Source organism: Gymnogyps californianus, chromosome 7 (genome assembly GCF_018139145.2).
Source record: "Gymnogyps californianus isolate 813 chromosome 7, ASM1813914v2, whole genome shotgun sequence".
Taxonomy (NCBI): Eukaryota; Metazoa; Chordata; class Aves; order Accipitriformes; family Cathartidae; genus Gymnogyps; species Gymnogyps californianus.
Window position 1 is genome coordinate 44,392,887 of NC_059477.1, and position 528,926 is coordinate 44,921,812.

Sequence of the window (528,926 nt, forward strand, 5' to 3'; positions counted from 1 at the left end):
AATATACTTTATGGATATTTAAGTTGTAGGTACGGACTTTGGAAAACAGCTAGTTCTGCTTTTGTATCATATATAGCACACTTTCCACTCCCCAGGCTGACTGTATATAAATGAATATCAATATGAACGTAAATGGTGAAACATGATTAGAGTTAAAGCTGTCCATCATGTGTGAAATTATTCATGCTATCAAGGCCACAAATAGCACCATGCACTCTAACATGTCAATGGCTAATACATGCTCCCTATAGAAAGAATATTAGTAAAATCTTTATAATTCTCATCTTTATCCTTTTTGTTTCTGAAGAAAATCAATGGCTAGTGAAAAATTACAGGATCTGATTCGGAGGGCCTTTATGAACATTACTTTCCATAAAGTAATCTGCTTCTGAAAATTTATTTGTATTCTGGCCAAGGATTTAATGCAAAATGAGATCTTGTAGGAAAAGGATTGTCTTTTCCGGAGTTATACCCAGCCTTCCCCTGGATGCCAGATTAACTAGACACCCGATTGTTCTGGCCAGTTTGTGTTTAACATATACTTGAGTGGAGTAACCATTTGAACACCCTTTCTTGGTGCCTGGAAGGGATGGGACATATCCTGGCACACTATAGAAATGGGTAACTGTGTTAAGTTCCACCCTGCTGTGAGGAGTTACTCAAATACTGTGGGAACGGAGATCTCTGGGATCCTTTTTTCTATCCTACATCCCTAGAGTGGTTGGAAACATTACTATCCTAGCTGTGTGCAGATCGCTCAGTGGGAATTCACCCTGTTACTGCAGTGCTTCATCATTGCAGCTGTGTAAACACCCATGTTGTGATGTAACATTAACATTGCTGCAAGTGGCACTGCATAAACCAAAGGATCTGACTACTCTTCTGTTAGTTCCTCATTTGATTTTGCAGTTTGGTGGGTTTCTTTTTTTTTTAAAGAATGTTATTTGAACTGTTTAAAGTAGTATATTCAGGGTAGGGATGACATGCTTAATGTAGAAGGTAGCTATAAGAAATTACTTTCATGACATAGATCAGGTAGTCATACAGACATTGCTTATGGATGTAATAGTTCTGTTTAAAAGGTCCTGTGTACTACTCTGTGCAGTGCACGTTTGGTTAAGTTCAATGCTATATAGATGAATTAAGTACATACAGTAACTCAAGTTCTGGAAGTATAGTGTCTACTGTATTGGCAAATGGGAGTTATGCAGCATAGGCTCAGCATATGCTTCCAAGAGGCTTCTAAGAAGCATCAGTCCTCCTGGAAAAACCAATCCATGCATGTATTGCAGCAGTCCCTAGGATCTGTATATGTACAGAACGTATCTGGAGTGATGGTATGGTAGTTCCAAACAGCCTAGCAGAAAGCGTGCTTTAATGTAAAGTATCTTCCACGTTCTACCTGTGTAAATTTTCAGGTGTAAAAAGAGGACCTAACAAGAAGTCAGGAGGTCTAATTTTGATAAACTCAGTTTCATGGTTTTACTAAATGTAAAGCAGGTGCAAGCTCCTCTTCTGCTATAACACACATCTTGTGGAGCAAGAAATCCTGGCAACTGATCTATTTCATTTCTGGCTTTTGTAGGATGTTGTCCCCTGTGGTGGTATTACAAGTAGTGTTTCATACTTGCTTTTTGTGTCAATAGCACTTACTAGTCTTGGAGGGAATCTGAAAGATTTGTATAGAGAACAAACTAAACTCTTCTCCTTAAATATATTTTATAATTGAGAACATTCTGTAATTAAGAGCACTCTCTTCTCAACCAAGTCAGTCTTTACTCATCTGTTGTATTTTGACAGGTGCACTGTCAGGTGCATTATTTTCTCTAATTTATTTCTATTTATTAAGGTGTCCTGCTTATAACAGTATTCTTAATAACAAGAGCTGAACAGGAAACTAAAACCGTATTGTGAACTTCTAATAATAGACAACTTAGTTTTTCATCCTCTTTGTGCCTTCCATTCTGTGTGTCATTTTAGTCCGTGTTTGCACCATCATTGATGATACTATGATGAACCGGTTGTCTTCTGTTTTAGGGAGTTTTTTTTATTTAGTTCAAGTCTTAATTTAGTACTTTGCTTTCATTATTTAAATACGAACTACAGCTAAATTCAGAACATAAGGAACAAATACAGTTGGTTTGCTAGAAAAATCAAAACCTTGCAGGAAGCCTATTTTCAGGCTTCTCGAGGGTTATTACAAATGATGCAAGCATTCAACAAGAATGGCGTGGTTTCAGGAAATTATTTCTCCTGTCGACCTTTATTTCATCATTTTGATGGACACAGTGTTGGTTAATATGCAGTTGTTTTTATCTGTAGACCTCAAAACACCTTACAGACATGGGAATGACTGAAGCCAAGTGGCAATGAGAGCGGTGAAAACAGATTTCAGTAAATGTTGATTGGTTCAACATATTGGTAAACTTGATAATGTCACACATTCTGTTTGACGGCCTGAGTATGGCATACATGTCTTGCTGGACTTCTGTGCAGGGATGAAGGAAGAGTCTCTGCCTTTAAGCACTTGACACTCCCAGGTTGGGTGGTGCTTGACAGAGCTATTTGGGAATTTGGCAGTGTGCTACTTTTAACTGGTCTGGAATGAACTATAGTATATGCTGTTAAGTGTACAGACTGTTGAGAGTATGCGATTTCTGACTCTTGTGTGAAACTGCAGCAGATGAAATGGCAAAGAAATTACACATGGTGAATCTGGAAAGTTACAATAAAAGAGAACGATAAGAAAAGACTTAATAAATAAATATTAACCGTTGTTTAAAGCCTCTATCCCTTCCAAGATGCACTTGTTCAGCCTGTCCTAAGTAGCATGCACAGATTTGCAAATCATTTCAAGCACAGTAACTTCTCCCTGGTGTACAAACACCAAAAGTTCTGGTAACTGGTACACACATAAGCCCAAGCATTTACTGTGCTCATCTTTAGTTTCAGTGGTAGAGGAGTATATTTCTAGAATGTAAAAAAATTCCTTGGTCTAGTCGGTGTCTTCTGCAATACTCTTACTGCAATTGTTTCTGTTGTGCATAACTCCCATAACAGGTTCACAGTAAAGCACCTCTTGGTTTTGAAAACCTCGCTGTCCTTGAGGACCATTGTTTCAACATGCTGCCATTCCTCCTGTTCCCTTCCTGCATCTTCTAGACTATCCTCTCCTACTTAGTGTGAGCAGGACAGATATTTGCAGCTGATCGGTTTAGCTGGAGGAATGTGCGCTTCACGCTTTTGGACCACTTGTGAGTTAAATCTTTTTAAAGAGGGTAGGTGTCATGGGATTCTTTGCAGATACCAGGGTTCCGTTTGTTTTGCGTTCCAGGCCTACAGCCTTGTCTGAGTGTTTCTTGTCCTCCCCACTGTCAGCTGAAGGGCTGCTGCTATGCCAGCATTCTGCAGAATACATTACTGAACAGGCATGTACTCTAACTGTTTTCAGTCTTGCTCAGCTACTGTAAATTCTAAAGGCACTTTGACTTTCCTGGTGAAACCAGTCATACTTTTCCCTTTATTAAGCAAAACCATGCAGAGAACAATGATTCAACATAATAGCATGTTTATTATTCTTGTCAAACCTGGCCACGGATTCTACTCCTGGCCATTGTTCCACTCTTGCTGAATTTTAATGAAAAACTTTTAGATAATTTTATTAACAGAAATTTCAGTCTGGCACTTCATTTGTAACAGGCTACCAATGTTTAGTTTATTCTTCAATTGAAGAGAAGGACTATTACAAGTCTGAAGTCTGAGTATTGCTGACTCTCCAACTAACAGAGACTCTCCAACTCTCCAGTTGTTTGCTAACACTTAAGATATTTATAGAGGTTTATGAGTCATATCAAGAGTAGATTAAGAAATTTCAATAGTTCTTAATTATTATGTGTATACTATTTTTGCCACAAGAGGTTGCTATATGCCTACAGCTTATTCAGGTTCTGCCAGCTGAGCTAGCCTCGGAAAACGCAGCTATTTTCTTACAAGGAGGTATATTCTGATCTGCTGAAAAAGTTTCAAAGAAAAAAATAATTGATTTGTTTATGAAAGCATCATATGGTATTTCACAGAGGACATGAGTCCCTAGAAGTTGTAAAGATACAAAGGGCATAACTTGATGGTAACAAGAAGTGGTATCTGATGCCTTATCCTTCCTACATTCTCTGTGTTCACAACTGTAGTAAATTACAAATGAAACACGGAACAAGGAATAAGTGCATACAAGGTAAAGTGCATACTATATTGGTATCAGGTAAATTTACATAGTTAGTTAAGATTTGCTGGTTTTGTAGATGCTTTCATATTATGTTTCTAAATGTGGTCACTTCAGAACAAATTCATTGCTTCATGAACCAGGCACCACTGAAAAGCTGGATACAGCATTTCATATTCAAGTTACGTATAAAGGGATGAAATTTCTGAAGCTGACTTCATTTATACACAGTGCTTTTCTCTTGTATTTTGGTTTTACTTCTGGTGATCAGAAGTTATTTTTATATAAAGGAATGATTAAGACTTTTCCTAAGCTATTATAAAAGTTTTATATAATAGCCATCATTTTAGTTGCACAATATGCATTTACTGTATACTGAAATAGAACAGTCACTAAAATGAAGATTGACTTTAAAATCTAAATCCAACCTTCTATTTTCATTGTTCATAACTTTCCTAAATTCCTTCTAGTTTAAATTTTCCATATTTGGTATGTTTTTTCAAAGTTAGAGTTGGAGCAAACTCGGAGCTATCTTTAAGCTACACAAGCCTGAAATATTTGTTCTTTCTATGTTACTATCAAGAAATATCAAAAACAATGAAAAGCAAGATTATCTATTTAAAAACCAGCTGAAATTGAAAACTTTTAACTTGGTTTATTCTATGGATCTCAGCCTTAAAAAGTAAAACAAGTCAAAAAGCCAAATTTAGAATGAGATGATTTTGTTGGAGCTGTTCGCAGATGCCAGTCAAAGATCGGCTGGCATATAATTGCTTGTCCACAGTGTGTATGCATTTGAACTCTTGTATACAGAAGTCTTTTGAGGTTTCTAAAGACAGTACTTTAAAATATGTTACGAGCAGCCCTCCAATTATGTTGAAAACTTTAGCTGCTAGTCCTTTAGTAGCAGCCTAAAATTGGCCTTGCTACCTTGAATTGTAATGAATAAAAAGAAAAAAAAAAGGGGGGGGGGGGGGCGGGGAGAAGGGGGTGGCAGAATGTCCCAAAGCTCTGCAGGCCTTTGCTCTAAGGAATTTAGAAATTTGGCTGGCAAAATCGGGTATACTGCATGCATCTGCTGTTTAAATGCATATACTGTTCTAAACTAATAAGTTCACACTTCACGAATAAGTTCAGGAAGAACCTTAAGTTTGAAGCTAGTAGGGATGGTAGAATGATAATGAACTCAGATTTTTTTTTTTTTTTTTTTTTTTTTTTTAAATCTATCAACTCTACTTTTCCTTTCAAAAGGAGCAATAAGGACTACTCACCTCTGGTATTTTCCCCAGCTCACATACAACCTTTCAGTAGCCTGGTGTATGCACTGCGCCTTCAAACACTGCCAGTGAGGCACAAAGTGTTCTGCTTTTATAGCTCACTGATGAAAAACAAATTCTCATTTTAAAGAACAGTCCCTAATACTTGTAACAAAAATGTGAAAGAACACTGTTTTCACTACGCTTTGGTTCCAGCTTGGTGAGGCAAAAAACCCGCTGTTCCTGAGAAGGACCTCAGTAGCACTCATCTTTTCAACAGTGTGCTTACAGAGCTGAACTGTAATAACCGAAGAACTCCATTAGGTCTCTTTTGAGACAGTCTTTCCCAACAGAATCTTAAGAAACATAAATTAATACTGTATGTCACACCTATTGCCATAGAAGTATAAAGAAAAAATACACTAGTGAAACAGCACAAATTACTAGGCATGAGCACAGCTCTCCTTACTTTCATGACCGTTTTCATCAGACAGATGCTTCTAGTGCTTCCAGCTTTTCAAGACATTAATTGGTTATTTTTTACAATTTTTTTGTTACATCCTGGGGATTGCCGAAGTAGAAAGTGTTATAAGGCATTATTTCCTACAAATCAAAATGATTTTTTTCCCTTGAAACTACTACTGCGTTCAGTATTTTCCACATAGGGATTCATTTCCAGACAAATACTGTTAGTAGTTCTTCAATATAAAGCATGCGTGTCCCTTATTCTATAATTTTACCATAGGTTCAAGCACATAATTCATACACAGTAAGCTTCTCATAAACTTTATGATCTGAAAACTTTTTTCCATTTTCTAAAGTGCATTTTCTGAACTGATGCTCTATGCTAGATAAATACAATAAAATGAAAAAAACAAATAATTTTTAAAAAAGACTAAAAACCCCCAAACAAACCCAAACCCTGCCCTTTGCACCAGTTTATATTAGTTATTTTGGTACAGGGAAGGAAAGGGAGGGAGCCTAAAGGGCAAAGAAGAAATTCTAGCTTGTCTCAGGTTGGTCTCTAGGACGTGTTACTAGTGTCTTCTTCCTGCTGCCTTCTTTTGCAGCAATTTGGCTTCCACCATTATATTCTATCATCATATTGTATTTTTTTTCTTCAAATGACTCTAAAGAAATTGGAATGCTTGAGTGTTGACAGATGAATTATCATAGAAGGAGCAGAGAGGAAAACCTAAGGAGATAGAAGGTCTTAATCATTGGACCCAATTCTTCTTTCAGGTAAGTGTATACAGTTTTCACTTAAATAAGTGATTTATGTATTTATATATATAAAAAGCTAATTTTGGCACACACAATCCATAGGCAGTCTAGGTAGCCAAATCATCACTTACTGCTTGAACAGTAATTGAAAATCCATGTGTATCATGTAAAAGACTCCCTAGTTCAGATCTTTACATGTTTCAGATCATTAGTTCTAACTTCTTAGCATCTATTTTTGTGCATAGGCAATGAGTAAGTGCTCACTCATTTTCAATAACTGTCTTTAGAACTGCCTAAGTTAAAAGAGGGCTACAGGAGAAATTCTGAATGAACAAGTGTTCTCATAAATGTAGGGATTTGTCCTGTGGTTTTTTGGATTTCAAGCAGGAGGCTACATAAAGTGCACTGAAATTTCCACCCTACATTTTTTGCTAAATTGCACTGCTTTTTGTTGTTGTTGTTTCCTGTAACCAAGAGTAATTTTTTAAATACTCAGTCTGTTATGTTCCCTTAAAAGATTCCCTGATATTAGTTAGTTCTATTGCTGAAAGTGAGACACAATGTATTATGAATATGATTTTTCTAATTGGTACCCTTACCAGTATTTCAAATATCAGTGACTCCTTAGGAGTTTAGAGACGTGACCATGCTGCAGATTACCTGTAGAAGCAAGGCTAGAATCCAGATTCTGCTTGTTCTGAAAGTACAAGACCTGCTTTTGGCGTCATGTAGAATCTTAATTACCTGCTACCGTTATTGGGACCTGCAATACACTATTCAGCTATTCTATTTCTCTTATAACTCTGTCTCTCTTAGTTCATATGACTGTAGACTACTGGCATAAATACAGATTTGAAGAGATGTATCCTAGGTTTTGTTCCTCATGCTGCATGTATGCAGCTGGCTGTCTTTTGAGCAGTGCCTGTGTATGTGTTCATGGATCATTACACCTGCACGGACTGAATAACATTTATTTTCTTATTCCAGACAAAGTTTACTACCCATCTCTTGCTGTTTTTCTGATTCACTGGAGCAACAGAAAAGACACAAGCTCCCACACAGCCTCCAAAAAATCATGCAAAAGTTAAATAAGGAATTAATGCTTATCTGCAGATGAAATAGAAAACTTGTTGGGTGACTTAGATCTACTCTTGCAATACTTTCCCTCTGACTTAAAATTGCTTTAGCTTTCCGTGTTCATTGTCACTCCAGCTTCTGTACTGAGGCAGGACATGTACTTCTTATCTTTTTCTTTCTTTTCTAAGCAGCATCTGGTTTTGTGTAATGAAGCTATGTGGATTCTGGCTAAAAAGTAATACTTAAACAGAAAATCATGCAGGTATAAGTATGTATTCACAGAATAAGTCCCTGCCCCCTTCACTTTGACTTCAGAACAGCAATTCCTATGATAAATGATAAGGCCTATTTGTTGTCCTACCTCCCTACGCCTTTCAGAAATGTACTGCTGACAGACAAGAAAACAGCACGCGCTAATGCCGAGTTCTCCAAGCTGCTGTCTGGAAGACCAGACCTTACACATGGGTCAGTTTCCGATAATTTTTTTTAAAAGTACATAATGGAAGGAGTTGGGAATAGGTGGACAGAATGGAAGCAAAGCATAGGGAAGGACAATAATTGAAATTGAGCTGGAAAACAGTGGACAGAAAAGAGCACAGGGAACAAATTATTAATAGAAGCAATTGCAATAAATGTAATGGCATTTGAAATATTTTAGTTGATATCACTGATTATTTTTTTTTTACTATTTATCCTATTAACACTTTTACAAAGTAGCGTCTACGCTTATGGGAGCTGTTGACAAACAAGTATCATAAGAGATTAAACATCACAAATACGGTAAGTTCTGATGTGTTATCAGTGAAATTACTGAGGCTGTGTACAGAATCTGCTGTGGACAGCAACTGCAAGACCTAAGTTGGTGCATGTAGTGATCATAAAGTAGTTTGACATAGGTGATGTTTGTAACTTGCTATTAAGCTTCATTCTTGTTTTGCCCTGTAAAGCCACGTGACCAAGTTCTAGCCTGGCTTCAAAGGGAAAACAGGCCTATATATAATCCCTGTGTGCATACCTATACTTGTTCCCCTTCCTCTCTTTCCCCACTAGCTTTAGAACCAGTTGGTTCATTTCAAGTAAAATCAACTGAGAGTAATACTTCAGTGAAATTACATTAGTTGAAAACAGGTCGCCAAGATGAGACTACCTTCTACTATTCTCCCACTATGCAAAGGTGGCACCACAAACAAAAGCAGACTGAGACATCGGATAACTGCATACTGGATAGACATTATGAATGCTACTTTTACAGACAAAAAACATAAATCAGAACTTGCACCTTCTCAGACATCTGCAAATCCAACAGTCACAAAGCTATTGAATATTAAGTGGTGTTGATTCTACTATAGAACAAGTTGTTTTCTTAAAATCAGTAAATAGAGAATTTTCTACCAAATTACTATTTTGCATGAGAATGAATCTGACAGGATAAAAGCAGCTACATTGAAAGGAAGCTCCTAAAATTTACAAAATTACCTTCTTTGAAGGAGCCCTCAAAACCAAGAATTGAAATAGTAGGTTAAGATGAGAAGCCCAAGCTAACACAGACAACACTGAAGCTGAGCAAAAAAAGAAAGAAGTCTGATTTCTTATTTCCCTAGTCCCCAGCGTTACAGTGAACACTGCTGCCATTATATTTCAGCTTGCTCTAAGGTTCCTGTTTTCAAAGAAAAAAAAGGCTTTAAAACTACTAGAAGCTTGCATGATAAGTGTGGGACTCTGAGGACAGCCATAACTGTTGTGAGAAGAAGAAGAAAGGAAGAGCTGAAGAATTTCAGTGGCTGGGAATGGACAAATCATCTGAACAAATGAGTGGAAGGAGCAGAGGGCAGAACAGTTAAAGCAGAAAAACAGCTGTGGGCTAAATTCTTCCCAAAAGGAAGTTACTGATGAGAGCAAAAATCTTTATGTTGCTGGTATCAAAAGCATTGCTCTACTGAGACAAATGGGGAAGCACTAAAATCAAGCGCTAGTTAAAAATATTTTGATTCTGAGCTTTCCTGTGGAACAGCAGGACCTAAATCCAATTGACTGTAAATACTATTTCAAAACTTCTGGATTCATATACAGAGGAAGAGAGAGTGAGCACTGGACCTGATGAGGAATAGATCCGAGAACGGTGGAGTCATAGCTCAGTTTTTTGTCTCAGATTTCAGAGACACAGACAAAATCATAAAAGGCTGCCAGAACTAAGACATTTCCTCTGAGAGAAAACTCCTTTCTTTCCAGACGTACGCCTCATTGCATAGGCAAAACGGAGGGAAGAGAAGGTGATTAAGAGGATTCTCCACCAGAAGAAAGAAAAGCTGCTGGCTGAGTCGCACACAGCATCCTACCCTTGTTTTGGGACAAGTCTTCAGCTAGTAAGCTGCTGAAGTCACAATGAAAGAAGCATGAGATAACTAATTGCTCTGCTGTTGTAACCCTGAGAGGCTTCGTCTCCATGTTGCTCTGCTCCTCTAATACCATACAAGGCAATCATGTCATGTTCTTGAGAGGATGCTTCTTGTGTGTGAGCCTGTAACTTGTCTCTGAACACATATATGGATTCTCTTTTGTACCCCTTACAGACACATTGGAGGACACTGTGAAATGCATAGCGTAGAAAATGTTCTAGAATACTCTGGCACTGTAATAATTATTTTACAGTTAAATTCAGATTTAGTTTTTCATGATGAATTACATATGAAAACAAATCATAGTTTGCCCAGCAAACCCTTATTATTATTTATAAATGTATTTCGGATTGCCCCTACATATTCCTTTTTTGGTGCGAGGAGGATTCATTTTTTAATTAATTATGTGAAACTGTATTGTAGAAATTACATGTAGGGAAGCTAAGCACTTTGGCCTCTATGCGGGGAACAGCTGGAGTATTGGACATTTGGGGTGGAAAAGGCAAGCGGTTTGAGGTTGGGAGAGAAAAAACCATCAGATCAGTATGTCTGCTAACTATCAACTGTTATGCTCGTAATGATGGCATTCAAACCATCACTGCTAAACCTATGTCTTAATACTTTAAAAAAAAATCACTTTACCACTAAACCCATTAATGTGAGATGGTTATCTAAATGTAAAAAAAAAAAAAAAAAGCTAGAGATAATGCTCTGTGGTGGCTAATTTGATACAGCTCATCGAGGTTACCACAGGTAGTGTTGACCTCAGTTAGGTGCACCAAAGTAAAAATATCAGTACCTCATTTTCTTTCTCATAAGCCCCCTTTTGAGCCATCTTTTTGAGGAACTAAATATTTTAACGCTCTTACTGCTAGGCATCATCTTCAGCCTTCAGATCATTTTTGCGGTTCTCCTCTGCACCCTCTCTAGTTTTTCAGTATCTTGGAAAATACGGATAGACAGACTGGAAACGGTGTTCCACTGCTGGTTTTACCAAAGCTATATTCAGAGGTAATACCACCTCTCTCCACATGCTCGCTAATCCCTTGTTTATACAGGCAAAGAATGCACTAGTTTTTTTTGGTGCAGCAAAGTTCATGTTACGTGGCTTTACCGTTACAGCCCCAAATCCTTTCAAAGGTGCTGCTTTCCAGGACGGAGTACGTCCCTTTCCGTATTGCGGGCAGGGGCCGCGCTCCTTGTTCTAAATGTGTCATTTCCAACCTGGCTGTCTGCAATGCCTTGCGTGGCCCAGTTTAGCAAGTAATTTGGATCGCTCCCAGAGATCTTCTGTCATGATTATTTATATTCCGCCCTTCTTTTTGTCCTTTGCAGATCTTATACGCAGCGATGTAATTATTTTCAGGTTACCGATAAGAACGGCTGAACTATTTGAAGCGCGATCACCACACCTGCAAAGGGCTACGCGCAGCCCTCAGGGACACGGGCCTTCCCCGCCGCCTCCCACCCGCGCCAGCGGCGGGGCTCCCCGGGGACGGCTCCTTCCTCAGCGGCTCGCCCACCCGGCGCAGAAGCCCCACAGACCCGAGCTGGCGCTTGCGGGCTTTCACAGCCCGGTCGAGGTCACTGACATCCAAGCGACCTGTAATAAACCTGATGAAAAGATTACAGGCTGAACAGACGTTCAGGTGTTTTGAGCAGCACACGTCTGAATTCAACAGGCGGGCGGACCCCAGACCCCGCTTCGCAGAGCCGCGGCAGCTGAGGTGATTTTAGCGCGTCTCGAGGAAGTTTTTCTGGCGGTGAAACGTTCGCCTAGGGAGGAAGGCGGCGGTTGCCGCGGGTGCCCCCCACCAGGCCGCGGAGGGCGGGCGCCGCCCGGCCGTGCCCGCCGCCCGCTTCGCTCCGCTCGCCGCCGCCCAGCTGCCCTGTGGGGCCGCGGGGGGCCGAGGCGTGCGGTCCTGGCGCGGGGCCGCGCTGAGGCAGCTGCGGGACCTGCCCCGCCGCCCGGCCCCGCCCCGGGCGCTCCCCGCCCCGCGGAGCCGGTCCCGCGGAGGGGCGGCTGTGGGGGTGCGCGGGGCGGGGACTGCCGCCGCCTGCTCCCAGTGAGCTCATCCCGCCGACGCGCCTGGCTGGCCGCGGAGGAGCCCTGCCTGGGCCGCGCCGCGCCGCAGGAGCCCCTGGGCGAGGGGGGCCGGGCCCCGCGGGCGGAGGTAAGGCCGCTCGCCCTCCTCCTCCTCCTCCTCCTCCTCTCCGCCGGTGCGTGCGGGGCGCGCCCTTCGCCCGGCCTCTCCGGAGGGCTGCGCGGGGGCTCGGCGGGAGCGGAGGCGCGAGTGAAACTTTCCGGCCGAGGAGCGTGTACGGGCATGTCGGGCTGCCGCGGCGGCCGGCGGGGCGGCGGGGCCGAGGCGGTGCCTGCCCCCGTACCGGCCCGGCGCGGCGGGGCCTGGGCCGTGGCCGTGGCCGGCGCAGGTGGGGGCAGGGCGGGGAGGAGCGCGGGAAGGCGCGGCCTGGGGCGGCCCAGGAGGCCGGAGGGCCCGGGGCGGCCGGCGGGGTCTGGCCGGGGCCGGGGCTGGGGCCGGCGGGGCGGGCGGGAGGAGGCGGCGCTCCCCGGGCGCTGGCGGGGGCGCTCCCGCAGGGGCGAGGCCCGGAGCTGTCTGCGCGGCCGGGATTTCCGCCTCCCCAGCACATACTTTCACGTTTCTGTGGCTAGTACAGTTTTCGTTCCTTTATTAGTAGAGATTCGGGGGGGGGGGGGGAATCTTGCTTTCAGGAAAGCTTGATTTATTTGTGGTTACTTGTTTTCGATAGTAAAATGTGAAGAAGACCCTTCTAAGAACAGGAAACATGCCACGATTGTCTCATTAATAGTGTGGCAGCTAAAGTTAACGAATATGGCAAGGATAGCTGTGCATTATTAAGTCGGGTGGTTGGCCTGCATGAGACTCTATGATTCTCAGTTCTGGGCAGAGTTGGCAAGACGGGAGACATTCAGCTATTTACCTTTTTAGACTGGAATGGGTGGTATGGGTGGTATGGGTGCATCCGTTGGTAATGACCTTGTTTTGACTACTAAAATAGAAGGTCCTGCCATTGTGGTTGTCAGCGTTGCCTGCTATGATCTCAAGAATAAAATGATAAAACGATAATTTGATTTGTCTTCTAATATGCGGGTTACTGATAATGTATAGTAACTGTGTGTTTTATGATATACTTTCTAAAGCTTTCTGATTTCTCAGTAGTGTTATTTCAATTATTTGTTTGCTCTAGCCTCATAATGCGTATTGATTGGACAGAGAGTAAGCTGGGTCCTAAATGATTGTTTTCAAAAATAGAATGTAACTGGAGACGTCTTTCTGTGAGGATGAGCCTCGGGGGAGAAAAAAGGGGGTTTAGATCTGCTTCAGTGTGATACTGAGTGGGTCCCCTCGATGCTGTTCTCTGCGTTGTACCCACCTCTTTTTCCCCCTTTGTGGCAATGTGAAAGTGGCACTCGTCTGGTCTATTTCAGAGGTTGTGTTTTCTGACTGATGAAGCAGACGCTGCTTTACCATTTGGAAAGCTAACAGTTGGGGATGTGGGAGGTTTGCTTTGAGCTTCTGTCATTGCTGGGCGTAAAACAGTTTGCAAGAGATGTGCTGGTTTAGAGTATGTTAAATGTTTTACTCATCCAGGCTACTTAAGAGTTTTGCAGGTTATTTAGTACATGCAAAAGTCCTATGTTAGCTCGTATTTTTGATAGCTGTTGCTTAAAAATAGCCTGATGCTTATAAAATTAAAAATACCAGGGAATAAGGGAAATAAGTGTGATACCTTGGATCCTACAGAAGTTCCTCCCACTGTAGTTTGATATGCAGCTGCCAAAAATGAACCTTTCCCATTTGTTCTGATCTGACAGTTAAGTGCTGGAAAAATAGTATTATATTATTAAATAATGCTAGTAAACAAGGTAAGCGCAAATACAGTTTCTTTTTGCTATTCCTAGGGCACTGTATTTAGAGCTTCGTTTACATGGATGCTCGAAAGTGCTGGTTGTCTTGCTTTCTCAGTTTAGCTAACCATTGGAATATCCAAATGGTGATGAATTCTATCAGCTTTAGAGCCAAAACATATTTGGTTCATGGCCAAAGTTGCTCAGCTTCCCATAACAGTCTGTAGGAAAAAGACATTTTGTGTGTCTAACCACAGTCCTGAAGTTGATGCCATAGCAACTTTGTGATCTGAATATATACTTTTGAAGACAGCTAAGCAGTCTTAGCAGAGATGTTCTGTTTTTCTTTAGCTGAACTTCTTACTGTCATCAAAATTAAACCTTTCTTTGAAGATGAAAGATTAATCAGCAAGCCTTCAAACTCATGTGTGTGGAAGAACATCAGCCTGATCTGTTGGTTATTTGTAATGACGCCCATAAACATCTGTAAGTTGAAATTTATATTAATGGTTTTAAAATTAAGACTTTTCTGTAGAGATGCTGTTTTGACTAAAAATTGGTATTTTGAGCTCTGTCAGGAGCTAAATCTTCATGTTTTCCAGAAAAAACAGAGAAAGTTCAGCTTTGGGATTTGTGTGTGGGTAAGGTTTGAGAAAACTGGGTTAGTTCATGTCTTTTGGTTGCTTTCAGCTCCCCAGACTTTACATGGAGGTTGGAGAGTTTATTTATCACAAAGCTGTGGCAATGGAAAGAGAAAAAAGCGTATGGCCTAAGAAATGTATAGGATCTTATTTTTTAAAAATATGTTTGTGTATAGGAGGCACTGCTATTAGAAAACTGACTTCTGAATAATAAGGCATAGTATAACACCAAACTGGAAAAAACCCAAAAGCAAGCACTGGAACAGTCCATGATCCTCACTGCATTTGGTTTTGTATTTAACTTTAGTTTGAAAAGTGCCTTGTTTAAATTTCAAAAAAAAAAAAATAAAAAAGGAAAAAAGAAAAAGTTGGTTTTGGTGGAGCCTTAAACTGTCCGATCTTGTCCTGAAGGGAAGTAAATAAAGGGGTGAGTTGCTCATTAATGCAAAATATCAGTTGCGTGGCCTAATATTAATGTGTCTACTTCCTATGCTATCTCTTACTACCTTCTCCTTTTAAAATCCATTGTTTAGCATGACTGATAAAATCCTTTAGTATTCATTGGATTTAGGATATTCTGTAAGGGTATTTCAGCATACTTACCTGATTAGATTTTTTATCTAAGTATAAAATGTACTATAGAGATCGTGAGATGCTCTCTATTCTGTGTTTAGCCTCACTGTGTACCTTTGTTTAGTGCAGCGTACCTTTCCGGCTTACTTAGGATGGAGACAAAATAAGTAGGGAGAATCTGAACTGGAACACAGGTTTTCTGCCATCCAGTTTTGTGCTTCAGCAAGGTAGCATGCCTTTGATCTCCTTATCATAGCTAAAATGTCCTGTAGCTTCCCCCCTACCCCGTCTTTCAGCTTCATAAAGAGACTAATCCTGCAGAGTTTGCTTTGTAGTTCTTCAGGTTTCTGTGCTGTATAGGTGATACATCACTGTATAGACTTCTTTTTCATCCATCCTTGTCACTCCTGCATCTTGAAATATATGCATTGTAGTTCATGTTAATGTAATGAGTTTAACTTTTTAAAGTCCTGCTTCTCTTGCCACGTTTTGGGAATTCTGTTTTTGTTTCCTCCACTCACTGAGAGGAGGCCTGTTAAGCTATAGGCTTAATCTGTAAAGGCGCTTTGGTACTGGAATATTAAACTTTGCAATATCTTAACTTCAGTGCTTGGCCTCCCTGTATAATGTACGGAGACGCTCCTGTGCCTAAGTAATATTCATGAGTCTGGAAGCAGAAGGCCAGGTAACAAAAAGTGTCTATTAGAGTTATTTCTCCATTGTGTGTCTGGGAGTAGTTGCTGGAATATGTGCTTTATTTCCTGAGGTAGTGCCCTCTCCAATTTAGTATTTCACTTACTTTCTTTTCTCTTCTTGATCTGGAATAATAATTTCTAATGAGGGTGCCAGTTTGAAAACAGAAGTTCCACTAGCTTGTTGGATGAAACGCCTTGCAGATCAGCCAGCTTGCCAGATTTGAAGTGTCTCCTTACTGGTGTCTTGTCGTGTGGGATGTCAGTTCTTAAGTATTCGCAGAGAACAATTTGCTAGGTTTCGTAGGCTACATAATGCTTTCAGCTTGAGAATCTCGCTGGGTCTTAAACAGGGATCAGTTCAGTGATATCAGTAAATGAGTTCTTTGCATAGCTGTTGCCAGAAATTTAAATGTCTTTGAGGTCAAATCAAGAGCTGCTTTTAGGATCTTGATGTTGTTGAAGTTGGTGGCACTGCTCAATAAATTATTGCACATTTGACCTTTTTCTGTAAATACTCTGTGTCAAGAGGTGTAGGGGTTATGGTTTTTTAGTGTTTGCCTGGTGACTTATTTGATGAAGCACTGCTTTGTGAAGTACTTCTCAGGCACTTCTGCAATCCAGGTGACCAAAATAATTTTGGAAATAGGGCTGATGTCGAAGTCATCTGGTTCTTCCTCATGTGCCTTGGTGAATTCGGCTATATCTAGACGTGTATGAAATGGGAAAACTAGGTGCGATTTAGGGTTCTATTGATCTTAAATATTGTAACCACGGAAGGTACAAGGCTACAGATATGTATTTTGAATCTCTGAGCATTTCTTATCAGCTGCCTTAAATTCATAGTTTTGCTTTAAAGTTAGAACTTGTGAGTTATCAATAAATGCAGATTTCCATGTTTTAGATTTCTAAAACACAGGGTGGTGGTAAAAGAGAAAAAACTCCATAGCCTGCGGTAGAATTGTTCGCAGTCTCATTTTGGCCCGCAGTAGAATTTCCCCTCTGATTAGTGATCCAAGTATTACTCAAATTTAACACCTTTTTTTGAAGAAAAAGAATCGTATTCCGACATTGGAAGAATTAACCTATCAAAGAAAAGCATGCAAGGTGAATGCATGACAGGTACTGCGTTGTGTGAGAAGTGAAATAGTTGTACTGATGGAGTAGGAATGGCCTGGGTGGGTGGTCTCAAGAAGGAGCCACATTGGCAAATGCATCTTGGGACAGTGGTGGTGTGTGAACGTGCGAGTTCATGACTGGATTCAGTAGCTTGCATGTTGAACCTCCTTCACTTCAAGTTGGTTCTTACCCTTTCCCTTCTACCTGCATATTCCCCCCATCTAGCTCAGACGAATCTGTAATTAAAATATTCAAGAATTAGCATGTTTTTGTTACAAAGTCTGAAGACTTTGTAAGGAGTCTTTTCAGCTTAATCCAAGCTACTACTGTGGTTAGTCCTCTAACTCGGATAGCAAAGCACGCTTGGCCGTATTGGGGAGCCTTGGCTTCTGGTTGAACTTCTGACTTCCTCTGTAAAGGTCGCTCACTTTTACGTATATTTGTTGAATTAGCAACTGTTATCAGTGCTTGTGTTATCTGTACCTCATAGCATATAAAGTGCAATTTCAGAAATGTGTAGGGCGAAAGGGTGAGGGGCTGCTACTTGTTTGCCGCATATTTCATGTATTTGATAATTAACAGCTTTAAAAACAAAGGTGCCTGTAAAATGTTTGCTGCATTGCACTGAAGTTGCATATATGGTGTGGGTTGGGTTTTTTTGTTTTGTTTTTGCTTTGTTGGGGTTTTTTTTGTTTGGTTTGTTGTTTTTTGTTTTGGCTTTTTTTTTTTTTTAAAGACTCAATCTTAGTCTTGGTTAAATTTAGATCCAGCAGGAGAGAAGCTGGAACTTGTTAGCAACACAGGAAACGCCCTGAAAGAAAGTTTTTGATGTGTATGTTTGTGTGTAAATGTGAACTCTGCAGCTGTATGGCTGGAGTTAGACTGTGGGGAGCTCCGTTTAGTTTAGAATAGTTTTGCATCTTTAAATGTTGTATTAGGTTCTGGTGGGACTTTGCTGCCGTGTACTTAATATAATTAAGTATTAATTATTAAATATCTATGACTTGTCAAAAGCTGGTAGTTTTAAGTCAAATTCAAAGCTATTGAGCTTAAAATAGCTGAGGTGTTCAATTGCTGAAAAGAAAGAGTCCAGATTAAACTGCTTCAGCCTTGTTTTATCTGGAAAAATATTAGAACTGAGTAGTCTAAAGATTGTGCTTTTCTTCTTTCAGTCATTTACAATGCAACTAATCCATTTCTTTCTTAACAGATGTCCTTTCCTTAAAATCTGTATTTCTGACCATACTTTAACAAGTTAGGATTTGAACAATATACAAGTAAGAATAAATACAAGCAAAATACGACCTTTGCTTTTTGAAACTTAAATGAGTTGGAAGTTGCTAGAGAGTTTAATGTGTGGGTTGTTTTTGGTTCGGGCTTGTTTTTTTTCTTTTTTTGGTTGTTTTTTTGTTGTTTTTTTGTTCTTGTTTTGGAACAAGAATGACAAAACACAAAATATTCTTAATGTGAATTTTGGAGGGAGACTGTTTTTGTGTTTTACACCAGAAATGCCTTTGAGTTGAGTTGATTATTTAGTTAATATGCTTCAAGATCTGTTTTACACTGGGCTAAATTCCAATTGAGGTCACAAAGGGATTTTTTTTGTGTTAGTAAGGACTGAGTTCCTGGATTTTTCTACAATATTTGCCAGAAACTGAAATTTTGAAGAAGAGAGGGAGGAATATTACTGCCACAAAGTGTAGACATGGTTTTGCTATGACAAAGTAAGATTTTCAGCACTTCCCAACTACTGATACAGAATGTGTGTGTACATGCAAGAATTACTTTGAAAAGTTCAAGAGACAATGAAAAGACATCAGGGGAAAACTTCGCTTTATCCTCAGATAAATTATACTTGGCAAAGGTAGAATGGAGTATAGGAACATCATGCCTTCTAGCGTGACGTACCAAACTGATGTACAGTTTCAGAATTCATTGGTATGTTTAAAACTCTGGGAATGCAGAGCTGGTGTGTATAGAGTTTTTGTTTATTCTCTGAGGTATTTCTTGTGTCACTGTGGTACATGACCAGATGTATTTTCTGTAAGTTTGAAGTAAGTCAATCGATGAGTGACGGGAGCACTTTATAAAAAGTTTTACACTCATTCAGAGGTACTAGGCATATTTTGAAGGTTTGGGGAAAAAAGATCTAATTAATGTTGGTTGGTTTTTTTTCCTGGCCAAAAATGCTGCACTTTGTCTTCAAAAGACAATATGGAAAGGACAAGAGTGACATTAAGTTATTTTGTTTTGCTAGAGTTCAAAGCTTTGTAAGAGTTTGCACCAGAGGAATATACTGAATGGTTTGTTAGAGAGGACTTTTTTTCTTTTTCCTTTTCTTCCCCCCCCACCACCCCATGCCTGCGCAGAGGATTCTTCCAAGACTCTTGCATCCTCTGCAGCAGTGTGTACCGCCAGTCGCATCTCAGAATACACTGGGGAAAAGGGCTTCTTGAGGGAGCTCGTTTGTTCAGTAAAGTGTTCCAAGAATCTGGCTAACTGGCATCTGAGAAATCTAACACTGTCCCTCAATCTGGTAGAAACAAGATTCTTTTCTTCCTATTTTCATCATGTCTGCTAATAGGAAAAACAAATGCTTTTCTTCTTAGTGAGCCTTGCTTGAGCCTCCTCCTTCAATTCTTAGTTTTCCCCAGGAGAAAAATTGGATTTTGTTTCTTTGCAGTTTTTCTTCTGTTCGCAGGATTTTGAGCTAAGTGAGTTCTTGTTGGTGTGACATCTATTCTCTTCATAAATCAGTGAACTCATTTGATTTACATGGGACTTGCAAGCATTCCATTAACAGGTTAAGGTGAGGCACTATATACTGTCTTGGCAAACTTGTAAAGATTTACACAGACCTAAGATTTTAATGAATAATTAATTTTTTTGAAGGATACATGTTTGTATTCCACTACTAGTTAAATTCTGGTTGTGAGGATTTAAAATTTTTTTTATTTTTTTATTTTTTTTGGACACTTGCCCGTGGAGGGAATGTTTTCTGGCATCTGAATTAGAGGCTTTAGCAGTGTTTGGCTGTTTAATTACTGAAAGCAATAGGACAACTGTAAAATTTTAATAAATATGGGCTTGCCAGGTATTTCATATTTTTGGTAAGAACATGTAAGATCTTGTCTACACCAGGGAGTTATTGCAGAACGAGACAGGGTGTGAATGTGAAGCACTTTTCCCCTTGTATAGACAAGCCTTTAATTTTTCTTCAAGAGCAAACTCTGGGATGTTCCATGCGTGTTCTTGTCCCTAGTTTGAGCTCTGTAGTGGACTTACGGCTGACAAAGAATGATACCTAAAGCGTGTATCTAGTTCATGTGAATCATCTCATTGATTTCAGTGGTCTACTTGTGTAGAGAGAGTACACACATGCTGGGTTGTGGCAGGATTGGAGGGCTTGCTTGTAAGCTGGTTGTGGTAGATACTGCCTGTCATAAATGTTCAACGGAGCTTATTTTAACACTGTAACAAGGTCTCTTGATGCTACTGCATCGTACATTAAAATGAAAAGTGCTTTAAGGGAAAAGGAAATGGAAGAATATGGATGTTAGAGTGTTTCCTTGTAGTTTACACTATAGAATGCCTGAGTCTTGTCCATAAAATAGCATAATCAAGTAATTAAAAATGGAAGGTTTACATTTCACAGAGACAGAAAAAGCAAGCATCCCAGGATTTGAGAGGGGAAGTAGGGAGGGTAATATTTCTGCTTTGCCACATTCCTCTGGGTGAGATTTCAGGAGATAGTTGAGCCAATCAGTTTGTTGTGATTCAAAGGAGTGGTTTTCCTTCCTTCTGTAGCTGTCATGAGATCCTGCTCTTTTTCCTGTGTCATCTCTGTTGCTCGTCTGACTCTGCAGTGCAGTTCAGTAAACACATACAAAACTATATCAGCGCTGGCACAATGCAGCAGGAATATACGGCTGACCCCTTTGGCCATCTTGTAAAGACTCGCCTGTTATGACCTTGAGCAAAATGGTTTTTGCTCCTCTTAAGTAAAATGGAAGTAAGACTACTACCCTCCCTGCAGGCTGTTACGAGCTGTAATATGTTTTGAGATGCTCTGAGGAAGAAGAGGCAGTATATATAGATGCCTAAGATACGTTCTGATTCACGTACCTTCTAGATTATGTAACTTAAATGTCTAGTCTCTAGGCAGCCTCAAGAATGTTAATATTAAATCCCCAAGTTGGCTAATTTATTTTATCCACTTAGATTACTGCTTTATACCCTTCTTTTTGTGTGTGTGTGTGTGTAATTGTGCTAACATGTCCTGGGCAACAATAACAGTCCCGGTATGTTTGAGCCTTGTGTTCCTGCTTATTTCTGTGTTTTAGGGTCACTTAGGACTTGCATCTTGCTCCCTTTCTTTCTTTCTTTCTTTTTTTTTTTTTTTTTTTTTTTTTTTTTTTGGGGGGGGGGTGTTTGTTAACAGATCCATTTAGGCAGTTGCATTCTCTGAAGGAAATAACTCTATCTGCATTGCATTTTTAATACAGGTTTCCAAGATCTTCTTGTATGACTTGCCCTACTTGAGCAGGGGAGCTGGACCAGATGACCTCCAAAGGTCCCTTCCAACCTCAGCCATTCTGTAACTCTACCCTAATCAAAGAAGTCTTAATGAGTGTGGTTACTTTTTGTCATTGTGGATATTTCAAGCTGTTGCACACGTACCACTCTACCTCTAGTAACTGAGGCTAGAAGATAAGTATTCTAATGAAGAAAATATCAACATCAATTTGAAACCAGAGTAATATATTTTAAAAGTCACATTAAAACCTTCAGAAGTGCTTACTTAATAATAGATATGTTCATCTCTATTTTTAGGCCTGTGAAGCAGGAAGTATATAATGTGTCCTTTGTATACAGAGTTTGGATGGAGATCTGCATTTGATTTCTGGCAAAAGTGAGTGGCTGTGATTCCCAGCCATTTCAAGATCAGGTATTTCATGATTAGGGGTTATAGGAAACATACTGTCCCAGAATTTCTAAGGATAGCTGACATGGGGGGGCGGGGAAATAGACCAGAACATGCACCTGTATTGGGCATCGATATCTAAAATAGAGACCTGTAGTGCTAGGAGTAAATTATTAGTAAAACAGAAGGAGGGGGACCATTTTTGCTTTTTGAAAGGGAGGACAATTGCATGAAAAAGCAGAGAATAAAATCTTGAAAATAATCTAGTAGGATGGATGAAGAATATAGGAGGTCTGGAACTAGATATGATAAGGAGCTAAAATAGAAAAAAGCTTTGAGTTTTATCAGCACCATCTTACTGTCATTCAAGGAAATACAGCTGTCTGTATTAGTGTGACTTTTAAAAAAAAAAAATCTCAGATGTACTAGATTCATTGGAAACTTGGAAAGTTAGCTGTGATAATGAAAAAGCCACCTTTTCTGTGTTCTGGACATAATACTGACTTTGACAGCTTTGCTTTGTCTGTTCCTAGATTTATCAAAGGGATCTTCTGTTGCAGTAGTTGGTCAGGGACAGTTAAGCTACAGAGTGGCACTTTTTCACATCCCTGAGCAGCAAAGCTATATTAAAAGGAAAACTGGGCCAGAGAAGTGAAGTTACTGTGGCTGTCACAGTTACGCATGTGAGGGCCTGCAGTGTACAGTTACACCATCAAAACTGCTCCCTTGCCAGTTTGCTTCACTCGGGTGAGGATGATGATGCTTCATTAGTGCTATTGATGGCTTTGCTGGTATAGTTTCATTAATGTATCAGTAAAAGTATCCAGGAATAGGCCTAGCTTTGGTTTCAATATAGGAGTGAAAGTTAAACAGCTGGCACGTAAGAGAAATGATGATGTACCAGCATGGAGAAACTGAAGGGAGCTGTATTGCTGCCTCCTCCACTTGTAGATTCATTTCAGTGTTGTTTTCAAAGTTCAGATTCCTTAGTAGAGTGACTGTCAACTATCTCAAAACTTCTTCCTCTTCTGAGAGGTCTTCGTAGCATCTGTAGTGATCTGCCCTGCTGAGTTACCTGCAACCGGAGACAGGGCTGAAGGCTCTGAAAGGAAGAAAACTGTGGGGCAGTGACTTTTGGCAGGCAATGTACAGTGCAAGTATGTACCAGCACTTTGTAAATTCAGCAGTATTTTGACGGGTCCCCTTTCCTGTTGTTGCATAGAGTAATTCTGTGAGGAAAATTGTCCATGCTTACTGCAAATTCGCTTTTCAATGGATGAAAGAAATGGTGGAAGAAGCCTTCAATTCTAGACACTGAGCATATATTTTCATATTATGTCCTACAAGATTTTCCTTGAGTTATATGCATCTACTAATCAAATACTGCCAGGTTTCACCAGTGCCGGCTTTGGCTTGGTATCAAATGATTTCATTTAGTATTTGGAGGGAATTTGTTTTCCTTTTCTGAAAGGATCATCGGTTAGTGTGTTAAAGTCTTTGGAATTCAGTGAAATTTTTTTTTTCCCCTGTGTATGAAGTGGTACCACTGTCAGAGTAGATACAGTAGATGCAACAGGTAGCATTTTAGGTATACAAAAACATCCCCTTTTAAAAAATGTGACTGAGGACAGTCATGCTGTGTGTTTGTATGTAGTCTGGTGGTAAAATCATCTCCTTTTGAGGTATGGCAAAGTTTCTTCAAATCTGGAGCTGCCTAATGTTTTTCTTCCTTTGTTCTTGTTTTGATTTGCTGGTTTTGTTATGTGTAGCTTTGTAGACAAAAGAAACAAATATGGAAATTAACGTGTTTGTTGGACCACATGCTATTTTAATATGTCCAGAAGAGACCTGTGGTGTTAGATCACTTTGAAGTCACATTTTTTTGGATGTTGCCTAGAGTACTGTTTTGAGAGCTGCCTTAGCTTACCAATGTACTCCACCGAAATTCTCAAGACGTTACTCATTTTGGTCAGGTCTAATTTTGGAAAAGATAATCTGTGATTCTTTTTTTCTTTTCTTTTTTTTTTTTTTTTTAATATTGAGCCTGATAAGAGCTTGGTTGGTGTTCTTTGGACTGAAAAGGAGCAAAAGTTGCTGCTTTGCAAGATTTGAGTTACAAATACACATCTCACATCTGAAGACAAGACTCCATGCAGGCACATAACTGGATAGGTTTATGTAGGATTTTTTTACAGATAGGATTTCTCGTCTGCCGTATTTGGCAAGTTGAAAGTGAAACTTAATAACTTTATCCCCCTTGCTATTGGTTTAGCCTGACGTTTCCTTCTAATAAAGTATTTCATGATATTAAATCCTTTTACATGGGATAACTTCCTTCCCTTAAGGTTTTAAGGTAGTTGAAATAAAGAGTAATTTATTTGTTTCTCTGTGAGCTGTAGCCAAAAAGCCACAATAAACAAGCAGATGGTGGTTCACCTGTCTCAGCTGCAGTAGTTCATTTGCTAAGCTTATGGATTTTAGTGATATTTAGTACATCTAGGAAGGTTAAGTCATTAGTATTCAACCTCACTGGGTGGACCTTATCTTCTCAGTAGTGACATATAAGGGAAATGTAGCCCTTGGCTACTCGCCCATTGTGTGGATGGAGAACTTACCCATCCTTTGAGGAGAGTCTGAGTAGAAAAGGTATGATTTAAACAAAACTGAGTTTTGGTTAAGCCAGTTCTGTCCTGGATTATGATAGTAGACAAATTTTGTGTGTGCTATCTGATGAGGAAGCACTGACCATCTTAAAAGAATGTCCTGTACCAAAAGTTGTTAATAATTCAACTGTCATGATGTCATTTTGCTGTCTGCTAAATGAAATTTGGTCTTTTTCTCCTGTGGAGGAGAGTATAAAAATTGCATGCACAGCTGGAGGAGACAGACATGTAAGTTTTAAAGCATAATGAATCCGATATGCCAGGCAGTGTTTCTGAATCAGCTGGTAGGATTACATTGCTATGCAGACATGAAATGAACTGTCATTGGGCTCAGAATTTTCATGTGGTGAAGACGTCACTCCTGGTGCTGTAGGAGAAACTGTATTTTTCCCTCTGCTGCAGCACAAATGAGAGAGGATCCCTGATCAGAAGCAGGTGCTGTAGCCCTTTGAAAATCCTGCCCAAAATTATTACAGATTTGATGTGTGGCCAGTCAGTTTGGTACTGTTATATGAAGTTTGTAGCCTGTCCTGTAGTAATAGATTTTTTTGCAAAGTAGGTATTACTTCTGGTTATTGCTTGTCTTTAACACTAAAAATATTTGTTACATCTAGTTGATTTCTTCTGCTTCTTCCCCCACTTAACTTTCTAGACCGTGGTCATTCCATAATAGTACATGTAGTTTAGCAGGAGCAGAAAAAGCTTGCTTAAATACAAATCGCAAAGCCTAACCCATACAGGCTGCCTGTTGAGCCTTTTTTTAGAAATGGGGGAACCCACAACTCTTCTAATGGATATACTGGAAATTGCATGATGCCTGAATAGTCCAGAGATCCAGTCTGTTAAAATGTTGGGGTCAATTAATGTAGATACTGATGTGCTATCTGTCCCCATTTTTACTTTGCTAGATCAGTCCTGTCTTCAATTTTGTGGGTCATGAAACAATATCTGGAATTGCAGCAGAATGGAGGAAGCAAGTTTAAACTGCTGTAGAGCGGTGGGCTGAAGGAAAACCGTTTTGCCCACTAGGTTGTTTGGACTGTAGCTTGTATAACGTAAGATGGATGCATTCTGCATTGCATTTACTTTTGGCTGTTTGGAGTGAATGGTTGTGTTGTTTTACAAGCAGCTTGTTGATGTTCATCTGGAAATTAGGACTGTATGTAGGACAGTTGAGAAACTAGAGACACATTTTGTTTCTGTACTCCTCACCTTCCATTCTCTCTGGAGAGGACAGTGCTGTCATAACCTAAGTGTACAACTATTTGGTAAAATAAGACTTGATTACAATGAGTTGGGTCAAGATTTTGGTTAGCAGGATTTTTGTCTTCCTTTCATTTTCTGTATGCTAGTAAGGCTGAAATGGCAGTTTCTGACCTCGTTTTCGTCTAGTTTTAGGCTCTTGATTTTCTGCTGACATAGTGTGTGCAGGGTGTCACTTCTGCCAGCTGTAAAGTGATCAGTTTTCTTGCCTAGTGTTTTGACCCTTTTATAATCGATTTTAAAGTAGGGGGTTTGTCACTTTTTCTGTGTTTAACAGGGGAGGGTGGAGAGAGATGGGATGAAAGTGGCCATTATGACAAAGGCAAGAAAAAATATATCTATGGTTATATTTCATTTTCCTTTGCTCACTCTTGTCTCAGTGCAAACTGTGTCTGTGATGTCCACTGGTTCCTAGGGATTGCTGGCTGGGATGCTCATAATGGTGTTTCCTCAGGACTTTTTTTTAAACCTTGTGACCTTATTTCATTCTAGAACGCCTCTCTAAATAGTGACCTTCCACTTAGAGGAGAGCCAACTTTTTTTTTGAAACCTTTCTATTGAGGTGAGGGTTATTGCTGAAGAGAAGTAGCAAGGAGTCTTTCTCCTACCCACCCTTCATTATTCTGATCTCACCACACCCACCCGCCTTCTTCTTGCCTCTGAAGCAAAAACTTCATTTTGCGGCATAATCTATCTACACTGATCCCTGTCTTGCAAAGCTGGAGGGGAGGAAAGATAATTCATTGAATTTAGAAATAAAAGGCAGTGGAATGATGGAGGGTAATTTACTTCTGTGATACCTAAAGATAAAATTGAAGGGAGAAAACAGCCCTGGGGAGAGTGGAGTTAGGCTAAATGAGATGAGACTAGGAGAGCACAGTGGATCTTTTGGTCCTGTGAAGAATTTGGTGATATCTTGTAGGTGACAAGAGCTAGAGGGGTGAGGTTCAGAAAGAAGCCTAAATAGCAAGGATAAATTTGATAAATTCAGTAGGGATGAGAAGCAGGGGTTTTTGTTGGGATTTGGGGGTGGGGTGGATGGGTTTGTTTTTGTTTTGTTTTGTTTTTTTCGTAAGTCATAACTGAAGAAAGGGGAAATTCTGTAGAAAATGGTAGAAGGCTATGGTCTTGGCATTTTCTCTGGAGGGACTCAGCAGAATGGGAAGAGAAAGGGAAAAATAAATTTGTCTACACCTCATCTGTGGTCGTATTTTTTTCATATGAGAAACAGCTGCAAATCTTTAAGATTTTATGGCTCCTCTGTTGGCAACTGCTGCTCTTCTTCCTCAATGTAGACAGGCAAATGACTCAACTGATGATTCTTCATCTGCATCATTGCTGAATCATTCAGGTTAGTTCAAACAGGTGCTTATGACCTTTGAAGTTAATATTTCTGACTTGTGAGTGCTCTTCATCTGCTTCAGTGCAAGATCAGTTTCTTCAGCGCTTCAGGGTAGTCACAACTAGCTGGGGAACAGTAATCTTTAAAACTGATAGACAATCATTTCTGCAGTATCTGGCACCTGACCAACAATTTTTGGACAGCAGTCAAGTGAGGAGACCATCTTTTCTCCTGTGTTGGCAGTCCTTAGAGACACTGGCCAAAATAATCAGCAGTAGGGTAAAAGAGCAGCATAGCAGAAAACTGGGTGATTGCAGGATAGAATAGGTGCATCTATGACATCTGGGAAGTGAAATGTAGAACCAGACTGGTGGGAAAAAAGCTACTGCAAAAGCACATTCTAATAGCTAATGATAATGAGGTTTTTCTCACGCTTCCTCATCTTTCACCTCTTTCATTATATTTTAATAGTGCTTCAGGGCATAATCCCACTATTTAGAAGTGAGCGGTAAATTGGAAACCTCGGTGTTCTTTTGCAGTCTCCTATTAAATTGATGCATAGCTTGCAAGGGTGTCAGGTAAGTGTTGGGGGGATGTGGAGTATCTCATAGGTAAGATTAATAATAATTAGGTTATTGAGCGAGCAACAAATGAAACAAGTGCAGTATAGCTGTCAATTTTGTATCTGTATTGATCTCCTTGCATAAGAAATATCTACAAAGGGTAAAGACCATAATTGTGTAGAGTATTGTAGAAAAATACTTCAATAATAACTGTTTAACTTCAGTGAGTTTGTTTAGATTTGGCTAAATATAGCCCATTGGAAACATCATATATGCCATTTACTTTTTTTATTGTATGAAGTCGGAGACAGACCTCTTCAGTGTACCTGTTTTATCATTTTCATTCATGCATTTGAATAATAGTAAAACAAATGTATCTCATCAGAAGTTGTACCTTAAAAAAAAAAAAAAGTAAAAACCACTATCTCTTGTTTTCAAATGTTTTTGTTCATTCTTGAATTAGGAGTCTCTTAGATCTGGGAATATGCCCACTGTTTATTATAAAATGTTAGATTTTGATGATTCAAAATGTAGTCATTTAAAAGGATTTTTTACTTACTGTCTTGTCTTGATTTCTGTTACATCAGTAAGACCTTGCTACTTTAAGTATTTTTTTGTTGTTGTTTTCCTCTTGTTTGAAAAATACAGTTAAGCTAAAGGAATTTGAATTTGCCAGAAAAGGGAAATGTTGAAACTTTTCTATGTGTAAACAGTGAAATTCTTAATGCGTTTAAAGGTAATGAAGGCAGTTGTGACTAAATGAAGTTTTCTGCAAACCTTAGGACTGAATCTTGGGATATTTACAAAATACACTTTTTAAAATACAGCTTTTTTGAAATATATGTTTAATAAATACTTCACTGAAAGGTGATAAGTCCTTAAGTACTTCTGTGCAAATGGTGGAATGACTGAGATGTTCCACTCTTTATTTCTTTGCAAATATATGCTGTTTTTCAGGATTTAAATATGGAGAGACTGAACAACACAACTTTGGGAACCAGGTAAATGTGGAGTTCACGGGCATTAGCTCAGGTGGTTACATACCGTGTAGGATTAGCTTATTTGACCTCTCCAGAAGCGGTGAACTCTTGTGGGTAGATCTTTGAAAATAACTCAGTCTGATAGGTAAGGTGTATAAAATGTGCATGCTGCAAACCTTTAAGGAAGGTGGAGCAAAAGTTAGGAATGCGAACAAAAGCTTTGAATCATCTTGTTGCTGATGTTAGTATCCGTCAGTAGTAGCTATACGTGGAAAATACTCTCATGCAAGGAAGTTGCTGAGTTTTAAGGGAGACTCACAGGCAGAGTGAAAATGTGGAGAGATTTTTTTTCCTGCCTTTTTGCTTTTCAGAGGGGATTCCCTAGGTAGTGAAGTTAATTTGTAAAAGATTAGGAATGAAGTGAACTGTTGTGTATGTCTGTGCTCCCAACTCCTTACATAACCTAGCATTTATGTTTTATAAACCTGATCTTTGGAGTCCGTCGTTTATAAAAAAGCTGATCATACAAATTCTTAAATCAAGGGACTTTCCGCCCCTTCCCTTCATGCTCTGAGTATGAGGCAATTATATGAAATGTCTTGTGTATCTAAAGAAAAACAGTTGAACTAGTGGGAGGGCAGCGCCCATTTTAAAATGTATTCGACATGAGCTGGGGTGGGGGATCCAGCTTTGTAAGCAGCTAACATGATCTTTGATTGCATAAGCAAAAGTGTTGAGATATTTTCCTTCTTGTGTGACATTATTAGTATCAACCCTTGGATAACAAGTCCACATCTGGTATCCGTTTTAAAAACGGAAATCATAGTTAAAGTTTTTAAAAGACCTTCAAATCTTTTAAAAAAACGAACAAACCCACAACCAAACAATAAACAGGTGGTTACAGGGCAGAATTTAAAAATTGGAACCAAGAAAATCTAAAACTGAATTGTTTACCAAAGCAAAACAATTGCAATCGCTGAAAGTGTTTCTGAAATCTTAGTGAATGATTTTATTTAAGCTTAGTTGTGGAGAAAGAGGAAATACAATGTGCTTAGAAAAGGCAAGATGCCAGCATTACTGGAAAATATCCTATTAATACAAATATCTGTAAAACAAAACAAGATCCAGTATCCCATGTCTGTTTCAAGGGATGAGGAAATATAAATGTACAGTATTGCTGTTCAATTTGATCAGCCGTCTTGAAGTGTGAAAGATGGGTATGAAGAAATTTTTTACCTGAAGCTGAAATGCCTTTGGATATATGTCAGAAAGCTTCACAGTATGCACAAATAAGTTTGGGGTTTTTTAAAATAACACATAGCTTATTTGTAATCAGTATTTCTGAGCTGTAGTATTTGGTTCATTTCCTAAATGGTTCAACTACACACCTTTGTGAAATTTGAATGATGTTGTAAAGTAACCAAGGTGTTGGCTTTAGAATTACTTAAGACGACAGGTTTGGGGGGGGGGGGGTTGTGCCTTTCAGCTTGCAAGTGAATAGTAAATGTCACCGTGTTTGCTTTCCTCTTCAGAGCCTTTATTGGTTAGGTCTCTCCTTGAGTGTAATTGACATATCAAAAGGTGAATTTCTTTGGAAGTGGTTATCTTTTCATTTTTGTGTATCATTTTGTAGGGGAGAAGGAAGGAAATGGGCTTTGCTTACAAAAGTTGCCTATTACGTGGATCTACACTGAATATGCTTGAATAAGCAACCATCTCGCATGCCATTTCTGTTCTGTATTGGAACAGATCCTTGAAGAGCTGTATGCACAGCAGGGAAGTTGGCCTCAATTCCAAAAAGAGAAAATCTAGGATGGAATTGTCCTTGATTCCTTTTATTTGATCTCTTATTATCCCCTACCTATATCCTAAGAATAGGAATGACATATACTGTAAAATTTCAGTTCTGTATCAAGCCTCTCTGTTCTGGTTAATCAAAAATTTATACTTGTCATGTTTGCAAAATAAGAAGAAAGTTAAATATAATACGCAGGTTTTCAGGTGTTGGGGGTTTTTTGTTGCCACTCTGTTCCAGCTGTGTATGTAGAATATCATTCTCAGGTTCTGAAATTCATTAACAGCTCCAGATCTTACTATTGCATAATGCAGACTTTCTAACATGGCATAAGTTGTTTGTATGGAAAAGAAAAAAAAATCTTTTTATTTAAAAAGCAGAGTGTAATAAATACGTCGGGACTTTTATTTTCTTTAATGTCTTAGCTTAGGAGGTTATCTGGGAGAGAGTGTTTGATTATCTATTTAGGAAAAATGCTTAGAGTTAGAATCATAGAATAGTTTGGGTTCGAAGGGATGTTTAAAGGTCATCTAGTCCAACCCCCCTGCAGTGAGCAGGGACATCTTCAACTAGATCAGGTTGCTCAGAGCCCTGTCCAACCTGACCTTGAATGTTTCCAGGGATGGGGCATCTACCACCTCTCTGGGCAACCTGTTCCAGTGTTTCGCTGCCCTTATTGTAAAAAATTTCTTCCTTATATCTAGTCTAAATCTGCCCTTTTTTAGTTTGAAACCATTACCCCTTGTCTTATTGCAACAGGCCCTGCTAAAAAGTTTGTCCCCATCTTTCTTAGAAGCTCCTTTAAGTACTGAAAGGCTGCAATAAAGTCTCCCAGGAGCCTTCTCTTCTCCAGGCTGAATAACCCCAACTCTCTCAGCCTGTCCTCATAGGAGAGGTGTTCCAGCCCTCTGACCAGTTTTGTGGCCCTCCTCTGGCCCCGCTCCAACAGGTCCATGTCTTTCCTGTACTGAGGACTCCAGAGCTGGACGCAGTGCTGCAGGTGGGGTCCCACCAGAGCGGAGTAGAGGGGCAGAATCCACTCCCTCAACCTGCTGGCCACGCTTCCTTTGATGCAGCCCAGGATATGGTTGGCCTTCTGGGCTGTGAGCGCACATTGCCAGCTCATGTCCAGTTTTTCATCCACCAGTACCCCCAAGTCCTTCTCTGCAGGGCTGTTCTCAATCCCTTCATCCCCCAGCCTGTATTGATACTGGGGGTTGCCCTGACCCAGGTGCAGGACCTTGCACTTGGCCTTGTTGAACCACAGGAGGTTCACACAGGCCCACTTCTCGAGCTTGTCCACGTCCCTCTGGATGGCATCCCGTCCCTCAGGCGTGTCAACCACACCGCTCAGCTTGGTGTTGTCTGCTGAGGGTACACTTGATCCCACTGTCTGTGTCACTGATGAAGATAGTAAACAGTACTGGTCCCAATACAGACCCCTGAGGGACACCACTTGTTGCTGATCTCCATCTGGACATTGAGCCGTTTGCCACTACCCTCTGGATGTGGCCATCCAACCAATTCCTCATCCACTGAACAGTCCACCGATCAAATCCATATCTCTCCAATTTAGAGAGAAGGATGTTGTGGGGGACCATGTCAAAGGCCTTACAGAAGTCCACATAGATGACATCCGTAGCTCTTCCCTTGTCCACTGATGTAGTCACTCCATCATAGAAGGCCACTAGGTTGGCCAGGCAGGACTTGCCCTTGGTGAAGCCATGCTGGCTGTCTTGAATCACCTCCCTGTCTTCCATGTGCCTTAGCAGAGCTTCTAGGAGCATCTGTTCCATGATCTTCCCAGGCACAGAGGTGAGGCTGACAGGTCTGTAGTTTACAGGGTCCTCCTTTCTACCCTTTTTAAAAATGGGTGCAATGTTTCCCTTTTTCCAGTCACCAGGGACTTCGCCCGACTGCCATGATTTTCAAATATCATGGAGAGTGGCTTGGCAACTACATCAGCCAATTCCCCCAGGACTCTGGGGTGCATCTCGTCAGGTCCCATAGACTTATGTATGTTCGGGTTCCTTAAGTCCTTCGACTTATGTATGATCAGGTCACGAACCGGATCTTCTCTTACAGTGGGAGGGACTTTGCCCCCCCAGTCCCCATCTTGCGGTCCATCCACTCGAGAGGTGTGGGAAGAGAGATTGCCAGTGAAGACTGAGACAAAAAAGTTGAGTACCTCAGCCTTCTCCTCATCTGTTGTTACCAGTTTGCCAGTCTTGCTCATCAGGGGGAGTATGCTTTCTTTGACCTTCCTTTTCTGGCTGACACACCTGTAGAAGCCCTTCTTATTCTTTGCATCCCTTGCCAAGTTCAGCTCCAGCTGCACCTTTGCCTTCCTGGCCCCATCCCTACACAACCGGACAGTGTCCCTATACTCTTCCCGGGATACCTGTCCCTGCTTCCACTGCCTGTGCATTTCCTTCTTGCCCTTTAGTTTAATCAGCAGGTCTCAACTCAGCCATGTGCTCTCCTTCCTTCCTTTCCTGATTTCTTACACCTGGGGATCAAGAGCTCTTGCACTCTATGGAAAGCGTCCTTAAAGATCTGCCAGCTCTCTTCTGCTTCCTTGTCCCTGAGGGCAGTTTCCCAGGGGATCCTATTGACTAACTCCTTGAAGAGCTGCAAGTTTGCTTTCCTAAAATTCAGGGTCCAGACTTTACTCTTCGCCTGACCCATATCCCTCAGGACTGCGAACTCTACGAGCGCACGATCACCTCAGCCTAGGCTGCCTACAATCTTGACGTCACCAATTAGCTCACTTACATTGGTGACCAACAGGTCCAGTATCGCATCCCCTCTGGTAGGGCTGTCTGTTACCTGGCTTAAGAAGTTACCCTCAATGCACTCCAGGAGTCTCCTGGATTGCCTACAGCTCACCGTGCTACTTTTCCAGCAAATGTCAGGGTGGTTGAAGTCCCCCAGCAGGATGAGAGCCTGTGATCATGATGCCTCCTGTAGCTGGAGTAAGAAGGCTTCGTCAGTAGGCTCCCCTTGATCGGGTAGCCTGTAGTAGACACCAACTACAAGGTTCTCTTTTTTGCCTCAGTCTCTGATTCTTACGCATAAGCTTTCAACCTGCTCATGGCTAGTCTTCAGAGACAGCTCTTCACACTCTGTTTCTTGATGTAGAGGGCAACGCCTCTGCCCCTCCTTCCTCGCCTGTCCCTTCTGAACAGCCTGTAGCCATCGATAGCCGCGCTCAAGTCGTGGGATTCGTCCCACCAAGTTTCAGGAATGGCAACTAGGTTGTAGCTTTCTAGCAGCACGGTGGCTTCCAACTCCTCCTGTTTGTTGCCCATGCTGCGTGCATTGGTGTAGAGGCACTTCAGGTGGGCTGTTGGCTGTGTCACCTTCTTAGAGGAACACACCTTAATTCCTTTGAGGTATTTCACTGGTGTTTCCCTGTTGGCTCCTATGACCTCAGGAGCCCCTGGCTCATCTCCATAGGACTTCAAGTGTGCTGCAGTGTACCCAGCACGTCTCAGAGCAACAGCCTGAGGGCCCTCACTAGGATCCTGTCCCTCTAACCTTGGCGTGTCATCCCACAGCTTGTCACGGGCAAGCCTGATACTATCCCCCTCCCCCTTTAAGTCTAGTTTAAAGCTCCATCAATGAGCCCCGCTTCCACTTTGAGAAAGGTGAATCCCATCTGACGCCAGCAAGCCTGGTGCCGTGTAGTTGTTTTTCTTTCCTTTTGGAATCTGATAATTAGAATTTTTAGGTCTTGTAGTACTGGGAGGCATATGCCATTTAAAGTAAGATTGAGCAAGTTAGAATGCACTTTCTACTACAGTACGGCTAGCTTCTGTAATGTTTTTATTTTGGTCTGTGCCGTGAGGTTTTCTTCAGAGGCAGAAAGTGTCCTCTCTGTAGCACCTTGAGCTGGTTATTTACTGCCTCTGCTGGGAGTTTGATCCAGGGTGAGTTGTTGGGAGAAAGGGAACATACTTGAACCATCCTAAGAGATTTACAGTTGCATTTCCTGCTATTCCCATCGCCCTCCCTCAGTATGTTAGATACATTTCAAGGCATTTCTCTTCTTTTGAGTGTGAGTGAGGGTTATCCCTTAAAAGCAGTATGTGCAGTATATTGGCCTACAGGATGGATAAACTCAAAGGGAATAGTGTACCGTAAATGGTACAATGTGAAATGCATGTCATACCTGTGGTCAGTGGCACGAAGTCTAGTTGAAGGCCAGTAACTAGTGGTGTACCTCAGGGGTCAATACTGAGTCTAATCCTGCCCAACGTCTTCATTAATCACAGAATGGTTGAGGGTGGAAGGCACCACGGGAAGTCACCTTGTCCAACCCCCCTGCTCAAGAAGGGTTATCTAGAGCCGGTTGCCCAGTACCATGTCCAGACGGCTCTTGAATACGTCCAAGGAGGGAGACTCCACAACCTGCCTGGGCAACTTGTGCCAGTGCTTGGTCACCCTCACAGTGAGAAAGTATTCCTGATGTTCAGAGAGAACCTCCTGTGTTTCAGTTTGTGCCCATTGCCTCTTTATCGATTGGATTCCTCTTTGCACCCATTATTTTTTCCACTGACTTTTTTTAGGCTCACATTTCTTCTCTCTTTGAGCTGCTATGGAGGGTTTCTTTTAGCACTGCACCTGTTCAAGATCCTGTAAATGTTGTGTTTTATTATTACCGTATTTTTCTTAAGAAAGACCCAGTTCTCTTGCAACAATGTCATTGTCTTCACTTGCAGTAGGCTCCCCCCCCCGACGATCAGCTTTATGAAACCAAACTCTTTCATAATTACGCTCTTGTATTTTTGGTTCTGGTTGCCTTACACCACTAAGCTGGATCACTTGGGGGGAGGGAAGCATCCAGAGCTGGATGAGACATGCTCTGTGAACTTCAGCAAGGCTTCAGGTAGACTATTTCTTCCTTGTTCATGTGGTGATACCAGCTGAATTTTAATAAAGTCACTATTGTTCTGCAAGACTTAAGAGATTTTAAAATGCTTGTAAGTAAAATTTATCATACAACATACCAACAATACACAACACTGAATAGTTTTAGAGGAAACATTAATGTTTCAAAGCCAGGCAGAAGTTAGGGAATACCAAATTAAGAATGTCTCTGCAGCTCTAATTAGACTTCCCATTCTTCTATATATATACACATTATGTTTCAGCCTTAAATTATATGATTGAACACTGTTTTCTGCACTAAATGCTCTAACTGAACCTGTGAATGCCTGCTAGTAACGCTAAAAGCTACAATACCCTTGAGTACAGTTACCTCAATTGCAACGTACTAAAATGAGCTGAGAAAATTTTCATTTTAAGGAGCTGTCCAATTACATATAAGAATGGGCTCCAAAGAACATAAGACCTTCAAATTGTAATATTAATGTGAAATTTATATATCTAGGTTTCTGGAACAAATGACCAGTGTCTGACTATGAAGCACAAAGTCTGTGTTAGTTCCAAATACATGGACCAGTATCTTATGGTGTGAAGTGGCTGGAAGGATTTGAGACAAATCAGAACAGTTGTTTTCAGATTTTTTTTTTTTTTAAGAGTTTTGTGCTAAAATTAGAAAGATCCTTTTTAGAATGGTGATCAAGAACATAGGAAAGAGAACAATGGAGCTGGAGTCTACGGTTTGCCGGAAGAAATAACAATGAAGACTTCTCAGAGTTTGGCTGATAGATATGAAATGTATATCACAGCTGTCCTGTAACAGTACTGTACTTTACACAGCTGTGTGATTCAGAAAACATCAAAGAAGCCTGGTCTTTGAGCAAAGAACATTCACTACAGCACTTTTAATTATTTTGTATAGCCAAAGTACATGCAGTGCACACTGGATGTGCATGTTTTTACAGCCATTGCAGCCTACATGATATGCACAAGGAGGAACCTATTCTGAAAGAATACTTAATAAACTTGGGAAGTGAATCATTCCAATTTTAGGAAAAATACGTTTAAGGTGTTTGAGCAGTCTATTGCCTTTTTTGTTTAATGTGCAAATTTTAATCTTGTACTGTTATGAGAAATAATATTTTTAAATACCTTTTTCCATACCTAATAAAGAGCAATATTTTATAGGGATAGAGGGAAGTTAGCTGTCTGTAACATTAGAATATCTGTAATAATTCAAATAGTGCTTTTATACATAATTTTTAATGTAAAGTCACTCTTACCTTGTACCTATTTCAAACTATGGAAGATATTCTTAGGTTCTTGATCTGTTAATACTGTTTGAAGATGAATTTGATTTCCAAAACCATAAAGTGTTCATATGACTCTCTCAAAAAAAACCCAGAGACTGTTTAATCAGAAAATTACATTCTTCCTCATGGACTAAATTTCTATAAGAGATACCAGTTGTTAAAGAAAGGAAAGCCGCTTAAATCTTCAGAGTTTCAACCCTTTTTTTACGTTTTTTTTTTTCCTTTTTATCTACAGTTTCATAACTAGCTATTTGATAACTAGTTACAGCTTTCTGATGAACCTTTTGGAGCCTGTGTATTCCTCTTGGCTGAAGTCTGACACCACAGAAAACAGGTGTGGGGAGGGCTTTTCAAAGGTCTTTTAGTACATCCTCCAGCTTACAGATCCGATCCATTTGAAAGATTTCCATTATTAAGCAACTTTTGATAGAATTGGAAGAAAAATAAGCTTTAAAGTTTACAGTCTTTTTTCATGCCTGAAGCAGAAGCTTGTGAGGTTTACGGCTTGTCTTGTGGGTTTTGTTTTGGTTTTGTCCCCATCCACTAACAACTGTCATGCAAATGAAATATGTCAACTTGTCTGGATCTTTCATCCTCAGCCCAACACTTCTTACTCCAGCCACAACCAGTTGTGTGGTTTTTTTTTCTTGCAGATGTCTGTTGCAGAGATAAGTATTCCACTCTTTCCTTATGGGCTGGCAGTTTTCCTGTAGTTTGTTGTCTGTACCGCTAGGAAGTTTTTTCTTAGTGTCTAAGCTAAATTTTGTCTGCTGCAAAGCAGACTCATATTACTTGGTCTATCAAGAGTTGATATATAGGATAGATTGTTCCATTCTGTGTAACAGTCTTAAAATATATAACAGGCTAATGTAGCTAGGTTTCTCCTTAAGTCTTCTGCTCTTAAAAACAAACAACCTTTTCAGTCTCTTAAGTTGCAGTGTCTAGACCGCCGATCTCTGGCGTTGTCTTCTCTGTTCCCTCCACCTGGTCCAGATCTGAATTCTGGTGCCTGCAATGGGATGTAGGCTCCTCCAGAGGCCTCATTAGTACCAGATAGAGTGGAATGATGACTTTCTTTGTTTTAAAGGCAGTGTTGGTCTTCATACAACTTAATAAGTGGTTTATTTTCTCATATCATCAGATGGGCTGTTTCCAGCTGACCATGTCTGAGTCTCTCAGAAAGATAATTCTTCCTGTTTTTGTAACAGTGTACCTGAGGACGTGACTTGTCGTTTTTCCTTGTTACTGCTTTTTGTGAAAGCTGTTGTACAAGGGAGAAGTGCTTCTTTTTTCCTTTGCAAAGCTGGAAGGCATAAGTACTGGGAAAGGGGAAACGGTTGGGGAACACACATGATGAGTGAGAGTGGAGATACAGTACTTAACTATCTTTCTCGTCCCCCCAGTAATTGGCTGTTGGAGAACATGAAGTATATGGTATTTCAAAGGAAGTAACCAGGGCTGCAGTTAAATTTTTGGTTCAGGTTGTTCTGTTTTAAACTTCTTTTTCTAGTTGTCAGTGCTGTTTGTTAATCTCAGAAAATTCTTTCCTGTTGTGGATTGTCTGTCTAGCTCATCCAGACAAGCGAGGAAGGGAGAATGTTTCCTCATGTTGCATTTAGCTTTTCCTTCTCATGGTCTTGTGGTTGAGTTTTAGGAGATACTTTCTTATTTTCAAAAAATTAAGCATTGTTCAGGGGAGTGTCGTTAACCATGTTCTTTCAATCCAGCCTTTTCTACATTGCTGGACGGATGTATTGAGAGCTGGCATATAGCCTTTGCCTGTAGAATATGATTGAGTCACTGGTATTATAAGCACATAGAGTATATGTTTAAAAAAACTGCTTCACTCTTCCCAACTGGCATTCAACATTCTAGTATAGTGTGATGCTTATTTTCAGAAATTTATTTGTGGTTTGTATTCCATAAATAATCATAATTTTCTTCCTTTTAGTTTGTTTAGATTTTTAGTTAGATGATCCAGTTTTGGGGGTGTTCTTGTGGGCTTTTTCAATTTTTTTAGTGCTGAAACTGGAGAGGGCTGCTTAGTTTACATTCTTTGGGAAACACCTGAAAATACTACAGAACTTGTTTTACTCCTGTAGTTTGCAGAGAGATAGTATTAGCAGAGCGTCATTTTTTTCCTGTGTGTAATCCTTAGCAGATACTTTGCCAGAGAGCATAGTGTGTTTGCTGCCTGCTTGCCCTATGGTGTGTGATACTAAGGAGTGTAACTTGATTAGTACAACTTGCTTGAGATGTTACCCTGCCACAAGAAAAACAGGCAGCTGTGTGCACAGCTGTACCTGTGTGGAACTGACCCAGGGATTTGTGCGTTGACTATAATACAGGCTCTGGAAATGTTCCGCTTTTCCAATTAGTATTAGTTGTATGTGCTTCAGGTTATTTGTAGAAGCTTAAGAACTCTGTTGTACTGATTTTTCTTTTTCTGCCTTATTTCGTAAAAAGACGTGAACTTTCCGAAGAATCCATATTTTTTGGATGGAAGATTTTTGCTTTTCCTGTTGATTCCATGTGGTTTTCATGGCAATCCATTACGTAAGATGGCATAGTCAGATTACTTTTTTTTTCCTTCTTGTTGCATATTCTGTACTGCAAGTTTTCTAAAATGAGATATCTTTGGAATTTTTCAGTAGAGAAAACAAATGAAATTAGAATTTATAGGTGCTCCAGAAAGCTTTTTTGAGAAAGAAGTGCTCTTCATAATTCCTTTCATTCCATTTTCCTTGCTTTGTAAATTAAGTTAGTTATCGGAAACAAATTAACTGTCTTCCAGGTTTACATCCCAGGTATATTTTTCTTATAATTAATAATCCTCTGAAATCTGCAACTGCTGCTCACTTGAAGCTGATTGTTAAATTTGAGATGTGGAAGACAGAAATGCCTGTACTCAGGCATGGATATGTGGGCACATAGGCATGTACATAGCAGTGCAGTGATTTAGGGAATTTGTTCAGCTTTTTCTGTGTTGGTCAACAGTGCATTGCATATAGGTAAAGAACAGCTGTGTGGTGATACCATGTCCTATTGTCACCCATCTGTTTTACGCTCCTGCAGTTTGGAGTCTCCAGCTGATTTCTGACATGTCGCCTGCTCCCCCAGCTATGCTGATGAACTCCGGTCAGGAGTTAGACCTTTATTCTGTTTATTTTTGCCAGAGTGTCTTACAGTAACTTACACGGGTTTAGCCTTATAACCTTAATTACATGTGGAATGTGGAGAATGCTGTATTATTTTTCTGTATAAGAAGACAGTGGACTCTAATTGCTTAGTTCAAGTATTAAAACATTCCTTGTGCATCAGGACTTTGCTTAACCAAGCTATGTTGTAAAAAGTAAATGTAACTACCAAAAAGTTTCTTCTGATTACCTCACTGTTTTATGTGTATTGATCCTATCTTTGTTTTGTTCAGTTTTGTGTGAACGGACGTTATTAATATTGCATTTATTTTTGTTTCTTTCTGTTATCCTTTAGGAGCAACATTTAAAATGTTAAAGGCAGTTTTAAAAAAGAGCCGAGAGGGTGGAAAAGGGAACAAGAAAGACTCAGGTATGAATATTAATAAAATATCTTATCATGTAGATGAGTTGTGCATTATAAATCCAGCAATTAAATTTATTCTGTTGCAGCAGTGATGCCCCATCTTTAGGGCAGCGGGTGACTCCTGTTGCTGACGCCGGCTGCAGGGAGGTCTGTAGCCCATAGGCCCTCCCCTCCGTTTTGGCCGAGCTGCTTCTGTGCAGAGCATGAGTAGCAGGTCTAAAGCTTCCTGGAAGTATCCAGTGCACTCGTTCCTGAACCGCTGCCTGGAACGACAGATGAGAGCAGCTTGCTCTTGGTTCTTGCCATAGAAATACGGAGAGCAGGCTCTGTGTATTGTCCTGCCAGCTTAAACACTGCCCAAGGCCAGAGGTTCAGAACCCTGACCTGTAGAAATATATTTTAAACTACTTATTCAATTAGATTATAGAAAAAAACCATTGTGTATTATGGGCGATAGAATTTTTATTATTCATGTATTTAGAAAAAAAATTAATGAAAATAAATTTAGTGAAAAGTTTTTAAGTTGATTATCAAACTTCTATCATGTTCTAGTTTTTGCTCTAACTACAGAGATTTTTGAAGGTAAAATTAATCATCAACAAATTTTACTTTAAAAAAAATAAAGCTTATTTTACTATTAATCATAAACTTAGTAGACCGCTACTTATCTGTATTGCCTTTCAGGAAAAATGATAACTAAGAACTCTGCCATTTTTGAGGGCAGAGAAGGACCAGCAATGCCCTTTGAGAAGGAGTAATAGTTACAGAAGTGCAGGTGTTGGTGGCTGAGTATTAAACCTGCCTGCTCTGTGCAGGTCATGCTGAAGTCTTTGCTGCAATGGCTAGGAAGCTGATGGACCTGAGTGGCAGTTACCTTTTCTTCACAGTTAAATTCTTAACTTTAAACTATTGATGTAGACTAATACATCTGATTTTCTGATGAGTTAGATCCTAAATTATCTATAAGAGTGAATTTATGCTCTTTGGCAACACATATTTATTACTTCCAGAATAAAAAAAATATAAAACCAAATATTCCTTTAATGTATTAAGTACAGAATGTAATATAGACTACCACATTCACATTTGTCAGAACCTTTAAAAGAATGCAGTCATGTTTTCTTTGACAAGCAAGTTATATACGTATCTTGCATTGCAGCTTTTAAAACTATGCTGAGTTATACTGAGTCCTACAAGGGGAGGATATTTTAAGTGTTCTTTTGCAAAAAGCAGCTCTGTGTTCATCTGGCAGGTAGTATGTTCTTCAGGAAATTCTTGTGGTCTTCTGAAGTTTACACTCTACCACGCTTTCTTTCTAAGTGACTGAATGATGAGAGCTATCCTGAAAAGAAAAAACATTGACACTAGATCAAAGATGCACAGAAGTGATCACAGAGCAAGACGAAAGGCATCCTGTTAATTTTGTGTGTACTGCTGACTTGAAGTTACCAGCTGGAGTTGTTTAAATACAGCGGGCTAAAGATTCCTGTGGTGAGGCTTTCATTGGTACATTTTTCCTTAAAATACTAGATGGAAGTTGGTTTAAGCTCAAAAGGAAAATCAGGCTGTTTGGAATGGAGCTTTGACCAGGCTTTGATTAAAATCTGAAGCTTGAAAAGCCTTTTTCCTTTAGGTCAGAAAACACATATTTTTTACTTTAGGATCTCATCACATCTGTCTGGATTAACGTGTGCAAAAGAAAGGATTGTCTCCCTTTGTTTTTACAAATACAATGCTGCTGTATTTCTGAACACCAAGGGGAGTGTTAGAGTGTGGGAGGTTTTTTTGTTTCATTTTTGGTTTGGGTGTTTTGTTTTGTTTTTTAAGCAAAGCTTTAGAGTTTCATGTATGAAGTGAATGTTATGGAAACCAAATATTGGGAAAAATTGGTGAATAGTGCCTGGCTGGTGAAAGCTAGACTAAGGAGGAGTGCAGGGGCCACTTTTTAAAAGGAAGTAATTAATTTATACAGTGGATTCCAGAGATTTTGGCTTATTTTGTATTTGAAGATGTTGTGAAAAGTTTGAAAAGAAATGTGTGCATTCTGTTCTGTGTTACAGGAAGTCCTGGCTGTAAAGTTGTGTTCAGTTTAATAGTTTTCTCTTTTGTTCCAAAGGACCTTCCAATTCTTTCAGCTGTAAGATATTTCTCAGCTTTTAGAGAAGATGTGAAGCAAAGCAAAGAACATTGGTCTTTGTAGAGCTTATTTTTTGCTCGCTCCTCTCCCTGGTCCTTAAACTCCAAACAATGAGAAATGGAAAATTTTTTGATTGTAGAGTTGTCCCATTTCATGGCCTTTCAGGTCCTTAATAACAGCAACAGCTCTTAAAATTTACTACTCTCCAAAGAACTGTGAAGAGAGTGAAAATGCATGCTAATGATGGAAGCTGACTTGAGAGACAGTTAATGTGGAAACATCCCTCCTTCTAGCCACCATTTAAGAGAGTAATGCAATAGTAAATTTAGATGCTTCTCTCAGCTTCGTAGGCACATAGATTTGATTTTTTTGCTGATGAAGCTTTGAAAAAGTTTTCAGGTTTTTCAGAGCTTCAGAATGTAGCAGGAAGTGGATGAGAGAGCGCAGCTCAGTAGTGCCAAACTGAACCCAATTAGGAAGACTTCTGTGATCTTTTTTCAATATATACCCAGTGTAGGAGTAATGCTGAACAGCTAGAAAGTAGTAAAATCTTAAGCTGCCATAGCCATTTCAGAATTCACTGTGTGAATGTGCTTGCAAACTTCTGCTAAGGTGCGTGGCTAAATCTATCATACTTTGCATCCCAGTAGACAGAGGAGAGACGTTGCGGTGTTGAATTGCAGCTGAGGAGCAGTAACTCCTGAAAGCTCTGTCTTGACCACTTGTGATTGTTTTACTCTAGCTGAAGTCAAATCGGAAGAGGTTTAGGCTAAACTGCAGTAGCTTATTCTTAAACTGAAGTAACCCCTGTTGTCCCGTGGGTTTACTTGTGCATAAAAGGAATGCCTGGAAGTCTGCGTAATTCAAATCTGAGTGGGATGATTCCTGTTTTACTGAATAGAACTTCCTGTTTATGCATTAACTATATCTTATTGGTTTTACATCTGTTAGCCTTGCGGAACCAGTGCAAATAGGAATGTTTGGGGTTTTTTTTTCCTGGATTGAAGGCACAACTGTAGTATTAAAAAGTCTGTAAAAGGGTTAAAGAACAAAAAGAAATTAGGACTGTTTTTTTTAAAAATTGCTTGTATGGATTTTAATGTTAGAATTTCCTCATTTACCCTGACATAAGGGCTTAAGAGCTGCAGAGGTGCATAATATTTTTGAAATCTAGCTGCTGAGTATGTTAATTACCATTTTTAATAACTTTTAAAATTCAGGGTTATCTTGAAAAAGAGGGTTGCCAGAATTAGTGTTGATGCTTTTGGGAGAGAGACTGAAGAGCTATGCTAAAGACTGGTAGAGGGTCTTTATATAAACAAGTTCTGCCCTAATGTGGTGGAAGACTGTCATGTGCGAATCTCACTTTTGGATGGGTCTCACTTCTACAATTGTTGTATTAAAATGGGTTTATTTAGATGTGGCTGGGAGGCATTGATAGGTAGGTGGCTGTTGTAGGATTAGGTAAAATCTAAATGAAGCAAAATTTTTGTGTTTAAGCATGCACATATGTAATTGCGTATATGATTGTATATCAGTATGTACAAACATACATGAACATAGATGAAAAGAGAGCAGTGTTGACCATGTTGTTTATGCATAGAGCAACTTTTCAAAACAAAACTTACTAAACTTACTTCTAAACGTGGATTTGAAGACAAGGTAGTTGATACCGTATTTAGGTGAACTGATGTGCCAAAGGAACAGAATTTCAAACAAACCGATTTTTGACCCAGGCATCAAGCTTTTTCTGCATCCAGCTTTTTTTCAGGTTTTCTGCAGTATAAAGCAATCTGTCTTTATACCCCTTCAGACATAGTTACTTCTGTTGTATGGAAATAAGTATCTGTAAGTTGATTTTTGTTTTGTCTTGTCCCTGTTCCTTCTATTAAAGTGATATAAATACTTGGTAAAGGACAGAACTTGACGGGGAAAAAAACACAATCTGCACCTGTCACATTAAAGTAACAGAAAACTATTTTGTGAATGTTTGGAACCAAGCAGGAAGAGGGCAAACAGGAGCATTAATTTTTGTGTCCCAGAAGGTAATCTGTGGTTTTATACTGTCTCATGTACACTGAGCTGGAAATGTACAGCAATTACTCTCTCAGTTTCCCTTTGTTTCTCAAGGTTTTCATTCAGTCTCAGAAACAAGGTAAAAATTTGGTATCTGCTTCTCTTTGTCAGGTTATTATCATCAAATAAATATTATCTCTTTAAACTCTGAAAGAGTTTTCAAGTCCTTTAGAAATTCCTTGGAAGCTGTCTTTCTAGTAAGAAGTGGCAGAGCTAGCCTTTTTGATTGGGAGTCTTAGTGTAACTGTGACTAGTCCTTATGACTTCTGCTTAAGGCGCCCGTTTTCTTTCCTTATTCTTTGCGTTTTGCCTTTGTTTTGTTAATGGACTTTATTTTCTAGATTTAAGATAATCTCGTCTCTTTGTCTTTATTTCTACCCTGTCTTTGTTTCTAACTACCTTGGAAATTTCTTTCTGCTCTCTCTTCTATGTTGTTTTCATAGTTGATTTGTGGATTGTATGTTTTCCAGTTTCTTTCTTTGAGGTTTTTAAGTTCACCTCTGTAGCCACTGGGAGATTCTCTGCCTCTGGCCTCTCTTGGAAGGAGCTGACCTTTTTTATTTTAGTATAGCAAAGAAACTTCATATCTTAGTGTCACAATTCAAGAAAACAGAGCCAGAAGACTGTTGTTCGAACTCAAGTTCTACAAGGTTACCTGCAAGTCTTGTCTGTGTCCATGATGAGGTGATAGTATAAAAAATATACATAAGATTCAGAATATAAACAAAAAATAGTTTTTGATTATGATTGTTTTAGTAGAAGTTCTACTCAGCTACTCATTCTTAAATGCTTAAAACTGCTTCAGAGAGAGATTTGTATTAGTATTTCCTGTTGGTTTTTAATGCTGCCAGCGGCTTTGCAGTATATAATTATGTTTGTTTTCTTTAACTGTCCTAAAGCCAGCAACTTGCCTGCATTCTGGGAATCTGCATTTTTTTTTTACTTACTAAGCAAAAGACCATTCAATACAAAGTACTTGTAATGTATTTCAACTTAAAAAGAAAAGAAGATCCCGTATATTAAATTTCTACAGAACAAGCTCAATTATTTCAGATGGCTTTTTAGTAGCATGAGCATTGTTGTTCTGTTGACCCAATATCAGGCCTGAAGGAACATGAATAATGGAAGTATTGTGCTTAGTTTGCCATGTTCTTCCTGCACTAAATCCCATCAGAAGTTTAACATGAGATGTTGTACAGGGTATGCATGAAAACTCCGTTGATTTCAGTAGAAATTAATGTGGTAAGTAGTTGGGACTTTCAGGTTTTCCAGCTTAAAGGCTTGTTAGACATTCATGTAGTGCTCACATAACAAGGGACAAATTATTATGTCAACAAAAAGGTAATGTTTAGACTGTAGTATTATAGTGCTTTAAAGGTAGAGAATCTGGAGAAATGAGATCAGTGTTTTTGATTTCTGGGTGATGAAATAAAAGGTATTGAAGTGCTTATGTATTCATATGCATCGTACTTTCAGTGATTGTCTTCATATTCAGATTTTTTTAATTTGGGCTACAAAAAAGTTCCATATTAATAAATCTTTCTTGGGTCTTGTTTGATTGTCCTGTAGATCAGACTTAATTTTTTACAATACTCTTTTGAGACTTAGTTTCCTTTGTTTTTTCTTCTTCTTGTATTCCAGTGTCTTTATATAAGTATCTTTGACCTAAATATGAGTGTACAAAGTTTTTGAATGTTAGGATAGAATGGATGCTTTTATTTCTGCATTATGTTCTGTTGTAGATTGGCATACTCTCAGTTATTTTGTTTGTATGCCTTGCTCTTTATCAACATTTTATATTAAACAAATTGGATGAAATCTGTGAATTTGAAATTTCTTCCTTTTTTTACATATGATCAGATACAATTAAGAAATTGAGATTACACTTAGTATTCTTTTTGAAAAATAAAATGGCTTTCAAAGGCATGGGCTGTGATTGCTCGTATGATGTTCTGCCATTCTTGGGGTTTTTTTCTCCCTTTCCTATTATCATAGGCCACTGTTACAAGCCTGATGCACAGCACTAGTGCAGCACTTTGAATGATAAAGATAAATGTGCTTAAATTCACTGACACAATTTTGTTTTGCTAATGGCAACTAAATTGCTACTTTAAAATAGAAGTGAAGTTGCTATGCAAGAAGGCCTAATCCTTTAGTAAACCCCACTACTTAATTATTATTTTAAAATTAAGTGGTTTTGGAGTTATTTGCCTGTAGCAGTAAAGGTTCAACTCTCAGCTGCACTTGTTTAGTGAAATGCATATTTGAACCCCACCTTTCTTGCATTATGTCTCATTAAACATTTCTGTTTGACTAATATACTTGTAACCAAGCTGAGAACATTGAGAGCTTCACATACCCTTCTGGCAAATTGAAAGGCTTGAAATCATTAAATAAAATAAGTTTGCATTTTAAAACTAAATATGCAAATTCAATTGGTTTTGTCTGTCCAAACTCTCTCTGATACTAGGCTTTGAATTTTAAGTGCAAAGGGACTTTGTGATGCATAAAGTACACATGCACTAGCTGGAACATTGAACTTGTGCTGGAATACTTTCAAGCTTCAGTTTGACTTTTTGTTGTTACTCTAAAAATATCTTGCAACAGAAGACGCATTGTTTCATGCTTAAAATATGGAGCTGTTTTTGATTATTCTGTGTTGCTTTGCCCACTTTCTGTGGCTGTTGACAGTTATTTAAGAGTTTAAACTCCTTTTTTTTGCTGAGCAGTGAGTAGTTAATGTGGTGAATGTCTTTTCCCAGAAGCTAATTCCAGTGATATATCCCATGTACATATAAACAGGGGGAAAAAAAAAAAAAGATCCTGCCCTTGAAACACACAAATAGAAATTATTTCAGTGGCCCTAATAACCTCTATTTATCACTGTTTTCTTTAAAAATTGGTTGTTTTTTAAAGTAAGCACTGCAAGAGAACATTAGTATTTTGTGTACTGAAAAAGTAATCCAGAGTTGAGAAATAAATGCCAGAAAGTGAGCAAATAATGTCAAGTACAAGCATAGTTGGCGGAGATTGTCCTTTTGGACCTTTTATTCTAATCTTTACTTGGTTTGTTTCTCACTCAGTGCACTTCACTGCTTCTGTTACTCAGGCTGTAATGAGTTTTCTTCCCATTCCAGGCTAGTTTCTCCCTTTTTCTGGTCTCTCCAGAGTCTCCAGCAAAAGAATTAAATGTTGATCTTCCCTAATGCATGTATTTTACATGACTGAAGCCTGTTTTCTTATCCCAGAGGCTAGCTGATGAACTACTTCACTTACCATTAATTTTTCTTCAACTCCTGGTCAGTGTTGGTGGTAGTGTGAGTGGTTACCTTGTCCTAACTGGAAAGACCGGGTCGCTTGGCTCCTTCCGTCCTCCTTGATTGCCTTCTCACTAAGTTGGACTGGCTGTGTACGTACAAGTACACGCACACATGTAAGCATTTTAGTTTTGAAAGACACAGATCCTTTAAAGGGCAATTACCAGTGTTTTGCAATTAAAATAAAGCACCTTATACACAGTGACTGCTACAGAGTTCTGTCTACAGTTGCCTGTCAGTTCTGTTGAAAAATAGGATGGGAATGGAATGTAGAAGGCTGTTGTTTGTTGGTTTTGTTTTTTTTTTTAATGCCAAAACCACTGCTTTTGGTAATCTTTAAACAGTTTCTTATTACTTAGACATAGTGATGCCTCGTTCTGGAAAGTGCTTTCCGATTGTATGGCTTTCCTCATGCCATACAACTAATTTCTTTTTCCCCACTCATAATTTCCTTCTGAACTTGTCTGTAAAGTCTCATCTTTTCTTAGTATTTGTTAGGATGAAACACATCCTACGAAGCAGAACAAAGTTTAATAAGACTGTCAGTAGTAATATGTAAGAACATCTGAATGTTGAATATTCCTGTTTGCAGAGACAGTCTGTCTTTTCATAGTGCTGTGTGTGCATGTAGATTGGTACAGTTTGCTACTTGTGCTGTTCTTAAAAACTCAGCAGTTTTCACAGAGGTATCATGGGGTGCTGGGTGAAGAGAACAGAAGCCTCATGTAAAGCAACTAACAAAATAACCCAGCAGTAGTTATTGTCGTTAAAATCTTTTGCATGCTCCCCGTGTCAATGTGATTTCATTCCGTCTCAACTCAGACCATTATGCTTGCTTTAAAATAGCAAAGGAATTATACCTCTTAAGCTCACTTTTTAAGCTTTTACTGGTAAAGATTCTCCAAAGAGCTTTACAAGAGTTTCAGTGATGGCTGTATATGCAGAAGTTATCACAGAAATGCAGCACCACGGTTACCCAGGACTGTCTCCAGTCGGCTTTAGAGAATCTCCAGGAATGGAGACTTTACAGCCTCCCTGGGCAACCTTTTCCACTGCTCCACCGCCCTCACAGTTTTTAACAACAATACACTAGTGGCTGACAAATTTAGTGATTCCTCTGTTCCAATAGAAATGTCAGGGCAGTTTGTAGACAGAACAATTGCATGCAGGTTGAGACTGAGCCAGCCACCAGGTTTAATGCTGGTTGTGTTCTCTTCTGTAGAGAATACTGATTTCTTTTTTGTCTTCACTGTGTATTCATCTCGGAGGACTGTCGACATAAGCCAGCAGTGGCCTGGGTAGACACGTAGCCCTCGACCAGTCCTGTTAACATTCTCTCTTCCTAAGGATAGTTAGCAGTGGTACCCAGGTTTTTGCCACCTTCTGGTCTCCTGCCCCAAATGTGTTATAAAAGTGCAAAGTTTGCAACTGTTACATGGCAAAGTTTACTGCTTCTTTGCTTTCCAATTCATGCCAGAGTAATCTGGTCAGGGCTGGGCTGTTATAATCAAGGTCTCATTTGTTTGGGAGGTGTTGTCGGTGCACTTCACCCCATGGTGTTTGCAAGGAACCTTTTTCAGTGATAGGATCCTGTAGTGGTAACACTGTTTGTTTGTTTGTTTGTTTGTTTGTTTGTTTTTTAAAACATCTTAAGTAGAACTGCACAATTTAAGATTTCTTCTGCTATAGCACACACAATTTTATATCAGGTATATTTTTTAAGTGGGTTGAGAGTCTCTTGTTTCACTTTAGTAGATAGGTTAAGGGAGAAAAAGACAAAATCGGCCATCTCAGAAACACATATTGAGAGAAGTCTGTGGAACGTTGTTCTGCAGTCGCTGTCGATATTGAGACTTAAGCAGTCTGCATTTTCATTGTTTTAGCTTTCACTGTTTTGAAGGTTGTGGTCCTATTCCTTCATGTTAAAATAATCTGAATTCCAACATCTGCACCAAACTCCAGTTTAAGTGTATTTTGGTAAAGTAGTTAGCATTCTTCTGGTTTCTAAGCAATTTATATTGAATGAAGAATTAGATGTGTTTTATGATGTTTAATACTGACATATACACTGTAAAGGTTTTCATTTTAGTTATCCTCTCTATTCAACAGAAGGATTAATTTAATCCTAAAGTTCAAGTTCTCTTTTAGGATATTAGGCTCTACAAAATCATTACTTTAGTCATCCATCCTTTTATCTTTTTGTATCTTAAGGAAAAAAGTAGTTTGCTAATCAGATTATGCCTTTCAGTTGCATCCCTAGGTGCAACTAAACTGGGATTTGATTTCCATTCTCAAAGCTTTTTGTGTGTGGTTTTTAAAGCTATTAAGTTGTTTCCATGGTTACTTTGACCACTGAATAAGAACTCTGGTGTTGATTGATGCTTATGAAACTTTTTTGTCTGGAGGCTACTTGGCGGCGGAAAATGTACAACTCAGAGGTTTTAAAAATAAGAAAGTGGAATTTCACAGGACCTTTCCTTATGTTTTAGTTTGACATTATTAAAAAACTTGTGAGAGGTCATCTTCCTCCTATTCCAGAACTGGTGTTTGTCTATTTTACATTGGGGTAGAGACCAACAAATGTAATGTAAATTTAAAGTATTGTTCTTGTAGCTAAAATATTTGAAATTACTAACCTTTAAGTTAGTAACAAATAATTTCGGTTTTCTGTGTGCATCAGTGTGTGGCATCTGGTTATATCTGGGCATCATAACAAATTGTATTTTGACAGTTATTACTCATGCATTTTTCTAGTATTGTTTCCCTAATATCAAGTTGCTGTGTGGAAAGCATCATGTATTAACTTGTGGATCCCACAAGCTTGTTAATTTTGGGTCTGTCTTGCCATATATGTACATCCAAGTATCTTCTGGGAATTTTGCTGTAAGTTGGATGAAATGTGTAGATTTGGTCATCAGCCCAATTTCTACAAAATAGAAGATGCAGGATTAGGTTAAATTAAATATACAGGATAGATTCAGAGGCTTAGGAAAGAATGATATAAGCATATAAAATGAAGCTTGCCATCCCACATTATCACATGTGTAATTTAACTATAACCAGCCATAAATAACATTACTTGTGTGGATATAGAACCTCCCTTCATGCTGTACTGCCAGAATAGTAAATTTTGTAGTTGCATTTAAAGAGCCTGTAGGACCAAGAGATAGAGGTCATCTGCCTCTGATTTTGTCCTGTAACTCTCACTGTGATATAGACCCACGAGCCTATTATAAAATTGCATATGTCTGAGGCAAGTGCTTTAATATTCAGTTGAACTGGATTGTCTCTGTGGGAACTCGGTATCTCGCAGTCTTACCTTGGCATGAAGCAGCTATTCCTCCTGCTGTGACTCCGTTACATGTGGTGAAGAAAGGCGAGCCTCATCCTAGCATCAGCTGGGGACAGGGTGTATTTCCAAATCTTCTGCCCAGTTCTGCCCTCCTACACACTTACTTCTTTGTGCCCCTGCACCCCCTTTCTTTGCCTCTTGCTCCCTTTTGCGGGGTGAGAGTATGTTTACTTCTGTTAGGGAGAAAGCCAGTGGCAAGAGTAACCCTGAGGAGGTGTGTAGGGAAGAGAGAAGACAAAGCAAGCAGCTGTACTGCTTGCCCTGTTACCAGCCTCTGCTTATGGACTTGAGGACTTCCTCCACTGAAAGTAGCTTTTAGTTGCCATCAACAGATTACTTCTCTGTGAACAGCCCCTTGAGTCCATGTAAGGTTTTAGCATTGAAACTACACAGGTTTCCATTTACTATTTATTACTGTTAGAGGAGTTCTTGGATCACGGGTGTCTGTGGGGAGTTGTTCTCCTGGTAGAAGATCTGGTTTGTGCCTATGGCTGGGGCTGTATTCGGAGGGCTGTGGTGTATGAGTTCTGTTGGTTCCCTTCTCTTCCTGCTGCTTACGTTTTTTGAGGTCACAAATGTGGGATAGGTCTGTTAGCTAGTGTCGCATTTAGTTAACAGTTTTTTAGAAAGGTCCTGGAGGAGCAACTGTGCAGTTTCTGCTTTCTTGGAATGATTTGTGTCTAACACCTGTCTGCTATTCCATAGTATCCTAACCTTTTTTCATTTATAACGTGCTTTTTTCTGCTTCCGTAGAATACATTTCTGTTTAAACATGTTCCAACATCATGGACGAGGTGATGTCCTCATAGGTTGAAGCCAGTATGGTTGGATTTTCTCAAGGTGTGATTTTTTTGCTCTAAAGAGCTATTGTATCTTAACAGCATGGGTATGTGAGTGACAATAAGTAAAAGCTTGTTGTAAAATTAGGAACATAGGTGATTGAAAAGGAGAATTTCTGTGGTATGCATTTTGGATTTTTGTTTTTTGAGTCATACTGCTCTTAGGGTCAGAGTCCTGAAAGCCCGATCGTTGTACCTCTCCCCACAGTATCCGCGGTGCTGTCACGAAAATATAATAATAAGAAAAATCGGAGTACCGCTGTAACAAAAATTGCTAAGGTTTATCTGTCATGATCAAATAATCTAAACTTATTGATTAGAGTTATGCCAGCAGTGTATTTAGCCCCATCTAGCTCTCTTCCATGGTGTAACGTTTCATATACAATATAGAAGGATAAATTAAAATTAATTCAAAATTCAAGTCTACTAAGAAGACAATGAATTAAACACTGATTGTTTGTGTCATAGTAAAAGGGAAAATAGAAATTAAGGAATTGTAGGTGGACTTATTAACCCTGAAAGGGGAGGAGGTAATTTTTATTTGTTGTTCTCTTGTCCCTTGCACCCCCTCACTAGCATTCCAGCTGGAATACTTACGCAAATTCCAAATTACAACCTTGGCAACGTATCTAGTAAAAAACTCTAACAAGAATGCCAGTATTTTCTAATTGTAGTTAGCTGCATTACTGTGCTACTTCCTTGCTTTTTGCTTATGTTCAAAGGAAAAAATGGAATATCACAAGTTTCTCTGTGCGTTCTTCAACAATTTATGAAGCAAACTCACATATACTGTATTGAATAATAAATAATAATGTACCTAAAGTTAAATCTGTGTTTAAAAACAGCTATTGCAAAAGTTTAATTTCTAAAAGAACAGAGAAAGAAAATCCTTAGCCTCTTGCTTTCCACTGAAAGTGAATGGGAACTCAGTAATTTAGATATCTTGGTGTTTCAAAAAAATCTCATATATGTGATTATAGTGTCTGAAATATTTAGTCTTTTTATTTTAAATATATACTTAGACTGTACTTTTTTTTTTTAAGAACAATGTGTTACAGCTAGCTTGCTAAGACACTGAAGCTGCTTTTCTAGTTCCCAGGATTTTAAACCAATATACTCCTACAATAGTTGCAATGGACTTCAAAAAAGAATGTAAAGTTACAGTTACTTAGTTTTTCATTTCCATCTTGACTTGATGAAACTAGAGTTGTTTTCTTAAAATCATTACCTGTTACTCTGAATTTTGTTTGAGCAGAGAGGAGAACTTTTGGAAGGTAGAAGTTTAGTTGGTTTCAGAGGAAAAAGAGAGTAAGTTTTACAGTTAGGAAATGTTAAGAAAAGTTAGCATAACATTCTTCAAGGTCATTTATCATACATACCCCTCCTGTGGTTCTTGTGAGGAAAAAAACCCAAATAGTCTTAAGTACATGCACCTTTGAAAATAGGGAATTAAACTAACGTTCAGACATGTTTGGTTTTCTTATCTTCCATGCATACTTCAAAAAAAAGAGAGCAGTAGTTAAATTGACAAAAATATTTTTACTTTTCTCAAAGGGTTCCGTTTGTTTTTTTCCTTCTGACACAGTGTGGAAGTTCGTTGTATGCAGTTAATGCTGCCTGTAGTGGAATGTGGTAGGAGAACAGCTGTTAAAAATTGAAGGCAACAATTGAATGACAACAGAATGAACCAGAAATGCGGATCTTGTAGAGCCACATTTATCTGAAGTGTTTCCTTACTGTGAGAAAATAAACCTGGTCTGAGGGATTCACATTTGAAAAGCTATTACTTCTCCTTTGTTTGTCTTTTCTTCTAGTTGTACCTTGGGTTTCAGTAGTTCAACCATGCTGCTTGTTGCACATGGACTTGTCTAAAACATGTTCTGCCATTGTCTTTCCTCTTTGCATCAGTTTTGTTTTGCTATTTTTTATCTTTGGTCATACCAATTCACTTTCAACAGTAGTTCATGTAAATTATTGAGTAATACCCTAATCTGAATATTTAAAAAAGCTGTAGTTAGTTGTTAACCTTTGTTTTTCAGCTCTGTTTCTGTCATCTGACTAGGAAAAACCTAGCACTTTCAACATGTATTTCTGCTGTCTTTGAATCATTACTGTGAGCAATATATTTTTCTGTTGTTTTGAAAATATATTCTTGATTTAGCTGAAATAGCATTTCCTGCACCAGCAAGAAATTTCTCTTTTGAGTGTGTTTCCCTGTTTTGATGTGCCACTTAGAATGTTGTGAACCAATAGCTCTTTTTTTCGTTAGGTAAAAAATCACTGTTGCTGTCAAATTGCACATAACTGGACCTCTCAGTTTTAAAATAGAAAAATAAAGCTTACACTGGCCATATATGAGTGTACCTTTTAGTGATCCACCTTTTAATGATGTGTAACACAACTAAATTCCTCCTTGAACGAGTTTAGTAAACAGTATTTTCAGATGGTCTTGACTTTCCAGGATATCCCAGTGATCCTAAAATACCTTTTCAGCTGTAAAAATACTTTTATCTTCATAAGAAACTTGGTTTTACCTCTAAGGATGAAATCTGAAAAGTACTTACTTGTTGAAAGTGAGGTTTTTCTTCCCCCTTGCTGTCTCTATTATAGTAAAATAAAATCTCGCTTACTTGTGTATTTAAATTTTTCCAGTGGTTATCTGGATTCTGCAGTGGAGGGTGCACAGTAAGATGAGTCATGCTGAATTGTTGCTGGCAAATATGTTTTCCTATGTTAAATACTTGTATTTCAATGCAACTCTGTGCTTTTTATTTTGGTATATCACATAACGGATGACAAAATTTTATTTTTAGCAGGTGATTCCTGCCCAGAGAATGCCTTGCAGGTTATAGCAACATCTGGCCACAATGCAGATTTTCCCATTGGCAATCAGCCAGTCTCTGAGGACACTTATAGAATGAACTTGGCTAAAGGAGTCTCAATGTCGCTGCCATCTTCACCTCTGCTGCCACGCCAGTCCTATTTGATGCAGTCAAGATCAAACAAAAAGTCTCCAGGTAAATTAAACTGATGAGCAACTAAAATCTTCATAGCACTTCAACTCAGTTTTTTATATACTTTATATAAAAGTAACACAGTAAAATCATGTTCATCTTTTGCAATAAGAACAACAGCAGTGAATGCTTTTTGCATGTTCCCAGGGAAAAAAGGTAATTGGTGATTAAACAGAATATATTATTTCATATGGCAAAGAATTGTTCTAATTGGTATTGCAAATGCCTATATTGAAATGTCTAAATATGTTTAAAACTGGTTCTTTATGATTAGTATATCAGTTGGGTAGAAGACAGAACCTTTGTTTATGCATATGTTAGTGACTGCGTAAGAGTGAATGTTGTTTGTGGCTTTTACAGTTCATTTATTTTACTCGTATGTACATACATAAATGTATTAATAGATAAATTGCTGCTGAAGTTGTGACAAGAAACTTGTTAATTTTCAGTGGTTGTGTCCTTAGTAATGACCGCATAATTATGTGTGAGCCTTGCTAAATAAGGTGCTCCATCTGGTTCCCTTTTTATCAGCATTCTGTACATATAAATCATTCCAACACGCTAGCATCACTTGGGTTCATACAGGTCAAAGCTTGAGCGTCAAGTGAAATTGTCCATATTCCTATTACTTGTGGAGACACTCAACATGTTGTTTTGAGGTTCTTTGTGGTAAAGTTTATAAGGTCTAGGAACAGAGAGTCTCGCAGGTTGGTTTTTGTCAGCACTGAGAAATGTCTTGGTTAATGACCCACTACATAAAATTAAAGAAAAAATGTTGCTCAAAGAATTGCCACAGGATAGTAAATACAATTTGTAAAAAGTATTCTTGGTTTAAGTTGCCTATCTATATTTATTTTTCCTTTCAAAATTTAAAAATAATAATCTCACTTCATGTTTAAATAATTTTGGCTTGGTTTTGGCAGTTCACATAAAAATTTTGAGCCATAGAATGGTATTTTGTTATTTTGTCTCTTACTACTAGTTATTTGCGTGCTAAACAACTTTAAAAGATAAGGTGAAGTCCTTGTAATGGAGAAGGAAATAGGATTTTTGCCAAAGACTTAAGTGAAGGTCAGGATCTAACTCTTAGTTTTGTTGCTGTTGGGAAAACTTAACTGCATTCTAGGTACATTTGAGATAATACCTTACCAACTTCCCCACTCCATGATTTAGTTTAGTGACACGCGTTTTTATAAGCAGAGTATAGGCTGCTAACTGTTTCTCTTGCAGAAAATGTGTAACAGTTGATAAATTTTGAATGAAAAGCCGTATTCGTGATGACTTCAAAGTTATTGCACTGGGATATATAGCCAAAGAAAAAGATTTCTTAAGATTATGAAGTGCTGTAAATGCATTGGCATTTATGTATCATTATTTTGTACAAATATCTAACCAGGTGATAGGATGCTGATGGAAACATTCTGTGCTATTCCTTTGACTTTCAACAAACTATAGCTGATGGAAGATGATTTAATATAAATTACGTCTCTAGCATCTGCAGCTGGAGTAATAAAAAGAGAGAGTATACTAATATACTGATTTCAAAGCACGCTGCTTTAGCAGCTTACAAATAGCAAGTTAAAGATTTTTCAGGATATGGTGGATGAAAGAAGAAAGAATTACACGGAAAGTTATAGTAGTATTCTGAAGTTAAGATGTAGTGGTGAAGTTATCTAACCAGTGGTAGAAAAAAATTCTAATTTCGGTCCTCTCACTTTACAGGTGAAGACAAAGCAACTACTTAGAGGTGTATTTTTCAGTGTAAATCATATCATTAATATTTTTTAAAGTCTTTGAAACTGTGTAACAGAGCCCAGGAAAAGATTGTCTCTTGACATGTAATAATTTGTTCTACCTTTGTTTCTGTTCTGTAGTTCTGTTCATATAACCCAGGCATGTTGATGGTCATATATATAAGGTGATACCCTTCCATAACTTATTTCCTTGAAATAAAATTCTATTTAGTGTCTACTAGACTGAAGCGATATACTGTATATATACTTAATGGTAATGATTAAAGAGTATATTCACTAAATACTATGAAAAGTTTTTCATAACTTTTTATTGACTCTGAGTAGCTTTAGTTAAAAATTTTGGTTAGTAAATTAAAAACAGTCAGATTTTCCTGACTGTGTTTCAGAGTTATAAATTCAAAAATAAAAGTTATAGTTAACCAATAGTTATTTGCACTAATGTTCATGGAAACATCTATATTTGAGGGCTTCATACTCAATACATTTCCGCTTTTCTAGCAAATTTGTCTGTACTCTAGCTTACGTTTGTCTAGTCCTGCATCTATATTTGCTGATTTAAAAATACCTACTTAATTATGCTTATATGATCAGTGAATAAAAACAGTTTTTCCTGGTTAAATAATTTTAAAATGATGTATGGAAGAACATTCTGCAGTAAGAAATCCACTGTGAAGTGTTTTACATTTTTGCATAACTGGTATTGACATTCAAAGTCTTTCACAGAATTAGACTCTAGTTGGTGATGTCTAGAACAGAAAAAGCTTCAATGTAAATTAATTAAAGTGACAAGTTGCTCTTACGGCGTTTCCTTTCATTGCCCTTTCTGCATATTTCCGAGTGGGTGTTAATCTGTGGCTTCAGAAGGGTATTTTTGGTTTTGTTTTTTGTTCTTCCCCTCTTTGCTTGGCTTCACTACTGCCTGAGCAGCAAGTATTTCTATCCATTGTCATTTCTTTAAAATGTGTCAGCATTTTGAGTAGGACTTGAGCAAACTTTTTCCTTCTATAATTGCTTCATCCACTCGCAATCTGGTTATCCATCACATAAAACTGTTGAAAAAACACCATTTTAGTTCCACCAAAAGTGATTTAGTTAACGATGGAAGTATGTTTTAATTTCCTAAGTTTTTAAAAAGTTGCACACTCATAGATAGATGATGCCTGAAAGAAAGCAAATTCTTTGACTGTACCTTGTTAAGCAAAAGGTATTGCAAACATTTTGAACATCTTGGTAAATTTTGGTAATTTCCTATATCATTTAGCAGTAATACCATGTGAAAAACAGCAACAACAACAACAAACAAAATATAAGGCCAGTTTGTAAACTTACATTCAAGCAATGTATAAATCCAAACAGAGGCTGTTTAATTTATAATTTAAAATAATGGAAAAGTACTTTCCCCCCCCTTCCAGTCAGGCATATTCTTGCTCGTGTGAACACTTGCTAATTTTGAAGGTTATTTTGCCTTCTGGGTTGCTTCAGGGTTTTTTTGTTTATCTAATTTTTGTTTAATTAAAAATGCAATGGTAGGAAAAGGATGTTATGCTTGAAATGATTTTTCCATGTGAATGTTGTATACCTCTTTGTAGTTTTCTACTCCAGATGACTTGGAGAATAGAATGCTTTTGCCAGTATGGATTAGCCACAGAGGTACTGTGGGGAGTGTGGTGTTTTCATTCTGTCCCTTTAGACTAAGAGGATTTTGTTCCATCGTGGGCATATTTGTTCCATGAATAATGTAATTACCAGTTCTCAGGTTTGGACTCATCTCACTGAGAAAAGCATTTAGATACCTTAATGTTTAGCAAGTTAGAGGTGTCTGTTCAGAACAGATTTGGAAATTGCTAGTCTGGGGATGCCCTGGACAAACACAGGACTCTTTGGTTTTGGTGTCTCTTTGAAACTGCTATTCTGACCTCTGGCATCCCACTTTTCATTTCCTTTCTCTCGTCTGCTACCCCTCTAGGTAGGGGTTCAGGCTTGAGGCTGAACTGGTCAGTCCTCGTATGCTAGACCAGTATGTTAGCACTGTTAGCTATTTTATTGTTCCTATCACAGTGGACAGGCATGATGACAAATGTACACATCCTAGAGAGGCGTCTTTGCTGCAGCACATGTGTGGTCATAGCTGCTTTTTTGCCCATCCGTCTGCAAGTAGGTCAGCCACTAGAACCTCATAACACATGAGCAGGCAAAACCACGGGAGAGCAAGCTGAACTTCTTCACTGGAACACGGAAAGCTGCACAATCCCGTTTGTACAATCTACTGTGAGTGACGTTGTGTTTTAATTATTTGCATAGGAGGTGGGGGAGCTTTTTCTTTGTGAGAAGAGCTTGGAAGAGTACCAGTGTTTCTGGCCCCAGTTCAGTCCTCAACTCTAACTATAAAAGGAGGAAAGAGAGAAACTATATATCTTAAATTACTAAGGAGCCTAAAATTATTGGCAGAAATAAAGTGACCTGTTCATTTGGAGTCAAAAGCTTCCTTAATGAAATAGTTCATTGAGGAGGAGGTGCATAAAAGAGCAGAAACAAACAGAACAAGGAAAAAGTTCGTCAGCAGGACAACTCTGGGAAGGGGAGCTGTAAATGAAAAACTGTCACAGTAAGTTGAGTTTCTTCTACTATAAAGCTAGAATGAACATTGTTTGGATTGGTAATCTTACAGGTGTGCAGCTAAACCAATGTTTGTGTTCTTAAAGGGGTAATAGTGGATTGTACTCTGATTTAGGAGAGTCAAGTAAAAGAATGAAAATACTGATTTATAAAGGAGGTTCCAATAAATTGGTTATTGGAGTTCAAGGTATGAATGAAAGATACTGCTGCTGCCCTTGAAGTAAATGTTTACTGACTTAAATTATTGATACCACCATGCTTGAGCAGAGCAAGGAAACAGCTTTCCTTTTAAAGACATCAGTGAATACCAAAGATGACTACTGGAAGAGTCTTCCATAAATGTGCAGTAGAACTTTTAGTTAGTTTTTAAATTAAACTTTAATTAAAACTTTTAATTAATAAACAAATTAATCAGCATAGCTGATACTTGAGACTAGACTAGGTAAGAGAACTGGTTTCACCTAAGGCTTCAGTTTTGTGCACCGATCTTGAGAACACTGGAAAGCAGTTCCTCCTGCATGCAATAAGCTATCCAAGTGCAAGGTCCTGCACCTGGGTCGGGGCAATCCCCAGTATCAATAAAGATACAGATTCATTTAATGCTGATGGGAGGGAAAGCCAGTTCAAAGGATTAGGAAGGAGATGCACAAGTTACAGCAATCTTGTGGAAAATCAGCTCTTCTGCAGTCAAAACAGCATTAAAAATTACTAAGAAGCAATAGATCATGAACAAAAAAAAGTATCGTTATGGAATTGTATAAATCTGTAGTTCATCTGCCTCAGGAAGATACTGGTGTAGCTCTGGTGATACCACCTTTAAAAATCTACAATAGAGCTAGGAGAGAGCTAGGGAAGGGTTACAGGAATGACTAAAGGCGTGGAATGGCTCTGAAGGAGAAATTATTTAAATAGATTTGGCTGGTATTTTTCTGCCTGGAAGAAAGAGAATTGGTGGGAAATGGAGATGGTATGATAACCGTTTCATGCAATGTTGGGTTAACTTGTGGATGGTGCAGATTGTTAAAGAAGGTCTGGGATAAATTCTTGGAAGGAAAATACATCTAGAACTCTTAAACAGAAAGTGACCACTTCTGACTCAGGAAATGATAAGCCACTTGACACAAGTCAGGAAAAGTGTACCAGGGAAGTATGTTTTCCCTAACCTAGATTCTTCTCTGCCATTTGCTGCTGATAGAATACTGTCCCAGATGAACCTTTTATCAGACCTGATTCAGCCATCTTACACTTTCAGAAAAGAGCTTCCATTGTGCAGATATAGTTCACGTTTCAATGGGTCCTTTTTCATCCATGGATTAATTCATGTGTCCTATTCTAGATTAGTGCATGAAAATAAATTTACCATGAATTTTTCTAGTTATTGCAATGTTGTGTATCAGATTTGCAAGTGCGATAAGTCACTTCCACATTAGTTTGTGAGGAAGAAAATTCAATAAAGGGTTTCTTCCACAGCTTAAAACATGTTAAAAATACATCCTGAAGATACTTCCATTCTGATCTATTTTACATGACTGCTACATGTTGTTCTGGTTCTTTTAGAGTGGTTGCTTTTTGTTGTTCAACTTTGATACATCTAATTATACTTCTGCTTACAAATGAGAGATTTGGACTATTGTCTCCTTAAAGAATGTAATTTTGTTTCAAAGGAATGTATTTTTAGCTGCTTTCACCAGGGCCAAAGCCCCTTATTTTTGTTACGAAATAGCATTGAAAGAGCACCCTCTGGTGATAGTTGGTAACTAAGCTATCGTTTAGTTTAAAAAAACGTAATCATCTCATAGTCTCTAGATAGCGATACAAACATGTGTTCATATATGACTTACATTCCTTGCCCAGTATTTCTTAGCTAAGAAATTGGATTATCACCATATTCCCATATTGCACTTAGGTGGAAACCTGAAAGAACGGTAGGTCCAATAACAAAATGCCTCCGTGCTATTGCAGAACCAGATCATACCTGGGCCATGATGTGTGTAGGCCTGTGATGTAGCGGGCCACACTTCTTCAGGTCAGTTGCAGTGTGAAGGGGCAGTGTGTTACCCTGGGGAGCCTAAGGCCAAAGTGGAGACAATTGCAACTTGTCTTTAAAGCAGTCATCAGCCTTAAAGTACTCATGAAAATGAGCAGGAAATCAATGCAGTTTTCAGAGACTTAATGTAGCATCTGAGACTGCTGCCAAAAGGAAGGATGGGACACTTTGTATGACTGCAAGTGTCATAGCCTAAATATACTGTGGTTTTTTAATAAACGAAGTGTGGGATGTCTCAGAGAACTTTGGCGTGCCCTTGAATTTTGAGCCACATAGAAGGATGCTATTTGAAGATCCAAATTGAAGACAAGAAAACCACCTTATCAAGGGCGATGTGGTATAGTTAGCATCAGTTCTGCAGTCTCTCTCCAGTGCTTTCTGAATGGAGTTTACTTTGTTAGTGAGGGAGATTGCAGACCAGGAAAAGGAGGAAAAGTTGAAAGCCTGAAGTGCAGTCCTAAGTTATATACTAGCAATAAGGAGGAAGAGAGGAGGGAAGCCAGCCTACTGGAGTTGTTTGCAGTGTGCAACTTACACACCACATACTAAGAATAACTGGCAAGCCAATTCTGTTTTATCCAAATACTGCAAGCACTTTCAAGTGAGGTAGGTAGGTAAGTACTTCTCCTTTTGTTACTGGTGTGAGAGGAGGAAAGTGAGACCTGAAGGGCTGCAGTGGCAAAGTAGCACTTAGCAACGCAGTAGCATAGTGAGGTGGTTATCTACTAGGACTGAAAGTCAGTTTGTGCCTATTTTGTTGTTTGTTTTTTAGGGGGTTTTGGGTAATTTTTTCTCTGATTCCAGTACCTTATAGGCTATTCTATTTTAAATTTGGGGTTTTTTGTTGTTATTGAGGATGTATTTTTGTTGTTGTTTAATGGGACATTCACCTCCTTTGTTTTGAAAACTCTACCTTTGGTTATGTTTTGCATATTTAACTTAAGGAAAGGTGCTAGCTGTATCCTTCATTGCTTTCTTGAAATCTCATTGTAAAACTACTTAGAAGTTGTCACTTGTGAAATGCTGCAGTAGCATCTGTGGGTCTGTGGATGCAGTTATAGCTGTCCGTGTATACTAAAAGAATAAGTAGCTGTAGACACTGAGGCGTGGTCATGATTGACAAATGTTGGCTTCAGAAATACTGAAAAATTACTTTTACAATTATTTGGGAATTTACCGGTAGCCTTTTACTTTTGTCTACTGGAACTCTTACATGTCATGAGACTTAACGTTTCTACTTGATAAGTTTGTGAACTTTTGTGGGAGGGAAAGATCTTGCTTAATAGCTTGATAACTGAGCTCCTTTCTCTGTTTTCTTAGCTTGGTTTCCTTAGGAAATGAGAGAACTGAGTTTGTTATATAAATCTTTCAACTGATGAGGTTATATTTGCGAAATCAGCTTTTCAGTCTGGCACTTCATTCATGATATTATGGTTCCTACATAAAAGAATACTTATCTGAAATCTTTTTTCACTCCTTTCTTTTTAGAAATGCATGACTTCTCAAACAGTATCTAATGTGTTATTCTATAAGCTTAAGGGATTGAAAGACTATAAACTGTAATTTAAAAACCCTTTTAATATCAGTTTGAGTTTTATGTGAAATCTGTGTAAGCTACATTATGAATATTAAGTGCTTCCATCAAAAACATTGCTTTTTAAAGGTTCGTTTAAGATTGTAGCAGGCAAAACTCATGAAGATACGTTGGTTAAAAATGGGCATATGATAGGCCTGTAAAATCACTGTGTGGGCTTATGAACCATTAGGACATAGGATTCATTAACATTTCTTTTGTGCTGGGTCAGTGATTCTCTAACCAAGTATCAGTATACTCCTGTGATTATAATGAGTAAGTCAGGGAAGTTTAAAAACTGTGCCCACAATTTTGTCATCTTTACCAGTGATACTTGGAGTGCACAAAACAGGTGATAAAACTTGGACTTGTGGGATATTTTCCTTATTTTACAGATGCGCTACATAAATGTCACTGTACTGTTCCTTCATAGGGCCCAGTAAAATGTCCTGTCTTCTATCAGTGAACAGGCTCCCCAGGGCAGAGAATAGACGCTGGCAGCAGTGGGTGACTGAGTACAGCTGCTTTCTTCGTGGAAGCGTTGCTGATCCAAGACGTCCTGAGGGGAGGAAGGACTGAATTCATTCAGCTGGTGAACAGGCAGTTCAGTTTAGAGGAGGGGATGGGACATGGAGGATGTGTTTACCCAGAAGCATAGCTAGCTGCTGCTCGAGAGGTGTATTGTGAACTGCCCTTGGTTCACATGCAAATGCCTCTGGATTTCTTGGAGCTTCCTGGCTTCAGCTCTGGCCTTCTTTGGAGGCACTGGTCAGTGCTCACACCCAGAGTCCTGGCACTCTGCAGTTGCAGTGTGGACATGGAAGTAACTGGGACTCAGATCCTGGATGGCAGCATTTCCTGGCCTGCTGCTGTTTCACTTCTCATTAACCATAAATTAAACTGTTTGCAAAAGGCCTTCCATCACCCAGTCCCTAGTTCTGCAACAGGCAGAGTCAGGAAGCGAAATGACTTGAAAATTGCAAAGTTTCATAATAATAAAATCCATGTTCTGCAGCAGTGTTGTAGGTCTGCTTAAAAGACTTAGGGGTTTTGCGTACTGTGTATTGTTTTATTGCTTGTTTTCTGTTTGTAAAAAAAAAAAAAAAATGAACAAAAGAAAAAAAAATCAGGTAGCCTTGTCAGTAGTTTATTACCGAGAGATGTAAGAAATATATTTGTACTTGAATTCATCACTTGCTTTCAGTATGGGCTTATTACTGATGAAAGATGGAGCTTGGAAACACACCTTGATTCTAGAGCTTCAGTTGCTTAAAAGCATGTCAGTGCAAACTTAACCGGTCTAACCAGGGGAGACACTTGGCTGAGATCTTGGGATTTTGTTTTGATTTCAAGTCTATCATAAATTTGATTAAATAAAGGATCTAAAAGGAATGTTTTTTGAAAGCCAGAGATTGGCATGACTTGAAGATGAAGTCACTGTAGCTTTAGACTTTCTATTTGGTAAGTGCTTTTAAAAAAGGCTTCTGAATTCTGGGTTTGAATTATTTAGTGTGTTGATGTTGCAAGCTGTCTGCCTGTAGTCTTTTTCTCCTAGCTTCAAAGATGCTGATAGCAAAATTATGTTCCTGTTATAATGGAAAATAAAAGCTCTGAACCGAGGAGGCCCATTCAAAGTTGTCTGAGTTTGAACATGAAAAAGTCACTGACTTTACATACACAGGAAACTTCTTCAGGTTTGTCACAGCAAGCGGATTGGTTTTGTTTTCCAGCAGGCTTTGCATTCCAAAAAGCCCAAAGAGAGTGTTTCTTTCTCACAAGAGTGGAAGTGCAGCAGCTCGCTAGTCTTTACGGTAGCAGCTCTGTATGTAAGAAATAATTCCTCTACTTTTTTTGCATCATGGAGGATAGACACTGTACATAGGAAACTTGCGATCCATCTGGAAAAAATTAGGTGCACTCAGCTCATTCCCATTGCAGGTCCGATCAGGAAGCCCAAGTATGTGGAAAGTCCTAGAGTGCCAGGTGAGGCAGCTCTACCGTTGAGAAAAGGATCAGAGCAAGAAGAACCCAGTCAAAATGGTAAGTGTCTGTTCAGCGATACTTTATTTGGTGGGACAGCTGTTCATTTCAGACAGAGTGATACAAAGGAGCCTGCATAATAAGGAAATCTGATTCTTTATTTGTAAAAATGTTTTGCAGATTTAACATGCTTGTGGTAAGGAGGAGATGGTTGCCGTTATACTTACGTGATCTTTATAACTGTCTCAATTCTTGGAGCTGTGCATGTACTGCAGGCAAAATGAGGTCTGAGTGTTGTTGCTTACTACATATGCCAAAGACCTACTAGAATTTTTCTGAACTTGTTTTTAATGTAAATTGATTCCAAGTGTGTAGCTCTGCACTGGGTACAATGCTTCATTTTAGAAATTTTGTAAAAGCTTGCTCAATAAGAAGGCAGTAACAGTAGATTCCTGTGTTGGCAAAGCTGGGAAAAGCTACCTCCCTAGAGTTAATTGGTATTCTTGGAAAGTTTCATGTTCGTTAAATTTGACTAGTGCATAACAGAGTGTGGCTTTGACAGTGAATGTCATGGTCAAAGCAAAATGACCCGTGTGTTAGTATATGGCTATATGCACTGTAGCATAGATTTCATATGCCTTGTGTTTTTAGATTAATTTTTTAGTTTAACTGACCTCTAAAGTCATTGCACGTAACTGATGAGGTTCCAGCTGAACAATTTTTTGTTTTCATTTTGCTTCAATTTTAAAGGAAACTACAGTTTTAAAAGCCAATGTTTTCTTTTTTAAAAAGCCCCTTGTTTTTGATACTTACTAGTGAAAATAGAACTCATTGTAATTGTTTTCACCATCATCTTCTGTATGCCCTATCTGATGTGTTATAGTTACCCTGGTCCCTCTTGTGCTTCCATCTTCACAGCTGTCTTAGTGCTGACATTAAAGTTTTATGTCCAACTGGGAGAGCATGTAGTCCTCATCTCCCTAATCTAAAGGTGACCATCTCATGATTATCCTTCTCTTCACAGGGTTGTACTCCCAGACAGTGAGACTGCTGAAGGTCAAAATTAAACTCTAGTGTTTAAGGATTAAACAGTGGTTGCTGAGTTGAACACCTTAGACTCTTGGCTTTTATCTCTCCTGCTGAACTGAATTTGGTACTATGCCTAACATTTACTCAGACTTGCCAAAGATTAAAATTTAAGTATAATAATAATAGGGTTTTGTAACTTTGATAGAAGAATGAAGATGTTGATTTCATGAACTCCTGTAATTTCCAGGATTGTAATTTTAAAGATTAATTGTAATCCTCAAAATGACAATTTTACAGAGAAGATACATTTTCCAGTCAAATATCCTTAGACGTGTCAATTTGCAAAATATTCTGAGATACAAAAACTTTTGCTATCTGCTTTCGAAAAAAGACACCATTTCATAGACTTCCTCCTTTTGGGATTAAATGAGAATCACATAATTCAGTCTTCCAGAGTAAAACCTTAAGCTGTTCACAAAATTAAGAAATATGTGCGTTCAAGTAGGCATTGAGCTGGAGTGAAATAAAGAAGGATGGTTGACTAGTAAACTACTCGTGTTTGCAAACCATGAGTTTTATGTCACTCATAAAATTGAAATGTTGATGTACTGCTTACTGGTCAAGCTGTTCAGTTAAAATCATTGTTTTCTATGTTTTTCTTAGAATCTGCAGCTTGGGGAAAAATGTGCTATTTATTGCAAATACCACTGAATGTCAGCTGTGTCTTATGTGGTTAGATACCATATGCTCTTCATGAAGAGTAAATACTGTCCTGATGCTCATTTGGCTTAGTGAAGCCATGAAGGAAAGACCAAAGTAAAAGGGATAGTTCAGCCTTTTTTTAAAAATTTTTTTTCCTTCCCCCGCTTGTTGATAGTGTAGAAGGTGGTGCAGCTGAGAGGCTTGTCTGTCCTCTTTTAAACTTTATCAGTAAGTCCATACACTTAAATCTCTCTCCCTTTCTTCACTCTTCCTCTGAGGCACTCCTTATCAATTAGGAACTTTTTGTTGCATGAAGTCTCCAAATTTTACACTGATAAACTGTTTGGATGTCCGTGCTGTCTTCCAGTTGTGTGGGGATGACATCCAGAAGCTCAGTGCCTTGCCCAGACGGTGCTGATTGGGAAGTAGCAGTACAGGTGCTCCTGCTTTTTTCCCTCTTCACAGACTTAGGTGGTGGCTACCACAGCCAGCAGTTCTGTAGCTGAGAATTCCTGCTGTGAGCTGTTTCTCAGAGTGGTTAGATCATGCTCCTTAGTTAACTGGCTATTTATACCTGAGGATGGGTCCGGCTTACATATTGTTCTTTTTTTTAATGGACAAAAGAAATAAATACTGTATAAATGTTTCTGCTAGGGAAGAGCATTACAGCTTGGTAGGTGATGCCAAACTGTTGGCATCAAAGAAGGAAAACGGCAGAAGATGCTAGTTTGTGAGATTATATTAGCAATAGGTGTTTTCCCTAAGCAGATCTGTGATTTGGCTGGTTTTGCTGGAGGTTGCCTCATTTTGAACTTTGTCTCATTGTATCTGTTGGACACCAGAAGACATTTTAAAGCACTGTACTGATAAAATTAAATATTTTTGCAACCGCAAAAGCTGGGACATTTAGAACTGGTGTCACATCCTTTGCATAGCAAGCACAACAAAATTGTATGGTAGTTGTTGTAGCGTTAACTGTGAGATTGCAAAACATCTGTATTATTAACCTCTACTTTTCAAGTTTTTAACATTACAGAAAACTTTATTAAAAATTACTGGAACAGAATTTCAGTCTACCACTGAGCTTTGATAGCATTGAGTTTAATGCTGCTGTTAGGAGAATAATCACGTCAATCATCGGTCCAGTGATGACCTGGTTGCACTTAACCATTTCTGTTTTGACTGGCAGGGTGGCTTTTTTTCCTCCCCTAGATTTGTGCAGATATGCAGAGGATCCAAGACCCACCAACAATTTAAAGTCTAATGGACAAAAAGTTTAAATGGCATTAGCTTCTCTGTTAGATATATTGCTGATAGAAGAACTGGTGTTTACATTTGATTGTACTTTTTCTACCTATTGTAACAGTTTCCAAATGTAAGTCTCTAATTTTCACCAACTTTTTTTCCCCCACTCCAAAGCAAAGCCTGATAAAGACTCGAGCTGTTCTCCTGCAGCACAAGAATTGATGACAAGATTGGGTTTTTTACTGGGAGAAGGGATCCCGACTTCTGCTCATATAGAAGAGAAAAATGAAGTCATGGTAGGATAATGGAAAATAATATATTTAATGTTTATCCTGTTTCTGAGAGGACTAATGTTATTTCCTCTATTTGCTGGTTGCAGTTACTTGATACTTGCCAAAATACAATCCATTTTGATAGACATATGGTAATAGAATTGTAAATTAATTATAACAAGTGTGTGTTTTGAAATTGTGAGTTGATCTTGCATTCTTAAAAAAAAAAAAGAATAGACTCCTCATCATTTCTGGAAGTTTAATCTACTATGAACGAGAATAGCTTCTAGGGTTCTCTCTGCCTTATTTTAGTATTCAGGAGGAACTTTTTTTCCCTTCTGTTCTCAGTGATTTATGAGAATGGAAAATGTCAGTGGTTTGTTAAAATAGGAGCATGCTTTTGGGGCATGTGTGTTTGTTTTTTCCTGAGAAGTTCACTTCCATTTGACAGTCTTTCCCTGTCATTTGGGGGTACAGGAATTGGGGAGAAGCAAGCAGCTACTATCCATATGAAACTCATCTGCTAACCAGAACTGCACAGTAACTACCAGTCTCTCTTTCTTCCCCTTCCTCTCTCCACTTCTAGTCCCAGACCTCATAAATCTTAGTGCATCAGTTTGGGTTTCATTGATAGTGAAATGTGAATTAAGACTGCAGCTCTGGTGTTTTTAACCCAAAGAATAAATACTGAGGGCGGAGGGGAGGGGGATCCAGTAAAATGTTTGATAGAGAAGAAATCTGCCTCACTGCAGCTCTTCCACTGAACTGTGAAATTGCCTTTTTTCTTCCCTTTTTACTTTTAAGAGTAATCTGAAAACATGTCATTAAGGTTCCCAATCAAAATAAAGCTTCCGCTTCTTGAAGTTTTTGCTTGAAAAATGGGCTCTTTGCTTTGTTCTTACTCTGCTTCACCTTGATGTTTCTGATTTTCAGCACAGTAGTATACTGCCTCCTGCGCAATAACTATTCATTTTTCCTCGTGTTGCAGTGTACAGTAGCCAGTCAAGGAGTGAGTCCATGTTCCACCCTCACAAGCAGCACTACATCACCTAGCACCGATAGTCCCTGCTCAACTCTCAATAGCTGTGTTGGCAAAACAGCAGCTAACAAAGGTAGTCCCTGTGGAACCATTAGCAGCCCTAGCTCCACCCTGGAAAGCAAGGACAGTGGAATTATAGGTAAGCTTCTTAATTAGTAATGCAGTTAATAGAAATTAATCTTCTCTTAATAGTACAAGTCTGAATAGCTGCTTCATGTCACTGTGTTCGATTTTATGCTGTCCATGGATCCCGTTTCAAATCCTCTGTACTTAAAAGATTGAAATCATATTCTTTGGCTATAACAGTTGCTGTTGTTAGGTGTGCATATCAGTTACGCTGATGCAGGTATAAAACAAACGGAAATGATTTGTACAAGTGAGTATATTGGTGTAAAAATACAGCTATTGGTGTAAAAATACAGCAATGTATGACTAGAAGAAACAGTAACGCCTCTTGTTGCAAAAAAATTTATCTGTCAGTATACCTTAGTAATTTCCTTGTTTAAAATGTTTTATAGGGGTTTTGCTTTTTCAATAGAGTAGTTTAAATCAGTTCTCTGAATGACACAGGTATCTGAGAGTTGTGCCATTAAAACAAAACAGGCTTCCCAGATAGGACATGGTTACAAAGATACTTCTACCTTCATAAATGCATCTATGCTTAAGCTTTTACTAGCTCTGTAAGTGATGTGTAGACTGACTATTAGGCAATTCTGCTTAGGCATGTTTCTTAAAAATTTGGGACCTTTGTTAAGACTTCTCTACGTGGTGAGTGTTTGCCTTTTATAAAAAGAGGAGTCATATTGGTTTGGAATACTTAGTTGTTTGGAGATCTAAACCAATGTGTTTGTTCATTTGTTTAAAGTGGTACAGCACTGAAAAATTTAGTTGACTTTGCAAAAAAGTTTTAAGGACTGCACGGTGTTTTGCATGCAACTTTTGTTTATATCGGTGAGAGTAGCATCAATGTGAATATAAAAATTGGCATTACTAATACACTAACTTGCTTCTCTGGTATGTGATATAGAAGGGGAAAAGGGATCCTTTTTCTCTGTTAATTACATACTTTCAGCCTTACTGAGCTCTTCTGTGAGGTAGTGCAGCCCAGGGGAGGGATGCGTGCATGTTTTGTATGTGCAGTTTAATGTCACAGAAGATGCATTTCTTATGCAGATACTTTATGAAGTCTTGGAATAAATATGTTTACAGTATCAGTAACGCATAGTTCATCCAAGAGCATAGAAGCAGCTGCTGGTTTTGGTGTGGAGTGGGTTCCTTCTTTCCTTCAAGAAACGCAGGATAATAGGCTGGAGCTCTGTTCTTTAACCACCTTTAAAACCTGTTCTTGAGTGAGGGCTTCCCTTCTCTCAAGTGGACAAAGGTAGATACTGATATGAACCTACTACCCATGCTTTGCAAGCTTCAAATATTCTGTGAGCATGTCCGTGTTCTAAATGAGGTCAGAACTAACCTCACGTTTGTTTAAAATAGTATAATGGCATGACAACTACATCATCCATTGTATAACCTTGTAAGTGCTAATATTTTTAAGAAAAGATTTTTGAACCCAGTGATAAAAGTTGCTTATCGAACTAATGAAAAGGAAGGAGTTTCAAAAATAGGAGAAACATGAAAATAAGTTCTTTATTATACAGGGAGAAGAGAGGATGGTGGAGTTGTGAAGCGTATGAGTGTGAGAGCAGGGGGAAAAAACCCTAGAGAAGATTGGGGGGCGGGGGGGAAACTCCCGTATAGCTCCTTCAGTCAAGTATATATGGTTCACGATCATGGGACCATATGAAAATCATCTGCCGCAGTTCTGCGGAGCTGTGATTCATGTCTCAAATTCAGGGAGAATTTGAACACCCTTTGTCCCTTGGCAGCCCAGGGCAGCACCCCTTCTATCTATAAAGGCAGGAAACCAAGAAGGGAAATAAGAGGCACCTCTCTGATAAATGACCTGTGGTTTTGTTTGTTAAATACAAATGTATCTGTATTCAAATTTGTTATTAGTAGTAAATTTTAAATTATGTTTAGCAAGTATATGTTTTCTAATGTCTTTGACAGAGTTCATCCAACCATGAAAATAGCTTGCTCTTTCACGCTACTTATGTTGGCTTCCGTTGCTGCCACTATGTTTTCTGGACCAGCAGGCTCTGATGGGAAATCTATCTTTTCTCCCTTTCCCTCTTTTTTACTTACGGTTCAGGTTTCTTGTAGTTTTCTAATGTTTTACTACTGTAGTTGGATTCTTTTTTGCTTCTATTGAGTTTGACATTAGTAGTAGTGGAGGCAGGTTTTAATCTTCAGCAATGAGCAAAGTAGGAGAAAAGACTGGGCTACTGGCCAAAATCTAAGCTTTTCTGGATACTTGCCACTGTTTCAGTATGGAAATCTTGAGCAGCAAGGTTTCCTGATGCCACATTTCACTCCAGGAGGAATCATAGTTTTAAATATTTCGTACTTCAGGAGGAGCCAGATTTTTTTGACACGACCATAAAAATGAAATAAATTTGTCATACGGAAGTACAATCTAAGCTGTGTGCAAAGGTTAATGGAATGCCTGAAAAGCTTTTTCTTCTGTTGCCTCTAAAATGTATGTCATATTATTGGTATTTCTTAGAAAACGAGCTCTTGAATTTAAGCATCAGATCTTAAATTTCTTGTGAATGTGAGGCAAAGTTGTGTGAGTACCTCATCATCCTGCAAGGCTGAAGCTGCAGTGCGGTTGATGTGAAAGAAGAAGAGTTGGTGCTGCTTCTGTCTGGACAAGCCTCAGAGTTCTAAGGAGCAGTCTGTGTCCTTGCATTTTATTAGCGGTCTAATGTGCCGGAATGTTTTACTTAATGATTTGGTCATTTGAGTGTAGAATCACCATATATACCTTCAACATTTAAAATTTTAGCCTGGGGGGACCCACAGTTCACAGAGATGTTATTATTTGAACTGGCACTGTGGGTTTTTTGGTTTTGGTGGTGGTTTTTTTTTGTTTTTTTTTTAATCCTGATGCCCTTTCATCCTATTTTGTATTTTCCTCTGTTGTGTTCAAGTATTCAAAATGCATTGAGTGTTCGCTTAACCTTTAATAAATATTTGTTGTTCAGTTATTTTGTGAGAGTTTAATGTAAGTATCGAAAAATGAAACCAAGTAATTTCACTATTAAACATACAAAAAACAGTATATATTTGCAAAGTGTTCTTATGCGAGCACGTTAGCATAGTTTTATCAAGCATTACTCAAGTAGGTCTTTAGGAGTATAAATTCTTCACACCTTCAGTTATTGCAGGAGGCCTTGATTAACTACAATCTTGAGAAATTAAAGATGCACTCTAATAACCCTCAGCCACAAAACTGGAATATTTGGAGCACTGTAGATAATGCAGTTAGTGTTGTTTCAGCTTTCGAGTGAATCACTACAGCAGAGAAGACTACTGTTCGGTAATGCAGCATCCAAAAACACCTGTGTGGTCTTTAGTTGTCTTTTAGCTGAGGATTTGTCTAGCTCTATGTTGCTTATTTTGCGGCATCTGAAATTTTCGTAGCAAAAAGCACATCTTACTGCCAAAAAGTTTCACACAGTATTGAGAAATCATTTGTAAATCTTTTCTGGTTGGTTTATAATGACATCAGAAACAAACCAAAAAAAAGCCTTTATTTGAGCCTCTGATTTACTTTATACTGCAGTACACTAAAATACTTTAAAAACCTAAATCAGTATGTTTAATCTGAAATTTTGTTCATACACTCTACTGCGTCTGATCAAACATGCATCTAGCCTTGCATGCTCTTTCTATCAGTGAAATGTAGTGGGTACTTCAGAAAGGAGTAGGATATAGCTCAGTTGCTGGAAGCTTTCTGTCTAGATTAGTTTGCCAGGTATGCGAGTGCAGGCTGATTGTCTTCCTAATGTAGCTAAGCTATCTATTTTAGGTGAGCTAGATCTCAGAACAACATTGAATTTTTATCATTTATGCTTCACAACATACAGGATGTTTGGTCACAAGTAGGCTTGTGGAAAGCTTCGCAACTTTGGAAGAACTGTGCAAGTTTTTTCAAAGAATTGAATTTTGAATTCTTTTTGTAAAATACTAGTCTTTAAAAATGTGAGTTATCAAAAAGATGCATTTAATTTTTTTCTTGCTTTAGATGCTAGTTTTACTTCTTAATGAGCTTTTGTTGTCTCCATGTTTACAGAACGGTTTGAAAATTTGCAAGATACGTTATGGAATTTTAATTTTTGAAAGAAGTTGAGACATGTTTTGGTGAAGTAGTAGATTCTTCATATAAAGTCATAAATGTTTTGGTGGGGATTGTTTGTTTGTTTGGTTGGTTGGTTTTTTTTCCGCTCAGCACAAATTACATAGATCTAAAGATACACCTGGATTCTTCAGAACATTTTCTTGCCTCCTTTCTCAGCTTTTTTTCCCAACCTGACAAGCTGTGTTGTTTGGCTCTTTTCGATAAATAATATTCCTTAAATTTAACAAAATATCCAGTGAAGAAATACTTGAATATCTGCTGGCCCAAAATGCCATTTGAGTATGAAAATTATAATGCATGTTAACATGAGTGTGCCATTTTTCTCTGATGCATACTTTAGTTGGGTTTTTTCCCTCTCTTTTTCAGCAACTATAACAAGTTCATCAGAAAATGATGATCGTAGTGGATCCAGTTTGGAATGGAGCAAGGATGGGAGTCTCAGAGCTGGAAAACATCAAGGGATTAGTCATGATCGAAGAACAGATAATTGTTCGCCAGTTGCAGAAGAGGAAGCTGTTGGATCTGCTGAGAATTTGCCAAAAGAAGTACCAACAGGAGAGGGTCCTGTTCCTTATGCTCAAAGTTCTGGCTCTTTAGTAATGCCTCGTCCAAACTCTGTTGCAGGTAAAGTCCTGAGGTAGAAAAAAAGACGTCCATAATGATAGGACATTTCTGTTGAATCTTTGTGTTGAAGTTACATTGTTAGTATGAAAGTATTTTTATAGGACAAAAAGAAAAAAGCATAGGTTCTAAACTGAATAGATGAGCATTACCTAAGTTGTTTAAAATTGTCATACAGAGGGCTTTTATCGTGCTTTTTAGTAGGTATTGGTTAGGTCAGGACTTTTGGAACACTTTAAAAGTCCATCAGTCATTCTAGGACTGTATCTGGTGTCAACTAATCTTTGAGGTTGTTGCTTTTGTGTATGCTCACATTTGCTAGATCTGTAAATCTGACTAACACTAAGACCAAAGTCATACTTTGATCTCTGTTGAACAAGTGCATATATATTTTTTTAAAGAACTATGTGAAATTCTGCCTTCTAGTTGAACCACTCATTCAGAAAATGTGAGTCTGTTCAGTTGTGATAGATACATATGTGACATTACCATTACTTCTTCTCAGTGTTGTGAAATAGACAAATCTCTGAAAAAGCACTTCTGACTTGAAATCTATTAGTAGAGCCCATCAAATTCTAACTGTAATGGGCAATTCGCTTACATAAATGTAACCCTGCAAGAAAAATGTTCTGATAGTGCTCAGAAGCATGGGTGCCGTATATGTGGTGGTAGGTTTAGCTAACTAAAAATTCGAAGTTAAAAAACTTGGTAAATGCAGAGTGAAGAAAACTTCAGTAATGAGGTTAGGACTTGAGAGTTGGTGATTCCTAGAGGGAAGAGGGGAGGATATTATACTTCGTTCCAGCTAGAAAATGTTGTCAGTAAAAGCGAGTATTTTTAGTATAAAAGATGAAACAAAAAATGATGCATGGAATTTCTCAGTATGATAGGATGTATAGGGGAAATATTGCTAGTAAACCAACTTTTGAAATTGTGAATGGCAAAATTTTGGCAAAGAACGTGCTAGCAATTTTGATGAGAATTGTTTGAGTTCTGACAATACCACTTTCAATTTTGGAAGATTATAGATTGTAGCACGAGCACTAGTTCTGTGTTTTCATTGTGAAGGCACAAACATGTTGGTTCAGCTGGGGGAAGAAAAAAAAAACCATTCTCCATTTCATTTTCAAAGGAAGTACATAATGTGTTTATTCCAGAAGAGTCCAACAAATTGTAATATATTGGAACTGCAACAGAAAAAGATGCTAACATGCAGCTCAGTAAGTGTTATCAAAGACTTAAGACTTGTCAGTAATAGCCAAAATGGATGCTTTTAAAAAAAAAAAAAATAAATCCTACATTTAGAATACTTCATGAAAGATACTGAAACACACACTGCAGTCTTAATAAAGGTAATTTGAGGTTTTACAATACCATGAAAGTTACTAGCACATTGTTTCAAAATTCTACAGTTGAAGGATTATTTTGCAGCAGCATACTATGATACGAATACAATAATGCCCAGGTTCACGGGCGGGGAGAGAGTCAGTCCATGGTTCTCCATAGAACTGCTGTTACCAAAGAACAAAGCTTTCTGGCTTTCTGCTGTGTTTGTTCATTAGAATCATCCTGCTGACAAAAGTGAATGTATTACAGTGAACAGCAGCAAACAATTGTAATGAATTTGCATGTCTCTAGCTATTTGACATAGTTATAAAATTACAAATGTTAGAAACAGGTTTTGAGTCTGCTTTGAAAATTGCTTGATTTATCTGCAATTTGCTTATTAAATGAGCTGAGCTATAGTTTTATAGTGCCGAAAGGTTAATGCTCTGTGCAAATTGTCCCATGTCAAAGGAAATGTGGTATCCTGATCTTAGATGTACTAGTATCTGATAGTGCAGAGACTTTGGCTACAGATTTTTGTGAAATCTAGTGTGCTTTTAAGCTGTAAATGACTGTTCTCTGGCTTTTGAGTGCCAGTGCTAAATACCTCTCTTCAAAAACTGGATACTTGTGCTACACACGCAAGAAATCAAATAATTAATCTGCAATATCCTTGCAGATAAGGGTGACTGAAGAAATTTTTCCTAGATGAATGTGGGATTGGAAGTTGTCACACCTCCAATCCCTGCTAGAGAACCAGGAGTGTTGTTTTAGGAATCACTGAATTGTGTCTTGCTGTTACTGCTTCCCCTTTTATTACGTCTCACTTCCTGTTTTGGAGTTCTGAGATGGACCATAATCATGCCATGCTCCTGCATTTCCTTTTATCTTATGTTATTGTCTTCCTGAAGAAAAATTCCTGGTTCATGAACATGACGAAGATGATATTCTAACTCTGCATCATATGTCAAGCTCGTGTTCTGCTCTGATTATCATTTGGAACATTTGTATTCCTTTGGAACATTTGTATTCCTTGCATGTGATTCATGTTTTTTCCATGTACTTGATCTGCATGTCCGTTTAAAACTAGTGCCTTTTGGAGATGGACACTAGTTTTGCTGACTCTAGGACATCATGGGGGAGGTAGTAGCAACCCACCGTCTTTTCATGGATATTATAGCACTACTGCATAAACTTTGGGGAATGTCACTCTGAACTAAATTGCTTTGTTGCCAAAGAGGACTGCAGTAACTGCCCTTTGATTGTTACAGCTATCTGAAATACAGATCCCCAGATTTTAGCTTTGGCTTCTCATAGACTTACGAGTACCTGAGTTTTCCAAGTGTTAAACAAGCGTAGACTACTTTAGGTTGTAAGGGGCCCCTGGAGGTTTCTGGTCCACCGTCTCACTGGAAGCACATCCAGTTAGAACAGTTTGCTCAGGGCCTTGTTCAGTTGAGTGTTGAGTAACTCCAAGGATGAATATTCTGCCATATCTTTGGGGAGCTTGTTTAGGTATCCTCAGTGAATTTTTTTTCCTGTACATCTGGTGTGAATTTCCCATGTTCCAACCTGTGTTCATTGCCTCTCATCCTGTTACTGTGCCCCTCCAAGAAGAGTCCGATTGTGGCCTCCCGTTAGGTAAAGAATGACAATAAGCTGCTGCCTTAGCCACCCCTGTTCAAAGCTAAACAAACTCAATTCAAACCTGAGACGTCCCTCCCAGTTTGATGCAAAGGAGTTCTGCCTAGCCTCTCATATTTTTAAAGTGACATCTGCAGCATGCTTTTTTTGGCTCTGGCTCTTTTTCTAGTCATTAAATTATTTCATTTCATTGCTTTAGTATTCATCCATTGCATTCACGATTTCTTTCACTGCTGTAAATTTGGGCTGGACTTTAATTTTTAGGCTGGATTTCTGCTACCTTAGTACCGAGTACCTTGACTCTGAACGTCCGACTGCAAGCCCCATTCACATCTTACAACTTGGACCTGTAGTTTTGACTTCCCTGCTTTACCCTAGGAAGAGATGATATTCAGTTAATGCTCAGTAAGTCTGTATCTTTCTTGCACTGGGGAGCCCAGAACTGGACACAGTACTCCAGATGTGGTCTCACCAGTGCTGAGTAGAGGTGGAGGATTGCCTCCCTGAACCTGCTGGCAACGCTCTTCCTAATGCAGCCCAGGATGCTGTTGGCTGCCTTTGCCACAAGGGTGCATTGCAATCCTATGGTCAGCTTGTTTGCCGCCAGGACCCCAAGGTCCTTCTCTGCACAGCTGCTTTCCAGCCTGGCAGTGCCCGTTGTGTGCTGATGCCTGGGGTTACTCCTCGGCCAGAGGTCTTTGCATTTCCTTTGGTTGAACTTCATGAGATTCCACTCAGCCCAGTTCTCCAGCCTGTCAAGGTCCATCGGAATGCCAGCACGATCATCTGGCATATCAGCCATTCCTCCCAGTTTCGTATCATCTGCAGACTTGGTGAGGTTGCATTCTGTCTCATCATGTAGGTCATTAATGAAGATGTTAAACAGTGTTGGACCCAGTGTTGACTGCTGGAGTACACCACTAGTGAGCTGCCTCCAGCTGCACTGCATGCCACTGATCACAACCCTCTGTGCCCATCCATTCAGTCCATTTTGGGTCCACCTCACTGTGCACTTAGGTAACCTGTACTTCATCAGCTTGTCCATGACAATGTTATGGGAGACAGCGTCAGAAGCCTTACTGAAGTCAAGGTAGACATCATCCATCCACCAAGCCAGTCATCATCTTGTAGTATCATAGAATCACAGAATGGTTTGGGCTGGAAGGAACCTTTAAAGATGACCTACTTCCAACCCCCCTGCTGTGGACAGGGACATCTTTCACTAGATCAGGTTGCTCAAAGCCCCATCCAGCCTTGTGTTCAGTTAGGAGCTCCTTGCTTATCCATGCAGGCCTCCTGCCATATTTGCTTTATTTCCTACTTGTCAGGATGGCCCTTTCTTGAGCTTGCAGGAGGTTATCCTTGAGTATCAACCAGCTCTTTTGGATCCCTCTTCTCTCCAGGACTACATGCCATGGGATTCTTTCAAGCAGAACTCTGAAGAGGTTAAAGTCCGTGCTGCTGAAATCTGGTGGTGTGCTCCTGCTTTTTGCTCTGCTCTCATATTAGGATCCTGAACTCCACCATCTCATGGTCACTGCAGCCAAGACTGCCCTCAGCTTTCACATCTATGACAAGTTCTTCCTTGTTCGTATCAGGTCCAGCAGAGCATCTTTCCTTTTTGGCTTCTCAGTCGCCTATGTCAGGAAGTTGTTGTCAGTGCACTCCAGAAATCTGAATTGCTTATGCCCTGCTGTGTTGTCCCTCCAACAGGTGGACAGTTTTGGATTTGATATCAATTTGAAAACTGCTTTTTTTAATGTGAATATTCATTTGGTTTATTTCTGGTGAAAAAATGTATATCCCTGATATAACTTGGCAAATACGTTCTCTGGATTTTCAGTTCTTCTCTTGTATAGCTATCATTTTGGTTTGAAAATTGAAGAAAATAAAAAAATGTTATCCAGAATTCTGTAGTATTCGATACAAAAAGAATATAAATATTTCCTCACAGATAGTGTACTAGCACCTAATATCTGAACCTGTTCCTAACACTTCTGACCTCACGGATATGGTTGTTCTCATAGTAAAAAAGAAAACTGTATTAACATGAGAACTGTTTACCACGTGAGGGCCATCTGAAAGGGGAAAAATTCAACTAAATCTTCAGTGAACTTGATTGAAAAGCATTTTGTGAATGTTATAACATGAATGACTTCAACCACTGCCATTGTCTAGAAAAACTTATCTGTAAGTACTATGTTGAGGAAAGAACTGTAATAAATAATAATGTTCTTTGTAACTTATACTGAGAGAAAAATAAGCTTCAATCCTTTAATACTCTAGCAACAAGTTCAACGAAACTGGAAGATCTGAGTTATTTGGATGGACAAAGAAATACTCCTTTACGCACTTCAATTCGCTTACCTTGGCACAACACTGCTGGCGGAAGAGTGCAGCAGGAAAGTAAAGGTATACATATTTACATCTGCATCTGTCTTGGCACAGTCATACAGTTCTTCAGTAGTTTTGTAACATGGATGTTCTGCGATCTTTGTAAACACCTCCATCCCACAAAGTGTTATTTTAGAGTGCTCCTGACAGATCACTCAACATGTCTGAAAATAAGATGCTTGCTTACACTTCTTCCTGCATAATGCTGTGGTTTAGAAATTGAACGTATGGCTTTTAATAAGAAATCAGTATATTGTTTATCTAAGTGTGCATGGGCAGTGCAGTGCAGATCGTGTGAATCTCCAAATTGAAGTTGTGCAATACCAGTGTTCAGGAACTGTTCTGAATATTTTCTTGACTGCCAGATTTTATCATGTGATGTTCAGGTAAGAGTGTACTGCAACTTAAGAAATACTATGCTGAATTTAAAATCATAAAGAGGCTGTCATTAGAATTCTGTTTTAGCAAGAAAACTGATCTTGTACCATTACACTTATGACTAATATATACTTCAATATCTCTGGTCTTTGAGTCTCAACATAGCAGGTTTATGTTAAATCAAGTGATGTATGTGATTTTTTTTTTTTTTTGTTTTCTCCTCTTAACTAACTTAGTCATCTGCAGGCTCTGTTAATTTACCAATGTCGCAAATGGGTGATTTAGACCACTTAAAGAACCACAGTCTAACGTTATCAGCAAAAGTGGTTTTATTGAAATATGATGTTGTAAAAGTGCGACTTAACAAAGTTTGATGGGAAGGTTCACTCTGTCACTTACTGCACAAAGGATATAACAATGATTCAAAACTACCAAGACAAAAATCAAAGTTACCAAGACAAAATCTTAGTGCACTATTAACACAAGGTTATGCGTGATATCGGTCACTTCCATCGGTATGCATAAAACTCCTTGTACCCACAGCTTTCTTTGTTCCTTGATGAATGAGTCTTCAAAAAGTCACCTGCTGTTCACGTGTTAATCGCACGATCAGTGTTCCAAGCTCATACGCATCGATGCTCACCGTGTCACTCTGCTCCTTTGTGGGTTTCCAGAGAACAGACTGGAACTAGAGAAGTTCTTGGCCTGGTTACAGCTTAGGCCTTTACCTCCTTTGGAGCCTGAACCAGACTACTGCTAGTTTGGTCAAGGAGTCGAGTGCATCTGTCACAACCAATAACAATTAAAAGCAGAGAAATTTAAGCAAAGTCCTGGTAAAACCGATCTTGAGATTGTATATAGATGCTATGCTGTCCTCCTTCATTTATGTTTTTTCATATTCGTAGATGAATGCTGAAACAGTGTTTGTGTAACATTAGATTTGGTTAATGAATCCTCAGAGCATTATATTAGTGAACACTATTATTTCTGTAAATTTTAATGTTTTATGCAACCAAACCCAAATTCTTCTTCTCTCTGTAAGTCTTGTCAGGTGTGTGCCAAATGTGTAGATTAAAGTAATCAAACATGACTACGCTTTCAGGTGTGCTGTGTAATTTCTGTTCTTGTGGCTTCAAAAGCACAGAAAAACAGCGTAGTAATTTTTTTTTTTAACATTGCTTTAAAAGTATGGGTTTTTTTTAAAACAGAAAAATTTTTTTATTCTCTGTACCTTTTTCTGTTTCTCTGTAAATATCTTTACAGATCTGAAGACCTGACACTGAGATGCTCAGCAGCGTAGTTCAATCTAAACTGAAAAATGTTTGGCACTTCCCCATTTACTGAATTATTAACGCATTTTTAAGAAAACTTTTGGATTCTGCAACTTATTAACTCAAGTTCAATTGTAAAAAAACCAAAACAAAAACCAAAACTCAAATTGTACTTGTAGCTTCTCTCCTCTAGAATTTAATTCATGTACGAATTATAGAGGTGACCTGAACTGAGCAAATCAGTCTTTATTGTTTTCATGATGAAAGCTCTAAGACTGATTATGAACGCTATTAACAAGGTCACTGAATGAAATGATCTTCTGAAACAGTGCTGTTTTATTGTGTGTTGAGTTTCTTCTAATAAACTTTTCTCCCTGCCACCTCTTCTCAGCTCGTTTCATCCCCTATAAGCCTCAAGACATTTTGCTGAAGCCGCTTTTGTTTGAAGTGCCAAGCATAACAACAGACTCAGTGTTTGTTGGAAGAGAATGGCTGTTTGAAGCAATTGAAGAAAAACTGAAGAATACTGATCCAGCAGAGAACAGGGGAGCAGTCATTACTGGAAATGTGGGATTTGGGAAGACTGCAATTATTTCACGGCTGGTGGCACTTAGCTGCCATGGAAGTCGCATGAGGCAAATAGCTTCAAATAGCCCTAATTCATCCCCCAAAAGTATGTTCCTTTTCTGAGTAACTGTTTGGGTTATTGTACTGATAACAAGAATCGAATGTTGTTTGCTTTTTTGGTTTAAGGTAGTCAGGCCTCATCAACTCCTGGGCAAATACTTGTGTCCTCCAGTGAGGAAAGGAAACTGTTACAATTGTATGCTTTGACAGATACCTTCCACATAATATAGCATGGGCTCAGCCCATCGAAAGAGATGGCAAAATGGAGACAATATGTAGAATCCCTTCCGTCAGGCAACGTGTACCCTAAACTCTGTTGGTAGTGTGACTGTAGTAGCTTGTTCTCCTGTTAGTTTGGAAAGAGAGAGGTGACATGTTTCTTCCCCAGTGTGTACCACACGCTTTTCAGCACCATGCGTTTTCCATAGAATTTCAGTAGAGGCAAGAATAAAGCCATGGAGAAACCCATTCTGTCTTCTACTGGGATCCATAGGATTCTGCCACCTGACCAATCCAGTGCCTACGTTAACTGGAAGGATGGCGTGACTGTTGTTACTGCTACTTCCCCTGCTGACACTTCAAATAAGAATAATATTAATAATAATAATCATAACAACTTGTTTATATTTCCCAAGAATTCAGTCATATAACTATTGGCTTAACTGAGTCATCGCATATATAATTTTCGTAAGGAAACTCTTTACATCAGCATGGTTTTACTTCCAGTAGTTCTATAGTTTTGATCTAAAAGTCAGTTGAATTGTTTTAAAATTGTAAAGTTGTAAATATGTGCCTGTATTTATCAGACTAGTTGCAGGCTTATTTTAATGCTATTGTTCAGTTTAATATTTACTCTAGCAGTAAAGATACTCCATGATGTTTTCCTATAAAACAACCTGCTATCAGCAAATTTAGTCTCTTTTGTATTTGTTGTCTTTTAAAAATAGATGGTGACTCCTGTCAGGAGATTCCCTTAAGTCAGTTACCCCCGTCTGCTCCTCCAACAAGTGGTACCAATACAGTGAAGACTCTGAATTGTCCTGGTACTCCTGAACACCAGAATCAAACAGGTGATTCTGTGAGACGCCTTGCTTCAAAGGTGAGTTTTCACTTATTAATAGATTTTCAGTATGTTAGAAAACCTCTAACCTGGGAGAAGACAGTCTGCTTTGCGAAGCCTCCTGGGTATGCCAGTAGTCAGTGGTGCAAGAACAGGCAGTAACCTTGAACACTGCTGAAAGATGTGTACGTTTCACGACTGGTGAAACCAGCTACCTACCTTTTCTACCTTTCAAGTTATTACGTGAATTCTGCTTGGTCATAGGAAGAGTTATGTTAAAAATTTCACATCTGTTTTATATCTGTATGGGAGGTTGCAATCCTTTACTTGCAGAAGGGGCCGTGTGTTCTCTACAGGTAAATGCCTAGTGTACCTTCCAAAAGCAAAATTCTGGAAGAAAAAAAGAAGATAAAATGTTTGGTCTGTGGATAATCCATCTATATTCTATGATACAGGTTGAGTCTGAATGTAGTCTTTCTATTTTCCATACTCTGAGAGTCTGAAGTAAGCAATTTAAAGTTATTTTTCCATTAGATTATTATGATAAGTGTTTTATTTTTTGCCTAAGTAGTAAAAATAATTAATGTCTGAATTGCATACTTTATGCAAGTAGTTGTGAGGAAAACATCAGGTTATTGTTGCAGTCTTTAAGGTGATGTGTATTATTTGGAAACAATGTTAGGAAGGCCACTGAAGTGCATACTTTTTATTTACTGTGAACGCCACGTTTTCCTTGTGGTTTGATTTTTTTTCCCAAAGAAATATGGCCTGTGTTATGTTTTATTTTTAAGTAATACACATCCTTGAAATAATCAGAATATTGCAATTCTCTGTTCTCTATTGCAAGTTGTCCTCTTTCTCTGTTTGCTATATGAGGATGTCTTTAATAGCTGTCTGTCATTTACTTTTGCCTGATGATGATCAAATTAGTCCTTGGGTCCTTACAGTGTATGACACAATGTTGTTAAATTGTAGCTAATAGGTTGCTTAGTTGGAGCCTCAAGTTATTTTTCTTGTACTACTTAGTTACTTAGCTGTTTACCCACTGTATCCAAATGGCATGATCTCAAATTACTATGTTTTCCTGCCAGAATCTGACATTTTGATTTCTTTTCCTCTTTGTGTGCCCTACAAGGTCAAAATCTATTTGATTGTCTTCCTTTCCATGTCTCTGATACAGGCCATCTGAAACCAGTTGCGGAGTTGGATAATTATTCTAAAACTGAAAAATATTTTGTAGTTGAAAGAGAAATTTAGTAACACTTTATCATAATTGGACTAACTAGTAGCCAACTTAAATATTGAAGGGGTAACACTTTTTTTTTTTTTTTTTTTTTTAAATTCTCCAGGTCATTGCTTATCACTACTGTCAAGCTGACAACACATACACGTGCCTTGTCCCAGAATTCGTGCATAGTATTGCAGCTTTACTTTGTCGTTCAAATCAATTAACAGCATACAGAGATCTTCTAATAAAAGAGCCTCACTTACAAAGCATGCTTAGCCTGAGATCTTGTGTCCAAGATCCAGCAGCAGCTTTTAAAAGGGGAGTGTTGGAACCACTTTCAAACCTCAGGAAAGGTAGGTCAAGCAGGAAGTGACTTGGAAACTGAATCTAAACTGCATAAAAAGTGAAAAAAATCTAAGAATATGTATTTTAATGCTCTAAGAGAAATAAATAAAGCATAACATTCCTGGAGAAAGGGATTCCTTGATTGTGGTGGTTGTTTGTAACAATAGTAGGTAGGTTTTGAACAGTTGTTTCATGTTTTAAAATAAAATTCTATGAAACTAAGATCATGGAAACTTTACATTTATTTTTTTGCCAGAAAACTCAAGGATAATTTTGTAGCCTGAAGTTAAGGCTGGCACATTTGCATTAAAGGATTTTGTTTTGAGATGCTTTTGAGTTTTGTCACACTTTTTTGTTTTGTAATTTTCTGTGCCTAAACACCTGTAAAGTGGATGTGGGTTTTGCTTGCTTTTAAAATTGATATGGCAGTTTTCCAAGAAAGCTTGTAACAACATGATTTTCATATTTTAAAAAAAAACTAGCAAACTCCTGCTTGAAAACAGCTAGCTTCACAGTATATGCCAGCTTGAGCAGGTACTTGATATATGGCAAGACAGGGGAGGAGATTTGCCTGTGTGTGAACAGAACATGTGTCATTCCTATGAAAACTGGTTTGCGGTTCTTGAATTTTGTTGACAGTCAGCAGAATTCCTGTGAAATCCATTGGCAAATCTTATGTTTACCCCTGGGATTTTCATTCTTAACGACTGCTCTAAATGAATATTGCTAGTTTTTCAAGCTGTTGCAAAATAACCTTTTCTCCTCAGAACTGAAAGTGTAAACCAATGCCTTTATAATTTTGGCAAGTTGTAAACTTTTTTTTGTTTGGTAAGTCCAATAAAGGATAAGTTTTAAGTAAATAGCTAATAATTAACGGTAGTGTTAACTAATAGCTTAACCTACATATGCCTTCTTCCCATATCCATGCATCTCTTACGTTAACAGCCTTGTTTAATCTTTTAACTCTTTTTAAATCAGTTGTGAAATAGATCCGTAATAATAGTGCATTAAAAAACACTATTGTAAGTGCTTGCTTCTACTTTTTATCATTTTAAGGCAACGCTGTTTTATATTTCCTAATGTTGTTTTTAATCTCCTAAATAATGCTTAAATGCCATAAGGTGTATTGCTGTGCATAAGGATACGTTTTTATTTCTTGATGTTCAAAATTTGGGGATAAAAATATGTCACTTGATAGGAGAATTTGTATTCATTCTTTCCTTTATTTTCATATTTCAGAGCGGAAGATTCCTGAGGAAGACTACATAATTTTGATAGATGGTTTAAATGATGCTGAATTTCATAAACCTGATTATGGTGACACACTTTCTTCATTTATCACAAACATAATCTGTAAGTTTCCTCCCTGGCTGAAGCTCATTGTGACTGTAAGAACTAACTTCCAGGTAAAAAACACCTTTTAACTTTTTTCTTACCCTCAAAGACTAAGTGGTCTTTTATATTGGTGCGGCTGGATTATTATGAAAAATACTGGTTCAAAGTAAAGTCTCTTGGGTTTTTTCCTTCCTTCCTTTGTTGTTGCATGTTTATTTACAATGCACAAGTATGATATTGGAGGCCTCTTTTGTTTTGAATCACTTGAATCACTATGGTAGTAGAATTGATAATATAAGAAGTAGTGAAATCAGAGTTTGTTTCCTTGGGCTGAAGAGTGAAATGGGCAAATGAATGATTGAAAGCTTAAAGGGGGGGGGGGGGGGGGCGAGTAATTAGAAGCCCATAGTGATTTTTCCCTTCAGTGTTTACTTGTTGGAGTGTATTTCTGCTAGTATTAAGCTCTGGATTTTCACTTTATAGGAAGGGATAAGCCACAATTCTACTCTCTACGTTGATGAGATTGATTTCTGGCCTCATTACCATTGATCTCTCTGCATCTCTTCATCTGTTTGCTGCCCCTGAAAAAACCCAGCCTCAAAACTTCTGGTTAAAGCATTTTGTCAGAATTAAGCAGCTAAGAGATACTTGCAGAAATCCTGAGACTGTTTAAGTGAGGCCATACAGAATTCCCATTTTTCTGTGCTGGACAGCAATGTTCTGAACAAAGTTCTGGTTTTGTTTCCAGCACTAGTCAGGCTGTTTTAAGATAGTCACCTTCAGTTCACTTCAGTTTAAAAAAGAAGGTGTGTCTGGTTTAGTCTTTGCCATATCTCTGAGATAGCACCCTTTATATTTTGACAGTGCTTGAGATGTAGCTCAACCAGTCCTGTACTGCTGCTTGACTAGGCATCCCTCATTCTCAAAGAAGAAAACTTGAAGGAGAACTGAGTCCAGCGCTGTAGTAGCTGTTTCCTAATGCAGTTGAGAGTATATTTGGACAGAAGTAGGCAGATGGCTCCAGGGTTGCTCTGTGCACCAAGCTGACAAGGTGCAAGACAGTGCTGATGTAAAGTTGAATGTGTGATGGGGTTGGACTAGATGACCTTTAAAGGTCCCTTCCAACCCAAACTATTCTATGATTCTATGTCTGTTTTGACAATGTTAAGGTGCACGTATGCTTCAGTACAGCCTTCTGAGAGTTTATTTCGTATCTACCTTCTTGCCACTAGAACTCTAAGCATTTAACTGGCTGAAGAGTTTAGTTCTCAACTAAATTTTTATTTTTAACAAGGGATTTCTGTAGTAGGGACTATTTCCTCTCTGGAGAAGCGGGCGTCTGCGATCAAAACATCTCACTGGCCTGAAAGTTCAGCTCTTTGAAATCCATGCTACTTTAAGTGGCATAAAGTGTTCCTTTTTGTGTTGTGAAAGTGTTGAGAAGTTTGTTAAACCCTTCTGATATATGCCTCTATATAGGAAGGTTTAGGTCGTTTGGATCTTTATTTACATAAACATAAATGTGTTCTGTGTTACATAAATATAAAAATGTGTTCAGGTAAACCTGTTGAAGTGTCTGACTGTGCCATACTTGGTGTTTGCCTTAAACTAAATGGGGCTGTATATGTGTGGATGGTACCTTTCTGGTACATTGTTACTGGAAGATGTAACAATGAGGAGATTCTTTTCTCTGTTGTCATTTGTGATATTTCTCAATAAATCATTCCTTCTTAATAGATCATTCCTTCTACCTCCCTCCTTCCCCTGGCCTGTCTTAGGGTCCAATTCTGGTAACTGTTTTCTGTTCCCTTAATTTTGAAGTGATCATTTCTGTAGCTCATCCCCTTCAGTTGCCTTGCTGAGGTTGGTCAGTAAAATATTTGAGACCTTCCTATGAAAAATGATGAAATGTAGAAATATTGTTCTGCCTATTATCAGGGGACAATATTTGCAAAGCCATCGCAGAGATGCTGCATTTCTTTTTAATCTGTCTGGTACTCATTACAGAAGAGAAATATAGCAAAGATGCATTGTTGAATTTTCAGTGCTGGAATACTGTAATGCCTGTGTGTTGTGTTTTTTTTTTCCTTTCTTTTTTTCCCCCCTCTCCCCCTCATAGGAGGTAGTAAGTTCACTGCCCTTTATCGCAATATCCCTGGACAATTTTCCAGACAACAAAGAAATTCATGATGACTTGAATGCTTACATTCAGTACAGAATTAATAACAGCCAGGAAATTATAAACAACATATCTTTAAATGGAAAAGCTGATGCAGCTATTATTGGGAAAGTGAGTAATCACCTGATCATGAGAAGCCTGGGATCTTATCTCTATTTGAAACTCACTCTGGATCTTTTCCAAAAAGGTCACTTAGTAATCAAAAGTGCAAGCTACAAGGTTGTTCCAGTGTCTCTATCAGAACTGTACTTACTTCAGTGCAATATGAAGTTCATGACAAACTCTGCTTTTGAGCGAGCCCTGCCCGTATTAAATGTGGCACTGGCATCCCTACATCCCATGACAGATGACCAGATTTTCCAAGCTATTAATGCAGGCCAGATAAATGGTGAACAACAATGGGAAGACTTCAGCCAAAGGATGGAAGCCCTTTCGTGTTTCCTGATAAAAAGACGTGACAAAACACGTATGTTCTGCCATCCTTCCTTCAGGGAATGGCTTGTTTGGAGAGCAGATGGTGAAAATACTGACTTCTTATGTGAGCCAAGGTAAATGAAACCTGCAGTAAATCGTGTTCAAATAACTGCAATTATGTTTTATATGATTGGTTGCAGCAATTGGTGAGAGGAAAGAGTAATGTTAAAACACAAGCACACCTAATTTTTTCCAAAATGAAAACTTTTATATGTTTAGAGTTAGACTTGACCAGAAGTATCAGAGGTTACAATGCATAATTGACTTTGTAGAATTTGCAGATTTGCATTTGACTTTGCTACCCTCGTGGAGAAATGAAAGTACTATGTTGTTATTAATATAGCAAAATTGTTGAGAAGTATGTGCAGCAGTACCTTGTCTATTTAGAGTGCAGGAACAGAAAGAACAGATCATTTGGGCTGTTTTAAAAGTAAAAATAAGACATTTTGTTCTATAATTATATCCTCATGGCATTGTTTCAGTTTGTTCCATCTCACCTTCTTTGACTTAGCACGAATTAGTTAAATTGGAGATGACAAGCTGTTATTGTACAGGCACATGCTTGCAGTCTGCATCTTCCATTTTTTTCATATTCTTCAGGGTTTTCAGTTTTTTTGTTTCTATAAAAGAATAAATAATGCTGACATTTAAAATTATCACCGACCCAAGACTTCTCTGTGCTTTCAAGTGGATTTAACAAAAACGGTTCAGTAGGTGGAATTATCAGGGTTGCAGACTGTTTGGCCCCTACCATTTTTCAACATTGCTAGCTGCACCCTGGGCCCATTGAATACCTGATGCACAGTGCATGCTCTAACAGAAGGTGGAGGGTTGCCTAGTCTTACTTAAAGCCTCCGTTTTTGAAAAATTCTGTTTAGAAATTTCTGAAGATGCGTCGAGAAGCCCCCTGCAACTTCATCCCCTGGATGAATAGTCTAATTAGCATATGGTTAATTGTTCGGTTCCAGTATATAGTCTGACTAATGTATAGTATATGACAACCTTGTTTTCTCAGGGTTATGCCATTTCCGCTGTTTCCTAGAACACTGACTAATGTAGATGTAGAATTACTAAATACACATTTTATCTCAAATTTCAAAAGGATTCAGATCTTCTTCTTCTAAAAGGACTGGGTTTTATCTGAGGTACCTGCAGTTTCTGACTGTGAGATGAAACAAGACAAAAGGGGAGCACTATGCAAATCGCTGTCCAAAGCTGCATTGGTTCTGACATGGGCCTCTTGCGAGGTGGCAGTAGAGAAATATTAGGAGTGTGTTTCAACTTTGAAATTTTTCTTTTTTCTCTTTGCATTATTTCGTTATGGAAATAATTTTGTTTAGATGTAATGGTATGTTTCAGTAGTCTGACAAAGTTGAGCTGTTATGACAGGCATACAGATGCGTTAGGATATTTACTGAAAGTATAGTTATAAAAGTTCTCTCTTAATCCTTTTCACTAGGAATGGACATGCTTTACTGGCTTTCATGTTTTCTCGACAAGAGGGGAAGTTAAACCGCCAACAAACTATGGAACTTGGTCATCATATACTTAAAGCTCACATTTTTAAGGTAAAGCTTACAGCTTATTAGGTTTTATGATCTATTCTTACGAATGTGTCTTAGAGATTCTCCTCTGAGTTGCTTTAATAATTTGTTAGAAGCTTATGCAAAATACTTGGTAGTGCTAACAAACAAAATTGTTACTTTTCTTTATACTGATGAGATGTAGATATAAATAGTATTTCTAATTCTATAGAGAGATTTCCTGTTGTATCATTTCTGTTAGGGCCTCAGTAAAAGGACTGGAATTTCTTCCAGTCATCTTCAAGCCTTGTGGATTGGTTATAGTACTGATGGACTGTCTGCAGCCCTTGCTTCTCTGAGAAACATCTATACACCCAATGTGAAGGTAAGAAAATAAGCATTCATGTACAAACAGTGCTTTATCTGCCACTGTTGCTGTAACTCTGTTGATGAATGTTGAAATTAATGTAACCCTTTAAAAGAAAAAAAGCCACCACTATGCATCTGTAACTGAACTCCTTTATAACAAGTCTTCATGTACTTTTTAAAGCTGTGTTAAAGTCCAGTTCAGTTTTCCTTGATAGTTTTGATGGAAAGAAGGGTTTCACCCTGATTCTGATGTAGTCGCACTCTGTAGCATAGGTAAGCGTGTGGATGCATTTTCAGGGTGTCAGATGTTCCACCTGATTTGCTGGGCAGACTTCAGCTGTATTTTCTTGTGTGGGGAAGTATCAAGGGAATTGTAAAAGGCGAAATACTGTGAGAGTGAAAGGATGTAAAATGCCAGTACTTTGCACTATTATTTGAATCCCTGGATTATGGATAGGGAAGTCCAAGTTGACAAGTTGCAATTTTAGCCAACTGCTAAGCCTTTTGATTGGAAATCTGCGTGTACATGCACACACACACACACACACACACGCTATGATAATTTTTTTGAGATTGCTTTTTATGCAATCTGGTTCTCTATTAATGGAGTCAGTTACATAAATCTGCACAGTAGTAGCAAGTCACACAGATGAAATTGTGGTGAGAGAGTAGTGAGTTTCAGGGGAGAGGCGAGTCTTCTGTTAGGAGTACATAGTTCAGTAACACAATAATCGATTTGCTAACAGATGATTTTTAAACTTTCATAGTGGTATATATGTGATAAAGTCGATGTCTGCCAATAAAATCTGCATCAAAATTAGGGAGTAACGTATGAGTACCTGAATCAAGATGTCAGAGTCTCTTAATAAATTCAGACAAATCTGAGGAAAAAACTGTTTTGTTTAAATTTAAATTTTAGGTGAGTCGGCTGCTGATCTTGGCAGGAGCAAATGTGAATTATCGGACTGAAGTACTAAATAATGCTCCAGTGCTTTGTGTTCAGTCGCACCTTGGACATGAAGAAGTGGTCACTCTCTTACTAGAATTTGGAGCTGCTATTGATGGGACTTCAGAAAATGGGATGACAGCACTTAGTTATGCAGCTGCTGCAGGTCACATGAACATAGTTTCACTGCTGTGCAAAAAAGGTGCAAAGGTAAGCTGATGCACAAAGATTGCAATGTTTGAAGCCAAAAACATCATGCAAAAGCCTAAGAAAATTGTTGTTGATTACATAAGTATATACTTAACACACAGAGACTTGGGGCGGGGCGGCAGGGGAGTCCAGAACATCTACACAGGTTTCCATGAAGTGTTTTCCATGTGCCACTGATCGCAACCCTCTGGCCCGTCCGTTCAGCCAGTTTTGGGTCCACCTCACTGTGCACTTACTGTACTTCATCAGCTTGTCCATGACAATGTTATGGGAGACAGTGTCAGAAGCCTTACTAAAGTCGAGGTGGACAACATCCACAGCTCTCCCCTCATCCACCAAGCCAGCCACCTCATTGTAGAAGGCTGTCAGGTTGGTTAAGCATGATTTCCCCTTGATAAACCCATGCTGACTACTCCCGATCACCTTCTTGTCCTTCATGTGTTTGGAAGTGGTTTCCAGGATTAGTTTTTCCATCACCTTCCCAGCAACTAAGGTGAGGCTGTTTGGCCTGCAATTCCCCAGATCTTCCTTCTTGCCCTTCTTGAAGATACGAGTGACATTTTCTCTCTTGCAGTGCTCAGGAGCTTCTCCTCTCCATGGCCTTTCACTAGACTTTTTAACTTTGAACATTTGTTTTTTTTTTTCCCCCAATGCAGACTGACTATGTAGACAAGAAAGGCCAGTGTGCTTTGGTCCATAGTGCATTGAGAGGGCATTGTGATATCCTTGAATACTTGCTCAATGTTGTTTGGATAACTCCTTCCCAAGAACAAAATTCACTAAGAAAAAGCCAGGCACTGCAACAAGCTCTAACAGCAGCTTCCAGTATGGGGCACTGTCAGGTAGGTTGATAGTTCACATATTTCCAAATCTGTTTGAATTCATGAGAATTATACAACAGTGCTTGCAGCTATTTTTAAAAGAGGTTTGGAAAGCAGAACTATTGAAACCTCTGATATTTACAGTAGTATGCATTCTTAGCAGCTGTTTTAAATGCTGTAGGTAATTATCCAATAATATTCTTTGCTTCAGGATTTGTTTGTATGTAATTTTCTGTCTACTTTTTCCTCTCTGTTCTTGGAAGTTGTCCTAAATCTCTAGTGGTAATGATGATATTCTGTATCAGTGATCCACCCTGGTATGTTTCTACTTTAGGTTGAATTTTTTTTTTATACTATAACAAATTGTATATTGCACATGCTTAACTTTTTAACCTGATGCACACGTCAAGTTACAGACTTCAGCTTAGTGTCACGTAAGACAGAAATTTGGGGTTGCGTGCATGTATGTGATAAAAGAAGTGTTTGTCAGCATTACAGTATTATTCAGTAAAAGGAACACTAAAAGTAAGCACATAAATACACAAAATGCTTTAGATATTTAGGTAATAGAAGTATGTCTTCTGTTCATTGGGAAAATAGATCTTAACCTTGATATAAAAGTAATCAGTAAGTAAAGATACTTGAATAAAGATCACACTAGGCTGATGGAATTTCCTGTGTATGTATTATAAGTGATGTGCCAAAAGTGGAAACTTAAAATCTCTTCAATAAAACCATTTCAATATTTACTACTTTTAAATCTATTTTTTTTATTGCTATAAGATGAAGAATCTGATCTTTAAAGTTGTTTACATGATTCAAACATAGTAATGTCTGTGCAATTAATTTATTATATGATATATAAGCCATCACTGTCTCACGATATAAATTTGAGGATTCTGAACTATGATTAACTTGAATTAATGGATAATTCCTTCACTCTCATAAAAGTTCTTGTTTGCTATCACTGATTAAATGAAAGCAGTCAACTCCTGAATATCAGCAAAATAGATCATGTTAATCATAAATACTTACTCTTACCTGAAAAAGTCCATCTTTCTCTATTTTTAGGACGATAAGAAGCTTAGTTCTACTTAGCTGGAAATAAGACCTGTGTGTTTCATGAATTTTAAATAAATTATATTCCAGCATTTCGGATTTTAGGATTTTCCGTACATTGTATACAACACTTTTCATACAGCCTGAAAATACCTATATACTTTCTCCTTTCCTTCCTTTGCTTTTTCCTGTAGCATCCAAAACTTTTGTTAGTGTGATTCTACTCCCTTGCCTGCTTGCTGCAGTCTCAGTGACCGTGTCCCCCATTAGAAAATCTGTTTAAAGTAGCCATTAGAAGAGGTTTTAATTTAATAATCTTTTACTAGCAGGTGGTTACAAAATGTAGATTTCCTTAATAAAATAAAAACACAGAAAAACTTAATTTATAACTGATCTCAAGTTTAAAAATTAGCGTTTAACAAGGTATGTTTAAACCCTTCTGTAAAGAAATTTTGAAAAACAGCTAAGATATAAACAATGTAAAAGGAAAAACGTAGGAATTGCCATTTTACAAGATGTATGCAAATATTCTCTTTTTTCCCTTTGTTTTAGGCAATAGGGAATTTCCTCACTGAACTGGGATGCTTTATTTTTTATTTTTGGTATTGTTTGTCTGGATTATTCTGGTGTATGTAGGTCACACAGGAGTTCATTAAATCATAATCAAGTAAAACGCCCTGAACCAATTAACAGAAGGGCACTGGGCTTTTTTTGTTTAAACTGCTTTCAATAACATTCAGTCATCTTCAACTCGTACTAAAAATCATGCTGAACTTGCTTTGATGGATTGTGAACAATATTTTCTTTGATTCATGTGCATTAAGAGAGAAGCACTCTCACTTGTTTTAAATCTTTTACCCAAGTGCCAACTGATGTTTTTTGTGACTCACTACGTCTCTGCTAACTGTTTTTGACAGGTGGTTTGTTACATCTTGACAATTGAAAAGGACCATGAAGTAGACATCAATGACACTGATGCCTTGTGGGGAGAAACAGGTATTTCCTTTCTCATTTTCCCTAATTAGAGTTGCTCATTTAAGAAGTGAGAGTTTTTAATTTTGATTTTTTAAATGTAATTTTCTGTGGTAAGTCATGGGAGAATACCAGTTTTAATAATAAAGTGCAGTGTGTAAGTATAGAGTTTTTAACTTACTAAATCTACTCATCTCGTGTATTGAAAAGTTATTTTATATTAAAATTACTGTAAATTTTCTAATTAAAATTGAAAATTGTCTGTGGAAATATAGTGCTTCAAGCTTCCGTGTAGCATTTCATAGGATTATCTGTTTGAGAACTTTTTTTTTTTTTTAAAAATCTCATTTGTTTGCAGGAAATGCTAGGCAATTGCCTCATTTGTTCCAATTAGGCAATGGATGAAAAGACATGCCTTTGTATGTATGGGAAATGCCAAATATTTTTTTAAAGACCGACTGTGCAGCCTGCAGCTGAAAGTTTTCCTGTTTTACCATATGAGTAGCATCTTGATTTCATTTAGGCAGCTGAGATTGCACAAGCAGGTGGGAAAACAGTCTCTTCTAATGATTGTCAGTAGCCTCTTCACATGTTGGAGAAGTGAATGTTCTTTATTCCTATGCATATACAAAACTCTTGTTGCAAATCCAGTGAATTCCAAAAAACATACATCTGTTTCTAAATTAATTTTCCTTCAGTATTTTCTTGTCAAAGTCTTGTATTCAAATTCTTGCTTAATGTATTGGGAGTGTTTACTCATTAAGTAAGTGCTTCCTTATGCAGTCCTAACTTGTGATGGACGTGAAGGTCCGAGTCCAGAGAACTACAAGCAGTTCCCTGTGGCACTTTTGTGCTCTCTGAGATACAGAGTAGTAAGTCTGGGACAAGAAAAACGTGTAGAGTGAGTCACGATAGCCACAGGATTAGCATTACATGAAATATTACTCTCCAATTATTGAATATAAAAAAACTTACATGGAAAGGATGCTAATTTATATGCTGCTGGAATCTTCACAGTTTTGCATGCGTGGGTGAACTTGCATTTCCATTGTACTGCATGGTTCTTTGCTATCTTATTTTGTAAATGGGATCATGATCTGGAACTGGATAGTGATAAAACTTAGAAGTATGAGGCAGATGGAGTGAGGAGCAGTGTGTTTTGTGAGTGCCTGTTTTAAAAAGGGAAAATCCATTGCACCTTGAGACAGCATAGAACAACCTTAAAGATTGTTCCTTTTCGTATAGTAACATGTTCAGGAACAGCTTGTTTCTGTTCATTTATTTGTACTGCTGTTATCTACTTGAATCCTAAGTTGGTTCTGCTCACTGTGGAGGCTGTTTCAATAGCATTTTATATTGTGAGTCTTTTAGAGGGAAAGACAGCTAGATATCATCATTGCCATTCCCAGTATTTTATCACATTAATGTAGCTGAAGGCCATGTTTGTATGAAGTATAGGTTCAAGGCAAGTTAAATAGCAAATTAAAGTGGAGCAGATAAAAAAGTCACGTAACACATGATATGAGAGAATGTAGGGGTGGGAGACTTTTAAGCCTGTTTTCTACACTTCCTTAATTTACCCTTGTCACGTGCATAGCTTGTAGGTTAAAAGGAATCTTTGAAAATTTTGGATAAACCCACCAGCCTGAGGCAGTCCTAGTTCCTTTTTCATTAATCATTTTTTTCATTGCAAGAAAGGTTCATCTCTTTCCATCAGGCCCTTCTCAAAGGTGAAGATGATAACAGTTCTGGGATTCAACAAAGGGACTGTAACTCAAGTTTCAGGAAGTACTGTTTACTCAGTCCCTAGCAGTGGTGTATTACCAAACATCAGATATTTAGATCTCTGCAGAAAGTCTGTGTCTTGGACAATTTAGCTTCATTCTGCACTGGTTAAAATTGTTTTCCCTGTTTTTCATGGTGAAAAACACAGTAGGTTATCAATCGATAGTTCTAATTCCTGTGTGTTAACCCTTGCTTTAGACTTCAAGGGATTACTGTACATTTTTCAGTACACAAGAGACATCAACATTCTAGTTCACCTTAAAAATCTTTTTTGAACTGAACAGTGTATGTTGTCAAGAGCGAGTGCTCTTGGCCTCTATCTAAAATTCAGTAACCTTGCAACTTTTAAACAGATAGATACTACTATCAGAAGACACCTTTTCAGCCCTGGCTGAAAACACCAGAGTATCGCAATTGCATGCACACCTACATACATTGGCGACGGAGTAGTTCAACATAGTATAGTAGCAAATGTGTCCAGATAGCACAATAATAAAACCATTGATACGATCTTTATTTTAGACATTCATAAGATACAAATTACTGCAAAGCTATGTTCACAATATATGGCTTATGAGAAAGCCGGTAATTTCCACACATTCGGCACTAGTATTTTGTGACTCTACTCAGTACCAAAATAATGCTGAAGCGTTGCTGCAAGGCTATACATTTAAACAACTTGCCACCTTCTCCTATAGCTTACCATACTCCTTGCTTTTCACTGTGACACTCATTGAAGCTTGAAAATAAAATACTTCCCCATCATGATTTTTTCCCCTCTTCCATTTCGCTCACATCAGATTATTGTGTGTTTTAAATGGAGCTTGAAATTAAAATGGGTTTTTTGTTGTTTGTGTTGAACCGACATAACTGATGTTAACACTGCTTAGAAAATGGGTTCATGTGCTAACTTCTGCAAGAATCAGCAGAGGACTTGCCCCTCCATTTTCTAAATCCTAATACCATATATTTTCCAGTAAGAAGTGGGTCAAATTGTGAATTTCTTGATACTAATTTTTTAGCATTTTCAAACATGATAAAGTAGAATTTTGAAAAATTTCAACAGATGCTGAAAGTAAATAAAATTACAAACACTGCAGGAAGTAGTAAATTTTCTTTTTTAACAACAATATGTAACCCATTCACTCTTCACTCACTGATACTTCACTATGTTACAGTTACATCAACTGTTTAGATCTGAACAACTGGAAAGTAACTGTTATAGATACCGACATTAGAGGCAAAACAAACTATCTTGTTCAGAAACTTCACATTTTTTATTCTGTCAGTACCAGCATTTTAGCTTATGGTGAAACTAACATTACAGCAACAATATAACTCCCTATACCTTATCCAGGTATAAGAAGACTAAACAATTCCTCCAGTCAGCTTAAACAACATCAGTTTTTATCTTTGAGAATCATCTCTTTATTTATCAGAGAATGTCTGTGGCTTATTGACTTAACCTGGTTCTGACTAATTCATTTGAGTCTGAAAAAAGTTATGAAAATCTTATGGAGCAGCCGAGCTGAAAAAAATGGGGATTCAGTAACACTCCCATAATGTGCATGTGTCAAAAGATGTGGTAAAACAGCTAAGAGATGATGTTGATGAAAATGCTTTCTTTAGCCCTGACAGCTGCTGCAGGAAGAGGGAAACTGGAAGTCTGCGAATTACTTCTTGAACACGGAGCAGTTGTGACAAGAGCTAATAGGAGGGGGATTCCTCCGCTTTTCTGTGCAGTACGGCAGGGGCACTGGCAGGTCTGACACCTCTTCGTGAATTAAATGGATTCCCTTGGGAAGTGGTCCTTGATTCCTCCCATCTCTAGTCCTGTAATAAATCAGTGTAAATTTTCTAATATGCATTTGCATCAGCTTCAAAGGGACGTGTTCAGAAGCTCACATTTTAAGTTATTTAAAGTGATACAAAGGATTTGAAAGTACATCAGCTGCATGACAACCTTAGTTATAATATACCTGAAAAATAATACATGGGAGTTAAAATATTTTATTTCCTAGACCAGGAAGAGAGGCCATTTCGGATCCTCTATACTGCTTCTGTATTAATGGAGAGAGAACCTTAGAGTCAGGAGCCTTCCTCATGCTGGCCATTCCTGTCAGGAGAAGGCCGCGAATTGCAAACAGTTAAGACTTGACTTGCACAGGGTTTCTCAATGATTGCTATAAATAGCACCTTAGTCCTCTTCTTTAAAAGTTCATGCTATTGTGGCTAAAATTTAAAGCTGCCAATTTATTTTTAAATTTATATTTTCTATTTCAGATTGCTAAACTTCTAGTGGAGCATGGGTCTGATGTGAATTTAAGCGACAAGCAAGGCCGAACTCCACTTATGGTGGCTTCTTGTGAAGGACATTTGAGCACTGTGGAATTTCTGCTTTCTGAAGGTAGAAAATAAATAGTGGTTCAAGGCTGCACAGCTGTACCAGAGACTGTATCTGTGTGAGTTAGGTAATTTTTCTTATTAAGCAGGACATCTTCATAACAAAGTTAATTTTCATTTTACAGGTGCAATTATTTCATCTCTGGACAAAGAAGGACTGACAGCTTTGAGCTGGGCCTGTCTAAAAGGCCACAGGGAAGTGGTTCAGTATTTAGTTGAGAAAGGCGCAACAACTGATCAGACAGACAAAAACGGACGAACACCCCTAGACCTGGCAGCTTTTTATGGAGATGCTGATATTGTAAGTAGAACTACCAGTAGAAAAACTAAGCATGTATTGAATTTTCATAATACAAAACAAAGCTTAGAAAAAATACTGCCAACCAAAATAGAAAGGAAATTTGAGGAAGTAGCCAAGATGCTTACACTGCTAGCATGTTGACTGCAGTGCAAGTATTTACTCAGAAAAGCATCTTGTAGATAAGGTTTTAGTACCAAGGTAGTTGTAATAGAAGTCCAGCATTATGCCTTTATGTTCTACAGCGTGCTATTGTACTTCATCATGAATGTTTTAAATCTCAATAAAAAGTAGCATTTACAATTTTTGTGTAGGATGAACTGGAATTAAAAAAAAAAAAGCCTGTGGGACATGAAAAGAAATACCTTTTTTCAGCCTCTGCAAACCCATTGAGGTAACCTGACAGGGTCCTAGTCAGTTGGGTGCCTTAGTGGAACAGAGACCCCAAGTGAGAGATGTAGGAAGAAGAATAATATTGCCAGAATAGATGAAATGCAGAAAGATTTTGCTTCTCCATCATAAGGCAGCATTACTTGTCTTTGATAGGTATCTTACATGCTTTGCATGACAGGGAGGGAACTGTTAGAAATCCTTACACTTTTCATCTTGGGAAGATGGCACTGAGCACATCTCAGTGTTACTATCCAGTCTATATATGTGGAAATACAAGGCCTGAGGTGTAAATTCAGTTTTTTTCAGTTTGTTCCACAGGTCATTTCAGAAATAGGACAACTACTGAAGTTCCTTTTTCAGTCCTGCACCTTTCTCTCATACTACCTTCTTCCTCTATAATAAATGTTACAGTGCAAGAATTTAAGGCATTTTAGGGGAAGTTTTTCTGAATCTGAAATGGATCATGCCTATAACTGACATCAAAAGTATACAATAAGTTTAAAGTCTGTGATTTAGCATCCTCTATATCTTTAAAATCACAGATTTTTGAAGTGATTATGTATTTTGTTCTCATGCTTCAAAACTCAGTAATTAAGCACAATTCAGAAGCCTGACCAGATAGGAATGCAATGTCTGCAAGCTGCATGGAAGGGCATGCTCAAGTCTGCATGCACTATAAACAGATCCAGGAGTTCACCAGGGAACTAGAAAGAATAGCATATGCAGCCACTCAGACTCACTAGCATCTTTATTTCTAGAGTTTGCATATACAACGTCCTGTTTCAAAACAGCAGTTCTTGAATAAAAATGCTGCCATACAGTATAACTTGCTATAGCACTTTAAGTCCCATTCAGCCTTAGTCAGGATTAACTTGAAATCGTAAATAAATCCTTAGATTCTGTACTGGCTTCAACAGGTTTCAGAAGTCACATCACAGAGCTATTCCTGCCACTGCAAGGGTTTGTAGGTAACACTGGGTACCTGAAGAGGGACTTCTTTCCTGCTTGGGAATGAGGGATATCCAGCCTCCTGTACATACTTTTACTGTAGGTTATTGTATTGGAGTAGTACAGACTGCCAGTTCACCTGATAGACTGGCCACATCAGTGGTTCATATGGCTGAACAGCCTGATCTTTGTGGTAGGGCAACAGACAAAGGTGGAATAATACTAATTAAGAGGTCACTCAGCAGGCCAGCAGCTTTGGGTCTTGGCGCCCTGTCAGTGGGAAGGATTGTTAATACCTCTTTCCATACTAGATTACTGCCAGTCGCGTTTGAGCAAGCAATGGTTATGTGAAAGAGCTATTGCTTACATCAGACCTGCCATCGCTGTCGTTCCCTATATATTGCACTTTTAATTAGTGTTGCTGATGGACAATTACGAGAATTACTCCGTTGCTCTGGATGCTTGGTGAATGCTTGGTGGAAGCTCATGGTGTCTGGCTTACTTGTTTTGCTTTCTTAAACTTTCTTATTTGCCCTTGCTGCATTTTACATTTGCTGCATTTATGTCAAACTGCAGCATTAGACTGCTGTAATAAATGGTTAAGAAATGAATAAAATTACAAATGTGTTTTTCTTTGTATAGAACAAGAAGTGGTCCCTCAGCACCGTAACTTGTATTTGCACTGTTAACTAGAACATTTTAAATATCTCACATTACACAATAGTAGTCTGTGTATTTTCTGTTTATTGCATTTGTATAGCATTGTGTCCTATACTAGGAGCATATTCTGGTACTGCACTTCATGCTTGTCATTGTAGCGTTACGGTGTACTTGAAGCTGAAACCACAGGGCCTACACTGCTACTCTGTTTTCATCTGAGCTTACTGCCCTTACGCTTGAGCTGCTGTGTCTGCATATTGGCGTGCAGAACATGAACAAAGGAGGGAACAAGCTTAATGTGTTGGTCTTAGTGTTTTTCTGACACAGGTACTTCCAGGAATTTGGGTGTTGGTTTTTTTTAATTCCTTGACTGCAGGTCTTCGGTGCAGTTTGATAGCATTCCCGTGCTGTGTTGTCTTCAATGGATTCAGTTCAATGGCTTTAAAATGGCTTTAGCATACTCTGGAGTGCATACTCAGTATACTTCAAGGAAGATTAGGTGGTAGCTTAAATATTTCACTGTTCTGCCTCTCCTACCAAAAATAATGTTACAAGGCTCGTCTTGTTTCTTTTCACAGGTGCAGTATTTGGTAGAGAAAGGAGCAGTGATTGAGCATGTTGACCACAGTGGCATGCGGCCACTGGACAGAGCTATCGGATGTCGTAATACATCAGTAGTGGTTATGCTACTGAGAAAAGGAGCTAAACTAGGTTAGTAAAACTATCCTATACGCAGGAGAAACAACTGAATATCTGCTCTGCTAGAACTACTGTCATTTCTGTAAAGTAGATTAAATAAATAAATCCTGAAATACACGCTAGATTTTTGCAGGTTTTATGGTTTGCAGATGCCCACTCAAGAGAAATCAATCTCTTTCTGTTAAAGGCAGACACTCAAGACTCACTTCAGAAGTGAGGAAATGCAAGTAATTTTATTCTGTTCCTTTCTTTGATGTATGTTGAGGAGGAGGTCTGGAGCAGTCAGTCTTTAAGTGGTTACTCTATCATGATAGACTTAAACAAGAAAATTATGATTACGCTATTAGTGATAGTTAATTCTGACACTATTAATGATTTAGATTAAGAAGTTCTACATTTAAATAACGTTCTTTTAATAAATTATAGAATCGTACATTTTTGCAAAGAGCGGGCAAAACATATATGTCCAAATCATGTATTATCAGTAGGCAAGTAGATGGTGCAGATGTGTACATGATAATTATTGAATCTGTAGTACCTTTAAATCATCATTTATTATTATTTGGGTACTAAGTATGATCAAATACAGATCCTTACTTAGGCCTGAACTTTACCATGACTTTCATACTGTCCTATACTGGCTTTAGACCAGGGGTGAAATGCATCGGACCATTTAATATCTGGGTGCTATTTATGTGGGGTGGCAGGGGGCAGGTATGTATATATATATGCATTTTAAATACATGTGCATGCACTAATAATAATAATAATAGTTCCATGCAGGTGGAATATCTGCTGAAGTAGGATTAGGCTTTCTAGTGTGGACAGATATCAGAAACACACTTTATTCCCTTTTGTCAGAGATCCTTAAAATTTAACTTGCAGGAAATGCAGCATGGGCAATGGCCACCTCAAAACCCGATATTCTCCTTATTCTACTGCAGAAACTGATGGAAGAAGGAAATATACTGTACAAAGTAGGTAGATTTTTATTTTTTTCTGATAGAGCATTATAGTTGGACTTCTGTCTGAAGTAGATTAAAGTTCTTTATACCTCCTTTTCTGTTCAAACAAGATGCTTATTTCCACGTCCTCTCATGTTGGGAATGAGACGAAGAAATCTTGAGAACCTTGGGAAAGAATCATTGAAAACTCCTGCATTAAATAAATAAATAAATATTTAAAGATGGATAAGTACATTTTCTTTCTTTTGAGCAAGTCGCTCTGTGAACATTTGTAGCAGTCAGTTGCTTAAGAGCAACTCAGAATATAAGGTGCTTGTTTGAAAGTGCCTTGTTGAATTAAGTGACATTAAGGCACATCCTTTTCTTCAGGATAATGTTCTTTTGTGTGCTATTTAAATATATAATGAGGAAGGTGACAGCTCTTTTCATACATTCTTTTTACTAGTGGTGATATATTGCTCAGAAGAGAGACTGGAATTATTTTTGTAAACTGTGTGATACACCTGCGTTATTTCAGTAGTGCAACACAGTGCTGAATGGCTTATATAAGCATCGTGCAAAGTCTGTTCTAGCTACAAGGCTTGTAATGTGTAGGGTTTTTTGTAAGGGCCCTCAAATATCTGCCACCTTATCTCTGATCTTTGTTCTATATCAAATGGCTTTGCACAGTACAGAAGATAGACCCTTGAGACTTTGCCATCATGAATCAGGGTGGACCGGCTTGGATTCTCCCAAATTCTGCATAGGAGTCTTATGAATACATCTGGATAATTTATCAAGTTTATTGATCCTGACATGGGTTTAGAGCCTTATATCCAAGCAGGTACCTTTAAGCATGGGACATCTTTCAACCTAAAGGATAACAGATTTTATGCTACAAAGGCAGTTGTGTCATCCCTGGGAAGCCTCTCCTATGTCACACTTCTGTAGTGGTGTGTTGAATGTGACTCACTGGTTGTTCAGGGAGAAGGTGCCACTGTGTTGGCAGCACCAATTAATTTTCTTCAGTTTCTCCTCAAGTCGCTCCACAGGTTGAACCCTGCCTGGACTCTGAGACCACAGAGTAACATGGCAGGACTTGGTACTAGTATGTTTTACAATTTGTTACAAGAGGTTGAATTCCCTGCTGGTTTTTCTTTTTAGAGTGCTTAATTTTATTCTAGTAATTTGAATGGACTTGCTAGAGCTATGGTATGTGATTTAGCTTGTTAAACTTTTTCCAATATACTTCAATTTATTTATTTGCCAAAGTGTTTTAAATGGATAGTTATTTTGCAGAGTAACATGTATTTGAGTGTGCTAACAGTATGCAATAACTACTTTTCAGCTCTCCAGCTGAATAAAATAAGATAAACCTTAAATATCTTCCTTGCCAGTTTCAACAGTAAATTTTGACCACTTTGAGTGTTAAGATGAATTAAATAATAAAAAAACACCCAATGTTTATGAAAAGAAATTAACTTGTAAAATATCCATAAAGAGAAAAATTTCTTCATCTGTCAACTAAAAGATTTGCTTTTCTTAGCATGCTAGGAGGATTTCGGTGTTTTTAGCAAAACTGTCTCAAATCTTCAGTTTATTATGGAGATGTTCTCCAAGCATCTCTTGGAGAGTCTGAATATTTCCAGTGCAAGAGTGGATCATTCAGGCAGTCCCAAGGGACAGGTTAGCTCTCTTATTCAGCCTCTGTTAAGCAGTAGGAGATTGACCTTTGACTACTTTAAATTCATACACTCAGTCACCCAGCTGATCACGGCTCAGACACCTAAGTGGATCTGGCAGCAGCTGACCGCATGTTTGAATGTTGTGCTGACTCTTTCTCCCTCTCCCATCCAGCCTCTTCCATTGCCAGAGCTTGTTCTGCAGTATCACCACCTGATTAAGGATACACCATTCCTGATTAAGGATATGCTCTACTAGAAGCATCTAGGCCTTAGAGTTTTAATCAGCTGCATCATCAGATATTTGACTACTCCGTTTAAATAAATAAATAAATAATTGTATCATACATGAATTTTTCCGGTACAAGTAGTATGTAATAATGCAGATCTTATCCTGGTGAAATACTTTTAAAGGTATGAGTTTAGACACAAACACAAACTCTAGTTAACATGCAAGTTCTCTTATTGGGTCTGTGTGTAAGTGTAATTCATACTGTATATTTATTAAAAAATCTGGCTCTGTTTTCTACTTGAAGAGCACCTGTTGGTAGATGTCAAATATAAATGTGCTTTTTTGCAACAGCGTTGCAATACTAAGAGTTTGTGAAAAGCCTCTTGTTCCCTAAATTTGTAGAAAGGCAAGATGAAGGAAGCAGCACAGCGCTATCAGTATGCCTTGAGGAAGTTTCCAAGGGAAGGATTTGGAGAAGAAATGAAAGCATTCAATGAGCTGAGAGTTTCATTATACCTAAATTTGTCACGATGTCGCCGAAAAACAAATGTAAGCTCTTGCCATTAATCTGTTGCCTCTCTGGCATTGGGAACCTTAGTCGTCTATTCTGCTGCATCATTGAGTTTGTGCTTGGACATTTATTTTTGCTATTTTAGGATCCTTTTCACTGTATCCTGATTTTGGGCTTTGTTGTGTCAACAAATGGGGACAGCTCGTAAGATGAGGGCATGTTGCCATGGGGGATCTATTACAGCTGTTCTTATGTAATCCAGTTATTTTGGAATGTTGAACTGCTGGATGGTTTTGGTACTTTTAAAAGACTAAATGGAAAATGCCACCGCCACTACCCTTTGTTATCGTACAGCATAACCTACTACTACGGCTGTATTGTATGTGCTGGTTGTTTCTTTGTGCCTTCACCAGTGCATCAGATGGCTGGTAAGAACCTGAATGACCATCAGCGCAAAAACTTCTGATTTTCTGAACATACGTTACACTGTTCCTTCTTTTCAAACAGTAACTTCTTAATTCCCTGGTCATCCAAGTTGTTCTTGGCATCTGCTCCAGTTTGAAGAATTTCTAAATATAGGTGTCCAGGACTTTACATAGGCAGTTCTGCCGCTGCTTTGCACAGCAGTACTAATCCTTGCCTTTCCGTGCCACAACTGCTTCTCCTGATGCCTTCCTAGATGAGATTGACTTTGTCAGTTGCATCAAACTAACAGCAGAAAGTGGCTGTGACCAACTAGTCCGTGTGTGTGTGTGTGTGTTTCTTACCATATCCCACTGATAAACTCTCATGTGCATTTTGCTAATCCTGAAGTGCATCACCTTACATCTAAAGCTCAAGTTCATCACATTACTCTGCTCTTGCATGATATCTCAGGATGTGGTTTTTGGTGTTAATACTTTCTAACCTCCTGTATCATCATGCTCGATATAATTCAGTATCATGAACACCCTGTGCTGTGCATGGCTGTTATAAAAATTAGACTTGCTTCTGCCTTCATCTTCCCCGTAGCCATCTTTGCCCCAATTTCAATCCTGCTTTGTTAATTCCAGTCTTTGGTTTAACCAGCAATTTACTAAACTCTTATTCTGTGGTCTTGTTAAATGAAGACCAAATACATTACGTTTAGTGCAATTTTTCTCTAAAAATTTCACGTACCTTATCAAAGAAACCTCTGGACTAGTCCTAACCATTTCCTGATTTTTCTTGTTTTTCTCTAAATTCCTAGGTCTTTAACAGGCCTTTTTTCAAAACACATTCTAAAGCCTTGCTATCTGAGGTGGGCATTTATCCTGTTAAACATGCAGTCTCTTCTAGCATTTCAGCATCTTTGGGTTGAAAATAACCGTATCTTACCTATATTAACATTGCTTTTTAGCTAGCTTGGAGTCAGTTTCCCTTAGACATGAGAGTCAAGGTTAGCAAGATGAGGTCTGTTCTCAGTCTTTCAGAAAATATCTGCTCTTGCTAACTGATAAAGGTGACTTTCTATACTGCATTAGCTGTCTGCACTTTTGAAGCAGTACCATGCATAAAGAGCGTGCAGCTTTCTTTTATTGTCCGTGTATAATGAGTACATTTGTTTAAATTATTAGGACTTTGGTATGGCTGAAGAGTTTGCTACCAAAGCATTGGATCTGAAACCCAAGTCTTACGAAGCCTATTATGCTAGAGCAAGAGCCAAGAGGAACAGCAGGTACTGTTTGATTATGTGCATCTGTCTGCACAGATTTTTCTAACTTCCTCACACTTTGAATAACTCTTTTTCTTTTCCGCTAGTTGTAGTTGGAATTTGCAAAGAAAAAGTTATTTTCCTTGTGCACTTTCCATCTGTGGTAGGTCTCTGTATCAGTTAAAGCCAACCAAACCCAAAAAGCAATATTGAATACTCATTTAGGTAACTGTTAGGCAGTCCAGAAAGTAACAAATTGATATGAAGAGGGATTATTTTAAGTGTAAGAGTGAATGGGATTGCTATTCCACGTGACTTGGCAGAATGTTGTCAGCAGTGTGCCACCAAATTCCAGAGCTGCATTATTTATTACCAAGAATAACTGGGTGCTTTTATAGGACAGGATATGTTGAGTCATATGTCAGCTCAAGATAAAAACAAGGGGAGAGAGGAGGAACCATCTCTTTAAGCTGGAAAAGTACCAAACTATAGTGGTATAATTGAAGTATAAGGAGAGGTGCCTTTTTGATTCACCATGTCTTTTCTAAGCAGAACACTAAATGGTCATGAAGCGGAGTTCAGCAAGTTACCCACTCTGAAGATAACAGTAAAGGGCTTGCGAGACAAAGTGTCAGTGCCTAGTGTTACCCTTCCTGAAAAGCTGCTACGATACAAGGCGAAGGGTTTAGGGCTGGGTCTGTGCTTTCACTGTAGGAAAGAATTTCCTGGGTTGGAGAACATCCAGTTCTTATATTGTCACCACCTGCAGCAGGAGATGACAAAGCAGAGTATTTCTTTGAAAGTGGTGGAGGTGGCAATGCTGAGACTCAGATTTGCCCCAGGTTTTTATTTAGTTTTTTTCCCCCCCTAAACAGAAAGCTACTGGCTGCTCTTGCTGACTTACGTGAAGCCACACAGCTGTGTCCTAGCAATCAAGAGATAAAACGTCTCCTGGCTCGAGTAGAAGAGGAATGCAAACAGTTCCAGAGAACACAGCAACAGAAGCATCAGTCTCCACAGCTACTACAGCAAACTAACAACTCTGATAATGAGGAGGAGGGCATTATACAAGGTGTGAATGATAATTTTAATCTTCAAGACAGGGAGGATGAGCTGCCACACCCTGATGAATCTGTTTCCTCTCCACAAAGGCCGCAACGTTCCTTAGCTGCTTCATCATATAGCAGGACCCTTCAAGAAGGCGTTCCGCAGAAAGCTAGATCTGTGTCCCCTCAAAGCAGAACATGTAATAAATATCTGAGAGAGCCAGGCTTGATCATGCAGCCAACAAAGCAGGCACAGATTGTAAAAACTAATCAGCACCTGAGCTCCATCCAGTCTGGATCAAAAATGGGAAGCAGTCAATGTAATACAAAGACACAGTCATCTTTTCAGCATCTTCCCCAAAGTCCCTTGCCAGTCCGGCACTCTAAAATTCAGCATGTGGATGGGACAAGCACATTATCATCCGGAAGTGTTTCCACAGGTCCTAGTTCTGAATTGTACAATGAGAAGTTTATGTCCAGCCAGTGTTCGCATTCACAGCATAATGAGAATCTCTCTTCTCATTCTTTTGCAAGTAAGTCTAAAACCGGTGACAGGTTAACAGCCCCTACTCATATGAATTTCAGTGAAACAAGGCAGCAAAGTCCTGTAACCGGTGGCGTCTCTTCTGGTGCTCCATCCAGTGGTATGATTCTTGCCAGCTCAACCAGCAGCTTAACTTCAGCCAGTAGTTTTTCAGATAGTATTAAGGGGCTAGGCCCAGACGTTCGACTCAAGGAGAGTAACGCTACTCAAGTTCAGGGTGCTGTTGCTGAACACAGACCTCGCAATACCCCATTTATGGGAATCATGGATAAGACTGCAAGGTTTCAGCAGCAAAATACTCAATCCAGTCGCACTTGGCACTCTCAGACATCGGATGGATTACCAACAAATGGTGCTTCTGGGGGCATTCAGTCCTCAAATTTTGAGCACTTCTCAGTCAAACACTACCAAACGAAAATTTCCTCTACTGGTGCTGCCCCAGGAGACAGCAACCAGAATGGTATGCAACCTAAAGAAGGCGAGGAGCGTAAGTGCCAAATATCTACCCACACTCAAGACAACAGAGCACCTAAACAAGGTTCGCATTTATACCCAGATGCTGTATCAAAACAGCAGCCTCGTATCAATAAGGAGGGCCATCTAAGTCACGTCACGTCTACAAAACCAAAGCGATCATTCATTGAATCAAATGTATAAATACAATTTTGTATATTTACAGGGTTGTAAAACTTAGCTGATGATAACATCATAGGGTATTACTGCTATACAGAATACTGATTGGCTGGTCACTTGGGAGTTTGAGTAAGCAGTCTGTGTTGGCCAGTACTTAATGGGATGCAACCACTTTCAACTGTTCCTACCATCACAGGACAGTTACAGTAACTGGAATAGCAAATTTGTGTAGAAAGAGTCAATTAGGATCATCAGTCCACCAAACTAGGACCTTAAGCAGAGAAATCCTTTCCATTACATTTTGCCATTAAATAAGACTTTCCTTTTACATAGGGCTTTAATCTTGGCTTTTGGTTATATTACATCTCACCACTTACATAATAATCGTGCCTCTTATAAGTGCTTACTTCTCAAAACAGTGTTAAGAAAGATCTGCTGCATAATACTCAGATCTGTATATGTATGCTTTTTTTTTAAATCAAAGATAGTATTTTATCACTTTTCTAGTGGGATCTAATTTGGGTTGCATGATGTACATTTAGGAAGCATAAATAATTTGTGTATGAGTAAACTATAAGCAGCCATGTTTTGACATGTAAATATAACTATTTTTAGTAACTAGATGAAATCAAGTAAAATAAACAGTGACATTTGCATGTGTATTGAAAGGCTTTGACCATATTGGTTATTGCACTGAAGAACACAATATTATGGCATATTAACAATAATCGCACTTTATATAGTTTATCTAATCACCTTTGGGTGCTATCTTAAAGCAAAATGATTTATTGTTTATTCGTGAAAAAGGTACAGCAATGAAATGTTTAGTAAGTGGTTTTTATGGGAAACCCAAGAAATTGATGGGAGTGAAGATGAAAGTTTGAGGAAAAGTGTATGTGCAGTTGCATGACAGGATGAAGTTGTGAAGTTTTTCAGAGGAAATAAGGTTTTATATTGGCAAGAACGTGCTGAAAATAAACAGATGTAGTGACATTCCTATGAGCGCAGTTAGGTTGGAGTGGTCAACTTTCCAGAGTCAGTCACTTTCCACGTCTTGTTTGTGTACAGTGTTTTATGTACATTGTAAACAGCCGTACCCATTTTTACAAATTCTTGAGTTTGCATCATTATGCTTTAGCTTATTTATTGTTTACTGTTTCTTTGATATTTTGAACAAGTCCTATATTAGTCTTGTCCTGTAGTTCTATTTTTGCACAGCTACTGTATTTTTTCCATACAAAATAAAGATTATTAATATACCTGTGGGATGAGATGCAGTCACTGATGGTTACAGGAAAAACTCTCTCCCAACTTCTCCAAGTACATGTTCAGTAATAGGGAACAGAGAAAGACACATTTTTGGTTTTTTTAAATTAGAAAAAGAAATACGGATTATATACTTTGCTATTTCTTATCTTCTGAAAGACTAACTTGTCAAAATCAAGACTCAAAACTCATAAATGTAGTGAAAGTTTTAAGAAAACTTTATTTGAAAAACTGAGAATCTGAATACTTCATTTCTTAAATAGAAATACCGCAAAGTAGAATTACCAATAACTTAAAAGTTTTTCAGTAATTTTCTGGGAGCTTCCAACTGTGAAGATTTTCTTTCTAACAAACATTTAAATGACAGCCACAGTTCAGAATAGAAACACAATTTTTTCTTTCCAATTTTTTCTGATGCAATGATTTCCTTTTGCTACCTACAATTTCATTTCAATTAATTTTAACAAACAACTTCAAAACTAAGTCGTTTAACTATATTTCTGCTGAGTCTCCAGCCAGCGACTGATAGCCATTTTTAGCGTCCTATTTGGTGTAAGCATAAGAGAGGGGAGAGGAAGATTCGTCATGGGACTAGATCGTCTTCTATTGCTGATCCAGTTTTCCATTGCTTCCTTTTCATAGGAATAGCCATCTACAAAGAAACCATCATCAAAACCTTGTATTACAGACGCTTGGGCACTGTTACGCTTTTAGCTACTTAAATTTAAAAGGGATGTAAGGGAATCCATATTTCCAAACAGGAAAATTGAGATACAGAAAAATTACATGATCTGTGAAAGCTTTACCATAAACTCATACATATTTGTTTCAAATGACATAGTTAAATGTATTACGATAAAACTTTATACAGCAGTATTAAGATCAAAATTTGGTTCAACTTCTTAAGTTATACTGTACTCAGCAAACTAACTAGTACAAGCTATTTGAGAAAGCACTGCAAATTTGTCAGTTACAGCTGCATCAGTTCCCTGACGACTTTAAAGCTGCATATTGTTTGAAGCATTCTTGCTGCTGTGTCCAAAGCCTTCCCCCAAAGAGCCAGGTAGGGCAGTCGGCATGGGGTGGGGACAAGAAGGGGGACACACAAAATGTAATCTCCTTAGAAAAGGCTCCACTTGTACACTGATGTTTTGCCGCTGCAGTGATTTCACTTGGCTTGGAATTTTGCCTCCCATGGCTGTTAGCAGCAGAGGCATGCCAGCAACAGACATGCGGAACCAGCCCTTTCCCACCCAAGGGATTGTCTCTGATGAGGTCACGGGATTAAGCCGTGTTTATGCATGAACTTGTGACTAAGGTACACAAGTGGTAAACAGGACCACGTTACATAAAGTCTTCCTGTGTCCTTATTTGTGGTTAAGGAATCATAGACAGTACAGATAAAGCTCATTACAAGGCTGTAAAAAGGAATCATCAGAAATGGCATTGACAATCAGCACCTATAACAACAGTGCTTACTCAGTTCCTTTAAAAAAAGTTCCTTTAAAGAAAATCAGATTATGCTCATCAAGTTGCCTGCAACTGCAGTTGCTTATCTCTGTTTGTGGTGTTTAGTTCTAAATTACTCTAAAGACACCATACCAGACATTGTCAAGCCTCACCAAGCATTTGCAAGTAATATTCTCCCCCTGCCCCAATACTTGGAGAAATATATCACAATGTTTGTATTTGCTAGTTAAGGACAATGGGAGAGGAAAGATAAAGGGTACTGAACCATTACTGTACATGAAACAGAGTTGGTAATAAAACTGGCATGTCAGTTAAAAAAAAAAAACTGCCTAAGGGGGGGAGAACTTCCTGCCAAAAAAAAACCCCGAAAAAAAAAAATAAAGCTGTGCTTTACTAAAAATGCATAAATGGCATATTGGTGTTAAAGTCGGTGCACACCTTTGGTTAATAAAACTATTAGATTTTAATCACAATTTAAACATTTCCATTTACCTGGATCTAAAGTTCCTGAGTAACTTTTTAAAAATAAATTTTCACTTCAGGAACCCTTTATAGTAAAAAAAAAAAAGACAATGAAAGCTGACCGTGAATATAAACACTTCAGGCTAGTTTCATGTTTCTATCTCTGAATACAAAGCACCAAAATATATTACGCACATGTTAAATAAGACTTTCTTTTCAGTTTGAATGATCCATAACGTGAAGTAAAAGCTCATTAACATGTAGTGGCTAACACAACTAAAGGCTGCTACTGTGCAGCGCTCTGCGATGAACACTCAGCTGGCGGACCGAGCCCCGAGTTGGGCACACACTTAGCCCTCGACACCCATCCCGTTCCAGGACTTCAGATCTTCCAGTCAGTACCAACACAAACTTAAAGAACAGAAATAGAGGAATAAACCACGCCACCCCCCTCGCCAAGTATTAGCACAATCACCCAGGAACACCTCTGCCTGATGAAATACAAACCTGTGTCCTCCACCCCTCCTCTAACACAGGGCTATACTCTATTTCCTTCCCCCTTATTGAATATGAGCCTCTTGCTTTTAACATGGAAAAAATCTTCTTTAGGCTGATCACTTGAATAAAAGAAATAGGTAGTTTGGCATTCTACCTTCTTTTTCCTTAAATTCTACATAGCACAGAGGCATAGAAGTTTTACTTAACTCTTACTTAGCTTACTGAACTAAACAAAATGTCCAGCTCACTTCAGTTACTTTCTAATCTCAGAAATATCTAAATTCCTCCAATTTGAATCTGCAAAATTGCCCACATCTTAAAGAAGTCAGCTGTGTTCATACTACAGGAACTTCAGTGCTATAGTGCTGGGCAGTGAACTAGCTAGCTAGTTCTCCCCCCATGTGCACAATTCCATTTTGCACTTACTCAGAAAACTCTGTAATTAGGCTTGTAATTGTATTTGCAAAGGCACATAAAAGAATGAACATTAAAAAAAAAAAAATACAGCCTCATCAGCAGAGCTGACACTAAGTGAATTGCTTAATACAGTATTTTTCTCCATATGAGAGAGGTAATTTGGCAAATTAAACATTTACTACAGTTCTATTTTGTTGCAACAGCTATTTAGAATAGTTTATCTTTCTACAACTGATCAGATGATATGCCCGTTTTTCTGTTCCCACACCTATCTTTACCCTTAAGTAATTCATTTTAGTCAACGTCATTTAAAGACATACCTGCTGCAATGACAGGATCCTTCATAAGCTCCCTTGTTATAGGACATAAGAACTCATCAGGGATAGCAGCAGAAACAGAGACCATTTTCATCCTCAGTTCTTCAATTTTCTGGAGGACTTTACTGCGCAGGCCTAGAGACTCTGAAAAGTTATTCGTACATAAGTGGACAACACAGACATGTAAGGCAAACAGGTTAGGTCTTGCATTAATCAGCAGTTGTGTTACAGGAGACACAGCTCCATCTCGCCACCCCACCTAACACAGAAAAATCTGCAGACACCCCTGGCCACCACTACAAACAGCTCAACTACAGCATGTTGCTCTTGCTGGCTAACAATAACTTTGTGGAGTAATGAAAACAAACAGTAAAACAAGTACAAGTGCAACAGTGCTGCAAAGACATGGCTACCTGGCAGGACAGCGTTTTAGCTGATGAAAACGGAATCACACACATTGCTGCATGTGCAAAGCTAACTGTAGATAAAACAGAGTGGAAGATAGCAGTGTTTCTCCCTTGAAATTGGACTATATAAATAACGGTATGAAGCTATAAGAGTGCACAAGTGCCACCATCACCTCCAAACAGATGACTACCTACCAGCAAAGCACCTGTGTGAGGACTCATCACCCTTGGACCAGGTTTGCCCTGCAGTTTGGCATAGGGTCATATTTATGTCACCATTATGGACGTAAAGTGCTAAATTTGTCACAGATCAGTAAGGAGGCAGTGAGATGTTGCTTAATTTCCCCAAAAGTCTAATTCCAATAAGGCTGAGCATACTTAACACAAGGACTCTGCTGTTGGTGTAGCATTACACAAAACAAGATGCGAAGGCTGTGATATTTACACCACGTCCAACCCTCTGTTAACAGCTTAGTGGTTTAGCACTGCCCCCAGGCATCAGGCAGTCCGGATTCCAGTGTGCCTTAGGCTGTGCAGCATCAAGTCCACCTCTCTCACTTCCCAAGCGTATGCATCAACTGCTCTTCTACTAGAATATTACACCAAGCAGGACAGCAAAATTCCCTGACACTGTAGCAGGATCAGGAGACTCCATTACGAGGTTCTGGCCCCTATTCTTGACACTCTTTGCACTGCATAATTGGAGAAAAAAACACATGAAGTAGAACCATCCACTCAAGTATAAGCTTACTAGCATGTACTTAATCTTCTACCTTTGAGCCATGTCTGCACAACACACATACAATTAAAACTCACACAGAGGTTCTGAGATTTTGCATCCAGGCCTTAAGAGTTCTTCTGACCCTGTTACTGGAGATCCAGAAGCACGTTCCTATTTCTTAAATTCAGGCCACCATTAATTTATGCATTCACCTTGACAACGAGTGCCAACTGACAAAATGGAAGCATGCAGCACGAAGAATAAAACCACATGCCAATTGTAGGGGTTCCATTCCTTAGTATGAGTTACAGTTTGATTGACCCATTTTTTAAAAATGGTAAAAAGGAGGACCCTGGGAACTATTGACCAGTCAGGCTCACCTCTGTGCCTGGTAGAGAACATGGAACAGATCCTCCTGTAAGCCATGTCAAGGCACATGGATGACAGGGAGGTGATTAGAGACAGCCAACATGGCTTCACAAAGGGCAAATCATGCCTGACTAATCTGGTGGCCTTCTATGACTGTGTTGGTGGATAAGGGAAGAACTACTGATGTCACCTGCCTGGGCTTCTGTAAAGCCTTTAACATGGTCCCACACAACATTGTTGTCTCTAAATTAGAGACGGCTTTGATGGATGGACTGTTAGAAGGATAAGGAGTTGGCTGGCTGGCCGTGTCCAAAGAGTTGCAGTCACTGGCTCAATGTCCAAATGCAAACCAGTAACGAGTGGCGTCCCTCAAGGGTCCGTACTTCGACCAATACTATTTAATATCTTCGTCAGTGACATAGGCAGTGGCATTGAGTACATCCTCAGCAAGTTTGCAGATGACAGCAAGTTGAGTGGTGCAGTTGATTCATTCGAGGGAAGGGATGCCATCCAGAGGGACCCTGACAGGCTTGAGGAGTGGGCCAACTCATGAAGTTCAAAAAGGCCAAGTGCAAGGTGCTGCACGTGGGTCAGGGCAACCCCCAGTATCAGTACAGAATGGGGGCTGAATGGATTGAGATCAGCCCTGCAGAGAAGGACTTGGGAATATTGGTAGATGAAAAATTAGGTATGAGCCGACGATGTGTGCTTGCAGCCCAGAAATCCAGTCATATTCTGGGCTGCATCAAAAGAAGCGTGGCCAGCAGGTCGAGGGAGGTGATTCTGCCCCTCTACTCAGCTCTCGTCAGACCCCACGTGGAGTACTGTGTCCAGCTCTGGGGTCCCCAGTACAAGAAAGACATGGACCTGTTAGAGCGGGTCCAGAGGAGGGCTGCAACAGTGATCAGAGGGCTGGAACCCCTCTCCTATGAAGAAAAGTTGAGAGCATTGGGTTTGTTCAGCCTGGAGAAGAGAAGGCTCCAGGGAGACCTGATTGCAGCCTTTCAATATATAAAGGGGGATCGTAAGAAAGATGGAGAGAGACTTTTTACCAGGGCCTGCAGTGCCAGGACAGGGGGCAGTGGTTTTAAGCTGAAAGAGGGCACATTTAGATTGGACATAAGGAAGAATTTTTTTTACTGTAACAGGTTTGCCCAGAGGAGTTGTGGACGCCCCATCCCTGGAAGTGTTCAAGGCCAGGTTGGATGGGGCTTTGAGCAACCTGGTCTAGTGGAAGGCGTCCCTGCCCGTGGCAGGGGGGTTGGAACTAGATGATCTCTAAAGGTCCCTTGAACCCAAGCCATTCTATGATTCTATGGTTCTATGATAGCATGTGGGCAAAATTACCTTCCTGATAGCCTCTTTTTTGCCCAGATAATCTGTCAGTCTCCTGGTAAAGCTAATTTCTGCTGCATGGCAAGTATCACACCCATTCACTTCTTAGCTGTGTCTTTCTCCCACTCTACCACGCCAGAGTGAGTGTTTAACTTCCAACTGTGCCAGATTTCAATAAAATAATAAAAACATTACCCTGTCAGAGGAACCCTGAAAAAGCTCGTCAACAAATCTTAGAATGGCTTTTTAATATTAGTCTTAGAAAAATGCCTTTAAAATATTGACACAACTTTGAAAGCTTAAAACATTTAAATTGATATAAACATTGGTTTAAATTTAATACAAGCCATAAAATGGCAAGATCCAAAATAAAAGGAGCTGGCAGAATGTAAAGAACTAATTTCAAGCCACAAATACAGTCATTTCTCTAAATGCCTGATGTGTTACAAAGCACACTATTGGCACAGTGACTATGTGTTTGCAGGGATTAAAAAAGTAATTACAGAGTAAAAATCTGAATACCACGAACATTACAGGGACTGACTGCTTTTTTACTGACTGCTGTGTCCTTCCAGTCATGCTAAATGTAAGGACATACCATTTCAGTAAAAGTATAATTAACAGGATTTCCATTAACCTTCACATTTAGCTTTTGTCATACAAGGTCATTTACATCTCTCCGTTACAATACACTACACCTGTTGTACAGTATTGCTGTCCTATGGCTTAAAAAGGGATGACTGAAGAACGCCTGAACCTGTGTTTTTTAAAAGATTTAACGTCCACCTAATCTAAAAATAAAACTACAAACATAATTATGGTTATGCCATGCTGCCTTGTTTTCTTTCAGACTGTTTAGTTCAGAGGCACTCAAGCTGATAAAGTGAAGATGCATCAACAGTAACTTTGCTATCTTCAAACAATGCATCAAAACAATAAGGTGTGTTTGCACACTGTGCCTGCAAATTATACTTCATTGTTGTATGCTCCTATTTCATGAGAGATAAGGTATTAGACTTGCAGCACCTCAATGTTCAGGCAATGCTTTTGTAAGCAACCTGTATCAAAATGGAAATAACTTATTTTTACAATTAAATTGTACACTGGCATTACTCTCCCAGAAAAGTGCATCACATTTATAATGAGGTGCGCTCTCATTCACACAATATCAATAAACCCATAAAACTTCATTTACTCCCAACTGTCCATTCTTAAAAAAATTTTAAAAATAACCTCACTGTGGACAATCCTCTTGGCAAGATTATGATAAACCTTAAAAAACCTAGGTAAGACATACTGAAGCCCTCATGATACACACGGAGCTCTACCTTCTGTTCAAGGTCTCAGTAACAGAGCTCCTTTATTGCAATGCATGAGATTGTTCCCACTGGACCTCACCACTGTGCAACACTGCTACTGCTAAACTGATTGCAGAAAATGTTCATTAAGTTCTCTTTTAACAGCTCTAGAGAGCAAAGTAAGAGTATCTTGATGAGTTGCTCAACTCTCTGTATTTTTTTTTTTTTAATGTTTGGCACAGAATTAGATGTTATGAAATAGCACAAATGCTGCTAACTTAAATTTGGATTCATGGTAGGGCTTTACACTTACAAGTTATATTGAGATTAATGTATGGGAACCTAAATATTTTCTAAATTCTCATCAAGTTTGATTATATTTTGTGAGATATATTTTATGAATACCTCTGCCAAAAAGATTGTTCACAATCTAGTTTAATGCTTGATTCCAACCACTAAAGGTGGAGAGGGGGTGGGAACACACAAGTTACGTTTATTCCCACACATTGTGCAGAATCAATTTATACTTCTCATTCACTAGAAACAAAACCAACTACCATAGTGGTATGACTATCTGCAAAGCAGCATAAGACATCAGTGCTTCAATTATGCTATTTAAAGTGCTATATTAAATGACTTACCTTTATAGTTTCACTATCAAACAAGACAGCCCAAGCAGAAAGCAGTGAAAGGACCATGCGCTCACTCCATGTAAACAAAAATAATGCATATTTGATTTATGGGGAAAAAAAACCCAAAACAGCTGTATCCAAGAGGAAACTCATGCTGAAAAAACGCATGCAACTTCTGACCAAAACTGAACACCATCTTATACGTTGGGGGGGAGAATGACATTTCAGAAGAAATTGTTTTCCGAAAATATGATTAAAATGCCCAGTAGCCTAGTCATCATTGCCTTTTATACTGATGTACAGCTCCAGTCTAACATATACTTAGTGTTCCCAATTGGTATTTTTAAATTTGATGGTATATGAATGTATTATTACAAATGTTCTCAATTTAGATATAGTAATGTCCTATTGCAAGTGAAGGTAGTATAGCTGGTTCTTGGCAGAAAACAAAACCCCTTAAAAACAAAATAAAAATCCAATGGTGGGGATGGCTTGGGGAAGAGGGGCCTGTTACTGTGAGCAGTAAGTCTTTGGTTTTAGTAAAGATTCAATTCATTCATTTCAGTTCCATTAAACGTAATCAATCTCTTCTGCATAAAAATGACCTGTGGAGCCTGAGTGCCAGTATTTTGTCTGAGTCTATGAAAATTGCATTAGTTTTGGTTGATGGTTGTTTTTCTTTTTAAAGGAAGAATACTCTGATCTGAGATTTGTGGGACTTGCAAGCTCTTCTCTCTACAGTGTACATATTGCGGTATAAACTCTTTTTCATGATCATGTAAGGCATCATAAATACTGATTAACACACATTCCCCCACGAAGGACTACAAGTTTATTTAAGTATCCCGAAACTGATTTGAGTACTTATTATTACCTATTTACTGAGAATATACAATAGCTGTGAATCTGAAAAAAGAGCCGTTATCTGTGTTTGAGACAGCAGCCATTCTTTCCAACTTAATTGTGAGCAGAAGAGGAAAAAAGAAATCTGACAATGAGAAAAGTAATTCTGTAGTTCTAGAAACTGTCACACTACAATTTTAACCTGTCAAGATTGGAAATGCATCCCAGATATCAGTAATCTTCATCTTGCAGCAGCATAAAACATTCCTCCTTTTAAAAATTGTTTTATGTCAAAAACCTGCAGGTGTAATGTGTCACAATTTTTTCTTCCCATCTAGTAGTGGTAAATACTAGTTTCTACTCTGGTTAATTTTCCATCTTCAGTACTAAAATAAAGAGTTGATACAACAGTCTTCCAACCAACTGCTCTACTCCATCTGCAGACTGTCAAGCAGACTGGCCTTAACACACCAGTGCTTCCAGATTTACTGTACTTTTAATCAGCAAAGACAAAAGATGTCACAGAGTAAGGAAAATATATGCAAAAGAAAAAAATTAACCTACATTTCCTTAATAAGGATTATGTAATGACATATGTAAAGACAAAGACAGTGTAAGAATTGAAATGCAGTATTGAAATACAATAAAAGTTCATGCTTGTTCTTAGGAACAGTTTGCGTGGCAATTTTGTAAAAATCTACAAGATCAGCCTGGGATCAAGAAAAATTAAAAATATAACCAAAGGAAAGAAAGGTAAAAAAAGAACCAAATAATTCTGTAGTTATAACTGGATTTTGAGGGCATCTTCTACAATCTTGATCACATGGGCTATTTTTCCTGAATTCCTCTCATGCAAACAGATTAAAGATTATTGCATCCAGTTTGCACCTCAGTTAACTACCTCCTGATTAAAGAGATTAAAGAATTATCCATGACACATCATCTTTTGAAAACTAGTTATAAAAGAACACTTAAAATAAGATTTTTTTGATACAGGCAAAGCACGTGCCATTTTCTGTTTGATCTATACTGAGCAATTTCCCCAAAGTTTACTCCTACTTCAGTATATATGTAAGCCATGGTGAATCACAAGTGATTCAAATTCTGCTCCAAAACGTTGTTTTCAAGCTCATTTTCAGACCCACAGTTTCTTGATAAAGATGTGAAACAGGGAAGAATTTACTCATACTTTTTGTATGTACCTAGAGTGAAACCTTAAAACCAAAAGAGGAAGACAAAAAAACCCACATCTTTGATAGCACATTGCTGATGAAGAGAAGACAAAGTTAGCCTGATCAGAGATTTCAAAATTCAATGTATGCATATTCATCCTTGTTTTATGTTCCAACGACACCCTGCAGTGAGGAAAGGGCTGAACTGTCTTTAAGACTATCTGTTCTCTTTACGTACCTAACCTAGATCAGGATAGAGTCACATGAAAAGAAGCCTTCTCAATGTGCTGCAGAAGAAGGGAAAGTATTTGGAATGCCTCCAACTTCTTTACAATTTGTGATATTACAGTACAAAATACTTTGTATGGCACTAACCCCTAAACTGAAGGGGTGGTTTTCCAAAAATTAGACCTAGTCTCATCTCCTGCCCACCCTCTGCAAGCAAACTGAAGTCAAGATTCACCTTACATTAACAAATTCAGTTAGCCTGATAGGAAAAAGAGTATGCAGGCATGGAACAATGTACTCCTGCCTTCTATTCTGAATTGGAAGAGGATGCGTATTCCTTTTTTTCTGACTCAGCATCACAAAATTGCAATGAATGTGTCATTGTGTCTGTTAAGAATGAGAAATCCTGAACTTTGTTGAATGTACACAAGCTTTTCAGCCAGAATGTATATAATGGTCACTTTACTTTTGCTCAACATCTTACAGAGTTTAATACAGTGTTACTTATATTATAAGGCAATTAGGTTGGAAAGAGGCTAGTTCCATTTGCATGGTAATGAAGCATTCTTTCAAAAAGCTGTCAAAAACAATCAAAGAAGCTAATGAAATGTTACGTGAACCACTTGCTGATCACTTTCTCTTAGATCAAACACCTTCAAAGGCGTGAGGATACCCTTTTTATTAAATGCAAATCAGAGGTGAAGCAAAGACTAACAGGACAAGAAACAATCAGCTAATTAAAAAAAATAGAAGAAAAAGCTCCTATCCTATCAATCATCAAGTAAAATGGTCTAAAAAAACCTCCCTTTGCAAAGACTGTGAAAAACCTCAAGAGTTCTTTGGCAAGATCTTATGGAACTGGTAAATGTTGCATTTTTAGAGCAAAGAAAACAGGTTATCAAGGAGAGAAAGGACGTGCTCATTCAAGTATTTGTATAGTGATAGACTCCTAAAATTTAGTTAAATTGGAATTTGCATAACACTGAAAAGCATGTAAGTTTTAGGCAGATAGTATTTTCCTATTTTGTAATTGCTTGAGCCACAGCAGATAGACAGCAATTCTTCAAGTCAAATATATCAGGCCATAATTTCTATTCTGTGCTTATTATAGTTGTAGAATGATATGTAGAAGCAGAATCACAAGCATTTACCCCTTCAGAACTGATTGATCTGAATGATTTTATTTGGCGACTTTGAGCAGTGTATTTCATTATTTTGTTTTAAAAAAGTCTTTCATATAACCATTAAAGTGGAACTCATTGCTTCACATTGCATGTATGCTGGTTCATATTTGTGGAGTAACTTATGCCTATTAAGACAGTAAGTGATTTCAGTTAGAGCTTTTTTAAAAATTTATTATAGTTGCCCGATACCTGTGAAAATCTGACTCCTCATCCTATAATCTTATGATGGGTGTTAAAGTACCTACTGAAGAAAAAGCATGGCAACAGACCAAAGTCTTGAGAACAGAGACTGAGCAATGAGCATTTTACCTGATAATGGGAAAGAACATACTGAAGCTACTTCAGCTTATATGTACGTACAATCAGTCCTCACTGCATCCTTTTATAGCAAATGAAAGAGCCAGAAAGCAACAGCTTCCCATAATCAGCCTGTATTCTACATGTGCTCTGTCTAAAGCCACATCCATCCTTTATATCTTATAGCCTGCCTTACAATGGGCTCTTACAACTCAGATTTTATTTTCTTATTTGAGTATGAAATTGTTCTTGATAGCGTCATTACAAATCTATCAGGCAACACATGCTTTTGTTGATTTTTTTCCCCATAGAGAATGCTACATTCAGCAGGTCAGTTCTCATCGTTGGTCACACTGCATTCAATTCTCACACAACTTTCTAGTCAGCATTATTTGATTAGCCTCAGCTGGTGATTGCTGCAACAGAGTTTTAGGCTACTCCAATGTTAAAGAAAATGTGTGCAGAAACTGATGAAGCCAAGTGTCTTTCATGGATCACAATTCCTGACAGATTCCCAGCATCTCTGTTGATTTCTAGAATTCAACAGAGTTAGTTGATACACAGAGATACTATGATCTGATACAGACCAATACCACACACACACAACAAAAAAGGAAAGGAGCAGTCTTCCTACAATGAAGAATACTAACTTCTAAAAATAAAACTGTACTTTTTAAAAGGTTTCTTAACTCATTCAGCCTTTTGCTATACTTGATCTCACTTTGCCAAACATACCAGCACCTAATTTACACCTAAATCTAGCCATCAAAATGAATAGAGAACTTATATCCAGAAAGTTCCAGTGTAGTTCACCATCCTTAAATTTCTTATTTCAGAATTACCGCTGTGGAATCATTACTAATATGGCACTTCCTTGTGATTCCTTCTAAAATGTAATCACAGTTTTGCAATAAAGTGACAGGACAATGTATTAACTAGGATACCGGATGAATTATAAAGTGTCTGAGCCAGGCAAGCTTTGCTTGATCCTTACTAAATGTCAACATCAAATACTGCATCTCCAAAATAAGTAAAAACTAAAACATACCTTGCGTTTTTCTATTATGGTAACAGTATACTGAAGAATTTCACTGCTAAATTCAAGGTAGTTGACCACATAGTATTATAAACATGGCACTTTTGCAGACTGACAGGAAAAACTACAGAGTACCCTATTTATCAAAGTCAGAATCATTAAGTATACACAAAAGCTGAAATTCCTTTTCCACAGCTTAATGATACAAGATCTAAAAAGGGAAACAGAAACAAAAGCAGGTAAGACCACTTAATATGGCACTGTTGGTGGAAGTGCATTTTATGTCTCTAGGTATAGGCAAACACACACGCACACAAAAGAGTATTGTGGATGTGACATTAGGGGGTTTTATCAGCCCTGTTAATGAAATAAAAAAGCATTTCAGGCAAAAAAAAAAAATCCATGTATGGAACTCCTAACTCGCTTTCATTCCAACATTTCACACGTACTCTAAAGATTAAAAACTTTAGATTTCTGTACTCTTACCAATTTTTAATTCATTAGTCAGACTTTCTTTAGTAAGATTCAGTAGTTCCTTGCCATCAATGTTATTCATTTTGAAAAGCCCAACAAAGTCTGCTAAGTCTTGTGCACAAAGCCAGGCTGAAACATCATCCTCTGACCAGTCCTCAACAGCCACCTTAGAGTCATTTTCTACAGTATTTCCTTTGGAAAGGAAAGATAAAAGACAGTTAAAAACAGAATAAACAACACCCTCCCCCCTTCCAAAAAAAAAAAACCAATGAAAAAAACCCCAGTTCTAAGAACAACGGCAGTAATGAATGCTGTTTTTCAAGTGTTCTCAGTACTATACATTCCCCAACATCTAACAAAAGAAATGCTTATTACATGTTACTTCAGTGGGGGGCAATAATTTGGGTTTGTCTTTTACCTATCAATTTTCAAAGTTTAGAGGAATTTAATCTCACAGATGCCTACACTTCTGTCAAATTTGAGTTGAACTGAAAGACAGGAAAGCATCAGCAGACACTGAAACCAAGTCTCACACCTCCTTAGAAAAGCAGACCGAAGTCCAGACTTACTCTTGTGCTTTGAACAAAGATCTATGTACCTTTGTTCCACATACTTCAGGTGCTGATATATTTTGTAACATTAATTATCCTGGGTTTTTCACCTATAACAACTGGTAAGCTGTATTTCTTGTTGACAATTATGCTTGCAATTAGCATATTTTTGGTTTAACTCATCGCCAATGATACTTGTCCAAAAAGTCTTTCAGCACTCTGGGAATAATACTCATCTCTTAAATGCTGTCCAGAGAGTAAGAAATAGCGAATATCAGAAAAGAAGATATAGCAGATTAAGAAAATTAAAATACTTCTCATATATCTTTTCTTTAAAAAAAAAAAAAAAAAAAGAGAATACCTCTGTAGGACATTAATAAGATCAATTCAGACAAAAGATAAATAACGTGCACATAATCCTGAGGTTACAAACTAACTGCATGTAAGAAAAAGTGGGCTTTTTGCATCTTCAGAAGGTGTTCAACAATATTGTGCTTTAAATTTCAAGAACAGATTACAAATACTTCACACACTAACCTGCACAGGGTTGCTTAAAGTCAAACTGCCATATGTTTACAGTTTTATCCATTGAACCTGTGGCAAGTAAGGGACTATATGGTGCAAAAGCACAAGTTGTAACATATCTACAAATAAAAATAAATGTGTGAAAATTCACAAGAAAAGAATTTAATTTCTTTTATTTGTTAACAGTAAAACGGAATAATCATACTGAATTCTTACCTGGTATGCTGAGACAAAGTATGAAGGGTATTGCCAGTACTCTGTAAAAGAATATTTGTGATATTGAACATTCCCAATTTTATGTCAAAAGCTACAGTCCTTCTTGCTTTGGAAGCTAAGATAAATTTAGGATAACAAAAAATCCTTCTACTTCAATATGAAGATAACATGTAAGTATGGAATTCATTGAATAATACTCTACTGTAGAGAAATCAAATAAAAAATGCCTCAAAGAACGCAAATAAAAAGTGAGAAAGACTGATCAATTCTCGAGACATTTTTCCTCAAACTCCACCCCCCCCAATGCACAGTAAATATTTTGGGTTTATATAGTTTTTATTCAATATTTCTTTATGTTGATAAGACACTGCAGAAGCAGCGCTGATATTTAAAGACAACAATCCAATGAATGATCTTGCACCATGCTGTACTTACAGTTTCATATATTATGACACACTTGTCCACAGACCTTTTAAAAAAATCACATCAACATTAAAATGATGCAGAGAGGAAAAAGGAAACTATTTTTAATTAAGAAGATGAAGAAAAAAACCTTTTCCACAAACAAAATAAGAGCTAACAGATTTCTTAACACCACTTTATGAAAAGCTTAGATATCTAAATCCCCTCCACCCATGCCCACCTTAAAACAACACCACTGATTAGATATACCTCCAGCATGACGTAAAAAACAGTAGTTAAATACGAAAACTCTGCACTGCCATGGGAATTTCTGATGTAGAGGATTTGCACAGTGCTTATGCAAACTGGCCACCACTCCCACTGCCTGTACCATATCTACTTTATGTCTTTGCAAGCAGTATCTGTAAAGTAGATGCACAGAGTCTGGCTATCCATGATCTACTCTCAGCACTTCTATTTATTTTTGAAACCTTTTCATTTGCAAAGCAAGCTAGAGGAAGTAGTGCAATGCAATACATTGCAAAAATATAGTGGTGCAATGCAATCCATAAAATATAGTGGTGCAATGCAATCAATACATAAAATATTTCATGAAATACAAATTGCGTAGTTATTTACCATGACAGCAGTGTTTCCTGAAAGACTTTATGGGATAGACATTTCTCTTATGACAATATAAGCGAAAACAATAATCTGTATGTCTAATGGAAAATAAAATAACTCCAGATCACAAACATTCATAATGATCTTCAAATACTGAAAAAGACTCCCTTAAAAAGAATACAAAGCAAAATGTCAAAGCAAGCTATTGTCTCCTGGGGTTTGTATAATTCTAAGTTTATTTGCTGGCTATTATAATCTTCTTTTTCCTTTGCAAGACATCAGTTTTTTCTGTTTCAGTTTAGAAAGTCTTCGTAAAAAAGAAAATTAAAATTTAGAGTTGAATCATTTTGTTATTTCAAGTTGCCACTCAGTTTAGAAGTGATTAAGCACTTTTCATGAGAATTGCAGAATAAAAGCATACAGTCATTAATATTCTTAAAAAAATAAATTATTACATCTACCTTATTTATAATTTCCTCTTTCGATAGCTTGATCCCTGAGGAAAGCCACTAGGAAAGCTGCCAGTTTATCTTCGTGCTGCTGATGACCAACAACCGTTTGAGCCTGACAGTCCCATCATTTTTCCATGCAACTTACCGTCCACTTTTCCGATCTTTATCTCCCCAATTTGGCTATAGGACTACATTGGGAGACCATGTCAAAAGCCTTGCTAAAGTTGAGCTGTAAAACACACACTGCTGTCCCCTTGTTCACACAGCCAGCCTTCTCATCACAGAAGGCAGTCAGGCTGGTCAGGCCCAGTTTGCCCTTGTTCAGTTAGTTCCTGCTGCTTTCCCCAAACACGCTGCGCTTGGAAATGGCTTCCAAGCCCACTGGAAGGATTTGCTCCATAACCTTCCCAGAGACTGGCGTTAGGCTGACTGGCGTGTAGTTCCCTGGATCCTCTACCTTGCCCTTCTTGGAGGTAAGCGTGACATCTGCATCTTTCCAGGCATTAGGAATCTTCCCATCACCTCCACCCTTCCCATCACACTCCACCCTAGAGTGACCCTGCAATGACACTGGCAACTCTCTTACCACCCTCTAAAAAAGACTAATAATAATATTAGTCTCTAACTGATGGTACCTGATTAATTTGGGTCTTAACCATTATTCTGTACAGGGCTGACATCAAAAACACAGGTCTACAGTTATCTCAATCACGCACTTTTTATGGAAAAAAGGCTTGTGTTGCCATACTCTGGGTGTGGATCAGTGAAGAAATTTTTAATTTCAACCAAATCTATCAAAGACAAAAATCTCCAGATATTTAACTTTATAAAAAGTTCCTGAAAGTGTGTGAGAAGGAAATCCTAAATGGTGTCCCAAAGAGACAGCAAGACTGCAATGTATCTTTGTATTTTTAACAGATGCTAGAGTATCCACATGAAAGGCCACATAAATGCTCCAAAACCAGGAAATCATGAATCTCATTACAATACTCAAGAGAACAGAGCTTGCAACATCCTAGATTTCAAACTCAATCACCCACAAGACACAGACTAATTGGAAAGACACTTCAATAGTCCTGGAAGTCACAGAACTATTCCTTAATTATTAGAAATATATTTTAAAATCTCCAACTCTTTTGAACTTTCTGTTTTACAATACTGAAGCATGAACCTGGACAGCCATCTGCATGAAATTTAAACAAGTAAAAGACACTGCTTACCCTGAAACTAACATCTGCCCATCATAAGAAAACGCACAAGCCAGAACTGGGGCAGAATGTCCGTTCAATGTACATTTATATTTTAATTCAACACCTAAAAATACAAAAAGTAAATTATTACATATGGACATATTTGACAAGGTATAAGACAAGCTGCTTTTAGAAGCGTAAAGCTGCACCAAAGATCTCTGTGACATACTGTCTAGAAAAAAGGGGATAAAAGATCACAGAGACAACATCTCTGACTTCCTCACTTTGTAGTCTTAGCATGTCTAGCGGTGTTTTAGATAATTAAATGTGCATCTGTACACAAAATATTCATCCTTACAGACTTCTATATAAAATAGATTACAAAAAAATACCCACTGAAGATGTTTTTGGCCATCTGCCTAGTCTCTACATAGCAGTCACACATCTACATTGCAGTTTTAGCAGGAGCCAACACTGTTTTAATTTCTCCAGCTCTTGCTCGAGGGCCAAGATGTACTGAAAGATGAAAGGAAACCTCTCCCTGGCCTGGTAGATTAAGAGGTTTCAACCTATCAACCTGCTCAAAGACCACAGCAGAAATGTTACTGGTTACCAAAAGATAAAAATACTAATTAAAACCAAATGTTTATCATAACATTAAGTTTGAGGGAATTGAGGATTTTTTTTTTTTTTAATCTTTACTTTACAATTATTGATAAATAGATCACTAAATAAAATCTGCAGGGCCCAATGTCACAAAGTGCTGCATGCCTTAGCTGCCCTCCTGCTAAACAATTAAAAGAAAACTTTCAACTTGTGGTTACTTTGGCTGTGAATCCATGACAGCAGTATAAATTTGATCTTATATGTAAATTGTCATTAAAGACTTAAGACATTGGAATATTAAAAAACCACCACTATACACACCTAAGAAATCTGCAAACAAAATAAGCCAGAGTTTGATCTGATTATCTTGACCACAAGAAGCCATCTGGAAGTATCTGAATCCATGTTCACCATCTGATAAAATTCAAATATATTAATGGGAATAAGAAGCACTGAAAATAACAGCGTATCAGTAAACTACATCACCATTCTTACACTAGAACTTGGTAAATTTCCTTATCTCAGTACTACTTTTAAAAAGTATTAATAAAAATAATTGCAGAAGTTCTAAAACCATTTAGAAGTAAGAAATAGGTATCACTATTATACCATTTCCTGAACAAGCAGATAAAGACCAGAACTGGGCTCATATTTTAAGTTTTCTTGATGGTAAATGTTTGATTCCTCTATCTACTGAGTGCAACAACATGGTCTTTTAACCTAAATTATATAGTTATATCCATTTCTTCTACGGTTCAGTAGTTCCCAAACTTAACCACATACGCATGTACAAAATTTGAGAGTATCTGACAGGCTCTTTTCATAATTTTAAATGTTCAGCTTTTCATTTTTATAAACTAAGTGATGTTTCATGACTGCAGTCCAGCCAACCACTTGAGAAATACTGCATTAAAGATGAAATACAACAGTAATAGTTTTATAGCTTTCCCCTCTCTATTCAGTGGATTTGAATATTTCTGAATTACCATGTTCCATTCTAAATGTGTTGTTTCAGCCCATTTTCAATTTTTTTTAATTATTCTTAAGTCCTGTGCCAAATTATTTCTGCTCTTCTACTCCACTGAGCTGGCATACGACCCTGACACAAGTCACCATAACAATCCTTCAGTGGCATTACCTCTGTGTCCTGGTTTCGGCTGGGACAGAGTTAACTTTCTTTTTAGTAGCTGGTACAGTGCTGTGTTTTGGATTTAGTGTGAGAATGATGTTGATAACACTCTGATGTTTTAGCTGTTGCTAAGTAGCGCTTATCTTAAGCCAAGGACTTTTCAGTTTCCCATGCTCTGCCAGCAAGCAGGTGGGCAAGGAGCTGGGAGGGAGCAGAGCCGGGGCAGCTGACCCCAACTAGCCAAAGGGGTATTCCATACCATGGAACGTCATGCCCAGTATATAAACAGGGGGGAGCTGGCCGGGAGGGGCGGATCGCGGTTCGGGAACTAACTGAGCATCGGTCAGCGGGTGGTGAGCAATTGCATTGTGCATCACTGGGGTTTTTTTTTCCTTCCCCCCCCCCCCCCCTTCTTTTGTTGCATTCCTTTTCATTACTATTATTATTATTTTTCATTATTACTATTGTTAGTATTATATTTTACTTTAGCTATTAAACTGTTCTTATCTCAACCCACGAGTTTTACTTTTTTTTCCTTTGCTTTCCTCCTCCTCACCCCACTGGGAGGGGGAGGGGGAAGCGGCTGCGTGGTGCTTAGTTGCTGGCTGGGGTTAAACCACGACACTCTGCCAGTACCAAGTCTTAGAATTCCTACAAGAATCACCAGGATTAAGGCTGGAAATCAGAAAATCAGACATCTTAAGGGCTCATCTTTCCAGCTCTGTAGGTACCAGAAATGTCAAAATATTTACTGTCAAGTGTCTTAAAAAATAACCCCAGAGATTTTATCTCCACTTTTCCTCCACATAAAGTATATTTTAATTTCATATGGTTATCACAATAAAATCCCAGTATACATAGACCTGTTTGTTCACAGGAACAATGAGAGCTACTATGACTGTAGCAGATCTTAGGACTTACATCAAATTTCTTAACCATTAAAGCAAAGTGCATCATTTTTGCTAGGATTTTACAGTGTAAGATTTGGGTCTTACAGAGAGATGAGTAGCACGCATTAGCTATCATGCTGTAAAAACACATTTCTTGGTAACTAAGAACTTGTTACTTGGAAACTTGGTCTGGATGAGAATTCTGTCATGATGCACAGACTTTGACACTATTGTACCAGTTACCAACTTGTTAATGGGGTATTACAGTGTGGTACACGCAGAGCTCTTTGGGACAACTTGGAGGGGACTACACTGTCTTCCACTGAGGTTCACTAGAAAATTTTAGCAAGATCAGCCAATTTTTTACCAGTATCGCTAGGTAATTTCACTGAAGTTTACTTATTCAGGAGGAGGGCAGCACTGAAACTTTGCAGTCAGATGGGAAAGCCCGCACAGCATTACAACTGCTCTAGATCTGACGAGCTTCTATGCACTGTGACTGAATCCACTTTAAAAGTAGGGGAATCATCTGTTACAAATAGTCTAAAGCACAAAGAACCAATCAGAAACTCTGGTTCTAATTTTGCTCTCAATTAAGCAGGTAAAGGGAGTCTCAATCTAAAACCATCTTTAATTGTACTGGATAAGCACTACTTGTGTGGATTTTGTAATGTGTTAAATCTGCCAATAATCCCAGAAGTTTCAATCCTCAGTGGTTAAAAAGCAACACACAAAAAGGAAAAATGTTGACTTTCAATAACATATGGCTTAAATAAAATTAAGAATGATCATAAATCAGCTAAAAAAAATCCACAGTGTAGGAAATACTTGCTTTCTTGCCTATTTCTCTCTATCTTGGCAGAAGGCTGAAGGGTTGGTAACATACTTTTTTTAACCAAGAGAATAATCTCAAGAGGAAATGGAGCGGTGGAAATTCCACTCTGATCTGTTTCAGCTTCAACGTGTTCCTTTGCCCTCAGATGCAACTCTTAGTTGACAATGGAGTTTTTTGGGTAGTATTTTCACCAAGAAAGATCTAGAGGTGTTATTTAAAGATTAATCCCCTTTCTATTGTGACAGATTAATTCAGTGCTGTCCCTACACCTTTCAGTGGACACACATTTGATTGATTTGGTATTGTCAGTCACTAATTCTCTGTACTGAAGTATATGCTCACATTCTATTTTCTCAGCTTTCTCCTGCTTCTGTCCTGCCTTTTTCCCTGCTTCTTCTCCTGCTCTGTACCACCTTCTTAGACAAGGTGGTACACAGACAGCAGTACTTATTGCTGTGTTCAGCACTGAAAGATGCAAGTGGCTGCTAAGTTATAATTTTTGGTACCTTTGAAAGAGCAGCTCATGCGTACTCTGAAAACAGAAGACTACATTCTTTACGGAGACCATTTTGTCTCCATAGTACATCTGGAAAGCACAAAAGTATACCTACAAGGTTGTTAAGACAACTTACAACATTACTTCCGAAATCTGACAATGAGGCTTCTGCCCAATTTCCCAACCTCCATCAAAAGCAGATGACTACGTGATTTTCTAACTCTTTATTAAACACTTTCACCTGACAAAAATTTATACAAATTAACCTTCCAGCTTTTCAGACTCTTATAAATATTTCAGAATTTCCAATATTTGGTTGTTTGGCTATGATACTTTCCTGTACTGCGATGAACTTCTACCTGGATATTTCAAATAGAAGTTCTCCTTGTTTGTGCAAATGTTTCTTCCCACTATAGAACCTATGTAAGCTTAGATATGCAACTCTTCAGTATTCCCGCACAATTATACAAAAAGTCTGTGTTGTGACATAATTGTACTGGTTTTGGCTGGAATAGTAGCTCCTATGGTGCTATGCTTTGGATAGTGACCAAAAGAGTGCTGATAACACAGGGATGTGTTAGTTACTGCTGAGCAGTGCTTGCACAGCCTCGAGGCCTTTTCTGCTCCTCACCCTGTCCCGCCAGCAAGCAGGCTGGGGGTGCACAAGGAGCTGGGAGGGGACACAGCCGGGACAGCTGACCCCAGCTGACCACAGGGTTATCCCATACCTGTCATGGTTTAACCCCAGCCAGCAACTCAGCACCACGCAGCCGCTTCCCCCTTCCCCCTCCCAGTGGGGTGAGGAGGAGGAAAGAGGGGGGAAAAAAAAAAAAAGTAAAACTCGTGGGTTGAGATAAGAACAGTTTAATAACTGAAGTAAAATATAATACTAACAATAGTAATAATGAAATATAATAATAATAATAGTAATGAAAAGGAATATAACAAAAAAGGAGGGGGAGGAAGGGAAAAAACCAACCAACCAAACAAACAAAACCACCAGTGATGCACAATGCAATTGCTCACCACCCGCTGACCGATGCCAGAGCCGCGATCCACCCCTCCCAGCCAACTCCCCCAGTTTATATACTGGGCATGACGTTCCATGGTATGGAATACCCCTTTGGCTAGTTGGGGTCAGCTGCCCCGGCCGTGCTCCCTCCCAGCTTCTTGCACACCTGCTTGCTGGCAGAGCATGGGAAACTGAAAACTCCTTGGCTGAAGATAAGCGCTACTTAGCAACAACTAAAACATCAGAGTGTTATCAACATCATTCTCACACTAAATCCAAAACACAGCACTGTACCAGCTACTAAGAAGAAAATTAACTCTGTCCCAGCCGAAACCAGGACAATACCGTATGGCATTGTGCTCAGCATAGAAAGCTGGTCGAAAGAAGGAGGAAGGGGGGGATGTTCAGAGTTAAGGCATTTGTCTTCTCAAGCCACCGTTATGTGTGATGAATCCCTGCTTTCCTGGAAGAGGCTGAACACCTGCCTGCTGATGGGAAGCAGTGAATGAATTCCTTGGTTTGCCTTGCTTGCACTTGCAGCATTTGCTTTCTCTATTAAACTGCCTTTATGGCAAGCCAGGAGTTTTCGCACTTTTGCCTTTCGATTCTGTCCCCATCCCATTGGGAGAGAGTGAGCAAGCAGCTGCGTAGGGCTGAGCTGCCCACTGGGGTTAAACCACAACAATAATTTTAAAAGCCTGTACACACAAATGCAAAGCTTTCCCTGAGATAGCTGGAAGTTTAAATATGCAATTTTCAGTATACATGTTTTTGCCTATAGAAAAATCTAGGTTCTAATTATTTTAGTTCCACAGAAAGCCTTACAAATGTGAAATGAATGAAAACTGAACATAATATGCAATGCAGCCCTGAGAAAGCCATACACTATGCATGCCTTATGTTTTTGATCTCAATATCCAAATATATACAAGAATAGCAGATTTGATTCTCAAAAGAAAAAAAACTAAGTTCTTGCCCATCACAGCTGTAAAGAAGCACATAATAACAAAACTGAAATGCAACTTACAGTGAGGTCAGCTAAAACAGCTGTAAGACGTTTGAACAGTACCACATCTTAGTAGGACACATGAGATTCTGGGCTCATTGCTCCCCCAAATTCCTCTGAGAAAGTCAGGTGCAGGAAAACAGTCTATCTATTCACATCCCACAGCTCAAGCATTCAGCTTATTAGGTTTACAGTTCTCTGCACTGCTTTAATCCAGTCCTGCTCCTTGGGGAACCCAAGTATGAAAGAGTAGAGTGGGAATGGTAATCAAGCACTGCATCTTCTAACACCCTTGTTAGCCCCGGGAGATAGGCTTCACTTACAGACACTGCCCAAACATTTTCCAAAACGCTGACAGGATAATTAGCTACTGAAAGCTATCTAAGCATGCTAATCACCTTGTTTGTTGACCTAGTACATTTCTTGTCATCAACCTGACCACAACTTTTACTTAAGAATATTCAGAATATTCTAAAACATCAGCTCTTCCCAATGTCATTTGTATGTTGAGCACTGATAACAAAAAGAATATGAAAACAAGAGCTAGAGAGAAATAATTCTTTTTTCCATGTTCCTCCCCTGACGAGTCAAGTAACTAACCAGAAATTGGCTGTGAAGAAATATCACAGCAGGTAACGCCAAGATCATGTGCTTTTTCATTATACAGGCATCTCATTTTATCATCCCAAATGGTTAAATCACCACACGAAGATCCAGTGACAAAGAAATTTCCATTAGGAGAAAATGCACAGGCCACCAAAGAACCATCTTTAACGTTCCCAGATCTGAAAAGCAAGAGTACACAGGATTTGAATTTAGAGTAAGTAACGTTCTGAAGAAGTGATCTCTAAAATGCAATCTGATACAATAAGCCAAACTGTTCTAAGTTTTGCATGTTGAAACTTGGCAACAGAAGGGAGAGACCCTCACACCAACTGTGGAAAGAGATGCAAAATAAGCACAGCTGCAGGAACCAGGACCTGCTCTTTGACTGCAGGAGGAAAAATGTGAGATGGCACCCCAAGGAAATAATTTTAACTGAGTGATAAAATAATTTTTAAACTAAAGACAATCTGCATGGACGTACCATATGAAAGGCACAATGCACTGTTAAAATTCTATGGCAGGATAAATTTTAGAAGTCAAAGATAAATACAAAACTATCATTACACAGATTTACATGTACGCAAACAGGGGAAAAAAAAGGCTCCCACAATCTCTCTGTTCTGTTTTTAAAGACAAAACAGAACACCTACTAACCCATATGATAAGCTGTAGCTGAGTAGAATACTTTGTGATTTATGATATAGGGTTAATTTGGGACTTCTTGTACACAAGAGAAAGCAATGTGAAAAAAACAGTTTCTACATTTTAACTAAGTTGGCCAAAGCACTTTGTAAAACTGTTCTTAAAAGAAAATTCCTAGCAGATATGGAAGTGTGGTCAATCCTCGGGAAGGAAGTGGGGTCAACCTAACATCCTTTAGCTTATCTGATAGTAACCTAAAGTCAACTGAAAGTGTCTCACTCCTTAATGGACGCTAGATCTGGCCCAGCATGCATAGCTGAATCTTTAAGTGAAGGAAAAAAATCACAGCCATAAGCAACAGCCATACAGCAAGAAATGTCAGTCTTATTTACTCTGTCGTTGTATTTTATAGAACAGCTGCTCATTCTCTTTTGCTGACAGAAATTTTATTTACTGCCAGAGGTGTCAAACTTAATGCCACAGAAGACAAGTCAATAAACTTTCCTGAGAGCCTCTCTAATCAGACCCAGGACCTTCAAAAAAGCATTGACTCCCTTAATTCTATCATTAACAATACTATCAAATACACTACAGTGCTTCCCGTTTTTCTACGTACAATTCTTTTTCCTTAGTACAGCTTTGAAAACTTTCCTTCTTTCACAGAAAAAGCTGCCGATTCTGCTCTGAAAATGTAAGTCAAATAAACGGTACTAGACATGTTCAGAGCATGCATTTAAGACTTTCAGGCCAGATATCAGTATCGTAACTACTGAACAGGAAATAGAGAACACTTTAAGAAATACACATAAATTAACTTTTTTTCATGTTGTTCACATCCATCACAGAGATGATTTAAACAGCCATCTTACTTCACAATTTGAACAGACAGTCACTTACAACAGTTGAGCTGATAAGGAGTAACTGGATACCTTTGTTGTAATTACCATCCATATATTTAGTCAAGTGACATAATAGTGTGGTAAAAGGTGTCCTCTTTTTTAGCATCGACACAATCAACTGTTGCCACAGAAACAGAGGACCACAGACTGACATTAGATGGGTAACCAAATTCCTCTGACATAATTTTTAAGTACCTTGATAATTTCTAAGTAATACTGATCTCAGCTTTAAGAAAATGGGACAGGTGCACTTTTCTATTTGCAATTACAAATGACAATAATAATAAAAAAAATTCATCAGCTGAAAATATATATACACACACATCCCAAAATATATACAATTAAAGTTAAGCTGACCACTGTTGGCATGTTAACACTTTGAAATGAACTTTTAAAAGTGAAGTGAAGGGGACAGGACTGGAATCTTCAAGTTCTTTCTTGTTTCTTTACCAAGGAAACACCAAAGTACAATAGTTTCTGCTTAAAACAACAATATAGTTTCTACATAGTCATTATACATTCACCATTCAACTAGGAGGAAATTAAGGATGTACGTCTAAAACATGCATCACTGCCTATATTAATAGTATATACTTGTAAGAAATGACTTTTTAATATTTCTGGGTTTTTCCCTGTCAGTAACAAGTATTCTGAATAAAAAACAAAGAACCTCTTCACTAGTAATACCTCAGAATAGATAAACCCTTAGACCTCAGAATACTAATGACTGAAATTCCCAATTTTTCTTAAAGATAAAACTAAGAAACAACATGTAACCAATACCTCTTTACTCTCTGAAAACAAAACAACCATTTCAGTGTTTCTGTATGCATTACAAACAATAAGGTGGCAAAAATCTATTAGAATTCTGTTTATGGGCAGGTTTCCAGATTTACACGACTTCAGATAACTATAATCAATCTGTTTGAAAAATTTTACAGTTCCCATCTAAATCACTGCTGTGGAAGGCAAAGGCAGAGAGGCCACAAAAGCAGTAACATGCTTGGCAGGGGATTACCAAAACCAAACAAGTTTGGCTTTCAAAAATGGCTGCTCCCTCATCCTGAGTGAAACATCTCATCAATTCTCTCAAATTCTTAACTTCTTTCCTAAATTTAGAGAGATGTTGTGTAGTTGCTGCTCCAAAACCTAAATAATGTCTTGCCTAAGTACAGATTACAACTGGCCTGAAGACTTTACTGAAATATAGAGATGTAGAGGAGGACTTTGAAGACCACCCTAAGGTTCATGCCTTTAACTGTGCAACATCACTAAAAATGCTTATCTGCTTTGTTTCAAATGTTTATTGGAAACCCAAGTGAAATGTTGACTGTCATACTTAACTCACTCAGCTCCAATACTCCTTTCTCTCACCATTGTCTTAAACTGTATGGTTTCAGGATATGTCAATAGTTTCCAAACTCCTTGATTCCTGGATTACTATCAAGATTCTAAGACCTTCCTGGACTCCAAATAGCCTTGTAATTAAATATTTAATTAAAACCCACTATGTATAATGCAATATAAGGCACACAGCACAGTCAGGCTCCACTAACTGTATATTATGTATCACAGTTTGTTGACCCACTGTTTAGAAACCAGATGCATGCAGCATGCAATGCATCCTGATTTCATGTTAAATTAAAGAAAACACTTCCATGAACTTAAAAATCAGGATTTAGATGAAAGGTAACTTGGTAAAAATTAAACCTTCTTGAGTTTGCATTGTTTAACTTTAAAACAAACAAACAAACAAACCAACCCACCAGACTCAGCATTTCTCCCTCTCCTACTGATAATCTTTTGGTCTTCTAAATCCTATTCCTGTTTCTTCATGATATCAATCAGTGGTGTACGTCTGCAAGTCTTGTACACAGTACAGCATACTACTTAAATTATATTCTTGTCATTGTAAACAAGGCTGTCAAAAAATATTTGGCACTCACCTGTACAGTTTCAATGACTGCATGTTCCAAAGAACTACACTCCCATCCGCTGCCCCTGACACTAAGTATGTGGACTCAGGAGAAAATCGGCAGACTCTCACAGGACTGCCGCTGGGCTGCTCTAGCACTGCCAGCATCTGACCATTGCGAGTGTCCCAAACCACGGTGGTGCCATCTGTTGAACATGAAGCTAAAACGTGTCCTGATGGAGAGAAGCAGCAGCAGTGGACAGCATATGTATGACCTTTTAAAGGTGAGTACGGAAGCTCAGTAAAGTTGTTTAAAGAATAAACACGAATTGTTTTGTCCAAGGAACAAGTAGCCAGGCACGATGATGAGAAGGCACAGTAGTTGACATCATCACTATGATCTGCTAAAGTGTGAATTAACGTCACCATTTTATCTACTTTCAACAAAAATACCTGAAAAAAAGTTTAACAGTTAGACTCATCTCTCCTATTTTATAAATGAAACATACTACCTTAACAAGACACATTCTCCAGGAAAAAAATAATAAATTCATTTGCATAGGCAGATTTTTCATTTAAGCATTGTTTTATCTTCAACATAAATCAGAGATTAATCACAGCAATTAGATAACAGATTTACAACTTGGTTAGAATTACTGTATCTAAACTTTTAATGTCAACTTGCAATTTTGCAGTACAACATGCAAGATTACATAGTAGCTACTTGGTCTTAGAGCAGTGGCAAAACGAGTTATTCTAGTTATTTAATTTATGCTAAGAAGTTTGCTGTTCAAATGTGTTATCATTTGCATCTACACTAGACACAATGGAGTAAATGGGCACTGTAGAAGACAGTCAAAGCATTACTTGGGGTTGCACCAGGAATACAGAATCATAAAATGATTTGGGTTCAAGGGACTTTTAGAGATCATCCCGTTCCAACCCCCCTGCCATGGGCAGGGACGCCTTCCACTAGACCAGGTTGCTCAAAGCCCCGTCCAACCTGGCCTTGAACACTTCCAGGGATGGGGCGTCCACAACTCCTCTGGGCAAACCTGTTACAGTAAAAAAAATTCTTCCTTATGTCCAATCTAAATGTGCCCTCTTTCAGCTTAAAACCACTGCCCCCTGTCCTGGCACTGCAGGCCCTGGTAAAAAGTCTCTCTCCATCTTTCTTACGATCCCCCTTTATATATTGAAAGGCTGCAATCAGGTCTCCCTGGAGCCTTCTCTTCTCCAGGCTGAACAAACCCAATGCTCTCAACTTTTCTTCATAGGAGAGGGGTTCCAGCCCTCTGATCACTGTTGCAGCCCTCCTCTGGACCCGCTCTAACAGGTCCATGTCTTTCTTGTACTGGGGACCCCAGAGCTGGACACAGTACTCCACGTGGGGTCTGACGAGAGCTGAGTAGAGGGGCAGAATCACCTCCCTCGACCTGCTGGCCACGCTTCTTTTGATGCAGCCCAGAATATGACTGGATTTCTGGGCTGCAAGCACACATCGTCGGCTCATACCTAATTTTTCATCTACCAATATTCCCAAGTCCTTCTCTGCAGGGCTGATCTCAATCCATTCATCCCCCATTCCGTACTGATACTGGGGGTTGCCCTGACCCACGTGCAGCACCTTGCACTTGGCCTTTTTGAACTTCATGAGTTGGCCCACTCCTCAAGCCTGTCAGGGTCCCTCTGGATGGCATCCCTTCCCTCGAATGAATCAACTGCACCACTCAACTTGCTGTCATCTGCAAACTTGCTGAGGATGTACTCAATGCCACTGCCTATGTCACTGACGAAGATATTAAATAGTATTGGTCGAAGTACGGACCCTTGAGGGACGCCACTCGTTACTGGTTTGCATTTGGACATTGAGCCAGTGACTGCAACTCTTTGGACACGGCCAGCCAGCCAACTCCTTATCCTTCTAACAGTCCATCCATCAAAGCCATCTCTAATTTAGAGACAACAATGTTGTGTGGGACCATGTTAAAGGCTTTACAGAAGCCCAGGTAGGTGACATCAGTAGTTCTTCCCTTGTCCACTGATGCAGTTATCCCACCGTAGAAGGCCACTACCTTAGTTTACCAATTATTAGTAGTATATCAATTACTAGATTATTATAGCAATCAATTTTTATTAAATATGATCTAAATGAAAAAAGCCTGGTACATTTTCCTACCGATCTAGGACGAAAGTTACAAGGTGTCTTTGTATTTGCTTTCAAACCATCCTCTCTCTAACTGAAAGTGTCATGTATCCATTTCCATGTCATCCACATCAATAAACTTTTTTGTGAAAGTGTGGAATTAGCAGAAACATATCTCATCATACTTATAAACCTGAGCCCAGCAATGAAATAGATTGCTAAATCTCCAGCTGGGAGCAGGCCACAAATGTATGCTAGGACTGAAACACAAATCACAGAAAACTGCACTTAGCCTTTGCTTCCAAAGACTAGCACCTATTTTGAACTAATGGCTATGGGAAGCAAGCAACAGCAAAGAATAAAAGCTAACCTGAGGTATGCTCTGGGGATGTGACAGCTACTGATTTGCTGGGAAAGAGCCACTGCATCTTCCTTTCTATTATCTTCCCTACTCTTGTAAAATCAAGTTAATATCTGTATCACCACAGGCCAGGTTGTACTTTTTCTTCCTGGAGAGATCTAGTTAGGTGACTAAGTGTGGGAGCCCCATCAGAGGGAGGAAAAGGTGATTTATTTCCTCACCCCTGCAATCTCCAAATATTAAAAAGAACATTTACATCCTCTCTCAGCAATGCTGTGCCTCTGCTTATACAGCAACCAATGCAAAAAGGCAGGCTTTGGAGTACTCGGTGCAAGGGTCAAGAGTAGGAGAGCCTCACTGGAAGTCAGAGGGCCGGTCTAGGGAACAGGGACAGACCCACAGCTGCTTTACTAGAACTTGAAAAGACTGTTATTCTGGTCCTTCCTAACCCCACCACCCCTTCTCTTTTTTCTTGGTGGTAACAAGTGAAAGAGGAAATAAGCAGTATTAATTTTTATGCACAGGGAGAAGCAAGGATCCGGAGAGATACAGAGAACAGCAGGAGAGAGACACATGCAGAGATGGGAATCTAAACTATTGAGCAGGGGGCAGGCGGGAACAGAGCTGATCAGAGTATTGCAGAAGACTTACAAAGACTAAAAACATTATGACAGAAAAAACATCAACTGACAGCTGAAGAAAATTTCAGTTAGGCGTGAACACAGTGCTTTCCTTGTACTGCCAAGAAGCTCTGTCATTTTTATCTTCTGTATTCTTTAACATTTGTGTACTACAGCGCACAGAGGATGCAACCAGGATGAGGCCCCATTGTTTTGAATGTAATACAGAAAAAAGGTAAGTCTTGTACTAACAAACTTACCTAAACTAACAAAGTTACCTAAAAAGAAACAAGTGGAGATAACAAAAATAGAGCACAGAATCAAAGGTTGCCTGTTCAGAGTGTTTTATAGTAAAATGTAAACATTAGAAGAGTCCTACAGAAGCAAACAGTCAAAGATACTGTTCACTCTTTATTCACCTTAATTTGTTATTATAAGACGTCCTCAACTATCCTTTGCTTTAGTGGAAAACAATTAGTACGGTATAGACCTAAGAGCAATACTTCAGCTATACCAAGAGCATACAAAAAAAATCATCTTACACCTTTATATAAAACACTTTCAACAACTATAACCACATGTATTCAGCGTTTTTTCTCTTCCCACTTACAACCCCAAAAAAGTATGTTTGCATGTCATCACTGACCCCCAAAAAATTAATCAGGAAGCAGTATCAAAAAGATTCCTGGAAATTATTCTAATCTGGAGCTTGCTGAAATATGTTCCAATGAATTAGACCTTGCAGTCTGCAACAGTTGATACACTCCTTTTAAAAATACAGCATTTAGAGCACTTGTTATAGTACAATTGACTAGAAAATTGTATATATTCTTTAGAATAAAACCAGATTAAACGATAAATTCATATCTGCAGGTCTAACATAGACGAGCACTAAGATTTGATGACCAGAGTCCAAGACAAATTTTCCTTTCCAGGCCTGAATACCTTATTCGAATTCAGACTTCTACCTTTCACAGTTAGGCAGCAACATTAGTGATGGCAAAACATCAGAGTAATACCAACAACAGGCTTGTATTGCCAATCAGAGATTTGACCTGATTTTCACATAAATCAAACATCACATATCAAGGACCATACTTAAGTCAAAGTCAAAATGTGAATATTAAGGGGGTAATCAGAATCTGAACCTCTCCAGAAATTGCATTTGCTGCTACATAAAACAACAAAAGAAAAGATGAACTCCACACGTGTTTTCCCAGACTGCTGGGACCAGTTTAGATCTCAGCATCAGACAAGCGATTTACACCACTGATGTCCGGGAAAGCCCCTAAAAGATACGTTCCAACCAGTTCCTCCCCATGCTGCAGATCACAGTCAAGCTTCCTGAAGATAAGGAAGCAGAGCGCCAAAAGGAAGTGCCTAGAACTCCTAAAAGTCATTTATGCTGAACAAAAGCAGCAATGCTATTTATATTGAGTTAACTTAATCTAGAACAGCACACTATTAAGTGCTTCATTCTGAACAATAATTTCAGAGCTGAGGCAACCACAAACAGGTGTGTTTATATACATATACACAGACACATTTGTTTTTACATATAAATATATATACACATGCTCATATATATGTCAAGATATAAATATGTATAAATGCATGCATACATATATATGTATACATATAGACACAAAGGTGTATATATAAGGGCAAAATACCTTTTCCCTTCAGGCAGCGCATAGCATGCCAATTTAGTTAAAGATCAGATTTCTGAATACTCTCTATTTTACCGCCAGGATTCTCCCAGTTTTACTACTATTCTCTTTAAAACCATTAAACAGATTAAGCAGTGTCAACACCACCTTTTATCTGTAGAAAGAAAATCAACGTACTTCCTTCAACTATGAGTAACTGAACAGTCAGGCAAAGCTTGACATCTGGAAAGATGAGGCTGAAAAAGGCAGCTTAATCTCGTTGTTATGGGATTTTCAGGAGCTCACTGCAGAAAAGCAAACCTAGGAAAGATAGGTTTTGGGTATCAATAGTTTAAACTAGCTGAGCGAGCATTTGCCACCAGAGAGATGTTCAGCACTACAGCATTACCTTTCTCTGGCAATTACAATTTTCTCCTAACCCATAAGCCACCAGCAGCTGCTCACAGAAAAAGCTACAGCAATTCTAGGCATTACCGGCAACCCCTTCCCTGTTATCATCGCCTACAGCCATCGCCATCCAACGCCACTGCACCGGAGGCGCAGTCTGGGAAACGGCTCAAGAGGATGGCGCTATCTCGCCCCGAACTCTAATGGCGGGTTTCAGGTAACCGCTCGGGAAGGGCCCTGCCTCAGCCGCCCGCCGCGGCGCGGAAGGCCCCCCACCCCTTCCGCAACGGCAGCGACAGGTCGCGACAGGTCACGCCCGCCCACCCAGCCGCCCGCCCAGCGCTGAGGGGACCGGCGCGGAGCGGCCGGCCGCAGGGACCGCAGCTCGCCGCCCCTCGAACCGCCGCTCTCGGGCACGGCCGTGCCACCGCCACCCGCGGAAACGGACCGGCCCGCCCCCCCCCCAGCCCGGCGGGGCCCTGCGAGCCCTCCTTTAAACCCCACCGCGCCCCCCACAGGCGGGAGGATACATGCCGCCGCGCGCCGCCCTGGCGGGACCCTTTGCCCACTGTCCCGCCGCGGAGCAATCCTGCCGGGCGGCCCCCTCCACACAGGCCAGCGTCCCTGCGCACGCGCAAATCTCCCCCCAGCCCTCCCCCCTCCGCCTGCTCAGCGTGGTGCAGCCCGAGCTGGCTTCCCCTGCTCTGGGCTGCACCACGGCGCCAAGGCCGAAGGGGGAGGCGGCGTTGCTGCGTTAACCGACTCCTCACTGCCGCCGTCATTTCGCTTTTGCAGGTTGCTTTTACCCCACTGCGCCCACAACTCTTGTCCAAACCCTTTCCACTTTTCGGATTCGGTGGCCTGGATCCATCTCACACCCGCAGTCATTTTGTCTGCTGAGGTGCGTTTTGTTGCTGCGTGACACGGGCCCCGCCGGCGGGAGGCGGGCTGCAGGGGCGTGTCGGTGCCTGTGGGGAGAGCAGCAGGCTGAGGAGGGACACGGGGTGCAGGCAGGGAGCTCGTGAAGGTTGCTTCCGGGCAGATGAGCTGCTGAATCTTCAGAACCGATCACCTCAGGACAGTGCCAGCCACTACAGGGCCACATGCTTCAACACTAGGTGTGTCTGGGAGAGTGGTGACTGTATTCGCCAGGGCTGCAGGATTGCATTCACAGCTGGTGGAACAAAAGATGACGACTGCCTTTCCCTGCGCCTCCCTGGCTGCCACCAGGGCACCAGCGTGGCCCTCTGCTACAGGGTGAAAGGCTAGGGCTGGTCTCCCCGCTGTTGCTCCAACCAGTGAATGATGAGCAAGAGTGAAAGTGAATGTGTGAAGTTACCTGCTATTAACAGCTTAATTAAAGGGGTTTCAAACAAATACAACTCCCCCAACCCCATCACCTATCAGGAAATTTACATCATTGCCATTCTCGCATCCAGGTACGTGCTTAGCAACTCACGCAAAATAAACGGTTTATGACACCTACATTTTCTGAGGAAAATGAAGTCACTTTCTTGGAGTCACTCTTTGCCCAGGAAACATTCCCTTTTATGTAAATGGTCTACCTTCCATGTTTGAATCCATATGCTCTTGCATTTTGTTTTACAGTACGTGTTAGCTGATGACTGCCCATTAAATATTCTGAATCCTAGGTGATGGCTAGTATTCAGTCTGTTTTCATGTGTGCTGCATTGATTTAGCAATCCATAAAATTATACATTACTAAATAAAACACCTCATGGCCTTAAAAGAACTTTGTTACCAATTGTTAGAGACTTCATTACTGAAAAGGAGAGTAGACAGTTGATCGTGAATACCACACACTTAACTTGTGTGGATTGTGAATACCACACCAATACACTTCAAGACTGTTCCGTAATATTTTACAGATGGGAAACTTGAAATTACTTGTTAAATAAGACATTGTGCATCAGTAACATGCCCAGAAACTTACCTACTGTCAGTTCTCGTAATGATGGTTAGTTTGGACAATACAAGCAACAGAAATTTGTGTAATAAAAGATAACACATTCATTCTTCTGAATGTACATACCAGCTGTAGAAATTTCTGGTTAACTTTGAAGTTCTAAGCTCAAGGTAGTTCGAAGAGTTATATAATCAAATAGCATAATTGTGGTGTTCCTTATTTCAGTCTTTAGCCCTCAGTTTGCAGGCATGTTTTGGTAAATCTAAGACATCTAGGAATGATACGAGTTTAATAAACAAAGTCCCCTAGACCACCCATTCAGCATATTATATAAAATGACTGTTCCTCAGATGTCTGTGCCCATTCACAGTTAACAGAGTCGCTCTACCCTTCTAATTGTCATTAGGACACTACAGAAATCATATAAAAAAATTAAAGAGAAAACTTTAGACCTCTTTTTAAAGATACATATTTTGTCCAAGACAACTACAACTTCTGATTTTCAGCTGCTTTTACATCATCCAAATTTTTTCAAATAGATACCAAGAGACAAAAGAGAACCCACACTCACAACCAGAACACTCTTCACTGAGCACCATTAACGCTACTTTAAAATAAGAGTTTGAAAGCTTGTCAATAAATTCTCTAAACTAAGACAAGCATACTTCATTCAGAAAGGAAGAGAGCATACTGGAAAACTTTTCCTTAAAGAAAACAGACAGAAACATCAACAGGAGAGAAAGTCAGCAAAGAAGAGAAGTTAAGCACATTTTTCTAGTGATTAAATCCCTGCTCTTTTCTATGGAGATATATGACGGCATGTGTACAATTCAAGCTTGCCATTCAAATATAATTTTACTGAAACACTAATGAAGACACTGGCTGCTAGTGAGCAAAGCAATACATTGGCAATGTCAAGTTAAAAGAGGTGATGCTTGTGTGTCTGCCACAGCTATAGTAGCTGTTATCGCCTTAACTTTCCCAGCTGTTCAGCTGAATTAGGATACAAGCTGAAAAAATGCAACTATGTATGTAGTGTAGCTGGTAATGTTCTGACTTTCAGAAAACTAATACTAGATCTAGTATGGCTGATAAAGCACTGACCAGTACAGAATCTGAGAAAAAAAACCCAATTGTTTTGCATCAAAGAAATAGTTTTCCCAATAATCTAAGCATACTTATAACACTCTTACAAGCCTACCATATGTTCAAAACACTGATTAATTTTCACATCTCTAGAACATGTCAGCAAACCTTTTTATTGAAGTCTTCAGAAAGGTGATGAAAAGGAAGGGCGTGAAGCACTCAGTGGTGGAGCTAATGTTAGAATGCAAGACTGCCTGACACCCAAATGTGAATTTTTTAGTCTAGGTAACATGAATTATTCTAACAGGACTCTAGAAAAGAAAAATATTATTGAACAAGATGTTCTGGGGAGGGCAACGGAAACAAAAATTTTATTAAGAACCAGGCGCTAACTGTTCTTTCTCAGCCGACACAATAAGTATAATGGCAAGGGAGTATATAAAACAAGGCTCTAAGACTCAAACATGGCAGGCATAGTTTAAAAGCAAAAAACAACCCCTCCCCCCAAAAAGAACCCCAAAACATTACTTGGTGAGGGAGCTACAGGTATTGGGGTTCCACAATATTCATTTGTAATTCCTCTATTTTCTTCAGTCAGAGCAAGGATTATGACTCATGCCCTTCTACAGACCAAAAAAAGGACAAAACCTTACATGGACAGTGGTTTTAAGAAACGTTACACGTGGCATGTATTTACATTATCATGTGCATTCACACTGGAACAACAGTAAACAGGACTGGCAGAAACAGGTCAAATGCTAGGCAGCCCAATGGTTACACCTGAAGGCCTTAGCTAACGTTATTTACGCTCATTCAAATCGGCAGCTGAACTGTGGTCTGACTGCTTGGCAATTGCTTCTTTTTGAATTACCATTAGAAGGCCAGGAGAATTAGATGCATCATAGTAAGAACTGAATGTTAAATGCAAGACTCCCAAGATATTATTAAAAAAATTCCTGTATACACAGGATCTGAAGTATTAAAATCGCCAAGAAAATCTGGTTTGCAAAACAGTCTTTTATTGTATCCGTGCCACACATACTAGTGAAAAATAACACTCCTAAAAAAGGAAAAGAAAAAGAATGCTACCTTTCCACAACATTTCTTTTAAATAAAACTTCAAGTACTCTTACATTAGTACAAAAAAAATTCTGATCTATCTGCCCCAACAGGCCACCACAACACACAGTAGATAAAACACAGTGGTTACAAACGTCTTTTTTGTTATTTCTGTGGCAAGGCAAATGGAGGGAAATGTTTCTATGAAAAAATACTGTGTGCGTAGGAAATTGTCACAATTTTATTCCACATGGATACAAATGATTATACTTGAATTTGAGGCCGTGGTGGCTTGAAATTATATAACAAAATAGAAAAATGGAAAACTAATATCCCCTACACCCTGTTTTAAAGGCAGGCACTACCAAGATTAAGGAGACTCCACAGTGTTGGTAGAGGATAATTACTGTACAAGCCATATAGCTATAATTACCTTAAGACTAAAATAAAATGCTACTGTCCTCCTAAGGCATAAACAATAATGTCTGCAAACAATATGTACACATCATACATATTTAAAACAAGACTTAATATAAACAATAATGAACAGTATATACATGTCTCAATTTTTCTTCACTGTCTTGAAATACAATTTAACTACACAAGTGATGCAGCAACATATATATAAATGTACTTGTAACTCTACAGTAAAGTTTAATTTTTAGTGCTTTTACAGCACATCAGTGTAAACAGTTTTACTTGGCTTTGTTTTATATTTTAAAACATTCCTTGTTGTATTTTCAAGATTTAAAGCAATTTTCTAATTCTTCCTTTTCACAGAAAACGAAGATTCTGAATGCTGTATAATCATAAATAATTCATAAAATTAAATACATTCACTAAAAAATAAACTACAAAGTAAAAAAATGAAAAATAGATATTTATTGAAAGGGAAAAGAGAACCATTTCCCCGAGTAGAGCTCTGGTGGTTGAATATTCAGTGCGTTTTGATATATTTTAAATTGCTATTGCACTATAACACCCCTTTCTTTGAAATTCTTTGGGTGTGCTTCCCTGTTCTACCTAAATTAGTTTGTTAAAACACACAAACCAATAACCAAGGGGCCATGGTTGCTGTAGGAGTGAAGCCTTTAGAACTAGTATCACAATTCTGTGATATTTTAAAGGAAAAAAACAGTCATTAGTTATGCATGTGCCTTGCACTTTCATGTAAATACAGTTCACATTGCTGGTCTTATCAGTCCTCATTTAATGAAAAAAAAAGAAAAAAAAGAAAAAAAAAAGAAAAAAGAGTTCTGGTAACTTCAGCTCACTTTGAAAATCTCTGTCCATTTTTTTTCAAAATACTTCCTCATGTTGTGGCCAGCCCTGCCTATGTCAGAATCATCTTCATTAAAGGTTTCACAGTTGTCAAAAACAAGCCTGACATCTAGCGAAAATGCTTCAAGATTAGGGTACCTGAAAGAAGAAAAAGGTGAATGATTTTTGGAACATGGAAAGGGGAAAAACACTTCAACTACATGAGAAAGAACTACCTTAACATTAGTGAATTTACAAGCTGCCACAGAATATGCAATGAATGCTTTACATGTTAATTATACTTTTAATTTTTTAATTCTAATCTAAATATTAACAAGAAAATGAACATCAGTGGAAGGAAATACTCTCTCGTCATTGTATTTGTTATTTTCCTCAAAAACTCTGTAAGGTAGAATTTCAAGCCTCTACTGGAAAACAAACTTTTTAAAAATTAACTTCCCCCTTCTCTTCAATAGCTTTCTAGTTAAAATGCTATGGCTATTTTCCATCTATTCATCTATTCTTGGGCTCAAGTCCTTTCAAAGTAAGTGTTGAGTACAGCTGCATTTACCTAAAAGAGGAACAATCAGGTACAAAAAAAGGCTGCCCAGATCAATCCTGTAACATTGTCTTTGTTATTCTTTTTATTATCCTGAACATACATGGCCCAAATAGTGTTCCAGTATTCACAGGAATTATTAAAAAGACAGACACTAAAAGTTACAAGTCTACCGATACCAATGAGCACCTGTGGAGCATTTAAATCTCAGATTCAAGGGAGAAAAAGCCTGAAGAGGTTAAAAAGCCCCTTGTGTTATCCTAGTAAACTTGCTTTGTATGGAGTTGACAAGACGCTGAAGAGGGTCGGTCCTTATGGATGACAAAATTTTCTTTGGTGGTGGGGAGTCATTAGAGCACAGGGATGTAACAAGGAGGGAAGGGGGACAGAAGCATATAGTATCTTTTCCTTTTTTAAGAAGTTGTGCAGTCTAATTCTAAGACTATAGAATGATTAAGCACCATTACTGGAACGTTACCTGGCTTCCCACAACAGAGGTAGCCAATTCACTCCACAGCCACAACGTTATTTACAGGGACTCCATTAGCTTAAAGCCCACACAGCTGGTTCTTGCTTACATGTAACAACACTAAGATGTCTCAATGAGAAAAGATGAGGGAAAAAAGTCTTTGTTGATTGATTTTGTGCATTTGACCTGGCAGTTTTATTGTTTTTCAGCCAGTTGCACAGGTTCTCCCACCTGACATGCTATTTCACTTAGATATAGCAAAGACAAAAGTATACAGTTAAGAATTTTTATTTTGACTGTAGAAGTAATCACAGAGATGCCAGAGCAGGCAGATCAAAATAGTTTAGCAAATTTTAAAAAATGTACTGTATTTCAATGTTTAAATATTTTTAAAATGTAAAATTTACAATAGGTTTACTTACTGTCCACTACTTAGCTTGTCTCTAATGGTGGAAAAGTCCATAGGTTTTTTAATAACTTTCTTATAACCAGGAACAAGTTTCAAGTTTACAGGAAGTAAGAAAGGCCAGGCATCTTCATGAGTTTCCAATTCTGAGAGAATCATGCTGAATAAAATAAGGTTTTAAATCAATATTTTTAAGCTGTTCATGTATTCACAGAGGTTTTTCACTGTTCCATAAATTAATCATGTACTGCCAACCTATTCACTTTATAAAAGGGAAGCACTTAATTCTCTGCCCTGTGCAAGGCTGAGAACAATGTCGATAAAGGCAGACAACTGATTATTTAAAATAGCATTAAGCTCTCTCCAAGCAACCTATGTAAGATGAAATTCTAGTGATCAACATTCTAAAAGAAAAAGACGGCCCTGCAACTTCAATACTTCGAACCTCAATGTAAACCATTTGCAAACCAGTGAAACAGGTGCTAATACTGGCTTTCCAAAACTGTAATGAGGCTAAACTATGTCACTGTTGACTGACCAGCAATACTACAAAAGAAGATGCATTCCTATTACTGTCTCCTCCTCTGTAATGAAACGCCTTTTGGACATAGTGGATAATCATCTTTGCTACACTTAAGAAAGCTGTCAGTACCACTGCTATCAGGGTTCTTTCTTCCCATTCTTGGAAGGGCATGGAGGAGTAGATTTCACAGACCACATTCTAATATTAGGTACTTTCCTCTTGGGCTTCATTACCAAATACAGCAGTTACTCCCAGCATGCACACATTAAATCCTTTATATATACACTCAAATTATCACAACCTGTATGGGATACCTGACAAAGAATAGGCTTCTTGTTCCCCAGAACACAGATAAAAAGAATCAGGCCCTACTTGTTTCAGCAACACTTACCCAAGTTTAGAATCTGTCACTTTACCTGCATATAGCTAGGTCCTTGGCGTCATCTCTTTTAGGTTTCTTAATAGCAGTGAAATTTTCTTGCTTTAATTGGCTTACAGAAACATTTTCATCCATTTTTCTTTTTTTAGGGTCTGTTTTTCCTCTTTTTAAGGAGGCGCTTGTAGTTGCAGAGTCTTCATCCTCTGTCTCTCCTGCTAGTTTCCTGCTTCTCTTTTGTTCATTATTCTTTTTCCCTTTGATTTGAAGTTTTTTTATTTTTAGAGTTTGACCACTTGCCTACAATAGAGAGAACTGAAATAAGCAATAACCAAGAAATTACAGAAACCTCTGTTATTATTGATAGACAGCAATGAAGATCAGACAAACAGAAGCACCAAAACAACTGAAATATTTAATATCCGAGATTATTCACTTTTTGCTCTTCTCTAATGGCACGTAAGGCTGTAGAAATTCCTGTTACTAGTGATTTAGGTTCTCAAATTATGAAAATATGAAAGCACCTGACCTTCAGATTGGTAAAACAGTACCTCCTAACAAACCAGGCTGTCATAGTTTTAGACACATATTTGTCTATTCCTAAAAGACTGATATATAACCACAGCTGGAATAGTATATTAAGTTTCAAGCAACCATATTATTTGCAAGGCACGGAAAACTAGAAAAGAGGTTTTAAAAAGTCAGGGACAGGATCAACTGATTTAAAGATTAAAAGCTAGATATGAAAGACATAGATAGCTTGGCTACAAGACAACTACAGGAGAGCATAAAAGGAGTAGGGCAATACAAGAAACAAGAGTATGCAGATTTTGCTACCTACTAGAAACCATTACTACACAATTCCTTTATTTCACAAATGTCATAACTTTCTTAAGCATTTGGCACTGCTTGTAACTGGCATGGTAGTCAGTTTGTACAAATCAGATGATGAATGAATGCATGAATGTGGAAAAATGTATGTTGTGTATAGAATTCCTTTTGCTTAACACAGAACACTAGAAAGATTTGTAAGTAATTGTACTCTCTTAACACTACTCTGTATCATGACTATGTTCTTGGTCCAAGGAAAGAAAAAGAGTCAAGCATGTCAGTTCACATGGCAATTGAAGAAGAATGTTGATTTTCAGCTATTTGGTTAAAAACACAATGTAAGGCAATGAGAACAGATCCACTGTCATTACCTAAGGCCTGACTTTGAGACGTGGGAACGGCAGATGTTGATGTTTTTCTTGTTTTAGACAAGAAAAAAAAAATAAAGTTGAGTTAAATTAGGATGGCATAGTTTATACCTAGGCCTTCAACAAAACTGTTTCAATGTTTTGCAGAATTTTGAATCAATATTCAACATGTTTTAAAGTTCTGCTGGAATTTCACCTTAAATTTCTGGCACCTTTAAATCTCCAGCTTTCAGCCAAATTTGGGGCAGGAAAAAAAAAAAGAAGAAAAAAAGTATTTCTATTATACAAAACCTAGTAGTTATTGGGGGGAAGAATATCAAGAGAAGTGATAGGATAAGTTATAGCATGATAGGGTAGTTTCTGTCTTTATAACAAGGTAAATTGTAATATAACCATGATAATGACAGAAAAAGTTACAGCATGAGTTAATCCCTTATAAACTACTACACAATCAATTCTCAACAGCAACCTGTTTTTATTACTTCTGCTGCACATTATGGTTTAAAAAACAATGTCTTACTGCTTTGTGAAAGATGCACAGAAAAAAGGATCACATTGACAATATCCAGAGAAAATACAAAATTGAGTATTTACTGTAAAGCTACTTCTTCAGTTACAGTATTCACAGGTAATGGTAGAAAACATAACTAACAAGTTTAGCAAAAAATGCATTTAATTTTAGGACTAACTAGGGATGGGAAAATTGTGGACTTTTAAACAATACTAACTGCTAATTCAGTCATTTGAATAGAACTATCCTAAAGTTCTATTTAGACTGTTTTCCGTGGGAGGGGGAAAAAACCCAAACCTCACACAGGAAACAAACATAGCCTCTCTCTCACATGTGCTGTGTATTGAAAAACTAAAACTAAAGTATGCTGTACAAAAGTGACAAAAAATAAAACCATTAATCTCTTTATTTAATGGCAGCCCAACAAAACACATACAGACCATTATTTTCATTGAAAAAAGCACTGGTAGACCTGTAACTACCATCTATAAAAAGGTCACTATAAGTCACTTCACCTTTATAGCTAGTATTACCTTTGCTATGCAGGCAGGACAAAACCAGTCACCATCTGGTATTGTAGTGATCTTGGGTCTGTGGCAGTAGGTATGACAGCCTTTATCGCAACCATCACAAAGGAGCAGCAGTTCCTCATTATCTCCCTTTCGACAAATTTGGCAGTACTGTAATACATGAAAAATGGCTTTAATTCAGTTTTTAAAATTTGAAACAAAGGAATGGTACCTAAATTATCCTTCCCCTCCAAACACACAAATTTACTCCCAAAATTTTCCTGTCATTTTACCACAATCAGACCCTACTAATGATCACATTTGTAAAAGAATATATGTAGTATGTGAAGAACTAATCTAAAGGCTACATTTGGGAACACATTTGAAAAGCAATTCATTATAAGATAGGTGTCCTATAGCACACAAAACTATGAATACTTTTTGTATTTCATTAATGTCCATGAGAAGTAAAGGTATCTTATACCCATCAAAATCACTTGGCCCACACATTACTGTCTCAGGAATCTTGTCTTCATTTATGCCCATACTACATATATAAGTTGCTATTTCCTAAAAATAATTAATATTTTAGGACAGTATTTTCAAATAATTATCAGTAAGGATCTTATCCAAAGGCCACCATGAACAAATTCAGTAAGGCAAAACAAATGATCCTAGCACTTCCTAAAATTCACACTAACTTAAAAATATCTGATGTATTGTCAGTTTTCTTACAGACATTGTGTGATTTTGATCTCTTCTATATCTGGACTTCTTTTTCAGGAACTTAAAGATCTCCATGTGTTTTCACCAAATACTTACATTTACTTTGTAATTAAATGCATAGAACATTTCAATCAAATTGAGAATGATACTATACATTTTTTCTGGATAATAAATTATTACACCTTGAAACATTCAAATGCCTTTTCAGGTGCTCCTACTAAATTCATAAAACATTTTGCTCTAAAGATACAGCTTTCAACTTATAGCTATATAAACTCAAAGGTACAGCCTTAGACTATAGTTTTTATTTAAATCATGCTTTAATTGTCCAGATGTAATGAGAATCTGTATAGGACTGGTAGAAATTAAAAAATTAGGGAAAAGACTACTAATGGAAGAATCACTTTTGCCACCCACTACATAGCACTGGCCATACTTAATCACATCATAATCACTATTGCTGTAATAGTTTTGTTTTCAGAAATTTGAGGTTCAAAGGTCCATGCAAATTCTGACACATGCATTTTGCGTGCCTTCTTTGTATATGCAGTTAACACAGATCTACTTGTTAAGTGTACAAGGAAACGGGTATTTCAGCTTATTTGCTCACACACTTGCCCAATTTGTATGTTCAGTTGTGAGAAGTGTGCATGCAAAGAAGCCACACATTTGGAGCATCTCAGCTTTCTGAAAAATGAAGTCCTTAATTGGGATATGTAATGTTGAACCTCCATAAAGCTTATGTCACGGATGAGATCAGAAATATTCCATCAGATAGAGTATCTTCCATCAGATGGAGCCAGAAATGACTCTCTTTTACCTAAATGTTAACAACAAAGAGTAATTACCATCTTAAATAAAGCAACGAATTACAGGGGCTTTTTATCTTAGAAAGTTCAGGATGCTGAATTTGGCAAGCAAGGGACAATCTTTTCCATTAGGCTTATATTTATCTGTGCACAATGTACAGTTTAACTGTATTAAGTTTTACACACAGTAATAAGAAATGTATTATTAACCATGGTATCTTAAAATGCCTAAAGTGGGAAAAATAGGATATAGCAAAAATAGTTTAGTTACAGTATTTTTTTTTAAAAATTAAAAACACTTACAACTTTCATAATAGATTTTTCCCATGCTATTGATTTCTGTAACTGCTGAATGCACAGAGCTACCTGTGCAGCACTGCGCGCTTCTGACAATGCCCTTCTCCATACCCTTAGCCCTGGAGCAATATCCTCTTCAGTTCTGCATTGAAATACAGAGAAATTAAGTAGGTCACATCCGTGTTTGCTTATGTTTAAACGTGGAACAATCATTATCACATTGAAAGCCAAGCAATGACAAAACGTACACAGCCAGTAAGTATAAGGTTTAAGCAACTAAATTTCATGTAGTGCACAGACTGTGGCTACGTGCCTCAAAGCTTAGTCACAACCAGTTAAATGTAAGATAACTTTGCAAGATTATCAACAAACGTAACAAAAAATATCTTTACAAAGCACCATGCAGAATAACATGATCCATATGGATCACAGACATACAAGAAAGTACATAGATAACAGGCAATAAGAAAATAGGCTCCAATTAGCAAAGAAGCACAATAATTTTTCAAGTTAATCTCAATAACCTACCCGTCACCATCACCACTAATGGATGGTGCAGGAGCAGGGACAGTAACTGTGCCCACATTATCCAGTTTGATCTGAATGGTGGTACTTAAGGGGCTCTTCAGATACCTTCGCTCTATGTTCCGCTCCAAGTCAGCAAGCCTGGTTACAGCTATATCTAGAGGGTTGTCACTCTTCCGCTCTAGAGAGCTGGTATTGCCTTCTCCGCCTCCAGCACAATCTCCATCGTGCTTCTTGTGCAATCTAGTAATTGACTTATGTTCACGATATACCAAGTCGTCTCTCTCTGATGCAGGTTCAGGACACAGCCAACCCTATGTTAATAGAAAGGTTTGTGCATTTATTGGTTGCTGTTAACTTAGTGTGTAAACAGAGGAACTGTTTTATGGAATCAAGCTAAGTAACTGAAGCGCTGTTTCCAGTAGATCTTGGTTACTTGTAATCCATCTGTAGAGACAGTTTCCAAAATTTCCAGAGAACTAAAATAATTAATCAAAAAAAATACAAGCATTACCAGACTTTCTGAAGGGACCTTTCTGCAACAGTCTGCATTCTTATCTCCTTTTGAAGTATCCTGTTCTATTGGTCGAAACATCAGAATAGGTCTGTCTGTCCAGCAGGCTCAGGAGACAGTATCAATTGGTCACACAGAAATAACATCCACCCCTAGAACAAACTAGATCCCAAATACTACATCTGTACTATAACCAAACATACACAATTTGATATCCTTACACCCACCTTGAAAAAATTCCGAATTGTAATGACAGCCAGTGAATTCTTAACTCTTTCATACTCACAACCATCACATGTTCTCCATGACTCTACAATACTCAAGCAAAGTATTATGATGTACTTGTAGGCTTTTCTGAAAGCATTAACAGCAACAGTCACCCAAATCAGGCAGAACTGTGGCAAAACCCACTATAATTAAGCACTCTATAGGCAATAAAATCTTTGCATTTGTAGAAGGTTAACAAAATGTGCAGGGAACTGCACACTGTACAAGAACACTCTCCAGGAACTGCCATTCTGAGCATCTTCAGCTGAAGATTTAACTGCAATAAAATGTTTCAAACACAAATATCCATGATACTGCTGCAGTGGATTTGTTTTATTTGCAAACAATTAGAGATGGAATAAGAAGGCACTTACCAATCGCAAAAGGACTGCTACTATCTACTTTAAATTCTTACCGCTTATTTTAAAGAAACATTTTACTAAAAGTTGGTTTTACCTTAACTTGTAAACTAGCTGATGCAACTCTCCTCTCTAGATCTTCCACCTGCTGAAGAATAGCAAGATCCATCTCCATTGCTTGTTCTTCTACTGACCAGTTTTCCACAACATCTTGAGTTACCTGGTTATCTTCATTTTCATTGATATCAATAATTGCAACTGTATTTGAGAATCACATTTTTATTATTTTAATTAGTATTATAACTTCCCTGAGTAAATTCAAGCTGATTTACCTGTCACTCCAGTCAAATGTTGAAGAATTGTTGTAACAGTGTACTACTCTTAAGATACCCAATATGGACAACAAATTCTGTAGGTTTTCAAACTTGCAATTTAAAGGCAAGAAGGGGAAGGAGAGGCTGAGCTAGAGTGTTACAGAGATGGAAAGAGCTTAGAAAGGTTACCAACACTTATGCCACTAGAGCAATTTATATTAAAGGGGATTTCTCCAACCCTGTAACTTTCCAGAACAAGGCTGGTGAAAAGGCAACTACAGACAATGACACCTTTACCTTTTTTCTCCAGCTGCTACTCTAACTCTGTATCTAAACACATCTCCGAGACCTCTATGCCAGTCGTCTTATGCCCCAACACCATGCGTAACATAAATATCAATTACATACCATCCTTATTTTTGATGCAGGCCAGAGTGATATAATCCATGTGTTTCTGTATTTGCTTTTGTAAGGCCTTTTCTCTTATTCCCCTGAGATGCAGCACTTTAAGCAAAGATTTTAGGTCCTCCGGATCAGTAATCCTCCACCACCCATACTGCATTTCTAAATCAAGACAAGCATATAAACACTTTGCAGGCATTTTTTATGTGATCACACACAATCAGATTAAAGAAATCATCTAGCCAAATGCAATAAGCAAATTATAAAAAAAAGAGTAAATTGTGACATCATAGTGGCACTGTAGAAATTATCCTTCACATAGTTCCATCCTACTGTTGTATTATACGTACCTTCTGGTATAGGTTTTGGGTTAGGATAATCTACTGGCTTGGCTACTTCAACTGCTGTAGAAGGGGCAGAAGCTATTTTTTCAGTCTGTAGTGCTGGTGATTCACTTTTGTTTGCAGGAACATTAGATGCCAAGAATGAGTTACCATTCACTTCTGATAATCCCAACCCTGATCCAAGAGCAGGTAAAGGAGATGAAAATGGAACATTTGAAGTAAGAACTCCTGTAGGCCATCCACAAAACTGAAGTCCCATTATAGGTAGTCCAGTCTTCATCTGCTACACAGAATACATTGTTAACACAATCACAACTACCATTATTAATTATTAGCAAGGAACCTGAATTATGATTAAGATGCTATTTGTCAAACAATAATCAAAACATAAAGGAGGCCTTTACTCAGTACTTTGATTAGTTTAAGAAAAACTAACGTAATGCTAACGTGCAATACTCCTTATTAGGGCCCTGTTAATGCCTAAAAAATAACAACTTTTAAAGGGAGGGTGTAGTGTGTCACATTTCTGAAAACTAGTTTTTATGCATTTATTTGCTTTTCATTTAATACCAGTGGCCAACCTCCTAAAAAATTAAATTACTGAAATACATGTACAAAACATCATACATTGGCTTACCTAATTTTACCTATCTTTTTTTAATCAAAAAACTTCTAGTATTATAAAACATCTGTAACATGGAATTAGTCATTAACATTTAGAAACAGGGAAGAGAAAAAAAAAAAGAAATGAAGTTATAATGATAGCACTTCTGTGAAACAGTTTGTCTAAACAGAAATTCTGCCCGAATAAGTGCAGCAAATTCAGACTATTCAAAAATGCATTTATTTACCTGCAGTGGTGACAATGCAAAAGGACTTAATCCCATAGGACTCTGTGCAGAGGTTGAGCCCAGAAGAGGTGATGGAACAGGTGAAGGTGACTTTGATGGTGGATGTGATTGAGAAGTAAGTGAAGTTGTAGTAGCTGGTGTATCTATATGGGTAACTGACATGTCATCACAGGGTATTCTCGGTAAAAGGCTGAACCACTGTCTGCTCTTTTCAGTAAGAGTCTTTAACAACTGATCGTTTGGAATTAGTGGAGAACTGTAAAACTTTCCTGTCCCACTTGCATTAGGACTGAAAAGATTATTAGAATCAGACTTCTCAATGGTGCTTTGTGACACAGTGGGCTGAAGACTGCAGAGAGAGTTTTTTGAGTTACTTGGATAAGATAATGTGCAGCCATTTGCTGCACTGCCATTAGGTTTTGGGGACATAATGTCAGATTCAGGTGGCATTTTTGCTACCTCTAACAGTTTGCTTAGTTTTGAAAATGACCCAGGCTTTTGTAAAAACAAATTAGTGTTGTCCTTTTCTTTCAGATCTTCCTTTTGCTCACAGTGAGTTGTATTTAAACAGTGTAATTTTTCTTCTGTCTCAAATTCTTCTTCTTTGATATGCATGCTTTCTACCTTTTTTAACTTCTCTTTTTCTTTTGCAATTTCTTCTAGGCCTAAAAATGTACAAGAAACATAGATGAAATATAATAGACCAACTAATTTAGACCATTGTTATCATCATAGTTAAATAAAAAATTACTTCATTTTTGGCTCAACACATGCTAGATCGCAATGTCTTTTTTCCTTTTTTTTTTTTAAATGAAATCACTTCTCACTTTACAGAACACTTTGCAGAAGGAAACAAGCTTCAAAGCACACACAGATTTAAACCCTGCTAAACGTCTGGAGGAAAAATAACCTCAACATAGTTAACATAGCTATAGTATTCTCCCTTAAGATGCATGTATGTCTGAAGCAGTTTGCCAGTGCAAAGTCTTTGAAAGGGAAAAATTTTTGGCAGCTTTTTTATGCAAGACTCTCCATGCTCTATCAAAAAGCTCCTCTGTTTATATCAAGAGGGTACAATGTTTATAACCTTAAAGCTTATTTTTGCGAAAGACCATTTCATTAAACTCACAGCCAACTATGAAAAGGAGGACCAAAATTCCTGTTGTGAAATCAAATATTTCCCAAATATTGAAACACAACATTAAATATTTTACCTCTTTCAATAAAAATTATTAACAATTTTGACTATGAAACAATGTCAACATCCTTCAAAGTGTAAAACTCTTTCAAGAGCCACCCAACATGACAACTGGGACTCTACACACAGCTAAGCAGACACATGCGATCAGACAGTGTAACATCTAAGCAATTTCAAGTACAACAAGCAGAAGTTGATTGCAAAGCCAGTTTCTTCAAACATATGAGGTGCAAAAGATGTATCTTTTCTGAAAAGGAAAAAGATTTTTCTGTCTTCTTTGCTATCCTAGTCTTTCTTAACCATTTCTCTTCTACCCTTATACTGATGTGTCAACTTAGACTAAAAGTCTTAAAAAGTGTAAAATGGGATGCAAAAACGTCAGGAAAAGGGGGAGGAGGTAGAAAATCCAATATTCCAACTTCTTAAATTATTTTCATCAGATACTGCAATCGCAAATAAAACAAAGGTCCTGCTTATGATTTATGGCCAGAACATCCACAAAAGTTTACTTGCTTGTTCTGGAAAATCATAATTTCTACCAAGATAATTCATTAAAGAAAAGAATATCCCCTCCCATTAAAACTTCAAAATGTGTCCATAGTTATGGTATATGTCAAGATATAAACAATTTGAGTATCAGCATAAGAACCAAAATGACTACATGAAGAGGGAAGGGAGAAGTATTTTTTAAATTGACAGATCATTCAACAGTTTGTGTGTCTCATTTCCAATGTTTAGATAAGGGAATTAGGAGTGGATAAACTGTAGAATTTACTGAAATAGGACAAACTAAGAGCTGAGGGGAAGAGGGAGTAGTTGAGAACTTAAGAACATGTCCATTTTGCTATTCAGGGAGATTAAACCTTCATTAAGACAATATATTAAAAAAAATATGGGTTTGCCCTACAGTTCTTGGCTAAAACTTTTGTGTCGTTTTTTGTTTGTTTGTTTTTACTATCTTAAGACGAATAGGTGTATTTCAGTGATTTTCTTTGTGTACAACTTCTGAAGCATTTGGGGATTCATCTGGTTAAAATATAATAAATAAAATACAGTGAACAAAAGGAATGCAAGCAGTACAGCATATGACAGTTTACCTTCTGTATCCAGCTACTCATGTGCAAAACAGTTCCTAACACACAGCATAAAACAATGCAAAACAGGAGACAGAAAAATTATTTTTTATGCTACCCATTTTAGAAAGATAACTTGAAGATCAAGATTAGATTTAGGAAAAGTTCTACAGCTTATATTTGGGGCCAAAACAGGGCTTGTATTTTATACCATGCTGTAACGTTACAGTTATTTGAATTAAATAGCTCTCTAGAATGATGCTATTCTCATGAGATCATGCAATTCTGATGTGTATCAGAGATTTTTTTTTTATTATTATTTGGGGGGGGGGGGGAAATTGTGAGCATAATGGGATTTTGCTTCATCTGTATCAGAATTAGAAAGGATTTTTCTGTGACCAAAATGAAGGCTTATGTTTAAAAATTGCAATATCCAGGAAAAGGTCAGATTAATACGTATTTTCTGCATCTATCCAATTTAAAGTGTGTGAAAAATTCAATCACAGTTAGCATACAACTGTCACAACGACAAAATTACATTTTAATTTTAGCAAAAATTACTTCAGCATTTGCTGGATTGGAAGAAAGATCAGTTGGTAAAATACAGAGACTAAATCATATTGTTGATTAGAAAACACAGTACTTCACTGTGTGAAAATAATTTTCATATTTTTGCAGACATATATCAGATCTTCAAGTAGAGAATAGTCTGTGTATTTTCACCAAATATAACAACTGAAGATGAAAGAATTTTTTTTGTGTTCTATGGTCATCCTAGTTTTCATATGCAGAGTTCAGTGCCATAGGGAAATGTGAAATAGTTCAGAAAGAGCCAAAAAATATCCCATGTAGATAAATATGAAAAAGCCTAACATATAGAACTATAACAACTGAAAAATTCCAAAATATTAATCCTCATTTTGAAAGATATTAACTGATATTTCATAATCAGAAAAAGAGTATCAGAGAGCACCATATGAATACAGAGGTCTACTGACAGTAGCCTGTTTAGCCTCTGGTTTACGGTGAAGCCTAAAGACCTTGCTGGACGAAATTATAGCCTACAGAGACAGGCAGTATGTTTTGGCATAGTATGTTTGGTGTGACGTTATTCCTTTATATTTCTTACCTTCACCACTTTCCATGCCTTCTACAAAAATACCACCACATTGGGGCAGAATCCAGTATCGGCGCCTGTAACGATCTTGACCAAACATCATTGAACGCAAACAGTGTGAAGCTTCAAATAACTTCTTTCTGTACTGGCTTTGTTGCTGTTTTAAAAAAGGGAAAGCATTATAATTCAACAGGGGAAAAAAATTCGTTATAACAGAAAATATCTCCTGGCTGCCAGACTGAACAAAAGTTCAAGGGTCACATGAGGAGGCTGTCTTCAAGGGTCACATGAGGAGGCTGTCTTCAAGGGTCACATGAGGAGGCTGTCTTAGAGATTTTGTGTGTGTGTGTGTGTGTTATGGGATATTCTACTCACAATTGCTGCCTTGATGATTTTACTTAGAGAGCTCCCTTAAAAAAAAAAAAAATCAATTCAATCACTTCCTGGTTCAGCTTAAGTTTATCAGTCTTCCTTTAAAAACACATTTTGCGATGGTAGGTCCTGTGTTTTTAACACTGACTCTCAGAGAACAATAGGATCAGAGATTTCACTGCACAAGAACAGCTGAAATCCCATCAATTATACAGTAACAGCAAATAGTAAACAGAGCACTGAAGATAGCTGATACTGCAGCTCCTGATGGGAAACTAATGAGATATTTTAACTGGTTCATAAAAGAATGAGAATGATAATGTCTGAAAATAAATTCTCTATTCAAACACAAACAGTTCTCTGAGGGGGGCCAACAAGAATTTCAGTTTGTTTATTCAATTCTTGCTCTCCTAAATTAACACTGCTGGAAGTCAGGTGTAATTCTGGACTCCTAATTTATTGCAATTTGGAACATGACAAACCAAGAGACAAAGTTAAATGACGAATTTTCCAATACGAAGAATAAAAACACGGGCCATGAGTACCCCTATCTACAGCATTCTATCTTTCTCATTTACATTTCTCTTCCTATTCCATTGTTTCTTCTTTCAAAATCTGAAGCAAAGACAGCTCTCCGTATTGGCTTGGAACACAGTTGCAGAAATTAGCCAGCTGTAGGAGGGAATGAGAACTGCAATCATTTGTATAATGGAAAAGTCATTGCTTCTCGTACACAGACTTTATCATCACTTTCTAAGATCAACAAACAGAAGTATATCAATTGGGTCTGGATAAAAGTTATACTACTTTTTATTCTGAGATGTGCCAATATACTATCAGCAGCTTTCTAACTGTCTTTTGAGTCATATCCACTTAGTGCCACTAGTCTAAACTCACAATTCAGGTGTCATGAACAAGTAGCATCATTCGTATTTTCATGAAACAAAAGCTGATCCTTATTTCAATTTATATTAAGTTGGAGCATTGAAAATGATGGTTAACATTCTAACTCATGACATCCAGTGATCAAATTTGTAGTGTAACAACGACAAATGACCTCTCACCTTTGTCAGTTTTTCAATCTGCTTCTCTAGTTCTTCAACACTTGCTGTCTGGTCCCCATCATCCTATAATCACCAAATATTCTGTCATGCCAAATTTATTTCAGGGTAAAATCATACTACCATGTCTTACTAATATTACAGTAAAAAGATGTAACAGAAAATGAGAGGCAAATTCTAAGGGTAAAAAAGTTCAAATTTTGTACTTGTTCAATATATTTGACTAGGAACAGTGTAACTGGAAAAAGATCTCTCTTGAATCGTTCCAAACCACCCCAGATGCATACGAAGGAGAAAGCTCGTGGCCAAATGTTCGCTGAAAACATTCTTTTACTGGAAGTAGTAATTCAGTTTGTGCATGAATACCTAAGACTATAAAACTTAATCTTAGTTTCTGTGAAGCTTTTTGGATATTCAAATTCATTTCTAAGTGTTTTTCATGTATGAAATAATGCAATCTGTCAAAATCTTATCAATCAGTCTTTGGTCAGTGCACACTTGCATTTTATTTCAATGTCTACAAGAAATTGTAGAGCCACTTTAAATTACAAGTTTGCTTTAAAAGTTCCAGTATGAATCTTGCTGATTTTTGAAGAGGAATGCACCCATTATTAAGTCTGTGGTTCCCTTCTTCTTGACACAGTTTAAAAATGAGAGTCATTTCCATAAGAGAGTTTTAATTTAGTCCAAGAAGGTCTTTGGGGATAACAGTAAGTTTCCAAAAGAATACAACCAAAATCCTAGGAGCTCCCATCACCTGCACCGTAAGATACTGGTCTTGGATTTCTTGGCTCTGTAAAAGTGTACCAGAGTCAAGCCTTCTGAAATACCACATATAGCATGAATGCAATGGAACTTCTGTTATATCAGAAAACTAATCTCTCTACAGGAGTTACAGGGCTTTTGTCTACGAAATGCCCAGTGCACCAAAATAGGAGATTGTACTAAAGGGAAAAAGATTAAGGGATGGATGTGAGATTAGATACCTAAATATTACTTATTTTTAATTCTGAAGTATTAATTTGTAAGACCTTTGTGCGATGCCTCTAAGGTATTCTCTTAAATTCAAACACATTATAGTACTTGAAATAAATCCAGAATAATAGCACAAAGGGCTGTTCCTACCCTAGAAACTAGTTGGGTTTCTAATGACGAGTGTTTGCAAAGATTTGAGTTCACACATGTTGTATATGTGCATTGTTCAAGCGGCCATATCCACAGCACCCATAAAACCTTAGTTTGAACTTCAATAACCTCGCATACATGGCTCACTTTCTGGCAAACAGTGCAACATTCAGCGCGCTAAAATGCAGTATTGGGTATTGCTTGTCTCTCTTATCAGGTTTCATCCAGTAGAAAATTCTAGAGTTCTACAGTGAACCTTACAGGCCTCTGGCACTTCTATTAAAAAAATCTTTTGACTATTCTACATACAATTCGGCTCAACAAGCTAAAAATGTTTCAGTGATCCTTCCTGTATCTTATCTGATATTGACTAGTAAAATTTATCATATTGTGATCAAATACAGTTGGGCAGTGACTACCCTAGAAAAGTTATGAAAAAAATACACAGGAAGGTCACAGGCAAGCTTTATAATAGATGATGTTAAATATAACTTTACACTTCTTTATTATTTTGTTAACTAATAAATGACCTTTATTCTCCGTTAAGAGAAAACCACAGTTAGGCTGATTTGGTAACAAAGCTGCAGTTCTCTGGATCTGGTACAATCTTTCAGAATTTCAGAGAAATTCAGACTAAGTCAAAACAAGTAACGGGTGGGGGGAACCAAAACAAACCAATGAGAAGAAAAAAAAAAAAAAAAAACCACCAAACAAACCACCAACCCATACTATAATAGCTTTCAAAAAAAGAAAAAAGTACTCTAGGAAATAAACTTATTCCAAAAATTTAAAAATATTGGAGGTGAGTTATTCTTCCTTCCTTTTTATTGTGAGATTTTGGGGAAGCAGTGCTGTATTGCAGAGAAACAGAAGGAAAACACGTTTTCACTTATTAAGTTTCACTATACTTAAAATCCCCCACCTCATCCTCACAAACTTCTGCCTTCTTTCCTTTTTTATCTTCTTTGTCCTCTTCATCCTCATCATCCTCCTCTGCCTGATCATCACTGTCATCATCATCATCATCATCGTAATCACTGTCCCCCGCCTTTCGTCTGCGTTTGCGGCCTGGTGTTGGTGTTTCCAAAGAGTGCTGTTCCTCTCCTACGTCACCACCTCCTGTAGCATCTCTTTTGCCAGTTTTCTTGGCATGAATGATTCTAAGCCTTGAAACACATGACAAGGGGTGAAATTATGGAGTATGTCTGTAGCATAAACATACCTTTCTTCCTATGTGGTTGAAAGTAAATCATACATTACATTTTAGATTCAAATTAGCTCTTCTGTTCTAATACGACACTGTATTTTCTCAATATTTATTGCCATTAGTCAACAAGAAAAATTCAGGTTATAAAACCCCTTAAGCCTCTTATTCAGTTCTGAATAGAATTTCTGTTTCTCGCAGGTGAATTTTATTGTGTAACTGTTTAGAAGAAATGAAACACAAGAGGGATTTTGAAAAGTCAGGAAAGACAATTAGAAGAAAGAACCATTTCAACTTCTTTATCTTTTGTTTTATGCATTTAAGAAGATGATCATAAAATACCTGTGTCTGAGCAGGGGGGGAAAAGGCAAAAATCCTCAGTTGGAAGTATGGAATTATTTACATTTGCATGGCAACAGCAAGGTTGGTTTAAATTTTTTTTTCCATTTCAGATTTTTATGCATTTTTAATTTATTATATATTATTTGACTTTAGTCCTTTGGCTGATCTTTTTGTTCTAGGACATACTTTCTTTTCTGAGAAATCTCAGCTACCTAAACTACTAGGAGATTACTCAATCAAACTCTCATTTTTCCTTTCATGAAAGAAAAGGGAAACTTACATACCAGTAATTATGGTTGTAGTAGACCTTCTTCTTCTATAAAAACCCTATAAGACAAGATTCCACACAGCAAAAATTACAGTTCCACCTATCAGGGAGCTAGCAGGCAAACATGCTGAATCACAGGAGGTATAAATAGCCAGGCCTAACCAGTCACTTACAATGCAGACCAAAAATGCAACTGACTTAGAAGAGATTCATAAACATGCGTAGAAAAGACAAAAGATTTTTGTAAAAGATGATTGGAAGAAGGTAGGATGGGAAAAGTAGAACAGTAACGACAAACACAATTACCAGTACGTAATTTTTCCTTGTCGTACTTCTCTCTCTTCCCATCCTACAAAACAATATTCCATACAGCAAGTGGCTACGAGTATGATGAGTGTTGTAGAAGTACTGGCTTCTGGGCATACTGACAAGCGTATCAGCCTTCTAAAATGCTGATAAACAAAGCCAGTACTCAACAGCACAGATTTAAATGAAGCTGTCACTGCTCAATTGGTAGCAGCACTTTTTAAAAAGACCATTAGCAAGAAATCATCAAGGGGACTTCTGTTTGCTTGAAAACAGTTGGGCTTTGGTTTTTTTGTGTGGGGGGGAGTTTTTTTGTTTGTTGTGGGTTTTTTTTATGCAGTGGTTAATCCACTGGAGAATTTAGAAATTTTTACACTTTTATTTTTCCAATACAAATGGTTTTTTAACTACTTTAGCAATTTAAAATATTTTTTGATTAAAAAAAATTTCTCAAGCCTCCCAGTGAATTTGGAAGCAAGTAACATTTTCAGGTCTGGTGCAAAAAGCCTTAGTCTCATTGAGTATCAATACTACTCAGGCTTCCACTGAGTTAAGTTTTTTAGAAAAAAATTTGCTTTTTACGAGGATAACTTCAAACCATCAAATCCTCTTCATCTGGACTGGAAATTCCTGCCTACACACAGGAATTAACTATCAAACAAAGCCACTAGTCAATGATTGGATTGACTGCTGCATGACTGGACAATTTTAGTGACAAATTAGACTAAGATAATCTTGAAGACAATTCAGTAATAAAGCTGGCAGGTGGAAGTTCAATGACCAGCAAACACCCTTTCATATACCTAAAAGAAATGAGAAGAAGCAAAAAAGGCTACTTTTGCTCAAAGTAAAGATAGAGATATAATGCTGTCAAGCACTAAAGGAAGCCTGCATGGCACTACAAATTATAACGATGGAAATGAATCAAAGATGCGCTCTTTTAATAGCACCATAACCATAAGAAGGCAGCAATCTGTATCCAAAGTAGCGTAGAGGCAGAAACCAATGAGAGCCTAACTTAAAAAAATGTTCAGGTATTTCAAGAGGTAGCATAATTTTCCTGCTGCTACGTAGACATATGGCTTACTGAGAGAAGAAAGCCTTCACTCAGAAAACTGTATCATCTTTCTCACTTTCAGGTATATACCAAAACGACATCTGCAACTCTTGAGAGAGAAAGTCTACTGGCCTATAAGAAGAGTGACCCATCAGATAATCAGATGTGTGACTTAAGCCTGCTCTAATCTAATCTGTAATGTTTACTAGATCATAGAAGGAAAATTCACCTTTTGACTTAATTTTCATGCCTTCCTCATAATTTTTGCACATAAATATTAAATAGTAGCAAGGCAAAGAAATTCTAAACGTACTTTTAACACACTTCAGCTTGGGTCTTAAAAAATGAAAGTTTCCCAAATCAGCATTACCACCTCCTACCCAAACTCAGGGTGTAATTTCTCCCCTCATGTAACACTGCTTTTGATATACCATCATCATTTACAGTTGAGATGGCCTCATTGGAAAGTAACTTACAAGGAGTATGCCATAATACTGGCATCTTAAAAAGAACATTGTTGCAGTGAAAAACCTTGTTCTGCAGTATTTCAAGTCTTGTAAAGAAACAGATATTACCTAATCCTTCAAGTAGCTATATTTCATTTTTATTCCCTTTTATATTGATCCAGCTACAAAAGAGATGCCAAGGAGAAGACATGTAATGGAAAAGGAGATGCTGAGATTATGATTATCTTGTTAAAAAACAGCTGAATCATCTCTGCTGAGACAGTCTTCTGACTATAGTTGTGATACAGAAAGCACAAAGAAAGACAAATTGATTGTATGAGACAGGTGCCTTTACAAAAATGGTGATTAGTATCAAGATTCACATCTAAATGTGATAGAGAAGGAATTAGATGCAACCTCTCACTGACCATCAGCCCAGCAGAAACAGTCCAGGGAGCTCAGAATTCAGTTTCCAACCATATATATTATACTTATCAAGGAGTTTTGTTCAATATCCTTAAGGGCGGGGGAAGCATCCCTATAGGCTTTTATACAATGATTCCTTTTTCCAACCTGGGATTTTAATGTTGCTTTTTTGTATCTTACAAACACAGGTTTTCTTTGGGTTTGTTTGGGGGGTTTTTTTGCACCCCTCTCCCCACCCCCAATATCCAGTTGAGGAGGTAATCTCATAAAAAGTGAGAACGTAAGCACAAAACAATCACTTAGTGAAAACATCTGATACAGGTAGAATCTTTTCTCATCCCACTTGGATATACTTCAAGACAGTCTGGACATAGTGGTATGAAGATTTACCACAACAAACACTGGCAGACCAGGCTGAGATGAAATAAACCCATTCCTCAGCATCTACCACTGTTGACTTCCCACGCATGATGGGCTTGTGTTGAGGGTCATGTAAAGGTCTGTATGCATATGAAAAGAGTACACATCCGTTGATCACATGACGAGTAGTCAAGAAACCAGATATTCCTATGCAAAACTGTTTGGGACTGGGATGCTTAAAAACTGGACTGAGCTTTGAAATGGATGGGGAAGATAACATGCATAAGAATGAAGTCTGGAAGCAGAAAAAAAGACCAAACAGAAGACTGAAATGGACAGATTTCTTTTCAGAGAAGCCCCAGAACAGTTGTAAGAGTTCATGGAAAACACCAACTGACATAATAAAGAAGAAAACATTGTTTAAAATTGATCAAAGAAGGCTCTTCTAAAAAGCTTTTAGAGTTCATCAGATAAACAGTGGAAAATCCAAAGATTTTGAACCAAAGATGAGAGAGATGAATCAAGCCCAGTGAATTCAAAGAGGCAGAAGAACAACGTTTCTGAGCACTCCCGCGATACTTACGCTCGAAAATAGGGACAGCACTACTGGAACCTGAAATCCACATGTGAGGGGAAAACACAAGAAATAGAGAAATGATTGTAGAAAGGAAGAGAAGCTTGGGACTTCAGGGTATTATGCCCACTATTTGAAAGGGAAGAAAAGAGAGATCATGAGGAAAAGGGAGGATCCTAAATCTACAAGTACTTACAGTTTGATGGAGGGAGAGAAAGACTCAGCAGTCCCTAAGGAGACAAGGACAGGTAAGGGTGCCATTCCACTAATGGACAGTTGGCTGCATCAGAACTTCAGAAACACTTTTTAAACTATATCCCATAGAGAGGATACAGATAAAGACAGGAAAAGGTATTTGGATTGTCCTAAAAGATAAAATATATTAACCCTCTGCAGACTGGGCTCTGCAGTTAGTAGAGAATTTTTTTATTGGTCTAATTTTTTCCTCTACCTCCCTCTTGTCCTTCTTCTTTACTTCTTTCCTTCTTCCTTCTGAGATACATTAAAGGGAAAAAAGTGAGACATAAGATTAGAAACACAAGTACCTAAAGCAAAGACTAAGAAAGGATTCACCATTCCTAGTGAGAGGTAAAGATGGCTAAGGAAAAAAAAGGAAAGTAGAGTCTGGCTATGTATTTTTACCCCCTGTGATTCATGAACTTTACGCCTTCTAGCTTCCTGGTAGTTGGAGCCGTTATGCTTGCTGTATGGAATTTTGTCTTGTAGGATGGGAGAACAGTGGACATGAAACTGACAACCCTTAAAAAGTTCCAATTTTACCTTAAATAAAAATATAAGAAAAAATCTCAAAGTTTGCATTCTACGTATGATCCCTAGCTATAAGGGAACACCACCACATTGACAGATGGGAAACACTAAGATAACATAATATAAATTAGCAAAATGCGATTGGTAGTTGTTGTATGAAAATCATGTCTTCTTAAAACACCTTTCAGAATGAACATTGGTAATTATGGTAGATCCAAATAAACTTTGATAACGTCAATAGCGATTTGACAGCTCCTGTAATATTCCAATAAAAAATTTGTACTTTCTTCCAAAGAATACAAAATGGACTTGACTTTGCTCCAATTTTGAAGGACACTAACCCTCTGAATCTCATGCATCTTTAATAGATTATAAAAGACTGGTGCTGCACCATTCTAAATCCACATCCATCTTAATTAAGCAGTTCAGTTACTAACTTCTTGGTAAACCTGTAATTGCATCAGCTAATTTTGTCCTTAGAACCAATTGCCTATATAGCAGCATATCTGAGCAAATGCAAAAAAGCAATATATTGTAGTATTAAGGAAACGAAACTTACTTCCGAAGTTTGCCTTCAACCATCCATTTATCTCTCCTTAAGTTTGACATATAATCAATGTTTTTATCAATTTCACTGTCAAAGACAAAATAATCCATTAACTGTGAACTTACATATCTTTTTCTGACAGACATGTATGTACAGATACTTTGTCTCACAGAACTATCTTGGAGAAATGTTTAAAATTCAAAATAAATAATTTTAAAGCTAGGAAATTCCAATACTAGGAATGCTGATGTAGTGTACTGCTGTACCTATGTCAGGCAGTCTTTATTTACAGTATCACATAAGCTTTCTTTCCACAATAAGCATGTCATTCAAAGAATTTGACATTTCTTTCCATAGTTCTAATTCAATGTCAAGCCTCCAGATCTATTTGCCACAAAGCATCTAGCCCTGCGCTGAAAACAAAAATATCACTGGTACGTCTACGGTATTCTAACTAGGATCCATGTGACCTACAAACTAATGTTCACTTTTCACTGTAGAAATTGAAGAACCAAAAAAAGTGCTTCAGTACAGTGACCGTCTGCGAGCCCACTTCTGAGACATCCCAGTCTCAACAATTTAGCAGGTTATAGTTGTTTCTATGGTGAAAATATAGAAACTCAAGTTGTGAGTGATCATTTCTACAAATCTGACTGAACAGCTGGTCATCTGCAATATGATAAAGTTTCTTACTATGATGAATTTGATTAATACACATGAACTCTTGCACAATACATGCACAGCACTTGCACTGCCCACTTCTGCTATTTCTTAACTTTGGAAAACATGACGTATCTCTTTCATTCTTGCCTTACACAACCCTGATTCACTTATGCAGCATAGTATACCAAAAGCAGCAGAATTCACCAGGAAACAAAACAGCACTCAATTAGGTGATAAAAGACTTTACCACAGTAAGTAAGTATGCAGAGGTACAGGTATCCCAAAGACTGGCATTTCCTAAGTTTTTATTGCACGTTGTTGAGTTTTAAAATGTTGTTTAACATAGGGGTTGTTTTTAATGATGAAATGCTATACATTACTGACCACAAAGGAAGTATACACTTTCTTGAATTACTATCATGATAAATCAGGCTTGCCACCTCGGCTTATGACCCTAGTTCAAGTATTTGGACAAAAGACGTCTTAAACAAAAGGAGAAAAGGGAAAACAATGTACTGCAGAAGCCTTATACAACTCTTCTAAATTATTCCCTAGAATACCTAGTAAATTTCTTTGTAATCAACCTCATCTTTTACTCCGAAAACAGCTGGAGAAGTTTTGGTGCAAGCTTTGAAAACAAACCAAACATGGTAAAGTTCTACTCTTCCATCCTATCAGAAGTATGTAAAGGTAAGAAGCAGTAACATAGCAAATTTCAGCTTTCATTATAAGAACATCAAGAATCCTCCTGTAACAGAACACAGCGTATACAGTATTTCTGAACTGTAACATTTTAATAACTTTATTTTTATAGACCTGTTTGGGAGAAATCTTACCTGACTACACTTTTGCTGCATGCTAACTCATTGACAAGAAAAGCAAGTACTGATGCTTTCTGAGCTGGAGTATGTGCCTGAAAAGCTTTTGTCTTCAAGCTCTCTGTCAGCTCAGTTTGCCCACAGTGAGCCTCCATGAATATATGCAGAATCTCCGACACATTATCTCGATTGATACCAACATTCAGTAAGTGTTCCCCAAGAATAGTTTTAGCCTAAAAAGAATGAAGACGTGTTGAACAATCACATTTAAAAAATATTATTTTCCTCTTCAGGCTATATTATTGTTTATAAATCAATGGAGTGGGTTTGTTTGCATTTTTACATAAGGACTTTAATCGGGATTTTTCTTTAAAACTATTCAAATGTAAATCTCAATAGAGTAACAAATGAGAAGGTCTTCACCTCTAAGTTTTTAAGAACAGAGATAATATTAACATTAATGAAATAGGTTAAATGAAAAAAGACATCATCCAACTGGAACTTGATGAATGCTGTTTTGTACAATCATGCTATGTAGAGTTCTAGAGTAGAAAAGAGCTATGTTGGCTTGAAAAAGAAGAATAATCAGAAAGAGAATCATGAATGAATCAGAGTTTTGATAAAGTGACGTAGAGAGCAGACTCTGGAGAAAGAAATGGCAAGATTCACTGAGTATAACATGAGGGCAAGAATGAAAGGGGAAGAAAAAGGAGTTAAAAGACGTGGCCACAGATGTGTCAGTGCCCTACAAGAGGTCCAAATAAAAGTGGAGGAGGGTAGAGAAAATACCCAGAAATATATCACTTCTGGAAAATGGGAAGGCTGACAGGGCACAGAAAGTCTTTGAGTAACATTAGAACAGTGACACCAAAGAGAAGAATTAGGAAAGAGAATGGAAATCCAAATCAGAGAGGTGTCAAAGACACATTATGAAGAATGCATTCATAAATGTTTACTATGGATATATCCCCCCCCCCCCCCCTTTTTTTTTACCTTGTATCCTGTAACAAGTCCTGGATCACAAACAGCTGCAGAGACAAGCTTTACAAGCAAGTCTTGTACTTCTCCCATGCTGTCCCCTATGTTTAGCAAACCCTCTTGAAGAACGCTCAGGGAAGGGACATCCACATTCACATCAAAGCCAAGAACTTTACCAAAGTTACGCAGGAATTGCACTACCATGAGACAATCTGAAAATGTGCTTCCATCAAGAACAAGGCCTGGGATGCGAGGCAACTCTGGCAAAGGCTGAAAAATAAAGAAAAACAATGAAAGATTCAGTAGTATATTTCAAAAGAAAATTTTTTTGATACTAGCTAGGGAAATTGGCTAATACTTCCATATGACCTACAGCATGACAATTCTAGAAGGTAAAGGCTATAGAGAAGCTGCCCCCCCATATCCCATCCAGTAAATTCAATTTAAAGCTGAAGCATGTTTACCTTTTCACATATTATAGGAGGCAAGAGATTAATACTTACTTACTTTTTGGCCAGGAGACGCACTCAGGCCGTATTCTGAGCCAAAATACTGTGAAAGGTGGTTTAAAAATATTTGGGGGACATAGGGAGGGGAATTCTCTGGAACAGAGAGGGCTTGAACCTGAGGTATGTCAAGTCCTGAAGGACAAGAACTAAGAACACAGAAGACTGGGAGAGTAATTTTTTTTCAGTAACAGCTTAGAATAGTTGCACATATGAGAAAAGCTCTATCTAGTGCCTCTGTACTGAGACATGATGCATATTCTTGCTGTAAAAATAACTCCGAGTAATTGATCTTTTTTTGAAGCAATCATGCAAGTGCTTTTTGGAAGCAGGCCACTTTTAAACAAAATGCTTTTCATTAACTAAACATATGCTACTTTAGTGTTTGTAGTAACTTGTATTTGTATATATTTCAAATAGTTTTCTAATTATCTAGACCAAAACTTGAATGCTTTGGGAGTGGCTGCAAGAAAAAAAGTTAAGTGTCACAATGGCAAAATACAGAAACAAGAGGCAAGAAAATAAGTTTACATTATTACGATTACCTTCTGGTCTGCTAAGCACATATCTTCATTAGGCTTCTTTAGCTCCTTTGCGATTTCTAATTCCAATCTTCGCTGTTCCAGTTTACGTTCTTTATTTAATCTTTTTTCATCACGTTTCTCTTGCTTTAACCGTTCTTTTTCCTTAAATAGAATTAAAAGGGCAGAAAATAAAACCCACTTATTATACTTACAATGGAACAATCTAGGAATTTGAAAAGCACTACTTACGTAATCTTAATAATTACCAAAGCACTTAAGGAACCTGCATTCAAGTAAAGGGAAGGGGGAAACTACAGAAATAGAACAAAACCATCGAATTTGTAAGCAAATCTAAGATTCACTTTTTTTCTCTCCTGTCCACATGGAAATGGGTATTGAGTATGTGTACACTGAAAGATGCTTTGGAGTACCGTTTCAGAAAGATGACTGGTATGGATGAAAACATGGTAAAGAACTGCCATACATGCAAGGCATCTGATTTTAAAGGCCCCGCTTACACAATGGTATCATCAATATGCATCTGCTAAAGCAGAGACCACTCAAGAAAGCAGTAGTTGGGAAGACCTCTCTGGACAACACATGGTTTAAAAATTCCCAGAATACATAAACTGGATATGAATAGCTTATAAAACAAAACTCATCTTTTCAACACACATAGCTTCTGGCCTTGAGTTACCATGCACTTAGCATGCAATCTGAAAACCGAACAGTCATTAATATCTTGTTCTGTACAACAAGAACACAGTGATAATCAAGTGAGAAGCCAAGGATCTATTATTTTTCTCTTCCAACACACTCTACATTGATGTCACACAGAATACTATACTATCTCTCTAACCTGCTAAGACTAACTTTGAATTTGGAGCTCCAACTGCCTTTCCTATCCCTGACTCCAGAGATTATGTTGTCACATGCCCAGCGTTGATATGCTGGCCTGCCTACGCAATTCATTACATACCTCTATGCAACCGATATCGAATGCAAAATATTGAGTAAGAAACCACGTATGGAATATTCCATATATCAATGCTACCTCTTTAGATCACAAAATTGCTTGCATATACACAAACACACATGTGCGTGTGTTTGTCATGACCTAAGAACCTGACACAATATAAGGGTGAAGATACTATCTGCGCTTTTCACCTGTGGACACAGAAGGGCTAAAGAACCAAGCTAAGCTGATTCATATTATTCAGAATCACTCCCCATTATTCTGTCAGTTTGAGAGGTCACTCTAGTCTCTTTGGTTTACTACTACCAAATTTTGCACAAACAAGAGTATGGGCTATAACTGTAAGTGAGGACTCGGCTGCATTTGTAGAACGGCATTAACTGCTGACTTTGCTCTATAGTTCTGTCAGGCCTCATGACTTTTTATTCTTTCTTTTGATTCTATACTGAATGTTACTAGACCACTGGTGATAACTGTGGCTAAACACTATGCTCCTTATTAATGTTCTTCTCCCTTTACCAGCATACATCTTGTATGGAAAAATCACAATACACTAAAGCAGCACACAAAATCAGTAACTTTATTTTAAAATGGAAAATACTCCCTGACTTGTTTTTTTAAATGGTTCGTTGCCTTATCTTAACCTATGTCAAGGTCTCAAAGCCAACTGGCATTTCCTACAACTTGTTTTTGACAACTAGAAACATTCTATGTCAGAAGAAAACAAGAGAAGTACATATGGATATTTAAGTGGCAACATGCTGATTTGCAGTTATGATTAAAAATGCAAACCTTAAACATTCTAAGTTTCATGAATGTATTGAGAGATTACTTTTACTGGCTGCAATAAACGTTTACTATTCTATTTCTATTAGAGTAATGTGTTGGGTTTGCGTAGCGGGTGAGGGGCTACAGGGGTGGCTCCTGTGAGAAGCTGCTAGAAGCTTCCCTGGCTCCAAGTCAGACCCGCTGCTGGCCAAGGCCGAGCCCATCAGCAATGGTGGTAGCGCCTCTGGGATAGCATATTTAAGAAGGGGAAAAGACTGCTAAGAGAGGAGGAAGAAGAGGAGCTACAGCAGAGAGAGGAGCAGGATGTGAGAGAAACAACCATGCAGACACCGAGGTCAGCGAAGAAGGAGAGGGAGGAGGTGCACCGGAGCAGAGATTCCCCTGCAGCCTGCAGCCCATGGAGAGTTAACAGCGGAGGAGAGATTCCCTTGCAGCCCAAACCCCACACTGGAGCTGGAGCAGGAGCAGTTCACTGGAGCAGTTCGTGGAGGACTGCAGCCTGTGCAAAGGACTCACGCTGGAGCAGCTCACGGAGGGCTGACCCCCACGGGAGGGACCCCACGCTGCAGCAGGGGAAGAGTGTGAGGAGTCCTGCCCTCGAGGAGCAAGGAGCGGCAGAGACAATGTGGGATGAACTGACCGCAACCCCCATTCCCTGTCCCCCTGCGCTGCCGGGGGTGGGGAGGAGGTAGAGGTATCGGGAGCAAAGCTGAGCCCGGGAAGAAGGCAGGGGTGGAGGGAAGGTGTGTTTTTAAGATATGGTTCTATTTCTCATCATCCTACTCTGATTTGGTTGGTTACAAATTAAATTCATCTATCTTTCCCCAAATCGAGTCTGGTTTGCCTGTGACCATAAGTGGCGAGTGATCCCTCCCTGTCCTTGTCTCGACCCAGGAGCTTTTTGCTGCATTTTCTCCTCCCCATCCCGCCGGGGGGGAGGAGTGAGCGAGCGGCTGCGTGGTGCTTTGTTGCCGGCTGGGCCTAAACCATGGTAAGTAAGAATATAATTACAGCACTGGATCAGACTATACAACCATTTAGCCTGGCGTCCTGATTTCCAACAGTGGATCAGATGCTTAGGGTATCATCTTCCTCTACTCAGTGCTGATGAGACTGTATCTGGAAGAGTGTCCAGTTTTGAGCCCTCCACCTCGAGAAGGATGTGGAGAACATGGAGAAGGTAACACTGTTTTTAAAATGGAACATACTGGTTTTTTGAAATCAGATCTATCCCTTATTTATGGCTGCTGTGGAAAAAACATCTTCAGAATATTCAGCTCTTAGTAGTTTTATTTGCACAATTTTAACTGTCACTACTTACCAGAATGATACAGGTCAGAAATAGATTCCTGATTTTAGTTTATGAAAACGTTATCAACAAAACTGCCATTATTTTCCTTTCCAGTTTGTATTATGGGATACTACTAGGAAGATCAGAAACAATCTAACTTTTTAACAAAGATTAATCATAGAATCATAGAATATCTTCAGTTGGAAGGGACCCATAAGGATCATCGAGTCCAACTTCCTGCTCCTTGCAGGACTACCTAAAACTAAACCATATGACTAAGAGCATCGTCCAGACGCTCCTTGAACTCCGACAGGCTTGGTGCCCTGACCACTTCCCTGGGGAGCCTGTTCCAGTGACTGACCACCCTCTCAGTGAAGAACCTTTTCCTAATGTCCAACCTGAACTTCCCTGATGCAGCTTCCTTCCATTTCCTCGTGTCCTGTCGCTGGTCACCAGAGAGAGGAGATCAGCGCCTCCCCCTCCGCTGCCCCCCTTGAGGAAGCTGTAGACTGCGATGAGGGCACCTCTCAGCCTTCTCTTCCAAACTGAACAAACCAAGTGACCTCAGCCGCTCCTCGTAAGTCTTCCCCTCAAGACCCTCCACCATCTTGGTTGTCCTCCTCTGGACATACTCTAATAGTCTGATGTCCTTATATTGAGGAGCCCAAAACTGCACACTGTACTCGAGGTGGGGCCACACCAGTGCAGTGCAGAGTGGGACAATCACCCCCCTCAACCGGCTAGCAGTGCTGTGCTTGATGCAACCCAGGACACGGCTGGCTCTTTTGGCTACCAGGGCACACTGCTGACTCATATTCAACTTGCCATCAACCCAAACCCCTAGATCTCCTTCCACGGGGCTGCTCTCAAGCCTCTCATCCCCCAATTTGTATATATAACCAGGACTACCCCGTCGCAGGTGGAGAATCTGACACTTGCTCTTGTTAAATTTCATACAGTTGGTGACTGCCCAGCTCTCTAGTCTGTCCAGATCTCTCTAAGGCCTCTCTACACTCGAGGGAGGCCACAGCTCCTCCTAGTTTAGTATCGTCAGCAAACTTAACTTAATGTACATTCGATTCCTGCATCCAGATCGTTTATAAAAACACTAACGAGCACAGGCCCTAAAATTGAGCCCTGGGGAACCCCACTGGTGACTGCCCACCAGCCTGATGTGACCCCATTTATTAAAACTCTTTGAGCCCAACCCATCAGCCAGTTCTTCACCCAACGTATTATGCACTTGCTAGCAGTATGCTGGACATGTTGTCCAGAAGGATACTGTGAGAGACAGTATCAAAAGCTTTGCTAAAAATCAAAAACATCCACATCTACTGGCTTCCCTTGGTCAACTCGATGGGTGACCTTGTCATAAAAGGAAATTAAGTTGGTTAAGCAGGAGTTTCCCCTCATGAACTCATGCTGGCTATGACCAATGACTGCATTGTCTCTCAAGTGTTTTTCAGTAATTCCCAGAATAACCTTCTCCATAATTTTACCAGGCACTGAAGTGAGACTGACAGGCCTGTAACTACCAGGGTCTTCCTTCTTTCCCTTCCTGAAAATTAGGACAGCATTTGCCAGCTTCCAGTTGACTGGGACCTCTCCAGATTCCCAAGACCATTGAAAAATAATGGAGAGAGGTCCCGCAATAACACCAGCCAGCTCCTTCAGTACCCTGGGATGAACCCCATCAGGCCCCATAGCCTTATGCGCATCCAGCTGGAGCAGCAAGTCTCCAACACGTGCAGGGTCGGCTGGGAGTTCATCATCCCCCCAGTCACAGTCTTCCAACACAGGGCTCCAGGGGTTCCAGGGCCCATCATCGGTGTTAAAGACAAAGGCAAAGGCAGCATTAAATGCCTCTGCTTTTTCTACGTCCCTATTTGTGAGGTGACCGACCTCATCAAGTCACGAAGCAATGTTATCTCTAATCCTCCTTTTGCTGTTAACATATTTTAAAAAGCCCTTTTTGTTGTCCTTCACAGTACTAGCCAGCTTGAACTCTAATCAAGCTTTGGCCGCACAGTGGCAAACAGCATCCCAATAGTCCTCCCATGTCGCCCGGCCTTGCTTCCCATGTCCATATACTTTCCTTTTCCGCCTAAGTTCTAGAAGATCCCTGCTCAGCCAAGCCGGCCTTCTGCCCCGCTTGCTCGACTTCCCACACTTTGGAATTGCCTGCTCCTGCGCTCTTAAGAGGTGGATCTTAAAAGTGACCAGCATTCATTTGAAGCCAATACCTTCAAAAGCAGATTCCCTTCAGCAGCCCCAAGTCTGCTCTCCCCATAGCCAGGGTCAAAGTTTTGCTGGCAGTTTTTCTCCTATCGCCAACGATTTGAAACTCAACTACTTCGTGGTCACTGTGACCAAGACAGCCACCAATCACCACTTTGCCCCCGAGTCCCTCTCTGTTTACAAACAAGAAATCTAGGAGGGCACCTTTCCTAGTTGGCTTAAGAGTTAACCCTGAAATTCTTCCTTGCACTGACGTATTATTCAGTTTTTCTTTGTTTTGGTCTGCCACTTTCATTTAAATTTCTGAACATATCTACAAGAAAAGTTTTAACAATTTCTCTGACAACTAGATGCTATAACAAGGGTTATTTTACTTCAATCTCTTAGCTATCTGTACTTTATTTATAAAAGTGTCAGGATATAGAAATAAAAAAAGTCTCAGGATATAGAAAAATATATAAAAAGTAAAATAAAAAAACTTAGCAATTATGTTTTAGCATTGATAGTCCCCCTTAAGATAATATCAGGGTTAAAACTGAAGACAGCCTCAGGATTAAGATGTAAATTAGTTTATCATGGTCTAATAAAAGTTTCATCAATCATACTGTACAGCTCTGGTTTTATCATCAATGCTATTCCATCATGTACTTTTTTTTAGATTTTTTTTTTAACCATCTATAATGCAACATAAACTACTGTATTATTTCAAACCAATGAAGCTAAAAAAGTGTAAGTTGTTTTAGCTAGTAACATTTCATTTACTGCAGTGTAACCTGAATAAGCAGGATGTTGTATTCCTGTACGACAGGCTTTTTCTCAAGCCACCTCAGCCACGAACATAAGCAACGTGGTTACAACTGCTTTTTAAGGCAAAGCTATAGACTTTTCCCTCATTTCCTTCTGCAACCTTCTAATGAAATTGAGACCTCTCAACTGGTTATAAGAACAAGTTGTATTACAAAAACACTATTACATTAGCTTAAGAGCAGGGAAACTTCAGTGTCTTTCATGTGATAGTATGGCTAAGAGTAAAATTTAACTAGTTAAAGGCCTGATTAGTCGACTCAATGAAAATATTTTCATGGATTTTGGGTTAGGTTGTGCCAATAGGGACTACCAGTGTTTCTTGAATATTTTTTCCCCCTCTAAGTAAAGTATCTAGAGTTCCTTAACTTATAAGCAAAGTAATAATTTGAATTATGAAAAACATTTCCATTTTGCAGTACTTTAAAAGGAACAGTTTAATTCAGTTGCCCAACAAACACCCAATTTAATAGCACAGAATGTGTATTTAATCTTTAGCATTAATCCTCATAATAACCAAGTGTTATTAGGTCCTTTTGTGATATACTAGATTTATATAAATGAAAGCAGTCACCAGAATAAGAAGCACTCATCATAAGGAAAGGGCAGCTATTTTGAAAATAGTCTTATTTTCAGAAACAAAACAGAACAAAAAAATCTAGATGCTTAGATGATCAGCATTAAAAGAAGCCTGAAATTTTGGAAAGTGAAATCAACCAGGTTTTTGTTATCAGCTTAATGTCACTGCGTTCAAAAAAGAAAACAAGTTAAATAACTAGATTCAGAGATGGACAAAGTAAAATGATTGTACACAAAATTACACATATGCATGTAGGACTTTAGGCTTCTCTATCACTTGGCTCAGAATTTCTGACAGACATTTTTAGTAAAACAAAACAAGATATGATGCATCTATTTTCTGTAGCGCAGCAGTACTTTCTACTGAAGGAGAAAAAAATAAAATTATTAAGGCATAATAATCCTATTTGCTTGGTTTCATCGTGGTCCAAATCTAGAATCATCTACAAAATCCGCAAGTTCTAAGAAGCCTGGACTGGAATAAGATGTGTATTTTTACCTCTGGATAAGTATTGAGGAAAACCTGTTCAGCAAGTCTGACAAGTCAGTATGATAAAGTCCTTACTCTTCTTACACACTTGAACACTGTGAAGAAGAGAAAATAAAACTTCTTTTCCAATACTACGGACTCTGAAGCGACTATGCAATTAGTGGCTTCTTGCTCAGAATCACTGAGGATGGAAGAGACCTCTTGAGATCCAGTCCTCATCCCCGTCTGTGTCCTGTCCCCACCCCAGCAGTATCAGCTACAGCAGGCTGCAACTCCACAGCACACCTGGGCAATCTGTGCCAGTGTTCAACCATCACCCTCAAAGTAGAAAAGTTTTTCTTAAGTTTAAACAGAATTTACTGTATTTCAATTTGTGCCTATCGCTTCTTGTCCTGCCACTGCCATGTATACAAATTAAATTATACATACAGGTACATCAAAGACACTGCTCTTCTACAGATCACCGCAGAATGAAACCATGAAAACTTCAAACTTTCAGAGGTTAATACTCACTTCTGCTTTTTTACGTGCTTCCATGGCTTTCATAAGCATCATATGTTGTCTTCTCCTTTCTCGTTCCTATTGAAGCAGGTAAGATTAGAACAAAACTAATCCACATTTTCAAAGCGGTAAAAAAGCTGAGTAACAAATTTAGCATTAATAGACAAGTCACAGTAAATACTAAATATAGGACAAGAATGGCCAAGTCTGTGCATGTTTTAGTTCAGGTTTAGAAAGCAAATACAAGAACAATCAAAAGCAAAAAGGTAAAGCAATGAACATGGAGACAGTGTAAAAAAGAAGCATACAGATTTACTTATGGTCAGTTGTGATGCTCCTTCATAAGCTGGCAGAACAAAAAGCATAATGGTTGGCTGGAACAGGTCAGTTACCTTACATCTGCTATTATGGAACTTGCGATTTACTTCTTCAATAGCCAATTCAGCAGAAATTTTAAACTGGTCATTTTCAAACATTGCAAATATTAACATTTTTGTAACCAAGCAACAAATTAATATGATTAATTTTCTCAGCTCTAGATCAGTTTTAATCAAGCTAGTGGTGGCGCATATACATACGCAACGACGGTTGCATTTACTGATGCCTGTCCCTCAATAAATTATGTCAGTAACTTCAAATGCATTAAGGAGCTGTATTCTAGAGCACTAAGTATGGGGTTCTTGCATTAAGAGCTATAGAGTAAATCTTGGCCCCAGTAAAGGCTACAGGAATTTTATCATCTAATTCAGTGAGGCTAGGATTACATTCTAATGTTTCACTGTATACTTATAACATTATGTATTGACCACCGACTGAAAGCTAATTTCCTCAGTACCATACAAACTTAGGAAAGACATCATCCCGATTTCTAAAATAGTTAATTCAAATTGTATTTAAAACATCTGGATTCATTCCCAGTGAATGGGACAAGGCTTGCAAAAGTTATCAAAATGCCCACCTATTAATTTTGCATTAATTAATCCCTGATTTTATACAGTAGTCCAATTTCTATTGGGACATCAGTAACATAGATTTCTGGTTAAAAATCTCATTTATTTATTGCCATGTTCAATTTATACACATGTTCAAGACATGTCTTTTTTTTTTTCCTTAACAGACAAGACAAGCAGATGTATGCAATGCACTGTGCTGTAAAGCCATGCAGCAGTATGTAATATGACAGCAGCCAGTGCTACATTTTATGCATTGCTATGACAACCATATCACAACCAAATCACAATGCGGTGTTAGATGTACAAAAATAAACATACCCATACCATATCTAGTCTATGCCTCTCCAACTCCTGGTAGAAAGAGTTGGCACAACATTATGAAACAGAAATCACAAAGTCATAAAACCACTTTATAATCCCCCAAGAGACCCCAATACCAAAGCAAAGCAACAAATCATCAGGTGAAAGAAAATGTGTGCAGGAATCAAATCCAGAAATTTAAAAAGGCCATATTTTGAAGATTCCGACCCTCCCCCCGCCCCCCCCCCCCCCATATAGCTTAAGTAGTAGTTCACAATTGGCATTCTGTCTGTTTGGTCAAGTGAATGTATACCAACCTGGTGTTTCAGAAGAACAGCTTGCTGCCTTCGCATCTCTTTTTCCTAAAACAAAAGAACAAAAATGTATTTAAAATATCTATCAAAATTTACTTACCAAGCTGCACATTTTTGCCACACTAAAACAGCACATCTGAATTAAATTCTTACTTCCCCGCCCCCCCATAAACTGACCACAGAGAACTATACATGGCATATGTGACAGCAAGTCTATTGAGTTGGGAGTTCCATGTTAAAATACACCAAGAATGCCAAAGCAGTAATAGAAGTACACATATAAACTGTATTTTCCAACGTTTGTAAAAGAGTTCTGTAGTCTTGTATACATACAGTCCAGAAAAGACCATGTTAAGAAGCAACAAAGTTTTTTGATACAGTGTACTTAAAAGAATATTGTGAATAATATTACTGCACGAGCATTTTAAGTTATGCAAACCAAGTGTCAAGTAAGCAAAACTCATGGTAATGGCACACAAAAAAGTACTGTATATATTCATCTGTGTGTGTGTGTGTATGTATGAATGTGTGTGTGCATGTCACATACACAAACTTCTCTCTGTTTATGCTTCATGTATTTATATAGACATAGGTACACATTATTCATATGCCATCTCTATTTACAGTTTCATTATCAATGCATATTCTTCCAAATTTACTGCTTTTATACATCAACATATATTATGCACAATAACACAGTTCTTGTTTCTGGAGCTCCTCTAAACTAACCTTTATTCGTTTTTCGGCCTCCAATAATTTGGCATTTGCTGCTTCTTCCTTCTTTTTCTTTTTTGCCTGTGCATGCAAAACAGGTCACACAACAGCACCATCACAACTTGAAAATAATCTGACTAGAAATAAAGTTACGTGCCTTTGAAAGTTCAAAACATCATCACATATCGTGTACATTGCAACAGATTTCTTCCCCAATGCAGCTTTCATAATCAATCAATTCACAATTCATTTACTTTTTAAAAATTAGGCCAGAATTTCAAGTCCCACTCAAAATTGCTTCACCTGGCTATTATAACTAAGAAAGTAAGTATACACAGAAACAATGAAATAAAAATGGCAAGAGATTACAATTAATTCTTCCATGAATGGAGACTTGAAAACTAGCAATCTATCTTTGCTAGTATACTAGCAAACTAGTATACCAGGATATTCTAGTATATATATGAACTTAGTATTTTAAATCCACTGCACTTCATACAGAGCAGAGCGTGACACTGCTTTAACATCCTATTATTGCAAACTTGTTTTCTAACAAAGGAATAGTTATGCTGTTAACTTTAGCAAATACAAGACTATTTGTGTAGAAAGTCGGGAACTCAAGTGAACATTTGCAAGATTTGCGTTGCAGTTAATAGATTTTTTTTTTTTAAGAAAAATATTTTACGACATGTTTTTGAATGGCCTTTGGAAGTGCAGGTTGTTAGAGCTGTTATATTTAGTTACGTTCCTAACTGCATCTGTGACTATTAAAATACAACATTCTTTAAAACAGCAACACAAAAATTGTATTTGAGCCATTATTTTTACCTCTAAAATTTGCTGAGCTCGAAGTTCTTTCTCCATTCTGATTTGCTGGATTCGCTTAATCTTTTCCTACAAGGAGAAGTTATTTCTTTTTAAAAAAATCAATATTGAGAAAGTAAATTTACTTTCATATTTAAAAAAATGACCAAGTTTATACATATATACTTTTTGTTATCGAGTCTCATACCCATTGTAGTCAATTGTTCCCATATAACAACGTATGTTTAGAATTTTTACTAGCATCAGAAGATGTCTGGTATAACCCTGAAGGAACCAACACTTAGTTATGCATAGGTGCTCATGTTTAAGTTGTCACAGTATTTTTTTTTTTTTTTTTTTTAAAAACAGCTTTAAGGGGACTAGATTAATGACAATGTAAGCTAGCAGCATTCAAATTCTAGCTGGCAATGGTGAAGCTATTTAGGAATGAATGGAAATGGGAGCTATGACATAAAAAACATGATGTTTTGATGTGATCTCCCTGAACAAGAAATATGGGGTTCTGTCAAACCACTATTTTCTGCCTTGGTTCTAGCAGCCTTTCAGTTCATTATGGTACCACGGGCCACATGGAAAATCTGAGTACCACGAAACCCCAAGCACATACTCTGTCAGCCAGTAATAGTCACCCACATGCAACCTGGATAAGATATTCAGTTAAGTATGCTTCAGTTTCTCCAGAGTTTTAAAGCATTCAGGTAATTGATGATGAGTTTGGATGCCTTAATATGTAGTTTAGGGGACTGAGTTTTACACATGCTGAAGAGTGAAATAACAAAGAAAGTAACCGAAGCAGCAGCCACAGGTTTTCACAGCATGTGAAAACACATTTCAGCGTGTTTCATCACGGTAAGAAGAAAATGATCAAGCTAAGCACTCCACAGATGGTTGCTGTGTAACTATATTCTAATTTATTCTTTTTCAGGAATTAGTTCCTAAAATCTGAGTAAAGTCTTATTACATTGAATTAGAAATGCAAACTTTGGGATTAGTTCACATTTCCTGTGCTGCATGCGTTTTGTCTGTTAAATCGTAATAACCCAAGCTCATATTGAAAATTTCTTAGCACATTATTTGAGGTTTTATTATCTCAAAAAAGCTGCAGTCACAGTGACTAGGAGGGGACCATTATGAAGAGAAGTGTCACAATACATCCAGCTGGACTTGCTGTAAAGTTTTAACAGCAAAACCCAGACCATGGAAAAGCCCTGCAAGCTGGGAGGCTGCAATCAGAAGCCTGAAATGGAGCTCAATGCTCTTCTCTGAAACAGCAGATGTTTTCCCAACAGTGAGGGTAAAGCCCATCTGTATGGAAGACATTGTTTTCTTGTGAGCTGGTCTGAGACTCTAGAAGATGGACTACTCTAAAATTTTACTTTCTAGAGAACACACAGTGATGCATATACTTTATCAAAAAATAACTAAAACCAAAACCAAGCATCTAAGAAAAGATAATCTAAAATATTTAACAGAAAAGGAGCAATCACAGAAGAGAAAGACATACAAAATTTCCTGAAGAACAGAGCTCCAATACAAGAAGATCTCATTAGATCTTACAAACTTCAGGCAAATCTTACCAGCTCCTTAAACTGTTGATAAGTCCAGCATAAGACTACCTTATCCAGCAAATTAATTTGGGGGCCTTGTTTATACAGTGTTGAACTTTTATTTTGAACATGTAAAGCTCACACCATGGACCCTAAGTCTCTATTATCCCCCCTTATACTTTACAAACAAAACTGTACAAAAGTTGAGGGTATGTACTATACTCTTTCAATTCCACAAAGGCCAGAGTTAATACAGAACAAACTTTTCTGTACAGATCAGAGTAAAGAAATATCTCAGAGAAGAAAAGAAGTATTCTACACGTTGGAATCATGAAAATTTTATCAGTTTATACATCAAGAAGGAATATGGTGATGATAAGCAAGTCTGGATTTGATGTATTTGCCAATTAAGCAATTCTTGCTCCCTGCACACCTAAGAATGTAAGGACCACTTTATTATCATTGGGTGATGTGAACGGATACAATTCCAATGCTCTTTAAAAAAAGTCTGCGTTATTTGCCTTTCTTTAACAAGTACGGATTGCCTTCAGAAGTGGAAACTCTGAAGCTGTCACTATCTACAAAAGTTCAGAATGGTTGAGGTTGGAAGGGACCTCTGGAGGTCACCTTGTCCAACCCCCCTGCTCAAGCAGGGTCACCTAGAGCCAGTTACCCAGGACCATGTCCAGGCGGCTGTTGAAAATCTCTAAGGTGGGAGACTCCACAACCTCCCTGGGCCACCTGTGCCAGTGCTCAGTCACCGTCACGGTGACAAAGTGTTTCCTGATGTTCAGAGGGAACCCCCTGTGTTTGAGTTTGTGCCCACTGCCTCTTGTCCTGTCACTGGGCACCTCCGAAGAGAGCCTGGCTCCATCCTCTTTGCACCCTCCCTGCAGGTATTCGTACACCTTGGTGAGATCCCTCTGAGCCTTCTCTTCTCCAGGCTGAACAGTCCCAGCTCTCTCAGCCTTTCCTAGTAGTCACAGATGGCAGAGTGACAACTTCTAACCCACTTTCTACTATACTGAGCACTTTCTTCATGGAAAAGTCTAAACAGTTACAAACAAGCATTAATTGTTATCTGTTCCTGGGATATTTAACGTAGTCTGCAGTAACATCAATTTTGGTTAACTACTTTAAAAAAAAAAAAAGTATGTTAGGTTTTAATATCTGGATTTCAAAGATGTGAAACGCCTTTATATTTTCATTGGCTTTTTTAACACCTCAGGATGCCACTTACAGGCAAAATAATGAGAGATCTGGTTTTCTAGTACTATTTCTAAGTGGTGGGATGATGAGATCATACAAAGACACTGAGGTGCTGGAGCACGTCCAAAGAAGGGCAATGAAGGTGGTGAAGGGTCTAGAGCACAAGTCTTATGGAGAGCGGCTGAGGGAACTGGGGTTGTTTAGACTGGAGAAAAGGAGGCTCAGGGGAGACCTTATCGCTCTCTACAGCTACCTGAAAGGAGGCTGTAGCGAGGTGGGGGTCGGTCTCTTCTCCCAAGTAACAAGTGACAGGACGAGAGGAAATGGCCTGAAGTTGAGCCAGGGGAGGTTTAGATGGGATATTAGGAAAAATTTCTTTACTGAAAGGGTTGTCAAGCACTGGAACAGGCTGCCCAGGGAAGTCATGGAGTCACCATCTCTGCAGGTATTTAAAAGACGTGTAGATGTAGGACTGAGAGACATGGTTTAGTGGTGGACTTGGCAGTGTTAGGTTAAAGATTGGACTCGATCTTAAAGATCCTTTCCAACCTAAATGATTCTATGATTCTATTATTTCATCCTAATTAATTGTTGTGAGACTAAAAAAAACCACAAACAAAATAAATCAAATACAGACATGTTTTGGTTTGCTAATTTCTCAATCTGAACATTAGATGTGAAGCTTCTATAGAGATCTAAATACAACTCAGCTGCAAAATAAAATTACTCAACAGAGCCTAACACAACAGGTTGAAAAGGTGTACGTAGAGCTCAAAAAAACCCCTAAACCATCTTTAGAAAAAAAACCAACTGAACTACAATATAAATAGAAACCAGTCTTGAGACTACAGTGAAGACACTGCACCACTGAAGAAACATTTTTCCTTGCAACAGACTTCAGCTTTATCCTGTATGAAAGGCATGAGGTATTTTAAATCAGTAAGTTAATGAAATGTCCCAAGAAGCTGATGCAGTGAATGCAGTGGAAGTCAAACCTGGAATCCTCTCTTCCCATGTCCAACTTCAAAATTTTACTTAGAGCCAAAAATACACATTACGTTACAAAGTAACACATCATCAAGTGCAAATATTTATAGAATTTCATGGAAATTTCAGTAAAAGTTTCTATCACAAATAAAAGGTGTTGGTGTTAATAGTAAATGTTCATCCTTTCCATCTCCATATATCCTTTTAATTTAAGACTATAAATACTACTATAATAAGAACACGAACACTGAACATAAAACAGTTAATTCAAACAATATTTAGACATTCTTTTTTAAAAATAATTAAATGTACTATCTGTACTATGCATATACATACTAATTCACAGTAGGACAGGTTGAATTGGCCTACTGAAGTTAACTTTTCCTACTTTTAGAAGGCTCTATATACGTACTCTCTGCCACTGTAAGAGGGTAAAAACCTAAAGCAATAATGGTACTGAACACAAAAAAATGTCTTTTGACTGAAAGCCAAAAAATTTGTCCTTTGACTGCTACTAGATGAAGTATTCAATTTCTGTACTCTGTAGTAAGTTTCCTACTGAACAGAATTAATATAAAAAACCAACCACGGAAATATGTTTTTTGGATGCAAATTATTCTCTTTTTAAAATTTTCAGATTCCAAACATACATAACATTTCACTAATTTGTTAAAATCAGCTGTTAAAAAATTTAAAAGCCTGCTTCTGTAAGCACCTTCATTTGGTAAAGTTTGTAGGGGCTCACTTTTATTGGAAATATTTGCTATAACAGTATTTAACAATACTTGTATGTTTAAAAACATGTATTAATTCACTGGCATACTGAGATACAAGCCTTCGCACACAACCTAAAATCACTGACAGCCAGCCAGGATCACTGAAGAAGCTAATTACACTATTCCAGTATTTACATAAACAGATATAACACTCTTTGTTTTCACAGAACCAAATAAAGGAAGACTGCATCACTGTACTTTAGCAGCAGTTTTTTAATTTCTTACCGATATTGGCAAGTAATTACATATGTTGGGTGGCTTAAATCAACACAGACAAAATTGGGATGTCCTGACAACATGAACAACAACTATAGTTCAGAATTTTAAATAATATACACTGTGTGTTCTTTAAAACTGGATTTAAAACATTCACTTTGCAATCAGCATACTTAATAATTTACTAAATAATTAAAATACCCCTAATTCAATAATTAAAAATATAATTTTAAGAGCTTATTTAGCAATCACATGAAGTTTACCTGCTGCTTCATTATCTTTATCTGCTCCTTTTGCTTTCGCTTTTCTTCAGCTGCCATAATAGCTAACAAACAAAAGCAAACAAAAATTAATATCAGCAGAACATGACAAGAGACAGCTAACTTTTCATTAATACTTTTCAAAATAATCTGCTAGCATGCACAAACTTTCACAAGTAATACTTACCTTGCTGTTTTTTCGCTTCTTTGGCAGCTCGAGCTTGTTCCTGCTTCTGGAGTTTTCTCAGTAGCTTTATTTGTGCTGCTTGCCTAGCTATTTCTGTTACAAAAGGAAAATATTAAGTTCATAAAAACAGTGCTGTCCGACAATAACGATATAGCTCATATTCCAGACATTTGCATGAGGTAAAGATAGACACAACAGTGGATTTGGTTTGCACACATTTATCTTGACAACATTTCACTATCAACTACCTTTAACAGTTTCTCACATATCAGTAACTACATCAACAGCGCAAATGAACATGGATACTTTCTACATAAAGGAAAACACTATTTTTGGAGAAAAAAATAACCTATTAAGTGATAGCATCAGGCCAATAACGCTGCTTCATTTAAAAACTGGTTTCTTCCTTCTTTTTAAAGCAGAAAACATTTGTTTCAGTACTAAATCAACATTTTATTCAGAAAGCATGGAATTACTGTTTTCCTTATAAGTCACCTCATGTAATTAATCCTTTTTTAACAATGCAGTAAGAGCACACTCATCTGGGTCACACTTCTCTCTACTGTGGCTACCTACAGCCAGTCACTCTTCTGCTAATCAGCAACTTCCTGAAGCATTCTACTACTTTAAGTGAGAAAATTTCTGAAATTTGGACGAACTGTGCAAGGACACACTGATGTAAGGAAGAAGGTAGCTGCAGGAAGGATTTTCTGTAGGTTGAATTCAGCTTGCTATTCAAACGACTGAGGTCCAGGACCTCTTTGATAGCATTCTCCAAAACACTGTCAGCTTCTTGTGCAATGACCAAGATGCAGGCAGACATGGAAAATCCACATATAGACAAGATGATGCTGTAGATAGCAAGAGTAGTGTAAATAAGTACACGACAACAGGGAAACCTTCAGGGCCAAGGGGAAACCATACAGAAGAAGCAATTACACCTTACTCGAAACAGAACCTGTAGCTGGAAATTAGAATTTACATTATAGAGGAGAACTTCAACTATGAGCTATGGAAAGGCCAACAGATGCAGATGACTGCTTAGTCTGAATTGACACAATCCATGAGGAGGATGTAGTTAATGTTCAGCATGCGTTTGAAAAGGACAGATGGGAAACAAACACCTATACTGCAAAAAACAGGGACGACAAATCAGACCACCTGTATTTCCATTCAACTAGTATGTGCTGTATGAGCAAAATTTAAGGGCTTCTAAATCAAGCCAAAATATCTAAAAAGAAATTAGGGAAACCAGAATTCTTGGTATCAAATGATAACCCAGATGTAATGGACATCTCACAGACACAGCAGAAGCATAATTAATAATACATGGTGTTCCCAGGTACCAGCGTTACAGGAATATCAGAATGAGATGTACAGGCAGAAGACCAGCTTTCTATGCAACGTGCAGTATCAAGTCACATAGGATAAAAACATGTACTCCATTTGGTGGAACTCTAAAAGGAGCTGTACAAAAGCAGTCTTCAAGCGCGCATACTTCAAGTGAGCAACCTAGAAGCAGTTCAAAAAAAATGTGTACTTGTTCAGGTAAACACTGAGCCACATTTAAAAAAGGAAAAACATAGTCCATATGTGGGTCTTCAGAAAAGGAGGCTGTCATAGGAAAATGGTGAGCATGTTAAAAATGAAAAGCTTGTTCAAATAAGAACAGGAAAGCCTATGACAGGCCAAACTTAAAGAGTGAGTTAGAAAGGCTAAAAAAGTATTTGAAGAGCACCTTGCAAAGGATGCCTGAGCAGACAGTAAAAGATCTTTACATACACTGCAACAGGAAGCCAGAAATGCAATCAGTGGGACCTAACAATGAACAGGATAGAAAAAAGAGCCTTAGAAAAAAAGGTTACTGAATTCTTTGTGCCTGTCTCTACTGCTGAAGATGTTGGGTAGATCCCCTACTCAGTGCATCGTCTACAGCAGACAGGTCGGAAGAACTAGATGAATTTGAGGTAAATATAAAAGAAGTATTAGATCAAGAAGGCAAGTCAGATGTTAACAGATCACCAGGACGGGACAGAGTAAGCTGAGAAATCTGAAGAAACGCTAACACGAAACCGTAGAGACATTGGTCTGGGTGTTTACCGTATTATTAACAACGGCCACTGTGTCAACAGTGGGCAAAGGTAGCAGGGGAGCTTCATCATAGATAAATGTAAGGTAATACACCTAGAAAAGAAATACCAAAATTAGAGGGCATGTAAGAGGATCAAAGGGATAGAACCTTCTGACAAAAGACTAAAAATACTTGAGCTCTTCAGTCTGGAGAGAAGACGACTAAGGACAGAGAGGATCAAGGTCTGCAAAATCAGCAAGGTGGCAGATAACATAAATTAGAGAACTGTTATTCTCCAAACCCTGCAGTAATGGAACTAGGGAACACCCACTGGCAGTAACAGAAGATCATTTTTTATAAGTAAAAATGGTCTAGTAGTTAGCAGACTTCTGGAACTTGTTGCCACAGGAGACTGGTAGAGCAAACATTGTCAGGAGGTTAAAAAACAAAGAACAGGCTAATTCATGGGCAACAGTTCCATAAACTGAAAATACAGCAAGAAAAAATGTGCTCTACAACATCACTCATAAAACACCTCAGGATGCCACGGTGCATGTACGAGGAAATAAAGGGACCAAGAAGCGATCAGGTTCACATGCTTTCTCCAAGCAGCATCTCCTATGGCCACTACTGGAGACAGAGCTCTACACAAGATGAACCCCTGGGCTGAGCCACTGAGACATTTCTCATGTCTCATGAGACATGAGGGGAAAAAAGCAGCAAGGTAGATATGAACATATGTAACATCAAATATTATACATTCTGAATCTTCTTGTATATATAGACCATATGTTTTTGTTCATTCTATTAAATGCTGCAGTGTGTGGTGGGAAAATAGACATGGCAGAGTGCTCCTAAATACTTCCCCCCACCCCTTACTGTGACCAATATAGGGAAAGGGAAGATAAAAAGTGAAGCAAAATGGCTTAGTGACTAGGGCTTATCTTTTTCCACTGAGAAGAAAAGACTTCTGGAATCAGTTACTGTGTCTCCACAATAAATACACAGCTTCTCAGCAAATGCTAGGATGCTTCAGCTGTTGATACCGTTTCCTAATTCTCAGACTGAACAAAAGGTGGCAGTGACCTTAACACACAGGTAAAATAGCTGTGTGACACTACAAGACATATCACAAATTAAGGTATTTCTAAAACTGCCTTCTCTCTGTCCATGTGTCCAAAGCATTACCATTGCATGCCTTAAACATATCTATATAGAACAGTACTCTTCGCAGGCAACAAGGGAAAAAGATGCAAGGACATTATACAAAATACAAGGTAGCTACCCAAACATGTTCACAGTCAGCACATGAAAGAACAGTTAAGTCTTAAGCTAAAACAAGCATCTTGACTCCTGGGCTGTAAGAATTTTTCATATTAGATTAGATGCATTCAGAAAATATGATACAGTTACGGACTAAAGAATTGAAATTCAAAAGTCATGTACCTGATGTTTATTTAAAACCAGGCCCTCATGTTTTTGATATATAGTAGTACTTGGTATCATCAAAGTTCTACTGTCAACAGTGGTACTACTTATTACAGGATCCTATTCAACCTTACAGCCATTTAAATCTTGTCACTATCAGGGATTTCACAAGAGAAGTATTTTCCCTAGAACAGCCAAAAGCTTCACAGAAATGTTAACTTCAGTGGTTCTCAATTTCAATTTCTAGGTCCACTGTTGTTTGAGCTGATACGGGGGAAAAAAAAGATCTGTTAATTTTTGCCAATTTAAAAACTACATCAGTGGTAACCAGATTACTGGATGTCTGCTTTTTTAAATTTTATAAATCTAAATAAATGACTATAGAGTAAGCTCTTACACATGCATTTACACAGACACTTCTTCCTTTGAATCATATATACATTTACTGACCTTGAAAAAGGCTTCAATAAAAGCATGTGACACATTTCCAAATTAAATGTTGTATACTAATATCCTAGTGAAACACATCACTCTTCTTTAGAAAAAACATTAACTCTCTATATACTGATACCCTCTGTTTGTGAAAACAGTAACATACTTCTTACCTTGAGCCTGGAGCTTTCTTAAAAGCTTTGCGTCAGTGTTGTCTAGAAATTCAGTGCTACCAACATTTGGAGGTCTGCCTTTGCGTCGTCTCATTCTTGATTCCTCTCTAGAGTGCTGTCTGTCTGGATTCGGTGGTCGTCCTCTACGCCCTTCCATAGCTCTGATACGGGGAATGACTTCCTCTTCCTTCAGAAGACACCACTGCACACCCTTTTAATTGACACATTTCACAGACAGGTATTATAAACACAGATTAAAAAAAGGAAAAATAAATCTAAGACACTTCAGAACATGAACAGCAAGAGATTCCCCCTCCTCCCCCCCAATAAGTTACATCTATAAAATATGCGAGAGTTGTGATGTACTATTTGGGTAGTACAATGTTTTGATGATGCACAGAAGCTATATATTGAGAGCTTATCACTACAAACTTTTGTAAATTGTACTGCTATGCAAGATTTTGAAGACTATTCAGTGACATACACAGTTATTACCTAGCAGGTATGCCACTACTGTGTTATTTTTCATTATTTCTGACCAAATCACTTATTGCTCAACCCTTTTTAAAAGGCAAAATAGATTCTTCCTTATTACATAAACTCAAAAAATAACTACTCTGCTTTCACATAATCCACTGCTCAATGTGAATGAAAAAATGTGTCACACTATGAGTCACCGTCTTCCAACTGTTAGTGTTTACAGAAATTTTGACATACATAACAAGCAAATGCAGTAGTGTATTTTCAAATATTGCTTTCTAGGGTGTTGTAGATCTCAACAACTGAGTTCAAAAAACAGACTCATTTTAATCTTCAAGTTTTATTTAGTACAATTTAGTTCTCCCCTCATCCACTGCAAGAAAATTAATTTCTGTGCCAACCTGAAGCAATCAAAAGTTTATATCTTTTAAGAATCCATCTATCTGAACTAAAAGTTATGCTAACTATATTCTCTAACTAAACAAAGTAAGCAGCAATACATTCAACCCTTTCTTTCACTATTACTACTGGGTTTTTTGGTGGAATCTCAAAAACAAATACTGAAGTAATTTGTTAATACAAACACCCAAGTTAGTCCTCACATAGAAATAGCTTTATTTTAGCTGATAAAAAGTAGAGTTTATTGCGTCTACTGAGCAGAACAGGAAAACAGTCTATCTGATCCTGTTTGACTGAACATGAGTATTTCAAAATTGTTACATCTTTTACCATTTTCCCAAGTTTTTGAACAATGCAGGGGAAAAAAATGTAAGCTAAGTATCCTTTGGAACTACTCCATAATCTGCCTTAAAATGATTTGTAAAAGATTTTGAAAATGTCTGCTAAAGCAAGAATGAAAGCTGGTAACTTATAAAACACGTTAATTAAATATCTGTTCAGAAAAAATACATTTGCATTACCCAAGTTTTCACATTTATACGTACATAAATACTGAAATCAAATTTGCTGTACCATAAAATACATTTTTATTTGCTTATTCTGACAACTTATCTTTTAATTCTTTCTGCTCATTCTTCATAATTACAAATGTTTAATATAAGATTTGACAAAAGAAATGGCATTTTGCTAATCAAACATTCAGATTGCAAGGAAGCTATCAGTATCTGCAAAGATAACTTTTTTTGAAGCCTGAATCACTCCCAGTTAAGACCATCCCATGAGTACATCTCACACTTAGTTTACAGACATTCCAAAGGGCTTTGTTATTAGCTATGTTCCTGAAAACAAGCTGTTCAGAATCATGACCATATCACTATGTGTACAATGCATCATCACTAAGGACTTTCTAATCCAAAATAGTTACCTCTACCCCTTGAACAGAAGTTAGTTTATTTTCTATCTTTAAGAGTACTACTTAGGCATACACTTTCATTTCACTGTCTAGTACCTGACTTACAATTTATCACAGGTTCAGTCTGTTGAGCAATGTAAGCTAGATTTAATACTGTACTTATCACCTACACCAACCTCCAACCTAGGAAATCTTATCCGATAAACTGCAAGTGCTGGGGGGTGTGGGGGGGTGTGTGTGTGGAGTCAAAATAGAATTCAAAGAAAAGGAGGAGAAGAAGCCATTGTCCAAGTACCACCTTAGATCCTGCAATGGAGATTGCTCTTGCTCAGTATTTGTATTTTCTATGGTTAATGATACTAATGGTAACAAATATGCGGAAGAGAAAGACAGAGGTCTACAAGATCATTAGTGCCATAGAGACCATGGATGTATATTACATTTTCCTAATGCATCCCAAAAGAGAAACTAGAGGCCATCAAATTAAGCTAGTAGAAGGTTCAATAAGCAAAAGGAGCTGGCATTTCAAGGAATGTGGAGAAGACTGAAGTCCTGCCAAAGGACATTGTGGATACAACAAGTTTCCACAAGTTTAAGAGGTGACAAGGCAAAAATAGTCCAGAACAGATCTATTAAGGGTTAAGCAGGAGTTAATTGACCATCTATATTTTGTGCTCAGATATCTTTTAAAATCTGACCCAAAATACATTTCTATTAAAAGAATGTACAATCTGATATTCTGTGGATTTTCAATATTCCAAAGAAAAAATATGGGGGTTGTGCCCCAACATAGGAGAATCAGGGGCTTCCATAAAATCTAAGCTGCACTACACAAACATTAGAGAAAAAACAGGAATAACACTGTGAAATGTTGTGTTTTATTGTTGAAACTAATCAAAATAAGAACTTAATTCAATTTCTCACCTTCAAGCATCTGCCATCTATTGCAATACTGTACTATAATCAGGACATTTGCCAAAAAGGCACCAGGTAACTATGCGTAGAAGCAGAATCAAGCTCAAAGCCTGGTAACCAAACTAACGAACAAAACCATAGGCACTTCCCAAGAGCAGACATCCTCATTAATTTCAGTTTAGATTTGTGAGAAAAAGTTAACAACAAAGCCTTCTAAATTGAATTGCAGAATTCAGAATAGGACAAACATTTTAAATTCCAGTTTCTAGAAAATGAAGCAAATAACTACATTACAAACGCATATGACAGCTGATTTTACAGTTGGCTGTTCTGTACGGTATTTCTATTGCATCTGTAATAAACACTTTAGACTTCTAAATACTTATTCACAGAGTGTAAACAACAGTAAGCTTAAGAATTCACTTAAAAGAGGTAGACTTCATGCCTCATAAAGATGCACTGTATTTGTTCCGAGGCAGCACCATAATCAGATACTCTGACAAAGACTAATATACACAGGAGTTACTTCACACTAAGGAGATGGGAAAAAGTACTTTAAGCACTTTCCTCCTTTCCTGTTCCTGAATTCAGCTGCCTTCCTAGGCAAGCATTCAGACTCGTTGGGGAAAAAAACAAACAAACAAACAAAACCCCCACACGTTATTTTCACAGCTTTATGCAAAATCTTACTGGGGAAAAAAAAGTGCATGCCATGTTTACCATGACTTAACGATTACTCCCAGAGAGCTATATCCAGGTTCAAAAGTCTGTATTTTGCCCTCACTGATATTTCATCTTCAACTAAAATGGATCTCAATGGAGCTGCATGAAAAGTCAAGTTTTCTCTAACTACATAATGACCCTGCGAAGGGAAGGGCTGAGAGACTGTCCAGCCTGGAGAAGAGAAGGCTCAGAGGGATCTCACCAAGGTGTACGAATACCTGCAGGGAGGGTGCAAAGAGGATGGAGCCAGGCTCTCTTCGGAGGTGCCCAGTGACAGGACAAGAGGCAGTGGGCACAAACTCAAACACAGGGGGTTCCCTCTGAACATCAGGAAACACTTTGTCACCGTGACGGTGACTGAGCACTGGCACAGGTGGCCCAGGGAGGTTGTGGAGTCTCCCACCTTAGAGATTTTCAACAGCCGCCTGGACATGGTCCTGGGTAACTGGCTCTAGGTGACCCTGCTTGAGCAGGGGGGTTGGACAAGGTGACCTCCAGAGGTCCCTTCCAACCTCAACCATTCTGCGATTCTGTGATGGATACTCTTGCTGTTATATATTAATCAAAGCCAGCAAGATGCAATCTTAGGGCACAGCTCAGTATCACTCCACAACACTCTCTTCCACCTACTACTTGATGTAGTATTCCTATCCATATTACTCAACTCATAAGGACCTGTGCCCTCTGCATCATCCCAAATCCCATTCACACTAATCTTTCTAAACCACAGCAGTTTAAAGCCTCCAGGTCCCTGTCACTGAATTTCCGCATCTGCCAAACTTCAAACATTCCTCTAACCCTACTATTTCATGGCCCACTTCTGCCAGATACGCTTCTCTGTTAAAGCAGTTAATCACTGCTTTGAATAACCCATAATATCTGGTTGCTCGTGTACCAGGAGAGAGAAACACAGGCGCTATCAGAAGCGGGTAATCCATGTATTTTTGGCTTGCTATAGGTAATTCTTCAATATAGCTGATTTAGCTCTTAGATAATTTTCTTCGCATCTTGTTCCATCTTTGAGCTTTGTGAAATTTCCCCAATCACTCTGGATGCATGCTACATGTCTCAAAAGATGACAGAAATATATAACAAACAAAGGGAAGAGTAACCATGAAAGGCTATACAGAATAATCGAAATTACAGCAAAACCAGAAATAAAATTCCTGGAATTACCTCCAGACATCCATGAAGATATGATTATCACATACCGTTTTGAAGCTGGACAAGTCAAAAAATTTCAGTAAAAAGGGTGCAAATTCCTTTCATGAAGTATCAGTATCACATACTGTTTTACTAAATGCATATTATCAGCCTGAGTGTAGCTCAACTGTTTACATTATAATCTTCTCATTCAAAATCTCATACATAAAATGTAAATACATTTTAGCACATCTGAAACAGCTACCCTCGGTCGTGTTCCCCTCCCCCTCCCCCCCTTTTTTTTTTAACAAGAAAACTATTCCTTTGTTTAACCAAGTCTCAATGGAACCTACCACAACTATACAATAGAAACTACAGTGAGATGTACAGCAACTTAATATTCATATTGCCAACCTTGCCTACAGAAACCTGCCCTTCCCCATGCCTTTATTCTGAAGGAGAAGAAAGAGGTAACTAGAGAAGGGGACAAGACTAATGAAGTAATATGGGCAACAGACACAAAAAAAGTAACAGGGTAAAAAGAGAGCAGATACCCCGACGTTACATTATGTTCACAGTATAAGGAATTGTTTCAATCAAGCCATTCCGGTACATAATGAAGTTCATAACTACATGAACTTGTAATTGTTTTATGAAGGCCAAACATGAAGAGGGTTTAGCAATGTTTTACCCTGTAAGCCAGGAATCAGGACGCACCACCTAGAAGTAGCTGCTTACTATGAACTCTGTCTTTATTGCTTTCAAATTTATACTATGTAAACATTATGTATTTCTACAGGGTATCACAAGGACATCAGGCTTAACTACAGCCTGATTCCAAGATTGCTGAGAGCGTGATGTCTGTCCACATTCCTGTAGTAACATATTCAGGATACTCATCTTTTAAAGCAGCAAATATATTCACTGACTGACAAAAGCCCAAAAACTTTCGTGTGCATCCTGAAGAAATGGCAACATGACCAAAATACAGTAACACAGTATGGCACAAACATAGTATTAATTTCCTTAAAATTCTAATTTTACTTATCCTTATGTGGTTTATCTACACAAAGTCTAAGAGTTCTACCACTGTAAAGCATAACTGGTATAACTCAGCATTCCTTCCCATAAAAATCTCACGCTTCAGGAAGCTCAGATGGTATTCTCGATACAGGAAACACTTGTATTTAAGCACATATTTTATATATATTATGCACATTAATACATGAAAAGAGTGTGATTTAATGCATACACATAAATTACTATCAATATTAGGTTTATACAGTAAAGGAAGAAATAGAGTTTTAGTCAGAAATATCTGAACACTGACAAAGACAAAATATGTAGCTCAGAGTTCTTTCGTACTAGACAAATCCAGGCTCAGAGCTGATCATAAGGCATGCCGAACTCCTGCAACCTCCTAATAAAATCACTGAGAGGAGCTGTTTTCAACACTGCCCAGGATCAAGCTCTCAGCATCTCAATATAACTACTATTAAGAAAAACGCACAATTTTTAGAAAGAATTAGCTAAAAACAGGCAATGCTTCAGACTGTAGCAAAAATTACTTCACCTAAATTTAAGTTAATGTTCCTTGGATCAAAGACTTTACTTTTTAAAAAGTGGATACCTGCGGTCCATCTCTGGCTTCATAGAAGTCACCCACTCCTATTTTTGCACTGAAGCTGAAATTGTCCCTTGAGATATCCATTATTCCATTTCTGCTGAGATACTGAAAAAATCACATATTTTTCCACTTCAGCTTGTAAATAATTACAACCCAGCTTTGATGTACAGCTAACTTTGTGAGTGTAATGTTTTGCATATTCTATCAAAGGGATATGCATTTATAGGAGATCAAATCAGTAACAGACTGAGATACATTATGCCTCACATCACAGGATATTTTGAAATAAGTATCTTTATTGGAGGGGAAAAAATGGCTTTTTTTTAATTGCAAGCATGCTTAGTAGCATTAGAACACAGAAGTTAAAACAAGGAATGTACCTTTACTACTTCAGGATACTGTCTCAGCTTCTTTCCACAAGGTGCAAAATATGCTACTTCTCCTTGAAGGCGACCACCGAAGTTTCTTATTCGGGTTTCTCTTTGCCAGCTAGAGTAATATGAAATAGTTGCACACAACAATACACTTTTTAAAAAACAAGTAATTAATGTCAATTTAAGATTTTCACATAAAAGGAAAAAGGCACATATCTAAAATGTGACAAGAGTATCATAAATCAAATAAGCAAAACCGGAAATTGTTATTACGTAGATTGTCCAAACTGACTATATATGGATTTATTTATATCAACCTACTTACATATTACCAGATTTTAAACGGCTTAGAACTATATTTCAGGGAGTTATTTGGAGTCTATATTGGCTCAGATCTAGCCATCAGAATTAATTTCCAGTGGCAAAACTGCTACAAGACAGGTCATGTTTGCAAAAGAGCAAATTTGATGCACAAAAATTAACACATGAATTACGCTGACACTTTTAAAGAGATCCACAGTCACTATGAGTTGGAAATCTAAATAGTTGAAGCCCTTTCCTTATTATTCAGCCTCAAAAATTTTTAAACTGTCATTTCTTCACCAACTGACTTTTGAAAGTATTATCTCCCTTTAAGGAATATCAAGTGTATAAATAACCTACCCGTATTCGAGAGGAACACGCAGCTCCCGTTCATCTGTTACTCTTCGTCTTTTTGAAATACCTAAAACAGAATTTCTGATTAACACCTAAGAGAATTTACAAAATGAAAACAACATGTTCCTAAAATATACTTTTTATCCTTATATCCCCAAACCAAAAGATAAATCATTTTTACATTCTAGTCATTACATATCTCAAGTACCAAGAAAATTAATGTAACTATTCTCCTTTTGAAATATTTTCCTCTAAGTTTCCTTTAACCTCTTCTTCTAAAATTGTAAACAGAAGAAAACCTAATTATGCCATACTGAAACGTTTGCCTTGTTTGGCTCTCTCAGATATTGCTAAAATAATTCCTTGCGCACCTGGTTTTTTTACACTAGACTATATTTAAATTTCTTCAGTACAGAAGATGAAAACGAAAACACTCTTTACTTTAAAAATCCATACATTTTAATAGGCTCAGCCTTCAAAGAACACTGTGTATAGACTGCGGTCAACTGCCAAATGCAGAAGATTTTCAGGATTATTCCAGCTTTTCAAAGTTCAAACGGATGTTGTGTTTGGTGCTAGTCAAGAGTCTGAATCAAGAATATGATAGAGACAATTGTCAAACATGGGGTTTTACGGAGTGCCAAAGGCTGACTGCTAAGAGTCCTCTACAGAAAGCACTGAGGAACTGCCCATGCTTGGATGCCAAACTTCTTGGACTCACATCTGCAGTCTTAAACTAACATGACTGACTATTATGTTACTTCTAATAGTCACAGTGGAGGGAGGGAGATTGCTTGTCCAAATACAAGTGAATTGAAAAAATGAGTTGTCCAGTGAAAAACAGATACAGAGAAGAGACACAAGACCTCTTCAGTGACTGACCAGCTTTAGGTAAAATAGACACAAAAATATTTTAACTGTGTTATGGTGATTCTTATTAGGAAGAAGTAATACACCTAAAACAAGGACATAACATTAATTTATTCTACCTCCCACCTCTGTAAACAGACAAAAATTCGATATCAGCCTTTTCAGAGTATCATAAATCAACACAGATTCCTGAGCAAAAAATTAACTTTGTATTTTAACAATCTGGATTACTCCTAATGCATGGGAAATACTTTACTAACTGTGTGATTAATAGGCCCATTTCTGGGAAAAATATGAAGTAGATCACATTACACTGCTTCAAAGTTAATGCCCTTGATGACATGGAATGAAATTCCTATTCCACTGAATCCAAATATAAAAAACAATTTATGAGCGGGTATCCCCATTTAAAATCTACTTACTTGCTTGTTAATTAAGTATCAAGTTTCTAATTCAAAGTAGTAAATATGCAATTTCATTTAATTGTTACCATGCAAATTGAGAAGTGTTACTTTCAAAAATGCATTCTTTTCTGTAGCAGTAGTAATTACTAAATCTTACAAGTCAGTCACCAAATGAAGGATTATAAACACTATATAGCATCGGGCAAATGCTAAAGGCACTTTTCATGAACCTTTTAAAAATAATTCCTTGCACACAATCCACAAATTCTACTGAGAATTTTGAAAGAATAATGAATAAAGTTACATTTTAACTAAATACAGTTACAAAATTTGTTGAGGAAGGGGCAGGACTAGAAGATTCAGAATGCAAACTATAATGCATAGAAATTAGAAATAAATAACTAGTTTAGAACAAAATGGTAAATAACAAAGACTAAATAATGAAGAGTTTCAATGTAATAAATATCAACTCTGGCTATTTCATCCTACCTTCTCTCAAATAATTATATGAGCTAAAATGTCCTGGACTAAGTGTAATGTTCAGGTCTTGAGAACTTGCAATTTTGCTGACTGGTTTTAATGTCTGTTGCAAACACCCGTGAAAAGATCACAAAATCACAGAGTAGCCTGGGTTGGAAGGGACCTCAAAAGATCATCTGGTCCAACCTTTTGTGGGAAAGGGAGCCTAGATGAGATTATCTAGCACCCTTGTCCGCATCTTGAAAACCTCCAGTGACAGGCACTCTACCACATCCCTGGGGAGGTTGTTCCAGTGAATGATTGTTCTTACTGTAAAAAATTTCTTTCTTATGTTGAGGCATCACTCGATACCAGTGTCTAAACTACTTTTACAACACATGCCACTTAGATGTTACATTGTACTATAACAAAAGACATTCAGATACCACAGTGTGTACTTGGTGTAAGAGTAGATGGTGCTGTCCCAAGAAAAACCGCAGGCTGGGACTCAGGACATAAGGCAGCTGGTGCAGAGCTTGGGGTCTTTGCTACTTGGAGATTGAGCGGGGTGGAATGGGCTGCAAGACCAATGGCAGAGCTCTTCACAGAGGATGAAGTTTTATTCAGTTTCAGTGGAGTTTTTTCTCCCTCAGTGTCTGTATCCGATTCATCTTGATCTTTATCATCCTCATCATCTTCATCCTCAGACCCTTCTGTATCTGACTCAGAATTACTGTCAGACTCTGTTTAAAAGAAGTGTGGCAAAAGGCACATTATGACTTGATAACTAATGGCAAATACATTTAAGTTCTAACACTTGCAAAGTCTTTCGTCTTATTAAATAAGCAGCTTTTCTTGAGTATAAATAGAAGGTTATAATTAACTACCTAAACTTTAAAATTACTACAAATATGACAGCATAAAGTAATTCTGCATGACAATGCACTGCTGTTTTGGACAGAATTCTTTGTTTTTCCATGAGGAGATGAGAGACAGTAGCTGCAGCATTTTAAGAGATTGTTTACCCTAGAATGAGCTACAGCTAAGACACCCCCTGTGAGCCAGGCAGTGGTTGAACACTACCAGAGGCAGGGCACTTCACAGGCTGTGAAATCTAGCATGAAGAGGAAGCAAACGATGGAACTGGGTACAGGCTGAAAGGTGTCAGAATTGGAAGCGTGGCGGTCTGGGCAAAGGAAGAGTTGGAGATAGAGTAAAGGGTAGACAGGATAAGGAACTGAAGATAGGCTACAGCTGTGAGGAAAAAAAAAAGAGATTAGTACAGGATATATGGATGAGAGAAGGAAAGAGAATGATGAAGGTGGAGCTGGACCCAAGGGGTGTCAGCACACAGGGGAGAAAGGAGTGACTGGGAATACAATCAAGTCTTTAAAACAGGCCATGCCTTTCTGAATTGCTCAAAAGCCTTTAAAATAGTAGTCTGAACCCTATCTATGAACACTGCAGCCCCTACAACAGTCCTGGTACTTTTCCCTAATCTTGCTCATTGACTACTGTGCTCCTGAACGAAGCCTAGAAACATGCTTTTCTTGCCACTCTTGACAATTTGAAGGCCTTTGTTTAGTCCCTCTCTGGTTGGGGAAGCCTGTTCTGCAGATGGGCTCTGCCTGCCAGAATACTTAACCATCAACAAGCCTATCCTCTCCATCCCCCTCCTGGGCACCTTGCCACATAAGCAGTACCTGAGCTGCACGCTGGGTGACTGATCTGGAAGGCAGGTCTCCGACGGCCTTTCCAGAAGGCTGTGGAGCCATCCTACCAGGACAGCTGAAAGTATACTCGCCATATGACCAAGTATCGGAATACTCAAAACATGATTTTGGATATGACACAACGGGGGACTGGGAGATGTGCTACTTTCCAGGACATCTGTAGGACACTGCGTGGGCCATGCTGCCCCAAAATTTCCTACCCCTATTTTATAATATAGTGGGAAATGCACGTTTTCAACACTCAAAAATAAAAGTTTCTGCTTTTCCTATTAAAAAGGTTAAACCACCTGATTGGCTATCATCAGAATCATCATCTTCATCGTCCTCATCTTCATCTTCATCGTCGTCGTCATCATCATTTGAGTCGTCAGAGTCCTTACTGCTGGGGGCATCTGAGTCTACCCCTCTGAACTGCTCCACCACCAGTTTTGCAGAATGAAGGCGGTGTTGTGTTTTTACTGCATTTACTGCATTATTGCTGACTGGTTTATCCTTTACTGAACCAGGTAATACAGGAGAGGTAGAGGGCATAACAGGTGTCCGGTTACCAGTTGGTTTTTTCCCACATGCACTCAAGTTTACTGGCAAAGAAAAGGGGGCACTACTAGAAATGGCTACGCTTTCATTGATCTTGGTCTGGGATTTCAGTTTCGTAGTAAGTGCAAGAGGAGCCTCCTGGATGACGCTCTGAATAACTCCATTGGGTTGGTGATTACCTAAAAGTGCATTTGTCAGGAATGGATTAGAATGGTTGTTTTCCAAGGATGTGAGTTTTTGATGAGCTGGTGAACTAGATGTTGGTTTGGGGCTTGACAAAGCTGCAATAACCTTCTTCAAGTTCTTAGACGATTCCTGTTTCTTTAGCTGTGCTGCTGGGAATGCCTGTTTGTATTGTTCCTAAAGAAATAAGAAGACAGAGGAATAAAATGTGTTTGGTTGGTTTTTTTAAAGTATTCAGGCAGGTGAACTCTATGAAATCTTAAACATCTGCTAAGCTATTTTTAGTAGGTCAAAAGTAGGTGCTAGCTACAACAGAAGAGATGAGTAACTACAAGTTATGTAAGTCTAGAGATTTTCTGTAAATCAAGTAGAAAAGACAAATTGAACTCAAGATGAAGCTGACCTAAATTACGTAGGGAAGCTTTTTCACTTGCTACATCGCTCTAGACAGTGATTTTCATAAAGATATTAAGCATCTTGAAAAAAGCAATTTTTAAAGAAAGACTACTCTTACGTACTGGCATAGGAAAAACTCTGCTTTTTACTCGTTTCAGCATATTCAAAAATCTCATTAGTGAATGTAAAACTAGCTTTAGTAATTTGGTCATTTTAAAGCACAAGGTAAATACAGCACACTAATGGCTACAATACTAGCAGAAAACCAGGAAAAGGCTCTTGGCATAGAAAAATTTTATCCAAAAAAAAACCCCCAACCAAACAAACAAAAAAACCAACAAAAAAACCCAACCAAACAAACAAACAAAAAAAACCCACCCAAACAAACCCATGGGAAAAAAGGTATTACTCAGAAGTACTGTGATATGCTGGTTTTTTAACTCTGAAAAAGCAGTACTTGAAAGTTCTTCAGGTAAAACTTAATTAGTAGTGGCTCAGAAATGCATTTAAAGCTTACACTGTCTTTAGCCTCAAGACTCTTCCAAGGAAAAAGAAAATATATCATCTTTGATGGGAAAAAAACAACAGAATGGATAAAGATGGTACATTTTAAATAAATTTTTAAATATTAAGTCAAATACAATACGTTCTTGAAGTTACTAACATTTAAAACTGAATGTGAAATTATATATGTGAAAATAAATATTCACAGTGCATGTTTACAGTAAACGTTTTAAAGAAATCAAACTACTAAATGGGTGATGTATCATCAGCTAAAGACTCATAACCTGAATTTGACAGCAGAAGCCTCTTCCAATGGCAAAGACATATGTTTTCATAATCATAATTTATTTAACCGTTCCAGGTAAATGACTAGCTTATTTGAATTTTACAAAGTAACTGGAAGTTGAAAGGAAAAATAGTGTTTCTCTTCTGGTCTAGGAATAAAAACTATGTGATAAAAATATTTTTCTGTCCTCACTGAGGACTACGAGTTAGCTGTGAATCAGAGTTCAGTTTACTCCTCACCAATACTACTTAGTTTAAAACAAAGTTTGTTTTTAATAATGCAACTTGCCTTGGTAAATGTACTTTTTAATATATTTATTTTATATATCTCTCTCTCTCTCTCAACATTATTCCCACACTAAATCCAAAACACGGCACTGTACCAGCTATGAAGAAGCGAGTTAACTCTGTCCCAGTCGAAACCAGGACACTATCTCAAGCCTCAACATTTCTAAAATGCTACATTTTTATCCTCTTCTAATCCCCATTCAAATCTAACTGAATAGATATTATGAAAATTCATCACTAGTCACCATAATCACTATTAACAAAATAAACAAACTGAGAATCTACAAAGAATTTTTGTAAACTACAGAACTGTTAAGACAGACACATGCAAACATATTGTATAGTCCTGACCAGTGAAAAAGAAGATCAAATTTATTGCAATGGCCATACTGAGTTTTAATAGCTATCAGTGCATGAATATCCTTCTGTCTTGAAAGAGCAAACAAAACCCAAGATTAAATCGAACATTTTTTTAAAAAAGGCTTTCAGCTACTTTGTTTAAAATCATGATTAAAATAGGTAATTTAAACTACTTTGACTTAAAACTATCCAACTTGAAAGAAAGCGAAGCCATGCTTACGTACTAGATATGGGAAGTATTAAATCAGCGTTCTGACTGAAACTAGGAGAAGCACAGGAAAAATATCCAGGCCACACAATTTACCCATGAGTACTTTTCTTATTTTGATATTGATTTTAGCTGCTCATTTTCCTTAAGAGATGCATGACAAAATCCTTTGCTTTCTTTGTACCCATTACTCTCACCAGTACACTGATTGCTTTCAGCAGAGCTGTAAAGTCCCACTATGTGATGAGCATGAAACTCAAATTTGGCATTATGTGACAGTAAGTTCTGTATATGATTACATCATGTATACATTAGGATATGCATACATGCACATGCACCACTAAGTAGATTACTTTTCTCCAGGATAAAGTTATGGAATAGTTCCAGGCACTTGTAATGTATAGTGAATCTTCTCTAAAATTAGAGCATAATATTTACTGTTCTTTAAAAACAAACAAACAAACAAACAAAAAAACCCACCAAAAACAAAACAACAAACACCCTCCCAAAACCAACCACCAAAGTTCAGAACATATTACCTAGACAATTTAGTTAATTTACGTCATTCAGAAATCCGTATCAACTCTAAAAACACATCAACAAACCATGAAAATAAATATACATATAATTTTAAAACACTGTATTTAAAAGAGCTTGATAACACGATGTTGCATCTTGTTAAGCAGGCAATGCAGGTTACAAATAATCAAAGAAACAGTGATTTTTCACTCACCCGTTTTGATCTTACATTGCTGGTCAAAGAGATAGATTCTTCAGAGGTATTTTTATTCCCTGCTTTGAGTAGATCAGGGGAAGGAACTATGAGTTTTAAATAGGTTTCCTTTTTGGCTTGATGTACCAAAGACAAAGGTTTCACATTGGGAACCAATCCTGTCGACTGTATTACACTTGTGTGTTTGTTCACAGATTCCTCCTTTGCCTGAGAGCTTTGGAAAATAAACGGAAGCTGCTGTGACAAAACCTGAGGCTGCTTCTGCTGGGACTGGAATGATGAGTGAGTCTGGGAATCAGACACAAGAGGTATCTGCTGGTGTGTTCTTTTTTCTTGGGACTTTTCATGTGGTTTTTGTCCATCAGTTTTCATATCTGTTACGCCACTATGCATTAGCACCTGCAAAATATGTATTTTTGACTGTTCATATTAGATCAGTATAAAGATCCTTTAAAAAATTTAAAAAGTACATCATCAGTCACATGAAACAATTATACTATTCTTGGCAGAGGATGAACAATAATAATTTTAAAATCAATCTTGTCATATATTTATCGTTCAGGGTTTTTTTTTTCCCCCAGATAGTTTCAACATGTGAAGACAATGCTTAGTAGAGAAGGAGTACTTAACCGTGGTTGTTTTTAAATGTATTTTTGACTGTAAACCTAACAGGATACCCAAGATTCCAATCTTGTTTTTCTATTGGCTACCAGGAAACGTAACCACTCTACTAGGAAAAAAGCAACTGCCAAAGCAATATCCATAGAAAGATATATTTCCAATACACTATCAGCACACAGCACTTAATTTCTTTATATTTCCCACTTTATAACAAAAATAACAGTCTACCAACAGTTTAACCAACTGTTAAACTCCTAGCCCATAAAGAACAACAAAACGCACACATGCACGCACACAAAGGAAGCAAAAAACTCCCAGAAGACCCTGAAGCAAAACCAAAAAGAGTGTTCTTAGTATTTATTAATGTGATTGCTCACTGGTACAAACGTGAACAGATCAATTTTTCACAGCCAGCTTTCAGTGACAAGACTGTGAGCAGCACAGTGAAGTGTCATACCTTGTTCTTGTTTTTGTGATGTGCTTCGTTTTCAGAATCAGATTCATCATCTTCACTCTCTTCAGCACTCTGGTCCTCCTCCTCCTCCTCTTCATCCTCCTCTAGATCATCAGAGTCACTACTACTTATGCCTTCACTTGAGGTGTCTGAAGAGGAGCCCGAATCACTGTCGCTGTTACTAGAGCTTTCCACTGCTTTTTTTCTGGGCTTCTACCAGGAAGATGAATGCTCTATTAATGGTTCAGCTTGAATCTGTTATATCATCTTATTATTATGCATAATCTTTAAAACAAAAAACAGTAAGACTTTGGAGTAAAGGGATCTGCAATCCTTGAAAAACAACTGACTTTTTGCAGAAAACTAAAGAGAAAGAAGTGTTTCACAAGATGATGAAAATGAAAAACGGGTCACAAGGTTCCGCTAAAGTATTGTTCTGACCACACGCAGTGGCAGAACAATTGGCATCTCTACATTTCAAAGTAATATATCAAATTTAGGCCTAGAAAATCGGCCTGGAATTCAGGTCTAGCAAACCTCCACAGAATGTACTGCTTCCAAAAAAAATTTAAAACCAAAAGCTTTATTGCAAACTAACATAGAAGGAACAATAAATACTAGATTCATCAATATGTTTCAGTGACACATTCATTTAACTACATTACTTAACTTGTAATTTCACAGTATGCGCTGTTCAGCAATGTAAGGTTGAGGACGGAAAAGAATATGCTCATCAAATTGCTTCTGGGATTTGCTTCTGAAAAATGGACCAAAATCTGCTGAAATACTCTGACAACTATGTTATATGTAAATTCTTGGAAAGAACAAATTTGCAGACCAGAATGGGAAAGTAAAAGAAGCAACACACAAGAATGCAGAAAAAGAAGAAAGGTGTAAAAAAACCACAGGAACTCCAAAACGTTGGCACTGCAAGACCAGATTTTAAAGTGCAATAGATGAGGAAAGTTAGCTTTTTGGGGAGCTAACTAAAACGATTGTGTGTATTTTACAAACACATCTGAAGGAGGTACATGTGGACTCGAGTCTTATGATGGTGGCTATGCGAGAGAGACATGAAAGTATGTATTACTGCATTAAAGTGTATTTAATCATTAAAGACAGTTCACAGAATGATGTTGGAAGGTAGAGAAACATGTGAAAAAAGATTACAGAGGTCAGGCAGCAGCAGCAAAGTGTTATGTAGCATTTAAACAGGGCACGTGGAGTCACTGAGGGAACTGTAAGGTTAAAATTAGTCAAAAGGAAGAGAGGTAGACAGCAAAAATAGGTGACTGGAGGGCAAAAAAAGTTGCAGCAATTCTAGCTAACAATGCAGACAGGAGCATCAGAGAAAAAAGTGCTTTAAAAAGTATATGCTTTCTTAACAAAACTTTCCCCAAAAGTTTACTTTTCAAATCTATTTTGAAAATATATGGTAGGTCTACTATAAAACCAGAGGCTAAAAAGAGACAGCAATTTTATGTCAAAGACCTTTGTCTTATGAAGAAGAAATTCACTTAAATTAGTGGGAGAACATAACAAACTTATAAGTGGGTGTACTGGTTTTGGCTGGGATAGAGTTAATTTTTTCATAGTAGCTCCTATGGTGCTATGCTTTGGATAGTGACCAAAAAGTGCTGATAACACAGGGGTGTGTTAGTTACTGCTGAGCAGTGCTTGCACAGCCTCGAGGCCTCTTCTGCTCCTCACCCTGTCCCGCCAGCGAGCAGGCTGGGGGTGCACAAGGAGCTGGGAGGGGACACAGCCGGGACAGCTGACCCCAGCTGACCACAGGGTTATCCCATACCGTATGGCATCGTGCTCAGCATAGAAAGCTGGTCGAAAGGAGGAGGAAGGGGGGATGTTCAGAGTTAAGGCATTTGTCTTCTCAAGCCACCGTTATGTGTGATGAATCCCTGCTTTCCTGGAAGAGGCTGAACACCTGCCTGCTGATGGGAAGCAGTGAATGAATTCCTTGTTCTGCCTTGCTTGCACATGCAGCATTTGCTTTCTCTATTAAACTGCCTTTATGGCAAGCCAGGAGTTTTCGCACTTTTGCCTTTCGATTTTCTCCCCATCCCACTGGGAGAGAGTGAGCAAGCGGCTGCGTGGGGCTGAGCTGCCCACTGGCGTTAAACCACAACAATGGGATTCAATTTACTTTGTGAAATAGCTATGAATGGTGGAAGCTGTAGGTGGATTAAGTCTCATCTATTTCTCAATTGGCTGGTATCTGTATCTTTTTTTTTTTAAACTAGGTTCTGCATACTGTCACATACATTGTTTCACTGTTGGGAAATCTTAAGAATTTAAGTGTATTTATTTGGATTTATTGTTTCACTGCTCAATTCAGAAAGGTGTCAGTTGATACTTCACATGAGGGACAATGAACGTATGCAGACAGTTAAAAAATAACAGATCTAAATAACTGTGCCAGTCTATGGTAGGTCTTATATGTTTCGTTCCTGGTGTCCTTTACATTGTATTTAAGTATCTTCCTGTCTAACATTTGGCACAGATGCAGAATATTTCTTCATGAAGGTTAAGATCACAAAATGAAGGACAAGACCATGATCTGAAGCAGTAAAGGTAACAACACCTCCTGGAATCGCATCTCTAGGATTCTATTCTAGCTTTTCCCCTTCACGGTTCTCTGTTTATCTCTATGTGGAAAGGGAAACACCCAAAACACACTGGAATAACACTAGAATCAGAAATATCCAGTTTATTCACGATGCTGCTGAAATACATATTCGTAACATCAGCTTCTTAAGAGATGCATGTAACAGTCTGGAAAAAGAAGAGTATGTCAATGGGCTTACTTAGCTGATAGTGTTTACTTCCACTCATCAATACTGTAAAACTTTTGCTGTCCATCTACCTTTACAAAACGTGTTAGCTGCTGTATCTTACAAATATATCTTTTCATACTGCAGACAAGAACATAAGAAAATTACCATACCAAGAAAGGAGTCAGGAACATTCTCGTGAAAAAGGAGGCAGCAAGTGCCAAGCAACATCCGACACATAAGTCTGATTCACAAAGAACTACTTCAAGTAAGAAAAGGGACAGCTAATTTTGACATAAAATTTAGTATAACTTGTAAGCAATCAAATGCTTCAAGACAAATCAGGTACTTAACTACATTGTGAAACACAACCACTTCCCGGGGAGTTTTTACTTCATAAACAAATAGAATCTTTTGACATAGATAAAACCAATACAAAGAAGTTGGATTAGTAGGATTCCACAAGAAGGGATGGCAAATTAGTAGCTTAGAGAAAAATGTAATGATAGGGAAAATTTCAACTCGTGCATTTAGTGGCTATAAAAGGATTAATCTTGATGGAGAAGTTTCTATCAAATCCAGCATAAAAGGTAGAGCAGCTGGGAGGGGGGGAGTGCATGAAGCACCAGTAAACTGCATAAAGAAGAAATAATTCAGACTAAATCGAATGATGTAAGCCAGAAGGAGAAAAAGATAGCTGTAAAGAAAAAAATCTCTCTGTAAAGACATTTAGAACAACAAAAATACTTGAAAGAAATTCTAAAAGCTTGCTGAAACAGAAGAAAATAGTCAAGAAAGAGAAAGAAAAGTACAGAACAAAAAGTAAGTACTGTTTTACTTCATTTGAAATATACTAGAAAGAAAAAAAAGAGTATTAGACTTCTGAAGATATATGTAAGACAGGTAGATGTTTTATAGAATATCAAAAAATATATTATTTAGAAAAAGATACTAAAAGACTCAAGAAATACACTCAAAAAATTAAGTTATATCAAAAGAGAAAAATCACACTTCAACTAGTTCCTCTATTGGCAACAATTAGTCATAAAAGTTGAAGCAAGAGTGGGTTCAATTAAAATAAATTTCATATTTGATTTTGGTTCACTGACTTCAGCAAATCTGCTGGATAGTTATGCTAATTGAAAATGTCCATTGTTCAGAAAGCAATAATCTAGATTGAATACAAGTACCAAGAAAAGTAGCCCAACCTTAATGACCCAATGGGGTAGTCCCATAAAAAGGTGACTAAAGTGATAGTTTAAAAAGGTTTTAGTCATGATTTCAAAGTACTGAAGTTTCTAGAGGAAATACAACATGGTAATTGTCAAGAAGAGATATTAAAGGTAAAGGATGTGACTACAGTTAATAACCCAGCGTCCTGATGCTAATTCTGGAATCCAGGTAAGTAAAAGTCCCCAATGCAAGATCTTGGAGTGGATTCCTATCTCACCAGCTGCCCAAAATGGTAGGGGACTTTCTCTAAGCCAAATGAGACTCAAGTTCATCAGTTTTGCCTTCTTTCCCTGGACACCGTTGCTTTACCAGTGTAAAAATCCTGCTGACCTTCCTCATCCTAGAAATTCACTAATGCAATCAACAGAGGGGCAGTCAGTTTTACATTTCTTTTGTGAGGCTGAAGCAGCACATTCAGATGAATGATTATTTATAAAGTCTATCTGCTTATTCAGTTTTTATCTTGGCCACAAACAGGGCAGGCTTAAAGGAAAACAATTAAAGCATGCTGAAGTTATCACCACAGTGACCAACACAGCAAAGTAAAAAGGTAACGCAGTTACCAAATTTTTCTATGTAAGAAATAAGTCGTGGATAGTGTATTAGATCATCACGATGACATCTATCTTCAATACAACATTGTTATGCTCAACAGACATAACATGATATGCCACAAATATACAGTGATGAGTGAGGATTTGGCACAGTTTTAAAGTCATGTTTCGGACAGATTCCAGTTTATCATTGATATGTATAGCCCTCTGAATGATCAAATACACACCCTAGATAAAGGAACTGGATGAGAACTTTTAATAACTACAGCTTTGAAGATCAGATGCTTCTATCAACTCAGAAGTTGTTTTTCACACACTACACGCAAAAAAATTTATATAATACAAGTTACTATCAGCCTGCACTTTAGGATTCCCTAAGATGGTAGGACAACAGAACTAGAATTCAACCAGGAAGAAAACACTGCACAAAAAGTAACTCTTTAGATTTTCACCAACTGTAAAAACAGATTGGTATCAGCTTTGCCTTTTCTTTTAAAAAAAAATTTTTTGTTAAAATAGTTTTTAAATACCAAGCTCAAAAGAAAATTACAACTAAGGATAACATTGAAGAAATCAGCAGATGGATACTAAAAAAATAAAACCCTAAAGAAAGGAACATTCAGAGAAGTATAACTAAAATGTTTTAAAATAAACTGAGCTCTTTAGAAAAAGAGGCAAGTGTTGTTACACTTTGAAATTTAAAAACGTAACATCACTTGTACAAAGCCCAGCACAAAATACTCCGTCTGCCTACTGTCCCCTGCTTATTCCTCTGCCTTCAGTTCCAGTTGTGACTTCATTCTAACATACTGAAATAAAAATGCTAATTTTTGGGTTTTTTTTAAATCAAATCTCTCGATCATCTCCTCATGTCGGAGTTCTCATTTAGAGTATTCTGTATGTTTTGACTGAAAAGCTTGTTCAAATCATTACATTGACAAATACCAATTACCTCAAAAAGTTTCAGAGGAAAAGAAGTTAAGAATAAGGATTAGAGGAACGTCTAGAATGTCAGCATATCGAGTAAGACCAGGAACAACAAACTCCACTTCAGTATTAGAAAAATTACCACAAAAACTTAGGAAGTAAAACTGCTGACAACCTGAAATTTATCTGCATTAGATAGACAATTTAAATGTTAACATACAAAACTAAACAAATTTAAGAAAGGAGGTACACTGATTGAGTACATTGTTTTACAGCAACTCAGTATTTAGCAAATTGAAAGTGGAGTTTGAAATCAGTAACCACATCAAAAGAAAATGTATCAAGGATACAGAATTTACACTTAAAGACAAATGGTAATACGAAGGACAAGATAACAACGCTGACAAACATCCTGACTGAAATTTGGAACAAAAAAAAAAAGGCAAAAAGAGGTGAAATTTTCAGTGATACTCATATTAACAAGTAAGTGGCTTAACCAGCCCAGTTTTCTGAATAAGGTAATGAGCCAAAAAGTGAACAGAAAAGAGTCTCTTCATTTACTTATGATATAAACTTTTGGGAAGGTATGTGGAGATATTAAAAGACAGTACTTTATTTGGTATTCTGCGTAACTGCAGTAATAGTCAGAAATGCAGAGACATTATCTGGAAAAAGGTTTACCTCTGCACCATAGAAACAAAGTTTACGCTTTGCACATAGATATCCAGGATAAAAGCAGAATTTTAGAAAGGAAAGAGCTATTTCTAGTATTTAAGCCTAAAAAAAGTCAAAGATTTCCCAAATATCTGTAACTACCTTAATACCTTCAAAAGTTGTGGATTGTTGAACACATGAAGAATATTTTGAGGGAAAGTGTTCTTTAATATGTTAATAATTTCCCTATTGTCAATATACTAAACACCGTATCACTACACAAATATAATTAACCACTTTAGTGCTAACAGCTATTGTTATGTAGATACATGCAAACACCAACTGTCCTTTGAATAATGCCAACCTCTCACCTATGAACGCTCAGATTTGGGAGCTGAATGTAATGAAATAACAGAAAGAGAAAGAAAGCAACAGGCCCAATTCACTCACAAAACAAACATATAAATAAATATCAAGAAATAAAAATATTTTAGCCTAGATGGCTGCCAGTAGGGAATGACTCCCCTTAGCTTCTATTCTGACAGTCATCAATTTCCCAGTATCCCATTTCCTCTGTTTTGACTAAGTAGTTTTGATTCCAAGAGTAGCAAAGTTCTTAAGGAGTGCTTGGGTCAGTATATAAGGAGGTTTACTAACTCACTGAGGCTACTCATGTCTTTCATATTAGATGGCTGTCTAAGGTTTTTGCTGAATCACAGCTACTAATAATACTAAAAATAAAGCATTTTTCTTTTAGTGTCTAAAAATTTCATTTTACTTCTGAAATTTTTTATACTTCAAGTTACACAAAAAAATTAAACAGATGTTATTTATAATAGGTTGTAATTTATAATTATAATGCAAATATTTATACTCTAATATAATAATATCAAATATTTGGTGTTTAAAATAATATACTTTATTTTTATAATTACATAAATTAAATAAAAATATGTTATCACGTACAGCTATTAACTAGTGGAATTAATGCTAATGGTAGCTTTTGGTTCATAAACATGTCAAACAAACAAACAAATTTGGAAAAAAAAGAAAATAAAAAAAAAAACCCCAAACAACAAACCAACCACAAAAAACCCCAACACAAAAAAACTCCACAGAGACAAGGGTACAGATCTTGCTCTAATAAATAATAAGAAAAACCCAAAACATTTTGTACTAGGAGAGAACACTTAAAAATGCTGCTGTGTGCACAATCAGAACACTTACCATGTCAATTTTTTGTCTGAATCTTAAGTTTTTTTCTGTATATTTACCTTGTCTTTGATTTTGTCAGCTCTTGTGTCCAAAAGCTGAACTTTGCTTTGCTCCTGGTTGTATTTGCGGCCTCCTGCTCCTGAGGTTATAGCTTTCACTTGTCCTGCAGATGTTGCAATGCTAGTGGATAGTACAGATGTGCTGATACCAGATACTGCAGTGGTACTGTTCCCATTCAGTGATCCATTTATACCTTAAGATGACAGATTTACAAAGTAACATTTAAAAAAAAAAATCTGAAGTAGCAGATACTTTCTTTGATATGTTCCAGTCACACTACCCTAGCTTCCATAAACACATAACAACATACTAGACTACTCACAGGTTACTCCCAACATATATTAAAAATTTGCCATCTAAGAGTCACTTAGATTTGCTCCTGGAGTTATTTTAATTAAAACATGCAGAGTACCCAAGATTTAAAGGACAAACACATTTAACGCTGTAAGGAGAAAAAAAAAAAAAAAAAAAGAAAAAAAATCTGACATTGTCCATTTTTAAGCCCAAACTAGCCTTGAGTTTAGTCAGGGGCAGAAAAGTAAGATTTTGAAGAAAGAACACACAAAAATATACATTCCAGTAAATATCTCACAGAATAATTTGTTTACAATTTTGAAGTATCAATCAGCTCCAAAGAAAACCACACAAAGCCCAAGATATTTTCTAAGTTTTGCAATGTGTAAAATGAGGTGGGGGGAAGTTGTGGGAATGCTATTTGAAATAACATCCACACTCAAGCTTGCTTACTTATCTGCCAAAAAGACTGTTGTTTTCTAAGAAAATACCCCCTAACCATGCAAACTTGCTGCTCTGCAATCCCAGCACTATTATCAGATCGATTCCAAAACACACATCAGGTCCTGAAACCTACCAAAACTATAAACAAAAGCTTTGTTTGTACATCATAGAATCACAGAACAGAACATTCTGAGTTGGAAGGGATCCACAAGGATCAAGTCCAACTCCTGACTCCACACAGGACAACTTAAAAGTTAAACCATAGATCTAAGAGCATTGTCCAAATGCTTCTTGAACACAGACAGGCTTGAGGCCGTGACCACCTCCCCTGGCGAGCTTGCTCACCCTCTCAGTGAACATTTTCCTAATATTCAATGAGAACTTCCCCTGATGCAGCTTTAAGTCATCCCCTCACGTCCTGTCACTGGACACCGGAGAGAAGAGACCAGCACCTCCCTCTCTGCTCTCCCTCATGAGGAAGCCATAGACAGCAATGAGGTCACCCCTCAGCCTCCTCTCCTCTAAGCTGAACAAACCCAGTATCAAACACCAAACAAATGTATCTTACATCTTCAAGAGGCATGCAATACCACTACACAAAATACTGGTTTGAAATGCAAGAAAACGTGAGATCCTGTAGCTGTAGCGGTCCCTCCCTCCATGCCCCCCCAACAAACTACCACCTGATGCCTGCTTCTTATATGCAGAGGAATGGTATTCGTTATAGAAGTGCAAGGCCTCCTAAATCAAACCACAAACTTTAAAAGAAAACTTTTCCCTGCTACTCAGTCGCAGACAAATTATATAAGGAAAAAGGGGGAAAAAATATTAGTAGAAAGAGTATTTCGTTATTGAAAGACCATACTTGTATGCCTCATACTTAGCTAACAATCAGTTTTTATAGGACTGTTTGGGAATGGGAAGAATGATGAGAGGTAAAGCTCAAATTCTACATCTTCCTGCATGTGCAGAAGTTCAATACGATTATTCCCTATACAACTCTAGTCATTACCTTTCTCTGTACTGCTCCGACTATTTTTTCCTGCAGCTCTTGAGTGGAATGAAGCAGAATCATGATTCTGTGTAGGAGGTGCAAACAGTGGTGGAATTCCCAAGAGCGGTGGGAAAAAAGCTGCCCCAGGACGAGAGTGCGTGTCCGCTGTTCGCCACCATTCTGCACCGCAAAGGAGATAAAAAACAAACTTCAGTTGTTCCAATAATATATTTAAATATTTCTGTAAGCACGTTGCTGTGCATAATCTAGAGCAGATTTACTAAATCTGGGAGTAAGAAGAAAACACAACACTTCGGAACTTCTTAAATGACATCCATTTCCTGCAGCAATTCTGGTCTTAAGTCATTAAAGCCATTCTGGTAAAGATTTCAATGCAGTTTTATTTAAATGCATTCTGAAAATAAATACTTAATAGAAAGCTATGTGACAGTGATCATCCCAAAACGAAAAGTGCTAGCCTTATAAAACAGGATCAATATTCACAGGTCACTCTTGAACATTCATTATTACCTCAGCAGTCTTCCTACATCAGGACTATGAAAAAACACAATAGCTTTAAGTCACCTCTGCAATCTCAGTCTCGGAATACTCCAAGGCCTCCACCACAAAAACACATCTGAAGCGGTTCCCCATGAAATGACGTATTTAATATAGGAATCTCCAGCTACTCTATAGTAACTCTATACCCACTCTAAGAGGTTTCTACCCTGGAGCTTGACACTGGATCGGAAAAAAGCAGTCTACTTTTTTCTGTAACATCCTTATTTAAAATGGTTGTTTCACAACCAGAAACAAGGCTACTCTGTTTTTTAAATAAGAAATCTTTATTCCTTGCTCAACCACTTGAATTTATGTAACAAGCAGCACAATCTAATACTCTTTTTTGGTTTTGTTGCCGTTTTAAAATTTCATCTTAAATGGTTATTGATTTTTGTTTTCCAGGAAAATTAACTTTGAATGAGTTGATATGGTCCCTACAACTTTCAGCTTTTAAAGTTCTTTACCATAGCAGGATATATTTAGAATATTTATGCAACCCTTATGTAATCCTTTTCTGCAGATTCTTGAAACTCTGCAAGACCAAACTGACTGTATTTTTTTTTTATAAGGTACTGCTAAGCCTAAACGGCTATTAAGAGGCACACATCCAGTGCATTGCTCTTGTCATAGGTTTCTGTGCTTAAACAGCAGCCCAGAAACGGTGTGCAGATTTGCATAGAGGAATTCCTTAAAAGTGTCAGGGTCTTCTTTTATAATAGCTGTTGCAGTAGCTACAACAACATTTTGTAACACATTTATTAGTCAACAACTAAAAAAACACAAAGCATAATTGAAGAAGAACCTATCAAATCCCTCTGAAGGGAAAGAAACATTTGGAAGAAGATCCTATGTTAAAAATTATATATGTGAGAGAGAAAATGTGTGTGTTTGGGGAAAAAAAAAATGCAGTAATACTTTATCAGGAAAGAAAAATTTTTTCCGAACTTCTCTTAAAACTAACTCTCCCCACCCATCACTAATCAAAACAGAAATGATATCACATCACAAGAAGCAGAAGAATCAGAAACATGACACATAAATGCCATTGTGACAAGGGCTAGAAACATAGGTTTGGTCTACGTAAAACCTAAATCTAACAAGCAAGTGCACATAAAATAATTCCAGTCACGGAAGAGATGGTTATCTCTTGGCCAGGTCCTATACTGGCCATACAACTCTGTGAAGGTGTTTAAAGGGTAGCAATGGTAAGTTGTTTTGGTACAGTTGACTCATACAAAAAAGTTGTTAAAACACAGTGCTTTAGGGTTTTTATGCTTAAAATGTGAGATTTGTGAGTAGGTTTTCCAATCTTATAGTGAAAACTTTATTATGTAACACTAAACACTAGAAATACACTGGAAGGCACAATCTACACAAGTAACAGGATAGAGTAGGTGGTAAGCAAGTCTTTTCTGGCTTCTGGGATTGACTGCTTTTCCTCTCCTTGAAAATTATTTCTTTAGGGCTTAAGTGCAATTATGATTTTTTTTTTGAACCCTGAAACATAGATTAAGTTGTGACATACATTCAGGACAGAAACAGTTTTGCATAATATCCCTGTGAACAGCTGAGAAAGAGCAAAATCTGTGGTTTGGCCCACTGGCATGCTTCATTTCTCAAAATAAAAATATCAAGTTTTGTACATTACGAGGATGAGAACTGTGCCGTATTCTGTTATTTCACACACATATGAGTGTGATTAAAAGAATTAAGACATATAGTTGAGCAGGATGTAGTCTAATGCATTTTAAGACAGTTATTTCATATTGCTATAAAACACATTAAGAAAGTAAGGAAAGTAAGAAATAGCTATGGAAGTATAAGGATGTTACATACAGTAATTAAGACTCTTAATGAATACATAAATGAAGTTTGAGCAACGCTAATGAAAAAATTTTAACCTGCCAGTGTCAATAGACACTGAAATTGTAAGAACATACATCACAGTGATTTAAAAATGTTATAAATGAAAGATTCTAATTGCTAAAAAGACACAAAATATGGCTAGAACACCAGCGATGAAAACAGAGACTGGAGACTCTACAGCAACAATTCCAAAACTTTCACCATGGCATGATAAGCAGGTTGTAATTCATCCGCAAAAACTTCACATTATTCTATTATCTTAAATTTGGAATTTGAGCATAGTCATACAAAGTAGTTTTGTATGTATTCTGAGTGGTCCCACCAAGTTGCAGAATCATTGCCTTGGAATGTACTAACCAAGAAATGTAAAAACAATGGTCACCGGACAATATATATAAAATAGTACACATGCAGACAAATTGCTACCAAATTAAGGACAAAGGTGCCGTTCAAAGGCTCAAGCAAGATTATAAACAACTACATACAGCTAGACTGCCCAAGACAACTTCCGAACTATTTACTATATTATCAAGATCTATGGAAAATACTGCCCTTCAATGAGACAGCAAAACCAAAATTTTAAGATAATTGATTTTTCCCCCCCTACACTTATTTACCCAGATACATGAATATAAAAACTCCATCTTTACAGACATGAGTGTCTCAATTTTTAGTTTATATTTTTAAGAACACCACAGAAGGTCAGCAAACTGTCTAAGGTCAGACTCAGACATCTTTCATTCCTAGTTCAGCAAAAATAAAATTTTCTCAATGAAGGAAGTTCCTCTTGCAAAATGCAACAAAGTCAATGGAAGCTATGAACAACTAGCATCCCTTATAGCAAAGCTTAAAACGAGTACTCGTTAACTCTGCTGTGCTAACACGCATTAGATGGCTGTTACAACCGAATGAATCTTCCCATATAATAAAAAAATTAATGAGAACATTACAAATGAATCAGTATTCACTGCTTTTTGAAGTATTTTACCTCCTTACTTCACCTCTACATGCATTTCTTTCAGATGCTTTTGCTTTGTGTAGGCATGTACATAGTATCTCATTATCCTCCCAGTAACAAAAGTTCTGCTTTTACTTCTCTGGCATTAATAACTAAAACAAAATTCTGTTATTTATATCAAAGTGTCCTGGTTTCGGCTGGGACAGAGTTAATTTTCTTCTTAGTAGCTGGTACAGTGCTGTGGTTTGGATTTAGTGTGAGAATGATGTTGATAACACTCCGATGTTTTAGTTGTTGCTAAGTAGCGCTTATCTTCAGCCAAAGACTTTCCAGTTTCCCATGCTCTGCCAGTAAACAGGTGTGCAAGAAGCTGGGAGGGAGCATGGCCGGGGCAGCTGACTTGAACTAGCCAAAGGGCTATTCCATACCATGGAACGTCATGCCCAGTATATAAACGGGGGAGTTGGCCGGGCGGCGCGGATCGTGGCTGGGGAGCTAACTGGGCATCGGTCAGCGGGTGGTGAGCAACTGCATTGTGCATTGTGCATCACTGGTGGGTTTTTTCCTTTTGTTGTTGGTTGTTTGGTTTTTTTTCCTTCCTCCCCCTCCTTTTTGTTATATTCCTTTTCATTACTATTATTATTATTGTATTTCATTATTACTAGTGTTAGTATTATATTTTACTTTAGTTATTAAACTGTTCTTATCTCAACCCACGAGTTTTACTTTTTTTTTTTTTCCCTCTTTCCTCCTCCTCACCCCACTGGGAGGGGGAAGGGGGAAGCGGCTGCGTGGTGCTGAGTTGCTGGCTGGGGTTAAACCACGACACAAAGAAAATATAAAAAAATACTAAAAGATCTCTTTGCAACTTTTGCTGTAGTTTTTTACCAGTACCTAATCCTACACTCTTAAAACTCTACTGGTGGCGGAATCCCACAATCCTAAATTCTACTGGGGGGGGGGGCCACACGCACAGGGATGGACCCCTTTACTTATGAATAAAATCAAGAAAGAAACAGGACCATGCTGGCCAATTCTATTACAGACAAATGATATGTCTGTAATAGTACCATGCTTTTAAATTCCTCTCATTTTCTACAATCGAGCATTTGTTTTCTGTGGAAAAAAACCCATCTATTTACCCAAGGTGTATTTTGCAATACAGCATTGTCCCCTGAGCTATAGCAGCCCAAGAGGAGAACACTCACATCGAGGCAGAACTGCACTGAAAATAAGACATGTCTTTTATTAGGAGCAGTTCAGATACAGTTCCACGCTGATACTTAAGGGGTTAAGCCACACCATTTTCCAAAGTTATACTTACTTCCCTGTCACAGCACAGTACAGATGTAAACTGGGGGGAAAAGGAGAAAGGAGAAAAAAGAAAAAAAAAAAATCATTGAGCTCACAAAAAGACGTCAAATGAAACTTCCTTTTCCAAGTTTGGACAGAACTTCCACTATTAAGTCTAACAGACAAAAAGCACATTTATAAAGGAAAACAAGTCCATCTTATTACTGGCTGAGTACTTTCAAGAATTGTGGTTATGCAATCAACACACCCATGTAATGAAGCAGGATGTTACCTTGTGATGGAAAGAATAAAAAAGATCAAGTACTACTTTATTTCTTAGAAGACTACCATGAAAACACTGTTTGTGAGAAATTCAGCCAATATATTTCTTTCTTCTCATCAAAATCATCCTGGACTTAAATCAAACCCATAGTCTGAAGTCTTTTGCCTGAAGTCTTTTACAAAGTCTGCCTAGTGGGTGAGGACAGTTAACCCTCTTCCTTATTTTAATATTCCTTGCAACAACTTTTACCTGGAAAAGGTGCTAGCTGGGGATGTGATGCTAACGCTGCGGGTGTACCCAGTGCTCCCAAGCCACCAAACTCTGAATGCCCTGAGCTGGCTGCATGCGGACCAAAGACTGGGTGGCTGACTACTGGGAAGGCACTCAACACAGTGGGTAGGTTACACGGCTGATCCCCAGCTGTTCTGAATGTATGTCCTGAGGGGAAAAAACAACACTTGAAATTGCACTATCCAAACAGATGATGTGAAGTCCAACCTCAAGCTCAAAAAAATTTTATTAAAAAGATTTTATATTTTAAAAGCTATCATTAAGTTTTACATGTAGTATCTTCTAGTCTTGGCATTGTATTTCTACAACACAGAAAATACCGGAAAACATGAGCAACTCTAACTAAAGGTTTGTAAGTAAAAAATGAAAAAAGGTATTATATTTGCCATGGCAATTTCTGTCAGCAGTGGAAAAGAGTCTGTTCCTTTAACATACTGGGATCAGAAACAGAGGAATATCCTTTTATAAGCAGAACTGTTTGATATATCTATCCTTAATACACACAAAATATCCCATTTCAGAGATCAAGAGGGGCCTACAAAACACACAATGCACAAACTAATAATGAAATGCACAAAATAACAAAGATATCTTGCACACATTTTGTAAATTTTACAATAGAACTCAAAACCCCCAATAATTTCAGTCATTTCTGAGATCTAAAATGAAATGTAAGTTAGTTTTAAAAAACAATTTAAAGAAAAGTCTATTGATCATGATCAAATTATCCATTTGTAGGCACTTCTACATTCAGTCCTTACTGGTATCAAAAGCACAAAATAGAATTTCTAGGGAAGTCATTAGCTTTGCCTTGTAGAAGTTGTGAAACTGCTATTATATTGCTTAAACATTGTATTTCTTTTTTTTTAGCTATGGTCCTACATTAATTACATTGAATTAAACATGGCTCAACTTCTGAAGATGATCCAAAAAAAAAAGTTTTAAATGGCAGCTATACATTACTCCTAAATCTTTTTCCACAGCAGTTAGTTCTAATCTCACACTATATTTTCAAAGCTCACAACTTCATTTAAAACGCCTAGAATACTAATTTCCAATCCCATGAACAAACAACAGGAAGCGTTACAATGCTTTGTCTGACTTTTGTTAACAGTCACATCAAGTGACTTCACCAGTCAAGCTTGGATATGTTACAGCTGTTTGTAGCCTCCATTTTGGTAAGACTCTTCTCCGTTTTTTGACTGCTGTAAAGCTTTGCCTTAAAGCCAAAATTTCCTCCTCCCCCCGCCCCTCCAACAAAAACTGCTTTATAATAGGATATCTTTCACATAGCTGGACTTCAACAATAGCATGCAAAAAGTAAAGGCACTATTACGAAAGACATTTTTAAAACAACTCTCATCATTCCTTTTTTTTTCTTTTTAAATTAACAGGGTCACCTAATCCAAAAAACAACAGTCTACAGAAAAGGTCTTCAATCTGTGGCTTTAACAAAAGAGAGGAAAAAAAAATAAGTCTGGTGTCTACAAACTTAGCAGTCTGTGGTATGCATTTCCCTGAGAAAAGATTTAGGAGTACACAAATCTAAAATAATGTAAACCCCTGGAAGGAGACACTGAGAAATTCTTTTTGTTAACAGTCTACATTAAGACCTCTCAGTACCGGTTTGAGTTTTAGTGTTTTGGTTCTTTTCTTTCTTGGCAGATTTATTTGCAGTGCAACAGGTTGCCCTGAGACAATAAGCAGTCCCAGTCCTTTGAGGTTTCCAAAACCAGACCGGGTAAGGGCCTGGGCGACATGGTCTGACCCTGTAAATGGATTCTGTTCTTCACACTAGAGGCCTCCTGAAGTCCCCTCCAACCTGAGTTTTCCTATGATCCTACAAATTTACAAGCACTTCTCAGTGCAAACTCAAGACGATACCCCAATGATATTTTTATTTTGCAGCCATATTTCGGAAATATACATTACTCAATTCCAATCCAACTATCTTAATTACTCTTTTTCAAGAATCCAGTTCTTTACCTCACTTTCATACCATTTCATCATCTTCTGATAAACTGTAATCTGTGATAACTTCTTAAGAGTCAGGAACTGGTTTTCTTTACTTTTTAAATCTATACAAGGGAAACCTTTTCTTTGCATATACAGATGATGAAAGCAGTAAGAATCAATACTACCACAAGCACCTCCACATGCATGTAAGAACAAATTATTTACAATGAGTTCTGTTTAGCAGCTTATACCTCACATGAAACTTTACACACAAATACATGTTATGTTACATAACATAACATATATATTAATATATAATATATAATATGTTATGACAGAAAAATATACCTAAAAATACAGCAAATATTTAGTAGTAAATAAAAACCTCTTTTCCTTTAACTAGATATTTTTGCTTCCAATTTAAATTTTTTATTTACAGAAGTCTTGCCAATGTTCTGTACCACTCTAGTACCTTATAATTTACATAGATTTTTTTTTTAATTTATTACTATTGACAGGTATAAGCATAAAGGCCATTTTAAGCTTCTTTCTTGTAATTTGTTAGTGTCCAGAACAACATTCTGACCTGACTTTTGATACTACTACAGCTATACCACAAATGATGCATTTCCCATTATGACTGCTGTCCTGGTTTTGGCTGGGACAGAGTTAATTTTCTTCTTAGTAGCTGCTACAGTGCTGTGTTTTGGATTTAGTGTGAGAATGATGTTGATAACACGCTGATGGTTTAGTTGTTGCTAAGTAGTGCTTATCTTAAGCCAAGGACTTTTCAGTCTCCCATGCTCTGCCAGCAAGCAGGTGTGCAAGAAGCTGGGAGGGAGCATGGCTGGGGCAGCTGACCCCAACTAGCCAAAGGGCTTTTCCATACTATGGAACATCATGCCCAGTATATAAACTGGGGAGAAGTGGCTGGGAGGGGCAGATCACTGCTCAGGCATTGGTCAGCAGGTGGTGAGCAACTGCATTGTGCATCACTTGTCTTTTCTTGGGGTTTTTTTGGTTTGGGTTTTTGTTTGTTTTTTTTTTTTTTTTGTTATAATGAGGCTCAAACTCACAACCTCGGCATTGCTGTCACCTCTGTACTTTGGGAGCCATCTATGGGAAACTATTAATAATTACACCTTTTATCTTTTCTCCTCAGCTTAGTTGCTGGCTGGGGTTAAACCACAACAACTGCATACAGTGAACATACTGCAAACTCTCATAACCATCATATACCTAACTGTCACCATTTCTAGCCAAATCAGGCCATCACTGTAATTTGAGTCAAGGATAGAACCAGCGAATGCAAGGACAAGGTCACACTCTATCATCTTTGAAAGGTCATACAGATTAGGGGAGGTTTCCAACAACTGAAGAAAGGCCAGTGTTGGATCCATCTTCAAAAAAGACCAAGAGGACAATCAAGGGAACTACGAAACGGTCAGACTTATGCTAGTCCCCTAGAAAATAATGCAGTGAGCCCTCTATATGAACCATGCAGGAACACATTCCTAAGCACATGCAGAATGCCTCCTGTGATAAAATTACTGGGTTTACAGACAAGAAGAGAACAGTTCATGCCATTAACCTCTAATTAAGCATCGCTTTCGATACTGTCTCCTCCCACAAATACTCCTTAATCCAAATCAGGACATTACGGTCTGGATGGGGTGACAACTAGATGGGTAAAAAAAAACAGTGGGATGCTCAGAGTATAATGGTTAATGGGCCCTACTCTACCTGGATGCCTGTGACAAGTGGAGTACTGCAGGGTTTTATCCTGGGATCTGTCCTGTTTAACATCTTTACCCATGACTCGGAGCAGGAAATGAAGTGCTTTCTCATAAAGCTTGTGGTACACATCAAACTGGGGGGACAAGTCAATTCACTTGAGGAAAGGGCTGCTATCCAGCGGGAGCTAGACAGGCTGGAGGAATGGATTGGCAGGAACCTTATGAAACTCAACAAGAACAAAAGCAAAGTCCTGCACATGGGAAGGAATGACCCCTTGGAACAATACAGGCTGGAGACTGACTTACTGGGGAGCAGCTCTGCAGAAAAGACTCCAGGGGTTTCAGCAGACACCATGTGCATTAGCCAGCAGTGTGCCCTGGCAGCAAAGGTCAGCAGCAGGCTGGGCTATATGAGCAGGAGCACAGCCAGTAGAGCAGGGGAAGTAAATATCCCTCTTAACTCAGTACTCTTCAGACCGCATTTAGAATACTGCATGCTGGTTTGGGTCCCAAAAACAAGACAGACACTGACCTCAAAGTTGACCTTGCTTTGATTATTAGACTGGGCTAGATGACCTCCTGAAGTCCTTTCCAAGCTTAATTTTTCAATGATCTATGTCTACAGATACACATAGACCCAAGGTAGTTCTGAATAAACAAGCAGCAACTGCCAGAAGCATGCTAGCTGTAGAGGCTGAAGCTCCAGAAGGCCAATTTACTGTACTTCTCAGCACCAGCACAGTGATATCACTTTTTACAGCCTAACCAGCCTGACCTTCTCTTTGATGTGTTTTACTGAACTACAAAGACTTACCCTACACATGTTGGAGGGAATCTCATTCACGTACATAAAAAGTCTCTCACTGCAAGGAGTGTCCCACCTGAACAATTTGCCCCTTTGTCCTAGCACAGAAATAGCACCATTTGAGTTTTTAGTAAACACGTTTCTTGAAGAGGGGTAGACAATAACCCCCCTCTACTCTCTAGGCACTGTTTGTTGGGGGTGGGCAGTGGAGCGAATTATCTTGCTGCTAGATGACAAATGACTAGAGGTGGACTACAGTGAATATGTTCCAAGATTTGTCTTCTACAGGGTGCCTGTAACATGTTTGTTAAACAGATCATTTCAGTAAATTTTACACCGTTCTTCAGACCTCCTGCCAGAAGCAGTGAAATTTTTATGTGCAGCAATGAAAATGCTCAACAGGTCCAGTCACAGTGCTTATTTAAAACTTTCCAGGGCAGGTATTGATCCCATTCAATACCCTCTAGCAAGCTTTTTTTACTGCATGTTCTCATAAAGAAACAAATGCATTACAGAAAACCTGTTCCACTTTCAAGTATTGTCTTGAGTCATGCCACTGTGATAAAACTTACACATTTCAAAATGTAAACAATGAGTACATCCCATTATTATCACGAAAGTCAGACTAGGGTGATTAAAAGTTGATTAGTTTTTTCTTATTAGAAAGCCATTATCCCATTGCCAGGCTTTCACCTTAAAAATTAATATATCAAAAATTTCCTGGCTTCATCCCTCTGCAAAACTGCAATGAACAAACTAACAGAAGAGGCAAGATATTCTTCACCTCTCAGAGAAAATCATCAGAACAAGCAACACACATTGAGCAATTCTATTTGTAGAACAAAAGGCGATTCAAACCAGCAAAAGAACCACTAGAAATCCTGGAGGAAAGCCTCATCAAGCAACAGTTAAGCTCTATCGTGCCGCCTTCGTATTTCTTGTTGGAGGAATGTCCATTGTTTTTTAAAAAAAAAAAAAACCAAACAACAAACAAACACACAAACAACAACAACAACAAAAATATCACCAGGGAATTAGCTGCACAAAACTGCAAGATGATTGCAAGTCTTCACTTTATGAATGTACTATTAATATCTTTCATCATTTGTTTAATTTTATGTACGCTGCAGTATTATTCCAATTTCTTTAGCTTGCTTTCACAGTAAACCTGCTCTGACCAAGTTAACTGAAAAGCTCTAGAAACAACAATGCTTTAGAACCAAAGTCTCTTCCCTTTTTTCTGATATCATTTGTTCTTTGATAGAAAAGCATCATTCAAACATTCCACAGCTGTTACGTTCATATTTACAGCTTCAACTATGGCGAGACAATTCATTGTATCATCTATCACTCAGAAATAACTAGGAAAAGGGAGGTTTGGCAACAGTTTATTTCATCTGAAGTCTAGTATCATCACCGTGTAATACAAGACCTTCTACAGAGCGCTTCTCTTTTGCTGACTCTTGCATGAACCATTTAAAAGGCATAATTTCCCATACAAAGTACTCCGTGATATCATTATGAGGGCATATACTGTCATACTTCATGCCAGGTTGTTCCTTAATCTGTGAGTAATCTTACCTGATGTCTAGCAAGTGATTAAGAGTAGTTCTAAATGAGAAAAATAAGCCAAATGAGGTAAGAGGGACAATGCTTACATGAATTCCAAGACTGTATACATCTTCTATGCTCAACTCCATTTTTTAACTTTGAAAAACATGAAGGAAGAAAAGACAGACCATGAGTAGCATCTATGTTAAAGCCGAAAGCACAGCTGGAGGACATTTTTTCCAACAAAGACTTGTCTGAGATGGAAGGGATGTCTGGCATTCTGAAAGCAGTAAAACTGAATTAGAGAATCCTGACAATCTTACACACCAATTAGTTTCTTGTAAACTATAAGAATCCCTGAATTTATCTAAACTTTTTTTTTTTTTAAAGAATTGTTTCTGCTTGTTAAATCTATGAGAACTCAGCTAAATTAACAATAACTACATCAGACAATTAATTGCTTAGGAGCGCTGATGTGGTATCTTTCTTCTAAAGCCCTTCAAACTATTTGGAACTTTCAGCTGGAGAGTGGGCAGTGAGCTGCATCATTTGTCTACAATGTATCATGTCGTTTCTGACTGTACTCCAATTTTCACAACATCCAGCGTGCTTTATTTGTTTAAACAACAGGTACAACTGCCCCAGTTTCAACTGGTGCCCCTGCTTTTAACTTCAGTATGAGTAATGCGGTCTGTAAGATTGGGAGGTTGGCTGGCAATATGATGACACGATGGGTTGGAGAGAAAAAACCAACAGCGCTAGATGAACTGGATTGTAAAAATCATGGGTAAAATCTAAGCATAGATGGAGTTGTGCATACCTTAAACAATAAGGAGAGTGAATCTAACGCAGAAAGGAAAAGAAGTTAAAAGCAAAATGAAAAGAGGAAGCGACCAGAAAGAAGTGAAAAGAAAGTTTATTTGAGCTGCTACACACCTGGAAGGGTGGGGAAGGGCAGCACAGAAGAGAGCAGGCACAGTACAGCAAGTCAGCATGTGTTTATATGTTAGGACAAGGCAAGAATTTATAATAGCATATATGAGACCAAAAACCAAAACAAAACAAAAAACAAAACAAAACAAAAAAACCACCATAAAGAGATGACCAGAAATTTTGTAATGCTGGTAAAGGAAATTTCATAGGAGTTTCAGCGCTAAACTCCAACTTTTGAGATAACCTGAACATAAGGATGCAAGAAAAATCAGGGAACTCCAAGACTGTAAAAGCATACATAACCAGAAGAACAGAATAGTTGCTAATGGAGAGAAAAAGCAGGAAAAGACCAAGATCCAAGAACAGAAGGTTCATTTGTGCCATTGTGTTGGGTTTGTGTGGCAGGGTTTTGGTGGCGGGCGAGGGGCTACAGCAGTGGCTCCTGTCAGAAGCTGCTAGAAGCTTCCCCGGCTCCAACTCAGACCTACCTCTGGCCAAGGCTGAGCCAGTCAGCGATGGTGGTAGCGCCTCTGGGATAGCATATTTAAGAAGGGGAAAGTGCTAAAAAACCTGCAGTGGAGAGAGGACTGTGATGTCAGAGAAACAACCATGCAGACACCGAGGTCAGTGAAGAAGGCGAGGGAGGAGGTGCGCCGGAGCAGAGATTCCCCTGCAGCCCATGGTGAGGCAGCAGGCTGTCCCCCTGCAGCCCATGGAGGTTAGCGGTGGAGCAGAGATTCCCCTGCAGCCCATGGAGGACCCCACGCCGGAGCAGGTGGCTGGGCCCGGATTATGCCGTGACTCTGTGGGAAAGCCCACGCTGGAGCAGTTCGTGGAGGACTGCAGCCTGTGCAAAGGACTCACATTGGAGAAGCTCGTGGAGGGCTGATGCCCATGGGAGGGACCCCACGCTGGAGCAGGGGAAGAGTGTGAGGAGTCCTCCCCCTGAGGAGGAAGGAGCGGCAGAGACAATGTGGGATGAACTGACCGCAACCCCATTCCTGTCCCCCTGTGCCGCTGCGGGGTAGGAGGTAGAGGTATCGGGAGCAAAGCTGAGCCCGGGAAGAAGGGAGGGGCAGGGGGAAGGTGTGTTTTTAAGATACGGTTCTATTTCTCATTATCCTACTCTGATTTGGTTGGTTACAAATTAAATTCATCTATTTTTCCCCAAATCGAGTCTGGTTTGCCTGCGACTAATTGGTTAGTGATCCCTCCCTGTCCTTGTCTCGACTCACAAGCCTTTCGTTATATTTTCTCCTCCCCATCCCACTGCAGGGGAGGAGTGAGCGAGCGGCCGCGTGGTGCTTTGTTGCCGGCTAGGCCTAAACCACGACAGCCATGTTTTAATATAAAGAGCAGTGCACCAAAAAAGACAGCATCAGAAAGACTAAGCATTCCCTGTTCTCCAAGAGACTCATTTTACCACCAAAGACCTCTGCAAACTGACCACGCTTTTGTGGGACTTTGTACACAGAAACCGTTACTTGACCTTGTTTGTTAATTCTATTCCTCCTCCCAGATTTTTTTAATGCTATTACTGTGTTAGTCTATATAATGGATAATTTTGGAATGATCCCCTGACTGCAGTATCTCATCATGTTAGATGTTATGAATACAGGGGCATTCACTAGGATTTTTCATTTATTAGCAACTACAAGGCAACATAATGGCAATATTGCATACACAGTGCAGGGAAATTCCTCTTACTGATTTCAAATTTCTGGTTCAGGTGCTTTTTTTCTTCTCCAAAACAAGAACGGATTTGCACTTAATTCCACTGACGCTAACTATTGCAGGTGATGTGTATAGTGAGTATTTCTTTATACTTTCAGCCCGAGTTTAAAAACATTGTATTTCAGTTCTATGTTTGCTGAACTTAGTTCAAACGTCTTTAACTGCAGTTAGTAAATTATCACATTAAAAAAAAAAAAAACCAACCCAAACCTCATTCATGTACACCTTCTTCCACAACTGATGTCCATTTTTAACTAGTCATACTACATGTTAGTTACCATCTGCTACACAGTTCAACCAGGAACGATCACAATACTGTGTTTTTTCTTAAAAAAAAACAAAAAACAAAAAACAAAAAAACCAAACAAACAAACAAAAAACAAAACCCCAAAAAACAGTAACAACACTTGCTTCTCTCACACAGACCACAGTGGTGATGTGATGATGCTGATGAGCAGCAATGCATTGCAATGCTTCATAATACTGTAGAGATAGGTCAAGTTAAAATGTCCTTTGAGCTTGTTAAGTTTGTCAACTTTTTTCATCACACAAGAGTAGGTGACTTTATACTATATTACACATTATTACAGCCTTTTAAAAAAAATACATTGTGTGCTCCCTAAGCCATTATCTAATCCCCAGAAAAGAGAAGCCATCAATTTTTAAATATGCATTTAGAAACATGGAAGAAATAAAACATAAAGGAAAAATGGAAGCAAAATCTTATAACAATAAACTGAACTGTAATATTTTTCCTCTTTCTTATTTGATGAAAACATTAACAGTGTGTCTAGCAACTAGTTCTACTATTTCCTTAATTTTCCTATTTTAGTGTTTGCTGTTCAAGTTACTTACTGTAGACACGCTCTGCATCGCAAAATTTCATATTAAACTGCACTTCTTAACGTTCTTGACTTACTGCAAATAGGTTAAATATTTTTGAGCATAGCTTTTGAAATTCTACTAACCACTACACAGATAAATGATTGAAAGAATTACTCCAAAGGGCAACATACATTTCAACAACGCTGGTCTCTTAGTAACAGGGAATGATAACTGTGAATGCCTTTGTTAATATTAATGAACTTCACGGTGCAATATAAGGTTTTCAGAAGAGCTAAAAAGGAATAAATACTTAAATAATGCCTTAAAATACAAAGCATCAATGCACCAACCAGCAGAAATACAAACATAATGTGATATTTCTAACAACATTAAGGGTATTCAAACTTACACAGCAAATCTAGAGAACTGCTTAGGGTGACAGAAATTACTGTGTATTTTCCTCCTTTCTGTGTGGTTCTTTAATCATTACAGTGCTAGCAAAGTTTGCCTTTTACATGCCTCCCAACACCAGTAAGTCTTCCAAATTCCTTGTATGCACGATTCCAAACTACTTGTATGCATGATTTTGTAGTACTGACGAATGTCCCTCAGTGTGAAAAGCTGGAAAGCATGGAAAAGGCTAGAAATGGTTTATATATACATAAGTAACAATCATCCACTCTTATCGTTGGTTTAAAAAACAAAAACCTTCATCTGAATAGAGAAACATCAAAAATATCTCTTAATTTAAATGAAGAGCAAAGCACTGGCGCTCTCATTAAAGCACTTCAAAAAAAAACAAAAAAATTAGCATTTTAATAAACTCTGAATATGCTCTCACAGAAGCAAGTACACAGGTAACAAACATGAATGCAACTGCAAGGACTCCATTTTTAACTTTCCTTCATAAATCATAGGTTAAAAGAAGCTAGTCTTGGACTAATTTTCTAAAAAAAGGAAATTTTCAAAAGGGATTGACAAAACTGCACTCTACTGAGAAAGCTGATACATAATTTAGGTACAAACACTGCAGATGATTAACTTTGAGGAGTAAGAATACAAGGAACATACACAGAGCACTGACCTACTAAGCCATATTTTAAGAAGTATCAACCACATAGCAACTCTCATGGCTTGCTTTAACATAAGATCCACTAGGTGCTTGATGTGGTTTTAAATGATATTTAGGTGCTTGAATACAATGGTTTCCTTTAATCTCTAACATCCAAAAAGCAATGCACTGAAATTCTTTCAATGTTCTTTCTACTAAGTCTGTTCCTTACAAATAAAGGTAAAATTCCATGTCCAAACAATACTCAAAATTGTTCACTCAACGGTGTAGTCCTTATAGCAAATATTAGATGAGACAGAATTTTTAAAAAATATGTTTTTTGCTTTGATAGAAGCAGCTTCTGGTTTGGAAAAAAGTTTTGGGTTGGTTTTGGGGTTCCCCCACCCCCCTTTTCATTTTCATTTTATAAAAAGTTAATAAACTTCCTTTTTTGAAAATTAAAAATAAAGAACCCTTCAGGTCTGATAATATCAAAACAATAAGACTCGATTGTTCAGCTTTGAACAGTTTCACACACTGGTATTATTGCCCCTCATAAAGACAAAACACTGAATTATGCTATCATTTACTCATGTGAGAAAAGGCTGTTGATTTATATTCTTCCAAAGTTGCTAACATCCTCATGAGGATGAATTTAAACCTCTTTCCAGAGTCAATTTTCTTTTCCAGTGAGCCTTCTTATTTGCAGCAATGGGTGAATAAGAAGAAAGCAAGTAAAGTATCTGTTTACTTGACTGGAATGCTTCAATTATTCAGGAACTAGTGCTGTATTAACCAATTAAACTAACAGTATGTGATATATTCCATAATGGTTTCACACAGGTGCTTTGTCTACTTGACCTGGGAATATGCCAAAATAATTTATTTGTAGTGTAATCTCCCTGGCAAAGCATAAAGACTCCCACTCCTAACTCACCATGCATCGCAGGGACCTGACAGGGTATCCAATCAAGTTTATCGCAGAGACTACTTAATAGACTATTGATTGCTGCAAAGAAAATAAATTGATGAATTGGAATAAAAAGAACCTCTCTAATCTGATGCATAGATTAAGATAGCTTTACCTTCTCTTAGTAAGAATAATTGTTCATTCTTAAACAATTATTTTATCAGATGCTAGAGAAATGTATTTTTAAATGTGAAGATAATTGAATTAGCAGATTGAGACTGACAGACATTGTCATCTTTTTTTTTTTTTTTTTTTTTTTTTTTTAATATCACAGAAGTGAGTAACATCTCAGTTTAGGAACAGGCTAGGATACTAGTCTATCTCGACTACAGAGTATCTTGTAAATTCAGGAAAGTTTTGGCTCAACGAAATTGCCGCTCCAGCCATAGATCATTCACGGGAAAACAGTCTTTGGCTGGTTGACAGCATAAACACTTCTGTGAAGTTTCTCTAGGACAGTGTATGCCTTTTCAGAGTAGATGCAACAGTAACCATAGTGTACTGTGTCAGGTAGAGAAATGGATATACTCATAAATAAAACTGATGGGACAGTACTGATAGTAAACTACATTCCAGCTTGGTTTTAGGAATACAAAGTGTCCTTGAGAAAACATACACATTCTTAAAGATCAGATGCAGCCAGGCAAAGGATCTGACCATTAAAAAAACTAAAAGGAAACAACCCATGAATACTGGGAATTACCGTCTGTCTTTATAACTATTAGCTATCAGACAGAAATGAAACTTTTTTTAAAGTAAAAGTTGAGAATAAAATTTTAAAAACTACTTAAGAAAAGGACTACTTGGATTTTCTAATGAAGAAAGAAACTGACAGTGTAGTATCTTTATTACATTATTCACCTGCTTTAGTCTTACTGTATTGTGATAGACCAAATTTATATCCTATGTATACACACAATGTTACAGGAGACACAAAATTACATGCTGTAATATCTACAAAGCAAAGGCAGCAAGGAGAGGTAAATGAGCCACATAAATCCTCAGTTTGGGACTGTACGTTTATAGCCATATGTAAATGAACTCCTACTACATTCCGGGAGCCATCACAGAGAACCATTTCAAATGGCATGGGCTAATGAACATAGACACAAAAGTCTTTTGGAGTTGAATTTGTAGTGGGATACTGAAAAATAAAACACATTGTTATTTGCTCTAGATCAGTTTTAGTCAAGAACTTTTCTGGCTGATTCTAGAGTAATTAAAATAAATAGTTGAGACACAATTCTAGGCATGCAGACATTCTGGTTTCTATTTTTCTTCCCAAGGAAGATGCAAACGAACAAACGCAGGCTGTAGTAGGGCACTCGGAATCTACTGGTTCTATAGTATCAGGGCAGAAGAGTTTTTCAGTTTGGAGAATATACACTTGCTCACTCTACTGCAAGAGCCAAGTTTGTTCTGAAAGTAGTGGATTACCATGAACTTAAGCTGAAAAACTTCCTATTTACTGTGTATCTTTTAAGAATCAGTAGTACTCAGGCTAACAAAAAGAATGTATATGATCTGTTCTCCAAAGTGAAGAAAGAAACAGCAGGGAAGAGTTATTTACCATTTCTTGTTGACGACATATACATCATTCAGTTGAAATATGAGTTTCATTCACAAAAATGAGATTCTTGCATGGAGAAATCTTCCATATAAGCTTCTGATTCAAGCCAAGATGTTTCACTCTAGTCAAGACTATCTAAGACTACGACATTTTGAAATTCACCTTTTCAATCTCAAATTCCATTAGAAGAAACTATTCCTCCAGATATAAAACTACAGTATGGGTTGGGCTTGAATGCTGAGAACATGATGTATATTCTAGAAGTTGATTATTAGATCTTAATCTGAAAGTGGCACAGTTTGCTAGATCAATGCTTAATTTCATCCTCACTTCCGAGGCAGCTCTGCAAACTGAAAACTTCTTTCACATTTGAAACAGGCAATTTGAAATGAATTTCATTCCTTCAATAAACAAGTACTGTGTCAAATGTATTCACATCATATAACGTTGCTTAGGAAAAAAAAAAACAAAAAACAAAAAACAAAAAACAAAATAACCCCAAACATTTTTCTTCGATGCATCTGTGCGACCTTATTATATCTGACTTGTAATAATAATTACCATTGTTGGCAAACACTAAAATTACATTGCAATATATAATTGAGTCATTTTTACCGCATGTGTTGATTGTGGAACTCAGTGACGCAGCTCCAGTGGAAAGGCCACCTTTCGATACTGCTGAAGCTACAGACAGTGTAGAAGACGCTGGAGTCGAAGCAGCTGCAGTAGAGGAGACTGACGATGACGTTAACCGCTCTCCAGACTCCATATCTATAAGACAGAAGATAAATGTCTGTCTTCTATGGCAGGAAATGAAATCACAAGGGGACTACATGAGTGTCTGTGCTGACCATGTCTCAGGATCTGCACTCAATTCGTGAGTAGTTCCTATGAGACCTTCACACAAGAGGCACATCACAAGAACAGCACTCGGTCATCAGGAGAATCCAGCACAACTGCAGCAGTAAGGGGATTAGGTAGTGCTGTTGAGAGCTATACGACATTTCAACTTGAATGCCAACAGCCTCACCTGGGACCACCACCCACACTCTCTGCTCAGGAGCTCCATTTCGGCTCAGGCTGGTACCTTCAGCCCTTGCCTGAGTCAGGTCATAGCTCTGCAGCCTGGTCTGTGCCCACACCTCCTGGCTGCATCCCATGTCTCATGTTATGGCTTCCCTCCAGGCCTGCATCAGCTCCTATCTTCTGCTATTCCTGATCAGACTACCGGACGGACCCTGGGCCTGACAGATTCCTTTATTTTGTCTGGACCCTGTGACCACCACACTGTTCAGATCCTGTGGGACCGTGCTGGGGTCGGGAAAAGCACTGCCTGTGTCATCCTCGACTGCCAGCTTGTCCCTCCTTGCAGAGCTGCCCTGCTCTTGCTGCTCCCTGACAAACCCAGGCTTTAAAGAACCTGTAATGCACCCCAAAAAGTCCCTATCTAGTCTCTTAATTTAGGGAAAGACCCAGCTATTATGGTGAGATAGTATAAATATAAGACCTCCTGTAAGTTGCTACCTTTTTTTTTTTTTCCTGGTGAGCTTTTCATATGAAGTAAGGCATTTTTATTTGTGCCATGAATTGCCTAAATCAAAAGTTACCAGACTTATTTCACTGAACAAGCACGTGTATTTTAAGAAAAACACACAGTAAAATTATTATTAAAAATACTACTTGTTGAGAAGTAGTTTCTCAAATACTTAAAAATTGCAGCCAAGCAAATGATGTTTCAGCATAGTGGTAGCAGAGTCAAAAGACTATCTGACTGAATCTGCCAGAACTGCAGTCAACAGTGAGTCAGGATCAGAGTATAAATAAGGTCGGGAAGAAATCTTTTCAGAGTCCCTTTATTATTACAAAAGCAAGGAGACTAAGCACAGTTAACTCCTAACAGGGAAACTCCTGAGAAACCGGTTCCTGTCCTGGAGTCTCCTTCAGCTACAGAGGCAACACCCTTTCTCACACCTATCACTGGAAACCTGAGGAGGCCGAGCACTAAGCATAAATCAAAACAATTGCTGTAAAATCTCACTCCCAGTCTCTGTAAAACAGAATGCCAAGTACACAAGAGACAGAGTTTTCCAAATTGTATTTTAACCAATTTAGAAAACTGATGTGTTAAACAGCACTTCTGATCCAAAGTTACGTTAAACAGTGACTTCCCAAATACTCATTCGGAAAGCCAGCATAAAAGCTGTTATATACTTCTCCAGAAAGATGCAGTATTCTTGGTTCCTCTCAGCCCGTAAAAAAGAATTTTAAAAAGCTAAAGGAAACACAAAAGCAAAAGTCACAGAGAAACACACAAAATATCTGGAAGATACACTGTGCCCATTTTAACTAAATCATTAATTCCTTATCACTAATAATTTTTATACATGGCAATTTCTATGTACCAGATAAAGTCTCTAGACTTTGCTAGCTAGCAGAACAAAAGATACTACTTTCCAGAAGGGAACTATAGTACATCATATAGAACTGCCTACCCTTTACACAAACTGCAAACAACCACTCTGCAGAGAACAGCACCGAAGGACTTCACTGCTTTTATTCTTTACAGCCCAACTTATCACATATAATTTTCATGCATGCAGAAGAAAATTTTTTTTCTGCAAATACAGAAAAATCAACTACTTACACTGATATGGCACAAAAAAGTATCTACTACTATACTGAATATGAGGGCTATGAACTTCTCCTTCAGAACAATAGTAGAAATCAAAAAAAACTATTTCCTTCAGAGAATTTATCAAGGTAAAATATTATTAAACATTTTAAATTTTTAATTCAGGACTCCTGAATACATACTTTTCTCCAACTAAACATTTTCTATCCACAATTAAAGAATACCTCACTGATTTTTAGTAATCTGTGAATATAATTCAGCTAAACTGCTACTCAGCAGAAGCAGGCCACTGAGAAATACTGTATATACAGTAGACTTTAAATGTTATATTATGTCCATTAAATTTTATAATTATTCCTAAGGATAATAATTAATAGAAATCCCTTTCATAAGGGATTATGATTTAAGTATGTATCTACAGATTTAAGTCTGTAGCATTAGCAAACAGATGCATTATTTCACGCTACAAAAAATTTACTCTTTAGTATAGAGAGTTCAAGAAAGAGACATAAATGAATATAGCAAAGCACATTTTTTAGATACTATGAATGATTGAACTTAGGTGAGGCCAACAGGCAGTTCTTGTACAAAAACCTATGGTTTTATTGTATTTTGGTATTCATTCTTGTAAGTATGGCCACAGTGAATTTACTGTATATACAGATGGCATAAGGAAAATTAGACACACATCATAATGGTATTATTACAGTAATCACTTGTAAAAGGGAAGGTATTTCTAAGCTTTAATGCACTGCATTCAAAACTCAGGACTGAAACTTTGTATTTTACTTATGTTTCCTGACAAAAACACCCAGAATTCTCCAATTTCTAAAAAAAATTGCTGTCATGTTGTGTGTAATAATATAGCATTAAAATAAGTCTTTACCATCTGATGTATTTTATAAACAAGCACAGTTAAGAACCACCTATAAGCAATCCACATTTGTGTCATAAATAGGAAGATATCCTTGGTAAATCAATATTTTTGTTAATACAGAAATGTAAATTTAGCTATACTTGCAAGCTTTTAACCAGTGTAAGCCATCTCTTTGAACTGGTACTACAGCATCAAATAAGAACAGGGAGAATAGTAATAAACTGCCATTTTAAGGCTCCCCTTCTTCCTCACCCCCTCCCCGCTCTTTTTGTTTCGGTTTGGCAGGGGGTTGGGGGGTGTTTTTTGGGGATTGCATTCTCAACCTTTAATTCAGCTGCTTGTTCAAAGTCATTAATAGAAAACTGGAATATTGGTATTTCTGAGTGATTTTGAACTGAAGAAATTATATTCTTTTCCTAGAGACATACATACTGTTGCTTTCAAACTAAGTCAACCCTTAATTATGTTTAGTTAATTACTCTAACCACAGCAGATGGCTGACTCCAAAAGAGATAATCCCCGAAACAGTCATTAGTCAGGATCAGCAATAATTACACTGTAGACCTAATGCGTTCTGTGACTAAAAAAGTCCATACCAGTTACAGCAGATCCATATTCTTTTTAACCTCAAGTATAAATTAGACGTTTGTTCCATTTTAGTGTATTTTGCCAGTCAATAATTATGATGAACTTTCATGATTGCTTTTTAAACTTTCATATTTGTAAAAGAGAAATTGAATAAGTAGAACTAGGGGGAAAAAAAAAAAAGATATTTTTTATTTTCTAGGTGTAGTGATTTGTGTCAGTTCCTCTCAATGCTTTGCGCAAAACTCCAGTTATCTTCCCAGAATTTTCCATAGTGAATAATAAACATGAATGCAACTGAACCCAATGAAAACAGCAATCTCTCATTAAAAAGGAACAAAGAAGGGAAGTATGTGCAACTTTACACAAGGAAAATGTTGTCTTTTCTTAAAAAAAAAAAAAAGGTGAAAAGTTACTAATGTTTAATAAAAACAAGAACACTAAAGATAGGTAAAGGCTTACTAAAGGAAACAACAATCAAATCATTTTCACATTTAACAAGGTGAAATTTCTTTAAACTAAATTACCTACCAATTCCATGCTTAAAAGTATACTGACAGAAAAAAATGGTTTTTTACTCTTAAACAGGTATTAACAAATAACTCCCTTCACAAGATATTATCATGGATATAATAGTATCCTGTCAAAGTTAGTTGGGATGCATGGGTCTTGAAAAAATCTAAACAGTAGACTTACCTCCAACTTCCAGTTTAACCTCTACACTCCCATGTATTGCTTCATTATTTCAATGATCACCTCTAACACAGTGAAAAAGAAGTTGAAAGCACAGGGGTAAAATTATACTTCTTCAATGACCAAGTGAAATTTGTAACAACTACTTGACAGCCAACTGGATAAGAGTCCCACAACATTTGGTGTTCTCTTGCCTTACAGCAAGGTAGTTAATCGTATTGTATCATAATATTGCCAGCCCGTGACTATTTCTTGAGTCAATATGAGTGCTCTAATGCTGAAGATCTTACAGCTGCTCAAGGGAGGCACATCAGAGTCTCTCAGAACCAACAGTCCAGCACAGTAGAGTTCATCACAAATCCGAAATGCAGTTTCATTTTATGAAGTAAAATTTAACATCTAACTCTCCTCCTTCAAAGTGGGGCAGAGCCCAAAAAGGTCAGCGCACAGAAGGTCAATGCAGACCATGGGCGCTGGCCGGGGGGGTGACCCAGCAGGCCAAGCAGCACCCATGGGTTCCGCACCGCGATGTCACAAAGGCTGCAGAACCAAGGACGAGTGGGTCTAAAAGCAGCAGTGTGCCAAAAAATACACAAAACAAACAAGTACCCTGACCAAAACCTCACAGAGAAGGAAGCGTAGCACCCACAGGAATGGGTGCACTTCATTACAGACAAGCTATGGACACAGGACGCTCCCAGTGATGCTCCCTGCTCTAGAGACAAGGTCTGGTCACAGACTGCCCAACACACAGGCTACTACTGCTACAATGTTGTAGACATCTAAGATTTTTAAACTCAAATAAAAGTGTCAATATAATTAATGAGATTCACTTTACATGTCTCAAATGCTGTACAAGCCTTAAAGGCCAGGTTAAGTGCTAAATATTCCAAGTTTTGCAGAACTTCACTGTAATTATGTCACTTTCAATAATTTAAGCACTTTACATGAAACTCTCTAGGGAAAAAAGCCACCACAATAAAACTTTTTTTAGTAAATCAACCACCACAATAAAACTTTAGTAAATCAACAGCAAGATTGGCTTGTGTTTCGTAAGTATCACATGAACTACAAAAACACTTCTATCCACAAACAACCTTAATATATTACTGTCAGTTACACTGTGCAAGGCACAGAGTACATTCCTGCATTATGCTCTAAACCCTTTATAGCCCTCCCCTTTCTAATACCAGGCCAGATTCAATCAGTGGTATAACAACTCACTGTTTACTGCATTGGAATCCGTAGCAGTGAAAATATTCATAAAATCACAAATATACCGCATCACAATTCCACAAATGTTTAACAGTCTTTACCCACATAAGGTGACGTACTAAAAGCCACTTAAAAGCAGATCCAAGTCTTAAGTTTGGCATAACTGAGTCAGGACTGGCCTGGCAAAAATGCAAACAGAGAACGGAATCAGTTGCCATTCTACTATTTGTTAACATGCAATGGCCATTTTAGACAGACTCAGGATAAAATATGACATTTTAAAAAATGCATCTGTTTTGACTCCATAAGACAAGATAAGCCCATCATTAACTGATACATGCAAATTATGTTGCAACTCAAAATCTTATTTTCTCCTATTTTACAAGTAATTGTGTTCTTTTCAGTTAGAAATAAACCTCACTTCAAATACTTCTGCATTCACACATTTCATGATCTTCATGATTACAGTAAAGAAAGAATACTTATGAATGACAGACGGCATTGTAATTCGGTTGCTTTACATTCCATGGAGGGAGGAGGGGCACACAAGTCAGGTTAAACGACAATCCTCCATGATCCTCGCTTCTGGATAAACCTCAGAATATATTCCTGAAAGCTGCATAATGCTGGGCAAGAAATACAATCTATGCCATTCGTACCATAAAAAGTGAATGGCCATACCAGGTATCGATCAGGCAACACAGCGCTCCAGGGAGTCACTTAATGTTGAAGTGACCCAAGTCTACTTAAAACAAACATTTCAAACCCAGAACACCTACACTAAGATTCTGGTTTAAATGCATAAACACAGTCAAATCTATCTCTATTATTTGTTATTCTGTATGAGGTTATCAACTTTATACATCTATGTTTAGCAGTCACCAATTTTATTTCAAATAAGCACCCCTTCACCTTCTGTTATTTTCACTTCTATGTTGGGTTAGGACAGGAAAATCTGACACCACCACCCTCAAAACACAAAAAGAGATTAGTGGAGATACTTTCTTACACAGATGTAAAAACTTTCCCTCAGGAATGCTCACTCTACAAAAGCAGCCTGCTAGTACAATTAATCTGCAGAAGCCACTCCTTGCAGCGCAGCAAATTTCAATCAGGTGACAAAAAAGGACCCCATCATATAATTTACTTTTGCCAACGGAAAAGCTGTGCAATTCGTCCAGCTCAAGAAGATGAGCACTCATGCTTCAGATAGCAGGATGACAACGGTACAGTGCAATTCTGTGGAGGCAACATTCAGGCTCACGGAGACATAGCTCATGGAGTAGAGACGATGGCAGCAGGAGATGATGGCACTATGTGTCTGTATTCCAACACTTCTAAGCAGATTCTAAACAGCAAATAAGTATTGGCACTACCTAAAATTGATGCAGAACCTGGACTCTCTCATGACGGCAGAGGCTGAAACAATAGTATCTGAAGAACATTCAAATGCAAGGATTCTCTGGCATCAGTTTGGTAAGTGCCCAAAAGAGGCAATTCTGCCAGATTCCGTCAAACTGAAACAAATATTTCATCATTTCAGAACTGACGTTTCACAAACCTTTCTGTTCCAAGGAAAAAGAAGAATCACTGCAATATTTTATACTGACTTGAGATGAATATCAGTTTTTAAGGATTATATTTTTGTGCATGACAGTTCAGCTTAAACAGATTAAAAACATGTTTCCAGTTTCTGTGTAAAGTCAATCTTTCATTCCCCACATAACTATTTTTTTTTTTTCATATCCTGATTTTGCGACTTTGATACTTGGTTCATCTGTACTAGATTCTAGTACTACTACATCTTGTTCTACAGAAGCAAGACCGATAGCATTTTATACTATTACTTAAGTTTGTGAGAGCACTGAGCAAACTGTATCTAACTACCTCTATAATTTTTAAGATCATAAAGTATTATTCAATCTTTGCATACTGATACTCAATACAACATTTTTTAAATACAAGTGAGCAATTTCACTAGCATGCTTTTTACAGAAGTTACTATTTGGCTCTATCAAACACAAACTCCATTTCTAAGGATAGCTGCAAAGATAATTAGAATATTAAGATTAATAAGTATAAAGATTATTTGTAGTATTTCAGGTATTCACAAGCCCATTTTTTAATTCCTTTTTGTTGTATGTATTAAAAAATAAGGTGTTAAACATTCTATTTCCTCTAATTTTGAACTACACAATAGATCTGTGCCCAATTTATCCAGTGATTTAATAATCAGGTAATTTTTAACACTGAGCTAAAAAGACAATGCATTGCTCCCTGTTGGCAATACTTTGTTGATTCGCCTGTTTCACTGCAGCTTACAATCAAGAAAACTCTGAATTAAATCCATAAATATATGTGTAAGTAGGCTTCCTACAGGAAATCTCAAGAAAGTAACTCAGACGGGGGGGAGAGCGGGGGTCCCTTACAATGTGCTCCTTGACATGGTAGCATAATTTATGTTTAAGGACTCAAAAGAATTACGTTTTCCTCTACAGTCTTACAAACCTAATTGTGTGCCAGGGCTCCCAGTACTATGAACATCAGGCCCCAGTTTCCAAACATTATTAAGAGAAACAAGACTAGTCAGTAATATCTGGCCAGTACCTAGTCTAGCATTCTGTGACTGAGGGTAAGCACCATCACCTACTTCTGTGGTTACCTGTATCCTGTTCCCCTATGCACCTCTCTAAGCTAAACAACTGGACTTTTTCAGGTTCTTTTCCTGAGAATCACTTGGTTATCTTCCCTGCTCATATCTAAAGCTTTGTTATCTCCGAAACGAGAATTCCTGCATATAATTACCCAGTGATACACTCCGTATTATTTTGCTTACCAGTTATTACGCATCCAAATTTTTTACCTGCTAATCTTTTCATTCAACCATGCACTACTCACGCACAAAATACCTAGTTATTTCAGAGGTGAAGAAATGCATTTAGAACTCATGAAAGTATGAATACATATTTATATTATTACCCTTCTCCTCACCTACCAAGAAGGCACAACAAAGAATAATGTCATTTTAGAAATTAAGGTACTGGAATGACCAGTGAAGTGCAGTAGCACAGTCTCTTTTGGTACACTTCTTGAGCAGGTCTTTAAAGCAGCAAAACTTGAGTGCCGAAATAATACCACTGACACAAAGAATTACTTTGACTGGACTTTAACAGGAAGGAAGAGGAAAGGAGTGTCTGAACACCCCTGTGGCACACAAATCCATTAAAATCAGGAGTGTGAAATAAAAACTGTTACTTTTCATTTATCTGTCTCAAATTCTCACCACAATTGCTTTAAAGACATCAGACATTCTAACAGTAAAAGACAGATACCCTATACTGGCAACTCTAGGTCAGAAAGTTCCTGGGCCTCACATGACTAAACACCTGGGACTTGCTGCTAAGAACTGCATTAATTGGGTCTTTTTGTACTTTACTATGTAAACAGCTAACCAAACTCCTCTGTTACTGTTTTCCCTCCAAGTATCCAATAAAATCATGGTCCAGTAAGAATAAAGAATAGAGGGAAGAGCATTGCTTTGCAGTAAATGCCTTGTCTTGTTTCATTAACACCAAGAGAGGCTCCTGAGGTGTTCATTTTCCATAGGATACAGCAGGCCAGCTGTGAAAAAAACCAGCTCAGTTGTTTGAATGGCAAAAGCAGCAAAAATTTCTTCCCCAACAAAGCAAGCCAGTTTAACAGGGTAGTAGACTAGATTAAGATGTGTACCTTTTACTGAACTAATGCTATTTTAAGGTCACTGTGATCCAGCCAATTTTTGACACTACCTCCTTTTCTAATCTGCCTGAAATCTCTGGATCATTCAAGTGCTAGAAAGCTCTACATGTATGAAGAACTGGATTTGGCTTTTCCAACTCCTCTCTGTATACACACCATCTAGAATCACTTGGAGGTATAGGTGTCCATGGACTGAATCACAGGTACTGTAACGATGATCTGTGTGTAAAGGACAGAAGCAACTGAAAACAGAAAAAGTTCCAGGAAGTTTACATAGAGCCATTTCACTGAAGTGCCTGTGACACTAACGTGTCCTGAAATTGCCTTCATCTCCAGTACTTACATACCTAAATAGATACCTAACAAAAAAGTTTATTTTCCCTCTACATCCTAATTTTCCCTCCGAGATAAATACTTTCCCTTCAGTGAAGAAAGCCTGAATACACTTTATTCTGTGAGAACCAGGTGAGAAACACTCTTTCCACCCAAGTCCCTATTCATTAAGTTAACTGAGAATCAGTATCGTACTTCTAAGTGACCTAGTCATTCATGGGATAATTCTGACAAGTTTTTTCAAGACCGATGACACAGGAGTGTCCTGCAGTCAACATTTTTTAGCTTGGTAAATACCACCACTGAGAATGGTAAGAGGGAAAGAGCATAATTAACTTCTAACTATTTCCACATAACAGTAGCTCACATAGCAGGGTTTTGGGATAGCGCTTTCTAATCTTTTTAATGTTAATATCTAGATATATGCCACTTAGTAACATATCTACCTCCTGATTTTGTTCTCCTTATCTTTCTCTACAAGGAAGAAAAGGAGAAAATAACAGTTTGAAAAATGAGAATTATACTGCAGCCGAGCATAATTTCTTACCCGTAGTTCTATATTGTAAGTAACAATGAAAGGAACACTAATTACAAAATAATCTCTTTAAAATGAAATTGAAAACAGGTGAAAGAGTCACATACATGACGTGGCTCCATAAACCGTATTATAGCTTTCTGACCTTGCCTAGGACAGTGCAGCAAACGAGGCAGCTGACAGAAGCAGAGCAATTGTTGCAGCAGCTAACCAGGTTGCTTCTTCAGGGAATTTTGGGGGGAAATTTCTTCAGGAGTCACCTTTTAGGAACTTCTGGTGGCCTGCTGCTGACAGCGACGGCTGGCACCAGGAGCCTTTTGCTTCTGTCAGCTGTAACTGTCAGTGTCTACTAGCCGTTTTCTGAATGGGGAGTGCCTGTACCTGTTGCCTACAGCTGAGGGAGTGCCAATCACCTATTCAGCCAGCGCTGGAGATGCAGCTACAGAAAAGGCAGGTGACAGCACAGCTCACGGGGGAGCAAGCAAAGGGGCCCAGGCGCCCTGCTGACGACTGTGCGAGGATTGCGGTCATGCGCCATAGGGCCTGAGCAACTGTCCCTAGCACATCAGAGAGCTCGACCCACGACAATCTCTCCTGGATTTGCTCGACTCTGTATCAATATGTTTGATTTATCAAGATGAAGCAAACCTGAATAAGCAACGATAGTTTCTTGCACTGTCATATAAACAGTTGGGAAAGATTACTAGTAGCTATTTTGTATCTGATTTTTCAAGATAAACAGCTTGGAAAAAAGGAAAAATATAAGATTCCAACATTTTGTTCTGTTTTATTTCATCTGACAATATTCACGCAGCAAAATAGCAGCTGTCCAAGGACTGGGACGTCTTTCAGCGAAGCACTTTTAATTAAACCCGATTATCTTAGCAGAATAAGCTATTTTTAAATAAACACAGAATTGACTCACTGAAGTCTTTACACATAATTCTAAATGTTATTGACACTTGACTGAAACGTGTTTTATTTTTAAATGCAAGTAGAAACAAGTATTTAAGGTAGCTAGCTACCATAAGTGATCTACTGAGCTGAACTAGTTTTCTTTTGGTTTTTTGATTCTTATTTTGGTCTCAATGTGTTTATAAAGTTGTGTGCATGGTATACAACAGTCCATTATCTAACAGTCTATTATCTAAACAAAAAGTTTAAATTAATGCCCAGTGAAATATCCAAATTTTGCATTGTTATGCTCAACTGAATGGAGTTCAAATAACAGATAAGTGCACCTTCAAGAAAGTAAGTTTAGATTTCTCGCAATGAGTTCTGAAAGCCTACTGTCAAATGATTACACTGGTATTTTACAGTTATACTTTATAAAAATTTCTGTCCTCATAACTGTAATTAGTATTTTACAAAATGTTTTCCATTGCCAGCTCTACAACTGAAAAAAATGGCACCAAGAAAAAACTTCACACTTTTAGACTAACACTCCAAAAGAGGGGGGTGATGCCAAGGGATTGGGGGGGGGGGGGGGGGGGGGGGGGGGCAGGGGGGACAGCCAGTACATTCTCAAATATATTGATTAAACATGAATGACAGTCAAGTTTGAAACAAAAAATACTGTCTCTTCTAATATTTTCAGAAGTCCTAGAATTATAAGAAACTTCCAGTTCAGCTACATTTAAATAAATTCTCTTAACAACTGCATATTAGCACCAAATCAACACGATAAAAGACAGAAAAGCAATCTATGCAGACTGTTTTCTAAATCAACTTAATAGTTACACTCTGAAATCAACTGTTTATGTACGTAGCTCTCAACATGAACTTTCTTTAGTATTATGTAATGGCATTTATTATTAAAGAGGCAACAAACAGGATGAAGCAGTGTTGCTCAGCAGCTGGGTATTCTTGACCGTTGTATGATTTGTCTACAATTTTCTAATCCATTTCTGTATTCTTAATAAGCATTGTATTTTATGAAAACAGCAGGTCTAGAATAAAACATTATATCCATTGAATAGATATTCAGTGTTCAAAATACCTGTTAAAACTCACCTTGTATTAAAGAAAATCCCTAAAACATACAACCATCTTTCCAAAGTATGCATTTATTTTAAATAAATTCTCCTTAATAGCTCAAGAAATCTTTTCAATCTCAGAATCTGTTTCTTCATCTCCTACCAATAAACATATAGCAGTGCATTTGTACAAGATAGTAACTTCAAGCATTTTAACTCTATTAGAAATGTATCGGAGCAGATACAGAACTAAATGGGAAATACAATACAAAAGAGAAATACACACTGTGGCCAAGGAGTTTGAAACTAGAAGAGCTGAACTCAATGCCTTTTTTTTTTGTGCTTTTCCAAAACCTCACTTTCAATCTGTCAGAAGCACAGTTTCTGCTTTTCTGCTGACTTTTTGTCACTCAGATACTTAGCTCCAGTTTAGCCCTTGTATTGTACACCTCTTCCCATGGTTCAAAAGCCAGACTTCACTTCAAGCTCAAAATCTAGGCTTAGCTCCAATTACAGGCAGCAACAGAGCTTGAGAAAAACTTACAGAGGAAGTGCCCTGCTGAACCTTTAATGGCAAAAGCTGCCACAGGTTTGTCTGGGAATTGTTAAAATTCAAGTGTTAAAATTCATGCTTGTGCCAAAACATGCTGGTCAGGCAAGGTTCAGTTATGGAAATACTATCTTTGTCAAAGAACAATAGAAGGCACTAAAACAAAGGGTAACTTTGTGAAACCTAATGTATCTGCTCTAACATACATACACAAAAACTCTCCAAAAAACTCACTACAAACAACGTATTTTGCCCACCTGGTATTATTTTGCTTCATGTTGAAAAAAAAGCACATTAAAAAAAATGAGTGGGCAGAGAAAATGCCGATCCAAACAGTTAAACCTTAAAAGCATAAGCTAAGGGAAAGATAATTTTGGGAAGAAATAACTACAAACCAAGATATCTGTTTCTCTGTATGAACTCCACATGAGTCAAAGTAACCAACTCAGAACTAGTTCATGGGCACTCCCCTGTAAATCTTTTGAAGAATAAAGATGCAGAGAAAAAAGATTCCTTCACCCTGCAGTCCTAAACTTACAGATACCATAATACCTCATGTACTGCAACGAGTAAGAAGGGCCAAGGATGTTAATCAAACTCCTTCATAATAAGTGGTCTAGAGTCTGCATTAGCTGCTGCTACTTAAGTTTTTTCATCCTAACAATTTAAGATACTATTTTACTCCTTTAAAAATTGCTAAAACTAAAACAACCACCATACTATGATGAGAAATGAGTTCTTGGATACTAAGAGATCCAGAAAAGCATTAATTTACCTAAACAGAGTAACCAGAAGGAATAATAATGGGGTTCTTAAGATACAAAGAAATAAAACCAAGCCTCAACAGAAGCCACAGCAACTATTACCATGTCAGAAGACTATCCTTGCTGACTCCATTCATATTATTCTTACAAACCAAGCAGATGCAAATCTGACATCTCAATGTTATTTACACACTTGAAGGAAGTGGTTAGACATAAAAAACCTGACAGATTGCATTTTTATTTCCACATACTGGAGAGAAAGAAGATAATAAACCATCCATATTTCCATCTACAAAAACAAAAGTACATGTCAGAATATGTATCTAGATTTCAGGCTTTTAACAAAGCCACATGCTAAACATTACATTTTCCTACGTTATTAAAGAATACTAGTTAAAATACAGGAGTCCATTTTAGCTGTATCAGGTGTTGTTTTCTTGGCAAAGCTTGGTAATCATTTAAAGATTAACAATCATACACACTATTCCCATAACCATTCTTTCAGAATTTAAAGGCACTCTGCAAAGGCAAGCTGCTACACCACGGTCATATTTGAGTAACAGATAAAACTGTAGCTCTTTTGTGGTGTGGGGGAGAAGGAAGCCTAAGCAGCTCCGACTCCTGCCACACAGCATTCACTTCAAGAGGACAAGAAGCGCACAGTGACGGCCTATGGCTGCACCCTGGATTAGGATCTGCCCTCCTCTGTGCAGCAAGAGCAGCTGTAACCCTCGACTGAGGCTGCCCCCCCACCCTTCCCTCTCCCCGTGGGACACAGCACTGACATGAACTGAAAGGCAGCCCACGAACCGGTAGCTCCAGCAGCACCCATCAGCGCTGTCCCTCCTGTTTTACAGGAATCCAGTTCTGTCAAGTAAACTGAGCTGAAGCTTTGAGCCAACAACTTCAGCTGTGAGGCACCAAGCCTTGAGTTTAAGAGCCTCTATAGAGACGGAGTAAGCAAAAATTAAGAATAGCAAGGGGAACATTTTTAAAACACCAGGATCGCAGGACGTTGGAAAAAACTGACCAGGGTACAAGAAGCCCGCTAGACAATGAGGGAGTGCAAGCCTGCTGGAAGACAATTTGCATGTTTTGCTGGCACCCAAATTAGGACATATCCTAGACATTGTCAATATTAAGCATTATTGTAACTTATTTAGAACATGAAATTACGTAAAATTTTATCTAGTAACAGGAGCAATTCAGTATTTTGTTAAAAAAATTAATGGAATCTTGTTTTGTAAGAGGGCTTAGCATAGAATAGTACTCCAGGTCACCGGTCTTTCAAATTAAATAGCCAGTGTTAAGGGGCTTGTAAGGGAGGCAGCATACATAAGAAACCTAAGGCTATCCTATGAAACCTTCATTTTGCAGTTAATGCTCTCAACATGAAGAGGTCATAGTTCCATAGAGAATGTTGACTGACACTCATTCCTCAGTAATCCTCAGAATACACGGGTAAGTATTTTGGGGAAAAAACAGTGCAAATCAACAGTTTCCAAATACCAGGTCTTCACCACCACTTGAGAAGAGAAGCCCTTTAACAAATTAATGTAGGTTGAATCCCTCTTCTTTTCTTCCCCATGGCATTTTTCCTGCCTTGTTCCCCTCAAAATAGACCTGTATCTACATGCTCTAGCCACTCTATTGTCCACACCCTTTTCTCTATATATGAACAACCCATGTGAACTAATAGGTCAAGCATCTCCAAAAACCTCTTTCTACCTCAAGCTGGAGGAACACTGTCTCTGTTCCTCACCTACTTACTTTTCTCATAGTGTGAACAAACAGATTTCTCGTATATGCTGTCTACTTTACAAGTTCTTTAATAATAGCTATTTAATTTGAAAGTATCTATTCTTTTAACTATCTATTATGAAAATATCTATTTCTTTTAACTGAATCATAATTTTTCTCCAGATTTCATTCTTTGTTCCAGTATCTGTCAACATAGCAGATAGCTCCTGTTACTAAATGAAACTGTACATAACTATTTCTATAGTAAGATAAGATAGTAGAAAAAGTGGACATTTTAAAGAGCAACAATGATTTTGGTTAGGAATTCACTACAGGTTTTTTTCATACTCTAACTAGCTTACAAAAAAGGGGGGGGGGGGCGACACACAAAAAGTCTTTGGTACCAAGAGCACAATATTATTTTAATACAAATTTATATTGGAACTGCAAAGTTTGACTTAGCACCTTTCTAAACTTTCACAAAATAACCAAGAACATGCACTGGTATGATCTGGTATAGACCTTCAGTAATGTTTATCGTGGTACGTACAACGCTATTGCAAATTCTATGCCATTTATACCAGCATAAGATAAGACCAACCTTAAGAAAAAAAAAACCCTCATTGTAGATCCATTTAACAGAGCAGAATAAGACCAAAAATGCACTGCAACCATCATTTTACAATATTAAATCTGTTAGACTGATACTCTGGAGCAAAATAAAACTGGACCTGTGCACTGAGTGATAGCTGTCACACCCACCTAGTCCTCATCAGCAAGAGCCAAAAAATTACTTGAAGTAAAAACACAACAACTATAATAAATATAGAAACAGCACGACATTTCCTATACATATAAGAAAAGCTGACAAAAAGGCTGTTTTGTTTTATTTGAAAACTAAGTTTGTTAGACATGAAACAGTTCTGCAAGTGATAAAAATAAGCTATGAAATACCAATACTTCAGAATGTGTATGAAACACATGCATTTTATGTCACTGTATTTGTCCAATGAGTATTCATCAGAATTTTTCATAAAGTTAATACTAGTTGTCTAACACCTAAATAGACTTTAATGTTTTTTATAAATCTCATGCAGATCAGATATATTTGCTCATCAGTACTATCAGATAAGCATTACAAAAAAGCAGTAGTTGTCTGTCTTAGAATATCGAAAAATTGTAAGTTGCAACTCTATATAGTCTTTCTTCAATCTATAAACATTTCAAACTATTAACCTGGGGAAGGGGGAGGGAGGGGGAGAGGGAAGGAAGCACAGAAGAAAAGCACTGAACACTTGGCATTACAGAAGAATAGATACAGAACATTAACAGCTTACTGTGGAGAGTGGTTTAATCAGGAAGTAGCCATTATCCTGTCGCTACAGAGCAATGACAGCACTCCAAAACAGCAAGCCGTGGTTTTGGTGTTGGGGTTTTTTTTGTTGTTGGGGGTTTTTTTTTCAGTCAAGGAGGAAGAAAGAACACATGCTATCGTGCCCGAGCTTTGCTGAGCCCAAAGGTCGCCAGACGCCTATTGTCAAAACCTACCCTGAAAACGAAATTCAAGCAAGCATTTACAAAGCTGTATTTGAGGAAGCATCTAAAATCTACCACAACCTCCCTCTGTGTTACACACAAAACATGGCTGTCTTATTCAGAGATTAGCAATTATTGTAATGAGATACTGTCGGAGAGGGTCAAACAGTACTTCCTGCAGTTTACACATCTTGATTTCCTGGTAAACAAACTGAAAGGCAGGTGGAGCACTTAGATCACCAGTAAACACACGTGCTCACATGACCAAAACCAACCCAGGTGAAGTATGCAGTTTTAATAAAACGCGTATCTGTATTTTAATTACATGAGGCAACAAGGTAGCAGAAAACATAAGAATATCTGAACCATGAAGGAAATTTATTCCACAATACTCATCAATGCAGTACTTTGTTGTTTTCTTTTTTAAGCCAAGCCCAAGAAAAATATTATATTTTCTTTTAAATGGTGCTTATGTACACAGACACACACACAACAGAACAAACTGCTCACAAAGTTGTTTTGGTATGAGAACGTGCTATGAAATAACCTGAATTAACCCTGGAAAAACGTGAAACTGAGAAAAACAAATGCTAATCACTCTGTTCAGAATTTAAGCATCAGTCTCCAAAAAAGCACAATTAAAGAAATCTACTAACAGTATTCAGAGATGATCAAAATTAACTTACTGAACACAATGGGGGGGGGGGAGATTTGAATTTTTTTTAAACTGCCTGACAGTTTTCCTCCTCAAAAACATTAATCACATATGGACTAGACACACAGCAGTGATCCAGTGAGAAAAGCTAGTTGTTTCCTACCTACAATCTTTCCAAAAATTTATTTCAACAAGCTCCAGTTTAAAAATCAGATTTTCACAGTGGAACTGAAGAGGGCCCTAGGCTACTATGAAAATTAAAAGGAAAAAAAAAGAAAAAACAACCCCCAAACAAACAAACAACACCCCCACCCCCCCAAAAAAAAACCCTTGACTAATGGAGGAAAAAGCTTGCTAATCCTAAGCAACTAGAATAAAGTATTTGGTCCACTGACAGAAAACAGAATTTCTTTAAGGGATAAATACAGTCAACTTACTACACAACACGTCAACACAAGTGAAACTGCTACAGTGCCCTAAAACAACAGCACAAGGGCTTAAACTTCAGCATGCAATAAGATAAAAGATTATTTGCATACTAGAGAAAATATGCAAAGGCGGGGGAGGGGAACGGATCAATCAATTAATTCTCCCTCTCTCAAACTCAGCAGCATGAAACAAGACGACCTAGGGAACACACCAAAGTAACACGTCTGAAGAAACAAATCGAGTAACAGAACAATAAAGTAGTTTCTAATAACGATGTTATAAATACATTGCAGGCATTTTTCACATTAAGCTCAAGAAAGGAACAAAGGAGAGCTATGAGAAAAAAATACAGAAAGCATTACTGGAAAGGTCATGAAACATGAAAAGGTGTATCTGTATCAGCAAACCCTGCTACTGAAGATGCAGCTTGTGCCAATGAAGGAGTTATTCTGCCATCACAGTCTCCCAAACAAAGTAAGATATATTAACAAGAGAGATCTCTGCAACCAAAACAATACTCAAAGTAGGACTTTTGCAAGCTGTGCTTATCATAGATACTATTAGTACAGCCACAATTTCCTAATCAAACACTTGGATGTAACTCATTCCCTTGAGTAAAACCAAATCAAAACTTCAGCATTTCATTCATCTGGTTTTCTACTGTTACTCATCCTAGAAAAAAAGCAGTCTTGTCAAACAATATATAGCGTTTCTGAAGAAAACAGTAAAAATCTAAACCATCAAATGAGAAAGGCCTTCTGCAAAGACAAGGAGTATTAGCAGAACTCTTCACAGTACTCTTAAAACAGTTTTAAAAAGCAATGTATGCTGTATTTAATCAGGGTAAGTTTGGTATTAGCATCATTGCAAACAAGCTCTCACAGCAAGATTTAGGAGATCATGATCTAAAGTCTCAATCGGGGTCTTAATTCCAGAAATCTGCGCGCTGAAATACAGCCACAATAAATTTGAGTCTTATATGACTCAGGGAGAATCATGTACAATAGTTCTACATGTTAAAATACTAGCTCATAAATGATGATTTTTCTAAAATTATTTCAATCCATATTGCTCATAATGTGAAAAAATATTTACTGTGGAACAGCTGTTTTGCATTGAGACGGCAATGAAGGAGAGGGGAAACAAAAATATGACATTGGAAACAGCCAAACAGAAGGTCCATACTTACTTTCTGAACTCCAGGTTGAATCAGACCCTGGTCCAGCAACAGTCTGTGCAAGATGTGAAAAGCAGGTATTTGTTTTCTACCAGTGCAACCATTAGAGAAGCTAAATATACTGAACTACAACCCACTACCTCCATGTTAGTCAGCAAGAGAATAAGAGTAATGATTCAGTAACTGATGTTCTCAGACAGAAATTCTACAGGCTACTAAAACACTGGTGTCCAACCCCTCAGCTCCATGAAAAAAATATGTTTATAAAACAGGCCTAATAGGATCCTGAAACATATGATACAATAAATCACTATTCCAGCTACATCTTAAATACGCGTCAGCACCTGCCCTCATAAAATGGCACAGCGTCAACCTGTGGAGCTCAACTGAACAGTTACTGTCTTTCTGGGAGATTTTTTTAAAATAGGCATATCAGTTTCTATATAGTAAATTCTAACTACAAATATGGGTATTGAATACGGGTCTAGCTATAAATATGGGTATTGAAAAATAAATTAAATAAACAGTTAAAAATATTTAGAAACCATACATACAGGAACAGTGAGTAAAATATTGAAGTGTTCTTTTATTGAGATCTCAAACATTGCCCAGGGGAATTAAATCTATGGTCATAAAGAAAATACAAAATCCTGAAAACTTTTTTTTTTTTTAAACATCAGCAGCTTCTTGCAGAGCCTTGCATGCTATGATTCCTGCCAAAGAAGTTTCAAAAAGTTAATAATCATAGCACTACAGAGCGTAAGAATCGTCTCAACACTGTACCAAAAAAACAGGCTTAAATCTCTCTTTTGGGGTTGATGCTTATCTGGAACCACCTGTATCATTCAGGTAGCTCTATTCCAAAAAAAGTTTTGATTTAAAACTTCATCGTTTACCCTGTGATAACGAAATATAAAAGCAGTTAAACCATGAATGTTGCTTACACTCACCTGAGAAGAACAGGTAATCTCTACGCAACCTCTAGTGAATGCCAAAGCAGCCAGAGATCTATATTTTGCATCATATCTTGATGCAAATACCAAAATTGCTGGAAGAACTATAGATTACTTCACAGCAGAAACACTTGCTTAAAATAGTAAACATTTATGAATATAAACGCAATACCTAAATCCAGCTTCATCTGTGAATACAACCTGCAGCAATGGTTTTGGAGAGTATGAACTCCCTGCTGTCACCTCCACAGTGCATTAAATCAATAAATTTATTTCTAAAAGTTTTACATGCAGTATTAGTCTATCTTTCGCTTCCAGCAATTTTAGCTGGAATCCTTTGACACTAGCTGCATGGACAAATAAGGAGAGGGCAAAAGGGACAATCCATTACTTACAGAAATAATTTTCTGGGGTGGGACACCAGAAGTTCTAAATCATCTTTTTACTCAAGGAAAATTAAGAAGTTAATAAAACTGACCTCCAACTAAACTACAAGGCGGGGGGGGAGGCGCACACGGGGACAGACACACCAACCAACCAACTTTCCTCCTCATACTCAGCCTGTGCCAACGGTCTCAACCACATTTTACTCCTGAGAGCCCTTCACACAATGGCGTACCAAAGCAAGTCCTATTTGTGTCCCTATAAATTAGATTTTGACAACATTGACAAGCCTTAATATCATTTTTTTCCCCACATATGCTACTGCACAGTGACCGTTCCTGGGTTCCACTGCTACACAGTTTAACACCGGATGTTGAAATTGGTCTCCACATTTGAAAACATTAAGATGCAGCAAGAGACAGATTATTTCAATTAGTTTCTCACTACCAAAAACAACTAAACGAACCAACCTTTAAAACCCATCAGCTGATGCTCTGTAATCTGCATCCTTATACTGGTTATAGCCCTACCAAAGCAAAGGGAAAGAGGCTTCCTTTCCCAAGGGGAAAAGATAGGCAGCAATCTTCTCTTTGTTCTACCTCCTCCATATTCCGGTTGCATATATCGGTCATATTGCTCATGATTTAGCTTCATTTTAAAGGCCCTTTGGTCCTCATTGAATTATGTGCCAAACGCATGGACACTTCATCTATCAATTTGATCCCTAAAATAGTATCTTGGAATTGGAATAAACACAGTAGCTACTGCAGAACTATCACTCAGAAAGAGCCAGCCATATTCTACTATTATTAAACACATCTCTAACAAAACCCTAATAAGAACAGAATTGTTTCAAGGCATGTAAAAGTCACTCAAATGAAAACCCTGAAAACTAGTTTATTCTCTACATTACTACAGTGCCCAAAAGCATTCTTCATGCTGGCTCATTACCTAGAACCAATCACAAAACTATTCAAAATCCCAAATTATCATTTGTTTAGTAGCATTTCATACATTTGCTACTAGATTTCAACCCCACAAAGTTTATATATGGAATAAATTCTGAAAGAGCACAGAAAAATACCTGAATTAAATAATTGCAGTGCATTTTAATTTTCCTGCATCAAAGCCTTCTCGTATGTTCCTTCTCATTGTGAATATTGTGTTTATCAAAATGTCTTAATATTACAGAAACAGTAGTTTTAACTAGCAACATGGAAACAAAAGAAATGAAAGCACACCAGTACCTTAAGGAACCCATTGTCCTATGTACAAAAACATGTCGTTTCATAATAAAGTTGATGTATCTTACCATAAACAGTTTTTCAACATTTTTCAGTATATTCTATTAAATATCAAGTGATTCGAGTTTGATGAGATTTGAGACTGAGATGATGTTTGTTTCAATGTTCTATATACATTACTATCAGTCATTTAAAAAGCATTACAGAGACCAATATTCTTATAGTTAAATTTTTATTTTTGATATGGTAAATTCAGTATTAACTGTTATTTACTCAAACTGAAGGTTTTGGGGAAAAGATCACATAGGTAGCAAACACGGCAAAGAAATGCACAGAGAAGGAGGGTTAAACTGCGATTTTCCAAAAAAATAACCATTAATTTACCATTTTATTGGAAAATTGAAATATAAAATTATTTTGAAACAATAAAATTTTTCAGAAGTTTTAAAAGCCTAGAACAACTATAAATATATATTCTTTATCTATCATAATAATACACACACACACTCACAGACCCTCTGAGAATACAATATTCATTTTGCTGCAGAAGAACAGACATTGCATAACAATGAGATTTGCTAATGAAATCAGCCATCAACCTGGAATACATATGTATTAAACCAAGACCTCAGTGTCATTTTCTTTTTGCATCGTTTGTTCTTTCTCTCATTTTTCCTCGACCTTTCAGTATCTTGTCCTCCTCCTGGTTTCACTGCTTCAAGTACAGCAATATTGCAAAATATTTTGTTAACACTGTATGTACAACACTTTTATTTTACAAAATTTATTTCTCTGCTTATTGCTAAATGTAGATTCTAATTGCATGGGTTCTATCAGCTTTGTTAACGTAGCCTTGAAAGAAAAATCAATGGGTGCTAAGGAGACAAAGGAGTTTTATTTCTCTGTAAAACAGCAGGAATATCTAAAGAAAATTGGGGGTCACCTGGAACAAACTATACTTTCACAGCTAAAGTTGCACACCAATTAATACAAGAATTTAGTACAAGAACAATACATTTTTAAAAATCTCTGTATTTCTCTAATGATTAAACAGGAACAGAATTTAGAACCATTACACAAATAAAAGTGTAATTGCTTTGCATGAACACGCAAAATCATCATAAAACCAAGTAAAAAAATCCAGCAAGTTCAGTAACAGTATGTATAAGCATGCAGTATACGTCTCAGTTACGCAAAACACTTTACTGAAAGAGAGATGAATACTGAATGGAATTTTTTATTCTACTACTCAGAGCTGACCATAAAAATTAAAACTTTACAAAGGTATTTTAAAAGACATTTTTCTCTCATTATATTAGTACCATATTTTGGTTTTGTGGGATATATGCTGCCTTATACTTCATAAATAAGCAGCAACCTATTTACACCCCTAGCTCTAAGAGTATCAAAACTATGTTTTGAATTCACCCCAAAATTATTAAAACTAGTAACACAGCCCACTAAATTTTTCCACTGTTCTCATTTTACGGTTTTTTAATTGAAATAATACAAATAAGATATTGTTACTATAATGCCACTATCAAGTTAGCATTATTGTTGATAAGTTCCAAAGCCACACCAAAAAATAATACAAAACAGTAGAAAATAAATGTTTGCTAGCTTGTTTGTTAGCATTGGGTTTTTTCCTTTGTGTGGGGGGTTTGTTTGCTTGTTTTTCTCCTTTCTTTTTCAAATAACACTCCAAAACCCTAATTCCATGAAGACAAGCCACCAATTGGTTAGTTACTTTTAGTACACCAAAATTGCATACAGAACTCCTTTGGAATAAATGAAAGTAATTTGTAATTTATTTTCTCATTTTATCTTGAGGGCATAAGGAAGTCATTCAGTCATTCTATAGTTACGATGGCCATCACAACACCAAAGAAACAGAAGGCACAAGAGACCACTGAAAAATAGAGGAGAAAAATAATGACATGACTGAAAATGGACTTAACCATACCTGGAGCCAGTCATATCAAATCATCACTATACAACCCAAGAACACCACCATCAAGATACTGGACGTAATGAACTAGGTAAGTAATTGAAAGCATAAAAATTTTCATGAAGTCTCTTCATATGTGCTCCAATTCTTCCTTTTTGAGTTAACAAGCACTTACGTCATTGAGAGCTTTCAAAGCTGAAAGCATGTAACACATGGCCTTATTTTTCCTTCCATTTCTCTCACTTTTAAAGATATGCAGCTACATGATACAAACATCCAGGTATGTGTCATATGAAGCGGTCTTACTCTCACTCGTGCATTACGATGTCCTAATAAAAAGATGTATGAAGACTATTTTCAATCACACGCTATCAAAAATGCTTCTGTTTCAATTACAAAGCATTTGTCCTTCTCCAAAAAAGCCATCCACATTACATCTCAACTGAATAGAGGCACAGTTAATTATAGTGGGCTCACCTTTAAAAGCAAAGACTATATAACCTCCAGGGTTTGAAAGAAAGCAACTCTAATGAAACAACCTTGACCCTTGAAAGTGCTGGGTCATTTTCTTCTGTGATGAACAGTGATTGCTTTCTATAATTCTAACAATTGTCAAGTAGGCTAAAGAGTATGGCTGGCAGGTGATAGTTGTGAAATGCTAGCACTTTTAACAATGACTTATTACCCTGTAATATAGGTCAACTGTCCAATTGAGCATCTTCTACAAGACGTTATAGGCTCTTGAAGCCATATACTACAACAACTGACATCAATGGTTTTATTAGGGATGAAACTAGTGTATATGGGACCTAAGAATATAGAGAACTGTTAAAGGATATAGTCTTAATTCAAACAATTAAATGAGAAAGATTCCAAGATATCCAAATTTACTGTACACATGAAATATGTGATTCTGGTACATAACTTGACACTAGCCAATCATGCATGTATCTTAAGTACAGGACATCAAACTTCACAGCTTACACAACTTGGCACAAATTTCATTAATAGGAATGAGAATATAGAAACCAGTTACTCTACAGATAAAAGTGAACCCTCATTCTATAAATATAGACTGAACCTCATAGAACACCACAGATGAAACCATATCAACAGTACACAGAATTAGATGCTGCCAGGTGCTAAAAGATACCTGAAATTTTATCAGTAAAGAAAAAACATGAACTTGGAAATGAGACTGAATTTATCAACCATATTTATCCTCTCCAAACTAACCAGAAATACCTTCTTCAATATATAGTCTAAAATTCTGTATTTTGCTGGAATAAATCACACAGATATAGATGCTCACAGTATGAACATATTCTAAAAATTAACACTGTCCAGTTTGCTGTGGTTTTTGTTGTGGTTTAAAATCATACTCCAGAGAACTGACAGTTCACATATACAGTTTTGGTATTGTGCTGTACTAGTAGTCCTATCTATGCACACAAACACACCCCTGTATTTTCAGTAACACAATGCTTAGTTAAAAGCTATTTCTGGCACTTCATATAGAAATTGCAAGCATCCTTCAAAGCTTACTTTTAAAAAAATCTGGCAATGAAGCATGCTTATGTTTTTTCATAACAAAATAGCCCAAATTGTACTGAATTATGATGACTACTATTTATCTACTTTTAGGGAATAAAAGTGCAGGACAATTTATTAAAGCACAGGAGGAACTCCTGAACACTGGAAGGTCACAGCCTATGTGCTGAGCTGCTAAGCAAAAACATCTATGATGTTCCAGAGCTGCCATTTTTCTTCCTTGACAAAGACTCCATCTGCCACAGAGCCATTTACAGCCTCAGAGTCAGAATATCAATGATTTCCAACCATTCTGCAAGTCTGCTTTCACCTTGACATCACCTCTGCAATACATCTAAAACAGATGATACATATAACCCTCTACAAGCTCTAAGCCCATGCTTTATTCAACTGATATGCATTTAAGCTGTGCTTTAACATACCATTTCTTTACGTCCTCCGAATTGTGCAAGAATATTAAAAACTCCAAATTCTACATCCTTTTCATTGCTGTGCTTGTTTTAAATAAATCCCCTTCAGAAAACCTAAAAAGAAAACCTTTCAAATATTGACAAAACATGTAAAAACAGTTAGAAAACATCTGATCATTTTAAAATCTGTATTTACGTAATGTACGTGCACACAATCTCATTTATTTTTTCTTTTCCAAATAAACAAAAACACGCCTAGTAAGATCCTTATTGCAGACCACCATGCAGAATAAACTATCACAGCTTCACTGAAACCAACAAAACTACATTCAGCTCCACATCTCTTGATGTATATACAAACTGATTTAACAAAAAAAATTCCAGGTTAGAGTTGAGACAAAAAAGAAAAGAGAATCTTGCCTTACTGAATGAATACCTAAAGAATTAAGTCCTCAGATAAAACAGATTATACATGGATCGATAAAACCAATTTTTTTTAATACATATATGTGTATTCATGTATACACACACACACACACACGCTCTCCATCAAGTATGAGAATACACAGTCCATCATCAGGCTCATCACAACACGACTTTAATGAATGTATTCCTTGATAGCAGCTTTTGGAGTCTTGAAATTCAGGTAGATGTTGGTACTCCAGAGTAATTTTTTAAATGTGCAAACTTGCAGCTTGATTTTATAGTGAAACTGGGCCACAGGAGAAACAATTTTCTATTACAAATATATACGTAAACACATACAATCGCATAGCTAGATGTCCAACTATTGCCATACAAACCCTCAATATGTTAAATATATAGGAGCAATATATTTGAAAACTTGCAAGCAACTTTATGAAAATTTACTTCATAACACCTGTAAAGTACGTATTTTACAATCTCAGCTTTACCTCCCATCCTTTCTTCTCATTGCCTATGTCTTTACTTCTTCCTGTTACAGAAGTAATAGTGTCAGATACTCGATAAATTGAATCTGTTCTATTTCTACGTGCTCTCTGACCACTATTCACTTTGTTCAGGCTGCTTTTAATATTCCAAAACATAAACACAATTTAAGCCAAGAATACTTTTCTAAATCCACACGGAAAAAACGTCTCTTCATCCCCCAAAATACTTTGCCCCCTAGAATTTCCCTGGCTAAATCACACTAGAGCTTGGGTAGACTGCAGTATAAGGTTGAACTAGTTCAGGCATTACCTTTGTGCTTGCTTTAGAAAGCGTAGGATCAGATATACACGGATACATATCCAACATGTTTATTTTATGACTTACAGGTATTCACCTGACACTCTCATATCACATCTCTCACCCAAAAAACCCAAAACCAAACAAACAAAAAAAACCCCACCAAACTTGTTCAGTCTTCCACCTGCTATCAATATACATTTCAGTCATTTCTTATCTCATCTGCAATTCAACTACCCCTACCCATCTCCTCATTACCACTAGCTACTTACTTTGGATTTTCAGTGGTGTTAAAATGGGTTGGCAAACTATAGAATACAAGGGAGCACCTGCATGAAACATACTTGTCACAAGTCAAATACAGATCAGCACTTCATTGTTCACTATTTTTTGCGCCTAAGAGTCAAACCTGAAGAAGGGTACCATGCTGCATCCAAATTTAAGACAATTGTTCCCAAACTGGGGAAAGCCAGGTGCAACAGAAAAGCAAAGGAACACATCTCTGAGAGGATGTACTACAATGCAGCAGAGCTGAGGCAGCAACCAAGGTAAGGTCTTCAGGCACGGCCAGATCTGGGAGTCAGCACTACCCTAAGAAAGATCTCACTGAGGATGTAGAAGGGCAGTGGAAAAAACAAGAGTCAATCGCTGTTAGAAATCCAGTACCTCTCAGTCTTACACAACAGCAGCTGTCTTCCACCACATATTCCCTGCTATGAAGCACTGATCAGGCTCAACAGTTCCTTGATGATACTGCCTCTAATTCTACCTTCCTCCTTTAAAAATCCTAGGAGGAAAGAGACAAAGGGAAAGAAGAGGAAAATAATTGAGAACTTTCTAGTTAAGACAGAATCAAAGTTGTTTAGATTGGAAGGATCTTACAGAGATCATCTGGTCCCATCTCCTGCTCAAAGCATGGTTAACTTCAAAGTTACATCAAGTTGCTCAGAGTCTTGTCCAGTAAACAAGATGCAGATTTTGCAGGCTCTCTTGAGCGCCCATTTCAGTGTTTCATAGAACCACAGACTGGTTTGGGTTGGAAGGGACCTTCAAAGATCATCTAGTCCAACACCCCTGCCATGTGCAGGGACATTTTTTAATAGGTCAGGTTGCCCAAAGCCCCATCCAACCAGACTTTGACCACTTCCAATGATGGAGCATCAACAGCTTCTTCAGGCAAACCCATTACAGTGTCTCATCACCCTCATCATAAACAATTTCTTCCTTATATCCAATCTAAACCTACCCTCTCAGTTTCAAACCATTTCCCCTTGTCCTGTCACTACAGGCCCTGGTAAAAAGTCTCTCTCCATCTTTCTTACGATCCCCCTTTATATATTGAAAGGCTGCAATCAGGTCTCCCTGGAGCCTTCTCTTCTCCAGGCTGAACAAACCCAATACTCTCAACCTGTCTTCATAGGAGAGGGGTTCCAGCCCTCTGATCACTGTTGCAGCCCTCCTCTGGACCCGCTCTAACAGGTCCATGTCTTTCTTGTACTGGGGACCCCAGAGCTGGATGCAGTACTCCACGTGGGGGTCACCAGAGCAGAGGGGGAGAATCACCTCCCTCGACCTGCTGGCCACGCTTCTTTTGATGCGGCCCGGGATACGACTGGTTTTCTGGTCTGCAAGCGCACATTGACAGCTCGTGAAGTTTGACAACTTTCATTCTCAGGAATTTTTCCCTTTTATCTAATCAAATTTTCCCTTCGCATAATTTGTGTCTTTTGCGTCTTCTCTTTTTGTTGTACGCTTCCAAGAAGAATCTGACTTTTCTTCTCTCTAACACCTTTTAGGCAGCTCAAGATAACCATTAGCTTCCCTGAGCCTCCTCAAGGCTGAACAATTCCAATTCTCTCACACATCTGTATTATGTCATGCGCTCTTGTTCCCTATTCATCTTGATAGCCAACCACTGGACTCACTAAAGTATGTCACTATCTTTCTTGTACTGGGGACCCCAAAATTGGGATACAGCACTCTAGACGTGGTCTCACAAGGGCCACATGGGGCAGTGGGAATCACTTCCCTCAGACTGCTGCCTACACTCTTGCTAATACACCCCACGATGCAGTCGGCCTATTTTGCTGCAAGAGTGCATGGCTGACTCATGGTCAGCTTGCTGTCTACCAAAACCCCAAGGGCCTTTCTGCTACTGCCCCCAACCTGTCCTGCTAGGCAAAAATTTCTGAAAAAAAGTCTTTCATTCTTATTCATCCACTGTTAGGATAAATTAATAAATGGTTTATGGACTACCAATACTACAAGCAACGGAAGAACAGAGCTACAACCACAAATTAAGAATAAGCCAAGGCCTTGTGCCTTTCACACATGGTTGAAAAGAGATGCTGATCAGTATGCCACTCCCAGTTACCAAGCTGTTCTGTTTTCACATCAGTTTCTCACAAAACACACATCTAAGCTCTTCCAGTTGTCAAGTTAAAAATAAAAGAACTCTTATTGTTTATTTAATTAAGGATCCCAGTTGCCTTCTCAGTTTTGACTCTCTTGATTCTACCATTTCAAGTTTTCTTTATTACCACAGGATTTGCTACTTAACTTAAAATCAGAAAAGAAATTAAATAAAGCTAATTTAGTTTTGCCTAAGGATTTTTAAGACTTTAATAATATAATCAAATATCAAATGATTCACAGCAATATTATGAATTCTGGTAACAGCAAATAAAATAGCCCACATACAATACTCCTCCCTCCTTGAACTCACAACCCTTACCCAGACCACACTTTTTGGAGCTTTCCTGTGGTGAACTGGTGAAGTCCTACTCAAAGCAGCTTTCTAGTTGAAACAGGAACACAATACTCAGATTAACTACCAGCAGAAAAGTTCCTGAAGACTTAGATTCAAAAGATAAGGTTGCATCAACTCACATATGGAAAATTATCTTTCCAATAGTTGACTAGAAATGTCTTCTTAACCTAAACATCTAAATTACAGAGCTACTGTATATTAAGACTCTGAAATTTAATTAGAAAAAATATTTCTCATTTCCCATAAGCAGACAAAGCTTTGTATTTAAATGCTAAGAACACTTCTTTCTATAAGAAAGCCAAAGCAAACAAAGTGAAAACTCTTATCTAATCATATGTGCTTTGAAAGATTTCTGAACTTTTAAACTTTTGAAGTAACTGTAAACAACAAAAACACTTTTTTGTGCAAACGGATCGCTGCTATTGCAAAGATAAAACCAGTTGGTCTTAACAACACAGTGATACCACCGAAAATTCAATTTACATCTGAGCTCCTCCAGTTGCCATCTGTACAGTAAAGCTTAATAAACCACTTATTCCTCCTAACAGATGCTAATCATGGATTGACAATACATAATCAAAATCTGCTCTTTAACCCTTTCAGCAAATAACCATTACTAAATCTGGTCTGCAGCAGCAGCATTAAAACAGTTGGGAGGAACTCTTACAGAAGTTGTGTCAGTAGTGGGGGTTTTTTGTTTTGTTTTTTAAAATCACCTTCCTATTATAAAATACAACACATTAAATGTAGTCTATTAGTTTAAAAGAAAACTGTAATAAAACTAGGTATTCTGCAGAGAAATACGCAGTTTATTAATTCTTTCCTTGAAACTTTCAGTAATTTTGTAATTTTACTTCCATAATTGTTTTATCTAGCATGTTAATTTGTTTTCCTTGACAAATAAATCTAAACATACATATACAAGCAAGCATATACACATACACACAATGACCGTATTTGCAGACAAATCAGCAACATACAGCAATAAACTACTTTTATTTCAATTTTTAATGAGATGATTTTCTAAAAATAACTATGCAAAAATAAGTAGAAAAAAGGCATAATTGCCTTCTGCCTTTTATTTACACTCTGTATAATTACTGTAAGCACATAAAACTTAAAATCGTATTATTTTTAGTTTCTTAGTCAATGTTAATTGTTATTATACTGAAGTAAAGATATAATTAAATCTGCAGGTGTTACACATATATGAAGGAAGTAAATTCTCACATTCTTTGGGGGATGGGCTGTTTTGGAAGCTTCTCTATTTTTTCTGAGCTTGCCAAATGTACATCCACCTACGCTGTCAAAAAACCAAACAGCTCCTTTTCAAATACTATTACTACAAGCAATGAACAGCATGTTTTCATAGAATCACAGAATGGTTCGGTTTGGAAGGGACCTTCAAAGATCGTCTAGTCCGATCCCCCTGCCACGGGCAGGGACACCTTCCACTACACCAGGTTGCTCAAAGCCCCATCCAACCTGGCCTTGAACACTTCCAGGGATCGGGCATCCACAACTTCTCTGGGCGACCTGTGCCAGTGCCTCACCACCCCCATAGTAAAAAAAAATTCTTCCTTATGTCCAATCTAAATGTGCCCTCTTTCAGTTTAAAACCACTGCCCCCTGTCCTGGCACTGCAGGCCCTGGTAAAAAGTCTCTCTCCTTCTTTCTTATGATCTCCCTTTATATATTGAAAGGCTGCAATCAGGTCTCCCTGGAGCCTTCTCTTCTCCAGGCTGAAACACGCCAACTGTCTCAGCCTCTCTTCACAGGAGAGGTGTTCCAGCCCTCTGACCATTGTTGTGGCCTCCTCTGGACCTGCTCTAACAGGCTGTCCTGGTTTCGGCTGGGACAGAGTTAACTCTCTTCTTAGTAGCTGGTACAGTGCTGGGTTTTGGATTTAGTGTGAGAATGATGTTGATAACACGCTGATGGTTTAGTTGTTGCTGAGCAGCGCTTATCTTAAGCCAAGGACTTTCCAGTTTCCCATGCTCTGCCAGCAAGCAGGTGTGCAAGAAGCTGGGAGGGAGCATGGCCGGGGCAGCTGACCCCAACTAGCCAAAGGGCTATTCCATACCATGGAACGTCATGCCCAGTATATAAACTGGGGGGAGTTGGCCAGGAGGCGCGGATCGCGGCTTGGGAACTGGGCATTGGTCAGCGGGTGGTGAGCAATTGCATTGTGCATCACTGGTGGTTTTTTTTTGTTCTTTCCCCCCCTTCCTTTTTTTGTTCTATTCCTTTTCATTACTATTATTATATTTCATTATTACTATTGTTAGTATTATATTTTACTTTAGTTATTAAACTGTTCTTATCTCATCAGTTTTACTTTTTTTTTTTTTCCCCCCTTCCCTCCTCCTCACCCCACTGGGAGGGGGGAAGGGGAAGCAGCTGCATGGTGCTTAGTTGCTGGCTGGGGTTAAACCACGACACAGGTCCATGTTTTTCTGGTACTGTAGGCCCCAGAATTGTTTTGGGGGAATATAAAAACACAGATTCTTTTTCCATAACCAAATGCACCTTCACATAAATCCTTTGCATCCTTCTGAGTATTTACGTCACCAAAAAAGGCAAATATAGCTATGTATCTAGATGCTTAAGCTAACTTCTGACGAGAAGAATGGGAACAGTTGTGAGGAGGGAGCTAATGATACACTCAAATCGCCATAAATGCATAGAACTATTTTTGTTAACCTGAGTTCACCAAATTTTTCTTCTTTCTTTCCCCCTTACCTCTCTGTACCGCGTGTTCCAATTTGTTATCAATAGTTTCTCGTTAGTTGCTAGTTCCCAAACTTATCAAATTTCACTTACAGTTCAACTATCACATTTTTTGTGCAATTTCTTTTGTTCTGAGACATAGCAGCTGACAAGTGATAAAGCACATGGTTTAAAAAAAAAAAAAAAAAAGGCAAGATGTTTGCCTAACTTGTATGTTTCTGCTAGTCTGCTGTGTTTTTATTTCATTTGCAAAGAGGCTACTATTTACACACACTTAAGTTTCATGTAAGGGAAGTGCTTTTCTTGCCAATTTGCTTCTATATTTTAGAACCAGTAATTCAAATATACAAAATCTTTCCTGGGTCTGACAGCAAAAACACCTCAAATGCTTTTTTTGTTGTTGTTCACCTTCACACTCCTAGTCACCAATTCAAAGTAGGCCAATGCATACTTCATTACTGCGAAAAGAAACTGGGTATTTTTCAAAACTTGTCAAATCCTTACTTCTACTTTCTGTAGAAAGCACGATTTACGAATCCTTTAACATCTTCCTCTTCTTTACTCAAGATTCTTTTTTCTCCTCCACCCTCCCCTCCAAAAAAATGGAAAAAAACTTAAGTGTAGATCTCACCCACAAAGATTCTTCTGCTAACCGCAGTAGTCACCAACTCTAGTATTCCTGTAATGGCAATACCCCTCATAAACGTAACTTGTCATCACAATTTTGATCAAATTCTGAGGCCTCTCTTCTTAACTTTACCTTAACTCTCTTGAAAATTTTGTTCAGTCTTCCGCCCAGCTGATCTTTTACTTTTAAATCACTTGTTTAATTATAGCCATTAATAAATTGTTTAGCTACAACCATATAGAAAATTTTTAGAAAGTATTATCTACATAACTTTCAAGTATTGTGTCAACATTCTACATAATTTCTGTTTCCACAGATAAAGTGGTACTGTTAGAATTCACCACCACCACCACCTTTCGGAACAAATAAAAAGTGCCATTATTAGGGATGAAAAGACTTTTGTATTTTGGGAGTAGAAATTAGTATCCTCAAGAACCTCGTATCTAAAATGGCATGACTTTAACAGGGGGGAAAAAAAGGGGGGGGGGGAAGACCACAAAAAAAACCCCACAACTCACAAAGTACAAGGAATTATTACTTGCCATTTTTCCTAACCTTTTCAAGCTCTCCCTTGAGCAACCTATTTGTTACAACAGAATGCATACTGAAGTGCCATTTCTTCCTTTGGATGGAAGGGTTGTTATTGCTTCCTAACAAAGAAAGTATGTTCTGTAGGCTAAAGAATTGACTGTAGCCACAAAAATGTTAGAGATAACTAAGGATATGTTTTTTCTTCTTTTTTAGAGATTTGACATTTTTCATCCCTCACAAAAGGATTAAGTAATTTATAGTTGACCATAAACACACAAGCAGAATAAACTAGTACACTGAGTTAGTACAAACAATCAGCTTAAAAAATAAGCTTGTTTCCCTTGCATTTTTTAAGGCCTACGGGAAAGCTGATCAAAAAAGCACAAATCTTTCTATAAATTCCTCCTGTTCTTCTCCAATTGCATATTTAAAGGGAGAAAATTTATGCATGTCAACTTGACCATTTACGGAGCATTCTTCTCATTCTACTGACTAAGGCACTTTTTTTGTTCAGTGTTCATCCTAATTGTTCCACAGAGTAACAGAGGTCAGCTGCAGCCAGCTAGCAGCTCTCATTCCGTGGTTGTAGGTCTAGGGAAGACTGCCCCTCAAAGTAGGATCTAGACTTCTTTGTGGGTAATAAGTCCCAAAACATTAAGGGGGAAGGAGCCTTCATAACACCTGAATGTTCAAAAAAGTCAGAGAGAAATTTTCAACTCAAGCAATGGGTGTTTTCATATTTCTATGTACCGGTATTCTCAATGGGATTGCACCTCCTTCCCAAGGAAAAGGACTAATTTTATTTTTTTTAAACAAGATTTCACAAGTCAGAAGGTTAGCAGGTTTAGCTTTTTAAAGCCCAAGATACAGGTAATGTTTAAAACTAATTAGATACTACACCCCCCTATCCCCTGCAAAACTGGAAACTTCTTCTAGGAAGTTTCAACATCTTTCTTCAGACACAGGGAGCCTGGGAAGGTAGCAGTCTTTCAGTTTCAGTAAGTCCCAGAAAAAAAAACTTTACCTCATTAACAAAGAAACAACAGGGTTCAGCTTTTATAAACAGAAAGCTTTTTCATTAAAACTGGCTCACCTTACAGAAGCTGCCAGTATACTACTGTATTACAGAAAGTTTCACAATGTCTGATGCCTGCAGTAAACTCAAAATCCTAGATACGGTCTTCCTATTTTTGACTATCATTGCAAATTACTTAATCACTTCCCTAGTTCTGCCCCCCCCCCCCCCCTTTTTTTTTTAAATTTGGTTCAGGTTGCTGCTCCTCACTTCAAAATAGTAGGCTATCTTACCTCCCGCCCTTACCTGCTCTCATATCACTGCCTGCTAAGCAGTGTGTTCACTAGAAAACTGTTCTTTTGACCTTTAATTCACTTGATCCCTCCCATTTAATAACTCTGCTCTCTCCATATGAACCTATTCGTTCTTTGAATTCAGCAGATGATGGTGCTCTTACCATTCCTGTAAATACTGTATTAAGTCACACGTAGTGGTTTTAATAGCTTCTCTTTCCACATTGTACAGAAAGTGTGCAACTGTACACTTGATGAAGTACTTCTAAAACCTCAGCCTTTTAAATTTAATCTTAAAAATTAATGAGCATGCAAAAATGATTGATTTAGCCTTTTTTTCCCCTATTGTCAGTGCAAATTTTATCTTTACTGATTGTAAAGTTACCTCTGGGATGAGGGCATGAAGGTCACTACTGAAACATAAGACTCCACTGTATCACACAATATCTTGTCTGGGATCTAAACAAGGCTCTTGTTAACCAACATATCTCATTACTGGACATAAACTCACAATATGTCTTTACAAATTTAAGTATGTTATTTGCTATTTTCAGGGTATATTATTACAAGTGTATTAAGAATTGATGGTTAATATGAGGAGCATCAAAATAATAAACTTGAAAAACCATTTCAAGTCTACTTCAGATTTTCCTCTTTTACTCTGTGTACCTGACAGACAATAAGTACAATAAAAGTTAAAAAGTGGCCTGAAAGTTGCATCTGTGAGCTAAGCAAAGCCAGTCAGGCTTGCAGTTTAAATCTCTATCTATTTTAGTCTTCACTGTTAACTTTGTCTAAAACAAAGTACTGGAATAAGACACAAATACTTTTTTTTCTTTAGTGATCCTGAAAAAAAAACCAAGCGAATTGATGAGAATGCAAAATTCTTCATTTCCTAATAGTCTAGTAAACTATCTATTAATAAAACAAGATAATTCATGCTCATCATGTAGCAAAATATCACACATTCTCTGACTACTCAAAATACTTTTCAAAGGTGCTAAAATTGATTTTGGAATCAAAACTCTCAGCACAGTCTCTCAATTAATTTTAAATATTCCCTAAACTGTACAACATCAGACATCAAAACTACTAAACGTATATTGAAAATGTGCAACACACTAAAATTACATTCTATCATATTTATATTTCAAGCCTACATACAAAGAAATCTAGAAAAAATTATAACAGTGTTATTATGGACATTAATTGTTAAAGATCTACTCAATAGTCACAAAAGTAATTGCACATGTAAACTAAGAACCTAAAAGTCTTAGTTAAGCCTGTGCTTAATGTCTTGCTGAAATCAGGACCTGGATGCAGAATTTAGCACTAAGCCATAAAGTACATAACATTTTCCTTTTCCCTATATGATTCATGCTTCTCAGAAAATCAGGAGAATGCTTATTGCTACAGCTTACTTACTGTGATGAATGTGGTCAGTTCTGTGACATTGCTGTTTTGCAACCTGCAAACAGAAAACAATTAATGATCAGCTGAGTCATCCTTTCATCAAGTAACTTTTACAAGGACAAAGACACCTCACACAGAACAGTAAAATTTCTCAAAAAAACATGTCTGTGAAGTATTTCCAGTGTACTGAAAACACTGTTTCCCACAGCCAGATATGAAGCCACTAAAACAAGAAAAGTTTAAGCCAAACGTTATGTAATCACACTTTTTTTGTTTGCAACCAGCTGTTTAAATACACATACCCATTTTACCCTTACTAAATTGTGAATGATACAGTACAATGTGTTCCCCTTAGATGTACACAGTAAGTCAAAGGAATCTTTCTGTTAAAATGCAAAAACAATTCTGGCCTCCCAGAAATCAATGGGAATTTTCACTTTTGTGTAAACGTTTGTTTAAATGTTTGTTCATTCCATTACTGATGCTCTCTAGAATGAGGATTTCAAACTCTCCTCATGCTATGAGAATTCAGAAGCATCTCTATGTCAGTACAAAATCCACACATATTTCACTGAAAATTTAAAAACTAAAAATAATTTTTGAACACTTGTTTGGATTGCTTTCTTCCCAGATTTTTTTCCCCTGGGTAGATCAAGTTTTTCTAAACACATAGTTCATATACACTGTGTAGGAAACAGAAAACAGCATAACAGATGCAACATTTGGAATACAACCATTTCAGGAAAATCTTACTTGCTATAGTAGTAGAAATCTGATATTGTTGGGGTTTTCTAATAATTTTTTTTCACTGAAGATGAGTAAAGAGTCAGTGAAATTGTACAGTTCTTCTGTAGCATTAAACATATACTTGCTATACAAAGCAACATTGACAGACAATTTTAACTGAGCAAAATACGCATAATTGCCTACAAATCAAAAAATGCTAGGGTAAAATGGCATTTCAGGGTTTTTTTTGTTGTTGGTTTGTTTGGGGCTTTTATTTTACACTGAACACTTTTCAAAAAAAAAACAAATGTGTAGAAAAATGGATGATTTTACCCGAGAAATTTTTCTACAGCATCACACTGATGGAAGCATAAAGCTGGCCTATCTCAATCTCACAGTAGCACAGTCAAGAAAACATACTAATAGATATACACAAACAAAACTTCAGCTATCTACATGAGCAAGAACTGCTTTTACAGAGTTAGGTAAGCTAAGTAACAATTTAAATCTAGGTAGGTAATTACATCAACAGCCACGATTTTTTTTTTTAAATTTAAATTTAATTTTAAATTACAACTGTAAACTTGTAGGCATTAACACCAACAATTGCCTTTTTGTTTGTTATTGCCACTACTGTCAAACTGCACTCCCAGGCCTGCCAGGAAAACAATAGGTATTTTTCTCCCTTGTCAAAGGACAGCCTGGAACAAATCGCTCCTCATAGCAGTCAGCGGCACCATCAACAACCTATACAGGAAAGGAATCACATTTTTTCTCCCAGGGAGAAATCAAAACATTACCGTTTCCCTTCTCTACCCTACTGCCATGCTTTGACAACACCAAAAAATCCCCAGCCTACTAGACCAGAAACAAGAAAGAGAGAAGCAATGGAAGGAGATACGACCCAGTAGCTACACCATTTAAACAGTGGGAGCAAAGCATTTGAGAGAGGAAAAGCTTAAGAAAGTATGTATTTTGCTACTCTCTCAACCATCCTGCTGGCTGACTAGAACCCTGAAACTGTCCTTCAGAAAGCAGAAAAAGTCATATTTCTTCTTCTAAGTTGGAAACATGGTTTTTCCTGTATTAGCTGAAGCTGAAGTACTTGCTGCCTGTTAAAATTTTGCACACACGTTCTACTTCTGACTACATCTATACCTGTGGCACTGCTAAGTTTTGGGTTTGGTATCAGTCCTGAAGGCACTGAATAGCCCATCAAAACCTGAACCTCAGGACAAATGTTAGAGGTTCAACAGAGTTGAGGATAGTGAAAACAGCTCTTAAAGTTCCAGCTTGCCATTTGCAAGGAATGATAACCAACTACCTTACTGGCAGGCAGAGCATACTGCACAGTCACAGCTTCCTCAGCCCTGAATACTGTCCAATGAGAAGCAATTTCTCTATAGAAAAGTTACCCACATCCCTAAGGATCCAACCACATTGGAAAACAGCCTACTTGTTTCCCCAGGGTAACACCATTTCCAAAAGACTGGGAGGAAATCTTGAGTAGCAGATTCAGCCTGATGGCTCTCTGACAATCTGTTGCTTCAACACATCTCCTTTACCAGCTGCTGACTTCTCCTCTACACTTCATCTGCTCTGACCGGATGCAAATATGTAAACCAAGGAGTGAGGAAAGAGAGAGGGGCTTTTTTCGTCTCTTCTCTATCCTTAATACATGAAAAGTGTCACTACTTGGAAAATCCTCTACAACTTTAAAAGGCAAAAAATTGTAAACAAAGAAGTTTCCGCAAGAAATTGGAATAGGTACTTAAGAAATTGTAATACAAAAGACTGCATGACTGCAAGTAAAAACAGATAACAGTTTTAAAAACAGGCTTTACTATGGCTTCAATACTTCAAGGTCTGCATATGTTAAGAATTATTCCCAAAGCAAAAAATTTCAACATTAGCCATGTGCATAAGCAAAATCACTTTGTACTGTCTGGATCCATCTCACAGCTTCATACCACACAAATTACTTCAGATAGTAACGTAAAATATATTTCAACAAAGCACATCCATGTTTTCTTAGCTTTCTTTGACTAAAGACCTACTAAAGTCAGTCTTTAATCTGAAATGGTGCAATAAACATTTCAGTCCACCTTCAAAATTCATAGAAGACCTCAAGATCTGCTGCCTGTGTAAGCTTTCAGCCTTTGTTATTAGAGTTCATGTTCTATGTCCATTCCTACCTTGAATATCCATGTACTTACGTGAGCTAAAAGGCGAGTACCTTTCCATAGGCAGTTGAGGCATGAAGTTGATTGCACCTGAGGGAAGGGGTGAGGTAGGAGGGCTGTCAAATCTAAGCTTGGAAAGGGGCAACAGAACACGAAATCAGAGTTTGAGATAGATGAACAGAGGTGTCAGGAAACATCTGGGAGATGCGAGGATGAAAAAGCAGGAGAGGAAGGCACCAGAAAACATGCAACTGTGCAACACCACCAGCAGGTGCTGGGGTACACAAATAGGGTAACTTCTTAATCCCTTTCTTGAAATACTTAACAGAAACACAGGGGCATAGCCCTCCGTTAAAATATCATATGGTATTATGCAAATCACCCAAGCATGAACATATGAGTATCACATACTTTCATTAGGCTAAATAAAAAGTCTGTATTCAGCAGGAAAATTTTAGCAGTACGTTCAAAATTACTAGTGTTGAATTAATCTAAAGCAGTGGTCAAATATTCTTCCTCCCAAACAGGGAGGAACTGCACATAGTCAAGATTTTAGTGAAGGTCCAAATCCAAGAATTTTACAGATTGGGAAAGTGAATCTGGCTAGATGTATACACACAGGCATACCTACTATCTTTTGATAAGCCAAAATTAACTTCAGTTGGACAATTCTGTATCACACACAATTGACTGACAGATGTCCTGTGTATCTAATACTCTCCAAGGAAAAAAAAAGTGCATCTTGATGCAACTGCTGTAAACCTGAGCAAATAAATTCAATTTTTAAGATCAAAAATAGAGTTGTCTATTATATTTAAGTAAGAGCAAATCTAACTTCCCATTTCTTACTCAAGTAAACAAACAAATGCAAATACAATGCAACATGTACAAAATGCATCATACACTGCCCTGGTTCCTTCTCCCATATGCTGTACACATTTACAATAAACAAATTACCAAGTTAATCAAAGACCATTGTCCATTCTTCATCAATAAAGAAATGAATATTTAATGCATGGTCTCGTATTACTGAGGTGGTTTACTCTCTTTCCAAAGACTAAAGGTTTCATTGTTCAGAGTTTTATTCGCTTGCTATAGAAAGCTACCTCAATTCATTAGTAGCACTCACCAGTCAGTAAATAGATGGTCCAAGACCTCTAAAATAGGCATAGCAATTATTTTCCCTTTGAAAGGGAGAAGAAACTTACACATTGAAGACATCCCTCCCACCACACCCCGTGCTCCCCAGCATCAAAGACATATTACAAGCTCACGAGTTGGAATGGATTGGAATTTGCCTCATGAATTTTTCTTAAAGATAACGGCATTTTTATATAGACATAGCTAACCTTCCCAGCTATTCACTTTATTCTTAAAATAACTCTATGAAACTTTTTTTTTAAAAAAAAGATGGGCACCAGTCAAAAACTCAAAGTCCCAGGATTTAATAGTGTAATTTAGGCTTTTAAGTATGTTTTGTATTTCTACCACAAGATTAAAACAATGTTATATAAAATGCATTCATTATTCCACTACTTTAAAACTCTTCTTTTTGGCTTTAAATATACATTTCATTCCACAATGGTTACAGTATTTCCTTAAACACACCATCACGAAAGCACAATGAATGGCTTAAAGTTGTGTCATCATTGTGTCATCAAGTGTCATTCATTCATTTAGTTCCCATTCAGTTTCTGCAGGACTTCTGAATCTACCTCCCTTCATTACCTTGGCAAATCTCAGCCACACATTGTCCATTTCAATAATGGACTTTCACCTCCATGTAACACGTGAACTAAAATAGTGCTCCTTCTCTCCCTTCACAGCAGTTGCAGAAGATACTTCTGTAACTCTGATCATTATTTTATTGTAAACACAGGGGAACTTTACATTTGCTATCACCTGTACATTTCACCTGTCTGTGATATATACACATCACACATTGAATTAGCTTGACTTTACTTTAAAAATTATTTGAATATTACACATGAAGCAGAATTCATATTTTCCCCTCTTTCCTGCACTTTATATTTGGTGCTCCCAAGAGAGTCAAAAGATGATTATGAGTGGTGCAATCCAATTATTTCACACTTTATCTTGGAAAATTGTAAATAATAAACCTGCTTTGCTTGAAATTACTCTTTACGCTCCAAGTAAATACAGTCGTGCATTTCTTCCTAAAAGGAAGTAGCACTCAGTAGTAAGATAATTTTTTAGTTAACATGCCAAGACCTAATTGGACATTTGCATATTATAAGCAAACATGTGAGGAAATGGTGGAGAAAAGGTAGAGGATTTTAATATCACAAGGAACATTAAATAAGACAATGTAAGAAATGCACATAGTGGAAGGCACCATGAAACCCACACAGTCTGTACCCTATAAGCTTAAACTGGGCTATCATAAACCCAATGTTCAGGCTGCTTTGTATAAAATTTAATTGTAGCAAGACATCTAACTCAAAATCAAGGGTAAAAACAAAATAGATCTACCACACCACTTCACAGATTCTCAGAGGCAAAAGACTCTCCTGTAAATACGATATATCCACACTACAGTCCCCACTGTGACTGTTTAACTAGTTTTCAGCCAAGGTTAAGCTAAGCTAAACAATGCAACTATCTTCTTGCAGCACACAACACAGTGCAGTTAATTCTTAAGTATTTACTGCTTTTCCCTTCAGCCTGTGAGCAGATGCATATTACTGCCTCTACACTGTTAGCAACATGTAAGTTAGGCAGTCCAAAGGTGGTTCAGGATTCTGTGAGCTACTTCCATTGCAAACACGTTAGCTCCCCAAAGTTTTGCAGAAGTTTTCAGGAACCAGATTCTACATTTTCCAAAATTATTCCCTTACCTGTTTATAATTTTAACTGACAGTACTTCAGTTTAAAATACTCCTTTTTTTCCTTCTCATCCCGTTGCTTCTGGTTGCAACTCCTTCTAAACAAACCCTCTACTCTGACACTATCAAAATCAGTCTGACTGTACGGGTCACATGCTCAGGAGCTCAGTAACACTGCTCTTGAGATGTGCTGCAGCAAAGCAACCTCTAGTCTATTTACACACACACAGACATCTTCCAACAGATCAATTCACCTCACTCTTCACTCAGCTGAGCAAGCATACAATCCAATGCAAAACAGGGGCAGGATGCAGCCACAGCAGTGGGACTGCTCCTTACAGCAACATCTCAGCACAAGACCAAATAAGGCATGATAGAAAATCATACCAATTAAATGGAAGCAGTACCGACTCTGAATTGTTTTAAACTTCTATTAGGAAAAGCAAGAATTTTGATCTTCACAACCAGAATGGACTAGATGGCCCAAATAAAGGTAAGTATTCAGGTGGAAATAACACCACGTACTTTTGATAGCTGTGGGGTTTCATTACCATATAGCTGCCTATCACACATTTCTACCATTCACTTTACAACTTACTGACAGGTCCAACTCGATCACCAGCATACATCAAGTAACAACTAAAAGGCACACCTATCGTGGCAAATGTGATTCTGATTGTTACTTCCTCTAGAGTCCATCCTCTTGTTTGCTTTACTCAAAATCAAATTCGCTTTAGCTGACCGTGTAAGGGTTTGCACTACGGGTATAAAATTAACATAGAAAAAAAAACTTTTCTTAGAAGCAAGCTCAAGGAAGAATCCAAATTTCTCTGTTTACTGAAGGTTTTAAAAACAAACTGTAAAAGAAAAAAAACCAACATAGATCATTATCTACAAAAAGACCTAACTTTTATTTACAGGGCAAAACTAGGGGAAACATGACTAAGACAAGCGACTGTGAGGTTTGAAAAAATCATACTATTTGCTGCAGATAGGTATACACCAAGACTGAAGCTTTAAAATTTTGAAACTAAAACCAAAGGAAGCATCTACTTTTGTAAATAATATGTTCCTTACATATTTCAGTATTTTTCTTCTCCCTGATTAAAAGCACACAGACTGGTTTTGGCCCCAGTGTCCGAAGTACAGAGTAAACAGGTGCCTTGGGTATACAAATACCAAGTGGAAAACTAAGTTAAAACTCAACAGCGAAGACATCATTTGGCATGAACTTAAGGAAGTTATGCAACACCAACTTCTCTATCCAATTAAAAAAATATATATATTAAAAAGGACCAAAGAATATTGTTTCAGACTAAATATTCTCTTCCTTGACACAACTGCGCATACACACAAACATGGAAAGCTCAGGATTTACCATTTAATTGTGCAATAACAGAAGTCCATGCAACTAGTTTCTTCTTCTCCCTTTTAGCACTCATTCCACTAACAAAGTCCAACAGAAAACCATTTTATCGTGGTTTATTTTTTAGATTTGTTTTTAGAACTGATTATTACAAAGTATAAAACAAAGTATCCTTAAACGCAAACAAAATCCTAATGCAATTTGAGAATAAAAGGCCAGAAACAGCCAACATTCCACACTCAATGGAGATAGGCGGAAGTTGAATATTTAAAAGAACAGAAAGAACAGAAAATGTAGAGTGCCTGGAAGAGGAGATTGTAAACTTGCTTTTATATTTCCCCGTATCAACCCAGCACAGGCAAAGTGTCTCATTGGCTGCACTGCGCTACACAGACACACAAGTGTAATAATTGCTTCTCGTGGCAAGAACGGGACAGTTAACGTGGACAGGAAAGATTATTTTTTATTTTCAAATTTCATTATTAACTATGCAACGTTAACGTAACCTAATCTTTTTTCCCTGCGTTATTTCCTTATTGTGTACAAAGTAAAGAAAAAGGAAGTTTCCTGTGCTTAACATTAGCATATAAATGGAGCTAATTGAGGTTTGACTTAAGTGGGAAGACAGGGTGGGGTGAATTCCCACCTTTGTTACTGTTATCACTTTGCAAGGTGTTTTTTTTAAGCAAGACTAGAATAACTGGTTTACATTCTGGCAATGGCATCTTCTCAATTAAATCAAAACTTAGAATCTGAAAGCACTGCAGAACGCAGCAAAAACTGCACCATTTTCATAAAGCTGTGAGGCAAGACGTTTTCTTTCTTGCCTGCAATCTGCTTCTTTCTCCAATACAAATGTACTACAAAAGATATGCCTGTCTTAAAAAATGACTTGGTGCCCTTTTTAACTATATAGCAAACAAAGGCTGAAAGAACATGAGTTTTCAAGTTACATTCTTCCTGGTTTTCATTAGTAATTCAGGACTTGCCTGCTCTGGAAGTTTACTGTGATTGCAGAGCTAACAAAGTTATGGCATTATAAAAGACTGAAAAAGTGCGGTTAGGGAAACTTCGTCAAACTCTTTCATACGTCTGTTAACATTTATAACTAGTATTTCTTGAAAACCTGATAGAAAGAACATTTGGTAAAATGGGGGCACTTGTTCCCTAAAACTTACATAAATATTTGAAAAAACTGAAGCAAGTTTCTCTATGCAAGACAAGATATGCCATTACTGATACTTTTAAAAAGTCTTAGCAGAAAAGTCATTAATACTTATTAAAGACTAACACATGACAATCTGCTTCTTGGAAAACCCTTCTACCAGAATAGTCAAAAGGAAAAGAGAAGTCATGGCCCTAAAATAGGGATCCACTTACATAGAATAATAGAATCATTTAGGTTGGAAAGACCTTTAAGATCACGGAGTGCAACCGTAAACCTAACAATGCAACAATGATGTTAAGAGAATCATTAAAGCCACTGCATGAAAAGCCTCCCATCCAGATATGCCACGTTCACCTCAGCAAACCATTCAAGTATTGGCCAATAAAGATACAGTAGTCACATGCTCATCTGCTGCCACACAGAACTGTGTATTGGTTAAGCTCTTTATAGCTCTTGCTGCACCTTCTGAACAGGAACAATGCAACTGGGGGGCAATGAAAAAATCCCACACTAAACTGTCTTCAACATTATCAAGTTCCACTGTGTCTCTTAACTTTAGCTTAAGACCAAAATTTTCTGTAAGATCTTCTTCTTTCTTCCACTCATTTGCAATTGTACGTTCCTCATTCCATTAAGTATTTGAAAGAAGAAAAACAGGCATAACTTCTATTCCCCCGAAATGCCCTGTTTTCTCACGCTATTATTTTATCATTGCTCAAAGAACTAACTACTCTTCACTTACATTAGACAAAATTCTACAACTGGCAGGAAACAAAGGCCTTTACCCACATCTTTACACTGTAAAAACAGAATGAATGTAAGAAATGTTATTTCAGTTTCACTGTACTAAGAAATCATTTTCTGAGCAGCAGAAAATGGGAGTTGTCCTTTTTTATGACAATTGTCCTGAAGTCAGGAAGCCACATTTTCTTGTGAGTATGCTAGCACTCCTTTATGAAAGCAGAAGCCACAGAAACCCTTTGACCAATTGCAGTCCCTGTTTTCTTCAGTAGGCAGACTATACCTCTCTGTAGCAGAAGAAATACAGGAGCTAATCAGCTGCTAGAACACTGCACACAGGAACCATGAATTGGCCCCAAAACGCAAGACTCGGGCTCCTAGCCCACAGTTCCTCCGTATTCTTTTATTCAAGTAATTTGATCCACGCACCTGAAGACTTCTCTTATATTCAGTTCTCTGGGTATAGAGATCCACTTACATAGAATCATTTAAGTTGGAAAGACCTTTAAGATCATCGAGTGCAACCGTAAACTTAACACTGCAAGTCCACCACTAAACCATGTCCCTAAGTGCCACATCTACACATCTTTTAAATACCTCCAGGGATGGTGACTCAACCACTTCCCTGGGCAGCCTGTTCCAGTGCCTGACAACCCTTTCAGTGAAGAAATTGTTCCTAATGTTCAATCTAAATCTCCCCTGGTGCAAGACTGTCTGATCATCACCAAGTAAACACCTTCTAGACACAGTCCTTATTATTCTCTGAATTGTTATCCTTCCCCCTATATCTTCATTAATTTAAATTTGCTTGTTTGACCATTGTCGTGGTTTAATTTTAAAAATATTAATTCTCATACTAGAAAAATGACACATAACCTGATTTCGAAATGCTGAAAATCTCTATATACACCACGTGAAGAACAAAGAAGATCCTCCTTTGGGCTTATTTCTCTTTCAGTGCAAAAGGCCACAAAAACTTAACTACCGACCTGAGGCTTTATTTAGTTCAGTAGTATTAAAAAAGAATTCAACTTCTAGGTCCTTTTTACATTTTTCAGGTAAAACATGTGTCTGTGAAACATGCCAGTTTTCTAGTATTGTTATCCCCTCACTGAAACAGAATTCAAGCTAAAAAGTGAAAAAGTTCAGAATGCTGAGGTATGGTTTTTTGTTCACATTGCTGACCATTTCACACAGCTTGACAAGGTGAGATTCCTAGACTCAGCTACTAAGAAAAAAAATCCCTTTGGAAGAAACAAAAGCTGCGTGGATCATCAAAGTTCTGTCAGCATATCAGACACTGTTAGGCCATGAACCTTTCCACATCCGGACCTTTCACTGTTATGATGGATGAAAGCAATGATGTCAGCAATGACGAGAAGGTCTACATCATGATTAGGTACTTTGATCAAGATTCAAGATTTGTGAAAAAAACGATCTTTTGGTAAAGCTTGTCTAAAAGTGCTGAAAGGTTTTTGCATCACTTAATTAGTTTTCATTGACTCCCACGTTCTACAGACACGACAGAATTTTTCTCTGACTCAGCACTTACAGGGATCAGCAAGCACACTTACAACTAAAAAGTGTCGGCCATTCTATATAACCTCCCCTGTGTGTCACTTCCTTACATTTGATAAACAAGAATGATGTCAAGGCCATTCTCTAACAAGTGGGGACATGTTGATTAACAACTCTACCATGCCAGTATAAATTGAAAAGAACACTGTCAGTAAAAATACAACACTGTTCCTCTTCCTGCCAACATCATCCGTGGAAGATGAAAGAAAAATGTGAAAAGAATTAAGTTTTTCTTCTAGCGAAGGAAGCGCCATTTCATCCTTTAACATCCATTTTGAGCTGAACAAGAGAAAGTCTGAGTATTATTGCATTAAGAGGGACTTTATCTTCATCCTCTATTTAAAGACTGACCACTACCTTGAGACTGCATACTTGCTCTACAATGTTGTAAGCTCTAGCAAACAACGAGGGAGCAGGAAGACGTGACTTCAGCATTCATGTAGCTGCTCCTGTCTGCCAAAAAGACACAGTAATTGTTTTGCATATTGCCCCATAAGCCAGAAACCTCAGTCACAAAACGAAACTTCACTGCATTTTACATGATTCAGGGAAACATGCACAGTATTAAAAAAGCAATAATCACACAGACACAAACATAGCTGGCGAAAAGGGAGAGAAAACAAGGATGAAAAAGCCAGTCAAGGGAAGAAAATAAGAAAAAAAACAAACCTATGAGAAAGGGGAAAAGGCCTTTTATTTTTTAATGAATAAATTAGGTTACGTAACTGAAAAACAAAAACACAATGCAAGTGAAAAGGGGAAAAAACATACAGGAATGAAGTGACAATTCTTTGCATTATTATTATTATTATAGTTATTAGAACTGTGAATACAAATAGCTTGAAGTTCTTTCAATTTTTGCAGATTCTCACTACTGACATAGGTACCTTTATTAGGCATGTTTACTATCATAGCCAGCACAAAGTTGAGTCATCATATTTAAAAGGTCAGTAAGTTACTTTCATTAAGTCTCCCAGTACTGAAATCTCCTGATAACACATGGTTAGATGAGGTGTGAAATATAGGTTTGATTCCCAATTCAATTATATCAAGTACACAAGCAAATATCAAGAATCCTATTCTGAAAACTGTAACAAGAAGCTACTTCTTTCCATGTAAAGCTCTTAATCCCAGGTCCTTAACAGAGAAAGTAGTTTGATCTCTAAAACTTGAAATTTAGGCTCCCTCTGACGGGACAAACAGAAACAGCCTGTATTTTCTCTAATAAAAGCAATTACCAGCTGCAAGATAAAGCGCTTTAACCAAATGAAATTGGAAATTAATTGGTTATCAAGTATAGCTACATTTAAATATCCTTTGCATCCTTGTCTCTCTGTATTTTCACAATGACAAAAACATTGCCCTGCCTGTTCGCAAAACCAATTAAACCAACTTGTAAAAAAAAAAAAAAAAAAAAAAAAAAAAAAAACCACCACAAAAAAAAACCCCTATATCTCCTATTCTTAAAAATTTACCACACAGGGAAATAAAGAGAAATTCTTATATATATGGTTTTCTGAAACACTAACAAATATCTCTCCCATTGAATCATAGAATGGCTTGGATTGGAAGGGACCTTTAAAGAGCATTGAGTTCCACCCCCCCCCGTCACGGGCAGGGACACCTTCCACTAGACCAGGTTGCTCAAAGCCCCATCCAACCCGGCCTTGAACACTGCCAGGGATGGGGCGTCCACAGCCTCTCTGGGCAACCTGTGCCAGTGCCTCACCACCCTCACAGTGAAGAATTTCTTCCTAATATCAGATCAAAATCTACCCTACCAATCACCTGCCATTTAAAGCCTGAGATATTGTGGGAGAAAAAGACCACTCATATTGCATGACACCGAAGAGTTAATTTAGACCTAAGGCAGAACTAATATTTTTGAGGCAGAAACACAGACACTTTTCACAGTTACTTGTAATTGTTCTCTTGATGTGTGATACATATAAAAAAAAAATCATTTTTCAGATTAAATACACAAGACATTACATGACCTGAAGCAGGTAGGACTGTGGTGGGTTGACCCTGGCTGGATGCCAGGTGCCCACCAAAGCCACTCTATCACTCCCCTCCTCAGCTGGACAGGGGAGAGAAAATACAACAAAAGGCTCATGGGTCAAGATAAGGACAGGGAGAGATCACTCAGCATTTACTGTCACAGGCAAAACAGGCTCGACTTGGGGAAAAAAAATAATTTCATTTATTACCAGTCAAATCAGAGTAGCGTAATGAGAAATAAAACCAAAGCTTAAAAACACCTTCCCCCCCACCCCTCCCTTCTTCCCAGGCTCAACTTTACTCACAATTTTCTCTACCTCCTCCCTGCCAGCGGCGCAGGGGGACAGGGAGTGGGGGTTGCGGTCAGTTCATCACACGCTGTTTCTGCCGCTCCTTCCTCCTCAGGGGGAGGACTCCTCACACTCTTCCCCTGCTCCAGCGTGGGGTCCCTCCCACGGGAGACAGTCCTCCACAAACTTCTCCAATGTGAGTCCTTCCCACGGGCTGCAGTTCTTCACGAACTGCTCCAGCATGGGTCCCTTCCACGGGGTGCAGTCCTTCAGGAACAGACTGCTCCAGCGTGGGTCCCCCGCGGGGTCACAAGCCCTGCCAGCAAACCTGCTCCAGCCTGGGCTCCTCTCTCCACGGGGCCACAGGTCCTGCCAGAAGCCTGCTCCAGCGCGGGCTTCCCACGGGGTCACAGCCTCCTTCGGGCATCCCCCTGCTCCGGCGTGGGGTCCTCCACGGGCTGCAGGTGGATATCTGCTCCACCGTGGACCTCCATGGGCTGCAGGGGGACAGCCTGCCTCACCATGGTCTTCCCCACGGGCTGCAGGGCAATCTCTGCTCTGGTGCCTGCAGCACCTCCTGCCCCTCCTTCTCCACGGACCTTGGTGGCTGCAGAGTTGTTTCTCTCACATACTCTCACTCCTCTTTCCAGCTGCAATTGTTGTCGTGCAGTAACTTTTTTTCCCCTTCTTAAATATGTTATCCCAGAAGTGCTACCACCATCGCCAACTGGCTCGGCCTTGGCCAGCGGCAGGTCCATCTTGGAGCCAGCTAGCACTGGCTCTATAGGACACAGGGGAAGCTTCTAGCAGCTTCTCACAGAAGCCATCCCTGCAGCTCCCCCACTACCAAAACCTTGCCACACAAACCCAATACAAGGACGTAATGTTATTTTCATAACACAGAAGTCACAAATAGAAATTCAGAGAAAAAAAAAAAACCTATGCAATGTACTTGAAATCTTATTTGGCAGACTACTGGAACCCAAGAACAAAAGCACTTCCAGAAAAAAAAAATATCTTATATAATGCTACGATCATACTATTTACTATATATCAGTACATATATTTTATAGGCACACCAGAAAAAAGAAGAATAAATTTAACAATAAGAGCATTATAGAAATGGAGACAGCTTTTACCTACAAATATATAATAGATTATTGTTGTTCCTTAATATAATTCTAATTCACTCTTGCCCAAGATAACATTATCTTCTTTAAGCACAAACGAGTAACACTTTTCAGCACTGGAATATTCTGCTCACAGGGACCAACAGTTTCCATCTATCCACAAACCAAGCAAGCATAATACCCTTCAGTAGGCCAAACACCTACCGTTTACAGCTCTTGCTTTTTCTTCCAAGATAACAATCACAGGCTCCTGCACTGACATCTGTCATACAAAATGGATCAGAGTAACACCTATTTTAAGTATCGCATAGTCCTTAGACAGTAATATCACATTCCCTCTTATGTATTTCACAACACACACTCTGCAATTCTGTCCTTAAGAACCACAGTCTGCTGCTTTTATGCTACTACAGAAGCACATATTCAAATCTGAGTTCCATAGCCTTGTATTGGGAGACGCCATTAACAAATACCTAGTAATATAAGATAAATAGCAGCAATATGTAAGAAAAATATATCAGGATATGAAGAAGCTGTGATAATAAAATACCCCATTTGTGATTCAAATATTGCATCTCCATTCTCATTTAATAGTGTTTAGTAGAATAATCGATTTAAATTAAAAGTCTTCTAGTAAACTTTATTGGTTTACATCACTCCACTACATTTAGATTGGAACACTGCTCTTATTAATCACAGTGAAAATTATAAGATAATGGATCATATAGTATGTTTCCTAGTGACATGTATAGTGAAGGCAGCATTACTTTTCGAAACAACCAACAAAAGATGTAAAAATGGGTTTTGTTATTACAGACAGTGTTGTTTTGTTTTTTTAAGTATTTGTTCAGTTTTCTGAAGTTTACTGCCTTACCAAAAAAGGCACTGAAGTTGGTAAGCTAACTTTAGCATGGCAAAGAACAGGGAAACACTGATTTTCTTAATTTTCAAAATCACGGTATGTTTACTTATTACCCTTTATGTCTTCGTATTTGCAGAAATGGAGAGTGATTATTAAAAGGTGGAATTACAACCATTTAAAAAATGGAACTAGTGAACATATTGTATCAAATTAAAACAGTGACTTTAAAGTAACGTATTACACTTTGGGAACAATAAAAGGCTTCAAATTGATCAATATGCAAATAATCATATCAAAGCCAATACAAAAGCCTGCATCACAGAAAAACAATAGTACTAATGGACATCTTCAGGTTTTTTTATCCCTCAACTGTCAAGATACATGACATGAGCCGTATGACAGGCATACCTAGATTTATCATATCACATGATAAGTACAAGTGTAAGACACGTTACCTGAAAAAAAACCCACACCGGTGGGTGAAGTCTGTTCCACAGAGTTCCCTGAACACAGAACCCTGCTACAGAAAGTTCATTTCCCTGAAGCTAAAAGGCAAAGCAGACCCTCCAGCTGAGACTACCACACAAAATCCTGGGATAGAGAAGTTATGTTGCTCCCTGCTAGCACACAAAATACAGGCACTGAGAAAGCCAATAAGCAGACACAAGATACGAGTCAGATGAATGAGTCTCACACACTACAGGAGCATTGACAGATATGCAACAACTATATTCCCAGTAAAAGGAAAATATTTTCCTTCTCTCAAAGAGAAGATAAGTACTGTTTTAATTTTGCCAATAGTGTCATTTATACCATGGCTCTGTAACGCCTGGTTAAGGAAAAAAAGCAGGTACAAGTGATTTACATCTAGTTGGACTTGGTAATTATTTCATTATAAGCTTAGTAGCAAGTTCTTCAGTTCTGTCTTTGACAGAGTACTGCATATATTTACATTGCCAAGTTCTCCCTTACCCAAAACCTCAGGGGAGAGGGAGAGGGTTGATTTTTCTTTTATTAAAATTAGCTCCTTTGTTTTTCCCTGAAAACTGACAATTATTTCCGTTCAGCTTTATCTGTGCCTAAACAAAATGCACAGCTTGCTTGTCTGTAGCTCCCTTCTGCCAACTTACATAATTTTTATTATTCTGAGGAAAAGCAACAAAAAAAAAAGGAAGTTTAACCTATAATGCTCAGGTTTCACTGTACTCACTCGCAGAGTTTATCACAAAGTTACTAAGATCACCTGTGTCGATGTGCTCTCATGACATGAGATAACAGCAGGACAAGAAAAGCCATTTTGTATTTTCCACATTTGTCAGTTTCCTTAAGGCACACTTTTATGACGTCATCCTCTCTCAGGACATTGTGCATTAACTGTCAAAACAGTATAAACTAAGAAATAACAGAACAACAAAAAGTTATCTTTTTAAAGATCACATCGGGTAGACCGTAATTTAATACTCATGCATCTTATTCCAATGAAACTTAAAGACCTCAGAATGTTAGAATACGTTACTTCAAGACTGTAGCAATATTCTACTCTTCTGGTCAAAGTTTATGACTCTGCATGTGCTCCTAGTATCATTCTGACACAAAATTAGTTTAAAAAATTGACCAAAACATCCTAAAACAGAAAACAAGTGACACACAGAATCACAGAGTGTTGAGATTGAAAGGGAGGTCATCTCGTCAAACCCCCTTGCTCAAGCAGAGTCACCTAGAGCCAGTTGCCCAGGATGTCCAGATGACTTTGGGGTATCTCCAAGGGTGAAGACTTCACAACCTCTCTGGGCAACCTGTGTTAGTGCTCAGTCACCCTCATGGTGAAAAAGTGTTTCCTGATGTTCAGGGAGAACCTCCTATGTTTCAGTTTGTGCCTACTGCCTCTTGTCCTGTCACTGGGCACCTCTGAAAAGAGCCTGGCTCCGTCCCTTTGCACCCGCCCTTCAGGTATTTATACACATTGATGAGATCCCCCTGAGCCTTCTCTTCTCCAGGCTGAACAGTCCCAGCTCTCTCAGCCTCTCCTCACAGGAGAGATGCTCCAGTCCCTTCAACATCTTAACGGCCATTTATTGGAGTTGCTTCAGCAGCTCCATCTCTCTCCCATACTGAGGAGCTCAGAACCAGACACAGAACTCTATACTTCTGACAAATTTCACCTCTGTCCTTCAGCATATATTTAACTGTATTTCAAACAGTGAAATGGCATAAAGAATTATGGTAGCAACTTAGGAATTATGATAATCCTTATGGCATAAAGAATTACGATAACAACTAGTTCAAAGAAACAGAAACTGCATACAGATGTTTCTCCATGCTACTAGAAAACATAGTTCCATGATATTAATGAACAAAACACACTTACAGTGTTGCAGCACCAAAGCAACAGACTACAAGACATCACTGGAAGTTGGAAGTGTAAAGCAAGCTAGCAATTTAACCTCCTACTAGTTAAAAGAAATTTGAGAATTATGTAGGAGTGATGGACTCTGCTGTCAGGAGTGCCAGTGTTTTTTCTATACTCCCCCTTCTCCTTTCCTATGAGCCAAGTCTTGCTGAAGTGATGATGTAAATCTTGGCCACATGGGGGGGGGGGGTGGGGGGGTGGTGTGGTGTGAATTACATATATGCAAAACAGAGAGTCTAAAAATAAGGAACTAGTGGTAGTCATAAATTTTTTACTTCAAACCATTCCTATATATTAAATTCATTATCCTAGCATCATTCTAGTACAATAGCAATGGCCTGGCCTCTGATTATTATGGTAAGCAAACAGCAGCATGGTTACAGCAAGCTTGAAGACTTTATTAATGGCTACCTATTAAAAATAAATACAGCTTTGTGTTTCAGATTATTTTCCTTTTGCTTCCCTACCCTTTCTGGGCAAAAATAAGCTTGCTGGTACTTTCTTCTAGTGAGTACTTTCTTCCGGTCTGTGAGTTTTCAGGTTCAGAGTAAGAACACAGTTTTGACTCAGGTTTCTGCTAAGACGAAGGTGGACAAGATAACTTATGAACCTGTAGAAGAAAGTTGTCTGCCCAGTGACTGAAAGAGAAAATACTGTAAAGAAAGGGCACTAAAACCTGAGTGGAAGGGACCACTGCAGGGCACAATGGGGCAAGAGGCCACAAGCTAGCTGAAGTCTGAATATATCAAGTGCTTTTTACTAGAATATCCTTGTCTTTTCATTTCTTAAAGGCTGGAGCTTGAGCTAAAGAATGAAACTTCCACCACTGCTTAGCACTAATTTAACTCTGCTGCTAATGGAGTCCAAAGCACTTCTAACAAGAGTATCCATAGAAATGCTAAGCATTTTTTTTTAAATACTGCCCTAAGTATCAATCAATATCTGAATATCTCAGACAAAAAAACATTAAAGCAAATTAGCAATAATCCACTCTGGAATAGTTTTATTAACAAACTACTTTTTATTTGGAAGGAAAGATGGTCAAGATATTCATTTGTTCTAAAACTTAACACACTTGCTTTCAGTTTGTGATCTACAGACCCCTGGTAACCTGACCCCTGACTGCTTCTTGATGGCCTATAAAAAAAAATAACCAGGAAAGCAAGCAACAGGGAAGTTGAAAATTAATCATTCTGAAATCACACTCTTTAAAAGATGCGATTTCTGATTATTTCATCGGTTGCTAAATGCAAAATATTCCATTTAAAAAAAAAAGGAACTTAAATGCCTTGTTTAAAACACAAAGCTTCTCTTCAAGTCCTGTAAAAATTGTAGTCTTACACTTTTGCCGTTCAAAATTAGTTAAATTTATACTGGTCCAATGGCACCTAACTCCTGTTAGCTGAGTCAAAACATGCTGAAAACCTGGTTTTCAGCAATGATGCGATGACTTCTTTTCTAACATCAACAGAAGCTAATTATTGCCACATGCACGAACCAGTGTGATTTATAATACAATAAAGCAGCCATTTCTGCAGGCTTTTTAATATCTGACAAACAGGTCTGACTCTTGCTAGTCTGGTTTACAGTATGGAAATTAATCAGGTATGATCTACTGCATCATTGAAATCTAGTCCATGATATTAAAAAAAAAAAAAACCTTCACTTGCATTAAAAAATAGCTATGACTATACTTTTTAAAACCCTATGGTTTTCATTTACATTTGACCAAATAAAATGGCAAGTCCTGCTTTTATTGATAAAGCTACAATCAGCTGTCCATAAGCTAACCATGCGCACAATCCGTTTCACAGGACACTGTTAAGCACACAGACTTTGGTTCTGAAAAATCTACTAAAACGAAAGCTCTGGAAAACTGTGTATTATGTACATACATTTCATAAAGGCAAGTTTTCATTTCACACATCAATGCAAATGTTTGTTCTCTCATGTAATACTGGAATGAAAAGATAACAACAAATTAGCATGACTTGCATTAGCATATCTGCACCCTCAGTAAGAAATACTTACATGCGCACGTGGGAATGATTCTAAGGTATTTGCACCAACGGAAATAATTGGATTGCTTATTGCTTGTAGTTACATACATAAACATTGTTCTACTCATGTTACTTAAAAGTGACCAACATCTTCTAATTGAAATCATACTGAATTTATTCTGAAAACATAATTTTGATCCAAAAAGTAAACTTTAGTATCCAGTATCCACATTCTATTATGCACAGAACACATGTAAGAAGGTACATGCAAAAGCTTTTTACTACAGGTTTCCTTATGTGCATGCTACTTTTGAGGAGGCATAAAAAGATTCTCCTGTGAGCAGTGTTACTATGATGTTCCTTTGCATTTTCCTACTGCCATAAACCAGATCCTCTCCAGGAAATACAAGCCCACTGCAACAACCCACTTGCCAAGGACACTGATGACAGTGGGGATATACTTGCTGGACAGTGTGCACACGCTGAGGAATTGCAGAACTGCTTGGGGCAGGGGTGAAGTAACACTAATACTGCCTACCATTTCCTCAGCTGGAGGGTCTAATCTGTGCATCTTCTTCAACACAGTGATTGATTTTCACAAAACTGTAGTACTTTACCTTTGAATGTCTAGCCTACTTTCAATTATGGCTGAAAATGAATGGCAAACAAAAGTTACTGCATGGAATGGACAGGCACACGGACAAACAGGTGAACACACACAGTGTGGTCATAAAATTTTACGTGTGTTGACAACAGGCACTTAAAATGGAAAGAGCCACAAAGGAACCTCCTGCGTAATTAGGAGTAACGAGAAGCATTATAGAAGCAGTTGAGTTTTATCAGAAATTACTTGTTCCATTTCATAAACAGCATTTGAGTTCAATCTCTGTTTATAATAGAGTGTGTAAATACAAGTTAATCTGCAGCTCCAAGGCTAAAGGGGCTCTGGATCCATGACAATAACTATTTAAGGATTCTCAAACATCTATCTACATTATGTAGAATCAGTATTTGAAAGCGTTTCATTTTTTAACTAATGCCATTCTATGCATCAAAGGCAGCTTTTTAATTGGGATGGTACCTCACATCACTAAGAACCACAATGTGAATACTGAACATGCACCAAAGCCAAACTTTTAAGTACAAAACACTACCATATTCAAAACAGTATCACATTCACTGAATCAGCAGCCACATATAACACTTTCCCTCTTTCTCTGACGATTGCGTCTAGAAAAGATAGTTATGTTTAAAAAACAAAACCAAAAACGCTCAAACTTAGAATCTGCCCAGAAAAAAACAGTGTAAACTTTTTACAGCCTACATTCTTTTGACTACTGTGATTCAGTGTAAGTGGGGTAAAACATTTTTCATAGTAAAGAAAATACCAGTTAATGAAATGAGAAGACTATTGAAATCTAGTAAATAATTTTTGATGAGGAAAAGTGTACATTATGTTTTGAAGACAAAAAAGCTCAAATTACTAAAGGTATGAAAACAGCATTAATGTTACTACTGACATCATGAAAAGAGCCCAGTCACTGACTAATTTAAGGCTGAGATTCTGCAAAACAATTTTACATGCTTAGCTCCTTTAAGTGTCAGTAGGTCAATGCCTGTTTATGAATGCAGTCACACACTTAAATCTATGCAGGATTAAGATGTATTGACTTAATCTAACTGCATCTGCGTTAGGATACGTGCTCTACATCTAATGGTAAACTTGTGTAGTGGGGTCACCTGAGATCTACATACTGCTTAAGTTTTCTTCTAGCAGATGCAGGCCCCAATTCAAGGAATACAAATGACAAATAAACAAGCACCTTTATAGAATCATAGAATCATTTAGGTTGGAAAAGACCCTTAACATCATACAGTTCAACCATTAGCCTAACACTGCAAGTCCACCACTAAACCACGTCCCTAAGTGCCACGTCTACTTGCCTTTTAAATACCTCCAGGGATGGTGACTCCACCACTTCCCTGGGCAGCCTGTTTCAGTGCTTGACAACCCTTTCGGTGAAGAAATTGTTCCTAATATCCAATCTAAACTTCCCCTGGCTCAACTTCAGGCCATTTCCTCTTGTCCTATTGCTTATTACTTGGGAAAAGAGACTGACACCCACCTCACTACAACCTCCTTCCAGGTAGCTGTAGGGAGCGATAAGGTCTCCCCTGAGCCTCCTTTTCTCCAGTCTAAACAACCCCAGTTCCCTCAGCCGCTCTCCGTAAGACTTGTTCTCTAGACCCTTCACCGGCTTCGTTGCTCTTCTTTGGACGTGCTCCAGCACCTCAATGTCTTTCTTGTAGCGAGGGGCCCAAAACTGAACACAGTGTGTGAGGTATGGCCTCACCAGTGCTGAGTACAAGGAGACAATCACTTCCCTAGCCCTGCTGGCCACACTGTTTCTGACACAAGCCAGGATGCTATTGGCCTTCTTGGCCACCTGGACACACTGCTGGCTCATATTCAGCCCACTGTCGACCAACACCCCCAGGTCCTTTTCTGCCAACCAGCTTTTCAGCCACTCTTGCCCAAGCCTGCAGCGTTGCATGGGATTGTTGCGACATAAGTGCACGACCTGGCGCTTAGCCTTGTTGAATCTCATACAATGGGCCTCAGCCCATGGGTCTAGCCTGTCCAGATCCCTCTGTAGAGCCTTCCTACCCTCAAGGAGATCAACACTCCCACCCAGCTTGGTGTTGTCTGCAAACTTACTGAGGGTACACTCGACCCCCTCATCCAGACCATAGATAAAGATATTAAACAGAACTGGCCCCAATACCGAGTCCTGGGGAACACCACTTGTGACTGGCCGTCAACCAGTTATAACTCCATTCACCATCCGGCCACTTTTTTACCCAGCGAATAGTATGCCCACTCAAGCCATGAGCAGTCAAGTTTCTCCAGGAGAATCCTGTGGCAAACTGTGTCAAGGGCTTTACTAAAGTCCAGGTAAACAAAATCCACAGCCTTTGCCTCATCCACTAAGTGGGTCACCTTGCCATAGAAGGAGATCAGGTTAGTCAAGCAGGACCTGCCTTTCATAAACCCATGCTGACTGGGCCTGATCACCTGGTTGTCCTGTACGTGCCGTGCAATGGCACTCAAGATGATCTGCTCCATAACCTTCCCCAGTACTGACGTAAGTCTGACAGGCCTACAGTTCCTCCTTCCGGCCCATCTTGTAGATGGGCGTCACATTTGCTAACCTCCAGTCAACTAGGACCTCCCTGGTTAGCCAGGACTGCTGATAAATGATAGAAAGTGGCTCAGTGAGCACTTCCGTCAGCTCCCTCAGTACCCCTGGGTGGGTCCCATCCGGCCCCATAGACTTGGGTGTGTCTAAGTGGTGTAGCAGGTCACTAACCATTTCCCCTTGGATTATGGGGGCTTCATTCCGCTCCCCATCCCTGTCTTCCAGCTCAGGGGGCTGGGTACCCCAAGAACAACTGGTCTTACTATTAAAGACTGAGGCAAAGAAGGCAGTAAATACCTCAGCCTTTTCCTCATCCTTTGTGACTATGTTTCCCCCACACACCCAATAAAGGATGGAGATTCTCCTTAGCCCTCCTTTTGTTGCTAATGTATTTATAGAAACATTTTTAATTGTCTTTTACGGCAGTAGCCAGATTAAGTTCTAGTTGGGCTTTGGCGCTTCTAATTTTCTCCCTGCATAACCTCACGACATCTTTGTAGCCCTCCTGAGTTGCCTGCCCCTTCTTCCAAAGATCATACACTTTTTTTTTTTCCCCGTGAGTTCCAGCCAAAGCTCTCTGTTCAGCCAGGCCAGTCTTCTTCCCTGTCGGCTCGTCTTCCAGCACGTGGGGACAGCCTGCTCCTGCACCTTTAAGATTTCCTTCTTGAAGAATGTCCAGCCTTCCTGGATGCCTTTGCCCTTCAGGACTGCCTCCCAAGGGACTGTGTCAACCAGGCCCCTAAACTGGCCAAAGTCTGCCCTCCAGAAGCCCAAGGTAGGAGTTCTGCTAAGTGCCCTCCTTACTTCTCTGAGAATTAAAAACTCTATCATTTCATGATCGCTGTGCCCAAGACAGCTTCCAGCCATCACATCACCCACAAGTCCTTCTGTGTTCACAAATAACAGGTCCAGCAGGGCACCTTCCCTAGTTTATCTCCTTTACTGAAACACAATTTGGGAATAAATGCATACCTTCTTGTTGAATCAAGGTTTACAATCGATGTTAACCCAGTACTTTAGTCTTAATAAGCACACTGCATCAGGCCACTTTCACTTAACAGTTCTCTGAATTAGATCAGTTTTGCTTCAAATGTATACATTCCATTCAGAAAATAAGCATATTCAACAAGCCGGAGGCCTTAATTTTCACAATATATGCGAATTAGAGACAAACTTAAGTTCATGAGCAGACTTGTTTAATTTAGCTTAAGCAAAATAAAAAACTTACTTTGTAAGTAACCAAGATCCAAAAAGTTCCTTTAAAAATATCATTGTGATATTGAAGCCACAAACCTCTCTTAAGAAAGCATTAAAAAAACCACCAAACTAAAAGTTTTGTTGCACTAGAGCAAAATGTATTTCAGCACTTCAGAATTAATTACTCGTGTATCACATACAATCTTACGAAATTTCTAGTACTGCTACTTCTCTTATTCTTGTAATGAAAGTTAAACGCAGTATATCCATATACAGAATGGCCAACTGTCGTGGTTTAACCCCAGTCAGCAGCTAAGCACCACGCAGCCGCTTCCCCCTTTCCCCTCCCAGTGGGGTGAGGGGGAGTGAAGAGGAAAAAAAAAGTAAAACTCATGGGTTGAGATAAGAACAGTTTAATAACTAAAGTAAAATATAATACTAACAATAGTAATAATGAAATATAATAATAATAATATGAAATGAAAAACAATATAATAAAAAAAAGGAAGGGGGGAAGGAAAAAAAAAACCAACCCACCAGTGATTCACAATGCAATTGCTCACCACCCGCTGACCAATGCCCAGTTAGTTCCCGAGCCGCGATCCGCGCCTCCTGGCCAACTCCCCCCAGTTTATATACTGGGCATGATGTTCCATAGTATGGAAAAGCCCTTTGGCTAGTTGGGGTCAGCTGCCCCGGCCATGCTCCCTCCCAGCTTCTTGCACACCTGCTTGCTGGCAGAGCATGGGAAATTGAAAAGTCCTTGGCTTAAGATAAGCGCTACTTAGCAACAACTAAAACATCAGAGTGTTATCAACATCATTCTCACACTAAATCCAAAACCCAGCACTGTACCAGCTACTAAAAAGAAAGTTAACTCTGTCCCAGCCGAAACCAGGACACCAACCTAACAGTTAAGCCTGTTTGTCACAATTAATACACTTAGGCTTCTGTGTTTAAAAATAATTGTGGTGGGTTGACCCTGGCTGGATGCCAGGTGCCCACCAAAGCCACTCTATCACTCCCCTCCTCAGCTGGACAGGGGAGAGAAAATACAACAAAAGGCTCATGGGTCAAGATAAGGACAGGGAGAGATCACTCAGCATTTACTGTCACAGGCAAAACAGGCTCGACTTGGGGAAAAAAAATAATTTCATTTATTACCAGTCAAATCAGAGTAGCGTAATGAGAAATAAAACCAAAGCTTAAAAACACCTTCCCCCCCACCCCTCCCTTCTTCCCAGGCTCAACTTTACTCACAATTTTCTCTACCTCCTCCCTGCCAGCGGCGCAGGGGGACAGGGAGTGGGGGTTGCGGTCAGTTCATCACACGCTGTTTCTGCCGCTCCTTCCTCCTCAGGGGGAGGACTCCTCACACTCTTCCCCTGCTCCAGCGTGGGGTCCCTCCCACGGGAGACAGTCCTCCACAAACTTCTCCAATGTGAGTCCTTCCCACGGGCTGCAGTTCTTCACGAACTGCTCCAGCATGGGTCCCTTCCACGGGGTGCAGTCCTTCAGGAACAGACTGCTCCAGCGTGGGTCCCCCGCGGGGTCACAAGCCCTGCCAGCAAACCTGCTCCAGCCTGGGCTCCTCTCTCCACGGGGCCACAGGTCCTGCCAGAAGCCTGCTCCAGCGCGGGCTTCCCACGGGGTCACAGCCTCCTTCGGGCATCCCCCTGCTCCGGCGTGGGGTCCTCCACGGGCTGCAGGTGGATATCTGCTCCACCGTGGACCTCCATGGGCTGCAGGGGGACAGCCTGCCTCACCATGGTCTTCCCCACGGGCTGCAGGGCAATCTCTGCTCTGGTGCCTGCAGCACCTCCTGCCCCTCCTTCTCCACGGACCTTGGTGGCTGCAGAGTTGTTTCTCTCACATACTCTCACTCCTCTTTCCAGCTGCAATTGTTGTCGTGCAGTAACTTTTTTTCCCCTTCTTAAATATGTTATCCCAGAAGTGCTACCACCATCGCCAACTGGCTCGGCCTTGGCCAGCGGCAGGTCCATCTTGGAGCCAGCTAGCACTGGCTCTATAGGACACAGGGGAAGCTTCTAGCAGCTTCTCACAGAAGCCATCCCTGCAGCTCCCCCACTACCAAAACCTTGCCACACAAACCCAATACAATAATGTTGTTTTCTATTAGGAGCAATGTCATAGCAAGTATAATTCTGAGATATTCTTATTTTAAAAGCTGCATTTCAGAGAGCAACTACCCCCCAAAATGCTCTGCTTATTAGTACTATGTCATTCACATTGACAGCACGAATAGGTTACCTGCTGCACTCAAAAAAAGACAAAACAGAGTAACATGTTTATACTAGTTTCTGATGTGTTTTTAATCTTATCCTTTCACAGGTGATCCAGAAGAAAAACAGGCTGAGAACTGTATGTAGCAGGTGGCCTCTTTTAGCCTTTTTTTATGTACAAGTTACAACAAGCCTTCTCTAAACCAGGTGCGAACTCTATGCCTCAGCTACTGTAAGCCCCACAGGACACCAGCAGTTTCAACATTTTTATTTATTACTCCAGCCAAACACATAAGCTCAAATTTAACTGCAACTTACTTACAACATTGTGTGAAGTCTTTAGGACAGGACATTTGTCATTTCCATTTAATATAATGCCAACAACATACTCTTTGAGTTGACACCTACTGTGGTTTGCCTTTTGGGTTTTTTTAGATCATAATTCACAAGAAATCGGTACTTTTCCTGTAACAGTTTTGTTGTTTACTACACTGCTATCACAATTTTTTCTCAATTAAAAGAAAGAACTTCTATTGGCCAAGTAACTAACCTATTTATGTGTTCAAGACCTTTTCAGAAACTTCATAAAAACATATTTAAAATACATCCAAGACATAAAGCTTTATTTAAAAAGAACTTCTTGTACATAAACAAAAACTCCTTTTTTAAACAAAATTCTAACAACATGCTGCAAAGTCTTGTTCAAAATTCTCTTCCTTGTAAAAATTTCATGCCAGCACCTCTGACATTGTTTCAGATGGCTTGGGACTTTAACACTTGTAAGGCAAATTCAGAATTCCAAACTTACAGAAGAACCGGATGTTCTTGTTATTTTTTAGTACATGCTTTAATTTCTACCTCTAATATGTAAATTGTTACATCTTAGCTATAATACGCATTACGCACACTGAAAATGTTGCATTTTGTAATACTGTGGTCCAAATATTTAAAAGTTTATATATGCTAATACACAAACACCTACACACTATCCAAAGCTTAAATAAATTTTCTAAAACTGACAAAGGACCAGTTCCAGTCGTTAAAGAGAAATATTCAAATAAAACAACTATTCAAATGCATCAAAGTCTATAGTTTGAAAAGTTCTCTTAAACTAAAAAAAAAAAATTTTAAAAATTTACAATAGAACAATGCAGTCAGTGCTCTAGGAATTAGTAAAATTAGTCTAGGATTAACAGTTGAGGACTATAAGAATCCAGTCCACGGCCCAAACATTTGTTCACACAAAGTTTCAAAAACAAAGGAATTGTTTTAATGGCATGTCACTGGTTTTTAGAATGCTTTATTTGGCTAAAATACATGTTATTTTGCTTGTAAGACACCTGTGCAGTTTGGTCTGAATGGAATTTTACCTGCATCTACCAAATGTTTACTAAATCAGTGACTGAAAGGCATTTATGGAGACATGCACTATAGTCCACATTGTTCAGTTTTAGGATTTAACAGAAACATACACAATTTAAGACACAATATTTATGTATCAAATCCTGAAATCACTTGTCAAATCCAAAAATGAAACAGCTCTTCAACTCTATCTTCTACTGACACATTAATCTGAGTACTCATGGCCTGTTCCTCAAGTCCATAACAAAAATCCCACTCAAGTGCTTTTTTCCCAAGTCAATGAGTCACAAAAAGGTAAAGCAAAAGTTGCCAGAGAAATTTACTTTATCCTCCCCTCTAAAACATCTGTTCCCATGGAAAGAGAAGGAGAAACTAAGTCAGATAGTTCAATTGCTGGCTGCTGGTTCTCCAGTTCTGCTTTTGTTTCCATGGCAACTGATGTGGCATCAGGAAAAACAAATAAAATAAAAAGGATAAACAACAGCTGAGGGTAGAAGTGCTACCTAAAAAAAAAAGAGACCTCTGTAGTCCAAAATGCTAATAAACATAAATTACAACATTAGAGGCCTTGTGCTAGAAGTCAAAAACCAGTCTGCAAGAATAACCACAGAAGTATGATCTGAAGCATCAAACTCTTCACTTACAAAAGAATCTGCATAGCATGAAAACTCTTCATCATCCAGTAAAATCCTTCTTCCCCCTTCCTGTATAAGAACACACATATATACTGCCATACACATAGTTATCATTTATTTGCTCATGCATATCTTGCACCATAATAAATGGGCTTGTCCCATGCTTATTTTAGAACAGATAGAGACAGCTTCTGTTTTCTTTCTGTTTTTTTCTTTCTAAGCAGCTCAGCCCTGAATTGCCACAAGCAGCAGAGATTAAATCAAAAGTATTCCCAGTAAGTACTACCCAGTCATAGTTATACTTGGCCACTGTCTCCAGAGAAAACAGAATGAGGCTGCTGATTGGACACAACTTTAATCATGTCTCTGCCAGTAAAATATGGCAAAATACAAGGTATTCCTTTGGTCTATGCATTGTTCCTTAACTCTGCCATTTCCTGGGCAGTTTTTCCTTCTGAATGCTTTTCTCCTTTGATCCTGGAACTTCTGGTTTGTTTTTCACTCTGTTGAAACTAACAATAGGTTATGGCCTACAACCTACGAGGATCTTATTTTTCTCCCCCATGTTTCCAGCTAGCTGGAGAGAGGATTACATACACCAATACATACTTAATATAAGCGACACTGTAACATGTGGTTAGTTCAAGACTGTTTCTTATACATAGAAAATATATACGTTAGGACTAAGAAGTAGGTATGGAATGTGCTATCTTTAACTCTCCCTTTCCAATTTTGACAATATTTGAGATCCAGACTACTTCAGAAATATATGAGGCTCATCTTATCAGCTTGGTGTTAGGAGAATTTATTCAAGAATCAGAATGAAAATATCCTCTTCCCCAGAATTAATTTGCTAGAGCTGGAGAGAAGGTAAAGAAATACTTAAATGGCAGGGGTGGGGTAAAGACTGAGTTTACAAATATCACACGTGATATACCTGAAGACTAAATATACTCACACAAGGAAAGGGAAGGAAAAAGATACGGGAAAAATCTGTAAGGTTGAAGTTACAGTACATAAAATTATTCTCTATTACATTATGTTAATGGAAGAATGCACATTAACAAACTCTATGCAAAAAGAGCACAGTAACGAACCAAGAATGAAGGACAGGATAATCAGTGATGACTGAAAAAACTGCGGTGAACAATCACAAACCAAAGATGATTACTTTTCAATCCCTCACATAAAAACATGAAGAAACCTCTATGTTCATTTAAATCTTAGAAGTATTTTCGTATTTTTGGCATCCTTATTATTTCATCCACACAAATTATCAAAGACACATCAAATATTAACAAAAACAAAATTAACAGCAACTAATTCAGAATTAAGGTCTATCTACACAAGTAATAAACATTTTGAGAAAGAATAAAGGTACATATCCTTCTCTCAGAAATCAGAACTATGAAGATTTAACAAACCTAACACTGCATTTCAATCACCTTGTTCAGCAGCCACTGATAAACACATCTTCCATTAATATATCTAATCATTCTAAGTGTGTTGTAATTTTGCTCTCCACAGCATCCAAGGATGATTACACAATTTAACCCAGTACCAAGTGCAAAGCACCACTTCTTGTTTTATGTTAATAAACTACTGGATTTTGTTTCACTGGGTTATTTTAGTTCCAATATTATATTTCAGTCATATCTGAAATGCCAAAAAAATGTTTTCTATTTACTTTACTATTCCAAGCATGACTTTATAGCACATGGTCACAGCCCAAGCTGAAGACTTCTATATACTCTCATCTCATATGGAAAGTGTTCCAAAACTGATGATTCCTTTCAGTTTTATTCGCTTTTTATTCTACTTGACAGGGTGACCTGAATTAATATAGTGTCCTAGATGTTTTCTGTTTTGTCCTTTTTTTCTTCCCCTCCCAGTAATGTGTCAAACTTGCATTGTGACTGCTGCTGAACTGATGTTTTTAACAGAACTATGCATTATGACTCCAATCTCTACCTGATGGCAGGTAATTAATTTAGAACCCGTCACTGTGTATGTTTAGTTCATGTTATTCTCCCTGCTTCCCTCTGCTCCATGTGCATTACTTCAAATTCATCAGTGATTAATTTCATACAGCCACTTAGTTTCCTGAGACTCTTCTAGTTCAGTTTCGTCTTATCATAAGCATGGTGGTTTTTCACCATGGTAAAGCTTTTTTTTTTTTGTTAACAGATAAACTCAGCCTGTACCCTATAAGGTCCTTTCAAATCACATCCTATTAAAAAAAAACAAACAAAAAAACCCCTGCGTTGTAACCAAGCCATCAAAAAATCTGACGTCACTCATTGTAAAGACAAGCTACCCAGTAGCAGAAATCAATATGGGTCTCATGAATGTAAAGTACGTTGTTTGTAAACACTGTTTGAAAGGTCAGAATTTCAGTAAACCAAAATCTATAAAGCATTTGGTGAATTCATGCTGAAAGTGAAATTTTATTACAAAATTGGGTATATACATGAAGCAATCTGATGCCCCTTTGCCTACGTAATGCAACATTTTAGAGTCAGTTTTGCATTTTTCGATCCATAAACACTAACATGGATGTTCAATAAACAAGTAGCATCTTAACTTTTATTATGATACTGCAATGGGATAGGTTACAGCCAATGGGCTCAGGGCTAGACAGACCCAATCACCATACCAACTGCAAAAGAAATAACTGTCTTTTCACGAAATTGAAGAGACACAAAATCAAAGGCCCATTATGCCCTTTTTTCAGGGGAACAGTTTAGGTTTGAATAGTCTTGACCTGAAAAATGGGCATTAACTGATTCTGTGAATGTCCTTCCATGGCTAGAAAGACAGGCAAACAACTCATAAGTACCAGTCATTTACTTGTCATCCTACTTTTTTTCTCTCCAAGTAAACCATCGCAAACTTTAGAATTAAAAAATATGAATGAAAAAAAATGTGACAATTAGTCATACCAGTAACTATCCCTTCTTACCAAGCCAGAGAAACCTTTCAACACAGTACATCCAAAACGACACATGAATCTTCATTTCTACCCTTGACATTCTGAGATCATATGTAACAGAACTAAATAACACAGGTTAGTTCTCTAAAATGTTCCTTTATTTCTGTTAGGCTGGTAAGAACTATCTACCAATCTGTCTAATGCTATACTTAAACAGGGGTCATTGTGCATCTCCAGACTGACTAAATCCTAACATAATAAAACGCAACTTTTGCTTCTAAACATCAAATACTGTATACCTCAAACATTCTTCTGAAATATTTCTGAAAAAAAATGTGTGTTTAAGCGTTTGTCACTGCTTTCCACAATCAGCAGTTCTCGCTAAACAACATATTACAACTTGCAGTGATATTTTTGGCCAAGAATACTGATTTACTATTTCTGGACCACCTTCTCTGTCATGGGTCTCCCCCAGAAGTTAGCATATGATTTTTTTTCTAAAAAAATCTGAAGTGACTATTATAAAGAATCAGACTTGAAATCTGGCACTCAAATAGCTCTTTAAAATTTAAGCAAACTTTTGCAGAAAACTACAAATAATTTATTGAGTTATGAATCACTCAAATTATATATGGAAACAGATACTTGTAAGGGGCTGCTAAACTGAAGAACAAGATTCTGTGTGTAAACAGAACCTAATATAATGAACATGAAGATTTATATACATCATTAACTATCCTAGCACTCAAATTATCTATATTATTGCCTACACTGCTGGAAGCAACAGGGACAAACACTGAAGAATGAACCCTTCCCTCAGTCTAAGTTTTATAAAATTAATAGAATGCAGGCCAGTTCTGTTGAGGTCAATGTCTGAAGCAAAAAAAAAGTAACTCAGCTTTACCAAGTGCGTTAGAGATCCCATTTATCTGCATTTCAAATGACTCCTACAACATATATCATTCAGATATATCAACACAGATCTTGTTTTTTACACAGATTTATTTTAAGCACTTCACAAAATACCAAAACTGCATTAATTATATAAATTAAGTATTTAGAGGCAAAGAAATAATAAAAAGTGATTGTCCCTCCTACATGCCTGTTTTATTATAAAGTCTTTATACTATTAACAGATCTCTCAAAATACGTAATTCACTTCCATGACGGCAAAAAGACTGTAGGCTACATTTAAATGCTACTCTGTATAAACCACTTATATCAACACAATAAACTTTGCAATATGCTGTATATCCAGAACATCATAATTGTTAACACTGAAAATTTACCGGCATCTGCAAGAGTCAAAAGATTATAAATTTCCCTCAATGATAATCAGAAACAGCTTGACACATAGAAAACATCTCAAAAAAACAGTAAAGATACAGAGCAGCTTGGAACACTTTATCACATACAAGTAAAAGGGAGATTACCTAGCATGATCTGTTCCTTTTAGTTCCTAATGCCAGGAGAAAAAGGGCATTTTATAACTGATTGCACTTACTAGTGCCCTTAACATTAGTTTTACCCTAAAATAAGCAAGAGTGAGTTCCTTCCTTCCCCGCATGCCCTCTGACTATTCCTTTGCATGATGAACACACTTCTTCATGCAGTCGTAAAAAACTACTTCAAAACTAACCCTAGACAAGGCTCAACTATGGAATCAATGCTTCCCACTCTTGTTCAAAAATACATTTGGTTCAGTGAAGACAACTTGCTATACATTTAAGCCTTAGCAGGGGAAAATAAGGCTTGAAAAGCACTTCTACAAAAGAAAAAAAGATGACAACTGCAGAAAAATGTAGTGCTAATATCACAGTTAAATGCCAAACAATAGCGAACCTTCAGTAACAGTTTGTTGTCATTTTAGGAATATATTCTTTCCTTAAGCGTTTTTTTCTTTTCTAAAATTTACTTCTCCAAACATTCCTACATGCATTAAGTAGCAAGTAAACTATACAAACCCTTTAATATTATTTTTATTTGGTAGCTGTTGGCAAGTTAAAAAAAACCAAACCAACAACAAACCCAAAAACAAACAAACTTGCCAAATGGAAGGCCTCTAGTATGCCATTCAAAAGACTTACCAGTTTGGGACATCCCTATTTTGTGTTCAAACATCCACCCACTTTGCTTGAACCCTATCCTCCAAATCTTGCTCCGATACACTCAAGATATGACTACATCAGAGTGCTTTTTCTACTAAGTTGCCAGAAAGATAAAGAATCGCAGGAATGTATTACTGTGATTTTTTTCAATAATCTACACCCTTTCTTTGTCTTTGATCAAGACTTTGGATCTCAACTTTCTTCCCATTTTGCAGATTTTCTTTGGGACAGTAGCTTTTTAACATGGTCTATATTGACAATATGGTGAAAAAAATTCGATCACTGTCTGCTGTTGTCTGACTGTCAATGATTACTAAGTAGACTATTCCCATTCAGTGTTTCAAGGAGGGGGAGAAAAGCATCAGTTTACTTCTTTAGAGTCCCACTTAAGGTAATTTCCCTGAAAGAGCCAAAATGGGACACTCTATTGTTTCTAATATCAGACTTGGTAAGGAGGAATTCTCCTTGCTTTGAAAACTCTTAGAACTGCGCTATAAAGAATGTTTCTGGCATTAACAGCTGTTGTAGAGGTTGGGTCCCCAAATGATCTAACTATTGAGCGCTCTTCTCTTCTGCCTCACTTTTCTCCTAAACCACACAGTTGTAGTCTCAACTATTATCTCTGATCTAGCTCTTTCATCAACATTGAAAAGAAGCAGTGAGGTGCTTAAGGGTAACTCCAAGGATGAAAAATGATCAGAGCTGCAATGGAAAAATACTAGTTTGCATTTCTTACGGTTTAGCCTTCTTAAAATTGCTGTAACTACTTGGAAAAGACTACAGCTGTAGGGAGTGATAATATCTTTTATTAAAACAACTGATACAGCTTGAAAAACTAGACTCTCTTTCAGGCATGTATGCCTGATATTTTTAACTCGCTAACTGACTAACACAGTAAGGAACCTTCCTTAACGGCTTCCCATCTTCCTGGATTCATACATATGAAGTAAGACTTTATTTACAACTTTCCTCAGCAATACTTTCTATCTACAGGCCAGGTTATAAGGCAGTAACTTACAACATACTGGATCGAAAGGTGTGAGAGTGGGCATTTTGGGCTCCCTTTTATTCCCACAGGAACTAAGGATGTTCGGAAGACTGATTTTTATTGTCAAAAGTATAGTTCTCCTTTTAGAATTTCCAGTCACTAGGGCAAGCAAAGATACAGAAAAGTTGTCAAACTAAGTGCATAAACTAGTGGAAATGCCTCACTTTATTTCTAACCTGGAAAAGTAAAACCGAAGGGGGGGGGGGGGATGATGATATCAACTTCACTAACACAGCTTATATATATTATTAATCAATATTTCTTAGTATGTATTTTTCACATTATAACGACAGATAAGCTTACCCATGTAAGAGTACAGTCATTTCTAATACATCCATTATTTTTTCCATGTGATACTTGGCAAGACTATGCTTACTACTATTCTACTACACCATCACCTTGTGTAATATAATCACATTTTCTACTTCTGGGTATTCCTCCAAAAGCACTGGGATATAATGCATGAAAACCACAAATTCCAGCGACTACAGTTTTAGGAAGGTAACCTTGGGTAAATCTAACACAGATTTCTTATTCAGAACAACAAAAGCTACCAAAGGACTACAAAGGTTGGCTGATGTTACTTTTTTAGGCTGCTTTACGTAACAAGATTTTGTATTTAAGATGTATGTCACTGCTCACCCTTACACTTTGTTTCTTTGAAGCTCACAGTTTACCATTTTATTCAGCATTTAGTTAAAATTAAATATTTAATACTGAGGCTGTTCTACGATGCAAGCACAGCTAAAATGAAAGGCCTCTGTGGCTGCAGTGACCAGATTTCAAATGCAGGTAGATCAATAAAAAAAAGCTCAAGCACTGCCTCCATGTGTGAGTAGAATGGTTTATAATAGCTTGCAAATGACTATGTGCTTGCTGTAACCAGCTGTTCTTAAATTATGAATATGCAACCAATTCATGTTAAAGCCAAATCCCAGCACTATTTCTACAGGGAAATCCCAGTAGTTTTTGCTTGTTCTACATGTTAGTTCTGTTAAGGATACAAATAGCAGTAAGCTTCAGAACAAATAGGACCAAACTATCGGCGTTTCATGCGCTAAGTCCATTATCACAGCAGGGCTTGTCAATCTCTAGAACCTTCCTATAACAGCTCGGGCAATACAACAATGATTTCCCAGCCAAAAAATAAAAGAAAGATAAAAAAAAAAAATCTCCACAGCACACACGAAAGCCCCTCTGCCCAGCTAACGCTTTTTTGCTTCAGCCAATCAGATGGTCAGCCCTGACCTGCTTGAAGGCTTGCATCAAGCTTCAAACACTTAAAAACATCAATCATAAAAACAAAGACAGGACATTGAATTATACAGTATTAACCTCCAGGGTTTGCATACAAAGACCTTAGATTTATTTATGTCCTAGCACATTAAGAGCTTCAGTACACTGTTCTTTACACCAAACTGGCTGCCAACTTGATGAACCTCTCTGCCCTCAGCAGGAGTACAGTGTCTTTGATTAATGAGTGCATGCTTGTGGAAAAGTGTAAGAACAGAAAATGGGGTAAAATCCACACAATTAAGTCCCTATGCATCTGATGGACCACTGCAATAATTTTTATCAAACTGGTTTTCTTTTGTACAAGAAAAGACTGAGGGCTGAGGTTGTGGGGTTATTTTGCTGATTATATTTGCATACCACACACCACTGTTCTAAAATAAGTATCTGATAAAATGCAATGCGTTGTTTATTAAAGAATCTTTCAGCGTTAGAAAAACACGAATTCACTCGTACAAATCGATTAATAAATAGGGTCACAATCAAAAAAAAGTTAGCTACGTATTCAAAGCGAAGGAAAAAAAGTTCCCTAGAAGATTTCAAAGTTTTAGCTTCTCGTCCAACAGTCTCACAACTGAGATCCAAGCTCAAGAACAGCTAAGCAGAGTATTTTGTGCCTTTAAAACACTGTATTTAATAAATATTCTAAAGAAAATCCAGCTTACACTTCCTGTAATTCGCAAGAACACACTGGTAGGGTTCTCCATTATTCAAAAATTAAAATTCTTCATTATCCCTTCCAACAACTCCAGAGCAGAAGTAAGTTCTGTGTGAGGCTCCAAAAAGAAGACATTATTTCTAAACTACTTCTGACTGCATTATTTCTAAACCTACCTTCTTTTCCAAGGTTTTATACTGCAAACATTACCTGAGACAAGCCTTCATACTTAGCAGTCCCATTGATTTCAATGGGACCATTACTAATGTAAACAGTCCATCAGGTAGACCAATTTTTCAGATGGTGCCTTTACATTTTTAGTAGTTTGAATTCTAAGGTTTTGTGTGATTCCTCCCTCAGGGGCTAGAAAAATCTCTGCAATCTCTTTTTGCAAACTACCAAGGCTTAACCCATTCAGCTCTTTACAATGCCTGACCTACATCAAGTGAAAAGAGAGTCTTATGTCCTTTACACACAGAAAACAAGACATTCAGGAGGCCCTGATGGGTGTGGGTAGGAAGGCAATGGGAGAGATTTCACGTTAATGGCAACAGGCATCATCCTTCTGAAAGAATGAAATGGACACTGACAAGCCCAGCACATCTTTTTGTAAGTCTGTACTTTCAGAAACTATGTCTGAGAGATCATCTGTCACTAAGTAAGGTTTAAAAATGTGTACTTTCTTTGATACTTGTCTTTTCCCCACGATCCGAAAAACATTCACATAAAAAGAGAAGAAACTGGTATTAGGAATTTTGTCAAATGCATAAATTAATTCTGTTAAACTAAGTAGGGAAAAACCCTGTATCCTCCTTTCCTTGTTGCTACATTAAATAACTGAAACAAGCATCAGACTTCCTCATGCTCTGAGAGTGTTACTTTCACCTGGTGGTCTCATTAAATGCTAATATCGCAATAAAATAAATCACAATTTCTCCACCCTCCCCCCAAAAAGAAACAAAAATCGAAATGATACTGCAATATTAGTAAGTTTTTTTCTTTTATTTCCATTTAAATCTCAAAGGACATTCTCTATCAGAATTTTAAAAGTATATTGATTTTTTCTTTTTAAGGAATAGCTCAAGACCATGGCACTATATAAGTGTAAATTTAGGGCAGCAAAGAGATAAAAGTGTAAGCAAGAACTTAACACAGCTAATATGTGAAACTGTGTGCTAATTGGAGTAAATGTTCTACATATTTCTTTTTCACTTAAAATTGTATGATTAAGAAACAAAGTAACAGAAAAATACTGCATCCTGCTTGGCCCTTCTACAGAGACTGGATGAAAACATCGTCCTAATTTCTTTTAACAACTATGTGCACTCAACTTACCTACTCAAGTAGCATTACTCTCTGCAGAATAACACACCACGCATTTCAGTTTTCAAGGAAATATCTACCCAGCACACTACAGATTAAAGTCAGTGAAGACAGCTTTTCTATCTCTGCCATCAACTTCTTGTGATGTTGGTAAAAGACTAAATCCTTCTGTGCATCAGAGTCCTTATCTGTGTAACAGTGAAACTAATACATTCTCACCTTCATAAAAGTACTAAGAAACACAAATAAAAAAATTAATGTGAACCTGCTATTTTCCTTATGCAAATCTTCTGGTGACTTCTTGTTGATGTGTTTGTTGCTTTTTTCTCCCCCCCCCCCCCCCCTTTTTTTTAAATAAGCAGGCAAAAATTGGGGGAGTGGGGTGGGGGAGGATTATTTTCTCTAATCCTACTAATACAGTATCCTTGTTTCTGTTCCTCATCAGTAAAAAGTAAGCAGGGAAGAACTCCAAACCCCTACCACTCACTTAAAACAAAGATGCACTTTCATTCTACCATTACACAAAAAGAATACAAAAAAAATAGTTTTAAAGTAAAAATGTAGTAGTATAACCAAAAATTTTTAAAAAGCATAAACGTCAGTCACAAAGAGGACGTTTCACTTCCTTCTTTGATGCAGTGGGGAAGATCATCTGTACCTAAATTTTGAGTTCTGCATAATGTTATCTTCACCACGAACTTTCAATTTCTTTAAAATATGTTGACCAACACATACTTACTACATTTTGTCAATGTTCAGGATGTTGTAAACTATCCAACAATCACAAAAACCACTGCTATCCTTGACACCTGCATCAGCATTTCTTCTGATGACCATTTACGATCACAAACTAGTTTATAATGTGGTATGACATAATTTACTGAATGTACTGTCGTAAAACAAAATTAACTCTAAAGTTGAACCACACTTGGCAGAAAACTGGTAGACTTTGGGAATCTTCGTTGGGCCAAATTATCTAAGTGATGAAAACACAAAGTACCACTCTTCCATAATCTTCTATTAGAATAAAGTTTGCTGATTTTCAAAAAAAAACAAAAACAAAAAAAACCAAAAAAAACACACAAAAAACCACAAAACAAAACAAAAAACCCAAACCATGCCCAACCAACCCCCCCCCCCCCCAAAAAAAAAACCACCAACAAAACCTGTTTAGTTTTATTTAAAGATACCTGTATTAGGGACTGGGGGGGGGGGGGGGGAAATCAAGAGTGAAGCGATTTGAACTGTGGGATGCCCTCACTGTGTCGGGGGGGGGTGCGTGTGTAGCAAATTGCATTTTTGGTTGTGCTAAGTCTACCTTCCAACAGCTAAGATCTCAATCTCAAATATGCCATTATAAGAATATTATAAAACTAAAGCAGTCAAGTACTAATGCCTCCTTTCTCTAATTCAGGGAGATGAGACAGAGAGCACAAACTTCCTTTTCTTTGCAACTGTGATATTCCACATCTTGTGTAGGAAAAGAAAAGTAGCAACAAAGACGTTCACAATTGCAGTTCAAGCTGGGAGTGACTGTTCTGTTTCAATTCAATGACACCACTAATGGCTTCTTAGCAGTTCCATGAAATCAACCAGCTGTCAAACCGATGCATCAGAAGGAACAGTTATGCACTCCCATAAGAAAAAGCAACACATCAGGATGTTTTGCAAAACATCTGCTCCTTTACACTGCAGTTCTATAATAAACATGCAAACAAAGAAAACGAGAAAAAGGGCAACAGGACCTAAGAAGAAAGACTCCCATTACTTTCTTATTTGCATTTTCAGTGTCTCCCAAAGAGACCAAAAATTCAGTCTTGTACTACTTTCTTCTTATCATAAGGTCAGTATAAAGATTAAACAAATATACTGCAGTGGTCAACCAATGTTTATTCCCTCCATAATATAAAAATATTGCTAATTTATCTTTTGAAAATGCAAAGCATCTTATTACATGTTCATGAAAATCAACTATTTCTCACCAGAAGGTACAAAGCATGTATTTAGTTATCTTTCCCCTAACACTATTCAAATAATTTTACAAATGTTATTGACAACCTACAATAATCTACAAGAACGAATCTTAAAAATAATTACTTTTTGTGGGAACACTGACTTGTAAGGAACCCAGCACAGTGGTACTTAGTTAAAAAAAAAAAAAAATAGGATGAGAAATACTAGTACCACAATTCTAGTTTATTTTCAATATACATTAGTCATAAAACCTTATTTTGTGCCATTCACAACAGACTCTGGGTCAATAATGAAAAGGGAACATTGCCTGATCCTCTGAAGAAACATTTTTTACTTTCCAGAGAGTTCTATTTATGAAGAATTTCATCACAACCTGATATTAATACTCCATTGCTTGCAAGGAATTGGTACCATCTATGATTAAACAAATATCCCCTGCTTGAAACGAACATAAAATTTCTTGAACATCAAAGAGATCCCTTAACAACTCCTAACGCTTCTTCTATACACACTTTACAAAAATTACCTTGGCTACCATTTTCTTAATATTATGTAGTTTATTGATTTTGCAGCAGTGACAAAAATGTGTACGTAGTTTATTATAGGTATGAGACGTCAAGTATATTATCATTTTCTGAAACTACTTATCCTCTGTTGCTCACCATTTTATAATCTGTCAAATCTTCTAGACCTTTGTTGCATGTATAATTTAGAACCATCTGCTGTACATGCTTTCAACTATTTAAACATTTTCATCTACCTAATATTCACATAGCTGGCAAATACTCAATTCAACCACACTTTCTGATGGATTAAAAAAAAAAAAAAAACCCAAACCCAAACCACACACACCCCCCTCGAGGTACGCATCTGACATTTGTTCCAACATAACCTTAAGGACATTTTAGGTACATCATTCAACACTGACCTGGATAGAAAAAAAGTCTTGATGTACTAACAGCTATTCCTATTACTTCCTATGTTAACTGTTGTCAATGTTTTTCCCAACCCTGAAGACAAAGAAAATGCAAATTAAATACAGGCAGTTTCATGTTCTTGTTAGTGTGACTGTAAATATGCAGCAAGACGAGTATTGGAAAAAGAATGGAAAAACAGACCTTTACCTACAATAGTTATCCCTTATCAAGTACCCTGTGTTTCACCAAGTCATATCATGTGACCAGAAAAACTTTTATGAGATTAAAAAAAAAAAAGAGCAATTGAGAAGTAAATTAACAGAACAGTACCTTTTATTGTTTCCCTTTTCACAACAGCTGACACAGAGCTTATAGCCAGAGGTAAAGAGATTTTTTTTTTTTTTTTTTTTAAATGAGTTTAGCATACTAACTATGTTTTGCCACCCACGTTATATAGTATCTGGAACATAACCCAAACTACATGTAACATATATATATAGGTACTTTCCAAGCGGAACCTTTCAACAATATAACTTAGCAAATTTGTTGCTTCCAAATATGCTCCCCAAATCTGTCATTTAAAAACGGAACAACTGTGTATTTCCACGTTCCTCATCCCAAGCAGAAACTGTTTATTCCTCAGGGAAGATTCTGTACCGAGTGTTTCATGTAAACTTCACGTCAGATTACTACTTTCTGTAAACAAAAATAATGCAAATCTCCAGATGATTCGTTATTTAAAAAAAACATTCCAAAGTTCTTATGTTAAACAACCAAACAGTTAAGCAAGCATTATGTATTAAATACTAAAGGCCAAGACAAAAAAAAAGGGGGGGGGGGGAATAACCCAAAAGCACTATTATTTCTCTACGTGTTACAAAACCAGACACCAGATAAAGAAGCATATTTTTCATGTTCCCTGAACGTCCTGTCTCAACTAGGAACCTTTCTCTTTAAAGTGCGGTTTACAACACGTTAGATCAGGAATTCCGGGGGAAAGCACACACTCTTGGAAAAATTCCCCTTAAACTTTACATGACGTCACTGTCTGTCCCTGTAACATTTCCTTAACTTTGAGTCTTATCCAAAAGGACTTTCAGGATTTCCCTCCTAAAAGAGACGGACAGACTTGGGAATAAAAATTTGCCCAAGATGGCGAAAGGCTCGTTGTTTAGAGGGCAGAAAAATGGAGGATATTGTAATATACACAAAGGGATAAATTTCAACAACTCGGCCCAGGGCTGCAGCTGCTTGTTTCTCTTTATAAGGAAGCAACCCGCACAAAAGATAAAGGCAGAGGGGCCCGCAGTAAGCCGGGTGCGCGGAACGGCGCCCGCTCCCGGCCCGCCCCACACCCCGCCGCCCAGCTAGCGCACACCGCGGAGTGAGGTACACCTACGCACCCGCGTTCGGGAGCGCAACGGTACGCGCAGGCCAGGGGACGCCCGTAAAGAGGCAGAGCGTGCTCCCGCCGGCTCTCCGCGTCCCCTTCCCAGCGGCCGCTCCGCCCGGCGCCGCCGAACGCCTCACGCCGCTCCGCGCCCGCGCACTGCCGGCTGGCACGCCTGGGCCGGCCTGACAGCCCCCGCCGGCGGGCCAGCGCCGGACGAGGAGAGCGAGGCAGCTCGGCGGCGGCGAGAGGAGAGCCGGAGCGCAGGCGGCGGACAAGAGGGGCGGGAGGGCCGGCGCGGAGCGCACCGCGCCGCGCCACACAAAAGAGCCGCCCCGGCGGCCGCCGCCAGCCGCTGCGCCGCCCAAGAGGCGGCGGGCGACCGCCGGCAGAGACGTGACCGGCGCCGCCCGGCCAAGGGACCGGCTTGCGGCCACGAGTAAAGTTTAAAATCGCTTGAGACCCGGGCCGTCCCGTCTCGAGACGCCCCGGGCCCGGCCACTTCCCCCGGACTCGCCTCCCCGCCGCCCCTCCGCCTCCCGGCCGCAGCGCTGCCCGGGCAGGGCCCCATGGCGGGACCCGCACTCGCACCCGGAGACGCGGCCGGCCCGCTACAACAAAGAGGCGATACGCACCGGCAGGGGAACGGCCAGTGAGGCGGACGCAGCCTAAGCTAGGAAACCCAAGCACGAGCTCGGCGCGGCAAAACGCTGTAACGTCTTAGGTGCGCATCTTGAAGAAAAACTCTCCCCGCTCTCCACCCGAGCGGGAGGAGCGGCTGTAACTCACCTCCGCGGCTCGGGAGAGCGCTGCCTGCGTCTCAGGTGGCGGAAGGCCGGGGCGTGTGTGCCGGGAGGCCGTCCCTTCCCGGCGCTCTCCGGAGTCTAACGCAGCTCGGGGAGGGGGCGGGGGAGCGGGCGCGCGCGCGGGTGGTGGGTGCGCGCGCGCGCGCGGCGGGCGCAGTGCCGGCCGTTCCGTGCCCCTCGCCGCCGCGCCAGGCTGAGCCGATCCCTCCTCAAGGTTTATTCAGCTTCAGCAACCAAAAGTGACGTCAACCAGCCCGGCTCTTCTCTCTCCAACAATGCAAGTTGCTGTTAACAAGACGGGAAAAAGAGAGAATTGTTTATCTCGTTCCAGCCCCGGTAATAAATGACCTATCAGCTCCTAAAGGGAGCAGGGGAGCGAGCTGCATTCCGGCTTCCCAAGCGCGGTCTTCACACTCACTCTGTACAGTCATTTTTTGTTTGGAAAAAGTTATGAACAGTTCGTGATTTTCAAACAACGACAAAAGGATGCAAGTCTCCATTTGGTCATTTTTTAATGAGGACTTTATCGATCGGGGGAGAAACACGGTTGCCCACCTTAAGCACCTAAATTAATTCTTACACTGCAGATTAAGTTCAGGTAAAAAAATAAATTTTAACATAGCAACAAAGAATCTGTGATACAAACAATAGCCATCTACTGGGGGGGCGGGGGGGGAAGCGACCCATTTCCGAAAGAGGAGACATTTTAAAGAAGCCTAGCAAATCAGAAATTCACAGTGGAAGCAACGTTCAACTTTTATGCTCTGGAAGAACTAGATAAATTAAATTCAAGTAAAACAGGCAACAAGGGTGGGGGAATTGAAGTTATGGGGAAGAATTAAAATTCACCAGCTACTCACACAAGAATTTAAAAAAAAATAATACAGTACCTCTTTTAAATACCAATGTTCTCGCCCTGCCTGAAACAACCTAGACAAGTTGTTTGTAAAAAAGTAAAAGCTGTGCTTCCCTACACCAACCCTTCAAACTACACACATGGTATCCTCCTCTTTTTTCTTTCTTTGGCATAGTCTCAAACTCAGGCAGGGTTAAAGTACACTTCAAGAGCCAAAGGACTGCTCCCTATAAACCGTAACACTATAGATTTAAAGTTATACCACAGTGCAATGAAGAAGATCTAAGTGATTTCAGTATGAGCTAGTAAAAATATTTGCAGAATTCAAGAATACATACCGCTTGTTAACCTTGTTAAATGCTACATACAAGCATTTTAAAAATCAACCTTATTTCTAAATAAAGCTGATCTCAGCATAAAGAAATATGCATATGTAGAGAGATGCCATTGTTTTCTGTTTCCTCTTCAGCCACTGGCTGTGATTTTAATTGTGCTGGAGGATCTTCATTAGTATTAACACATGGGGAGATTTCACAAAGCTGCTTCATTAGGGAAAAAAAAAAAGCTTGGCAGACTAGCTCTTTTTGCATGCAATGAGAATGTCAGCCTTACCTCGGTCATTTGTAACATAATAAGTGCAAGCACAATGATTGCAATGCAGGAACATTGGGGGAAGGGCAAAAATGCTGCCTAATACGGATATGAGAAAAGAAAGCTTCTCATTACACAGTAAAATGTATGCTAAAAATTAGTGAAGATGATGTCTCATGAGACTCATGCTAAATACATTAATGTGCTGATATGTTTTTAATTATTATTTTTGTACTAGTTTATTTCATTCCCAGGATTCACATCCAGCAGCAAGGGTTTGCTAGCATTTATTGATTTTTTTGTCCGCCACATTCCCGGAATACAGATTTTAATCATTTCACTACAGCACACTCAGTAATTTCATTAAAAACTGGAACCTTCCATCCCCAGAAAGGCATTTAATTTCAATGACACACAATTTCTTTTAGCAGCAAACTGTCTCAACAGTAAAAGCTGGCCTAAGGTTCAAATGCATAATTTAGTCCTGAGTTCTCCATGCTCTGCATTCCTTTGAAGCTATAATTTGACTAACTACCTAATAACTGTAATAAGGACAATGATTTCCTTATAATATGTTATTAACCCGTATTTAATTAACTCGGAGGCCAAGCTCTGTACATGTTTGATTGGGTCAGTACCTCTCTAACCTCAAAATTTACTAATAATGGTCTTGAAAAAAGAGTGTGGGATAAGAATGAGTATGGGTACAATAAATAGCTGTTTTGCTCAGAATGTTATGCATCAAAAACTCATGCATTTTCCAAGACAACAATATTGTCACTTAGGAGATAACAGGATTTTAAAAGGGGAAACAAACAATGGATTTAGATAATTCACTATCAAATTTACTGGCTGTTACATACATATTTAATCTCTGCTTGTAACCTTTAAAATAAATTCTAGTATCTATTATTATTACGACTACTCTAAATAACCATTCTAAATATATTTTTTGCTGTTAATAAGCCAAACCATAGTATCTTGTGAAAAATAGACGTGTATGTTTGGACAACATTATGTAATCTTTGTTTTCTGTAATACTCAGCAGGACAGAATTTAATCAACTTGAATACAGAACCACAGGCCCCAACACATACTTCTCTTCACAAAGTTCAATCAACTATTCAAATTTAAACCACTGGGATATATTTGACATCAAAATATGAACAATATCTTTCTCATTGCACTGAATATTAATTTTGCCTTCAGTCAACAATTTAAAATAGTTTTAGGTAACTACATAATGTTTTATAGTCTACACCAAAATATGTTTAAAAAGGTATTGTTTTTCCATTGGTCACAAACAAATCAGTTTTACTACTGCAAAACTTACTAAGGGTTTAAAAATGTATTAACAATTCCTTTGTTTTAATATGCTTATTCAACAGAAGCTGTTGTTAGTGGATGCTACTGATACATTTAAAGTGATTAACTATTACATCAGAAGGGTTCCTAGCTTTCAAATTTGGCTGTTCTCCCCCAGGCAATATTAAAGCTGTAATTCTCAATTTAAAAAAAGGCAAATTCAAACTGCAGCATGTATACTACAAAAACAGGTTTCTTGTTTCTTTTGCTGTCTTTGTACGATGAATTAATTACAAATATAGTTAGCTTTTGCATTCTTTTCAGGCTTCCAGTGTAAGTGCCATAAAAAAACCCCAATATACCATGTCAGAGTATTGTTTTGTAGTTCCTTTTGTCTTTTCTGCTATGCTTATTGACCCTATCATTAATATTTCTTTAACTAGTTGCACCCACCAATGCATTCGTAAACTTAATTGCTGAATTGGGAGAAAACAGAAATAAAATCAAGTAAGCTCTATGTTTACAGACATGTAACCTTACACATTTGAATAATTATACTGATGTGACCAGGACCATTTACGTACCATACATAAATGTCTGGAAGGTCAAGCCCAAAATTCCTGTGAGACTATGTAGGTGGAGTTCACTGTAATGATCTCCCCAAAGGCAAAGCCAGTTTAAGAGGTTCCTCTCTTCTCCACCCCTATTCACAGGTTAACAGCACAGGTTTACAACCCTTCATTGGCAGCAATTCAGCTGTTTGTGGGGCAACACTCTAAGGTCAGTGAGTAAAGGTAAAATCCACACAAACATTTCCAGACTCTGATCTTGTAATATGGTCTATTCTAGGCAGACCTTCTTATCCACCTAAACAAACAAAAAGTCTTTGAAAGTGTTTTAAAAGGCTATGCAGTATTCACTAGAGGCTAGAAGCCACACTATATACCTCTGTTAACAGATGTCCTGGAGTAGTGTTTGCAAAGCATGTATTTCATTATTATAAAATATATTAAGACAGATTTGACACACAGTGAGGACCAGCAGAAAGTTATCATCAAAGAAAAAAATAACAAAGTTTTTGCAAGGTTAGTAGGACTAGTCATTCCTCTGATGAAGGGTAGAAACAGCATTTAATGCATGCTATTAATAAAAAAATAGAAAGGTTGATTTTCATTAAAAACTGAATATATCATTCAATTTTGATGTGCAATCTATGTTTTAAAACATTACATTCAAAAGTAATAACAGTGTAAACCAGTTAAAAGCATAGCCTTTTTGCTGAATTTACTCTGTGTTTAGGAAGTTTATTCTCATTACAGAGACTTGTCGGCATCGCAGAGGTTATGCTACCACTCTCTGATGGCTATTTATACAATTTAACATGTCTAAGTACTCCTGGCTCTATGCTCTTACACCCCTGGTTTTATTATGTCATCCTAGAGTGGCCAAATGAGGATCTACTTCTCAGTCTAATGAAAGAGGTTAGAAGTACAAAAGGCCAAGGAATCTTTAAAAGCACAAATAAGTTTATATACAATATAAAACAAATGTAATAGCTTTGCAACTGGATTGATGTGTTCACTACTAAGTTGCTTCCATTAAGAAATGCTGTTTAATTGCTGAAAATCAGTATGTAGGTAGCTTTTCTTCGAAAGCTTTGCAAAGGTGCTGAGGCAAATGAATCCGCAGAAGAACAGCCATAACTGTTTGCAGAAAATACAGATTTGAAGTCAGATGATCTGAACAAGGGCCAAAATAAGAACTTCCAAAGGATCGGAAAGAATCTAGACTGCAACTTCACGCATACTATCAAAGCCTAAAAATCTTCCTTAAGGAGCTTCTGCATCAGCCTATGTTACAGACAACTTACCAAATACACTTACTAGAAAGTGCACTCCTCTTATCACACATCTCACTGTGAAATAGACAAAATTAGTTACGAGTTATTTTATTTCCCTTCAGTCCTCAATTGTTAAAGGGTACTTCTGCTCTTCTTAAAAGATAGAGAAATCTATGATTTATTCTGCCAACCCCATTTTAGCAGTGTCTCATACTCCAACCTTGCCTTGTATAGCTCCTCCAGCATCTCTTTCACGTCTTCTCCCATCCGAAAGCCCCAAGTGTGAACAAAAATAGTATTTTTATTAACCAATTTAATCACTAACAATGAGAAATGTCAGCTCATTCTAAACAATTAAACTAACAACCCTTTAAAAGTAGATAGATAAAAAAATATTCTTCACTATGTCCCCTCTATACTGGTATTCTCATTCCATTTTACAGTCAAAATATATGGCTCTGTCTTGTACTCAGAACTAATGTTTGATTCTAAGTACTAGAGTGAGTGCTTTCAACTGCAAGTTGTTTGGGCCAGTTACCCAGGATCTAATTTTGACCCTTGGAATGAATGAGAAATAAGCTTATTTTAAATTTTTCAGTTGTGTAATAAAATACTTCTACGTTAGAAAGGACTTAGGCTACTTGTTTCTCTTTGACTGGAAAAACACCAGCCTCACCAACAGTAATGTTAGCAATTAAGGCACTGAAAATCTTATTACCATGAGAGCACACATTGTTCTATCAAAATCTTTGCAAAATAAAGTGACCAAAAGAGATATGTAGAAACAAAAAATCAGGGGTTCTTTGTATAATTATTTTTCTAAGTCTTTTATAAGAAATAAGACAGGGAAATACTAACTTGCAAATCCAGTTCATTTTTATCTTCTTCCAAAAAATCAGATGCTTTTTGCTATTTAGGCATATTTGGTATTTCCCCTTCCCTGTATAACTCTACAAAATACCTTATAAAATAGCTTGGTTAATTTTCTTTATGTCTATGAAGCTCTCTTTTTTCTGGACCAAAATTAAAGCTGAGTTTTCTCTGATCAAAGGATATAGCGTGGGTTTGGTTTTTTTTCCTCCTGTTGCTTCTTTAACCACAAGCATTCAAAAAAGGCCACCTCAAAATTTAGTGTGGAACTGTAGTAATTACACCCACAAGTGAAAAGAAGCTCTTTCAGGGCGGAGTACAACAGCTGTTACACAGCAGACAAGACTACACAATAGTTTAGGACAGGAAGTGATGGCATCTCTTATTAAACTATAGCTAAGCAGGAAATAAACTTATGTAATTAGCCAACTTGGAATCTGGCCAGGTCACAAGGATTAAGAACTCTTGCAAAAAGTTCAGCACACTCTTCGTTAATTGTCCATTAACTTAATTTGAAAGCACAGCATATTACTACTGCATATATAGTACAGTATGCACTGAAAGAAGCTATGACAAGTTACTTTGTCAGTATATACATATTCAAGTTGCACTTGGGCTATTAAAGATAAGTTACCTTTAGTGTACTTTAAATAGTTGTATCCACAAAATAGTATGCAGTTGGCTACCTTTAAAGCTACATCGAATTTATACATATTGCCTAGCAGATTTTTAGTATATTAACAAGAATAATGCAGAATTTATTTTCAACACTTGCCAATACTGTGACACAACAGAAATGTTTTTTGTTGGTTGGTTGGGTTTTGGTGTTTTGTTTTTCTTTTTTTAAAGAGATGCATGCTGGCCAAATTTTATTTGATTAAGATCTCTGGTGCCTGGAAAACCTTTAGTTTTGAGGCGCAAACTGTCTTTGCTTATGCAGTTCAGATTCTTAGGCTTCTAACTCTGCTCTTAGTCTTATCATTACTGTGTTTACAGATAATGTTGCTAAAGACATTATAAACACACTTTTATCTTTTAAGAACTTGGTGATGCATCCATAAAATAGAAAATGTATGAAACAGAAGAAGGATAACTGCAAGAAAGCTAACCTGGAGGATAAGTTGGATGAATTTACAAAACCATGTTCATAAAGAAAAAAAACCAACATCCTAAAATACCATTCATCCAACATACACGTGCGTGTTTGATCAAATTAACCCCTGGTACCTTTCAGTTACAAAAGGCTCTATTAACTGCTTCTTCCCAGAAAATGATTTAACTTAATCTGATACTGTATCATTGCAGATAACTTCATTGATTTGATTAAATATGGCGGATACAATAACTGGTGAAGTAATTTAAGACAAAGTACGCAATACATCAAAGTGCTCTGACTCATCTCTTCAGCCATTGGGATAATGGCTTTTCCAACAATACTATTAAGTGAAAGAAACACAGAGGACATGGGTCTAATGTCCAAAGAATGTCCTTAGCATAACAGAATCAACCAATTAGTGTATTTCATTTTTCCCCATGTCATAAATGCTATTCTAGATGAGAGCTAGATTCAAAGGTAAATTCTACAATGATCCTTAAAAGTTATATTTACTTGTTCTTTCTTCATTGCCTCACAAACAGTAACCCTTAAATTTGAAAACTGCTAATGATTATGTCCTTTTTGTAGATAAGGATCGAGGTAGACAGAACTAAGAGCTGAAATCATAAGCTTGTGATTCGAAGTCCTACAAAGTTCCACCTTCCAAACACTAGACAAAAACTTTTTAGGAAGAGTTTTGTACTAAGGTTAGTCGTACATGTTGGTAAAGAAATACACATTCCAGAAACTGATTGTTTTCTAGGAATTTGGTTTATAATAATACAGTTTGTAGAAGAGTTCAGAAGTATTCTTCCTGAATGCAATACTGACTATTGCCACTTTTTAAAAAATGTTTATCCTATCTCCATGCTTTCAGAAACTCTTGCTAATCCACTATTTCTTAATCTGAGCACATTTTCTGCATCATCAGTTTGATTTCTCAACTCTTCACACTCACTTAGAACCCTCAGAACATCATCACCATGCATGGCACAACATAACCCAAATACAGATCAGTCTTCTTTCAGGACTGCAGAGTGCTGAACTACAGATCTAGAAATTATTATTGCAGCTATCAGAACTTGAATATTTTTCAAAAGTGTTTCTGAAAGGATTGAAACATGTATTAAGGAAATTTTACACTGTTTCGTACATCAAATAACTAGCATTTCTTGATATGAAAGCAAGCATGAAAAGGACCTTTTCCTTACTAGTGAAAATTTAAAACACCCTAGATATATTGTTATATATTTGGGGGTATCTTAGGCAAACAATTGTAATAAAAAGCTACTTACTGTAACTAGGAAAGTAGAAAGCTGACATATGCATATTGATAACTCAAAACTTTCACAATCTTGGCCTTCCTGCTACCTTTTCCCTTCTTCTCTTCCCCCAAATTATACTAACTTTCTTTGTTGAAAGTTAAAACTGCATAAATTCATTACTATCCCCTACAGAGAGCTATTGGCAAAGCTCTATGACAAAACCTTGCCTAAAGCACTCGCTGGCATGGTAAAACAACTAATTTGTGGTTCTGTGAAAGCACATAAGAATTCTCATAAGTAGGAAAAGTGTATCATGTTTGAACTTTTTATGACTATAATAGATACTGTTCTCAAATTAAGCATGCCAATCCAACTTTTAGCTTCTAAAAATTAGTTTTCTGATCACATTTTGATCAAGGAAATCAGTAAAGCTTCCTTTGATGCTTCTCATGTCATTATTTTTTAACATAAACAGAGAAATACTAAAAAATAACCAAAAACCCAAAACATTCCAAGTGTCTAGTCTTGACTTTCAACATTAAATCATACTCAGCAAATATAAATACAGCTGCATGACAGATAATATAAAAGATTACATACATTCATAAAATGCAAGAGTTAAAAATAACCTCGATGCTTTTCCCAGCATTTTTAATAAGGTATATATACTAAATTCAATGTCCTTTTCTGTAGTACTTCAGCAGTTTAGCAAAAACTTTAGAGAGCTATAAAAAAAGTTAGAGAAAATAGTGGAATACCTATAGAGTTAATTGTTAGACTCTGCAGCTTTTCTCTGATTTTACCATATTAACGGCCTTTGGCCCACATTCACTGAAGACAGCATACAAACTAGAGCCAACCTGGGTTTTCACAGTCCTACACCAGCACACGTGAAGCATCAAGCCAAGGAGCACCTCAGTACCTTCATTACCCCTGAAGCCCCAAGGCTGCCTCCCAGTTGTCCACCTCTTCCCTTACACTCATGCATATCCAAACAAGGCCTACTGTAAGCTCATATAAAACAATGTGACTTTCATCTAGTTAGCGACATAAGGACACAGGGACCTCGCTGCACCTCACGCCCATGGCGCAGCTCTCGCGCACCTGTGGTGCAGTGCGGCCCTCACACACCAGCCCTTGCCCGGCGGCCCTTGCCCGCCTGCTCACCCTCACAGTACGCACTCGGACGTCCCCCCCTCCCGACGCCAGGTACAGTACAGAGCCCTGCCGAGGGAGCGGGGTGGCGGGGCAGAGCTGCCTGCATGCTGATTGGCCATCCAGTAATGTTCATGGTGATTGGCCAAACTTAGTCTAAAGTCAGGCAGCCATGCTGGCCTGCCTGGCTGTGAGAGGGCAGGTGCAGTCTTGCCTCCTGGTTGTACGGTATGGCATGGTGGCAAAACTGACAGAATGCTCCGGACTTAATTGACCCTCGCTTTTCCGGAGTTTGTGTTCCCACTACCAGACCAGCCTCTGAGTGCCTGAAAACACTTGGGTCCAGGTCCCACCTTGGTTATTAAACCCTATCTCTGCTTGAAGTTGGGTTTTGCTAGTATAAGATCGACTGGAGGTGACCTCATGCTCAACTGGAGTGGTTTATTGCACAATTTTCTCACCTACCTCACTCATTGGCAAGGATTCTTCTAAATACAGTGAAATCCAGTTTATGTTCCTTTGTTTAAAATGTGTGCAGGTGTCAAATAGGGCAGTGCTTCTGAATGAGTCAATTTATGTACATAAAAAGTGTTAGGCAACAGCAAGTGAAATGTTTAATGTAAAATATGTGAATGTTTAGAGTAGGTAAAAGCATATTTGCACACAGAGGAATCAAGACAGACAATGGGGGAAAGGAGTAGCCATCAACACAGTTTAGATGGAAAACAAAAGACTCAGTTATTTTCTTTCATTTTTTCAAAGCACTTACACATACAGGTGACTAGGTGTACTTGCTTCTTAAAAGACTATGTCTTTTATGAAAGGACTATGAAAAAGCTAGACTAGGCATATTTATTAACCTTTTTTCACTGCTGGACATAGCTGTAGCATGGAACTCTACAGTAAAAGTACTGAAGATAATGGCAGAAACTCTTCTCAATCTTCTATTAACAGTATCTGAACAAGAGGCTAGGGAAGCATTTTTTAACATTTTGGGGCAAATACATAAGCTTCAACTTCAAAGGAGATGTGTATTTGGGTGTAAAGGCAGTCTGAACTATGAAGCCAAGAACCCTGAGCTTTAACACAGCCAGTGTAAACACAGTCAATGTAAAGGTAATAATAATGCCTCTGGACTAATCATGAATGCAAGTCTTAAATTTTACAGGAAAAAACCCAAGCCAGTTTTGGATCTTTTTCTCTCAATACATACAGAAAGAGAGGAATAATTCTTCCCATGAGATACCAATGTGGAAATTGAATGAAGAATTCCAGTGGCAAAGAATTATAAAAAAGGCTTGATCTCTATTAGACATATTATCTGCTGTCAAAAATCGGTGTTGGTAGTAGAGGCGGTTCAACAAGTTTGTCCAGTGTTGAACATTGTTTAAGAGTAAGGACAAACCGACAACAACAGGCAATTTTCCCATTGCAGACTAACCTCAAACGATTTCATTCTATATACTTCAGTGCACATAGAAGACAGCCAAGAAATCTATAGATACTGATGACTGCAAGAGAGAAGATCAAGGTAAGTCTCAGACAATCTTAATAGCTAACCTTAATAGTATCATTATAATGCTACTGTCAAGAGATCTAGATGCTGGCAAGGAAACTGCTAGCAAAGAATTCCTGTAGTTATATTTGAAACCTATCACTAAGCAAGTCCTCAATAGTCTGTCTTTTGGGCTTTTATTAAGAAAACATGTTTACTAAGGAAACACTGAATTTCTGAACCCATTCTTACCAAGCATTATTTTTCCATCTTACAGGGTACAAAAGGGTATGCTTCTGCTCTAGGACCTTGAGCTATGCATTGTTTTTTACTAATATTTTTCCATTCACTCTACTGAAGAGTTCAGATAAAAATAGGGGTTTTTATTTTCCCCAATATCAAATATATTAGTTGAGTTCTCTGAGCCATCCTAACTTCGACAAATTTGTCTCAAGTCAAATGAATTGACAGAAGTAATCTGAGTTTTGATTTCTTTGCCCTACTTTTGCTGCATAATATTAATTGCATTGATTGATACTAGGTCCTTTCATAAAAGTCTGAGTTCTATAAGCACACCAGCAGGTATTTACTATTAGCTATTAAGTTGCCTCTTAAGGTTGTCTGAGACTTACCTTGATCTTCTCTCTTGCAGTCATCAGCATTTATAGATTTCTTGGCTGTCTTCTATGTGCACTGAAGTATAGGGAATCAAAATAAATTGGGGGGCAGGTTCCTTGGTCTAACAAGCCTAAGCTTCATACACAATTTGAGGAAGTTGAGAAATGAGGCTTTTTGCTCTCAAGTCCAGACACTAGTTGGATTTCAACTACGGCTAGATTGAAAGCACAGCTCAACTAGCCCACTAATAACAACATAGGTTTTGGAGGGCTGGCTTGATGCAGTCAGCCATGGAAATTCTGTCTTCCACACCTGCCCATATGTTCTTAATTTGAGTGGACTACAAATGGTGTTCATGAGATCCCTTTCAATCTGATCTATTCTAAGTGCAGCTATGCTGGCTTCACATTCTGTAGCTTCATTTCTATATTTATATATTAAGATATAGGTAGAATAATCAGTGCAACTGTCCATCATCTTTTGAATTTGGGTTTTTTTTTTTTACCTAAGAAAGTCAAAATTCCAAATACCCCTCTTTCATGGATGCTTGAAAATCCACACCAGAGGACAGTACTGGGGTTGCTCATATGCACAAGAGGTTCATCACAAAAGACAACTATATACTGATGTGTATGTCTGTAATAACACTCCAGTGCAATAGAGATTTGGATGGCCAAGGAAGAAGTGTCTGGATTCCTAAATCCTAGGTGGCAGCTGTAAAAGAGGAAAGAAAGAACAGACTTTTGGAGAGGAGCCGTGAGAACTGACAACTTTGATTCCTATTCCATTGGTTTAAATTTTTCAGTAAACTGAATAGACAAAGATCTCAGATTTAGCTTCCTGTCAGGGACTACAAAGTTGACAGCTATTAAATGTCAGTCACCTATGAGCTAAGCAGGCCTAAGGACCAAAAATTTACGTATATTATAGAAATAATCCTGTACCTCTTCATTGGCCTTACATTTTGCTGTTATATAAACAAATACTGTCAAGAGTGCAAAGACAAGCTCTCTGAGTTAAGAACATACAGAACTAAAGCTTCATGTATGACATAAATTTGGCCTCCTTGTGCTCATGAGCTTATTATTCTGGTGTGGTTTGGTGGGGTATCAGGGCTGTACACAAAGGAGGCAGTTGTCTGTTGAATTCCTGACTCATTTGCTGCAGAAGTTGGAGCACAGAATTAATGAAATATTGAGTTGATGGTCTTTAAGTTAAGGAAAATGAACACCACACAGGCGAGCAGGCTTTCTATCTCTGCCTCTGACATGAAATGTTTTTTCTTAAACTGAATTTTCAGTTTAAGAAAACTGGTCAGTAATTAATCTTCATTACCTAAATGTGCAGTTTGACCACCTGTTTTCTGAAAGTATAGGGTATTCCCAACTGCAGTTGACATAAATTTAGAGCTGTTGTCTGAGCAAAGATCTTCACAAAACACAGCTGCTTGATCTGAGTACTCAGACTGGTCAAGCAAAGTTAGCAGATATGTATTCCAATATGCCACATATGAAAAATGAGAAAATCATTTGTAATACATATAAACTGGTATGCCACATCAGGACTACTTATTCTAGAATAAACTGTCACATAAACAAGGTCTCATGCATGGCCTAATCACCATATTATAAAAAATCTACTTTAAATTCATGTCTGCTCTTGTTCCAGATTAATTTTCACCTGTAAAAAAATCATTACTTATAGCCTACTTCTTGCCTCTGAATTGATAAATTCCTCATGTGCCTTTCTAGTGTGTACATTGTTACAGTACAAGAAGTAGAAGCTTGTTGTCCTTCTTCATTTTGTACACACAAGCAATTGCCAACATAATCTGGTTTTGTAGTTTAACTTCAGTTGCTTTCAAACAGGGCAATTGATTTACAGTCAATGCAGTAACAGACATATGAAGACTTGTTCAAAATACCTCCTTGTAATCTGATGTGTATTGCCATTGCTAAAATTACACAGCAGCAATTTGAGACCTATGACTGGAGAGGTAGTTTCATTAAAGATTCCTGCTCTCAGAATGCTGGCATTTCTGACAGAATGATTTTACTCATGCATCTCAATCCAAAGGTGATTTTTATTACTGTTGCTTTGTAAGCGTGGCAAATTAAATAAAAAATATTTTCTCAAAGTCCTCACTTCATGAAAAAGGTGGCAAATCTATTTTATTTTGTCACTAATTTCAGGAGTATTTTTGTCTCCATAAATAAAACATTTGGTTTTCCATTAGCTTAGTTCTCATTTAAAAATCCAACTTGTTGAAGGAAACTGAATTTAAAAATAGAGATTTTTGTCTAAAAACTATGTAATAACCCATGTATTGATTCCACGTCCTATCTCCTATTAACCTTTTGTTAACTGCAGAAAAAGCTGTAATATGGCCTTCTGGAAGAGGGAAAGTAAACTAGGCTTTGCTAGTTCCACTAGTCGTAGAGCTATTTTAATTTGTGTTTATTGGTGTCCTTAAAGCAAAACTGTTCACCTGAATATTTACGTTTGCACAAAACACAAGTTTACAGTGAACAGAAGAATCAGGAAAGCATTATTTCTATGGATTTTTGTCCTTTGACTCCTCTTTTACCACAGTAGTCCTGTTTATCCCAGGATCCCTTTGATATCCTTTCCAGGGCAGGAGACAACATATGTCATGCTAATGTAAATCCATATGAGTGTTGACTGGCCAGCAGGTTTGTTCCAACCAGAACATATAGCACATGCATCCTGCCATTCTTTTCCTCTCTGAAAGTATTAATTCATATTATTCTCTGTCATGCCTGGAAAGATCCAGCCACAGAGACCTCCAGTAAGTTTTCTTGCTGTGTGCTTTTACCACTCTCCCAGGATCTTCACTGAGCATCTCTGGCTCAGCAAGCACCTTCTCTCTCTGTCTGTTCAGGCTCAGATTTAGAAATCTCTGTTCCCATGCACCCTGGGTTTATCACTGAAATGGCTACTATTATTTTGGCATTCACCTCTGTACAGCCACTGATTTTCAGAAAACTTGCAGGAACACAGTTATTTTTGATATTTCTATCCATCTTTCAAAATGGGTTGAAATTGGTCAAGACATTGAACGATGTGACTGACAGGGCGTTTGTGTGAGCCTCATTTCCTTGGGAAAGCATGCTAGAATTATGTCTCCCAACTGTGCTGGTGAGAGCATTGTAACCTATGCAGGCGTCAAAGCAGCTCCAGTTACAGGGTAAGCAGAGATAACATAGTTGTCCCCTTTCAGAACACACCTCAGTTATAGTCTGTCCATCAGGCCTGGGCACATCCAATCCTGTGATTTTACAAGAAGCCTCTAACAAAACACTGGAATTTATGTATGCTAAATGTTTACATTAGACAGATATGTGTGAAAGAAAAAGCAACCAGTAAATGACTGACACAATTATTCCTGTCTTTTTCAAGTCCAAAAGAAGGTGATAATGAGGAATGGCAGAGATGCTGAAAGTGAACCTTACTGGAAAGGCAGCAGGAGGCAGCTGTGTGCAGGGAGAAAGGAAGAAGGCAGGCAAAAACACATGGGTATTTTTGGGAGCTATGGGTTTCTGACATCTGCAAAAGATCCTTCTCAATATAAACAGCGGCATGTTGGGGGAAAAAATTAATGACTTAGGGCTATGAAAAGGAATCTCTATCAAAATTTGTTTCAAATAATTTTTTAAGATTGACTCTGATCTTCACTTGAAGTTAATCTTCTAAGCAGGAGCAGAAGGCTGCCAAGGTGTACTTTGACACAGTGCACTCTAACAGACTGGCTCAGTATTTAAAACTAAGCAGGTACATTGTCTTTATACAAGACTCAGATGTAAGACTCTTTTGGCAATCTTCTAGACAAAGCAAACAGTTGCCACACACACATTGGTTAATAGTTTCAGAAGGGTTTCATTTTAAATAAGCAAATGGGAAGAAGGCGGCAGCTGATTCCTGGCATTCGCACGTTTTCCAGCAGTATGGGACTAGCTGGTTTGCTGGGTCCTTAATGGATACATATGGTTGACTGCAGACTCCTCCAAGAATGTGTATATATTGCTCTCTGTATTTTTTTATTGCACAGGATTGGAGAAGATACTGGGATAAATATAATTTTTTAATAAAATATTTTTAGTACAAAATGGAGGAAATTTCCTCAAAATAATATGACTCTTTTTTCAACTTTTTGCATTATTCCTATACTTTCTTCCATTAGCTTTGTTTCCACATGATAAAGACACAAGTTTCTCATGTTTGTTGGTTCTTTTTGTTTTGACAATAATGATAGTTTCTCATGAGTCTTGGGTTGTTGGCTCTAACAGGATACTCCTTTTTCTCATTATAAAGTACCAGTGGAAAGAAGCATATATTTGGCAAAAGTGGACAATAAAGTAAAATAAATAGTTGGTCAAGTATAATGTTAAAAGAGCTACCCTACTTCATATTTGGAGGACTCCCAAATCAGTTGCTATGTATACACAACATAGAGGAAGCAAAGAACACAGAGAACAATTTTACTAACTTCAGAAAGAGATGTGCAACAGAAGTTGGGTGGAATAAGTAGACTATCATTAAGTGAATTACTGTATTAGTGGTTAATTTTTCCCCTTGTCATATGTCACCTTTTCCTCCATCATTCAGAAGCAATCCTGACAGATAATAAGCATCATAAGCATTAGCCTTCTACAGGCAGTGGACTTACCTCACACTGCAGGACTTCTTTCCAAATGCTGTATCAGTCAAAACTGCCATGTCTTAGCATGTAATGACAGGTGAAGGTGAGCACAGAAAGCCTCACTAATGATTTTAAGGATCATCATTGTCACCGATATCTCAGGCCAGGATAATAACCGCCCATCGGATGAAAAGGCACTGCAAAAAGCACCAAGCCTATTAGTAAACAAATCTTTGGAGACCCACAAAATAACCTTTATTTTAGTCTTAGACAGAAAACAGCAATTCGGATTCTTGTAAAGCACTTAGTATTATGCCAATCAAATAGGCACCTGTGAGCCCAAGGCTTTGAACATCAGTTTTATTCGGACTTTTAAAAATCCTGTGTGAAGCTTCAGATGGCTCTAGGCTTTTAAAAGGCTAGAACTGTTGCCTAAATGATTTCTGACAAAATTGCTGGGAGGGTGTAATATGCAAACTCAGTTCCCCTATTCTGGTCATTTGGTTTTCTCTCTCTCTCTCTCTCTCTCTCTCTTTTTTTTTTTTAAGGTCAGTAACTATTTGGATTCAGGACCATAATCAATGTTAATTGCACATATTTGTTCTGGATAATTGCTTGGATGACTGTTTATCGTAAAGTAAACATTACCCTTAACTAGTTATTTTAGAGCTGACAATGATAAATGCAGACTGATTATTTTAAAGGAGTACTGTATTTATTTTCACCTCTCACTTGCAGCTCATAGAGCTTGGTGATGAAACTAAAATCATGTGTTCTCTTTTCCCTTGTATTATCTCTTCATATGAAACTGCCAGTCATGCTTATTTATTAAGGCAAACAAAAGAACCTATGGTTTTGATATCAAATAAAAGATATTAAGTGATTTAACTAATTCCATGAATGTGCCTTAAATTATGAGAAATTATGAATATTTCTTACCATATTTGTTCTTTATCTTATTAAGTGACAATAATGCAGAGGCTAAATGACGCCTTCCAAACAAAACACATTCTAAATTTAATTATATCAAGTGTAATCACAGGAATCTAAATATATTAGCATAAGAATATTATAATTTTGCCTAGTAAATAGAAGTAGACCAAGTTACGTTATAAAAAATTTAAGATATAAGCTTTCTTTTTGTCAGACCCTTATTTTGCTCTGTGGAGCTAGATTGAAATCCAGGGGTTTTAACTTCACAGATAAGCAATAATCCATAATTCAATCACTCTTCCTCAAATGCAACTATTTTTCTTACTGGATCTACATTATTTAAATTCCAGATAATACTACTTGTTCAGCAATATGCTAAACTCTTATTACAGCCTGAGCTAAGAAGACAGATGATCTTGAAGATGAAGTAGGAGACAGTTAAAAAATCCATGACTGATTTCAAAGCTGACCAATGCTTAATTGATTGAGAATCAGAAGGCAAAAAGAAAATAACATCAACCTTTACGATTGTAACTGAATAGAAAGTCTCTAATATATTATAAAAAGAATCTTTAACATTGATAATGACGTATAAACAAGACTGGTGTTTTTGCACACAGTTACATGGATGCAAGCCTTATTTGCAAGGGAGACAAAGAAAAGGAGTAGATTTATTAGAAGATGCAATGAATATGCTCAGAAATTAGAGAGGATAACTTATCCCCAGAATATACACCCAGCCATTTCAGTGATGTAATAAGTGACCTTGTCCTTCTCACATTACATTCAAAAAGTACGCATAAATTACACAACAAAGCAGCATAATGTCTTGCAACAAAGCAATTTCTCAAAGGGTATTTAAAAGCAGTTTGATAGTATCAGGATTGGGGTGGTAGTTTGTCTTGCTGTGCGGTCTTGCTCCTCTTTGTACATCACTGGGATACAGTTAATCAATAAGAATTCAGTTATAAAATTGCTTCACTGTGTAGCTTTCCAGAGCAAGGTCTACTCATCTGAATGGTTTTCCTTACAAGGGGAAGAAGAAATAGGAAGAGTACATAAAAATCAGTTTTTACTGCAGCACAAGGTTTCTGATTTCACCAGTCAGTGTTACTGTGTCAACTGGTGCTAATAAACTATTACAACAAAGGGGAAAAATACATGCTGCATCAGCGAGGAAAATGAATACTGAGATACAAAAAGGAAAAAAAAATGCACAACATGATATTGTGTGATTACACAATAGAGTCATTGAGCCTGGAGTATGTTTTAGAAACCTTTTTCTACCTACATATGGGATTTGGTATTTTAAGGTAAATAAATTATTGTGAAAGCCTTATTTCTGTTTTGTTAGTGTACTATTGCTTTCTTTATTTCCTGGAGATTACATTTTTGGCAGTGTATAGTTTCAGTGAAATCTAACAAATCTAACGAATGACACCAATACAAGATTGTTTACAACCCCACCTAGTGGTCTTAAACTTAAAAATTTCCAATGGATTTATGTCGTTGACAGCCTGTACGTTTAGAACTCTCTCATTTGTTTCTGGCTATATTCTTCTTATTTTTATACTTGAAAATTCAATAAAAAACTAAATGCATTTTATTTACCCAGGCTTTGCAGTGTCTCTATTACAGCAGTAATTATTTTACAGATACTTAGCCATTTTCATCCTGAAGAGTCAAAATATTTTATAACTGCAACATAACAAGCCAAGATGCAAACTGTATATAGGGATCCTGTCACTCAGTGCTAACTGAATCCGTTCTTGAAGTGAACATCATCCGTTCTTGAAACTCAACATCTGTTTGACAATATATGGCAACATTACAGACCGTTTAAAACAAAGAGGAATAGTGTTAAATCTGAAACTGCAAAAAATAAGACAGAGACTCTTACTTCCCAAATGAGAATATAAGGAGTACACAAGTATCAATATTTTAGCTCTTGCAATAATGACCTAGAATACGTAATTACAAATGCTGAGGATCTTGATTTTATATCCACGCTGAGAAACAAATAGCCTATCACCTGTAGAAGAACGCTGTCCCCCATTACAGTACAGGACATTTGTACTTCAGTTACTCAGAGGAAAGGGTGCCATCTGCTGAATTGCCAATGTACATAAGCAATTTATTTCCCAGGATAACCTGATAAAGAGAATCTTGCATTTAGAAATCTTCAAGCATTTGCATCTTAACCATCTTTACATCAGTCTCCTGCCCATACGGATTAGGATTCAGTCTTTAAATACATGATGACCTTTTACTGAGACCATCCTTTTCTTTCTTTCTGTATTAGAACAGCAGCTATTTCAAAAAGATCCAACAGGTCATTACAGCTTATGTGTGCTTCATGCTACAGATAATATGTAAGAAAGTATCACTAAGGCATTGACTAAAGCCTCATGGACTACATATGAAGTGTCAATAAGGCATGAGAAATATATGCAATACAAAACTATAATTCTTAGAAAGGGAAGAAAATATAATAAATCAGCAAAAGAAAAACATGTCTTTACAAGAAACAATTTTTCTAATTGGATTTTGGATGAGGCCTTCATAAATACATTTACCCTCATTAACATTCCAAATAGACCCTTAATTTTTAAATAATGTCTTGGATGTGAAAAACTGTATGTAAAAGTTATCTTTTCATCCAAAAGAATAATTTGTTTCTGTGAAAACAAACCAATTATGCATTAGTGAATATAGCGGTAAAGGCAATAATGTTTTAAAAGAGATGATCTTATTTCCTGGTTTCACGGATGTTGAATTATTTTTAACCTTTTTCTGCATAACAGCTTCCAATGACAGGACCCACCCTCCTCACTTTCTCATATACACAGCCTAGCCAATAGTGTAATGCAAGAACATTTCATAAGATATGAGAGAGTTTCCCCAGAAGGAGACTGAACTTGATTTTTACCTCTCCTAGGGAAGGGGTCAGCTGACCACAAAAAGATGCAATTCTTATATTATATACCTAACTCCGTTTATAGATCCAAGTCATAGTTTGCCTTTTTGATGACTTGACATTATTTAAGAATGATCTAGCATTCCTCTGTTTAGCCTAAATGGCATGTTTCCCAAGTTTCTGACTCTGAATATTTGCATTTGTTTTCTTCATTTACTTTTTGTGTTCCAGCATGAATGACTATGTTAGGCTTCCAAAGCAATTCGCAAAGGCCTTACTCAAACTGGGGGTGCTGGTCAGCAGCAGGCTCAATATGAGTCAGCAGTGTACCCTGGCAGCCAAGAGGGCAAACCACGTCCTAGAGTGCATTAAATACAGCATAACCAGCTGGTCAAAAGAGGTGATTATCCTGCTGTATTTAGCATTGGTGCGGCCTCACCTTGAATACTGTGTGCAGTTCTGGGCCCCACAATTTAAGAAGGATGTGAAGGTCCTTGAATGCATCCAGAAGAGGGCAACAAAGCTGGTGACAGGGCTGGAAAGACTGTCCTCTGAGGAGCCACTGAGGACTTCGGGCTTGTCTAGTTTGGAGAAAAGGAGGCTGAGGGGCGACCTCACTGCTCTCTACAGCTTCCTGAGGAGGGGACATGGAGACGGAGGTGCTGAGCTCTTCTCCCTGGGATCCAGTGATAGGACACGTGGGAATGGTTCAAAGCTGCACCAGGAGAGGTTTAGATGGGACATCAGGAAGCATTTCTTTACTGAGAGGGTGGTCAAACACTGGAACAGGCTTCCTAGAGTGGTGGTCGATGCCCCAAGCCTGTCAGCTTTTAAGAGGCATTTGGACAATGCCCTTAATAACATGCTTTAACTTGGTCAGCCCTGAATTGGTTGGACTAGATGATCATTTCGTAGGTCCTTTCCAACTGAAATAGTCTATTCTATTCTAAACCTTTTGGCTGAGTTAGTTGTACAATATCTTTGTTTTAAGATATCCATCCATTTTATTAAAACCTGGCTGATACTTTATCTCATTTGTCATTAAGTCCAATACTACTTGATCACTGATCCCTTTGAATTATTGCCTTAAATGCAGAAATGAGTTTAAGGCTGTGTTTCTATTAGACACTTAAGCTGATTTAATAGGTAACTACAGAGAAAAAAGGGAGATACCATTCAGCTCACATCTTCCTCCCAACTCCCAGCTATTTACTCTTGCCCTTAACTTGTACTGTGACTCTATTTTTACTTCAATTAAAGTGATACAAAACAATCCCTGCCCCCCCACCCCCACCCCCAACGTAGATTTTTTTCAGCAGTTTAGTGATATAAATTCACACATATAAGAATCACAGAGGAGAATCAGTATAAAGGAAGGGTATGATCTGTGAATATCCACTAGTGGAGAGTCAGGAGGTAAGGAGGAGCAGGCAAAGGGATGAGCAACGATGGGCAGATGGAAAAGGCAATGAGATTACCTTTTGATAGTCATGAGACACTAGATGAGCTCAGCTGCCCATGGAACCAGCCTAAGGATAGACAGTTAACACAGTAAATAGTAAAAAGCTTATGGCCAGATCTGGTCCTTGAACCAGAACATTACTAGGTTGCACAAGTACTAGTGCCTTTGAACAGGCCTGTGGCTAGGCAGGAGGAAAGGACCCTGCCAATGCTAGTACAGATCATTCTTTTGTACCATTGAGCTACACCCTAAGGACACCTGGAAGAAGATGGAAGCTCAAATTACTGGAATTTAACTGCGTTTCAGCTGAGCAATCTGAACTACCCATGAGTGCTCCTCACCCATAGCAAACCTGAGGTTAATTTGGCTTACATTGAAAGGGAAGAGGCTTAAATTAGGATACATCACCTAATATTTATCATGGTCCAAGACTGGGCCCCCTGCCGGGGTGCACATGGCTCAGCAAACAAGCAGGATCTTGTTTAGCTCCAAGAACTTGTTCCTGTGGGTAAGTCCTAACTCAATACATTGCACATCTCCCACTCCTAGCATCCAGACCACAAGCACAGGTGTAGTCTCGAGAAATGTTAAAATGGGATGTAGGTTGCAATGTCAAAGTGACTTGCTGTAAGTTCATGTAGCCATAGAACTCACTCTTATTCCCAGCTACTACAGCTCTTGCTTTTGTGTATCTATACCACTGCTTACATGTAACAAGCAACACATTACACGAGTATTATAAATCGATAAGTATTTAATTATAATAACTCTGGTAATGGCCTGTTGTTTTGATTCAGATGTGCTTTAAAGTGTCTGCCTTTACCACATTCAGAGTGTTTTCTCCTATGCAGCCTTTTTTTTTCCTTCCTTTTAAGTCTTTGCTCCAAAAAGGTGAAAACCATTTAAATTCTTGTTTAAAAGTGATTCAGCTGGTTTGATAAGTCAGTAAATTATTCTGCAGGTTTGCATAGGACCTTGTACCTTGCATTAGCATATGTTACTTCAAAAGCTCAGCAGAAATATGCATATCTATATAAAAAAATAAATATACACCATAGCACCTAATCCACTTTTATAGTCAGCCATAAGGTTTCTGCAAAACAAAACTGCATTCCTATTTGGTGAATGCAGTTCAACACATCCATAGCTACAGGATGGTGTCAGTTTAATCACACTTCAAGCTTTTGATACTGCATTAAGCTAATACTAGCTTGTATAAATTTGTTTCCAAAAGTATTTTGAGATTCTGTATTTGGTCAAGGTGAAGAATAGAAGAAAAATCACATGCATGAAAGATGATGTTTAGTGGTACTCATAAGCAAGCAGGTCAATCACACCACCACAATCAAATGCACTCCAAGTAGGATTTTGAATGTGCTATGATTGTGGGGAAGAAGTAAGATGCTAGTAGCCAATAGCTTGGCAAGTAAATTTTTTATGGCTTCTGTAGTTTGAAATTGAGCCTCCAGAGAAAAAGAGAAATTAAGCAACATTTTGCAATAACATTTTAATTGGTTTTTAGATTTGTTCTTAGGTGGACACAGAGAAGGACATAAAACATTGAGTTATGTTATGTTTGCAGATTTTGTATGGTTTGAGAATTCTGTAACTTCATTTAGAAATAACAGTACAAACTACAAAAGAAAAAGACATTATAATGAGTGTAGTGAGTGAGAGGGATGTGGACTCTGACCTGATTACAATGATACTTAGTTCTCAATTTTACACTTAAATCTTGTTCAGTTCCCACTCAATACAAAAATATTTACTGAAGTAAGATAGCTCTTGAAATTAGCTCATTGCAAATTCACATCTAGCTCTGAAAGAAATTTCAGTAGCAAACAACCCTCACTCTATCCAAGATCACTTTGATATTCAGTCTCAAAACTATTAAAAGTTGCAGGCTGAATTCTTCTTTCACTAATGAAACAAACTGTAATTCATTGGATGGAGAGGAGTTATGTACATAGAAAGACAAAGTTGAGGGGAAGAATACTAAAACCATGCAAGCAAATGATCACTGAATGGAGATGTGATCAAAGGAAACAGATTGTGAGTTTTTATGCAACAAGTGAATGCTTTTCAGTGTGTATTAGTAATGAAATTCAAGTTTGAGTTGCCAAAAGATTTGCCAAAGTTAAATCCAGGACAAAAGTCTTATCTGCCTGAATATCAGTTCTGAACACGCTGAATCTCAGTGTACCAAAATATATTTCAGTCAAAGAAGTTGGATCTTGATGTGGGCAAATGTTTGAAAGATTCCAGAAAGTATATGACCCAGTAGTGAGATTTAATATCTAGGAGAAAGCTTCTGTGAATTGCAGGAGTGCCACATTAAGTAAAAATGGAAGTTGGTAGATCAGCAAAACCGCATCAGTTGCCATGGACTGATCTTCCTATTTGTTCTAGGGCAAAAGGATGTTAGCATCATCCATTGCTTCCCCACTCAGTCTTGAAAATGACCCCAAACGAAAACTCAGCAGAGGGGTGTGAACTTCTAGTTTGCTAAAACAAGTTTACATTCTGTAATTCTTTTATTGTATAGCTGCCTTTAAACCAGAAAAGCTCCATTGGCATAAAACTGGACTTTTGGGGAATAAAAATTATCTTTCCTTCTGCCTATTTTGATTCATTTCAAAACCCATTATGTTGCAGGTGCAGGGAGCTTCATCTGAAGGGAAACACGAAACAGAATTCTAATGTGCTATAACATAGATGAAAAAAGGGTATGATAGCCCTGTACTATACCATATCTAGTCTGAAACAGCTTACATGAGGAATTCTGTCTTCCCTGAAACCCAAAATATACTATGTTAATTTTGCTACCAGTAGATGTAATTGGTCTTATGTACTAAATAATACATTTACTGAGTGCTTTACAGGCAAGCAATATAAGCAGAAATGTTTGCAAGTGTTTCCATGCATGCCCATACATGAAGTTCTTCTTATGTACATTTTCCATTTAAAAATTTAAATTACCATCACAATCATAAGTTAATCCTATGCAGTTTGACTTTCTTTAGATAAATGCTTCTTTGAAAACATTTAAGATGGCTTGCAATCATTGGTTATATTTTTGTTGATCATATTAGATGGATATTACTTAGAACTAAGCTTTGGTGCATTTACACAAAAACATTAAGACTATGTACACTTGCAAAAAGGAAATTAAACTGCTTTCTAGTTTTGCACAGGTCTCACTGGAAAAGAGAAATGCAGTATACATTATACAAGCAACCTGACTGTAGACTTCTCAGTCTTTGCAAGATAAAATTATTGTAGTTAGTCCAGTGTAGTGGCAAGATCTCAAGGTAATCAGTGAATAAAAACAAGGCTACATTTTCAAACCAGTTAAAACAGCTATCCCAAAATTGTTCCCAGAGAAAACCAGTACGTTTTCAATAAATTATAAAACATACTTTTTAATATGTGGCAATGGTATCCAAGCCCAAGTTCCTATTGCAAATTTATGAACACACTGCTGATACAGCCAGTATCTCCGTATCAATACAATTTTATATTTTGCCACTCTTAACCTCTAGCATTACAAAGTTTTATAAGTATGCTAACCTTTATGGTTTATGAGAAGTTCCATAACCCACATAGCATATAAGGGCAGCTGCTTGATAATCTGGCTAGAGAGCTAAGTATGAGTGTCACAGGCTGTCTTTTAGAGGATGTCAGTAATATCTGTAAATATAAGTTTAATATTAAATTGTCAGTTGCATATACAAAGCTTATTTATTTGAGTGAAGTCTGCAGGACCAATTCCAATAGATCACTAATCACTCCACTAGCAGATACTACATGCACTACTAGTTTTTACTAGAATGTGAAGAGCATGATAAGATGTCAATATCTGCATGGGTCAAAACCAAAACACATGTCTGTGATTCGTTGGAGGGTATATGAAAAATAAACAAAAAAAAAAAGTAAAACATAATACATATGTTCATTTTTTGATAGATAATATGATAAATGTACTATGGTAAGTGCTATTCCATTTCTACAACAGTGTGGGTAGGAATGTTTACATACATTTTTATAATAGAAGTAAATGGGACAGGTCTGTTAATATGTATGAACTACAGTTTCTGTAACATTATTTACATCTGTAAAGGGTTATAACTAAAAATGAAGTTTACAAATTCTAAGTATGAACTCATAAGAAAGAGCTCCAGCAACAAAGGGGAAACTTCCTAGAAAAAATGACAGATTATATCCTTTCCCTAGCAGGCAGCTGATGCAAGACAAATACTATTCTGCAGCTCTTTTCCAACAGTTGTCTGTGTCTGAATTTCAAACCCATTTATATGCTGGTCTTTGTTAGGAGTGGTAAATTCTTCCCGGTTGCCAAAAAAACCTTATTTTGCAGTGATTTGTCTAGTTTTTTGCATTGCACATCCCTCCTGTGCATAAAGGAAGTTAGAAATATTGCAAATGATTGCTTCTGGAGATCATGATCTCTGACCTTTATCTGCATTTAACAACAGCTTAAATTCCCCATTTTGTTCAGCATAGTATTCACACAAAAGTTTTCTAAATAGGCCTCTACCAGCTGCTATTCAGTGTGTAGGAGCTGCTCCCATTGTAAAAGCCTTTTCTCCCACATTTTGTTGTTTTAGGAGTAAAATGTTACTGGTTGTATTTTTAGATTTTTTGTATTCTTTACATCTTTAATGAGAAGTGAAAATGCTAATAGTCTGCCATGCATTTTCTTTCTATGACTTTCTGCCAAGTACAGCTAAATCAGCAGTCAAAACACTAACGGTTTTTATGTTAACAATAAAAATAATTTGAATAGTGGTTTGAAAAATGTGATTGTTTCACTAACATTTTAGTTCCCATCTACCCAACAAACATTTACAAAGAAAGCAGATGCTTCTAGCTGTGATATTTCTTATTTTCACAGCTTGTGGCCAAACCCTCCCCTGACTACTTTATGAAGCAATAGATTTGTTAGTAGTCTTCAGCTCTAATAATGAAAAGGTTAAGAAGTGCTACATAACTATATTAAGAATATGATTAAAAATGTAAGATCTAATTTTTCTTATTCTATCTTATGAATGTGATGTTATATATTTGTTATTCAGGCTGTAGAGGTTGGATAAAAACAATTTATTATTTACAAAACCAAAAAATGTACAAACCATCTAAATGGAAGCCTTTTATATTGTATTTGACATTTAAAATGCAGAAAGAAACAGAAATAAGTTACATGAAGCTAGGGGAGACAAAGACATTCTTATTTTCATAGAATCATAGAATGGTTTGGGTTGGAAGGGACCTTAAAGATCGTCTAGTTCCAGCCCCCCACCATGGGCAGGGACACCTTCCACTAGACCAGGTTGCTCAAAGCCCCATCCAACCTGGCCTTGAACACTTCCAGGGATGGGGCATCCACAGCCTCTCTGGGCAACCTGTGCCAGTGCCTCACCACCTCACAGTGAAGAACTTCTTCCTTGCATCTAATCTAAATCTACTCTCTTTCAGTTTAAAGCCATTACCCCTTGTCCTATCACTACATGCCCTTGTAAAAAGTTCCTCTCCAGCTTTCTTGTAGGCCCCTTTAGGTACTGGAAGGCTGCTATAAGGTCTCCATGGAGCCTTTTCTTCTCCAGGCTGAACAACCCCAACTCTCTCAGCCTGTCTTCATCGGAGAGGTGCTCCAGCCCCCTGATCATCTTCGTGGCCTCCTCTGGACTCGCTCCAACAGGTCCATGTCCTTCTTATGTCGGGGGCCCCAGAGCTGAACACAGTACTGCAGGTGGGGTCTCACGAGAGTGGAGCAGAGGGGGAGAATCACCTCCCTCGACCTGCTGGCCATGCTTCTTTTGATGCAGCCCTAAAAACCAAGTTATTTTCCTAAAAACCAAGTTATAAATATAAAGTTAAGATGCATGTGAAATAGGAGAAGCCTGCATTTAATTATTCCTGAGTATTAGGTCCTGATTTCCAGGATGAAGAACATACCCCTCTGAGTCACTGGCATGTGACCTCTAAATGGAACACAGTAAGAGCAATAGGCCCTGTATTCAGTAAGGACTGTGTATTTCTCCTAAGACTTTGGCCAAAAAACCCGAAGAAAATGGTATCTGCAGGGTGGGAACATGCTACCTCACTTGCAACAGCGCATCCTGGATAACCCTCCTATCCCTCTCCTCTGTCCAAAACTGCTCAGGCACTGGGCCAAAGCTTTTAGAACCTCTCCGGATCACATACCTGTTCTGGCATGCAGGAGAAGACAAAAAATGATCTTTGACATTGCGTATAAAAAGAGAGAAGGGAAGGGTTTTAACAGCTGCCACTTCCTTTATGCATGTGGATAAGGGCTAGATGTACTAAAGTAACTGGAACACAAATTAACACATATAAATTCACCTTCTCTGGATCAAGGCAGTATGATCAAAAATGAATCCCTTTTTATGTAAGGCACTGCATATGAGACACCCAATGGTTTTAGATACAGTATTAGGAAGGAAATAATCTAATTAATTTGTTTCAGACTTGCCAAATTTCACGCAAGCTTGCCTTAAATGAAAAAGCCATGTATCACTAACTATAGATTCTGATTTCAGGTTCGGTCCTTCCAGGCAGGAAGATTCAGATTTATTTAGGGGCACTTGCATAGCAGTAATAAAGTTAGCTATTTTGTAAGCAGTGGAGATCACTACCTCTCCCTCCAGCTGAATTAAATCACTAAATGTGCTCTATGCTGAATGTATTGTCTGTGTGCTAGTTATGTTACCAAATCTCCATCCTTAGAGGACTTAGACACCTATTTTGTGCATGCAAAGAGACTTTGGAGATCTGTGGCAATGTCTGTAGCTACTTACAGTGGCAGAACAGCAAGTGCCTACAAAATGCCAGTGGAAAAAACCTACAGACAGACATAAAAGAGGTTAGCTGCTTTTTTTGTTTTGTTTTTGCTTTTCTGAGTCCTACTCCCAGGCGTACAAAATTAAATTCCACTTTAGCACCTAAGTGTTTCTAGACATGGACCTGAGCAAAATTAGTCGGAATTCTGAGTTCACCATGTCATGAGATTGTTCCATAGCTTGGTGTTTTCAACTTGCTGTACTGAAATATTGTAACAGCCATATAACCTCAGACATAGTGAAAACAGTAAAGATATTTGCTACATGACAGATATGCGTCATTCATCTCTAACTCTCCTTCTGTCAAGCAACTATCCAGTCTGATTAAGATACCTCTCCTCAGGTTGATGTAGAGCCATCTTTCCAGTAGAGCTATCAAACTCACACTGCAAGAAAGGAACAACTCAGTAATTAGCAGAGATTTAGTTTGACACCTTTCCTACTTACAGGACATTCAAAGAATGTGAATAAACACACAAGTCTGCCTATACAGGGTCAGAAAACGAGCATATCCAGGCCTGTATCTTGTTTCCAACAGTGTCTATGTGGTGGGTTAACCTTGGCTGGCTGCCAGATGCCCACTAAGCCACTCTCCCACTCCCCCTCCTCAACAGCTCAGGGTGGGAAAATACGATGAAAAAGCTTGTGGCTTGAGATAAAGACAGGGAGATCACTTATTAATTACCATCAGGGGCAAAACAGAACTGACTGGGGGAAGATTAATTTAATTTATTGCCAATTTGAAATTGAGCAGGATGGTGAGAAACAAAGCCAAAACGAAAATCACCCTCCCTCCACCCCTCCTTCTTCCCAGGCTCAACTTTACTCCTTTGTTCTGACTCTTCTACCTCCTCCCCCATGAGCGGCGCAGCGGGGATGGGGAATGGGGATTGCACTATTCAGCAATAAAACATTCCTGTTATCAATACTGTTTTCATCACAAATCCAAAACATAGGACCATACAAGCTACTATGAAGAAAATTACCTCTATCTCAGCCAAAACCAGTACACACTTCTCTATTGCTCCTTCCTCTTCACACTGCTCCCCTTCTCCAGCATGGGGTCTCTCCCACAGGCTACAGTCCTTCACAAACTGCTCCAGCATGGGTCCTTCCCACAGGCTGCAGTTCTTCAAGAACTGCTCTAGAATGGGTCCTTTCCATGGGGTACAGTCCTTCAGGAAGAGACTGCTCCAGTGTGGCTCCCCCATGGGCCACAGGTCCTGCCAGAAAACCTGCTCCCGTGTGGACTCCTCTCCATGGGCCACAGGTCCTGCCAGGAGCCTGCTCTAGCGTGGGGTCCTCCACGGGCTGCAGGTGGATATCTGCTCCACCGTGGTCCTCCATGGGCTGCAGGGGGTCAACCTGCATCACCATGGTCTTCCCCACAGGCTGCAGGGGAATCTCTGCTCTGGTGCCTGCAGCATCTCCTGCCCCTCCTTCTTCACTGACCTTGGTGGCTGCATGGTTGTTTCACATTTGTCGTACTCCTCTCTCACACACCTGCTGTACAATGTTTTTACTTTTTCTTAAATATGTTATCACAGAGGCACCACCAACATCGCTGATGGGCTCAGCTTTGGCCAGCAGCGGGTCTGTCTTGGAGCCAGCTGGAACTGGCTCTGTCGGACATGGGGGCAGCTCCTGGTGTCTTCTCACAGAAGCCACCCCTGCAGCCCTCCTGCCACCAAACTCTTGCCACATAAACCCAATGTAAACTAATAGCAGATGTCTAGTCAGAATATGGGAATAACACAAGATACAGTGACAGGCAGCCTCTCCGATTTGCTTTAGAATCTAGCATACAGAGGAGGTACTGTTCAACCCTCCTTCGGGGAAGCAGTTTGAAATTCATTCCAGACTGAATCCTTAGGCACCTGTACTTCTTCACGCTCTGTAGTGATCTAAAACCCAAGTACAATGTTACATATGCTTAGGAAGGGAATACACTACGAAAGTGAAAGCACCACTAAACCACTGTTAATCCATGGTGTGCCTGCATCCTGAATAATCAGTTCTGTTCCAGCTGCTTCTTTCAGAAAAGATATAGTAGGACCAAAAAATGAAAAGAAAGGATGTTCAAAGTTATAGAAGAATTTATGGATTGAAAAATGGACTAGAATCTTGTAACTCAGAAAGGCAAAACTTAAAGTCAAGATGATAGGCATCTATAAAGTCAGAACTTGAAAAGGAAACAATTATTTGCTGTTTCTCTTATTGCAAGAATTAGGAAGTATCTAATTAAATTATCAGATAGCAAGTTCTAAACAAACAACAAGAGGATCCTTTTTTTGCACAGCACAAAGCTAAATTATGGAATTATTACTACAGGATGTATAAAAATATTCAGAAAGTTCAAAAAAAAATTTAAGTAAAATTATGATCCATCAAAGGCTGTTGAAAACGTGGGTATTATGTCCAAATTGCTGAAATCTGGGATTGGTGAAACAGAGGTAAGTTTCAGTGTGCTTCGCCCTGTTCTTATACTCTTTGCTAGATGTGTCTACCAGCCATTATTTGAGATGAGATACCACACTGACTGGACCTTTCATCAGCCTAATATGGCTATTCCTATGTCCTAACAAGGGAGTGCAGTTCAGTTCAACCTTGACCCATTGGCTTCACCACACTCAAATTCCTTTCTCAGGACTACTCACCCGGAACTAGATCCTCCTTATTTCAGATCAAGACTACTCACTTCTTAGCAAGATCCATACTTACTTCAAGGACAAATCTCCAAGAACATCCCCTCACTGTATACAATGGAGAGTGAGAAGACATTGCTTGTAATGTGTGTATATGTACTCTTATAAATATATATGTGTGTGTGTGTATACACACACGCTTATGTGCATATGTATCAGGATTTTTCCACACATTTCAAGATGACTTTTAAATTTTTCGTTCTAAGTTATAAAGTCTTAAAAAAAATTGATTCCAGCTAAGATTGAAGTAATCTTTTTTTTCCCTGTGATTTTGCTGTACTTGTTATTTCAGAAGGGATTTTCCATTCTATTTGTGACGCTCCAAATGATCTTTGGAGTAAGCAGCAAGGGTATATTCCCTTTTTTTCAAATGAGGAGGGAATCTGTGTGGAGTCATATTATAGAGCTGACAGCTAACATTTTATTAACACTAAATCAATAAGAAAATTATTTGGTAAATTATTTAGTCTTGCATATGCCCTTGCAGACTTGTGTTTAGCATATATTAAAAAGTGACTACATTGTGTCATAAACCTAATATTCAATTTATAGGAATTCTTCTTTCCCATCATTCCCACTCATATGCATTCTGCTCTCTCTCAAAAAAAGGTATAGAACATAAACGGACAACAGCGTTGGAAACATGAATGCAGTATTTACAAGTGTTTCTCTACTGAAATTAGTGTAGAAATTCCTTGTGTGTGCTCTGCATTGGGGTAACGTTGGAAGAACTGCAAGACCAGCAAGCTAACTTTTTTGCTTCATAGTCACACTGATTTTTAGGTAAAGGTAGAGACAATAATACCTCGGCTTCCTTCACATACTTAGGAGATTAAAAGAGTGACAAACTATTAAGAACAGTACAGTTGGAACACCATTAATATAAAGGAATGATAATAGATGTAGAGCCAACTTCTACATTTCTATCCTTGGAACTCCACTTAAACAGAAAGGATCAAGAGCTTGCAAGTGGTGGTACAGAGCTATCTAACTATCCTTGTGTAACATTAGATCCAGAGATAATGCTAATACAGACTAGCAGCACTCCTCTTTGTAAGACCACATCCTTATCTAGAAGCTAGTGGCCATGATGGGCTCTGATAGACTGTGGTACTAAGTCCATTATTACAGTATGCATGTGGGAACATATGCTGGATGCTGTTTTTGTTCAAAACTATCAGGTCAGCCCTGCAGCATGGTATGCCTAATTGTGCCAGGGCTAGGACACACGTTGCATTTTTATTTCAGTCATACTCATTTTTAGAAACAGATGAAAGTATAGCTCTGCTCACATGCAAAGCATGCTGGGCTTTACCAGTCATGACAGGCAATGTGCAATGCAATTGCACAGGTATGCTGTCCCTTAGTATTTCCCATTGATTAGTCACCGTAAGTATTAACACCCATGTCTCTTATTTATAAATGTCCTTTCCAACGCACACCCCCCCTCCCCCCCATCTAACTCCCTCTCCCTGACATCATGCAACAGCCTGCAACTTTGGGCTCTGAGGAGGGAGAGTGTGGGATTGTGGAAAGGAACAGCAAAGCTGAGCACTGTCCCAAAGAGTGATGAGTGCAGAAAACAGTCACATTATAAAGTATGAAAATATTTTAGGGTTGTCTAGTGTGAAACCATTTTTTTCTGCTGCCAAATACAAGCAAATTATATTGACCTCACATAAAGTACTGGCAAAAAGCCGATCCTGAAAGTCAGCATATAATAGCAGTATGCTACGGGCAGCCTGTTCCATTGGGAGACATAAAAATAAATGAGAACATTTATATGGAGGTCAGAACAACTCAGTGTGATTCAGCACACAAAGAGTGGGAGAGTGCAGAAGGAAAGGCTGGACCTGCTTACTGGGACTGCACACTGCACTCAGGAGTCCACGGCTAGAAGCATCGTGTGCTGTCTGAGATTCCCTGAGTACATTCAAATTAGATGAACGCAGAAGCCTGCTTCAGGTAACTTGCCTATAGCACATTCTCAGAAAAAAAGACATGAATCATTAAAACCAGTTATTTTCTTGCTTGACCCTTAATGGCACCTGAGAAACAAAAGATATCTTGTTGCATCAGTCTGTGTCTGTGAGGATAAAATAATGTCATCATAAAAACGAAGACTGAAGATGTGTGTCACCACCTGTTTTTGATGTATAGCTCTGGGCTGCAAGTCTGGTATTTGTGTCTCTTCCCGCAAACACTGTGAGTGTCCAGTATCACAGTATGTGAAACACTGATAATGCATATCATCACATCAGTGACAAATTCAAAAAAGGGAAACAAAAGAGCCTCAGTTGTCCACTATCCCATGGAGTCAAGGAGCATCTTTACTCCCTGATCTGTTTCCAGCATTGTCTATGTTGACCTCTTGTTATTTCCAATCCTCTCCCTGGGAGGCAAAGGTGAAGACATGTTGTCTCAGGCCCACATGGGCCTCCCTGATAAAAACCTCCAAGAATACCTTACACCAAAAGCAGAATTGTGACCTCATCTCCTCTCTTCCCCCTTCCCGTCTCTGCTGACTGGTGGCTCCCCATCCTTGGTCAAAATAAAATCCTTTTCTCTTATCCTTCAATTTCTTTATCTTAAGTTGGTATAAAATGGACACAACAGAAAATATGGTTTGTTTTTTCAGTGCAAATCACTTCTTATCAGGTAAACTCTAACTATGCCTTTGTTGTATTTATGTACATGCCCTTTCATTTTAAATCAATAATTATATATTTTTTTTTAAATTACATTACTTTATCTACCACATCTGCACCGTAAAGCAGAAGAAAGTAAGGGAGCCAGGGAGTAGCTGAGCAGCATTTCCACAGGTGAAATACACTTCTGGTACATAAAACAGTAGAAGCCAGGACTATGTTCCTAATCCTACACTTGATTTATTAAGTCAAATCTTCTTGATATTTATTTTCTCATTTGTGTTAGGCACAAGAAGAAGAGATTTATTCTGATCTTATTAAGTGCACAGCAAAACACAATTGTTCATTTTGACTTTTTCTTAGTTGAACCTCAAGAAAGGGATATTAATCTTTTCAACCATATAGCAAGAGCAACAGAGAGGTGTAGTTTCACCAGGAGTTGAAAATGTCTTCTGTTTTAATCACAGTCATTTGTTCCTACCCATAAAAATGATGGACATAATATAAATTAAGAGAAACAAACAAACAAACAAATAAATAAATTCAAGTAGTTGTTTTGAGAGGGGGAGAGAGAGAAAACTCTACTGCCTGTATTTCAATTACAGGAAAAGCACAATGATCCCCTTGTTGTGTGTACATGCAACTAATAATTCCTGATGCTTTGCTCCTCCCACTTCCTTCTCTGCTTTAACACTACATTAGTCACAATAACATAATAACAATAATTATGTTGTTCCTGGATTCCAGTCCATTCTCGTCAACACAGCAGTAAAACATATTGTACTCCCCATCCTACTTACATACTATCCTCAGTAATAGCGCACAAATAGATTTCAATAAAGTCTGACATTGCTATTATTCTTCTTCAAAAACTTTTTTAACCCCATATGTTTATGTATATATGTGTTGGTTTTGTGCAATTATTTCATTCTTATAACTTAGGCACATAGAAAGATATCTTAAGGCTATCCAAGTTTTCTTAAGTTTTCAGCAGCAAAAATTTCTTCCTAAATGACAATAAGCAAAGAGATTTTAATTTTCAAAGGAGTAATTTCCACTGCTCTAGCCTGGGTTAAGCAATAGAAATTAACTGCCACCTGGGTTTTTCTGCACCTGCAGAGATCAGGTATTCTTAAATCTGCAAGCACTGTCCCTAACTGAAGACATCATCCCGAATAAGAAGATGGAAGAGAATATTGATGTCTAAACATTCTATTTTCTCTAAAATGTTTTGTGACTTTTCACTATTAGCTTCATATATCAAAAAAAATGTGAATCAATCCACATATGTGATTTCAGGTGAGGAATTCTTCCTATTTATTAGGATATTTGTATACAAGGTATACAAATACATAGTTTTTATTTTTTGTAAGCATATAATAAAAGCTATTGGAAAGGGGAAAGGTAGTTGTGGTTCCTGTTGTCTGCTGAAGAATATGTTAGTTCTGATTTATTTTTTTGTTTTAAGTTTAGGTATCTCTATTGAATAATTGCCTTGGCTTTAGAAGGAAGACTAGTTATTCCACAGAAATGAATGAAAGACAATATAGGTATTCTGAGAAGACAAACCAGCAGAAGCATTTTGATCAATGTTTTTAATTCAAATCAGTGAATCAGTGAATAAAACATTACTAGAAGTTGAATTCTGTGCCTCATAGAGCTTTATAGACTTCTTCCTGACTTGGAGTATGCAGTTGAAGGAAGTACTTTAAACAAAGATTTCAAAACATTGACACTTTCTATAATATTAGAATTCCAGAAACAGTAACTACAGTAAAAAAAGAACTGACCACCTTTATAAAACAAAACCAAATAATTTTTAACAATTCTAAAATATTTCTGTAATTTTTAAGATGCATTCTTTTAGCTTGCAAAATACATCTGTAGTCTAAAACTAAAATTTTAAAAGAAGATACAGGTACACTTGGTCTGTCTACCCAAAGTATTATTACCTAACAAATTTAATCTTTTAATATGGTTTAATTGCCTTCTACTTTACACTTTTTTAAAGCAAGAACAGATATAATTCAGAAGGCACATAAAACCTTCTTGATTAAAATCGGTAACAGAATGAAGTAAATATTTTTATGCTTAAAAAAATATTAATTATCAGGAACACAGGACAATGATTTTTTTCTGGATACTGAAAAGGAAGTATAGATTTATAAGGTAAAGTAACAAGAAAAAAACCTTTTTAAAATGGGTGTGCACTGCAGTGTTTTATCTCACAGAACTGGGATCTGTATGGGCCAAAATTATTTCCGTTTGATTTCGATAAGGTTAAAAAGTCTTTTAGTTTCAAAGCTTCCCATATCAAAATTAGTTTTTATTTACATTAGTTTCCCATATCAAAAAGTTTAAAAGCAGTGATTTTGACCTTGCCTTAAAAAAATTACTATGTTCAAAACACCTGCATTGTAAAGGCTAGACATATATTTTGATTTATTTCTATAAGAATTATGCAGTGTTTCTCACTGGCAGTATTACAGTAGTTTCTTTAAGGCGTTATCTGTGCTAAATTCTTTTGTCTCTGCAATAATTTTTTTTTTCTTTTTTCATATCGCTACTGTGTACTTTGCAGTTTGGATGGTTAGAATGAGCCTTTCACAGTCACCATACTTACAAGGTGTGTTTAAGCTGTGGACTGTGATTTGGATTTGTCCTCTGAGGACAACTTTCTAGTTCGCTGTCCACTGTCAGAAATCTTTCCTGTGTAGTGTTTACCATAGACAGTCTAACATGAACTCTGCTTTTCCTCACATCCCAGTTTTCCCTCCTCTGTAACATGTTCTAAACTTACGTATATGGTGCAGCCTTACTGTTTAGCAAGTCAACCAGGAGCAACCCCACAATTCCTCCTGGCAGGCTGGAAGCCAGGGAACCTATAATACATTTAGTGTCATGCTCAGTAACTATAGTGCACATGATAGCCTGCTGTAAAGTACAACACAAAGAAGAAAAGGCAAGGGTTAAACTAATTGAAGATAGCCCTTGGAATCTGTATAGAGTCAACTGTAGGGACTATCTCCATAGTACTTGTTTTAGCTGATACCATAAAAAGAACAAGTCCACATATAACCTAAAGTAACAATTCAATGCAGAAAAAACACAGTAAACGGAGGATTTGAGATTGCCCTGGTTTTGTCTGTCTGTAAGTTCTTCGACCTATACCTTTTCTGCAGCCAAAGCTACACGTACATAGCAGGTGGTGTATTCCAAAAACTGTATTTCATAGTAAGTGTTGAATGGACTGACTTTTGACTCAAGGATGCATTTCCCTTTTTCTAGGACACAATGTCTGCTATCCATGGAGGTCTTCCTCCTGCCTGTGCCCAGCTTTACAAACGTGAATGGTTACTGTAATATTTGGGACAATCTATGTGAAGACATGCCACATCCAAAAACCTTTTCTTGATGTGGGACCTTTTTGCTGCCATTTCTCACTGAAAGGAGAGGGTCAAAATTCTTAGGATATTGCCTGAAGTCCTTCATAACAAATGAATATACAAGATGCAATCTAAACTGCATAAAAAAAAGAAAAAGATTAGTGCTTGTCGTGGTTTAACCCCAGCCAGCAACTAAGCCCCACGCAGCCGCTTGCTCACTCCCCTGCGGTGGGATGGGGGAGAGAATCAGAAGAGTAAAAGTGGGAAAACTCATGGGTTGAGATACAGACAGTTTAATAAGTAAAGCAAAAGCCGCACACGCAAGCAAAGCGAAACAAGGAATTCATTCCCCACGTCCCATCGGCAGGCAGGCGTTCAGCCATCTCCAGGAAAGCAGGGCTCCATCATGCGTACGGTGACTTGGGAAGACAAATGCCATCACTCCGAACGTCCCCCCTTCCTTCTTCTTCCCCCAGCTTTATATGCTGAGCACGATGCCGTATGGTATGGAATATCCCTTTCGTCAGCTGGGGTCAGCTGTCCCGGCTGTGCCCCCTCCCAGCGCCTTGTGCACCCCCAGCCTCCTTGCTGGTGGGGTGGTGTGAGGAGCAGAAAAGGCCTTGACTGTGTAAGCACTGCTCAGCAATAACGAAAACATCCCTGTGTTATCAACACTGTTTTCAGCACAAATCCAAAACATAGCCCCATACTAGCTACTGTGAAGAAAATTAACTCTATCCCAGCCAAAACCAGCACAGTGCTCTCTAATAAAATTCTTGCAGTCTGGTCAGAAATGTTATGAAAACTCTTTGGAAAGTGTCTATCTCCAGATGGTTATTAGAAGTGAATTTTACTTAAGAATGACTTACTAACATGGGTAGATTAAAACTAGACAACTAGGCAACACCGATTTCAGATCATCTTAAAATTTCAGACTATGACCTACTGAAGTTAAAGACAGACTCTATGAAAAGTTCAGTCCTTTGTGGAAAAACAGCTTTTGTGAGAGGATGTAAGAATGGACAGTTACAGATAGTAACTCTGTTAATAATTATCTGACTTGAATCTGCCTATTTCCATATTCTTGATATGGTTAAAGGACATGATGAAGCAGATGTACTCTAAACCTGCTGCTTTGCCATTTACAAGCACATTATTACACAGGCTTTTGTGATTTCAGCCCCTATCACCCAACATTTTGACATTTTCCTTAAGACAAATCCCAAACTGTATTCCAGGCTAATTAGATGGTGCCATTTTGGCAATGATTCACAATGTAGAGAAGTCTTTGTGCAATGTGGTGATATTGATCATTATATCTTAACCTTTCTCAATTTTGTACATTTGTAATTAAACTAATTTACTTATGTGGTGTTGCAGTATTATGGGGTAGATCTTTGATCCATTATGCAGATTAAAAAAAATGCAAGCCTATGAACTCAGGTGATAGTGTAACTCTTTTTATTCTAAGAAGAGAAACAAAGTTGTGACAAGAGTATGGCCAACAAATGGCCCATAGATTGCTAATAAGAGGGTATTGCATCAACCCTCAAGTAATACAAACTGTGCATTGCATTGGACAGGGCTAATGTAGTGAATGGCATAACATCTTTCTTAGCACCCCCAGTAAATCCTCTTCTGATGATAGTGAGACTGAGTTGAAGAACTGTGAAGTTTTGTATTGGATAGAGCTTACCCTACTTACCTTTTAACTTGCTTTTAAAAAGAAAAGCATAATGGACTTGCTTAGTGGTGGCCATGATCTGTTCTGGCTGCAGGAGGGCTGTATGCTGTCCTCTACATTCACACAGTCATTTTACTTGATCTGTGAATTACAGTTGATTTGTGCATGACTGAAAGACAGAATGCCTCCTTTAAGGATTGAATTTAATGTAGATCTAACTCTGTATAAGTGTGCTTGTTTGCTAACCAGGAAAAAGGGCAGTCACTACTGCTGGAATGATTCATGACGTCCATTCCCAGCTGCTCTCTTTCCCTGGAGATGGATATGCCAAATAAACGGTATTGGCAGGGGCAGCAGCCTGCTTCTGGCTGCTATAGACAAGATTTTTCCAAGTCCAATAAGCATTGCTTTGGGCATGCTGGTGAAAGGCAGCATGCCCATCAGCAAAAAACCAGCAGCCTTTCTCTCCTATCAGTTTTTGTTCAATTGCTTCTCTGTTTACAGCTCTTCCCAGCCCTTTGTCCTCGTCTCCAATTCGGTAGTACTTTGCCCACCATTTCTCTATGGAAGAGAATCAGTGAACAAAACCCATCACAAACCAAACATATGGAAAAACACATTTAAAATCATGAATGGGAAACAGAATCAAGGATATTGCTAAACATAGGACTGTCCTATAATTTAGAGATGCCACCTGGCTGGTTTCTAACCAGCCTGGCTGGTCTTACATGCGTCCCAGATCTGTCAGAGCTATTAGGCATGCACACATTGAATTTGTATGTGTTGTAGCCCTGTGCCAGGGTGGCAGGTCATGTTTTCTGTTTTCTGGGGTGGTTTTTTTTTTCTTTTTTCCTCCCTTAAAGAATGGCCAGCCTGCTACTATTGTACACCCCTTTATCTGACTTGCAACAGTGCAATCTAGGGCACTCCCTGTGATACTGGGATTCAGGAAAGCCTTGCTGTAGACTGATGACAGATGGATATTGGATCAGTAAAATACTGAGACTTGTGAGTGCAGTGATACAAGCCTAGACTGCATAGTGATAATACAACATGTCTTCTTCAGAGCCTGGTTCAGAAAATATAATAGCGTGAGATCTCTGCCATATTCTGTAGTGGGCAGGGACACTGGAAACCATCATTTGTTTAGGATTGACAGAGATTTTGCAAAGGCTTGGCATTTTCAGAATTTGGTAAGATTATCTCCTGATTTCATAAGTCATGCAAAATCTTCCCCTCAAGTAAAAATGTCTGCCAATGCCTATTACTTTCAAGAGGACAAAACTGAAGTCTGAATACAATTAAAACGAGTGGCATTTCCATTACTTTGCAGTTGAGGAGGCTTTCTCCAATATCCCCGTCCCACCACGTCCTTCAGGGAACTGAAATCACATCCAGGCTATGTGTGGCTGTTCATGAGATACAGTGGATTTATTTGTAAAACAATATTGAAACTAGCAAGAGTATGTGGCATAGGAAGAAAACTCAAAACCTCTGCTTGCAGTTTTAAGGCTGAACATTGAACTTGAACGACGATTCAAACTGTGGCTTTTGGGATGTTTCTCGACAAAAAGAAAAGAAATTCTGTCTTTAATATGAGGATTTTTCAGATCGCCTTCATTTTGCAGAGTGCCATAATTTCAATCGCTAACAGCTGAGGTGAGCAGTGCTAAATGCGCTCTTGGATCTGCTCGTGGCACCATTCGCTGTGTGCAAACACCGTCCGGCGGCACCCACGGCACCCACGACAGCCTCTCCCGCCACCCCACCCAGCCGCCGGAGCGAAGCCCGCCAGCCCGCCGGTCCGCCGTGCCCCCCCTCCCCGCCCCAGCCGTCACCAGGCTGCTGCCGCCGCAGTTCTCGCGAGAGCTGGGCATGGGTGGGGCGTGGGTGGTGATTGACAGTCGTGCAGCGTCCGCGCTGTCGCCATTGTGTTGCAGGGAGAGGCGGCTGGGTTGGCGTAGCAGCCCGTGGGCCCGGCCCGACTTGGCCCCTCCGGCGGATCCTCAGCTCCTGAATGTCTGCGTCCTGAGAGTTGTGCCGTGAGAGTGAGTACGGACCGCTTACGGTGTCGAGGAGGGGAGGATGTCTCTGTACGGCCCGGCTCGCGCCTGTGTGCGGAGCCCGGTCCGGCGGCTCCGCGCCAGGGCTGGGGGAACCATTTTGTCTCGGGGCTGGCGCCTGGCTCCTCCGCCCTTCTCTCCGCGAAGCACCGCTGGCGGCCGCACGCCTCTGCGCCTTTTCTGGCAGCGGAGCTGTGTGACACCCTCTGTCCCCCCGTGCCTTTCCTCTCTCCGAGGAGCCTCTGCCCTGCGGGGTCGGGGCAGAGCGGTCGGCGCTGCCCTTCAGCCTGGCGCGAGCCCCCGGTCGGCGTTGGCCTGGAGCGCGGGCGCAGCACGGGTGCGGCCCTGCGCTCCTGGCCGGGGCCTGAGCCTTGCGGGCCGGGCCTCTCCCTTCAAGCCTGAGGAGGAGGGTATGGTGCCCTCTTCGGCAGCTCTGCGGAGCAGCCGCTGTCTGGAGCCTGCTGGCTCCAGTCTGGGGGAACAGCCCAGCGTCATGGCACCAGCTGCTGCAGCACAGGCAGACGATCGGCATTTGTAAATATTTTCCTTGCTCATGGGACTCCTGAGAGGCTGCTGAGTTTATTGCCAGTCTTCCTTGATTGAAGGTTGAGAAAATACCCCGAACAAAGAATTGCGCAGACTGAGAGAATTGTCCCTGAACTCCATCTTGTTTGTCATAAAAACATGATTGTGAGTAAACACTGAAGAACACACGTGATCACAGGTTGCTCGGGAGAAGGTCTTATGAACAGTTGTATATCAAACCATACAAAAACCTGTAGTCATAAAAGCTCAAGTCTTAGGTAGAAGTGTCTCCACGTAGTTCTAAGGTAGAAAACTTGAATTGAGGAGCTGGGAGTGAAGCGTCTGCTTCTCTCTGATTGAGGGTACAAGAATGCTTTCAGCTGTTAGTAGAAAGCATGGAAGCTAGTAAAGGCTTCCCTTACTGGTAGACATGACTACCTCAAATTGCTCCTCATTTCTCAGTAGAGGGGATCAGGGCAGAGGAGAGGGGGAGTAAGAGGGCTTTATTTGAAATATTTGCTGTTTGTGTTATTTTTACCTTTTGAGGTTACGCTGCTTTCCTGCAAAGACCTCTTGGATCTTTTATCTCTTGTTATCTATATCTGTGGCTATGTTAGGTCTAGTTGATCTTTTATAATGTAGTTGGAGGGATGACAGATCAAGAAGGGCAGGACATTTGAGCTGTGTACTCAAAATAGGCTGTTCAGCTCCACCTCCCATCCCGTTACAAGTTGGTCATCTGTTTCCCAGGTACAACTTTAAATTTAAAGTTTGATTTCAGACCTTGGTTTCTTACCAAGTCTTGAGAGGCATCACATGTATCCCTTATTCCAGGAGACACACGAGTTGTTTCCAGATTTTTCCATGAGGTTTTGATTGCTAAGTTGTGTAACATGGCATGAGCTGATGAAATATGTTGCTTTGATGAGAAGAGTGCTTCTCACCCTGCTGTTCCCTTTTTCATTTCTCTGTTGTTGGATACCAGCGTGAGTAGTGTCAAAACGATGGAGAAGCCAGAAGTGTGTTTTGCCAGGATAGTGTGTTGAGGTTGCTCAGTGAAGGACACAGCAGATGTCATATTTGAGTAAGGTGTTCATTTCCTTTGTGGCAACAACAGGCTTTTAAATTGGTTTAAACTGCAACACAACTTAGATTTTTTCCTTTTTTTTCTTTTTTTTAATTATTTGTTCCTCAGAGAAGTCATTTAAGTATTTTTTGGCCTCACTACCTTCTGTGTAAATTGAGGTGACTACTCTGTCATTATAGAACTCATTACAGCATGTTAATTACCACTTGGGATTTGTTGAATTCCTGTGTGGGTAAACAAAATGGTCGAGGTTTTTAATTTGAGTGTCTTTGTGCTCATTGAAAAAAAACCCTTAAGATGCTGATACTGTGAAAGGCAACCATTCTCATTCTGAAATATCCTATAAAACCACAATATTCCCCTTGCAAACAAGTATTATTGTGGCTTTAATAATATGATTTTTTTTTTTTTATTGTGAGACCACTGTCTTGCTCTGTGCTGTATTCTGTGATGGCTTAGCCTGTTCACCTTGACCACCTCATTGTGTTACCATGATCAGCATTATATGTGTATTGTGTGTATTCAAGCCAACTATGAAGACGGTTGCTTCTCACGCTTCCAAGGTACAGTGCTTAAAATGGTTTTCAAAGAACTCTGGACAAAAAAAAAAAACCAACAAAAAAACCCAAAACCAAACCAGAAAACCCAGAAGACTTCTTACTAGTGTTGATTACCAAAGTTGAAATGTGTAGTATCTAGTTTTATCTATCTAATGTATTCAGGTCATGGCTCCATTGACTTCAGTTGCAGATATATGCTTTGATGATTTCTGCTAGTTGGGATTCCAAGTAAATTTTATGATGGGTGCCCAGAAATTGAAGAGCTCTTGTATAGTGGTTTTTAAAAAATGCTTAATCTGAATGACATGCTTCATGTCACTGAATCTTTGTTGAAAGGCAAAGATAAAATCCAGTTTCCTTGAGCAGAAGTTCTTTGCCTAGACCATAAGGCCTTTTTTCAGTACCTTTCCACCTCTGCATCAGACAAGGCAGGGTTCCTAATGTCAAATGCCTGTTCTTACACAACTCTGGTTCATCTTTATAGCAGATCCTTGTCGTTTGCTGGCTGAGGCCGGGACTGCAGAAAAAAAATGTATGGTTGTATTAAAGAAACTAATCATAATGTGTATGCATAAACTGACATATTAAATTTTGCATTTTCTAACGTGCTGCCTTTATCTGTTTTAACACATCTTTTGTGTATAGTTTCTGCAAGATTTCTTTACTTAGAGAAAGAAAATATTATATAGATAGTATCATCCTGACATATTCAGGTTGAAATGACAACCTGTGCTAATTTACAAGATAAAGCTGATTGATAGCATTGTCCTCTTGGGGTTACCACTGGAGGAGAAAATTAGTCTTGTGCCTTTTCATGTATATTTGTAGAAGCAATTTGCTAATCTTGGACTCCATTTCAGCTTCTAGAGGTAGTTGGCTCTGGTGTCCACAGTCTTCCACCCTGTCCTTTCTTATCTGAATGCTCTAATTTTGTCTGTTCTGTGGGTGGTGCATAAGCAATTTTGTTAGTATTAGATGATCTCTAATTTAGTCTTGAAGTTCTTATAACTTCTTACACTTCTGTCTCTTCCCCCTGTTCATCTGGACATTAATTTCTGTCCGTAGGAGCTTCCATCCCTTCTTCTAGAACCTTTGTGTATTCTACATATATCTGGCTCTGACTTTTATCTATGTTATTTAATTCATCTGGTTCCACACCTATCTGAAGCAAAGTGATCCAGAAGCAGAATGATCGATAACGAAAGTGGTAATGCTGGTGCTCTCTGTCAAGTACTTAATAGTATGGAATTGGATCCATTATTCTGTGTGTCTGTCCCTTATATTTTGTATCAGAGTAAAACGTAGATAAACAGTGGTTTGGATGTCAGATCTCATAAAGACCTATGGCTGTCCTGTCCAGCATACCCCCTTGTTTATATTACTGTGACATTAATTTAGCTTCACAGTTTGGAACTTGAATAGTTACTTTTCAACACTCACTGCAGCTTCAGACAAGTACTAGACTTGTAGTGCACATTATGGCAGATTAGAGCTTAAATTAACCATCATTACAGTGTCTTATCTAATGTTACAAATATGAAGAAATATGATTGTTACGTTTTATTGCAGAAATGATCCACTTGAAGTGGTGTAGCTTGGATTATTAGATTTGTCCTTACTGAATTTCTTTTGAACTTCCATGATTGACAGTGTTCTTCTGTACTTTGGAACACTGCTTAGAGCATTCTTATCGATACAGCTGTATTTACAACTTTGAGAATTGCATACAATTGCTCAATATTTACTTAGGGATTTAAGTGTGGTCTGGGAAATTTAACGAATTCATGATTTCAGGTTCCTTATCCAAAGTTAAGCAAGTGAGAATTTCAGATTCCTGAACTGGTCTTGTTTGACTGGTGATGTCTCTGGCCAAAGCGAATGGGTTGTTAATGTCTGAAGCATGGTCTAGAAGCTGGTGTGATTCTCCATAATACAACCCAGTAGCTCTTTTGTACACAAATGTAAACATTCACTTAAACTTGGTATGCTTTATGTTATAAATTTTTTTTTTTTTAATTTGGAAAAAAAAAAGTCCTACTTGCAAGATTAAGCATTTAGGCTACTTTATGTTGTGACCTGTGTTGTAAAGCTAGCAACTGAACATGCACCAGAACAGTGGTTAAAAAACCTTCCATTAAGGAAACTAACCTCAGCTGTCCAACTGTTTGGTCAATGGAGTTCTGTACAAACTAGCTTTTACCAGGTAGAATATGTAATGCAGCATGACTTTCAGCTGAGATGAAAAGTCCTGAGTATGTGAACTCAACTTGAAACTGCAGCCAGACATGAGGTATGTCAGGATTGATGCATCAGCTTTTCACAGACTGTGTTACTGATGAGCGTGGCTGATGTGTGGAAAAAAATGTGCTTTACTGATTGATAATTTTTTTTTTTCTGATACAGCTTATTCCCATTCTCAGAAGGTTAGGCCAGAATTAAAAGTGGTTAAATAAAACAGATTGTACCACTTCTGTAAATCACCTTTTACCAAAGGAGTTCTCGGCCATCTGTTTTAAGAGTTGTTATTTATCATGCTACTCTTCCCGCACCACACCACTGAGGATACTGCTGTTCTCTTTAAGTTTTTTATTTAAGAGCTACCTTTTGTGGTCTGATTCTGTCTGGACCATCCTGAGGAGGAAGAATCTCGGAATGTTAGCAAACCAGTTAGCTATCTATCTGGAGTTTTTGGGCAACGTTAAGATATCCTTTCAAGGACAGGAATGACTACAGGATCACTTCTCATGTGGAAAAGGCACCAGCATTGCTTTTGAAATGCCTAGAAATACCAAAAGAGCAAATAAACACTCAGCGATGCAAAGGTAAATTTATATATACCTGTGAGACAGCATGTGCTCCCATTAATTTTCATGGGAGTTGTCTTTGGAGAAGTTAAATATTTCTTTGAGGCAGGTAGACTGCAAATGTATTTTTTTCACAGGAGGGTGAAGTTTCATAGTGTTGACTCTGGAGAATAAGTGTGAGTATAGTTTCTGCAAGTGTTGAGATGCAGTTCATTAACAAAAAAGTAATATATGAATTTAGGGAATCTGAGGACTCTCTCCCTCACTCCTGGCTCATTTTGTGTTAATACTAGTGCTGCAGAGTTCTTAAGGGAGTCCCACTTGTAATATAATAGCAAGAATATATTGTAATATAATAATAAGCAAAAGGGGCTATGTTTCTAGTTTTCTAACATGGAATGGGATGAGATCTAAATAAGAGGTTACAAAAACTAGAATAAGAACTCATTTCCCCATCTTACTGATGCATAGTCAGATGAAAGCGCTGTGTAAATATTTGTATGTGTGAGTCATATTTATGGTATACTCAGAATGACTTGTGCATGTTTTGCATGTAGGTCCCTGCTTCTAAAAGAAAAAATAATCAGCGTGTCCTTATACAGGATACAAAGAATGGAGTCAAAACCCTCCAGAATTCCTCGAAGGATATCTGTTCAGGCTTCCAGCTCTTCACTAGGATCTAGAACATTGACTGGAAACAGTTTAGCCGGTGCATATAGTGCAAGAGAATCTTCACGGAGATTAGAATCTGGATACCAGGTAATGTGTTTTGTCTCTTTCTGTAAAGTATAAATTAATTTAATGTCTGTTTTTCACCGAGAAAAACCCTAAAACCCAGACAAAAAAAAGGGGGGGGGGAAATATAAGGAAAAGTCTCACCCAGGGCCTTGCATTTGTGAACAAAAACCAAGGTTAATTCTAAAATGCAAGGATTTAATAACGAGGCCAATGACAATATTCTGCGGTGTGAACTGGTAGTTCTAGGTTTGCCATTTACCTGCTTTTGTTTGTAGCTGCGCCTTTAAAAATCAATTGTTCAGTGAATGAAGGGCATCCTGATACTGTGGATCTGTTTTGGCACTGGTCACTGCAGTCTTAAACCTGGGTAAATGGGGTTTTCTGTTGAGGGGAGGTGAGGATTCTGTTTCAATTTTGATGTGTATAGGGCGTTACGCTTCATGTGTGGATGTTGCAAAAAGTACAGGAATATGTTGTGGTTCTAAGAGTTGACAGTAGGCTGTGCTGCTCTGCAGCACCTGCTTTCTTTACATTTTGTGAAGGTAAGAAGAGGACCTTTAGGCTTACCTCATACTGTCATGTCAGTATGTTAATACAGCTGGGCTTTGTGTGCGATAGACAAGACTGGGGTAACGGCATTTGCTGTTTCACATGCAACATTTTACACTAACCAAATGGCTTTTGTGGGGTAGGGGAGCCATGCTCAAGAATAAGAAGTCACATTCTGCAGGTGCTTTCACTTTGAAAGAGTATTATGGGAAGTACAGATTAAACTGCTTCAGAAATTATTTTGGGCACTTGGAAACAACAGATGGCTGTTTGGCTCAATTCTCTTCTTATTTTGTTTCTGCTCCTGTCAGCAGTTCTCACCTCAATTTTGGGCCCAGAAATGTAAGCCCACCTTGGTCTTTGAAATTGCAGAAACTTAACTCTGTGATTAAATGTTCATATTTTTTGATAAAATGGTTATGAGTTTGGTCCCTGCTGACAAGCTATCTGGGACATTGTATTATATAATGCCTTTTCCAGAAACAGTTTTACGAGTAATAGAGCATTAATTATTTTTAGCATGATTACATGTATATGCATTATATTTTGCCATATCTAGCATGCATGTGTTCATTAGTATATAGGCTACAGGGAGTGTCTAAGGGTAGTCTTCAGTAGTTTTTGCTTTTTGCATTTCTACACATTTTTCACTGGCTGGCTGCTCAGTAAAACCAAATCGGATAGTCTTACTCTCTTGTAGGGATTTATGGACCTGCACAGTCTACATATCACACTGAAAGCTGTTGATCAGAAGATGAGTCGAGCTGAACTGGTGCTGTGAAGTTAGATGTGTTACCGCTGCTATGAAATTATAACACAAGAGAGTTATGTAAATTATTTCATTTATTACATGAACTGCAGTGTGTTCACTGCACTGTGTATTATCTTTTGACTATTTCCTGTTGAGCAAAGTGCTTCTAATCTGAGGAATGATTCTTTATAACACTTTCCAGGTAAAACAGAGGGGAAAATAATTGTATAGAAGATTATGTTGTATCCCTTCTTTGCACTCCGATTCATAGAAGGTAGTCTGAGAGCTTGTTACACAAGACTAGTGCTTGGTGATAAAAGCATAGGGAAGCTTCCTCGCTTGACTAACCTTTGTTACTTAAAGAGCTGGTAGGATCAAATTCCATTATTGCTTGCAGGTTAAGATTGCAAGTGGCTGGGGCAAGAAGAAACAAATAGTCTGAATGAGATTAAGTCCAGTCAGATAGGAATGAAACGGGCAGGCCTTTTCGCTTTGTTAATCCATTCAGAAGCCTACCTTAAAATATTAAGAGCTGCTTCAGTTCCAAATCATTTGAAAGATTTGTCATTTGGAAGAAAAAATGTATGACTATCAGTAGTGCTTCGGGTACGTAGAGAAAAGAGAACTTGAAGACTTGGCTTTTTAATATAAAGTCATTTCTGCAGCTAGAGACCATACTTGATTATAGCTTAACTCAAAAACTTCTGGAGACAGAGCAGTCAAACTTTGAGTATTTGGTTTTGACTAGGGCTAAAAAAAGAGAAAGGTTTCTATTGGGTGGGTTTGTTCTCCTTCCCCTTCCCTTTTTTTTCATATAGGTATGAATTCTTGTATGTCATACATTTTTGAGATCAGTCTGGGTGGCAGCCTCTGCTCATCTGAGGAGGCATAACAAGGAGGTTAATTGTAAACTAATCTGATGAATGTGACATAGTGTTGTTTCTAGGTGACTTACAATACAAAAATCAAATTAGTGTAATAGTATGAGAAAAAAAATTCCTACGCTTTATGATACAACATTGTTAACCATTTAGTGAGAAATGAAGTAGAAGTTTGTTTTTTTTTTTTTTTAATGGAGTGATAGGGTCAAGTGTAATGTATAAAGTTGTTTTGAATGTTTTTCCGATCACATTTTTCTGCTACTGAAAACAGACACCAAAAATAGAAAACTTTATGTAATGCTTTAATTGTTAAGTTCTGACAAGGGATGTTAAATAGTCTTAAGCTGAACTGAAGGAAGAAAGCAAACTGAGGTTTTTTGGGTTGTTTTTTTTTTTTTTTTTTTTAGTTTCAGATATAGAAATTAGGTTGAACTTTCCTGACATCATGCCTGATCATCTACTTTCTCTTAAAGCCACTTTTTTGATACCCAATATGTTGCTTTTTTCCTTTCTGTTTTGGCCTTGGGACATTGTTGTGGTTTAACCCCCACTGGCAACTAAGCACCACGCAGCTGCTTGCTCACTCCCTCCCAGCCAGTGGGATGGGGGAGAGAATCAAAAAAACTCCTGGGTTGAGATACAGACAACTTAATAGGACAGAAAGGAAGAAAATAATAATAGTAATAAAATGACAATAATAATAAAAGAATTAGAATATACAAAACAAGTGATGCACTATGCAGTTGCTCACCACTCGCCAATTGATGCCCAATTAGTTCCCGAGCAGCGATCCGCCTCTCCTAGCCAGCTGCCCCCAGTTTATATACTAGGCGTGATGTCATATGGTATGGAATATTCCTTTGGCCAGTTTGGGTCAGCTGTCCTGGCTGTGTCCCCTCCCAGCTTCTTGTGCCCCTCCAGCCTTCTTGCTGGCTGGGCATGAGAAGCTGAAAAATCCTTGACTTAGTGTAAACACCACTGGGTAACAACTAAAAACATCAGTGTGTTACCAACAGTATTCTCATCCTAACCAAAACATAACATTATACCAGCTACTAGGAAGAAAATTAACTCTATCCCAGCTGAAACCAGGACAGACATCTTTCAAAGAAATGAGCACAATGTAGAGATGCCACAGCTACCAAAAGCTGTGTTGGCATTAGAACGGTAGATGGTGTAGTTCCATGAACGGGCTTTCCGTGCTGTGCTGGTGTGAGTGTGTTGTTCTTGGATTAAGGTCTTTAGTGTGGTGATCCAGACACTTAAAATAAGATTAAATTCTCAGATTTTCAGAATCTAACAGCTGGAGAAAAAGGTAAGGCAAGTATTTCAAGATCAGTTAAGTCTGCAGGTATTGCTCATATTAAGAACGTTTTAAGAGAGCTTTACTTTTATCTTAAAGTTGTGTAGTCCTGTGCCCATGGGCAGATTACCCATATATGAAATAATTTCGAAACCTGATGAATCCTGCTGAGACTTTGAAACATGAGAAAACTTACTGTAAGGTACTTTATTTTCAGGTTTAATTTTGCTTGTGAGAATGATGACCGTGAATATTTCTTCAGCTTTTTCAATCCTAATACTACAACTTTTAAGAAATAGTGACAGAAACTACTGTAGTTGTAGTATTAATAGTTCCTAGAAAGAGGATGGACAAATAATCACAAACTCTGCTTAGCTGTAATAAAATGGTTGGATTTCTGTTATTTGTATTAATTTTACTAATTTCAGCGATTATTCTGTGGAGCAAATTAAATTGCAATGTCTTTCCTTAATTGTCATCTATTCCTTGAAATTCAGTGAAACTAGTAGTGCAGAACCTCATCCCTTAGGTTCTCTTAAAGATAGACAGATTTGTATGTTAAATAGTTCCCAGTTGTTTCATTATTAGAAACTTGCCTGTGTGTAGCCAAGGTAAAGATTAGAGCTCCTGAGTATCTTGGAAGAGAAAGCACAAAAAGAACAGTTACAGTCATTGCCCTGCAGACATCAGACTTCAGATAATTTGAGCACTTTGTTCTGAGGTAATGTAGCAAACAATGTTTATTTGCAGGACTGTTTTGCTAAGCAGTCTTAGTTTGTTATGCATATCAAACTGTGGATTCAATATCTTTGCACTGTGTCTGAAATCGGCTACTAAAACTATTTACCTTATTTCTCAAGCCCAAAGTGGGTTTGTACCCAGTGCTGTTTACAGTTTTACGGTGGTCTTCAGTGTTAGTGATTTATAAGAAACTTAGAGACACAAAAATTTCAATTTTGTAGTGAAAAATGGAAATGTATTTTTGCTGCTTGCATGAAATGTAGTTGGAATTAATAATGGATAATTTGCAGGCCTTCGCTACCAGTAGCACAATGATGGATTATTGGAATAGACTGCAGGGAAATAAAAAACTTCAGCAGTGGTAAAAGGGAAGTGTTTAAGACTTGGAGAAGATACTGTGTAATTTGCAGTAGTGCCTTTTTTTTTTTTTTTTAAGGAATTGTAACTTGATGACATAGTTTACATTTGTCGTTCCATCTATTTTACTAGGACAGATCATGCTCCTTATGTAAAAATAATTATCTGTTAGTAGGCCCAAAACATGATTTTTCTTCTTTTTCCTCCCTCTTTGCACCCACTCTGGCCTGTATTAAAACTGACGACCAGGACAAGACAGATGGCTTGCTTTAGTGGCTGTCGTGGTTTAACCCCAGTCAGCACGCAGCCGTTTTCCCCCCCCTCCTCCCAGTGGGGTGAGGAGGAGGAAAGGAAAGGAAAAAAAGTAAAACTTGTGGGTTGAGATAAGAACAGTTTAATAACTAAAGTAAAATATAATACTAACAATAGTAATAATGAAATATAATAGTAATAATAGTAATGAAAAGGAATATAACAAAAAAAAGGGGGGGGGGAGAAAAAAAAAACAGTGGTGCACAACGCAATTGCTCACCACCCGCTGACCAATGCCCAGTTAGTTCCCGAGCCGCGATCCGCACCTCCCGGCCAACTCCCCCCAGTTTATATACCGGGCATGACGTTCCATGGTATGGAATACCCCTTTGGCTAGTTGGGGTCAGCTGCCCCGGCCATGCTCCCTCCCAGCTTCTTGCACACCTGCTTGCTGGCAGAGCATGGGAAACTGAAAAATCCTTGGCTTAAGATAAGCGCTACTTAGCAACAACTAAAACATCAGAGTGTTATCAACATCATTCTCACACTAAATCCAAAACACAGCACTGTAGCAGCTACTAAGAAGAGAGTTAACTCTGTCCCAGCCAAAACCAGGACAGTGGCCAAAAAGCCACTTTTGCTGTGGCACTTTTGCTGTCATGGAGACTCTCTGTGTGTGGGTTTTTTTACTTAACGCTTGAAAGTGAGGTCCTTAATTCTGCCCTGTTGCTGGGGTATCTAAGTTGGGGTAATGCCTCGAAAGCCTTACACTTCAACTTTTTATTGTCCACAGTCATGAGAGGACAGATAAAGGAGCTGATAATTGCTAGAAAGTAATTAAAAAAATCTTTCCTTTTGCCAGTGGTTCTCTCTTAAGCCTGTTTCATTTCTTCTTGGGTATCCCTTGAGGTTTCTCATGAAAGGTTTCCAGATTTGTTAGTACCTCCACTTCCCTGTATTTTCAATATTCAGATCAGATATTGAGTTCATTTTGAGTTACGAGATGCATATGATAAGCATGTTGTTCTTCAGGAATCCAGTGTATTGAATAGTTCCAGTAGAGACTGGGGAATTGGAGAAAGAGACACCCATGAAACTCCTTGGAAGCTTACAACGTCCTCTCCAACACGCTACTCAGGGACACTTGATCATCCACATTCTGGAAGATTTTTGGGAAGCAGAAGCAGATTGGTGAGAATTGTTAATGTGTAATACTTTTAAAAAAAAAAAAAACACAACGAAAAAACCAGGATTTTACCTTAGCCTTCCCAATCTGAAAAGCTGCTCACTGTAATGTTTCTAGATAAGTAGATCTTAAGTCAAGATGGAGGGAAAGCAAGAAGACAGCAGTGTTAAGAAATTATTCAGAGAATGAAAATCATAATGTGTATTAGTTTTACTAGTAGTTAAGAAGTAAATTTGAAGTGAGAGTGGCTCTGCAAGTATCCATTTAAAAAGAAAAAAAGGGGGGATTGATTAGAATCTCATACATGTTATAGTTCTATGGATGGCAAAATTAGTATTGTTTATACTTAGCTTGTTCCATCAGGTATTTCTAGGGGGGGTGTTTTTTGGATGGTACCAGCTTTGTGAGTTAACACAAAGTTCATGGTTTTGGAGACCTGCTTTAGAAAACTTAATTGTGGAGGAGCAGTTCGTAGTCTGACTGTGCTTACTTACATGCTGCTTATAGCATACTGTGAAAGAAAATGGAGGCTGCACTGTCACCTGACTGAGATCCAAGGCTCAGGCCTTAACAGCTTGTCTTAACTGGGCTCCAGAATGTGCCTTCACAACTCCAAAAATAAAGTAGTTTGCTGCTTTGACATGCTTATGCACTGTAGAGTGACAATAAAACGTTTTCAATTGCAGTAGAAATATTAAGATGGGAATAGCAGAAAACTTTGAAGTTGCTTGGCAGGAAGATAGTGAACAAGTGAAAATTCTACTCACTTTCAAACTGAAAGATGTTTGGGTACTTGAGAGTGCTCGCACCTTAAATGGGTGTTTGTTTTCTTACTGTGACTTAAAGGTGAAGACATTTTGAGATAAGTGGGGAGGGGGGGAGAAACTAGTGTGGAGATGCTGGCCTTCAGGGGAAGTCATGGTAGGTGTCTCTACATGTAGTTGAAATGCAAACGGAGTCTGTGGTTGTAAGTGGCCTACATATCTAGTTAAGTTGGTGCCGTAGAGTTTTCAAAATGATACATTTTTTTCCCATCAAGGTTAATTTTTCCCTTATATTAAGTTCTAGTGCAAGTGAACATTGCAGAAGACACTCTGAAACTTCCACTTACCAAATAGCAAATGATTAAAAGATAAGTTATATGTTAAACAGATGATTAATGAGGGAAATTAACCTGGCTTTGTACTTGGTTTGTGATGTTAGTTTCTGTGTCTCCCCATCTGTCTTTTATGATGGGATAAGAGAAATACTTAGATACTTCTTAGTTTTAAAGAGTAAAAAGTAGTGGCATAAGCTTAGTAAAAAACATAACAAAAATAAAACACAACTGTAACATCTACTCTGATTTGGTTGATCCTTAAAGGATCTTGGTTGTAGGTACTTTGAGAGGACAAACAGCTCAGTTGAGCTTTTTGATTGAGCTCAAGTTTTTTATATCAAAACATAAAATCAGAACATTTCAAATAGAAAATGAATGCCTTGGCTGCAAGTCACCAGACTAACAGCTTTATAGGCTATTCCAATTTGGTTTCTTTTGTTTGTTTTTTTTTTTTTTTTAAGAACTAGTTTCTGAAAATTTCAGTGCTGTACACTGCAAAAATTGTTTTGTACCCATTCTTTACTCTGAACTGTTTCAGTTGCACTTGAGCTTGATGTAATCAAAATACCTCTGGTCTAAAGAGCTTACTAGAAGCTAGAGCAGACTCCTTAGCTAAGTATATTTTAGGTTGGTAAAAAATAAGCTGATTAGTTAAACTATTAAATAAAATAATGAAGCTGATAAGTTTTGGCCATTTCTGGACAGCAAAATTATGTTTCCTTGGAGATCTGTAAAGCTCTATTTGATCATCATGTTTATAGCATCTTACAAGTCAGGAATATCTTTTTTTCCCCCCCTGTAAGCCACATCTATCTATAAATGAAAAATAATGCTGATTGTAATAGAAACCAGCTTTTGTTCGTAGGATTGTCTTGAGTAAACCTGGGAATACTGATCAAAAGCACAAGCATAAATCCTACATTATTTTTAAAGAAAAAGGCTTTGCATCTTAAAGTTATTCTTTACTATTTTTGTGAGTCTTACACTGAACAAAAGTGTACATAATGTAAGTACATCTGAAATACTGTGTCTGTAATTTTTTTTTAATGTTATTTCAGTCTACATCTTCTTCCTCTCATTTTACATCTGGGTGTTATGGTGAGTCTGAGAGAACTCAGGGAGCATATTCAAGACTGCATAGCCAGCAGCGAGATAGTGATTCAAAGAGACCCAAGCTATCCTGTACATCTACCTCTTCTGTGAGAAGTAATGGCTTGACTGCCTTTTCAGGTGAGAGGTTGATTACTAGAGCTGAGTTACATGAAAATTGTCTGAGTAGTAAGATCAGGTTTTATGAAGTTTTAAAAGACTTGCTTTGAAATACTATGCTTTTATTATTCTTAAGTATTAAAAACCTATGCCTAACAGAAGAGTATGTTCACACTGATAGCGGTATCCAAAATACTGAGAATTCAAAAGACCATGTTAACAGCAAAGCCAGTTGTACTTCTGTCATTTCAAAATTATTACCTGTACCTATTCCATTTGCGGTAAAGCTGAACTTCATGGCTCAAATATGTCTTAATTGGTTAAGATTTCAAGGAAAGAATGAGTGCAGCTGCTGTTATTTCATGAGTCAAATTGTGTTGGTAAACCTACATGTGCCAGGGACAGCAGAAAGGAAATCTTTACCTTACTTAGCTCTGTGTTCCAAGAAGCACAATGTCATGGCTGATTAGAGTACTGTTGTTACGGGTCAGGGAAGAAAGAGTTCTTTTTTTAGCAGGGCCTAAACTCATTCTGTAGGCCAGGCAAAAAGAAACATTCTACACTGGGAGCTCTTTCAGGAAAAACTGAGATTTTCATTAAAGCTGTAAATAAGTATGTGATACTTGCATAGTTGTAAGTTAAGCAATATGCTAATGGAAGCCTAAAGGTCAGGAAATAACGGTCAAAAACTTAAAATATTTCTAGAATGTTTTGAAACAGACCATTAGATCCATTCAGATTACCCTTATGAGTATGGATCAGTGTTCTTTTTATATCCCCTTATGGAACCTCACAGCCATCCAAATAAAAGTTAATAAATTCTCGCTCAAAACCTAGTATTGTTGATCCTTTCTTACTCTTTGTTAATAAAATGACCACTGTTAACGTTTCTCATTATGGTGTAGGACTATCTGTCTTTCCATTTCTAGATTGGTTGGCCATCACACTGTGTCGTGGTTTAACCGCAGCCAGCAACTAAGCACCACACAGCCGCTCACTCACTCCCCCCTGCCCCCCATGGGATGGGAGAGAGAATCAGAAGAGTAAAAGTGAGAAAACTCATGGGTTGAGATAAAGACAGTTTAATAAGTAAAGCAAATGCCACATGCGCAAGCAAAGTGAAACAAGGAATTCATTCACTACTTCCCATCAGTAGGCAGGTGTTCAGCCATCTCCAGGAAAGCAGGGCTCCATCATGCGTAACGGTTACTTGGGAAGACAAATGCTATAACTGCTAACATCCCCCCCCCTTCCTTCTTCTTCCCCCAGCTTTATATGCTGAACATGACGTCATTATGGTCTGGAATATCCCTTTGGTCAGTTGGGGTCAGCTGTCCCGGCTGCGTCCCCTCCCAACTTGTTGTGCACCCCCAGCCTACTTGCTGGAGGGATGGTGTGAGAGGCAGAAGAAGCCTCGAGGCTGTGTAAGCACTGCTCACCAGTAACTAAAACATTCCTGTGTTATCAACACTGTTTTCAGCACAAATCCAGAACATAGCCCCATACCAGCTACTATGAAGAAAACTAACTCTATCCCAGCCAAAACCAGCACAATGCTTAAATTTAGATTTATAAGTTAGCAGTAAAACAAAATCAAGGTGGATTTTTCAGAGCCATCGAAGAACGCTTTTTTGGAACAAGAGTTTTTTGTTCACAGCTGAAGTATGTACAGTTCCCTATTTAGTTGTTGGAGCTGTTAGCAAAAAACAAGATCCCTTTTTAAACTGAAGTGTTTTACTCTGCAATATGAGCAAGAACAGTATTAGTCATTGTTCTTAAAGTTGTGTCTAAGCTGCACTTAAGCTGTCTTTCTGGAAAATGAATTTTAGGAGCATTTAAGAAGCATCATTAGAATGGCAGCATTTACTAAGTCTCAAGCTCCTGTTTTGCCATATTGTGAACCCTATTTAATAACTAGATACCATTAGATACTATTTGTCTTCCTCCTCCTGTCCTGTATGAGTGTTAATGGGTCTGACTCTTCACAAAAGTATTATTACTTTTTTCCAGTTTAGCTTTCAGAACTAACTCACTGCAAGATTAAATAAGTGCCAGCATCAGCAGAGTGCAGCTTACTCATGGCTTTATGTTGGCAGCTGGCCACTTGATCAGCTTAGTGGTATTGTTAAACTCGCCCTTGATATGGTATAACCAGAATGCATGCATAAGTACCAGCTTTAATGGCTTTTTAAATGATTACAAAAACAGGGGATTTATTTACTTTTTCTTTCTAGATTCCTCTTGGAGGTACAGTAGGATTCCTAGATCTTCATCAGTGATGCTTGGTTCCCTTGGAACTGAGCTGGTGAGAGAGCGAAGAGAGTTAGAAAGAAGAACAGATCTGTCGGTTAATAACCTGGTGGATCACAGCTACAGAAACAGTGACTTTTCATCTTCAACATGTATGTATTGTACAATTGAAAGCTTGTAAACCCATAGGTTGCATGCCTGTTAGTTTCTTCACATGTTCTTTTAATATTTTTTTCCAAAACACAAAGCCAAAAGATCTATTTAATTTTAAGGTATCCTTTTAAATAAAGTTGGTTGGCCACTTTCCATGCGTTGCCTAAACCATCAAAGGATATATGAATAGTCTAGCTTGTAGATTCATTCAGTCATAAGAAAATGGTATCGGTTTTTGCCACTGTAACTCTGTGAATAGTCAGTAAGCCTCTTTTCTTCTTGTTCATCTTAAGATCTCTTTGTATTTAGGTATGGGAAAAGAAATAATGTTAATTTGACTCAGGAAAGGGTTTTCATGAAGGTGCCTGTATTGTATTATCTCTTTCTATTTGGGTTCCTGAGTGGTTATTAGGGAAAACCGCTAGACCACTGAAAATAAAAATGAATAAACACATACTTTACATGAGGTGAGAGGTTTGTTCCGTGGTAACTGCTAGGACTAGTACGGACTTCTGCACTGTCATTTTCACTTTTTATTCAGAGTGTTGTGGCCTTCTAGAGCTGTGTTGGGGGAAGCTTGTCATCAGTCTTTATCTGCCACCTTTTGCAGATGCATTAGTGGTGTTTTATAATGCAGAAGTTTAAAAAAAAAAAAAAGATTACCATTTTTACAAGTATAGAAGATAAGAAGAAAAGATAAAAACTAGTTCCAAATTTCATCATGCAGTCTTGCCTTACCAGAAGAGTATATTTTAATGTCATCATACTCTATATTTCTTTAATAAGTGGACAGTTGGAGTTTACCTGGTAGAGCCTAATGGGAGAAATGGATGGGTGGACAGCCTTGCTTTGTACTGTCCATGCTGCGTTTCTAGCAGTAGTGCCACTGTTAAGTGCTGTAAAAATAACTCCCAGCTGTGTTCCCTGCTGTGTAATTGAAACCATGTGGCAGATGCTTGGCATCTGTGCAGATGTTTCTTTAGTTAGAATATGCCAGATGCATGAACCTCAGCTTCAACAATAAATGGTGATTGCAATGTAGAACCTGTTAAAAAAAAAACCAACAAACCACCGCCAAAATTACAAACATGAAAGGTTTCAATTCTAGAATACATAGAGAAAGCTTCTACCTCATACCTTAATCTACCTATGCTTGTTAAGTAGTTAAAATATTGAAGAAGTTTCCCTTCTTATGAGGTTAGCGGGCTTCAGCTGCTTCCTCCTTCCCCCTCTTTCCCCCCATGCCCCCCAAATCCAGCCATTTGAGGAAGGAGACTAGCTGATGTTAGCGTCCTCAGCTGCTTCATGTAATGTTAACTACAGTTCAGCTACAGTAGAAGTCTTCTCAGTGTGTTGAGGTACTTACACAGTATTTACAGAAAATATGCTTATAAGAATCATAGAATGGTTTAGATTAGAAGAGACCTTCAAAGGTCATCTAGTCCAACCCCCCTGCAATATAAGCAGTGACATCTTTAACTAGATCAGGTTGCTCAGAGCCCTGTCCAACTTGACCTTGAATGTTTCCAGGGATGGGGCATCTACTGCCTCTCTGGGCAGCCTGTTCCGGTGTTTCACCACCCTCATTGTAAAAAATTTCTTCCTTATATCTAGTCTGAATCTACCCTCTTTTAGTTTAAAACCATTACCCCTTGTCCTATTGCTACAGGCCCTGTTAAAAAGTCTGTCCCCATCTTTCTTATAAGCTGCCTTTATATATTGAAAGGCCGCTATAAGGTCTCCCAGGAGCCTTCTCCTCTCCAGGATAAACAAACCCAACTCTTTCAGCCTTTCTTCATAGAAGAAGTGTTCCATCTGTCATGGTTTAACCCCAGCCAGCAACTAAGCACCACGCAGCTGGTTCCCCCTCCCCCCTCCCAGTGGGGTGGGGAGGAGGAAAAAAGAAGTAAAACTTGTGGGTTGAGATAAGAACAGTTTAATAACTAAAGTAAAATAAAATACACTACTACTAATAATATAATAATAATAATATTTGTAATGAAAGGAATGTAACAAAAGAAACAAAACCCGAGAAAAGAGAAGTGATGCACAATGCAGTTGCTCACCACCCGCTGACCGATGCCTGAGCAGTGATCTGCACCTCCCGGCCAACTCCCCCCAGTTTATATACTGGGCATGACGTTCCATGGTATGGAATACCCCTTTGGCTAGTTGGGGTCAGCTGCCCCGGCCATGCTCCCTCCCAGCTTCTTGCACACCTGCTTGCTGGCAGAGCATGGGAACCTGAAAAATCCTTGACTTAGGATAAGCGCTACTTAGCAACAACTAAAACGTCAGAGTGTTATCAACATCATTCTCACACTAAATTGAAAACACAGCACTGCATCAGCTACTAAGAAGAAAATTAACTCTATCCCAGCCAAAACCAGAACAGATTACTAATCCAGAATGGTTAAGTCTGATTGTGCTTAAGCCAGTTGTATAGCTGAACATGTGGACTAACTTAGTTGTTGCATTTCTTTGCTAAAAGCAATAGCTAGATAACGCTTTTGGGCTGGAACAGTGGAATTAGAGTATTTCTAGGGTATTCTTTTTATTTTTGAGTTCTTGGTTTAAAACATTATTATAGTAAGATACACATCTAATTTAGATACTATTAAATTTGTTATCCAAAGTCAATAATTTAATGCTACCTTTAAGTAGTGTTTGTAACTGCAGCTCTTGGTGCTCTTATGATGAGAAGAATAAGGGTAGCTTGTTGTAATAGATGGGGAATATACTTGGCTTTATCCATGCATTTGTTTTGGGTGCTCTGGTGCCTGAGCGCCTGGTGCATTGCTGAAATTGTGATTAACCCATCTTTCTCAGTCTAAAGGCAGAATGGACCTTTAAGTTATAAATAGTCTTGTATATAGTTTGCTGTTTTTAATTCAGATGCTGTTCTTATGTAACTTCTGACAGATGGTCAGAATTTTCATAGTCACATATAAGAGAGTGAGTCATACCTTGAAAATCTGAAGGTTTTGGGGGTGTTAGATTCCAAATGGATTTACGGGACTGAAACCAGTCTAGGTTTCAGTTTAACTTTAGAATTCTGGTAAGTAAATTTAAACTTAATGTTGCTCTGGAATCTACCTGCCAAATTTGAAACAATTTTGAGTAAGGATCACAAAATCCTGAACTTCTACATTTACACTTTAGAGTTATCTATCTGGAATGTAACAATTAGAGCGCATCTTGTTATAGTATTTTCCTCTGCTTTTCTGCAACAGATCTTCAAGACAGGCCTGCCTCTTCATATGCAGAGGGAGCAAGACCAAAAGAGAACTCGTTAAGCACTTTGAGGCTGAATGCATCCATGAACCGCCAGTTGCCTTCTGATCATCAGCCATCTTTTTTCAACAGAGACTCTAACATGAGCTCTTCAAGATCCAGCTATTCTTCAAGACAAAGGAGAAATGAATTGGAATCTCCCCAGAGGAACATGCAGCCAGCATTTTCTCTTTCTGCCATTAGAGATGAAACTCCTTCCTCAAGTGGTTCTGAAAGGGTTTTATCTTCTCAGAGGTCATTGAATGAGCCTGCAGCTGACAGTGAAGGGAGGCGCACAACCAGACAGCTGCTGTCTCGTTTAGCATCTAGTATGTCATCTACATTTTTCTCTCGAAGGTCTAGCCAAGACTCATTGCATACAAGATCATTAGGCTCTGAAGAGTCAACGGTGGTCCCAAGAGTTCAGGCATCTACTCTGTCAAGCAGTAATGGAGCTGCAACTTCGGAAGTTCCAGGACTTCAGACATCTGAAGCTTCTCAGGGATTTAGTTTTCTTAGACGAAGATGGGGTTTATCAGGAGTTTCACAAAATCATAACTCTGATTCAGATGGGGAAAGTTACAGACCAGACTCTGAAAGTAGGAGCACAGGATCCTGGTTATCATCATCTTTGAGGAACAGATGTACACCTCTCTTTTCCAGAAGAAGAAGAGAAGGAAGAGATGAATCCACAAGGATCTCTACCTCTGATACAACTGCCAGATCACAACATGTCTTCAGAAGAAGAGAGTCAGGTGAGGAGACCTCTCTTGAAGCATCAGATAGCCCTCCTCGGGCTTCTGTTAGCAGGCCACCAACACCTGCAGTATCTGGTATTCCTACAGCTACTGCCTCCCCACCAGATTCAGCCCACAGTAGGAGAAGTTCTGGAATTCTGCCTGGTTCTCTCTTTCGCTTTGCAGTGCCTCCAACATTAGGAAACAGTCTGTCTGACAATCTTATGATAACTGTAGATATTATTCCCTCTGGCTGGAATCAGTCTGATGGACAAGAAAGTGGCAAGTCTAAAATAACACCTTCAAGAGATCCGGAAAGACTCCAGAAAATTAAAGAGAGGTAAATTAGTATGTTCTTTTGAGATAATAAAATGTACCTGACTTAACATGAGAGGGTTTTCTGTAACCATGATGTTAAAAGGAAACTTTCTTTCAGAGAAGGTGGCAACACAGTCCTCTGTCACCTGTGTTCTCACTTTTGTCTTTAGAGAAACTTGTTTTAATCCTTGTAGGTTTGCGAACGGTTTGATGAATGGAATTGTCATTATAAAAAGTCTTACATGAAACGTGTCACAGCATTTGTTGATATTCCTTCCTATTCAGCCTGCTTTTAGAAGATTCTGAAGATGAAGAGGGTGACTTATGCAGAATCTGTCAGATGTCCTCTGCAAGTTCTGACAACCTTTTAATAGAGCCATGCAAATGCACTGGAAGTCTGCAGTATGTTCACCAGGAGTGCATGAAAAAATGGCTGCAGTCCAAGATTAATTCAGGTAAAGCAGACTCTAGACCACGGTAGGCTTCCAGTTACATTGGGAGGCGTATCAGGAGGATTACTCTTACTAGTGTTAAGGTATATATTTGAAAAACGAGCAGTGGGGGACAGCCAACGGTGTGGCACTTCCAGGCTTATTGTGTGTCTGTGCAGCTTCTCATGTGAGTAGTTCCAAGAACTGTATTTGTCATTCAGAGAATTACATTTTTGGGATTGTCTACTAAGACATTAGACAAAATATTGCAGAAGTGTAGCTTTAGAGCTACTCTACCACATTGGATGAATTTGTTCCCCACCCTTCCTCGTGCATGTGGTTCTAGTTTTTAAGACTTTTTATAGCCAGGCTGACTGTAGCAGAGTGATAGGAATTTGAAAATCCAAAAATGTTTTTCTGTTGTAACTATACTTAAATACTTAAATCTTCTTTTTTTTTTTTTTTTTCTAAGATACTAACTCCTGTTCAAGGCAGTTAAAACTGATTGTTCAAAAAATTACTTCAAAGTGCATATAGAATTTTTTAAAGAAACACTTCAGAAATTGCACACTCTACAAATGTTTTTGTAATAACTTAGTTATAAACTAGTCAATTTATCTGTAGTATTTTTAAGACTTAAAAATAGATGGCTTGGTAGAAGACATGAAGATCATGGAATACTTTTTACCAAAGGAAGGTGCTAGCATCTGTTTACTTTTTTACTCCATATCAGAGGACCCACATGAGAGTAGGGATGTATTAGAAGCCTCAGACTGTAGGAGAAATTAATTTGAAGTATTTAACTATGTAAGACATAAATCCACCATAAACTTTCTTTGTTCATCTTGTTGCTTATGGAGCAGTTTGTTTTAAACCTGGTACTTTAAGGCAGAATGTTACTCTGGCAATAACTTTAAGCTATTCCAGTATATTTATTATTACTTTTGTGTATATTTGGATTACTCTGTAGAATTCAAGCAGCCCAAGCAGAGATTTTATGCCAGACTTTCAGTAAGAGGCATATGGTGTCCAGAATGAACATGAGGCAAAATATATGGGGCTGGATAGAGAATAAACATTCTATAGCATTTAAATTCTGACAGTAGCAGATAGTCACTACATTTGTATTAGAGACTTGCTTTTCTTCTAACCTTGCTCTGCAAAGTAAAGCCAAGAATTAGTTACAGTTTGTAATGCCTGTATAATTGTGTCCTATGTTATAGATTGTTGCAACTTGACACTGACTTTCCCCCTGCTCCTCCCCACCAGGTTCTTCTTTGGAAGCCGTAACAACTTGTGAACTGTGCAAGGAGAAGTTGCATCTGAATCTGGAAGACTTTGACATTCATGAACTCTATAGGGCACATGCAAATGAACAAGTTAGTATATTTTGCCTAATTTGGTAAGTGTTGGTTTAGTGCTGGGAGGGCGCTCTTTAGAGAAGGAAAATGCATCTCCTTTTCAGAAGGACTGTTATGCACATAAAGTAATGTCAACGTGGAACAGATTTTTCTCCTCTATTCAAATTCTGTCTTCCTGCTGTGCTTCTTATAGCTGAACTTTCAGTAAGTGTAATATGTCTCGTATCCTTTTCTTAGTCGCAGATCTGTCATCTAGCTTTGCAGTCCAGTGTCTCTGCCACATAGGTGCAGTGGGAATACTAGTATGATTAGATTGAATTTCACATTAAGTCATTAATTGTCTTTGCTTTTAGCTGTTTTTTAACACACTTAAGCAGTTGTTTTAAATATACCATTAAAAACTTCTTTTGTTTCGTTAGAGTGGTAGAAACTAACCTCTTTTCTTACAGCTTCCTGCTGCTCCTTCAAGTCCTTTCCTAAATTAAAAATGATTAAAGGCCCATTAGTATTACTCTCGTTGTATAAAATACATTGTATCTTATTAGAACTACTGGATTGTGTAGTATTTGAAAATGAGTAAATAACAAAAAGCTGGCGTTATTTTAATGAACTTTATTCAGAGGGTTTTCCTTTTTCTCTGGGTTGTATTCTGTGAATGTAGAAAGACTAATGAAATTTGCCTACCTCAGAAGTTGAAAGAAAATACAAAGTGACACCAATTTTGGAGCCAAACATCAACCTCTAATTTTCTTACTATTTAGAGTAAGCTCTTACCCTGGTATTCTAGTTCCTGTCACTTGGGCCAGACTCTGAAAAGTCTTTCTCAAGAGTGCCGTCATCTTATGTTTTAGCACTACTGATTGTTGGTTACTGTCACTGTACTTTGAAACTTCTTCCTAAAGAATTGACTGTAAATGATCGGTTCAGCAGTAGCATTTGGAAGTTTTTCTTTATCTTAGCAGGGAAAATAGTTTCTCAAAATATTTTTAACACCGTAAAGTTCTTATACTATTTCCCTCTATTTTGGCTTTCTGTAAAGCATTGGGACCACTGAAAAGAAACCAGCAAAGTTTGTTGTTTTTATTTTCCCCGGTGGTATAATACTCTGATTCTCAGATTCTTTCCTGTGAACTAATCATGCTGACTGAGATTTTATTTGTAGAACTCTTTCTATTTATCTTCAAGGATAACGTTACATCTGGGGTGGGTGGGAAGAACCAGAAGTATAAATAGCTTTCCAGTAATTAAAATTTTTTTAGTATTACATTTCTCTAATTCTCTTGGAACAACTAGAGATCAAATATATGATGTTTCCAGTAAAATTTAATTCTTGTTCTACTTCTTCAATTGTATATGCAGACATATCACTGACATTCTGAATGTTTCTTTTGATCTTCTTTAAGGCAGACTATGAATTTATCAGCTCTGGTCTCTACCTTGTAGTGTTGTTACACTTATGTGAGCAGCGCTTTTCTGATATGCTAGGAACTGCAAGTGAGGCCAGTACACGTGTCAGGGTAAGTATGCAGTGATTTTATGGCAGGAATTGCTTGTACAGAGAACTTGGAACTAGATTGTTACCTTGAGCAACCTGGGAGCTAGATACCCAAGAAGCATGCTTATTTAACAAATGTAGGTCTAAAATGGTCTGGGTTTATCAATGCGGTAACACCATGTTTGATTTGAAACTGAAGGTACTACTTCATTGCAGTTACTGTGTTGCAAAATAATTTTTGTCAAGGTTTTTGGTAATTCATTGCTTTGCATGTATGTTGTCATGATTATTGTGAATTTATGCAAAACTGGAAGGTTAACCTCCCTTTGTACAAAACATGCAGTTGAGAATGTTGGACTATCTTAATTGATTAATTTTTCTCATTATGCCAGTCTGCATTGCAAAGGTCTAGACCTTGCAATGCTTGTCTGCTGGATTGCGCCTAAATATGTGCTTGAATATTACATTCTGAAACTGACTAGCTATAGTATGATTTTGTGGCATTAGTCAAAACTTTTAGTAGTTCTGTTTGTCTGGATTCTTGTCACTTAAATGGCTTGGCTTAGAAATACAGTAAGTACACATTTTACCAGTAAGATATCATCTTACAGAGTTATTTCTGCATAGTGACTCATCAGAAATCCTTTATTCTACATGTTTATTTGATACTAGATGATGAATCAGTGCTCTTTGTCAACTAAGCTTCTGAAAAGCTGATTTTTTTTTTTTTTTTTTAAATTACATACAAAGAATTGACAATGTTAAGCTTGTCCAACTCTTATTGGAATGGTTGCTAGCAGGTACTAGGCCTTTGGGGTAGAGGCAGGACTGTGCTCTGATCTCCTACTATATTAGAACTGTGGTCCTCTTTTCTGTACACATCTAATGCAGAGCTTGTATTCCGTGATCCACAAATGAAATGTCCAGTTTTCTCTGCTACAAGTGTAGAGACATAAAAGACACATAATCTAATAGTAGGCAGCATCCAGTACAGGTTATTAGCTTGAGTGTATTGCAGAAATAAGACATTTTTACTGGTTTTTCATCAGATGCGGCATTACACAGTTGTGTGACGCTGCATTTTAAACCAGTGAGAGCACCGATGTGTGTTTGATATGGAGTATACAACTGAGCTATGGAAACTGTAGCATTATATTTTTGTTTCATTTTATTTGCTTTGTCTCAACATCTGGACTATCATTGAAACAGTCAGATTGTCACTGACAAAAAACACTTGGCTGAGACTTTCAAAGTTGCCTAAGGAACTTGTATTCCTAGGGATTTTGGCTTTGGGTTTTGATACCACATACTTCTAACATTAAACTGCCACCATTGCCTAATAGTAATCCTGCTCTTAAACTTTTTACAGTTAAAATCTTAAGTGTATTTATGCATTTTTCATTAACCTTATTCAGTGAGAGGGCTCTGTTTTGCCATATTAATAGTGAAGTAAATGAAATGGATCCAACTAATGCAGTCCTTACAGATTAAGTTTTTCTGCATTACAATTTCTTTTCATGGAACTGGCACTTGTTCATGTGTGCTACTTTCAAAATTGATGTGTTTTACAGACTGTAGAACATGAAGAAGATGCCACTAACTGCTACCAGAAACATTTGACGTAGAGTGGAAGCTGAAATAACTGTGCAATAGCAATTTGAACTCTAATGTGTGGGGATTTATATTAAATTTTGCATTGATTTTTGTGAGTTGGGCAAATGGGTTAGGATAACCGACATCTGGGATGAAGCTTTGGGATGTAAAAAGTGAAGAAAAAGTGAAGAAAACTTTGCTAACTTGTTGCAAATTTCTGCAGATAACTTTGCAACTTTTAAACTACTTTCTCTCTGCCTTGTTTCTAGTTTATTAACCTTGCAAGAACTCTTCAGGCACATATGGAAGATATTGAAAGTAGGTGCTTCCCCTCTTCCCCTCCCCTCCCATTAGATCAACTCAAAGTTAAATGAGTACAATCCTCCTTGCCAAGATTCATAATACCGAACTTAATTACTGAAAATTTGACTTTACCCAGCAGTGCTTTTTCCATTATCAGTAGAATTATTCCGAGGGGGAACTGGTTTTAATTCTCCATGATTAATTTCCCAACAGCATAGAGTTGTTTAGACCACAGAAGTGTTTTCTGCAAGTGATAACAAGATTCCTCACTAGTTACAGTTTGGTTATTGTAATTCTAGTAGTAGTAGTTGTGGAATTGGTGGTGACCTTCAGGTTGTAGCCTTTTACATGAGTTCTAGTAGAAAAGAAACATTTAAAGTTGAATTTCACTGCACTTGAATGACCATACTTCTCTTGCCATTTCCTCTTCTCCCCTTTCTTTTTTTCTATCCACACACACTTTTCGGTTGTGTGTATTCCTTGATCAGACCTACCCACTTCAGGAATGAAATTTAACAGTTGCTAATTTTGGCAAAGGACTGGCCTACTTTTCACCTAATGGCTTCTTCAGTGTGCTTAAATTCAAAACTATATGCTGACTTCTGGTAAATATGTCCTGAGTTCTAAGTATTATTTCTGGGCATGGTGAATAGGCAGAAGCGTAGTTGATCTACCTTTTTTTTTTTTTTCCTAGTGTGCATGTGAATGTCTGTCAACACTCAAAGTTTGTATATGAATTTTCAGTGCATAGGACATATTTGGAGTACGATAAGGAATGGTGTGTGTGTAAGTTTTAGTTCAAGGAGCAGTTGATTCTTTCTGCATTCAGAGCAGACAAAGGTGGACTTGAGTTCAGAATTTATTCCTAAGTTATATGCATCCTTATTAGAGTAAAAATTAATGAGTGCCATTTTACGCAGTAATTTAGTCTTTATTTGATTCAGGCTTTATCTGACTTGCAGGTGAGGAACACTGAGGTTTAGATTTATTATTGATGCTACTTGAGTTACGTTTCTCTTCTAAGAACTGGAGAAGTGAGGAGAGAGACCTTGCTTCTTTCTGTGTTCAGAGATGGAACAAGTTACTTGAGTGTAAATACTTTCTTGACTGCAGAGTTTGCTTAAGAGGACAGGTTAAATTCCCGTTACGGACAAGCTAACACTTTACAAACCTATTGTAGATGTGTGTACTGACTTTTTTTATCATAGTTGACAAGTGTGTATTTGTCTTTTAAGTCACCTTGCAACAACAGAATCCTGTGCATATGTGAGCTTTATGTTCATTTTGCATATGCTGAAAGAATGGGGGTGGAGAGAGGAGCTGCTTCCAAGTAGGCCTGATTTTAATTGCATTAAGCAACATATATATGAAAAAATTTTTTAAGAGTCTTTGTTTGTTTAGACTGCTGAACCTTTCTAGATATTTTAGTATCCAAATTGTTAACTTTGTGAGTCATTTTTTTCCCTTGTGTTGGGTGCTGCTGTCATGGATTGATACTCTCCTCTGACTACTGTTGGAATTAGCCACTGTAAATACTACATAAAAGTTGAATCTCTGGCGTAATTAAGTTTTCTTCCTTTTATTTTGAGGAAGAACAGCAGGAGGACACTGCATTTTTTAATGTCAAGTTTTGATTTGAAAATGCTATATTTTTTGCGACATGAGATGCATTTAAAAATTAAGCTATGTAATTACACAAGGTTTGGGTGGGTATTGCAATCTGCTATTTAATATTATAAAATTACCTTTATTTCCACTACTCATCTTGAAGTGCTCTAATTTCACAGACCTTTGTCAGGGCTTCTGATTATACTGTGTTGTTCCAACAGCTTCTGAGGATGATTCTGAAGACTAATGCTGGTAGAACTTTCATACTGCAAGAGACAAATGGAATTGCTGCAGAAATGTTGAACTGGCAAGAACAACATCAACATGCATTTGTTTTTTTCCTCTCCTTAGTAAAAAGCGCATTGAATATTACTGTAGTTTTTGAAGCATTGTTGAATTCAAAATCAACTGCTGCACAGTGGAACTCAGTGGACTTGAGAACTACTCAGCATGTGCGAGGATTAGATACATGTAAAGCAACTTCCCTTTTTAAATGAGGAGGATGATGTGCTTTGTTTTGGAAGACATCAGATTTTGAATATTTAAGGAAGCTATTCTCTCCCTTTATGTTTCCTTCTTACTGTAGTCAGATTTCTGGTTTTGTCTATCGAGTTTTGCTCCTCTACTGGCACTAAGTGGTTATAGTGGGTTTCAGGGTGAGGGTGGGCAGGGAGGGTGGGGATGTCCATGTACTTAAATAGGTTTTGTTTGGGCTTTTTTAAATGCCTCTGTTGCCGCATCATATAATAACTGATTGCTTCCAGTGTTAATGAATGAACAGGAGGATGAGCGAGATACTGTAGAGATTGTTTGGGTTTTGGTTTATTTGAAGATTATTATTTAACTCAAAAAGCAATAAGAACTTGCAGTGGTCTTCTAATACTTAGTGTTAGTGATGGCTTTTTTATGTACCGGTTTGGAAATTGGAGATTATATTTGATATTATGTGGCTGTTCCATTATGGAATATTGCAGGTGTAAACTCTTGCATTTCAGCATTCCTGGCGGATATGCAACTTGATAAAGACCTAAGGTTGTTTAGTTTAATCAGACTTTTTTAGATCCCACCTTCACTGTTCAAAGCACTGGTTATCAATGTGTTTTCTAGTGTTGTCACTTCTTTATAAATAAAGACAATAGAGGTATGCATCTCTACTGGTATTGTCCATTTTATTTAAACATGGATATCTACCAGAACTTACACTTGAAAGCTATAGTCTGTGGTATATCTTTACTAATGTTTGTAAATTCTTATGCAGATATTTAAGATTGTTTCTGACCATTTTGGACTGAAATGCTTTATATGAATGGTGGTACAATAAATTGTCATACATTTATTGGAATTGTATTTGCTATAAATATTTATGTTAGCTTTTTTAATTACTACAGTAACAGTGTATGTGCGAAGAGTGCAGTATGTTGAAATACCTTGAGTTTAGTTTGTAGTTACAGTATGTGGAACTAACTTGTGTGGAAGAAGAGATGTGCCTTAACAACTGAAATGAACTCAAGTGATTTTTAGAGTTAACTTTGCTAACATTACATTAGATGGCCTGTCATTTGTAAGACTTGAAAGAAAATGGAATGCTAAAGAAATTGCACATTTCTGTGCTCATTGTGGTAACCTTAGGCATTGGATATTCAGTGCCAACACTCAGAAGTATCATTCCAGCAATTAGTTGAAATACAGCTCTCTTTCAGACATTCATTTGAAAAGTGCAGGTCCAGGCATACGTGAAAGTGTTTCTAACTCATTTCTGAAGAAAGTGAATTCAGGTTTATAATAAAAGTTAAATGTTTAATCCTTTCTGAGTTAGTTGGTATAGCTTAATAAAACATTATACAGTGAAGCAGACAGTATTTCATATGCACTCAATATATTTAGAGTTACAAGCATGAGCTCTGATAGCCTAATAAATTGATGACTTGAAGGATATTTTAAAAATTTTTTTCTGTCCTTGTAACAAATAGCATTCCATGGAGGTGAGCAATTTAAGTAGCTGCAGTTCCATGTATGAATTTGGTTCAAGTGAGTTGTCACTTTGTTGTCCTGCAGCCTTGTTGAGCTCCAGTGCGAATGAAGGAGTGACATGGGGGAATATAGTGGTGGAATCAGTGAAGAGCAGAGGGTCTGAATGCACCAACTGGGAGGAATGCTGCCGCCAGCCCCAGCTGCCTCCCCCGAGGAGAGCTCCGCCTCGCAACGCAGACCCCTGCTAGCTGTAGAAGGGTAGAGTCTGGGAGCAGCCGGGATTTGTTGTCTTCCGTATACCTGCGCTGTGAGATCTCTGTCCATGGGAGCATCTGTCTGCAAGCCTTTGGGGGTCCATGCAAGTGTATTTGTGTCAGCACAAAGCATATACATGTTCATCCAGGTGTCTGTGCAAGCATGCATTTGTCTTGTCTGCTGATGCTATCTGCCTGGGTTTGGCAGGCTTGTTGCTGGTTCTAGCTGTCCCCAGGGGTACCTGATCCTCAGTGGTGGGCCCAGATCTCCCCAATGAGGCCAGTGATGACAGATCCAGGTCTGGACAGCATCATGCTGGTGGGAATAAGCTGCAGAGTTGAGTGCCTCATGTCGTCCTGGGGCCAGTTAAGAGCTGAGGGGTTGATAGGGCCCAAAGGTGTTGCTCAGTGTCATTGTGAGTCCTTAGGGCTGTGGCGCTCTCAGATGTCCTTGGCACCCTCAGATGGAGATGCTTGGAAGCACCTGTCTTGGGGTTCTACAGCTGCTTCTGTGTTGGGGGTGAGGGGGAGAGCATGTTTTTCCATGTCACAATTCTGACTTTTGCTGCTGTGTGTGTACTATTCTTGTGTGTGTGTCAACCTCATCTTCCAGGTTGTTTGCACTGCACTGAGCTGTATTTTTTCAAATGTCCTTCGTCTTGTGCGTTGTTCAGCTCCTCCCAAACCTCGCTATCATTCTGGCTCTTCTGCCACTCTTTCATTATGAGGAAGTGACTTCAGGCTTGATACCACTATCTCTGGACAAGTGTCTTACACAGGAGGTGTAGAAAGATGCTGGAACAGCAAAGGATGAGCAGTGTAAGCTTTCAGCGAGCTTAATGAGCTCAGAAGAACAGAAAAGCCTGGAGTCCTGGGTTACCTAGCATGTAAGAAGGTAGCACTGGAGTTGGAAGAGTAGAGGGTTTAATTCTAGCTGTGGTACCTGTGTTTCAGGCAGTTGAACTAGAAAGAGCCTACAACAATCATCTAACTGAACTATTCTGTTCTAGAGTGAGGTGGGTTGTAGGTCCCTTCCAACTGAACTATTCCATTCTAGAGGCAGGTGTGTGATGTGTGTGGAATTCTGTGTGGTTCTTGTTTCGAAAAAGAAGGGGGTGACCTGTGGGTCACTCTGTGTGCTTGATAGCTACGTGGTACAAATGGTGCAATACTGAAGTCTTGGGACCTCTAGTAAAGGAAGTCGGTGCAGGCTTTGTTGTTGGTTTCTGCATATGTATGTAACCTTGTGTGTCTGGGGTAGGTCGCTGGGTTGAAAATGGAATTGGATAGGAGACTGCAGTGCATTTCTGTTCCAGAAAATGACTTGAAGTCTTGGCTTTTTGTGCAGTCTGAGCACTTGAGAAGAATTGTCAGCCAAGGCTGGCTGGAGGAGTTCCTGAGTTGTGCCCTTGATTTCCACCAAACAGCATGGAAGTGGGTAAATACAGAGAATTGCCTTCTAGTCTACTTGGGACCACCCCATTTGCTACCCTTTCCCCTCACGCTCCCTGTGTTTGCCTTCCAGTGCATTGCAGAGCCCTCTATTGGCCCATCCGTCCCTTCAGCTGTCCTCTGTTTCACTCGGGTTCTCTTATTACCACTCCATTTTCCTTTCTGTTTCCCCAAATCCCTCTGTTTGCATTCCAGTCTCCTTAGAGACCTCATTTGCCCTCTGATACCCCTCAAGAGCCCTCCAGTGGTCTTTTGGCGCACCCCACACAGTCCTCCAATTGCCTTCTGGTTCCCTCAGGACCCCTCAATTTGCTTTTTGGTGCAACCCAGACACCTCCGTTTGCCTCCATTACATCCCACAGCCCTCCATTGGAATTCAGACCCCCTCAGGGCTACTTCATTGCCCTTAGAGTCTGCCATAGAGCCCTTTTCTTTGCCTCTGTTGCACCCCAGAGCCCTTTGTTTATGCTCTGATCCCTTCAGGACACCTTCACATGCTGTCACTCCCATCAGGATTCCCCCCCTTTTGTTTTCTAGTTCCTTCAGGACCCCCTCTCATTGGTGCTCTGATCCCCCTCAGGATCCTTCCATTTCAGTGTTCACCAGATCCCTCTGATTGTCATCTAGTTCCTTCAGGACCCATTGATTTGCCACCCTGTCTTCTCATGACTCATCTGCCGTCCTTGCACACAGGGCGCTCTGCTCCTCTGGTGTCCTCAGATCCCCTTATTACCTCTCCATTTGCCTTTCTGTGTGTCATATGCCCCACTGTTGCCCTTCTGTGCACCCCGGAGCCTTCTGTTCACTCTGAGGATTCGCCATCTGCCCTTCAAACTCTTCAGGACGCCTCCATTCCTCTTTTGGTATGCCCCAGAGCCCTCTGATTCGTAGAATGACGGAATGGTTGAGCATGTTAGGGATCATGAGCGCAAACATCACCACCCCCACCCCCACCCCCCACACATACACACATCCTGTTTAAAGCAGTCAAGTGGAGCAGGTTGCTCAGGACCATGCCCAGTCAGCTTTTTAGTATCTCCAAGGGTGGAAAATGGAAAATCCGCAACTTCTCTGGGTGACCTGTTCCACTGTTTAACCATACTTGCGGTAAAAAAAAAAAAACAACCCAAACTTTTTTTTTCATGTTTAAATGGCATTTCCTGTATGTCACTGCCCATTGTCTCTTGTCCTGTTGCTGGGCACTGAGAAGAGTCTGGCTGCATCTTCTTTACTTCCTCCCATCGGGTACTTATGCACATTGATAGGATTCACCCCCCTCCCTGATCCTTCCCTTCACAAAGCTAAGCAATCTCAGCTCGTTCAGCCCCTCCTCATATGACGCCCAAATCCTTCAGTCATCTTAGTGCATGCATGATTTTATTAACTATGAAGATAATACACTATAGAGATAAAATGTTTGTATAAACATGATTATACAGCTAATGGAAAAGTAGTTTTGTACACTGTGAGTGAAAAATCAATACTGTGAGTGCAAATTTTCTTCCTCCACTGTCAATATAACAGTGTCTGTGATGAATGGAGGGACTGGGAGGGGGGATGTGGCAGGACAGGCAGCTCACAGATTTATTGCATCTCCAAATACCTGTGAGGGCTTGTTAAATTTGTGGCACATTCCGTTGTAGAGTCAGGTGCTCTGTGACGACTCGATGCTGATTTTGCATCGCCTGGTGTCCTGATAGAGGACCCCAAGTTCCTATTGTGATCTGGTCTTTCTGAGGTGAAGAGGGCTAGGATGACCGGGACTTTGGACTGCTAATGACTGCTTCATTCAAGCTTGTTTTCTCTACTGAGCTGACTGCTGTGAGCTTGGTTCCCCAACACTGTTGCAGAGGTGCCCTTTCTCAGGCTGTCAAGATGTCACAAAAGCCCCTTCTGCTGAGTTTGTGTGACTGCCTTCCATCGATGTGTGGCTGGAGACACAGTTCTTCCCCAGAGACCCTCAGTTCATCCATTGAAATAATACCTATATCCTAAAGAAGCTGTGACTGTTAAATGGTTAAAGAATATTTAGAATGAGGTGCTTTGCAAGTAATTAAGCCCATATAATTCTTAGTTTTGGCTTGTTAGGAAGGCCAATGGAAAACCTTGGCAAATGATAGTGGATTACCATCAGATAGGGAAGTTCACCCAGACGATGGCTCTTACTGCAGCAAGCATACCTTAAGAGTATTGGTAAGTTACAAGAACAGAACAAGTGATTTGCAGTTACAGATCTGTTTCTTTGCCAACACACTAACTGAAGAACCAGTCTACAGATTTGCTTGTATGTTTAGAGACAAACACCTTTACTCAGGTACTGCAGGGGTTTCACAACACGCATGGTCACATTCAAAAAACGTTAGAAAAGCTGTTTCCAGAGAATAAAGAAAAGGCATGGTCTTATGGATGATATTCTAGTGGCCAGAGATACAGAGGAAGAGAGTACCCGAGCCTTAAAACCTGTGTGGGGGCAGACACCTGCGGGTGCCAGGCAAGCGGGTGGAGCCCTGCGGGACAGAGGGCAGACAGTGTGACAGTCTGGGTGCTGCTGGGTGGAGGGAGCTGGAGGTTGTTTTTGTGAGGCTGAAGCTGCAGGCATTAGGTGAGTGAGGTGCGTGCCAGAGGCAGTGCAAACCTCGGTGATGTGCCAAGTAGTAAGGTAGCTTGGACTACAAATGTTCATCATGTGAGTAGTATGCTAAAAAATGTCTGTTCTACATCATAAAAAAACAATACCAAAAACATTTCCCCAGCTGCAGTGTTCTACCCTTGTTCTGGCTACTCTGTGAGGCATTTTTTGGTTAGTCTTGAGGGTGGGATGTACTGGCCAGAGGAAAAGGTTTTTGAGGTGCTGTTAGTGACTGCAGGAGGAAAATTACCAGTTGTTACAAATGCTTCTTTGTGTCTCAGCAGGTTCTGCTTTCCTTAAGGAAAGGCTGGTTGCTGGTAATAAATGTGACTGGCTCTGGATGTGTGCCTGTGGAGCTGAGAGGACCCCAAAAAATTATGTTAATTGTCCCTAATGCAGATGAACTAGTGCTTAGGGTGTTGCAGGTAGGTTCAGCAGCAGTGCATTCTGCTGCGTGTCTTCCTTGGAAACTTTTAAAGCTGTGGGCAAAAAATTCCTCAGGTTCTCTTTACTGTTTTCCTGCTCATATGTGCTTTGGTGTTTCTTACTTAAAACTGAGAGTTCAGAATCTTTCACTTATCGTTTATTTTTTAGAGTTTGTAGCTGAGGGTTGCTTACTCAGAGGTTATAGCTTCTTTTGTGAGGCTCAGTATTTGTCAGGGTTTATAGTTTACTCATTGATTAGGCATCAGGGTTTAAAATCTGTCGTCATCCATAAACTTTAAATCCCCAACAACCATTTTAAGTTTAGAACTTAGATTCAGGATTGATGAGTTACAAAAATGGAAATGTCTAAATCCTAAGATAATAAACTGTATGCCCTGAACTCTAAACACTAGGCTGTGAACCCTTCTGTGGGGTTTGTAACCTCCTCCTGTGCCAACCAGGGTTCAGCTCTGTGCTCTCATCTGGGGCCTGGATTTGATATGGTGCAGCCACCTCACGCAAAGTCAGACTGCAAAGGTGACGAGTGAGCTGAGAGCTATGAAAATTTCTTGCAGGGCTTTATTCCAGAGGTAGGGCAGAAGTACAGACAGGTGAAATCAGGGCTTTTCCTCTCAAATACCAGAGCTGAATCCTAGCCCTGAAGGAAAAAGGGAGTGGGGGTGGGTTTGACAGCTACCTAAGTTTCTTGCCTCATCACGGGCAGGAGCAGGAGGCGATCCTTCCCTAGTGGACTGATTAACAGTGGAATGACTCCTCAGGTGTCACAGAGGAAGGGGGAGCATGCTGGCACCAAGCCGTGTGATATGCTTACTCCCGGGTGTCATTTACGTGCATTAATTAATAAACAATTGCTTTATTCTTTCAAGTCATGTCCATACGACAGAGCTGCCACAACAGTGATCCAGTAAACATACTGACAAAGAAAGATACCTCCCTGAGATGTCCCTGATAAGCTCAGCCGAAACATCCTTGAGGAGGAGTAGTCAGCAGGACAAAAAAACCCTTGATGGGTGCAGGACAAAGAAACTGTGATAGTGAACTGACCGTCTAGGACAACAGGAGTCAGCAACAGCTATTCCAGGAACTAATGTCCTACACCCACTTATGTATCCACACAAAAAAGGTATAAAAAGTAACTCACTACCTACCCAAAATGAGCTTCTCTGCCTGAGCTTCCTTGCACGTTATCTACTGGATAGGCTGGACCCTCGCCAGGGATGCATGGCTGGCTCCAGACTCCACGATACAGACCATCTTTGAAGTGAGACTTTTCCGTTGTTGATTAGCCTCACTCCTGGGAGCCATGTGGTGAGTGTCATACTGGTAATACCTCACATAATATATTTGTAGGTGTGCACACAGGTAAAGGTTTATGAATATATACTTGCTTCACCAGTGGGAATTCTGTACTATAATGTAATACACATATATTTGCTTTACTCTTGTAATATATATACTTGCTTTCCTAGTGGTAATTTTGTAGTGATTTGTAGTGTGTGTTTGTGTGTGTCCACTATATATACTACTTTATATATATTTGTTTTTAATAGTAGTTTTGTAGTAATTTGTAATAAAGAAATTCTCAGAAACCCAGACATCCATGTCCTTGTGTATTGCGGAATCCTGAGAACCCTACGGTCGTGATCTTTACACACCTGCAGGTCAGGAAACCCTCACAGGTCATGACCGTGACTGCTATACCATGTCCCTTTGTGGTCAGTAAAAAGTGCCTTAACACAGTGCTCCAGGGAGGATGTTACATATTGTGTCTGAGAGGCTGGAGACCTGTCCCAAGGGCTCTTGGGACCACTTAAAGGTTCCTCAGTTTTCCAGGACAACCCCAGTGCTGTTCACAGGGCTACAGGGGATTTTTCTCACAGTGCCATCGACATTTGGCTCTTAGAAACACCTTGCATCATCCTGGGGGCAGTCAGGGTTCCTCCAGTGCTGTGTCCTAAGGTTGCCCCTGGATTTGCTATCAGCATCCTGAGATGTTCTCGGTGTGTCTGGTGGCAAGGGGTGGGGCCTTTGCTGGCAGGGGTGGGAGATGGAGTTTCCGTGATGATAGCTGACTTCCCCTTGGCCCTGCTGAGCCCCACTGCATGCATTAGGAGCCCTTTGGTGTGTACCAAAGCCCTCCATTTGCCTTTCCTTGCGCCCAGAGTCATCCATTTGCCCCATCACTGTATGGTGTTTCTCTCTTCCCCCCTGCCCTTTTGTTGCACTGCTAGGCTCTCCCTTTGTTCTCTTGGCTGCTTAATACTACTTCTCCTTCCCATTTGCACACTCCAGGGCGCTCTCTTTAGCTTTCAGCAAGCTGTTCTCGGGAGCCAGCACACACCTCTGCTGTCCTGGGAGGCCCAGCTTTCCCTGATGGAGATAATAGCGATGGCCCATGTGTTCCTGATGGGCTGCACCTGTGAACCAAGGGGCTGGTGGGCCAGGCTGCAACTGGGGGCAGATAGGCATGTGCTGTGTTGCCCCTGGAGGACAGTTGTATGTGGGAGAGTTGTTGAACATTGCCGGTTGGCACCAGATCTACAGCTGCAACCGTAAAGTAGGTGAGCACGGGTGGTTGTTTTGTGCTTGGGCTGTGGGTTCTGTGGTAGAAACAGCGGGGGGCCCAGCAGGCAAGGTGCAAAGGGAGAACTGGCCTGGGGCGGTGCGGGAGGCTGCGGTACCAGGGCTGCAGGTGGCAGGGAGGGTGCATCGTGGCAATGGGGGACTGGAGTCATGGTGGGGCCATACCAAAGCGGTGTGAAGCTGCTGGAGTGCTGGGGCTGTGCCAGGAGTCCTAGTAGCCCTGGGTGAGCTAGACACAGGGCCAGGTCAGGGCAGTGTCAAAGCAGAGAGTCCTGGGCGGGGGGAAGGGGAGGTGAAGGGGGTTGGAACACTTCAGGGCTGTTCTGGAAGCACAGCGTGGTGCCGGAGAGCGGTGGAGGTGTATGTGGTGGTGGTGAGGCTCGGACACTGTCGGAGCTGAACCGCAGGCCGGTAGCGGCGCTGCCGGGGACCCCGGGCCGGTGTTGGGGATAACAGAGCTGCGTTCCGTAGCGGCTTCCAGGTCTGGGAGGGAGAAACGACCTGTACATAGGTTTACACATCACACAGCAGTACGTACGGCGGCATGTCGGGAGTCGTAGTTTTCCGGCACCGGGATTCTGGTCGGCCAGATTGTTCTGCACTGGGCACCCAGCTTCCGGTCGGCCATGTTGTTCTGCGCCGCATGCCGGGAGAAGTAGTCTTCCGGTACCGGGCTTCCGGTCGGCCATGTTGTTCTGCACAGCATGCCGGGAGAAGTAGTCTTCCGGTACCGGGCTTCCGGTCGGCCATGTTGTTCTGCGCCGCATGCCGGGAGAAGTAGTCTTCCGGTACCGGGCTTCCGGTCGGCCATGTTGTTCTGCACAGCATGCCGGGAGACGTAGTCTTCCGGTACCGGGCTTCCGGTCGGTCATGTTGTTCTGCACAGCATGCCGGGAGACGTAGTCTTCCGGTACCGGGCTTCCGGTCGGCCATGTTGTTCTGCGCCGCATGCCGGGAGAAGTAGTCTTCCGGTACCGAGCTTCCGGTCGGCCATGTTGTTCTGCACAGCATGCTGGGAGACGTAGTCTTCCGGTACCGAGCTTCCGGTCGGCCATGTTGTTCTGCGCCGCATGCCGGGAGACGTAGTCTTCCGGTACCGGGCTTCCGGTCGGCCATGTTGTTCTGCGCCGCATGCCGGGAGACGTAGTCTTCCGGTACCGGGCTTCCGGTCGGCCATGTTGTTCTGCGCCGCATGCCGGGAGACGTAGTCTTCCGTTACCGAGCTTCCGGTCGGCCATGTTGTTCTGCGCTGCATGCCGGGAGACGTAGTCTTCCGGTACCGAGCTTCCGGTCGGCCAGGTTGTTCTGCGCCGCATGCCGGGAGACGTAGTCTTCCGGTACCGAGCTTCCGGTCGGCCATGTTGTTCTGCGCCGCATGCCGGGAGACGTAGTCTTCCGGTACCGGGCTTCCGGTCGGCCATGTTGTTCTGCGCCGCATGCCGGGAGAAGTAGTCTTCCGGTACCGAGCTTCCGGTCGGCCATGTTGTTCTGCGCTGCATGCCGGGAGACGTAGTCTTCCGGTACCGGGCTTCCGGTCGGCCATGTTGTTCTGCGGCGTATGCCGGGAGACGTAGTCTTCCGGTACCGAGCTTCCGGTCGGCCATGTTGTTCTGCGCCGCATGCCGGGAGACGTAGTCTTCCGGTACCGAGCTTCCGGTCGGCCATGTTGTTCTGCGCCGCATGCCGGGAGACGTAGTCTTCCGGTACCGGGCTTCCGGTCGGCCATGTTGTTCTGCGCCGTATGCCGGGAGACATAGTCTTCCGGTACCGAGCTTCCGGTCGGCCATGTTGTTCTGCGCCGTATGCCGGGAGACGTAGTCTTCCGGTACCGGGCTGCCAGTCGGCCATGTTGTTCTGCACAGCATGCCAGGAGATTGCCCCAGAACCTTCTGTTGCCTGCCTAGTCCTCTTACAACCCCTCCTGCATCTCTTATTCTGTCTCAGAGATTTTTATTTACTCTCTTATTTCCCTTTGGACCAGAGTAGTCCCCTTGGGACCCCTCCTGAGACCACCTTTGTACCCCAGAGTGCTTTTATTGCCCTCTACACCATCTAGAATGTCTCTGTTGAGTCCTTTCTCCCCCAATGACGTCTGTACTCATCTCACATCCCCTCCAGAGGCTCTCATTGTGTCTCTGAGCCTTCTTTTACCCCTGTAAACCCCTTTTGACCTTTGTAGTTCCCCCAGGACCCCTCTTGAGGCCTTCTTTGTACCCTACAGCATTCTGTTCTTCATCTATGCCATCTAGGATGCCCATATTCAGTCCCTGGCCCTCTGAAAATATCTGTGCTTTGCTCTAAACCCCTCCAAGTTACTAATTTTTTCCCTGAGACTTTGTTTGCCATTGTAGCACCCTTTGGACCCTTTGAGTTCCCTCACAACTCATTCTCAGGCTTTCCTTGTGCCCGAGCGCACTCTGTTAGCCTTCTACCCCACCAGAGATCCCTGTTTTGGCCTTTGAGCCCCTCTAGGATCTCTTGTGTTGCACATAGAGAAGCTGTGCAGAGGCCGTCTTGTGCCCCAGAGCGTTCTGTTGCCTGTCCAGTCCTTTGAGGACCCCTCTGGTGTCCACAGGCCCCCTCCTGCATCCCTCATTATGTGACTGGGCTTTCTCTTGCCCCTCTTACTCTCTTTGGACCTTTCTAATTCCCTCAGCACCCCTCCTGAAGTGCTTCTTATTTTGTATCACTATTTATTAGACTCCTAGCCACTTAGGTATTCTCTAAGGTGTTAACTACAGTTTCTGAGGCACTGTTTGTGCAGTCCAACCTTGTTTTGATTTTTTGTACCTTTTGGAACTCTTCTAGTTCTCTTCAGTGACTAGATCAGAGAGACATCCTAGGAGTCTTGGTGACCTGGAATTGTAGGTACTATACAGGAAGCAATTCCCTCAGGAGGTGGAGGTCTTGTAAATGAAGACTTCTTCCAAGACATAGTTCTGTTGTCTTATTCAGCACTATACAGAATGCACTCCTGGGGTAGCTTTGGTAGCATGGGTGTGGCCCAACAGAAATGAAGGGCAGCAGTGTAGCATTTTCTTTGTTAGAAAGAAAACTAAAGCCTTACACTTCTGTTGCTAATACTATTACAAGTTTCAATCAGCTGTTTTCCAGTGTAGCCTCCAATAACCCCAAATGCTTTTAACAGCTTAAAAGAAAGGTTTGTGTTTGTCAGAGTAAAAACAAGTTTAAATTACCTACCTGTTTATATTGTTGCTGTGATATACGCAGTCATAGTCAAAAAGCAGATATAGTCTTCCATAGTAGCAGTTTATTTCCCTTTTCTGTACACTATATGGTCTAAACCTAAGGCAGAGTAAAAGACTGACTTCTGCCTAGCAGGCTGTCTTTATGCATGTCGTGGTTTAACCCTAGCCAGCAACTAAGCACCATGCAGCTGCTTCCCCCCCCTCAGTGGCGTGGGGAGGAGGAAAAAAAAGATGTAAAACTCATGGGTTGAGATAAGAACAGTTTAATAACCAAAGTAAAATAAAATACACTACTAACTAATAATAATAATAATGTAATAATAATAATTGTAATGAAAAGGAATATAACAAAAAAAACCCCACCCAAGAAAAGACAACTGATGCACAGTGCAATTGCTCACCACCTGCTGACTGATACCCAAGTAGCAATCCACACCTCCCAGCCAACTCCCCCCTGTTTATATACTGGGCATGATGTTCTATGGTATGGAATACCCCTTTGGCTAGTTCAGGTCAGCTGTCCTGGCTACAGTCCCTCCCAGCTTCTTGCACACCTGCTTGCTAGCAGAGCATGGGAACCTGAAAAATCCTTGACTTAGGACAAGCGCTACTTAGCAACAACTGAAACATCAGTGTGTTATCAACAGTATTCTCACACTAAATCCAAAACACAGCACTATACCAGCTACTAGGAAGAAAATGAACTCTATCCCAGCTGAAACCAGGACAATGCATTTTGCCAATTTTCCCGTCCCCTTTCTCAGGGGATTGTGGGTGGGGTGGTAGGTGGGGTTTAGTGGTATATCAACCTTAGGTTTTGTCCCAGGGATCTCATTCTGTTTACAGCTTCCAAAGAGGTTAGTGATCTGGGTTTGTTTTTTGTTGAGAGCAGTCTTTGAGCTACTCAAGATATTCTGGAAGATATGTTTTCAAGCGCAGGGAAGCAGAGGTTCCTCTTTGAGGTAAGAGCAACAGGATGAGTCAAGGCTGAGCAGTAGGCATAGTACAAAGTGTGTTTATAGGGTGCAGTTGTTTCTCAGGTCAATACATGAATAAGGGGTGTTTGGGGTGGAAGATGCTACAGCTACTTTTTTTTTTTTTTTGACAAGTATAGATGATATTTTCTTGAACTTCAAAGTTTACTCCAGAAGGAGTTGTTTTCTTACTGGTTCTGTTGGAGATGATGAAAGTGGGGATTGTCGTCATCATCTTCTACAGGACTCATTGTAAGAGAACATACTGCAGGTCAGGGTAAGCCTGTTCTCTACACTTGTATCCAAAGTTCCTTTGCATCCCAAGGAAGTGGTGGATGTACAAGGCTTTGTCTTTTTCAGGGCACAACATGGCTCAGCATCTTTCCAGATTGCTCTCAGGGTGCATTGCTGTCCCTAGAGCCTCTGGTAACTGCTGCCCTTTTAGGTAAGAACTATGTAGAATTCATCTAATATGTGCTTGTGCAGGGGAGCCTGGACTGTGTGTGAGAAGATAAAGTATGGCCCAGAGAAACAGCTCCCAAAGACCATATGGCACAGTGGCTTTGGGCGCACAGACAGATGAAAGGTGCTGTTGGGAAGGAGTGTGAACCCGTCCCTGACAGCCCAAGGACAGTTAAAGGGTTTCTTAACTTTTCTTATTGGGGGATGGCTGGGAAAGGGAGGTGGGTTCATCAGCATCTTTAGGCTGGTTTTGCACTGTGATTTGGGTCATGATGAGGTGCCTTTGGTTCTTTTCATACCACAGCTGAAGGGAGGAAGGATGAAGTTACAAGAAATGCAGTGTAAGGCACTCTGCTGTTGATGTCACCATCCATGTGGTCAAAGGGTGGCTGTGTTGTGCCCCTCAGAAAGTGTCCAGGTGGGAGGCCATGCAGCATGGGTTTTGTTAATAATTGGGTCCATGTGGATGACCAGTGGTCTAGACTTAAGTGGGAATGGAGGGGAGAGGGTGATTTGAGGTTAGTTGAATAGGGAGATAGGGTGGCTTAGGTGCAAGTATTGGAAATATTGTGGGAATGCTAGGTTGGAGAAATCTCATGGGCCAGAGAAGTAGAATAGGCCACACAAAGCAGGCCACAGAGCAAATTGTATGCCTTGTTTATTTAGTCTATGTCAGGTACATTATTATATACTATCCAGAACTCTGATGCCTCTGCTCCCTTTTCCACCATAGCCATGGCCTGCCTTTGTCATTCTGTGGTGGGTTGACCCTGGCTGGATGCCAGGTGCCCACCAAAGCCACTCTATCACTCCCCTCCTCAGCTGGACAGGGGAGAGAAAATATAACAAAAGGCTCATGGGTTGAGATAAGGACAGGGAGAGATCACTCACCAATTACTGTCACGGGCAAAACAGACTCGACTTGGGGAAAAAAATTAATTTAATTTATTACCAGTCAAATCAGAGTAGGATGATGAGAAATAGAACCAAATCTTAAAAACACCTTCCCCCCACCCCTCCCTTCTTCCTGGGCTTAACTTTACTCCCAATTTTCTCCACCTCCTCCCCCACAGCAGCACAGGGGGACAGGGAATGGGGGTTGCGGTCAGTTCATCACACGTTGCCTCTGCCGCTCCTTCTTCCTCAGGGGGAGGACTCTTCACACTCTTTGCCTGCTCCAGCGCGGGGTCCCTCCCACGGGAGACAGTCCTCCACAAACTTCTCCAACGTGAGTCCTTCCCACGGGCTGCAGTTCTTCACGAACTGCTCCAGCATGGGTCCCTTCCACAGGGTGCAGTCCTTCAGGAACAGACTGCCCCAGTGTGGGTCCCCCGTGGGGTCACAAGTCCTGCCAGCAAACCTGCTCCAGCGTGGGCTTCTCTCTCCACGGGTCCACAGGTCCTGCCAGGAGCCTGCTCCAGTGCAGTCTTCCCATGGGGTCACAGCCTACTTTGGCCATCCACCTCCTGTGGCGTGGGGTCCTCCATGGGCTGCAGATGGATATCTGTTCCATTGTAGACCTCCATGGGCTGCAGGGGGACAGCCTGCCTTACTATGGTCTTCCCCACGGGCTGCAGGGGAACCTCTGCTCCGATGCCTGGAGCACCTCCTCCCCCTCCTTCTTCAGTGACCTTGGTGTCTGCAGAGTTGTTTCTCTCACATACACTCACTCCTCTCTCTGGCTGCAATTGCTGCTGTGCAGTAACTTTTCCCCCTTCTTAAATATGTTATCCCAGAGGCACTACCACTGTTGCTGATTGGCTTGGCCTTAGCCGGTGGTGGGTCTGTCTTGGAGCTGGCTGGCATTGGCTCTATCAGACATAGGAGAAGCTTCTAGCAGCTTCTCACAGTAGCCCCCCGCTACCAAAACCTTGCCATGCAAACCCAATATACATTCTTATCATACCTGTCTGTCGCAGAAACATTAGACAGATAGCAATGTATTTTGAAAGTCAATTTTCTTTAATGATATCAAAATGTAACGGTCAAATTGAACAGGAATGTTATGTTGTATTGAGGTATAATGGCCAGATTAAACAGGAATATTAGGTGATAACACTGCGACGAACACAACTTTTTTTCAGGTTCAGGGTGTCAGTTGGGAACTAGTACTACAGGAACTGTAACCAAATCTAAGCTTAGAATGATGACTCAAAATGTGCAATCACTCACAGATAAGGTGAGGCTCTCAACCTGCAGGAGTTTCCGTGGGCGGCGTCCCAACCCATGGGGAGAGTCCCTGACTGCAGACCTGCTGCTCCGAGGAGGACTGGCTCGATGTGCCCTCTGGCGGGGCTCCATTTATACCCTAGGTTGGATCGGGGCTCGTGGTCATATATGGTCAGTGGTCTGGAAACTTCTCTTAACTGAGGGGTTTCACTGGTTGAGGTGTTTTTGGTGGGCTCGGGTAGCTAGGGTGCGTTACTTGGTGCACTCTGTGTATGTGACTCCAGTTGCAGTGTGGCTGGCCGGCTCAACCCCCAAGCTGCGGCTTCTAGTTTAACTCTTTCCTTCCAGCGGTTGAGAAGTTTCGGCCTTTATCAGGGCAGGTGCACCTGCCACACTGTCCCATTGTCATCCATTCATATTTCCTGGGCATCGTTTCTTACAGGCATCCAATGAGTGTGTATCTCTATCACAGTCTTCCCTGGCATTTCTTGGAGGATGTATCTTATTCATGCCCATAAAGGTCTCAGACCAGGGTTGTGGTTTTTTTTCAGTAGCCTCCTGGCATGTAAGTGTGTTATATTCTCCCAGTTGGGTGTTTTTTCCATCACTGTCACATGTGCTTTGCTCTGATTTCAGCCATGGCGGTTTTGTTTTCATGTCATCATTTTTCTCTCATTGATTTAGCAATAGTTTTTGTAATTGCAGTCTTCATCTTGGGTCTCTCTCACTTTCATGCCATTGTGCTTTTTTCTATTGGCCATCCACCCCCATTATTCCATAAGGGGCTTCCTAACCACACCCCCACCCCCAGTTCATGCTTCTCCCTGTCATTCCATCTTCCACAGCTGCCTTTGCAGGGATAAGGTGGAGTACACCTGTGTCTCTAGGGTATATCTTAATTGCCAGACACCTTTAATTACTTTTCATGCAATTATTCCAGGTGACATGTGAAAGGATTTGAGCAGCACCCCAAGGGGATTGGACCTGTACATGTGGCTGAAGGTAGTGGGTGCCATTGCTGAAATGCAAAGTGGTGATGTGTTGGAGTTCTCCAGTTACAGGGATGCGTGATGACTCATCACTCAGTTATCTACTGCGCAAGCCACTTCTGTCATGTAGTGATGGGGATAATACTGTTCTTTTGTTTCATTTTATTGCAGGATGACAGCATGATGGAGCAGGGTATGAAAGTGTAACATTTTCTGCTTGCTTTGCCACTACAGGTGCCTGAAGGCCAGCCTGCATTTGAGAGAGGGTGCAAGGATCTCTGTTTTGACTGTTGGCAGAGGAAGGAGCATCCTTTGGAGGCCAAGGTGAAGTAGAGCTGTTATCTGGTTCAGTTTTGTGCATGGGGGACACACTTGCGGTGGGGGAGCTCTGATGGACAAAATGCAGTCAGTAGCTTCAAGGCCACTAGAGACATCAGAGCAGACGTGAGCGTGGTCTTTGACTTGTCAGATATTAGAACTGATTGTCAGAGTCATATCTTGCTGAACTGTATTGCCTTCTGAAGTAACGCATACTTCTTCTGTACTGGGATTTGAGTTGCTTGGTCGGCATTGCCTTTGGCTTCTCTTCCTTGAGCTCATATGTTGACATGAAGCAGCTGTCTCATCAAGTGTTTAGGTCCAAGGAAAATAATTTTTGGCATCAATTTTTTTTGTGTGTGTTGATCTTGTGGTTTGTGGTTTTTTTTGGTGTTGATCTTGTGGTTTGTTTTTTCTGTTTTTTTTTGGCGTTGATCTTATTCTCACAAACACCTGCTCATCTTTCACATTCATTCACACTCGGATCTGCTTCCAGTACAACGTAGCTGCATTGTAAGACTTTTTAGCGCTGTGTTAGCTGATTGTAGTCTTTTGTACAAGCAGCGCAGTCCTGTGTTGCATTTCTTTCACAGCCCTCATTTGACAAAGCTGTCTGAGGGGTTCTCAGCACTGCTGTTCATAGAGTTAATTAACAGCTCTTCATCCATAAAGGAAAAGTCCATGTCATTATGGCTGCCTCTCTCTCTTCCCCTGCCATTCCCCATGAATACCAGACTGAAGTAGTGGTTATTTTTGAGGTGTCATTCTGTTGATGTAGTTCTAAGCATCCCCTGTGGTTTGGGTTTTACAAGTTGTGTCCTGGCCTTACCACAGCAGACTGAAGAATCGGACTTGAGGCAGGCAAGTAGCCAAGGTAAAAAGAAGAGGGAGAGAAGAATTGCTACAGGTGGACCATGGTTTTGGGAGATATCTCAGTGTGCACTTTTTCCTCTGGCTTTTGCAGGTGCCGCATGCAATCCCAGAGGGGCGAAGCTCCTTGCTGATGAGCAGTCCTAGGAGGTAAGGATGTTGTTGGCTGGATTGGGGTCCAATTGCAAAGTAGCATGAGGCAACGTGGTGATGTTTTTCCCTTTGGTTTTGTAGGTGCAGTGGAGGACTTTCCTCAGAAGTGGCTGAGGACTTCAGGTGAGGCTGGGTAGCAGAGAGAGGAGTGGCATGGCTGGCGATTGCTTTCAAACATGATGGTCACTTTGTCACTTCGGTTTTCCAGGTGCCACAGGCAATATGCCAACCACACCATCTCACTGTGGAATCAGAGTGGAGAAGGTGAGTGGAGTGACATGATGCTTCTGAGGAGGGACTTCTTGATGAAGAGGTCTGTGGTGGCTGGCATGACAGTGACTGATGGTGCTCTATTATTGTAGATGTTGAAAAGAAACCTGGTGATTGCAGGAACATCCTGGTTAGATGACATGGTCCTTATCAAGGATGGGTTCTGACCCCCTGGGCACTCTGAAAGCTAAGTTGAGGGGCAAATGCTATGTCCGGGTGGGAGGAGGATGGGAATTGGAGGGTGCAGCGGGCAGGGGGTTTAAAGTCAGTGCTGTGGAGAGGGCTGCTCAGGATCAGTTGTGTTTGGGTGCAGACAGAAGGTGCGGGGTCTGTTCCACATGATGCAAGTGTTTTCTGGGCAGGGCAGTTCCAGCTTGTGTCTATATTGCCGGTGTAGTTTGTATAGTCTGTTCTGTGTCCTATGCCGTACTTTCTGCAGGTCTTGATGACCCCGTTGCTCTTTGCGCTCGGTGAGCAGAGCAATGAGCAGTGTGACTGAGGAGGCAAGCAGAATGCCATAAGACGGTGGGGTAGTGTGTGGTATTGGAGGGCAGGGCACTACTGCTGGTGGCTATGACCATTTTATGCTGGTTTTCATTTTGTTTTGAAGGTGCAAAGCAACATGGGAAACGGGATGTCTGCATGGGAGCTGACAGGCAAGATGAGTGATGAGCAGGAGGCTGAAGTAGTGGTTATCTCTGAGGTGTCATTCTGTTGATGTAGCTATAATCATCCCTTGTTGTTTGGGTGTTACAGATCGTGTGCACGCCTCAGCGGGGCAGCCTGAAGAATCAGACTTGGGGCCATTGAACAGCCATGGTAAAGGAGCAGGAGAGAAGAACCGCTGCAGGCAGCCTGTGGTTTTGAGCAGTATGCCAGTATGTGCTTTTCCTATCTTTTTTTTGCAGGTGCCGCATGCAGTATGGGAGGGGTGAAGCCAGACACTGATGAGCACTCTGAGAAGGTGAGCTGGTTGTTGGTCTGGTTGGGGAGCTGAATTGCAAAGTAGTGTGAGGCAACTCTGTGAAGTGTTTCCCTTTGGTTTTGTAGGCACCATGCATGTTCTCTTCAGAAATGGCTGAGGATTTGACGTGAGCTGGTGGAGGCGAGAGGAGCAGCACGGTGAGCCCTGCGGAGTGGGCGATTGCTTCCAAGCGCAATGGTCATTTTATCTTTGTGGTTTTCCAGGTGCCCTGGGAGCTGCTGGTTTCAACATCTGATTTTGGGAGGGGAGCAGGTGAGTGGGGTGACACTACTTCTGAGGAAGGCATTGATGTGGAGGAGGCTGGTGTTGACTGCCTTGCCAGTGACTGGCAGCACTCTGTTTTGCAGATGGCAGAGGAACCTGGCGTTTGCAGGAGCATCCTGGTTAGATGGTGTGGTCCTTGTTGAGGACGGATTCTGACCCTCCAGCAGTCTGAAAGCTAAGTTGAGGGGCACATGATGTGGGTGGGTGGGGTGGAGAGGGGTTGCAGAGTAGGGCAGATGGGGGTTTAAAGTCAGCGCTGTGGAGAGGGCTGCTCAGGATCAGTGATGTTTGGGCGCAGACAGAAAGTGCAGGGTCTGTCCTGCAGGATGTGAGTGTGCTGGGCAAGGCAGTTCCAGCCTGTGTCTGTGTTGCAGTGTAGTCTGTGTAGTCTGTGTTCTGTGTCCTATGCCTTACCTTCTGCAGGTCTTGATGACCCCATTGCTCTTTGTGCTCAGTGAGCTCAGCATGCACCTCAGTATGCATCCATAGGGTCTTGAATGCCTTGCCTCATCGGTGTAGTGCCAGTTGAGCGCTTCTTGTCTTGCAATTGAAGCTTAAAGCGTGGATCTGTCTTGCACGTTTTGCCTCGTAGATGTTTCTGGACAGTCATCTTTGTGGCAGCGATCCAGGCTGCATCAGCAGCTCTTCTCTGAGAGTTCTGTTTCTGTGGGGCCCTCTTCCGGGGGTTTCTTCCCCGTGTCCTTACATGGATCTTGGATCTTAGTGCTCAGCTTCTTGCACATCCGTCATCCCAGTTTTGATGGTAGCTTTCTGCCATGGGCCATGGCATTTGACTCTTCTCTGGAGCTGCCATAGAGCATCAGTACCGTGCTGTCACGGCACTGTAGGTCGTCTTGGCCATTGACACTTTCCCCCCAGGAGCCATTCTTCTTGCGTGTGGTCTTGTCGCATCTTTTGGTCACATTGCAGTGTCTGTGTGTGTGTTTGCGTTGGAGCCTGGGGGTGTAGCAACAGTACGGTGAGGGGCAATGCAGCAGTACCGTGCTGCAGTAATATGTTGATCTGTCCAGTTTGTTTTGCATTGGACCATATGGTCCATCTCTGGGTGAGTAGCCAGCAGCAGCCAGGTGACTTGTTTTATATTGTTTTTTCTTCAGACGCAGTGACCAGCTGCGTGTCAAAGGGCAACGGAGGAGGCCAGCAGAGTGCCATAAGAAGGTGGGCTAGCACATAGTATGGGAGGGCAAGTGCTATTGTTGGTGGCTATGACTACCTTAGCCTTTTTTTGTTTTATTTTGAAGGTGTGAAGCAACGTGTAAAGCAGGCTGTCTGCACCGGAGCTCACTCAGGCAAGGTGGGCAATGAAGTGGGCTAATGTGGTGGTTATTGTTGAGGTGTCATGTTGCTGCAGATTGAATCATCCATCTCGCGCTCTCTGTTTCTCTGTCCTTCTCCTTGTCTTCCCCCCCCATTTCTCTGTCCTGTTCCCTCTTTGGTTTTTTGGTTCTCTGTCACTCTGTCCTGCTCCCATCACTGTTTTTTCTCACTCCATCTCTGTCCTGCAGCCCAGTGCTGTTTTTTTCTTCTCTATCTGTCTGTCCTGCTGCCAATCCAAGGCTTTCCCCCTCCATCTCTGTCCTGCTCCCTTATTTTTGCCTGTCTTTCACTTTGTCCTGCCTCCCTGTCCCTTTTTTCTCTCTGTCACCTTGTCTTGCTCCTTGTCCCTGTCTTTCTCTGACAATCTGAGTCCTGCTCCTTGTCCTTCTTTCCCCCCCTCTCTATCCCCCATCCTTCTTCCTGTCTTTCTCTTTTCTCTTTCTATCCTTCTGCCTCAGTGCTTCTTTCTCCACCTCTGTCCTGCTCCCTGCCCCTTGTTTCCTCTCACTGTCCCTCTGTCCTGCTTCCTCTCCCTGGTTATTCTGCCTTTATCCCTCTGTCCTGCTGCCTGTCTCATTGTTTCTAGTTATATCCCCCTGTCCAGCCAGCTGTCCCTTTTTTCCCTTTCTCTCTTCCCTACTCTGGGCCTACTTTTTCTTCCTCCATGTCTGTCCAGAAGCACATCATCCTTTTTTTTTTTTTTTTTTTTTTTTTTTTTTTTTCTCCTTCTCCATCTCTTTGTCTTAATCTGCATCTGGTGTTCCCATCCCCCTGCCGTCCTTCTGTCCTGTTCCTTATCAGTATTTTTTCCTTCCACTCCTTGTCCCTTACTTCTCTGTCAATCCCTCTGTCCTGTTACCTATCACTCTTGCTGTTTGCACTCCACTGCCCTGCTTCCCATTCATCTCTTTCGGTTCTATCCTCCTGTCCTGCTCCCCAGCAGTATTTTTTTTTCTTTCTCCAGGTCTCTGATCTGCTCCCCACCTCCCTCTTTTTCTCTGTCATTCCTTCCACTTCCCTGTGCCCCTCTCCCTGCAGTCTTGTGTCCCGCTCCCTGTCCCTCTCTGTTTATATCCAACTGTCCTGGTTGCCATACCTCTCTTTGCCTCTCTATCCCTCTGTCTCTGTCCCTCTCCCTGTTTTTTGTTTCTCCATCTCTCTGTCCTGCTGCCCATCTCTGTCCAGTTCCCTTTCTGTTTTTTGTCCCTCTCTTGGTTACTCTGCTTTTCTTCCTGTCCCTATTTTTTTTCTCTCTTCATCCCTGTCTTGCTCTGTGTTCCTTTCTTCTCACTCCCGCAGTTTCCTGCTATGTGTTACCCGTCCTTCTCCCTGTTGATTTTCTGCTCTTGCTCTATCCCTCTGTCCTGCTCCCTAGTATTTTTTTATTCTCTGTATCTCTCTTCTTGTGCCCATCGCTATTTTTTCATTTTCCATCTCTCTCCTGCTCCCCATCCTCCCCTTTCTCTCTCTTTCCTCTTCCCTGTACCTCTGCTTTTCTGTATCCTTGCATCCCATTCCTTCCCTCCCTCCGTCTCTCTCCATCAAACTGTCTTGCTCCCCATCCCTCTTTTTTTCTAACTTTCTGATGTGTCCCCCAACCCCCCTTTTTTACATGTCCCAGTCTGTCTCTCTACATCCTTCTGTCATTCTCCTTCTCTTGCTCTTTTTGCTCTTTTTCTCTCTTCCTCTATCCTGCTGCCCATCACTATTTTTTCCTGCTCCCTGTCCTTGTCAATCTTTCCCTTTGTTCTGCCTCTAGTCTTTCTTTTTCTCCATCTCTGTCCTTTTTCCTGTACCTCTTTCTCTCTGCTCCTCAGTCCTTCTCCCTCGTCTTATTTTTCTCTTTCTGCCATCCCTCTCTTTTTTGCTGTGACACTCTGTGCTGTTCCCTTTCCTTTCTTTCTTCAATTATCTGTTGTCTTACCTGTCCCTCTCTCTGTGTCTCTCTTCCTCTGTCCTGCTCCCTGCCCCTATTATTTATTGCTTCACCTCTCTGTCCCACTCTCTGTCCCTGTTTTTTCTCTTGCTCCATCTTTCTATCCCAGAGTCCTGCTCCCCGTCCCTCTCTCTTTTGCAGTATCCTGCTTTCTGGCTCCCTGTTCCTCACCTGTTTTCTGTATCACTGTGTCCTTCCTCCTGTCTTTCCTTGTCCCTCAGGCCTGCTACCCATCACTACTTTTTTCTTTCTTTCTTTCTCCATCTCTCTGCCTTGGTCCTGTCACTCTCCTCCTCTCTGTCTCCAATGGTTCTCTCTCCATCTCTGCCCTGCTCCCTGTCCCTTTTCTCTTATTCTCTCTTTCCTCCATCCTCCCCCTAACTCTTTGTCTGTGTATCTCCATAACACTGCCTGTCCCGTCGTTTCTTGCTGTAGCCCCCTGCCTAGCTTGCTGTCCCATTATTCCCCCCTGTCCTGCTCCCTGGCCTTTTTTCTTATCCTGCAGCCCAGTGCTGTATTTTGTTTCTCTCTCTTCCTTAATCCCTCTGGCTTGTTCACTGTCTTTTTCTCTCCCTCCCACCTTCTTTATTCTTCTCATTTAACTTCTCTCTCGATCCGTCTGTTCTGCTCCTTGCTTATCACTTTCTCTCTCATTCCCTCTGTCCTGCTCCCTGACCCTATCTTTCTTCTGCCACATCCCTGCAGGGCTTCTCACCCCTTTTTAATTTATTACTCCATCTCACTGTCCTTTTCCCTGTACCTTTCTTTCTCTGCTCCTCAGTCCTTCTCCCTCATTTTATTCTTCTCTTTCTATTGCTTTGTTCTGCTCCCCATCGCTGTATTTTTGTTCTCTGTAGCTGCTGCTCCACTAATGAGTGCCAAGTTGTCCCAGGGGAAGGGTGAGTGTACAGGCACTGAGACCCAGAGCAGACTCACTCCCAGGACTTACACACATTAATGAATAAACACTTGCTGTCTCCTTTGCACTCATGGCTGTGTTTGTAGCCCTTTGGACTCGGTGAGTGGCTGTCACACAGTCCAGGGGAGCAGGTTACCTACTGGGTGTAAGGGGCCATGGCTGCAGCTGTGGGCTGGGGCTGGAAGAGCCCTGGGGGGGCCATTGAGGCTGATGGGGATGGCACCTCTGTATCACAGGGCTGCAGCCCCAGGGGATGGTGCTGCTGGGGCATGCCTGCCTGAGAGTGCCAACGAGCTGCAAGGATGTTTCCAACCGAGAGGTTGGTGGTCAGTTGGAGTCAGGCCCCATAAGGGCGGCTCCCAGGGATTTTTCTGAGAGCTGGTGGAGAGGAAGCAGGAAGAGGGGCAGGAGATGGATGCCCCTGCCCCTCTCGGGACCTGGAGGCCTTCCCACCCCCTGGAAAAGGCGCCGGGTGCCTCCCCAGCTCAACAAAACTCCTCCAGCCCCGCTCACCCCGTGTAGCTGCCCCCAGCTCCAGCACCTCCCCTGAAGCCTGTCCCATAGCCACAGACTGCTCCCAAACTCTGTCCTCATGGCAGCAAGCTGCCCCTTGAATAGGCTTTATTCTCCATAAATGCAGGTGCCGTTAGCATCAGTTCGGGGAAAGAGCAGCGTCTCCAGAAGCTCCTGCGGAAGGAGGGATTCCTGCCTGAGGGGAGCCACAGTCACCCCTGTGGATAACAATTGCTTGCTCTTTCCCTCTCCCAGAGGCAGCACTGAGGCCTCAGTTGTGGGTTCCTCTCTGGGGATGTTGTGGACTGCATCTGGCTCAGGTTTGGGTGGGTTGCCTTTGGCCTCATTCTCCGAGCGGCATGGGCGAAAAGGGACAGCTGGAATGCTTACTGGCTGTGGACAGGAGCTGCTGAAGCTGCAGAGGCCAGAAAAAGGTAAAGCAGCTGAAGAATAAAATAAAGGGGATCCTCCAGCTGCAGACAGGAGACAGCCTGCCTCTCCGAGTGAGGAGAGACCCCTCTTAGTGTAGTCCTCAGCAGATCCGATCACCAATGTGCATGGCAGCATCTGCTTCCATAACCAAAAGCACAGTACAGCCATGTAGTGTGTGTGTGTGAGGCTATGTATCTGGGAAGACTCATACTGTAAGAGCTCTAAGACACCTATCTAATCTCTTATGTGGATGACAGTCAAGTGACTGGAGCTACAGAGGAGGAAGGGGGGCGGGGAGGAGAGAGAGACAGAGAAAGACATGTCCAAATTGTCAAAATCTCCCAGCAGCTCTGAGGGCGGAAGCTGCAGTGAGTCCTGGACCCTTGGGGCCATGTTGCCCCTCTTCTGCATCCTGGTCCCCCCCGCCTCCCACCCCCCTTCTTTCTCTCATTGCCATCATTTTTTTCGCTTCCTTGTACCTCTCCCTCTCTCGTTCTCCAAGTCCCCCTCTTTCTCCGTCATTCTACCTCTCTGTTTTCTTTTTCTCTCTGTGCTTCTGTCCTGTTCCCTGTCCCACTTCTTTTCATTCTCTGTCCTGCAGTCCATCAATATTTTTGTATTTCTCCATCTCTCTCAGTCTGGGTCCCTGTTCCTTCCTCCTCTGGCCTGTAGCCCATCGCTATTCCCCCCCACCCCGGCTCCCTTTCTCTATTTTTCAATCCCCCCTCTCTGCCCTGTAGCCGATCGCTGTTGTATTGTGTTTACATGGCAAAGTTTTGTTAGCTGGGGTGGGCAGGGCCTGCAGGGGTGGCTTCTGTGAGAAGACACCAGGAGTTGCCCCCATGTTGGGCACAGCCAGTTCCAGCCAGCTCCAAGACAGATCTGCTGCTGGTCAAAGCTGAGCCCATCAGCAATGCTGGTAGCGCCTCTGTGATGACATATTTAAGAAGGGCTAAAAAATGCTGTGCAGAAACTGTAACAGAGGAAATGCGAGTGTGAAACAGCCCTGCAGACACCCAGGTCAGTGAAGAAGGTGGTGAGGGGAGGAAGCTCCAGGCACAAGAGCAGGGATTCCCCTGCAGCCCATGGTGAAGACCATGATGATGCAAGTTGTCCCCCTGCAGCCCATGGAGGTCTATGATGGAGCAGACATCCACCTGCAGCCTGTGGAGGACCTCACGCTGGAGCAGGTGAATGTGCCTGAAGGAAGCTGTGACCCTGTGGAGAGCCCATGCTGGAGCAGGCTCCTGTCAGCACCTGTGGCCCTATGGGAGGGACCTCATACTGGAGCAGAAGAGCGTGAGGAGGAACGAGTGGCAAAGACATGTGATGAACTGACTGCAACCCCTGCTCCCTGTCCCCCTGCACTGCTCAGGGGAAGGAGGTAGAGAAGTCAGGAGTGAAGACGCGCCCAGGAAAAAAAGAGAGGGGTGGGGGGAAGGTGTTTTTCAGATTTGTTCTTATATCTCATTATCCTACTCTGATTTTGATTGACAATAAATTAACTTCCCCAAGTCGAGGCTACAAGCTTTTTTGTTGCATTTTCTTCCCGTGTTGTTGAGGAGGGGGAGTGATGGAATGGCTTGGTGGGCAGCCAAGGTCACTCCACCACAGTTTCCTTCTATCGGGCTCCCTGTCCATATTTTTAAATTCTTGCCTATGTTTCTTGTACCCTATTGCTTTTGAAACTTTCTTTCTACCTCTCCATCCCTATTTTTTTTTTTTAATTCTTGCATATGTTTCTTGAACCCAGTTGCTGTTTAAATTTTCTTGCTACCTTTCGCTCTGTCTCCTTGACCTAATTTTAATTTCTTGCCTGTGTTTCTTGTACCTCGTTTTCACATTTTCTTTGTATGTCCCCCTCTGTCCACCTCCCTGTCTCTAATTCTTAATTCTTCCCTCTCTGTCCTGTACCCTGTCACTTTTTACATTTTCTTTCTCCATCTCCCTCTTTCTATCTCCCTGTCCCTAGGGACTAACATTGTTAGTTCTTGCCTATGTTTCTTGTACCCTGTTGCTTTTTTAAATTTTCTTTCTACGTCTACCTCTATCTGGCTCCCTGTTTCTATCTTTTATTTCTCGCCTATGTTTCTTTTCCCCTATCACTTTAGAAGTTTTCCCCATCCCTTGTCTTCTCTCTGTCTTGTTGTCCTGCTGATCCCTTCCACCTCTCTCCCCTGCTCACTGTCTCTCTTATTTATTCCTCCATTTCTTTGTCCCTGGTTGTTTGCGCAATCTCTCCTCTCTCTACACTGCTGTCCTGCTCCCTGTCCCTCTCTTGTTTGCAGCATCCTGTTTTCTGGCTCCCTGTCCCATACCTCTTCTCTACCTCCCTCTGTCCTTCCTCCTGCTTTTCTCTTCCCTTTTCTCCCTCTGTCCTGCTGCCTTTGGGCACTGAGCCTTGTAGCCAACTCACTGCCGGGATTTCTTATGTGCCTTAAGGCATAAACTTTTCCTGCCTCCTCTGTGCCCCTGGCTGTGTTTGCAGCCCCTGGGTGCAGAGCTCCTGGCTGTGGGCAGGTGGAGGGCAGGGGGTGATGTGCTGTGGGGCTTTGGCAATGGCCCCTGTTCCCAATGGGCCCCAGCTGGGGCTGGAGCTGGGGCAGCCCCAGGTGTGGCCAGTGAGGCTGAGGATGGGGCTGGCCCTGCTGTGGGAAGGGGCTCTAGCTGGAGAGGGGGCTGCCTGGGCATGGCTGCCTGAGGGAGCTGAGGAAGGGGAACTGGCTGAGGAGGGAATCCAAGGGGGTCCTGCACAGGCAGGTGCCCCAGCAAGGAACAGGCAGTCCCTGTGGTGAGGAAGGATCTCTCTGAGCCTTCCCTGACAGAGCAGACTACTAGCATGCGGTGCTGGGAGCTTGGTGCCTGTCAGCTACATGCATAAGCTGCCATGTATTGAGGAAGCCTTCCAGATGAGGAGCATCGAGGAGTCCACTGTGTGCTGCTGAGGGTCAGGCAGGCAGCACAGCGGAGGAGGGAGGAGCAGAGGCAGAAAGAGAAGCCTCGAGGTGGTGAAGGTCTCCTGCCAGCACCAGGAGCTGTGGTGAGTTGCATGTCCTCTCCTCTGCATCATGGCCTATCTCTGCCACCCTTCTCCAGATATCCACCTGCCTGCATTCCTCAGTGTCCCTCTCCACCTGCCTACCTCCCTGTATGGCTCCTGAAAACTTACTCTTCTGCCAACTCTGCCCAGTACCCCATTGCCTTTTAAATTTTTTCTATGTCTCCCTCTAACAGGCTCCCTCTCCCTATTTTTTAGTTTTTCCGCAATGCCTGTACCACATTACATTTTAAATTTCATTTCTATGTCTCCCCCTGTGTGGCTCCCTGAGCCTATTTTTTAATACCTCCCTCTGCTCTGTACCCCATCACTTTTCAAACTAACTTTCTATGCCTCCCTCTATCTAGATCCCTTTTCCTATTTTTTATTTCTTCTTACTTTTTCCTTTACCCTGTCGGTTTTAAAATTTTCTTTATATGTATGTCTCTCTCTCCAGCTCCCTGGCCTTATTTTTTAATTCTCGCCTGTGTGTATTGTAGCCCGATGCTTTTTGAATTTTCTATTTGTTCCTCTATCTTCCTCCCTGTCCCTATTTTTAAATTTCCCTGTTTCTTGTCCCCCGCTGCTTTCTAGTTTCTCCTTCTATGTATCCCCCTATTTTGTTTCTATGTCTACTTTTATCAAGCTCCCTATCTCTATATTTTATTTCTTTCCTGTCTGTCCTGTATCCTGTCGCTTTTAAAATGTACTTGCTATGTCTCCATTTATTTAGTTTGCTGTCCCTATTTTTTAATTTTTTCCTCTCTTAATCCCATGCCTTTTACAATTTTTTGTCTACTTTTATTTAGTTTTCTGTCTCTATTTTTTAATCTTTTCCTCTTAATCCCCATCACTTTTAAAATTTACTTTCTATGTGTTTATTTAGTTCACTGTCCTTATTTAATTTTTTTCCTAATCCTTGTTGCTTTTAATATTTTCTATGTCTCCTTTTATCCAGTTCATTGTCTGTGTTTTTAATTTTTTTTCTTGACTGTCCTTTAAACCTTTGCTTTTAAAATTTTCTATCTTTGTCTGTGTTTTACTTTGTTGTCCTTATTTTTAAATTTTTTTCCTTTATTTTCTTAATCCTTTTTTTTTAAAGGATTCCTTTCTATGGCAATCTAAGGATTGCCCTTTCTATGTCTACTTTTATCCCATTCACTGTCTTTATTTTTTAATTGTTTCTTGTCTTTCCTTAGTGCCGTCACTTGTTAAATTTTCTTTCTATGTCTACTTTTCTTAAGCTCCCATCCCTATTTTTTAATTCTTTCTTGTCTGTCTTGTACGCTGTTGGTTTTTAAATTTGCTTCATATGTCTCCATTTTAGTTTGCTGTCCCTATGTACTGGGTTTGCATGGCAAGGTTTTGGTAGTGGGGGGGGGCTACAGGGGTGGCTTCTGTGAGAAGCTGCTAGAAGCTTCCCCTGTGTCTGATAGAGCCAATGCCAGCCGGCTCCAAGACGGACCTGCCGCTGGCCAAGGCCGAGCCCATCAGTGACGGTAGTAGCGCTTCTGTGATAACATATTTAAGAAGGGGGAAAAGTTACTGTGCAGCAGCAATTGCAGCCAGAGAGAGGAGTGAGAGTATGTGAGAGAAACAACTCTGCAGACACCAAGGTCACTGAAGAAGGAGGGGGAGGAGGTGCTCCAGGCATCGGAGCAGAGATTGCCCTGCAGCCCGTGGGGAAGACCATGGTGAGGCAGGCTGTCCCCCTGCAGCCCATGGAGGTCCACAGTGGAGAAGATATCCACCTGCAGCCCCTGGAGGACCCCGTGCTGGAGGAGGGGAATGTGCCCCAAAGGAGGCTGTGACCCCGTGGGAAGCCCGCGCTGGAGCAGGCTGCTGGCAGGACCTGTGGCCCCATGGAGAGAGGAGCCCAGGCTGGAGCAGGTTTGCTGGCAGGGCTTGTGACCCCGCGGGGGACCCACGCTGGAGCAGTCTGTTCCTGAAGGACTGCACCCCGTGGAAGGGACCCACGCTGGCGCAGTTCGTGAACTGCAGCCCGTGGGAAGGACTCACGTTGGAGAAGTTCATGGAGGACTGTCTCCCGCGGGAGGGACCCCACACTGGAGCAGGGGAAGAGTGTGAGGAGTCTGGTAGCAGAGGATTTTTTAAAATTTTTTCCTTTATTTCCTTAATCCTGTCGCTTTTAAAATGTTCTTTCTATGTCTACTTTTATCCAGTTCCTCTTTCTATTTTTTAATTCTTTCCTGTTGTGAACCACATTGCTTTTCAGATTTTCTTTCTATGTCTATTTTTATCTAGTTAACTGTCCCTATTTTTCAATTTTTTACTCTCATAATTCTTTTAGTTTTGAAATTTTGTTTCTAGGTGTACTTTTATCTCATTTTCTGTCCCTATTTGTTAATTTTTCTGTTTTCTGTATCCTGTTGCTTTTAAAATTTTTGTTCTATGTCTACTTCTATCAAGATGGCTCTCCCTGTTTTTTTAATTATTTCCTCTGTCCTGTACCCTGTCGTTTTAAATTTTCTTTCCTCATTTATTTTTTCCCAGTTTGCCATCTTTATTTTTTAATTCATTCTCGTCTGTCCTGTACCCAGTTGCTGTTAAAATTTTCTTTCTGTGTCTCTGTCTATTTAGGGTTTTTTGCTATTTTTTAATTTTTTCCTCTCAAAGTCTTCACTTTTAAATTTTTGTTTCTGTGTTCACTTTTATGTATTTTTGTCTATTATTTCCTTTTTCCTATCTGTCCTCTATGTTGTCACTTTTAAAATTTTCTTTCTATGTTTACTTTTATCAAGATGCCTAACCCTGTTTTTTTATTATTTCCTGTCTGTCCTGTGTCACGTTGCTCTTAAATTTTTTTCTGTTTTTTTCTTTTATCCAGGTCACTGTCTTTATTTTTTATTTCATTTGAGTCTGTGCTGTACCCTGTCGCTTTTAAAATCTTGTTTCTATGTCTTTGTTTATTGAGTTTGATGTTCCTGGTTTTTAATTTCTTCCTTTATTTCCTTAATCTTGTTGCTTTAAATTTTTTTTTTCTACATCTGTTTTTATCTAGTTCCTGTCCCTACTTTTTAATTTTGTTGTCTGTTGGGTACTCTCTCAATTTTTCAATTTTCTTTCTATGTCTCCATTTATTTAGTTTTTTGTCCCTCTTTTTAAAATTTTTTCTCCTTTAATGCCTTCATTTTTCAATTTTTTCCTATGTCTACTTTTATCTAGTTTTCTGTCCCTATTTTTTATTTTTTCTCCTCTGCCTTGTACCCTTTTGCTTTTAAAATTTTCTATGTCTACTTTTATCAAGCTATCCCTATTTTTTAATTATTTTTTGTTTGTCACATACCCTGTTACCTTTTAAGTTTTCTGTTTGTCCCCCCCCCCCCCCCCCCCCCCCTTTTCTCTGTGATCATCCTGAGGCTTTAGAGGGTCTCCTCGGCACACTTTTATCTCTGGAGCATAATTTGTACCCCTCTTGGTTTGTCAGAACATCTCCTCTTCCTCAGAGCAGTCTTTTTGTCCTCTCCTCCATCTTGCTTGCCTCCAGTGGGTCAGCGTCTCCCTCATGACATCTGTACTGTGTTCAAATCCCCTCCCAAGTACCTTTGTGTCCTTGACCTGCCATCTGTCTCTCTGGCCACCTCAGCACCCCTCTATTTCTGTCACGATGCTTCCTGCAAGCATCCTTGCGTTCCACGACCATCCTTTAGTTCTGCAGCAGGCTTTCTATCTTTCTTATTCAGAGACAACTCTTCCTCAGGCTTTCATTGTGTCCCAGAGCTCTCCTACCTTCCCCCTCTGCCGTGTCAGATGCCTCTGTTCGGTCCCTGGTCCCCTGAGGAGATCTGTACTCTGTTCAGATCCCTTGCCGAGTACCTCATTGTGTCAGCAATCCTTTGTTTGTCTCTGTCCCCCCTGGGGCCATCTCATTCCCATCACGACGCCTCCTGAGACTGTCCTTGTGCCCCATGGCACCCTCGGAGCTCTGCAGCCCTCTTTGTATCTCTCTCATTCAGACAGAACCCTTCCTCAGGCTTGCTCTGTGCCCCAGAGCTCTCTTGCCTTGTTCGCTGCCATCTAGGATGTCTCCATTCAGTCGCTCATCCCCTGAGGACATCTGTACCTTGTGGGGACACCTTCTTGAGTTTTGCATTGTGTCCCAGAGCCGCCTTCTGTCTCTCTTTCACTCTCAGCACCCCTCTGCTGCCATCATCACGCCTCCCAAGGCCATCCTCGTGCCCCACAGCCCCTCTTTTGGCTCTGTAGCGCACTTTGCGCCCTTCTCCCTCCCTGAGAACCTTTCCTGATGCCATCTTTCATCTCCGGGACGCTCTTGTTGTCCTCTATGCTAGCTAGGACACCTCTGTTCAGTCCCTGGTCCCCTGAGGACATCGGTAGCCTGTTCAAATCCCCTCTTGACTTCTTCATCATGTCCTCGAGCCTTCTTCTGTCTGTCCCTCTCAGAACCCCTCTGCTACTGTCATGATGCCTCCCGAGGTCTTACATGTTCCCTACAGCAGGCTTTTAGCTCCTTTGGACTCGTTTTGTTGCAATCGCACCTCTCCTAAGATCTCCGTTCCCAAGTAAGACCATTCTTATTCTTCTCTATGCCAGCTAGGATGCCTCCCGAGACCTTCCTTGCGCTCCACAGCATTTTGGTAGCACTTTGCCTCCCTTTCAGTCTCTCTTATCCCTCCGAGTCTTTCATGACCCCTCTGCTCCCAGTCACCGTGCCTCTTCAGACACCTTCTTTGTGTACCACAGCCCTGTCTGAGCTCTGTAGCAGACTTTGATCCTCTCACGGTCCCTCAGAAACCTGTCCTTGGGTTTGTTTGGGCCTCGGAGCGCTCTGAGCGTCCCCTCTGCCGTCTAGGGTGCCTCCATTTGGTCCCCAGCCTCCCGACGACATCTGTGTTCTGTTCAAATCCCCTCCAGACTTCCTCCTTGTGTCCCTGAGCTGCCTTTGGTGTCTTTGGCCCAATCGGGACCCCTCTAGTGGTGTCACGATGCCTGTCGATGCCTTCGAGGTTGCCCTTAGCACACTTTTAGCTTTGTAGCAGACCTCACATCCCTCTCGTTCCCTCAGAGGACTTCCCGAGTCCATATCTGTGACCCAGCCCAGTCATTCTGTTCTCTCTTCCCTCTAGCTGTGCCTCTCTTTGTTCCCTGGCCCTCCGACGACACGGTTACTCCGTTCAGATCCCTTCTGGATTTAATCGCTGTGTCTCCAATCCTTTTTCTGTCTCTCTGCCTCCCTCGGGACATTTCTTCTCCCGGTCACAATGCCTCCCGAGACCTTCCTCGTGCTCCACACCCATCTTGTAGCACTTTAGGTGGGGCCATCTTTGAGCCACAGAACACTCAGTTGTTCCTCTATGCTGTCTAGGATTCCTGTGTTCAGTCCCTGGCCACCCGAGACTGTGTGTACTCTGCTCGGATGATCACACACACACTCGGATGATCGGGTTCCTCCTTGTTGTCCCTAAGCCTTCTTTTGTCCATCGGCCCCCCTCAACAACCCTCTCCTCACAGTCACTATGCCTCCCGAGACCTTCCTCGATCTCCACAGCACCTTGTAGCCCTTTGTCTCCCTTTCCATCTCTCTTGTTCCATCAGAGCCTCCCTTCTTTCTCTGCTACGCAGCACTCCTTTATCTTTCTCTCTGCCATCGAGGGTGTCCCATTCGGTTCCTCTCCCAGTCAGTCATCTGTAGTTTGCCTAGATGCCCTCCTGAGACTCCAAGGCCCTCGCTGTGTCTCCAAGACTTCTCTTCTTACCCTGCCCCCTCCTAATTCCTCTACTCCCTATAACAATGGCTTCTGAGTCTTTTCTTGTACTCCATAGCCCTCTTGTAGCGCTTTAGCTCCTTTTTGATTTTATTTTTTTGTGCTCTTCAGAGCGCTCTTATCTTACTCTCTGCCATTTAGGATGCCTTCATTCAGCCCCCAGCCCCATGACGACATCTGTACTTTGCTGAAATCCTCTTCAGAGTTCCTTATTGTTAGGCATTGTTGGCTTCTTTGGTCTCTCAGGCCCCCTCGGGACTCCTCCGCTCCCTTTGCTGAGCTCTTGGGAGACATCCCCTACACCCTAGAGCCCCATTTTAGGGGCTTTGCACCGCTCTCTTCCCCTCAGAACCCTTCCTGAGTCCGCATCTGTTACCCCAGTCAGGCTTTCTGTCCTCTCATCCGTTTGGTGCGCCTCCATTCGGTCCCTGGTCCCCTGAGGACACCTGTACTTTGTTCAATTCCCTTTTGAGCTCACTGCATCCCCAAGACTTCTTTGGTCTCTCTGGCCCCTTCAGGATCTCTCTAATCCCTGTGATGATGCCTCTTGTTCTGTCAGAACCTCTTACGAAGCCATCTTTGTGCTCCAGAGCAGTCTTTTTGTTTTCTGTCTTACAGTATGTTTCTATTTGGTACCTGGTACCCCAAAGATGTCTATTGTCAGCTCAGACCTCCTCTTGTGTTTTTCAGAGAAGACAATGGCCTTCATCTATTTTTATCAACACATCTCCTGTGATGGTTTTCGTTGTGTTTTGCAATTTATTTTTCTTCTAGCTGTTTAGGTGTTAATTGGGCTGCTTCATACAGTGTCTGATACATTTCTTGTATTTCCATCGTTTTTTGGCATTTTCTGTTCTTTAGGACTTATCTAGTGCTGTTAAGGGAGTCGATCAGAGAGACCACCAAGGTGACCCTGAATTGTCAGCGACTTACAGTAAATAATTTGCTTTGCAAGCAGAGATATTTTTGAGAAGGGATTCTTATGGGATCTAATTCTGCTTTGTCATTCAGCCCTACTCAGAAGGCAGATCTGGTAGGTGTTAGGTAGTGTGTGTGGTCTTGCTAGAAATGAAGTGTAACCCCATAGCATTTTTGGTTTTTTTAATAGGAAACTAAAACACATAATTTTTGATAACTATATTGTTATTGCATCTAACAACCTACTTTCATACATAGCTTAGTAGGACATCTCTCTTTTTTTGTTTACATCCCATAAAAATTAAGTTTAATTACCTACCCGGTCACGTTGCTGATGCAGTGTAGATGTAGTTGTAGCAAAAGAGCAGGTATTGCAGTTTCCAGTAAGGGTCGCTTTCTCTGTTCACTGCTTTCCATGCCATGAACTTCAGGCAGATGAGAAAACTCCCTGCTCCTTCTCCGGCCGCCTTTATGTCTTCTGGTGGTTCACCCTGCCCCTTTCCCAGGGGATTGTGGGAAGGGCAGTGGGCGGGGCCTGGGGTATATGAGCCGCAGCCTCTGCTGCAGGAGCTCATTCTGCTCCTTGGCTTCTGTGGTGTTAGTGCTCTGCTGTTCCTTCAGTTGACGGCAGTTCTTGAGCTGAGCTCTGTGGGGTGATGTGTGTTGGTATTAGAGAAGCGGAGGTGTCTGTTTGAGGTAAGAGCTTTGGGACCAGTCAAGGTTCAGCAGCGTATAGAACAGAAAGTATGCTTGTATGCAGGTCTTTTTTTTTTTTTTCAGGTCATTTTGTATTGCGTGTTCAGGAGTGACAAGATGGTTTAATAGAATGCAATTTTTTTTTTATTCTAGGTGCATTGCGTTTTCTGGAATTCCTGACTTTATTGAGGATGGAACCTTGTTTTCTGTTCTCCTGTATCTGTCTGTGGCTCCTGTACCCCACGCGAGTTTTCCCCACGCGAGTTTTCCCCCACGCGAGTTTTCCCCCACGCGAGTTTTCCCCCACGCGAGTTTTCCCCCACGCGAGTTTTCCCCCACGCGAGTTTTCCCCCACGCGAGTTTTCCCCCACGCGAGTTTTCCCCCACGCGAGTTTTCCCCCACGCGAGTTTTCCCCCACGCGAGTTTTCCCCCACGCGAGTTTTCCCCCACGCGAGTTTTCCCCCACGCGAGTTTTCCCCCACGCGAGTTTTCCCCCACGCGAGTTTTCCCCCACGCGAGTTTTCCCCACGCGAGTTTTCCCCCACGCGAGTTTTCCCCCACGCGAGTTTTCCCCCACGCGAGTTTTCCCCCACGCGAGTTTTCCCCCACGCGAGTTTTCCCCCACGCGAGTTTTCCCCCACGCGAGTTTTCCCCACGCGAGTTTTCCCCCACGCGAGTTTTCCCCCACGCGAGTTTTCCCCCACGCGAGTTTTCCCCCACGCGAGTTTTCCCCCACGCGAGTTTTCCCCCACGCGAGTTTTCCCCCACGCGAGTTTTCCCCCACGCGAGTTTTTTTTTGCCTCCAGAAGCTCCTGCAGAAGGAGGGGTTCCTGCCTGAGGAGAGCTACAGTCACCCCTGTGGATAACAACTGCTTGCTCTTTCCCTCTCCCAGAGGCAGCGTTGAGGACTCGGTTGTGGGTTCCTCCCCGGGGATGTTGTGGACTGCATCTGGCTCAGGTTTGGGTGGGTTGCCTTTGGCCTCGTTCTCCGAGCGCTTACTGGCTGTGGACAGGAGCTGCTGGGGCTGAAGCTGGAGAGGCCAGAAAAAGGAAAGCAGCTGAAGAATAAAATAAAGGGGATCCAGCCAGCAGCAGCCTCCAGCTGCAGACAGGAGACAGCCTGCCTCTCCGGGTGAGGAAGGGCCCCTCTCAGTATAGTCCTGAACTATACTCGGGAACTTCCCCCGAGCATCTGATTCTGCACACTATCAAATAAAGCAATGTCTCCTTCCTAAATGTGGCCTTTCTGTCTGCATTTCAGAAGTCAGGAAAAAGAAATAACACCGCTGTCCTTCCTCCTGCTTTTCTCTTCCCTTTTCTCCCTCTGTCCTGCTGCCTTTGGGCACTGAGCCTTGTAGCCAACTCACTGCCGGGATTTCTTATGTGCCCTAAGGCATAAACTTTTCCTGCCTCCTCTGTGCCCCTGGCTGTGTTTGCAGCCCCTGGGTGCAGAGCTCCTGGCTGTGGGCAGGTGGAGGGCAGGGGGTGATGTGCTGTGGGGCTTTGGCAATGGCCCCTGTTCCCAATGGGCCCCAGCTGGGGCTGGAGCTGGGGCAGCCCCAGGTGTGGCCAGTGAGGCTGAGGATGGGAAGGGAAGGGGCTCTAGCTGGAGAGGGGGCTGCCTGGGCATGGCTGCCTGAGGGAGCCGAGGAAGGGGAACTGGCTGAGGAGGGAATCCAAGGGGGTCCTGCACAGGCAGGTGCCTCCAGCAAGGAACAGGCAGTCCCTGTGGCGACGAAGGATCCCTCCGAGCTGTGCCTGGCCTCTGTCGGCTACACGCGTGAGCCACCATGTATTGAGGAAGCCTTGCGGATGAGGAGAGTTGAGGCCTCTGCTGTGTGCTGCTGAGTGGGTGAGGGTCGGGCAGGCGGCACTGCAGAAGAGGAAGGGGCAGAGGCAGACAGAGAAGCGTCGGGGTGGTAAAGGTCTCCTGCCAGCACCAGGAGCTGCGGTGAGTTGCGCGTCCTCTCCTCTGCGTCCTGGCCCATCTCTGCTACCCTTCCCCAGGTGTCTGCCTGCCTCCCTTCCTCTGTCTCCCTCTCTGCCTGCTCACCTCCCTGTATATGGCTCCCAAAAACTTGTTATTCTTCTGCCAACTCTGCCCAGTACCCTGTTGCCTTTTAATTTTTTTTCTATGTCTCTCTCTAACCGGCTCCCTCTCCCTGTTTTTTAGTGTTTCCGCCATTTAGTTTTGTACCCCATTACTTTTTAAATTTCATTTCTATGTCTCCCACTATCTGGCTCCCTGACCCTATTTTTTAATACCTCCCTGTCATGGTTTGACCCCAGCCGGCAACTAAGCACCACACAGCCGCTCGCTTGCTCCCCCCCGCCACCTCAGTGGCATGGAGGAGAGAATGGGGGGGGGGGGGAGGGGGGGAAGAAAGTAAAATTCATGGATTGAGATAAAGACAGCTTAATAGGACAGAAAAGGAAGGGGAAAAAATAATAGAATATACAAAACAAGTGATGCACAATAGAACTGCTCACCACCCGCTGACCAGTGCCCAGCCAATCCCTGAGCCGCAGCATCCCCCGGCCAACTTCCCCACTTTATATACTGGGCATGACACCATATGCTGTGGAATACCCCTTTGGCTCGTTTGGGTCAACTGTCCTGGCTGTGTCCCCTCCCCACTTCTTGTGCACTCCCAGCCTCTGCTGGCAGGGCAGTAATGAGAAGCTGAGAAGTCCTTGACTTAATACAAACACTGCTTAGCAACAACTAAACCATCAGTGTGTTATCAACATTATTCTCATCCTAAATCCAAAACACAGCACTATACCAGCTACTAAGAAGAAATGTAACTTTATTCCAGCCAAAACCAGGACACTCCCTCTGCTCTGTGCCCCATTGCTTTTCAAACTTTCTTTCCATGCCTCCTCCATCTCACTCCCTTTTCCTATTTTTTATTTCTTCTTGCTCTTTCCTTTACCCCATTGGTTTTAAAATTTTCTTATACATATGTCTCTCTCTCTCCAGCTCTCTGGCCTTATTTTTTAATTTGTGTCTGTGCATTGTACCCCATTGCTTTTTGAATTTTCTTTCTATTTCTCCCTGTATCTTCCTCCCTGTCCCTATTTTTAAATTCTTTCCTGTGTTTCCTGTATCCTGCTGCTTTCTAGTCTCTTTCTATGTATCCCCCTATCCATCTCCCTGTCTTTATTTCTTAATGTTTTCCTATCTGTCCTGTGCCCTGTTGCTTTTTAAGTTTTATTTCTGTCTCCCTCTATCCAGCTCACTGTCCCTATATTTAATTCCTCCCTTTAGCCGGGGAAGGGTCTGCCCAGGCACGCCTGCCTGAGGGAGCTGAGGAAGGGGAACTGTCTGAGGAGGGAATCAAAGGGGGTCCCGCAGGCAGCTGCCTCCAGCAAGGAATGCCCAGTCCATGTGGTGAGGAAGGATCCCTCTGAGCCATCCCCAACAGAGCAGACCACCAGCACACGGTGCTGGGAGCTCAATGCCTCCATTGGCTGCATGCGTAAGCTTCTGGGAAGCCTCGTGGGAGAGGAGTGTCTAGGTGCCTGCTGTTGAGGCAGAGAGAAAAGTGTTGGGTCGGTGAAGGTCTCCTGCCGGTGCCAGGAGCTGTGGTGAGTTGTGCATTGTCTTGTGTGCGCCCGGTCCATCTCTGCCGCCCTTCCCTGGATCTCTGCCTGCCCACCTACCTGTCTGGCTCCCCAAAACTTGCTTTCTTCTGCCAACACTGTCCTGTACCACTTCATCTATTAATTTTTTCCTGTTTCTCTCTCTGCGGCCCCTATCCCTATTTTTTAATGCTTTCCTATGTTTCCTGTACCCTGTTGCATTTTAATTTATCTTTCTACGTTTCCCTCTTTCTGGCACCCTGTCCCTATTTTTTAATTCCTCCCTCTGTCTTGTAGCCCATCACTTTTTACATTTTCTTTCTGCATTTTCTTCTATCCATCTCCCTGTCCCTGTTTTTTAATTATTTCCTGTGTTTCTTGTACTTGATCACTTCTTACATTTTCTTTCTACGTTGTCCTCTATCCATCTCCCTGTCCCTGTGTTTTAATTCTTGTCTATGTTTCTTGTATTCAGTTGCTTTTTAAAATTCCTTCTATGTCTCCCTCTATCTGGCTCCCTTTCTTGATTAAATCCTCCCTATATTTGTTGTACCCCATTGCTATTTAATTTCTCTTTCAACAACTCCCTTTATCTGGCTCCCTTTCCTTAAATTTTAATTTCTCCCTTTTTTCCTTATACCCTGTCACTTTTTATATCTTCTTTCAATGTTTCCTTCTATTCTCATCCCTGTTCCTATTTTTTAATTCTTTCCTGCGTTTGTTGTAGCCTGCCACTTCTAAAAATTTCTGTCTCTCTCTGTCTGATTCCCTGTCCCTATTTTTTAATTCCTCCTCCTCTGTCCTGTACCAGTTGCTTTAAAAACTTTCTTTCTATGTCTCCATTTATTTAGTTTCTTGTCCTTTTAAAATTTTGTCCTGCTTATCCTGTACTCCATCAATTTTAAATTTTGTTTCTATGGCTACTTTTATCCAGTTCACCGTCTTCATTTTCTAATTCTCTCCTGTCTGTCCTCTACCCTGTCGCTTTAAAAATTTTCTTTCTATGCCTACTTTTATCAAGCTCCCTATCTGTATTTTTTAATTCTTTCCTGTGTTGTTCCTGTTGCTTTTTAAAATTAATTTTATGTGTGTCTATGTTGTCCTCTATTCTTATTTTTTAATTTATTCTTGTGTTTCCTCAAAGCTGATGCATTTTAAATTTTCTTTCTATGTCAAAGTTTATCCACTTTGCTGTCCCTATTTTTTATATTTTCCTGTCTATCCTGTACCTTGTCACTTTTAAAATTTTCTTTCCATGTCTACTTTGACCAATTCACAGTCTACCTTTTTTATTTGTTTCTTGTCTGTTCTTGTCTACCGCCTTGCTTTTGAAATTTTCTTCCTATGTCTCTCTTTTTCTCCCTATTCCTATGCTGTAACTTGTTCTTGTCTTTCCTTAATGCCTCCACTTTTATAATTTTCTTCCTGTGTCTCTCTCTATCACCCTACCCTTATTTTTAACTTTTTCTCATCTTTCCTTAATGCCTTTGCTTTTTAATTTTTCTATGTCAACTTTTGTCCAGTTTTCTGTCCCCATTTTTAACTTTTTTCCTGCTTGTCCTTTACCCAGTTGCTTTTTAAATTTTCTATTATGTCTACTTTAACCAATTCACTGTCTTTATTTTTAAATTTTTTCCTGTCTGTCCTGAACCCTGTCACTTTTTCCATTTTCATTCTATGTCTACTTTTATCAAACTCCCTATCCATATTTTTAATTTATTCCTGTCTGTTGTGTACCCTGTCACTTTTAAAATTATATTTCCATTTGTGTCTCTTTTTTTATCCTATCCTTATTTTTAAATTTTTTTCTTGTCTTACTGCCATCACTTATTAAATTTCCTTTCTATGTCAACATTTATTATGTTTGCTGTCCCTATTTTGTATTGTTTTCCTGTCCTTCCTGTACTCCATTGCTTTTAAAATTTTCTTTCTATGTCTCCATTTATCTAGTCTTCTGTCCCCATTTTTAAAATTTTATTTCTGTGTGCTGGTTTTGGATGGGATAGAGTTAGTTTTCTTCACAGTAGCTGGGGCTTTGGTTTGGATTTGTGCTGATGATGTCGCAAAAATCAGGATTCTTTTACCCCATGTGCAAAAAAGTTGATTAACACACAGAGTCGAGATATTTGTTCATTTCATGTCTGCGCAGAGATGGGTGCTACATCACAACAGGATGTAGCATGAGATTAAGAATGCCTGTTGTCTTGGGTGACCATCCGAGGAGGGCTTCCCACCACCTATGCTCTCCATCTTTCTTCACCTGGTCCAAAATATGATGTATCTCTTCTGTGTCATGTTGAATGGTGATTAAAGTCCTTCGTCCATCTTCTCTGGCATGTTCCAGCAACTGGTGTAGATCATTATGTTGTAAAAATTTTTTCACCATAGTGAGATTCGTCCCAATGGGAGTATGCAATATATCTTTAACTAAAGTATAATTGGACTGTAACAGCTGATAATTCGTAACAGGAGTTGAATAGTTGAAATTACGTCCTATGTTAGTAAAGTTACAAACGCAAGTATTTGAGTGATTATTTATCCCGACAGTAATATGATCTACGACTAAAAAAATTATATAGAGTTCTTATACACACGCTTCCTTTCTCAATATATGTAAGTACAGTTCCAGGGATTTCTTTCGGTTGTATCTCGAAGTGACAAATGTTTTGCTCAGTGTCAAGACAAATGTCTTGAGCTTTGATGGTATAACTTTCACAAATAAATCCCTGTTGTTCCTGTACCACACATGCATCAACTTCAACAGTCTGCCATCTGTTATTGTTTTGTTGGGCCCATACTCTATGCTCTAATGGATAGAGTACAGTCCCGTTGTGATTCAATCCTAATGCAATGATTGGGTAGATGTTTTTTACTGATGCATTCTGTATGGTTACAACAAAGGCTGTGGCTTTATTATCGATAGGATTGTGAGTGAAATTGACCAGATACCACCATGATTGGAATTCTCTTTCAAATTTGGTTGCATTTTCCGAGATTATTTCCTGAATTTCAGTAGGTAAGGTGCCATCTTCACCTTCTCTTACAATTGCTGCTATTGTGTATTGCACCCACAGTTGAGCCTGGATACAACTAAGAGCTAGAGAAATATTATTTTGGGATATACCAAGTACATCTATGATTAATTGGTGGTCCTTTTCATTAACGCTTTCCTGCTGAGGCAATATATCAGATAACAGCCATTGATGACTTCCTAAAGGTGACAGGGAGGATCGCAATGGATGTTCTAATTTTGTTTAGATTGTGTGTGGCTGTAATAAGTTTGTTTGCAATTACTTCAGCATCTATGCTGTTTAAGACTCCCAATCCTGTCCCTAGGATTCCAGTTACTCTCTTTTTGCTCGATTTGGAAGGGTAAGAGACCACCCATGTAACCACACTAACCATCCTGTATAGGACATACTTATGAATGGTGAAGAGGCTGGTTTAACTGCAGAGATATTAATCTGCATTGATAGTTCTCCCCGTTTGAGGGACAACAATGGATTAAACAAGAGTCGTTGCTGTCTAACCCTTTTAACGACATACAATCCAACTCTAGTTATTTGGGGGGTTATTTCTTTTAGTAATATCCTAATTACTTCCCTAGCCCTATTGTTGCGACAAGGGAAAGCCTCAGGCCATCCAGAAAATGTATCCACTAGAACAAGTAGAGACTTACATTGTCTGCATTTTGGTAATTCAGAGAAATCTATTTGCCAGTATTCCCCAGGGGTTATTCCTCTTTTTACATCACCTGCTAGCGGCTTTCTTTGTGTTTTGGGATTATTTACACAACAAGTTTGACATCTCTTTACTATTATATCTGCATTTTTGGCCCTACAGCGTATCTCTTGACACTGCTTATCATAGCATCGGCTCCCATGTGAGTTTCTTCATGTAGTTTCTTGAGGAGAGCTTCCATCATTTTCTTTTAATTTCATCAAAACTACTCCAACACTCTGGAGTCCATTCTAACAACTCCCCACAAGGCCCTTTGTGGCTGCATATAAGGGTTTGGCTATAAGTCCAAAATTGGGGATCCATATCCAGCAGAATCTGGCTATTCCCAGAAAGTTTAGCAGGCCTACTGTGGCTTCTGTACAAGTCTGTTCTGTATCTGCTCCAATTAAGATATCGTCCACATACTGTAAGAGAGTAACATTATCATTATTAGTTTGCAATTGTTCTAAATCTTTGGCCAGTACTTCACTGAACAAAGTGGGACTATTTTTAAATCCCTGGGGAAGAACGGTCCAACACAGTTGTCCTTTCCTTCTAGTAGCTGGATTCTCCTATGCAAAAGCAAAGAGTGTTTGACTCTATTCATCCACTGGAATGCAGAAAAAGGCATCTTTTAGGTCTAGCACTGTAAAATAGTCATTGTTTTTGGGTACAGACGCTAACGAAGTATAAGGGTTAGACACCATAGGATGTACGTCTTTGGTTATCTGATTGATAGCCCTCAAGTCCTGCACTAATCAGTAATCCTGGGAGTGAGGCTTTCTCACTGGTAAAATCGGTGTATTGTATTCAGATTGACATTCTCTGAGCAGTCCATATTGTATAAAGATATTTATCAGGGCTTCAAGGCCCTTGCGAGCTTCCAGCCTAATAGGATATTGATGCACCCTTACCGGTTTTGCACCCTCTTTCAGTTCTACTTTAATTGGACTCACGTTTTTTGCTTTACCTGGCTTTTTAAAAGCCCATACCAAGGGAATTACCACATTTAATACAGCGTCCAGAATATTCTCTTCAGATTCTTCTGATGTTTCATCTGTCAGCAAGCAGATCTGAGCTTTCCAGGCGGTTTCAGGTGGGATATGGAGCTGTACAGAATTCTCAGAAAAGGTTACTTGTGCATTTAGCTTGCATAGTAAATCTTGTCCCAACAAGGTAGGGGGCATTCTGGCATGTATAGAAACTCATGAATTAATTTAGCTCCCCCAACTGGGCATTCCCTTGGTTGTAAAAATGGCCTTAATGTTCTTTTTCCCATTGCCCCAACAATAGGTATAGTTACTTTACTTAGAGGTCCTTTACAACTGGTGTCTACTCAATGAGTAGCCCCACTGTCAATTAAAAAAATCTATGGTCTCATTCCCCAGCTTAACTGGAACCAGGGGATCAGCTGAGGGGACTTTAATGTTCTCCCCTGGTCCCCTTCATTCATTGTCTGAATCTTCTAACATAATAAGATTAGCATTTTCTGCATGATCCCATTCCTTCGGCCCCTTTTGTTTCAGGCATTCATTCTTCCAGTGTCCCTCCTGTTTACAGACCGCACACTGATTTAGGCCTAAAGGGGTTCAGTTTTGCAGACCTCTTCCCTGCATTATTCCACCACATCCTTCTCTTCCTCTACCTCTTCCTCCACCCTTCCCTCTGATATCATTTCCATTTATTGCCCCTGCCAGCAAAGATGCTGTTCATTCTGTTCTGTTTTTCTTTTCTTTCTCTCTCATCTCAATTGTTACAAACTTTTATATGCTATTTCTGTCAATTGTGAGATCGACATTCCCCCAGCTCTGTCAACTTTCTGCAACTTTCTCCTTATATCCTGAGTCGACTACCCAACAAACAACATATTGAACATCCTCTGATTTTCCTCGTCGTCTGGATTCAAGTCTGTCCATTTTCTAGCTACCTCACGTAGCCTTTTGTAAAAGGCTGATGGATTTTCTTCCAGACCCTGCCTTACCTCATAAAGCTTAGACACATTCTTCGGTTTAGGCACTCCATGCTGAACCCCATATAGTATCAGCTGCTGATACTGCTTCAGCTGAGCCCTCGTTCCCCCCCTATTAGGATCCCATTCTGGGTCCCTGTTAGTAGGCGGGAACTCTTCAGAATCTTCTTGCCTGTTTCTCCTTCCCCCTTCTTCCCCAGCCCTTTTGATTACCATTCTCTTTTCCTCGGCCGCAAAGAACATATTTAGCAGAGCCTGTATATCTCCCCAGTTGGGATTATGTGTTAACATTATAGTTTCTAATAGTTGATGTACTCCGTCAGGGTTTCCCCTATAGGATCCAACAGATTGTTTCCAATTTAACAGGTCAGAGGTAGCGAATGGAACATGTATAAAAACCGGCAGTCCTTCTGGTCCCACTGCCTGTCTCAGGGGAGCCTGTACAACTGGTTGAGTGTGCCCTCTAGTCCGACTGGAAATGGGGCTAAAATTCTCATTGCCCAATTGTAAATTAGGATCGATTGGCACTTGTCCGGCACTATTTTTGTATGGAGGTGGGGCTGTTGGGACTAACAGTTGCACATCCTCCTGCTCTTCTCCCCCTGCAGTCTTTCTATCATCATAGCCTATGCAACAACCGCTCTCCTTTTTCTCAGAAGCTATATACATCACTAGGTCAGTCTTTAGCTTACATTTTTTCCCGAATATCAGCTTTTCTGTACAAAGTCATAAAGGCATCAACATAAGGTACTTTGTCCTGTTTCCCTGTCTGATGGGAAAACAACATCAACTGTAATATAGCATTATAGTTTACCGATCCATTTTCTGGCCAGACCTCATCGTCACCCAATTTATAATTCAGCCACCATTGATTACTGTATCTTTACATTTTATCTTTAGTCATTGGATCTCTCCCAAACTTATTCCAGTTTTTCAAAATACATGCCAATGGGCTACAGTGAGGAATCGTGGATTGGCTTGATCCCATTTTAACCGAATTACCTATTTGCTGGCTTTGACCCCCTTGGTCAGTAATTACCATTCTGACCCCCTTGGTCAGTAATTTCCACTCTGACCCCGCCTTGGTCAGTATGCGCACTCAGTTCTGAGCCTACTAGTCAATTAAGGCAACCCTTGCCGAACGTCTACGTGTGACTTCATGCACACTTGGCTCTGACCCCCATGGTCAATTACGGCAACCTTTGCCGAGCATCTACGTGCAACTTTAAACTTCCACGGGAGCAACTGAATTTGTAATTAAATTTTATACTCACCAATCCAAGGATTCATTTCCCTTTCACCCTGATACAAATACCTCTGGTCGGCATTGCACCTTTGAGTCGCTCGTTGCCCTGACTTCGGAGAGAATCTGGAGGAGTCCCCAATCAATAGGTTGGTGCGCACTGGAGCTCTGTCCGGTCTGGCCAGCTGTCGGGGACGGCAAGACAATCCAGGCAAGGCCTTATGGCCATCCCATCTGGGTCGCCAAAATGTTGTCCCAAAAATCAGGATTCTTTTACCTGGTGTGCAAAAAAAACGATTAACACCCAGAGTTGAGATATTTGTTTATTTCCTGTCTGTGCAGAGATGGGTGCTAGGTGGTGACTCCACAAAGCTAGCACACCCAGTTAACACACGGTAAAGCTTTTTATACATTTTGAGCAACACTTATCAGTACTTTTACAGTTTTGCTTAGTTACCCTCATTCCTATTGGTTCTCGCAAGCCTCATCTCCACTTAAAGTTGCAGCATCCTCCTTTTTTACTGCGCATGTTCTATGAGGAAGGGGTTTCTGTTGGTAGGGGGCTCTCCCTACCCGAGGGTGGGTTTTCTATTATGTTAATTAGGATAGTTCACTCAAAGTTCAAGTAGCTCTTTGGTTGCCCTTGTGCTTATCCTGGTATTTCTTTACATGGCTGACTTACGGTGTCATCTTGTTTCTCTTCTCAAGGTTGCACCTCGTTAACTAAATAGCATCCTTTGTTTTGTTTCTCGCATATCTCCAATGCTGAAAACAGTGTTGATAACACAGGGGTGTGTTATTGCTGAGCAGCACTTGCATAGCGCCAAGGCCTTTTCTGCTTCTCACCCTGCCCCACCAGCGAGCAGGCTGGGGGTGCACAAGGAGCTGGGAGGGGACACAGCCGGGACAGCTGACCTCAGCTGACCAAAGGGATATTCCAGACCATATGACATCATGCTTAGCAATAAAACTGGGGGTGGAGGTTGGTGTGGGGGGGGTGCTGCTCAGGACTGGCTGGGCATCGGTCGTTTGGTGGTGAGCAATTGTTTTCATTTGCATCGCTTGTTTTTCTTGGATTTTATTTTCCTCTCTCTTTGTTGTGTCCCCCCCCTTGCTTTTTTTTTTAATATTTCTTTTTAATTATTACACTGTTTTTATATCAACCCACAAGTTTCTCTCTCACATTTACCATGCCCATTCTCCCCCCATCTCACTGTGGTGGAGCGAGCGAGCAGCTGTATGGTGTTTAGTTGCTTAGTTCTGCAGCAGGCTTTGTATCTTTCTTATTCAGAGACAACTCTTCCTCAGGCTTTCATTGTGCACCAGAGCACTCTCGTGTTCCTCTCCACCATGTCGGATGCCTCCATTGGGTCCCCTGAGGACATCTGTACTCTGTTCAGATCCCTTCCCGAGTACCTCATTGTGTTAGTGATCCTTTGTTTGTCTCTATGTCCATGTTGCCCCGGCCCCCTGGGGCCCTCTCGTTACTGTCATGACACCTCCCGAGACTGTTCCTCATGCCTGTCCTGGTTTTGGCTGGGATAGAGTTAATTTCCTTCCTAGTAGCTGGTATAGTGCAGTGTTTTGGATTTAGTAGGAAAATAACGTTGATAACACACTGATGTTTTTAGTTGTTGCTAAGTAGTGTTTATACTAAGTCAAGGATTTTTCAGCTTCTCATGCCCAGCCAGCAAGAAGGCTGGAGGGGCACAAGAAGCTGGGAGGAGACACAGCCAGGACAGCTGACTCAAACTGGCTAAAGGGATATTCCATATCATAGGATGTCATGCCCAGTATATAAACTGGGGGGAGTTAGCGGGAGGGGTGGATCGCTGCTCAGGAGCGAACTGGGTATCGGTCAGCAAGTGATGAGCAATTGAATTGTGCATCGCTTGTTTTGTATATTCTAATTCTTTTAGTATTATTATTTTCATATTATTATCATTATTTTTCCTTCCTTTACTGTCCTATTAAACTGTCTTTATCTCAACCCACGAGGTTTTGGGTTGGTTTTTTTTTTCAATTCTCTCCCCCATCCCACTGGGTGGGGTGAGTGGGTGAGCGGCTGCGTGGTGCTTAGTTGCCGGCTGGGGTTAAACCATGACAGTGCCCCGCGGCACCCTTCGAGCTCTGCAGCCCTCTTTGTATCTCTCTCATTCAGACAGAACCCTTCCTCAGGCTTGCTCTGTGCCCCAGAGCTCTCTTGCCTTGTTCGCTGCCATCTAGGATGTCTCCATTCAGTCGCTCATCCCCTGAGGACATCTGTACCTTGTGGGGACACCTTCTTGAGTTTTGCATTGTGTCCCAGAGCCGCCTTCTGTCTCTCTTTCACTCTCAGCACCCCTCTGCTGCCATCATCACGCCTCCCAAGGCCATCCTCGTGCCCCACAGCCCCTCTTTTGGCTCTGTAGCGCACTTTGCGCCCTTCTCCCTCCCTGAGAACCTTTCCTGATGCCATCTTTCATCTCCGGGACGCTCTTGTTGTCCTCTATGCTAGCTAGGACACCTCTGTTCAGTCCCTGGTCCCCTGAGGACATCGGTAGCCTGTTCAAATCCCCTCTTGACTTCTTCATCATGTCCTCGAGCCTTCTTCTGTCTGTCCCTCTCAGAACCCCTCTGCTACTGTCATGATGCCTCCCGAGGTCTTACATGTTCCCTACAGCAGGCTTTTAGCTCCTTTGGACTCGTTTTGTTGCAATCGCACCTCTCCTAAGATCTCCGTTCCCAAGTAAGACCATTCTTATTCTTCTCTATGCCAGCTAGGATGCCTCCCGAGACCTTCCTTGCGCTCCACAGCATTTTGGTAGCACTTTGCCTCCCTTTCAGTCTCTCTTATCCCTCCGAGTCTTTCATGACCCCTCTGCTCCCAGTCACCGTGCCTCTTCAGACACCTTCTTTGTGTACCACAGCCCTGTCTGAGCTCTGTAGCAGACTTTGATCCTCTCACGGTCCCTCAGAAACCTGTCCTTGGGTTTGTTTGGGCCTCGGAGCGCTCTGAGCGTCCCCTCTGCCGTCTAGGGTGCCTCCATTTGGTCCCCAGCCTCCCGACGACATCTGTGTTCTGTTCAAATCCCCTCCAGACTTCCTCCTTGTGTCCCTGAGCTGCCTTTGGTGTCTTTGGCCCAATCGGGACCCCTCTAGTGGTGTCACGATGCCTGTCGATGCCTTCGAGGTTGCCCTTAGCACACTTTTAGCTTTGTAGCAGACCTCACATCCCTCTCGTTCCCTCAGAGGACTTCCCGAGTCCATATCTGTGACCCAGCCCAGTCATTCTGTTCTCTCTTCCCTCTAGCTGTGCCTCTCTTTGTTCCCTGGCCCTCCGACGACACGGTTACTCCGTTCAGATCCCTTCTGGATTTAATCGCTGTGTCTCCAATCCTTTTTCTGTCTCTCTGCCTCCCTCGGGACATTTCTTCTCCCGGTCACAATGCCTCCCGAGACCTTCCTCGTGCTCCACACCCATCTTGTAGCACTTTAGGTGGGGCCATCTTTGAGCCACAGAACACTCAGTTGTTCCTCTATGCTGTCTAGGATTCCTGTGTTCAGTCCCTGGCCACCCGAGACTGTGTGTACTCTGCTCGGATGATCACACACACACTCGGATGATCGGGTTCCTCCTTGTTGTCCCTAAGCCTTCTTTTGTCCATCGGCCCCCCTCAACAACCCTCTCCTCACAGTCACTATGCCTCCCGAGACCTTCCTCGATCTCCACAGCACCTTGTAGCCCTTTGTCTCCCTTTCCATCTCTCTTGTTCCATCAGAGCCTCCCTTCTTTCTCTGCTACGCAGCACTCCTTTATCTTTCTCTCTGCCATCGAGGGTGTCCCATTCGGTTCCTCTCCCAGTCAGTCATCTGTAGTTTGCCTAGATGCCCTCCTGAGACTCCAAGGCCCTCGCTGTGTCTCCAAGACTTCTTTTCTTACCCTGCCCCCTCCTAATTCCTCTACTCCCTATAACAATGGCTTCTGAGTCTTTTCTTGTACTCCACAGCCCTCTTGTAGCACTTTAGCTCCTTTTTGATTTTATTTTTTTGTGCTCTTATCTTACTCTCTGCCATTTAGGATGCCTTCATTCAGCCCCCGGCCCCCTGATGACATCTGTACTTTGTTGAAATCCCCTTCAGGGTTCTTCATTGTTACCTCTGAGGCCTCTTTGGTCTCTCAGGCCCCCTCGGGACTCCTCCGCTCCCTTTGCCGAGCTCTCATGAGACATCCCCTATGCCCTAGAGCCCCATTTTAGCTCAGGAGGGCACTTTGCACCCCTCTCTTCCCCTCAGAACCCTTCCTGAGTCCGCATCTATTACCCCTGTCGGTCTTTCTGTCCTCATATCCATTCGGTGTGCCTCCATTCGGTCCCTGGTCCCCTGAGGACATCTGTACTTTGTTCAATTCCCTTTTGAGCTCATTGCGTCCCCAAGACTTCTTTGGTCTCTCTGGCCCCTTCAGGATCTCTCTAATCCCTGTGACGATGCCTCTTGTTCTGTCAGAACCTCTTATGAAGCCATCTTTGTGCTCCAGAGCAGTCTTTTTGTTTTCTGTCTTACAGTACACTTCTATTTGGTACCTGGTACCCCAAAGATGTCTATTGTCAGCTCAGATCTCCTCTTGAGTTTTTCAGAGACGGTGATAGCCTTCATCTATTTTTATCAACACATCTCCCGTGGTGTTTTTTGTTGTGTTTTGCAATTTATTTTTCTTCTAGCTACTTAGGTGTTAATTAGGCTGCTTCATACAATGTCTGATACATTTCTTGTTTTTCCATGTTTTTTGGGGACTCACCTAGTTCTGTATTTCCATGTTCTTTGGGACTCATCTAGTTCTGTTAAGGGAGTCTGTCAGAGAGACCGCAAAGGTGACCCTGAATCGTCAGCGACTTACAGTAAATAATTTACTTTGCAAGCAGAGATATTTTTGAGAAGGGATTCTTATGGGATCTAATTCTGCTTTGTCATTCAGCCCTATCCAGAAGGCAGGTCTGGTAGAAGTTAGGTAGTATGCGTGGTCTTGGTAGAAATGAAGTATAACCCCATAGCATTTTGGTTTTTTTAATAGGAAACTAAAGCACATCATTTTTGATAACAATATTGTTATTGCATTTAATGAACTACTTTCATACATAGCTTAGTAGGACATCTATCTACGCTCCAGAAAAATTAAGTCTAATTCCCTACCCGGTCACGTTGCTGATGCAGTGTAGATGTAGTTGCAGTAAAAAAGCAGGTATCATCATTTCCAGTAAGGGTCACTTTCTCTGTTCAGTGCTTTGCACACTGTAAACTGAAGGCAGATGAGAAAATTCCCTGTTGGTCCTCTGGCCGCCTTTATGTCTTCTGGTGGTTGGCCCCTCCCCTTTCCCAGGGGATTGTGGGAAGCAGGGGTGGGTGGCACCTGGGGTATATGAGCCGCAGCCGCTGTTCAGGGAGGTCATTGTGCTCCTTGGCTTCTACTGGTGTCAGTGCTCTGCTGTTCCTTCAGTTAATGGCAGGTTTTGAGTTGTCTAAGCTGTTTGGGCAGGTGTGTGTTGGCATTTAGAGAAGCGGAGGTGTCTATTTGAGGTAAGAGCTTTGGGACCAGTCAAAGTTCAGCAGCATATATAGTAGAAAGTACACTTGTACGCAGGTGGCGGTTTTTTTTCTTTTTCAGGTCAGTAGCTTTGTATTGAGTGTTCAGGGGTGGCAAGATGGTTTAATGGTATGCAATTTTATTTTATTCTAGGTGCATTGCATTTTCCTGGAATTCCTGGCTTTATTGAGGATAGAACCTTGTTTTCTTCACCAGTTTTGCTGTATGCTGTAGAAGTTGTGGATATCATCTCTCTTAACAGGACTGATGGTGAGATTATCTAGCAGGGGTTAGGGTGAGCATCTTGTATGCATCTGTATATGGAGTTCTAACATTTCTCAAGAAAGCGGCAGGGACATAAGGCATAGTGTCTTTCAGGGTATGGGATGGCTCATCGCCTTTCCCCATTGCCCACAGAGAACCGTGTTGTCCCTAGAACCTTTGCAGCTTGCGGCAGGCCCCTCGTAGATTCTAATCATCAGGAGTTCACTTGTGTTGTGAGCATGCAGCAGAGCCCAGAGTCTGTGGGAAGGTGTAAGATAGGAGGTGGCTGCAGAATGCAGGGTGCGGCTCAGAAGAACAGCTCCTGAGGAGTGACCAATGCGGGGGGTTCAGGGGTGCAGATACAGGGCAGGAGCTGTCAGGAAGCAGTGGGGTTCCTTCCCTGACAGTTCAGGAGGTGAGAAGGGGTTTGTAAAGTTTTGAGACTGGGGGATGGCTGGGAAAGGGAGGAGGGTTCATCGGCCTTTCCCAGACTGGTTTTGCAGTTGGATTTGGATGTTGATGAGGTCTGTTCTGTTTTAGTCTCCCCACAGCTGACGGGAGGTACAACAAGGTCACAGGAGATGCGGCGTAAACCATCCGGGCCTCTGCATCTCAATATGCAGGGCTGAATGTCAGGTGAGTCTCATCTCGTAAAGCATTAGGTACATGAAAATATACCCCCCAGAACTCTGAGGTCTCTGCTTCTCTGTGCCTTTTACTTACTTCATTCCCTGACTTAATTTGTGTGTCCATCCGGATGTCACAGTCGTTGTTACTTAGAGTCCCTGACTAGGCATTTATTTCCAGCGCAGGTTTGTGTCATTGTCTTCCCTGGAATTTCTTGGAGAAGAGGATGTGTATTATTTGTGCTCGTAACAGTCTGCAGCCAGGGGTCGTCTTTTATCACAGTCCCGGGCACGCAAGCTTTTTCTATTATTCCAGTTTTGCCTTTTTCCTGAAGTGTCCACTGAGGTTTGCTCTAGCATCAATCATGGCAGTTATGTTCTCTTGTTCTTGTTTACCTATTGTTTTTAGCACCAGTTTCTGTAGTCGTAAGGTGTCCCTCTTAGATCTTTGAGTCACCATGTCACGCCATCGTGGTTTCTCCATTGGCTGACCACCACTGTAATTCCCTTAGGGGCTTTGTAGGTGAGGAGGTAGTTTGTGTTGCTTGTTTTCTGTGTGCTATACCATATGTTATTCAGGTCTTGATGTTCCCACGGTTGTTTTTGTGTTAGGCGAGCACATCGGTAGCTATACCGAGGGTCTTGTGTGCCTCCACTCATCAGCATAATGCGAACTACTTTTGTGTTTTTAATGGCAGGCTGTTGTTGGAATCTAGATGGTATTCCTAAACGGAAACAAGACCGCTGGAATTGTTAAGCTGTTGATCAGCATCCGGGTGACATGTTCGATATTGTTTTTGCAGATGCAGCGGGATGAGCTGTGTGCCAAAGGGCAACAGAGGAGACATGAGCAGAGCGCTGTAAGAAGGTGAGTCGGTGAGTGGTGTTGGAGGGAAGATGTGACTAGTGGCTTATGACTAGCTTCTAGGTTTTGGGTTACTTTTTTTATTTTGAAGGTGCAAAGCGGGATATTGGCACCAGAGCTGATTCGGGCAAGGTGAGCCATGTCTAGTGGGCTGAAGGAGCAGTTATTTTTCAGGTGGTGTTGTGTTGGTGAAGTTGTAAGCATGCCTTGTTGTTTGTGTTTTACAGGTGGTACCCGAGCCTCAACTTGGCAGCCTGTAAACAGCAGAGGCAGGGCGGGCGAGCAGCCAGGGTAAAAGAGCGGGAGATGGGAATCGGTGCGGACAGGCCGTGGTTTTGGGCAATACCTGTCGTGGTTTAACCCCAGTCAGCAGCCAAGGACCACACAGCCACTCCCTCACTCCCTGTCCGCGCCCCCTTGCTCCTGGTGGGATGGGGAGGAGAATCGGGAAAGAAGGCAGAACTCGTGGGTTGAGATAAGAACAGCTTAATAACTAAAGTAAAATGTAATACTAACAATAATAATAATGAAGTATAATAATAATGAAAAGGAATATAACAAAAAAGGAGGGGGGGGAAGGAAAAAAACCAACCCAGTGATGCACAATGCAATTGCTCACCACCTGCTGATCGATGCCAGAGCCGCGATCTGCGCCTCCCGGCCAACTCCCCCCAGTTTATATACTGGGTGTGACGTTCCATGCTATGGAATACCCCTTTGGCTAGTTCAGATCAGCTGCCCCGGCTATGCTCCCTCCCAGCTTCTTGCATACCTGCTTGCTGGCAGAGCATGGGAAACTGAAAAGTCCTTGGCTTAAGATAAGTGCTACTTAGCAGCAACTAAAACATCAGCGTGCTATCAACGGTATTCTCACACTAAATCCAAAACACACGCTGTACCAGCTACTGAGAGTTAACTCTGTCCCAGCCGAAACCAGGACACTCAGCATGTGTCTCTTGTTTTGTTTTTTTTCAGATGCTGCAAGAGGCTCAGAGGGGCGAAGCCGCATGCTGATGAGCGGTCCGAGAAGGTGAGGTGGTTGTTGGCCGGGTCGGTGTCTAATAGCAAAGTATTATATGGCAACTCGGTTAAGCGTTTCTCTTTGGTCTCGCAGGCGCCATGCAGGCAGCCTTTGGAATTGGATGAGCATTTGAGGTGAGCTGGGGTGGTAGAGAGGAGGAGCATGGGGCTGGTGATTTCTCACAAGCGCAACGGTAGCTTTCTGTCTTTTGGTATCTTAGGTGCCACAAGGGATGACGGCCACAGCGTCCGACACTGGAATTCCTGCAGAGCAGGTGAGCGGAAGGCCATGTTGCTTTTGAGGAGGAGGGTGTTGTGGAAGAGGTCTGTGTCGACCGGCACCATGCTTACTGCTGGCACTGTTTTTGTGCAGATGATGAAGAGGAACCTGGCAACTGCAGGAATATCCTGGTTTGCTGATGTGGTTTTTGCTGAGGATGGATTCAGACCCCTGGCCCTCTGACAGCTAAGCTGAGGGACTGGGGACCGCTGCCCTACAGTGTGTAATTTTGACTTCAGCTGGAAAGAAATTTTCCAAAGTGGAAATCTTTCTCGTTCAAAGAAGTTGCATTTTATTGAACTTCCCATCAGAGTGGCTCTTCAGAGGTGATGTACTTGGCAGCAGAAGTCACCAGCAGCAAGACTTTTCACTCTCTTTAAAAAAAAAAAACAAAAACACAACAAACACTTCCTTCCTTCCAAAGACCCAAGCACAGCAGCATGTCTTCCTAGAGTTGATGGCATTGCTGGTCTTTGGGTTCTCAGTTGTAACAGTTGAGATATCATAAAAACATGTTCCTTTCCATGCTTCAGTACAGCCAAGAGCATTAGCAAATCTGCCAGTCCTTTTTGGTAGCCTTATGTATTGCAGCACTGGAGATCTGATTTTTTTTTTTCTTTCAGAAGATCCCCTATATGGTTTTACTTGTATCTCGCTGGTTTTTCTGTCATAAATGAAACTTTAAAAAAAGTTAAATTGTATAACTTGCAAATTGACTTGCATTATTTGAACTGTAACTGCCAAATAGCTATAGCATATAATTTCTTAGGTGTACTTAAGCAGTTAGGTATTTTGTCTAAATCTTGAAAAAGACAGGCAACTGACTGTTATGGGGTTTTTTTTCCTGATATTTTGATGGAGTGCTCTGAAGTCCTTTATTTCTGTCTCGCTTTCAATGGTGCATTTCCCTGGCAGTTCAGTAGCCACTCTCTTGGGCACTGCAGCTGGCCAGATGTCCATCCTAACTATGTAACACAACCCCCCAGTCAACTTACAGCTGGGTATTTTGGAGACAGGTAATTTAATGGTATCAATTCACAGCTATGCAAGTTAAACTAATGCAACAGGAAAATCAAATGCTTTTATCGTATAGGTATTGTTATTGGATGTATATAAACACGTGCACGCCTTTTTAGTATAAAGTTAATTAGTGAGATTTATTCTTTGTTTTTTATTTTACTCTTTAAAGTTTTATGCTTCACCTCCGATTTTGTTGACCCGGCAAGCCAGACGTGTTATTTTAATAGGCTGAAATACAGTTTGGGATTTTTGTTTTTCAGATGCGGTGGTGTAAGCATCTCGTGATGCTCAATAGATTCCCCCCCCAGCCCAGCTTTGCCTGCCGGTGGCTAAGAAGACTCACCGTAAGGGGCCGGCCCTCTGCCTGGAGGCTCCTGGCTCTGTCTGCAGCGGGTGCCCCGCAGGTGCGCAGCAAGGGCTGTGTTGGGGGGGAGAGTCCGGGGCCGAGAGGGACCGGGGACGTGTGTTGCCCTGGGGAGCCCCTCCCAGCGCGGGAACGGAGGGGGAAACATCCCAGAGCAGAGCCTGAGCAAGGGATGTAGCACCATCCCCTGTCACGCTCCCCTCTGGCCTGCCCCCCGTGGGCCGGTTGCCAGCCTGCAGGACAGGGGCTGGGGGAGCTGCAACTGTTCGGGGGGAGCACTCCCCCTTTAGCTTCCTAGCAGAGCCACCCTTTGGGCGGGGAGGCGTGTACATACATAAATAACATTCTTAAAATACCGAGGTGCCGGATGGGGCTGTTTCCCTCAGTTTGTGCCTTTTTTGGGGGTGAATAAAAATGAGAGGATGGTGGGGGTCTGGGGAGGTGATGATGTCATTTGTGGCACCCGTTTCAGCCGGGGGGGGGGGCATTGATGTGGCAGAGGAGCAGGTGAGGGTGGGTGGGGGTGGGTCACAGCCCCAAAATGCCTGAGAATTGATGGATGGGGGTTTTAAAAAAAACAATAAAAACTATAAATATGGGTGTGAGGTGTTTGAAATAGAGAAAAAGATCTCATTTTTATATATATTGAAAAATAATATTGTTTTATGTATATAAAAGAATTTCAAAATAAAAACCTGTATCTACTATATCATATAAAGGATTATAGAATATAAAAAAATTTCTAACTAGAGATATATATGTAGGGGTTCAAAATACAAAAATAACTCTTGTATATATAAATTAAAAAATAAAGGACTTAAAATGCAAAAAAGATATATATGAAGGAACTTAAAATAGAAAGAAGTCTGACTAGGTAGAGCTATCTACACTACACTATGTAACACTTAGTAAGTCTAAGCGGAGATGTCTGAAAAGATGCTAAAGTGTCAAAATACCTAGTAGGTCTAAAGATAAATAGTCTAAATAGATGGTCTGTATGCTTAAGGGAAATAGGTAAGTGTAAACAGAGATAATATGTAAGTCTAAATAGATATTCTATACACTAAGTGGAAATAGAGATATGTGAAAGTAGAGATAATATGTCTATGTCCAATAGACATTCTATATAAGTGGAAATAGAGATTATGTGTAAATAGAGATAGTATGTCTATGCCTAAATAGATATATTCTACATAATATGTGGAAATAGATACATGTGCAAATATGTGTCTTTCTCAATAGCTATTCCAGTTTATGTGTTGCAGGTCATCCCAGGTGAGTTCTCTGCTACGGATTATCCCAGGTGGACCCCGTGGTGCAGGTCATCCCCATGCATGTGTGTCGTGTGTGCCCCCGCGCCCTGTATCCCGTGTCCGCGGGTGGCCCCCGCCCGCCCCCCCCGCCCTGTATCCGTGTCCGCGGGTGGCCGCCGCCCCGCCCCCCCCGCCCTGTATCCCGTGTCCGCGGGTGGCCCCCCCCCGCGCCCTGTATCCCGTGTCCGCGGGTGGCCCCCGCCCCGCCCCCCCGCGCCCTGTATCCCGTGTCCGCGGGTGGCCCCCGCCCCGCCCCCCCCGCGCCCTGTATCCGTGTCCGCGGGTGGCCCCGCCCCGCCCCCCCGCGCCCTGTATCCCGTGTCCGCGGGTGGCCCCCGCCCCGCCCCCCCCCGCCCTGTATCCCGTGTCCGCGGTGGGGCCCTCCCCCGCCCCCCCGCGCCCTGTATCCCGTGTCCGCGGGTGGGGCCCTCCCCCGCCCCCCCGCGCCCTGTATCCCGTGTCCGCGGTGGGGGCCCTCCCCGCCCCCCCCGCGCCCTGTATCCCGTGTCCGCGGTGGGGCCCTCCCCCGCCCCCCCCGCGCCCTGTATCCCGTGTCCGCGGGTGGGGCCCTCCCCCCCCCCCCCGCGCCCTGTATCCCGTGTCCGCGGGTGGGGCCCTCCCCCCCCCCCCCCCCCGCGCCCTGTATCCGTGTCCGCGGGTGGGGGCCCTCCCCCCCCCCCCCCGCCCTGTATCCCGTGTCCGCGTGGGGGCCCCCCCCCCCCCCCCCCCCCCCCCCCCCCCCGCGCCCTGTATCCCGTGTCCGCGGGTGGGCCCCCCCCCCCCCGCCTGCCCGCCCCGTGTCCGTGGGTGGGCCCGCCCCGCCCCCTGTCCGTGGCTGCTGGGGCACGCCTGCCTGAGAGTGCCGACGAGCTGCAAGGATGTTTCCAACCGACAGGCTGATGGTCAGTTGGAGTCCGGTCCCGGGGATTGTTCTGAGAGCTGGTGGAGAGGAAGCAGGAAGAGGGGCAGGAGATGGATGCCCCCCCCTCTCGGGGACCTGGAGGCCTTCCCACCCCCTGGAAAAGGCGCCGGGTGCCTCCCCAGCTCAACAAAACTCCTCCAGCCCCGCTCACCCCATGTAGCTGCCCCCAGCTCCAGCACCTCCCCTGAAGCCTGGCCCATAGCCACAGGCTGCTCCCAAACCCGGTCCTCATGGCAGCAAGCTGCCCCTTGAATTTGAATAGGCTTTATTCTCCATCAATGCAGGTGCCTTTAGCATCAGTCCGGGGAAAGAGCGCTGCCTCCAGAAGCTCCTGCGGAAGGAGGGGTTCCTGCCTGAGGAGAGCTACAGTCACCCCTGTGGATAACAATTGCTTGCTCTTTCCCTCTCCCAGAGGCAGCGCTGAGGACTCGGTTGTGGGTTCCTCCCCGGGGATGTTGTGGACTGCATCTGGCTCAGGTTTGGGTGGGTTGCCTTTGGCCTCGTTCTCCGAGCGCTTACTGGCTGTGGACAGGAGCTGCTGTGGCTGAAGCTGGAGAGGCCAGAAAAAGGAAAGCAGCTGAAGAATAAAATAAAGGGGATCCAGCCAGCAGCAGCCTCCAGCTGCAGACAGGAGACAGCCTGCCTCTCCGGGTGAGGAAGGATCCCTCTCAGTATAGTCCTGAACTATACTCGGGAACTTCCCCCGAGCATCCGATTCTGCACACTATCAAATAAAGCAATGTCTCCTTCCTAAATGTGGCCTTTCTGTCTGCATTTCAGAAGTCAGGAAAAAGAAATAACACCGCTGTCCTTCCTCCTGCTTTTCTCTTCCCTTTTCTCCCTCTGTCCTGCTGCCTTTGGGCACTGAGCCTTGTAGCCAGCTCACTGCCGGGATTTCTTATGTGCCTTAAGGCATAAACTTTTCCTGCCTCCTCTGTGCCCCTGGCTGTGTTTGCAGCCCCTGGGTGCAGAGCTCCTGGCTGTGGACAGGAGCAGGGCAGGGGGTGATGTGCTGTGGGGCTTTGGCAATGGCCCCTGTTCCCAATGGGCCCCAGCTGGGGCTGGAGCTGGGGCAGCCCAGGTGTGGCCAGTGAGGCTGAGGATGGGGCTGGTGCTGTGGGAAGGGGCTCTAGCTGGAGAGGGGGCTGCCTGGGCATGGCTGCCTGAGGGAGCTGAGGAAGGGGAACTGGCTGAGGAGGGAATCCAAGGGGGTCCTGCACAGGCAGGTGCCTCCAGCAAGGAACAGGCAGTCCCTGTGGCGACGAAGGATCCCTCCGAGCTGTGCCTGGCCTCTGTCGGCTACACACGTGAGCCACCATATATTGAGGAAGCCTTGCAGGATGAGGAGAGTTGAGGCCTCTGCTGTGTGCTGCTGAGTGGGTGAGGGTCGGGCAGGCAGCACTGCAGAAGAGGAAGGGGCAGAGGCAGACAGAGAAGCGTCGGGGTGGTAAAGGTCTCCTGCCAGCACCAGGAGCTGCGGTGAGTTGCGCGTCCTCTCCTCTGCGTCCTGGCCCATCTCTGCTACCCTTCCCAGATGTCTGCCTGCCTCCCTTCCTCTGTCTCCCTCTCTGCCTGCCCACCTCCCTGTATGGCTCCCAAAAACTTGTTATTCTTCTGCCAACTCTGCCCAGTACCCTGTTGCCTTTTATTTTTTTCTATGTCTCTCTCTAACCGGCTCCCTCTCCCTGTTTTTTAGTTTTTCCGCACTGCCTTGTACCCCGTTACTTTTTAAATTTCATTTCTATGTCTCTCCCTGTGTGGCTCCCTGAGCCTATTTTTTTAATATCTCCTTTGCTCTGTACCCCATTGCTTTTCAAAGTTACTTTCTGTGCCTCCTCTATCTAGCTCCCTTTCCTATTTTTTATTTCTTCTCGCTCTTTCCTGTACCCTATTGGTTTTAAAATTTCCTTTATATATCTGTCTCTCTCCATCTCCCTGGCCTTATTTTTTAATTCTTGCCTGTGTGAATTGTACTCCATTACCTTTTGAATTTTCTTTCTGTTTCTCCCTGTATCTTCCTCCCTGTCCTTATTTTTAAATTCTTTCTTGTGTTTCCTGTACCCCACCTGTCGTGGTTTAACCCCAGTCAGCAACTCAGCACCACGCAGCTGTTTCCCCCTCCCCTCCCCTCCCAGTGGGGTGAGGAGGAGGAAAGGAAAAAAACAGTAAAACTCGTGGTTGAGATAAGAACAGTTTAATAACTAAAGTAAAATATAATACTAACAATAGTAATAATGAAATATAATAATAGTAATGAAAAGGAATAGAACAAAAAAAAGGGGGGGGGGGAAGGAAACCAGTGATGCGCAATGCAATTGCTCACCACCCGCTGACCAATGCCCAGTTAGTTTCCGAACCGCGATCCGTGCCTCCCGGCCAACTCCCCCCTGTTTATATACTGGGCATGACGTTCCATGGTATGGAATACCCCTTTGGCTAGTTCAGGTCAGCTGCCCCGGCTCTGCTCCCTCCCAGCTTCTTGCACACCTGCTTGCTGGCAGAGCATGGGAAACTGAAAGTCCTTGGCTTAAGATAAGCGCTACTTAGCAACAGCTAAAACATCAGAGTGTTATCAACATCATTCTCACACAAATCCAAAACACAGCACTGTACCAGCTACTAAAAGAAAGTTAACTCTGTCCCAGCCGAAACCAGGACAATATCCACCCCTTATTCTATACCATTTACGTTATGCCCAGATCCCACACTTTCCGATACATTTCCAATTAATCACCATCACCTTTCCTGTCTTTTAGTATATACATATAGATATCATTCCCACGGTCTATGGGCCATTCCTATCAAATGTCTGTTGAGTTCATTCAGTCCATGACTTTGAGCTCCATCTATCGTAACAGTCTGTCTAGGCAGGAGGGATGATGCAAAGTCTGCTCAGTCGGCAGAACAGGATTGGGCTTCGGTGTGATGTGGCAGGCAGGTGACATTGGGCGCAGCGGTAAGATGGTGTGTGGTGTCGGATTGTTGCATGCTGAAGTCAGTCCTGGATCCATCACTACTGCACCTCACTCAGTTTTGTCAAAGTTCATTCTTCATTAATCTAAGTAATTTTTACTATAATACCATTAATATAGCACATAACAATTATAATAATGATGACATACAGTGGCAGGATTATATAGCAATTAATAGCATACATTTTAATCTATTGGCTGTTCTCACCTAAATAAATCCCCTTGAGGTACACATCGGAATTCCCCATCGTTCTGCATCACCCACCAAGTGCACCCAGGCCCTTGAGCAGAAGCAATCCCCTGAATGGGTTTGCCTTTGCCTGAGGCAGGAGTAACCCAAACTGTTTTTCCTAGCATATTTTTTATGGGCACTACAGGAACTTTATCCCCTTCTACAGTACGTAAAAGTTCTGATTGGGCAGGGCCAGCTCGATTGACAGATCCTCTAGTGTTGACTAACTGGGTGGCCTTTGCTAGATGTATATCCCAATGTTTGAAAGTCCCACCACCCATTGCTCTCAGCGTAGTCTTTAACAGTCCATTGTATCGCTCGATTTTCCCAGAGGCTGGTGGATGATAAGGGATGTGATACACCCACTCAATGCCGTGCTCTTTGGCCCAGGTGTCTATAAGATTGTTCCGGAAATGAGTCCCGTTGTCTGACTCAATTCTTTCTGGGGTACCATGTCGCCATAAGATTTGTTTTTCAAGGCCCAGGATAGTGTTCTGGGCAGTGGCATGGGGCACGGGATATGTTTCCAGCCAGCCGGTGGTTGCTTCCACCATTGTAAGCACATGGCGCTTACCTTGATGGGTTTGTGGGAGTGTGATATAGTCAATCTGCCAGGCCTCCCCATATTTGTATTTCAGCCATCGTCCTCCATACCAAAGAGGCTTTAACCGCTTGGCTTGCTTAATCGCAGCGCATGTTTCGCATTCATGGATGACCTGTGCGATAGTGTCCATGGTCAGGTCCACCCCTCGATCGCGAGCCCATCTATATGTTGCATCTCTTCCCTGATGGCCTGAGGTGTCGTGGGCCCACCGAGCCAGAAATAATTCACCTTTATGCTGCCAATCCAGATCTACCTGAGCCACTTCAATCCTAGCAGCCTTGTCTACCTGCTGGTTGTTTTGATGTTCTTCAGTGGCCCGGCTCTTGGGTACATGGGCATCTACATGATATACTTTCACAACCAGGTTCTCTAGCCAGGCAGCAATATCTTGCCACAATGGGGCAGCCCAGATGAGTTTACCTCTGCGTTGCCAGCTACTCTGCTTTATTGCTGCAACCACCCCCACAGAGCATTTGCCACCATCCATGAGTCAGTATAGAGATAAAGAATTGGCCATTTTTCTCGTTCAGCAATGTCTAAGGCCAGCTGGATGGCTTTCACCTCTGCAAACTGACTCGATTCACCCTCTCCTTCTGCAGTTTCTGCAACTTGTCGTATAGGACTCCATACAGCCGCCTTCCACCTCCGATGCTTTCCTACAATGCGACAGGACCCATCAGTAAACAGGGCATATTGCCTCTCATTTTCTGGCAGTTTATTATACAGTGGGGCCTCTTCAGCACACATTACCTCCTCCTCTGGCAATATTCCAAAAATCTTAGCCTTCTGGCCTGTCCGTGATCACTTCTAGAATTCCTGGGCGACTGGGTTTCCTATTTGAGTTTGTTGTATGATCAGTGTGACCCACTTACTCAATGTAGCATCAGTTGCATGATGTGTAGAGGGACCTTCCCTTTGAACATCCAGCCCAGCACCAGCAGTCAGGGTGCTAATAGGAGCTGTGTTTCAGTACCAACCACTTCTGAGGCAGCTCGAACTCCTTCATATGCTGCTAATATCTCCTTTTCAGTTGGAGTATAGCGGGCCTCAGATCCTCGATATCCCCGACTCCAAAACCCTAGAGGTCGACCTCGGGTCTCCCCAGGTGCTTTCTGCCAGAGGCTCCAGGTAGGGCCATTCTCCCCGGCTGCGGTGGAGAGCACATTTTTAACATCTGGTCCTGCCCGGACTGGCCCAAGGGCTACTGCATGAACAATCTCCCGTTTAATCTGTTCAAAGGATTGTTTTTGCTCAGGGCCCCATTTAAAATTGTTCTTCTTCCGGGTGACTTGATAGAGAGGGCTTACAATCATACTATAATTTGGAATATGCATTCTCCAAAACCCCACAATGCCTAAGAAAGCTTGTGTTTCCTTTTTACTAGTCTGTGGAGACATAGCTGCTATTTTGTTGATCACATCCATTAGGATCTGACAACGCCCATCTTGCCATTTTATTCCTAAAAACTGAATCTCCTGTGCGGGTCCCTTCACCTTACTCTGTTTTATGGCAAAACCGGCTTTCAGAAGGATTTGGATTATTTTCTCCCCTTTCTCAAAAACTTCTTCTGCTGTGTTGCCCCATAGGATGATGTCATCAATGTACTGCAGGTGTTCTGGAGCTTCACCTTTTTCCAGTGCATTTTGGATTAGTCCATGGCAAATGGCGGGGCTGTGTTTCAACCGCTGGGGCAGTTGATTCCAGGTGTACTGGACGCCCCTCCAAGTGAAAGCAAACTGTGGCCGGCACTCTGCTGCCAAAGGGATTGAGAAAAATGCATTGGCAATATCAATTGTGGCGTACCACTTGGCTGCTTTTGACTCCAGTTCATATTGAAGTTCTAGCATGTCTGGCACAGCAGCACTCAGTGGTGGCGTGACTTCATTCAGGCCACGATAGTCCACTGTTAGTCTCCATTCTCCATTAGACTTTCGCACTGGCCAAATGGGGCTGTTAAAGGGTGAGCGAGTCCTGCTGATCACTCCTTGGCTCTCCAGTCGATGAATCAGCGTATGGATGGGAATCAGGGAGTCTCGGTTGCTGCGATATTGCTGCCGGTGCACCGCTGTGGTAGCGATTGGCACCTGTTGTTCTTCGACCCTCAGCAACCCCACAACCGAAGGGTCCTCAGAGAGTCCGGGCAAGGTGGACAACTGTTCAATTTCCTCTGTCTCCAAGGCAGCTATACCAAAGGCCCACTGATACCCCTTTAGGTCCTTGAAATACCCTCTCCGGAGATAATCTATGCCAAGAATGCAAGGAGCCTCTGGGCCAGTCACAATGGGGTGTTTCTGCCACTCATTCCCAGTTAGGCTTATTTCAGCCTCCAATACAGTTAGCTGTTGAGATCCCCCTGTCACCCCAGAAATACAAATAGCTTCTACCCCTTTATAGCTTGATGGCATTAGAGTACACTGTGCACCGGTGTCTACTAGAGCTTTATACTCCTGTGGATCTGATGTGCCAGGCCATCGAATCCACACAGTCCAGTAAACCCGGTTGTCCCTCTCCTCCGCCTGGCTGGAGGCAGGGCCCCTCTAGTGCTGGTCATAGGATTCTCCACTCACTTGTAAAAATGGATTAGAATTCCTTTTCATAGAATCAGGAGTAAGATCAGCCCTTCCACTCTGTCGGCCACACCGCTCGCAGTGCTCACTGGAGGCTGAAGCAACCATTTTCCTGGAAGAACCCTCATTTGTGGTTGTTTTTCCTCGCAATTCCTGTACTCGTGCACCTAGGACCGAGGTAGGTTTTCCATCCCACTTCCTCATATCCTCTCCGTGGTCAAGCAGGTAAAACCACAGGGTACCCCGTGGTATATACCTTCTCTCTCTTCTCTCTTGCCCAGAAGAATACCTTCTCCTAATAGCTGAGGTATTGGTCCGTACAGGTGGGCGGCCAAACTTATCCTCAAATCACTGGAACTCTTGGGACCATTTCTCGGCTAGCGTGTCTGGCAGTTTCTCCACAGCCGCGACGAGGGAGGAAGTGAGACTTTCTTCGTATTGCCGAAGTCGGCGAGCCAATTCATCTACTGTTGGTCCCTCCTCGTCTTTCCAGTCCACTACTGCCAATGCACTGGCATACGATGATGGTGCACTTCGTACAAACTTCCGCCACATGGGTCATGCACATTGGACTTCGTCTGGATCTGTGGGTAACTGCCCATCGTCTGGGTCATAATAAACCATCTCCCGCACGGCTAATTCCCTCAGGTACTGGATACCTTTCTCCATGGTGGTCCACTTGCCTGGGTGACATACAACATCTTCCTTGAAGGGGTACCTTTCCCTCACGCCCGATAGAAGTTGCCTCCAGAGGCTGAGGGCTTGTGGGTTTTTTCCAATCGCCTTGTCAATGCCCCCTTCCGTAGAAAGGGATCCCAATTGCTTGGCTTCCTTACCCTCTAATTCCAAGCTACTTGCCCCATTATCCCAGCATCGGAGCAGCCAGGTGATAATGTGCTCGCCTGGATGACGGCTGAAGTCTTTTCGCATATCTCGCAGCTCACTCAGGGATAGTGACCGGGTGATTATCTCCAGTTCTGCCTCTTCCTCCTGTTCTCGTGATGGCCCTGCTTCACCTTCATCCTTTGCTAAGCGAACTGATTTTTTTGTATATTTCCTCTTCTGTATAGGGGCGATTGATATTGGCACCGGTTGATTCTCTAGTTCAGCTGCATCATCCATCGCCAAGGTTTGAGTTGCCACAGTGCCTGTTGCTGGGGTTTGAGTAGCCACAGTGCTTGTCATAGGGATTAGGGTAGCTGCAGTAGCTGTCGCCAGAGTTTGAGTAGCCGTAGTGCCTGTCGCCAGAGTTGGAGTAGCTGCAGTCGTGGGAGCTGATCTCTGGCTGGTATTTTTAAATAGTTGTTCAACCCTAGACAAGATCTGAATCACATTCAGGAACAGGCTGATTCCTAGCAGTAGGACCATACTAAGTTCAACATCCCAAGGATATTCAAAATTTACAAACTCCTTCAATGCTATTGCAATTAACCTGGCAGAGAAAAGGAAGATGTGGGAAGATGTCTCCCCAATAGGTTGGCTCCCCGAGGAGAAAAGGTAGAAAGTGCAGTTATTAATATTCTCTAGGAGATAGCACCCGAAGTACAGAGGTGACAACAATGCCGAGTACAAACACCCGATTAGTTTCACGGCTTGCACTTCTATCATATCATAAACCAGTGTTACAAACAACAACAACGTGATAACTCTAGCCCGGTTCCCACAGATGATAAACAGCACAACAGGGAGCATATACTGCAAGTAGGGCATTACATAACGCAATTTCAAGAACCACAACATCAACTTTGAGAGCAAACGAACCCACATTGTAACCAGTAACTATCAAACCAATACAATGAATACTTATAACAAGTTTGTTTTAACACACTCTGATCAGATCCATCGTTATCTCAACCCTTCGTGCCCCATGTTGGGCGCCAAAAAGGCTGTCGTGGTTTAACCCGAGTCAGCAACTCAGCACCATGCAGCCGTTTCCCCCTCCCCCTCCCAGTGGGGTGAGGAGGAGGAAAGGAAAAAAACAGTAAAACTCGTGGGTTGAGATAAGAACAGTTTAATAACTAAAGTAAAATATAATACTAACAATAGTAATAATGAAATATAATAATAATAGTAATGAAAAGGAATGCAACAAAAAAAAGGGGGGGGGGGGGGAAGGAAAAAAACCAGGGATGCACAATGCAATTGCTCACCACCTGCTGACCGATGCCCAGTTAGTTTCTGAACCGCGATCCGCGCCTCCCGGCCAACTCCCCCCTGTTTATATACTGGGCATGACGTTCCATGGTATGGAATACCCCTTTGGCTAGTTTGGGTCAGCTGCCCCGGCTCTGCTCCCTCCCAGCTTTTTGCACACCTGCTTGCTGGCAGAGCACGGGAGACTGAAAAATCCTTGGCTTAAGATAAGCGCTACTTAGCAACAACTAAAACATCAGAGTGTTATCAACATCATTCTCACACCAAATCCAAAACACAGCACTGTACCAGCTACTAAAAAGAAAGTTAACTCTGTCCCAGCCAAAACCAGGACACCACCGCTTTCTAGTTTCTCCTTCTATGTATCCCCCTATCCATCTCCCTGTCTTTATTTCTTAATGTTTTCCTATCTGTCCTGTGCCCTCTCACTTTTTAAGTTTTATTTCTATGTCTCCCTCTATCTGGCTCCCTGTCCCTGTATTTAATTCCTCCCTTTAGCTGGGGAAGGGTCTGCCCAGGCACGCCTGCCTGCAGGAGCTGATGAAGGTGAACTGAGGAGGGAATCCAAGGGGGTCCCACAGGCAGCTGCCTCCAGCAAAGAATGGCCAGTCCCTGCATAATTTTCTTATTATGGTTCCTTCTATCCATCTCCCTGTCCCTGTTTTTTAATATTCCTGTGTTTCTTGTACCCGATCACTGTTCAGATTTTCTTTCTACGTTGTCCTCTATCTACCTCCCTGTCCCTGTGTTTTATTTCTTGTACTCAGTTGATTTTTACTATTCCTTCTACATCTCCCTCTATCCGGCTCCCTTTCTTGATTTTTTTTTTTTTAAATTCTTCCCTATATTTCTTGTACCCCGTCGCTATTTAATTTCTCTTTCAATAATTCCCTTTATGTGGCTCCCTTTCCCTAGATTTTAATTCCTCCCTTTCTTCCATATACCCTGTCACTTTTAAAATTTTCTTTCAGTATTTCCTTCTATTCTCATCCCTGTTCCTATTTTTTAATTTTCCTGTGCTTCTTGTAGCCTGTCACTTTTAAAAATTTCTTTCTATGTCTCCATCTATCCAATTCCCTGTCCCTATTTATTACTTCCTCTCTCTGTCCTGTACCCAGTTGCTTAAAAAATTTTATTTCTATGTCTCCATTTATTTAGTTTCCTGTCCTTCTTTTTTAATTTTTTCCTGTCTATACTATACTCCGTCAATTTTAAATTTTGTTTCTATGGCTACTTTTATCCAGTTCACTGTCTTCATTTTCTAATTCTCTCCTGTCTGTCCTGTACCCTGTTGCTTCTTCAATTTTCTTTCTATGCCTACTTTTATCAAGCTCCCATCTGTATTTTTGCTTTCCTGTATCGTGTACCCCATTGCTTTTAAAATTTACTTTTATGTGTTTTTCTTTTTTTCCCCATTACTATTTTTTAATTTATTCTTGTCTTTCCTCAAAGCTGACGCATTTTAAATTTTCTTTCTATGTCAAAGTTTATCCACTTTGCTGTCCCTATTTTTTATGTTTTCTTGTTTATCCTGTACCTCGTCGCTTTTAAAATTTTCTTTCCATGTCTACTTTGACCAATTCACTGTCTGCCTTTTTTATTTGTTTCTTGTCTGTTCTGTACCCCCTTGCTTTTGAAATTGTCTTCCTATGTCTCTCTGTATTTTTCTCCCTATTCTTATTTTGTAACTTTTTCTTGTCTTTCCTTAATGCCTCTGCTTTTATAACTTTCTTCCTATGTCTCTATCACCCTACCCTTACTTCTAAATGTTTTTCTTGTATTTCCTTAACGCCTTTGCTCTTTAAATTTTCTTTCTGTCAACTTTTATCCAGTTTTCTGTCCCCATTTTTAATTTTTTTTTCCTGCTTGTCCTTTACCCAGTTGCTTTTTAAATTTTCTGTCTACTTTAACCAATTCACTGTCTATATTTTTAAATTTTTTTCCTGTCTGTCCTGAACCCTGTTGCTTTTTCAGTTTTCATTCTATGTCTACTTTTATCGAGTTCCCTATGCATATTTTTTAGTTTATTCCTGTGTCCTGGTTTCGGCTGGGACAGAGTTAACTCTCTTCTTAGTAGCTGGTACAGTGCTGTGTTTTGGATTCAGTGTGAGAATAACTCACACTAAATTTTTAGTTGTTGCTAAGTAGCGCTTATCTTAAGCCAAGGACTTTTCAGTTTCCCATGCTCTGCCAGCAAGCAGGTGTGCAAGAAGCTGGGAGGGAGCATGGCCAGTGCAGCTGACCTGAACTAGCCAAAGGGATATTCCATAGCATGGAAGGTCACACCCAGTATATAAACAGGGGGGACTTGGCTGGGAGGCACAGATCGCGGCTTGGGAACTAACTGGGCATTGGTCAGTGGGTGGTGAGCAATTGCATTGTGCATCACTGGTTCCCCTCTCCCCCCCGTTTTTTTGTTGTATTCCTTTTCATTACTATTATTATTATATTTCATTATTACTATTGTTAGTATTATATTTTACTTTAGTTAGTAAACTGTTCTTATCTCAACCCACAAGTTTTACTTTTTTTCCTTTCTTCCTCCCCACCCCACTGGGAGCGGGGAGGGGGAAACGGCTGCGTGGTGCTGAGTTGCTGACTGGGGTTAAACCACGACATCCTGTCATGTACCCTGTCACTTTTAAAATTATATTTCCATGTGTGTGTCTATTTTTTACACTATCCTTATTTTTAAATTTTTCTTGTCTTAATGCCATCGCTTATTCAATTTTCTTTCTATGTCAACATTTATTATGTTTGCTGTCCCTATTTTGTATTGTTTTCCTGTCTCTCCCGTACCCCGTCAGTTTTTAAATTTTCTTTCTATGTCTCCATTTATCTAGTTTTCTGTCCCCATTTTAAATTTTTTTCCTGTGTTTCCTGTACCACAACTTTTAAAATTTTATTTCTGTGTGTGCTGGTTTTGGATGGGATAGAGTTAGTTTTCTTCACAGTACGTTTTGGATTTGTGCTGAAAACAGTGTTGATAACACAGGGATGTGTTAGTTATCGCTGAGCAGCACTTGCACAGCGCCAAGGGCTTTTCTGCTCCTCACTCTGCCCCGCCAGTGAGCAGGCTGGGGGTGCACAAGGAGCTGGGAGGGGACACAGCTGGGACAGCTGACCCCAACTGCCCAAAGGGATATTCCAGACTGTGTGATGTCATGCTCAGCAATAAAACTGGGGGTGGAGGTTGGCGGGGGGGGTGGGCGCGGTGCTATCTGGGACTGGCTGGGCATTGGTCAGTTGGTGGTGAGCGATTGTTTTCATTTGCATCGCTTGTTTTTCTTGGGTTTTGTTTTCCTCTCTCTTTGTTGTCTTTCCCCCCCCTTACACTTTTTTTTTTAAATTTCTTTTTAATTATTAAACTGTTTTAATATCAACCCATGAGTTTGTTTCTCACACTTACCCTTCTGATTCTCCCCCCATCCTACTGTGGGGAGTAATGTCTGTGTTTATCTAGTTCACTGTCTTTATTTTTTATTTTTTTCCTCTCTGTCCTGTGCCCCATCGCTTCTAAATTTCCTTTCTATTTCTCAGTTTTAGTTCACTGTCACTACTTTTTAAAATTTCTCCTGTCTGTCCTGTACCCAATCACTTTTTAATTTTTCCTTTTATTTCTTGTCTTTTCTTAGTGCCCTCTCTTTTAAAATTTTCTATGTCTCTTCTAGTTCACTGTCCCTGTTTCATAATTTTTCCCTTGTTCCCTTAATCCCCCTCGCTTTTTAAATGTTCTTTCTATCACCTATTTCTATTATTTAAATGTTCTTTATTCCCTTTGCTGGTTTTAAAAAATTAATTCTTATATATATTCTGTATATATAATATATATCTATTTATGTATTTTATATATATTATATATTATTTCTTAAAAATTATTTCAACTATTTCCTATTCCTATTTAAATGTTCTTTCTATGGCTACTTTAATTCTCTTCAGTGTAACTTTTTAATTATTTCTTGTCTTTCCTTAGTGATGTCGCGTTTTAAATTTTCTTTCTACATATCTTGGAGTTGGCTATCTCTATATTTTAATTTTTCCCTTTATTTCCCTAATCCCCCTCGATTTGTAAATTTTTTTTCTATGCCTGCTTTTATTTCCTTTTGCTGTTTTTTAAAATTATTTGTTTTTCTTTAGTGCCCGTGCTATTTAAATTTTCTTTCTACGTCCCCTTTTTAGTTCACCGTCATTATTTTAAATTTTTTTCCTTAGTTCCTTAATCCCCAGTGCTTTTAAAATTTTCTGTTTACATTTATCCCATTTGCTGTCTTCATTTCACTGTCTTTATTTTTAAATTATTTTTTGTCTTTCCTCAGTGCCCTTGCTCTTTAATTTTCTTTCTGCATGTGTTTTATTTTGCTGTCCCTATTTTATAACTATTTCCTTTATTTCTCTACTGCCTATAGCTTTTTAAATGTTCTTCCTATGCCTACTTTTTTTCCCTTTGATGTCTTTTAAAAATTTTTTCTTCTCTTCCCTTCGTGCCGTTGCTTTTAATATTTTCTATTGATGTCTGCCCTTTATTTTGCTGTCTCTATTTTTTAGCTCTTTCTTCTCTTAATCACTTGGCTTTTAATAATTTCTACTTTTATAACCTTCGCTGTCTTTATTTTTTAATTATTTTGTCTTGGTTTTTTTTTACTGCCATCAGTTTAAAATTTTCTTTCTACATCTCTGTTTTAGTTCGCTGTCTCTATTTTTAATTTTTTTTCTTTATTTCCATAATCACCGTTGCTTTTGAAATGTTCTGTCTACTTTTAGCCCTTTTCCGGTCTTTATTTGCCTACCTTTTACTTTTTGCTTATTTTTTGTCTTTCCTTAGTGCCCTCGCTTTTTAGATATTCTTTCTATGTGTCTGTTTTAGTTCACTTTCTCTATTTTTTTAGTTTTTCCCTTGTCCTGGTTTTGGCTGGGATAGAGTTGATTTTCTTCTTAGTAGCTGGTACAGTGCTGTGTTTTGGATTTAGTGTGGAATACTGTTGATAACATGCTCATGGTTTAGTTGTTGCGGAGTAGCACTTAAGTTAAGGACTTTTCAGTTTCCCATGCTCTGCTAGCAAGCAGGTGTGCAAGAAGCTGGGAGGGAGCATGGCCCGTGCAGCTGACCCGAACTAGCCAAAGGGATATTCCATACCATGGAACGTCATGCTCAGTATATAAATAGGGGGGAGTTGGCCAGGAGGGGCAGATTGCAGCTCTGGCATTGGTCAGTGGGTGGTGAGCAATTGCATTGTGCATCACTTGTCTTTTTCTTGGGTTTTATTTCTCTCTTTTTGTTATATTCCTTTTCATTACAGTTATTATTATAATATTTTTATTCTTAGTGTTATATTTTATTTTACTTTAGTTATTAAACAGTTCTTATCTCAACCTATAAGGTTGGGGTTTTTTTTTTTTTTGATTCTCCTCCCCATCCCACTGGGAGGGGGAGGGGGTAAGCGGCTGTGTGGTGCTTAGTTGCTGGCTAGGGTTAAACCACGACAGTCTTTTTTGACGTTTAACGTGGGGCACAAAGGGTTGAGATAATGACAGATCTGACCAGACCGTGTTAAAACAAATTTGTTATAAGTGTTTGTTGTATTAGTTTTATAGTCACTGGTCACAATGTTGATTTATTGGCGCTCAGAGTTGTGGCGCCTGTTCGTAGATTTGTGTTATGTTTCACCTCACTTGCCATATATAGTCCCTGTGCTGCTGCTTATCACCCATAAAGTGAAGTGGATTAAGGTTTTTGCTTTGCTGTACTACGTAATGCTGGTTTATGGTACGATAAAATTATTGGTTGTGGGACTAATCCGGTATTTGTATGCAGCATTGCTGTTATCTCTCTACTTTGAGAGCTATCTAGTGGAAACTATTAACAATTACACCCTTTACCTTTTCTCCTCAGAGAGCCAATCTATGGGGGAGACACCTTCCTCCACCTTCCCCTTCTCCTCCAGCCTAGTTACAGTAGTGTTTGAGAATTTTGAAAATTTTGAATATCCTTGGAATGTTGAAACTAACCTGGTCGTATTGCTAGGAACTAGCATGTTCCTGAATGTGGTTCAGGTCTTGTTCAGGGTTAAACAACTATTTAAGAGGATCACCCAGAGATCTGCCCCAAGGCTGAAGAGTTATGAGTGGCAGGGTGTTTGGGTAGCGTGGGCAAATGCCTAGGATGGTGGGCACCTCCAGTGTTTTGGAACTTCACCCTTGAACAAGTGCAGAATCCTGAAAAACTAGTAGAACATTTGGAAAAAGTATGCTGTCACCCTGGCAATTCCAGGGAGATGCAAATCACTGCAATGTGCTGGGCCTGGCCCATGCCTACCAAGCCCTCTTCAACACTATTCAGTACCCTCAAGGGGAAGAGAAGGTCTCTGGATCTGATGACAAAACGACAGGCACTGCCACTTGGACCCTGGTGATGGGCACTGCAGCTGAACCAGAGAACAAACCCATGCCGGTATCAGTCGCCCCTGTACAAAGAAGAAATACTCAAAAAACCCAGCTCGCTTAGCGAAGGATGAAGGTGAACCAGGGTCATCACGAGAACAGGAGGAAGAGGCAGAACTGGAGATAATCACCTGATTCCTATCCTTGAGTGAGCTGTGAGATATGTGAAAAGACTTCAGCCGTCATCCAGGCGAGCACATTATCACCTGGCTGCTCTGATGCTGGGATAATGGGGCCAGTAGCTTGGAATTAGAGGGTAAGGAAGCCAAGCAATTGGGATCCCTTTCTAGGGAAGGGGGCATTGACAAAGCGATTGGAAAAAAACCCACAAGCCCTCAGCCTCTGGAGGCGACTTCTGTCAGGTGTGAGGGCAAGGTATCCCTTCAGGGAATATGTTGTATGTCACCCAGGCAAGTGGACTACCATGAAGAAAGCTATCCAGTACCTGAGGGAATTAGCTGTGCGGGAGATGGTTTATTATGACCCTGACAATGTGCAGTTACCCACAGATCCAGATGGTCCACTGCACACGACCCATGTGGCAGAAGTTTACACGGAGCGCATTATCATCCTATGCCAACTCATTGGCAGTAACGGACTGGAAAGATGAAGAGGGACCAACAGTGGATGAATTGGCTGGCTGACTCTGGCAATACAAAGAAAGTCTCTCTTCCTTCCTCGTCTCAGCTATGGAGAAACTGCCAGACCTGCTAGCTGAGAAATGGTCCCAAGAGTTCCAGCGATTTGAAGATAAGTTCTGCCCACCTGCATGGACCAATACCTCAGCTGTTAGAAGTAAGCGTCCCTCTGCTCAAGAGAGAGGAGATAGAAGGTACACACCACGGGGTACCCTGTGGTCTTACCTGCGTGAACATGGAGAGGATATGATGAAGTGGCATGGAAAACCTACCTCGGTCCTAGATGTACGGGTACATGAATTGCAAGGAAAAACGATCACAAATGAGGGTTCTTCCAGGAAAGGCTGATCTTACTCCTGATCCTATGAGAAGGAATTCTCATCCATTTTTACAAAAAGTTAGTGGAGAATCCTATGACCAGGACTAGAGGGGCCCTGCCTCCAGCCAGGCGGAGGAGAGGGACAACCGGCTTTACTGGAGTGTGTGGATCCAATGGCCTGGAACGTCAGACCCACAGGAGTATAAAGCTCTAGTAGACACCGGTGCACAGTGTACCCTAATGCCATCAAGCTATAAAGGGGTAGAACCCATTTGTATTTCTGGGGTGACAGGAGGATCTCAACAGCTAACTGTATTGGAGGCTGAAATAAGCCTAACTGGGAATGAGTGGCAGAAACACCCCATTGTGACTGGCCCAGAGGCTCCTTGCATTCTTGGCATAGATTATCTCCGGAGAGGGTATTTCAAGGACCCAAAGGGGTATCGGTGGCCTTTGGTATAGCTGCCTTGGAGACAGAGGAATTGAACAGTTGTCCACCTTGCCCGGACTCTCTGAGGACCCTTCGGTTGTGGGGTTGCTGAGGGTCGAAGAACAACAGGTGCCGAATCGCTACCACAGCGGTGCACCGGCAGCAATATCGCAGCAACCGAGACTCCCTGATTCCCATCCATACGCTGATTCATCGACTGGAGAGCCAAGGAGTGATCAGCAGGACTCGCTCACCTTTTAACAGCCCCATATGGCCAGTGCGAAAGTCTAATGGAGAGTGGAGACTAGCAGTAGGCTATCGTGGCCTGAATGGAGTTACACTGCTGCTGAATGCTGCCATGCCAGACATGCTAGAACTTCAATATGAACTGGAGTCAAAGGCAGCCAAGTGGTACGCCACAATTGATATTGCCAATGCATTTTTCTCAATCCCTTTGGCAGCAGAGTGCCGGCCACAGTTTGCTTTCACTTGGAGGGGCATCCAGTACACCTGGAATTGACTGCCCCAGGGGTGGAAACACAGCCCTGCCATTTGCCATGGACTAATCCAGAATGCACTGGAAAAAGGTGAAGCTCCAGAACACCTGCAGTACATTGACAACATCATTGTATGGGGCAACACAGCAGAAGAAGTTTTTGAGAAAGGGAAGACATAATCCAAATTCTTCTGAAAGCCGGTTTTGCCATAAAACAGAGTAAGGTGAAGGGACCCGCACAGGAGATTCAGTTTTTAGGAATAAAATGGCAAGATGGGCGTTGTCAGATCCTAATGGATGTGATCAACAAAATAGCAGCTATGTCTCCACAGACTAGTAAAAAGGAAACACAAGCTTTCTTAGGCATTGTGGGTTTTGGAGAATGCATATTCCAAATTATAGTATGATTGTAAGCCCTCTCTATCAAGTCACCAGAAGAAGAACAATTTTAAATGGGGCCCTGAGCAAAAACAATCCTTTGAACAGATTAAACGGGAGATTGTTCATGCAGTAGCCCTTGGGCCAGTCCGGGCAGGACCAGATGTTAAAAATGTGCTCTACACCGCAGCCGGGGAGAATGGCCCTACCTGGAGCCTCTGGCAGAAAGCACCTGGGGAGACCCGAGGTCGACCTCTAGGGTTTTGGAGTCGGGATATCGAGGATCTGAGGCCCGCTATACTCCAACTGAAAAGGAGATATTAGCAGCATATGAAGGAGTTCGAGCTGCCTCAGAAGTGGTTGGTACTGAAACACAGCTCCTATTAGCACCCTGACTGCTGGTGCTGGGCTGGATGTTCAAAGGGAAGGTCCCTTCTACACATCATGCAACAGATGCTACATGGAGTAAGTGGGTCACACTGATCATACAACGAACTCAAATAGGAAAACCCAGTCGCCCAGGAATTCTGGAAGTGATCACGGACTGGCCAGAAGGCTAAGATTTTTGGAATATTCACCAGAGGAGGAGGTAATGTGTGCTGAAGAGGCCCCACTGTATAATAAACTGCCAGAAAATGAGAGGCAATATGCCCTGTTCACTGATGGGTCCTGTCGCATTGTAGGAAAGCATCGGAGGTGGAAGGCGGCTGTATGGAGTCCTATACGACAAGTTGCAGAAACTGCAGAAGGAGAAGGTGAATCGAGTCAGTTTGCAGAGGTGAAAGCCATCCAGCTGGCTTTAGACATTGCTGAACGAGAAAAATGGCCAATTCTTTATCTCTATACTGACTCATGGATGGTGGCAAATGCTCTGTGGGGGTGGTTGCAGCAATGAAGCAGAGTAACTGGCAACGCAGAGGTAAACCATCTGGGCTGCCCCATTGTGGCAAGATATTGCTGCCTGGCTAGAGAACTGGTTGTGAAAGTATATCATGTAGATGCCCATGTACCAAGAGCCAGGCCACTGAAGAACATCAAAACAACCAGCAGGTAGACAAGGCTGCTAGGATTGAAGTGGCTCAGGTAGATCTGGATTGGCAGCATAAGGGTGAATTATTTCTGGCTCGGTGGGCCCACGACACCTCAGGCCATCAGGGAAGAGATGCAACATATAGATGGGCTCGCGATCGAGGGATGGGCCTGACCATGGACACTATTGCACAGGTTATCCATGAATGTGAAACATGCGCTGCAATTAAGCAAGCCAAGCGGTTAAAGCCTCTTTGGTACGGAGGACGATGGCTGAAATACAAATATGGGGAGGCCTGGCAGATTGACTATATCACATTCCCACAACCTGCCAAGGCAAGCGCATGTGCTTACAATGGTGGAAGCAACCACCGGCTGGCTGGAAACATATCCTGTGCCCCATGCCACCGCCCGGAACACTATCCTGGGCCTTGAAAAGCAAATCTTAGGGTGTCATGGCACCCCAGAAAGAATTGAGTGAGACAATGGGACTCATTTCTGAAACAACCTCATAGACACCTGGGCCAAAGAGCACAGCACTGAGTGGGTGTATCACATCCCCTATCATGCACCAGCCTCCAGGAAAATCGAGTGATACAGTGGATTGTTAAAGACTACATTGAGAGCAACGGGACCTTCAAACATCGGGATACACATTTAGCAAAGGCCACCCAGTTAGTCAACACTAGAGGATCTGCCAGTCGAGCTGGCCCTGCCCAATCAGAACTTTTGCATACTGTAGAAGGGGATAAAGTTCCTGTAGTGCCCATAAAAAAATATGCTAGGAAAAACAGTTTGGGTTACTCCTGCCTCAGGCAAAGGCAAACCCATTTGCAGGCATTGCTTTTGCTCAAGGGCCTGGGTGCACTTGGTGGGTGATGCGGAAGGACGGGGAAGTCCGATGTGTGCCTCAAGGGGATTTGATCTTAGGTGAGAACAGCCAATAGATTAAATTGTGTGATGTTGATTGCTATATAATCCTGCTACTGTATGTTGTCATTATTATAATTGTTATATGCTATTAATGGTATTACAGTAAGAGTTACTTAGATTAATGAAGAATGAACTTTGACAAAACTGAGTGAAGTGCAGTAGTGATGGATCCAGGACTGACTTCAGCATGCAACAATCCGACACCACACACCATCCTCCTGCTGCGCCCAATGTCACCTGCCTGCCACATCACACCGAAGCCCAATCCTGTTCTACCCGAGTGGACTTTGCATCATCCCTCCTGCCCAGACAAACTGTTACGACAGATGGAGCTCAAAGTCATGGACTGAATGAACTCAACAGACATTTGATAGGAATGGCCCATAGACTGCGGGAATGATATCCGTAGTGTATATATTAAAAGACAGGAAAGTGGTGGTGATTAATTGGAAATGTATAGGAAAGTGTAAATGGTATAGAATAAGGTGTGGATATTGTCCGGTGTCGGCTGGGACAGAGTTAACTCTCTTCTTAGTAGCTGGTACAGTGCTGTGTTTTGGATTTATTGTGAGAATACTGTTGATAACATGCTCATGGTTTAGTTGTTGCTAAGTAGCGCTTATCTTAAAAGATTTTTCAGTTTCCTATGCTCTGCCAGCAAGGCAGGTCTACAAGAAGCTGGGAGGGAGCACGGCTGGGGCAGCTGACCCGAACTAGCCAAAGGGATATTCCATACCATAGGGCGTCATGCCAGTATATAAATAGGGGGGAATTGGCTGGAAGGGCGGATTGCTCGGCTCTGAGCGTCAGTCAGCAGGTGGTGAGCAATTGCATTGTGCATCACTTGTTCTTTTTCTTGGTTCTTTTTCTTACTATTTTCTGTTATATTCCTTTTCGTTACAATATTTACAATATATTTCTTATTCTTAGTTAGTTATTTTATTTTTGCTTTACTTATAGGAAGGGGGGGGACTATTAAAACGGTTCTTTATCTCTCAATCCACGTAGTCTTACTTATTTCCGGCTTCTCCTCTCCTCCATTTTCCCACTGTGGAGCAGGGAGGGTGTAGCAGCTGTGTGGTGCTTAGTTGCTGGCTGGGTTAAACCACGACATCCCTTTATATCCCTTAATCCCCTTCACTTATTAAATGTTTCTTTCTTATGCCTACTTTGATTTCCCTTTGCTGGTTTTTTGTGATTCTTTCTTGTCTTTCCTTAGTGCCGCCGCTGTTTTAAATTTTCTTTCTACCTCTCTTGTAGTTCGCTGACCCTCTTTCCTAATTTTTTCCTTTATTTCCCTAATACTCATCGCTTTTGAAATGGTCTTTCCATGTCTCCTTTTATTCCCTTTGCCGTTGCTTTAGAATTAGTACTCGGTTTTCCGTAGTGCCATCGATTTTAAATTCTCTTCCTACGTCTCCGTTTTAGTTCACCGTCACTGGTTTTTAATTTTTTCCCTATTTCCTGAATCATCGGTGCTTTTAAGATTTTCTGTCTGCTTTTCCCCCGTTCGCTGGCTTTATTTCACTGTCTTTAGTTTTTTAATTATTCCTTGTCTGTCTTTAGTCCCCTCGCTTTTCAAATTTTGTGCCTACATCTCTTTTGGTTTGCTGTCCCTATATTTTAAGTTTTCCCTTTATTTCCCTAAAACTCCTCCCTCGTTGAGTTTTCTTTCTACGCCTGCTTTTTCTCCATTTGCTGTTTTTAAAAATGATTTCTTGTCTTTCCTTACTGACCTCGTTTTGAAAATTTTCTTGCTACGTCTCCGTTCCGTTCGCTGTCCCTACGTTTTAATTTTTCCCTTTCTTTCCCTGACCCCCCTCACTTTTTACAAGTTTTCTTTCTATGCCTCCTTTTATCCCCTTTGCTGGGTTTTTTAGAATTCTTCCTGGTGCTTCCTTAGTGCCCTCACTTTTTAAATTTTCTTTCTGCATCTCCGTTATAGCTGGCTGTCCCTACGTTTTAATTTTTCCTTTTTTTCCCTAATCCCCCTCACCTTTAAAATTTTCTTTCTCTGCCGACTTTTAGTCCCTGTGCTGGTTTTTTAGAACTATTCTTGGTGTTTGCGAAGTGTCCTTGCTGCTTCAGTTTTCTCTCTACCTCTCCGTTGTAGTTCCCGGTCCCTATTTTGTAATTTTTTCCTTATTTCCTTAATCACCGTTGCTTTTAAAATGTTCCGTCGGCTTTTATCCCGTTTGCAGTCTTTAGTTGTCTGCCTTTACTTTTGACTTATTTTTTGTCTTTCCTTAGCGCCCTTCTTTTTAGATATTGTTTTCTACGGCTCTGGTTTTTTCGCTGTCCCTATTTTTTATTTTTGCCCTTTACTTTCTTAATCCCCGTCGCTTTTTAAACATTCTTTCTTTGCCTGCTTTTTTCCCCTTCACTGGCTTTTACAAATTATTTCTTCTCTGGCTTCTTTGCCATCACTTTTTAGACCTTCTTGCTACGTCTCCGTTTTCATTCGTTGTCCCTACGTTTTATTTTTCCCTTTCTTTCCCTGACCCCCCTCACATTTAAAAGTTTTCTTTCTGTGCCTCCTTTTATCCCCTTTGCTGGGTTTTTTAGAATTCTTCCTGGTGCTTCCTTAGTGCCCTCACTTTTTAAATTTTCTTTCTGCATCTCCGTTATAGTTGGCTGTCCCTACGTTTTAATTTTGTCCTTTTTTTTCCCCAATGCCTATTGCTTTTTAAATCCTCTTTCTCGTGCCGACTTTTACTCCCTTTGCTGGTTTTCTAGAATTATTCCTGGTGTTTCCGTAGCTGCCCTCGCTGCTTCAGTTTTCTCTCTACCTCTCCGTTGTAGTTCCCGGTCCCTATTTTGTAATTTTTTCCTTATTTCCTTAACCACCGTTGCTTTTAAAATGTTCCGTCTTTTATCCCGTTTGCAGTCTTTAGTTGTCTGCCTTTACTTTTGACTTATTTTTTGTCTTTCCTTAGCGCCCTCGCTTTTTCGAGGTTGTTTTCTACGGCTCCGTTTTAGTTCGCTGTCCCTATTTTGTAATTCTTTCCTTCATTTCCCTAATGCCTATTGCTTTTTCAAAGATTGTTTCTTTTTGTTTTTTTTTTTTTTTTTTTTTTTTTTTTTTTTTTTTTTTTTTTTTTTTTTTTTTTTTTTTTTTTTTTTTCATCGCTTTTTTCTTTCCTGTCTTTTTTCCCTTTGCCTGTTTTTAAATTATTTTTTCTTTCTTTTTTTTTTTTTTTTTTTTTTTTTTTTTTTTTTTTTTTTTTTTTTTTTTTTTTTTTTTTTTTTTTTTTTTTTTTTTTTTTTTTTTTTTTTTTTTTTTTTTTTTTTTTTTTTTTTTTTTTTTTTTTTTTTTTTTTTTTTTTTTTTTTTTTTTTTTCTTTTTTTTTCTTGCTACGTCTCCGTTCCGTTCGCTGTCCCTACGTTTTAATTTTTCCCTTTCTTTCCCTGACCCCCCTCACTTTTTACAAGTTTTCTTTCTATGCCTCCTTTTATCCCCTTTGCTGGGTTTTTTAGAATTCTTCCTGGTGCTTCCTTAGTGCCCTCACTTTTTAAATTTTCTTTCTGCATCTCCGTTATAGCTGGCTGTCCCTACGTTTTAATTTTTCCTTTTTTTTCCCTAATCCCCCTCACCTTTAAAATTTTCTTTCTCTGCCGACTTTTAGTCCCTTGCTGGTTTTTTAGAACTATTCTTGGTGTTTGCGAAGTGTCCTTGCTGCTTCAGTTTTCTCTCTACCTCTCCGTTGTAGTTCCCGGTCCCTATTTTGTAATTTTTTCCTTATTTCCTTAATCACCGTTGCTTTTAAAATGTTCCGTCGGCTTTTATCCCGTTTGCAGTCTTTAGTTGTCTGCCTTTACTTTTGACTTATTTTTTGTCTTTCCTTAGCGCCCTTCTTTTTAGATATTGTTTTCTACGGCTCTGGTTTTTTCGCTGTCCCTATTTTTTATTTTTGCCCTTTACTTTCTTAATCCCCGTCGCTTTTTAAACATTCTTTCTTTGCCTGCTTTTTTCCCCTTCACTGGCTTTTACAAATTATTTCTTCTCTGGCTTCTTTGCCATCACTTTTTAGACCTTCTTGCTACGTCTCCGTTTTCATTCGTTGTCCCTACGTTTTATTTTTCCCTTTCTTTCCCTGACCCCCCTCACATTTAAAAGTTTTCTTTCTGTGCCTCCTTTTATCCCCTTTGCTGGGTTTTTTAGAATTCTTCCTGGTGCTTCCTTAGTGCCCTCACTTTTTAAATTTTCTTTCTGCATCTCCGTTATAGTTGGCTGTCCCTACGTTTTATTTTGTCCTTTTTTTTCCCCCAATGCCTATTGCTTTTTAAATCCTCTTTCCGTGCCGACTTTTACTCCCTTTGCTGGTTTTCTAGAATTATTCCTGGTGTTTCCGTAGCGCCCTCGCTGCTTCAGTTTTCTCTCTACCTCTCCGTTGTAGTTCCCGGTCCCTATTTTGTAATTTTTTCCTTATTTCCTTAACCACCGTTGCTTTTAAAATGTTCCGTCGCTTTTATCCCGTTTGCAGTCTTTAGTTGTCTGCCTTTACTTTTGACTTATTTTTTGTCTTTCCTTAGCGCCCTCGCTTTTTCGAGGTTGTTTTCTACGGCTCCGTTTTAGTTCGCTGTCCCTATTTTGTAATTCTTTCCTTCATTTCCCTAATGCCTATTGCTTTTTCAAAGATTGTTTCTATGCCGACTTTGATTGCCTTTGCTGGTTTTTTGTGATTCTTTCTTGTCTTTCCTTAGTGCCGCCGCTGTTTTAAATTTTCTTTCTACCTCTCTTGTAGTTCGCTGACCCTCTTTCCTAATTTTTTCCTTTATTTCCCTAATACTCATCGCTTTTGAAATGGTCTTTCCATGTCTCCTTTTATTCCCTTTGCCGTTGCTTTAGAATTAGTACTCGGTTTTCCGTAGTGCCATCGATTTTAAATTCTCTTCCTACGTCTCCGTTTTAGTTCACCGTCACTGGTTTTTAATTTTTTCCCTATTTCCTGAATCATCGGTGCTTTTAAGATTTTCTGTCTGCTTTTCCCCCGTTCGCTGGCTTTATTTCACTGTCTTTAGTTTTTTAATTATTCCTTGTCTGTCTTTAGTCCCCTCGCTTTTCAAATTTTGTGCCTACATCTCTTTTGGTTTGCTGTCCCTATATTTTAAGTTTTCCCTTTATTTCCCTAAAACTCCTCCCTCGTTGAGTTTTCTTTCTACGCCTGCTTTTTCTCCATTTGCTGTTTTTAAAAATGATTTCTTGTCTTTCCTTACTGACCTCGTTTTGAAAATTTTCTTGCTACGTCTCCGTTCCCGTTCGCTGTCCCTACGTTTTAATTTTTCCCTTTCTTTCCCTGACCCCCCTCACTTTTTACAAGTTTTCTTTCTATGCCTCCTTTTATCCCCTTTGCTGGGTTTTTTAGAATTCTTCCTGGTGCTTCCTTAGTGCCCTCACTTTTTAAATTTTCTTTCTGCATCTCCGTTATAGCTGGCTGTCCCTACGTTTTAATTTTTTCCTTTTTTTCCCTAATCCCCTCACCTTTAAAATTTTCTTTCTCTGCCGACTTTTAGTCCCTGTGCTGGTTTTTTAGAACTATTCTTGGTGTTTCCGAAGTGTCCTTGCTGCTTCAGTTTTCTCTCTACCTCTCCGTTGTAGTTCCCGGTCCCTATTTTGTAATTTTTTCCTTATTTCCTTAATCACCGTTGCTTTTAAAATGTTCCGTCGGCTTTTATCCCGTTTGCAGTCTTTAGTTGTCTGCCTTTACTTTTGACTTATTTTTTGTCTTTCCTTAGCGCCCTCGCTTTTTAGATATTGTTTTCTACGGCTCTGGTTTTTTCGCTGTCCCTATTTTTTATTTTTGCCCTTTACTTTCTTAATCCCCGTCGCTTTTTAAACATTCTTTCTTTGCCTGCTTTTTTCCCCTTCACTGGCTTTTACAAATTATTTCTTCTCTGGCTTCTTTGCCATCACTTTTTAGACCTTCTTGCTACGTCTCCGTTTTCATTCGTTGTCCCTACGTTTTAATTTTTCCCTTTCTTTCCCTGACCCCCCTCACTTTTACAAGTTTTCTTTCTGTGCCTCCTTTTATCCCCTTTGCTGGGTTTTTTAGAATTCTTCCTGGTGCTTCCTTAGTGCCCTCACTTTTTAAATTTTCTTTCTGCATCTCCGTTATAGCTGGCTGTCCCTACGTTTTAATTTTTCCTTTTTTTCCCTAATCCCCCTCACCTTTAAAATTTTCTTTCTCTGCCGACTTTTAGTCCCTGTGCTGGTTTTTTAGAACTATTCTTGGTGTTTGCGAAGTGTCCTTGCTGCTTCAGTTTTCTCTCTACCTCTCCGTTGTAGTTCCCGGTCCCTATTTTGTAATTTTTTCCTTATTTCCTTAATCACCGTTGCTTTTAAAATGTTCCGTCGGCTTTTATCCCGTTTGCAGTCTTTAGTTGTCTGCCTTTACTTTTGACTTATTTTTTGTCTTTCCTTAGCGCCCTTCTTTTTAGATATTGTTTTCTACGGCTCTGGTTTTTTCGCTGTCCCTATTTTTTATTTTTGCCCTTTACTTTCTTAATCCCCGTCGCTTTTTAAACATTCTTTCTTTGCCTGCTTTTTTCCCCTTCACTGGCTTTTACAAATTATTTCTTCTCTGGCTTCTTTGCCATCACTTTTTAGACCTTCTTGCTACGTCTCCGTTTTCATTCGTTGTCCCTACGTTTTATTTTTCCCTTTCTTTCCCTGACCCCCCTCACATTTAAAAGTTTTCTTTCTGTGCCTCCTTTTATCCCCTTTGCTGGGTTTTTTAGAATTCTTCCTGGTGCTTCCTTAGTGCCCTCACTTTTTAAATTTTCTTTCTGCATCTCCGTTATAGTTGGCTGTCCCTACGTTTTATTTTGTCCTTTTTTTTCCCCCAATGCCTATTGCTTTTTAAATCCTCTTTCCGTGCCGACTTTTACTCCCTTTGCTGGTTTTCTAGAATTATTCCTGGTGTTTCCGTAGCGCCCTCGCTGCTTCAGTTTTCTCTCTACCTCTCCGTTGTAGTTCCCGGTCCCTATTTTGTAATTTTTTCCTTATTTCCTTAACCACCGTTGCTTTTAAAATGTTCCGTCGGCTTTTATCCCGTTTGCAGTCTTTAGTTGTCTGCCTTTACTTTTGACTTATTTTTTGTCTTTCCTTAGCGCCCTCGCTTTTTCGAGGTTGTTTTCTACGGCTCCGTTTTAGTTCGCTGTCCCTATTTTGTAATTCTTTCCTTCATTTCCCTAATGCCTATTGCTTTTTCAAAGATTGTTTCTATGCCGACTTTGATTGCCTTTGCTGGTTTTTTGTGATTCTTTCTTGTCTTTCCTTAGTGCCGCCGCTGTTTTAAATTTTCTTTCTACCTCTCTTGTAGTTCGCTGACCCTCTTTCCTAATTTTTTCCTTTATTTCCCTAATACTCATCGCTTTTGAAATGGTCTTTCCATGTCTCCTTTTATTCCCTTTGCCGTTGCTTTAGAATTAGTACTCGGTTTTCCGTAGTGCCATCGATTTTAAATTCTCTTCCTACGTCTCCGTTTTAGTTCACCGTCACTGGTTTTTAATTTTTTCCCTATTTCCTGAATCATCGGTGCTTTTAAGATTTTCTGTCTGCTTTTCCCCCGTTCGCTGGCTTTATTTCACTGTCTTTAGTTTTTTAATTATTCCTTGTCTGTCTTTAGTCCCCTCGCTTTTCAAATTTTGTGCCTACATCTCTTTTGGTTTGCTGTCCCTATATTTTAAGTTTTCCCTTTATTTCCCTAAAACTCCTCCCTCGTTGAGTTTTCTTTCTACGCCTGCTTTTTCTCCATTTGCTGTTTTTAAAAATGATTTCTTGTCTTTCCTTACTGACCTCGTTTTGAAAATTTTCTTGCTACGTCTCCGTTCCCGTTCGCTGTCCCTACGTTTTAATTTTTCCCTTTCTTTCCCTGACCCCCCTCACTTTTTACAAGTTTTCTTTCTATGCCTCCTTTTATCCCCTTTGCTGGGTTTTTTTAGAATTCTTCCTGGTGCTTCCTTAGTGCCCTCACTTTTTAAATTTTCTTTCTGCATCTCCGTTATAGCTGGCTGTCCCTACGTTTTAATTTTTCCTTTTTTTTCCCTAATCCCCCTCACCTTTAAAATTTTCTTTCTCTGCCGACTTTTAGCTCCCTTTGCTGGTTTTTCTAGAATCTATTCCTTGGTGTTTCCGTAGCTGTCCCTCTGCTGCTTCAGTTTTCTCTCTACCTCTCCGTTGTAGCTTCCCGGTCCCTATTTTGTAATTTTTTCCTTATTTCCTTAACCACCGTTGCTTTTAAAATGTTCCGTCGGCTTTTATCCCGTTTGCAGTCTTTAGTTGTCTGCCTTTACTTTTGACTTATTTTTTGTCTTTCCTTAGCGCCCTCGCTTTTTCGAGGTTGTTTTCTACGGCTCCGTTTTAGTTCGCTGTCCCTATTTTGTAATTCTTTCCTTCATTTCCCTAATGCCTATTGCTTTTTCAAAGATTGTTTCTATGCCGACTTTGATTGCCTTTGCTGGTTTTTTGTGATTCTTTCTTGTCTTTCCTTAGTGCCGCCGCTGTTTTAAATTTTCTTTCTACCTCTCTTGTAGTTCGCTGACCCTCTTTCCTAATTTTTTCCTTTATTTCCCTAATACTCATCGCTTTTGAAATGGTCTTTCCATGTCTCCTTTTATTCCCTTTGCCGTTGCTTTAGAATTAGTACTCGGTTTTCCGTAGTGCCATCGATTTTAAATTCTCTTCCTACGTCTCCGTTTTAGTTCACCGTCACTGGTTTTTAATTTTTTCCCTATTTCCTGAATCATCGGTGCTTTTAAGATTTTCTGTCTGCTTTTCCCCCGTTCGCTGGCTTTATTTCACTGTCTTTAGTTTTTTAATTATTCCTTGTCTGTCTTTAGTCCCCTCGCTTTTCAAATTTTGTGCCTACATCTCTTTTGGTTTGCTGTCCCTATATTTTAAGTTTTCCCTTTATTTCCCTAAAACTCCTCCCTCGTTGAGTTTTCTTTCTACGCCTGCTTTTTCTCCATTTGCTGTTTTTAAAAATGATTTCTTGTCTTTCCTTACTGACCTCGTTTTGAAAATTTTCTTGCTACGTCTCCGTTCCCGTTCGCTGTCCCTACGTTTTAATTTTTCCCTTTCTTTCCCTGACCCCCCTCACTTTTTACAAGTTTTCTTTCTATGCCTCCTTTTATCCCCTTTGCTGGGTTTTTTAGAATTCTTCCTGGTGCTTCCTTAGTGCCCTCACTTTTTAAATTTTCTTTCTGCATCTCCGTTATAGCTGGCTGTCCCTACGTTTTAATTTTTCCTTTTTTTCCCTAATCCCCCTCACCTTTAAAATTTTCTTTCTCTGCCGACTTTTAGTCCCTGTGCTGGTTTTTTAGAACTATTCTTGGTGTTTGCGAAGTGTCCTTGCTGCTTCAGTTTTCTCTCTACCTCTCCGTTGTAGTTCCCGGTCCCTATTTTGTAATTTTTTCCTTATTTCCTTAATCACCGTTGCTTTTAAAATGTTCCGTCGGCTTTTATCCCGTTTGCAGTCTTTAGTTGTCTGCCTTTACTTTTGACTTATTTTTTGTCTTTCCTTAGCGCCCTTCTTTTTAGATATTGTTTTCTACGGCTCTGGTTTTTTCGCTGTCCCTATTTTTTATTTTTGCCCTTTACTTTCTTAATCCCCGTCGCTTTTTAAACATTCTTTCTTTGCCTGCTTTTTTCCCCTTCACTGGCTTTTACAAATTATTTCTTCTCTGGCTTCTTTGCCATCACTTTTTAGACCTTCTTGCTACGTCTCCGTTTTCATTCGTTGTCCCTACGTTTTATTTTTCCCTTTCTTTCCCTGACCCCCCTCACATTTAAAAGTTTTCTTTCTGTGCCTCCTTTTATCCCCTTTGCTGGGTTTTTTAGAATTCTTCCTGGTGCTTCCTTAGTGCCCTCACTTTTTAAATTTTCTTTCTGCATCTCCGTTATAGTTGGCTGTCCCTACGTTTTATTTTGTCCTTTTTTTTCCCCCAATGCCTATTGCTTTTTAAATCCTCTTTCCGTGCCGACTTTTACTCCCTTTGCTGGTTTTCTAGAATTATTCCTGGTGTTTCCGTAGCGCCCTCGCTGCTTCAGTTTTCTCTCTACCTCTCCGTTGTAGTTCCCGGTCCCTATTTTGTAATTTTTTCCTTATTTCCTTAACCACCGTTGCTTTTAAAATGTTCCGTCGGCTTTTATCCCGTTTGCAGTCTTTAGTTGTCTGCCTTTACTTTTGACTTATTTTTTGTCTTTCCTTAGCGCCCTCGCTTTTTCGAGGTTGTTTTCTACGGCTCCGTTTTAGTTCGCTGTCCCTATTTTGTAATTCTTTCCTTCATTTCCCTAATGCCTATTGCTTTTTCAAAGATTGTTTCTATGCCGACTTTGATTGCCTTTGCTGGTTTTTTGTGATTCTTTCTTGTCTTTCCTTAGTGCCGCCGCTGTTTTAAATTTTCTTTCTACCTCTCTTGTAGTTCGCTGACCCTCTTTCCTAATTTTTTCCTTTATTTCCCTAATACTCATCGCTTTTGAAATGGTCTTTCCATGTCTCCTTTTATTCCCTTTGCCGTTGCTTTAGAATTAGTACTCGGTTTTCCGTAGTGCCATCGATTTTAAATTCTCTTCCTACGTCTCCGTTTTAGTTCACCGTCACTGGTTTTTAATTTTTTCCCTATTTCCTGAATCATCGGTGCTTTTAAGATTTTCTGTCTGCTTTTCCCCCGTTCGCTGGCTTTATTTCACTGTCTTTAGTTTTTTAATTATTCCTTGTCTGTCTTTAGTCCCCTCGCTTTTCAAATTTTGTGCCTACATCTCTTTTGGTTTGCTGTCCCTATATTTTAAGTTTTCCCTTTATTTCCCTAAAACTCCTCCCTCGTTGAGTTTTCTTTCTACGCCTGCTTTTTCTCCATTTGCTGTTTTTAAAAATGATTTCTTGTCTTTCCTTACTGACCTCGTTTTGAAAATTTTCTTGCTACGTCTCCGTTCCCGTTCGCTGTCCCTACGTTTTAATTTTTCCCTTTCTTTCCCTGACCCCCCTCACTTTTTACAAGTTTTCTTTCTATGCCTCCTTTTATCCCCTTTGCTGGGTTTTTTAGAATTCTTCCTGGTGCTTCCTTAGTGCCCTCACTTTTTAAATTTTCTTTCTGCATCTCCGTTATAGCTGGCTGTCCCTACGTTTTAATTTTTCCTTTTTTTTCCCTCAATGCCCCTCATTGCCTTTTTAAAATTCCTTCTTTCTCGTGCCGACTTTTAGCTCCCTGTTGCTGGTTTTTCTAGAATCTATTCCTTGGTGTTTCCGTAAGTCGTCCCTCTGCTGCTTCAGTTTTCTCTCTACCTCTCCGTTGTAGTTCCCGGTCCCTATTTTGTAATTTTTTCCTTATTTCCTTAACCACCGTTGCTTTTAAAATGTTCCGTCGGCTTTTATCCCGTTTGCAGTCTTTAGTTGTCTGCCTTTACTTTTGACTTATTTTTTGTCTTTCCTTAGCGCCCTCGCTTTTTCGAGGTTGTTTTCTACGGCTCCGTTTTAGTTCGCTGTCCCTATTTTGTAATTCTTTCCTTCATTTCCCTAATGCCTATTGCTTTTTCAAAGATTGTTTCTATGCCGACTTTGATTGCCTTTGCTGGTTTTTTGTGATTCTTTCTTGTCTTTCCTTAGTGCCGCCGCTGTTTTAAATTTTCTTTCTACCTCTCTTGTAGTTCGCTGACCCTCTTTCCTAATTTTTTCCTTTATTTCCCTAATACTCATCGCTTTTGAAATGGTCTTTCCATGTCTCCTTTTATTCCCTTTGCCGTTGCTTTAGAATTAGTACTCGGTTTTCCGTAGTGCCATCGATTTTAAATTCTCTTCCTACGTCTCCGTTTTAGTTCACCGTCACTGGTTTTTAATTTTTTCCCTATTTCCTGAATCATCGGTGCTTTTAAGATTTTCTGTCTGCTTTTCCCCCGTTCGCTGGCTTTATTTCACTGTCTTTAGTTTTTTAATTATTCCTTGTCTGTCTTTAGTCCCCTCGCTTTTCAAATTTTGTGCCTACATCTCTTTTGGTTTGCTGTCCCTATATTTTAAGTTTTCCCTTTATTTCCCTAAAACTCCTCCCTCGTTGAGTTTTCTTTCTACGCCTGCTTTTTCTCCATTTGCTGTTTTTAAAAATGATTTCTTGTCTTTCCTTACTGACCTCGTTTTGAAAATTTTCTTGCTACGTCTCCGTTCCCGTTCGCTGTCCCTACGTTTTAATTTTTCCCTTTCTTTCCCTGACCCCCCTCACTTTTTACAAGTTTTCTTTCTATGCCTCCTTTTATCCCCTTTGCTGGGTTTTTTAGAATTCTTCCTGGTGCTTCCTTAGTGCCCTCACTTTTTAAATTTTCTTTCTGCATCTCCGTTATAGCTGGCTGTCCCTACGTTTTAATTTTTCCTTTTTTTCCCTAATCCCCCTCACCTTTAAAATTTTCTTTCTCTGCCGACTTTTAGTCCCTGTGCTGGTTTTTTAGAACTATTCTTGGTGTTTGCGAAGTGTCCTTGCTGCTTCAGTTTTCTCTCTACCTCTCCGTTGTAGTTCCCGGTCCCTATTTTGTAATTTTTTCCTTATTTCCTTAATCACCGTTGCTTTTAAAATGTTCCGTCGGCTTTTATCCCGTTTGCAGTCTTTAGTTGTCTGCCTTTACTTTTGACTTATTTTTTGTCTTTCCTTAGCGCCCTTCTTTTTAGATTGTTTTCTACGGCTCTGGTTTTTTCGCTGTCCCTATTTTTTATTTTTGCCCTTTACTTTCTTAATCCCCGTCGCTTTTTAAACATTCTTTCTTTGCCTGCTTTTTTCCCCTTCACTGGCTTTTACAAATTATTTCTTCTCTGGCTTCTTTGCCATCACTTTTTAGACCTTCTTGCTACGTCTCCGTTTTCATTCGTTGTCCCTACGTTTTATTTTTCCCTTTCTTTCCCTGACCCCCCTCACATTTAAAAGTTTTCTTTCTGTGCCTCCTTTTATCCCCTTTGCTGGGTTTTTTAGAATTCTTCCTGGTGCTTCCTTAGTGCCCTCACTTTTTAAATTTTCTTTCTGCATCTCCGTTATAGTTGGCTGTCCCTACGTTTTATTTTGTCCTTTTTTTTCCCCCAATGCCTATTGCTTTTTAAATCCTCTTTCCGTGCCGACTTTTACTCCCTTTGCTGGTTTTCTAGAATTATTCCTGGTGTTTCCGTAGCGCCCTCGCTGCTTCAGTTTTCTCTCTACCTCTCCGTTGTAGTTCCCGGTCCCTATTTTGTAATTTTTTCCTTATTTCCTTAACCACCGTTGCTTTTAAAATGTTCCGTCGGCTTTTATCCCGTTTGCAGTCTTTAGTTGTCTGCCTTTACTTTTGACTTATTTTTTGTCTTTCCTTAGCGCCCTCGCTTTTTCGAGGTTGTTTTCTACGGCTCCGTTTTAGTTCGCTGTCCCTATTTTGTAATTCTTTCCTTCATTTCCCTAATGCCTATTGCTTTTTCAAAGATTGTTTCTATGCCGACTTTGATTGCCTTTGCTGGTTTTTTGTGATTCTTTCTTGTCTTTCCTTAGTGCCGCCGCTGTTTTAAATTTTCTTTCTACCTCTCTTGTAGTTCGCTGACCCTCTTTCCTAATTTTTTCCTTTATTTCCCTAATACTCATCGCTTTTGAAATGGTCTTTCCATGTCTCCTTTTATTCCCTTTGCCGTTGCTTTAGAATTAGTACTCGGTTTTCCGTAGTGCCATCGATTTTAAATTCTCTTCCTACGTCTCCGTTTTAGTTCACCGTCACTGGTTTTTAATTTTTTCCCTATTTCCTGAATCATCGGTGCTTTTAAGATTTTCTGTCTGCTTTTCCCCCGTTCGCTGGCTTTATTTCACTGTCTTTAGTTTTTTAATTATTCCTTGTCTGTCTTTAGTCCCCTCGCTTTTCAAATTTTGTGCCTACATCTCTTTTGGTTTGCTGTCCCTATATTTTAAGTTTTCCCTTTATTTCCCTAAAACTCCTCCCTCGTTGAGTTTTCTTTCTACGCCTGCTTTTTCTCCATTTGCTGTTTTTAAAAATGATTTCTTGTCTTTCCTTACTGACCTCGTTTTGAAAATTTTCTTGCTACGTCTCCGTTCCCGTTCGCTGTCCCTACGTTTTAATTTTTCCCTTTCTTTCCCTGACCCCCCTCACTTTTTACAAGTTTTCTTTCTATGCCTCCTTTTATCCCCTTTGCTGGGTTTTTTAGAATTCTTCCTGGTGCTTCCTTAGTGCCCTCACTTTTTAAATTTTCTTTCTGCATCTCCGTTATAGCTGGCTGTCCCTACGTTTTAATTTTTCCTTTTTTTCCCTAATCCCCCTCACCTTTAAAATTTTCTTTCTCTGCCGACTTTTAGTCCCTGTGCTGGTTTTTTAGAACTATTCTTGGTGTTTGCGAAGTGTCCTTGCTGCTTCAGTTTTCTCTCTACCTCTCCGTTGTAGTTCCCGGTCCCTATTTTGTAATTTTTTCCTTATTTCCTTAATCACCGTTGCTTTTAAAATGTTCCGTCGGCTTTTATCCCGTTTGCAGTCTTTAGTTGTCTGCCTTTACTTTTGACTTATTTTTTGTCTTTCCTTAGCGCCCTTCTTTTTAGATATTGTTTTCTACGGCTCTGGTTTTTTCGCTGTCCCTATTTTTTATTTTTGCCCTTTACTTTCTTAATCCCCGTCGCTTTTTAAACATTCTTTCTTTGCCTGCTTTTTTCCCCTTCACTGGCTTTTACAAATTATTTCTTCTCTGGCTTCTTTGCCATCACTTTTTAGACCTTCTTGCTACGTCTCCGTTTTCATTCGTTGTCCCTACGTTTTATTTTTCCCTTTCTTTCCCTGACCCCCCTCACATTTAAAAGTTTTCTTTCTGTGCCTCCTTTTATCCCCTTTGCTGGGTTTTTTAGAATTCTTCCTGGTGCTTCCTTAGTGCCCTCACTTTTTAAATTTTCTTTCTGCATCTCCGTTATAGTTGGCTGTCCCTACGTTTTATTTTGTCCTTTTTTTTCCCCCAATGCCTATTGCTTTTTAAATCCTCTTTCCGTGCCGACTTTTACTCCCTTTGCTGGTTTTCTAGAATTATTCCTGGTGTTTCCGTAGCGCCCTCGCTGCTTCAGTTTTCTCTCTACCTCTCCGTTGTAGTTCCCGGTCCCTATTTTGTAATTTTTTCCTTATTTCCTTAACCACCGTTGCTTTTAAAATGTTCCGTCGGCTTTTATCCCGTTTGCAGTCTTTAGTTGTCTGCCTTTACTTTTGACTTATTTTTTGTCTTTCCTTAGCGCCCTCGCTTTTTCGAGGTTGTTTTCTACGGCTCCGTTTTAGTTCGCTGTCCCTATTTTGTAATTCTTTCCTTCATTTCCCTAATGCCTATTGCTTTTTCAAAGATTGTTTCTATGCCGACTTTGATTGCCTTTGCTGGTTTTTTGTGATTCTTTCTTGTCTTTCCTTAGTGCCGCCGCTGTTTTAAATTTTCTTTCTACCTCTCTTGTAGTTCGCTGACCCTCTTTCCTAATTTTTTCCTTTATTTCCCTAATACTCATCGCTTTTGAAATGGTCTTTCCATGTCTCCTTTTATTCCCTTTGCCGTTGCTTTAGAATTAGTACTCGGTTTTCCGTAGTGCCATCGATTTTAAATTCTCTTCCTACGTCTCCGTTTTAGTTCACCGTCACTGGTTTTTAATTTTTTCCCTATTTCCTGAATCATCGGTGCTTTTAAGATTTTCTGTCTGCTTTTCCCCCGTTCGCTGGCTTTATTTCACTGTCTTTAGTTTTTTAATTATTCCTTGTCTGTCTTTAGTCCCCTCGCTTTTCAAATTTTGTGCCTACATCTCTTTTGGTTTGCTGTCCCTATATTTTAAGTTTTCCCTTTATTTCCCTAAAACTCCTCCCTCGTTGAGTTTTCTTTCTACGCCTGCTTTTTCTCCATTTGCTGTTTTTAAAAATGATTTCTTGTCTTTCCTTACTGACCTCGTTTTGAAAATTTTCTTGCTACGTCTCCGTTCCCGTTCGCTGTCCCTACGTTTTAATTTTTCCCTTTCTTTCCCTGACCCCCCTCACTTTTTACAAGTTTTCTTTCTATGCCTCCTTTTATCCCCTTTGCTGGGTTTTTTAGAATTCTTCCTGGTGCTTCCTTAGTGCCCTCACTTTTTAAATTTTCTTTCTGCATCTCCGTTATAGCTGGCTGTCCCTACGTTTTAATTTTTCCTTTTTTTTCCCTAATCCCCCTCACCTTTTTAAATCCTTCTTTCTCGTGCCGACTTTTAGCTCCCTTTGCTGGTTTTCTAGAACTTATTCCTGGTGTTTCGCGTAGCTGTCCCTCTGCTGCTTCAGTTTTCTCTCTACCTCTCCGTTGTAGTTCCCGGTCCCTATTTTGTAATTTTTTCCTTATTTCCTTAACCACCGTTGCTTTTAAAATGTTCCGTCGGCTTTTATCCCGTTTGCAGTCTTTAGTTGTCTGCCTTTACTTTTGACTTATTTTTTGTCTTTCCTTAGCGCCCTCGCTTTTTCGAGGTTGTTTTCTACGGCTCCGTTTTAGTTCGCTGTCCCTATTTTGTAATTCTTTCCTTCATTTCCCTAATGCCTATTGCTTTTTCAAAGATTGTTTCTATGCCGACTTTGATTGCCTTTGCTGGTTTTTTGTGATTCTTTCTTGTCTTTCCTTAGTGCCGCCGCTGTTTTAAATTTTCTTTCTACCTCTCTTGTAGTTCGCTGACCCTCTTTCCTAATTTTTTCCTTTATTTCCCTAATACTCATCGCTTTTGAAATGGTCTTTCCATGTCTCCTTTTATTCCCTTTGCCGTTGCTTTAGAATTAGTACTCGGTTTTCCGTAGTGCCATCGATTTTAAATTCTCTTCCTACGTCTCCGTTTTAGTTCACCGTCACTGGTTTTTAATTTTTTCCCTATTTCCTGAATCATCGGTGCTTTTAAGATTTTCTGTCTGCTTTTCCCCCGTTCGCTGGCTTTATTTCACTGTCTTTAGTTTTTTAATTATTCCTTGTCTGTCTTTAGTCCCCTCGCTTTTCAAATTTTGTGCCTACATCTCTTTTGGTTTGCTGTCCCTATATTTTAAGTTTTCCCTTTATTTCCCTAAAACTCCTCCCTCGTTGAGTTTTCTTTCTACGCCTGCTTTTTCTCCATTTGCTGTTTTTAAAAATGATTTCTTGTCTTTCCTTACTGACCTCGTTTTGAAAATTTTCTTGCTACGTCTCCGTTCCCGTTCGCTGTCCCTACGTTTTAATTTTTCCCTTTCTTTCCCTGACCCCCCTCACTTTTTACAAGTTTTCTTTCTATGCCTCCTTTTATCCCCTTTGCTGGGTTTTTTAGAATTCTTCCTGGTGCTTCCTTAGTGCCCTCACTTTTTAAATTTTCTTTCTGCATCTCCGTTATAGCTGGCTGTCCCTACGTTTTAATTTTTCCTTTTTTTCCCTAATCCCCCTCACCTTTAAAATTTTCTTTCTCTGCCGACTTTTAGTCCCTGTGCTGGTTTTTTAGAACTATTCTTGGTGTTTGCGAAGTGTCCTTGCTGCTTCAGTTTTCTCTCTACCTCTCCGTTGTAGTTCCCGGTCCCTATTTTGTAATTTTTTCCTTATTTCCTTAATCACCGTTGCTTTTAAAATGTTCCGTCGGCTTTTATCCCGTTTGCAGTCTTTAGTTGTCTGCCTTTACTTTTGACTTATTTTTTGTCTTTCCTTAGCGCCCTCGCTTTTTAGAGTTTGTTTTCTACGGCTCTGGTTTTTTCGCTGTCCCTATTTTTTATTTTTGCCCTTTACTTTCTTAATCCCCGTCGCTTTTTAAACATTCTTTCTTTGCCTGCTTTTTTCCCCTTCACTGGCTTTTACAAATTATTTCTTCTCTGGCTTCTTTGCCATCACTTTTTAGACCTTCTTGCTACGTCTCCGTTTTCATTCGTTGTCCCTACGTTTTATTTTTCCCTTTCTTTCCCTGACCCCCCTCACATTTAAAAGTTTTCTTTCTGTGCCTCCTTTTATCCCCTTTGCTGGGTTTTTTAGAATTCTTCCTGGTGCTTCCTTAGTGCCCTCACTTTTTAAATTTTCTTTCTGCATCTCCGTTATAGTTGGCTGTCCCTACGTTTTAATTTTGTCCTTTTTTTTCCCCCAATGCCTATTGCTTTTTAAATCCTCTTTCCGTGCCGACTTTTACTCCCTTTGCTGGTTTTCTAGAATTATTCCTGGTGTTTCCGTAGCGCCCTCGCTGCTTCAGTTTTCTCTCTACCTCTCCGTTGTAGTTCCCGGTCCCTATTTTGTAATTTTTTCCTTATTTCCTTAATCACCGTTGCTTTTAAAATGTTCCGTCGACTTTTATCCCGTTTGCAGTCTTTAGTTGTCTGCCTTTAGTTTTGACTTATTTTTTGTCTTTCCTTAGCGCCCTCGCTTTTTAGATGTTGTTTTCTACGGCTGCGTTTTAGTTCACTGTCCCTATTTGCTATTTTTGCCCTTTACTTTCTTAATCCCCGTCGCTTTTTAAACATTCTTTCTTTGCCTGCTTTTTTCCCCTTCACTGGCTTTTACAAATTATTTCTTCTCTGGCTTCTTTGCCATCACTGTTTAGACTTTCTTGCTACGTCTCCGTTTTCATTCGTTGTCCCTACGTTTTAATTTTTCCCTTTCTATCCCTGACCCCCCTCACTTTTTACATTTTCTTTCTATGCCTACTTTTATCCCCTTTGCTGGGTTTTTTAGAATTATTCCTGGTGCTTCCTTAGTGCCCTCACTTTTTAAATTTTCTTTCTGCATCTCCGTTACAGTTGGCTGTCCCTACGTTTTAATTTTTCCTTTTTTTCCCTAATCCCCCTCACCTTTAAAATTTTCTTTCTCTGCCGACTTTTAGTCCCTGTGCTGGTTTTTTAGAACTATTCTTGGTGTTTCCGAAGTGTCCTTGCTGCTTCAGTTTTCTCTCTACCTCTCCGTTGTAGTTCCCGGTCCCTATTTTGTAATTTTTTCCTTATTTCCTTAATCACCGTTGCTTTTAAAATGTTCCGTCGGCTTTTATCCCGTTTGCAGTCTTTAGTTGTCTGCCTTTACTTTTGACTTATTTTTTGTCTTTCCTTAGCGCCCTTGCTTTTTAGATATTGTTTTCTACGGCTCTGGTTTTTTCGCTGTCCCTATTTTTTATTTTTGCCCTTTACTTTCTTAATCCCCGTCGCTTTTTAAACATTCTTTCTTTGCCTGCTTTTTTCCCCTTCACTGGCTTTTACAAATTATTTCTTCTCTGGCTTCTTTGCCATCACTTTTTAGACCTTCTTGCTACGTCTCCGTTTTCATTCGTTGTCCCTACGTTTTATTTTTCCCTTTCTTTCCCTGACCCCCCTCACATTTAAAAGTTTTCTTTCTGTGCCTCCTTTTATCCCCTTTGCTGGGTTTTTTAGAATTCTTCCTGGTGCTTCCTTAGTGCCCTCACTTTTTAAATTTTCTTTCTGCATCTCCGTTATAGTTGGCTGTCCCTACGTTTTATTTTGTCCTTTTTTTTCCCCCAATGCCTATTGCTTTTTAAATCCTCTTTCCGTGCCGACTTTTAGTCCCTTTGCTGGTTTTCTAGAATTATTCCTGGTGTTTCCGTAGCGCCCTCGCTGCTTCAGTTTTCTCTCTACCTCTCCGTTGTAGTTCCCGGTCCCTATTTTGTAATTTTTTCCTTATTTCCTTAACCACCGTTGCTTTTAAAATGTTCCGTCGACTTTTATCCCGTTTGCAGTCTTTAGTTGTCTGCCTTTACTTTTGACTTATTTTTTGTCTTTCCTTAGCGCCCTCGCTTTTTCGAGGTTGTTTTCTACGGCTCCGTTTTAGTTCGCTGTCCCTATTTTGTAATTCTTTCCTTCATTTCCCTAATGCCTATTGCTTTTTCAAAGATTGTTTCTATGCCGACTTTGATTGCCTTTGCTGGTTTTTTGTGATTCTTTCTTGTCTTTCCTTAGTGCCGCCGCTGTTTTAAATTTTCTTTCTACCTCTCTTCGTAGTTCGCTGACCCTCTTTCCTAATTTTTTCCTTTATTTCCCTAATACTCATCGCTTTTGAAATGGTCTTTCCATGTCTCCTTTTATTCCCTTTGCCGTTGCTTTAGAATTAGTACTTGGTTTTCCGTAGTGCCATCGATTTTAAATTCTCTTCCTACGTCTCCGTTTTAGTTCACCGTCACTGGTTTTTAATTTTTTCCCTATTTCCTGAATCATCGGTGCTTTTAAGATTTTCTGTCTGCTTTTCCCCCGTTCGCTGGCTTTATTTCACTGTCTTTAGTTTTTTAATTATTCCTTGTCTGTCTTTAGTCCCCTCGCTTTTCAAATTTTGTGCCTACATCTCTTTTGGTTTGCTGTCCCTATATTTTAAGTTTTCCCTTTATTTCCCTAAAACTCCTCCCTCGTTGAGTTTTCTTTCTACGCCTGCTTTTTCTCCATTTGCTGTTTTTAAAAATGATTTCTTGTCTTTCCTTACTGACCTCGTTTTGAAAATTTTCTTGCTACGTCTCCGTTCCCGTTCGCTGTCCCTACGTTTTAATTTTTCCCTTTCTTTCCCTGACCCCCCTCACTTTTTACAAGTTTTCTTTCTATGCCTCCTTTTATCCCCTTTGCTGGGTTTTTTAGAATTCTTCCTGGTGCTTCCTTAGTGCCCTCACTTTTTAAATTTTCTTTCTGCATCTCCGTTATAGCTTGGCTGTCCCTACGTTTTAATTTTTCCTTTTGTTTCCCTAATCGCCCTATGCCTTTTAAAATCTTTCTTTCTCTGCCGACTTTTAGTCCCTTTGCTGGTTTTTTAGAACTATTCCTGGTGTTTCCGTAGTGCCCTTGCTGCTTCAGTTTTCTCTCTACCTCTCCGTTGTAGTTCCCGGTCCCTATTTTGTAATTTTTTCCTTATTTCCTTAACCACCGTTGCTTTTAAAATGTTCCGTCGACTTTTATCCCGTTTGCAGTCTTTAGTTGTCTGCCTTTACTTTTGACTTATTTTTTGTCTTTCCTTAGCGCCCTCGCTTTTTCGAGGTTGTTTTCTACGGCTCCGTTTTAGTTCGCTGTCCCTATTTTGTAATTCTTTCCTTCATTTCCCTAATGCCTATTGCTTTTTCAAAGATTGTTTCTATGCCGACTTTGATTGCCTTTGCTGGTTTTTTGTGATTCTTTCTTGTCTTTCCTTAGTGCCGCCGCTGTTTTAAATTTTCTTTCTACCTCTCTTCGTAGTTCGCTGACCCTCTTTCCTAATTTTTTCCTTTATTTCCCTAATACTCATCGCTTTTGAAATGGTCTTTCCATGTCTCCTTTTATTCCCTTTGCCGTTGCTTTAGAATTAGTACTTGGTTTTCCGTAGTGCCATCGATTTTAAATTCTCTTCCTACGTCTCCGTTTTAGTTCACCGTCACTGGTTTTTAATTTTTTCCCTATTTCCTGAATCATCGGTGCTTTTAAGATTTTCTGTCTGCTTTTCCCCCGTTCGCTGGCTTTATTTCACTGTCTTTAGTTTTTTAATTATTCCTTGTCTGTCTTTAGTCCCCTCGCTTTTCAAATTTTGTGCCTACATCTCTTTTGGTTTGCTGTCCCTATATTTTAAGTTTTCCCTTTATTTCCCTAAAACTCCTCCCTCGTTGAGTTTTCTTTCTACGCCTGCTTTTTCTCGCATTTGCTGTTTTTAAAAATGATTTCTTGTCTTTCCTTACTGACCTCGTTTTGAAAATTTTCTTGCTACGTCTCCGTTCCGTTCGCTGTCCCTACGTTTTAATTTTTCCCTTTCTTTCCCTGACCCCCCTCACTTTTTACAAGTTTTCTTTCTATGCCTACTTTTATCCCCTTTGCTGGGTTTTTTAGAATTCTTCCTGGTGCTTCCTTAGTGCCCTCACTTTTTAAATTTTCTTTCTGCATCTCCGTTATAGTGGCTGTCCCTACGTTTTAATTTTTCCTTTTTTTCCCTAATGCCTATGCTTTTAAATCTTCTTTCTATGCCGACTTTTAGTCCCTTTGCTGGTTTTTTAGAACTATTCTGGTGTTTCCGTAGTGCCTTGCTGCTTCAGTTTTCTCTCTACCTCTCCGTTGTAGTTCCCGGTCCCTATTTTGTAATTTTTTCCTTATTTCCTTAATCACCGTTGCTTTTAAAATGTTCCGTCGGCTTTTATCCCGTTTGCAGTCTTTAGTTGTCTGCCTTTACTTTTGACTTATTTTTTGTCTTTCCTTAGCGCCCTCGCTTTTTAGATGTTGTTTTCTACGGCTGCGTTTTAGTTCGCTGTCCCTATTTTCTATTTTTGCCCTTTACTTTCTTAATCCCCGTCGCTTTTTAAACATTCTTTCTTTGCCTGCTTTTTTCCCCTTCACTGGCTTTTACAAATTATTTCTTCTCTGGCTTCTTTGCCATCACTGTTTAGACTTCTTGCTACGTCTCCGTTTTCATTCGTTGTCCCTACGTTTTATTTTTCCCTTTCTTTCCCTGACCCCCCTCACATTTTAAATTTTCTTTCTATGCCTACTTTTATCCCCTTTGCTGGGTTTTTTAGAATTATTCCTGGTGCTTCCTTAGTGCCCTCACTTTTTAAATTTTCTTTCTGCATCTCCGTTATAGTTGGCTGTCCCTACGTTTTAATTTTTCCTTTTTTTTCCCCAATGCCTATTGCTTTTTAAATCCTCTTTCTATGCCGACTTTTAGTCCCTTTGCTGGTTTTGTAGAATTATTCCTGGTGTTTCCGTAGTGCCCTCTGCTGCTTAAGTTTTCTCTCTACCTCTCCGTTGTAGTTCACGGTCCCTATGTTTTAATTTTTTCCTTATTTCCTTAATCACCGTTGCTTTTAAAATGTTCCGTCGCTTTTATCCCGTTTGCAGTCTTTAGTTGTCTGCCTTTAGTTTTGACTTATTTTTTGTCTTTCCTTAGCGCCCTCGCTTTTTCAGATGTTGTTTTCTACGGCTCGTTTTAGTTCGCTGTCCCTATTTTGCTATTTTTGCCCTTTACTTTCCTTAATCCTCCGTCGCTTTTTAAACATTCTTTCTTTGCCTGCTTTTTTTTCTCCCTTTCACTGGCTTTTTACAAATTATTTCTTCTCTGTGCTTTCCTTTGCCATCACTGTTTTAGAATTTTCTTGCTACGTCTCCGTTTTCATTCGTTGTCCCTACGTTTTAATTTTTTCCCTTTCTTTCCCTGACCCCCCTCACTTTTTACAAGTTTTCTTTCTATGCCTCCTTTTATCCCCTTTGCTGGGTTTTTTAGAATTCTTCCTGGTGCTTCCTTAGTGCCCTCACTTTTTAAATTTTCTTTCTGCATCTCCGTTATAGTTGGCTGTCCCTACGTTTTAATTTTTCCTTTTTTTCCCAATCCTATGCTTTTAAATCTCTTTCTCTGCCGACTTTTAGTCCCTTTGCTGGTTTTGTAGAACTATTCTTGGTGTTTCCGTAGTGCCTTGCTGCTTCAGTTTTCTCTCTACCTCTCCGTTGTAGTTCCCGGTCCCTATTTTGTAATTTTTTCCTTATTTCCTTAATCACCGTTGCTTTTAAAATGTTCCGTCGACTTTTATCCCGTTTGCAGTCTTTAGTTGTCTGCCTTTAGTTTTGACTTATTTTTTGTCTTTCCTTAGCGCCCTCGCTTTTTAGATGTTGTTTTCTACGGCTGCGTTTTGTTCGCTGTCCCTATTTTCTATTTTTGCCCTTTACTTTCTTAATCCCCGTCGCTTTTTAAACATTCTTTCTTTGCCTGCTTTTTTCCCCTTCACTGGCTTTTACAAATTATTTCTTCTCTGGCTTCTTTGCCATCACTGTTTAGACTTTCTTGCTACGTCTCCGTTTTCATTCGTTGTCCCTACGTTTTATTTTTCCCTTTCTTCCCTGACCCCCCTCACTTTTACAAGTTTTCTTTCTATGCCTACTTTTATCCCCTTTGCTGGGTTTTTTAGAATTCTTCCTGGTGCTTCCTTAGTGCCCTCACTTTTTAAATTTTCTTTCTGCATCTCCGTTACAGTTGGCTGTCCCTACGTTTTAATTTTTCCTTTTGTTTCCCCAATGCCTATTGCTTTTTAAATCCTCTTTCTATGCCGACTTTTAGTCCCTTTGCTGGTTTTGTAGAACTATTCCTGGTGTTTCCGTAGTGCCCTTGCTGCTTCAGTTTTCTCTCTACCTCTCCGTTGTAGTTCCCGGTCCCTATTTTGTAATTTTTTCCTTATTTCCTTAATCACCGTTGCTTTTAAAATGTTCCGTCGACTTTTATCCCGTTTGCAGTCTTTAGTTGTCTGCCTTTAGTTTTGACTTATTTTTTGTCTTTCCTTAGCGCCCTCGCTTTTTAGATGTTGTTTTCTACGGCTCCGTTTTAGTTCGCTGTCCCTATTTTGTCATTCTTTCCTTTATTTCCCTAATGCCTATTGCTTTTTCAAAGATTGTTTCTATGCCTACTTTGATTCCTTTGCTGGTTTGTTGTGATTCTTTCTTGTCTTTCCTTAGCGCCGCCGCTGTTTTAAATTTTCTTTCTACATCTCTTCTAGTTCGCTGACCCTCTGTCATAATTTTTTCCTTTATTTCCCTAATACTCATCGCTTTTGAAATGTTCTTTCCATGTCTCCTTTTATTCCCTTTGCTGTTGTTTAGAATTAGTACTTGGTTTTCCGTAGTGCCATCGTTTTAAATTCTCTTCCTACGTCTCCGTTTTAGTTCACCGTCACTGGTTTTTAATTTTTTCCCTATTTCCTGAATCATCGGTGCTTTTAAGATTTTCTGTCTGCTTTTCCCCCGTTTGCTGGCTTTATTGCACTGTCTTTAGTTTTTTAATTATTTCTTGTCTGTCTTTAGTCCCCTCGCGTTTCAAATTTTGTGCCTACATCTCTTTTGGTTTGCTGTCCCTATATTTTAAGTTTTCCCTTTATTTCCCTAAAACTCCTCCCTCGTTTAGTTTTCTTTCTACGGCTCCTTTTTTCGCATTTGCTGTTTTTAAAAATATTTCTTGTCTTTCCTTACTGACCTCGTTTTGAAAATTTTCTTGCTACGTCTCCGTTTCCGTTCGCTGTCCCTACGTTTTAATTTTTCCCTTTCTTTCCCTGACCCCCCTCACTTTTTAAAGTTTTCTTTCTATGCCTACTTTTATCCCCTTTGCTGGGTTTTTTAGAATTCTTCCTGGTGCTTCCTTAGTGCCCTCACTTTTTAAATTTTCTTTCTGCATCTCCGTTACAGTTGGCTGTCCCTACGTTTTAATTTTTCCTTTTGTTTCCCAAATGCCTATTGCTTTTTAAATCTTCTTTCTATGCCGACTTTTAGTCCCTTTGCTGGTTTTGTAGAACTATTCCTGGTGTTTCCGTAGTGCCCTTGCTGCTTAAGTTCTCTTTCTACCTCTCCGTTGTAGTTCACGGTCCCTATGTTTTAATTTTTTCCTTATTTCCTTAATCACCGTTGCTTTTAAAATGTTCCGTCGACTTTTATCCCGTTTGCAGTCTTTAGTTGTCTGCCTTTAGTTTTGACTTATTTTTTGTCTTTCCTTAGCGCCCTCGCTTTTTAGATGTTGTTTTCTACGGCTCCGTTTTAGTTCGCTGTCCCTATTTTGTGATTCTTTCCTTCATTTCCCTAATGCCTATTGCTTTTTCAAAGATTGTTTCTATGCCTACTTTGATTCCCTTTGCTGGTTTTGTTGTGATTCTTTCTTGTCTTTCCTTAGCGCCGCCGCTGTTTTAAATTTTCTTTCTACATCTCTTCTAGTTCGCTGACCCTCTGTCCATAATTTTTTCCTTTATTTCCCTAATACTCATCGCTTTTGAAATGTTCTTTCCATGTCTCCTTTTATTCCCTTTGCTGTTGTTTTAGAATTAGTACTTGGTTTTCCGTAGTGCCATCGTTTTAAATTCTCTTCCTACGTCTCCGTTTCAGTTCACCGTCACTGGCTTTTTAATTTTTTCCCTATTTCCTGAATCATCGGTGCTTTTAAGATTTTCTGTCTGCTTTTCCCCCGTTTGCTGGCTTTATTGCACTGTCTTTAGTTTTTTAATTATTTCTTGTCTTTCTTTAGTCCCCTCGCTTTTCAAATTTTGTGCCTACATCTCTTTTGGTTTGCTGTCCCTATATTTTAAGTTTTCCCTTTATTTCCCTAAAACTCCTCCCTCGTTTAGTTTTCTTTCTACGGCTCCTTTTTTCGCATTTGCTGTTTTTAAAAATATTTCTTGTCTTTCCTTACTGACCTCGTTTTGAAAATTTTCTTGCTACGTCTCCGTTTCCGTTCGCTGTCCCTACGTTTTAATTTTTCCCTTTCTTTCCCTGACCCCCCTCACTTTTTACAAGTTTTCTTTCTATGCCTACTTTTATCCCCTTTGCTGGGTTTTTTAGAATTCTTCCTGGTGCTTCCTTAGTGCCCTCACTTTTTAAATTTTCTTTCTGCATCTCCGTTACAGTTGGCTGTCCCTACGTTTTAATTTTTCCTTTTTTTCCCAAATGCCTATTGCTTTTAAATTTCTTTCTATGCCGACTTTTAGTCCCTTTGCTGGTTTTGTAGAACTATTCTTGGTGTTTCCGTAGTGTCCTTGCTGCTTAAGTTCTCTTTCTACCTCTCCGTTGTAGTTCACGGTCCCTATGTTTTAATTTTTTCCTTATTTCCTTAATCACCGTTGCTTTTAAAATGTTCCGTCGACTTTTATCCCGTTTGCAGTCTTTAGTTGTCTGCCTTTAGTTTTGACTTATTTTTTGTCTTTCCTTAGCGCCCTCGCTTTTTAGATGTTGTTTTCTACGGCTCGTTTTAGTTCGCTGTCCCTATTTTTATTTTTGCCCTTTACTTTCTTAATCCCCGTCGCTTTTTAAACATTCTTTCTTTGCCTGCTTTTTTCCCCTTCACTGGCTTTTACAAATTATTTCTTCTCTGGCTTCTTTGCCATCACTGTTTAGACTTTCTTGCTACGTCTCCGTTTTCATTCGTTGTCCCTACGTTTTAATTTTTCCCTTTCTTTCCCTGACCCCCCTCACTTTTACATTTTCTTTCTATGCCTACTTTTATCCCCTTTGCTGGGTTTTTTAGAATTATTCCTGGTGCTTCCTTAGTGCCCTCACTTTTTAAATTTTCTTTCTGCATCTCCGTTACAGTTGGCTGTCCCTACGTTTTAATTTTTCCCTTTTGTTTCCCAAATGCCTATTGCTTTTTAAATCTTCTTTCTATGCCGACTTTTAGTCCCTTTGCTGGTTTTGTAGAACTATTCCTGGTGTTTCCGTAGTGCCCTTGCTGCTTAAGTTCTCTTTCTACCTCTCCGTTGTAGTTCACGGTCCCTATGTTTTAATTTTTGCCTTATTTCCTTAATCACCGTTGCTTTTAAAATGTTCCGTCGACTTTTATCCCGTTTGCAGTCTTTAGTTGTCTGCCTTTAGTTTTGACTTATTTTTTGTCTTTCCTTAGCGCCCTCGCTTTTTAGATGTTGTTTTCTACGGCTGCGTTTTAGTTCGCTGTCCCTATTTTGCTATTTTTGCCCTTTACTTTCTTAATCCCCGTCGCTTTTTAAACATTCTTTCTTTGCCTGCTTTTTTCCCCTTCACTGGCTTTTACAAATTATTTCTTCTCTGGCTTCTTTGCCATCACTGTTTAGACTTTCTTGCTACGTCTCCGTTTTCATTCGTTGTCCCTACGTTTTAATTTTTCCCTTTCTATCCCTGACCCCCCTCACTTTTTACATTTTCTTTCTATGCCTACTTTTATCCCCTTTGCTGGGTTTTTTAGAATTATTCCTGGTGCTTCCTTAGTGCCCTCACTTTTTAAATTTTCTTTCTGCATCTCCGTTACAGTTGGCTGTCCCTACGTTTTAATTTTTCCCTTTTGTTTCCCAAATGCCTATTGCTTTTTAAATCCTCTTTCTATGCCGACTTTTAGTCCCTTTGCTGGTTTTGTAGAACTATTCCTGGTGTTTCCGTAGTGCCCTTGCTGCTTAAGTTCTCTTTCTACCTCTCCGTTGTAGTTCACGGTCCCTATGTTTTAATTTTTTCCTTATTTCCTTAATCACCGTTGCTTTTAAAATGTTCCGTCGACTTTTATCCCGTTTGCAGTCTTTAGTTGTCTGCCTTTAGTTTTGACTTATTTTTTGTCTTTCCTTAGCGCCCTCGCTTTTTAGATGTTGTTTTCTACGGCTGCGTTTTAGTTCGCTGTCCCTATTTGCTATTTTTGCCCTTTACTTTCTTAATCCCCGTCGCTTTTTAAACATTCTTTCTTTGCCTGCTTTTTTCCCCTTCACTGGCTTTTACAAATTATTTCTTCTCTGGCTTCTTTGCCATCACTGTTTAGACTTTCTTGCTACGTCTCCGTTTTCATTCGTTGTCCCTACGTTTTAATTTTTCCCTTTCTATCCCTGACCCCCCTCACTTTTTACATTTTCTTTCTATGCCTACTTTTATCCCCTTTGCTGGGTTTTTTAGAATTATTCCTGGTGCTTCCTTAGTGCCCTCACTTTTTAAATTTTCTTTCTGCATCTCCGTTACAGTTGGCTGTCCCTACGTTTTAATTTTTCCTTTTGTTTCCCAAATGCCTATTGCTTTTTAAATCCTCTTTCTATGCCGACTTTTAGTCCCTTTGCTGGTTTTGTAGAACTATTCCTGGTGTTTCCGTAGTGCCCTTGCTGCTTAAGTTCTCTTTCTACCTCTCCGTTGTAGTTCACGGTCCCTATTTTGTAATTTTTTCCTTATTTCCTTAATCACCGTTGCTTTTAAAATGTTCCGTCGACTTTTATCCCGTTTGCAGTCTTTAGTTGTCTGCCTTTAGTTTTGACTTATTTTTTGTCTTTCCTTAGCGCCCTCGCTTTTTAGATGTTGTTTTCTACGGCTGCGTTTTAGTTCGCTGTCCCTATTTGCTATTTTTGCCCTTTACTTTCTTAATCCCCGTCGCTTTTTAAACATTCTTTCTTTGCCTGCTTTTTTCCCCTTCACTGGCTTTTACAAATTATTTCTTCTCTGGCTTCTTTGCCATCACTGTTTAGACTTTCTTGCTACGTCTCCGTTTTCATTCGTTGTCCCTACGTTTTAATTTTTCCCTTTCTATCCCTGACCCCCCTCACTTTTTACATTTTCTTTCTATGCCTACTTTTATCCCCTTTGCTGGGTTTTTTAGAATTATTCCTGGTGCTTCCTTAGTGCCCTCACTTTTTAAATTTTCTTTCTGCATCTCCGTTACAGTTGGCTGTCCCTACGTTTTAATTTTTCCCTTTTGTTTCCCAAATGCCTATTGCTTTTTAAATCCTCTTTCTATGCCGACTTTTAGTCCCTTTGCTGGTTTTGTAGAACTATTCCTGGTGTTTCCGTAGTGCCCTTGCTGCTTAAGTTCTCTTTCTACCTCTCCGTTGTAGTTCACGGTCCCTATGTTTTAATTTTTTCCTTATTTCCTTAATCACCGTTGCTTTTAAAATGTTCCGTCGACTTTTATCCCGTTTGCAGTCTTTAGTTGTCTGCCTTTAGTTTTGACTTATTTTTTGTCTTTCCTTAGCGCCCTCGCTTTTTAGATGTTGTTTTCTACGGCTCCGTTTTAGTTCGCTGTCCCTATTTTGTCATTCTTTCCTTTATTTCCCTAATGCCTATTGCTTTTTCAAAGATTGTTTCTATGCCTACTTTGATTCCCTTTGCTGGTTTTTGTGATTCTTTCTTGTCTTTCCTTAGCGCCGCCGCTGTTTTAAATTTTCTTTCTACATCTCTTCTAGTTCGCTGACCCTCTGTCATAATTTTTTCCTTTATTTCCCTAATACTCATCGCTTTTGAAATGTTCTTTCCATGTCTCCTTTTATTCCCTTTGCTGTTGTTTTAGAATTAGTACTTGGTTTTCCGTAGTGCCATCGTTTTTAAATTCTCTTCCTACGTCTCCGTTTTAGTTCACCGTCACTGGCTTTTCATTTTTTCCCTATTTCCTGAATCATCGGTGCTTTTAAGATTTTCTGTCTGCTTTTCCCCCGTTTGCTGGCTTTATTGCACTGTCTTTAGTTTTTTAATTATTTCTTGTCTTTCTTTAGTCCCCTCGCGTTTCAAATTTTGTGCCTACATCTCTTTTGGTTTGCTGTCCCTATATATTAAGTTTTCCCTTTATTTCCCTAAAACTCCTCCCTCGTTTAGTTTTCTTTCTACGGCTCCTTTTTTCGCATTTGCTGTTTTTAAAAATATTTCTTGTCTTTCCTTACTGACCTCGTTTTGAAAATTTTCTTGCTACGTCTCCGTTTCCGTTCGCTGTCCCTACGTTTTAATTTTTCCCTTTCTTTCCCTGACCCCCCTCACTTTTTAAAGTTTTCTTTCTATGCCTACTTTTATCCCCTTTGCTGGGTTTTTTAGAATTCTTCCTGGTGCTTCCTTAGTGCCCTCACTTTTTAAATTTTCTTTCTGCATCTCCGTTACAGTTGGCTGTCCCTACGTTTTAATTTTTCCCTTTTGTTTCCCAAATGCCTATTGCTTTTTAAATCTTCTTTCTATGCCGACTTTTAGTCCCTTTGCTGGTTTTGTAGAACTATTCCTGGTGTTTCCGTAGTGCCCTTGCTGCTTAAGTTCTCTTTCTACCTCTCCGTTGTAGTTCACGGTCCCTATGTTTTAATTTTTTCCTTATTTCCTTAATCACCGTTGCTTTTAAAATGTTCCGTCGACTTTTATCCCGTTTGCAGTCTTTAGTTGTCTGCCTTTAGTTTTGACTTATTTTTTGTCTTTCCTTAGCGCCCTCGCTTTTTCGAGGTTGTTTTCTACGGCTCCGTTTTAGTTCGCTGTCCCTATTTTGTGATTCTTTCCTTCATTTCCCTAATGCCTATTGCTTTTTCAAAGATTGTTTCTATGCCTACTTTGATTCCCTTTGCTGGTTTGTTGTGATTCTTTCTTGTCTTTCCTTAGCGCCGCCGCTGTTTTAAATTTTCTTTCTACATCTCTTCTAGTTCGCTGACCCTCTGTCATAATTTTTTCCTTTATTTCCCTAATACTCATCGCTTTTGAAATGTTCTTTCCATGTCTCCTTTTATTCCCTTTGCTGTTGTTTTAGAATTAGTACTTGGTTTTCCGTAGTGCCATCGTTTTTAAATTCTCTTCCTACGTCTCCGTTTCAGTTCACCGTCACTGGCTTTTAATTTTTTCCCTATTTCCTGAATCATCGGTGCTTTTAAGATTTTCTGTCTGCTTTTCCCCCGTTTGCTGGCTTTATTGCACTGTCTTTAGTTTTTTAATTATTTCTTGTCTTTCTTTAGTCCCCTCGCTTTTCAAATTTTGTGCCTACATCTCTTTTGGTTTGCTGTCCCTATATTTTAAGTTTTCCCTTTATTTCCCTAAAACTCCTCCCTCGTTTAGTTTTCTTTCTACGGCTCCTTTTTTCGCATTTGCTGTTTTTAAAAAATATTTCTTGTCTTTCCTTACTGACCTCGTTTTGAAAATTTTCTTGCTACGTCTCCGTTTTCGTTCGTTGTCCCTACGTTTTAATTTTTCCCTTTCTTTCCCTGACCCCCCTCACTTTTTACATTTTCTTTCTATGCCTACTTTTATCCCCTTTGCTGGGTTTTTTAGAATTATTCCTGGTGCTTCCTTAGTGCCCTCACTTTTTAAATTTTCTTTCTGCATCTCCGTTACAGTTGGCTGTCCCTACGTTTTAATTTTTCCCTTTTGTTTCCCAAATGCCTATTGCTTTTTAAATCCTCTTTCTATGCCGACTTTTAGTCCCTTTGCTGGTTTTGTAGAACTATTCCTGGTGTTTCCGTAGTGCCCTTGCTGCTTAAGTTCTCTTTCTACCTCTCCGTTGTAGTTCACGGTCCCTATGTTTTAATTTTTTCCTTATTTCCTTAATCACCGTTGCTTTTAAAATGTTCCGTCGACTTTTATCCCGTTTGCAGTCTTTAGTTGTCTGCCTTTAGTTTTGACTTATTTTTTGTCTTTCCTTAGCGCCCTCGCTTTTTAGATGTTGTTTTCTACGGCTGCGTTTTAGTTCGCTGTCCCTATTTGCTATTTTTGCCCTTTACTTTCTTAATCCCCGTCGCTTTTTAAACATTCTTTCTTTGCCTGCTTTTTTCCCCTTCACTGGCTTTTACAAATTATTTCTTCTCTGGCTTCTTTGCCATCACTGTTTAGACTTTCTTGCTACGTCTCCGTTTTCATTCGTTGTCCCTACGTTTTAATTTTTCCCTTTCTATCCCTGACCCCCCTCACTTTTTACATTTTCTTTCTATGCCTACTTTTATCCCCTTTGGTGGTTTTTTAGAATTATTCCTGGTGCTTCCTTAGTGCCCTCACTTTTTAAATTTTCTTTCTGCATCTCCGTTACAGTTGGCTGTCCCTACGTTTTAATTTTTCCCTTTTGTTTCCCAAATGCCTATTGCTTTTTAAATCCTCTTTCTATGCCGACTTTTAGTCCCTTTGCTGGTTTTGTAGAACTATTCCTGGTGTTTCCGTAGTGCCCTTGCTGCTTAAGTTCTCTTTCTACCTCTCCGTTGTAGTTCACGGTCCCTATGTTTTAATTTTTGCCTTATTTCCTTAATCACCGTTGCTTTTAAAATGTTCCGTCGACTTTTATCCCGTTTGCAGTCTTTAGTTGTCTGCCTTTAGTTTTGACTTATTTTTTGTCTTTCCTTAGCGCCCTCGCTTTTTAGATATGTTTTTCTACGGTTCCGTTTTAGTTCGCTGTCCCTATTTGCTATTTTTGCCCTTTACTTTCTTAATCCCCGTCGCTTTTTAAACATTCTTTCTTTGCCTGCTTTTTTCCCCTTCACTGGCTTTTACAAATTATTTCTTCTCTGGCTTCTTTGCCATCACTGTTTAGACTTTCTTGCTACGTCTCCGTTTTCATTCGTTGTCCCTACGTTTTAATTTTTCCCTTTCTATCCCTGACCCCCTCACTTTTTACATTTTCTTTCTATGCCTACTTTTATCCCCTTTGCTGGGTTTTTTAGAATTATTCCTGGTGCTTCCTTAGTGCCCTCACTTTTTAAATTTTCTTTCTGCATCTCCGTTACAGTTGGCTGTCCCTACGTTTTAATTTTTCCCTTTTGTTTCCCAAATGCCTATTGCTTTTTAAATCCTCTTTCTATGCCGACTTTTAGTCCCTTTGCTGGTTTTGTAGAACTATTCCTGGTGTTTCCGTAGTGCCCTTGCTGCTTAAGTTCTCTTTCTACCTCTCCGTTGTAGTTCACGGTCCCTATGTTTTAATTTTTTCCTTATTTCCTTAATCACCGTTGCTTTTAAAATGTTCCGTCGACTTTTATCCCGTTTGCAGTCTTTAGTTGTCTGCCTTTAGTTTTGACTTATTTTTTGTCTTTCCTTAGCGCCCTCGCTTTTTAGATGTTGTTTTCTACGGCTGCGTTTTAGTTCGCTGTCCCTATTTGCTATTTTTGCCCTTTACTTTCTTAATCCCCGTCGCTTTTTAAACATTCTTTCTTTGCCTGCTTTTTTCCCCTTCACTGGCTTTTACAAATTATTTCTTCTCTGGCTTCTTTGCCATCACTGTTTAGACTTTCTTGCTACGTCTCCGTTTTCATTCGTTGTCCCTACGTTTTAATTTTTCCCTTTCTATCCCTGACCCCCTCACTTTTTACATTTTCTTTCTATGCCTACTTTTATCCCCTTTGGTGGTTTTTTTAGAATTATTCCTGGTGCTTCCTTAGTGCCCTCACTTTTTAAATTTTCTTTCTGCATCTCCGTTACAGTTGGCTGTCCCTACGTTTTAATTTTTCCCTTTTGTTTCCCAAATGCCTATTGCTTTTTAAATCTTCTTTCTATGCCGACTTTTAGTCCCTTTGCTGGTTTTGTAGAACTATTCCTGGTGTTTCCGTAGTGCCCTTGCTGCTTAAGTTCTCTTTCTACCTCTCCGTTGTAGTTCACGGTCCCTATGTTTTAATTTTTGCCTTATTTCCTTAATCACCGTTGCTTTTAAAATGTTCCGTCGACTTTTATCCCGTTTGCAGTCTTTAGTTGTCTGCCTTTAGTTTTGACTTATTTTTTGTCTTTCCTTAGCGCCCTCGCTTTTTAGATGTTGTTTTCTACGGCTGCGTTTTAGTTCGCTGTCCCTATTTGCTATTTTTGCCCTTTACTTTCTTAATCCCCGTCGCTTTTTAAACATTCTTTCTTTGCCTGCTTTTTTCCCCTTCACTGGCTTTTACAAATTATTTCTTCTCTGGCTTCTTTGCCATCACTGTTTAGACTTTCTTGCTACGTCTCCGTTTTCATTCGTTGTCCCTACGTTTTAATTTTTCCCTTTCTATCCCTGACCCCCCTCACTTTTTACATTTTCTTTCTATGCCTACTTTTATCCCCTTTGCTGGGTTTTTTAGAATTATTCCTGGTGCTTCCTTAGTGCCCTCACTTTTTAAATTTTCTTTCTGCATCTCCGTTACAGTTGGCTGTCCCTACGTTTTAATTTTTCCCTTTTGTTTCCCAAATGCCTATTGCTTTTTAAATCCTCTTTCTATGCCGACTTTTAGTCCCTTTGCTGGTTTTGTAGAACTATTCCTGGTGTTTCCATAGTGCCCTTGCTGCTTAAGTTCTCTTTCTACCTCTCCGTTGTAGTTCACGGTCCCTATGTTTTAATTTTTTCCTTATTTCCTTAATCACCGTTGCTTTTAAAATGTTCCGTCGACTTTTATCCCGTTTGCAGTCTTTAGTTGTCTGCCTTTAGTTTTGACTTATTTTTTGTCTTTCCTTAGCGCCCTCGCTTTTTAGATGTTGTTTTCTACGGCTGCGTTTTAGTTCACTGTCCCTATTTGCTATTTTTGCCCTTTACTTTCTTAATCCCCGTCGCTTTTTAAACATTCTTTCTTTGCCTGCTTTTTTTCCCCTTCACTGGCTTTTACAAATTATTTCTTCTCTGGCTTCTTTGCCATCACTGTTTAGACTTTCTTGCTACGTCTCCGTTTTCATTCGTTGTCCCTACGTTTTAATTTTTCCCTTTCTATCCCTGACCCCCCTCACTTTTTACATTTTCTTTCTATGCCTACTTTTATCCCCTTTGCTGGGTTTTTTAGAATTATTCCTGGTGCTTCCTTAGTGCCCTCACTTTTTAAATTTTCTTTCTGCATCTCCGTTACAGTTGGCTGTCCCTACGTTTTAATTTTTCCCTTTTGTTTCCCAAATGCCTATTGCTTTTTAAATCCTCTTTCTATGCCGACTTTTAGTCCCTTTGCTGGTTTTGTAGAACTATTCCTGGTGTTTCCGTAGTGCCCTTGCTGCTTAAGTTCTCTTTCTACCTCTCCGTTGTAGTTCACGGTCCCTATTTTGTAATTTTTTCCTTATTTCCTTAATCACCGTTGCTTTTAAAATGTTCCGTCGACTTTTATCCCGTTTGCAGTCTTTAGTTGTCTGCCTTTAGTTTTGACTTATTTTTTGTCTTTCCTTAGCGCCCTCGCTTTTTAGATGTTGTTTTCTACGGCTGCGTTTTAGTTCGCTGTCCCTATTTGCTATTTTTGCCCTTTACTTTCTTAATCCCCGTCGCTTTTTAAACATTCTTTCTTTGCCTGCTTTTTTCCCCTTCACTGGCTTTTACAAATTATTTCTTCTCTGGCTTCTTTGCCATCACTGTTTAGACTTTCTTGCTACGTCTCCGTTTTCATTCGTTGTCCCTACGTTTTAATTTTTCCCTTTCTATCCCTGACCCCCCTCACTTTTTACATTTTCTTTCTATGCCTACTTTTATCCCCTTTGCTGGGTTTTTTAGAATTATTCCTGGTGCTTCCTTAGTGCCCTCACTTTTTAAATTTTCTTTCTGCATCTCCGTTACAGTTGGCTGTCCCTACGTTTTAATTTTTCCCTTTTGTTTCCCAAATGCCTATTGCTTTTTAAATCCTCTTTCTATGCCGACTTTTAGTCCCTTTGCTGGTTTTGTAGAACTATTCCTGGTGTTTCCGTAGTGCCCTTGCTGCTTAAGTTCTCTTTCTACCTCTCCGTTGTAGTTCACGGTCCCTATGTTTTAATTTTTGCCTTATTTCCTTAATCACCGTTGCTTTTAAAATGTTCCGTCGACTTTTATCCCGTTTGCAGTCTTTAGTTGTCTGCCTTTAGTTTTGACTTATTTTTTGTCTTTCCTTAGCGCCCTCGCTTTTTAGATGTTGTTTTCTACGGCTCCGTTTTAGTTCGCTGTCCCTATTTTGTCATTCTTTCCTTTATTTCCCTAATGCCTATTGCTTTTTCAAAGATTGTTTCTATGCCTACTTTGATTCCCTTTGCTGGTTTGTTGTGATTCTTTCTTGTCTTTCCTTAGCGCCGCCGCTGTTTTAAATTTTCTTTCTACATCTCTTCTAGTTCGCTGACCCTCTGTCATAATTTTTTCCTTTATTTCCCTAATACTCATCGCTTTTGAAATGTTCTTTCCATGTCTCCTTTTATTCCCTTTGCTGTTGTTTTAGAATTAGTACTTGGTTTTCCGTAGTGCCATCGTTTTTAAATTCTCTTCCTACGTCTCCGTTTTAGTTCACCGTCACTGGCTTTTCATTTTTTCCCTATTTCCTGAATCATCGGTGCTTTTAAGATTTTCTGTCTGCTTTTCCCCCGTTTGCTGGCTTTATTGCACTGTCTTTAGTTTTTTAATTATTTCTTGTCTTTCTTTAGTCCCCTCGCGTTTCAAATTTTGTGCCTACATCTCTTTTGGTTTGCTGTCCCTATATATTAAGTTTTCCCTTTATTTCCCTAAAACTCCTCCCTCGTTTAGTTTTCTTTCTACGGCTCCTTTTTTCGCATTTGCTGTTTTTAAAAAATATTTCTTGTCTTTCCTTACTGACCTCGTTTTGAAAATTTTCTTGCTACGTCTCCGTTTCCGTTCGCTGTCCCTACGTTTTAATTTTTCCCTTTCTTTCCCTGACCCCCCTCACTTTTTAAAGTTTTCTTTCTATGCCTACTTTTATCCCCTTTGCTGGGTTTTTTAGAATTCTTCCTGGTGCTTCCTTAGTGCCCTCACTTTTTAAATTTTCTTTCTGCATCTCCGTTACAGTTGGCTGTCCCTACGTTTTAATTTTTCCCTTTTGTTTCCCAAATGCCTATTGCTTTTTAAATCTTCTTTCTATGCCGACTTTTAGTCCCTTTGCTGGTTTTGTAGAACTATTCCTGGTGTTTCCGTAGTGCCCTTGCTGCTTAAGTTCTCTTTCTACCTCTCCGTTGTAGTTCACGGTCCCTATGTTTTAATTTTTTCCTTATTTCCTTAATCACCGTTGCTTTTAAAATGTTCCGTCGACTTTTATCCCGTTTGCAGTCTTTAGTTGTCTGCCTTTAGTTTTGACTTATTTTTTGTCTTTCCTTAGCGCCCTCGCTTTTTCGAGGTTGTTTTCTACGGCTCCGTTTTAGTTCGCTGTCCCTATTTTGTGATTCTTTCCTTCATTTCCCTAATGCCTATTGCTTTTTCAAAGATTGTTTCTATGCCTACTTTGATTCCCTTTGCTGGTTTGTTGTGATTCTTTCTTGTCTTTCCTTAGCGCCGCCGCTGTTTTAAATTTTCTTTCTACATCTCTTCTAGTTCGCTGACCCTCTGTCATAATTTTTTCCTTTATTTCCCTAATACTCATCGCTTTTGAAATGTTCTTTCCATGTCTCCTTTTATTCCCTTTGCTGTTGTTTTAGAATTAGTACTTGGTTTTCCGTAGTGCCATCGTTTTTAAATTCTCTTCCTACGTCTCCGTTTCAGTTCACCGTCACTGGCTTTTAATTTTTTCCCTATTTCCTGAATCATCGGTGCTTTTAAGATTTTCTGTCTGCTTTTCCCCCGTTTGCTGGCTTTATTGCACTGTCTTTAGTTTTTTAATTATTTCTTGTCTTTCTTTAGTCCCCTCGCTTTTCAAATTTTGTGCCTACATCTCTTTTGGTTTGCTGTCCCTATATTTTAAGTTTTCCCTTTATTTCCCTAAAACTCCTCCCTCGTTTAGTTTTCTTTCTACGGCTCCTTTTTTCGCATTTGCTGTTCTTAAAAAATATTTCTTGTCTTTCCTTACTGACCTCGTTTTGAAAATTTTCTTGCTACGTCTCCGTTTTCATTCGTTGTCCCTACGTTTTAATTTTTCCCTTTCTATCCCTGACCCCCCTCACTTTTTACATTTTCTTTCTATGCCTACTTTTATCCCCTTTGCTGGGTTTTTTAGAATTATTCCTGGTGCTTCCTTAGTGCCCTCACTTTTTAAATTTTCTTTCTGCATCTCCGTTACAGTTGGCTGTCCCTACGTTTTAATTTTTCCCTTTTGTTTCCCAAATGCCTATTGCTTTTTAAATCCTCTTTCTATGCCGACTTTTAGTCCCTTTGCTGGTTTTGTAGAACTATTCCTGGTGTTTCCGTAGTGCCCTTGCTGCTTAAGTTCTCTTTCTACCTCTCCGTTGTAGTTCACGGTCCCTATGTTTTAATTTTTTCCTTATTTCCTTAATCACCGTTGCTTTTAAAATGTTCCGTCGACTTTTATCCCGTTTGCAGTCTTTAGTTGTCTGCCTTTAGTTTTGACTTATTTTTTGTCTTTCCTTAGCGCCCTCGCTTTTTAGATGTTGTTTTCTACGGCTGCGTTTTAGTTCGCTGTCCCTATTTGCTATTTTTGCCCTTTACTTTCTTAATCCCCGTCGCTTTTTAAACATTCTTTCTTTGCCTGCTTTTTTCCCCTTCACTGGCTTTTACAAATTATTTCTTCTCTGGCTTCTTTGCCATCACTGTTTAGACTTTCTTGCTACGTCTCCGTTTTCATTCGTTGTCCCTACGTTTTAATTTTTCCCTTTCTATCCCTGACCCCCTCACTTTTTACATTTTCTTTCTATGCCTACTTTTATCCCCTTTGGTGGTTTTTTTAGAATTATTCCTGGTGCTTCCTTAGTGCCCTCACTTTTTAAATTTTCTTTCTGCATCTCCGTTACAGTTGGCTGTCCCTACGTTTTAATTTTTCCCTTTTGTTTCCCAAATGCCTATTGCTTTTTAAATCCTCTTTCTATGCCGACTTTTAGTCCCTTTGCTGGTTTTGTAGAACTATTCCTGGTGTTTCCGTAGTGCCCTTGCTGCTTAAGTTCTCTTTCTACCTCTCCGTTGTAGTTCACGGTCCCTATGTTTTAATTTTTGCCTTATTTCCTTAATCACCGTTGCTTTTAAAATGTTCCGTCGACTTTTATCCCGTTTGCAGTCTTTAGTTGTCTGCCTTTAGTTTTGACTTATTTTTTGTCTTTCCTTAGCGCCCTCGCTTTTTAGATACTGTTTTCTACGGTTCCGTTTTAGTTCGCTGTCCCTATTTGCTATTTTTGCCCTTTACTTTCTTAATCCCCGTCGCTTTTTAAACATTCTTTCTTTGCCTGCTTTTTTCCCCTTCACTGGCTTTTACAAATTATTTCTTCTCTGGCTTCTTTGCCATCACTGTTTAGACTTTCTTGCTACGTCTCCGTTTTCATTCGTTGTCCCTACGTTTAATTTTTCCCTTTCTATCCCTGACCCCCTCACTTTTTACATTTTCTTTCTATGCCTACTTTTATCCCCTTTGCTGGGTTTTTTAGAATTATTCCTGGTGCTTCCTTAGTGCCCTCACTTTTTAAATTTTCTTTCTGCATCTCCGTTACAGTTGGCTGTCCCTACGTTTTAATTTTTCCCTTTGTTTCCCAAATGCCTATTGCTTTTTAAATCCTCTTTCTATGCCGACTTTTAGTCCCTTTGCTGGTTTTGTAGAACTATTCCTGGTGTTTCCGTAGTGCCCTTGCTGCTTAAGTTCTCTTTCTACCTCTCCGTTGTAGTTCACGGTCCCTATGTTTTAATTTTTTCCTTATTTCCTTAATCACCGTTGCTTTTAAAATGTTCCGTCGACTTTTATCCCGTTTGCAGTCTTTAGTTGTCTGCCTTTAGTTTTGACTTATTTTTTGTCTTTCCTTAGCGCCCTCGCTTTTTAGATGTTGTTTTCTACGGCTGCGTTTTAGTTCGCTGTCCCTATTTGCTATTTTTTGCCCTTTACTTTCTTAATCCCCGTCGCTTTTTAAACATTCTTTCTTTGCCTGCTTTTTTCCCTTCACTGGCTTTTACAAATTATTTCTTCTCTGGCTTCTTTGCCATCACTGTTTAGACTTTCTTGCTACGTCTCCGTTTTCATTCGTTGTCCCTACGTTTTAATTTTTCCCTTTCTATCCCTGACCCCCTCACTTTTTACATTTTCTTTCTATGCCTACTTTTATCCCCTTTGGTGGTTTTTTTAGAATTATTCCTGGTGCTTCCTTAGTGCCCTCACTTTTTAAATTTTCTTTCTGCATCTCCGTTACAGTTGGCTGTCCCTACGTTTTAATTTTTCCCTTTTGTTTCCCAAATGCCTATTGCTTTTTAAATCCTCTTTCTATGCCGACTTTTAGTCCCTTTGCTGGTTTTGTAGAACTATTCCTGGTGTTTCCGTAGTGCCCTTGCTGCTTAAGTTTTCTTTCTACCTCTCCGTTGTAGTTCACGGTCCCTATGTTTTAATTTTTTCCTTATTTCCTTAATCACCGTTGCTTTTAAAATGTTCCATCGACTTTTATCCCGTTTGCAGTCTTTAGTTGTCTGCCTTTAGTTTTGACTTATTTTTTGTCTTTCCTTAGCGCCCTCGCTTTTTCGAGGTTGTTTTCTACGGCTCCGTTTTAGTTCGCTGTCCCTATTTTGTCATTCTTTCCTTCATTTCCCTAATGCCTATTGCTTTTTCAAAGATTGTTTCTATGCCTACTTTGATTCCCTTTGCTGGTTTGTTGTGATTCTTTCTTGTCTTTCCCTAGTGCCGCCGCTGTTTCAAATTTTCTTTCTACCTCTCTTGTAGTTCGCTGACCCTCTTTCCTAATTTTTTCCTTTATTTCCCTAATACTCATCGCTTTTGAAATGTTCTTTCCATGTCTCCTTTTATTCCCTTTGCCGTTGCTTTAGAATTAGTACTTGGTTTTCCGTAGTGCCATCGATTTTAAATTCTCTTCCTACGTCTCCGTTTCAGTTCACCGTCACTGGCTTTTAATTTTTTCCCTATTTCCTGAATCATCGGTGCTTTTAAGATTTTCTGTCTGCTTTTCCCCCGTTTGCTGGCTTTATTTCACTGTCTTTAGTTTTTTAATTATTTCTTGTCTTTCTTTAGTCCCCTCGCGTTTCAAATTTTGTGCCTACATCTCTTTTGGTTTGCTGTCCCTATATTTTAAGTTTTCCCTTTATTTCCCTAAAACTCCTCCCTCGTTTAGTTTTCTTTCTACGCCTGCTTTTCTCCATTTGCTGTTTTTAAAAATTATTTCTTGTCTTTCCTTACTGACCTCGTTTTGAAAATTTTCTTGCTACGTCTCCGTTTCCGTTCGCTGTCCCTACGTTTTAATTTTTCCCTTTCTTTCCCTGACCCCCCTCACTTTTTAAAGTTTTCTTTCTATGCCTACTTTTATCCCCTTTGCTGGGTTTTTTAGAATTCTTCCTGGTGCTTCCTTAGTGCCCTCACTTTTTAAATTTTCTTTCTGCATCTCCGTTATAGCTGGCTGTCCCTACGTTTTATTTTGTCCTTTTTTTTCCCCGAATGCCTATTGCTTTTTAAATCCTCTCTCCGTGCCGACTTTTAGTCCCTTTGCTGGTTTTCTAGAATATTCCTGGCGTTTCCGTAGCGCCCTCGCTGCTTAAGTTTTCTTTCTACCTCTCCGTTGTAGTTCACGGTCCCTATTTTGTAATTTTTCCTTATTTCCTTAACCACCGTTGCTTTTAAAATGTTCCGTCGACTTTTATCCCGTTTGCAGTCTTTAGTTGTCTGCCTTTACTTTTGACTTATTTTTTGTCTTTCCTTAGCGCCCTCGCTTTTTCGAGGTTGTTTTCTACGGCTCCGTTTTAGTTCACTGTCCCTATTTTGTCATTCTTTCCTTCATTTCCCTAATGCCTATTGCTTTTCAAAGATTGTTTCTATGCCTACTTTGATTCCCTTTGCTGTTTTTTGTGATTCTTTCTTGTCTTTCCCTAGTGCCGCCGCTGTTTCAAATTTTCTTTCTACCTCTCTTGTAGTTCGCTGACCCTCTGTCATAATTTTTTCCTTTATTTCCCTAATACTCATCGCTTTTGAAATGTTCTTTCCATGTCTCCTTTTATTCCCTTTGCCGTTGCTTTAGAATTAGTACTTGGTTTTCCGTAGTGCCATCGATTTTAAATTCTCTTCCTACGTCTCCGTTTTAGTTCACCGTCACTGGCTTTTCATTTTTTCCCTATTTCCTGAATCACCGGTGCTTTTAAGATTTTCTGTCTGCTTTTCCCCCGTTTGCTGGCTTTATTGCACTGTCTTTAGCTTTTTAATTATTTCTTGTCTTTCTTTAGTCCCTCGCTTTTCAAATTTTGTGCCTACATCTCTTTTGGTTTGCTGTCCCTATATATTAAGTTTTCCCTTTATTTCCCTAAAACTCCTCCCTCATTGAGTTTTCTTTCTACGCCTGCTTTTTCTCCATTTGCTGTTTTTAAAAATTATTTCTTGTCTTTCCTTACTGACCTCGTTTTGAAAAATTTTCTTGCTACGTCTCCGTTTCCGTTCGCTGTCCCTACGTTTTAATTTTTCCCTTTCTTTCCCTGACCCCCTCACTTTTTAAAGTTTTCTTTCTGTGCCTACTTTTATCCCCTTTGCTGGGTTTTTTAGAATTCTTCCTGGTGCTTCCTTAGTGCCCTCACTTTTTAAATTTTCTTTCTGCATCTCCGTTATAGCTGGCTGTCCTACGTTTTATTTTGTCTTTTTTTTTCCCCGAATGCCTATTGCTTTTTAAATCCTCTCTCCGTGCCGACTTTTAGTCCCTTTGCTGGTTTTCTAGAATTATTCCTGGCGTTTCCGTAGCGCCCTCGCTGCTTAAGTTTCTTTCTACCTCTCCGTTGTAGTTCACGGTCCCTATTTTGTAATTTTTTCCCTATTTCCTTAATCACCGTTGCTTTTAAAATGTTCCGTCGACTTTTATCCCGTTTGCAGTCTTTAGTTGTCTGCCTTTAGTTTTGACTTATTTTTTGTCTTTCCTTAGCGCCCTCGCTTTTTCGAGGTTGTTTTCTACGGCTCCGTTTTAGTTCGCTGTCCCTATTTTGTGATTCTTTCCTTCATTTCCCTAATGCCTATTGCTTTTTCAAAGATTGTTTCTATGCCTACTTTGATTCCCTTTGCTGGTTTGTTGTGATTCTTTCTTGTCTTTCCCTAGTGCCGCCGCTGTTTCAAATTTTCTTTCTACCTCTCTTGTAGTTCGCTGACCCTCTTCCTAATTTTTTCCTTTATTTCCCTAATACTCATCGCTTTTGAAATGTTCTTTCCATGTCTCCTTTTATTCCCTTTGCCGTTGCTTTAGAATTAGTACTTGGTTTTCCGTAGTGCCATCGATTTTAAATTCTCTTCCTACGTCTCCGTTTCAGTTCACCGTCACTGGCTTTTAATTTTTTCCCTATTTCCTGAATCATCGGTGCTTTTAAGATTTTCTGTCTGCTTTTCCCCCGTTTGCTGGCTTTATTTCACTGTCTTTAGTTTTTTAATTATTTCTTGTCTTTCTTTAGTCCCCTCGCGTTTCAAATTTTGTGCCTACATCTCTTTTGGTTTGCTGTCCCTATATTTTAAGTTTTCCCTTTATTTCCCTAAAACTCCTCCCTCGTTTAGTTTTCTTTCTACGCCTGCTTTTCCTCCATTTGCTGTTTTTAAAAATTATTTCTTGTCTTTCCTTACTGACCTCGTTTTGAAAATTTTCTTGCTACGTCTCCGTTTCCGTTCGCTGTCCCTACGTTTTAATTTTTCCCTTTCTTTCCCTGACCCCCTCACTTTTAAAGTTTTCTTTCTATGCCTACTTTTATCCCTTTGCTGGGTTTTTTTAGAATTATTCCTGGTGCTTCCTTAGTGCCCTCACTTTTTAAATTTTCTTTCTGCATCTCCGTTATAGCTGGCTGTCCCTACGTTTTATTTTGTCCTTTTTTTTCCCCGAATGCCTATTGCTTTTTAAATCCTCTCTCCGTGCCGACTTTTAGTCCCTTTGCTGGTTTTCTAGAATTATTCCTGGCGTTTCCGTAGCGCCCTCGCTGCTTAAGTTTCTTTCTACCTCTCCGTTGTAGTTCACGGTCCCTATTTTGTAATTTTTTTCCTTATTTCCTTAACCACCGTTGCTTTTAAAATGTTCCGTCGACTTTTATCCCGTTTGCAGTCTTTAGTTGTCTGCCTTTAGTTTTGACTTATTTTTTGTCTTTCCTTAGCGCCCTCGCTTTTTCGAGGTTGTTTTCTACGGCTCCGTTTTAGTTCACTGTCCCTATTTTGTCATTCTTTCCTTCATTTCCCTAATGCCTATTGCTTTTTCAAAGATTGTTTCTATGCCTACTTTGATTCCCTTTGCTGTTTTTTTGTGATTCTTTCTTGTCTTTCCCTAGTGCCGCCGCTGTTTCAAATTTTCTTTCTACCTCTCTTGTAGTTCGCTGACCCTCTGTCATAATTTTTTCCTTTATTTCCCTAATACTCATCACTTTGAAATGTTCTTTCCATGTCTCCTTTTATTCCCTTTGCCGTTGCTTTAGAATTAGTACTTGGTTTTCCGTAGTGCCATCGATTTTAAATTCTCTTCCTACGTCTCCGTTTTAGTTCACCGTCACTGGCTTTTCATTTTTTCCCTATTTCCTGAATCACCGGTGCTTTTAAGATTTTCTGTCTGCTTTTCCCCCGTTTGCTGGCTTTATTGCACTGTCTTTAGTTTTTTAATTATTTCTTGTCTTTCTTTAGTCCCCTCGCTTTTCAAATTTTGTGCCTACATCTCTTTTGGTTTGCTGTCCCTATATTTAAAAGTTTTCCCTTTATTTCCCTAAAACTCCTCCCTCATTGAGTTTTCTTTCTACGCCTGCTTTTTCTCCATTTGCTGTTTTTAAAAATTATTTCTTGTCTTTCCTTACTGACCTCGTTTTGAAAATTTTCTTGCTACGTCTCCGTTTCCGTTCGCTGTCCCTACGTTTTAATTTTTCCCTTTCTTTCCCTGACCCCCCTCACTTTTTAAAGTTTCTTTCTGTGCCTACTTTTATCCCCTTTGGTGGGTTTTTTAGAATTCTTCCTGGTGCTTCCTTAGTGCCCTCACTTTTTAAATTTTCTTTCTGCATCTCCGTTATAGCTGGCTGTCCCTACGTTTTATTTTGTCTTTTTTTTCCCCGAATGCCTATTGCTTTTTAAATCCTCTCTCCGTGCCGACTTTTAGTCCCTTTGCTGGTTTTCTAGAATTATTCCTGGCGTTTCCGTAGCGCCCTCGCTGCTTAAGTTTTCTTTCTACCTCTCCGTTGTAGTTCACGGTCCCTATTTTGTAATTTTTTTCCCTATTTCCTTAATCACCGTTGCTTTTAAAATGTTCCGTCGACTTTTATCCCGTTTGCAGTCTTTAGTTGTCTGCCTTTACTTTGACTTATTTTTTGTCTTTCCTTAGCGCCCTCGCTTTTTCGAGGTTGTTTTTCTACGGCTCCGTTTAGTTCGCTGTCCCTATTTTGTGATTCTTTCCTTCATTTCCCTAATGCCTATTGCTTTTTCAAAGATTGTTTCTATGCCTACTTTGATTGCCTTTGCTGGTTTGTTGTGATTCTTTCTTGTCTTTCCTTAGTGCCGCCGCTGTTTTAAATTTTCTTTCTACCCCTCTTGTAGTTCGCTGACCCTCTTTCCTAATTTTTCCTTTATTTCCCTAATACTCATCGCTTTTGAAATGTTCTTTCCATGTCTCCTTTTATTCCCTTTGCCGTTGCTTTAGAATTAGTACTTGGTTTTCCGTAGTGCCATCGTTTTTAAATTCTCTTCCTACGTCTCCGTTTTAGTTCACCGTCACTGGTTTTTAATTTTTTCCCTATTTCCTGAATCATCGGTGCTTTTAAGATTTTCTGTCTGCTTTTCCCCCGTTCGCTGGCTTTATTTCACTGTCTTTAGCTTTTTAATTATTTCTTGTCCTTATTTAGTCCCCTCCCTTTTAAAACATTTTCTCCATCTCTTAGTTTGCTGCCCCTATTTTTTATTTTTTTCCCTTTATTTCGTTTATCACTGTTGGTGTTTAAATTTTATACATTTATCTCGTTCACTTTTTGTATTTTGCTGTTATTTCTTTTAAATACCTCTTGTCTTTCCTTAGTGACGTTGTGTTTTAAATTTTCTTTCCAAATGTGTTTTAGTGTGCTGGGTTTTTTTTTTTAGTTTTTCCTTTTATTTCTGTAATTCCCCTTGCTTTCTAAATTTTTCCACTTTTATCCTGTTCACTGTCTTTATATCGCTGTCTTTTCTTTTAATTTCTTGTGTTTCGATTGTAGTGTCGCTTTTTAAATGTCCTTTCTATATGTTCGTTCGCTGTCCTTATTTTTTATTTTTTTTCGTTCATTTTCCTAATCCCTGTAGCTTGTAATATTTTATGTCTCCTTTTATCAAGTTCACTGTCTGTATTTCTAAATTTTTTTTTTTTGTCTCTTGTTATGGCTTAACCCAAGCCAAAATCAGGACATCTGTCTTTTAAACCTTTTAAAATCTTCTTTCTTTGTCTGCGTTTTATTTCGGTGTCCTTATTTTTCTATTTTTTTCCTTTATTTTTTTAATCTTTTTTTAAAAATGCTTTTCTATGTCTACTTTTTTCCCATTCACTGTCTTTAGTTTTTAATTGTTTGCCTTTCCTTAGTTGAATCGCTTTTTAGATTTTCTTTCTATGCCTACTTTTCTCAAGCTCCCATCCCTATTTTTTAATTCTTTGTTGTCTGTCGTGTAGCCTGTTTGTTTTTAAATTGGCTTAATATATCTCCGTTTTAGTTTGCTATTTTTAATTTTTTCCTTTATTTCCTTAATCCTGTCGCTTTTAAAATGTTCTATGTCTGCTTTTAACCAGTTCCTGTTTCTATTTTTTAATTTTTTCCTGTCTGTCATGAACTGCATTGCTTTTTAAATTTTCTTTCTATGTCTACTTTGTCTAGTTCACTGTCCCTATTTTTCAATTTTTTACTCTCATAATTCTTTTAATTTTGAATTTTTTCTAGGTGTACTTTTATCTTGTTTCTGTCCCTGTGTTTTAATTTTTTCCTGTTTCCTGTATCCGTTGCTTTTAATTTTTTTTCTGTCTACTTTTATCATGATGTCTCTCCCTGTTTTTTCTTCCTGTCTGTCCTGTACCCCGTTCCTTTTAAATTTCTTTCCTTGTCTATTTTTATCCAGTTTGCCGTCTTTATTTTTTAATTCATTCTAGTGTGTCCTGTACCCACTTTTAAATTGTCTTTCTATGTCTCTATTTAGTTTTTTTTGCTACTGTTTAATTTTTATTATTTAAGACATCTTAACGTCTTCACTTTTGAATTTATGTTTCTATGTTCACTTTATGTATTTTTCTGTCCCTATTATTTACTTTTTTCCTATCTGTCTTCTACATTGTCACTTGAAAAATGTTCTTTCTATGCCTACTTCTATCAAGATGCCTAACCCTATTTTTTTAATATTTCCTGTCTGTCCTGTGTCAAGTTGCTTTTAAATTTTTGTTCTCTATCTACTGTTATCCAGTTCGCTGCCTTTATTTTTTATTGCTTTCTAGCCTGTGCTGTACCCTGTCACTTTTTAAATTTTGTTTCTATGTCTTTGTTTATTGAGTTTGATGTTCCTGGGTTTTTTTATTTATTTCCTTAATCTTGTTGCTTTTTTTTCCCTATGTTTGCTTTTATCTAGTTCTTGTCCCTATTTTTTAATTCTTTCTTGTCTTGTTGGGTACTCTCTCAATTTTTCAATTTTCTTTTGTCTCCATTTATTTAGTTTGTTGTCCCTATTTTAATTTTTTTCTCCTTCAATGCCTTCATTTTTCAATTTGTTTCTGTGTCTACTTTTATGTAGTTATCTGTCCCTACTTTTTAATTTCTTTCTCCTCTGCCTTGTACCGTTTTACTTTTAAAATTTTCTTTCCATGTTTGCTTTTATCCAGCTGTCTATCCCTATTTTTCAATTCTTTCTTCTTTGTCACATACCCTGTTGCTTGTTAAGTTTTCTTTGTGTCTTGTTTTTTTTTCCTTTTCTTTCGGTTCATTCCGAGGCTTTAGAGGGTCTCCTCGGCACGCTTTTATCTCTGGAGCATAATTTGTACCCCTCTCGGTTTGTCAGAACATCTCCTCTTCCTCAGAGCAGTCTTTTTCTCCTCTCCTCCATCTCGCTTGACTCCAGTGGGTCAGTGTCTCCCTCACAACATCTGTACTCTGTTCAAATCCCCTCCCAAGTACCTTTCTGCCCTCAAGCCGCCATCTGTCTCTCTGGCCACCTCAGCACCCCTCTTTTTGTCATGATGCTTCCTGCAAGCGTCCTTGCGTTCCACGACCATCCTTTAGTTCTGCAGCAGGCTTTGTATATTTCTTATTCAGACACAACTCTTCCTCGGGCTTTCATTGTACCCCAGAGCACTCTTGCCTTCCCCTCCACCATGTCAGATGCCTCTGTTGGGTCCCTGGTCCCCTGGGGACATCTGTACTCTGTTCAGATCCCTTCCTGAATACCTCATTGTGTCAGCAATCCTTTGTTTGTCTCTATGTCCACGGTCTCCCCACCCCCCGGAGCCCTCTCGTTCCCATCACGACGCCTCCCAAGACTGTCCTTGTGCCCCACGGCACCCCTGGAACTCTGCAGCCCTGTTTGTATCTCTCTTATTCAGACAGAACCCTTCCTCAGGCTTGCTCTGTGCCCCAGAGCTCTCTTACCTTGTTCACTGCCTTCTAAGATGTCTCTGTTCAGTCACTCATCCCCTGAGGACATCTGTACATTACTGGGACACCTTCTTGAGTTTTGCATTGTGTCCCAGAGCCACCTTCTATCTCTCTTTCACTCTCAGCACCCTTCTGCTGCCGTCATCATGCCTCCTGAGGCCGTCCTTGTGCCCCACAGCCCCTCTCTTGGCTCTGCAGCACACTTTGTGCCCTTCTCCCTCCCTGAGAACCTTTCCTGATGCCACCTTTCATCTCCAGGACGCTCTTGTTGTCCTCTATGCTAGCTAGGATACCTCTGTTCAGTCCCTGGTCCCCTGAGGACATCGGTAGTCTGTTCAAATCCCCTCTCGACTTCTTCATCATGTCCTTGAGCCTTCTTCGGTCTGTCCCTCTCAGAACCCCTCTGCTACTGTCATGATGCCTCCCGAGGTCTTACATGTTCCCTGCAGCAGCCTTTTAGCTCTGTAAGCCCCTTTGGATTTGTTTTGTTGCAATTGCACCTCTCCTAAGATCTCCGTTCCCAAATAAGAGCATTCTTTTCTTCTCCATGCTATCTAAGATGCCTCCCGAGACCTTCCTCGTGCTCCACAGCACTTTGGTAGCACTTTGCCTCCCTTTCAATCTCTCTTATCCCTCCGAGCCTTTCATGACCCCTCTGCTCCCAGTCACGGTGCCTCCTCAGGCATCTTCTTTGTGTACCACAGCCCTCTTTGAGCTCCATAGCGGACTTTGATCCTCTTGCGGTCCCTCAGAAACCCGTCCTCGGGTTGTTTTGTGCCTCAGAGCGCTCTTATCATCCCCTCTGCCATCTAGGGTGCCTCCATTTGGTCCCCAGCCTCCCGACGACATCTGTACTCTGTTCAGAACCCCTCCAGACTTCCTCGTTGTGTCCCTGAGCCGCCTTTGCTGTCTTTGGCCCAATCACAACCCTCTAATGGTGTCACGATGCCTATCGATGCCTTTGAGGTTGCCCTTAGCACACTTTTAGCTTTGTAGCAGGCCTCACATCCCTCTCGTTCCCTCAGAGGACTTCCCGAGTCCATATCTGTGACCCAGCCCAGTCATTCTGTCCTCTCTTCCCTCTAGCCGTGCCTCTATTCGTTCCCTGGCCCTCCGATGACACGGTTACTCGGTTCAGATCCCTTCTGGATTTAATCGCTGTGTCTCCAATCCTTTTTCTGTCTCTCTGCCTCCCTCGGGTCATTTCTTCTCCCGGTCACGATGCCTCCCGAGACCTTCCTCGTGCTCCACATCCACCTTGGAGCACTTTAGGTGAGGCCATCTTTGAGACACAGAACACTCAGTTGTTCCTCTATGCTGTCTAGGATTCCTGTGTTCAGTCCCAGCCACCCGAGACGGTGTGTCCTCTGCTCGGATGATCATCCAAGTTCCTCCTTGTCATCCCTAAGCCTTCTTTTGTCCGTCGGTCCTCCTCGACAACCCTCTCCTCAGTCACGGTGCCTCCCGAGACCTTCCTCGATCTCCACAGCACCTTGTAGCACTTTGTCTCCCTTTCCGTGTCTCTTGTTCCATCAGAGCCTCCCTTCTTTCTCTGCTATGCAGCACTCCTTTATCTTTCTCTCTGCCATCAAGGTGTCTCCATTTGGTTCCTCTCCCAGTCAGTCATCTGTGGTTTGCCTAGATGCCCTCCTGAGACTCCAAGGCCCTCACTGTGTCTCCAAGACTTCTTTTCTTACCCTGCCCCCTCCTTGTCGTGGTTTAACCCCAGCCGGCAGCTAAGCACCATGCAGCCGCTCGCTCACTGCCCCCCACGCCTGGGATGGGGGAGAGAATCAGGAAAAAACCTCGTGAGTTGAGATAAAGACAGTTTAATAGGACAGAGAGGAATGAAAAAACAATGATAATGATAATAATAATATGACAATAGTAATACTAAAAGAATTAAACTATACAAAGCAAGTGGTGCACAATGCAATTGCTCACCACTCGTTGACCGATGCCCAGTTAGTTCCTGAGCCGCGATCCCCCCTCCCAGCCGGCTCCCCTAGTTTATATACTGGGCATGATGTCATATGGTATGGAATAGCTCTTTGGCCAGTTTTGGGTCAGCTGTCCTGGCTGTGTCCCCTCCCAGCTTCTTGTGCCCTCCAGCCTTCTTGCTGGCTGGGCATGAGAAGCTGAAAAATCCTTGACTTAGTATAAACACTACTTAGCAACAACTAAAAACATCAGCGTGTTATCAACGTTATTTTCCTACTAAATCCAAAACACAGCACTATACCAGCTACTAGGAAGAAAATTAACGCTGTCCTAGCTGAAACCAGGACAGTATCCACCCCTTATTCTATACCATCTACATCATGTCCAGGTCCCACACTTTCCAATGCATTTTCAATTAATCACCACCACTTTTGCTGCCTTTTAATACATATACACACAGATATCATTCCCTTAATGTATAAGCCTTTAAAATGTCCATTTAAAATGTTCGTTGAGTTCATTCAGTCCATGACTTTGGACTCCATCTATCATAACAGTCTGTCTGGGCAGGAGGGATGGTGTGAAGTCCACTCAGTCAGCAGAGCAGGATCCGGCTTTGGTGCAGTACAGCGGGCAGATGACATTGGGCGCAGCAGGAGGATGGTGTGTAGTGTTGGATTGTTGCATGCTGCAGTCAGTCCTGGTTCCATCACTACTGCACTTCGCTTGGTTTTATCAAAGTTCATTCTTTATTAATCTAGATAATTCTTACTGTAATACCGTTGATATAGCATATAACAACTATAGTAATGATGACATACAGTGGCAGGGTTATATAGCAATTAACATAATACAATTTAATTCACTGGCTACTCTCACCTAAAATCAAATCCCCTTGAGGCACACATCAGACTTCCCCATCTTTCCGCATCACCCACCAAGTGCATCCAGGTCCTTGAGCAAAAGCAATCCCACGAATGGGTTTGCCTTTGCCTGAGGCAGGAGTAACCCAGACTATCTTCCCTAGAATATTTTTTATGTGCACTACAGGGACCTTATCCCCTTCTACAGTACGTAAAAGTTCTGATTGGGCAGGGCCAGCCCGATTGGCAGATCCTCTAGTGTTGACTAACTGGGTGGCCTTTGCTAAATGTGTATCCCAATGTTTAAAGGTCCCACCACCCATTGCTTTCAATGTAGTCTTTAACAACCCATTATATCGCTTGATTTTCCTGGAGGCTGGTGGATGATAAGGGATGTGATACACCCACTCAATGCCATGCTCTTTGGCCCAGGTGTCTATGAGATTGTTCCGGAAATGAGTCCCATTGTCTGACTCAATTCTTTCTGGAGTACTGTGTCGCCATAAGATTTGCTTCTCAAGGCACAGGATAGTGTTCCGGGCGGTGGCATGGGGCACAGGATATGTTTCCAGCCAGCCAGTGGTTGCTTCCACCATTGTAAGCACATAGCGCTTGCCTTGGCGGGTTTGTGGGAGTGTGATGTAGTCAATCTGCCAGGCCTCCCCATATTTATATTTCAGCCATCGTCCCCCATACCAAAGAGGCTTTAACTGCTTGGCTTGCTTAATTGCAGCGCATGTTTCACATTCATGGATAACCTGTGCGATAGTGTCCATGGTCAGGTCCACCCCTCGATCATGAGCCCATCTATATGTTGCATCTCTTCCCTGATGACCTGAGGTGTCATGGGCCCACCGAGCCAGAAATAATTCACCCTTATGTTGCCAATCCAGATCCACCTGAGCCACTTCAATCCTAGCAGCCTTGTCTACCTGTTGATTGTTTTGATGTTCTTCAGTGGCCCGGCTCTTGGGTACGTGGGCATCTACATGACGTACTTTCACAACCAAGTTCTCTAGCGGGCAGCAATATCTTGCCACAATGGGGCAGCCCAGATGGGTTTACCTCTGCGTTGCCAGTTACTCTGCTTCCATTGCTGCAACCACCCCCACAGAGCATTTGCCACCATCCATGAGTCAGTATAGAGATAAAGTATTGGCCATTTTTCTCTTTCTGCAATGTCTAAAGCCAGCTGGATGGCTTTCACCTCTGCAAACTGACTTGATTCACCTTCTCCTTCTGCAGTTTCTGCAACTTGTCGTATAGGACTCCATACAGCCGCCTTCCACCTCCGATGCTTTCCTACGATGCGACAGGACCCATCAGTGAACAGGGCATATTGCCTCTCATTTTCTGGCAGTTTATTATACAGTGGGGCCTCTTCAGCACACGTTACCTCCTCCTCTGGTGATATTCCAAAAATCTTTGCCTTCTGGCCAGTCTGTGATCACTTCCAGAATTCCTGGGCGACTAAGGTTTCCTATTCGACTTTGTTGTGTGATCAGTGCAACCCACTTACTCAATGTAGCATCAGCTGCATGATGTGTAGAAGGGACCTTCCCTTTGAACATCCAGCCTAGCACTGGCAGTCGGGGTGCCAACAGGAGCTGTGTTTCAGTACCATCCACTTCTGAAGCAGCTCGAACTCCTTCATATGCTGCTAATATCCCCTTTTCAGTTGGAGTATAGCGGGCCTCAGATCCCCGATATCCCTGACTCCAAAACCCTAGAGGCTGACCTCGGGTCTCCCCAGGTGCCTTCTGCCAGAGGCTCCAGGTAGGGCCATTCTCCCTGGCTGCAGTATAGAGCACATTTTTAACATCTGGTCCTGCCCGGACTGGCCCAAGGGCTACTGCATGAACTATCTCCCGTTTGATCTGTTCAAAGGCTTGTTGTTGCTCAGGGCCCCATTTAAAATCGTTCTTCTTCCGGGTCACTTGATAGAGAGGGCTTACAATCAGACTATAATTTGGAATATGCATTTTCCAAAAACCTACAACACCTAAGAAAGCTTGCGTTTCCTGTTTACTAGTTGGTGGGGACATAGCTGCTATTTTGTTGATCACATCCATTGGGATATGACGACGTCCATCTTGCCATTTTATTCCTAAAAACTGCATGTCCTGTGCGGGTCCCTTCACCTTACTTTGTTTTATGGCAAAACCGACTTTCAGAAGGATTTGGATTATTTTCTCCCCTTTCTCAAAAACTTCTTCTGCTGTGCTGCCCCATACAATGATGTTGTCAATGTACTGCAGGTGTTCTGGAGCTCCACCTTTTTCCAGTGCATTTTGGATTAGTCCATGGCAAATGGTGGGACTGTGTTTCCACCCCTGGGGCAGTCAATTCCAGGTGTACTGGACGCCCCTCCAAGTGAAAGCAAACTGTGGCCAGCACTCTGCTGCCAAAGGGATTGAGAAAAATGCATTGGCAATATCAATTGTGGCGTACCACTTGGCTGCCTTTGACTCCAGTTCATATTGAAGTTCTAGCAGGTCTGGCACAGCAGCACTCAGCAGTGGCGTGACTTCATTCAGGCCACGATAGTCTACTGTTAGTCTCCATTCTCCATTAGACTTTCGCACTGGCCATATGGGGCTGTTAAAGGGTGAGCGAGTCCTGCTGATCACTCCTTGGCTCTCCAGTCAATGAATCAGCGTATGGATGGGAATCAGGGAGTCTCGGTTGCTGCGATATTGCCGCCGGTGCACCGTTGTGGTAGCGATTGGCACCTGTTGTTCTTGACCCTCAGCAACCCCACAACAGAAGGGTCCTCAGAGAGACCAGGTAAGGTGGACAACTGTTCAATTTCCTCTGTCTCCAAGGCAGCTATACCAAAGGCCCACCGATACCCCTTTGGGTCTTTAAAATACCCTCTCCTGAGATAGTCTATGCCAAGGATGCATGGGGCCTCTGGGCCAGTCACAATGGGGTGTTTCTGCCACTCATTCCCAGTTAGGCTTATTTCAGCCTCCAATACAGTTAGCTGTTGAGATCCCCCTGTCACACCAGAGATACAGATGGGTTCTGCCCCTTTATAACTTGATGGCATTAGAGTACACTGTGCACCGGTATCCACTAGAGCCTTATACTCCTGTGGGTGTGATGTGCCAGGCCATCGAATCCACACAGTCCAATAAACCCGGTTGTCCCTTTCCTCCACCTGGCTGGAGGCAGGGCCCCTCTAATCCTGGTCAGAGTATTTGTTACTCACTTCTTGTAAAAATGACTTAGAGGTCCCTTCAAGAGGGTCAGAAGCCCTTCTACTTTGTCTGGAAACCAGAGCGGCATTTTCCTGGAAGAATCCCCTTTTCTGGTTGTTTTTCCTTGCAATTCATGTACCCGTGCATCTAGGACCGAGGTAGGTTTTCTATCCCACTTCCTCATGTCCTCTCCGTGGTCACGCAGGTAAAACCACAGGGTACCCCATGGTGTATACCTTCTATATTCTCTCTCTTGATCAGAGGAATGCTCACTCCTAATAGCTGAGATATTGGTCTGTACAGGTGGGGAGTAGGAGGTTTTGATCAGTTCAATCAGTTCTTCGGACTTTTCGGACAGTTTTTTCCACAGCCGAGACACAGGCTCGTAGGGATGAAGAGAGATTTTCTTCATGTTGCCCGAGTTGGCGAGCCATTTCATCCACTGTCGGTGCCTCTTTGTCTTTCCAAGTTAGTACTGCCAATGGGTTGGCATACGATGATGGTGCGCTCCGTACAAACTTCCGCCACATGGTCCTGTGCATTGAACTTCATCTGGATCTCTGGGTAATTGTAAACTGTCCGGGTCATAATAAATCATCTCTAGCACAGCTAATTCCCTCAGGTACTGGATACCTCTTTCCATGGTGGTCCACTTGCCTGGTTGACATATAACATCTTCCTTGAAGGGATACCTTTCCTTCACACTTGACAGGAGTCGCCTCCAGAGGCTGAGGGCTTGTGTCCCTTTTCCAATCGCCTTATCAATGCCACCTTCCCTAGCAAGTGATCCCAGCTGCTTGGCTTCCTTACCCTCTAATTCCAGGCTACTAGCCCCATTGTCCCAGCATCGGAGCAGCCAGGTGATAATGTGCTCACCTGGACGACGGCTGAAATCTTTTCGCATATCCCGCAGCTCACTCAGGGATAGAGATCGGGTGATTATTTCTGGTTCTGCCTCTTCCTCCTGTTCTCGTGATGGCCCTGGTTCATCTTCATCCTTCGCTAAATGAACTGATTTTTTTGTATATTTCTTCTTCTGTATAGGAGTGACTGATACTGGCACAGGTTGGTTCTCTGGTTCAGCCGCAGTGCCTGTCGCAGGGGTCGGAGTAGCCGCAGCGCCTGTCGCAGGGGTCGGAGTAGCCGCAGCGCCTGTCACAGGGGTCAGAGTAGCCGCAGTATCTGTTGTGGGGGCTGGAGTAGCTGTCTTGTGTGTTGCTGGGGTTGCAGTAGCCGCTGTGTCTGTTGGAGGGGTTGGAGTAGCCACAGTATCTGTCGGTCTGTTTTCCCTCCCTTCCCCCTGAGGGTGCTGCACAGTATCAAGCAGTGTTTGGTAGATACTAGCCAGGGCCCAGCACAGTGCGATAAGTTGTGCCTCTTTGGAATCGCCACAGCATTTTCCTTTCAGATAGTCTATCACTTTATCAGGGTCCTGTAGTTGTTTGGGAGTGAAGTTCCAAACCATTGGAGGTGAGAAGTTCTCTAGATACCTGCCCATTTTCTCCCACATGCCATGCCACCCATGGCTATTAAGCCTCGGGGCAGATTTCTGAAAGGTATTCTTAAACAGTTGTTTAACCTTAAACAAGACCTGGAACACATTCAGGAGACATAACAATAGGAACATGCTGGTTTGAACATCCCAAGGATATTCAAAATTCTCAAGAGCTACTGTAATTTGCCTGGAGGAGAAGGGGAAGCTGAAGAAATGTGTCTCCCCCGTGGCTTGGCTCTCCGATGAGAAAAGGTACAAGGTGTAATTATTAATAGTTTCTGATAGACGGCTCCCAAAGTACGGAGATGACGGCAATGCTGAGTACAAATACCAGATTAGTTTCACGACCAGCAATTCTATCATATCGTAAGCCAGTGTTACAAAGTAGAACAACATGATAACTCTGGCCCAGTTCCCACGGGTGATAAACAGCACAACAGGGAGCATATACTGCAAGTAAGGTATTACATACTGCACCTTTAAGAACAAGTACACCAACTTTGAGAGCAAATACATCAACATTGTGACCAGCAACTATTGAACTAATATAATGTATGTTTATAACAAATTTGTTCTAACACATTCCAGTCAGATTTGTCGTTATCTCAACCCGTCGTGCCCCATGTTGGGCACCAAAAAGGACTGTCGTGGTTTAACCCCAGCCGGCAGCTAAGCACCACGCAGCCGCTCACTCACTGCCCCCCCACGCCTGGGATGGGGGAGAGAATCAGGAAAAAAACCTCGTGAGTTGAGATAAAGACAGTTTAATAGGACAGAAAGGAATGAAAAACAGTGATAATGATAATAATAATATGACAATAGTAATACTAAAAGAATTAAACTATACAAAGCAAGTGGTGCACAATGCAATTGCTCACCACTCGTTGACCGATGCCCAGTTAGTTCCCGAGCCGTGATCCCCCTCCCAACCGGCTCCCCTAGTTTATATACCGGGCATGATGTCATATGGTATGGAATAGCTCTTTGGCCAGTTTGGGTCAGCTGTCCTGGCTGTGTCCCCTCCCAGCTTCTTGTGCCCCTCCAGCCTTCTTGCTGGCTGGGCATGAGAAGCTGAAAAATCCTTGACTTAGTATAAACACTACTTAGCAACAACTAAAAACATCAGCGTGTTATCAACATTATGTTCCTACTAAATCCAAAACACAGCACTATACCGGCTACTAGGAAGAAAATTAACTCTGTCCTAGCTGAAACCAGGACACTCCTAATTCCTCTACTCCCTATAACGATGGCTTCCGAGTCCTTTCTTATACTCCACAGCACTCTTGTAGCGCTTTAGCTCCTTTTTGATTTTATTTTTTTGTGCTCTTATCTTACTCTTTGCCATTTAGAATGCCGTCATTCAACCCCCAGCCCTGGGACAACATCTGTACTTTGTTGAAATCCCCTTCAGGGTTCCTCATTGTTACCTCTGAGGCTTCTTTGGTCTCTCAGGCCCCCTCGGGACTCTTTCCGCTCCCTTTGCCGAGCTCTTGCAAGACATCTCCCATGCCCTAGAGCCCTGTTTTAGCTCAGGAGGGCACTTTGCACCCCTCTCTTCCCCTCAGAACCCTTCCTGAGTCTGCATCTGTTACCCCAGTCAGTCTTTCTGTCCTCTTGTCCATTTGGTGCACCTCCATTCAGTCCCCAGTCCCCTGAGGACGCCTGTACTTTGTTCAATTCCCTTTTGAGCTCATTGCGTCCCCAAGACTTCTTGGTCTCTCTGGCCCCTTCAGGATCTCTCTAATCCCTGTGACGATGCCTCTTGTTCTGTCAGAACCTTTTCCGAAGCCATCTTTGTGCTCCACAGCCGTCTTTTTGTTTTCTGTCTTACAGTACACTTCTATTGGGTACCTGGTACCCCAAAGATGTCTATCGTCAGCTCAGATCTCCTCTTGAGGTTTTTCAGAGAAGGCAATGGCCTTCATCTATTTTTATCAACACATCTCCGTGGTGTTTTTTGTTGTGTTTTGCAATTAATTTTTGTTCTAGCTGTTTAGGTGTTAATTGGGCTGCTTCATACAGTGTCTGATACGTTTCTTGTATTTCCATGGTTTTTTGGTGTTTTCTGTTCTTTAGGACTCATCTAGTTCTGTTAAGGGAGTCGCTCAGAGAGACCGCCAAGGTGACTCTGAATCATCGGCGATTTACCATAAATAATTTGCTTTGCAACTGGAGATATTTTTGAGAAAGGATTCTTATGTGATCTAATTCTGCTTTGTCATTTGGTCCTATCCAGAAGGTAGTTCTGGTAGAAGTTAGGTAGTATGTATGGTCTTGCTAGAAACGAAGTGTAACTCCATAGAATTTTGGGTTTTTTTATAGGAAACTAAAGCACACCATTTTTTATAACAATATTTTTATTGCATTTAATGAACTACTTTCATACATAGCTTAGTAGGACATCTATCTACGCTCCAGAAAAATTAAGTCTAATTCCCTACCCGGTCACATTGCTGATGCAGTGTAGATGTAGTTGCAGTAAAAAAGCAGGTATCATCATTTCCAGTAAGGGTCGCTTATCTCTGTTCAGTGCTTTGCACACTGTAAACTGAAGGCAGATGAGAAAATTCCCTGCTGCTCCTCTGGCCGCCTTTATGTCTTCTGGTGGTTGGCCCCTCCCCTTTCCCAGGGGATTGTGGGAAGGGTGGTGGGCAGCACCTGGGGTATATGAGCCACAGCCTCTGTTCAGGGAGGTCATTGTGCTCCTTGGCTTCTACTGGTGTCAGTGCTCTGCTGTTCCTTCAGTTGATGGCAGGTTTTGAGTTGTCTAAGCTGTTTGGGCAGGTGTGTGTTGGCATTTAGAGAAGTAGAGGTGTCTGGGTTTTTTTGCTGTATACTGTGTTGGTTGCTGTGATGGTGAGGTTATCTGGCAGGGGTTAGGGTGAGTATCTTGTATGCATCTGTATATGGAGTTTTGGCATTTCTCAAGAAAGGGGCAGGGACCTAAGGCATAATGTCTTTCAGGGTATGGGATGGCTTTCCTGATCGCCCACAGAGAACCGTGTTGTCCTAGAACCTTTGCAGCTTGTGGCAGGCCCCTCGTAGATTATAATCATCAGGAGTTCACTTGTGTTGTGGGCCTGCAGCAGAGCCCAGAGTCTGTGGGAAGGTGTAAGATAGGAGGTGGCTGCAGAATGCAGGGTGCGGCTCAGAAGAACAGCTCCTGAGGAGTGACCAATGCGGGGGGTTCAGGGGTGCAGATACAGGGCAGGAGCTGTCAGGAAGCAGTGGGTTCCTTCCCTGACAGTTCAGGAGGCGAGAAGGGGTTTTGTAAAGTTTTGAGACTGGGGGATGGCTGGGAAAGGGAGGAGGGTTCGTCAGCCTTTCCCAGACTGGTTTTGCAGTTGGATTTGGATGTTGATGAGGTCTGTTCTGTTTTAGTTTCCCCGCAGCTGACGGGAGGTACAACAAGGTCACAGGAGACGCGGCGTAAACCATCTGGGCCTCTGCATCTCGATATGCAGGGCTGAATGTCAGGTGAGTCTCATCTTGTAAAGCATTAGGTACATAAAAATATACCCCCCAGAACTCTGAGGTCTCTGCTGCTCTGTGCCTTTTACTTACTTCATTCCCTGACTTAATTTGTGCATCCATCCCTTCACCGTCCATCCGGATGTCACAGTCATTGTTACTTAGAGTCCCTGACCAGGCATTTATTTCCAGCACAGGTTTGTGTCATTGTCTTCCCTGGAATTTCTTGGAGAAGAGGATGTGTATTATTTGTGCTCATAACAGTCTGCAGCCAGGGGTCATCTTTTATCACAGTCCCGGGCACGCAAGCTTTTTCTGTTATTCCAGTTTTGCCTTTTTCCTGAAGTGTCCACTGAGGTTTGCTCTAGCATCAGTCATGGCAGTTATGTTCTCTTGTTCTTGTTTACCTATCGTTTTTTAGCACCAGTATCTGTAGTCATAAGGTGTCCCTTTTAGATCTTTGAGTCACCATGTCACGCCATCGTGGCTTCTCCATCGGCTGACCGCCACTGTAATTCCCATTAGGGGCTTTGTAGGTGAGGAGGTAGTTTGTGTTGCTTGTTTTCTGTGTACTATACCATATGTTATTCAGGTCTTGATGTTCCCACGGTTGTTTTTGTGTTAGGCGAGCACATCGGTGGCTATACCGAGGGTCTTGTGTGCCTCCACTCATCAGCAGAATGCGAACTACTTTTGTGTTTTTAATGGCAGGCTGTTGTTGGAATCTAGATGGTATTCCTAAACAGAAACAAGACCGCTGGAATTGTTAAGCTGTTGATCAGCATCCGGGTGACATGTTTGATATTGTTTTTGCAGATGCAGCGGGACGAGCTGTGTGCCAAAGGGCAACAGAGGAGACATGAGCAGAGCGCTGTAAGAAGGTGAGTCGGTGAGTGGTGTTGGAGGGAAGATGTGACTAGTGGCTTATGACTAGCTTCTAGGTTTTGGGTTACTTTTTTTTATTTTGAAGGTGCAAAGCGGGATATTGGCACCAGAGCTGATTCGGGCAAGGTGAGCCATGTCTGGTGGGCTGAAGGAGCAGTTATTTTTCAGGTGGTGTTGTGTTGGTGAAGTTGTAAGCATCCCTTGTTGTTTGTGTTTTACAGGTGGTACCTGAGCCTCAACTTGGCAGCCTGTAAACAGCAGAGGCAGGGCGTGCGAGCAGCCAGGGTAAAAGAGCGGGAGATGGGAATCGGTGCGGACAGGCCGTGGCTTTGGGCAATACCTGTCGTGGTTTAACCCCAGTCAGCAGCCAAGGACCACACAGCCTCGCGTCCGCGGGCGGCTCCCGCCCCCCACCCGTCCCGCCCCGCGTCCGCGGGCGGCTCCCGCCCCCCGCCCCGCGCCCGTGGGTGGCTCCCCCCCCCCCGCCCCCCCCCCGCCCCCCGCCCCGCGCCCGTGGGTGCTCCCCCCCCCCCCGCCCCCCGCCCCGTGCCCGTGGGTGGCTCCCCCCCCCGCCCCCCGCCCCGCGCCGTGGGTGGCTCCCCCCCCCCCCCCCCCCCCCCCCCCCCGGGGCCCCCCCCCCCCCCCCCCCCCCCCCCCCCCCCGCCCCGCGCCCGTGGGTGGCTCCCCCCCCCCGCCCCCCGCCCCGCGCCCGTGGGTGGCTCCCCCCCCCCCCCCCCCCCGCCCCGTGGGGCCCCCCCCCCCCCCCCCGCGCCCGTGGGTGGCTCCCCCCCCCGCCCCCCGCCCCCCGCCCGTGGGTGGCTCCCCCCCCCCCCGCCCCCGCCCGTGGGTGGCTCCCCCCCCCCGCCCCCGCCCCGCGCCCGTGGGTGGCTCCCCCCCCCCCGCCCCCCGCCCCGCGCCCGTGGGTGGCTCCCCCCCCCCGCCCCCGCCCCGCGCCCGTGGGTGGCTCCCCCCCCCCCCGCCCCCCGCCCCGCGCCCGTGGGTGGCTCCCCCCCCCCCCGCCCCCGCCCCGCGCCCGTGGGTGGCTCCCCCCCCCCCGCCCCCCGCCCCGCGCCCGTGGGTGGCTCCCCCCCCCCCCCCCCGCCCCGCGCCGTGGGTGGCTCCCCCCCCCCCCCCCCCCGCCCCGCGCCCGTGGGTGGCTCCCCCCCCCCCCCCCCCGCCCCCGCCCCGCGCCGTGGGTGGCTCCCCCCCCCCCCCCCCCCCGCCCCCCGCCCCGCGCCCGTGGGTGGCTCCCCCCCCCCGCCCCCCGCCCCGCGCCCGTGGGTGGCTCCCCCCCCCCCGCCCCCCGCCCCGCGCCCGTGGGTGGCTCCCCGCCCCCCGCCCCGCGCCCGTGGGTGGCTCCCCCCCCCCCCGCCCCGCCCGTGGGTGGCTCCCCCCCCCCGCCCCCGCCCGTGGGTGGCTCCCCCCCCCCCGCCCCGCGCCCGTGGTGGCTCCCCCCCCCCGCCCCGCGCCCGTGGGTGGCTCCCCGCCCCCCCCGCCCCGCGCCCGTGGGTGGCTCCCCCCCCCCGCCCCCCGCCCCGCGCCCGTGGGTGGCTCCCCGCCCCCCGCCCCCCCCGCGCCCGTGGTGCTCCCGCCCCCCGCCCCGCGCCCGTGGGTGGCTCCCCCCCCCCGCCCCCCGCCCCGCGCCCGTGGGTGGCTCCCCCCCCCCCCCCCCGCCCCGCGCCCGTGGGTGGCTCCCCCCCCCCCGCCCCGCGCCCGTGGGTGGCTCCCCCCCCCCGCCCCGCGCCCGTGGGTGGCTCCCCCCCCCGCCCCGCGCCCGTGGGTGGCTCCCGCCCCCGCCCGCGCCCGTGGGTGGCTCCCGCCCCCGCCCCGCGCCCGTGGGTGGCTCCCGCCCCCGCCCGCGCCCGTGGGTGGCTCCCCCCCCCCGCCCCGCGCCCGTGGGGCTCCCCCCCCCGCCCCCCCCCCGCCCGTGGTGGCTCCCCCGCCCCCCCCCGCGCCCGTGGTGGCTCCCCCCCCCCGCCCCCGCCCCGCGCCCGTGGGTGGCTCCCCCCCCCGCGTGACCGTGCTTTACCTATTAAACTGTCTTTATCTCAACCCACAAGTTTTCTCACTTTACCCTTCCAATTCTCTCCCCCGTCCCACCGGTGGGGGAGTGAGCGAGCAGCTGTGTGATGCTTAGTTGCCAGCTGCGGTTATACCATGACACTATGTCTACTTTTATGAAGCTGCCTATTGCTATTTTTTATTTCTTGTCTTTCACATACCCCATTGCTTTTAAAATTTTGGCTTTATGTCTACTTTTATCCAGTTCACTATCTTTATTTTTTATTTTTTTCCTCTCTGTCCTGTGCCCTGTCGCTTCTAAATTTCCTTTCTGTTTTTTAAACTTTTCCTGTCTGTCCTGTACCCCATCGTTTTTAAAATTTTCTTTCTATGTCTCCGTCTATTCAGGTTTCTTCACTATTTTTTAATTTTTTCCTCTCAATGTCTTCATTTGTGAATTTTTGTTTCTAGCTTCACTTTTATGCATTTTTCTGTCTCTATTATTTACTTTTTTTCTACCTGTCCTCTACGTTTTCACTTCAAAAATTTTCCTTCTATGTTCACTTCTATCAAGATGCCTAACTCATTTATTATTTCCTGTCTGTCCTGTGTCACATTGCTTTTACATTTTTTTTCTGTATCTACTTTTATCCAGTTCACTGTCCTTATTTTTTGTGTCATTTGACTGTTCTGTACCCTGTCGCTTTTAAAATTTTGTTTCTATGTCTTTGTTTATTGAGTTTGATGTTCCTGTTTTTTAATTTCTTCCTTATTTCCTTAATCTTGTTGCTTTTACAATTTTTTTCCTACGTCTGCTCTTATCTAGTTCCTGTCCCTATTTTTTAATTCTTTCTTACCTGTTGGGTACTCTCTCAATTTTTCCATTTTCTTTCTATGTCTCCATTTATTTAGTTTGTTGTCCCTACTTTTTAGTCTTTTTCTCCTTTGATGACTTCATTTTTCATTCTGTAGTTTGCCTAGATGCCTCCTGAGACTCCAAGGCCCTCGCGGTGTCTCCACGCCTTCTTTTCTTACCCTGCCCCCTGCCCCCTCCCAATTCCTCTCCTCTCTATAACAATGTCTTCCGAGTCCTTTCTCGTACTCCACAGCACTCTCGTAGCGCTTTAGCTCCCTTTTGATTTTATTTTTTTGTGCTCTTCAGAGTGCTCTTATCTTACTCTTTGCCATTTAGGATGCCGTCATTCAGCCCCCGGCCCCCTGATGACATCTGTACTTTGTGGAAATCCCCTTCAGAGTTCCTCATTGTTACCTCTGAGGCTTCTTTGGTCTCTCAGGCCCCCTGGCGACTCCTCCGCTCCCTTTGCCGAGCTCTTGTGAGACATCGCCTACGCCCTAGAGCCCCGTTTTAGCTCGGGAGGATGCTTTGCACCCCCCTCTTCCCCTCAGAACCCCATCCGTTACGCCGGTTGGTCTTTCTGTCCTCTCGTCCGTTTGGTGCGCCTCCATTCGGTCCCCAGTCCCCTGAAGACGCCCGTACTTTGTTCGATTCCCTTTTGAGCTCGTTGCATCACCGAGACTTCTTTGGTCTCCCTGGCCCCTTCGGGATCTCTCTGATCCCCGTGACGATGCCTCTTGTTCTGTCAGAACCTTTTCTGAAGCCACCTTTGTGCTCCACAGCCGTCTTTTTGTTTTCTGTCTTATAGTATGTTTCTACCTGGTGCCCCAAAGATGTCTATTGTCGGCTCAGATCTCCTCCTGAGTTTTTCAGACAAGGCAATAGCCTTCACCTATTGCCATTGAAGCATCTCCCGTGGTGTTTTTTGTTGTGTTTTGCAATTAATTTTTGTTCTAGCTGTTTAGGTGTTAATTGGGCTGCTTCATACAGTGTCTGATACTTTTCTTGTATTTCCATGGTTTTTTGGTGTTTTCTGTTCTTTAGGACTCATCTAGTTCCATTAAGGGAGTCGCTCAGAGAGACCGCCAAGGTGACTCTGAATCATCGGCGATTTACCATAAATAATTTGCTTTGCAACCAGAGATATTTTTGGGAAGGGATTCTTACGGGATCTAATTCTGCTTTGTCATTTGGTCCTATCCAGAAGGTAGTTCTGGTAGAAGTTAGGTAGTATGTATGGCCTTGCTAGAAACGAAGTGTAACCCCATGGCATTTTGGGATTTTTGTAGGAAAGTAAAGCACGTCATTTTTGATAACTATATTGTTATTGCATTTAACAAATTACTTTCTTACATAACTTAGCAGGACATCTATCTACGCCCCGGAAAAATTAAGTCTAATTCCCTACCCGGTCACGTTGCTGATGCAGCGTAGATGCAGTTGTAGAAAAAGAGCAGGTATTGTCATTTCCAATAAGGGTCGCTTTCTCCATTCAGTGTGTTGCATTCCATAAACGGAAGGCAGATGAGAAAACTCCCTGCTGCTCCTCTGGCTGCCTTTATGTCTTCTGGTGGTTGGCCCCTCCCCTTTTCCAGGGATTGTGGGAAGGGTGCTGGGCAGGGCCTAGCATATATGAGCCACAGCTGCTCATCAGGGAGCTCGTTCTGCTCCAGGGTTTCTTTGGTGTTGGTGCTTTGCTGTTTCTTCAGTTGATGGCAGTTTTTTGAGCTGTCTAAACTGTTTGGGCAGGTGTGTTTTGCCATTTAGAGAAGCGGAGGTGTCTATTTGAGGTAAGAGCTTTGGGACCAGTCAAAGTTCAGCAGCATACATAGTAGAAAGTACGCTTGTATGCAGGTGTAGTTGTTTTTTTTTTTTCTCCCCCCTGGTCAGTAGCTTTTGTATTGAGTGTTCAGGGGTGGCAAGATAGTTTAATAGTATGCATTTTTTTTTTTTAATTCTTCTAGGTGCCTTGTGTTTTTCTGGAATTCCTGACTATTGAAGATGGACCTTGTTTTCTTCCTGGTTTTGTCGTATACTGTGTGAGCTGCTGATATTCTCTCTCTTAACAGGACCGATGGTGAGATCGTCTAGCAGGGCTTAGGGTGAGCATCTTGCATGTGCCTGTGTATGGAGTTTTGGCATTTTTCAAGGAAAGCAGCAGGGACCTAAGGCATAGTGTCTTTCAGGGTATGGGATGGCTCATCACCTTTCCCGATTGCCCACAGAGAACCGTGTTGTTCCTAGAACCTTTGCAGCTTGTGGCAGGCCCCTCGTAGATTATAAGTATCAGGACTTCACTTGTGTTGTGGGCTTGTAGCGGAGCCCAGCATCTGTGGGAAGGTGTAAGATAGGAGGTGGCTGCAGAATGCAGGGTGCGGCTCAGAAGAACAGCTCCTGAGGAGTGACCAATGCGGGGGGGTTGAGGGGTGCAAATACAGGGCAGGAGCTGTCAGGAAGCAGTGGGGTTCCTTCCCTGACAGTTCAGGAGGCGAGAAGGGGTTTGTAAAGTTTTGAGACTGGGGGATGGCTGGGAAAGGGAGGAGGGTTCGTCAGCCTTTCCCAGACTGGTTTTGCAGTTGGATTTGGATGTTGATGAGGTCTGTTCTGTTTTAGTTTCCCCGCAGCTGACGGGAGGTACAACAGAGTCACAAGAGACGCGGCGTAAACAGTCTGGGCCTCTGTGTCTCAATATGCGGGCTCAATGTCAGATGAGTCTCATCTCGTAAGGCATTAGGTACGTAAAATATACCCCCCAGAACTCTGAGGTCTCTGCTTCTCCGTGCCTTTTACTTACTTCGTTCCCCGACTTAATTTTTGCATCCGTCCCGATGTCACAGGCATTGTTACTTAGAAGCACTGACTAGGCATTTATTTCCAGCACAGGTTTGTGTCATTGTCTTCCCTGGAATTTCTTGGAGAAGAGGATGTGTATTATTTGTGCTTGTAACAATCTGCAGCCAGGGGTCATCTTTTATCACAGTCCCGGGCACGCAAGCTTTTCCTATTATTCCAGTTTTGCCTTTTTCCTCAAGTGTCCAATGAGGTTTTGCTCTAGTATCAGTCATGGCAGTTATGTTCTCTTGTGCTTAGCACTGGTTTCTGTAGTCGTAAGGTGTCCATTTTAGATTTTTGAGTCACCATGTCACGCCATCGTGGCTTTTCCATCGGCCGACCGCTGCCGTTATTCCGTAAGGGGCTTTGTAGGTAGGGAGGTAGTTTGTGTCGCTCGTTTTCTGTGTGCTGTACCCTATGTTACTCAGGTCTTGATGTTCCCATTGGGTTCTTCTGGGTTAGGCGAGGGCATTGGTAGCCAGACCGAGGGTCTCGTGTGCCTCAGCCCATCAGCATAATGCTAACCGAGCACTTCCTTTCTTGCGTTAGAGGCTCAACGCACAGATCTGTCTTGTGTGTGTTGTATCTGAGAAATTTACGGACGGTCTTCTCTCGCAGCAGTGATCCAGGATGTGTCGGCATATTCTGCTGTCGAGTGGTCTGTTTTTGGGGAACCCTTTTCTGGGACTGCTTCTCATTCAAAGAAGTTTCATTTTTATTAACTTCTCATCAGAGTGGATCTTCAGCGACGATGTACTTGGCAGCAGAAAGTCACCAGCAGCAAGACTTTTCACTCTCTTTTTAAAAAAAAAAAAAAAAAAAAAAATAAAGAAAATTTACTTCCTTCCAGAGACCCAAGCACAACATGTCTTCCAAAAGTCGATGGCATTGCTGGTCTTGGGTTCTCAGTTGTAACAGTTGAGATATTCATAAAAAATGTTCCTTCCATGCTTCAGTACAGCCAAAAGCATTAGCAACATCTGCCAATACTTTTTGGTAGCCTTATGTATTGCAGCACTGGAGATTTGTTTTTTTTTTTTTTTTTCTTTTTCAGAAGATCCCCTATATGGTTTTACTTGTATCTTGCTGGTTTTTTTCTGTCATAAATGAAACTTTTAAAAAAAGTTAAATTGTATAACTTGCAAATTGACTTGCATTATTTGAACTGTAACTGCCAAATAGCTATAGCATCTAATTCTTAGGTGTACTTAGCAGTTAGGTATTTTGTCTAAATCTTGAAAAAAAGACAGGCAACTGACTGTTATGGGTTTTTTTTTTTTCCTGATTATTTTGATGGAGTGCTCTGAAGTCTTTATTTCTGTCTCGCTTTCAATGGTGCATTTCCCTGGCAGTTCAGTAGCCTCTCTCTTGGGCACTGCAGCTGGCCAGATGTCCATCCTAATCATGTACACAGAAAAACCCCTAGTCAACTTATAGCTGTGTATTTTGGAGACAGGTAAATTTAATGGTATCAATTCACAGCTATGCAAGTTAAACTAATGCAACAGGAAAATCAAATGCTTTTATCGTATAGGTATCTGTTATTGGGATGTATATAACACGTGCACAGCCTTTTTAGTATAAAAGTGAATTAGTGAGATTTATTCTTTGTTTTTTATTTTACTCTTTAAAGTTTTATGCTTCACTTCCAATTTTGTTGACCCGGCAAGCCAGACGTGTTTATTTTAATAGGCTGAAATACAGTTTGGGATTTTTGTTTTTCAGATGCGGTGGTGTAAGCATCTCGTGACACTCAATAGATTCCCCCCCAGCCCAGCTTTGCCTGCCGGTGGCTAAGAAGACTCACCGTAAGGGGCCGGCCCTGTGCCTGGAGGCTCCTGGCTCTGTCTGCAGCGGGTGCCCCGCAGGTGCGGCAGCAAGGGCTGTGTTGGGGGGAGAGTCCGGGGCCGAGAGGGACCGGGGGCGTTTGTTGCCCTGGGGAGCCCCTCCCAGCGTGGGAACGGAGGCGGGGGGAACGGAGGGGGAACCATTGCAGAGCAGAGCCGGAGCAAGAGGCGTGGCACCATCCTCTGGCACACCGCCCCCCGCCCCTTCTCCCGGGGGGCAGTTGCCAGCCGACAAGAGAGGGGCTGGGGGAGGTGCAACTGTTCGGGGGGACCACCCCCCAAAGCATGTCCCCCCCGGCCCCCGCCTCCGTGGGTGGCTCCTGTCCCAGCCCCCGCCTCCGTGGGGGCACCCGCCCCCGTGTCCGTGGGTGGCCACCCTATGTCTGGAGG

General features: G+C 39.9%; 4 protein-coding genes and 2 long non-coding RNA genes across 20 annotated transcripts; 4 read left to right on the forward strand and 2 right to left on the reverse strand.

The window, feature by feature from the left end:
- Window positions 1-12,316: 12,316 nt before the first annotated feature.
- On the forward strand, window positions 12,317-110,124 carry TANC1 (tetratricopeptide repeat, ankyrin repeat and coiled-coil containing 1). Of its 3 annotated transcripts, XM_050899492.1 has the most exons (27): window positions 12,317-12,346; window positions 40,312-40,386; window positions 54,915-55,118; window positions 65,044-65,145; window positions 66,997-66,999; window positions 68,236-68,357; window positions 69,322-69,511; window positions 74,000-74,257; window positions 79,511-79,636; window positions 81,659-81,940; window positions 82,842-82,993; window positions 84,304-84,535; window positions 85,767-85,933; window positions 87,982-88,589; window positions 89,975-90,083; window positions 90,301-90,423; window positions 91,327-91,563; window positions 92,220-92,405; window positions 94,361-94,439; window positions 97,830-97,963; window positions 98,484-98,607; window positions 98,729-98,904; window positions 101,481-101,613; window positions 102,487-102,578; window positions 104,862-105,008; window positions 106,566-106,666; window positions 107,518-110,124. In XM_050899492.1, the coding sequence occupies exons 2-27, from the start codon at window positions 40,326-40,328 to the stop codon at window positions 108,887-108,889; spliced, it is 5,520 nt and encodes a 1,839-aa protein (XP_050755449.1). In that variant the 5' UTR covers window positions 12,317-12,346; window positions 40,312-40,325; the 3' UTR covers window positions 108,890-110,124. The 3 variants fall into 3 exon arrangements, with proteins under 3 accessions (XP_050755449.1, XP_050755448.1, XP_050755450.1); XM_050899491.1 differs by lacking the exon at window positions 66,997-66,999; XM_050899493.1 differs by lacking the exons at window positions 12,317-12,346; window positions 40,312-40,386; window positions 66,997-66,999 and adding an exon at window positions 14,528-14,550.
- Window positions 110,125-110,326: 202 nt separating this feature from the next.
- WDSUB1 (WD repeat, sterile alpha motif and U-box domain containing 1) lies at window positions 110,327-142,652 on the reverse strand. 3 transcript variants are annotated; one of them, XM_050899495.1, is made up of 12 exons: window positions 142,473-142,652; window positions 142,262-142,384; window positions 137,319-137,740; window positions 133,826-134,010; window positions 128,179-128,271; window positions 127,282-127,375; window positions 125,019-125,052; window positions 124,584-124,624; window positions 124,380-124,486; window positions 123,304-123,483; window positions 113,299-113,439; window positions 110,327-110,783 (listed from the first exon to the last, which is right to left on the reverse strand). In XM_050899495.1, the coding sequence occupies exons 3-12, from the start codon at window positions 137,714-137,716 to the stop codon at window positions 110,620-110,622; spliced, it is 1,437 nt and encodes a 478-aa protein (XP_050755452.1). In that variant the 5' UTR covers window positions 137,717-137,740; window positions 142,262-142,384; window positions 142,473-142,652; the 3' UTR covers window positions 110,327-110,619. The 3 variants fall into 3 exon arrangements, with proteins under 3 accessions (XP_050755452.1, XP_050755453.1, XP_050755455.1); XM_050899496.1 differs by lacking the exon at window positions 142,473-142,652 and having other exon boundaries at window positions 142,262-142,412; XM_050899498.1 differs by lacking the exon at window positions 110,327-110,783 and having other exon boundaries at window positions 113,374-114,394.
- Window positions 142,653-146,486: 3,834 nt separating this feature from the next.
- Window positions 146,487-315,327, reverse strand: BAZ2B (bromodomain adjacent to zinc finger domain 2B). Of its 2 annotated transcripts, XM_050899489.1 has the most exons (37): window positions 315,254-315,327; window positions 272,896-272,938; window positions 236,990-237,140; window positions 218,005-218,177; window positions 216,254-216,447; window positions 208,826-209,035; window positions 207,748-208,146; window positions 204,541-205,150; window positions 202,967-203,263; window positions 200,794-200,854; window positions 200,137-200,245; window positions 199,760-199,861; window positions 193,557-193,767; window positions 189,453-189,545; window positions 189,269-189,330; window positions 184,274-184,339; window positions 183,461-183,526; window positions 182,735-182,779; window positions 182,442-182,468; window positions 181,177-181,242; window positions 173,518-173,658; window positions 172,482-172,736; window positions 171,507-171,721; window positions 170,020-170,094; window positions 164,632-164,875; window positions 162,588-162,650; window positions 161,164-161,308; window positions 157,764-158,428; window positions 156,919-157,192; window positions 156,575-156,730; window positions 155,950-156,110; window positions 154,716-155,026; window positions 154,194-154,329; window positions 152,380-152,526; window positions 150,177-150,436; window positions 149,254-149,397; window positions 146,487-147,962 (listed from the first exon to the last, which is right to left on the reverse strand). In XM_050899489.1, exons 3-37 carry the CDS (start codon window positions 237,136-237,138, stop codon window positions 147,809-147,811), a joined length of 6,486 nt encoding a protein of 2,161 aa, XP_050755446.1. In that variant the 5' UTR covers window positions 237,139-237,140; window positions 272,896-272,938; window positions 315,254-315,327; the 3' UTR covers window positions 146,487-147,808. The 2 variants fall into 2 exon arrangements, with proteins under 2 accessions (XP_050755446.1, XP_050755447.1); XM_050899490.1 differs by lacking the exon at window positions 199,760-199,861 and having other exon boundaries at window positions 156,919-157,195; window positions 218,005-218,166; window positions 236,985-237,140.
- A 45,004-nt stretch (window positions 315,328-360,331) lies between these two features.
- On the forward strand, window positions 360,332-383,918 carry MARCHF7 (membrane associated ring-CH-type finger 7). Of its 7 annotated transcripts, none has more exons than XM_050900328.1 (11): window positions 360,334-360,691; window positions 361,276-361,432; window positions 367,278-367,436; window positions 369,589-369,760; window positions 371,974-372,141; window positions 375,376-376,492; window positions 376,756-376,925; window positions 378,171-378,280; window positions 379,666-379,779; window positions 381,620-381,668; window positions 383,483-383,584. In XM_050900328.1, exons 1-11 carry the CDS (start codon window positions 360,645-360,647, stop codon window positions 383,506-383,508), a joined length of 2,289 nt encoding a protein of 762 aa, XP_050756285.1. In that variant the 5' UTR covers window positions 360,334-360,644; the 3' UTR covers window positions 383,509-383,584. The 7 variants fall into 7 exon arrangements, with proteins under 7 accessions (XP_050756287.1, XP_050756288.1, XP_050756285.1 ...); XM_050900325.1 differs by lacking the exon at window positions 381,620-381,668 and having other exon boundaries at window positions 360,336-360,691; window positions 375,376-376,170; window positions 376,261-376,492; window positions 383,483-383,918; XM_050900327.1 differs by lacking the exon at window positions 381,620-381,668 and having other exon boundaries at window positions 360,337-360,691; window positions 375,376-376,170; window positions 376,339-376,492; window positions 383,483-383,918.
- A 50,891-nt stretch (window positions 383,919-434,809) lies between these two features.
- On the forward strand, window positions 434,810-438,108 carry LOC127018615 (uncharacterized). Of its 2 annotated transcripts, XR_007766789.1 has the most exons (9): window positions 434,810-434,867; window positions 435,028-435,144; window positions 435,679-435,774; window positions 436,568-436,632; window positions 436,857-436,920; window positions 437,605-437,659; window positions 437,744-437,784; window positions 437,871-437,924; window positions 438,023-438,108. It is a non-coding gene; the product is annotated as an uncharacterized LOC127018615 (long non-coding RNA). The 2 variants fall into 2 exon arrangements; XR_007766790.1 differs by lacking the exons at window positions 434,810-434,867; window positions 435,028-435,144; window positions 435,679-435,774; window positions 436,568-436,632 and adding an exon at window positions 436,710-436,761.
- A 26,267-nt stretch (window positions 438,109-464,375) lies between these two features.
- LOC127018612 (uncharacterized) lies at window positions 464,376-478,764 on the forward strand. 3 transcript variants are annotated; one of them, XR_007766783.1, is made up of 4 exons: window positions 466,721-467,710; window positions 468,924-470,969; window positions 473,392-475,969; window positions 478,386-478,764. It is a non-coding gene; the product is annotated as an uncharacterized LOC127018612 (long non-coding RNA). The 3 variants fall into 3 exon arrangements; XR_007766782.1 differs by lacking the exons at window positions 466,721-467,710; window positions 478,386-478,764 and adding an exon at window positions 464,376-465,134 and having other exon boundaries at window positions 473,392-476,895; XR_007766781.1 differs by lacking the exon at window positions 478,386-478,764 and having other exon boundaries at window positions 473,392-476,895.
- Window positions 478,765-528,926: the final 50,162 nt, after the last annotated feature.

Excerpts from the sequence above, each read along its gene's own strand:
- MARCHF7 (XM_050900325.1), top strand. The coding sequence starts at position 360,645 with ATGCCTAGAAATACCAAAAGAGCAAATAAACACTCAGCGATGCAAAG. Across the intron at positions 369,761-371,973 it reads TGGCTTGACTGCCTTTTCAG|ATTCCTCTTGGAGGTACAGT; the intron begins GTGAGAGGTTGA and ends TTTTCTTTCTAG. Across the intron at positions 376,926-378,170 it reads GCAGTCCAAGATTAATTCAG|GTTCTTCTTTGGAAGCCGTA; the intron begins GTAAAGCAGACT and ends CCTCCCCACCAG.
- TANC1 (XM_050899492.1), top strand. The coding sequence starts at position 40,326 with ATGTTAAAGGCAGTTTTAAAAAAGAGCCGAGAGGGTGGAAAAGGGAAC. Across the intron at positions 74,258-79,510 it reads TCGTCCAAACTCTGTTGCAG|CAACAAGTTCAACGAAACTG; the intron begins GTAAAGTCCTGA and ends TTAATACTCTAG. Across the intron at positions 102,579-104,861 it reads AAGGAAATATACTGTACAAA|AAAGGCAAGATGAAGGAAGC; the intron begins GTAGGTAGATTT and ends CTAAATTTGTAG.
- BAZ2B (XM_050899489.1), bottom strand. The coding sequence starts at position 237,138 with ATGGAGTCTGGAGAGCGGTTAACGTCATCGTCAGTCTCCTCTACTGCA. Across the intron at positions 199,862-200,136 it reads AGTATCCTGAAGTAGTAAAG|TATCTCAGCAGAAATGGAAT; the intron begins GTACATTCCTTG and ends TGATTTTTTCAG. Across the intron at positions 181,243-182,441 it reads AGAGGCATAGACTAGATATG|GAACGAGAAAGGAGAAGACA; the intron begins GTATGGGTATGT and ends CTGCTTCAATAG.
- WDSUB1 (XM_050899495.1), bottom strand. The coding sequence starts at position 137,716 with ATGGTGACGTTAATTCACACTTTAGCAGATCATAGTGATGATGTCAAC. Across the intron at positions 128,272-133,825 it reads TTCTTCACAGCCAATTTCTG|ATGGTGAACATGGATTCAGA; the intron begins GTTAGTTACTTG and ends GAATTTTATCAG. Across the intron at positions 124,625-125,018 it reads GTGTCATAATATATGAAACT|AGTACTGGCAATACCCTTCA; the intron begins GTAAGTACAGCA and ends ATTCTTTTACAG.